Here is a 506,207-nt window from a genome sequence, read left to right as displayed (position 1 = left end):
GAATGGATTGGGTACTTACAACATAAGAGGAAAGAAAGAAAAAAAGCTTATCATAGTACAATTGCCTTTTTTTTTTTGCCAGAATTCACTATTCCTATACCTATATTTAAAACGTTACCTTGTAAGCACCAAAGGAGTTAATAAAAATGGCCAGGATTCAAGTGTTTAATACAGGAAATACTCTCTAAAATTTATTGTTCGGTCATCAGAGAGCTGTATAAAGCTTAAAAAAACCCCAAACAAAAAAAAATTAAAAATAATGTATCTGCTTTTTTTTTTTGGCATTCGAAATTGTTAACTGCTGACATAGGGCGTGCCATGACCTAGTTACACAAGACAAAGATGGATCCCGAACCATAAGGGGAAAAAAAATCCGCACTTTTTTTTAAATTTGTTTGTTTGTTTTTAAATCTTCCTTCTTCAGTGAGTCCTCTACCATGGTGCCAGACATTAACACCACCCCGAGCGCTCCCCCGCAAGCGGACGGTGTGGATTCACATGGCGGATCCCCCTTTTGGAACAAAGGAAAAGCCCAGTTGGCCATTTCGCTCCATTGCAGAAAAATGGCTGCCTGATCTGTTGGCCTCTCCTTAGCTGTCTGCTGAAGGATGTTTTTACACCGCCGTCTAATAACTCAAGCCCCATGGAAGCTGCTCGCCCATTGGCTGCGGCCGCCCCGCTGCCTTTAACCAGCCAATTGCCCGACCGCGGCCGAGCCGCCGCGGCCCCGCGGACCGAGCGAAGCTCGCGCCATGCGCCCGCCGCGCTCCGCCCGGCTCCGCGCCCCGGCGAGCGGCGGAGGGACCGCGCCGCCCGGCCTTTAATACCTAAAACAAAATGGAAGCTCCCCGCTGATTGGCTGCTGCCGGCTCCGGACCTTTAATAAGCAAAACTGCTCCCCTCCTTAGTCCCCCTCCCTCTCTCCCTCCCTGTGTAGTTGCTGTGCGGCGGCGGCGGCCCCCCCGCCGCAGCAGGGCGGCGGGCTCTGCGGCCGCCCGGTCCGGGCTCGCCGAAGTCTTCCCCTAAAAAAAAAAAAAACCAAAAAAAAAAAAACTTGTCCCACCTATAGGTCCATCTTGTTTAGAAACAGTTTGCGCTAAGGTAAATGCAGCGGGCAGATTCCACTCACCCCCCCGCATGCCGTTAACCCCGGGGCGGGGAGGAAAAAAAAATAAACCCACCCCGGCGGCGGCCCATGCGGCGGCGCTCGGCGGCGGCGGGGCGGCGGCGGGCGGCCGCGGGCCGGGGGCTGCGCGGCGCGGCCGCCGTGAATGTGCAGGCGGCGGAGGGCGGTTAGGCGTTCGCGGCGCTCGCAGCGGTGTATTGTGGGAGGCCGCCGCCGCCAGCAGCGAGCACACACAATATGTGGTGGCTCGCGAAAACGGGAGGCAGGAGCCTGGCGGCCAGCCCGCGCCGGTAACCGGCCCCATGTGAGACGGGAGCTCGCCTTTCGCCGCCCGGAGACGATCAGCCACCGAGCGCGATGTCTTTCCGAGAGATCAAGGCGGGGGAAAAAGCCAAGCACCCTGAAGATCATGGCAAAAAGCAGAGTTCAAGTGAGATTGGGTCTTTTTTTTTTTTTTTTTTTTTTTTTTCCTCCTCCTCTCCTCCTCCTCCCTCTCTGCCTCTTGTCTGGCTGGGGTGGAGGGGGGGACCCGGCTGGCAATTCCCCCATTTTAGGGCTCGCTTCGCGGTGGATTTCCTCCCTGCCTGGGTGTGTAGAGCGGGCGGCTCGTTTAAAAAAAAACAAAAAAACGAAGAGGTCTTTGTTGAATATTTTTTTTAACTTTATGGTTTTCCGTGTGGTTTTTTTTTTTTCTTTTCCCCTTCCCCCTTCCTTCCCCCCCCGCCCCCCCTCCCCGTCCAGGTTGGATCAACGGAATGGAGAACAGCACGCAAGCCAGCACTTCTGTCGAGAAAAGAAATCACCATTGGAGAAGTTACAAGTTGATTATTGACCCGGCTCTGAAAAAAGGACAGCACAAACTCTACCGTTACGATGGGCAACATTTCAGCATGCCTGTGAGTGCCGGGGGGGTCGTGGGTTTCCCCCATTGTGTTATCTCCCCCCCCCCGCTTGCCCGCCTCCTTCTTACCGGCGTTTTGGGGGCTGGGGGTCCCTCCGGGTCGTGGTAATCCCTGCCGTAGCACATGCGTGTGGGAGGGGGGTCTGGGGGACACACATACAGCCACCAAAGTTACTGCCACCTGACACTCTGTATTCAACTGTCAGGAGCCCGAGAAGGAGCCCAAACCTGCGGCTTTATTTCTGTGTTTCCAATCTGTGTGCGTTTCCCAGCAGTATTGCAATTTGACACGTGTGTGTGTGTGTGTGTGCGCTTTCCCCTTCCCTTGAGACAGCCCGTGCTTCCTTGGGGTTTATTTTTTCTTTTATTTGTGTCTTAAATTTCAAGCCCTGTTATTGCTGGTTTTGTGCTTTTTCTCCTCCTCCTCCTCCTTCTCCTCCTCCTCCTCCCAGAACTCGGGAATCGCTCCTGTGGATTGTGTCAGGGATCCCAGAATAGGGCGAATATGGACCAAAACTAAGGAGTTGGAGCTGTCTGTCCCCAAATTCAAGGTACTGCCCTGACTTCTGGGTTTAGCTCTGTATTCTTGTTTATCTGGGAGTGAAGCTTCAGTTCCAAGTAGTTTAATGGACCGTTTAAATGACAGTCATATTCCTATTAACATTATTATTTGGCAGACTGTTTAACAATAATCCTCTTCTATAAAGATAAGGAGAAATCAGTGCATCTGTCTAATGAGATCACTTGGAGGTTTTGGAGCTGTGTCTTGGGGGCTTCTCGGGTGGGGGGCAGCGGAGGGGGGCTCTCTGCTGACAGTACTGCTCAAAATACATATTTGTAGCCCAGAAAGGAGCCGGTTTCAATGAATGGGTGCAGCGACAGAGGCTCTGCTCAGCTCCAGGGTTCATCTCAGAGCCTTGGAGGCAGTTTTCTTTCCCCAAAGTTTGCAGGATGCTTTAACCCTCTCCCTCCCATGCCATCCTTATGCCCTCCCCCATGCTTGTTAACGATGACGATTATTTTTATTGCCCCCCCACCTTGTGCCCATTTCCAGATTGATGAATTTTACGTGGGGCCAGTGCCTCCCAAGCAGGTCACCTTTGCCAAGCTGAACGACAACATCCGCGAAAACTTTTTGACCGACATGTGCAAGAAATACGGCGAAGTGGAAGAGGTGGAGATTCTCTACAACCCCAAGAACAAGAAGCACCTGGGCATTGCCAAAGTGATCTTTGCCACTGTCAAGGGTGCCCGGGAGGCCGTCCAGCACCTTCACAACACCTCCGTCATGGGCAACATCATCCACGTGGAGCTGGATACGAAAGGTGAGGGGGCACATTTCGGCCTCACGCGTTTGTGTTTTGCAGTGCCCCTGCCCGTCCCTCTCCCAAGACGAGAGGCTGTTGCAGATCGCAAGGGCCTGGCAATTAAAAATACGAAGGGAGTGCTCCTGTCCCCCTGCGAGCGGGTCTGGTTTCTGGGGCCTTTGCAAGTCACGTGGAGCCAAATGTGTTGTCTGTTGCTAGGAGACAGCCCTGTAATTTGCAAAATGCTGCCATCCTGCCTGTCCCCTGCCTTCACCCTGCCCTGTCCCCTGCTCTTGGAGGCCTCCCGTGCCCCCTGTCTCCGTGTCCCAGGCTGGCCCCGCTCGGCCACCTCCCGGGGCTGCCGGACCCCGTGGCACCTGGCTTTTGCAAACTTGGGATTTTGGGGCAAACCTTGGGCGTTTCCTGGGACCCAAATCTCTGGATTCTGGCGGCGGCAGCGGGGCTGGGTGCTGTCCTCTGCGTGCCTGGCATTTCATTGATACTTAGCAGCAAAGTCGAGGCTGGCAGCAAAAGAGTGCACACGCAGCACTTGTCAGTGTGTGTGCGCGAGTGTGTAAGTGTGAGACTGTCTCTTAAAGTGACAGGAGCTCCGACTCCTGGAGGTAGCCAGCTCTCAGCCCCAGACCCGAGCCCTAGGCAGCCCAATAAAATTTCTGGAAGTATGACAGCATCGCATTTCACCGCTTTGTCTTTTCTCTTTCCTCCAAGCGTGTTAGTGAAGGGCTTTGCTAAAATGTGCCCGAATTTTAGAAAATGTCTAAAGCAGAGGAGGTGTAGATCAGTTGCTGCTTGTACTTCTTCATTGCAGACATGGCATTTCTAGTTTAAAACTGACTTGCTGCACTCTTTCTTGGGAAGAGGACACTGTTAACACCGTTTTCTTAAAAATGCTGATATTTTTGTTCTGTATTAAAAGGGTTCAACAATTTAGTGCACAACCTATACAGCAATTGGTGTGCCACATGTGTTAAAAGGGTATAGTAGGACGTTTATTGACATTACTGGTCACTGTTAGAAGAAGTATCACAGTAGTAGTATAATATTTGATATTGTGAGCCTAGCTTGATCTTACATATGTATACTTTGAAATTCTAGTATCATTAATTTTTACAGACAGGCTCCTTCCCCTGCTTATTTTGATATTTGAAGTTAAAAATTACATTTAAGAGCAAATTAACCATTTGTAGATTCAATAGTGTAAGCTAAAGCAGGCTCGTAAGTGGTGGACGTCTTAATGAGAGGCATTTTAAACAAGCTGATTGTACTACATTCGTACTTGTTCTCCGTTTATAAACTACTCTGCAAGTCTTGAACAGGCAGCTGTTCAAGAAAGTTAGCTGTGCATCAGGAAAATGAGGGGGGTTTATGCTTCTGTTTCTTGGGAGAAAATGTTATTCCTAAAATAGCATTAGCAGGTTAGGACATTCTTAAAATACATATGTATAGTTTTCAACATTTCATTCTAGTATTCAGCTTTTCAAGAGAATGAAAGGTTGGTTAAAAACTTGATTTTCATAGTCTAGCAAAATAAGTATTAGGAGCAAAAATGTCGTTTTATCTATCTGGCCAGAACACAGGCCTGGGAATCTGGAACTAATATATCCAGTCTCCTCATCTAAGACAAGCTAGTTTAAAGCAACTTCTCTGCCTCAGTTTATCCATCTACAGAATGGACACAATAATTACCTGTCCTTAGAGAAATAGATAGGAAGCATTTCACATTCATAAACCTCTTTGAAAATGAAATTTTAACTTTTACTGCATTATATTGAGTTTCCAGAAAGAATTATGAAACTTTTAAACAATTACTTTGTATTTATTTGAAAACATGTAAGTAAGCCTAACACTTCCATATCCACGGCATTGTAGTCTTATGGGGGGGTGGTGTGTGTTAGTATTTCAAACATAATATTTCAAGCATCTCTTCAAGCTCTTGTAGCGAAGAGATCTATTTTGTCATGACTTTAGTTGAACTAAAACAGTTAACATAGCTGAGGATGTGGCTCAAGACTTTGTGAAATGAGATTTGATAACCAAATAACCTCATCTGCAGCATTTATTCAAGATAAATGAGTGTTTTCCAGTATGCAGAATCGTGCTAAGGGGTGCTTTGCTTTCAAATTGCACAAAGTGATTCACAGGGAGTTTGGGGTTTGATCCTGCAGGAGCTCCTCATGAAAGTAGTCCTGTTTCGGGGGAGATCTTGCCTGAATTCATTTTCTGGGCTCAGGTGCTGGGTCTGTCCATTTTTCTGTGTATTCTTTATCCTTCCATGTGAAATTGAGACAGTTTTGAGGTCTGAATCTGTTGCCCTTGAAGCTGATGACAGATTTCTTACAGACTGCAAAATAAGTAGGTTTGGGTTTTTGTAGTAATGAAAAATCCAATATTAAGAAACTGGGTCTTTGTAGAATTCAGGAATGTAAAGGCTAAGGCTCAGTAACAATATATGGGACAGTTTGCTTCTCTGGCTTTTATTCTTCGAAGGATGCTGCTGAGCACACCTTAAACTAGGGGGCGGGGGGGGGAAGGATTAGTCAGTGTCTTTTTGGAAAAGCAGTGTTAAGGGTTTTGTCTTTGGAATTCCCATGCATCGTGTTTGCATTAATAACAGCCAGTTTCTACTAGCAAGGTGTGTTGGGAGAGCTTTCTGAAGTGGCTCTGGGTGTTGGCAGAGGCTTGTCCCTTGGGTGAAAGTTTCACTTCTCAAATCTGCAAGCTATTTGCCTGGCATTTTGGAGAGGAGGTAAACTGCTGCTTTCCAGAAAGCATGGTGAAGAGCAGAGCTGCCAAGCAGGCTGAGAAGAGAAAAAAGGATTTAGAAACCTCCTTGTCTTGGCTGGAGAAGAGAGTGTCTGACTTCACTTGCCCAGCAGATTATTTAAAAATGATCCCTGCGAGCCTCAGAGGTGATACCTGCTCCTCTGTTGTGTGGATGCAGTGAGCTGGGAGTGGGAGCAGGGTCATGCAGGTGTCAAGAATACATATTTTTACATCAGCTGTGTTATTTCTGTTTAATGAACTCTTCCATTGTGGTCTGTGCAGGTGAAACCCGCATGCGATTCTATGAACTGCTCGTTAATGGTCTTTACACTCCTCAGACCCTTCCTGTAGGCACCGAACAGGATGTATCGCCAACTGTAAATGAAACTCTCCAGGTATGTTTGCTTAGCTTTTTTTTTTAAGAGTAACTTTCTAGAAAATTCCAAACAAATGCATCATTAACATTAGCGTTTTAACACTTTTAATTTAGCCTCTTTTTTTTTTTGTCTTGCCATAGTTTCAGTGGATGTTACTAATTCACATTTAAATATAACTTGGTCATAATTGCCATAGCAAATGTAACTCTCTGTGAATGCAGTGCATGTGGCTAATCTGTATGCTGGTGTCTGCATAGCATGGTAAGTGCTTTTTGTCTTTCTGAATGAAAAATACCTACAGAACCGACAGTATGTGCCCTATTAACATTAGAAATTCCTGCAGTTAGGACTGGATCAGATTTGTTCCTGAGATGAGATTATTCCCTTGAAGTCAGGGGGAATGATTTACAATGGTACGTTTGGCCTAGCGTCTGCAGTATGTAATCCTTAGCGCGTACGTTCTTCAGCCTTGCTTAAAGGCTAAAAGATGGAAGGTGTCTGATCTTGAATAGTGGCATAAATTTTCCAGAATCTTAATTAGTCACTGGAATCAGTTGTTAATAAAAGTGGACAGAATTCCTGAGGGCTTCCAGGGGTCTGTCGATATCTAGGGTACAATTCTCTAAATGGCTTTGTACAGTTACCTGCTCCCCTGTGAACCCCACTGGGATGAGAGGACGAAGGGCAAGTGAAGCCTGTTTGTGTGAAGTTGTCAGCCCCCTTGGCTTCTCTAAATGTACTTTGGCTCCTGATTGTGACTTAGGAGCCCACTTCAAGGCATCAAATTTGGAAGAGATTTGGGAGAGATTTTTTTCTTTTCCCCCCTTCTCTCTACTTCTCTGCATTCTTATGACTTCTTAAAATGCCATAAGTTCATTAATTCTGTGGGCAGATGTTTTCATGACAGGTAAGAGCTGCACATTGAACATGAAAATCCCGTTGATCTGAAAAAATAAAATACTCCTCCCACCAACCACCCCAACAGCAACAAGGCAAACCCCCAGTATCCTTTTAACAAAATCATAAAGAGATTGATTCTTCCTTACCTCCCAGCAAGGTGTTTTTAAAGGCAGGAGGGAGGCAAGTAATGATTTTGCTGGGAGCCCTACTATGAGCAGGGCCTGGCTTTTCATTTCTGCTGGTTACACATCTGAAATAAAAATGGACAGATTTGTTCTTACTCCTTCTTCAGGGTTAACAGCAAAACACTTAATTGGTGGTATCCCCCAAAGTAGTCCCTGCTGTGATTATCTTTAAGATTGTTTCTCTAGGATATTGTGTTCATGTATTATATTATGATCCTGAGTTGATTTTTTTCCCAATTACCACCAAAATTATTGCTTTTTGTGTAAGTTTAACTGTTTGCAGCATGTTCTTGTCACTCAAATCTGCCAACAAACTTGTTTGCTGTTGTAGTTTTAGTAAAATAACTCCTGACATTTGCTTTCCACCTCATGCAGAGCTGCAAGGACCTGACAGTTCTGTGAGCCACAATCCCTGCCTCTAGGCCATATCCAAACCCCACTGAAAAACAATCCATATCACATCTACACCAAAGGCGGAGAGATGTGGATTTTAGCAGGAAGCACGTGGCTGGTTCCTGACCCTTTCTGTGGGTTTTAGAACAGCTGAGGAAGAAACTTTCCTGATGTCCATGTGGTTGTGGTCTCTAGGGGGTCACACCAAGAGCAAGTCCACACTACTGAGTGGGTGAGATGGGTGTGAGCATAGCAGGCAGGTGAGAGCTCAGCTTGAGTTTGATGGTGCTGGCATGTTTCAAGCAGGTCATTTTAAGGGTCTCTCTACCTACCTGTGCTTGGGAGAGGAGCAGCCAGCCTGTAGTCTCACAAGTTTGCTATCCTGGTGTGCTTCTGGGGAGTTGGAGCTCAGTCCTACCTCTCTTGCAGGAAGATTCTCACTGAGCTCTTGCTTTGCATTATGGAGAATTGGTTCCAGCACTGATGATTAGTGTGGCACTGTTATGACTCAGCAGAGTCTGAGTTGGAGCAGGACTGCTCCTAGAAACCCCCTGAATCTGCCTCTGAAGTGAGTTGCAGAGCAATTACTTGGCTGTTCTGTAGGCTTGTAGGGTTTCAGTTTCAAATGCCATTATCAGTAGTGCTCTACCTGAGCATTTGTCTTTGGGAAGGGGTTTAAAATGGTGTTTCTGGCAGTTGAGAACTTTTTGTGCCTTTTATACCTGTAGCCTTCTCCCTTGTTGTTACAGATGAACATTTGGTAGAGAGGGTGTTGGGTCAGCTCCCTCAGTTGGACCAACACAAAGCCCTGCTGCCTAGGTTTGGTTGCAGGCTGGGAGTTTGCTGATTTTTATGTTTCGATTTGTTCACAAAAAAGATACATTGATAATTTCGTATGTCAGAATTTTCATAATTATCTTTCCTCTTTGCAATTTAGACAAGCCTTACATAGTTGATAGAAATTGAAACTCTTAGCTAAAAGTACTGTGCAAGTCTCCTGTTCACCTGATGGTCTTGGGTATAGCTTATAAGCAATACTGTTGTATCTGCTTTCTTCTTCCTCCTCTTATAGACAAGTTCCTCTTTGCTTGCCGCCTCCTTTTAAATCAAAGGGAACTGTTAATAATGGATAATGGTTTGTGTTTTCAGGGATGCTGTAACCTTTTTTTTTTTTTGCCATGGAAATCGGTGCAAATTCCTGGGTACTCAACTCCTCTGAAAACCAAATGGATTAGACAAATATCTTTTAAAAAGTGTGTGTTTAGGTGCTTTTCTCTCTTCTGTTTTTATAGTTGACGGATTCCCTGAAGCGCCTGAAAGACAGTAACCTTTCTTCTGCGGGATCATCTGTTACCCCAAACAGTAGCACGCCATTTTCCCATGACACAGCCTATTCCAGCTGTCGGCAAGACACCCCAAACTCATACAGCCAATTTACGCCACAGTCCCAAGGCACACCTCACACCCCACGGTTAGGGACGCCATTTTCCCAGGATTCCACCTATTCTAGTCGTCAGACAACGCCTGTGTACCATTTTGGGCAGGACAGTGGGTACAAACCCAGGAGACACGAAACAAAATTTACAGATGCCTACAACCGTCGACCAGGACATCACTATGTTCATAACTCGGCAGGTGTTTACCGAGGGACAGAGCATCAGTTTAGTACGTACAAATCCCATCAGCAGGAGCCAGTTCAGTTCTCTCACACTCCTCCCCTGAGCCACTCTAGTTCTTCGAGCTACAAATCTGCCTTCTCTCCCTACCAAGCACCAGCTGTATTTCCCCAATCCGATGAGCAGCAGTTTCCCCAAACTTCCAGGGAAACAGAGTACCGAAGACCTGTGCCACCTCCCACTGAGATCGTTGTGGAAAGCAGCACTGCCACTAACATCGATTTTGTCCCAGTGAAGGAGAAACAGGAGGACCCTCCGCCCTTGCCTGATTCAAACTCTGTTCCTGAACCAAGCACAGCATCCTTCTCTCAGACTCCAGAGAGAAGTGAGACCCCTGGCACCCCCACCATGGAGTCTGAAATGCAGCATAACAGTTTAGACTCAAGGATTGAGATGCTCTTAAAAGAGCAGAGAACAAAGTTACCCTTTCTTAACGAGCATGACTCGGATAATGAGATCCGAATGGAAGGTAGCCCTATTTCCTCTTCTTCTTCCCAGCTCTCTCCCATCCCAATGTACAGTTCAAACTCTCAGCTCGGTTACAGAGGTCAGACGCCTTCGTCGCGCCCTTCCAGCACAGGCTTGGAGGACATTAGCCCAACGCCGTTACCTGACTCTGATGACGAGGAGCCCATCCCTGGGACGGCTTCTCTGAGTCAGAATTCACGGGGGACATCGGAGGCCAGCATGACTCCCATTGATCAGCTGAGCAGGACCTCCAAAATTGAGACATCGGAGGCTAAAGAAATGGTGCCTGGTGACCAGACTCCGACGTCAGAAAAAATGGACGAGGTAAGTGAGCTGGAACTGAGTTACGAAGCTCCATGCATACGTGCAGAGCTGGACAGGGCAGGGAGTCACTCTTTTCTTTTAGTGTTGTTGGAGCATAGGGTTTCTGGTGGCTTTTTCTTTTACTCAAGGCAGCTGGAAATGAGTTAGACGTGACACAAAGTGATGGTCTTAATCAACTTGCCAGTCTCCAGCTTTCCTTGTTTATAATAGCAGCCTGCTGCAATTTATAGCTTCAGGAGAGCTCAAGGACTGCACAAGCCACGGAAGTTTGGCCAGTGCTCATGCTGTGTGAATGTCCTGAGTGTCGACAGACACTTGAGCCACTAGAGGAGTTAATCGAGCACTTTCTGCCATTGCTTTGGTCCCTGAGCGTGGGTGTGTATGTATGCACACACTTGCTTAACGGGGCTTTCATGTTATGCTGAAGTATTGAATGTATACTTTGTTTGATAGCTCTCCAGCTATTTGTGCCATCTGGTTTGAACGGGAGACAGTTGCTGGGTTTTAATACTCGCTTTGCTCAGTTGAAAGGGGGAGGTAGTTGGCTTGTGGGGGATGTGCTCCACTGAGTCTTCCAATAATAGAGTGGAGCTTGCTGCCTCTGCTGGGGCATTCGTGGCTGAAGGGACGGTGAGAGCTTAACAGTGTGGAATGGTGCCAGCAGACAGAGAAATTACGTTGCATGGTGTGTCTGTTTGGGAGGTCTGTTGCAACAAGTGTGAGTATTGCTGCAGTGGATGTGTCGGTCCTATTATGCTGTGTCAAGGAATGGTCAAAATACAGGTCTTTGCAAATGCCAGACCCTTTCTCCTCAGCTTATATAATAGTCATGCAAGCAAATAAAACTGCTGTCCCTGGTGTGCAAGAACTCTGCAGTAAGGGGTCCTCGACCATCCTAGAGGGCTGGTCTTGTGTAAATGTCCCACGTGTGGTAGATCAATTTAATTCACTCATGAAAGTTTGCTGGGGTTAAGCTGGCAGAATGGATTTCCCTCCAGTGGTGTGCTGTTGTTTGGTTTTCACCCGAGAAGCGGCTGCATTTCAGGAGAGGAGGAGCTGCTCCTGTAGCTCTAGGGTTTGCAGAGTGCTTAACTGGAGGAAAAGCACTGCAGCAGTAACATAGTGCAGGTCTCAGTGCTAAATACAAAAAAAATTGTAACTGTGCTGGATATTTTTTTTTTTCTAACATGCCTTTCCAAACCTGCTTGTCCTTGCAGTTGCCAGTTTAACCTTTGAAACAATTCAGCTGCTTGAGGTCTCATTCATCATCTAGGCTGGCCCAGGCTCCCCTCTTGGGAGGCGAGTCCCTGGCTAGTGGGACCTGATGATGTATTAATTACGAATGGAGTTTTCATTCCTTGAGCTCAGTCTGGCAGGCTTAAGAGGCGATACTCTTAGTTTGTCTAAAAAAATGAGGAAGGCATCCCTCAACTCCTTGCCATTCTGGGCTTGTATCTGCTGTCCTTATCCTCGTGCAAAGAGGATTGCAGCTGATTTTGAGCATGTTTAGGAAGATGGATGAATGTCAGCATGGTATGTGGGGTCAGGCACTTTCTGTAGCTAAGATCAGCGTTGGGGGACTGGCTGGGATGTTATATTTGTAGGTTGTGATATGGGGCAGTGGCATGCTGACGTTGAAGCCCATGTTAAGTCTTTGTCTCCCCTTAATGAGACGCTGGTGTCAGAAGTTCACATCGATGGTTCTATGATACAAAATGATACAAATGCCTCCATCCTCTGCAGAAGTCAGAAAGGTGGTAGCAGGGTCTCCATGCAGGTCATTGCTGCCTTAATTGTCTCCTCCCCCCCAAAAAAAGTTCGATGTTTGTTGTTGGAGCTGTTTGTTCAACCCTCCTCTTGGTTACAAATCACACTAAGCTATTCTGGCATGTTTGAAAAGTTGCCTGTGCCTTTCATTGCTCCTTCTGATGCACAAAAAACGATCTCCATGTGTTTTTTCTTCCTTCCCCCCCCCTTCTCCCCCCCCTCCCCCCCAGTTTTTTGCTTTACAGAAAGGCTCTCCTGGCTTCCCTTTTGCTGAAGGAACAGAGCTGAACAGTGACTTAACATAGGCTGAAATTTGAGCTGCAGCTTTCCAACTGAGTTAGAGAGGGGCATTGAGTCTGTCTGAGGGCTGGAAAGCTGAACCTCCGGCTTCAGCCTATTGTGATACCACTATTCAACTTCCAGTCCTTCAGAGAATCCTTCAGCAAAACAGAGGGAAGGCAGACACGAATATTTCTAGTGACTGTGTGGCGTGGGGAGTGGAGCAGAAATGATATATTAGTGTAGGGAGGGCTCATTAAGTATCATAAGGAAGCAATAAAGGGCAGAGAGTTTGAACTTGTTATTTACTTCATATTTGGCTCTTCAAGGGTTGGAGCAGCCCCAGGCCAGCTCTCTTTGGGCGGGTGCTCTAGCTGGGAAAATCTCAGGATTCATAAGGATGCCAGCAAAGTTGCAGGGAAGCTTTTCCTGAGACAATAGGTGCTTTTCAAGGACCTACTCCTGTTTCCCATCAAAACAAGCACAATTTTTGTCAATGATTGCTAATATGGTAACATTTGTTCTATAGGTGAAGCGCTGTCAAATCATCAGGCAAGTTAACCACCCCAGACTTGCCATAAGTAAAGGAAGTACAGCCAAGCCCCAGCAATTGCTCTGATTTATCATGCAAGACCCCGGAGTTTGATTTCAAGATCTGGTATGATACTCCTAAGCCAGAGCTTGGCAGGGAGTTTGGGTGTGGGAGAGGAAGGGCTGTGCATCTGTCTGCAACACCTAACTCCGACTAATCTCAGAGCAGTGATTATGGTCTGCAGAGAAAGTCCTGCTAAGCTTAGCCAAGGGACGAGCGCTGAGAGGTGGAACAGAGCGGGATGTGGGCAGTACGAGGTAAGAGGAGAAAAGGGATTCTTTACAAACAGCACAACCTGCCAGCCTGGAAGACAAGGCAGAGAGGGCTTTTTCAAGAAACTAGAAGATGGCAAGGAAAGAAAACAGCCAGGCTGCATTGTTATTTTAGGAAAATTTTTGAGGGTAGCAACATACAAACTTTCCTTCCTATGTTCCTGAGAGATAACAAGGAAAGAATTGTAATAATTTCTTTTTCACAGGATCTTTGCTGTTTCAGAAGTGCAAAGGTTAAGTAAGTACAGTTTGACGTTTTGACATCCCATTTGAGCCAGGTCTTGTTTTTGCTTGGCTTGTTACAGGAAGAGGCCCTGCCTGTGTGTGCTGGGGAGGGTGACAGACAGGATTGTAACAAGTCACTTTCTTGTATATTGATGATGCCTTTCATGTTTCAGTTTATGTGAATGTATTAGTTTGTGTGCATAGCCAGTGTATAATAGGAAGTCTGTATGATTGACAATGGTATTTTTCCAGATTTATAAGTACAAAAGTACTTTTTAATTGAAGGATCAACAGACTCCTGTCTTCCTGGTAGTTTGGCTAAGCACCTAGTTACTGTGGTGGGGTGCCTTAAAAATGCCAAAGATAATAATAAAAATAAAGATCCTGAAACATGAATGAGGTGAGAGCAGTTCTCTTGCTGCTTACTGTGAATTTTATCAAATGGTTTGGGGAGCGAACTGGAAGTTGCACAGTGCACAGCAGCCCGACATAGACCCCAAAAGCCACTGCTGTCACCAGCACCCCTCAGCGTCTCACTCAGCTGTTGTAAATGTTTTTTGCCATGCTAGATGCTGAGGTGCCTCTTACAGGACAGCAGTGGCATCCCTGTTACAAGCTATGCATATGCAGCAGATCCTCTCGCAGTTACCCAGGGAGAATTTCTGAGCTGTGCTTACACATAGACGAGGTGGGTCAGGCTCAGCCCTATGGTGAGCTCTGCTGAAGTCCCTGAGGTTACATCTGGGCTTAATTTGCACTTCGCATTGAAGTATCTTTGGGTTCTTGTGCGGTTGTGGCCAGAACTGGAAGAAATTTATGTTGAAGTGTCACATTCTCCCTCCGGAGCCTTAGCAGGATGTGGTGACATTCTCTTCAAGACACTGCATCGTGTCTTGTGCCACTCCATGCTGCTGCATCGCCATCCAGACCAGGCTGTGTTTCAGTAGCTGGTAAATGATTCCCCTTTCCTACAGAGCCAAGTTCAACCTTTAGTTGTCACGAGCGGCTGTGAGAAAAAGCAGTGCCCTGATGCTGTCGAGGCAGTGAGAGGAGCTGCAGGGGGTTTCTCTGCCAGCAGTACCTGCCGTGGTTGCCCCAGGAGTGGTCGATGCCCCTTGGAGCTGTGCTGCGCAGGAACGAGTCGGTCTCTGCCTGCAGAAGGATGCTCTCCTCCTGTAACCCGCTCCCATCCGCGGGTTGTGCAGGGTTGGAGGCAGCTCCGTGTTCCTGGGACATTGACAGCAGGTTAGATGGAGCCTCCTAAAGATGAACCCAAACGCACTCTACTAAAGGATGTTTCTGGGCTGGAGAGTGCAGAAGTGATTTATTCAAGGTAAATGCACATTAAGGTTGAGAAGGTAGAGTCTTAACAGCCAGGAAATTTGATACCTTGGTTTCCACAGTAACTGTGCAAGAGCCCTTATGCCCGTAAGTAGCTGTTATGTATGTATAATATATATGGGTACGCCTGGGATCCAATTTACAGCCAGAGTGGGATTCATCATTTCTGGAGGGAGGTGGGGGGAGTAGATGTGGGGTATGGTTGCTCTGAACGTATTTTTTTAATTGAAGAAGGGAGAAAAATCTGAGAGCTGTGATTTATGCCCAGTCTCATAAACACTTTTTCAAATTTTCCTGCCTCCTGAGCTCTTGCAAATGCGATCATGCCTGACAGAACCGGTTCCTAATGGAAACTCAAAAAATAGGTATATGTTATGACCATGAATTTCCAGAAATGCAGCCAGCCAATGCCCAGGCAGCAAAGATTTGGATGACTGCTGTGGTTTTACATGTGAATTACCAGCCATACTAAACCTGTGAAATTAAAATGAGAGCAAGCTGCTTTAACTGTGGGTTCAGTTCTGCCCTCCCTGACCTAGGCACAACAGCAGCGAGAAGCCGCAGGGACTTCAGGGGATCTTGTGGAGTTTAAGCTTGTTCAGAAAAGAAAGGCAGCACACAAATTCCTCAAAAGGTGATTTAAATATGACACTACACTGGACCCTTTTGAGACCTCAGAGATCTGTTCAGCCTCCATGCCCAGAGGAGGGAGCATGTTGGGGCAGGACTGCAGCCCTGCACCTTCCCGAGGATGCTCAGGGTTCAGGGTCAATTCCCGTATAACCTGGCCAAGGTGAGGATATCTGGCTCCCGCAGCAGTGGAAATGCAGGGTTTTGTTATCTTACGGGGTTTTTTTGGAGCTGATACTGGAAGACCACAGGCAGGGACTGCTTCCTTGTACCTCTGATTAATTTACCACATGATAACCTGCTGCTCCTACAAAAATTTATATGAAGCAGAGAAGTCTCTTTGTGTTTACTAAGCTGTATTTGACTTTTGACTTTTTGTATTTGTCTCCAGTTTGATTCTTGGGAGTGCTTGCAAAACTGGTGGTTAGCAATGCAGAGGGCTTGACCGGCCAAATGTGTTCAATATAGGAAGCAGTGAGAGGTAACAAGCCCAGTGTCAGTTTTTACAGTTGCTTTTTCAGAGCAGAATTGCATAGGATTCACCTGCTGTTCCTGGTGATGCAGCTCCTCATACATGTATGCTCATCGCGGGGAGCGGGAACTAAACGGGGAAATACTTGACTGTTTATGGTTTGGGTTTTTTGGGTACCTAACAACTTCAGTAGAATGAGAGAACTTGTCTTTGTTGATAACAGAGATAGAAATGGTGAAATGCTCTGGAGTGTAACTGAAAAATAGAAAGCAGGCTGTGGTTGGGAGGCTGAGTGGTTCTTTCACTCTCTCATACCAGGCCAAGACTTTGAGGCTTTTGCATTTTGCATACGTGATAGAAATGACATTGCCATCCCTTTTTATAAATCACTGTTGCTGATTATATTCTTGCCACTAGCTCAGTTCATTCTCCGTTTTGTCATCAGTAACTTTCTGTAAATTCTCAGTTCCTGGTGGACTGGGTATATATAATTAAATTGCTTGTTAGTAGGTAGAGCACTGCTTATTTTGTGTTTCTGTAAGCTCTGCTGCTCTGGAAACTTAGATCCAAATTGCAATGTTTTAACCATAGCATATAGATTATGGCGGAATAATATTTGCAAGTCTGAGCTCTGCAGACCATTTACGGTTAGAGAGCCCTTGGCATCTTCCTTTTGCTGCTTATAGAGTTCTTCCTATTCTTTTCAACACTCAGGTTTTAGCAGTGACGATATTGAATGTTCAGATGTCATAAATGCAGGCCATGAAGCCTCACATTGAAGTGACACGTTTTCCTCGCAGTTTCTCCAACCCATTATCATTCTAGTTGCATTTCGCATCTGATGGTTGTGAAAAGTGACCAAGGGAATGCAGACAAGTTACTGGATGGCAGTATGTGTTGCAACATGCAGTGACACTGAGAAAATGTGCCAGTGTGTTAGGTAATCAGTAGAAATATTGAGAAAATAATTGCTGTTAACATATTGTGCTGGCAGCCACCTGAACAGCACTAATTTCTGGGTCTGATTTTGAAGAAGATGGAGCAGCCATTGTGTTCTGTATGTGTCTGTGTCTGACACAGTGCAGTGAGCAGACGAGCGCTTATTCAAATTTCTGCTGGCTGTTGCCTTTCCTGGAGTCCTCTAAATAGATGCAGTTCATCAGTTGAATGTTTTCTCTGTATGCATCAATTTTGAGTCCCATGACTTTGCCATCCCCCTTCTATTAATTTTAGTTTTCACTTTGGGGTACTTGTTTGTACCTAGCGAATATGGGGCAAAACTCAAAATGAAACCCATGAGTTCGTTAACTCTGCGCATCACATACCTGCCCACGAGGGCTCCTTTGACCCAGACATGTTACTGCTGTCTCAAGGTTTATTATGAAAGTGCAGTGCTTGCTTTTGGAAATGTCCATTCATTGTGAGAAAAAGGTTGCTCAAATTTTTCAGCTCCGAAAACCAAAGTATTTAAAAAAAGAAAACAAGTTTTTTAAAAGGTCCTTTAAAATGTTTTTTATTTGCTTAGTGCTAAAATAAAGCCAGTGGCTGCTTTCACAAGTTTCCAGCGGTGCAGACAGGCCTGATGAGGTTGAGATGCATATAAAATAGCAAGACGGCAAATTGGGGTTTCTAATTTCTCCCCAGATTGGAATAGGTTCACTCCTGCAGGCGTTGCAAAAGTGTTGCTTCAGGAGCAGTTTGAGTAAAGGAAGTTGTTCGCGGCTTGGTCTTCGGCAATCGCTCTTTGCATAGAGGGCACTGTGAGTGCTGCGCAGGCACGGCATGGGGAGGAAACGAAACTGCTGCTTGAACTCAAAGCTGGCAGCAGTTCTTATGGTTTGGAGGTTTGGTTGCAAAAGGGTCAGACAGCTGTAGCAGAACTTCCAGTTTTCACTTGTTGGGACTTGGGTGTTTCGACTTAGGTACTTTTTAGTGGCATTTGGATTTGCTGGCTGCTCTGAACATGTGTGTTTTGTGGAGTATGTATTTATGTGGAGTTGAAACTTCACTAAGTGCAATTTATTGCACATATTTGACCAGCTCACCTGTGTGTTCCCCAGTATCTCTCTCTCCATATTGGGCAGTAAGTCAGGGAGATCGTTAGGAAAAAGGCTCTGAGAATGGTGAGGAGGAGAAGCAGAGATGGTCCCACCAGGGTCCAGTCCTTCCTATCTTTCCTCCTTGCCTGCACCTTCAAGCATTCAAGGTGGGATGTCCTCAAGCTCATCACTGCCCAAATTCCCTGTATCCATGAGTGCAATGGCATGGAGCCTTAGGAAGAAGAGGGCTGAGGATGATGCAGGTTGGGTGATGAGAAGGAAGGACTGGGGTTTGTTTTTCCTGGGGTTGAAACAGCCCTTTGCTGGCCTGATCAAGGAATTGGATGTCTGCTGCTTTTGTAGATGGTGTGGAGTGAGAGTTGCTTTCTTACATCCAGATTTTTCCAAAAAGAGCTGTGTGTCACAGTGAGCAGTATAGTTTTGTGCTTATGTCCAAGTGGTGTGTCCTCCTCCTGCTGTGCAGGATTAACATGCATTGCACGTGTTGGGGAGAAGTTCCCTCTGGAGCCCGGGGAACGCCTGCTGAAGTAGGTGGCTTCTTTCCAGGTTTCCCTTCTCCCAAAGGAGCTTGTTATTTCTGGTGCCTTGTGTGTCCCAGGCAAAACAAAATATATGTGTTTCAGGTGATAGCAGTGTTATTTGGTGGAAGCAGGAGCTGGTTTAATGTTGGCGCATAGCTCTGGGGATAGTTTCCCAATCCAGTCCTTGTTGCTAAGTGGTTGCCAAATGTGGTATTTTGGTCAGCAGATGTGGCTGAGAGTTTCCAGTGCAGATAATTGAAATATTGTCTTTGAATGATGCATATAAATGTGAGCAACTGTTATCATGGTGCTACAAGCATTTTGCTATTGTCCAGGAAAAAAAATACTTGGAAAAGATGAAAATCCTTAGTACTGTATAAAATTATTCAAATTACAGTAGAACATAAAGGGCAATCTACCAGTTGAATATATGCCATGGAGGTGTGTGTGAAAGGATGCATTTTGACATGGGTGTCTTAATGAATTTATTTGCTTGCTAATATAATGTCAGGTGGGATGTATCTCCCAAATTAATCAGAAAAGTGGTAACAGCAGGTGGGTTTGCAAACCTGAGGTGTATTCCAGGTCAGTGAGAAGCAGGTAGGAAGGTGGTGTGGGTTTAGTGGCGAAGGGCAGCCTTGCCCCAGCAGAGCCCTGATGGAGGATGGAGACCTGATGCTGGAGTTGCTTTTAAATTCCCCAGGAGCTGGTATTGCGTAGGGAGCACCCAGCCTGGCTGCAGGACACCAGAAGTAAGTGGTGATTCTTGCTGGGTTGGATGCTCAGGCTTCAGCTTGAGAAAATCTTGTTGCATGACTTTGTGTTGGCTGGGACGTGGGTGCTACAAAAGGGCCGTGGCTCAAGGCTGTAGTCAGGTAAGTGCCTTTTGGCACGGCTCTGTGAGTACACGGTCCTCTGAGGGGATCCTGGGGCAGCTTTTGCAGCCCAGCTCAGCTGGCTGCGTATCGCTGTGGGGTCATGGAGCCAGGGGAAGCAGGCAAGGGAGACACGAGGAACTGCGCAGGTGGGTTTGCACTGTTTTTTGGGGGTCAATGACTGTGCGGTAGGTGCAGCTTCCACATGGCCTCTGTCATTGCTCTGAAAGTGTTTGTGTGGATCTGCTTTCAGTGTCCAAGCTGAAGAAAACCTGAGCTTTAGATAGTACCATGCCTTTAAAAAAAAACAAAACACCACCAAACAAAAAAACTGAAGGGCAGTTTACAGTAGTCTCTAGACTTCTGAATTGGGATGGAGACTGTGTTAGGACTAGATTTTATTGTAAGTGAATTTGGGGCTAAATGTACAAACTGACTTGTAAGAAGGATGAATGTTGGACCCTTGTTATGACCTAGTTTTTGCAATATTTTTACTATTTTAACTGAGCTCTGGTATAAAGAATATTGTACAGTGTAACTGTGTTCTAGTGAGGCACAACCTTAGTATCACATCCAGTAAGTGAGATGTTTTGAATATGGTACATGGTATAAGAAGTACTGTGCAGCTCTGGTGCTTGAGAAGGTGCTGAGGCTAAACTGTCCTAAGTAGAAAACTATTACATGCAAACCACCAAGCCAGCTGTTCCTGCGCAACTGCTAAAAAAAAAAAAAAAAAAGATGCCTGTGCCTTCCACCTGGTCACCTGGAGCAGTGCATGAAGGGCATAAGCAGAGAGCCATGTTCGGTTGTTTTTGTGCCTTTCTCAACTATTTCATGCAGCTCTTTAAATGAGTAACCTGCCTTTTAAAGAGTTCATATGTAACTTCAAACTAATGAACCAATCTAATGGGAAAGATGCTTTAAAAAATAAAAATAAGAGCTGTGTGATTGAGCGTGGTTTAGATATGTCTGCTCAAGTATGGGCTGTAGAGATGCTGTACTGCTGTGTGCTTCTGCAGGGCTTCGCACTCATCTTGATCGTTTTAGCAAAGCTCTTTAAAGCAAGTATTAAGGAAGTGAGTAAAATAAGTGTCACCAATATGGGGAGGCCTGAAAGAGCCTGAGGGCTGGAGTGGTCAGTCTGAGGAGCAGAGCACAGGTTGCCTGGCACTGGCTGCTGCCACCAAACGGCTCTGCCTGTGTGCACGCAGCCCTTCTGCTTGAGCGGTCGTCTATGGTAGAGCTTTTGATGATGGCTTTGCTGCAAGAGAGAACAGAAAGAGACTTTGGACTAACTCAAGAGTAAGCAAGGAAAAGGCATGTCTTTACCTTTCTGCACATCTTTACCTTTCCTTGGTTGTCTGTGTTGTTGGGCGTTATTTCCTCTAGGTTACTGAAAAACCTTCAGTGGGAGGTCAGAGCAGTTCATGCCATGCAAAAACCCCATCAGCAGCAGGGCCATATGCGGTGGTGCTCTCCTGGTGTCCCTCTGCTACTTAGGACCAGCAGATTAGGACATGATCTTGTTCAGTAGTTGCTGGTGGACCTGTCTTCCACAAATGTCTAATCCATTTTTAAACCCATCTGCACTTCTGAGTCCTTGCAGCATCTTGTGATAGTGAGGTGTACAGCTGAATTTTGCTCTAGATGAAGAGTGTTTCCATGTGTTTGTTTTAAACCTCCTGCTTGCTAATTAGGGGACAGGTGGGGAAATCAGCATACTTTACCTCTTGTCTCTTTTTTGAATATTTTATGCCTGCACAAATGGCAGTGGCAATGCAGCCCAGCTGTGGGGTATTTCCACTCTGGTAATTTAGAACAGTTGTGGTTACACAATTTATTTTGCATATAGTGGGGATAGTTTAATAGCAAAAGTTTGGTATCTTCCAGAAGGCCATGAGAAATGCCATGTTCTGCACAGAGATTATTTTAAGGGATCAGTCAACAGTTGGCAGCTAGAAGGGTTACGTTTCCATCACCCGAGAGGAGTGGTATGGGGAAAAAGTTGCCTTTCCCTCACTGAGGAGGTTTTGGAGAGGGACAACTTGAAGGTATTTCTGCCTGGATATTGCTTTAGGCTTTGTCTTAGAATGAGGAAGATTTTTAGTGTTTTAATGAATATGTTGCGTACCTCAGCTGATGTGCTTGATTCTGTCCTCTCTGACTGCACTTGGTTAAATCAGAGTACAGCAAGAGAAGGAAAATCTAAGCAGGAAATAAAGCAGTGAAAAATTCAAGATGCCTCCAGAGAGAAGATCGGTAAGAGAAGAGAAACGTTACCAAAGGGGAACTGTTTCTTGCTGGCCTCACCCTTACTTTTGAGGAAGAACATCTCTACTCAGCCGCTTTAGCTGCTTGAAATAGGCTCCTTGGAGTGAAGCGTCTCCTGCGGTCTAGCTGGGTTTTAATACATCTAAGGCACTTTGCTGGGAAGGACTTGTTAGCTTGTGTTGTAATGCTCAGAAAATGAGTGGAGCCTGCTAAGCTCGTTAGGGTGCCAGTCATCATTTGTGGTCATTGCTGCAAAGGGCTCGCAAACTGGCCACAGCCAGTTAGAGAGAAGTTTTTGTCTCGTGAGCCTCGTTCCCCAGGGTCATTCTCTATTGCTGTGTCGCAGCAGGCCTGGAGCACTTGCACCACCTGCAGTGGGGGCTTCATCCAAAGTGGTTAAATGCTTTTTGTCAGACAGTCAAGACCAGGTGGACTGGCTGAACAGTCTTCTCTGCAGCAGTTTTGCTGGGAATTTCAGAAACACAGCAGATGTCCTATTGTCCTATCTTGGGATGATAGCAGCGGCTGTCTCCAGAACAGAAGGACGCAAGTTTTCTTATTGGAAACCATACTGTGTTGCCACTGTGACTGCACTCAAGATGATAACAAGATCCTAAAGACCTTATTAACAGTATGTTCCCCCTTTCATGCTTTCTTATTTCTTCTCAAATAGTTGGTACTGGGATAGTAGAGAGCTCCTGGGAGGAGGGTAGTGCTAAGTCTGTGTGACCTCCCAGGCCAGCAGTGGAGGGCTCATGAAATCTCAGCAAAAGTGTTCAGGAAAGGGAAAGGTTCACATAAAAATCAGGACTTTAACTCTTTCCCCTTGCTCGTTCCACACTTTTTGGAGAGTAAAAGCTGTACTTGTTTGGAAAGGGCTGTTCTGGGCTACATCAATCAGCTGTGGGCTACAGGCTCCTGGGTTTTCTTACAGGTGCCAAAAACAGTTAGGCCTCTTTGCTCCCCAGCTGCATTAACAGATCAGGACTGCACCCTAGAAATTCAGGGCAAGAATAGCTCAAGCTCTTGGAGAGCGGAGGGAGAAGCCAGGCTCGTCATTCAGGATACCTCTTGAGAAAGAAGGCAAGTGTCTGAACTGCTGCCTCGGGATATACTAATGGCACCTGGCTCTGAGAGCAGACGGCAGTGAGCAGAAGAACATTAAAAGATGATACTGATGAATGATCTAACAAAAGCTCTTCTTTTTTTCTTTTGCCCATTGTCCTTCAAGACCTCGATTCCTTCGTTTCTGCCCTCCCTTCTGAGGAGACTCAACATTGCACAGGTTGTGTTGCAGACATCCAGGTCTTGCAAATGAAACTGCTGTTGCTACTAATCCTGGAAATGCAGAGAGCACTGAACAGAGCACTGAAAATGCTACCATAACAGTAATAGCCATGTGATTTCAGATACTCAAGGGTATAGTAGTAGTATGTAAAAAGGGAAGAATATCAAATTGGCCTAGTTCTGCTGATTAAAATGTGTTTAAATACAGTATGTGTACAACCTATTCTTCAATAGACTGATATCAGCTGGGAAGCTAGACTGTTTTCCCAGCTTATCTGCTTTCTTATCAACCTGTTGGTAGCAAGATCTGAATTTGTGGCTCCATTTGACCTAAGGTTTAAGTATGAGGGTAAGCTCAGGGGATGGTGTATGAGCTCCTGCCTGGCACTGAACTGTAAGGTATCTGTGTACTCTGCACACTCAGTTACTTTTTTTAACTTATAGATGGACTCTGATCCGATGTTGCCAATTCCCTTCTTTATCTTCAGTTGTAAAGTACCTTCTACTCTCTAGAAATGTGGGTGTATTTTTGCACACCAGCGTGAAGAAGAAAACAGAGCATTTCAGAATCATTTGGGAAATGAGTTCTCCGTATACCGTGTGTTTTCTCCTAAATTCCTTCCTTTTCTTTGCAACTTTAGAGAGGGAGATGCTGCCTCAAACTCTGCATCTTTTGTATGTGGACAAACCTTAGAATAAAATCTACTGATAATAGCTGAGATGGCAGAAAATGAGAGAGCAGCCCATTGCGTGCTTACTGCCGCCTTTCTCTTTTTCGGAGAGGCTGTTTAGTTCCTCTGTTGGATTTGGCTGGTTTGTTCCCAGGACTCTGCATCACTGAACCTGGTGTCTGGAAACGGCTTTACCTGGGTAAAGTCAGTCAGGCTGCATGAAAGTCTTTGGGAGAAGCAGAGAACATTCCCTGACTAATTTATCTGTAGGGGGTATTTTCTTGCCACTCTACCATCCTTTTATGCATGACTTAGCTTCCCAGCCGACTAAAACCTTTGAAGTTAGATTGCAAATAGCTCTTCAGCTATCCCTTCCCCCCATCTGAAAGAGGGAAACCAGAACAACCATTGCTGTGGAAAGAGCCTGCCTTGTTACATGGCTCCCCAATGTTAACACCCCTCTCTTTTCCTCCTTCCTTTTCCCTACCTCCTCCTCGCCCCCATAAAGAAACCTTTTTTTTCCCCTTAATAAGATCTACTTAAGACTTGAGGGAAAAGGCCATGGTTCCATGAGATGGTAAATCCAATTTTAGGGTGTTTCATATGTGATGAAAAACTCTATGGCTGCATGACGCAGCCCCTGAATTGGCACACATTCACCCTGCCAGTTCGGATTTGTTCATATAATGCAGAAGGGGCGACTGTCCAGGCAGGCTTCGCATCGGGGCACGCACGGGCTGCCCAGGCATCCCTGATCACGGGCTGGGGTCCGGTGACTCCCCGTCTTGTACTCTCACTGTATTTTGTGATCTGCCTAGTTGTATGTTCATGTTTGTCTCTGCTCAAGTCTGCACAGTCAGGGGATCTGGAAGTTTCCAGTCTCAGCGTTGATGAATGTGGATCCAAAGGATGTTATGTTAGCCTGCACTCTTCCTAGAGCTGACCCTGCAGACACCAGAGAGTCTCTTGTGCATGCTGGAAGCCCAGGGGTAATGTCTGGCTTCTCCAAATATCCCTTCTTCGGTGATCTTGCCCACAGGAATGGTGTAACCATATAACCACATCATATGCCATGAAGCTTGCAGTTCAGAGCCTCCTTTCCCTTTTAGAAGGGAGAAAGACCTGAATTAAACCACCCCTTTTGTGGAAGGTAATCCACTTGCTAACAAACAGAGAAAACCCCTCGGCAAGTTTTTGTCCTCTCTGCCAATTCATCTCTTCAGGCTTTCTGCTCAGGCAAATCTGGCAGTTGTTTTCCCACTGGCTTAATTTATGGCTCTGAGGACAGCTATCCTAGGAAGCTCTTGCAGTGGCCTCTTGAAAGTCATGTTGAAAACTGAAGTATGGTGCTCTCTTGCCAAGAGAATGGATTTTTGAAAGTACTGAATGCTGGTTGAATCTTCTCCCATTGGGATCACATTTCTCAAGTCGTCTTGTTTCTGGATCAGTGAAGATCTGGTTACCTCAGACCACTAATGACACTGCATTTGCTTCCCATCTCTATCCTCTTTGCTTCATCTAGAGTTTTCTGTCCTTCCCTTGATCACTTGCTAAATAAAAAAAAAGTTCTTAGCCTTATGGAGATGCGTAGAGGCTGCCTAAGTGGGTGTTTCTTACTCCGGGATCCATCTCAACCTTTGGAAAGAAGAATCCATGCATCATTTCGTACGGCCACTGGAGCTTCTAGGTACAGTTGTTATTCCACTGTCCTGCGGGGAGAAGGCGGAGGATAATCCCCTCTGGAGTCTGAAACAGTGCCTCAAAGTGTCAAGACCCATCTCAGATGCTCGATGCGTACGAGGGCCTGCAGGAAACTGGCGGTGCAGATTTGCATGAGTCTGGGAATACTGTCTTTGGCACTTCTGCCCATCGTACAGGAGTCATTTTAGCTCGTTTTGTCATCTTAATTCACTAGATTTTCTAATGATGGCATGGACCATTTGGCAGCCTTCCAGCTCACCCGCTGTCTTTAAAACACAAGTTGATTTACAAGTTTCTAGTGTCAGGAAACACTGGAAGTGAGTGAGGAGATCTTTTCCCTTTGTAAGCCTTAGCCCCATGTGCCTCCCCTTCTCAAGAGCCCTTTCTGCTGTGTACTGAAAGCCCAGGTGAGCTCCGTCCTTGCATCCTTCCAAAATCCCAACTTGTGGCATCTCCCCATGCACAGGATGGTCTAATTAGGGACCAGCACCTGAGGCAGCACATTGTGAGAGACAAACAAGCACCGTGGTGGGACCGATGGGGAATTCTCCCTCTATCCTTCAGTGGTTTGAGGTATTGACTTAAAGTTCCCTCTTGGCATTAGAAGAAGAAAAGAAAGTGGCATAAGTTAGGCTGGTGTTTACAGTGCTGTTTGTTTACAATGAGCACCTGAATATTATTGTCACTTGTTTTACTTGTTGCGCAGCCCTGTAGGTGTGGGGAGAATTGTCTGTGCCAAAGAAGCGCTGCAAATAAGTACCAGACCAAAAACACAAGCTGAGCCAAGACAGTGTATGTGTCAGGTAGGATATTGTCATCTCATAGAGCTTGAATGCTCTTTTTCAAGTAGTGAGAGATACTTTAACAATCAATAATAAAGAAATCAAAACACCCAAGTAATGTCTTTCCTTTTGTGAGAAATCCCTGCTCCACTGCAGCCTTTTTGGTGCCCCTTTTTGTGGGGGACAGCGGTGAGTCTATTGCCCTGATCTGTCTGTGTTCTGCTCTGCTTTGTTTGCAACATTTGCCTGTGAGTTAGATTTGCAAAGTGCTGTATAAATATATAGCTATATAAAAATCTTGCAGTTTTCTGTTCTTGAGATGGAAATACATGTTGCTGAAGATACTTATAATCACTGATCTGTAACATGTTAATCTTTCCATTTGCCTGTTACTGAGCTAGGAATTTTACTGTAGTGCAAATACACCTGAAAGCTGTCTTTGTCCCAATTAAAAGCTGCCATGATTGCAATTGCATGCTCTGACAGCAGCAGGAGGATGGGTGCTCTCTTAGCTGCCCAAAGGAGGTAGAAAGACGTGACTAACCAACCCAGGGCGTCCGGGGAGGAGGCAGTAAACAAACTTCACTGTAGATCCAGGCTGCAGTGGTGGTATGCTGGCCCATGCAAGCCACCATGGGCGCTGATGATGGCACAGTTATCTGAACAGGCTTGAAAGCTTACCCGGGAAAGTGCAGGCAGCGGTTTGCTCTGGTTTTTTTGCTGCTGTAGCTAAACTACTGGCAAAGCACCTTGAGTAGCTCTGCCCTCCCGTACTTCACTTCTGCAACACCAGCAAAGTACCACCCTTGTGTGTGTTCTTTCAGAGGAAGAGCTATAATTATAGTTAGCAAAGTAAAAATATTTGTATGTATTGTAAATACAGTACTGAGTCTGCCTTGTTCACGCCTGACACCATGAGGTGTGAATGCTTAGCACGTTCCCTCTGCCATGTCATTGTGCCCAAGTATTGCACTCCCAGTAAGCAAAGAGGGCAGTTCAGAGGCATGGCTCCTCTTTACAGGCTTTGCCAAGAATGTGTGGAACCTGCAGGCTCTTTGCTAGCTAAAAGCAGATTGAAAGTGAGCAAAGCAATACTACCAGAAACCCTCTCTGTGCTCTGGTATGTAGATTTTGGACAGCAAGAGGTATTTCACTCTCTTAGCAAAGAGTATGGTGGGATTCTCTGGGCCAAACTTGAATGGGCTTGTGGTTTTTTTAAGGAGTTTTTAATTGAAATTGTGTCTTTGAGGAAGAGTTGCAGGTGGCTGGTTTGCATCCTCAAGCTTCTGTTTTGTTCTGGATGGTGTTGTAAGAAACGTGGCAGGTTTGAAATGTGGTGTTCGTTTTAATGTGCTCTGCCGAAGGAGTCTGGGAAGAGAAAGTTTTGTGTTAGAGAACTTGGGCTATTTTCACCCTGGGATCACAGTGTATCGCACTAGGGCCGTTTTCCTTGTCAAATGCAAACCTTGGTGTGAGCTTGGTGCGGGGAGGCAGCTGGAGCCAGGGAATAGGAAGTCAGAGGAACCTCGGGTCTATTCTCAACTCCCATCAGTGACTTGCTGTGAGACCCTGTTTGGTCAGTTGTCCTCTCCCCCTCACCACTGGAGGCTTTTCTTTCCCTACTTTTTTGTAAGGATAAAGGGTGAGACTTGCTCACTTAAGAATTTTTTAGACCCTTGGATGGACTTAATCCAAAAACAAGTGATGACTGTTTGACCAGGTTATGAAAACTTTTTGTCCAAGAGCCACTTCTGATTTTAATTCTAGCTTTATTGAAAAGCTGCTTCTTAACATTTTAAATGGCAAAGATTTTCAGTATTTAAATATGGAGGTTTTGAAGTTTAGGGCTTAGAGTGAATTTTTTTGTTCTGTTTGGTTTCTGTGAGTGCAAGTTGCAGTGGGCTTAAAGGTTTGCTACTTCTTGCAAGCATGGGATGCTTCACTTCATTAAAGCTAATGACCTTGCATCGAGCTGAATGCTATTAATCCTGTGTTTCATTATTTTGATGCACCAGAGCTCAGCCAGGCTATGTCAGCGTAGTTGCTATGTTCAGTGATATAAGTTCCCTACCTCAAATATAAGTAACTTGGTACCCAGCAGAATATTTAAGTGAAATTAGCTGTAAGCTTATTTAAGTGAAATTAGCTGTAAGCTTATGGTATTCAAAATGCATTCTGAAATTCTGAGTAAATTCTTTATCAGATGGCCTTTTTAAAAGGAAATGAAAGCATGTGAAGTTCCTCTGCCTGTAGGAAAGGTACCAAACAGCACGTATGATGAAGCTCCCAACCGCTGCCACAGTGTCAGTGCTTCTCTGGGTCGGGGAGAGAACAGCCTCTTCACATCTGGAAACTGCCCGTTCTGCATGCAAATATTAGGATGTAGTTTCTTTTTTCTGCAGGTATGAACATTTGCTTGCTAAATGCTGGGTATTGCTCTGAGATAAGACCGATACCCTGCATTCAGTGGCTCTCTACCCTGTCACTATTCAGGCTGATCCAGGAATGAGGTCTCAGGATGTTCCCTTCACTTAAGAGGCTCTGTCTGTGCTAAAACACACTGCACCAGTATTAAATGTGGCAGTTAGCATTTTGGGTGAACAATGAATGAGGCCATTTGTAACTAGTTATGCTGACGTGAATCTCTCCCAATGAATTTGCATCATTAAAACACCTTTGGAAAAATGTGTCATGCATATAATTAAATACCTGTTTTGCTAACTCTTAATTTAATTAATGCAAAGTAAAGATGGCAGCACAAATTAATTTAGTTGGAAATGGCTTTTCTCTCAGTGGGCTGAAGGGAGGGTTTCTGGAGGCGTTGTACCAGATGCCCTCGGAAACAGGCAGGTGAACTCCAGGACTGATTGACACAGTTTTTTTGACAGTGATGGCCATGTTATCCTCTTAGCAGTACATATGCCATATATCAGCTCACTTTTTCCTCTTGTGAGAGCAAAGAGGGAGGCCAGCTAGAAGGTGGTTTCTTTGGGAAGACAGTGTAGCTACTTTTCAGCTCTACCCTGAGAGGTATTTGGTAGCAGCCACAGTAAATCCAGGTTCAGACAGGTGAATGAAAAGAAATTCATATAACAGAGGATCTTTCTATGTCTCCCCTTGGTTTTTCCTTCCGTACCTTGATCTCTTTCACTCGGTGCCCATGTTTTCCCCCCTTAGATATGACTTTCCTGTAACTGCTCATCTGCTTTAAATAGTCATTCCACTTAACTTTCTTCAAAGACTTCCTTGTAGACTATCTTCTTCTGGTTTGACCTCTTTCCTAACCTTGTATATTCCTTCCTCCCTGCCCCGCCCCCCCCGCCTTTTTGATCTGTTTCTCCCTGCCCTTTAATCTCTTTCCCTTTCCTTTGCTTGGGATAAAACTGGAGCACAGACTGTGTTCACTGTGCAAGTGCAGGTGAGTTGTCAGCCCAGCATTGTAGGAAGCAGGGAATCTGTTGTTGCTTCCTGCAGAGCCATCTGAGCACCAGAAGAATTAAAAAAAAAAAAAAAAGTCTTACAATCTTCCAAAAATGCTAGATATTGCTTTAGCAGTTCTCATTTCAGCTTAAGTAAAAATAAATGCATGTATGAATGAAGACAGCTGCTGTGCACTACAACATGGAGTCTGGCTAGTCCTGCCACCTCTCTGCAATTTCAGGATCAGCATTTTCTATCTGGTATTTCCTTCAAGAGGGAAAACCAACCTCATTTATCAGGCAGGATTCTTTGGTACTGAGACTGAGTAAAGGGCTGGTGCAGATGAGAGTGGGCTCTGGGTGATGGGCAGGAGCACACGGGTCTCCTGCAGCAGGACTGGCTGAGATGGGCTGCTATGGGCTGGTGGTGCTCCAGGGAGGGAGGATGTGTTGGTTCGGGCAGGCACTTTGGGACTGGTACTGTGTACTCACCACAGACCGATCTTGAGTGGTGACTCAGACTGGTGTTGGGTAGTGCTGGGAGGGTGCAGGATCCTGCAGGGAGGGACTGGGGATCAGGGAGGATTCGTGGCTTGGAGCTCCCTGTGACATTGCCTGGTGCCGGTGCTCCCCCAAGGCTTTGTGGGGTGACTTTCCTCCATACCCCAACAGATGAAATGAATGTAAATATGAAGCTGATTTTGTCTATCTTTGGTAGCCTGAATACTCCTGGCTTCCTATCCAATGCTGACCTTCAGCATCATCCAGCTTTTGCAATTGGAGCCAGTGCTTTTAACAGTGCCTTTTGTGTTCACTTACTGAAAAATGGGGTCTGTTTCACAGGAAACTTGTTTACACCTGCCACAGTCGTCATCTTTGTTCTTCCTTTGCACCTTTCACTGGAGCTGCAGTAGTTGAAACTGCAGAATGTCCTTTCATTCCCCAGCATCCTCAGCGCAGGACGTGACTGCAATAGAGCAGCTGGGGAGAGGATGCAGGGTGTGAGACCCACTTAGAAATGTTGGCCAGATGTGGACAGCTCAATGAGGAGGTGATACAATTTGGCTTTGGAAAGACTCAAGTGCAATGGATTATTATTTCTACTTCTTTTGTAGCTGTTCATTTTAGGGTTTACAAAACAGCCCTCGGAGAACCTCCCTGCATGTACAGATGCACTAAAGCAACTCGGCAACTGTGAGAATCCCCTCTCTGTTACGGTTAGCAGGGGGTTGATAGCACTCGCTGCAGGGTTTGCCAGGCTTGTGCTTTCAGCTTTTCTGCAGGGGTAAATGGTAGTCTCCTTGTTGAGCTGAGGGGTTGAGCATTTTCAGACCACTAAAATTGCGAGTGGCTTTTTGGGGGTGACCCATGTGGTGCATGAGACGGTGGGTTCATGCTGCAGCAGAGGAATGCGGGGAAGCCAGGGTGAGGGGAGGTGCTAGGACAGGAGGATTTGCAAAGCTGCTGTTGCAAGCGTTGTGCTCAGCCTGCTCTCTGGTGGTAGCTGCTGTAGCAGAGATGACCTTTGATAAAATGTGAAGCATTTGGTTTGATTTGGATAGTTGTGGTTGCTCAGATTCATACAGCTACAGTTCATAGCAGAGTCATCAACTCAGCTGCTCTTGCTTTTGTTCCCTTAACCCTGTGCAAAATTCACAGGTTAAAAATCAAGTCACAGCAGCTTCAGGATGAGAACTGCCAACAAAGCCTGCTTCCTAGCAGTTCTCCCCAGTGCAGGTTCTCCCCTGTCTGGTAAGGGCTGAGCTCTACTGCTCTTTTTTTTCAGACTGGGGAGACTAGTAGGAGAGCAGACGGAAGAGGCGCCTGCTGGCACAAAATATGGAAGAAATAAACATCTTTGGGTTCTTCAGTCAAATTTGGCTGAAAACAGCCAGCAGGTTCCAGAACTCTTGCCAGGATTGAGATACGGAGAGGCACTTGAAGACCACTTGATCATGATCTCGTACTGCCTCGGGTGGGCTAGAGCCCACAGCATTCAGGGCAGGCAGGAGAGCTCTGGTGGAGGTGGAGCATCGCTGGTCTGCTCTGTTGAACATGGGGATGCTCTTTATTTAGATCAGCTGGTGGCAACATGCAAACTGTCTGGCTTTTTTGTGCGAAGCTGTTGTGAGGAAGGAAGTGCTTGGTAAGTTGTTCAAAGGAGGCAAGCCAGTCATGCTTGTAGAGAGCCTGGGAGAGAAGGTTGTGATGAGTGCTTCTGCTTTTCAGTCCTGAAAATAGCTGAGGGATGTTTGCTGTCACAAGAGTGGTGGGTTTTGATGATTTTAGCTGGAAGAAAAGGAAGAATGGGAGAAATAGTTTTGGAGAAGGTTGTTGGGACCCTGTCCTGTCTTTGCTGACATCCCACTAGTTAAAGGTCAACCCCATTCGTGTTTCCTAAATAAACTGTCAGTGTGTTGAATATGTCTTCCAGCAGTATTTTGTTGCTGTATTTCTTATCAGGATTTGCTTTAACAATACCTGAGGGATGTGACAGTCACATGTGTGGTTTCTTTGTGCCGGAGACACCTTCAGGACTGAAGTGCCTGTAGGGCATAGCGTGCAGGTGTGACCATTTGCTGTTGAGGATGGAGCTAGCTCGTGAGGCTTTTCTGTTGTATGAGACCTAATCAGGCAGCTTTGAGATTTCAGAGCAAGCAGGCACCCTCTGTTTTAATCCAGTTTCCATCCCTTTGACAGTCGAGGTGGGACATCGTTTTAGCATTTTATATAACTCTGTATTTCTTGTGGCTAGTAAAGTATTCATTTTGCCCAAGAACATGACATATGTTATGTCTTTGAATCCCAGGATTTATGACTCTGATGTTTAAAGGCAATTTAAGCAGATTTGGGGTTCTTTTTTTCCACGTGAATTGCTGTGGTCTAGTCAAGACAACTTTTAGTAGCAGCAACCATGTGGAAGTATTGTCTTCCCACAATTAGAGATTAAGAGTTGACAGCGAATGAGCCAGAGATTATAATTAAAAAACAGGGTAATTCTCTGTGTATGGTGAAAACTAAGGAATAAAAACTCATGGTGTAATGCACCTGTCAGTATTAGATGCAAATAAGAGATAATGTATCTTGCAGTGAAAGACATTTGGATTGTGTGTATTTCGTTGAGCACGGGAGCAATTCCTCCTATTCCATAGAAGATGAGGGGTTTGTTCATTTGGTACTGATGCTCTTTTAGAAAGCTTTTACATCTCTGCTTCCTGAGGTCTGACATGGAAGAAGCTTCAACAGGCACCAGCTGCTCAATGGGCCCTGTCTTTTCAAAGCATAGCTCGCTTTTCTCCATTCCCAATTAAAATGTGTGTTAAACTTAGTTTTTGTTTGAAGCAGCCAGCACTGTGGTATTTAATGTAAAAGGAATGTGCTCCTCACCTTTTCTCTCTCTTTTGTTGCAGGGTCAGCATTCTTCAGGGGAGGACATGGAAATCTCTGATGACGAGACCAACCCTGCACCCATCACCAGTGCAGAATGTGCCAAAACCATTGTGGTGAACTCCTCCGTCAGCAACACAGCCGTGATGGCCCCATCGATTCCCCCCATGCCACCACCAGGATTCCCTCCTCTTCCTCCACCGCCGCCTCCACAGCCAGGCTTCCCGATGCCTCCGCCACTACCTCCGCCACCTCCACCCACTCACCCCGCCGTCACCGTCCCCCCGCCTCCACTCCCTGCCCCTCCTGGGGTCCCTCCGCCTCATATCTTGCCTCCGCTTCCTCCATTCCACCCTGGCATGTTCCCTGTCATGCAAGTGGATATGATAAGTGTCTTGGGCAACCAGTGGGGTGGCATGCCAATGTCCTTCCAGATGCAAACTCAGATGCTGAGCCGCATGATGCAGGCGCAAAACACATACCAGTATCCACCTTTCATGACGGGCCGGATGCAGTTTGTGAATCTTCCGCCCTACCGCCCTTTCTCAATGGGAGCAGCTCTTGGTCGTGGACAGCAGTGGCCACCACTGCCCAAGTTTGACCCCTCAGTTCCACCACCAGGTTATGAGCCGAAGAAGGAAGATCCCCACAAAGCCACCGTGGATGGAGTCCTCCTGGTCATAGTGAAGGAACTAAAGGCTATCATGAAAAGGGACCTGAACCGGAAGATGGTTGAAGTGGTAGCGTTTCGGGCATTTGATGACTGGTGGGATAAGAAGGAACGTCTGGCAAAGGTAGGCTTTCACATACGCTGTGCTGGATCCCAGGGAGAACTCTTCATAGTGTTTGTGGCCAGGGCATGGGTAAGAAGGGGTCTGGAATTGACTTTAAAAAAACCCAGAACCCTAAAATGTTACAGTAACTAAAATAGAAGCAAAAGGTAAAGCCATGGAATAGCTTTGCTGTGAGAAACCCTGTTGCTTGAGGCTGCTGAAATTAAATGGGAGGCATGCATGTTGCTGTGCCTCACCTGGCTCCACGCCTCCCCATTGGGCTGGTCTTTGTGCTGCGGCAAGCGGCAGGAGTGTGCACTGGGAGCAGCAGACCTCAGCCTGCAAATATCTAGAAAGTGCTCAATCACTACAGCCACGTTCCTCAGGACAGGTTAGCACCTGGGTATTAAACCTGGCTTGTTTTCCATGGTGTCACTCCATATATGCAGGCATTTCATGCTGCTTTGCCATCAGAACAAACACAGGCTGGGAATTTTAGTCCTTCCTAGTCACTGACGGAGGTACCTCATGCAGAGTTATCTCTGAACATGTGTGGAGCCATAACTGCTCGCCTAGGAGTGAACTGCTGTTCTGTCTCACACTGTCCCACTGATTTGAACGTGGGCCTGAGTAAGAAGTGTTTAGTTCTCAGTGCTGTCCGTCTGCTTTGGGGTGGACCTCCTGCTCGTCCCCTCCAGCTTCGGGGCCAGCTCAGGGCAGCCCTTTCCCTGTGAGGGACTAAGTGCATCTCGCACCTTGCGAGGGTCTCGGAGAGCGTGTTCATCTTTGGCGGCGCATTGCCCAAGCCAGCCTGTGTGGCTGCTCGGTTTGTCTTGGTGGGATGCACTGGCCGTGCTGGGGCATGATCCAGGAGGGATCTGCAAATGAGCTTGTTTTTCTGACTGTGTTTTGGAGGGCTGTAATGTCTTTACACAGGTGTCTGAGAAAGGGCATCGCTGCAGCTGCTGCTGCCCCAGGGCATGGTCATGGTCTAGGTGACCTCCTGAGTGGCACTGCAGCCCTATGGTGCGTGTTTGCAGACTTTCTCTGCTGGGGGGGGGGGGGGGGCTTGCACACTCTGTTAAAGCTGAAGTCCACCAAGCAGTAGTCATAGGATGAGGCTAGCTGCTTTTACAGACAGAGCATGTACACGTGGGAGAGTCCTTTTCACTTTGCTCCTTTCAGGAAGGCCTTCAAGAGTGGTGGGGGGCTGCCCACCCAAAAGCCCAGGGTTATTCACCTCTCCTCATCTCCTTTCCCTTTTCCCCCTCAGTGCAGTATTTCCAGGGCCTGAAATTTGAAAAGTTTAGCTGGGGTTTTTTTTTTTTTTTGGTCATCTGGGGCACTGCTGGCTGCCTCCAGGAAGGGATTTATAGGAGGAAGTGACCTTGAGATCAGCAGACAAATGTGAAAAGGCTTCTTGCATCTAAGAGGAAGCTGAACTTTAGCTCCAAGCTGCTATTTTGTGTTCCCCACTTTGTGTGATGAGATCTGTGGGTATTTCCAGTTCTCTGTGCTCCTCCCACCTCCCCAGTGGTGCAGCAGCAATTAACTCAAAAGCTGAACATTGGCCAAATACATGAGGAGTTCCAGGGATTAGTTAAGAAAACAGCTTTGCATGAATTGTCTGATCCTTTCTCAGCCAATTTAAAGCATACGTTGGCCAGCAAGCAGCTCTGTGATCTAATATGTGGTGAAGTTGTCACTACCAAAAAACAGCTAACACTATAGAAAGGTTCATGCAAGCCAGAAAATTGCTATTACAATGAATTATTGTAAAAAAAAAAAAACCAAAAAACCAACAAACTAAACCACAACCTGCAGATACATCTTCTGTTTCAGATGCCAGTTTTCAGAGCAGTATCTTTACCACCTGCTTTTGTAAGCCAGTTGTGTGTTAACTCTAGCGCCTGGGAGAGCTCCTTGGCTTTCCAGAGAGGTTGGTAATACTGTTGCTTAACAGCTGTTTTATGACAGTGTAATTTGCTTTGGCTTAGAGCTGGCTGGCGTGACGTGTGGCAAGAAACCTGGTCCCTCTCCTCCTGACTAATGCTCAGAGCTTCTGCCTCCTACCAGCGAGCGTGCGCTGACAATTTTGGAGGAGGCCCCTCAGTTTCCAGGGCAGTGAGGGAAACAGATCTAGCAAATAGTTGAAAAAGCAGCAACTGGTACCCAAGGAATTGTTTTAAACCAGACATCCGCAGTGAAGAAGCAGAGACAAGTTGAAGCAGATCTTCAGCAGTTGCTTGGGCTCTCTTATATCCCAAGCTATGGCTGGATTTAGCATGTTCCTCCCTCACCTGGAATTTGTAACCCACTTTGGGAAGGGAAGCTGACTGTACCGCAGCAGCTTGCCACAGTACTTGCCACAGGTTATGTTGGATGTGAGCAGTCTAATTTAAAATATGAAATTGCTGCATGGAAAAACACTTGTGCTTTCTGTCCAGGAACAGAAATGCCAGAACCATTGCTGCTTTAGGGGACGGCCTGGAGAAGCCTCTAGCAGGGCATGTGTTACTGTCGTATGCAGAAAAATCTCACACGTTTCAGAGCCTCCTTTCTGCTAGGACTGGGCAGCCCCTGACATTGGTGCAGGACAGGATTCCTTCTTAGTCATAAGCTGCCTGCTTTTGCCAAAGGAAAACAAAATATGAGTATTCAGCTTAAACTGCACCTTCCTATTGCCAATGTCTTTATGCACACCTGGGGATGAGCCGTCTAGCTCCTTGGCAGCTGGAGGTCAGTTCCCTGTGTACTTTGCCATCACACTGATTTTTCTAGAATGGACCAAGACCTCCAGGCACTGTTTGAGCTGAAATGACACTCCAAAACAGACCCTGCATCCCCATTTCCTCCCTCCTAATGGTTTTAATTGGAGGTCCTCATACTTTTTCTTACTGATTGATAGTAGTGAAAGAAATTATATTATTTTCAGAGGTTTGGAAGTATAAATAAGACAACATATGTGCTTGTTTACATCTTTTATTCTTTAGAAATAAATGAGGCAGATTTGTAGGGAGAGATATCTTTTAATAGCTGCAGCAGCCCTCCTGTTATTTCACAGGAGAGATCAAAGCTCATTTTGGAAGTGCATGAGCTCCACCGTATGCCAGTTTTTACAGTAGGTATGTCCCTCTGGTCAGAGGCTTTGCAGGTCTGCTATGTCCCTGACCTTCCCCAAGCATAAGAGCAGGAAGCCTTGTGGGTTTCTTTTTTCCCCTGACTGACATACAATGTTCAAGTTTAGTAGGACAGCAAATATTATCTACACAGTGCTGCTGGCAGCCCCTGAATCTTCACCGATGCACAAGAAGGCAACACGCTTGTCACCTCCTGTGCCTCATTTCTCTCTTTTTCTCACTTTTTTTGGCTGCTATATTCCATCAAAGGGATCGACTTGGGCAGCTGATTGACTTCCAGGAAGTATCATGCCATAGCTAAAGGGTGGGAAAGCTCAAGAGTAAAGCTGGTGTCCTAGGTCAGGCGGGATGGAAAATGTATGAGGTGAAAGCTGCTAAGGAGCATGTTGCTAGGGAAGGCAGCAAGTACCATGGACCTTGTCTGCTTGAGCTAGGGGAAAGCTTTTCCCTGTTCCTGAACCTAGTGATGGGTTTAGGTTTGAAAGCCTGAGTAAGATGCATTAAGCAGAGTGCCAGGAATACCCAGCCATCCCTGGCCACGGAGTGCTGCTGCCTGGATTCTCTGCTTGATATTCCCATTAGTCTTGTCCCTTATTAGCAGGAGAGCTGAGCTTATGCTTCCTCTTCAGTGATTACAGCCAGCTTTGGCAAATTAGCTCTGTTAATATCTGAAAGAGAAACCAACTTCTAGACAGTGTTACACCACTGGCTGATGTGAGTGAACGTTACCTCCAGTGCCCTTCGCTCAAGAAAAGCGTGGCATGCCACCATGCGTGATGGTCTCCCCAGCTCGTCCGCCTCTCCAGAGCTGCAGAGGTTTGAATTCCTGCTCTTCCTTCACACCTCGGCTCTGGTGAAAAGCGGTTTGTTGTTGCTGAGCAGAGATGAGGCTGTGTGTCTAGTTACTGAGTTTTGTAGACCCTTAGGTGTTTCACTTAAATATTTTGATTTTCCTGTTTCACAGGACTGGAGCCTTCTGACAGTTTTTGTGGACTTGGGCTGTGGTTGCTAAGTGAACACATGGATGTGTGTGATTTTTGACTTGCTATATTGTGTCTTACACTAAAAAGAAGAAAGTTCTTCCCAACTAGAAGGTCTGAAGTTGCTTTCAGTTATGTAGGTTAGCAAATGAAGGTAGATAACACAGTGTTAGGCTAACTTGCCTAAATCATGCTTGAAATACTTGTAAGAGGTATATGTGTAGCTCTATTTCTCACATAGCTGTGACCAGACCAGATGGGCTTCTGCAGTGTTTGGGAGTTTGGGGGTAGTGGTGTATCCCAGCTCCTTGCTTCCCTTCAGAGTTCAGAACCTTTGTACAGTAGCTGCTTCTTGGCACTTGGTAGCTCCTGCTTCGGTGGAGGAACGTGTTCCCTTGGGCTGTTGAGTCCTTCATTCATGTTTGCACCTTTTCTTCCCCTTTCATTTCTCCTTTTTACAGCATTTGCTTTTAGGATCTGTGTTGGATTCTGGCTGTTTGGAATGTGATCACTGTGGTCCCCACACCAGGTGCTTGAGAGACCTGAAATGAGCCATGGGGGCTAATGGGCCTGTTCATTTCCCTTGTCCTTTCTTGTGAAGTACTTTGGCCTATGTTAAGCTGCATGTGAAGAAAATTGAGATCATGTTTTAAAATACTCAGTGGAGAAAGCAGGAGTGTCTGCTCTGCTACCTACCAGCGTGATGGCTCCAAATGCAAGATCACTTAGTGTCCCATGCTAAGCCACTGTTCTGGAAGTCCCAGCAGTTTTGTCTTGATCAGTTTTAGTGCCTTGTACAGAGAAAATAACTTCTTAAAATGCAAAGGGGAGAAGGCTTCTCAGAAATGGAAAGGTCTCGTTATCAAGAAGAGCTCTTGCACCTTCTCCCTTTCAAGTGTGTGTGGCCATGTGGTGCATCTTCAGATGCCCTTGCTTTCAGAGAAACTGATGCTTGGGCAAGGCAGTGATATTTCACAAACTTTAACTGTCTAAATGGTTTCCAGACTTAGTGTGCTTCCCAGGAAACATCCCCTCTCAAGTGTGCTTTCTCTGTTGCAGGCATCTCTCACTCCAGTGAAGTCTGGAGGAGAACTGGAAGAGAAACCAAAGCCAAAGGATCGAATCACATCTTGTCTTTTGGAGAACTGGAACAAAGGAGAAGGCCTAGGATATGAGGGCATTGGCTTGGGCATTGGGTTACGAGGGGCCATCCGGTTGCCATCCTTCAAGGTAAAAACGAAGATCAGTCTTCATTATGCTAATATTCCCTAAAGGAGTATTAGGAGGACAGACCTCTCTAGGTTTGTGCTCCAAAGCCCTACAGGCTGTTAGCCCCACTCTGTGTTCACTTACGGGGTTGCTGCTGACAGCATCACCTGTAACCCACCAGTACACTGTAAGAGCAAGGATCCTCTTTCCCAGCCTTAGCTTTTCATTTACCACTTGTGTGAATTCTCTGTAAAGGATCTCCTTGCTCTGCAAGGTAAATGGGACATCTGTGTGTGTTTAGGACACAGTGTTTCAGCCTGATTGTAAAAAAATGCTTATGCTCATAGTGCTTTACACAGTTATTTCTTTGCTTAGAATGTCTTGCAGTTTGGCAGCTGAGTCTCACCTGAAGTTTGGTTAAAAGTGTTCTCTGCCTCATATGAGTTTACAGAATGAGACTTGCAATCATAGGGCCACCTATTTTAAAGAGCATTTGCATAAAAAATGAAAAGTATCTTAAAAAAAGTGTGGGGTGGGGGAGGGTGTGGAAAGGTAGAGAGCATCCCTGAAATTAAGGTTTTGAATGCACAGAAGGTGCAAGTAGAGGTTTGGGATGAGAGATTCTGCAGTCTTCATTTAGAGTAAAACTTGCTTTGCGGTTCTTTAAGATGTCATAGGCTCAGGCTCTCTTTCTGTTCTGCTACATCTTGGACACATGGATTTGTCAAGTTTTCTCTGTCATCTTCAAAGTGATGGTATCCACAGTGTTTTGATGCAAATTGAAGGGGTAGAATTTCATTCACAGTGAAATTCTGTTTGCAAGCAAATAAAGGGATCAAGAGCTGCGGAAGTGGCCCTTGGTTTCTGGGTGTAAGTCACCACGGGGAAGTAAAGCAGTAGCAATTTGCTTAAGAAGTTGCTTTCTGCTGTTTCTAAACTTTTAGAAATGCTAATTGTGTCTTTTGTTCAGGTGAAAAGAAAGGAGCCACCTGAAGCTGCCTCAGCAGGAGATCAGAAGAGAATCCGGCCTTCTACTTCTGTCGATGATGAAGATGAAGGTTTGCAAAGCACGTTTGTTTGAAACTCGAGCAGATGCAAACCACATGCAAGCTGAATTCTTTTAAACTTCACAGCAGCGTGCTCACTTACAGTTAGAAACAGAGTCAAGGATCTGAGCCAAAACCCTGCTTCTCACAAAACTTGGATCAGCTGGGAGATGTCTCCTCTGGATTCAGTTATCTTAAATTCACTGGTGGGAAATTTAAGACCCACATTTTATGAATAACTTATAACCTATTTTAGTTCTGCTGATGCAGAGCTGGTCACCCAGTAGAGGGAGCTCAGATGAGTTCATGGGCTGTTGGAGGGGCGTGCTTGCAGCTCAGTGGGTACATTGTGGGAGAAAGCACGTAAGAGTTTGCCCTGCATTTGATTTTAAAAACAAAACAAAGTTATTTGCTAGAAAAATCTATTTGAAAATATTTTAACAGTTTTTCCTGGAAGCAAGGAAGAGTAGAGATAAGACAAAGCTTTGAATACCCTTTGTTTTGCATAAGAAAGTGGATTCAAGCTAGTTGTGCCATAAAGTTGATTCAGACTAACAACTGGTTTTGAAGCCAAAGTACAGAAGCAGGGTTTTGTAAAGCACTTACATAAAACAAAAAAGCATTAAATTCAGCTTACCTGTTCTGACCTCTGTCGTGCCATCTCTCCTAGCTGCTCCGCCTATAGCTTGTCAGCTTTGGCCACCTGCATTTTGCCATCCTTGGCATTTCAACACCCTGCATCCAGTCTCGCCCTCACTTGCACTGTGAAATTAGTAAGTCCCTGTAAGCCTGGGAACTCACACACCACATGGGCACGTTGCCCTTAACTTTGATCTTCCCAAAGAAAAAGTTTCCATTATGTAGTCAACTCTTTCCCTCCCTTGCAAGGTATTTGATGGCAATTTCCTTACTGTTTTTGCTCACCAGAGTCGGAGAGGGACAGGGATGCTTCCGATACAACATCTGACCTGTCAAAGAAGGATGCAGAAGCAGTGGGGCTGAGGCGGCGACCAGCAAGGCCACTGGAGCTTGACAGTGAGGGGGAAGAGGGAGATGAGACATCAGAGAAAGAGGAAGAGTCCTCCTCAGAGAAGGAAGAGGAGCAGGAAGAAGAAGGAGGCTTGGTGAAGGCAGCACCTGGCAAGGTGTGTTCATTTGTGATTGCAGTTTTGAATGCTGTCATTAAAAGGGGACCTAGTAATTCCAGATGCCAAAGTTACCTGCTCTAAAAGATGAGTGGCCCTATTAGGGTCTGTCCTAAGAGAACCTCTGTAAGGTTATTCCCTCTTCAGGTTCTCTGATCAGCATCTCTGAGAGTCACTGGTGGTTACTACAGTGACAGCCAGGTCTCAGAGTCAGACACTCTTCATTTTTGGCAATGCTTTCTTTCAAAGGAGGAAGAGGAGGATGAGGAGGAGGATGAAGATGATGATGAGGATGAAGATGATGATGATGAAGAGGATGATGAAGATGATGACGAGGAGGAGGAGGAGACAGGCATAGACACAAGTGACAAAGAAGAGGAGCAGGACTCTGAGGAGGGTAAGCAGTTCCAGTGGAAGCAGCAAGCGTAGCCTTTGGGTCAGGTGTGGTCTCCTTTTTGTACTTGTAAGCTGATTTTTTTATTTGTGCACCTTCTTTCACTGAAGGGTGGTTTTATACAAGATAATGCATACAGTTATTTTTAATTGTTACCTGCGAGGCTTCCATGATCCCTCAGTCTGTGGGTCCCTTTGCAATAGCTCTGCAGCTCTTGAGTGATCTCAGCCCAACTTGACAGGGGGGCAGAGGTCTTAAAGCCAGCTAAGTTTGTGCTGGTTTTATGAAACGTGTGTGGCTGGGAGGAGAAGGGACCAGATTTCAAACAGGGGTAATGTAGCCGCTAATAACTTTCTGTCCTATCAATCAATTCCTTCTTTCTGGAAGGTGGTATTTTCCACATTTTAAAGCTGTGTGTGAAGGCAGCAGAAAATCTTAGTACAAGTCCAGTAAAGGTGCAGTCCTCCAAGAGACCCACATGGGCAAGGTGCCAGGCAGTGCTAGCTCTGCTGCCCTTGGAACTGCCTGTTGTATGGTGATTGTTGTAAGCATCCAAATACATGGTTTATAAGTCTCTGCAAAAATAAATTAATTGGGAGGCAACTCCTTCAAACCCACACACTGCTGTTGATGCTGTTTCCACGCTGTTACAGTGTGGAAGTGGTATTTGCTCCTGTAGTAGACCCTGATTGTTTAATGGAGTCAGAAATCGGAACTAATGGTAATTTGTTCTTACTGTAGATGCGGCAAGTCCCTCGTCTTCCAAGGCTGAAGTTGAATCATCTGATGAAAGCGAGGACTCCTCTGAATTTGAGTCAAGTTCAGACTCAGATGATGAGGATGAGGATGATGAAGAGGAGGAGGAGGAAGAGGAGGAAGAGGTGGCTGAAGATCAAGACAGAGAAGCCATGGTTGCTGAGACAGAGCATGAACCTGCTGCTCATGAGCTTCCTGATGATGAGAAGGAGACTATTTTGGAGCTGTATCCTGTGGATGACTACACGGATCCAACAGACTTGAGACTCGCAGAGCCAGCTTTGGCAGTGAAAGATGAAGGCATGGAAGAAATCAAGGCAGGGGAAAGTGAATGTGGTGAAGTCCCAGAGGCATCTATTGCTGCTGAAACACTGAAACACTTGGTTATGCAAAGAGACCAGGAGACAAAACTTGCACTGTCTCCCATCTGTGGGCCAGGTATGCCCTTCCATGTGGTTTGGCATTTTTTACCACATTTCCAAGTACAGTGTTCTCACAGCATCCAATATGTATGGTTTTGTATTTCCCTTGTTCTCTTTCTTCCTCCAGTCTTGGCTCTAGGCTAGGGGTTATCTGTACCGGAAAGAGGTCCATGCTGAACTTCCCTTCCTAGTAAGGAGCTCTACACAAGCCATCTGCTACTAAAAATACTGTGGTTATTGTATCCAGAATCTTATCCTGGGCCAGTTTAGTTAGTGTCCTACAGGAACTGAAGAGTTGTTGTTGTCCAGGGGTGACTGATTGGATGGTGTGGTGGCTGAAGCTCAAGATAGAAAAGCCATGGCTGCTAAAACAGAACAGGAATCTGTGCTTAATGAGTCACTACTGGCTCTTTTTGATTTTAATACTGAATGAGTATGTGATTGGGAAGCTATATGAGGCAGGTGAATGGAGTCTCAGAATTATATCTGGTTCCTAATATTACTATTTGTGGTTTGTTTTGTTTTTACTTAATCCTTTTAAATGAGTGATACTCCCTGTTTTTCTGGAAGAAGGAAATTCATTCAATGCAGAGTTGTATTTAAACCAAGGAAATTAGAAACCTTTTACTAGAACAGGAGTGAGATGCATAAAGCTTGACAAATTCTGCAGCTAGGGGGGAATTGAAAAGTTAAAAACTGGAGCCAATAGGGAGAGCACATCTAGTGTGGCCTGCAGCGTGAGCCCTGGGCAGGACTGGAGTCTGAGGACTGCACCATATTTTGCTACTTGGAGAGCTGGAAATCCAGTCCCTGCACAGGCTATAACTCCTTGGCTGCCATAAAATCTGAGAGCTGTAAAGAAGCAAAATGTTAAACTGGGCAGGGCAAAGAAGAACCTATTTTGCACAGATCCTTTCTAGAACATGTCAGTGTGCAGAAAGGACATAAATTTGGGGAGACCTGCATTTGGGCACCTTGACATGTGGAATGAGCTTTACAGGTAAGCTGTGGGAACAAGCTCAGACTGTAGCGTTCTTGTGCAGCCCAGCCCAGTCGTACAGGAGTTACAGGGATCTGACCCTTCAGCACAAATGGGGAATGCTTCCCTTCCAACTCCCCAAGGCATTTTCACCTCCTTTTGTTCTCTCACTTGAAAATGTTATTTTGAGCTGCCTAACAAGAATTCACTGTTGATTCCTTTTGGCCCTGGCCCTAAGGGGGTAAATAAACTCCAGACAAATGAGTCTGCTGCAGAGAGCACAGCATATAAATTGCCTCATTGATACCATCTGAGTGTCTCCTCATTCATTACAAGGGCTTCCCGTTTCCTTCATGTGTTGTTCAAGAGTGTTATGCTCCTCCCTTCGCTGCTCCCTCCTTGGAGAGCTGAGGGTGCTTCTTGGCCTTGCAATTAGTTTACCTTCCCACATTAGAAAAGCTGATAGCTTGGGGCTCTGACAGCTCTCTGAAGTCCTCGCCCCACAATCCGCTAATTCATTTTATGTCTGTACAAAAGGTGGTCAGGGGTTTTGAAAGCAGAAAACCATCGTTCTGGCCAGTGTTGTAGCTAATCCTCAAATTAATAGTGCATTTTTTTTATGGTCCATTAGGGATGTCTGTGGTAGCGTCTAATTACTCCACACTCTGCCTCCAAAATGTAAAGCATTGGAGTTTTTAAAGCCTCCCAGTGGAATTGAGCTGTTCTGTAATTGCAGAATCTTAAACATGCGTTTACTGGCAAGTGGCGAGTAACCGAGTGGAAGCAAAGCTCCTGATTCTCCTCTTTTTTCCCCCTTTCAGAGGAAGAGTCTGAACCCGCTACCATGCTGGAGCCAGAGGTGCAGGAAGGTCCAAAGCCTGAATCTCAAGATGAAGTGCTCTGTCTCTCGACTCCAGTGGGAGTCTTCGGAGAACTTCTGCCCAATAAAAGCAACTTCTTTAGCAAGTCTGACGACAGCAGCTTAGAAGCTCGTGTTAAAACAAAGCTGCCCTCTGCAGCAGAGGAAGACGAACGGGTGCCTCGCACGCCTGGACGGGAGGTGATCATCCATTCGGAGACTGATACTCTTTTGCTTCCAGCCCACAAGGTGCCATCCTCCATGCTTCCCTTACCACCGACTCCCGGTAAAGAAGAATCTTTAGTCCCTCCAGAAAAGTTCCCTGAACAATTAATGGTGACCAAAACGTCTGTGGAAGAGGAGATTCCTAGGACACCTGGGCGGGACCTTTTGGCCAAGTCTTCACACCCCCTTGTGAAGTCACAGAGCACGGACACTGTTCCAGCCACACCAGGAAGCGATGCTTCCCTGATGGGAAGCAGCTTGACCCTCAGTTCCCCTCAAGTCCCAGGGAGCCCCTTTTCCTACCCATCCCAATCTCCTGGCATTAACAGTGGCATTCCTCGGACTCCTGGGAGAGATTTCAATTTCACGCCTACTTTCCCAGAGGCTGGTGCTACCATTCCTTGCCTTCTGCCTGGCAAGAAACAGTCAGAGGATGAGCTAGACGAGAAACCCTTTAAAGAGCCTCTTGGTGCTTCCCTTACAATCAGCATGAACAATGTTCCTTCCCCTATTCCCTTTGCCAGCCCCCCCCAAGCAGATTTCCACACGGACATGGGTTTGCCACCTGATGAGCCAATACCTGTAGCAGCCCTGCCATGCATGCATGGAGATGGAAGAATGCCCATTGAGGAATGCAAGGCAGAAGTAAAATCTGTTTTGCTCTCACCAGAAGTACCCACTGGTGCTTCTATTCTTCCTCCCCCACCACCGCCTTCTGTTCTTCCCAAAAGGAGGCCAGGTCGGCCAAAACGGTCACCACCTTCTGTCCTGTCGTTGGATGTGTACTCGGGCAAAACCATAGAACCTCCTCCTGTGCCAGTGGCCTTGGTGGAAAGTACTGTGGGCAAAGAGCTGTTGAGTGGACATCCTGATGCTTTCTATGGACTGAAAGACCCTGAAGCCGTCACCCTGGACTTCAGGAATGATGGTTTCCATGAGAAAATAGCAGCTGAGACAGTTGCAGAGAAACTGCCATTTAAGGAACTGGAGAACCAGTGGAATGAAGACTACAAGGAAGAAGAAGCTCACACGAAACCTAAAAGACAGTGGCGAAGGCAGAAGAAGACACCTGAGGACCTCCCAGTGATTCCTTCCCCTGAGTATTCCCCACCCCGGCCTCAGTTCAGGCCACGCTCCGAGTTTGAGGAGATGACCATTTTGTATGATATTTGGAATGGAGGCATAGATGAGGAAGATATCAAATTCATGTGTATCACATATGACCGCTTGTTACAGCAGGACAATGGTATGGACTGGCTCAATGACACCCTGTGGGTATTCCATCCTTATATCCTTTCTCACTGGCGCTCTGTGTTACGCAACACGTGTAAGATGCACTAGCTGGTCATTGTGTAGGACTTAAAATGTGAAAGATTTAAGTTTGGTGGAAGAAGCATTTGCTTACTAGAATAGCAATTGCTTATATCAGGAGGGAATTTTAGTCTGTTCTATTCCCTGAAGCTGCAATACAAAAATACTGCAGAAGTGGCTGTTCTTGCTGCATTTTCAATCTAGGACTGCAGGGAAAATCTGTATGCATCTCTTCTGGGGAGATTTCCTTGCTAGTTTGAGAAGCTTCTGTCTGCATTTAAACCAGACTTCTTTTCAGCTTGCCTGTAGAATTTCTAGTCTGCACATACAGGGCTTTAACTTGGGGCTAAAACTTGCTGTAAAAATAGTCTCACCATCTGCGCCCAAAATGATGAGTTAGTGGTGCTAGCAGCTTTAACTTGCTTTAAGTTTGAAATACTAATAAATGCAATGGTTTCTAAGTGGCACATCAGCCACCCCCCCGGGCTACATGGGGGAAGGTACTGCTAGTGCTGCAGCAAAGAGTGTGTGTAGCACTGGCTGGTGCTGGCGGGGCAGGGTCTGGCCCCATCCCCTCCCTCCCTGCCCACGACCTGGTAATCAGCAGCATAGGCTGTAGGTTTGAATCTTTGGGGGCATTTTTGGGACACACAAGCTGTCTCAGAACAAGGCTCTACATGTGTGCAGCCACCAGTAGTGATCTCCAGAACAGAGCCTAAAAGGCTGTTCTCATAACCTCTGAACTCTCTAGTAATGGTTTTTAGGAAGGATATATGGATTCATATGTTAAAGATGACAAATGCACCACCTCGTGTGTTGCTAAAGATTGTGTGGAATTAAAATATCTCATCCCTTACTCCCTGCAAGACACAAAAGCAAACGTAAAAAAGCCCAAACCACTTAAAATAGTCAGTGATATGATACTAACAAAAAGCAAGTGGAGCTCAGTGCTGAGCTGTGCATTTTTATCCTTTCTTTCTCCGCATCTTGAAGGGCAACGTGTAAGATTAAATTTATAATTTTCATACCAGTGCAATAGTCTTGAAATAGGTTTATTTAATTGTTTAAAGGAAATACTCTAAAAGGATGATGAAATGCATCATCCCCAGTAATTCTCAGTCTATGTCTGCCTCATTTGGGGAAGCCATTCCAAAACCAAACCAGTTTCAAGGTGGGAGTAATTGGCCCCGTAGTGGTGGGGAGCCACAGCCAGGGAAAGGCAGAATGGGTTGGATGAGGGCGGGGCTTGCATGTGACCCTGCACTTAAATGTGTTTGCATTTGGCATTGTGGAAATATTTGAAATCCGTTTCCCTGTTGATAAGGATTATTGTAACAGCAAATTTACAGTCACTTTTTAAACCATTTAAAAATCATCTGCAGTCGCTTGCTGGTTCATCCTGTGCTACACTGTGCAATAGGTGTGAAAGTACCTACAGGGTTCACCTGTTTTGCAGCAAGCTCACACCTCAGCACTCTGATTTCAAGGCCATCACTTCTTGCTTTTTATGGTCCCTTTGCTTCAATTTTCTGGTGTTAAGGGTATGTTATGACTCACAGGGAGCATTTTTGGGTAGATCTCAATTGTCATAGGCTTCATGGCTGTGTTTTTGGGGTGAGCTGCCAGTAGTACAGCTCCACTGTCCTTCCAGAAGCCAAAGACCTGAAGGTGCCTTCTGCCTGCTCAGTGCAGTGCATCCTTGCCAGGCCGGCTGCAGGTTTTCTTGACTGATAGGACAGTGGGGTTTGAAACATCTGCACAGGGTCTTACCCTTGCCATCAGGGTCTGAAGGAGCTGATTTACTGAGGGCAGTGAGAACAGTGTCTCTCTCCAAGCCCTTTGGGCTGAGGAGCATCTCTTGCCCATCTGTGCTGCTTCTAGCCCTAGTCAGTGGGGTGATTGCTGCCATGAGGTCGGTGTGGCATCTTCAGGGCTTGGGGTGGCTGCAGGGAGTTTCTGGAGGTAGAACAAAAGTGTGTCACTCAAAACAGAGGAAGTGGTACATCCAGATGGCTGGGCAGCTGCTGTCTGTGTACATAGTGGGTGCTGTGGGGAAATCCTTTCTCAAACAGGTTTCTCTTGACAGTTTAACCTTTTTATGTTTAAATTTTCATTGTCTCTTTACTTTAGTTTCCCAAAGCATGCAGCTAAGAAGGAAAGATCATGCTTGGTTTTCCTGTAGGCATTGGGCTTCAGTGATGTTTTTTTTATTTTTCAATAGCATTGTTATCTTTTGCAACCCCCCCAACACTTCCTAATTTTCCAAGCTCCTGGCGTTAGCTCCATGTAGCTGTAGCAAGTTTTGTCTGATATCCACTGGTGGCTGTGTTTCTCCTTGACTTCTCTCCACCTACTAGCTTTTCTACCCCCAAGAAAAAGAAGCGGGATGATGGGATGCGGGAGCATGTGACGGGCTGTGCACGAAGTGAAGGCTATTACAAAATTGATAAGAAGGACAAACTTAAATACCTCAACAATAGCCGAGCTTTCGCAGAGGAGCCTCCAGCTGACACGCAGGTGAGGATGTGTCCTCCGCTGACTGCTGGGGTGTGAATGGATTTTATATGGTGTCACGCACAGCGGATGCTTCCTGCCTTTTGGCAAGGAGGGAGGTGAAGCTGTTGCTGCGCCTGTGTTGAGTTGGTCATCTGGGAGCTGCTAGGGAGGTGTTAGTGTTTGATGTGGGATGTGTTAGGAGGCCACGCGTTCTGTGGTGATGTGTTGTAGCACAAGAGATTGCTCACAGGGAGGCTGTAGGGTGTTGGGTCCGTTGGGTCAGTTTTGATCAACCATTTGTCCTCACAGGGTATGAGCATCCCTGCCCAACCTCATGCTTCCACCCGGGCTGGCTCCGAGAGGCGGTCAGAGCAACGCAGGCTCCTCTCCTCCTTCACTGGTAGCTGTGACAGTGACCTGCTCAAGTTCAACCAGCTCAAGGTAGGTCACCCCGTGGATTGCTCCTTTGCACAGGGGCTGGCTGGGAGCAGGCTGAGGCCAGGGCAGGGGGCCTCCTGCCAGTTTGGTCTCACCTTGGTGATGGCCGACTCAGCATTGGGCACTGCTGTATGTGCCAGAGGATTGAATGGTACCTGGTTCTCCTGTACTCCCTTGTAATGCAACTTGATACAACCATACAACTTAATACAATGTGTAATACAAATAATTTACTTAAAGAAATAGGAACAGAGCAGTCACAGGGAAAACATGACGCTTAGTCCAGTGTGCTCACTTGTGAGAAGCAGAGACATGAGCTGGCTGATAAATGACTATAAATAAGTATATGATAATTAGAGATCTTGAGCCCTAGTCGGAACCATCAGGGTTCTGCAGAGCAGAGACCAATGGCCTCAAAGGGTCTCTTCTCCCCAGTGTCTGGTCAGTGGTAAAAACCCAAGTACTGCAACTCTGTAGGACCTCCCATGACATCTGTCCTGCCTTCCTGTCACAACAAGACAGAGGGAAACTAAATTGGGTTGAAGTACCCCAGCACTGCTTGTGGCTTGGAGCGTGCTGCAGATGCTGGACCCAGGGATGGCCTTTCCCTTTCTGTGCTGTGGCTGATTCAGGGTTGGGGTTTTGGGGTGTTTTCTTCATGCAGTTCCGGAAGAAAAAACTAAAATTCTGCAAGAGCCACATTCATGACTGGGGCCTTTTTGCTATGGAGCCCATTGCAGCTGATGAGATGGTGATTGAATACGTGGGTCAGAACATCAGGCAGGTAAGCTGGACTGTGGGTGAAATCTGAGCAAAAACTAGCCCTGAAAGAAATGCGCGAGTATGACAGCTGGGGTCAGAGTCCTTGCTGTAAGGTGTTAGCTGCGTGAGCTAGGCGGAGGTTGGCATATGGTTTGGAGGTACAATGGTGGGATTTTCAACAACCTGTAGAAACTAAGCACTCAAATCCTTAGGGGATAAGCTCTAAAGAAAGTCCATCCTGAACTTCTGTGTTTCAGTTAGGTCTGTGTTCTCTTGGGGTGTTTGGGATCACGTGTCTGTTGAGTGGCACAAGCACAGCTCAGGGGAGTGTCGTGTAGATCTCTGCTCACAGATCACTTCTGCGGCATGTCCTGACGCTACAGATGGGGTTTTCTGTAGGTCATTGCTGACATGCGTGAAAAGCGATACGAGGATGAAGGCATCGGAAGCAGTTACATGTTCAGAGTCGATCATGACACCATCATCGATGCCACGAAATGCGGAAACTTCGCCAGGTTTATTAATCATAGCTGCAATGTAAGTATCATGTTTTTGCATGTAATTGTACTCTGACATACTGATAAACCCACTGAGTCCTTGCTAACTTTGATTGGGGCCATGTTCAGAAGTAGCAGGGGGTCACAGGGTTATAATTAAACGTTAATGAGCTGCAGCAGTTCAAAGCAGAGTCTAAACTAGTGTAAAGAGATTTAGAGACCTGAGAAATGAAACACACAGTGAGACAGAGCGCACTCGGAATCCTCCTGACTCTGTTGGGGGATCCTGACAGACACTGTTCAAACATATCTAACAAGTATTTCCTTAAAACAAACCAAATTTTAGCATTGTTATTCTGTGGGAACAGTCTCCTTCTAGTGTCCACATGGGAAAAGTATTCTCTGCCCTGGCAGGTAGAGAAGCTGCTTTCCCCTCTGCTCTCTGCTGCAGTCTACACTGAAAGACTTGGCTGCCTGACCAAATTATTAAGCATTAGTTGAGCTGCTTTTGGTCTGTGACAAACTTAGTTGAGCATCATTCAGGCTTTTTTGCACCACAAATGACCAGAATGTGGATATTTTGGAGGAGCACAAGGAGGGCTGCTCTGTTTTTTGGCTTCACACCTGCCTCTCTCAGCTTCCCTTGGGTCTAGGCTCTGGAAGCATGGCTGAGGCTATCTAGGGAAAGGACTACTCTGCTTTGTTTTAGCTTGGAATAATTGTGTGGAGGCTGGGAAGCCATGGCCACTGGGAGCCTAAATCATTACCTGTTCTGTCATCCTTGCAGCCAAATTGTTATGCTAAAGTGATCACAGTGGAGTCTCAAAAGAAGATCGTCATCTACTCCAAACAGCACATCAATGTGAATGAGGAAATTACCTATGACTACAAGTTTCCAATTGAGGATGTAAAAATCCCATGTCTATGTGGCTCTGAGAACTGCAGGGGAACCCTGAACTGAACTCGAGGTTTCTCGTCACACTTGCACCTTCGGCCATGTCAAAACTGTGGTAACCAGGTGTGGTTGCACTTTGCCAAAAAAAGAGAAAAAAAAAAAAAGAAAAAAGGAAGAAAAAAAATTTAAAAGGAAAAAAACTATTAAAAAAAAAAACAAGAGAGGAAAAAAGAGAAGAAAAAACCAAGCAAGTTTCGCACTTCTGCCAGGATCACGAATGGAAGCAAAAAGCGCACATGCTTATGAGGACTGTTCATGTTTCAGGTGCTCTTTCCTTTTCAGATCCAACACGCACACAAAAAGGTGACTACCGTTTTGTGGCATGGTCTATCCAAACACTAGCTTCTCTGTTCAGTCCCTACATTAATGCTCCATAATGGGATAATGGTACCTTTTTTAAAATTGTCGTTATAAACCTTCATCTTTTCATAAATGCTGCTACCTTTTTCTCATCAGTTTTGTTGGTTGAAAAAGACATTCAACATTTAAATGTGAAGCAGAGACTGAAAATGCCATATAGGATTTGTTGGGAGCTTGATTGGCTGAAATTGCACAGATTTCTCAGAGTAAGCTGTAAATAAATGTAAGATTGATGTTACAGAGCAAGCCAGAGGCTTGAGGGTGTGTGAATGGGTGTGTGTGTGTGCTTGGGTGTGTGTATGTATGGAAATGTGTCCACAATAAGACTATAGGTGAACTGTCCTGCCTTTTTGTTAGGGATGAGCCTGAATAAGTCCCCTAAGCCAGACGCCCCGGGGAAGAGTCAGGTCAGTCGCAGACCTCAGCATGGCACCTTGGGCTCGTCTCTAATTTTCATATGCCGTGCTGGTATATTGGGGGATCAAAACCTCTGCACCCGTACGTGAAAAATACTTGGATACTTCAGTCAGCAGTAAGAAGTCGAGTCAGTTGTGTAGCTGTAGCATCGTGGTATGGCGTGTGGCCTTTGGGGATGCCCATTTCTTGGAGATTGGTTTGTCTTGCATGCAAAAAAGGCTGAGGCTGAAATTAAGTAGACAATTCAGCCCATGTTTACGCTGTAGAAATCTTACCCTCCTTGTAAGCATACACTACAGCCCACATTTATAACATGATTTTCTTCCTGTAGGTAAGAAACAGGCTGATGTGTGTCTTGTATTAATTTTTCTCATTTTTGTCTGCATTTCTCTGCCCTTCCAGCTTTTTACGTGGAGTATTTGCTCTGTCCTTGAATATGGGAAATGCCTCCTGTGATAGGAACGAGCTGTGCCACACCACTCTCCTCCCTCTGTTACTCAGTAACTTGCCCTGACATGGTCACATCCCTCCAGTAAGAACACAGTAAAAGCATCCCTGAGAGCAGGCTGCGGGAGCAATCCTGTCCTCCCCCATCTACAGCATGAAAATGAATGCTTCTTTAAATTTGGAAGGCATATTTTGAAATTATTTTTTGATATGTTTTGTCCTTGTAGATGTGCTGAGGTGAAGGTTGCAGTTCTTTGAGAGGTTCCATTTTAAAATGGGGCAAAACACCAAAGAAATACTTCTTTGGATGTGATCTGGAAATGTTACACGACCGTTCAGGTATAGACAGGATCAGTTTTTCAACTTGCATTGAATTTCTCCTGCTTTAAAAGTAGAGATTAGTTGTACTAAAACCTTTTTAATTGGCTTATAAGGGGAAGTTGCAATGTCATTATGAAATAGGAGGATTATCTGCATAACTAAACGTCTTCTCCCCACAGAACAAATTGCTCAGCTGTATTCTTGTAGCCTTTCAAAATCAGTGATAATTGTTGTATGACCACAGCTCCATGATCAGAGGTTACACTCTTGCAAAAGAGTTTCCTGGAAGTTTTTTCATCTGTTACATGGAATTGCCAGGCCCGCACTGCAGAGTGGAGCTTGTAATGTAGGTTAGACCGCTGCATCTGAATTTCTTCTTCAGACAAAAGGCCTGAAAGAACAGGAACACAGAGACTGCTACAAGCTGCCTTAATACCTCCTGTATTTCTGTCTGAGGGTGAGGAAATTGTCACTGAGATTGGACAGTCCATAGTCTCATCTCTGTTTTTGTTTGGTTTTTGTTCTGTTCCCCCCCCTCGCTTTATAAATCTCTCCAGCAATTGGGTAATGGTGACCCAGAACCTAAAATTATGAGAAGCACAACTAGTTTCTGTCATTGAACGTTGGTTGTAACTGTGGCAATGGCAGGAACATTTGGGAGTTAAACCAGCTGCTCTATTTATTTTATTTTCTTTTTAAATAAGGTTCATCTTGTTGTGTTGACGCTCCAGTTGGCATCTCTACAGCTTGGCCTTTTCCTTTCAAAGCTTTGGGAATGCACAGAAGTTTCCTGTGTCTCAGAACTGAAGCAAGCCCCTGTGTGTGGCAGTTCTGCCAATGTCCTTGGCCTTCTTCCTCTCTGGTCCATCAAACCAGTGCATTAACAATGGTTTTGTGGGGGCGAAGACACCCGAAATGGCCCAGCCCCTAAGTACCTGCTGACAGTTTTGTATTTCCCTGCATATCCGTGTGCTCTGGACGGGATTAGCCCCTGCAGTTTGCCTTAATCTTTGTTGAGGAGAGGTGGGGAGGCAGGTCACCGTCTTCTGAAATGAGACCTACAGGTTGGGGTCCTTCACCCTGTTTTTAGGAGCGCTAAAGGCATTTGGGTGCCAAAGGCGATGAGCACCTAAATCACTTGGGTACTTCTGAAACTGCCTGTAACCCATCCCTTTTTAGGATCCCAGACAAAGAACGTGAGTTTTTGGAAGAGCTGAGCTGCCAGTAGCCCCCCAGGAGGAAACGGAGCTGTTGGACCCACAGCACTTCTGAAAAATCACATTAGGCTGGTCTCAAAGCCAAACCTGAGGCTTCTCTTTTCTTCCCCGTAAATCTTGGCTTGCAGAGTCCTACTGTACAGCTTTTGTCTCAGACTGCGAAGCTGCCCCATCCCCAAGCCCGATCATTTTATGGTGAGGATTATAAGTCTGGTTTAGTGATTTCCATGAGCTGCTGCAGTTGCCTGTGGCTGCCCTGTCCCTGCAAGCCAGTGAGGTCTCGTCGTCGGGGCAGGGGAGCCCTGCAGCCGCGGTTTTGGAAGGCAGCCCTGTGGAGATGCCTTTCTAATCCCTCCCAGGTACTTTGGCTTGTACTTAGAAAGGGGGGAGATGAGAGGAGAAAGGCAAGTGTGCAATTCACACAGCAGCCTGCATCAGACCCGGTGCTTGCCTCCCGCAGTCAGCATCCCATGGAAATAGTGGCAAAGGACTAAAAAGAAATGTCACCAGCGCGTGGTGCTTTACGGAGAGATTTACTGAAGTTGTTTTGTTGACTGAAAAGCCTGTCCCCAATTTATTGTTACTTAAATTGAAACCTAAGACAAAAAAGAGAGAGACATTGACTGTGCTCCCTGCAAAATTGTATCTCGCTAGGTGGAATGACCCAAAAGAATAGTGCAAAAGTTTTGGAAATATAACTTAAATCTTTAGTTTCCCAATGTGAAGCTGGCTTGAGTTCAGGGTGCAGATGCCTCTGCACTTGGCATTTTTAAGAAGTGCGCTCTGTGCTTGCAAATTCCACCTGCCTCTGCCCAACACCTTCATTTATCCGTCGGTTCACTCCGCTGTTTGCAATTCCAGGTTGGTCCCAATAAGTGGTCTGTGACTATCGGGGGTCCAGGAGGGGAAGGGGCTCATCTTGCAGATATTTATATTGTATAGAGCAGCTTATTTCTACAGGAAAAAAAAACATTTTTAAACTCCAACAAAGTATACAGTAATTTCAGTTCTGGTTTTTGTGACCTTTTTCAGGGATCATTTCAGTGCATTTCTGTATAAAATACAAATTTAAGGAAAAAAGATTTTGAAGTATAAAAAAATAATGCATCTTCTGTACATAGGCAAACTCAAGAATCTTCTCTTCAAACACTGTTTCTTGTAGAAACATGTTGAAATTTTTTTGCTGATTTCTTTGTACTTCAAGAGCATGTAAATAATTTATTAAAAGTGACTATTGTAATTTGGAGTTCTTTTTAAACAGATTCCAGCTCTAAATCATGTTGAGGAGATGGGGAGGAAGAAGGACTAAGTATAGCAAAGGAGCTGGTGGCATTTACAGCTTGTGTCAAGCTTTGTATAATGTAAATTCTGTATAAATATGTTTTTTTGTCAAATAAATAGATGGAATTAGAAGCATTAAGAAACTGAAGACAAAAAATTGCCAAGTCAAGGCTGCTTCTTCCCCCCTCCCCCCCCCCCCCGACTCAGTCTGAAACCTAATGTGCAAAATCTATTTATTTCAAGCGAGGAAATGTGTACAGTCTAATAGACAACCTAAAATGTATTTAAGCGAGTTTGTAACTGGATTTTTTCAATTTAATATTTGTTTTGTTTTTATGAGTTTCCTCCTTAATTGCCACTGTAGTATTTGTCCAAGTGAAAAGAAACACATCGTAACGGACACTCTAAAACAAATGGGCAGTTTTAAAAGCAAAATGGAAGAACACCTGGCTCCCAGTCATTGCAGTTTTCTGGTTCTATAAACAGGTTGTTTTAATTCACGGTGTGAAAATAAAGGGCCTCCTTTAAAAGGAGGCAGGTAAAATGGTTTGCAATAAATGAAACAGAAAATATTTTCTTTTTTTAAGTTCCTTAAAAAAACAACTCTGCTTTGAAGATTTAGGATTTCTGCTTTTTCTTTCGTTAAGCAAATTTATAAATTTAGGGATGTTTTGTGCATATAGAATCTGTCACCAGTATGTATCTTGTTTTGAAGAAAGTGTTTTTGTTGTGGATGTGTCATGCTGTATATATTTGTTCATATTTTTGTGAATTGAATACTATGTACCATTGTATTATAGTAACTTTTATAAAGCAAACCATAAATATACTGACTTTTCTTACAGAAAAATTATGTTGTGCTTAATGTATAGCCAGGGCAGCTTTTTGCTCTTGGACCCGTGCTGGGAACCGTGAGAGCTCAAGGAACCAGATCCAGAAAAAGAGCAGTCCAAAGAACTGATTTTCAGCAAAGTTTACTGAAAATATTAATTCTGGTGAGCAGGAAATTACTTTAAGCAACATTATATTGCATGAAAGAAATATGTGTGTGATTTAAGTTTATAAACTTAAAGCAAATTTTCTTATTGTTAAAAATCCTTACAACCCTTAAGAGGCGAAGCATAGCCACGCGCTGGCCCCCTACCATGGTTCTGGGTGTCCCTAACCCGTCCAGCCTCAGTGGTGCTGCCTGGGCAGGTGAGGGGTCCCTGCTCCTGCAGCCTCTGCCCTGGATTTTTCCGAGTTCACATCTGTTTTTTTTAACTTTATGGAGGCAAAGGCCCTTAACCTACGAAGTGAGGTGTTAGTGTTGCTGGTTCAGGTGATGCTGTTGGGGCCAGAGGCCCTTTGGTTTCTTTCCTTTAAATCAGTTTATTCAAATCTGAAATGAATTCTGTTATTTGTGGTTTACAGGAGGGGGGAGCCAGGGGAGCCGCTGAGGTTTGATGTGGATGAAAGCACAGCCTGGAGCCAGCCATGTGCCCCCACCCTTCCTTGCTGGGAGCTGCTGCTGCGAATGTAGTGGTGGTGGTCAAAGTGGCTTCTCTGAGCTTTAGAAAAAGAGATACCTGGAGCAGAGACCAATGGAGTGGTGGATGGAGGAGGAGGAATTGGAAGAGACAGAAGAGAGCCTGCCTGCAGGCAGCTTCCCAGCTCAGTTCTCTGCTTCAGTAGCTGACCATGGCAGCTGAAGGACTGGGGGGGATGCAGGACAGCCAAACCTTGCAGCGCTGGTGCGGGCAGAAGGCAGCAGAGCTCAGTCTGGAGGGTGGCTGGATGGGACAGGGGCTTGTGGGCTGGTGGAAGGACTCATGTCCGAGGAGCCTGTCCTGAGCTGAGGGCTTGGCAGGGGCTTTGGCTGCTTGGGGTTTGAGCAGCTTCAATGCTGGGAAATGGGGAGCAGCGGTGGGTGCACTGGGGCTTTGGAGGACAGATGTGCAGCAGTGGGGAGACCTGCAGGCACCAGAGACCCTGAGATGTTCTTCAGCAGTCATGTACTGAGGTCTGCGGACTTCTTGGGGAGCATTTGACCTGCAGCCACAGCGAACATGGGGTAGAGGGAGCCAGCCCTGACACGTTAACTTACCAGGCACTCAAGCTGTGACAGGAAAGGGTTTTATTGTGTCGATGAGGAAAGTCCCCTTGCAAAGGACAGTGACGACACCAGAACAATGCCCAGAGGGGACTTTGCACATGCAGCTGGGATCTGAGCCAAGGAATCGCTGCCAATGCCAGCAATTACTTCTTGAAACATGGGAGAAACCCCAACCCTTCATTAATTGAGGAATTTACAGGTATTGGAGCAAGACTGTGTTGCCTTGGGAAGGCTGAAATACATAAATTTGATTCTCGTTCCAGAATGTTGTAGGTACCCTAAAACCGCGTGTTTAATCTCAGCAAATTCAAATTTAAGACTTGAGTCTAAAAGCAATTAAAATAAAATCTTACAAAATGAGATGCAGAGAGGCAAACTCCTCCATGCTTTCCTCTCCCATCTTCCCATGTAGCTAAAATTAACAGAAAACTTGCGATAGACTAAATTTAAGCACTCCCAGTTGTTTCTTCTGTCTTCCTCTGTAGCTGCGTGTCTTTGGCACATGCCTTAAATCTGCCCTTTGTTAAGAATTCGGTGGTTTGGATCAGATTAAACTGCTTTTTAAGAGCGTTTTTGCTATTTCCCACGCTCCCTCTCCCAAGAAGTCACTGGAGGGCAGCGCCGGGGCTGGGTTGGGATAGGTGTTGAGTCCTTTTACATCTCCAACTTGGCAGCAGCTTCCCTGGGTTTATGACACTTAGATCTGGGCTATTTACCAAAACATTGGCCGTTTCCTGGTTTGTTTGTGAATCAGCTCATTAGGGGTGAGGGCAGCGTTTTCTGCCATCCTCTAGATGCACTTGGTCTCCCCATTGGGCTCCAGGATGGTCAGGTTTCCTCTTGCGTCTTGATCCATTTCTATCGCTTCAAACAGAGACTTGAAGTTCCCGGCGCCGAAGCCCTGTGGAGACAACAACGTTACAGACTGTGGGGACAGTCAGCAGGTTCGTCAGCTCGGAACTGGCTGGGAAAGAGCAGCACTGAGCTGGCTGGGTGACGGTACTTGACGGCCCTGAGGTCTCGTAGCCGAGATCATCATGAAATCCTCAAACCGACCTGGTGGTTATACCGCTGGATGATCTCCAGAAAGACTGTGGGTCTGTCTTGAACTGGTTTCGTGAAGATCTGGAGCAAGTAGCCTTTCTCATCAAAATCCACCAGGATTTTCAGTTCCTAGAGAAAAGAAACAGGGCAACAACTCGAAGACCCACAGAGGAGCAAGGGGATCTGTCTGCATTGCCCTCATCCCTGCAAAACACTTTGAGAAGCCAGTCCAGCCATGGGCAAACCTTTTCCCTCTCAAGCTGGTCTGACTCACCGCCAGCTTGTCGATGTTCTCCTTCACTTTGATTTTGGCAGTTTTCAGCCTCTCCCGCAGCATCTGGTAGTAGCTGGATGGTACGTCCATGAAGTGCACACCGCGCTGCTTCAGGTTGGTGATCTGCAAGGCAGGAGAGACCCCGGCATGGGTCGGGCTTGGGGCTTGTTTGTGGAGCAGTTTGTGCCGAGAGGATGGCGCAGGATGGATGGTGTCGGGATGCAGAGCGATACTTTCCTATGACACTGGCCCACCTCGTGCGTAGGGACCTGTCCCACCCTCTTGCTTTGGGCACCAGGAACTGGGGGGGGAGGCAAGATGCCCTCTCCAGGCAATGCAGAGAGCTGGCCACTGTGCAAGGATGCTTCATCCCACCCTGACCCCTCAATACCGCTGGAGGCCCTTTGGTCTGAAGAGGAGTCCAAAACCAAGTGCTCAACAGCAGCTGGGCTTGATCCAGACCAGCATCTGCCCCAGGCAGAGGTGGGTGATGTGCTATGGTGGCTCAGCCCAGCAGCCTGGGCTGCCTGAGCTCCCCACCATCCATCCCCTCAAGTACAGCACGTGCCGTCGGGGTCCCTGCAGACCCAAATTGCTTTAAGCTGGAGGGACGGGCATCTGCCAACAGCTCGCAGGTGCATGCAGGTCCCCCTCCAGTGACTCGCTGGACAGTTAATCCTGGTTGTAAGACAACCACGGCACAAAGCCCGCTCAGCCTGCCTGTGTCCTCGTACCCCAACGGGGGTCATAGTCCACCACTGCCCTGTGATGAGGACCATGCCCGGTGGGACGGGGCAGAGGTGGAGCAGTGCCGGGGCAGGACGGGCCAGGGCAGGGAGCTGCCTGAGGTTGCAGCGCTCACCGCTGAGATGATGTCGGAGGTGTTCAGTGCAATGTGCTGGACTCCGGCCCCTCCGTAGTAGTCAATATATTCCTACAGGGAAAAAATGTCACCACGTTAGTGACGGTGCAGCTACAGTGTGCAAAGGGCTGGGCTTGGGCCTAAAAACATAAAAGCAAAATTGGCTGAAGGACCACAGAATGGAAAAAAGGACAGTATCGATGAAATCAGGGGTAAACTGGCTCTGTCCTGGCAGCTCTCCAGGGTTTGACAGCCCTTTGCAGACACAAGCAGAGCCAGGGCTGCCTTCCAGAGAGCCACCTTTGCATAGCACATGTGCGCCAAATCACTGACCCCTTGGTCCCTTTTCCTTCACTAAAGCCCCGCTCAAGGCGGTGGCAGCCTGATGGATCAACCAGAGGTGTGTGCTCACCTGAATCTGGGATTTCCTCTTGCCGAGTGCCGGCTCGTTAATAGGCATCTTAATGGTCTCTTCGTAGTTGGTAACAACGATGGAGCGCAGGGCGCTGAACTCGGTGTGCAGCTGCTTGTCATCCACTGACCAGAATCGGTGGAAGAGCAGGTTCTTCTGGTACCTGCCCAGGCCACAAAGGGCACAATCAAGTCCCTCACTCCATCCCCGCACAAACGAAGTTCTGTTCTGGCTTAATTAGCCTCAGCCACCACCATCGGAAGTGGTGAGACAACCAGAGTGGTGCTGCTGCTCCATCCCACCTCCTGCCAGCCCTCCCCACTCTTACCAGTCTGCTGCTGGGACCATCTGGAGGTCGGGCTGGTTCCCCACGACATGGTCGACAAAGTTGAGCTTAGCGCTTGGTCTGCAGGGGGAAGACGGGGGGCGGATCTCAGCTGGGCTTGGGGGCACCCCATGGCATGGAGGGCTCCGGGGCAAGGTGGTGGGGACCTGTCCAGCTCCACAATGGGACATCCCACTGGCACACGGTGGCAAAGAGCTAGGCAGGACCCTCTGCAAAGTACTCACAGCTTCGGCAGCAGGGGGTCCTTGAAGAGGGGGGGGTGGTACCCAGGTAGGAAGAGGCCCTTGTAGTTGAGCTTTTCTATCAAGGTGTGGGTGGTGTCACCGTACTGCGAGAGCGGGGAAAGAGGTTGCATGGTGGCCCCATTTTTTGAGGACCTCCTGGGTCCAGCCTGCTCCTGCAGACCCTGCCCTGGCGTGGGGGCTCAGCCTCCGCAGCTGCCCTGCCGCTTACCGTCTGGATCACCGCGAACTTCACCTTCCCAAATTTGTCCTCCTCCACCCAGGGCTCCTTTACCACCACAGCTCCGCGCTCCTTGGCTTTCTGGGCAGAAGGCAACAGATCCTCTCCTGCTACAGCTCCCCTGGGCTGGTGGGAGACATCCCCGGGCCCTTCCCCACCTCCCCTTACCGTTTCGGGGTGCTGTGCAGGAGGGAGCAGAGGGGCTGCCTACCTGCACGATGAAGTCACAGTCCTCCACTTCGAAGGCGACGTCCTTCACCCCATCGCCATGCTTCACCAGGTGCTCCCCCATCTCTGCCCAGAGCAAGAGCAGCCGCGAGCATGAGCAGAGGTGCTTTGCTCCACCGCGGCCATTTCCCACTCTGTCCCCCTGCCGTGACACCTACCCTCATTCCCTGGGTTGAGAGCGGACGAGAGAACAAACACGATCTGGCAAGGAAGAGGAGGAGAGGTGAGGGATGGAGTCATGGCGGTGCAGCTGCAGCCCCAGCCTGGGGCAGAGGCACTGCAGGCGCAGGGTTTAATGGTGCAAATGGGTTTCGGCAGCACCCACATGCCTGGCATCGGTTCGTCTTTCTCCAACCTCCACCCTGGCAGTGGCACCTCTGCAAGGTTCATCAGCCCCCTTACCTTGTCCTGCTTGATGACGTGTGAGACCACCTCTCTGCTGCCGGTCTCCAGTCCCCGGTATGCCAGCTCCTCGAAGCCCAGCTTGTTGCAGTAGTAGGATGCAGCCTGCGGGCAGGTGAGAACCACCCCAGGTGAAGCTGCAGTGCCAGTGGACCCCGGTTCCCACAGGGCTCCCCCCAGCCAGGGCAGCACCAAGAGCCTGTGGGGAACGGCCACGGTGGCACGTGCAAGTCACGCGTGTGCACGTGGGTGTGCACGGGGAGCGGCTGAGCTTTTCTGCTTCCCTCCAGCAGCCCAGGAGGAGCAAGCAGGGGCAAGAAAGGGCCCACATTGGGAAAAAAAATCCCAAATTCAGTGGGAAGCACTGTCTCCAGAGCCCTCCTGCACCCAATGCAGCCGGGGACAGGCAGGGTGCAGCGGGTGCAGGGGGAAACGTTTCTGCCCATCTCCCGTTCATCAGCCAGGTTGGGCGAAAAGCAGCTCAGGTTTGGAGCAGAGGGATTTTTAACTCGCCAGCAGCCTTTTAGCAGCGAGTGACGGAAAGCAGCTACCACGACTCCTTATCGCTGCAGACTGGTGACCACGGCTGGAGCCCTGCCACGTGTGCCGGTTTGTATTTTCCGGGCCTGCCCCATGCACACCCCCCGGGCAGCCGCCCCTCGCCTTGTGCAAGGGCCCCCAAGGCCGTCGGCCGAGGCCGTGCCGGCGGGCACGGGCGCTGAGCCAAGGACGGGCTTTGGGACGCCAGCACAGCCATGACCCGGTGGGCTGCCAGGATGAACCACCCCCCCTGGCAGCCAATAACCAAAGCATCCGCACATGGGCGGGCGCCTACCATTACACGTGCCCAGCCGGCCACAGCCTCTCACCTGCTTGGCATTGCCAACCCAGAAGGTAATGGAGTGGAAATGGATGAAGCGGCCTCGCAGGGGCTAAAGGGAAGGGGAAAACAGGGCTCAGAGACAACGACGCAGCCTTTCCCGCAGCGCTACTCATCTCCGGAGCAGGGAGAAGCGTCGGCCACGACCCTGCAAATGCATCTCCCGTGAATGCATCCAAATTAACCGGGTGAATCCCCGGCTGCTGCCCCGAAACAGGGAATTTCCAAAGCAATTTACAGTCAGGTCCTGCAGGATCCTGCTCTGCAGGGTGGAAGGGGCAAAGTCCCGGCTCGCCTGGGGTCACAGTGGTCCTGGTGCTCCCTGCAAGCGGCCCCCCCAGCAGGCTGCCCACCCATGAACCTTGCTGCATTAAAGATTAATTCTCCCCTGAAACGCCCTTACACAACCACCAGTGCTGGGACAAATCCCCCTTGGCTCTCTTCCCCACTGCCATCCAACCCGTGGCGTTGGGCACCTGGCCGTGATGTGCACCGGCAGTTTGGAAAGCACTTTATAGGGGAAAAAGGTGGCGAATAGGTCCAGTGTCTGGAAATTAATGTTGCAAGAAATGAGGATTCTGCTTAGGCATCGGGGTTGGCTGGGAAATACCCATCATCTCCCATTCGTCGCTCTCCTCCCAAACCAGAAGGAAAAAGGAAACGAAAAAATTTCCATTATTAACATTGATTTACAGTGAGGAACCACGTCCTATGTGGCCCAGCCAGAGAGAAGTTTTACTTCTGATTTTACCAGGTAATCAAGGAGTAAGGAATGAGTAATATTTGCTTTAACATGGCTGATGTTTTGCACCAGGCAGCAGGACAGGACCGTGGACACGAAACGGCTCTTACCTTTTCTCCCTTGTCTGTGTAAGATGTCTAAAAGAGAGAATCAGAAAAGAGAGGTGTTAGCACTTCAGGAAGGTACCTCAGCCCCCCCCAGAACTCAAATCCAAAGGTCAGTGTATGAGGACAGCTCTTCTACACAACTTCCAGCACAGTCATTAAAAAGTCCAAATTCAAGCAGAGATTAAACCCGGTAAAGCTCCTGAGACATCCCATGCCATTGAGCCCTGGCCATTTAAATTAATTCCCATCCTCTGCTCCGCACCATTTTTGTGACCTGGCGATGTGACAGTGGCAAAGAGAGCGAGATTCCGGGAGGACGTTTAATATAGTGGTGGGACAGGGGAAGCTCCTCCTCGGCTCCACCCACCCCCAACCTCAAGCAGTTGTGACCCAAAGATGTGTTTGGTTTGGGCTGGGAACTGCTGGCATCGTCCCGTGGGTGGCTTTCTGGGGCTGCATCACAGGGTCCTTTGCAGTCCTGGCTGTGGGTTAAAGGTGGGGTGGTGAGCGTGCAAGTGTGCAAGCATGCAAGGCTCTGCAGTGCGGGAGCCTGCTAACCCCGCAGCAAACCCTCCCTGGTCCCATGCATGCCGGGGCCACAGTGGGGTGATGCAACTAGGGCAGCACGTCCCCCCCAGCCCGCCTGCCTGCCCCTGGGGATGGTGGTCACCCCTTCGTGGGGACGTGTCCTATCCTGGCCAATGTTGAGCCGGGACAGTTTGGCTGCAGGCAGAGTGCAGCCGTGTGTACGCTGTCTGGGCCTGGGGCCGCGCAATGTCACCGTCAGCTCCGGTGAGCCCAGTGCTGCCGGAGTCCACCAAATGTGGGAGCAGCAGGAGGAGGGGGCAGGAGGGAGGTACAAACACCCCACGGCTGGGAGCGGTAGTAAGCCGGAGCGACCGGCAGGGCCGGGGAGGATGACTATGTGGGGCTTGGGTGGGTGCCAGTGTTGCGGAGGACAAGCGTGGAGGTCTGGTGGTGGGGCTGTGTCCCCTGCTGTCACACTCCCTGGGGGACATGGATGCCGTGCATCGCCCCGGCAAGTGTGCTGGGGCACAGGCTGGAGAGGGGCTGGCAGGAGGGACGGGGTCACCCCACGGCACCATCACAGCTGTGTAACCCCATGGCAGTGACACTGCCGTGCCACCACACCTCACCGTTAGAGCTCTGTCACCTCATGGCAATGCCACCGCTGTGTCAGCCCACGACGGTACCCTCCCCGCTGGCCCCGCCCCCGCGGTGTGGCCCCGCCCCGATGCTGACCACGCCCCCTCACCGCACTCACCCCGCTCACTACTCCGCCCCCCGTGGGCGGTGCTGCCGCTGCCGGCCCCGCCCCGCCGCCCGTGACGCCGTTTGCCCCCTCTCGGCTCCCGTAGCGGCCGGTTGCGGCGCGGCCGGTGGCGGCCATGGCGCAGCCCGGTGGGAGCCGCCCCGTCACCGTCAGCGACGTGCAGCAGCTGGTGAAGAGGAAGGACGAGATCGAGGCGCAGATCAAGGCCTGCTACGAGCTGCTGGAGGGCGTCAGTGCGGCGGGGCGGGGGCGGGCGGCGGTGGGGCGCGGGGCCGGGCTGCGGCCTCGGCTCGCAGCCCCACGGCCGCTTCTTCCCTCGCAGCAAAAGGGCGTCGGGATGAACGAGCCGCTGGTTGACGCGGAGGGGTTTCCCCGTGACGACATCGATCTCTACCAAGTGCGCACCGCCCGGCATAACATCATCTGTGAGTGGGGATCCCGGCTGGGGGGGGGCAGGGGAGCGTCCCCCTCCTCCAGGCGTGAACCAGCAAAAATGGGTTGTGGGGGAGGGCTACAGGCTGCTGCTGCAATAAACACTCCTGCTAGTAACTGTGTAGCCTTTCCAGTATCTCAAACACCGGGTCCTTCTGCCTGTTCACTGCAATTCTGCAAAAACTGGCAGCCAGGGTTGCTCCGAGTTCGTTTTTCGGTGATTTTGCTCTGTGCTCATAGCCGGTGGGGATCGGCTTCGCCAGTAAAATGCTTTTGTCCACACGTTGTTGCAGCAGTGTTGAAATTCTGCTTCTGCTGTGGAGCCATTTGGGATTCATGAGATACACCGAAGTGTTTTTGCGGTGGCGTTAGTAGAATGAGCTTTGAGTAAAAAACAGCTTGGCATTTATCTCTTCCCAGGCTTCTCCTATGCCCCATCTTCGGGGATGGCTTTTGCAATACATATGCAACAGTATGTGACTTGATGGAAAAAAGACTTCAGCTGCTCAATGATTTCTAGGTGATTGTGGGCCTCCAAGCCCTGCTTCCTTGCGTGCTCACCGAAATTCGTAGGGTAGTTCTCTCTGTGTCTAACTTCTACCGATAAACATTTGCCGGGCTGTGTGAGCAGGGCTGGCACCGGGACCCAGCAGATACACCAGCAGAGGTTATTGCTAGCCACAGCTCACATCCAAGACACCCGGAATACCATTTTCTGCACAGCTGGGGAGGAGAGCGTGTGCTGAGAACAAACCCTTAGATGTAACTCACTCCTGCTCCTTGTTTGCTAATGGTGTCACCCACAGGTTTGCAGAACGATCACAAGGCCCTGATGAAGCAGGTAGAGGAAGCTCTTCACCAGTTGCACGCCCGGGAGAAGGAGAAGCATGCCAGGGATGAGGCGGAGGCGTTGGCTGAGGCAATGAGCCAGAACCAGAGCCTGCCACAGGCTTTTGCTAAAGTGAACGCGGTGACTCCGGGATCTCCAGCAAGTATCTCGGTAAGTTGGTGGGGCCTGACAACTCGTACGGAAGGCTTCTTCCGGACCCAGAGAGAAAACATAGCAGGTTGCTTTCTCTGTCTCTTGTTAACAAGTGGCAATAAGTTGGGGGTTTGATTAGGGCCCTCCTCCCCCTTTTTTGTCACACTGGGATGTCCTGTGAATGGACAAGTCGCTGTACAGGAATGAGATGAGTACTCTCTTCTCAGCTGTATCATTGCACCGCACAGCTCATACCAGGCCTCACTGACCATTCTAGCCTCAGTATTTCTCTTTCCATAAAACAGAACAGCGGAATGAGTACTTACCTCTTTCTAAGGACATGGAGAGGGTGTAACACAGTTCAGTTGCCCGAATGGTGAGAACAGTAGTGTTGTAGCACATCTCTCTCCATGAGGCTGGGTGAAGGGTGATGCTCCTGTGATATGAGCTGTCTTTGGAGAAGACAGGTGCTCATCTCTCTTCTGTCTCTGTCCAGGGACTTCAGGTCGATGATGAGATTGTGGAGTTTGGTTCTGTTAATGTAAACAACTTCCAGAACCTGCAGAACATCGCCACAGTAGTGCAGCACAGCGAAGGGGTGAGCTCATTTCTGCTGTAACTGCGTTCTCTTGCCTGTCTCTGTTAGCCACAGCTTTTTCTATGGAACTTAGGTCTCTGGGATCATCATTTCCATGTCAGAAACAGTGTCAGATTCAGTCTGTGCTGTTGTAGCCCTGTTCTCTCACAGCATTGAGCTAATTCCTGCTGGACAGAAGAGAGCTAAGAGGTGTGCGCTCTTTGCTGTGAGCATCATATTGTCTGTTCTCCCCTGGGGACTCTGCAGCAGCAGGCTGTGTTGCTGTGCCACCTTTGTGGACTGGCCAGGGAAGCTGCCACAGCCATTGACTGCTTTATAGTGGAAGTGAGAGATGATCTGGAGATGTCTCCACACAAAACACTCTCTTCTTTCAGATCTAGTCACAGGGATCTGTGGTGCTGCTGAAGAACAGGTCCCCTGGGCCTAATGTTCTTCTGGTGCTTCAGCAGAAGAAGGAAGAAGAGAGTTGACTTGGTGATGGAAAGTTGCCACCTTTTTTTCTTTGATTTTTTTTTTCTCCCTTTCAGAGACCCCTGAGTGTGACTGTCATCCGCAGCGGCAAAAAAGTGCATGTGGGGCTGACTCCAAAGCGCTGGGCTGGGAAGGGCCTCTTGGGGTAAGCTGCTATTTCACTTACTAGAACGGATGAGGCTTTCAGCCAGCTCAGAGCACGTTTCCAGCAGCAGGGTCAGCTCTGTGCTTTGCTGTCAGTGTGTGTTGCTGCCTGTTGTGATGGACTTCACTGGCAGGTACCAGCTGAGAGCTGGAGGCTGACAGTTTTGCACAGCGATATGGGGAGGCGAGTTGCATCAAACATGAGTACAGGGAGGAAGGTCTCAGGCGCTAGCGTGTCCGGTAGAGGAAACCGATGGAGGAGGGTTGCGGTGGGTCTGATTTGTGCTATGTCAGATCTTCTGTGCCTGTTTGAGGTCTGAGATTTTAATGTTTCCTTCTACCCTCTTCTTTTTCAGCTGCAATATTGTTCCCTTGCAAAGATGACCATTGCTTGGAAAACAATAAAGCTGAAGCTTGTGCCTGCTTTCTGGACTCTGATCTGGTTTGAAAACTTCCTACATGTTTTTGCTGAAACAAATGTTTTAGAGGCTGTGACCTCCAGGTGTCTGACTTGCAGAGTCTGAAGAGGTTCTGATAGGGCAGAGCCTGCCTGCAATTCAGAATTGCACTGGTTCATCAGGAGCAGCTTGCAGATTTGCAAGATGTGGCTTTTCATCTCTTACACCTTGTATCAATTTGGAATGAGACTATAGAGTCCCAAACTTCACTTGATACAGGCTCTAAAAAGCATGAAATACTCTTACTTGGTGATAACAGCATTCCTTTTTTTCCCCTGTAAAATTCCTCACTGAACACTTTGTAATATATGCTAAAAAGTCCCGGAGCACTTTTTGGTGTCTATAATAGATGACAGTCAAGAAATAGGCAGGTTTGATACTTTATCTTCCCCATGTTACCACAACTTTTGAAGTCACTAAAGACAATGAAAGAATTTTTGGAATGCCTAATTATTTTAAGTTAATGAGATAAGGAATAGGGGTTTTAATTCTACTTTGATTTACTTTTAGTAGTTTGTGTAGTCATGATAAAAGTACTCCTAATCTGGCTTCTCTTTTTTTTTTTTTAATATATTTTTTTTAATTTGTTTATTTGTGGTAGTTGGTTTAGTGTGTGTAAACTCTTTGAGGGGATTTTGGGTATGATTGGTTTGGTTTAAGCTTGTTTCCAGTTCATCTTCAGAATACTCTCCCAAAACAATAAAACTGACTAATGCCTCTCTCCATTCTTGTATAAGTTATTATTTTGGGCAATAATTGCAGGCCAAGTTGGGTGGGTTAAACGCAGATCTGCACAGACACAAAACCATGACCCCCTGACCTTCCAGAGCCAAAGCCCAGGTAAGGTGTGAGTATTCATTAGCGCTTCACAAGCAGGTTGCGGCATAAGTAACACATCACATGTAATGAGCAATTTTGTTATAACTGTTATTAACCATACCTGAAATGGGCTGAAAAAGTGGACTAAACCCCAGACTTTTAAATCATTCACACAGGGCTCTGTTTTAAATTGAGTAGGCTTACTCTTTTGGTATTTCAAGCGTTTGTGTTTCACCATACAGTCCAACAGAGCAGATTCTTGCTGAAATGGTAAAGCTTCAAAGCAAAGCTCCTTGCTTGGTGATTCCTGCAGGTTTCACAGTGCTATGGAGGAAACGTTACTGCAGCAGCCCATGGCAGTGTTCCTTGGATGAGATTGTATCTAGGCAATCCCCATCAAACGCAGTCTCGCCCTGGTCTTTCAAGTAATTTTAAAAGTGCTGAAACATGGCACTGTCTGCTCCATCTCTTTTCTTGAAAAATAGCAGAATGGGAGGTGTTTTGGGACCTTCTGTCGCATGCGCATCCTGCCTTGCTTTACCTGAGCAATTCTGAGGCTAAGCCTGCACTGCTGAACTTCACCAGGTGCTGTGACCCACAAAGGACACTGCATCTCCTAAATCCCCTGTGAAATCCCACTAGAAAGCAGTGTCATGTCCCTGTCTGTAGTTACAAGGTAAGCACCTCCATGGGGTTGTTCTGTAGGAGGGCTGAGTCTGTGCATGGAACCACAGTGTCAAAAGACTTGTGTAAAACAAGGTGGGTTTTTTTTTTTTAATGCATCTTGTATCAGGTTTAGGAGCTTTGTTTCTCTGCAAAAGGGGGTTTTGTATTTGTAGGTGCTGCTGCAGTTTTTAAATGTGTGACCGTCCGCAAGCTGCCCCTATCTTCTGTCCCCATAAAATGGAATGTAGGTGTTAAGTATGTGGATAAATTGGGTATCAATTGGCAGCTGCAGTGTCAGGGGCTGGCCTTTGCCATGTGTACTTGGGATATGTGTCTAGGTATCCCAGCTGTGGCTAGCTTTTACCTGAGCTGCAGATGAATGTGGGTCTAGATACCAGTCCAGGAGAAGAAAAGCTTGCAGGACGCATCCTTCCAGGCCTTTGCATTTGTGCCTCCTGGGATGAAATGATCTAGAAAATCCCAGCTTTCTGTACTGCTCTTTAAATGAGGTTAGGGGCTCAGCGTAGCCCCATAATTCCTGCTCTGGGGCAGCTCATTTCCCTTTCAACGTGGAGGGTGTCTGCATGCTTCAGTTGGCTCCTAGCTCTGCGAGGCTTTTGTAGAAGTGCATCCTGTAACCTTATGTCCTAACTGCTGCATCCCCAGCCCCTCTGGTTGCGTGTCCTGACTAGAACGGGTTGAACGATCCCAATGAGTGTAATAAACACAGATTATGTTGCGAAACCCACTGTGGGTAGGTAAGGTTTGGGCTTCTTCCTTAGACCACGCTCAAACCTCTGCCGTAGGACCAGAGCAGAAGAGGAGCTGCTCTCAGAATAAACAGGATTTTCATGCTGGAGAATAGAGATGACTCCCTGTATTCTATATGATCAGGGAATGTGGACTGGATGCTGCTGGGCGGGAACAAAAGCACCATGTCTGAGCAAGCTTGATGTGCAGGTGCTGATGCACTGAACAAGGCTGCCGCCTTGCACCTAGCAGAGATGGGGCTTAAGGATCAAATCCCTGCTCCTGAAGCCATAAAACTCCTCCAATTCGGAGCAGCGGGTTGTGCCACAGAGGAGGAGTTGAGAGCAGCTGCATTTTGATGACCTGCCTGCGCAGCAGCCTCTTCAGGTCGAGGAAATAATGTGAGCTGATAAAAAAAAAAACCAAAAAAACACACCTCCTTTCCTCTCCCAGCAGGGTACGACGCTCTCGCTGGGCAGAAGGAAAAACAAATTAGATTTAGAAATTGTTATTATTTGAGCTTAACAGCAAGGCTGAAGTCAACAGTTGGGAGTGCTTAGAGCTCATTATCTGCGGTAGTGAAGGCGATAGCTTGGAGTGATCCCTGGGAATGGGGTGCCCTGTGCAAGTGCCATCCTGGCAGAGAGCTGGGGACCGCGGGGGGACCTGGCAGTGTTTGGCAGCTGGTTTTTCTTGCTTTGACTCTACTTGTCCTGCTCAGTGGTGCCAAGGGAGCAGAAGCTGCCCACAACCCCCCATGAGGGGGCATCGGGTAAAGAGCCCTCATCCCGTTCCCCAGGCAGGGCGAGGGTTCAGTCCCAAAGGAGTCTGGCGATGCCAAGAAGGGCTTTGTCACAGCCACGAACAGGATTTAGGCTTGGGCACGGCGCGGGGCTGAACGTCCCCCAACACCACCAGGTTTCTGCTTTGGGCAGGGTTTCAGCGCTGCCTCTCCATGGCAGCCAGTGGGGATGAGGAGGATCCCCCCCTTCTCTCCCCGTACAGCCCGGTGCTTTCCGGGCTGTTGTTGGTGCAGCCGTTGGCGCAGCCGTTGGTGCAGCCAGTGGAGCCGTTGCTTGGGAACGGCAGTCGGATGCAAACAGAAGCAGGGACTGGTGTGCCGGTGAGCTGTGGGGTCCCCAGGGGGTCCCTCGGGGCAGTGGGAGGATGGGACAGTTGGGGAGGCACCAAGGCCTGGATGGGGCTTGGGAAGAGCTTGGCAGTGACCCCGGTGAGACCTGTGGGGCTGCGGCTGTCCCTCAGCACCTGTCCTGCCTGCCAGGGCCAGAGGGAGGGTTTTTTCCCAGGGCCCCCTTTCCACTCCTGTGAAAGCTTTCTATGTGTAAGGTTTTGGTGTTGGCTCAAATCCAGAGCCGTGAAGCCAGAGATGAACCAGCTGCTGCCCAGGAGTAGCCCTGCTGCTTACAGGGACGGTGACAAAACCCCATCTGAGGGGAAATGTCCATGCCCAGCGCGGCATGCGGACAGACAGGGAGGGAGCCTGATCTCAGCTGGAGTAACCAGGGCTGTGCTGGGCTGGCTTGCATTCAGTGGGAGCGTTACTGGAGCTGAAAAGGGGCTCTGGCACCAGTTTCCCAGCTTCACAGGTGCCCTTTCCTCCGGCTGTGCCAAATTCCAGGTCGTTGTGCAGCCAAGCCCTGGGGGGGTGTGTGTGTGGGGGTGTGTGTGTATGTATTTCAGAGCATCTCTGTGCCCCAGCTCCCTGGAAGGAGGGTGAGGATGGATGGTTCACGTGAAATTACACTGGACGACCCAAGTGGGGGAAGAGATGGAGTAAGCAGCGAGCCCAGGGAGACATCCCAGGACAGACAGACGGCTCGGGAGATGGCCGTGCTGCCTGAGCGGGTGAGGGCAGCACCACCACAAACCCTGCCTGACACAGGGTTGGCGGGCAGGTCCTGATGGAAGCAGAGCCCCTGACTCCAGGACCAAGGGGTAATGTCTCCCAGGCATGGTTTCTCCTGAGACGTCCCCGGGGAGGCGGAGTGGGGACCCTGCCAGCAGGGCTTGGCAGATGCAGTATCTCTGCGTAGTCTCAGGCCAGCCATCAATATTTGCTGAGAACTTGAGCTGCCTGAGAGTTACATGAGCAGGAGGGAACCTGGCCTCGTCCCCGTGCTGAACAAAACGTTATATTACCTCCCTTGGAAACAGAAATGGTGTCCAAATGAGGTTTATACCTTGCATGAGAGATTGCTATAGGAAACCAAGTAGTCCTGGGGGCAGAGGCAAAAGCTGATGTGGATCCCAAGAACAAGAATTAAGTGGCCAGTGCTCAGACTGGGGAAAGCCTGTCTGGGGGCTGCTGCAAGCTCTGACACCCCAGGGCTATTTAATACATTTATTAACAGGCTGATGAAGGGCTGAGGAAGGTGGTGGTGGGATTTTTACCCTCGCTTTCTGTATGCTCACTGGGCAGTATGGCAAGAGGCACTGGCAGCAGAGCTGGGATTGCTGCAGAGCCCTTTGCAGCCATCTCAGCCCTGGTCCCAGGACTTGATTCCCCTGGTTTTAACCTCAATTTGCCATCACTCCCTTTCCAGCTGTTGTGGTTTAACCCCAGCCAGCAAGTAAGCACCACGCAGCCGCTCAGTCACTCCCCCCCTGCCCCCAGTGGGATGGCAGAGGGAATTCGAAAAAAAAAAAAAAAAAGTGGGTTGAGATAAGAACAGTTTAATAGAACAGAAAGGAAGAAACTAATAATGATAACACTAATAAAATGATAATAATAAAAGGATTGGAATATACAAGTGATGCACAATGCAATTGCTCACCACTTGCCAACCAATGCCCAGTTAGTTCCTGAGCAGCAATCACCCCGCAGGCCAAATCCCCCCAGGTTATATACTGGGCATGATGTCACATGGTATGGAATACCCCTTTGGCCAGTTTGGGCCAGCTGTCCTGGCTGTGTCCCCTCCCAACTTCTTGTGCCCCTCCAGCCTTCTTGCTGGCTGGGCATGAGAAGCTGAAAAATCCTTGACTTGGTGTAAACACTCCTTAGCAACCACTGAAAACACAGTGTGTTATCAACATTCTTCTCATACTGAACCCAAAACACAGCACTGTACCAGCTACTAGGAAGATAGTTAACTCTATCCCAGCCAAAACCAGGACACCAGCTCATGACCATGTGCCCCCTTGCAACAATCAATAACTGTTCCACAGGGAATAGTCAGGGCATGGAGAGCAAAAAGGCCAGACTTTCTGCCTTCAAAGGACCCATAGGTTAGTTTTGGAGAAGAAACTCAGGCATCTTAGCCCAGGTGATAGAAGCTGCCTGGAAGAGGTTCTGGTGTGAGACCCAGGATGCTGTGGATGTGCAAAGAGGGCAGGATCAGATGTGCAGAAAGATAAGCAGTGACTGGTAGGAAACTTTTCCCTGGTACAAATCCATAGGCAGTTCAGGAGCAGAGGAGTATCTTGCTATCAGAGCCTGCCCTGAGTGATGTAGGTTGGATCTGAGACATGCTGGGGTGCATTCCCATTAGCTGCAGACTAGCCCAGGAGCCAGTGCGCACCGAAACCTCTCTCCCTTTCCAAGGCCCCCCTCGCTGCTGCCAAGGAGAAGAAAGGAGCACCAGAGGATGCTGGAGCAGATCCACTGTTGGGTCTCCTGTGGTCTCCTTCAGGGATGGGGATCCCAGACACCCTGCCCGGCACCTGGGCTGCGAGGCAAGACACGACCGCCTTGAGGACTGCCCTGGGAGAAGACACTGCTGGGACAACACTCTTGGAGGGTGCTGGACCCCCTGGACCGCACCCAGCACTGCCTGAGCCCAAGGGGACCATTTCCAACCCTCGCTTAGGCTGCAGGGAGCAGGAAACACAAGAGAGGAGTGGGGAGGACGATGGGTGCAATGGCTCTGCCAGCTTGGTGTGGGCAGCCACGCCAGGGATGCTCTTCCAGGAGGACAAGCAGACCAAACTTCACCCCCTCGTGAGTATCAGTGGGCACAGTGCCATCATGATGGTCCAAACAACACACAGCACTCCTGCCCAGCTCTCTCCTATCACCGCAGAGGCATTTTGTGGCTTTTTTTGTCCCGGCCGCTAAGTGCCGGGGACAAAAGCTCTGCCTCTTCCCTGCAGAGCCTGTCCTGGGTTTTGGGCTACAACAGCAGCCTGGCCGTGCACAGCCTGATGGACGGGGAGGACCGGGTGCTCCTGTATGTCTCCTCCCACACGGTGGTCATCCACGATGTCCTGGGGAACAGGCAGTCCCACCTGCAGGTCTGGCACTTAGCCCGCGCATCTTCCTCCTTCCCTTCTCCCGAACTCTCTCCTGTCTCTTTCTCCCGGTGCTTAGGTGTCACCCATAACGGAATCGAGGAGCAGCCCGTGCAAAGGAGTGCGTCGTTTTGCTTGCACGCCTGTTGCAGTTCCCAGCACGTGTTGGTGGAAGGCGCTTTGTGTTGGATTGCAGCGGTGACCATGAGCGGCACATGCAGCATGACCCCTCCTCTCCACTGCTTCTTGTCTGGGGGAGCTGCAGTCAGCACAAGGCACAAGGACAGGGTGACGGGCTCAGAAGAGCCTGTGAAAAATGGGATGCAAAAGTTGGGCTGGAAGAATGAGAGTGGAGGACCCTTGGGAGGGAAGACAAGGGGAGCTCATGAGCAAAGTGTTTGATGAATGCTTTAAACAGCCATCAGGTCTGGAGTCTTCGAGGCACTTTGCTGCTTCTCTTTCCCCAGGGCCACACGAATGTCATTTCTTGCCTGTGCGTGAGTGAAGACAGACGCTGGGTGGCAACTGCCGATCGAGGGCCAGATGCTCTGATCATTGTGTGGGACTCCTTCTCCGGGTAAGCTCCCTGGAACCTCCTCTTTGGAAACCTCCTGTTTCTGGTGAATCGCTTAGGACACTCCAGCCTCAGCTGAGAGTGAAATGGGAGAAACGCGGGGATGGGGTAAAGTGGCCAAGGAGCCAAAAGTGAACCAAGGGCTTCATCATCTTCATATCACCCATACCCACGGGACACTGAGATGGGGCCGAGCTCCCCCAGACTAAGAATTACATCACATCTCCAGGCTGGAGTATTTTCTTAAAAGACCACTGGTGACTTGTTTCCCAGAGCCATTTACTTGGGAGGAAGGGATGGAGAGGATGCTCAGCACCAGCTGCGGTGCTGGCTGCTCCCGCTTCGCACGCGGCGACAGCGCTGGCGGTTGCAGAATCCCTCCCCACCATGCAGACCGGGGTGGGCTGTGCCATAGATTTTGCCAAGCAATTGCCGTGAACCCACTGTGCTGCCATGAGCCCCCCCATGAGGACTTTGCTCCGTAGGATACCAGTGCGCACCATCTTTGAGAGCCATCCAGAGGATGGGGTCAGTGCTATTGCTATTTCCCAGGATGCAAAGTATTTGGCAACCATTAGTGCTGGTACAGTGCAGGTAAAGAAACTATCTCCTCTTTTGTAGCCTTGCGGGATAGATCCCTGAAGTTTTTCCTAGTGCAGTGAAGGGGAGGGCAGAATTCAGCTGGGGAGAGCAGAAGAGAAGTGGAGCAGGTTTGCAGAGTGATGGCTTGGTTTTGCCAAGCCATTGGAAGACAGACCTGGATTTCATTAAAGTGAATGCTGTGGAGTTAAGAAAATGGTTCTTAAGCTAGGATAAAAGCTTCTGAATCCAATGCTTTTCATTGAAGCAATTTCTAACATTATTTCCTGAAATTAAGCTCTGTGCTGCCAGGACATGTTGGGTTTATCCTGCTCCAGTCTTTTTTACCCCCCCCATCCCCTGCAGCTGGAGGGAATAGGCTTCACCTGGCTCCCCTGAGCTCCCAGAAAGCCACAAATGTCCCTTGGGTTTTCCCTTCTCTGCCAGAGAGTTTGTGTTTGGAAGTGGACTTCGCCCACAGAGAAACCCATGTGCAGCACGGAGCTGAGGCCTGAGTTTGGGTATCAGGTGAGTGACTGCGGCTGAGGGGTGCGGAGGAGTGTGACTGGGCTGGGCTGGGCAGCCCTGTCCTCACCTGCTCCCCCCCGCCCCCGGCATCCCCAGTGCCCCCATCCAGTATGGGGCTGCTGGTAGATGCTGGCTGGAGATCGAGGCAGGATCATACCCCATCCCTGCTGCACCCCAATGCAGCGGAGTGTCTCGGGGCTGTTACTGCTGCTCCTCTGCTGCCTGACAGACATGGGACGTGGAGGGGACCCCGGTGGCATGTCCTCCACCACAGCTCTGGCACTGGCCAGGGCTCATGGCAGGAAAAGCCCATGGCCCTGCTGGCTTGTCCCTGCTCACAGAGGAGAGAGCACAGCTCTGGTGTTTCACAGGGAATTTGGCCTCTGTTTTCAGTTCAGTGCAGGTGGTGAAGTGGGCTTTGGATAAAAGCAGATGTTTTGCATGAAAGAATAAGCAGAAAGCATTGCTTAGCTTGGTGTTAATACGATTCTCACCTTTTAATTTCAGGATTATGTAATTTTTAACCCTCAAAATCCCTGTGAGTTTGTCAGCAATAGCAAAACCCAGGTGATATTTTACCTGTGGGTAAGTAGGGACATAGGAAGTTGTATTTCTGGTGCCAGACGTGCTCCCAGAGGGTTGGAAGGTGGTGCAGGGGGCTGCACACTAGCGAAGCAGCGTGGGCTGTGGGGCTGGATGTCTGCCCACGACTGGAGTCTCACTTTGTTTTGCAGATCTGCCCCTGCCCTTGCCCCCCTCGACCCTCCCCACCCCCTGTCCTCACTAGACCTAAAGGTGGTCTGGGCAGACCATCGCTCTCCCTCCACTCCCACACTGGGGTCGGTCCCAGCTGTGGCAGGGATGCTCTCCGCCTCTGCCACCCCTGCTTTCCCATGGGCCCTTTGTGTGCCTCGTGCCAGTCAGCAGCTTTTGGGAGAGGAGTGGGTGGAGGGAGAGGGTGTTTTGTGCTCTCTGGAAGGTCTTCGAGCCTTTCTGCCCCAGGAGCCCTGCTCTGGTTACCACAGTGCGGGGCCAGTGCCTGGATGATGGGGAGGGGACATGCTGGCACTACGGAGCACAGTTCCAAAATGCTTGTCCTGGACATTTTCTCCACTTTCTCCAGGACGATGCCGGTTTGCAGTATGGAGCGCCACTCCTGAGCAGCCAGGTGAGCACAGGGGGGACCACAGCATGTCACCCTCTTGGCTTTCCTTCTGGCAGCAGCACTGTCCCTTCCCATACCCTTAAGCAAAAACAGTGGCCATGTCCCCAGCCTGTCCCCCTCGGTCTCCTGAAGGGACAAGCCAGGATTGCCTGAGCTGAGGTCAAGAGGGGCTTTCTCTCCCAGAGATGCCCTGCTGCATCTTCTCCTGGGGCTCTTGCCTCTGATGACCCTGCCATGGGACAGGGTGGGAACACCACATGAGGGACCAAGCAGAAATGTCCCTGCTTGAGGAGGGAAGAGCCAGCACCCAGGCTGAATGCACGGCCTCGCTGCTCTCTCTGCAGACCTTCAACAGTGTGGTGGGACACTTCAGCCAGTCAGTTTTTCATTTTAACAACTCCCAAGCTCTGACGGGCACCTCTGCGGGGAAGCTGGTGGTGTGGGATGTGGTTGGTTCCCGCACCCCCTCCAAGGAACTGCAGGCCAAGCTGCACAGCATCAAGGCCACCAAACTGGTGCCTATGCAGAAGGACAGCCTTACTGTGCTCAAGGTGTTTGAGAGGTAATGGGATGGCAGTTTTCAGTAGCCGTAGGTACAGTCCTCAGACATCTCAGCCGTGGGAATGGCAGAGCTCATGTTGATGAACTACGGCCAAGTATTGCAGTTTTAAGTCACTTGGCAGCGTGTGAGGACCAGGGAAATTAATGCAGGAAAGTGCTGCTGATTTATGAGTCATTGCTCCGGCTTTTTCAAGCAATGAATTTGACTGGGGCGGGGCGGGGGGGGGGTAGGTTGAAAACTCCTGGTAATGTGATCCCAGCTCTGCTGGAGTAGCTCAGATCACTGGATTGCCACGGTCACGGAGCACCGTGGGTGAGTCTTGCTCAGCCTCCTGGCCTTTACCGGCAGAGGGAGCAGACAGCCACCAAACGCCTTGACAGCCTTGGGGACAGGGCAGGGGACATTGCAGGGACACAGCAGAGCCTGGTCGTTTCTGCACAGCCCTGGGCTTTCCCCCTGCACATCTCTATGGGGCTCTTTTCATGCACTTGTGCAGAGAAAAGGGGAAGAGATTTGCTTCTGCCCAAGGACGCTATCCGAGAAATATTTGGGAGTTCTCAATCAGTGTATTGATTAAAAGCTTTCCCTTCCTTGTAGCTGCATAGTAACAGGTGATGTGAAAGGTCAGGTTAAATTCTATGACGGGCAGCTGCAGCTCCTCACCTGCTACAGCCACAGCAAAGTGGGTCCCATTCAGTCCATCTCTTTCTCCAAAACCCTTCCTGATCCTCCCAGTGCCTCCCCAGCCTGCTCCACCTCCTGCATTCCCAGCAGCCAGCCCTTCGTCATCAGGTGAGTGCCCCTTTATGAAGCCAGGTCTTCTCCTGCATTTGCCCTGCAGCTTGAAAGCTGGGGAGGTGGTTATCTGAAAGCTGCCCCGTGGGCTTCTGCCTTGGCCGGAGCAGGTTTCAACCCTGTACTCAGGCTTTTGGGCAGGACAGGGAGTGAACATGCCCCTTTACACTCCTCCGCAGATTTTCACTTTGGGTATTTGTCCCACCTGCCCACCAGAGACAAGCAGGGGGATGTCTCCTGGGCAGCCCGCCTCTGCCCGCACAGCCCCCAGGCATCTCCCACCAAAACCCGGGTGAGGGCCAGCACATCTTAAATTCCGAACTTGATGTGATGCCTTGGCACAAGTGAGAGAAGCATTAACGCAGGCACGGAGGTGATCCGCTGGTCCTAGGGTGCACAGCTCCTCTGTCACGTACTCGGCACACCAAGCAGTGCTAATGCCGAGCCTCCGGCTCCAGCTGGGCCCCTTAATCCCCCCCTCCCTTAAACCCCTCTGGTGGATGGCTATTTCCAGTTAGATTTTATCATGGCTGGGCAAGGTAATTGGGGCAGTGGCAGTGCAGAGACTGGCCCAGTGGTCGTGGCGCCAGTGCTGGGTTGTACCACGTGGACCCAGGAGCCTGGGACAGCCCCAGCCTGGTCAACAGCCCCTTTCTGCTCCTCTGCGGGATGTAGCTGTGTCTGAGGATTTATAGAAAGTCTGCAGGCCAGATGAAGCTGTTCTGTGGCTCGATCCAGCCTGCAAACCATATGTCTGTCACTCCTGTTAAGGCTCTCCTGGCAACGTCTGTCCTTAGCCACACATGTTTTCCAAAGAGCCATATGGGACAGATTCCTCTCCTGCCTGGAGCAGCGCCCTGGGGAACAGTTTGGTTTTCCCTGTCAGTCTCAGTTTTCTTGTCCCTCTTTCTGGGTTGCTGCTGCAGCTCCTGCCGCTTGCAGCTGCTCTGGGCAGCACAAAAGGCAGAAAACCAAGGGCGAAGCCTTGAGCCTGCTCATCTCACCAGGCTGATGGGATCAGGTATGGCTGAAGACCCCAGCTGAGGCACGCAAGAGGTGCAGCATCCTTCAGTGCCTGGGCCAGATGCACATAAGTCGATGGCCGTCACGGGCCAGCTAGCAAAGAGGCTGCCGTTTCCCCACTCATACTGCCTGTGTGATGCAGCCATGCACATCTGTCTGTGCAGCTCCTAGATCTCTGTGTGGTCCTCTCTTGACCCTTTAACTGGGCCCAGACTCTCAGTCCCCAGGCAAACTGATGACTATACATATTTGTTCTGTAATGTGCATAATTATTCAGATGTCAGCTTTACACATCACGAATTATCCAGTGGGACCCTCTTCACTGCGTTACGGTTGGCGTGGCTGAAAGAACAGACAGGCAGCCGCTCCGTATGTGGCACGGGACTGAAACTGTCCTCTGACCTTGTCCATGCAGTGCCGTCAACATGGAACCACTGGCAATGGTGACATGGAGACATGTGAAAAGGCTATTCAGAGTATCTTCAATTGCTCATTTGTCTGTCTCACACACCAGTGACTTGCAAATGGCAAAAGCTACACAGATATCATTCATCTTCTGGCTTGCCTACCCAAGTAGAAAATGGACCTGGCTCCAGTGCCTTCCCATGGAGATTTACCAGGTCATGAATACAAAGTGCCACCTGCCTTCCAGGTCAAGAAATGTTTGCATATTGCATATTGCAAAATATAAGTGATTGTCCTGCTAAGTTGCCAAAAAGAGACTGATGTGTAATATAGCTTGGAGGGACGTGAGCCAGCTAGTCTGATTCATCAAATTCTGTTTCTCTCACACTAAACAGGAACTTTATCCTTTCAACCTCCAATGCAACTGTGCTCCGTGTTGCAACAGACAGGACAAACTTTGAAAAAGTCATGGAAGAGGCGAAGAAAGCTGTGAATGCCATTGCCTGTCACCCCCGGCAGGCACTTGTTGCTGTGGGGAGTGACTGTGGGCTGCTGAAGGTGTGGGACTACCAGCAGACCAAGCACCTCGTTAGCAGGATATTCACTGAGGCTGGCATCCAGTGCTTGTCCTATGACCCTCAAGGTATCCTGGCCTTGTGACCTCCCCATGTGCCAAGCACTGGGCTTCCCGGAAGGAACGATTGTGTTGTGAGAGTTTTTGGGCATGCTTTTCAGGTTATTTTCTGGCCGCTGGTTTTACTGATGGAAGCGTTTACATCCTCGATGCCATTTCCCTTCAGTCTAGCTGCAGAGAGTTCAAGTTCTCACATGGTCCCATAACTCATATTAGCTTCTCTCATGATTCAGAGTACTTCGCAACTGCTGTAAGCTTGTTTTTTCCTCTCGGTGATTTACGTGCGCAGCTTGTGGTGCAGCTTTCGGTGGGACTGGGAATTGCCAGCCTGTGAGGCACGGCAGAGCGAGCAGTGCAGAGGGCTGTCCCTCCCCAGGGGCTTCGTGACTCTGAAATGCTTTTCCTGGCTTGAAGAGTCACTCTGTAAAAATGTCACCAGTCACAGCCGCTCCACAGACCTGCTGCTGGCAGTGTCCCATCGCTAACTTCAGTGATAAGCCTTAGCTCTGCATCCATCTGTAGAAAGGGCTGGAGCAGGGATTTCCTCTTGGCTGGTGCACTGCAAGGGGGGTTGCTCCCTTGGTCCCACGTCTCAGTGCAGAAATGTTCAGGCAGCGTTGAAGCAGTTTGGCACAGAGGTTGTAGCAACTGGGGATGATCTGTACAAAGAAAAAGACTCCCCCTTCATGCAGATGCCAGGGCACAGCAGTGGGAAGCATCTTCCTTGTGATTTCTGGGGAGTCACTGAACTCTATTTTCTGCCCTTCTGCTGTGAGAGCATGGCAGGGAATGGCCTCCAGCCAGCTAGGATGCTCTGGCCAGGCTGAGGACCGCTGCAGTGCTGCCCTTGGGAGCAGCTGCCCAAATCTGTCTGACCCAGTGTTTTATCCTGGCTGTGACTCTAACCCTCCTGGTGGGACTCACAAAACTGAAAGGGCTGAGTTAAACCCGGAGGGAACATGCAAAGCTGCCTGCTGCCAGCCAGGGGATGTGCACAGGGATCATGGCTCATTGACGTTTGCGCTGTCGTTCCAGGATGAGAAATTCTCAGTGACTGTTTACAAGAGTGTCCTGCAAAATGGGAGCAGATGCTGGGAACACCTAGCGGGGCTGCACTCCCACTACAAACCCATCCGGAGCATTCTCTTTGGGGTCCAGTTAGACAGCAACGAGCCCAGGCTCCTGAGCCTTGGAGAGGACCGGCAGCTGGTAGGTCGATGTGAAAGTCTAAAGGGCAGTGGAACTTTGCGGGTAAAGTGGGGGGCTGGACAAGGGTATCGAGGGAGACACTCAGTCTTTGGTTCTGCAGCTCCTAACCCTCTCCCCACCAGCTCCATTGCAGGGGGTTGTTTCTCAGCCTGGTCTCAGGGCAGATCTGCCCAGGGTTCAGGACTGAGGCTCTGCTACTGCGGGCTGCTTGCTCCAGTTGGTGCGGGAGATGCCAGATCCAGTTAATCCGCAAGGTCCAAGTTACTGGCAGACCACAGGGGAGTTGCCGTGTTTCCTTCTCTTCTCTCCAGGTTGAATATGACCTGAACAGCAGCAGCAAGGACCACTTGGTGGTCTTGCACAGGGACCGCATAGAGCAGATTGCTGTGCCCCTGTGCTTGGCCTGGTACCCACAGCTCAGCACCGAGTCCTTTCTCCTCACTGCCAACAACTGCTACAAAATGAAGCTCTACAACACGACGACCAAAATGTGCAGGTAGAAGAGAGATTCATGCCTACCACTGCCTGGGACCCCCATCCTGACTATGTTCTCCTCTGTCTAATGCCTGCTCTACTCCCACCCATGAGCATGTGTTTGCCCATCTGGGATGCAGATCTTGAGATTACTCTAGGGCCCCCAGGTTGCTCCATCCTTGTGTCCACTCTGCCGTTCACTAGCGTGTCATCTAGTAAGGTTGAGGCTGCAGGTGTGTCTCGGTCTGCCCAGCATGTTGGACTTGAGACGCAGCAGTTGGACATCAGATAAAGAGTCAGGAGCCTACACGAGCAAAGCACAAGGACTGAATGTTCTCTGAGTACTAAATTCCTTTCTTAGCACCAGTGTGGTCCATTCTAGCCAGGGCCCCTGTCCTATCCTGTCCTCTCAGCCAGCAGCACAAAGCCTTTGCACCCACCACACCTTCCCATATCTACCCATCCTTGAGCACAGCGGCCGTTCAGAGAAGGAAAATGTTTTGTGAGCCCTGGAATGGATGAAAATGTTGTTTGCCTTTAGAAAGACCCTTTTGGGACCAACCTATGGCTCCGCATTGGAGAAGATACAAATCCTCCCACCAACAAACTCTACGGACCCCCAGAAACGCTATCTGGCATACATTACAAAGGACAAGGTATGGAACCCCATCCGCCCCAGATGTACAAGAGTCCCCACTTCTAGAGGTGGTGGTCCCTGGGGGAATTTCACTGCAGACAAAACCATGCATAGACTGGTCTTGCCCAAGAGCTAAGTGAGCTCCTGGGAGGAGGATGCAGTGCTGCCCTGGCATGCAGCCCTCCTGTGGGACCCCCAGCCCTCCCAGGCTCCCTCTTTCCTTACAGGTGGGCTTGCAGATTTTGCCTGTCGATGGCAACCCCCACAAATCCTCAGCTTTCATTTGCCACCCGGATGGTGTCTCTGACCTTGCTAGCTCCTATGACGGATGCTACGTCTTTACAGTGGGGGGGAATGACTGCACTCTTATGAAATGGGAGGTCAACCTAAAGTGAGTACTGCAAGAAGGAGAACAGAGTCTTGTTATGGCTTTCCACAGCTGCTTGGCCAACACAGCTGAAGCAAATGTTCACCAGCATTTACACTGAGAATGGGGCTTTTGTCCTAAGAGGTCCCTGTTTGTGTCCAGAGGAGTTAAAGCCAGTTCTCCCAGCTATTTCTGTGCTTAGCCCGGTGTATAGGGTGGTGCTGCACCCATGGGGCAACACAGCAGGGTGCTGCACGGGGAGCGTTTCTTTGCAGGGCTCTCTTAGCACAGGTCCTTTTGGGGCAAGTGACAAAGCCGTGCAGCTTCACTCTCCTTCCACAACACCATGCCCACGACCAGGCTGACAAACTGCATCTGGCAAGGAGGGTCACAGGGTGGAGGACAGGTCCCAGCACTCGTGCAAGCAGGAGACCAACCACTTGCTGAGAGGAGGATGAAGTGAGGCTGGTAGCATCTTTGCTCAACCCTGGGGGCTGCCAGCTCTCGGACACCTGGCCTGCAACTGGGTTGATTAATAGCGGAGCCTCATGCCCTGCATTCACACAGGTTCTCCAAATGCCCTGGCTCAGCACCTACAGACAGCATGTACCAGGCTGGGATGGTGGCATGGCAGCGGGGTCAGCTGAGATTGCAACAACCTGTCAGGCCCTGAGAAGCTATGTGGTATAGCAGCTGAAACAGGAGGGACACAGTTTGGGGGGGGCTTTGCTTCCCTCTATGTGATGTAGCCACATAGTCAATAGGGGGGATTAAATCAGCAGATCTTGCAGGTGGTGACCATAGCACCTATAAAATACTCCAGTCTGGGAAATGGTACCCAAATGGTAAGAAGTTGAGCAGAGGATTTTCTGGTCCTTGTGAGGGCTTGGCCAGTGTGATGGGGGATTTTCGGGGTTAGGCAGGGGATCAGAGGAGCGGCACTGGCTGCAGGAGGAGCATATGGGGCGGCTGCTGATACAAAAGTGTCTGCTTTCCAAATGGGATAGGCCAGCATTTGCTAGGAAATCCTCCCTGCATTTGAAGACTGGATTTAGGACAAGCCACCTTAATCCTATAAAGCTTTGCTTACATGACTAAATGGACTGCAGTAAATGGGGTGGCTGGAGGAGTGAAGGCTGCTCTTGCAAACGAGGATTTCCAGGCTCTGGCCCAGAGCGTCAGTGATAAACCCTGCCAGGTTTCTTCCACCTTTCTCTGCAAGTGTGCAATTTCCCTTCTGCCAGCTCCCTTGGGCAGCAGTGCCAGATGCGTGCTCCCACGTGGCAGGCGGGTAACGCGGCAAAGGCAGGATATATATTTTGGTTTCTTTGCACGTCAAGGACCAAAGCTGCTCATCGCAATGCGCCTGCAGGGCAGAGGGCTCTCCTCTCCTGAGCGTGGCTGCAGGCACCCCATAGACACATGTGTATGTTGAAAGGGAGCAGGCAGCTGTGAATGAGCTGAAAACTGCCAGGCCAGCGTGGAGCAACTTCACCTTCACACTTCAAGGACTGGAAAGGGAGCTTAGCCCATGTTGAAGCTAGAAAAGGTAGACGGCGTGGAATGGTCTCTGTCAGTCTGTGGCTTATTCTGCACGTCACCCAGGTTTCTGGCAAATCAACCCCACGGGAGCTGGCTTTTAGCCCTCCCTGCTGTTTTTGCCTTTTGGAGTGCACCTGTGAAACACCATTGCCCCTCATCTTCCTAGGACAAAGGCTTCGTGGTTAAGACACGTGCTGGTCCTGCGTAAAACATTTCTTGCAGGTACTGCTCACTCCGAGGAAAGCCCAAAGGGTGCTGAGCCAGAACACCTTCATGTGCCAGAACAAAGGAAACCTGGGTGGGAAAGCAATGGGCTTATTTATTTTCTTTTCCACTTTGTGTGGCTTAAGCGGTTGGGGGTCAGAATAAGCGACATTTTAAGGAAAGCAATAGAATATAAATGATCCTTCTTTATAATGGTTGGCCAGGGTCCAGGCAACATTGCATTTCTATGTAATTTGTTTTCGGAGCGAAGCTCTTGATGAGCTAATTATCATTTTATTGCTGCTTCTGGCACCTTGTGCATCTCTACTGTGTTTAATACCCAAATAACTTAATTATGAAAAAAGCATGAAGCTTGCAAAAAACCCCAGTGGAAGCAGCACTACAGAGGTGTGCATGAAAGCTGCAGCCTTGCTGCCAGGCGTGGGGTATTATGTGGCAACGCTACGCCATGATTGCACTACCAGGCTTGGTTTCCTTTTTCATCTGCACAAGCCGAACGGATTCTTTTGCCTCCAACTGCCTATGAAATTGAAACAAAGAGGTGGCACTCAGACGCTTTCAGTTTAATGTAGACTGCACCTACGACACAGTCACCCACCACAGCAGAGGAAGTAGAGTAATGGATTGCACTGAGTTATTGGGGAAGAATGTGTTAGATCAAGGAACAGGGAGCTTAGGTTTGTGTGGTTTATTGCAAACACCAAGCCCCAGCCCTCTCTGCATGTTCAAAACGCTGATCTAGCTAATTCATCTCCCTCAATGTCTCTATAAGGAAGCAGAAAAGCTAAATGCCAGACACCAAGCTCAAGTCCATGGAAAAGCTCCTGGCTCCCAGCCCTGTGCTCATTCCACTAAACAAGAGGACCATTCAGTAATAATTAATTCCCACACTGTGCTATTGTATGTAAAACCTGGGTATGAAATATGCTGTAGAAGTGCAGGCTGATGATAAAATAGTATACCGTTCAAGGCAATGCTTTTGTTTCCTGAATTCTGAGGCCCAAGGATTTTATTTATTTATTGGAAGTGTCTGTGAACAATGACTAGAAAGGGAAACATGAAATCTCTCCTCACATGAACCCTTCCTGTACCTTCTTTTCTCTGCTTCTGCCAGTGCCTTGGATGCTGCTGCTTCCCTGGGTGGGGAGGACTTGATCCCATTCTACAACCTACTGGATGGTGGCAGAGAAGGCAAATTCTTCAGGGTAATTATGCTCACCATGAACGCTGTCTAGCAACATCTGGTTGGAGTTTAAGATTCATTTATACAGGCCTGACATTTCTTTATTTTTTGTCCAGCTTGCCTTTAACAGCAATCTCATTGATATGCCTGTTAGTAAATCTTAAAAGAAGTCTTATCTTCTATGCCTGTTGGTAACTGAACTTTACAGTATCTTGTTTGAATCCCTCGCAGGAACTGGAAGACTATTTTTACTATGCACAGCTGCGCAGCCATGGTATTGATACACTGGAGACCAGACAGGTGTCAACGCATATTACCTTGGAGGAAATTCCTTCTGTAATGAGAGCAATGGGATTTTATCCATCAGAGGAAAAGGTCAGTCCGTTGTTTTTATTGTTGTTATTAAAAGAAAAAAGAGCCAGACTGATTGCATTTACCAAGTGTCCCGTGGGTCAGATTCTGACTGTTGGCATGCTGGATGGCTCGAGAGTTTATTTGCTGGCTTTCAGTGTATTTAACCTGGTCTCCATCAATATAGCAGTAGTCAGAATCTGGCAGCAAATTCCTCAAAAAGTAATAATTCCTCACTAGAGAACTGGGCAACCGCAGGGGCAGGCTGAGCAAACCTGAAGCCTGATGGTTCGGAAGTGTTCAACAAAAGCTGACCTCTGGGTCTTCTGGAGGTTGAGTGCTCTGCCACCACTGCAGAGGTGGGTTTCTTCAGAAGGTGAACTGAGAAACTTGAGGAATGAATCTTGCTTCGGGCAAGCAGGCCTCCAACTTTCCAAAGTCCATGGGCTAAAGTGCCTTGAGTGCAGGCAGTGATGTGCTTTGGTCTCTTTGTGACTTCTACTAGTGGCTGAGCTGCTTTACATGCAGCACGTGGTTGGTGGGCCATGGGCTGAGTCCCTCCAGGTCAGATGGAGACTCAACCAGAATGTCCTATGTGTGTTACCAGCGCGGGTGGGAATGTCCAGCTCCATGCAATCACTCATTTGGACATTTACAGAGCCTCTTTTTTCTTCTGCCTGGGACTGATGAAAGAATGATTTTAGATGGAGACAGCAGCTTTTATTCCCACAGAACTTAAAGCTCTTTCATAACTGATAAAGTCTGCAGAAGCTCTCTCTGAGCTTGCCTTTCAGGTTGCAGCAGTGGACCTTCCTATCAAACATTTCTCAAGAGCTTTTAGCTTCAAATTTTACAGCAAACAAAGACAACTGATTTAATAAGGGTGCTGCTTCTTCCCCTTTTGTGGCTGTTTCTACAAGGCAGTTTGTATTGTATATAAACCTCATCTGTAATGTTGTAACCCGGCAAAAGGGTAATTAAAGCGCATACAAAAAAAAATTACTGAATCTAATGCAAGGAGATTTAAATAATGACCTCTTTGCAACAGCTACAGCCCTTCAATGCAGGAGGGGTTCTCCCAAGAGAAGTGGTACATTGCTGTGCTCCCTTCATCTTTCTGCGGGGGAGGCTGCATTCATCTCTGCCATTGCACAGGAACCCCACAGGCTGCTGGGATGGTGCTGTGAGTCAGTGCCACCCCATCTGCCTGGGCATACTCTCTGCCAGGAGAGCCAGCAGATGGGAGGCAGAACCTTTGCCACAGCCACCACCTAACAGACTTGCTTTGGAGTCCCTGCAACCAGCAAATGTTCATCTGAGCCGTGACTGCTTTGCCCTTGTGTCAAGCTGTGTCGTTATCCCCACGTACTTTGTTAGATCTTTTCCTTGGGTTATTACTTTTTCACCTCTTGGGGAGAGAGAGAACATACTCCCCTGAGAAATATCTTTGGAAGAATAACTGTTAACCCTCCCTTGCCCCAAATCAAATGAAACCAGAATTTCAGGCATGGAAACAGAGGTGCTAAGCTGTTGTGAAGCCAGGCAACTTACAGTCTGCTTCTCGAAGCAGGCAGGACAGTATTAAAATCGAGAGAGAAAGTTCATCTCTCTCTAGAGTGTTTTAATAAAGAAAAAGCAGGAGGGAGAAAAGGCAGCCTGGCCTGACTAGCAAAGCTTTTGGGAATTGGTGTTTTTCTTTTGTAGTTCAGTGGGGCTGATATAAAACCTAATCCCAGATCAGGCAGAGCCGAGTGAAAATGACTGTTCTTGCCTGGCGTGACATTCGCTACGGGAAAAATATAAGGCTGAGATTTCCCCCTTCTCCAGGCTTCATTCAGTGGAAAAACTTGTGACACAAGGACAAAGGCCCAAGGCTGAATGCAAAGTCCTCCCCAGGGAGATCTTGCATCAGCTTCCCTTCCCAGGGAGCAGCAGGCTTGGTATGTGTTGGCACAGGGAATTCTCCGGCGTTTCTCTGCTGCCCATGTATCTATCTCCAAAGGGGCTGCCTCTTGAAGCATGAGTACAATGAATGCATGGAGCAGATCCTGCCTTTCGGACACACATCTGCACAGCTGCCAACTGGGCTGACTCACAGCACCAGACTTCAGGAAAACCAATAGTATCCAGCACGGCCAGTGCTTGCCCGCTTGCCTGAGAGAAGAGCAAGTGATCCAGCTGTGCAGGAAGTCAGCCCCACTGAGCAAATTTCAGATTTGGCTTGAGAAGTGGCAGAACTGTACCAGACCATGTCAGATCGGTGGGGGTGGGGGGAAGATTGCTTATGCTGGCCAAAGTGTGTATATACTGCATGCAGCCTGGTTATGTCAGGACATTCATGCACGTACTTTTGTAGCAGGGTGGTATATTTACTGGTTTGTGGTTTGCCTGCCCACTGTCCCCAGAGTGGAGACACAGCTGTGGCAAAGGTAACAGCTGCAAAGTCACCAAGTGCCTAGCATAAGAAAATAGAGGAAATCCAAAATGACTACATATCTGTTACCCCTGTCTTTACCTAATTTTGTCATAACAGCAAGCGTGTAACCGTTAGCCATGTCCATCCTCAGCTGCTGAGTGCTAGCTTATTATTGGGATATGGTCATGGCATCTGTGGTACCAGTATGTGCACAATTATGGTACATTGGCATTCATGAGATTGGAAACTGGCCTGATGCTCTTCAAAAAGAAAACGTGTAACAATCTGTCTTGCCTTGATCTTTAGATTGAAGAAATGATAAATGAAGTAAAATTCAGCAAGTATGTGGATACTGGAGAACAAGTGACAAAAATCAATTTAGGGGATTTTATCAAACTTTATATAAATCATCGACCTGTGTTTGGCTTGTCAATGAAAAAAATACAACAAGCATTTCGCGTTCTTGGTTATGATAATGAGAATGGAGACAAAGTTATTGACAGAGAAGACTTACTGTTGCTGCTTCAGTGCAGAGGTGAGTTATTTCTTTTCTAATATTAGTTTTATGCTTGCTAGTTCTGCCTTCAATTTCAGAACGTATTCACTGCAGCAAAAAACTAATCTGGAACTATAGCCTGGTAACCAGGGCAGGCGTGTGGAGCCACCTGTCTTAAGATTTTAAATTGAATAATCACATCTATTGTCTCAGCTGCACTTCTTTTACTGCTCTGGAAATTTCTGCTGGCCTGAGGTATCTTGTCTGTCAAATGATGAGTATGGATCTTGGTGAATTGTATCCTTCTTCCAGTATACCCTTGTCTGAATCATTGTTCTCTCTTCCAGTCACACAGTCTCCAGAAAGGTAGTATAAAACTGAAAAAGAGGGGGACAAGAAAGGAGGAATGAAACTGGTCAGTCCTGGACTGCATCTATGTGTCAAAGACTGAAAAGATGGGATGGTTTAGTTCAGGTGAATCAGGGAGAACACTGTAAAGATATGTGTAAATATGCTTATGGCCAATGCCACAGAGAGGTAAATAACAAAATTCTATTGTCTTGCTCCTGTTGCAAAAGTACAGTTAAGCATTAAAGCAGGTAAAGGGAAATGCTGTTTAACCCAGTATATCACTGTCATGGTTTAACCCCAGCCAGCAACTAAGCACCACGCAGCTGCTCGCTCACTTCCCTCCCAGTGGGATGGGGGAAAGAATAGGAAGGGTAAAAGTGAGGAAACTCATGGGTTGAGATAAAGACAGTTTAATAGGTAAAGCAAAAGCTGTGCATGCAAGCAAAGCAAAACCAGGAATCCATTCACCACTTCCCATGGGCAGGCAGGTGTTCAGCCATCTCCAGGAAAACAGGGCTCCAGCACACATAACGGTGACTTGGGAAGACAAATGCCATCACTCTGAACGTCCCCCTGCCTCCTTCTTCTTCCCCCAGCTTTATATGCTGAGCATGACATCCTATGGGATGGAATATCCCTTGGGTCAGTTGGGGTCAGCTGTACCAGCTGTGTCCCCTCCCAACTTCTTCTGACCCCCCCAGCCTACTCGCTGGTGTTGGCGGGTGAGGAGCAGAAAAGGCCATGATGCTGTGTAAGCACTGCTCAGCAATAGCTAAAACATCCCTGAATTATCAACACTGTTTCCAGCACAAATCCAAAACATAGCCCCATACTAGCTACTGTGAAGGACATTAACTCTATCCCAGCCAAAACCAGCACAATCACCTGGTAAAACTTCTTGCTACAAAGATCCTTGGAAGCCAAGGATTGAACCAGTGTGAGAAAGGTTAGTTATTTATACAGATGGTGTGAATATCCATAAATAGATACATTAGATAGAACAGTTTCATAACAGATCTATAACCTTATGCTTCGGGGCATGAGCCAACCACTAACTGGGAACAAGTGCTATGTCCAGGTTATTCCAAAATACTAGATCAAGACTTTCCTGCACCTTCCTCTTCCTCCTCTGTGTGGAAATGGCTACTGCCATGGACACGGGGCTACACGGGCTGTGGTCTGCCCTGTGCCAGGAATTCTTCAGTGGGAATAGAAGCACAAGCCCCTGCAAGTGCAATGCAGCCTAAAGAGCCATCTGCATCAGAATTTCTCCCTTTGATAAACATTTTTGCCTAAAATGCAATATGCAAGAACAATTTTCCTTAGAATCAACATTTTCCCGTGTTGGGTTCATGCATTTTGATTGGTAATGTGTATATCTCTATCTCAGAGAAGCCGAATCTTCTTTCAAACTGTCCTGTTTTGTTTATACACTGTCCTTGTTCAAGTTGCCTTCTAGTTTTTGTGCTAATGACACCATAACCCAAGAGGCTGGTGTTGCTTTGCTGTGTACAGGAGAGCATATGACAGAGGACGAGCTGGTGCAGTGTCTGACCACCCTGCTGGGCAGGCGTCCTGCAGGAGGAGGATCTGAACTGGAGACCTATGATCCCTCAGGTACAGGATTAGCATTCCACACAGCACAGAAGCAAGATCGCTTCAATTCCCAAACAGAATAATTTAATTTGCAAACCCATTACCCTGTTAGGCCAAGAGCTTTCAAAAACACTCAGGTGGGATTGCAAAAATAGTCATAGAGCTATAGATTGTCCCTCATCCATGCAGCAATTGCATGGGTGTATCTAAAAATAAACGGACAATGAAATGTAACTGGGACCTGACAAGATTACATTGCTGTTTATCTGCTGGCTTGGAACTGAAATTAGAAACACACAGTAGAAGGTTTACATGCCAAAGTCCACAGGCAAAAAGGAATCCTACAATATGCAAATTACAGTGTTGATTTCATCCAGGCGGCAATGCCCATTGTAATGGAGCTGTTGATAACTACCGCATTTGTCTACAATTTATGTCCCAGTCTACACCAGTCTAGAACACCAAATTACAGCGTTGATTTCAGCCAAGTGGCATTGTCCATTGTAATTGGAACTGCTGACAAGTGCCACATTTTTGTACATTTCATGTCCCAGTCCACACCAGTCCAGAACTGTATCTGGTTAGGGCCATTGGCAATGGGCCACACGCAGCGAAGGTACAGCTCCTGAAGGAACTGCCTAGCACTACAAACTGACTTTGAAATCCCTGGATTCCTTGGGATCCTAAAATCACGTCGAATCGCCGGTGTGTAAAAGTTGCGTTTGACCCCTTGACTCTGCTGAGGCACGGACCTACTGCAAGATGAGGCTCACAGCCTTGCAGATTCAGCAGATTCGATCCCTGACAGGAATGCATCAAGTATTAAGCTAGTAAACCAATACCTTTTCATGATTACTTTGTACATCTTTAAAAGCATTCCATCCACTTACTGCTGCTTATAAATTTTACCGATCTGGAAGGCCATTTTTACATTGCTGTTGTGTGTTTTGTGTTGATGTTACTGCTCTCCAGGTGCAGCAGCTTTGACTGAAGAAGAAATTCCAGCAGAAATCACAGCGGAGATATTCGCTACTGACATTCTTGGCTTACCTATTGCTGAACCAGAAAAAAAGAACAGAAAAAAAAGAGATGAATCTTTGATCTACGAAGACTCAGAATCATAGCTGCCACAAAGTTTTCTACTTGTTCCTACTTTCCAGTCTCCTCAAATATCTGCAAAATTTCTATTTTGTGTTTATTACAAAGTAAAGGTCACATAGTTTCATATTAATCAAACCCTAGAATAAGCCCCCAGTTTAGCACATGCCACAAACCTATGAGATCAAACCTACGTAGGGCAACACTGGGGTGGCTGTAAAGAACGAAGCAGTGGTTGCCGCACTGTCTTCTTGCATTGGCCACCCCGTCCTCGGCTGGAAGCTTCCTAGAATTTGTTTCAGGTGGGCTTATGCCAGATGCAGTCTATTTTCATTACATTAAGACAGTATTTATTTGTGAAACCTGACAGCAAAAGAGCAATGGAAAAGTATTGTATTGATTAAATACACTGATAAATGTAGTGTACAAAATGCTTGGATAGGTTAGAATGGATTTGCAATTATAAATCCAACGGACCTCAGTAAAAAAAAGGAATGCTGTGATATACATTAAAACCAGATTTCCATTTTGGCCTTTAAAACTTACTTTTTCTTTCTGAAAGTAGTAGTTCCAATTAGTAGTGTAATACCAATGGGGCAGCATCTTACTGTGTTTGTATAAACAGCATAATGAGGCTGATATAAGTTGCTGTAGAAAGATCAGTCAAGTGCTGTTGAACAGGCTTCCTTCTTTACATCATCCTCAGCATCAATTTGAATAATAATGTAGGCCCTCAAGAAGCGTTCCTTTCAGTGGCAATGTTTTTTAAACAGAGATCGCTGTTATGTACTCTGAAAGTATCTGTGATTGTACAATTAGTACAAACAGCAAGGTGTGCACTAGATGCAAGTTAATGAAGGAGTCCAGCGGCACCATGACCAGAGCACACCGCGTATGCGACAGGAGAAATTTTCTGCAGACCATCGCTTCGCATGTAACACTGCCCATTTACTGCTACGTTCATGTACTTCCATGAATTGGTGGCGGAGCAGATCCTCTGCTACTTAAAACCACCCGGATTCCATGGAATTATTTTGGGCAACCAAGAAACCTTAGAACCGCTGCAAAAAAAAAAAAAAATCTGCATATTATGGATTTATTAAGTGCCCTGTTTAACGAGGCAGATGTTCTGCTTAACAGGAAGCATTGCCAATCCCCACGCTCAAGGTCTGCAATAGTGCCACGGTGACTTGCACAAGGGCTGGACGGGGCTGTCACTCGTGAGCCGCCTGCCCGGGAGCGGGGCTCTGCTCCGCCGTCCCCGCGCCGAGCACCGAGCTGAGGGCGAGCGGGTCCCACGCCTGCCGCTGCCGGAGCCCCCTCCCCCCCGCCTTATACCCCCCGGAGCTGCTCCGCGCCACACAACGCCGCGGGGACGGGGAGCCGCCCTCCCTGCCCGCGGGCTCACAGCCCCGGCGCTGCCGGGGCAAGAGGGACCCGCGGAGCTAAACTCTTCCCCCGTCCGGCCACCCTTCCGCGGGAGGACCCGCCGGTCTCCCCCCGGCACCCCCCGCGGCGGCGGCAGCTCCTCCGCGGGCCCGCGCCGGTTTGTCTCCGCGGTTCCAGGGCGGCTGAGGGGCCAGCCTCGGAGCCAGGCGTCCGGGCCCCTGCCTCCGCTCCTCCCCCCAAACCGGCTCTACCCCCCCCCCTCGACGCCGCCAAAGGGACCCAAGGTGTCCGGGCCGGCCCGGTTGCCCGACACCGCCCCCCCACAACTGCCGTCCCGCGCGCGCCGACCCCTCCCTTGCCCCGCCTTTCCCAGCCCCGCGCGCGCGGGCTGCCGGCGGCGGCACGGGGCGCGTGCGCAGTGCGCGGGCCCCGGCGGGCGGGCGGGGCGGAGCCGAGCCGCGCCGCGCCGAGCCCAGCCGCGCCGCGCCGAGCGGAGGGAGCATTGTGAGGGCGGGCGGACGGACGGACGGAGGGAGACGGACGCCGTGAGCAGCGCCGAGCGCCGCATTCCCCGCTGAGGCCGCCGCCGCCCCCCCCTCCCCCCCCCCCAGCAGCATGTCGGGTCGGTCGGTGCGGGCCGAGACCCGGAGCCGGGCGAAGGATGATATCAAACGGGTGATGGCGGCCATCGAGAAAGTGCGCAAATGGTGAGCGGGCCGCGCCGCGCCGGGACCCCGCGCTCGCCCCCCCCACCCCTCCCCGCTGCCCTCGCCTTCCCGCCGCCACCCCCACCCCCCCTCCCGCCCGCCGCGCCGTCCCCTCACGGGGCCGGAGCTCGCCGGGCGGCCGTGGGGGGCGGGGAGCCGGCGGCACCCAGAAGCCATTTCGCTCCTGCGAGTCACATGAAGGCGGCGGCGGCGTGTGAGGGCGAGAGGCGGCTCCATTGTGCGGCCGAGCCCCCTCCCCGCCGACCCCAGCCCGCTCCCCGCTGTCCCCGGTCCGCCGCACCGAGGATCCTGGGCGGCGACGGGGGCGGGTCGGGTTCCTCCCGCCGCCCTCCCCTACAAAGGGCCCCGAGGAGCGGGCCTGGGGGAGCTCCTCCGCCGGGTCTGTGTGGAAATAGTGCTCAAAGAAGTATTAAAAAAAAAGGCATTAAAAATACCTCTGTAAACCGCCCGAGAGGGTTTTTTTATTATTATTATTGCACGTTTATTTATTTATTTTACCTTACAAGTTCCCGAGGTTTGCACGTAAGCGCAGCAAACCCGAGTGGGATCGTCTCCCACTAACGCTCCGGCGGTTGTAAATGCCGAGCAGAGCAGGAGAGAGCGCGTAATTGCTGCTGGAATTTGTTTTAAATTATATAATTAAAGGTTGTACCCCCGGTGAAATAATTCCCTTTTGTTAGGCCTTAAACGTGTTTTGGCATTTTCCCGCTTTTGTCTTTTTCTGCTTTTGTTAGGAAAATCAACATGAGGTGTTTAAACAATACAGTAAAACAGTCACTGCAATGTTCTGCACAGTCGGTCCAGGGTTTTGGGATGGGATAAAGAGCAGTGCCAGTGTGACTGGAGAGCAAATCTTTCTTCCAGCAAGTTGACTGACTGTTCAGTAGTCTTTGTGCATGTATCTTAAAATACTTTAAACATTTGAAATCCATGGGGAAATCCCTCGGGTTAGTATTAATCTGCATAACTCAGCTGTTTTGAACGTGGTAAAATAAGGGGGCACTTTTATTGCAATCCACAGCTAACGCTTTGCTTTCGTTAAAAGGAGAGCAAAATGCAGAATTAAACATGTTCGTTTCGGGTGAAATGGATTGTTGCGTTTTAAATGGCCTTGAGCACATGAATGGGCCCGTTGGCTTGAGCTGGACAAAGAATCGGGACGTGTGTCCAATAACGCAGGGCACGAGATGGGGATTTCAAAGAATCCAGCCATTGTGTAGGGAGCCGGAGCAGCCCGAGCACCACAGTTCGGTTGGTTTCAGGAACTCTCTTCTACTCGGGTGGTGTTTTTTAAGTGCTGTTTGCTGACTCCTGGGCCAGCTTTGAAGGGTCAGAACAATATATAGCGAGGTGACAGGACTTTTGTTCAAACAGGAGCATTGTTGGATGTGCGGGACTATTTTGTCTGTAGGTATTTCATTCATGAACATAGCATACTTCCTTTGAATCCTAGTTTGCGGATTTCAGAGAGGAGTAGAGGCAGAAGCTTGGCCATTCAACAAAATGTCTAATTTTTTTTTTTTTTTTTTTCCTTGGCAAGGGCTCTCTGCCACCATGTCAGTTGCTATGGCTTCCTCTATAAAACAGAAATCTTATGGTATAAATAGATTTTTTTGTATGTTTTAACCCTCCTGAGAGATAACTTGCTCTAAAGGGTTCCTGTACAGGATCATCAATGTTTCTTTTGATTATTGTCAGAAGTGTTCTTATGGCTTGTTGTGTGTGCATCTCACAAGTATTTACATAAACCAGTTTTCTTATTTTTAAAGGAATCGTAATTTGAAGGTGAATCTCATGATTCCCCCCCCACCTGCAGTCAAGTACAGTGGGAAATTAGCAAGAGAGATTCTGTGTCTTGTGGTTTAAATGTTTTGAGAAGACTTGGCTTGTTAAATTGAACTTTACACTCTAGCAATTCCTGCATCTTCAGAAGAGCCACATAGGCAATTTCCAAGTGTGCAGTTTCATTTGCATGATAGGGGCAATTTGTTGCCATCCACAGCTCTTCTGTGGAAATGCAGCCACTGAAGATTAAAATACCTTGCATCCAACATTTCACAGAACAAGAGTTTTCTTAGACCTGTGCGCTCGGAGTGCTGCGTGCCGAGGATGAGTAGAGAGGCAGACCGAACTGTAAACTCTTCTGAGCGGACAGTGGCTCCTGCATGTGCTGCCCTATGCTTTATCGATCTGCGAAGGTGTGCAGCAGCCTTGCTGTGCAGTATTACTGAATGGCTGTACTGCCACATCTATGAACGCGCCTATTGGAAAGCAGTTTCCACCAGTGCAGACTTTGTTCCTTGGAAAATTGTTTGTTCTTAGACAGTGAGCTCTTTGATGCAGGTACCCTATCTTCATGTGTGTTTGTAGAGTGTCTAGTACTTCTGGTATTACTGGAACTTAGTAGTAAACAGTGAAGTTGTTACATTTTTATCTGAAGATTAGTGTAACCGTATCTTCTTTGTTTAAACCACTCTCATGAATGAGCTTCTATTTCAGAAAACACATAGCACGTGTCCTACAGAATACATGGTTGTGTTGTATTTGTGTGGCAGAAACATTAAATTTCCTTGGCTAAGAGGGTAGTTCTACTTCTTTTTAACAGTACTTACAATTGTTCTTTCAGTCTGTTTTAAAAAATACACTGAGATAAATTTATCTCAATGAATTGTGAAAGGTACAGGATTGTTTTTTGTCTTTAAAGATTGATGGGTATGCGTAGATTCTAAATGGGCTCTCAAGAAGAGGCAAAAACTATTGTGCCCTCAACCAGCACTAGGAAAATACTGGAAACACTCTTGTTTTATAAAAGTCTGATTTATTAAACAAAAGAAAATGCAGACGTTTACTAAAAGACAAGTAATGGGCAGGAGACAAGTGTAAGTGGTAGGACATCTTGGGAGGCAGTGAAATAATTTGCATGGGTACATAGCACTGCTGAGCTTTTGGACAACTGTGCAAACGTTTAAGGATGGAGGTATGGTGTGGCTGATGTGCATAGGTACCCTGATTTGGAGAATGTTGGTCTCCATTCAGACTTGCTAAAATATTTTTGTGCGGTATGTAATGCTCTGAGATTGAGCTTCTGCAGGTTTTGCTGCTCATGCTTCCTTCTTAAAATAGGCTTTCACTCTGAAAGGTAGTTATGACCTAGAACTCCTTAACATGATGTCTTTGGAAAAAGACTCTTTGCTACTACCAGGTTGCCACCCTAGTTTAGTCTGGCTACATTGGCTGTGTTTGGTTTCCTGCTAAGATTGTAGGTCAGGTAGCGGCAGTTGAAGTAGAAGTACACAGTGTATGTGCAGGAACTGTCCTGAAGTACTGTAGTGGCCCAAACATGCTGTTATCATGCTTGAATTACGATACATTTTTTCTGGCGCATGATTATTTCTTTTTGAGCCAGGACATGGTCTCGGACTTTAATGGAAGTTGGGTGTATGTTAAAGGTAGAGTTTTGTCATGTGTAAGCCATGTTTCTCTTTATTGTAAGAAAAGGTGCTTGTTGCAACGTGGAACCTAGCAGAACTTGCTTAAAAACAGGCTGACCTGTGTAAGTTAAAGGAGACTCTCATAATACACCATATTTACATAAACTCAGACGGAAGGTGTCCTTAACTGTTAGTCTTTGTCGATTCATGCTACATGGTATTTTATTGTATTTGCAGGGTGGTCAAGAAACACCATGTATATTTGGGGCTACTTCACGTTAGTCACTAGACAAACGTCTACATAGCAACAGGCGTGCTCTGAAAAGCAAGCCTACTTTTCAAAAAAATCTTTTTTTGTGCATCTGACAGCACTTTTTGTGTATAATAATGGCATTTTCTTTCCCATTCCCCTTTCTCCTTTGCTTGATCCCACAGGGAGGTCATAATTCTGTGATTTTCACCAAACTCTGTTGCAATGCAAGTGAGTGTGATGTGATAAATTCAGCATTATGACGTCACTTCGTGATCATCAACAGAAGATGGGGTATGTGGGAGCAAATCCTTGTGTAAATACAGATCACTGTGATAAATGATAGTCACGGTAAAAGGCCAAATAAGTGTGAAAGCCTTTTTCTTGAATGATAATATATTGGCAGTAAAGGCTTTCTGTTTCTTTGCCATCAAATGTTTCTAGCACTCATTGCCGCTGCAGAAGCTGCCTTGACACTTTATGTATAAGTGTAATATACACTGTTGCGTTTGCTTACTGGTATATTACTTTTATACATGGAACTTGATAGTAATCTTTGGAGCTTTAGTGTTAATATACAAAATATAAATCTATTTAAGAGTCTTGGGCTATTTAGAATGGGGAATTGAGTATGTAATTATGTAAGTTCTAGGATATTAGTATGCCTCAGGCATAAGCACTAAAGAAGTGTTGATACTAATGCTTACCCTACGTATCCTTGGCTGTCCTTTAAATGCTGTGCAGATATGGTTTGGAGTTTAAAAATGCTTTAACACAATTTCAGATAAATGTAAGGGTTTGTTTCTGTTGCATTGATTAGTTTCTGAATTTACTATAACTAAAGTATTTAAGATACTTTTCAGCATGGAAGATTAAAAGAAAAAAAAATTTTTGTATACATTTTAAGTTTTGCCATTTTCCAGTGTTGTTATTCCTGAGTCATTCATGGAGGAACAGGAGAGGTTTGAAACCAGAAAAAATGTTTTTTTGTAAAGCTACGGAGTTTGTCAGCTAGACATGGGCAAGTAAAGTTGGTAATTGCCACGTTTTTAGCCTGATTAACTCTCAGGTTGATGGTGTTCCATCAACCACCTTTTCCAATCCACCAGTCAATATAGAGATCAACCTATATAGTATAACAGGGGATGGTGTAATAAAAATATTGCCTAGTGATCACTTAACAAAGGTGGAATAGAGTTAGGGGAGTGGAATTCTGGTCAGGGTCTCAAGATGAGTGGGTTCAACAGTAGATCCATTTTACAGACAGGAAAACAGGTGGAGAAACTACTTAAGGTTTCACCACAGAATGGGCACGAGATTTCATTAATTCCTCATTCCTACTCTGGCATTTGGTCAGCGAGAATATTTTGTAGTTTGTGCAGCATTTAGCAAACTTATTGTTATGGGCAGCATCAGTAAATTGTCAATTCTAACTAAATGAAAAGGAAAGTCCCTGATCAGCAGGTTGGGATGATGTCTTTGCACAAAAGATAAAAAGTGAGTGTTCAGAGTAGAAGTGGTTTGGGGGATTTGGGGGGGGGGGTGTTGTTTGTTTGTTTGGTTTGGGTTTTGGTTTTTGGCTTGAAATGGAAAGGCAGTAAGTATTACAGAAAATATTCGAAGCTTTATTTGCAATAAACATCTTAAATCCTGAAGTTATTTTATCCTGTTGATCTTAAATGTCCAAAAGTCATTACGTTTCTTTGTTAACAAATTTATGTTTGTGCTGCCAATGATTTTATTAAGTTTTAGGAGAGGTTGTCTTCTTTTTTCTTATTAATACTTGTATGGTCTTGAACCTTCAATACTGTAAATGCTTACACATGTAAAATATTTGAATAATAGCAGTGTGATGTTGGGTTTCCTTTTTAGCCATAAGTGTTTGCAGGACTGGGATGTTGGTGTACTTCCATCACACAATATCCTTATTCCCATTGTTGTCTGAATTTACTGTGTATTGAATTCAGTAAAAAAATCCCTATAGCTGAGGGTTATCAAAAGTTAAAGTGGTACTTAAGAAGCTCAAAGAATTAAAATGTCAGGACTAATTTTAATACTAGAAGGAAAAAGTTACTAATATAGGTTTCCTCCTGTGTTCTACAGTCTGTCCAGTGAAGATGCTGTGTGAGGCTGCTTTGAGATGCTAACAGGTATCTTGAACTTTTGGTTTTCCAGTGCAGCATCTCTAAGTAATATTTTGCTGTAGGAAAAGACTAAAATCTTGGGTTTTTTAAAGCATTTATTCACCTCTCCCCACACCCAAAACAAAACCACAACTGGTTTTATTTCCATAATTTCAAAGGTTTTCCTAAGTAGAAATAAGTTTAGTTTGTCTTGTATCCTTAAAAAAAACCAAAATTATATCATTATCATCTTTTCGCAATTAAGTATGCTCTCATAATTGACATGCCCTCATCTCCACTGTCATTTTTATCACATCTAGCAGTAGAGCTCCAAATTAGCGTAAAATTGGGTTTTGACATACTTTAGCCATCTAGCGTACCCAAATGGATGTATCTAAACACATTGAGGAAAAACGGTGCTCCAGGAAGAGCAGTGGGAAAGAAATGAATCTGAAATAGTTTTGTACTTTAATTAGAATATCCTCGTGGACAGATCCAAAACTTATCAAATTGTCTTATATAGCTTTTTTTTAAAAAAAAAAAAAACCAAACCCAGTTAAGTGTCTCCTCTAAAGGGAAAACAAATAAGATTGGCTTTAGTAGCTAAAACAAATAGTCAGGAGGATGTTTGTGGCATTTGTACAATGTGGCTGCTTTTGATTCTGGAAGCCCATTCTAAAAATGGAGCATCGCATATGTATGTTTGGAGTCACATCCAGCTTCTCCCATCCTGCAAAGAACATTTTTTTTTTTTTTAATCTATAACTGGGTCCCAAATCTATTATTTAAATGTGTTTTTAAAAAAGAAAAATGCTTGAGATCTCATGCCAAATTAATTTCAGATGTTCCTGAATATTTAATGGAATTGGTCTTTGTTGTTAACTTTTAATCGATCCATTTGCAGAGCTATATTACAAACCCAGGAACCAGCAGTGGTAATCTGTGACCTGAAAACCGATCACAGAAATGTGATGAAATTTCTCTGGCATTGTGGACCTTCTTTTAATATTCTGATGTAAAGAGCTCAAGGAATTCATCCCTTAACTAAGTGTTCAACATCCTTTCCATCTCCACACTCTGTGACTGCATGATGCCCTCCAGCCAGATTTCCTTCACAATTTGTCAATGTCACGACTTCACGGCTGGCTGGCAGGGGTCTGCACAGAGTGCCGTAGGTTATGCTTTTTCCCTCTCTGATAGCCTCAGCCTTGCCTTTCCAAGAGAGCTAGGCTCCCCAGAGTCTGAATTCTGCATCACGGCACATATTGCTACCAATAAGGCTGTTGGTTCTAAGGCTAGAATTTCAGAGCTGTCTGACAGGAGTGTTGAGTGAATGTTAAACTGCTAGCAGCAAATTTCTACCCAAAACCAAACCTCAGATGGTCAAAATGCATTTAGATTTCTAAAACCATTAAACAGCTTCATGACAATCAAAACACTGGTCTGTCTAAAACCTCTTCTGCTCTCTAGAAACTTAAGTGAAAATTGTAGGCATTAAATCTGCATTTTCAATAGCTGTTCTTCTTAACTGTATGTTTAATCCAGATCTTATTACTGCTACTGCAGTTACTCACCTACTCAAGTAACAGCCCTGAGAAATCTGGAGGTTAGCAGTGCTCTAACAAGTTTCTGAAATGCAAAGAACAATTTGCACAATGCAGTACTAAAGACGATGTAATAGAGATCATCCTACTTAATAGCCTATTTAAATCCTTGACAACTTACAATAGTAGATCACTTTCTTTTGAATCTGAAGTTTAACTTTAACTTCTCCTGCATTGTAATTTTATAGGGAGAAGAAGTGGGTGACAGTTGGCGACACATCCCTAAGGATTTACAAATGGGTACCAGTAACAGAGCCTAAAGTCGATGATGTAAGTATCCTGCAGACGTCTTGCTTTTTTCAAGATGTAGACACTCATGTTTAGGGAAAGTCGAGAGAAATACGCTCTCTATTCTTTGAGCCTTTAAGCTAAGACTGGTGTGGGTCTTGCAAGCGTTTGAATAGAAGAGCTCTAGGGAAAATGTTGATCTCTACAGAAAGTGATGGTGATGGTTCAGTGGGTGGCAGTCTTTCTGGAGTCAACTTGGATCAGTTCTCAGATAACTTAAACATTTGGCTTGAAACTGATTTTTGAAACCTTTCTCTAACATAATAATTGGGAGGTGGGGAGGGAAAGCTAAGACATAATTACTTTTCCCCTCTTTCTGCCTGATGCTTTAAAGGAAAGTAGCTGGTTTGGAACTGTGCAGAGAATGTATTCTGTGCATCACTGCTGTTTTGCTCAAGAATAGGTGCAAAGCACTGAAGTAAGGGTAGGGAAATCCTGTGGAACTGAGATCACTTGTATTAAAATGTCCAGCCCAAGCAACACAGCAGACATGCTTCTGTTGTAATGTGTGTTTTCTCTTGATAAATGTTTCATGTATGCATCATGTTTACATTCTTAGTGTGCACTGTTCATTTGCCATGATACCATCATGTGGCATAAAAGTAAGTGTAAAAATGAAAGTTGATAGGGCTTACAAATTGTTTTTCAAAATGAACATTGTTCTCATTTTATAAATTGAAATATTGTTATAGAGAGAAAACTAATCCATGGTACCACAGCAAATTACTGATACAATAGAATAGATATCCTAAGTTTGGTACTCCTTCCTTGGGCTGTCATGTGCTTTTACTTTATTTGAAATAGGAGTTAAGACCTATCTGGAAGATAACTGCTCTGTTAATAAATGTGTAAAATGATGGGTTTTCAGACAAGACAGTGTCATGATCTTGTCTTATTCAAAGTCCAAATTCAAGACCTATTTTTGATTAGTGTTGTTTTAACTGTGTTTGTTTCTTTCTGTGCCTTTGGTTGTACCGCAGATTTCAGTGACTGTCAGAGTTGTGGCAAGCCTCTTGTATTCTTCAAATGCTTGAGCAGCATCTCTGTGAAGTAACCTGTTGTGAACTGGGAAACCTTTCCTGGTTTCTTTACAGAAACTCATTCATTCTTTCTAGCTGCCAAATGTTTGGTTTTATTTTACTATTTAAAATACATTGGGGGGGGAAAGCTGTGCTATCAGAGAGAGAGAGAGATGTAGGATACTTAGCCTCATGGCTTCTTAAAATTGTCTTCCTGCAGTTAAGGTATGCCTGCATGGAACTTTGAAATAGAATTTCTAGTGAGTTTCTGGATGAATTTTCAAGGTGCTGGTACCTGAACTCATTCTCTGTTAAGAAGAATGGGTTTCTATAATGGTCTCTATGTGCAGAGTTTAATTGTATTTTTTGAGCCATCATCTTTAGGTTTAGGCTCCAGATTTGCTGAAATTGGGACACTTGTTCAAGACCTGTTACTTTAGTGTCCTACAGTCACATTCTGGTCATTACAAGTAGAGGCCGTTGTGCAGCTGCAGTTGTTGCAGGCTTGATGTCATAAGGTTTCTGTCTTTTTGCTCTGGAAGTTTTCACAATTAAACCAAGTGCATACATTTTAAAAATAAATATCAGGTAGGGGTCATTTTGGCTATTTAATTTTGTTGTGGACATCCTTTTATATCTGATTTCATCCACCTGTGAAGGAGCAGACAGTATACTTGTTTTTTACCAGAATAGGAGAATGGGATCTTTTTTACTGCTTCATGTTTCAAATGGAAGTTGTCTTTGATTTTACTGAACACAGGTTAGATTACTTCCCCCCCTCACATGTAGTTCCTAAGACAATTTGACATTTCTTTGAACTAGAATTAGCTAGGCTCTTTCCTCCTACTAGTTTTGGAAGGCTGTTGTAGATCCTCACCACTCTGATGGTTAAACATTTTTTAAAAAAACTTTTCAGCTTAAATTACTCGCAGTCATTTTTTAATATTTCTCTTGTGGCAAAAATGTCCTTTTTGCCTTTAAAAAAACCCAAATAACCAAACCTGAAAGATTATGTCCCCTCTGAACTTTCATTTTGCAAAGGTAAAGAAGTTCATGTGCTTTCACCTTTGTTTCACATATTAGGGAATAAATCTGGCTTCTCTAAAGTAAAAATACAATTTAAAAATAAGCCTAATAATCTATTTAAAATAGAGGGAAAAGTCCTTCCAGATATCACTTGTTGAATTTCTTCTGCAGTCTTAGACAATATTTGATTGTGACTTCAGTTCCTTCCCTCGTTGGAGGACACTGTTGTATCCGAATGGATGGGTTGCCAAGCGTTCTTCCTAGAGTCAGGCTTTTAATTGTCTTCTCAGCAGGCACGCAGGATCCTCCAAAAGCAGCGCAGCTGGCTCTTTTTCCTACGAGACTTGATTACGTCACCTCTTAATTGAAAATGCTGCATCCCTTAGCAGACGCAGATTTTCCACGTGATGGATGCCACTGTCTCTTCCTTTGTTTTAATGCTTGCAGTCCATACTGTTGTTCGGTCATGAGCATGTTGTGACCTATTGTTCATGTAGGACTGTCTTGCTTATGCTCTTTGTTTTAGGCCAATCTGATTTTTCTTAATCCATCTTTTAGTTTTAATGAAGAAACAGCATTAGTTGTAGAGAAGGAGGAGGTCTCTGCAGTGTTGGTCATTGAGAAAGAGGTAAAAAGTTGTCTCTTTAGTGTTAAAATTTTAGATCTGTTATCATTCCTGTTGTGCATGCATGCATATTGTCTAGGTGTATTCTACAAGCTTTCTGATATGGAAGGGAGAATGTATTGAGTTTTGTAGCAGAGTTACGAGCTCAGAAATAGGGTAGTTTCATGAATTTTAGCCCTGCCTCTGATCAGTGATGTTCTTCTCTTTTCCTGGCGTAGCAGAGATTCTTTTGACCTTGCTTTTGTAGCTCTTTGGACCAAGTACAAAGTTAGCAGCCAGCACCTCCCAGGTTCTCCGACTCAGTTTCAGCAAGCCGTTTAATCACTGTGCCTCAGATTCCCTGTTTGTAGAATGAGGAGTATTACTGAGTACTTCTGCACTTTTTACAAAAGTTATGCAGTTGTTTGAAGATAAAAAACCATGTTTAAGTGCTGACTGTTACTAGAATTTCTGGATAAAAACCTATATGTCCTAGTGTTTTGTGTCATGAAGAATACAATTAGAAAAACAGCCCTGCAGTTATTGGGACTAATGCATTATTGATAATATCAGTTATTATTACATTGGCTTTATTTCTCACTTGAAATTAAGAGAGATGGTTACAGAAGTAATGAGTGGGAAGGGTTTTATATTGCAACATGGATTTCTCTTCATGGTGGTAGTCTCATTTGTTTGTGGTACCTTTTGTTTTTCAGAAAAATAAGAATAAGAAAAAAGGCAAAGATGAAAAATGTGGCTCTGAAGTGACCACTCCAGAGAACAGCTCCTCTCCAGGGATGATGGACATGCATGGTGAGTGGGAGAAGGTCAGCCCCAATTAGCCTGTTACACTGCTATGAAGGTATAAGCTAACAGTGTCAAATTCTCTGTTGCTCAGATGTATGGACAGCACAACTGAGTCAAAGTGAATACAGCATCAGATACTCATTTGGTACTTTGGACTTCTCTTCTGTGGGTGTACTAACAGTTGTTTAAAAGCCATTTTTATTTAGGCTGTGTGTAGGGAAAAAATTGGTAGTGGAGCTAAATATGAAAACAAAAATAGAAATATCTACCATTCAAAATACTACACTCAGGTGAAGTAGTAACTGTCAAGATTGCTGCTTGAAGAACCAAAAGACCCCCAAAGCCTCAGTGGCACTTTCTATAAGTTCTGCAGGTTTTGTACTTTTTAACTCTATAGGTGATTCAGGTCAAAAGAATTCTGCAAGAGCCAAGAAAGTGAGCTCTGGTTCTGAGGTGTCTTCCTTCTGCTTCAGCTTGATGAAATTAACTGGTTAAGAAAATATTTTTTCGCTTGCCAGTCAGGCACTATTAGATCAATTTTTTATTATTATTTTTGTCTTTTTAATGTCAACTGTTGAGTGTTAACCTGGTGTTTATTACAGAGGAGCTTGCACAGCTCAGCTCTGTTTCAATTTTTTACCTTCTAGGTGTTTGGATAACACTAGTTTGGATAACTTATGGCTGAGAATGCAGCACTATTTGAGCTGATAAGAGGGCATCACTTTTTAGTGGGTTGTAAATTTTTCATTTCAATTTTACTTGCATTTGTATTGCTTCCTGGTTGGTTTTTGCGGTGTTCACAGCAAGTATGGCCTTGCAATTAAAGGATTGAGCAGAATTTTCACAGATCTTGATTAATTTTTCATCTGATTCAAACCTCTTAGCTTTTGACTTGGTCAGATAATTTAATTTTCTTAAGTCTTGTTTCTCCCACTCATGAGGTGAATATACTGCTTGCTTTTTTTATCATATATGACTTGCATTTTTAAGCCATTACTGTACAATTTCATGATAAACTTAATCTGATCTGACTTCAAGCTGCTCTGAAGAGAGATGGTCCCATCACCAGCTGTGTGTTTCTGAAGTCCTTTGGATGTAATGATTGTACAGATGCAGAGGGAGGTGGATCGACTTGCATGCTAGTCATCTAACTAATAATGTTTTGCTGGGTTAGTTTTCTTTAGGGAGCAGGAGCTTCCCTTTTGGTTACCTGTAGTTGTTAGACTGGCTTAAAGATTGCAGGAAGTTGCACCCCACTGCTATCCATAAAGTGTTAGCTGAGGTACTTAAACTACTGTCACTGGTTTTCACAGGAAGAGGGTACAGGCAGAATATTTCCTGTTCACTACAGAGACACGATCTGTGCTGCAGAAAGTTACTGTGATCCAAGTTTTTGGAGGCTAGATTTTTGGAGGCTAGACAATTACCACTTAGAAACTGTTGATAGCGGGACTGGATGTTAAATTTTACCTTGATGGGCTTTTGTTGGGGTTTTTTTGACCTTCAGGATACAATTCAAAAACTCTCTGCTCATCTGAACATTGTAGTGATGGGTATTTGTAAATCTGCAGCATGAACACTTAATTAGCCCTGTATTATATGAACTATAAAATGAAACTGTAGCTTCAGTTGATCTGTTTTACTCGTATTACACAATTCTGGGTTCTTTTGGAAGAGATCTGAGTAAAACACTCTTGGTTTTATTGTATAATAATAGTGAGATCACCTTTTTTGAAGTTTTCTATTTTTTAGTGACTGCTAGAAAACTCCTGTATTACAGCATAGGCTGCAAGACCAAAAATTGTGGTGGTGTAGAAAAAGGTTAGATGTAGTGTTAGTCTAAATGCTTGGCCTTGATCCCCAACAAGCTAGACTGTATCATGTGTTATCAGGGCATAATACAGGAAAAATACGGAAGAATTAAGGTGTGCTTTTTATCTTGTCAAATTAGACTTTCAGGTTTTTAACTCTTTTGTTAACAGATGACAATAGCAACCAGAGTTCAATAGCAGATGCTTCTCCAATAAAACAAGAAAACAGTAGTAATTCAAGTCCAGCACCAGAACAGAACTTGGCAACACAAGCAGACGGCACTGAAGTAAAGTCTGATGAAACTCAGACAGAAGCAAAGGAGCAGCCTGGTTCAGAAGGTAAGCTGAAAAGACCATCTTCAAAGCCAAATAAAAAAATGTTATCCTTTAGTGTATCATTTACTTGCTTATCCATTCTAAGAACTGAGTCTTAACAATTTGAAAGAAATAGTTTCTGAATTCTCAGCATTTATGTGAAAATGGAGCATAATCTTTCTGGCCTACTGGTGATCCTTCCATAGAACTGGAAAGGTTACATTGACATTCAGGGTCTTTTCAGAAAGGAAACAAAGAAAATACTTGGTTTATTGTTGTCATAATCTCGGTCTTGGAAGAAGAAATAGTTTAAAATCATCTTTAAAATGGCTGCTACCATGTAATCACACAAATCCTGGAAAGTATTACTTTTGTAGATCCATGAATGTTTGTTATCTAGTGTGAAAGTAAAACAGAGGTGAGATACTTTGAAATTATTTTTTTAATTGTGTAAACTTTAATGTAAGCTTTCTTTTTTCTCAACCTGCTAGTTATTTATTCAAAAGTTAGCTCTGAATTCTGTCCTAATTTTCTCAAAGTGTTACAATATTGTACTGCAGTTGTGCACAGATTAAAAATACATGTGGGTTACGAGCTTGTTCTGAACCTCACTCTTTAAATGGTATTTTGAGTAATTGAAACATGCTCTGTATTTATATTCTTGGGAAGATAACTTTCTCCATCCTATTATAACAGATAAAAGATGTCCTTAACACCATTCTAATGATTTGGTTGCAGAATTCTTCCCATAGCAAAGCAATTAAATTATGCCCTCCTGATTTAGTTCTTAGCTCAGTAGATCCACTAACCAATTTAAATTTAGAGCTTTTATCTTGGTAATACCAGAATGGTTAAGTATGTTAAATGTTGTCATTTTAATTGCGGTTAAAATTTGACAACTGAATCATCACCAAATTGAAATAAATCAGAACACCATATCCTTCAAAGAAAATCTCAACTAGCATATTTGGTCACGGTAAATGGTAAGGATTTACTCCTAGGTCTAATATTGTCTGAACTTGCTTGTGTGAAGTTGTTACATAGCATGCATGCTCCCCTGACTAAATTTAGGTTCCAGGAAAATCATACCAAGTTCTCTGGATTAGTTCCAGAGCCAGTTACTGTAAAATGAAAGGGAGAAGTAATGGCAAAAAATACCTGTTATTAATGTGTTTTTTTTTCTTTTGGTTATATGCTGTGTTTAAAAATTTATTAAATAATTATTTATCTACCGAAGTGTATGATCAACCAAACCCCTGGAACTGTGACATTATTCAGCTGGATAGGGTTAATGACCTTGTAGTCTATCTCATGTTACTACACTGAAATCAGGGAGGTTCCTTAAAGCTAGGGGACAGTTTGGGTGGTCAGAAAAGCCTAATGTGGACTTCTTAAAGAAACAGGTACATTCAAAACATTTTGCTGCGTAAACAAGTCATTGCAGGCATTGGAATAGGTTGGGGCTTGGCAGTTTAAAATACGGATCCCCATGCCCAAAGGCCAGCAGCAGCGTAAGCGGTAGCTGTCAGTAGCACTGGAAGAGAGCACAGCAGCTATGAGCTGTCTGTTGTGGAAGTTGCTCTAGGTGTGTTTTTTTGTCATGAGGTGATGGGCACATCACAGAGTGCTCCTTAGCTCAAGTAGCAATGTATGCTCAGACATACACAACAGAAATTGAAACTGAAATTCCTTCTGACCCTTGGGACTTGTTTCTTTATCAGTATGAACATGCTTTTCTGGTGAGACATGGAAAGGAAGACAATTCTGTCCAAGTTTGCTGAATATGATCTTTGAGACTGCTCGTCATAGGCATCACTTTATCTTTAATTCAGTCAGAGAAACTTTCAGAAATGCTTGTGATCCTTTTTATACAGTACACCACAAAAATATCCATTACTCGCTGATTATGTCATCTTCACTAACCAAAGTTGTAAAAAAAAGTTTTTGATCTTGCATTTCTTGTCATCTAGAATAAATTTGTTTCCTGGGTCAGGGACCTGTGGAAAGATCACTTCATAAAACTTGACTCCATGCATACTTCTGAGAATTCATTCAAGTCAAAAAGGATTTTTAAATGATGTGAAGGAAAGAATGGGTTCCAGTCCTTGAATGTGGGACTGTTCTTGATGTGGGTACTGAAGGAAATATAACTGACCTTTTACAATCAAAGGGGTTTGGGTTTGGGTGGTGGTTTTTTTGTTGTTGTTTGGTTTTTTTGTTGAGTCTCTGCTTCTGGATGTTCTGTGTTAAACTTCCAGGGATCTTTAACCTGTGAAGACATTTTAAGTGCCCCTATCCCCTCTTTGAGTCAATGGGTGCTTTAAGCCTGAGTCGTCTGTAAGTCTTGCTTAGAGAGAGAGAGAGAGGTGTTTAAAAAAAAACAAACAAAAACCCCAAACCAAAACAAACCCCAGAGCTATAACAAGCTGGAAGACTTCTCCACAAGTATGCACCAGAATTAAAAATTCTACAACTTTAATGGTTAAGCTAGCTAGCTAGCTGAATTTCTAAATTTTATGTTAAAAGCAGTATCAAGCAACAATTGGATTTTAAATACATGTCTGAATTTCAATTCAGATAACTTTATTCTCTCTCCTGAACTACACAGTTTTAGATCCATTAGTTATAACAATTCAGCCCTTTTTGTAGCTGCCTTTTACTTCTGGTTTGAAGCAAGTTTCCTTGCGGTCAGTCCCTTTGCAGAGTTTATGTTGAAACTTGTTTGCTAATAGCGTTGACATCGTTCTGTGTCACAGGGTGTGCGGGAGCTTAGCTCCCCCTAGGGAGTGATTCCAGCAATTGTATACTGCCGGCAGCGTGAAGGCGAAGGTCTTCTGGCAGCAGCCAGGGGTTGTGGTCCTGGAGTTTGGGCTTAATTCATTATATTCATACAGTTGTTATGTATGTTACCATTAATGGTTACACGTGGGTGAAATTTATGTGTTTGAGATGTTGCTAATGAGAAGACATCCTAAAAGCTCATGCTGAATGCTTTCGTTTGTTTGTTTAAAATTATTTCTTGAAATTTCAGATACCTCTGATGAACAGAATTCACAGTCTTCAATGGAAAATTCCATGAATAGTTCAGAGAAAGCAGAAATTCAGTCCTCTGGAGAAAATGATATAATTACAGAGGCATCTAAAAACTCTCAGGTAACTTTAAGTGCAAAAGCCCAGTTACTTGGAATTTGGAAAAGAGTATTTTTACCAAAAAGCAGATGTAAGGAGGCCAGTTGTGTATTTAGACTCATTTCCAAAGGTGAGGACAGTAAAGCAGCTGTAGAGTATTAAGTGTACATGTATCTGGTTCTGTGGTTAATTTGATTGGCTTCTTGCATTTCACATAATTTGAACAGTAAGACTAGATTGGTCTGATTTATTTTTCAGTTTCCTAAACCAGTCTGTGTTAGGTTTGTAAGGGAATATTAAAATTTCATGTTAATAAATTGTTTGGACCTAACCTACTGGACAGGCCCCTTTGAGGACCATTCAGAAATAAAATACCTTCTATAAAAGTAAATGCATATAGCAGTTAGGAAAGTTAATTTTTTTAGATTCAGTGGGTGAGATGTTTGGACGCTTACTTATTGGTATAGTGAAAAATTCTGCATGGGTGGGAGAAACAAATTAGCCTTGCAGTTGTCCCCCTCCACCAAGATCCTCAGGCAGAGCACTGCTCAGTCCGTTGGTTTTCCTTGTGGGTGGTTGGCTTGTTTGAGTGCACACCTTGTGCTTTCCAAACCTTGCGTGTTCTGTCCTGTAGAGATTGCTTTGGCTACAGCAGGAGAAAATTCGTGTGCACTTGGTGCGGGTTGTGCTCGAGTGTGGAGCTGAGGGAAGTCCAGGTATTAACCATGCATCAAGGCTGTTGCTTGGAATATTCACTGTGGTTTTTAGCCTGGAACTAGAATTTTGCCCTTTGTCGGTAGACAACAACAAGTGTAAAGATGTTGAGGTAAGATGTAAGTAGAGGACTGATTTCAGGAAGCAAATGCACTCGGTCATGTCATTCTCGCATCCAGGGATGCTTTGTATTTTACAAATGACACACCAGGGAATTTGTTCATGTTTTTTGTTTGATGTTTATGGTGCCTGAAATTCAGCGCAATGATAACATGGTTGTTTTTCTTTTCCCCCTCATTAAGGACTCTGAAGGAGTGCCACCTTCTAAAAAGATGAAAGTAGAGGCTTCCCAACAAAATGTTGAAGAGATTTAGACTATAGATTTTTCTGGTCAGTTTTTATGTAAGGTACATCAGTGGGCTTAATTATAGAACAACCTTACTTAAGCATCTTCTCTTGGATGAGGACAGAACTCCTAACTTTTCAAGTTACCAAGCAAAAATCCAAGAAAGCCTAACAAAGGTTTAACTTCTCAGACACTGAAAACTTTTTCCTGTGAAACAAAACATTGAGAACTTTTAAGTTACTGTCTCTGAAATGGTTGGAGTAAACAACTCAGGAGGGGTCTACGCACTGTTTCTAAAGTCAAAATTACAATTATGTTGCTGCTGTATTTTTTTTTTTTTTTCATTTCTCTATTTAACATTGTAAGATATTTAAGGATGGTACAGGTCAGGTATTAGCTTTCATGTGAAGTTCATTGTTCTGGCGTGATGTCTGCTTTTGTTTTGTGCCTTGTGTTCTGAAAACAGTGCTAACTTTCGAAAGTTGTTTTGCAACTGTCTCCTTTGCAAAGTGGCCTATGTTTGTATAACGCCATGTAGTAAGGCTTTTTTTTTTTCTTTTTTGTTTGGGGTTTTTGTTCTGTTTTTAATTTTTAAATCCCTGGTGCTTAAATTTTTAACAAATACAGATCAGGAAGCCATTTTCACTCTTGGAGTCCAAGGAGAAAAAGGAGCTTGATATTTTATTTTAGCAGCTATAGTGGAGATCTTTTATTGAATGCATGGCATTCGCAACTGTAAATTTGGTCTTCTAAATACTTAACTTCATCAGAAGTTAACATGATCTGTTTACCATTTATAGTCCAGATCTGAATATATACTATAACACAGCAGTTAAAATACTTACGTATTAGGTCCAGATCTCTGTACTGGGTACAACTTGCTTTACAGAAAAGTTCCACTATGTACATAAATAGGATCAAAGGGATTGATGCACAGTGAATTTATTTTCAATTGGTCTTTTTTGATACCGTGTTTTCATTGAACTGGATTTCATTGTACTGTTTCTTTATAAGATGTTTACTTCTATGTTCCAGGTTAATACTGTATTTGGGGTTTCTTTTTTTCTTTCAGCAAGTCTTGTAAATAAGCCTTGTTTCCACAGTCCCTACATCATTGTTAGAAATGTTCCTTCTTTTACAATTATGTTGAAGTGTGCTTATGCTAAACTTGATTGAAAGGCACGAAGTATGTGCAACTCCCTTCAAATTTGTGGCATGTAGAAGTGCAGAACCATCTGCATCAGGGCACAAGGGCCTGATCTTACAGTGGGCTTTGTACTTCCAGGGTGAGCTCCCAGTTGCAAATAGCTGGTGTCGGTGGGAGCCGCTTATTTCTCACCTCAGTACGTGCACGCGAGTGTACCTACATACATACGTACATATTGCTGGATTGGGCCCTTAGTCTGTCTTCACTTTGTGTGGGAGATGGAACTTGTAATTTAAAATATGATCTCACAGCTATGAAAATGGTTGCATATAGTTTGTAAGCTAGGAACTGTAAATACTTTTTTAAATGAAAAAAAATTGCTTCCAGTTGATACATTTTCATAATTAGCTCTTCATTAAGCTTATTTATTTCTGAATTCTCCAATAGTGAAAATGGCTTGCACTTAGACTACTGCATTGCGTTTGCAATTACCACTTTATTATGAAAAACAATGGGGAAGTGGGGGGAGGGAATAGAGGGAGGGAGGAGTGGGGAGCCAATACTGACCTTCCATAAGATGTTTGTAGGATTGAACTCCAAATAACGTATGACACTCAGTTTCGGAACCTTATGTTAAAATAAAACTTTTTGGATTTTAACTGAATAAAATTTGCAAATCATTCATGAAAACAGTGTGCTCCCTAGTAAGTTTCTGGGATTTCTGGTCTGATCATGAAGTCCATTAACATTCTGAAAATAAAGAAATGAGGAGCCAAAAACTATATTTGCACAATATATGCAATGAAACGGTAGAATTCTCTCTTGAATTGTGTGTATGCCTAAAATGTGGATAACTGGTCAATGACGATTGATTTGTATGTATATTACATTCAGATTTAAGTGATATTTTGTGAGAAGTTCTATTGATATATTAAATGGGCAAATCTAGAAAGATTCAAACTTAAAAATATTTTTGATTTACTAACTTTTTGTTGTTTTTAATGCTAAAACAAAACAAATCTGATGCCACCTTTGACAAGTAGTCATGTTTACTAATCCCTATCTTCAGGTGCATCGCAGCAAGTTTTTAATTTTAATTTTGTAGGTGTTTCCAAGGGAGTAAATAGACTTTTCATTTAGAAACTAATTCCTGTACTTTAGGGAAGAAATAAAATATATAAATAGCACTAAAAATACCTCAAAATTTTCATTAGATAGAAGCATTTATTGGCATTATTGACATCAACAGGTTTAATTATAAACTTCCTTTTCTCTCCTGTGGCTTCTGCTCAGAACTGTTCATTGTTCTGTGGCTTACAAGACAAGGCATCATAACCATATTCCTAGAGGCTTTATTTCTAAAGTAGTAATGCTTTATTTACAGCTTATACAGAATACATTCAGAACTTTTTTTTTTTTAACCAGAGATTCTAGTGACAACAGACAACTGAACAAGCAGATAGATTTGGGTTCCTTAGACCTGTTATTGTCAGTCTCTAAGGGAAGAGACTTTGACATTATCTGGTATGAAGAAATCCAAAATAGTGTATAAGACTGTTATTAGTCTTTTTTTGAAGTGCCTGATAACATTTATGGGCCAACGGATGTGATTAAACACATTTTAATGCCAGAAAGTACAGATGGGACCAAACCAGAACATCGAATTCAAATCAACCTGAGGTTTGAAACCAGATCTAAATCCAGCTTTTTTTGGCTTGGACCTATCTCTACCAGAAACTTGTTTTATGAACTCACTGTAAAAGGGTTTATTGAAAGCATTGAGACGTGGAGCAGACGGAGAGATGTAATTTTTTTCAAGACGACTGAAAGTTCTCATACAGCTAATGTTTTAGAAGTAGTGCAAATATCAAGAAGTGCTTCCTTGCTACAATGCTGAATGTTGGAGCTTCAGTTACAAATAAATACAAAAAAAGAAAGGAGAAAAAAAAAAGAAAAAAAAAAAGAAACTAGAAGCAAGCAAGTAAATTAGCTGAGTTTGTGGAACATGTGGGAAGGCCTTCCGAATAAGCGATTTACTCAGCCAAACATTTTATAGCAGAACTATTCCTTGGAATTTTTATGCTTGGGAAAGTAGTTGTTAAACATTCCAAAAAGTGCTGGCACTTACAAAACAACAAAAAATAATCAACAAGGCAGTATAAAATATTGGTTTTGGGTGGCTATCTTCATACATAAACATTGTCATGTTTTGGAATGTTCTTTATATCTAAGGGCCTGTTAGAAGGTGTAAAGAATTTTGTTTTCTTCAATACCTAATCGTTTTCCATCTTATGATTTGTGTGTGTGTGTTGTACAGCAGTATAATTTTTCACTTATTTATTCCATCGGTAGTTATGGTTTGTACAATGTACAATGGTTTCATTTCAAAAATAAAATAAAAAATCACAACATGAATGCTGTGTGAATAATTTTTATCAAGAAACTTAATCTTAGTTTGGTTTTTTAAATTTACAATAAATTTCTGTTTTTATAAGTGGTATTTTTAAATGTGCATTCTATGGTGTTGTCTCATTTGGTAACATGTAAAATGATTCACCTTTGAGTGGACCAAAGGTGTCTTGATACTGCAGCAGGACACTGAGCAGTGCGGGGGCAGTTTGTAGTTGTTGTAACAACAACAACCAAACAGATATGGCCAATGTAATTACAGCAACCTGCAGAATAACTCGGTAATTTAGGGTGCTTACTGTTGGCTTGGTACTCAGCTAATGCGTTGTAACTTAAATTGGAGGGAGGAGGGTGTAGTGTGGAAACATGCTTCAGTTTGGAAACATGCTGGAGTCTGATGCTAGCAAGGGTAAAACTCCTTAAGAGTTTTGGAAACATTCTTTACATTTAAGATGGATATAAAGCATCCAGCTTATTTTTAGTGTTCTGTGTGCTCTGTCCCGAAGTAGCCTGCGGTTTTACAGACAGATGAACTGGTCTGCTGGCTTAGCACTACTAGAAGGGTGAGTCACAGCTAGCTTGGCTGCTCCCAGCTTGGCTTTGTTGCCTTCTTTGCATTTACTGAGGTGCTCATAGCATCCTCTCATCAACCACTTAAATTTGCTAACCTGGGAAGAAAGCTACCCATTTTAGTTAGGTTTTTTTTCTTCTCTGGATTAGTGCATTAAATCAGCAGACTTCTACAGAGGAATTGTATATAGGGTGGAACTGGAGAGAGAGGAAAGAACACGTAGAAAGGAAGATGTAATTCAAGGCAGGTCTCAGAAGGAAAGACCTCTAAACAGGTAAGGCTTGTGCCAGTAAAGGGTGAAGGAGTGAGCAACAGCAGAGCCTCGCAGAACGGCACGGAGCTGGAGGTTGGCCCTGTGGTTTGCCTGGGAGCAGGACGGGCAGAGGAGCCGGGGGAGTGGCAATGGGATGGCTGGACTCCCAGTGCCTGCAATCAGCCCCGCAGTCTGAGGCTGTGAGTAGGACTCCTTGAGCTCTTGCACCTCATCAACATGGGAATGCTTATCTTCCTGTCTGTAGATTTAGGAGGATAATCTCTTACCACTAAGTGTTGTGGAGTACACTGCGGGTATATTTTTAAACAGCTTGAATGTCTCTCTGTTCAGTGTGTATTAGAGTTGAATTCTAAGTCGGTAAATGGCTGTTCCTCCTGTGCTAAAAGCCTGCGCTGTTGAAGGAACATCATCAGAAGATGGTGGCCTACCTTTCACCTTGCACTGCAGATTGCTAAAAAGAAACAGTAAGAAGAAAAGCATGCTCAAAAGATGCTGCTGTGGCCCCTTAGTGTTTGCCTGTGCCTCCCGGAATTCCTTACTGTGGAGGAGGAGAGGATAGCTGGGAGTCTTCACCTGTTGCTGATCACCTAAATGCTGATCTTAAAAAAGACAAACCAAGAGGTCTGTCTCCAGAATAACTGGATTTATTTTAAGGGATGCCTTTTTGGGTGTTTGCACTGAGGATGACTAGAGGAGAAAACTCTGAACTGCATTAAATGTTAGTCACAGCTTCAGACTGCTACCCCTATTTTTAAATGATGGTTTGGTGTACTGCTAACTCTTCTTAGAAAATTGCATTGCTACCTAGTGACTTTATTTTAACAAGTGACCCCTCTTTTCATACAGGAAGAAGCAAGTGTGGCTTGCTTATAATTTTGTGGGGTGAATGTATAGGCTGTTGTCATGGAAGAACTGTATACAATGCTGTTATTGATGTGTGGTTGTGATTTTTTTTTTTAGTCCAGGTTCAGTTCTTAGCAAACTACATGTAAGACTTAAAATATGAATGTTGTTTTAAACGCTTTCATTTTTTGTACCTCGCTGGGAGATAACATTGCCTTTTTTTTTTTTTTTCTTTTTTTAAAACCAACATTAATATAAGGTAGCAATAACCAGCTTTGAAGCTAAATATGACTGTGGCCTCTTCTAAGAATTTTAGTCATATGTGACGCTGACTAAGAGGTGAATGTTAGTTTTGATTTCTGAAGATTTCTACAGAGCCCTCACATGACGTGACCATGTCTTACTACTCCTTTCATGTGTGGGGAAGTATTTGACCTCCCACTCCTCCCATAAACAGTGATCTGTCCTGATTTCATGCTCTCTAATGGAGATCACTGCAAGGGCATAATTGTGGTATTGCAGGAATGCATCTTCCTTCTGTGCCCAAGACTTGCTATCTCTTATCTCTTGAGTTTCCCTTGATCTTATTTCTGGTTTTACAAAGCAGAAAAAGTAGCGTGTGGCAATTTAATGTTTGGGCTGGTTTTTTTCCCTCCTGACTATGTAGAAGAGCCTGGGGTTTTCTTTTTTCTTTTAAGTATGAGGTCCTAGAACTGAGAGAATATAAGCAATTTAGTATAAATGCTTTGGAGTATGCCACCTAGAATACAATTGCTCTCCTGGTGACGGAGGTTTGCAGGGCAAGCTGTAGATCTCTTCTCTTGGCTTTGTATATACATATGTACATATGTGGGGGTTTGTGCTGTAAGCCGCTGTTCTCTCCTCAGACTAATACATCTACTGGCCCTATCGCTGTGCTTTCATGTTGACCTACAGGATCCGTTGCTTCCTTTATGCTTTTGAGAAGGATCAAATCCGACCTTTACTTCCCCTGGAACAATTGTGCTTACATTTTGCACATTACTGAGCAGGTATGTGGGTTAGGTGTGAGCGACCAGGCTGGCAGTAGAAGCTCTGTGTCCTGAGTTTTTCTCTGCAATGGCAGGCTGATCCCTCCAGCCGTGTTTGCAGCCTGTCTGCTGCAGGTCTCCAGCTACTTCTGTAGCTGCCCTGGCTTCTTGCAGGCTGCTTCTGGAAAATAATAAGCAATTTACTGTATTAAACATAGTTTAAATCCATGAAATATTTCTAGCACAATCACTCTCTCATCAACATTCTTAAGCCAGTTCTGGGCTGTCCTCTGCATCTTCTCATTTTCCTAAGAGTCCCTTAAGCTTAGGGGTGTTTTTCTGAGGAAGCATATTACCAAAGACAGGCAATTGCCTCCTTGTGATGGTTCTGTTCGAGTGACCACAGCCTCCCCAGGCCTCTTCCCAGTCTTGAGGCCGGAGGTGGTTATGCATTTTTGGTCGAGGCTTCCGTGTGTGCCACTTCACGCCCCACAACACTGTCCTGCTGGGTGGAAGCACCATGCTGGATCGTTTAAACCATTGCTGGAGGAGTGGGGACAGGACAGCAGTAGCATGGCACCAGGGCCTTGCCGGCAGCGATGCCTTCCCCTTTCTTGGTGAGGCTGGTGGTGATGTGAGGTGTGTGGCCGCCCCGTGGGGCTGTTTCATGATCGACTGGTGTTAAGGGGAAGGATAAAACATGGTGGGTGCCACTTATGGCCAAGAACTGGCCTGGTTCTGGGTGTGTGGGAGGAAGCGGGGTGGTCCTGCCCTTTCCTCTGAAGGAGGTCTCTTGTAACCAACGGGCAGCGGGCGGAGGGAAGGCGGCCTCCAGGGTGAGGGCAGGCTGCAGCTTTCACCGAGGGAAAACACCCTCTGGGGTGTTTCCCAGTGGTCTTCGGGATGGTGGCCTGGGGGCTCTCCCTGAGGGGACGTTGCCTCAGGGGCGGCTGGGGGCCGCGTGGAGGGAAAGTGGCCTCGGGGGTGCCAACGGCGGGAGGGGTGGGCCGTTTGCTGCGGGAAAGGGGCCGTGGGCCTGCGGCCCGGGCGCGCTCCCGCTGTGGGAGGCGGGCGGCCCGCGCGGCTGAGGCGGGAGCGGGGAAGGCGCAGGCCGCGGGGGAGGGGCGGCGGGGGCGCTCCGGCTCCTTTAAGCGGGGCGGCGCGGCGCGGCGGGGGCCGGCCCGGGGCGGAGCGGGGCGGTGGCGGCGCGGCGCGGGGCGGGCGGCGGGCTCGGCCGGCGGCAGCGGGGCCATGGCCGCCGACGTGTTCATGCGGCCGGCGCGGCTCCTCGGGGCGGCGGGGCCGCTGTCCCCCCGCACGGAGCCCGACGAGGACTCGTCGGACACGGACGACGGGGGCGCCTCGCCGGGCGGAGGGCGGCGGTGCGGGCCTCGGCGGGGGCAGCCCCCGGGCCCCCAGATCATCCACTCGGGTCACTTCATGGTCTCGTCGCCGCACAGCGAGCACCCGCCCAAGAAGGGCTACGACTTCGATACGGTCAACGAGCAGACCTGCCAGACCTACCAGTTCGGGGCGGCCCGCGGCGGCGGCGGCGCCGGCGGGCGCCTCAGCATCGACGCCTCCCTCACGAAGCTCTTCGAGTGCATGTCCCTGGCCTACAGGTACCGGCCGCCGCCCCCGGGCCGCGGGGCGGGGGCCGAGGCCGGCGGGGTAGGGCGGACCGGGGGCTGGGGACGGTGCGGAGGGGGCCGCGCGGCTCCCGGGGTGAGTCACGGCCGCGGGGAAAGCCCCGGCTGGGTGTCTGCGGGGGGGGGGAGCGAGGCCTGAGGCGATGGGCCGGGGGACTGGGGGCAGCCGAACGTCGCCTTTCGGCGGTGATATCCGCCCCCCCACACACCCACCCACGCGTGGGTGTTCGCCTCGCTTTTGTTTTCAATGAACTTTGGGCTCCTTGCGGGCACCTTCCGTAGGCCTGAGATCACGGCGGCAAAGCGTTGCCTGAGCCCCTCGCCGGGAATGGTTTCGGGTGAGCGGAGCGGTTGTCATTGCGTTTTCGCCGGGGAGGGGAGGGGAGGAGAGGAGGTTGGGTTGAGGGCGTGAGGCGAAGTGGGACCTCGTCCCCCGCGTGGGAGTGCACGCTGCCTCTGCAGACTCTTCGTGGCACTAGAAAATGCTCAGCATCTCACGGTCAGGCTTGAAGTTAGTGGAAACATCTAGTGCTGAAGAGTCCCGGGAGAAATCCTTAAAGGGCAAAGTAGACGTTTGTGCCCTGGTCTGTGTGAAAACCGGCCAATTTTTCTCCCCCCCCCCCCCCCCCCCCCCCCGTTTTATTTTTATAACAAATTCAAGAAAGCAACATCTGTCATTGTTTCCTTTGTTCCAGTGGTTGCAGCTGGTAGTAGCACTTCCTGGGTTTATCTGCACCTTTTGCTCAGACTTCAGTTTTGCTTTTCATCTATTTAATAAGGCATTATATTCACATTTATCCCCTTTGTCTGTCATCCAAAATGGAGGCAGAGCTATGGAATAGAGGTGTTTTGAAAAGATGTATGCCTCCTCGAGTCTTTTGTTCCATGTGATATAGCAGAAATTGGATCCAATCTGATGTTCTCTGTTGAGCATATTTTGGAAGTTGATTAAAAGGAATGATGGAAAATGCCTCTGAGCATATCAACGGAAATCCTTATTTTCATTTATAGGAACCATATTAGCTTGCTAAAAGAAAATTAACTTTGCCCACTCCAAATTCCTCTATTTAAGTATTGCTCAATGAAGAGGAAACAAAAGAACTATCTGTTCTGTATGATTAGCGAGAAAATGTAATGTAAGTAATCTTCACATTTTGATAATTTTTACCAAGCAAGTTATTAGTTACTGGCAAGAGAGCGAATCTTAGATAAGTTGCGTACAGCAATGGACATAAATTCTTTGTGTTTACAAAAGAAAGAAAAATTGAAAACTTAAGTAAAAATTAACCAGTCTGCCTTTATCGTACAAGCTGAGAGGAACATGCAAAGGAACCACAAGTATTACAAGGGACAGAACTAGACTTCTCATGCATATCTTCACATTAGCCTCTATCAGCTTTATTTCATGTTGTGCTTCCACCAGTGTGTCCTTGGGCTTTTGAAACTGAGGATCACATCTAATGCAAAGAAATAATTCTGTGATGCTAATTTGACAATGCTGAACTCTGATGTAGATGCATAAATTGACCACCAAATCTATTTTAGGAGAAGTAATTTTATCCTGCTTGTTGGTGGTAGTATGAGGCAAGGCACAGAAAATATCTTCTTAGAGGCTACCAAAGAAAAGCACATTCTTAATATTTCTGTACATGGATACCTTAAGGTTTGCTTAGTTGCAACCATGAAACATCCTGCCCAGGTTCAGCCTGGTTACTTGATGGCTTTGTGAGAAATTTTTTAAATCTGCCTAACAAACCCATTGTAAACTTGGGTCTAAAAAGAATTAAAATAATTTTAGCAAGCCTAATTTGGGGTGATGAATGTAGGTATGAAATGAGGAGTCATTGCCATTTAACAAATGATTGATTAAGCATGTAGGTTGAACCTATCTACCTTAGAAATAGTCTCTCAGTCCATATCCTACTCAGGGAGCGTATGACACTCGGGTAAAGAGCAGCTGCCTTTTGTGCTGTGCTTCAGGTTTGATTTGAACTTGGTTGGCTTATGGGGATGTTTTCACTGCTGTTGCCTTTGCTGTATCTTTCCTGTTATTGTCTATCTGATCTAGCACTGACAAAACATGCAGATTCTGTGTTTTATGTTTTTCATACTGCCTTTGCTGGATAGAAATTCACTCTAGAAAAGAACTGGGGGTGTGGAAACCAACACCAAAAATGGTAAAACAAAAAGGTGAAGAAGTGTGGGTTTTGCTTTGTGCCTGTTGCAGAACCAGCAACAAGGGGTGTGAACTAACTCATCATGTTTCTATAGCTGGGGTAATGCAGCTATGTTAAATACAAAAACAAGGAAGTTGCTGTAACAGAGCTCTGTGTGTAATATTTATTTACACTTGACACCCATTGCTAGTATTTCAGTGTTTAAAGTTTTAAAAAGAAGCACTAAACTGTGGGTTATCCATTAGCTTTACCAATGAGCTAGAAAGCAAAGTTTTTGTAGATTACCTAGGTCATTACCTAGGATGGTTTATGTTTGAAAATGACCAAATTTGTGCTGAATCACGTTCACACTAGAATGCACAGTGTAGCCTGGGCTCTTTTAATTGTACTGTAATATTTTTTTTTAAATATGGCTTTGTGCTGTTAACTGTCAAACTTTTTATGATAAAAAAAGCTATTTCTGAACATGAGGGAAGTGATTCCCTCATGCCTTTGAGCAGTACAAGCTAACCTGATTTTAATTTTCATCATAGCTGTTTCAGTCATGTATCCAGTTGCGCAGGTTAAAAATCCTCATTTCAGATGAGCCATTTCACAGGGGAAATTATGACCATAGTGCATTCCTCTGTACAGTTAGGAGATTAAAACAATCTTCTAAATCAATAAGTTACTTATAAACACTGTTTACAACAGGTATCACGCGGGCTGTACTTTATCTAAATGTCACCTGTTTTTCTGATGAGATTGATTGTGGGAACTATACCACACTGACTGGTTTTCCTCTTTTAGCCCCTTCATCTCAGCCCTTTAAAACACCATGACCTTGCAGATCTTGATGTGTGTAAGTAGCTATAATTGACCTATGGCAGGCAGGACACTTTAAAGGCAAAAAAATTAAAAAAAAAATGTGCTTTCTGACCTTTGACGCTGTTCATTCTAATGAGAAACTATGCTAACGGTTATATGGCCTAGAATGGTTATTAAGCAGAATTAAGTCAAATAATACATAATCTTGATGTTTAATTTAGTAAAGCCCTTTAATAACTTTACAATTATCCAAATAATTACACTACCCAAAAATAACTTCCCAAAACTGAACTGTATTCTGAAATGTTCTAACCACAGCATATCATGAAGGGGGTTTTTTTTTTGAGATTGGGACAGAAGAATTTTTTCTTTTCATTTTCGAGATCTGTTGTCTTCAGCAGAAGAATAAAGTTCAGCTCCTTGTAGAATGCAGGCTGAAGGCTTATGTGAAGTGAAAAATTATGCTTTATGAAAGGGCACTGTAAACCATTTATTGCCCTAACAGGCTGGAATATGGGGATTTTTAGACTTCCCTGTAGAAAGCTCTGCTTTGGGAACAGTGACATGTAGTTTGTTTAAGGTTCAAAACCTGAAATATGCACTTGGAAATGCAGATCTGCATATTCTAAACTCCACATGTGGAGCTCTGAAAAATGTGCTGTAGGAATCAGTGGCATTTTGCTAGTTTATCTCTAGGGTTTTGATGCTGAGGTCTTAGAGAGGTAAATCATGCTGGAATGACTAATGTAATCGTTGCAGGGAGTAGGAAATACAATGTATTACTCCTGGAAAAAGTAGATTTAAATCGATACTTTAGTTATTTTCTCCAGTTGTAAAATGGATAAGTTGACAGTGCAGACTTCAGGTAGTACTCACCCAGTGTGTTTTATCCATGCCCTGTAAAGAAATAAGAGGGTGATGAGGCTCTGGGACCACGTAAGTCATTAATTTTCTTTATGAAGGTTCCCCTCTTGCGCAGTGCTGGGGAGGCGATCTCTGCAGTTGAGAGAATGGGCTAGTCAGTTCTGCGTGGTCATGTACATCATGTAAACAAAGCACAAGCTTTATTTTAGGAATTATTAAAGATGCTACTCATGCTTGATGTGGGTGGTGTTCTTTTTTTATGTCAGTTGATGTCCATCTTACTTAGCGGTAGGGTATGATAGGGTAGATGAAGATGACTTTGTGGGCTCATTTATTATTAAGTAGCCTCAGAGTTCTCTCACCTTCTAATAAGAGCTTAAGGAACATGCCAGGTGTTGTACTTTAGGTAAGAGTGTTAACGCTGGCATCAGATACTTGTCTAAAACCTTCTGGATCCTGGTTGTTAAAGTTGCATAGAACAGGAGAGTATGGTCTGGGAACTGTGACAAAGGCTACCTTTTAAAAAGCTTGCCAGGTCATTTCGAGATCTCATCTCTCCTCTTTAGCAATATGACCCCTTCACTTCATCTAGATGTAAGCCAAAAATACTCCCTTCATCAGTGGACTGACATTAGGGATCAGCTTGTTTCCAAAGCACCTTTGCCACATATTCTTTGTTAATGCAGCATGTGTTTTGGGAAGTTCTTAGTAATGGTGATACCGGGTTTGAGACAAAAAACTTCTGGAATTTAGTTATATATTTTGCATGCTGCTTATAGAAACTACTCTGATAAAACCACCTATATTCATCCTATGAATTAAGCCTTACTTGAGCAGAGTTGCTGTGTTGTAAGTATTCACGATTAAGGGGCACTTCAAAGCAAAGATGCTATATTCGGAGTGCAATATGAATCAGGACATTGTTACTGAGCCTCTTACCTTGCTTATGTCAAAAGCTTGATATAGTCACAAGCTTTTAAGCTCTATGTAAGACGCGCTTTTAAATTCCACCTTGACAACCTTGAGCCTCAGAAAGGTTTGCAGAAAGATTACTGAGCTGTTCTCATTTCAAAGATGCGTTTCTTTTGCCAAAGTAAATATTTAGTACTGATAGTGTGAAAAGGCCTTGGTTGAAATTAAGGTTTTGGTGTCTTCAGGGCTACGCATGACTTGTAGGAAGAAAAGACAAATTCTGTAGACAGAAATTTAGATACAGGGACAAATTTTTTTGTTCTGCTCCTGGCTATTTTGGTGGCTCTGGCCTGGCTGTGGACCTGGCTGTGTAGGGTGTTACTACAGAGGTGTGGTGCACAGTCATGACATTTTTTATAAAAAAAGCACATTGTTGCTATTGTGTTTTGATTTAGCATTTAATCTACACATTTTATTGCAGTTCTCGTCTTGTGTTTTCACACAGTAAACAGATGTTATTTTCTGGCTTAAAAACAACATGGATTTCATAATCATAATTTTTGATGGGTTGCTGAAATAAGGAAGAGGGAGCTAGTTTGTCCTCAGATTGCCAGTTCTCTAACTTTTGCATGGTCTGAAAAAAGCTTGGCTGAACTGTGAGATTTGGAATTACTTTTAGTGAAGTTTTTTGTGTTGCATGATTATGATGTGCTTTGAATGAAGTAGAGTTTGATGGCAACAGAAATTAACACATTGATTTCCAGTTCTCTGCCCCTTACCTGTTTTAATTTCTTGCTGCTGAGTGGCAAGAAGAATTAAAGCCAAGAAACCTGAAATTCAGGTCTTAGCTTTACTCATGTTTTTCCACATGCTCCTTTAGTAGGTCACTGAATCATTCTTGTTTGTTACTCTCCCATGTGGGGAAAAAAAAATTCCATTCTTTTGGAAGGCAGAGTTGATATGCAGTCACTTGAGCAGCTGCTTATCTGTCTGTGTGTCCTTAAGCTATGATTAATCTTAATCAAACAAAGGGGTATCTAGTGGTGCAGCAAGCTGGAAAGTGGTGGGGAGGAATAAAGGGAGCTTTGTAGCCATACTAAGCTGATGGCTGGGCATTTCTGAGATGTCAGAGAGGCATTTTAAATTTGCACAGAAACTGACAGGATTGAAGTAGAGAGTGAACTCTCCAAGTTGTTATGTGTGAGTGGAAATTTTCCCCTAATAACAGTAATCGGAGATCTGTTACGGAAAAGGAAGGGTTGAGAGGGCAAGGAGTGAGGCCAGAAGCTCACTGAGACTTGGAGTAAAATGAAGAGGATCTTTGAGGAATGCATCGAATGAATTAGAAGGGCCAAGATAAAGCCACACGGTGGGCTGGATGATGTTGATAGAGGAGGTCACAGGGATGGAAACGGGAAGGGAAAAAAAAGAAAAAAATACTGTGAAGTTCAAGTCAAACAAATGACCTTTCAGCTGACTGGGTGGGTTTGAGCCCGGGTTACAAACTCCCTGAAGGCATGTGAGTGAGAAAATGTTCAGCAGCAGGGCTGGACCGAATGGCAGTGAGGAAAGGGAAGTCTGAGGATGATAGGGACATTGTGGAGAAGAAAAGAGATTAGACCTGTACTTAGAGGAGATCTGATAAAAAAGGACAAAGGTGAATGGGTAATGATGAGTTGGGGAGAAAAGAGGATGCTGGTGTAGTGCTGTTCAGGGCAGGAGAAATAGGTATGAAAGGGAAGACAACACGGAAAGTAAGGGCAGATGACTGAAGGTGTGGCTGGAGACAGGGAAGTGCAGCATTTCTTTCCCGAGCTCTGATCTGCGATGGGAGAGGTAGATAGGAAGCACTTCATGAGGGCGTGCCTGATAAAGGGAGAGAGTGAGCTAGATGGACCCGGATATGGAAGTCATGGATGATGTTGCAGTAAAATGGGGGCAGGAGAGCTGGGGTTCCTGGTTTGGCTCTTCTAATGCTGCCTTGCTTCCTTTTGCTGTTAGAGAGAAAGGTTTGTCTTTTAAAAACAAAACAACAACAATAACAAAAAACCTTATCAGTTTAGAAACTTGGACCAGTTTGAGTTTAATCTGGTATTTCATTTTTAATTAACAGACTTCAGGCTATATGCTTGCTACTTCCTTTCCTTTGTATGCAGAAATTAATTGCATTTACAGTTTTCCTCATCTGTCCTTTGATATTTTAACGTCACTGGCACAAGCAGTTTCTTTAAAGACAAAACTTCTAAGCTACTTCTGAGGAAAAAGACAAGCTTTCTGAACTCTTTGATGGCTATAGAAATATTTTACAGCTTTCATACAATTCTCCCTTCACTCGGGGAAGGAAACCTTTAACATGTCTATAAAACAATTATGAAGATGATTAGGAAAAGTACTTGTTTCAGTTGCCTCCAAAGAAAATAGAGTTGGTTCTTTGTGTTTCAGACAGTGATGGAAAAACCTGAATCCGATTGTTTTTAGTGCAAGCTAGAGTTACACTATTGTCACAGTTTCTGAAGCAGGAAGGCTTGAAAAATGGGGTTAGGAAAAGCTAGGTTTTCCAGAAATTGCTTCTAATAGTTTTAGTACTAAAATAGAAATTCTAAACATGGTCTTTTCAAAATAAGTTTTTTTTGTTTGCTCAAATGGGAGTTGGAAGGTCATTTTTGATTGTTTGTTTTGAATGGAAAACATGCTGTCTTGGTGCCAGTCATAATATAATTAATATAGACATCTCTTTTTAAGTAAAGCAGTAATCACCATCGGAAACGTTCTAGTGTGCATTTGCCACAGCTTATTTACTTTGTGGCACAAGCACAAAGCTTTTCACTAGCCCTTAGTCTCTCAGCTTGTTGATCTTAGATAAATCAGTTAACTGCTTTTTCCTCCCTTTCTCCCTTCTAAAAATGACCAAAACAGTCTCAATACTTCAGAGACCCAGATGTGTGTACTGGCCTTTTTGAAAGGGGGAAGCAAAGGCATGAAGTTCAGAAGTGAGCTAACACAGGAGTCTAAAAGGAAGCCGTATCAAAGATGACAATTCAGCTACAAACTTAAATAATAAAGGAAAGGAGACAAATGGAAGAAAGATTTAGGAGGGGAAGAGGAAGAAGATGTGCAGCTTACGACACCTCTGTTAGAAAAGCTACTGGCCCTTCTAACAGATGAGGAAGTCTACAGATGCAAATTACAGGGTAATAAAACCAGGCTGGTATTTTAATGGTAATCATAATGCTTCTGGAGGGCAGTGTTCTGTTAACTGCCTTTGGCATTTGCTGAACTGCCTGTGAAAAGCACCTGCTCCCTGCGGTGACTGGTAGTTGTGTTTCGGAGAGGCATCATTGCTTTCCTCACACAGTCCCCAAGGAAGCTTGAATATCTGGAGCATCAGCTCTGGATTCCTGAGTCTGTTGCTGGTGGTGGCCTTCTGGAGAATCTAGAAAACCCTCCGGCTTTTAGAACAATGGGAGCTGTATTATTCATAGAGGAATTTGGATTTTTCACCTGTGGAGAGTTGTTTTGTTGGGCTTGGAAGTCTAAATGGCATCAGCCTCCCTGAGCTGTCAAATGCTTAATTGCCATGTGAGGCATGACTCCTTTCTGCAAGAGAGATTTGTTGAGAAGACAAACGTGCTGCTCCCGTTTGCTGAAGGACCCTGTCTATTCGGGAACTGTCTTTACTCTGCAGGTGTGAAAGACAAGGGCTCCTTGTCTGCTTTCCTCCCTTGGCTTGATGTGCTGCAGCTGCTGGACTCTTGCCTTGCTGTGTTAAATGTAGTGTTGGATTGAGCAGATGTTTGTCTACTCAAACTCCTGTGGGGATAGTGTTTATCTTACTGTCATTCTCATACATGTGACGAACTATTATAGGTCTCTTACAGGCTTAATGCCTCTGAGGAACTAGTGTTAAAGGAGAGCCTGAATGACACCTTGGCCATTCATTCTGTTGTGGTGTGAACGGTAGGCTGCAGGGTAATCACCATTCCCTCTCTGTTAAGTAAATTTTGGTTTGTGCCTTAAGGTATTCAAACTCTGGGTGCTACTTAAGAGCAAGCTCAGCAACAGTTACCTTTATGAAACACTAGTATTTCTGAAGTTGGGCTGTCCAGCTGTGCTGTCAGATGGATAATAGAAAATGGGATTGGAGATGACCATAGGCCCAAGGCACAGTGGAATGGTTCCTTCCCTTGGTCAGTTACCCAGACCATGGCCACTTGGAAGGTACATTAGAGGTACAAAGCTCAGGGTGGTTCTCAGCTGCTTTGTCTCCTTTGAGACTGTAAAACAAAAGGTGACAGGCCAGATGGGAAGGGCCTGCAGGCCACCACTTGGATTATCATATAGCAGGGTATTAGTGAAAGAATCTGATTCTCTTTAATTAGTGATATGTAAGTGTGTTTTGGCCAGACTGCTGCTGACCTACAGATAACCCTTTTGACATGATACATTTTGTGATGTATCATGATGCTAGGAAAAGGGTTCAATTGTTTAAGTGGCTAACTGTGCTACTTAATGAACTAAACACTTTTTATGAAAAGCACAGAAAGATTTTCATGACTTGTTAAATTTTAATGACTTGTTAGACATCGTTTTGATCCTTGGTTTTGTTTTCACAGCAAATTATCTACAACAGTAATGCACAGTTAGAGACTTTCTCATCTCACTACTTCTAGTTTAGCTGATGGTGTAGTGCAAGGAAGCAGTGGATGCAGTCCTTTTTGCTATATTTAATGCCTTTTCTTACTTGAATTTTTTATGTGTGGAAATGTCTTGCTACACACAGAGAAAAATACTTTTTTTTAATATAGTGGGAGATCTCTGGATTTCCAGAGATACCTTTTATTGCTCATTTATACCACACCAGAGCAAGCAGAGGATATCTTTATGGGTAGAGTACCTATATGTTGTTAGTGCTTCTCTTTACTTGCAAATTAACAGTATTTCCCTATGTGTTCTCTCAGTGATTTGGGAGCTCAAGAGATCTATCCCCTTTAGTCCATGAAGAGTTGTCCTTGTACAAGTACAGGGATCTGATGCTTGCTACAGCTTTGTTTCTGCATGAGCATGAAAAGGCTTCTTCCATCTCAGTTTGGAGATGAAAGGGTGGCCTTGTCTTTGCTGGTGTTAGGTGGTGTTTACTTGTACTAGGGTTGGCTTGTGAATAAGAACAAGAATTGGAGAGTTGAGCCTTAAGGGTGACCGAGGGGGTAAGGAGAAGATCCAAATAGCCTCGCTCTTGTGTAATAGGTTCACCCTTCTTGAGAAAGAGGATTGATGTTACTAGTTTTGGAAGTGAGACAGCAGCCACATTGTTTATACTTGGGTCTTGCAAATGGGGGGGGGGGGGGTGGCAGCTTGCACCTGGTCTGAACCCTCTGTGTGATACACATGTGGTCCTCTGCACTGCTTGCCTCCTAGGCCATATCTACCCTGGTATTCTTCTAAAAGAGTCCTGCTTATGTGGATGTTTCAGAGGTAACTGTGTCAAGAGCTTGTGTGAACACCAGAGCCTTACTGCCATTAGAATAGGTGTGGTAAATACAGGAACTTGGTCCTGGGGCTAGGTGCAAGAGGTGTACAAGTCTCTTCTGTCCTGAAGAGTTTGTGTTGCATCTTATAGTGCTGCTTAGAACAGATCCTCAGAAGCATACATACATAAACAGGATGAGGCCTTTTCTTTTCACTGATCCTTCCAACAGTGAAGCCTGTTAGTTCTTGGTTCTCATTTATCAGCAGGGGTTTTTTTTAAGTGATATGTCTGCGTAACAAGATTCAAGCAAACATTGCAGAGGCACGAAGGACACTTTTGCTGCTGGAATCTGTCAAGTTCATTGTTTTCAGAACTCTCTAGCATGGGATGTTTACTTGAAATCCTGGTCTCCCTTTGCCTCTGCCACTTTGTTTACTCTCCCTTCCCTCAAGGTCCCATAGTAACGAGTGCTCTGCCTGCAGCAGTTCAAGGACACATCAACTGAAGTGACCTTGGCCAGCATGGCTATGAGACCTCTAGCAGGGCTGCAGCAAATGCAGTTACTTCTCTGTCCAACAGCCAGACCCCTTCCCCAGCCCACGTGAGCTAGTTGTCCAAAACACTCTTCTTGTCCACGTCACCCTGTCTGTGCCAGGGGCTTTGTCACCTTGGCAGCGAAATTCTAGTGTAGGGCAAGGGTTAGACTCAGACCATCAAACTGGGAGTGACAGTGGTGGTGTATCTTTGGAGCAGCTGGAATGAAGTGACATTGGAGTTTCACAGTAAACCTAAAAATAACTTAGGCGCACTGCATTTAATTACCATCTAGCAACTGTACATTCATGTGGATGTGCATGCGAGCCATCACAGGCTATTCTGCTAAATTGTTCTTGCTGCATCTTGCATCCACATTTTAGGCTGCTGTTAAATCTATTCACTGTTTGTCTTCACTATTGACACCATTCCCAAAGGGACAGGGACCAAATGGAGCATGAATTGTGGAAGAGCTTCTCCGTTCTTTGTGATTCTTTGAAGTCCATGACTGCTGTTCATTATCATCTTATTATTATGCAGACTTTTGCTTTTGGTGCTGTGGTATGACACTTGATGTAGCCTGTGTTAGTTATTGAAAACTGTTACTTCGCAGTGTGTCAGAGGCAGAAGTGATCAACAAGGTAAAGAAAGAAAGGCATGCATGTAAAAAGGAAAATTAAAAAAAAGAAGTTAAAAAGGAAATACCTGGGCTGTGGGCCTGGCAGCTGTTAGAGAAGAAGTGCCAAACGGGAAGAGGCCAGTGGAAGGTCTTGTTGTATTCTTGATCTGCCAATCAGTGGATATGGATGTTATCTGTTGCCACATTTCCCAGAGCAAAGAATGACATAATCTGTTATTTTCTAGGATGGTTGGTCTCTGCTCATTCTGATGAATTTCTGAATGTTTGTATAGAAGCTGTAGCAGTGTGAACAAGCTTATCTGTGTCAAGTCAAGCTCTGCTAATAATATTCACAGTGACAACTGTCTGCATCAGGAGAACTTGCTGTATTTGAGTGAGAGGCAACACAACGAAGTCCTGGTTCTGCTAAGCTGCATTGTGGATTCAGGAATGGGCTCTGAGTTTTGCTTGTCTGTTAGCAGCACATAGAGGTCTGGATGTTACATGTCATGACTCTCATGTTAGCTCATTCTGTACGGTGTCCAAAGAAGGTATAAGTGTCTCCCTGAATACATTCAAACTCCTGCATATTAGTATCTGCACAGATACTTCAGCTTAGTCCAGCTTTCTGTTTGCTTGGTAAAAATCTGTCCCTGACAGGGTGGAGGTTGAGAGAACTTGAATAGAAAATATGGTGGTGGCACGCCAGGTGTGGGAAAGCATGAAGCAGCAAAAGGGAATGATCTACTTGCTTTTGCTTTTTATAACACAGCTTTTGAGAAAGAAAATTGAGAGGAGGGTTGTACTGGGGGGAACAGGTTAGTGACCTGGGAACACACAGAAAAATGACTTTTCTGGGTTTGAGGATATAGAACTTCTAGAAAGGAAGGACTAAGTCAAAGGATTCAGACACCATTGTGAAATACTTAGATCTGCAACAGAGCTGGAGAATTTGCGTGTTGTCAGCTTATTTTAAATGAACCTAGTGTTGGAATGGGAGAACTGACTTGATCAAAGATACAGATGTCCTCGAGGAGGAAACTGCACTTACTTCAGGTAATTAGTAACCATGTTTGACACCTAAAACCTGTTGAAAATAGAAAGCAGAGATTTCGAAATAGCCGAGAGCCTGAAGCAATCTATCCAAAAGCTGGGGCATCTGAGTTGTTGCAGTAGTCACCATAGTGGCTGTTCTCTATTAAAAATGTCATTAGCCCTCCCTTTTCAAAGCAGAGACCTGCCAAATCAATACACATATTCAATTCACCCAGGTATGGGGCAGGGGGGAAGGTGTCTATAAACACAGCAAAAGGAGAAACAATGTAGTTCTTCCAATTCACTTTTAGGGAGTAAAGTTAATATAATAGTTAATATCATTTTCCTTAATAGTTGAGAGGGGCTGGCGGGACCGTCATACAAACATGCTCATCCTGTTTTCACTCTTTGCCAAGCACCCACCGGCTTGTGTCCATTGCTGGAGATGGAGTACTGGGAAAGCCCAGTACTCCCATACAGGTTGGCCCAACCTGTATGGGTGTTCTTACAGCACTTGCTAAAGCAGGTGAGGTCTGGTGCCAAGTACTAGAGTGAGCTAGACAGTGTTTTGGTATCAGCTGTGAAAAAATTCCAGGCAGCACTTTCACTATTTGCTAACCTTTTTTCTTCTAAATAAGAGATTTGTCTTTCGCCTCATAAAAATTACAGCTTTAAAGTGCTCTCATTTTGTAGCTTTTGCTTGGTACAGAAACATGTTTTCTTCAGGGCAGCGTGGGATGGTATATGTCAGTGGCATTTGGGTCTGGAAGCTTGAGATAAGCTCAGTTTGTGTTGCTGCATGGCTGCTTTCTGCGATATCAGCCTCATTCTGTGCAGCTGCCTTCCCTAACCGGCTGCCTGAAGGTACTGGATATTCTGCTCTATTGTGAAAGCAGAGTCAGTATGTTTGTGACTTGAATGACTCTGTGATCTGAGTCATTCCTCTTATGACGGAGGGGTAATCTGTAATCAAACTGCACAGGAACAAGAGGCATTCCCATGTTCTGGTCTGTCTCTTGCTGTGTGAAATAGTTAACCCTTCATAGGAACCATGTGATTAGATTTTGCTCATTTACTTTACCAAATCAGCAAATGTTATTGAATAGCACAGCTCAACTTAGAGACTCTGTAAGTAGATGCACAGAAATCTGCAATAAAAGCTGATTCATTACTGTTTCTAATAAAGTTTTGGTCTGTGAAGGCTGTTGTTTAGGAGCCCAGCATGGATCCCATCTGTTTTCAGTATCCAGTCATACAAGTAGAACACTCAAATCTCCAGTAAAAATCTTAGCGGAGCTTAAGGAGCCTAAAATTTTTATTAGCAGTTTTTATTAGCACATTAGTAGGCTTGGGGTCTGACCTCTGCATGTGGTGATTATAGGCTGTGTGGATATAGCAGGCTTTTTAAAATGGGGAGACAGATCATAGGAAGTTTAGAGAGTTTGCTTCTCTCTGTAGCAATAAACATGTAAGAAATGTTATTTACCTTTCATTTGAGCATTCTAAGGGACTCTATAAAGTGAAGGTTGAGGCTGGTTTATTGTGATTTTGGCACATGAGAAAAACATGGTTCAAAGAAGAGACTTGTGAGGTTCATTTAGTGATTTTTGCTTTGTTTGTAGTAAGATGGAGGAAAGTGCTGATACTGTTGTATGTTTTACTCAGGAAGTCACCACTTGCTTTGGGACATAAACCATTTTGGTCCATTTGAAACTGTGTTCTTCCTAAGGAAAGGGGATAAGTCAGTGCAGCTGTGTCTTTTAACTAGTGCACAGGTGAACGGTGTCAGAATTGCTGAACTGTTATGCTGGTAGATATTTAAGTGTGGTGGTTACTGTGAGCAAAGGAATGACTTTATAAGGTTATATTGCAATAAAACCAAGGTCTTTCTCCGACGCTTGCCGCTTATAGTGAGGTTAAATATTGCTTTATAAAGTTAACTGCTAAGAAACATTGGTCAATGCCCTGTGTGTGGTGAACATAATAATCATAAACCACCCTCATTATAAAGTAACAAACTCTACTCTTCAGCATGACTGGAGCCACTTTCCTGAGGATAGGGCTCATGTTCTCTCCATCTGTGTGTGGGAACCAGGCATCTCCCTTGGCCTGTCCAATCCCAAATAGGCAACAAGAGCCATCTGGCAAAAGTGTGGTGAGGATTGTGTGTCATGAGCATTAGTATGCTCCCCACCATGTCCCAGTTAATGAACGAAGGGTCACTTGCACAGCCTTTCCTGCAGTGCTGCAGACAAGTTTCCACTGCTCCTGTTTGAGCTGGTGACCCACAGGTGAAGGTCTCTTTTCCACTATTCATTCTCTGAATGTTCAACCTTCCTAGAAGGCTGTGGTCTTTAACTGGTGAATCCCAGGGAGTTTCACTGCTGTGCTTTGAGATGTGGCTGCTGCTGTAGCAGGGGCAGGAGGAACTGCTGCTTCACAAGTCTGTGTGACGTTCACCTCTAATTGAAGGGCTGGTTTTGGTGAAGGCATTGTCAAAGCATTTGTTTGCGCATAGATCCAACAAAGCTCTAAGTAGAGACTTGTCCTGTGAGGTGTGTGTGGCCTTTTAGAGGTGCTTTTATTTTATTTTTTTTTTAAAGTCCTTTTTTTCTTCATTCCACTCTGGTTTATGTTAACCCTGAAGGGGTTTTCTCCCTACATTATCTTTCTATGGGATTTTTTTTTTTGATCTGTCAGTAGCCTTTGTAGTAACACAACAGTGCCTTTAGTCTCCTTCTGTCTGTTGTGTAGTTTCTGGTTCAGCTTTTATGTAAACTTTGAATAAACTGTACATGCTGTTGCAATCTTGAGTCTTTAACTGAATTTGGTAATAAGTCTGCTGTTCTTCATGCTGCAGGGAGTTGGTTGCAGGCAGCTGGTATGAAAGCTTTGTTTCACAAGGGGAGAGGTGGGGGAGTGTCTCTTCTTTTTAAAACACTTAAGTCGCTTTCAGAATAAGATCCCTGAAGTCTTGCAGTGTATTTATAGGTTGTAATGTTGCGCAGAGAATGTTACACTATCCTCTGTGGCAGAAGTGGCGGTTTCTGGTTTCTCTGCCTGTTGAGCACGGTAAACAGCTCTGGGTTCCTGTCGGTATGTGTGCTGCTCAGAGAGCTGTGCTGATCTGCCACGCTGATACGGTTTGTTTGGGTTTTTCAGAATCTCTGCGTGTGAAAAGTCTTTGAACTACAATTTAGATGCTTAAAACAAGGTCCCAGATCATCACATCTTGATCAGTTTATTAATCTAGGCTAAGGCCTTAACATTCAAAAGGATCCTGACACATTCATAGCTCTCTGTACAAGAGCGTCTTTTCCAACAGCCATCCTTTTAAATGAGAAGGAAGGTGCACTGGACAACTGTATCAGTTCCTGATCATCTGTATAGGAAAACAGCTCTTTGTAATGAATATTCTGATTCTGAGAAGGTTGATGAAAAGTCAGTGGCAGAAATCAAGTTTTAGGAAGAAGTGGAATATTTCAAGATGCTCTGACATAAACGAGTAGGATCACTTCCCTTTATATTGAAGCTGCTCTAAAAATGACACTTCTTACTTTTCACCATGCATGAGAGAGCACAGGAAACACTTAAAAAACAAGGAAAACCAAATGTATTGATCTGGTGTGAATTACTTTGTTGATATGTTTATCAATACATGTTGATCATCATCATCATAACAGTTGATAGCAGTAGGAAAGTTCCTTTACCTCCTAGCAGAGATTTTGTAAGAAAAGATCACAGTAGAACTGATCGCGATATCCTTGTTCTGCCACCTGTAACACGATTAGGTATATAAGTTTCCTTTGCCTCACCAAAACCTTCTAAATCTTGTTTGAGCAGCAGGGAGGTGAGATGAAGAGAAGGAAGTGATGGAGAGAAGGGGTGCATTGAGTGCAGTGGCTGTTTTCTAAAAGGGAAGCATGCAGCACAGAGGTAGCTGAAAAGAAAGCTGTTGGTAAAGATGATGCAGCAAAGACAAACTGATAACTCTCACAGCCCTCACTGCTGCTGATCACAGTGTTCGTTACTGGTGCACCTTTGTGTATTACAAAGTTGCAAGGTATGTTAAGTGAAAGTTCTTGAGCTGGTTGTGTTAAAAATAGTTTTGACAACTTTGTGAATAATGCTGGATACTCATCTTCTGGTCCTTCGGCAGCAAGGCACAGCACTGACTGAGCTATGTGAACCTTTCAATCCTAGCACCAGAGAGAAGGGGAACTGGAGAGGGGTTGGATTTGAAATTTTACATTTCTAGTAGATTGACTTCAATACTTGGCCCACAGCTTGCAGGTAGAGAACAGCTGTCTGGCATTCTGTGAGCGGGTTTCATGCTTACTGCTTTAAATACAGAGATAACGTGATCGTTTTGTTACAAGGGTGAGTCCTTTAAAACATGAGGCATAAAGCTATGCTGCAGAAAACATTAAAAAGAATTGACTTCCCACCCTCTTACCCAGCAATTACAGTAGGCAACACTGGTAGCATATCCTGCTCTTAAAGTTGCCCACTAATTCCTAATCTGTAACTATACTTCTGGTTAACTGTTTGATCTGAACTTTCGCATGTCTGAGCATATATGATTTTTGGATGAAAAGTTGTTCAAGGTGGTTCAGTCTGTTCCACTAATAAAGCTGAAACAAAATTTATTGCCCATGTTAAAAAGAATAAAGGAAAACAAAGAAGTTCCCATCATTTTTCAAGACTATATTACCCTAAGGATTGGAGCAGGGCCTTGAAATTTGGTGATGGGGTGGCCCATGTTCGACTGGAGTGCTTTGTCCTGCAAAACTCTTTTTAAGCTTGGTGATGAATTTTCTATAAAACTGGAGGTATACACTAGTCAAAGCAGTGACTGTAGAGGTGGTGAGAGCATTGACTGGAGGTCCATCTGGCATGGTGAGAGATCAGGAAAGGGAACTGGATGCAGTTTCGCAAGCAAATGCAGGCATATCATCTCACACTGGCCAGATCAGAGAATTGGATAATTAAATGTCAATAAGTCTATGCCTCAGTTTCTCACCTGCAAAATAAGGGTGAAAGCACCGTAGAAAAGCTTGTGAGGAATTTGTTAATCCTAAGTAATAATCTATAAATGAAGGTATGAGCACTGAAAAGCAAACAGCATGAGAGGCCACCAACGGAAGTGCTAAATATTCAGGATGTGCTGCTTACCATCTATTCTGTACAGGGAGGCTTTGGATGTGGACAGATTGCTTGTGATCCTATAATAAAAGCTTTTCATCATAAGAAATGTGCAAAGATACCTACATATAAATTCAGATGCTTCCTGCCTTTTGTATTGATTGTGTATGCTACCATAATTTTCCTTTTATGTAGGATTAAATGATAATATTAAACATGCATCGGCGGTGAGTTCCAGCTGAGATTTGAACTCCCCTGTATAGAGTATGTATTAAATCTATACAGTATAGGTAAGTCCACACTTGAACTACTGGTTCTTACCTCAAAGGAACTTTTTTTAAAACTGAATACTTAGAAACTGTGATGATCTTTATTTTGTATGCTTTCCACATCTACATCTAATCTGCCAGGAAAATAAATGACAGATTGTGTCTCTCAACATTTTACACCAGAATAGAAACTTTCGGTTGCAGTGTTCATTTAAACAAAAATCAGAACAATTACCTGTGCAGTTTATTTTTTAAATAATAAGCCTGTATTACTGCAAAAATTTTGTAACTCTCTTAATTGTAAGATGTTTTAACTGCTGACAACATTTACAATGACGCTTTCTTCTAAAGGAAGGTTTGAGGAGATCTGATGTTTTTACACACACTGATATCTGAGTAACAGATGTGTTCCTAGAAGACCCCAGAAATAGTTCAGAAAATATGAATATTTTAATGTTTATTTGTAGACTTTTGCCACAGAGAATAAAAATGGATTCTATGTTGTCTTGAATTTTCTAGCCAAGTGGGAGAAAAATTAAGACTTCTTTCTTCTTTTTCATTGACCAAACACAAACTGAGAAACAGCAATGCCAAATAAAATGATAATGCAGGTCAGGTTAATTCTTACAGTGTTATATTTATACCATTTTCATACTGAGCATATTAAAATATTTGATAAATTATTCTCTCATGCTGGGGAATGTGTAAATTGAAATATGTAAATCCAATCCTTGCTAAAACTTACTTTTGCTAGTAGTATTTCTAGTGTGGGGCGCGTGGCTGGGATAAGATCGGCTGGCATTCTGTCCTCACTTTGCCACTGACGTACTTTGTGGCCCCGGGCAGCTGCTCTCCGTCTTGGCATTTCAGATTTGGGCAAATGAAAGTAGTGGTACTTGCCTCTGACCTTGGATCTCAAAACATTGTGTAAGTTCTGTATGTCAGTGTCTTTTTTTTATGGTGGTATCTGGTAGTCCTTTGAAGAAGGTTTTGATTTTTTACAGTTGAAGTATGTGACATTTTATAAAGTTTTGATGCTTATCAAGTTTATAAAGTACATGACTTTTGTAGATGGGCACACCTAAGTACAACAGGGATGAAGAACAGGTTTTGATCAAGAGTTAGCAGTGGTAATTGCAGTTAAACCACAACAATGGTGATGGTGAGGCCTGTTTCTCAGCCTTTTGACTGAAATATTATTGATGTTACTTATGAAGCTTTTTCTGCTTTCTTGCTGTTTCAACTCTGTAGTAAAGTGAGTCAATGTTGGACAAATGTTGGAAAAGCAGGAATATTTTTAGAAATATCCTTTGATTTCTGACTGGAAATGCGAAACTGTCTAAATATTCTGAGTCTTTAAATAGACACTGGTGGAAGGACACTACAGCCTCCAAGTCTCCTTGATATTTGTACTGCTCTTTATGTTCCCCTTTACTCTGTGCTGTTTCAGAGCTCTTGTCACCCTTTCATACCTTGCATGAAACTTGCTTCTGTTGAAAGCATTTCTCCAATGGTCCTTCCTAGCTGTTGGCAAGCCTTCCTCTTCACATAGCAGCTCTTGGCCATATTATGTTTGGCTAAAACTACAGCATGAAACTCCTTTCCTTGATTGATGTAATGGTGGTATAAAAAGCTGTCAGTGTAGATGCGATAATACTTTCAAAATGTGAGTTTTTCAGCTTTTGCTTTTCTCTGAGGAGGCTGCAGTACATTGCCTTGGCAAAGCACAGGTCTGCTGGCATAAGCCAGGCCCTTGCAAGGTAGCGTTCAGCATGCCGCAACACTTAACTGGTCCATTTGTGAGTCGCCGGTGTAGACATGGTCTGTATCAGAGCATGAGCCCAGACCCTGCAAATCTTCATTTATGCAAAGTAAGTTAAACTTCCAAACTTCGCTTAAAATAATGTTCAATTTGTAAAATAAATAAATGAAGGTTTATAGTGCATTCGTTGGGGCGGAATGTTTGCTTCTGGTGTATGACTGATCTTTTACTTTCGTGTTCCTTTTCAGGAGGTACATACCTCAACCTTCCTGGGTGAAGTCAGTCTAGATAACATGTTCCTTGGCAGGTGTTGCAATTTCAATTTGCCAGTGGATAACTTTGATTTTTGCTTTTTTTTTTATTTTTCTAACACTTCTTAATATATAATGCTCATGATAGAGGAAAAATGTTTGTCTGTTTTAGTATCTCTGTCTTCAAGGTTGAAGTATTATTTTTAAAAGGAGATGAATCAAACAGTGGGGAGGGTTTGGTTGTTTTAAAATATTTGATGTAACTTCAGCACAAAGCTCCCTACTGTCATTTGTGGAGTGTGGGCAATATAACATCCCTCCACACACCTGGAGTCCACTACTACAGGAGGATTTCAGGTAAGGAGGATGAACTAGGTAACCAAGAAAATGAGCTACACTAATGCTTGCTTTTAAAATGAGCTCTGTCGGGGATTAGTATTCTAGGGCTGCAGCTGGGATTAACTCTGTAGGTACAAACAGTAAGATGCTGAAGCGTGGCCTCTTTGCAAGTCCTACACACGTTCACTCAGTGTAGAAATGTTTTTGTTTCACTTGCCTGCCTCTTTGCTCCAGCACACAATGCATATAATCTGATTCTCTGAATGAACCTTTGTTTGGGGAAACACTGTTAGTTTTGGCTCTTGGAGAGCTGAGCTGACAGGCCCAACTCCCCAACAAAACAGATTGGAGATTAAAAAACAAACTAAAACCACGCCTTCAAAAAAAAAAAAATTGCTGGGGAGAAGCCAGAAAGTTCCTTTTCTGTGTTGCTGACAAAGCTAATCTGTTTAGCTACTGTAATATCAAATCACATTTTTTTTCTATTGCTTAATAGCCTCATTACCATCACCTGCAATAAAAGGAAAAATCTTAGTCTACCTCAAAAGAATGCATCATCATGTACAGGAAGGAATTGGGCAGAAAAAAGGCACAGAGGAAGTGGGTTTTGAGGCAGGAGTTAACGAGGCAAAAAAGAGGTCTTTTAGCACAAGGACAGTGGGAATCTGTTAACTATACAGGAAAACGCAATACATTTTTGTAGCTCATTCCTGTAAACTGAATTTACAAAATTCAGATTTGAAAACAAAATAATTTGGTTACAACTGTAGTACACAAGACCCCTGTGGTCTGTATGAGAAGTGGTTCTTGCAGGTCTGCAGTAGCTGCTTTTCAAGGTATCTTTGCTGTGTTTGCTGAGAATATATATTTGGGCAGCAGGGTCAGGCCTGGGGAATCTGAGCTGCAGCGCTTGGAGGTTTATGTTTAAATTCCACGTACGATAGATCTAGGCCAGATGCTATCCGAGTGCAAAAGAAAAAAATAACTCCTCCTGAGCTAGAGAGCCAGCTCTAGCCAGAGATTTTCCTTGTCCCTACATATCAAAACAAATGAAAGATGAGAGGGTGGAAATGAGGGTTTTACATGCAGAGTATGGTGGTACGTCAAAAAAAAATCCGTGTCCCACTTCTAGTACTGTCACTCATACACTTCGTAGCCATGAGCATATAAATCAGTCTCACTGTTTCCTTATTTTTAAGCAAGAGATCATGCATTTCTTCCTTCACAGGGTATTTTAAAGACCTCTTATTTTGTGCAGCATTTAGTTCACTACAATCGCAAGATAGTTTGCCAGCTGAAATTCCTTGCTCAGCAACATTTACATGTCATGGTGTGGAGAATGAACTTAATTTTTTTCTGAATGAGGGAAGGAGATTTTTCAGACTGGTATTTACAGCAAAATCTTCCCTATTGTATTCTATTAGAAAAGGATTTGAAACATAAAGCTATGGTACTGTTTTGACCATTTCTGAGGCAGATAAAAAATGGGGAACTGCAAGTTTAATCAGGAACAGCTTAATAAAGCATTTGAGCTGTATAAAAAAATGTAAGTTCTACCATACTGTACTACTTTACATTTAATCAACATGTATTCAAACCACCTATTAAATGGAGATTATGTAAGCTGACCAGACCAGCCTTCTGAGATTGTCTTGGTTTGGGTGGAATTTATCTTAGTATTTAAAACTTTCCTTCTCTGCCCCTTCAGTGCTCTTTGTAGAAATCAGTGTTTCTTAAAATGCTAGCATTTCTTAATGCTAGTTAGTAATGAAAAAAACCCCAAACTTCTGGGTTTGCACACATATAAATGTCCCATTTCTGTCTAAATCCAGAGGGTGGTTGCATCACATGGTTTTATGCTGACCGAAGTCCATCTTAAAATCCTCTGATTTAAGGGAGGAGAACAGGGGATTCTTCTGTTGTGAGTCATCTTATATCAGAGCTTGATCATGCTTCTACTGATGTTGGCAGGAGTTTTTCTGTTGAGTTTATTGATTGAATGGTTTTTCAGTGTTATAGACAGCTTTAAATTTGAAATCATCCTAACAGCTGTGAATGGCATCTCATGTGCCCCAGACCTGTTAAGGAAGAAGGTCACCCATTTGCCTTGTCCCTACTGAGTCAAAAGCATCACTAAAATATGCTGTAAGACCATTCATTAACTGCTTTTCTAGATAATGTTTGTTAGCCATATGCTTAAAATGCTGTTCATCACTGATCACCAGTGGAAGGCAGCCCTTTAACATATAGTCGTAAACAAAAGCCTATGGAGACAAGAATGGAAGAACTCTCCATAGGTACTGTTTGCCTGTGTGTGCCTGAAATGCTTTATTTTGGATGTTATTAACATAGAAGAAAATTATGAGATTCTGGGAGACAAGACTTTGTGTAAAAATGGACATTGCCAGGGTAAAATCTGTTTTGTATCATGTTAGAATAGATACCTTCTCCCCAGTTATATTTCAGTTGATTGAAGAAAAATATAAAAACAAAACATGTTTAAGGGAATTGGGTCACACTCTCACAATGGACATCTGCTTCTTGTACTTTGCTGCAAATCTTGTGATGTTTGAAGGTTTGTAATTGTTTTTAAAACACAGCTGCTTTCACTAGAGTTTTAAAAATGGAGAGAGTTGTGTTACTCTGACAGATCAGTGCTGTGTTATGTGTCTGCCTGCTTGGATCTCAGTTGCCTGAGGTAGTTCCTGAGCTGAGAAGAAGTATGTAAAAAAACTTGGGAATGGACTCCAGCCTCTCTTGGCATATCCAGGACTCATAGGTGAAAGCTGCAGCATATGGAAGTGGCAGCCTCAACTGTCTGCAGCTTCTCTTCTGAAAATACTGTGACTTCTCCAAAGCATGTTGGGGCCCCTGTGTCCAAGGGGAATTCCAGCCCTGTTGGCTGTTCAGCTGAAGCTTTTTTAGTTGGTTTGCTGTGATCAAATCACTTGAGGACATTTGGTCTCGGGAGGTGGAGATTTCTACATGGGAGACTGAACTGAGCTGCTGGAATGTATTGCACATTATCCACCAGATGGTTTTCAGCCAGTTTGATTTGATCTGTGTTTGATAGTGATGAAGATATGAAAGTGACATGTTCCTCCAGCATTGCTTACATGAGCCTGCACATCCTGGGTAGCACAGGCTGTGCTTCTGGCAGCAACAACCCCTGCAGAATGCAACTGAGAGCTTAATTCTCTCTGCGCTCGTCTCCTTGGGCACCATCTGTGCAGCACCAACATCCTCTAGGTCATGCCACTGGCTGGTGTGGATGCAGCTGTCCCGGCTTGTACCATGCAGTATTTGGTCCATGCCTCCCTTGGGACGCTCTCCTCCCCTGTTTGGAACCAGCACTCCTGCAGAGTTGCAGCAGCCGTTGTAGAAAGAGCGAGGACCGTGTGTGCACTGATGTTTTATGCTTGCAGGTACATTGTGACCATCTAGCTGGTCGGCAAGTTGCTCTGCATTTCTTGTAGGAGTCGGTGTGGTCTTACGAGACAGGGAGCTGGCAGGAACAGTAGCCAGTGGGGGTCTCCACTTGGGTGTTTTTGGTTGGTTTTTCTCTGCTTTAAAATCTGAAGATGGGTTTCAGTTAGGCAGCTGCTCTCAGTCACAGTGTCGTTCAAAGTAATTGACTTTCCATTGGCTTTGGAACTTGGAATAGTGTCTAAATATTGTTGTCAGCTTCATGCTGATTCCTCTCTACTGAGGTTAAAGTCGTTTCATTTATGACCTCAAGCTGGACTTGTGCTTTGCTCCCATGGGAACTAAAAATAATAATTATTTTAAGAATAGGTTCTTAATCACTTCCTTCTTTTGATGCAGTATTTTGTTTAGCATTTTGTAAGAATGTAATAGAAAATGTTTTAAACTATTTGTGTTTTAATTCCAGTTTTAATTGGCTCTTTGAAGATGCAAAGACTGTACAAGAATTAATTACAGTTCCTTTTAGTTTTTTTGTAGAAAAGTGTTTGTTCTTGTTATTCTGAGTGAAGACTCTAAGAGTTTTGTTGCTCTGGCAAACTGTCCAGTCACACAGAGCTATGAAGAGATGAACATTAAGTTGACAGATTTCTTAGTCGAAGGCATGTGGGCGTTTTGTCACTGTTGGTAATGCATCAGCATGTTAATCTCCTGTCTCCGAACTGTTAATGTACGTATGAGAAACATAAAAACATGTGCTTTAATCTGGGTTTAGAAGGAATGGTAAGACAAGGTATGCAGTGATTTTGAGGCAGAGCTGGTTGTGCAGTGAACACTGTGAAGGTGATGAGAGTTTGCAGAGATGGGGAAAATATTAAACAGATGGAGATCCACTTTCTGCCCTGACCCACAGCAGCTGGATAACAGTGAGATAAAATACTTAATTTGGAGATCTTTCCATAAACTGATATAGTATTGAAACTTAGAAGTGGGGTTTTGGGAGATGTATTTCAAAGAGTGGCATATGGGTGCACCTGCGCAAAAAAAAAAAAAAAACAAAAAAACCCCCCAAAACCAGAAGGGCTTTCACAGACTTCAGTGAGCATACAAAGTGTGGTTGTATTGAGTGTCTTAGAGCCCAGCTACAGAGAATAACACAAGTACATTAATAATTGTTTTTCCTATTCCTTGCTAATAGTTTACATGGTTTACTATTACTTCCAGTCAGTGAAGTTGCTTGCTTCAGCAAGTCTACTTGCCTTAGAGGCAGCCAATGTTCTGTTCTGTGTACCAAATTTTGTTTGTACTTTATTTCTTCTCAAGCACCATAGTCCCAAAGGCTGCAGCAGAGCCTTACAGCAGAGCCTGGAGGGCTCAGCATACAGCATACACCCTGGAAGGGCAGTGGGGCATGGACCGCGGTGAACACAGGACTCACAAGCTTGTCACTTGTCTGCTCTCATGCTGCTGTGAATTGTCCTTTTAGCGCAGTTGATATCTGGTCTCTACACCCACTTGCCTGTACGTACAAAAGCATAACAGTTTATTTTTAAAGAAGTTGAGGAGAAAAAAAAAAATCTTTTTACTGTCAGGCATCAGCTCGCCTGGTGGTGATTTAACCTATTGCTACAACTGGCATTATACATAGTAGTAAAATTGAAAGAGCAGAGCTAGCTTTTCTTTACCTGTCACTTGGCTGAGGTCTGGCATTTGCTCATCTGTTACTGTCACGGTTGTGGGAATACCTGAGTGGTAACAGCAGTGGTGGTGCTAGCTAGCAAGGGAGAAAAGAAACGATGAGCCAAATAGTTGAAGTAAATGGTAGTTTAATATCCTACTATTGGCAGCTCTGGCATGCTGGCTTCTTTTGTGTAGGCTGTGAGGACTTTTTACTTGTTTATAGTATTACAAGTTTTATTACAAGTTTTCTTAAAAAAGAGCTGCTATCGGGAGGTTTCCCAGACCAAGTGGGAAACTGGGAATCAGCAGTTCTCCAGCTTCAGGCCTGCCTCTGCATGGCCTTGGGCAAGCCAAGGGAAGTGCCTGGCACTTCTGTAGGATGTAGTTTCTATTCTCACAGTGATTTTAGAGCTTAAGTGTAAAACAGGGACTTTCAAGGAAGAATAATTCAACTCTTTGAGTTAATTTGCACTGAATGTGTGATAGCAAATATACAGTGCCCTAGCACAGGCCAGTTCTAGTACGTCTCTCTCTAGTGCCACTGCAGTTCATGGTAGAAGTCACTCCTGATTGACCAGGTGCTCAGTGATGTTTTCTGAGAGGGCAAAGTGTCTGGAGGTGATGTTGCTCCTGTCACTCATTTGGGTACTCTTCACTACAGAAGACCTTAACCTCTTGATCTGATGCTCATAATGTTTCAAGATGAACCTGTTGCCTTTGCATGTGTTGTCCTACTGACTGCAGTTTGTATTGCTGGTCCACTTCTGTTGTAGCAAGAATGCATGAGCAGCATAAGGAGACGTAAACTAGGAAGATGTATGGCTAAAACCACAAAAAATGAGAGGGAGAACCTGGGATGGGAACAATACCTATACTTAATCTATGGCTTAAAATTTACTACATTATGAATGTTTCCTACTTCCTCTGCTCTGTCAGTAATATGGATTAATGATTCATAAAGCTGTGTTTTAACGGCTGGCTAGTTTGTGTTTATACAGTGCTTATTGGAGTCCCTGTTGCTTCTTCCTTCTGACTCCTTCCCACATCCCAAGATTGTTTATACATAAGCTATTTCTCTTTGCAGCCTTCCATTTCCTTGGAGAAAAGTTACTATTTCTAGCCTGTTGGTGATCCTTTGTGCCCAGCCGTGTTTACCAGCATTGTAGAATTGGTGGGTGATGGTTTTTCTTGGGCCAGAACTGGCATTTCAAGTCTTCTTTTCCAGTGTTACCAGCCTGGAAAATCGAATGAAACTGTAGAAATGAACTTGTGTTGACTTCATCCAGCTCCTTGGCAAAATCCAAGCCAAAACTATATGTGGCCAAATGTGCAAAAACCTCTAGGCCAGGTTTTGGGCTTAATTTTGAGCAATCTTGCTCTCAGTTGATGGAAGCTCATACGCTGGCGTTTGAGAAGGTGGGATACTGGCAAGGAGAAAAGCGTGAGTGAAATGAGTTTCAGTCCTGCTGAAGATACTTGTGAGACCAGTTGTGACAGTTGTTAGCAGGCAGATGAGAACATGAAGGAGTCTTGAAAACTGGACTTGCCTCTGGCACCTAGATCAGTAAGCAGTGGACAGCATATGGCAAAAGTTGTCACTGGCCAAACGTGGTTGCTTGTACTTCTTTCTGTTGACAGTTTGGCAGTTTTAGGGGGTGCTTTGTCTTGAAAGGAGTGGGAAGAGAAAAACTGAAAGCAGAATGATTTGTTGTCTGTTTTGTTTCAGTGGAAAGCTGGTTTCTCCAAAATGGAAAAATTTTAAAGGCTTGAAACTTCAGTGGAGAGATAAAATCCGTCTCAATAACGCCATCTGGAGGGCATGGTACATGCAATGTAAGTGTAATGCTCGGTTGTGTGACTTGCTATAAAATACTTTGTGAGAGACTTATACGTAAGAAGCAAGAGAATTTGAATTACAGTCTAATGAAAAGCTCAAAAATCTGCTTAAGGCCCAGATGTCTCAGAGGCTGTCATGGCCCTGCCATTGGATCAGTGTGCTTTCTTAGAGATAGATGTCCACAGAGAGACTGTACTGATCAGTCCAATCACAGCCGGAGATCTCCCCATTTCATGCTGGTTATCTGGAAGGAACCCTGGCTAAATTATTTTTTCACATCTTGCCATTGAAGTGACAGAGCTCTCTGCAGAGCCTGAGCACTCACATTTTCATTCTTGTTTCAGACCTGGAGAAGCGCAAGAATCCAGTGTGCCACTTTGTGACTCCACTGGACGGCTCTGTTGATGTCGATGAACATCGACGGCCAGAGGTATGTACAACCTGAGGAACAGACTAATGAGCTCTAGAGTTTATAACAAGATTTTCTAGTCTGCTAGATATGAGAGCAGCATAGCAATTCTTTGCCCTGTTGTCTTTATTTAGAAAGAACCGTTAATAAAAAGCAGACTGAACCCATTTTTGGAAGTTTATCACATTGAGATGATCAAGGTGCAACCAGAAGGACATTTATTATCTGTGTAACTTATGTCTATATTCTAGTTTAGTGAAGCATAAGTCATAGAAGTGCAATTTGAATAGTTAAGATCTTGACAGCCACTGCTCTCTTCTGGCTGGAGATGGCTGAAGTTAGTGGGAAATCAGAGTGACGACTGTTTTCAAGATTGAATCTAAGTGACCCTGTGAGAGTTTTCTGTATTTTATTTAATTGATGAGGGGTGGTTTCAAGACAACAAGGAATTTCTTTTTCTCTGTCAAGGTAACTTCACAAAAAGAGCAAATATGAGTTTGTGTACTTGCATTTTTGCAGAAAACCAGTGGGGCCCTTGATGTGGCAATATGTGACTCTCTACACTGCATAACTCTAGAATAATTTATAACTCAAAGGAGTTCCAGATGAGTTTGTGGAACTGTCTCAGGTTTTTTGAAAGAACAGTGTTGATGTTTGTGTTGAAAGATGACCCTTGAACACAAGAAAGTGGTGTTAATGCTCTCATTAGTCTGCTGTCCCCAACTTACACACTGCTATCTGTGATACATTGAAGACCCACATTGGTCTGATCCTTTTGTTGCTATTAGTATGTGGCCTGCAAGGTCACACTTCTCCTTGAGCTGGACATCAGACTTCTATTGCTTCATGTCATTCTTAACAGCTTTTGTGTATGTGTGTGCACGTTCATGTAACCTTGTGAAATTTTCTTTGCCTGTTTTATGCAGAACAGGGTATTGTATGCTTTATACATTATATTTTAGTAAATTCATTTTAAACGGGCTTTTATGTGATTTCTTAGCTATTGGTTATGGTTGAACTGCTGTGGGAGATGCTGACAGTGTAGTCAGACATCATCTCTTGTTTGTTTATTGTGGGAAAGATGAAGTTAGTACTGTCAGATTTGCTCTGTGATAACTGAACTCTGCAACAGTGTGGACTGCTGATACATGAGCTCAAACAGAATTAACATGCTTTCTTTTGCATTTTTTTATGCCTGAATATTTGCTTGGAAATTTATTGAACATTCAGCCATTATGTGATTCAGTGTAATTCATGGTATGTGTTTGTGTTCTCAGGCCATTGCAACAGAAGGGAAATACTGGAAGCGAAGAATTGAAATAGTCATCAGGGAATACCACAAGTGGAGAACATACTTCAAGAAAAGGGTCTGTTGGTTTACACAGTTAAAGTAGCTTACTTGAACTTGATCAGTAGGTTGTTGCTTTTTGAATTTTGATGTCACTTTTGCTAGCAGGCAAAAATGCTTCAAACAGATGATAAGGTAGTACAGGCATACTCATCTGATTAGTCCCACTTAACTAAAAATTATTGTGCAGGGACTAATTGTGCATGATTGGGTCTTAAAAGTTTTGCAAAATCACTACTTCTACTGGCATATACAGGACCTATTCTGACTTTAACATCTGTTTTGTTCTTTTGCAGTTACAGAAACATAAAGATGAAGATCTTTCAAGTTTGGTCAGGGTGGGTAATGCCACTGATAAGTGGCAGCATTTATGCTTGTAGAAGGTGCAATAAGTAACAAAGCTGTAATGTGCAGTAGCTTGAATAGATTAAAATCTAAAGACAAGCATCTTGCTTAAGCTTTAATTAAGGTTAGACACCTTAATGTTTCTGTGCCTTAGAGAGCAATGTAAGATTTGTAGCTTAAATTGGATGGAGGAGAGGTTGAATGTAAAGTGCTGTGACAGAAGAAATGAGAATCAGTATTGGGTGCCCAGAAAGATCAATGTCTTTGAGGGCTGGCACATTATTTCATCTTATTACTAAGTCGTAACTGGCACTACTGCCTTGCTTGTGTAACTGGATCTGTGAAGATGTGTGTGCTACATGTTGCAGATCTTCCTGCTGCCCACAACATGGGCAAATAATGTGCCAGGATCCTAAAAAAGGCAAAATGTTTAAAGGAACAATGGTATCACCATTTAGTATGCCCCCTAAAGCCATCAAACCTACTTTGGGCATATAAACTGTTGATCAGAAACACTGTTCTGATTTTTTTTTTTTTTTTTTCTTTTTGGAGCTAAGCATAAGTCTGGATCTATTCCAGTTTCAGAAAACACTCAGCTGTTTTGGCCATGAGCTCCAATGCACCATCATGGTATGTTGGTGTAGTTACAGTTACATGTTGGCTCAGCCACAAGATCCTGACTATGTGTGCTTTTAGTCTGCAGCGAATGCAACGCAATGCAATTTAGCCTAGCCTGTGGTGAAGGATGGGTAAGCCAAGTCACATTATATTGTATTTTTCACAGGCTAAAAGTGCCCACAAGAATATCAGCATACCTTGTGCAAAGTCTGATTACAATTACACTTAACTACATTTCAGAGACTCAGATACTCTTCACGATAGGAGTTGTTTGCTTTGAGTTTTTGCTGTGCATGTTATTTTTAAATCTTTATTCAAACCACGGGATTGTTAAACTGTAGGTGCAAAAATATGCGTACAATCAATGAAACTAGAAAGAGCTGATGAATTTATTTTGTCTTATGTCCTTCTAGTCAACTTCTGTTTTTTGGGCAAAAACTTCTTCCAGAGTGTTGTGGTATTTTACTGAAGTTTTCTGCTGTTGCTCAGATCAGTGAGCTGAAGTTGTTGGTATATTAGAAGTACCACTGATCTGTTTCAGTCCATTTGCATGGCTCCTAAAGGAGAGTTTCTTTGTCTAAAAATGTGAAAAATGAAGACTGTTTTTATATATCTGCACCAGACTGCTTTAGCATTGTCTAGGCAGCCTGACTTTTCTTCCTTCCTTCGGCAGGATGATGATGTGGTTCTCTGGCAAAAAAGAAGGTATGGCAGAGAAACCCCTGTCCCTATGGAGGAAGGCAGCCTCTTGGATGCAGATATGCTTATGTCCGAGTTCACCGACACGCTGTTCTCCACACTGTCTTCACATCAGCTGGTTTCCTGGCCAAATTCCAGGGACATAGGTATTTGTTGGCTGTTAGCTATGTTGCAGTGGGAACCTCTAGGTGAAGTCTGGTTTGTTGCATTGCTTCTCTTCTAGTCTTGCCTAAGAAATTTATCTTACTTTGCTGACACAGATAAAAATAGGTCAGAGAATGCAGCTGTCTTATGCTTTATAGGTCATGGAATCCCAGTTATTCATCCAAATTTAATTTCTGTCTTAGCTTCTTACTTGCTGCTCCTAGCATTGTCCTCTAATGTTGCTCTGAATAAATCTGTAATGAGCAGTGTTTAGCTTTATCAGTGATGAAGGCATTGTTACTTATCTCAAAGCACGTGTGTGTGTGTTTTTAAGGGAGTGCGTATGTGTTTTTCTTTGGATATGTCCCTTAGAACAAATGCAAGTCACATCTCCTCTGAAAGCCATCCCAAGAGCTATACAGTTCTGTTGAATGCTCTCTAACTGAAGGCTCTGACTGTCTAATGGGACAGCAGATGTCTGCTATGCATCATCTTTGCTGCATGGATGTCTAAGCTGTCTGAGCAACTCCAGAGCAACTGTGGTTTACATGAAGTGTACTTGAGGCAAAATGAAATGAATGACCGTTTATTTTAAAATACTGTGCTATGAGCTGTGGTGGTTCAGGTTGTACTTCCTAGCAAGTTTATGTATTGTGCAGCAGGAGCAGGACAGGAGGGTTTGGGAGCAGGAGGCATCCAAACTTGGTAATCCCCAGTTGTTAGAACCTTCAGGTTTCACCTCTTCCATTTTACTAATTGAAAGTTTCATTCTCCAATGGTTTTGATTTCAGAACTGTGCTGTAGTTCTGAAGAAAAGCAGATGCTCAGTTCATTTCAGCAGCAGTTTTTCTGTAAACATCCTGGCCAAGCCTGGCTGTGGAGTGTGTGTTGGTGTTCTAGCCAAATGCTATATTCCTACTGCTGTTACTGTGCAAGTGATGTGAAGCTAATCTAATCTGTCTCCTGAATTTTGCAGCACACTTAGGAAATGCTGACATGATTCAACCAGGGCTTATTCCTCTCCAGCCAAATTTTGATTTTATGGATACTTTTGAGCCTTTTCAGGGTAAGAATCATATATGTAGTCAATATGAACTAGTTTTTAACAGAAGATTAAACATTGCAAATATCTACTCTCTTCAGAAGGCAGGAGATTTGAGTGAAAGGTGAAGAACACTTCATGTATGTTTTCATTGTTCATTATTTCAAGCAGATGCATATGTGGGTAGACTCCCTTGTTACTGTGACCCCAGTCCTTTACTTACCTGGGTTTGAGAGTCACTTTAGGATGTTTACTCCAAGGTTTGAACCTGGTTGTTAATTTGCCTTTCAAAAGAATGGCATTTAGACCTTAAGTCATTGAGTAATTAAAGATAGAACATCAGATGTGGACAGGAGAACTCACAGAAATCACTAAGGTTTTCCCATTTAACACTTCTTAGTGATGAAGTGATTTAACACTTTGTTTGCCTGGGAACTTTTTCTGGTACTCTCAAGAATTACATATGACATTAAACTACTGCTTACAACTTTGATGGTTATGGATCTTCATGGAAGTCAAAAGTCACATCTGTTTGCTGGGCCTGCATGCAGTCTGCATCAGATAAATGAATTTTGTGGGACTGCATTGAGAATCAGCTCTCAGCTATCTGTGTGTAGGTGAACCTTAAGCAGCAGACTGATTTTTTTTATTGTACTCGGCTTGCATGAAAGTTGAAGAAGTTTCCCCTGAAGAGTTCAGTTCCTCTGGAAGACAATTCATTGCTCAGTCAGCAGCAGTTGTATGAAGCAAAAATCTTGTGGTTTCATTATTTGCTAAATAATTTTGATATTCCTGTGAATTTTAGTATCCAGCAATGCTGTATCTTGAGTATGAAAAGTAGAAAATTAATAGGTGACTTCTCATATTTCAGATTTATTCACGCCCAGTCGTTCCACTAATTATTTCCCTTCTGTGTCTGCTGTCAGCTCAGCTACAACAGACAGCAGCAGCCATTCTTCCCAGGTAAGAGAGGTTCTCAATGTTTAAAACAGCCTTATCTCAGACATGTATGTGCTATGAAGACTCTCAGACATGAGCCATGTCCTTCTCAGAAGGAGTTCAGACAAGAGTTTCAGGGGTCATGTCTGAATCTGTAATATTTTTCTTTTCTGTCAGTCTCCTGTCCTGCCGTCGGGTTCATTGCCCAACACACTTCCAGCAGGGAACATCAATGACGGACTGATTGCTTCCTCAGTACCTGCTCCTGTCATTCCTGATGTTGGCACTGAACAGTGTTCCAGCATTAGAAGTGGGGGATCTTTCATCCAGCCAGCAGACTTCACTCCTGACTCGTCTCTCAGCGGGCCGCAAACTTTTATGCCAGTGTTTCAAACACCCTTGCCACTGCTTCAACCTGCGACACAACAGCACCAGTCCCCGTTGCCTGCAGTGCCTCTGAATTCTAGCTTAAGCTCTCCGCCAGCTGCATTTGCTGCACCAGAAACCCAGAAGTTTGGCCTCTGTGAATCTACAGTTATCACCCACACAGCTTCTGCTACGTTGACCCACAATGCCCCTGCCACCACTTTCAGCCAGAGCCAGAACCTTGTCCTGGCAACACAGCAGCCAGGTGCAGGAGTGCCTTGTAACCTGGCTTTCCAGACTACTGTCCTGCAGGGGCAGCCCCGGCCCCAGGTGCTATCCCAAATGACATTTGCACTCCCCAAAGCTGTTCCTCTGGCCGGTGCTGGGATAAGGCCCAAACAGTCACAAAAAATAGTGCCTGCTCCGAAGCCTGACACAGTGTCCTTATTGTTAAAGAATGCCTTCATCACCCCAGGTGAGAAGCACTGATGGGGTGATGTTTTTCTTTTCTGAGTGAGACTAGCAGGAGGGAGAGACCTTCTTGCTTTTCTTGATTTACATAATAAGTAAAAATATAGCTTCCTGAGGGTGTCCAAGGAACCCCTGAATCCACTGGTGTGTGGCTACACTGTTTAATGGGATGCTCTGGACTGCTGCGAGGATTGGAAGCGGTTTGGTTGTGAGTGTGAAAAGCTGACTTGCGAAAGAGGGTATCTCCTTGTAAAATTTGTGCTGGGCTGTATAGATGCATCAGCACATGGGATGACTGGACCTCTGTGCTCCTGCCTGTTTGATTGTTGTTTAATGCTGTTCTGATTAACTCTGCCCCTCAAAGCATTCAACCACAGTAGAGGAGAAGATGGTAGGGAGATAGTGTGGGATGGAGAATGGCAGATCTGTCCCTGTCATTGACTCATCTGGTTGCCCTGGACAAGTCAGTATGCCTGCCTGTATGTGATCACACTCTGTAATACCAGGGTACTAGTGTACATCTTTGGATGTATTCTGACTTTTATCTTAGGTGTGCCTGAAACTCTTTGAGACTGGGTACAGTGTTGGCTAGGGAGCAGCTGTTGAAGTGGACCACAGCATTGGTCCAGATGGAAGCATGGGAGTGTGCCTCTCATCCACCATCAGTGGTCCCTAGCAGGACCAGGGTGATAAGAAATCAGCCCTTCCAGTGTGGAAGGGCTAAGAACAGGCAGGGGGAGCTGGAGATCTTTGTCTCAAGCAATCTACAGACTTGTGATGCAGTCAGGAGCACGTGGTTTTCAGTTCAGAGTATGAGTGCCTAACTGATATGCTGGGACTTCCACATTGAGTATGATTTGGAGCCATTGGCACTGCACAAGGCTAAAAATAGCAAGCGTGAGCAGGGAGAGTTTTGTTTATGGTGGTTCTTGTGGGAAAGCTCAAGGCAAGAGCAGGACAGGCAGTACACTTTTTCTTGGGATTGTTGCACACTGTTTTTAGACTTGTGCTGGCTGGGGACCAAACTGACTTCAGCCACCTGAAGTGTGCAATAATAATCCAAGAAAAACCCTGCCTGGAGGAGTATTGTTAAACAGGCTTTACTAAGGAGTATGTGTGTCTGCCAGGGCCTGGCATTGTGGTTACCCACCAAAAAAAAAAAAAAAAAAAAAAAATCACTGTTCAGGAGTAGAACAGGCCCAAGGATCTAATTCTGGCATGTCACTGGGAACAAGTTGGCCCGTGATTAATAGTGCTAGGTTTTTAATGGCAGTGTTTTGGTCTATAGTACATTATAAAACAAGAGTCCATATACCTTCAGCAGTTGAGACACGCATTTCTCACCTAGTAAAGCATGATAGGCAACTCGTTTTCAGAAAGCCTTTGCTCCTAGCTTTCTTAGTGCTTCTTGGGTTGTTCCTCACCCCATATATCACTTTCCCAATACTTCATCAGTTACTTCTGGACCGAAACAGCAAATGGCTTTGCTTCTCATCCAGATTTAAAATTGTTGCTGTTTTTCATTCCTGGCAGTGGCATGTGTTCAGGGATCACAGTGCTCCTAAACTACTGGGATACCAAGCTCAGAGGTCAAATCCAAGATTTTATGTAAAGACTGGAGCTTTATTTTTGGCAATAGAATAAACATCAGAACTTGTAACTAAGGCATTTACGCCTGCCATTTGTGTTCAGGACAAACAAATCATCTCATGACTATAAAACAAATTGCATTATAACCTGTGTTAGAAAGAAATGTGTGACATTTGCTGCTCTGTGACATAAAGACTCAAAAATCTGCACAGATTGTCTCATCAGGTGCTAGACTTCACATGGGAAAGAACTCTGCTATCACCACTTCAGGATAAATGTTCTGATTTTGAGAGGAAAGTCTGCAAAAGATACATGTGTAGGATAGAAACATGAAAAATATAAAGGGCCATCTAAATATGTGCTGATTGTTACAGTTACCCAGATGTGGTAAGTCAGAAATACCAAGTTTGTGCAGTAGCATTAATACACTGGTAAGAGCAGGCTATTTAGCTCAATAGAGATGTCTTAAGTCCGGCTGAACATCAGTGAACAGTGGAAGGGTTGTGATTCCAGCTTTATATCTGGGAATGCTCAGACAAAGAATGAACTCCCTGTATCAGAGTGATAGCGCTCTCTGCCAGATATACCCACACAAGGGCTGACACAAGGTTTGTGCAATCCACAGGCCTTTCTAATAAAGGCTATACAGAAACTTTAGTTGATTCAAAACACAGTTGTTAGTCACAGATGACACAGTAGGGGAGAGGACATCAGATATCCTGCACTGTCTCCCTGTTCTGCTGTGTATGTCTTTCGATACCCTGATGCTAAACTGCAGAGGGGTAGGTTGGCAGCAACTGAGCTACTCTGACACTTATCATACACTATGACTTTATTAGTATAAAGGAGAGCTGAAGCCAATACAGGCTAGAATAAAACTGACTAAGTTTGGTTTAGTTTTCTCAAAAAGCATACAGAAGCTGTGTTTTTGCATGATTCTTCCTTTAGTAACAATATAGGATGGTTAGGGATGTTCTCTCTAAAGTCTGGGCAAAAACAATGTCAACATTAATGCCATGCCAATACCTGCACATCTGCATTGGTTAAATTGAGACCTTAACAGATTTATGTTAGACTATAATACCGTAGTGGTGAAAAAAACTTCAGAGCAAGGATCCTGATTCCTGTCATGGGGGCAAGCCTCCTGTACAGACTTTTTCTGAGAATTTTTTCTTAGTTTCTCTGTGGAGACAATTGCTGCTATTCACGATTATCTCTAGCTGTCTAACACTGCAGAACTCCTGGTTCTTTAGCCTATTTTCTGGAATATTTTCTGCTTGTGTGTCATGTAAAGCATCTGTAAAACCAGATAGTGAAAGAAGCTAGTAGAGTGAAGTGGTGCGGAAGATAATTTAATATATATACAAGGAAGCACAAAGTATTGAATATGCATCCTGCAGTTGTTTTCTGTCATTGACCCTTTCTGGGTCAGCAGAACAAGCCTGAGATCCAAGAAGTATGGATGTGAGAGGAGAGGTGAAGATGATCCTCCTTCTGTGAAACCCAGCTCTGATAGAATGAAGACACTTTGCACCTCCCTGATTCACTAGGTACCTCTGTAAATTCACCTTGAAACAGTGACAGTGATGCTAGAAGCCTCAGAAATAACTGGTGTGTTAGAGTCCTTTGTACCGGATTCATGGGACTGAGATTATGAGAAAACTAGTGGCACTTTGTATTGCAATGAAATAGTACCAAATAGGTGCCCATTAATCCATTCCCCTGTTCAATGACACGTTATTTCCTACAAAATAATCTCCAGCTTTTTTTTTTTGTCTCATTAACTATTCTAACTTGTGTTCTTCAGCTGCCTTTCAGGGACAGTCCAGAACTGTGATTGTAACTCCAGCACCTTTAAAAAGAGAGGGGATTTTGACGCCACCCACGTCTCAGTCTAATGTTGCAATTGCACCAGCTGGAATTGTCAGAGTAAGGAGAAGAAAAAAAATTTTTTTTTGTTTTTTAAGGCCTGTTATTTGCAAGTAGTTAGAGCCATAATGTGCTCAGGAGGGTAACTAAATCTCACCTGTTACCCAGCGTATGCATTTGTGCATTCAGCATTACGTTTGCTTATTTTTAATTTAGCTACTTTATGGGTCTGGAAGCACTATCTAGTCTTCACAGACTCTGTCTCACACAACAGTAAGATTATAAAGAGGCATGTATACACAGTACCATGAATGGGGGTGGTTTGTGCTTCTTATTAATCACACAAAAGCTAGAAGGAACCCAGGATGCTCACCTTTCCATTTACATATTGGAAAGCATGCCTTGAGTATATGAGTGGGTTTCCCAATACATTGTATGCAGGAAGATGGTAATAGTTTTTAGTATATTATGCTGTTGATGTGTTGTAATACTGCTTTAAGTTATGAAAGGATACTGGTCTCCTGCCAGAAGTCTGACTTCAGTGCCTGCCAATTCCTTATATATTCACCCTTGTTTCATGTCATCAGATTGTTAATCATGTATTAATTTGCTACTTTTAGTGAAAGGCAAGGTAACAAATCTCTCTCTCTCTTTTTCTCTCCCTCTCCCCCCCTTTCTCCTTTCTCTCATCCCTTTTCTCCCTCTGCCCCCATCCCACCCTTCCTGCTCTCTTTTTCTTTCTCTGTTATTCTCTGTGCTGTTTCTATGCTGTTCCCAGGCTCCCGGGGTGACGGAGTTCCGTAGTAACATTCTGGTTGGTCCACCACAGCGAGCACCAAGTAGTCAACAAACCCAGTCCACAGTCTCACATCTCTTCTCTCCTAGTGTAGTCCAGGATGTGTTGGTGAAAGGAGAGCAAATCCCTTCCCACAGTAGCAGTTCACAAGTTCCCTCACCTACACCTAGTAAGTTAGAAAGCTGTAAGCGTTCTCTCTCCTACACATGTAAGTGTTTCTATTAGTTAGGCAGGGTGTAAAATGGCCTTGAGGATCCCTGGATAATTTTTGAAGGAAAAGCTTTTTTAGGGCCTTCTACCCTGCAGCTTCGGTTGCATGTAGTTGTTTGCAATTTTTGTCTTAAGCTACTGTGCAGCATTGCCACAAACTGCTATTTTGTGCTTCCTGTAAGTGGCTCCTTTCTAAAAGGATGTACTGTTATAGTCACCAAGAAATTAAACCTGTTTGAAAGGCATCTGTGTAGAAAGTGTGGAATACGTTTGTTGTTCAGGATCATAATTTTGATTGGAGGATCTCAGACACAATCCTTGTTAACAGTAGGTAAGTGCAAAGACTCCTTTTGCATGCATGTTGATAGAGCAGTATCTGGGCCAGTTTTAGAGACATATGCTGGTTTTGCTGGTAAGTGGCTTGTAAGTGTTACCATCATGTCCCAGGCCATTAGACCCTCAAATAGGGGAGTCTAGCAGGACGATGGAATTGCAGCCTACGCGTTCAACATGCCTTTGCTGAAATGTGTGTGTGTGTGAAAGGAGTATTACATATCGCTATTTGGGATGTATTAGCCTTATGCCGTGAAATACTAAGCTTTCCCAGCCATCTTGACATTTTCTAGCATGCGGTTGCTGCATCAATGAGTGTAATTTGGTTGCCGACGGCATTTCAGTTCAATTCTGAATAGAAGCTTCTCAGCAGTTACATTTGCTACAGAAAGTTGTTTGTTAATGTGACTTGTCTTTCTTCCTTTATGAAGGCCGAGACTGTCAGAATTCAGGCCAAGCTTCCCCTGGCACCTCTGAGCAGAGCCCCAGTCCACAGTCTCCCCAGAACAGCTGCTCAGGAAAACCTGCCACTGACCCTAATATGGCTGCACTTAAGGTGTGTGTCCTTTCCTTTGAGGTGCTTTTCTTCTTTGCCTTTGTAGCTACTTTTCTGCACTGATGTCTGAGCATGGACTAGAGAGTAACTTGTGCTTCAGGAACAGTGGATTACTTGTGCCTTAGGCTTAGCTTGCACTGTGTCTGTGCTGCTCTGTTCAATTTAAAATGTCAGACTTCAGTAATCTACTCTGCTCCTCAGGGATGGGTCACCAGAGGGGCCAGGCTTAACTGTACCTCTGCAGGTCCTTATGGTCATGACAGCAGCTCCTGCTGTAGCTCACAGAGATGTTATGACAGGTCTCAGTTGACCTGGTCAAAGGTTTCAGTTTTCTAAACCATGGCTTTTTGCGATTGTTGTGTTGGGGATCTTCAGTCTGCAGGGCTCTGGCCATTGCTGGAGGGGGAGTTCTTGACCTGCTGAGTTACATCCAGTGATGCTATGCTGCTCCACAGAGAGCAGCTCCACAGACTCTACAAGTTACAGCTGTAAAACACTTTGAGAATTATTGGGGTAAGAACTCAGCAGTCTAGAGAAAGCATCTGAAAGCTGGCTGTACATCATATGCAAGCTGACCTTGTCAGAACACTTTCTGTGATGGTATGAGAAACTTATCTGCAAAAAACAACTAATGCATGACAATCAGCTGTAACCCTCTCGTTCATTCTGTTGTGAAAGGGAGTGTTACTTAACCATTTTGCAAGTGCCAACCCCTTTTTGGCTTCTCTGTCTTTGTATACCCTATGAGTTGATGTTGGCTTGATTATTTGCAGGGCAGAAAGGTAAGTTTAAACACTTGCAGCCTGCGATTGCACTCAATTCTAGTTCCGTTGCAGAGAAGATTCAGAAATGCCCCTTGCTGAGCATGCTGCAAGTTGCTCATGAAAGTGTGCAGTTACTTACTTTGCATAAATGCTCACAATCAGTAGTTGCAGCCTGTTCTTGCTGCTAGAGGACAAGTTAACAAAGGAACAAATTATTAGGACTGGCCAATGGTGGGAAAGTGGCCACTAGATGGAGGAGTGTCCTTAAAAGTAAGGACACTGCAACGAGACAGGCTTTATAGCCATTTAAACTCACCTTCTTTGACAGGAATTGCTTTGGATGCGTACTGTTAGTAACTCTTTCTCTAGATGTATGTTCTTTTGCTCCTCTGCATTGTTAGACTAAACAGATCTGTATCGCTGGGTAACGTTTTTTCAGTTTGGCAAAGCACAGAAGGCCCTGGAAATCTCAGTTCTGCTCTTGAACCTGCATTTTCTGTGGTTTTGGGCAGCCACTTCACTGCTTTATTACATTGTTTTCCTCCATTATAAAATGGGGTGATGGTGAGCTACTGCTGGAAAGCCTAGCTCTGCCAAGAATGCATTCTCAAAGTGCAAACTCCTTATTTTTTTCCAAGGATTTTGGTGGAAACAACTTATAAGTTTTTAATGCTACAAATGAAAATGTTAATTTCTGACAAAGCCTTTATCCTCAGGATAGGCCAGAGCTGTGGATTCTTTTTTTCTTTTTTTCTTTTTGCAGACTGCCTGTTTACATCAGTAAACTTTATATATGTATTAGGAATAAATGATATGGACTGTTTTAAACTTAAAGGCTTCAACAAGATCCTAACTTATTACATGCCTCAAAAATTGGAATTTGACTTCAGAAAAGGAAGTTGTATAACAGTCTTAAATAGGAATTTTTACTTCAGGAAGAAAACCTTACAAGGTTTGGAATTTAATTTAATACACTGGACACTTCTTTTTAATAACTTATATAACTTTATATAACTTTAAATAACTTTAATAATCATTGTTTGCAAATTTATAGTCATGTGGCTTTGACTGGAAAGACTACGAATGCCACAATTCAACAAAAATGACACTGTGAATTTGAATAGCTGAAATAGTCATAGCAGTGGAATGGTAAAGGAGAACAGCATAGACTGAGCTAATTTTATTTATGCAGAATCGAAGAATGAAGCATATTTCAGAACAAAAACGAAGGTTTAACATCAAGATTGGTTTCAGTGCTCTGAACAGCTTGGTTTCAGCTAACTCCAAGTCGGTAAGTAACTTGGCAGCACTAACAGTTTAATATGGTATATAAGAAAGAGCCATTCTAAAAAGACTTGTTAATAAATTTAATCTCTTCACTGCTGACTGAGAATGCTAGTTAGTGAGTGAAGATACTTGAACTGAGGGACTTGGAAAGGAAGGGTGATAAATCCGTGGCTTATAGTCAAAAGAGTGTGTGAAAGTGCTTCATCTTTTAGACATTGTTCTGATGCAGCTTCAAACATTGACCAAGTCTTGTCTGATGACATGCTGCAGCTTTAAAGCCAATGGGGAAAGGAAAACTGGTCTTTGCAATCCTTGCTGTGCTGCATTTGGTCAGCTGAGAGCATGGCAGAGCAACCATGTGTGCCTGCAAATACTGTTGAAACATGTCAGTGAGCCAAAGGAAGAACAAAAAGGTGCAGTGAAACTTGTAAAAGTTCCTACATTGATGAGGTCTGTACCTCCCAGGAGGAGTCAGAAGCCTGGCCAGTTCATATGATTTTGAAAATCCCTCTAGGACTCTTTATATCTAGTATCACCCAGCTGCCTTTAAGAATTTGGCCCTGCGCCTACAGCCTTGCAAATATTCTCAGGACTTCTTTTTCCCATCACCTGTCTTTTGTGCATAGGTTTACAGAGAAAAAAATTCCCAACTGACTTCTCATTGTGAAATGATTTTGTCCAAACTGAGAACATATTCTGGCTACACTAGTTAACTTAGTTCACTAAATTGAAATCGGAATAATTGAAACATAGACTTGTCTGCACAACAAAATTCTATATGTCCTTTCAATACCAGTACCTTTTGGAACATGGAAAATATGAAAGCTTGTTGTGTAGAATGTTGATTTGTTTACATAATTTTTGTAGTTTTTTATGTTTAGGCTATAAGTTATCAGAATTTCACTTCCTGATTTGAATAGCTTATTTGAAAGGTAATCAGTTTTGAAAACTCAGCTTTAGTAAAATGTCTGATTATTTTATTTCCCAAGTACAGATTTTTAATTCATTCCTCAGAACTGAAGAGTATTTTAAAAAAGATCTGTGACATTGTTTCTGTCTCCTTTGGTGGTAGCTAGACTGCGTTACCTTCTGTTTAATAACTTCAGGTTTCCCAAACTATATAATCTATATTGTCAACTTCAGACAATGCTTCTAAGAGCACTGGGGAAAGTACATCTTCATCAGCAGATGTACTTCAGTACTTAAGTAAGAATTGTAAATATTTTTAAAAGGATAGAAGATGAAATAAAACATTTTAAATTATTAAAATACTTATTTCAACAAAGTAGCAAAAATATAATTTGTGGAGGAAAACAACCACCACAACCACATTTCTCTGTACTAGTGTGCAAACATGAGTTGGAGAAATTAACACTTTAGTATTATGTTAAGTGTTTCGCTCTGCCTATCTGTGTGCTTTTGCACACAGTGAAGGAAACTTAAGAAAAGGGGCTGAAGTGCTTTTTTGGGTGTTACAGCAGGTTAGGGGCAAGCTCTTCATCTCTCTAGCTTTGTTCCAGAAAGTGAGCTCTGTGTTTGTGTTTGGTCTAGATCAGCCATGCAATCACGCTCCAGAAAACAGTAGAATATATCGCTAAACTACAGCAGGAAAGAACACAGATGCAAGAGGAAACCAGGCGCCTTCGGGAAGAAATCGAGGAGCTAAACGCTGCCATCATGTGAGATTTGGGGAGCTTTCTGTAATGAAGCAGAGCAGCTTGAATGTTGCTTTGGCTAGCAACAGGGAATGTTTGCCTCAGATGTCATGCCAAACAACAGATGGGTATTGAACAGTAGAGTTGCTACCAACTTCCAGACAAAAAGCATAGTTGCTGTGGGATGGGCATTGGTAGCAAACCATGTGGATTTTCAGCAAGCTCTTAGCATGAATGCACAACAGTGGCAGCATCAGAAAAGGTGCATCAGGTCAGTTAGAATAATTCTAAGAAGCCACTGATGATGGTTTTTTAAAGCTAGGCTCACTGGGTGATCAAACACTTTTACCCTTCATGATGGCTTTGCTGCAGCTTTCTTTCCAAATGCAGTCGATTTTTATAGGAAAATATGGTTGAGTACATAAGACACAGGACTTTGAATCAAGGAGCTTGCCGCTGGCTGAACAACGCTGTGATAAGTCACTTCACCTTCCTGGTGCCTCAGTTTCCTCTGTGGCTTTACGATAGTTATGTACTATTGCAAAGCATGTTGAGAACCCCAGTAGTTTTTCTTCCATCTACAGAAGTGTTAGGCTTAGGCATTACGTTAGACTTATCAGCAAATCAAAATATTTTTATTTTTCTTTAAAAGTATGATGATTTCTGGTTGTATTTTAAATTTATCTGTTTCTTAAGAATCTCTGTAACCTTTTCTTCTGTAACATTGCTCAGGAGTAACTCTCTAAATTTTTCCTTGACTCTTAATGTGCCTTTTTCTAATTGGATGCCACAACCTACTTTGTTCTATGTTATACTTTGTTTTCAGTTTTGTTGCTTGTAATAAGAAGTGTGTAGCAGCTTGGGAAATCGCTTTGCTATGTGAATATAGACAAAATTGATGAGAAAACAGTATGTATTCCTGGCTATAACAATAACATTCTGGGGGTCATACACTGGGAAGCCACCTTGGTCAGGGATACTGGGGATACACACTTTACTCTTGCTTTAATTTAGTCTGGAAGAGAAGTGTGTACCTTCTGGTGGGGATTCTGACCTCAGAACATCTTCTTTTCAGTTCTTGTCAACAGCAGCTCCCTGCTACCGGAGTTCCCGTAACATGGCAAAGGTTTGACCATATGAGGAGGATGTTTGATGAGTATGTGAGAAGCAGGACCCTGCAGAACTGGAAGTTTTGGATTGTATCCTTTTATATCAACCTGCTGAACTTCAGGTTTGGTACTGATATATTTACAGCCAAGAACTCTGGATTCTGATGCTGTGACTTTAAGCCAAGTTATTTAAATAGCGTATGTCCTCAGTTTTCATTCACATCTGTATACGGATATGAATCCTTGCCTTATAGGCTGTCGTGAGGCAGAACTTGAAGGGAGGTAACTTGAAAGTAAAATGCAATACAAAGGCAAGGTTTTCCTGGTGGGTTATTATACTGCAAGAAAAGTTTAATGGACTACTACTGTAACTGTAGCTCTTGTAGTCTTCTGGAAAAACTGCACAGAGAATAACAAAGATTTCAGGAGGAAAAAGAAATTATTACAAATAATTACTGAAGCTGTTGCAATGGCAGTTTTAAAAACTTCCACGTTTCTCTTTTTTTCCTTTTTTTTTTTTTCTTTTTTCTTTAGTTTTCTGGTTGTCTTTTGTTACAACAGTGAATCAACTTAGTCTCTGTTTGCTTCTGCAATGCTAGCAGCTGTGCTTGTAAGCGAATGATAATGCAGGAGGCAGAAAAACATAAACTGAATGAAACCAAGTTAGCTGCGTTTGTGCTGTGCTGTATAGACTTATCTAGTTTGGATCAAATATTATTAGCTTGAATAAGTTCAGGGATATTTGTAATTAGCAATGAGCAGTAGTGTTTACCTTCCCTTTCCCCATTAAACTTCATTTGTTCATATAGCTAGCTATTTGCACTTTATATTTTGTATGTCTGTGCTCTGTGCTGGTTATTTATAACTACCTGGATAATGTAAGTATGTATGTGCATGTTTGTGCATGCATGAAGTACAGCATTTTTAATACTTTGATATGTGAAAGTGCTTTCTTTGGTGTTCTCTGGTTTATGTTGGCCCTAGAAAGACACTCTTCTTTTTAGCATCCTTTTAGGAAACAATTCTTAGCAAGGTCTCACACAGTCTCTGATAACTTAGAGCTGGTGCCACTGTTGAACCTCTGGATTCTACAGCGCTATTAACTCTGGAACAAGTTCAAGTGAATTATGGAAGTAGAGGTCTTTAATATAACAATGAAAATAATTATTTAAAGACAGTCCTACACGTTTGCTGATTGCATAGTATGTTTATTTTATGCTGCTCCAAGACGTTAAATAGCTCCACAATTTGGAAGCGAGACACTTCTAGAAAGTGGCAGAGGTTATCACGGATGAAGATGCAATTTTGGGTAGCTAGGTTTTGTAATATTTGGGGAAAGGCAAAGGCTTTTGTAGTTGGTGAAAGAGAAGGTTGATAGGCAAAGTAATGTTCCCAAACTTCCCTTTACAAGTCAGGATGTAACTGTGATGGAACAGTTGTTCTAACAGCTGGATTGAATCCTTAACGCATGATGACATATTTCAGAATGTCTTGCAGTAAAAGCTGACAAGGTCCAGGGGTGAGTGGTGATGATGATGATAATAATAATAATAATAAATATCCTCCTTATGAAATGACTGTAAGAGAGAGAAGGGCAGTTCATTACAAATATGAAAATACCATAGTTTCTGTTGCATATAGGAGGGAAATGAGTAATCTGGTCTTGAGCTACTAGAGATAACCCAAGAATAGAATACTCTTGAATATTAGAATATCAATAGAATAATACCCATGCTGTTCTTCCAGTCACTCTGTAAAAGTCTGTAAGGGCATGCAAATCCCCTCAAGTATTCCAGGCAATTGTTAGATTTATCTTGATTGTCAGCCACAGTGAGAAAGATGGGGGCACATGACTATGCTGAGGTTGATTTGGGCCACGTTCTCACATGCTGCTGACTATAGTCAGAAAATCCCATCTGGAGTAACATGGTAAAACCACAGATTCTGAGCCTTCAGATGAGTTTATTGTCCAACCAGCTTCTGAAATAAATGTACCTGTAAGCTGGAATCTACTTGGTGAATTGTCGTGGTGATGTTATAACAAGCTGTTTTGAGTTCAAATATGGTGATCAGTCCAGGAAATTTCATCTGAAAGCCTGGGAGCTGGGGCCAACTGAGGCTTGTGGTGGTGCTCTGTATGTTTTAATACACTACAGGCTAAGGATTTTGTCTGCTGCTTTTCTGCTAGGAAGGTTATTGCCAACGCCAGGTCTATCCTTCCAAGCTGTGATGATAGAGAGCCAAAAGAAAAGCCAGATACTCCGCAGCTTGCTACCGTTCTGGTCCGCATAGATGCAGATCAGCAAGTCTGGTCATTGGTGTGGGAATCCTTGCCCTGCCATTGAGCATCTCTGAAAATATACTTATGTACTTTGAGGTCTTTGTTTAGCTGCAGTAGCAGAGAACTTGAGTGTTTGCTGAAAAATCTGCCTGAGAAATTGGCTGAATACTTGCACTGTTGGCCTGTGCTGGACTCACTATTGCCGGGCAAGACTCATCCAGGTACCCCACCTTGGATGCATCTGTAGCATGCTGTGGTGGTAAGTGATGTGGTTACCCTAAAGCTTCTATATCCTTTTGCTATGAAAGCATCACCGTTATATGAAAAAGGTGGCGATGAAGAAATTGAATGCTTTACATGTATGTAGAAGTTTCAGATACTCATGTGCTTGCAGTGCCACAGCATGCAGCTGGTTTGTAGATCAAGTGAGTGTACAGGAATTTTGCAAAAAATAATGAGTATCACTAGGGACTGAGGTTCAATTTTTTCCTTTGTCTTAGTGTTACAGATTTAAAAAAATATTTTTTGAAATGTTGCAATCCCTTTAGTAGTTGAAGTCCATTTAGAAGTCTATTGTTTTCTCTGCAGACTGAGCTGTAGTAGCCTTTCCCATAGAATGTTTTGAACTCCTCCTATGTTGTCTCCCTTAACATTTGGTGATTGCAGTTCAGCATTATTATTAAGCCATTGTTTGAGTCCTTCAATAGGATGGTTTCCACAACAAGCTTTAAGGATCTGAATCAAACTGCAATGGCCTGGTTGGATCAGCACTGTTCTCTTCCTGTTCTGAGGCCAAGTAAGTGAAGTTCTATCCAGCAGTTATTCCAGATCATAGAAAGTGAGTCCATATATAATACTATTTCTTGAAAGTCAGAGGATGACAAAGAAAGCACATGATGCTGAGTATGACTTCCAGTTCCTTTTTATTATCTCAGTAGAAAAATAAGAACCCTTTTTGACTGTGAAGACACTTGGTTGTATGCTTAACACTGAACAGAAAAAAACCCCAAATTGCTGTATATAGATACCAGAATTTAAAAGGTCTCAAGCTGCATTTAAATTTCAAATACTCTGCTCTGGTTGGAGTAAGTTTGGCAGTGTGATATATATCTCATTATGAAGGAAGACTTCTGAGATTGGTATTCTGTTTTGGAATGACTTTCCATTTGGGCATGATTGCTTGATCCTTTCCCCCTTACAATTCAGCAGGTATTTATATTTGCAGTTATAATTGCCAAGTGGTACTCTCTTTTGTAGAAGAAATAGGTGGTGTTGGTTTTTTTTTTTAAAAGTCCTAGATCTCCATTCCTTGTTCCCTGGGCACAGTTCTTGCACATCTCTGTTTATTGCTCTCGCTGTGTGTGGAGGAGTGCATGTTTTTCAGAAGTGTTTCCATAATTCTGTCAGGCGTAACAGCCTTGCAGTACCTGCACACTATCCTGCATGGATCTGTTTGCAGTCAGACTAATGGCTTTTCTTGATACTTTTCTGACTTTTTTTTGTAGTGGTGCTGAACACTCTCCGGCATCTAAGTACAACCACCTCAATTCTGTCAGATCCATCGTGCCTGCCAGAGCAAGCCGCTGAGGCAGTTATCAAGATGAACAAAACAGTTGGTGAAACCTAACAACCAAAGACAATGAGTTGCTTATACAAGGTGTGGAGAACCTGCCAGTCTAGTAGCCTGGCGAGTCTCCTTGCAGTTGGTGCACTTTAGAAAGAATTCTCTCCATCACCTGAGACATTGTTCAGGGCATCTGGCTCTGCCTTCAGAATATGTGGAAGTATGATGCAACGTTGTCATAACGTTTTGATTCCTCTTCAGTGCTGTGCTCTACTCCATTAAGTGAGAAAACACCAAGCTCAGGTAAATTTAGCAGGTTTGAGTCCTGCAGGCAGCAATATATCTCCATCAATGCAGCATGCATCTATATGCAACAAACATATTTCTATGAAACAGCTTCAAGTACTAAGTTCTCTGAAGTGTAAATCTTGTATACCAAGGGATGTTCTCTTCAAGGGGAAATATACTTTCAATTTCATGAAACAAAATGTGCTTTTTATTTTGTTTTCTGATATTCAGTTCCATTTGTTTTACTTGAATAATGAAAATTGTTAAACAGGATCATATTAAAAACCAAAGGAGAAGAAAAATCCGTCAATGATGTCAACTTGTGGCAAAAATACTAGAATTAAAATCTCAGGCTGTGTTTTGTGTATTTTTATTTTAATGAGTGTATCATTGCATGTGATCAGTTTCAAGACATGCTTTATTTTCTAGCAAATAAAGTAGCTGATTTTTATTGTTTTTCCTGATACTGCCATTGCAAGTGAGTAGCAGGCTGTGCAGTAAGTGCAAGAAAGCAGTTTTAGATTGTATAGACTCTGCAATTAGGATAGATACATTAATTTCATAACCATTTAATCTGCGAACTGTTTTCTTGCACTCTGCAGAGTTCAGCTGCCTTCCTCATAAAATATGTGCATATAAAACACATCCATAGATAAACGTAATAATGCTTCAGAGACAAGAATTGAGTTTGTAATGTTAAGAAATTGGCTTTTTTATCTCAGAAACTGTATCAAACCATGTGGATTTGTAGTCAGTTCTTTGCTGCTTCATCTTTTTTGCTTGTTCTTTTTGCCTTCTATCTGAAAAACGTGAAGGACAGCTAAATTTGGTCAGTATGGGAAGGTTATGTTCAACATTAATTATAAAACATATAAAAATATGTTTAAAACCCAAAATACTGCATAACATTTTTCTGTGACAGTCTTAGCAAGTACTGTGCTTTGCTGCAGATAAACTTAGTCTGCTTACAGCAGTGATAGTCTGTCCATCCTGAGACAGCACTGGGGTATTCATTCTGGCTGATTGTTCATAGTCTGGAATTATTTTATGACTCTTGTAATTCCACTCCTTACTTGATTCTGATTCTTAAGAGCTATGCAAACTGTGGGTAATGTTTCTCTGGTACCTCCCCTGAGTAGTTTTCCTCCGATTTCAAAGGCAGGCTGCCTGGAGGTGATTAGCAGGCTATCACAGTGCTAAAAAGAGGAGCAGCTAAAACATTTGGGCATTGCACATGCTGAAATGGGGTCAGTAGGTTCTCCTTCGGCAGATGTAGTTTTTATCAGTGTTGTCCCGTCTTCTCCACTTGGTGGGCCTAAGTTTAAAAAGAAACAATAGGCTTGGGGAGTGGGACTAAGCACGGGGAGTATTTTTCTTTCTTCTTTGTCCTGAGATTTTGCAGCTAATGGCTTTCATTGCAGAGTTCACTTATGTTGGAGCAGGACTGTAGCAAAAAGAAAGCATGAAATGTTAACCCCAGGGCCCTCTTCCTGAGCAAAGGTACTGTGAGTTGAGGAGTTGGGAGCTGAAGGGGACTGCTGGGGGAGAAAGGAACCTAAGACGAAGACAAAATGGCATGATCTAAGTACCAACATGTCTTTCTGTAGCTGCGCAGACAAATGAGGAGATGCTCTTTTTTTTCTTTTCTTTTTTTTTTTTTTTTTTACAGTAGAGAGATCTGATGTATCGTTTGAAGTTTGTGGTACATGTGAAAACCTGTGTCCCTGTGACAGAACCAACAAAAATCCAGGCCTCAGCTAAAGAATCGTTTGTTGAAATAGTGTATAAAGGTTGTCATAGTAATTAAATAGTGAGTAGGTTTTCTGGGGGGACCTGTATCTAGGTCTTTCATACATAATGTTGTAATCAATTAAGCAGTATTCTTTGGGATGCATCTGGATAAAAAGCGTTGACTAAGCGTAAATTCTTTTTTAAATCAGTGCTTTAAATCCTCCCATTTTTATCATTGATTGTGAACTTGATTCCAGTGAAGTCATTTAACACTGTGATTAGCTGGGGAGCGTCCCTCAAGTTCTTTCTTTACTGGGCTATCTCATTGAGATGCATAGATATCTACATGCGTATTTGCATGTTAAAAATATGTATCCGGTTTTCTAGAAAGAAATCAGTAGGCAAATTGTCCAAGAACAGACCCACTTGTGTTTTTGCTGTACTTTTCAGATGAACAGATTCTGTAGTGCCTCCCCTGCAGTGTGGTCTCCTGCTTGTCAGGCAGTGATTGTGCTTGATTTTTACCATTACTAGTATCAATGACATTAGAGTTTTGTCTCAACAAGCAAAGTGTACTAAAGGCATACTTCAAAGCCCAGGGAATTCTGATGACTTCTAAGCTTAAATCCTAGCATCTCAGATCTCACTGAATGGATAGGAAGCTGAAAGGGACCTTACAGGAATAGGAAGGGGTAATGTGACTGAACTGCTAAAAATTTTGTCCATTAGCAGTTTTTATCTGGATGTGGATGGAAAAATCATCCTGCTCATTGCACCATGAGCTGTTTACAGTTGGAGGGAAAGTGCTTATTTTAATAATTTGTGGTGGAGAAACAAGCTCATGGCACTATTAAAAGACTGCAAATCTTAACATAGTAAAGAGAAAAAATTTAAATCAAAGAGCTTACTTAGGCAAGAGTGTAGGAGGGAGGGAATGAAAAGTGAAAAGAAACTTTCCACGTAGTGCAATTACCAGAAACGATGTGGCTGCTCTTTGAAGCAGTGATTCAGTGTATTTTTCTCACCCTATTATTGCAAATCAGAATTCTTTTCTCTTATCAGTCAACCTTGTGAGGGGTGTGATTTCACTTCATTTGGAAACACAGGAGGAAAAAAGCTGTATTATGTCTCACATCTGCACAGTGGAAGTACTGAGGATTGGTATGAAAAGAAATTGACCATGTATGTATTAATTCCTGCATAGTTTTCCACTTTGGTTTATATTTGAACTCCTTAGTCTTGTCTTTCTTACCCATTGAGGAGTCTAAATACTGTATTTCTTTAAAAAAAAAAAAATTTGGTAACACTTTCTCCCCTAACTTAAGTGGTCTAATTTCCTCAGTGTCACCAAAGTATACTGAAGCAAGCAAAACACACAGTGCCTATACTCTACACAGAATTACAGATGATGCACACCTGTCTTCAGTGAATTGGTGCTAAACTTTTTAAAGAATCCCCGTATAATTGAATACAAGTCATATTCAGTCAAATCCAACATATTTCACTCAATGAGGGAATGGCTAGATAAAATGTTTGTGGACTGTGATATGCACAAACTCAAACTGAGATTGTCTAGTGGCTCCTTGTGACCTTGAATTCTATTAATCAGTATGTTGTAGATGGCCCCCACCCCAAACACAAGTTTTGGAGAACTTGCGTGTTATCTGGTATAGTTATTAGGCTTGTATGATGCTCCCTGTTAGCAGGAGGAATAAGTGACAAAAGTCCAGGAGCAAACTAGAATTGAAGGAGTTAATGAGTCATAGGAACAGAGGCAAGTGCATGCTTCATCTTGACAGTCTGATCTCTGCATGAAACCAAAGGATTCTTAATTAATACCATTTGACCTGATGGGCATGTTCTTCCATGCTTTTCTAGACCCCTTGGGAAGCCTTCCTTGAAGGAAGACTTACTAGAATGTTTCCATCTGTGCCTTAGATCTTGGCATCCTGTATGCATTTGATTTATCTGAAGTCATACATTCTTCCTCCTCATACAATGCAATGTGGAAAATTCAGTTAATTGACAAAGTGGGGCTTCCCTGGGTTTTAAGAGGATTTTATCTGTGTGTCATTACTGTGTCCCTTTGAAACTGAGGTTGTGAAAAAATTTGTGTATGTATGGAAAAAATTGCGTCTTTCCTGCTGACTTCACCCTCCTCCATTCCCATGTACACAAGCACATACGCACACGTGTATGTACTGTCATACTAGAACTTTGACAGAAACCCAGTAAGTATGCAAATGCTTAGATCTCTAAGTCTGGAATGGCTTGAAAAGACGAAGGGCTGTCAAATTGCATTGAAAAATAGCGTCCCTTTACTTTGTGTCTTCAGGGTTTTTTTAGGTGACGGGGGGGGGGGGGGCAGGTAAATTTTGTTTTGTTTGCTTTTAAAGCCCAGAACTCCTGAAGAGCAGTTTAAAGAGCAGTAGAGGGAAGCTCACTGCAAAAACATTCAGTAAGATAATGCTTTTGTAATACAAATTATTTGAAAGCTATTTCACTTTCTGTGTTTCTGGAGTGGATAATTCTGGCCTCGATGTTACCAACTAGAAGATCCTGCTGAAAATAGAATGGGTTGTTAACTATTTTGACCTTTTCCTTTCTTTTCTGGTTCCTTTCCACCTTTACTGCATGGAAAAACACCCAAAATCCAAAGGCTGATAATACCTGGTTTAGGTGCTTTAGGGATTCAGTCATACCAATCTCGGAGGACTATGGACAACTGTTGATGACTTTTACGACGTTTTTTGATTAAGCGAGACAACAGGAGTTTTCCTGTTACTCCTCCTCAATTTATACACTTGAGTTTCAGAGGAGATCATTTGATTTGGTTTTTTTTTCTTTTATAGGGCCCCAATATTGTTCCCACAACATCAGTTAAGGCCTTAAGTTTCCTTTTGTTTCATTCTTAGTTGGATTTCATGCTCATTTACTGTGTTAGAGCAGAAGTGATAGTACAGAGTTGTAGACTGAGCTGTAAAACTTGGTTCAGTTACAAAGAAACACATTTTAGGTATATAATAGAATGACTTTCTAGCCATTATCTGAACTGCTTTTATGTCTGAACTTTTCAACATGAATAAGGTTTTGAATCAAAAGATATCAATGTTAGGAGCAAGCCTTTTAATTAACAATACAATGAATAAATTGCTCTTTTTCTTCTTCTAATCTTGTATTTAAATGTGTTTAAAGTGAATGGAGTTCATTCTTGTTAAAAAAAGGCAAAAAAAAAAAAAAGCTTGGAGGTATGAGGACTTCAGGTTGTGCTCTTGCTTTGCCTAGGTTTCCTGTTCTGTTGCATGACACAACTTCTGTTGTGCTGTTGATATGTAGCACTTTTCAGTAGGTCTGTTAAATTGTGCAATGCATTTTTTATATTTACAACCAAAACAATAAAGGTTATTTTTTGGAAGAAACTGGTTGTAATGCCTTTATTTTCTAACTTGATATGGGGAAATGTAAGTGGAATTGTTCCTGGACTAGGACCAGCACTTGCCATCCTTTTTGCAACTCTGAAAGGCGATAAGGGCTCATTTCCCTATTAGCAATGCTGAAGATACCCCTTTGGGATCTGTGTGTTTGGCTTTCCCATTGCAAGGCTAATATTCTTTGTTGATCTTTTGAAGCTTGGATTCCCTTTTAAGAAACTTGGTGTCCCTTGGGCCCTTCTTGTCTGAAAGAATCAGCTCACTCTGAGCTTACATGGAGCTTACAAGTGATTTCTTTTTCTCATGCATTGGCCACCAGGCTGTATTTGCTCTGTGCTGGGTTGTTGCCTGTCTCACCAGGCTAAACGTTAGCCAGATTAGCAAAAATTGAAAATTACCCTCTGTAGTCAGTTCTGCTCCCCTTCTCTGAAGCAGCTTAGAGACTGGAAATGAACAGGTGGGTTAAAGTATAATCTCCTCAAGTCCAGGTGTCTTCAGACTGTACGTGTTTCTTCACCCTAAATAACCAGTGAGCCTGCTCTTCCACATTTTGCGTAACAATTTTCCAAATGTATTGACGTTCTGATGTGTTCCTACAGTGATCAGGCCCTTGTTGTTGTTAATTATATTAAGTACAACAGTGAGAGCAAGCTCTTTTGACAAAACTAAGCAGGCAAACATCTATTTATTTCTGCACCTAGTTCTAAAAGGCTGGTAATTCAAAGGTAGTCCTGGTACTTCTCCAAGAAAGGTACAACTCTTAAGCCTGTAGGGGCTGCACCAATGCCTTGAGCCCTTCTGGTCTTATTTTATTGCAGGCTTGGATTTGGGGCTCTTGGCTGACATACTGCTTGGACAGTGGACGGCACAGACCAGCACTGAGATTGGATAACACGGTATTCCCATGGAATTGATGTCAGTGTTAGGCATTGAGCTGCTTAAGTCCATTTAAAAAATGAAACAAATAGCATTTCATCTTTGCCTTTAATGACTGATTTTTATTTTTCCCTGGTAGGACACTTCAGCTCTCTGTGCTTCAGTTGTCACCTCATTGCTATATTGGATTTTCTTGCCTAGTGGAAGCAGCACTGGGTGACTGAGGCTCTAGTTGAAGTGAAAGGTAATAGATGAGTGAAAAGAGGGATTTTATTTTAAAATCATTGCACAAGAGTTGACACTGGTTAATCTCATCCTTGCGATTGGTGGCTTTGACTTAATATAGCTTATGAGAACTTTTGATGAGTCAGGCCTGTGGTTCCAGGAGAAGGTATGGCATTTGTGTTTGCATTTAATTTTTTTAATATCTCTAGCTTAATCTCACATAAAGCATTTTGGTAGAAGGCAGTGATTCTTCACTGCTATTTAAACAGCGATAAACCAACACTTCAGCCTGACTTCACTCTTAACCAAGCATACAAATGCAAATGTTACTGCAGTGATGCTATCAAACTTCTCTGGGAGGAAGCTGTGGCTGGAGAGCACTGTTTCTTTACTACTGATTTTGTGGTGATTTCAGTGAGGCTGGTGTAACTGTAGCTGATACACCAAAGGACAGTTATTGAAATGGCTTATTTTTGTGCCTGATTCTGCTAAACCGTGAACAGTGCTAAGAAGTGGACCTACATTTCTCTATGGAAATTACACCAAATGAAATCACTGTTGTAAGGGAATTGGTACTTCAGCGGGCAAACAGCTCAGAGCTCTCTTTATATATAAAAGAACGATAAGCAATGCTCACTAGATTTTTATTATTTTATTTTTTAACCCGTATTTACCCTTAGGAGTTCTTCTATGCCTATTCTCACCACTGAGGACTTTCTCCTCCTGAGCGTCCTCATCACCAGGAGGTGGGCAGACAATGAATAGTAGGGTGTTGGGGAAGTTCCCTGTGTGCAAACACAGAAGAGTCCTTGTTGTCATCCAGAGAGATGTTTAACATGTTCCTATCTCGGAACAAGGTGTGTGTATCACAAACCCCAACACCCTTCCATCACAAAATGGAAACAAACCCACAAAGACTAGACTCATCACATCCCTAAGTCCTGCTGCTGCCTGCCCTTTTGTGACCCTTCTTACAAAGCCCATCTGTGACTCCTCCATCTCAACTGTAAATTCCTCATAGGCCTTGAAAGCCAACAGCTACATTTTCAATCAGGATAAGTGGGGAACTGCTTGTCAAGAAAGCTTTGCTGGTGACCACCTCATTATCACAGCAGAGATGCACCATGTGGTGCAGGCGTATCCTCTAACTTCCAGCCCTCCAGGGCTAAGGAGGATTTATCTGAGCCCTGACCATCCTGCACCAGGCAGGAAAGCTACAGGTCTGCAGATCTGCCTGGGGCTGGCAGCCTTCTCCGCTTAGGAGTGACTTGTCTGAGCCTTTCTCTTTGTGAATGCTCACGTCATCTTTTGAGAATCTCTGGGCTTCAGGGTGAGCTTTTGAGCACCCTACCTTGGGCGTGAGCAGCAGAGGTCTGGAGAATCTCTTACAAAGGAAGCCATACAACCACCTCTGCATTAGAGCTAGTGTTGGTTCTCAACTCTTCTCTTTACTGTGCAGACCAAGGTCAGTCATCCAACACGTGACTCTCACCTGTTTAATATCCCTCCCTTTTCTGAAGCTGCCCCATCTTCTCAGAGAATTGGGAAGAGCTTTTAAGGAAGCCTTTACATGTGGCCAAGGTTGAAAGGGAACCAACCATATCAGGATAGACAAAAGGACAGTACCTGAGCAGCCACACATCCATAGGCTGCCTACAGAACCTAAATAAACTCTCACAACATCAGTGGCTGTTTGCTATAGGAGCTTGCAGAAATGAGCATAATGCAGATGTCAGAAGTGCTTTAGTGATACAGGTGTGTCACTGTGCATCAGACTATCTGCAGTCACTGTTTCTGTCTTGCACTCTCATTCTGACTATTCAGTGAGGTGCTGGTCATCACTTCCTGACCTCAGCCCTTTGAAGTTTGATGTTCTGGTATCAGCCAGCCTGCCTTGCTGCATCCCGAACACTTGTGGCAAAGCACTACTCTCTTTCAAGCACATGTGAGGACAGTGGCTTGCCACAGTTTTGCATAAGCCTGTGTCTCCCTACTTCAAGTGTGCATCCTGTGTGCATGAGCTCAGACTCTTGAGGGGAGCCGAGTCTGCAGGGCTGGCAGTACAATTTTGTGCCCCCATGGGGAAGAACAATGCTCTTCTTTTTCAGGTTGCTCTTCCTATGACGTGAATTGGGACAGACCATCTGACTCACTTTTAACATCTTGTTTGAACTTCTGAGGAAATCTGTTTCCCTCTCCAAGGCAAACACTTTCATTTAGCTATTTACATATTTGGAAGGTGAAAGAAAACATGTGCATGACAGAGAAAACCACAGGGAGTGGCCCTGTATAATCCTCTGGTTCAGCAAGGTTTAAGTGGTTTGTGTCAACCATTGGAAATGGTGATGTCTAAGCCCTCAGATGTAAATGTCTTTCTGCTTGTAGTGGTTTGCTGACCCTACCTGATAAGGTCAGCAGATGTTGCTTCTGCCTTGGGGATAAGCGCATCCCCAGTCAGTGATCCTTTTCTATTCACTCTTCTTTCTCTATTAAAAATTAAGGATATGAGGTTGGAACTGCACCTTTTGGACCCTGGAAAAATTGGTAGAACTGGGACTAAGCAGAGTAATTTGAGAGAGTGCCCCAGCCACCAGTGTTACCCCACAGGGGTTAGCACTGAGACTTCCAGGACTGGCAGTTGACTTTATGATGCAGAAGACATGAGCAAATACCCACCTTTGGACTCGCCATGCTTGCACAAAGCTCACACAGGTCAGAGAGATGGTTTATTAAAACATTCTTTGAATTCAGGGTGTGCCAATACGGCACTAACAGAGTTGTGCTACTTGTGTTAACATCAGAAACCACAGTAACAGTCTCAGATCTGTCCCCATCCTTCTGCCTGTCAGCACTATGTGACACCTCTATAGTGGTGTCTGAAATTGATTCCATTTGGGAGGAAATCTTCCCCGGCTCCAGCAAGGAGCTTGGTCCCCCTGTTCCTCTTGGAGAAACTAGAATACTTTCCTAGGAACACCCCCTGCCCTGGCCCCAACTGGTGCTTTTTGGGGACTGGCAGTGACTCCGTTGATGTCAAGAAACCACTCTTCCTAGAGAAGTGTGGGTAGAACAGGGCCAGTTCTCCAGCAATGGGAGGAGGAAGGAGCTACAGCTGCATCGGGACTAATGGCACCGTCTTGAAGAACCACCACAGCACAAGGGCGAGTTGGGCACTGATGTATTTTGCATTGAGAGGATTTGAAAGGAGGATGGAGGAGATGAACTGGTAGCAAAATCCCTTGCTCCAGCTCCTCTTGGGCTTTTCACAGCCTCGCAGAGAAGGAGCACTGGTGCCACTGGGATGCAGGGGCTCAATCCAGCTGCAATTCCCTGGACATTCAGAGCACAAATCTGAGTACTCTTGAGCAAAGTCAACCCTGCACAGGGCTGTGTGCTGGTGTGGACCACCATCAATGAACACAGGGGATGCCAGCAGAAAGAGGAGTAATCCTTTACTTGTGTTTTAAGTAGGTGTTTCAAGTCAATTTTTTTTTTCTATATAGATAAATAATGTTAATTTTTGGAACTGATTTTTTTAATAGAGAAATAATGTTTATTTTGGAACTGATTCTAATGCTTAGACTGGCTTGAACTTTGTATGGTAATTTAGACTAAAATAATTGTGTTATTATTATTAACCTTCCCATTATTTGGGATAATCAGGACTTGATATGAAATAAAGGAAAAACAAGTATATGACAAGTCCTATTGCTCCTAGACCATTTGAGTGTCTTTGCTCTGCTACCAGCTCCAGGAGCGGTAATTAGCTCAGCCACATTTTGGTGTGGTGGTTGTGTCTGAGCTAATCCAGCACGTTTCCAGCAAAGCTGGTGCTGGCCATGAACCATGAAAACTTGTAAATCTAAACCAGACTCTGGAGCTATGTTGCAGAAGCCACAATAATTCAGCCTTCAGAAGTGGGGGCTGATTAGAAAGCAATTTACCTACTGGTGGATCCAAACGAGAAAACAGTTAGGAACTTAAAGAAAACTGCTTCATGTCTATGAATAAAAATGGATGGGAAAGGAGGATATGTGCTGTTTCTAGTACCTTTAACATAAGGACCAGAAACAACTAGTTCAATTTGCTGTTTAATAAAACACTAGGTTTTCAGTGCAAAAAATATTGTAAAAAAAGGATTACACAGTTAAAAGAGAATCCAGCAATATTAGTTTTATTTAATCTCATTTTAATTAAATTCCAGGTTCTATCCAAATATAATGACAGAAAATGAGTAAAACCATTCACCTACTAAGTAGCAAATAAATCATTTGTCCCTTTCAGTATTAAAATATAAAAGTTAAAAATCTGAATAAATATATAAAAACTATATAATTGCTTAAATAAATTTATAAAAATAGATGTATTATATAAATTAATAAATACAATTCACTAGCAGAGAGAGGTACAAAATCAGTCTACTGACAATCAACTTTTCTTTTGAAAAATAATTGCAAGGTAAAAATATAAATAACATTAAAATTACTGAAATCATGCTTTCCTGTTTGCTTATTTATGTCATGATTGGTTAATTAAAACACCCTGACTTACATTACTCCATCCTTTTTATATGCTGTTGCAAATAAAACAGTATAAATAATTTTATAATAAATACAATCAATAACTTAAGACATTCACCCTTTAAATATTAAATTAAACTAGATCATATAGTTATAATATGTAGAATAGCAAGTACATTATCAATGTTGTTCCTGGCATCAAACAATCACATGACTACTGATAGGTCACATTTAGCCGAGTCTAGTATCTTAAAGTTATTTTTTCATCCTGGTGTATTACATTTCTGCTGAGGAGTACATTTTTGTTGTATTTTGCATAAATTGTTCGTATCTCTGTAAAACCCACCAGATGTATGTCTTCTTCTCTGCCATTTTCATCCTCTGGACCTGGCTACGATCCATCTGCGGAAGGTCCTCATTCTTGCAGGTGTAATGCCCAGCTCGTTCACTCAATGTCGCATTTAGCTGATTGATATTTGCATCGACAAACTGAGTTAAAATCTTACCACAGATTAATTCCATATCACTTCTCAGGTTTTGCAAAATGTTGTAAAAAATGTGGAAAAAGCAGCAGTCTGCGTCAAAAGCTGGGCATTCGGGTATTTTCTTCACCATGTCTTTGGCCTGGGAGTCAGCAGTTAGCCAGCTGTCAGTTTTGGGCGTTACAGAGCTACACACATTCTGTAGGGGAGGAAGAGGAGAGAGAAATTATCAATCTTTTTCGTTTACATCTTTCCTAGTAGTCGCTTCACGTTTGAATGTCTAGGCGCATACACACCTATCTTTCAGTTTGTGTGTGCTTGGGGTTTTTTTGTTATTGTTCAATAGCTGTATTAGCACCTACACTCCTTTTATCAAATAGGTATTGCACACTATCTGTGGCTGTGATCGTGCAGTACTTTCTGTCTTAATACCCTGCTTCCTTTTTTTTCAGCTTTTTAAAGTCTCTTCTTTTTTATCTTTGCCATATGGGCAAAATTTACTCATGCAAGAGATTTGCTTTGGCCTAAGCATATTTTCATCTGTTTCAGCAGAGATGGTTTTGATTTCAAGAATGAATTCAGGGGAAATGTTTACGTTGATTTTTATCAATGTACTCTTGGGAACACGTTCCCCAGAATCAAAATTTGTCTGAAACATTGACACTTGGGTTCAGTGCACATTTTACCATCTCCAAGGAAAGGATGGGTGAGCAGGATTTTTGGCAGAAGTGCTCCTGACTGTTCTAGTACTAGGATCAGACTGAAAAGCAAGGCAATTCTATCCATGTTACCAGTGATGTGACTAGTTTCCTCCAAAAAGATGCCTGTTTCAAGCCCAACATGACTCAGGAGACTGAGAAGGAGCAATGCATTTAGTCTGGAAGATCAGAGCTAGCAGTTAGCTGAGGCAAAGTTGCCCAAGCTTTCCCCAGCTATCCTAGACATTGCTCCAAATCTGCCCTACAGTAATGCAAGGTAAATGCTTTCCTTCTTGTATGGAATACAGAGAAGAGACTATTCCTAACCCAAATATTTCTTTTCTGATAGTCTTTTTAGTGTTTTATAATAATGTGAGAGATTTCTCCACAGACATAGACACAGCAAATGCAAGATAGTACACTTACGTAGTTTTTAAACAAAGTAGTCGCTTGCTTTTCTATCACTGATGCTAAGGGCTTTATTCTGGTAGTAAAATGCTTCTGTCTCTGTCCTGTAGTAGATTTGCTTTCTTCTGAGGTGGCTGTTGGTGCCAAGGAGGCCAAAGGAACCAGTGAACAGAAGAGGAAGATTGCAAACCTGTTGATGTCTTATTTCAAATGAAGAGGGGAAAGAAAAAAAAATACAATGATCAGTCTCAAGCCTCTACATCATTTTTGCAAAACTTCCTGATATTGTGCAGCATGCTAAATTTCTGAGGCATATAGACATTAAGTGGCTGAGCTAGCAATGAACATCAGCCAATGCAACCTTACAATGCATAGCAACATTAAGTCAGACCCACCTGCTTGGCGTTTCATGGCAGGCTTGGAGAGCAGTTGACTTGGCTGAAAGCTAGCTGAACGTTGGTGTTCAAGCTGCTTGTTGTCTGGAGTGCTGTAGATGTGGACAGCCAAGCTGCATTTAAGTACTGTGGAGTTTTGCGTCAGTGGCTCCTCCATGGTTTTTTTTTATTTTTGTGGGTGCTAGTTTGGGGTTTTTTCTTTTTTGAAAGATTACATCAAAAGTTAGTTCAAATGCGTCTTCACTGATTGTGATCTAGATGCAGTTTCAGACTGACACAGATGGTGTCCTGTATCATCTGTTTGACTAGGAGCTCAGGACACTTGGCTTAGCCATCCCATCTAAATCCTTGGGCTCTCTAAAATGTAGGATTTAGAACATAAAACTTTGCTGGTTTTTTTTAAAAACATGGTTGGAACACACAAGCACATTATTGGTACCCAAAGCCAGCAACCTTCTCCTGCAGGGTCAATGTAAGAGTGGGCTAATGCGGGGAGTGAAAAAGCCATGAGGGGCTTGTGTGCAAGGCAGGCCAGGCCTCCAGGTCAACATATAAATCCTTTTGCTGGATGTCTGTAAGACCTTGTCCCTGAGGTGTGACCCTCTCACATAACCCAGCAGAGGATGTCCAGGATCCTACCTCCCCATCTCTGTCGCCCGTCTCTCTAACTTCCCTGAGACTATTTTCCGTTTCCAGTAACTAAATGCAGGAAATTCCCATACACACAAAACCAGAGAAAAATTGTTCCTAGGATTTACAAGTATGAGGCTGTGATCAGAAGAGGACCTGCAGAACTACTGATAGGTTAGGACAGAAAGGAGGGCAGAGAAAACCCCTATGAACATACTTTTGTGAAAATGCCAAGTGACACATACACACTTGTACTTCCCACCTCTGTGATAAAAGATACACCTGAAAGGTAGTCATAGATTCAAAGATGAATGTGTGTCAAGTCACCAGAAAACTTTTAAGGACCAATGTCTTGGTGTCAAAATAATCAGTTCTGTTTTCCATGTGAAATAATCTGACTCGGAAAATAAAAAGCTTGGTGTGCACGTGAGCTCCTCTGGAGCGCCTGGGACTGGTACAAGGACTGTTCTCTTGTCTGAACTGATTCCCAAGGCTTGAAATGGGAATGGACGTTTCCCCTGTACCATGTTGCACTGGGGTCCCACCAGCCTGTAACTTCAGGCCTCAATTGTTTGCTTGAAGCCACAATAATGGAGATTCACAAATGTGGTTCTGCCACCGTGCTGCAAGGGAGCTCTGGACAGCCAAGCAGAGGGATGCAGCCATCCCACAGGGATGCATTTCTTCTTGCACAACCCATGTTCCCAGGTGCTAAATAATGCAAAGAAAGAGAATGAGTTATCATGGCCTATGGCATGAGGCAGCAGACATGACAGCAGAGTGCTGGAGAAGAACCAGAAAAGGACAGTTCTGGCAGACGCTTTTTTTACATTTGAGGGTTTTTTTATTATTTGGGGTTAAAATGGAGAGAGAGAGAGGGAGAGAGATGTTTCTTTGTGCAGGGTGGCCTTTAGGAACATCCCTACAAAGACAATGATGGATACAGATGGCTCCTTTCAGGTAGAAGGGTAATCTTGGCAGGTTGCTTGTTTGCAAGCACCAAAAAAGCAGAGAGATTCAGCTGGTTAGTGCCCCACAGTGCATTGCAAGATGTGTGGAAGGTACATGAGCTTGCACATACAAGAGACCATTGGGCACCAGGCACTGCCAGTCCCCTTCCAGCTGCCCCAGATGGGTACAGCCAGGGAGGACAGACAAGGAATTGCAGCCAGTCTTCCTCCTAGAGCAGGTAACATCTCTTTGTGCAGCATTGATGGCAATGGGGCCCAACTATTTGTAACAGTGATAGAAATAAGAGAAGCAGCGTTCTTACAGCTTGGCTTTTCCACGAAACATGTTTCAACCACCGGTAACACTCTTTCAAAGATTTTTAGAAGATTTGACTTAATTTTCTACTGAGCTGAGGATAGCAGCTTGCCTGGTTATTCCACTCCATGGTATGCCACTATCTCTTGGCGTGTGCATGCTCTGCATATTCTTTCCTATCTGTACACAGCTGTGATAAGCTGCTGAACTGATAGGGTAGCAGATAAGCATCTGTCCTGTAAAACCCAACCCAAGTGGAAGTTCAGCTTTCCACCATGTAACTGCCAGATGCTGCAGAGCATCTGCAATTCATCTGGTGAAATTTTGCTGACACAGGCTGCTCTGTAGTCTCCCTAAAATGGAATTTGTAGCCATTGCCTCAATACCTATCTCTGGAAAAAGCAAATAAACCTCAGAACGTGGAGACCTGAATCTGACCTAAGATAGATGGCTTTTGTGCCTCAGGCTCATCTACTTTTTCCAAGTATAAGGGCCGGTATTTTTAGCTGTGAACTATGTTTTCCGATGGCCTCGCGCTGCTGTGGCTGTGGCGGCGGTGCCCTCCACGCCAGTGAACAGCACTTTTACAGCTAACTGAGAACCTGACTGCTTCCTCCCCGAAACCTGAGTGACACTCAGGATGTAGATAAGTGAAATGGCAAATGCCATGCCACAGATCCTTGTCCAGGGGACAGTCCTGATGCTGCACCCTGCAAATGCTGTACGAGGCCACCCACTCTTTCCCTGGTGGGGAGCAGCCCCCAGAACCCAGGGGGAGATCCAGAAAACCAGGGATTTATTCCCAGCCTGGGGAGCTCGGTGCCATCCTAGGCTCAGTCCGTGGCCCCGCTTGCAGAACTTGGTCCCCGGTCCCCAGAGCATACGTGTCCCCGCCACCTCCTAGCAACAGGGACGCATGCTGCCAAGCCAGGGAATTCTGTGCCAGGCTGGGGCTGAATGGCAACACCGGCTGCTGCAGCGTTTCAGCTGCTTTTTGGGAGCACCTGCGGCACCTGGGTCTGCAGGACTTCCCCTGCGGCCTTGGCAGCTGGGTAGGGGACCAGGGGGGCACAGCCGTGGGACATGGCAGGGGGTCTGCGGTCTGCAGGGTTCTTACTGCTTCTCTTGTCTCCCCCTCTGCAGAACAAGAACCACTTCAATGCATGCACGAACCCCTGTGGAGGCCAGCTGGGGCTGGGGACAGACCCAGCCAGGCAGGAGGAGGCCGTGCCGCTGGGTGAGGAGAGCCCCGATGTGCTGATGGAGCTGCTGAGCGACCGGCACAGCACCTGGGCCTTGCTGCCGGACTGCAGCCCCCAGGACCAGCACCTGCGGGAAATGGCTGTGCTGGCACCCGAGCTTGTTCATGGCTCCAACGTCTTCCAGGTCCTCAGGTCCCTGCGGATCGTTGGCAAGGGAGTAAGTGCAGCTGCTGGTGCCTGTAAAGCTACCCATCTCTAGTCCAGGAAACCATGTCTTCCTGTTGGGAGGGAAAACATCCTGGGAAAAGGACACCTTCCCTGTCCCAGCATCTTCCCAGATGCCACTGTTGCAGCTGGGGTAGAGCTACTGGTCCCCCCACCCAGTGTGTTGCACTAATCTGTGTTACACGTATGTCATGTGGATCAACACTACATGTCCATGTCACCTGGGCCACGAGGTGGCTCAGGGACACATTGGCCAAACCCAACTTTCTGCAGGTGGAGGAGGTTGACGAGGGTCTGTTGCAGTTACAGCAGCTGGAGGAGCTCATCCTCAGTACCAACCAGATCAGTAGGATAACCTCGGCCAACCTGCCCCGGACACTGAAGGTGAGTGAGTGATGATGCCTTGCAGCAGGATGGGGAAGGAGGTCCTGTCTGGGAACGCAATGCAAGCCGAACAGCTCGAGGGAGTGCCAGGAACAGCTCATTGCAAAGGGTGTTTGTTGTTCTCTCTGTCCTGGGCAGGTCCTGGAGCTTTGTTGCAATGTTGTGGCTGATCTGCAGGACGTGTGCGCTCAGCCTCCTCCGGAGCTCCAGCAGTTGGGGCTTGGATACAACAGGCTGTGCGGCCCTTCAGAGGACAAGTACCTCACTGCGGCCTTCTGGTAATGCCACAGGCTGAACATGGGCTCCTGAAAGGGAGGTGGGCAGCTGTGAACAGATGACCTCAAGCCATCAAAGTGGCCCCTGTTAGGAAATTACAGCCCTTCAGCAGGGTTGTTTCTGCCTGTGCAGAGCAGTCTGTGTCTGTTTGCTGTCTTCTGTCTCACGCTCAGAGGTTGTCTTGGTCCATGGCCAAGGTGTGGAATGGGGAGATCACCTGGGGAACTGCCTCGACACCCTGCTCACCACAGTTCCCCTGTCCCTGGGCAGCTTCCTTTTTCCATGCCCTTCCCAAACCCCCTGCTGGGAGTCTGCCCTGGGAAGGATCTAAAGCTTAGGCTGCATCACCGAATGATGCAGTCGGGTGGCTAATGGATGCTAAAGAAACATGATTTTGGGTTGTGGGGCAGACTGCAATGGACCATATGGCTCAGGAATGGCCTCTTGAGATTGTACCATTGGATTCCCCAGTTTGACCCAGTTTGTGCTGGGGAAACACAATTTTTGTTTCTTTTTTTGACCCAGGGCAGTAGTTCTCTATCCTCAGATAGGTGCTGTTTGCCTAACCTTCTTCTCTGGATTCTCTCCTTAGGCCAAATCTTGTCTCCCTTGACCTGAGCTTTAACAACTTCACAGATCTGCTGGGGCTGGTCTCCCAGCTGTCCAGTCTGCAGAAGCTCCGCATCCTGCTGCTCCAAGGGAATCCGCTCGCTCTCATTCCCACTTACAGAGGCTTCCTTGTGGACAGCCTGCCCAGGCTTTCCATCCTCGATGACATCCACATAGGGCCTGAGGAGAGGCACCAGTTCCAGGGTTTGGCGAGACAGTCAGGTGAGCCTTTGCCTTTGAACCTGTCCGTGCTGACCCCATGACTCAGAAGGTGGTTTCATCATGGTTGAGCTAGGAGTCCTCAGGGCAAACTCTGGATGCAGTATTGACTTCCTTCTTGCCTCTCCTCAAATGGAGATCTTTCTCGGTTGCTTTTTACCCCATTAGTACAAGCGGGGAGACAGGCAGAGGACCCTGTAGCAGTGTAATTACAATTGAGGTGGGTTTAGCCTTAGTCAGGTCCAAAGATTGCAAGAACAACCTAGTCCTAGCACTGTCTCAGTGTCATGGCCTGCCCCTATCTTCGCTGGTTAGTGGTTGGACTCGATGATCTTGAAGGTCTTTTCCAACCAAAATGATTCTATGATTCTATGATTCTATGATTCCTAGACACCGTCTGGTTTCAGACCGTGTGTTTCCCTCTTGAGCTGCTGAAAGAGGAACATGTCCACAAGGAAGATGCTCACATGGGTGCTGCACTGTCTGCACGAAGCTGTGCCACCCCTGCAGCGTGGCACATCCCCGACTGGGACAAGAGCAGAGGGCTGGGGACACCGGGGCATGGGAAGCCCCTCTTGATGGCCCCTACTCAATGAGTTTATGCGCTGGACATGCTCTTTGGAGTCTAAAATGTTAACCAGGGAGGCAAAGCAAGCAAGCCAGAAGATGTTTGCATGGCGTTGGACTGACCCCATGTGGCAGTGGCTTGTCACAGCGTTAGCGCAGGGCGGCATGGAGGGATGCCAGGTGGTGGGACACGGCGTCCTGGAGGCTTCTGCTTGCTCTGTGCCTTCCTCACTCTGGAAGAAGCATGCTGCAGCTTCATAGCAAGATTGTCTTCCTTTTAGAGCTGATCAGAAGCGACGCACAAGTGGTTGTGAGCATTGGGGAAATCAAGGGAGTCCCTGATCCCAGCACTCGTCAGCAGCTGGAGGTTGGCTCTGAGGCTCCGGTGATCACCTACAGCTACTGTGTGACGTACAAGTTTGTGGAGGGAGAAGAGATCGAGGATGGTAGCAGCACTGAGGTTTGTGCTTAACTGAGATCTTGAAAGCAACAGGCAGTGTCAGGCCACAGCAAGGGGGACTTCACCTCCAGGCTGTGAAGCAAGACCATTTGTAATGGACCTGGCATGGGCAGCAGCAGTACTGGGGACAGAACTCACGTGTGGCCACATCTGGCAGGACAAGTCCCTGCTGCCCACATTCCCTGTCCCTCTCAGGGAGCCCAGTGCTGCTCTGCACGTAGGAGTGCGTTCACACAACCCCTCCCGCTGGCTGCAGCAGACCCCTTCCCTGGCGGTGGTGCCCCTTCTTCCCATGATGAGGGTGGGCTGGGGAATGGGATTTTGGATACAGCTCTGCCCCTTGGTCCTGATGCAAACACAACCAGACATGCTTTGCCAAGAGATCCCTCTCTGTTCCAGGTAACAAAAATCCATCGGCGTCCCATAGTGGCCACCTTGAATGTGGACAGCTCTGCTCAGGACACGAGGGAAACAAAGGGCCAGCAGGAGCCTGCAGCCATGGAGGAGCCCAAGGCCCACTCTGGTAATGAGGAGTTATAAATCCCCTGCCCCACGGCTCAGGGCAGGCTTATGGCTCTTCCTGGCATGCAGTAGCATCAGGACATCCCTCGCAGGGTCAGCTGCAGCTGGGCTGTTACTGAGACTAATGGATAATGAATTGGCACTGCTCATGTCCCCGGGGTCCTTCCTGTCCTTGGGAAGGAGAGGTCTCTCCTCAGACCTTTTTTGTGTCCCTGCGCAGTAAAGGTGTTTGTCACGCTTGGAAAGCCCTGGGCAGACACCATCGACTGCAGCTACAGGAAGGAGCACACTGCCAAGGACTTAGTGGGCCTGAAGTCCTACCTGGCATGTGGAACGATTGTCTCAGTCATGGCGGAGAAGGTGAGTGTGTGGCAGAGCTGGATGAAAGGGGAAAGAGCTGCTCGGAGGCCCTGCAGCGGCATAGTGTTCCCGCTGGGAGGCAGCCTGGGACGCCAGTGATCCCGGACCAGGGTCCTTGGGCGTCCCAGCCGCTGCAGCACCAGCTCCTCTCCCCGGGCAGGTGCTCTCATGGCCTGTTGATGCTGATCCACAAGAAAATACAGTCACGAAGGGGAAGGCAAGACAGGGTCTGCAAAAGGACGGTGCCAAGGTAGGATGCTGGGAGAGAATGATGTCCAAACACCGAGCTGCAAAAAAAATAATGGAAGAATGAGGGCCTTTCTCCTGGGCTAGTTTGGTGTGTCAGAGAATCTCCCCTCCATGCCAGACCTCTTGCCAAAGTCCCCCCTTGCTATGGGAGGAAGGCAGCAGTGGTTTTACACACGTCTCAGTCTGGATGCAGTGGTGGGCAAGGGGCTGGGTTGGGGTTGCTTGCTGTCTGATAAAGGCACCCCAACCCTCTGCTAAGGCTTGTCCCCATGCTGGTGCCCTGCAGGTTCCTGTGCCCAGGGACAAGCAGAAAAAGAAGGAGAAGCCACGTGAACTCCGCAGCAACCCTCCCATTCGGAGGACCCTGGGCACCCAGAGGGTGACCCTGGAGACCCTGCTGGCCACCGAGGACCTGGTGGCAACTGTGTGTGACTTTGGGATCCTGATCACTGAGCAGCCGCTATAGCCACCAAGTCTGGAGGAGACGGTAACGAGCATGTCCCAGGACAGGGTGGTGAGGCAGGGCTGCCAGGGACGGGCAGCGCTGCAGGCTGGGGTTCAGCATGTCCTGCCCTGCAGCTGGCCCAGGCATCCATCCTGTCCATCCTTCAGTTCTCCTCTCCATAAAATGGGGCTGAAATAATCCTGCCTACACACCATCCATCACTGCTGGTATCGTTATTTAATGTTGATATTAGCAATGAGTACTGCTACTTTTTATAGGCCAAGATTAAGAAAATAGATGAGTTTATTTTTCCATCTGAGACTGTGAAAAGCAACCACTCATGCTTCCTCTGATGCTCTCTCTCCCTTGGCATGGCAACATGCACTGGCTGTACCGACACTTTCTATTTCCTGGATTCTCTTCTCTGAGCAGCCCTGTCACTGTGCTCCTGCTTCCCCTCACCCTTTTCCTTTGCCCTTTAAATCCTGGTGACAGAACCCAGATGGTGATGGCTGTCACAGGACTGAACCCGGGCAGTGAATTAAAATGGTCTAACTATGGAAACATCTCTCTCCACAGGAGAGGAAAAAAGGCAAAGGCAAGAGCAAAAAACTAAAAGCAGAGAGTCAGTCCAGCTGGAAAACCACAGCATCTACCAAAGGTGACAGAGACTGGAGCTGGCTGGGCAGAGGGTCGTGTGTGCAAGAGCAAACAGCAGCAGTGCCCGGCCCTAAGGCAGCCACAGGTCCCTGCCACGCTGCCAGCTCTGCTGAGCAGGGCGCTTACTCATATCCTGAGCTTCAGGCTGTGAATACATCTATTGACTGCGGGGGCTGTAAGGTTAGACACACGCCCGGACACCTTGTTGAATTGGTGTCTGAACAAGCACCAAGGGTGGGCTGCCGGCTGTCCTGGGAGCGACACACACCTACTAGCTCTGCGTGCCAGGGGAGAAGGGCAAAGCAGATTTTTGGGTGAAAGATGTGCTGCCCACTGTGTCAGCTGCCAAATGTGGCTGGTGGTGTGTGCTGGCACGGACAGCTGGGGGGAGTGCTGTCTGGGATGCATAATAAGGTCCTCATCCATTTCCAACTCACATCTCAAAGCACTTTGCAGAGGGGATTATTGTTCTTTCTGGTTTAGAGATGAGATGCACAGAGAGCGCCAGGTGCCCCAGGCAGCTCATGGTGGGGCTGGGAACAGACCTGGGTCTGCTGTCACTCATGAAGGGACCACCCTGACCCCTGACGGGTGTCCCCTGCCTCCCCAGTGCAGAGGTCACAGTCTGCTCAGCCAGCAGCGTTGCTTAATCCGCCGGAGACAAACCTCACCCTGCCTCTTGCAGGTTATTTTTCCAGCAATCTTGTTTTGACTACAAAAATAGCAGTGCCAGCACATCAGAGGGGTAATGCAAGAGCAGGAGGAAGGTGGGGGTGGGGGGGAAGGGGTGGCAGGGTGATGCTGAAAAGCTGCTCATGGGTTGAGGAGAGCATGGAGTGGGCCAGGCCTCCCCAGCACCACTCGGAGCTACCAAAGGAGCCTCATGTCCCCGCTCTGCCATCAGGTTTAGTCGCTAATTTAAGAGAGCAATTAACCCCCTTCCCCAAGAGCTCTGGGATGCTTTTCAGTACCCTGCCACCCACGGTGAGGTCCCCATCTTTGGGGAGGACTCAGAGCCCTGCAGTCCTAGGCTGTTTCTGTGCTTGAGGAAGCCTGATGGCCTTCCCAGCTACCTAAAAAGAAGAAAAAACTCCTTGAATTTTTGTTCCCCACAAGAAGATGTGCATTTGCAATATAAGCTCAGACTGTTGCTGAAGCAGTGACCTGCTGTCAAACAACTTTAGCAGTGGTGTTTTTTACTTCCTTTCCACCCCAGGGCCTGTGGTCAGTGTGCATGTAGGAGGTCTTCCCTTCAGCTTGAGCAAGAATGAACCCTTTCTGCAGGGGGTTCTGTGGCTGGAGATGGTTTTGCATGCACAGAAAGCCACTGCTGATGCAGGAAACCCAGAGCGATTAGAGACTCGTGCTTAATTTGGTATCCCCTTATGCCTGTGGATGTGGAGGCAGGCCGGCTGCACAGCAAGGCCACCGAGTGCATATTTCAAAAAGATGGTGTCTAAAAATCAGCTGCCCCCACAGCTGGCTACACCCAGTGCCGGCAGTGCACTCCACTGTGACTCATGACTCACAATTACACCCTGATTGCGGCTGGGGTGGCAGGTGGGCTGCTCAAGCGCCACTGCACGCAGTGTCTGGCTGCTCCGTGAGTCACCAGATTGCACCGTGGTCGTTTGGCACTTGCTCATCACCTGGGTACCACGTACCACCTTGGAGCTGCGGCAGTGGCCATGCTCCGAGGCATGGAGGCCGGCTCCCGGCCCTCGCTCTGCTGCAGCCGTGCATCCAGTGAGGCTGTGCAGGGACCGGCACTCTCACAGCCGGGAGCTGAGGCTGATTTGCATCCCTCCGTCGGCAAATGCACACAAATAATAAGTCCTCTCAGAGGAATTGGGATCCCTTCCAGATAGCTCAAAGAGGAAAGGCAGCAAGCTTTGTCTCAAGCAAACAATTTGCCCAGACATTGAAGGATGTCTTCGGAAGTAGTCTCACGTAGGTCTCATTTTGCCCCACACTTGATTTTCCAGGATCCTTGAAATTATTTATTTCTGCATCCTTCTTTTTTCCTAGGAATTATAGAGGAGTTTAACAACAAAAAGCAAAGTTCCATCCAGATCGATTGCCTGCTTAAAGATGGGGTTTTGGGCTTCTTACCTGAATTCATATTCAAATAGATTTTCCCTCAAGGCCCAGGAAGTCAGTGCTAACGCAGTGGGCATTCCCCCCAGCACACGGCTGTTTTAGGGTGATTTACTCTGTCAAGACAGTGACAGATTTACTTCTTTCCACAGGAAAAAGAAAAAACAAAGACTCTGCTGAGCTGGAGGAGGGTCGAGGTCTCCAGCTGGTGCCGCTGACGGTTCAATTCCAGATGCAGCTGCTTCGGTGGCCCTCAGCAGCCGGTACCCAGAGCCAGGAGAGCATGGCCGTGCCAGTGGGGAAGGCTCAGTAATGTGTGCATAGCAGAAGAGTGAGTGGGAAATAAAACCCACGGGGACGCCGTGTGGATCCTGGTTTAGCTGAATCGCCAGAGCTGGGAGATGCCAAGGGGGTCGTGGTTGTCTGGGGCTGCTGCTGAGCTTCTGCAGCACATAGGGACTGGTGTGTGGTGTGCAGGGTGGGCTGTGCGGGGTGGGGTGTGCGGGGTCGGCTGTGCAATGTGCAGGGGTGCAGTGCCCGGTGCCGGTGTGCAGCGCCTGGCACACGCTGCCCCGGGTGCGCAGTGCCCGGTGCAAGCCCCCCCGCCCCGACCGGCGGGGCGTGGCGTGGCAGGGCGGGGCGTGGCAGGGCGGGCTCCTCGAGCGGCGCGTGGCGGCGGCGCGGAGCGGGGGGCGGTGGCGGCGGCGGCTCCCGGTAAGTCTCGGCGGCGGCTTTGCAGACCGGGAGGGTGCGGGGGGGTTTGGACCGGGCCGTGCCGGGGAGCACGGTGGAGCGCCGGGCTCCGAGCCCGGACTGGAGTGCCCCGGACCGGGCGGGCTCTCCTCTGGCCGGGGCCGGCGCGGCTCCCCGCGGGCTCCCGAGCTCTCCCGGGGGCGAACGGCCGCCGCCCCCGGCACAGTGGTTCTCGTCCTCGCCGGCAGCACCTGGGCTCGGTGGGACCCAAAAAAAACCAACGGCGAGGGAAAACGCCGAGACCTGTCCCGGTGGTTCCCCGGGCTGGCTAGTGCGCTCCGTCCCTGCACGACGGCGGGCGTGGGAGTGGTGCGAGCGCAAGTGGAAAGTGTAAGTATGCAGGTCTAAGTCATAAATGGCTTGTCTTCCTCTGACCGTGCAGGGCCTGGGTTCCGCACCAGAGATTGCCATGTATCCCAGGATTAAAAACCTCGCACTTTATGCCTTTTCGATCATGCTGCTGGCGTGGGTTTTTTACATGAAGAAAGAGGCAAAGTTGGCAGCGTCGTCGGCAGACCAGAAAGTGGATGTAGCGCATCGCAAACCACAGTCTTTGGTTCTGGACAATGCTGAACCCAGCAAGTGTTTGCCAAACTTGACTCTTGCCAATTCTTCTCTCACCCTCCCAGAGCTTCACCGTGTTTTCTTAACATACAAGCACTGCCGGAACTTCTTGGTTCTGCTGAAGCCTTCCAGGTGTGGCAAAGACACGTTCCTCTTGCTGGCGATCAAGTCTTCCCCAATCAACATAGACCGGCGAGTGGCAATCAGGAACACGTGGGGGAAGGAGGTCTCCATTGGTGGCAAGCGCATCAGGCTGGTATTCCTGCTAGGGCGCTTGGAGGCCAAAATCCAGGTACAGCCCCTGCACCAGCTGCTGGCTTACGAGAGCCAGGAGTTTGATGATATCTTGCAGTGGGATTTTGTTGACAACTTCTTCAACTTGACCCTCAAGGAGCTGCATTTCCTCCGCTGGTTCATGGAGGACTGCCTGCACACCAGGTTTGTGCTGAAGGGCGATGATGATGTCTTTGTCAATACTTATAACATTGTTGAATTCCTCCAAGAACTGGACCCTGAACAGGATCTCTTTGTTGGGGATGTGATCACCAACGCCCGGCCCATCAGGAACACCAAGGTCAAATACTTTATTCCAGAGTCTATGTACAGAGCCCAGTTCTATCCTCTCTATGCGGGTGGAGGGGGCTATGTGATGTCTAGAGAGACAGTGCGCCGCCTCCAAAGCACCGCAGAGGACATGGAACTCTTCCCAATAGATGATGTCTTTGTGGGAATGTGCCTGGCAAAGATGGCAGTGACCCCAAAGAACCATGCTGGCTTTAAGACTTTCGGGATCCAGAGACCTTTCAATCCTTTTGATCCATGCTTGTACAAAGAACTGATGATTGTGCACAAACTAAGCCCAACCGAGATGTGGATCATGTGGACGCTGGTGAAGGATGATAGCATTAGGTGTGCGGTGTCAGTAATGCACAGCTACAGAAGGGGTTGGAAAAGAAGCTACTGATGAGCAAGCACACTGGGACTGTGACAGGTGACAGATACAGGGTACTTTTAAACTAAAAATCAGGTTGTGGTAGAAACGTGTCCTCTACTAACAGTCTGTACTTGAGCCATAGGGGTTTGTTTTGCAGTAAGCCTTTTTCTGTCTGTGGGTTACTGAAACAGTTGAGTTGCCACAGGGTGGGGACGGGACTGGTAGCTCGGTGAGACATGGCACAGGGGACTCGGCTCAGTTCCTCCCAGCCAGACTGGAGCCAGAGGAAATCACAACTGCCACAGGGACGTGGGTGACGGGCCACCTGCTGTGGAGGCTCTGCAACACCAAGGCTGGTGTCTGACTGCCAGCCAAATTCAGTCTCGTGTAGGAAAGCTGATGATGACTAATGGGTGACAGAGCACTTGAAATTACTTGGAAGGGGTGGAAGAGAAAGGCCAGTGTGTGCTGCTGGGTCCACCGCAGTGCAACTCCACTGTTCCAGGCCATCCAGCAATCCCACAGGTCCTACCAGACAGCAGGAGAAAGGGAGTGGAGTGGGGAAAAAATAAAATGCCTCAAAAATATACTGCCTTAACACAGCACGATGATCCAAGGGACTGGGCTCTGACTTGAGCCTTTTGGATTTTACAGAAGTTTATTACAGGTTTACTTGCACTGGAAGCTTTTGCACAAACACTTTCTGTTTGGGTTTGAGCAGAGCAATATGTCTTGAATAATCACAGTGGTAGTTAGAGTGGCTGTAGCTTTTCATGTTGTGTGGGAGGCGTTTGGGTTTGTTTTTTTTTTTTTGTCGTTGTTGTTGTAATGTTGGGTATAAATAAAATAACACAGTTTTGAAAAGTGTTTTCACAGGAGTATTCTTGGGTCTCCTGAAAGCTAAGAGCACTAAAAGCCAGAGAAGGCTGAGCTCTGGTGCTGGACATTTGCATTAAGCAGTCATTGATATTAAAGAGGATAAGGTTATGTGGAAATGGATACTTGCCACTTCTTGGCTGTGAGCTGCTGCCGTTCTCTGCCCCTGTCCAGACAAGATGTATTGATACAGAAGCAATTAATCTATGAGTGTGCTGGAGTTGCTAATTTGAGGAAAGATCAAATATGAAACTAAGATTTGGTGATACTTCTGTGAAGCTCATCAGCTTCAGGGCGTCTTGCTGCTAGATCAGAAGCTGCTGTGCTGTGTGCGAACAGGAAGCAGCCTGGAAGCTTTAGAAAAAGGTAGCGGGTAGAGAGGAAGTGTGTGATTACAGAAATCAGCAATTTATGTTGTGCTGTTGTCATTGCTGTCTCTAGTGCCAGCTGCCCAGTGTTCACCACCCACCAGATGTGAGCTGGAGCTTTCAGAGGTGCCCGGGAAATGCTTCCAGGAGGTCCTTACTTGTACTACAGATAGAGAGACAAAGGACATCCTGACACCAGAGGTGTGACACGCTCTTGGGGCAGGCTGGCTGCCCTGCCTTCCAGTGGGCTGGTGCAGTGCTGTACGCCCTCAGGCTGACGGACTCCTGGCAGTACTTGCTGCCTTAGCTTTCTAAAGCACCTGGTGTAGTTCTAGCTTAGCACTATGGCGTGACCCAGACTCTTACGGAGGGAGTTGCCACTCTCACGTGAGCTGTTTCTGTGGCAGATGCAAGTAGGCGTTTGTCTGAAAAAAGGGCTCTTGCAAGGGGTGAGCCTGTGTGTGTGTCCATCCTCAGTGTGGTCTTGCACAAGCTGCTGCTGCATCATCTCACTGCAGCCCTAACAGGGATTAATTAGCTGTATTAGCTATACCTGAGAAATGGTCTGCATATAGTTTCAGATATGTTGGCTTTGTAAACAAGGCTGAGTATCAGCAGCAAAACCTAGTTTCTGGGCACTGCTGGTTGTTCCAGAGAAGAGACTGGACAGAGCGGGTACCATGGTACCCCGTGAACTGCTGTGGCAGCATTTTTCTGATCCACTAGATGATTCCAAATGCAAACTCAGTAACATAATGTAGAGCATGATGTCATGTCTGTTGTGGGCTTAGGTGTATGGGCTAACCCTTGATAGGCAAGTGTCACTTCCTAATCAAGGTGTCAGGCTCTTTTCCACCCTGTTTTGGAGACAATATGCCACTCATGCTCCTCGCTCCCATTTTGACTCGACTGAACTGACTACTTTATTCCTGTCATGTCTGAAGTTTAGATGTGTGTGGGTACTGCCTGCGTCTTGGGAAGTAAGAGCAGGGTGTACAGTGAAACAAGAAGTGGGGCAGCAAGGGGGCTGGAGAAGGCCCTGAAAGGGGAAGACTGAGTTGCTTTGCAGACTCCTGTAGCAGTGTTCATCTGTCATAAGCCACATCTCTGCCATGCAAGCATCAGAGTAGGGTTATTGTGGCATCCTGAAAGGAACACAACCTGTATGTGCATTTGGGTCAGTGGCTTGGCAGACATCCTTACACTGGAGCATGTAACAAATTAGAGCAGTTGTGGTTAGAGGCTGACCTGAAGTTGCATTTGGCTCTTGAGGGGCATGGTTGTGCCACTGCTGCAAATAATCCTCTCATGATAGTGGGTTTTTTTGCTCATGCTCCAGCCCAAAGCTGTGGTTAGCACCTCCTGACTACAGGCACAGCAGACCCTGGCATCTTCCTGTGAGCTTGAATTCTGGACTGTGCCATCCTCCTTGGATACAGCAGCACCCAGTGAGGATCAGGAGCAAGGAAAGGTGGTTTGTTAATTCCTTACTATTTAATCTATAAATGTACAGTGCTGTGCAGCTGAGATGGCATTTGTTCAAAAGGCAGGCAAAATGAGACACAGGCAGAAAGGCTTATGGTACAGCTGAAAAAATCCCTAGTCAACCACAACTCAATTTAGTAAGAGCAACCTTGACACAGATGTAGTGCATCAGATGCTAATTTGTGGTGAAAAACCTATGATTAATGTGTGTTTTACAAAACCTGATGAATAGGGATTAACTGACTCAAATCAGCAGTGATAAAGTTCTAGCGGATGCTATTCTACAAAGCAGTCTCAGCTTGTTTACATTGTCTATACAGTTAATATTGCAAATTTCACATTAAGCTGTCAAGTTAGAAAGTAAACACAGTGAAAGACACCTGTGGTTTTGAAGCCTGCAGTGAAACATTAGGCTTGCAAAAAGACAGACTTAAGATTGCCTTCCTGAAACTTGTGCTGGAAAGCATTCAAATATGTAAAACTTGCTTTTGCTCACTGCTGTGTAAATAAGTATGCAGCAGTTGCCACAATGACTTTGTTTATAACCACAGTATCTTGAAAATCAAATCTCCCTTTGCTTCCTGGGGAAGGCAGATGCCTTAGAAGCACTGACTCTTGGGTCAAAGAGGCTGCTGTACTGAACTGCAAAACTTCACTAAGAGCAGCCTGGGTAACTCCATAGAAGTTTTCAGCTCTACAGCAAATGTTTCCCCTGATTGTAATTAAGTGTAATTTGATGCAGCTGTCAGACTCAGCTCTATTACAAACTTTTAAGTTTGAATAGAAAACAGTGCTTAATCTCTTATCCAAATGGGCACACCCACAACAGATGCTTTTGCACAGTTTAATAAAGGTATCTCTTAACAGACGTCATTTACTTCACAGGTTAAAAATAATGACTTTTAACTACAATTCTTTGGCTGATAACCTAGTTAGTCTCCAAGTTAGAGAGCTCTCACAAACATATCAAACAAGCAGTAGGACCCTCCCAGCAGAGAGACAATTAACAACAAGCTATCCTTGATAGCAATTTTCACATTTGCATAGTTAAACATTTAAATAATTGAATCCATAAAGTATTACAAACAAGATCAAGGCCTTTCAGATACTTGGAATTGACTTGATTTGTAAAGCCATCCTGTTTGGGTTAAAAAATGGAATCATAGGCTTATTGCAGCAGTTTCCCCACTATCCCACACTTAAAAGTTTGGGACCTTTCAATTTGTGATTGATTCTCACATATTCTATGGTGACAATGAAGTTCTTTTCAGTCCTCCCGAAGGTAAGGGTCCTCACCTGCCTCTGTACTTCCTAAAATACCCTGTGGCAGTGAAGATTCCTCTCCTTGAGCTTTTATGAGCTCTTCTGTTTGAGCTTCAGCTAATTTGGTCTCTGCTTTCTGGGACAGCTGTCGCACTTCTTGCACCTGTGATTTCACTAGCTGAATGTGGCTGCGGGCTGTCACTGAGGCTTGGTCTGCACCTGAAAAGTAATAATTTAAATATATTGGGTTAGAGGAGCACTCGGCAAACCTTCAATTAAGGAAACGATTGTCTATAATTATCATCTGCTTTGCTAAGTGTTTCGATGGCTCTTGGGCTATGTTAATGCTAAATGCATTTACTGCTCATTTACCTTAAACAACAATATGCCTACTTTGAAATTTTTCTGCCCCCTTGAATTCTTCCCACTCAAGTGGGTTACAGCCAGTGTCTTATTGGAGTGATCAGCTTGTGCTAGTGGGTTTGAGAACTAAGCTCAGCCCAGTCATCATGTGCCAGGAACTCTCAGTCTTGTCCTGTCAGCTACCAGCAGTGGGAATGTCTGTGGCACTGCTGAACTCAGAATCCCTTCTCCTCCCATACTCCTCCCGTGCTCCTACACATTCTGTGTCTTTTTCAGGCACTTAAGAGTTAGGGTGTCCCTGTATATTCATCACTTTCCTCCCCTTCTCCACTCCAATAACTTTGCTGATTTACCATAAATCAGCCCAGAACTCAATCTCAGAGCTATCAAGTCTCTATGCTTTTTGTGAAAGAGTATATACAGGGAGAAAAGACCAAAATTAGTATACTTCCTGAGTGAAAGGCAAATATTCTCACTCTTTAATACAAGTTAATCCAGCTAGAAAGACCTGCTGGACCCCATACGTAGCCTTATTTCTGTGGCTCCCAGAACCATGTTTGAACACTTTTAAAAGTGAACGCATTTAAAAATGACTAAACACTTCCTTCAAACATTTTTTTGCATGGTTGGTCTAGATCTAAACCACATGTGAAGTTTCCAGGCCTAGTTCTCAAAACAATTCTACTAGACCTGTAGCCAATAAAAGAATGTAAGTTCTCAGCATCTCTAAAAACCAGGCACTAGTTGTAAATTGGTATGTTAACTGAATGTATATTCTGTGTTTCTCCCAACTCCATTCTCATTCAATAAATACTACCTAAATGCTAGGGAAAAGAAACTCTACATATTTCTGCTTGTGCCTACCTGATTGATACGCAGCTTCTGCTGCCATCTCTGAAAGACGTAACGCTGTCATCCAGCTGGATTCCAGCCTTAGGTACTCCTGCTGTTTTGTTGTCATCTAGGAGGAAAACAAAGTATTACTTAACTAGATGTAACAGTATCTGAATGCTTTTCCAAACAGTGCCTTTGTGAAAAGGTGAGCAAGCGAGACAAGAACTTTCTGAGCAGAGTTTTAAGAGGCAGATTGCTGACTGAAGGGAGACGATTGCTTACGTCAACTCTGGCTCCTATTACCACCTGCCAGACTGCATCCACCTCTTCTGAATTCATTTTCCCAAGAAGATTTGCGTATTGCTTGTAGAGAGACACCAGTGTATAAACTGCCTGGAAAGGAATCATTTCACACAATTACATGACAATCTGTACATCTCTGATGTTGTTGCAGTGTTAACTCGTGTTAATTAGGAAAATTGCTGAATGGCTCCAAAGGTGCTTTGTTCTCAAGTTCACTGCAGTTTTGGAGGCAGTGACAGCATTTGCTGTCTGCCCACAGTAGTGCTGTGGATAGCATCTCTTTATATACTTGCCGTACTAATAAGGAAGTAAACTGGAATGCCAATACTTTACTCAAATTGGCACTCTCTTACAAAATTAAAACTGTATCTTGTTGTTTCAGACTTAAATATGGCTCACGCCATTCTTCTCATGAAACTCAAGTTCATGACCCTAGAAATGGGCGCAGAAGGTAAATAAAATACCTAAGAACACAGGGTGGCATATCCTACTTACTTAGGAGGCAGGTATCCAATAACTGCTCCAAGTTTCTTTAGCCCCAGTTCTGGGACGTGGGTCATTTTGGCTTAAGTTCGAGCTCAAAGCAACAGTCTAACAAAGCTAAAAATAACTTCCATGTTCAATGTAGTAGAACAGTGAGCCCTGCTGCACTGTTTCCTAGGGACCTGACACTTTCAAACCCCCAAACCTCTTTTACTAAAACTCATAAAAAAACAAAGTCCATTTTAAATATGGTTTAACAGGTGTAGTTAGTGCCAAATAATTTAGTATTTCCAGTATTGACTTGCTAGCAAAGCATGTAATCTCTCAATTTACCTTTGTATATTCTGTCATTGCTTCAATCAATGCATATGTTGTTTGGGAGAGGAGTGTAGAAGTACTGTCTGTTACCAAGGAAACTGCTCTTTTAATCAAGGCATCGTTACTGAGAGAAATGGAGTTCTGTTTCTGAAAGACAGGATATTTGCGTGATGTTTACACTGACTTTCATATGGATGTTATTAGTAACAAATAACGGTAAGAAAAAGCACCACTGTTAGTTACCAGGCTGGACAGCCTAATCCTCACTGCTGTTTTGCCACTGTAAAACAAGGCAACTGTTTCTGCAAGGCGTCATCAAAGGCAGACACTGTCCTTCTCATTTTTCTTCCTTAACAACTATGTAGCTTAAACACCTGTGATCCCCAAGAAGGAATACAATTCTGAGGGCAAGTTCTAGTTTGTAAAATGTTAAGCAAGTATTTTTGAATAGTAAACTGTTTCTAACAAGCAGGTGCTGTATGTATCTCACTCCTGATACATTACCTCTACAACTGGAACTGCACACAAGGCCACTCCCAGCCCCACGCCCACCATTTGGTGCCATCGTCCGTTCACTCCTGGGAGGCAGTGTCTCCTAATATTGGCCAGAACAGGGAAGTTTTGTCTGGAAATGCAAGAAACAAAGTTAAGCGCAAGAACTAATCAGTGTGTGGTGGGAAATGGGTATCAGAGGAAAAGAACACCTAGAAGCTGTTCTATGTGACCTAGTCTCTACCAAGCTTCTGTAAGGCAGCTGCGTAATAGAGAATGAGTAAGTTTGGTTTAAATTCTGTTATATATTACTTAAGTGCAAGAAAAAAAAGACAGGCACAGTAACTAGTGCATTATTAATCCTTTGAGAGAGGAAATGTATCTCATCTGGTACTAACACACTGCTAATATTCAATAATATTGAAGAACAAATTAAAAAGCAAGCTGAAAAGTGGTATATGGTACATGCAGCTGAGCAATATGACTGGTAATAGTTTGCTGCGATCCAGTGACACTTCGGGCCTTCTGTAGTCAGTTTTATTTACATCCAGTGTTGTGTAAGTGTCCCTGGGATCACCAAAATACTCGAGCAGAAAAACAGAAGCACCAGTCATGAGAATTTTTTTGTTGTACAGCAATTTTCTGAAAATAACTGGCCGGTTTCCCTTCTTTTACGCTGTGTACTCTTAAACTACAGACCACCAGCGGCAAGCGCTGGACGGGTACCACAGCTCCTACTGTGTGTGCTATTCCAGCTGTGCCGTGGCATCTGGAGGCGGATGAGGTGCGTTATGGCCCTTTCTGTGACCCAGCCGCAGCTGTCTTGATAATATCGGGCAAACAAAGCGGCTGGGGACCGACCTGAGAAGCTGACTTCAGCCCCGTCGGCCGCGCCCGGCCCGCTCCAGCCCCGGTGAACGGCGAGCGTGGCTCCACTGAAACGCCCCCGCCGCCGCCCCCGCCGCGCCCTCGGGACCCGGAGCGGCGGGGCCGGCCGTGGTACCTGAGGAAGGAGCAGCAACTCCGTAGCCACCGGCTGCCAGCAGCCATATTCCGACTGGACGGGACGCAGGAAGTGACGTCAGCGCGTCGCGGCGTGTGTGTGTGGGAGGAGGTGTCGCGGAGCGGGCGGGGTTGGGTTCCCGGCCTGGCGCATGCGCAGAGGGCGCGCACATGGGGCGGACGGCCGTTGGGTGGAAGGCGGGAGTGGCGCGCGCGGGGCTGTGAGGGCGGCGGGAGCCTGAGGTGGGCGGCCGTCCCCTCCGGCTTCGGGGTCCGCTGCTCCCGCCGCCCCGGGCTGTCCCAGCGGCTGCTCTGCCCTTCAGGTAGGAGCACTCGTCCCCGGACACATCATCACGGACCTGTTGAAGCAGAAATGGCATTAGGAGGTCTCAGCTCAGGCTGTGCTTGGCCACTTCCTCTGTGTTGCTCTGCTCAGAGACACCTGGCAGGCCAGCCCGGCTCAGCAGAGAACAGCCTTCAGCTGTGTGTCAGGTCATCAGCAGAACTGTTAGCTGGGATTGCACTGACTGACTGCCACAGGTTCTGCTCCCCACCTTCCCGGTTTAATTCATCTTTGTTTTTCAAGAGTATATGATGCTGCTTAGCTTTTGGCTAGTTCCACACTAGTGACAATCCCTAGCTTCTCCAGCAAAGGTTTTCTGTAGAGTTGCACATGAAATGCCTTGATCAATTAAATCTATTCTTTTTATTTACAGCAGTAATTCCTGTCCTGTGAGGCTCAGTTTACTCAGCACAGTTTACTTCCAGTGAGGCAGCGCTGTATCGCAGGCACATCTTTCAGCTAACTCCATGTTTTAAGCATTTGTTGAAAAGCATTGCACGCTTGAGAGCACCAAATAATGGGCCTGTAGATAATGTGGTGTTGATGCCCCCGCCCCGTGAAGTGTACCTCATAAAACCATAGGAAGAGGGAAATCTTGTGCTGATTTGAAATGTCTTTTCCCAAGACTTTAAAAAAAACCATTACAAGTAATTTCTGTATCTCTGCCTTCACACCTTTAATGAGGCAGAGTTAGACAAGGCAGGACTTGTTTACTTGAGATGCTGGTCATGTTTGAATTGTGTTGCATCCCTCCCGTCCCTCCGCTGTGCTTGGCAGACTGCTGTGCTCTCGAGATGGTGCATGGGGTGGGAATCTCAGGAGAACTGCTGGGAGGCTTTTAAATACTTTGGGGAACAGGGGCAAATGTCTAGAAGACACAAAGAATCTGCAAGATTGCCACAAAGATGGGTAAAGTGCATGTGTGTAGATACTTTTTTTTTTAATACTTATTCTTTTTACATATGAAAATAAGATTGTGATTAGGCAGTAATGAAACAAAACGCTTGCAGAATTGGTGCAGGAGGGAGGGACCGCAATCCTGTGTGCTGAGCAGACGTGCAGGACGAGCTCCACGGTGGAGCCTGTTGCCTCTGGGCAGCCCGTGGCTGCAGGAGCAGAAGAGGAGCTCTCATTTAAGCACCAAGAAGTACGTCGTCCAGCCGGCGAGCAGCAGCGCCCCGACCAGCACGGTGTAACTGAACAGCACGAAGGCCAGCAGCTCCTTCAGCACCTTGAGGAAATGGACGGCGAAGGAGTCCGGCATGGTTCTCCCCGGCGCAGCGGCAGGTAGGGTCTTTGGGACTGCTGCCGTGCTCCTCCCCGGTCTGTAAGCAAAGGGACAGAGTGAGTCTTTCCGAGCACGGAGGCTGCAGAGCCGATGGGGTGGCTCTATCGTTGGGAGAAATGGCTGGGTTCAGGAGGGTTAAAGGCCACCCGTCCTTCTAAGAAGGTTAGTGTCAGGTTGGACTTGTGTGTGCTTGTTCAGAGTCCTGTACAGGGTTGCTGAGCTGCCCAGTGTTGAAAGAGTTTGGGATCTGATCAAAGTCTCCACATTAGGACTGGTAACTAAGCAAATTAAAATATAGACACACAGGCAGCGGACACTGCCATGTTGGTAAGGGCCAGAGGCCGTTACAGAGTCCAGCTGCCTCCTGGTATCTTTCCCCCTGTGTCAGTGGCTGTGCATCCAGGAAGCTTCACGTTCAGAGCGGTCGCTGATGGTGCATTACCAACAGTGTGTTCTGATCAAAGTGGTCAATTCCTCCAAGGAAGCCACCATTAATATTTAATTATATAATTGCATCTAATGGAGATACTGGCACAAACTGAGCCTTTTGTTTAAGAATGACGAAAACTGGGGCTTAAATACAAGTTTGCACAGGCAAATATTTATATCTCATGTTAAAAATAACCTTTAAATGGGAGACACGGGATAAGATGCTTTAGAATTCATCATCTAGCTGTATTTTAAAGTCATACTTACACATCACTTTAGAAATGATTGCTCATTTGTTAGTTTAATATAAAATCTGAACTCTTTCACAAAAGTTGTTGGCTCCTTAGACTTAAAGCTGTGAAGACCCATCTAAAAAATTCTCTCCAATTTACATGTTCTTGTTAATTTTGATCATAACTGTGCCTGATCAAAAATATCTACACTCTTGGTCAAGCACATAAAGGGAATATAAAACCAGACTTAAGATAAAGCTAACCTAAAAGGATTATTTATCTTCTAAACAGTCTAAAGCCAGCCAAAGTAAACTGAATTCCCATCCTGCCACTTAGAATATTTTTTTAAAGTGCTCTTGTGATAAAGAGTTCACTTTTTGGTCTTATTAAAGAGTTCAGTCATTTAATACTAAGCTCAGGCACAAGTATACATTATAGGAGCTATTGCATTTTTAAAACCAGCCACAGTTTCCCAGTTGTTCAAGGCGTTGAAGTTTTCTATCTATCTATAGGCTTTACAGGATTTCTGATTATCTAAAAAGATGTTGATAAAGAAATAAACTGCTTACCCAGGTAGATGATGGGCTCTACTTCGTAAAGTTCCTGTATCTCTCTAGTTTTGTTCTGCAGCTGTCCCTTGAATTTCTGGCTTCTAAATGGTTTGTGCTGTAGTTTGATCCCCTTCTGATCTGCTCCTCCGGGAGCCAGGAGTAATGAGGTTGTGTTTGCAGCCTACACAAGGACTAATGCACTAGGTGTGGTCAGGACCAGTTATTATATGACATAGCGCCTTTGCGCTCTGTGCAGCATGGCAGTACAGAGCATGCCAAATAGCTCCTCTTCCCCAGCATGCTTTTGTCAACAGTATTTTGTGAGTTTAAGCACCATGGCTTAGTGTTACCATGTCAAAACCTGCATTTATTTAAATGCGAGGGTTTTTGCTCTAACAAAGCATTGTGCTATCTTACACTTTTGATTCTGCAGTTAGCTGGAAGGCTGTTGTGCCTCTTGCTCCATTCTCTGAGCCCCCTGTGCTTCTGTGGGCCACTCGGGGAGGAGGATGCTCACATATGGCTGGGGATCGTCCCAGAGCAGCAGCACATTACAGGGTGGAACTGTGTGGGCTGAGTTGGGCTTTTTTTTATCAAAAGAGAGCGAGTGCTGAAGACAGCCTAATACTTGCTGCACTGTCACTAGTTCACTGCTCGCTAGCTTCACCCTTGCACACCTAAGAAGTCATCCCTACCTTTTAGAGAGCGAGCGCTGCAACTCTTTTGCAGCATGGGGGGAGGAGGGAGGTAAGCTGTATGTTTATTTTTAGCAAAACTGCTTTCCGATAATGTTACATGAAAAGTGGAAGTCTTTTGGGGTGGAGGTTGGGTAATGTTTTCTTTTTTTGCTTGTAAACCAGACAAATGCAGACAGCAGAGAGAAGGAAGAGTATGTACTGCAAATCAAATCTCTTACCTACAAAGATATTATGATGTAGAAAATGGCCCCTTAATTTAATTAGGCTCTCTTGTTATCAAATTATTACCCGCATGGTCAGCAAGGCCTTAGACAGAAGCAGAACATAATCAAGCTGCTCAGGAAGCCTGTTAAGTAGTAATTGCTCCTCCAGAGAATCGATCAACGTCAAGATGGCTTTTATTTTTTGCTGTTGTTGTTGAATAGTTCCAGGCAGAAACTTTGTCTAGTTTGAGTGTCCACACAGCTCTAGCTTGGTGGTGGTGCAGGCTACAGTCTGCAGAAAAATATGCAGCAGTGTTGTTGATTAAAATTTGAGTTTACCAAGTGTCCGGCATAAACTGTTTTCCAAGTAAGTTTTGCCTCTAGTGTTACTAACAACAAACACATGTGCTGGGCCAAGTGAAAGGTAAGCAAGCTGTTGAATTGGTGCTTTGTGTGTTTTCCTTTATGCACTTGTGGTGTAGCTTTTACATGTCATGAGCTTAGGTCACAAACTAGCCCAATCAGTGCTATTAATTTCCTTGCAATTAGTTCAATTTTTAAGATTTAAAAAAAAAAACCAAACAAAAACCTGGAAATTGTGATAGTACAAAGACCCTCAAGGCCAAGCCAAGGACACTCTGCAAGGATTGCACTGAATCACATTGTTTCTTGTTTTTTTCTGCACAGTAATGTCTAGTTTTTGATCCAAAGCTACCTCGATTTTCTTTTTAAATACTGTGAAATTACCTACTTTTTACAGTGGAACTGTGGAACTAATGCAGAGCAAGGCAATCCACATTTGCTCCTTGAATTGTCAAAGTTGCAGCATGTTTTGTTTCTGTAAGACAAGTCTGCAAGTTGCCTACCCACCTGAAGTAAAAAGTTTCAAATGATTAAAAATATGTTTTTCTTTAAAAGTCAAGAAATCCATAGATATTTCTGATGCAGTATGTTAAGTGGTAGAACAGAACGTAATTAATGCAGAAGCTTAAAGAAAAAACATCCAGATGTTAGAAAAGTAGTTTCAACTTAAGTAACTCAGTTATCCTATGGCAGGGGGAGAAGGATACAGCTACCACAGTGCAGGGTTTTATTTTATTTATTTTTGTATTCCAGAGAGAGAGAGTGAGCAAACACTTTCAAAAAAAGATCAAATACATTTTTATTTTACTCTAATAAGCCAGCTGGAGTTAAACAGACACAGGGGCTCTGTGAAGGAGCTGATTTGGCAGAACTCATTCTTACAAAACAAAACAAGACATTGAAACCCACAGTCATAACTGTAACAATTTGGAAAAATGAAGGCCTTTGGGGGGGGACATATTATGCATTATGCAGGATAACTAAGAGCAGAAATGTTTGCTAAGAGAGTGATTTAAGGTGTGGGGTGGCTTTTTTTTCAGTTGTTTTTAAGAGTGAAGTGCAGTGTGAAACAGAATCCCCAGTGGTTGCTGTTGAAGCATTTGAGTATAGTGACAGTGACCAGGGAAAGGGCTGAGGCGCAGCAGCACAGGCTTTGGCAGTGGGCAGCTGCACGGGCATAAGCAAAGACCCCTGGTCTGCCTTCCCAGCCTCTAGCAATTAGCATGGCTGAGTCTTCCGGAGCCACAAGCTGCCTCTTGTACACGCTGGCTCAATACCACCAAGGGCCCAGCCACCAAGACCATGGAAAATTCCATCTTAAAATGTTGAGCTCTACAACAGCTCATGGAAGCAAGTACCACAATTTATAAACTGAACAGAGGGGGTGAAAAAAGTGTCTGTTTTAAACCTGCTGTTTACTGGGTCACTAACGTACCTATTTTTGGCCTGAGTCCCATGCAGGGAATGTTTGTGTGTCTTGAAACATAAGCTCTTGACACTGATGTCATTCATACTCTGGAGTTGCCTTCCAGAGTCAGGTGGGTGTACCCAGCACAAACAAGGAACCTCACACTGATCCCTTCAGAGGGCAACTGAAGTAAAAGGCTCAAGCAGCTCCCTCATAACTTGGGTGCGGTTGGTTGTATTCGTAGTTAGTGCTGTTGACATGGATGTGGATAGTTCAAGGTTTAGCTGTTGCTGCAGGAAACCCAATGAATGCCTTGGCCAAAGCATGCAGGACAGTGGACTTGAGCATGTCCTACAGGCAACTAACCATAACATCTTGTTACAGTACAGCACAGGCTAAGCAGGTCCTGCAGGTGCATTATTCTGGATGCCTGAGAGCCATGAAGTTTCTAAACCTATGCAGTAAAAAAGTTACTGTTTCCCCTTTACAGCAGTTCTTTTTCCATTGTACAATCAGCTTCCAAGGATGTGAGAAAACTTAGCTATTGTGGCCTGGCCCTTGCTGCTGCCTGTTGACAGGAATGTGCTGAAGCTGGGGGAACCACAAGTTCCCTGGCTTCATCAGAAAGATGAGCGGGAAACTGAACCCTAGGTACAGCTGAGTACAGATCTCTGACAGAAACAGATCCAGTGCATCGATGGAATAGATCAGGCACCAGAGAGAGAAAGACAGACTGGGAATATTGGTATGAAATCAGGAACAGAAAACATCCTGCCTCCTCAGCACCTTAGGAAGGTAAAAAGAAGTAATCGCATCTCCCACTAAAATTAAACTGAAGGAACAAAAAGAAGCAATTTGCCAAATAGAAGGATCAGGGCAAATCCCTGCTCCCCCAATGCTTGTTTGCCAATTCAGACCACGAGCAGGAATCTCTCTTTCTCCCGTTGTTTGTTTCATTGTTAGTGCCTTTACTAGGAACTTCCACAAACAGTAGGAACGCAAGTGCAGAGAGGGGTGAGGGTAACCACATCATGAGCTGGTCTCAGGAAAACTGTCATGTTTCTCTGACGTTCAAGCATCCATGCCAGAAGACCAGAAGCTGACGTGCCTGCATCACACAGGGCTTCTCACTTTTACTGTCTCTCGCCACAGACTCTAGAAAGGGGCAGGCTCCAGTTTTTCCATCAAGGATTTGATCCAACTTGTTCCATTGATCAGTTTTGTAGTGGCAATGACGTACTCTGTGCCTCCATCTTCCATTTGGGACAGAAATCTCAGTGCAGCAATTTCTGCATATGTTACACCTCCCAGGAAGAACACCAGAGTGACTCGGTTCTCACCGTGTTGACCTGTGTATTCAGAGAAATTTACAGGTTGTCTTAAGTTTGGGTTTTTTTTACATCTCCTGTCCATCAGTCAAACTCAAGATGACCTGAAACTAGAATAAAGATAGCAGCTGAATTAGAGGAGAAACCTATTGGGCAGAATACTAGACTGGGGCCCAGAAATGCAGACTCTACTTACTCCCAGCTCTGGAGTCTCTTTACAGGATGTGCTTCTGCCTGCCCAGGTTTAATACTAGGAGACTGATGCTGACCTTCTTTGTAAAGTAATGTTACTTATTAAAATCCCAATGTAAGGTTAGGGTTTATCTTAGTACTCTGATGAGAAGTTAACGAATGTACAGCTCTCAGTACACATGGTGCTGTGCATTAATAGCAGGCTGAATATGTGACTGGACATTTTAAAGAGGCCAGAAAGCTATCTGTCAAAAATGGGTTAGATGTAATACTGTAGTGGGACAGGGAGATGAGATAGATGCCTGGACTCTGCCAGCCCTGATTTCAGTTTGCCTTATTCCAGCCTAACAGAAATGCACCCCCCTTTAAAAAATGGGAAAACAAATCAAAACTTACGCTTTTTCTGAAGGCCAGTAGGTAACTGCTGCCTCTCCTCAAAATGGGGACCCGGCAGCATCTTTAAAACCTCCTCTATGCTCCGCCACCCTGGCCGAGCCAGTAGCTGTGCCAGGCGTACACTCAGCGGAGCGTAGCCACTGTACACGTAGGAGATATCATTGGGGTTCTGCAGGAGAGAGCACAGTGTGAGCAGCAGGTGCGTGCTACTTCATGCTGCAAAACAGCACCATAGAAATAATTAAAGAAAAAGATGACGGTGTTCCTGCTGCACCTCATTCTGTATTGTTAGATGTAATGTTTACTGCTGAGGTGCCTGTTTACCTGTTCATTAACATCATCCATCCATAAGCGCAGGGTTTTCCTGATCGTTGGGTAGTTATTCCTACCACTTGTCTGAGGTTTCAGGAGTCCAGCCTTTTCTAAATTGTTTAAGGTCAATATATGTTCATAGCCGTAAGTCTGCAATATGAAGAATTCACCTTTAATACCATGTCAATAATCCATGACCAGAGTGTTAAAAAAAAAAAAGACAAAAGGCAAAGATGTTAGTTTAAAAAAGTTTTTTGGTTAAGATCTCTCTAGAGTGTATCCCATTTACAGTGTTTAAACCATAATAGTAAAAAGTGCAATGATATAAATCTCTCTGTATCTACACGTTGGAAAACACATATAAGCACCTCCTGAGTCACTGCCATCAGCCCAAAGAGAAGCCTCAGCCCTCCACCTGTACACACTGGAAGTCAACACTACCCATGTATAAGATGCATCTGTCTAGAATGCAAGCGTTGTAGAGCTGAGGCCTTGATGTGGATTTTCTCAGAAATTTATCAATCCAAAAGTTACAGCCCAACCTGGAGAATCTCTCTTTTGTAATGGTCCAGAACCTTCTGCTTCAGTCCACTATTGCATACAGATTGCAAGCAAACGAGACGCAAGATCTTGATTAATGGATGTTTTTGAGCTATGCAGTCTTCAATATAATTGTTAACCTATTAAAAAAATTACATAAGCCATTATTTAAAGACCTGTTAAAGTATCTAGAAGACCTGGAAACAAAGATCTAGTTTTGTCTAGTATCTCCAAAACAGCAAAAAAGTGGGTGCAGCTGCTCTCCAGGCAGCTCAAGACCATCTGTAAAACAGTGATCCAGCAGTGGTTCCACCTAGTGTCTTTCTAAAGTATGTCAATTCCACAGTCAATAGCTAGACTTTGATGCACTGAAAATATTCTGATTAATGGTCTTCAATCTTTCACTGATCCCTCACAGCACATAATGCCCCTGTACAAGTCAAAGCACCCCAGCTGTATATATCTGCATTACAGGCAATGGTAGGTGATGGGAGCCCAGCAAAGCACACAGTAAGCACCGTCTCCAAGTACATTCAGTGATGCATGTCACTTGGAAAAAACTGCACATGTGCAAGGAGACACACATGAGAGCTCACAACCTTGACACTGGAAGGAGACAGACATCATCTAAACCAGATGTTTCCTCTCTCAAAAAACGCAAAGGGAAAAAACCCCAGAGAAATACCTTGGGTTTTTTTCCAAGACAGGAGTCACTAATTGTCTTACCTTGTCTGTGTCTATTCCAGACATGAACTCTTGTTCCACTGTTAAATTATCAAAGAAATCTTCAGATGCTTTGGGAAAAGAATGAAAATCAATACAATAGCAAGTGACAACTTATTTTCTACATTTAACATTTCAGCAGAGATGCACTTGATGGAGCAAAACCAATTTTTGCCAAGCTGGATGATGTCCATCAAGTTGTCTTGCATCTCGCTATATTTAAATTAGTCAGACTGTTCAACAAATACTCACTGGTGATGTCTTTGATGAGTTCTGCTATGGAGGTGTGGTTTGCTAGGGAACTTCTTGCTGCCTGCATGTGTGGCAACTGTGAGACAAACTGCTTAATCTCTCCAACGGTTTTTGCGTGGTGTCTTTCCTAAAGAATTCCGTTGCTTAGGTTAGGTCTTGTTCAGATTAATAACACCAACTAGATGAGTTTGTCATGAAAAAGGTTTTTACTGCACTCACTGCAACAGCAGATACTGTTAGAGATACGCAACCTTTTAGACAAAAGACTTTACATGCTTATACTAAAGTCACAGCATTACCTGTAACAGCACTCTGATCATTAGAAGAGGCAGGACATGATACAACAGGATCACTAGACTGGTTTTCTCCATTATACCAGTGTTGCCAATCACTTTTCTCCACCTTTGTCTGACTTCAGCCATCACTATTTACTCCTCAGTTTCTCTACCAGCAAAACTACCTTTTTCATGCAAAGATGAATTACTTTGCTAGCTGCCAGTAAACATGGAGCTCTAGGCAAATGCAGTCAGAGATGGGGGACATTCCCCCTCAAAGCAGTAGTGAAAGGTGCTGAGGAACTGGGTTGGCGGGGTCTGTGTCCCTCGTGAGTGGAAGCCTGCCATTCACTGTACCTGGCTGTAACAATGGCCCAGGTTTTGAGCAAGGATCTTATAAAGCACAATGCAGACTTCGGCTCTCAGAGCAGTCCAGAGGTCTGTATTTCATTTGGGCTACTTGCCTTTTGCTGCAACTTGGAATAAAAATAGTAATAATTTGACTCATATGTGAAGGATTTAAATGGGCAAGTGCAGGCAGGAGAGCGATAATAATGAAGCCTGCAATTTAAGAAGTCCTCTGCTGCCAATATGCTACTGTTTCATTATCACCTATTACCTCTGACAATTTCTTAAACTTCTTTTTTTTTTTAACTAGCAGTATGAATAATCCATCTTTAGCACCTTCCGCACTAATATTGCGGTAATAGACGTTTACTAGGAGATGAGGCTGAGCACACAGTATTTCAGTTAAGTTACTGCTACCTCCTCTTAAATGTGGCAGAAGTGAAGAGGCAAAGAAAATAATCTCAAGGAAATACAATCAAACAGCATAACAAGTTCTCTCGAGAATTACCATGAAGTCTGAAAGCAGAGATATCAGATCTCAAGTTTTTTATGAATCATCAACAGGATGTTTTCAAACAAAACCACAAACACACCCCACAGCACTCTCCAGCGTTGTCTAAGGTGACACGTGAGCACGAATTTACAGGTCAAATCTCCTGTAAGACAACTGTCTTTTTCACATTCCTATTGTTTTTTATGCCAGCCATAATACTCTATGAAGGTACATTCTAGAGTTTTATTTCTTAAAACTTTTCTCAATGAATACAAAGGGAAAAGGACCTTTCAGTTAAAAGGCAACAACAGCAACCAAGTGGAATTGATCAGTATGCTAAAATTAACCTTTGGCCTCTTGCAGAGGGAAGCAGCACCTGACTGTTCTGCAGACTGAAGAAAGCTGCTCCTACGATGGAAACTATGGGCTCACACAGCAGAAATGTGGTTTAGGCTAGCTCTGAGACAAGCTTTTAACAGTGAGGATAGGAAAAGCCCCAGAACAGAGGTGTGGGGAGAAGAGAAGAGAGGATCTGCATTACTACAGGATTCTTAAGAGGAGATTTGACCAACACCTAGTCAGAACAAAGTGGAGCTGATCTCATCCCAGGGCAGGGGAAGAGACTGGAGGGGATTCTGAAGACTACCTATTTTTTCTCTGGCTGGGGGATTACTCCATGGCAACAGCTCAAGCTGCCAGTCACAGCCCTGGCCCTGCTGAACGCAGACTGAGACTTATCTGATGACAAGAATGCCCGAGGGATGCACAGTCGGACGCAGGCCTCACCTCAAAGGCTGCTGAGATGATCTTGGCTTTCTTGCTCAGCACTGACCCCACAGCATTGAAGTTCTTGTCTCGGATTTCAGCATACAGCTCTTCAGCAGAGTTCAGCTGGAGCTTCTTGGGTTCTGTGGGGAGATCTTTTCCACCTTCACCCTGCTTCTTCGGGGCAAACTTCTCAGGAGGCAGTTTCACATAAGCTACCAAATGCAGAGAAATAACGCTAATAAGCACTGGAACTTCACCACCAGAAGTTAAGACAAGCAGGCTGTGGAAACACATCCCCTGAACTGGAAACAGTTCTGAGCAGCAAAGCTAATATAAACGCCCAGACGACTCAGTGTATATGTGTTAATTAAGGAGGGTCTCCCTGTACTCACCCAGAGACCTATACAAACATACGCAATCAGAACCCAAGTGCTAGCTACCCCACTTTCAAAAAAGTTTGGAGGCAGCCTTCCAGCCAGCCTTCAGTACAGCAGGAGGGATTAAAACCCATAAATGCCTCTCTGGAGTGTTCCTTACTACTGCCTGAAGAGCAGGAGAGCGCTCTGAATAGCCTTTCACAAACCGTTCCTGTCTCCTCAGTGTGGCACATAAGCCAGCCAGGCTGGAGGGTGAAGGCATACGCTAACATTTCTACTCCAACACTACGTGTTCTGTGTCACTGCATCTGCACCCAGCCAACATCCAAAATATGCCCGTTCAATAACCATGCACTGTACTCAGCTACCCTTCCTAGGCAAAAAGAGAGCGAGAGCTGATCTCGATGGGCTCTAGCTTGGGACTGAACCATCCCCACACTAAGATCAGGTGAGCTGCTCCCACATCACAGTTATTTAGTGAAGCAGAAACCCACCTGACACACCGCAACCTGCACCAGCACGCCGGAGACCTCCCCCTTACCCAGCAGTACTCACTGTTCTGAATTCCGTAGATTTCGTCTATCAGCCCTTCATACGTCAACTGTGTAGCTAATGGCGTCAGCAGATCGACATTGCGGTCCAGCAACAAGAGGGTATCAAAGACGGGAAATATCGAGTTCTGGCTTCCAGGGAACTCGCGCTTCATCCTGATCATCATATTAGCTACGTGCTGAAAATACATCATGTTGGTCTCGTTATGGCGCAGGCCACAACAGATGGATTGGACTCCTAGGCCCTACAAACACATGCTCATGCAAGTATGGGGCACAGCCCTGTGTAAAGGAAGAGAATGGCAAGAAGTACAAACTGGGTGACAGATGGGGGCAGGACAAGACCAAAAAAAGAAAAAAAAAAAGTCCTTCTCTGCTGCTTTCCGCAGCTTAGCAAGACAGCGACTGTGACTGAAACACTGGGTTCATCTCAAGCCACTCCCTCATTACAAAAGGTACCAAATAAACCATAGATTGATCAGAGAGAAGAAAAAAGGGCAAGTGAGTTATAGGGAGAGCTGAAAAAGCTAAGGCATGAACAGTAGGTTACACATTTCCCACTTCATTCAGCGCTTCTGATACCGACAGAATGGCTAAGCGTTAAAACTCTACAGATAAAAGAACTGCTGAAAACATGAAGGCAGTGCACCTTTGAGCAAAAAGCATACAAAATTAGATAAATCATCCTGACAGGAAGACTTATGGAATAGCAAAGATTGTTCTTTTGGCCAGAGATGAAAAAGACCTGATGGCCATGATCCTGAAATTCCAGTATGATAAGAAGGGTCTGTGGCTGGATTAAAAAAAACCCACGGGTGCATTTAACCAAACACTCCTTAAGGCAGTTCCAAAGAACAAGACACATTTTTTTAGCAGCAACATTTGCCTTACCCGGGCACACTCGCCCTTCCCAAAAATCTGCGGGATGGTTCCGTAGAGAGCCTGCAGTGTCATCAGCCCCTTTGCCGCATGGTACAGACTTGTCTGGTCGCTCTCCAGGTAACATTCCTAAACAACAAGAAGGGTTCCCGATGGAAGGTGTCGATCCGACACAGCTGCTTCCACAGCAGAATGTGGTCCATGTGAACAGTTAAGAGGTGACACAGGCTGGGGAAAAACTATGGTTATTGGCAAATGTGGACCTTATCTCTGCTGTTACTACATAGAATCATTTGATCAAACCAGACACTGTAATATTTCTGAACCCCACATGCTACTCCCAGTTTGATGGAGAGGAGGAAGAGCCAGAAAGTGACTGCAAAGAGCCTCTCCCTCTAATGAGGCCAATGTGAGCACACACCACCTCATCCTGGCTGCTGACAAGCAGCTGCAAGCCCTGACGCGTCCTCTGGGCTACATTTAACAAGGCAGAGATGGCCAAAGAAACTCTCAAACCTTTCTGTCCCCAGACGCAGCATTCTGAGAAAACAGGATACACAGCTGGTAGGTGACAGCGTGCAGTATTAACCACTGTGCGTAGCTCTATGTATTGACACAAACTGTGCTGGCTCTTTGTAACAACTAAGTATTTTAAGCCTCATGAATGAATTTGTGAAAATAATGCCAGCAGTTAAAGCTAGAGGAAATGGGGTGCAGCCTGGTGTACTGATTGTTCCTTCAGTGTTTAGTCAGAAAACACACAGAGCAGTTCGGGCTCAGTTCGGCTCTCGGGATCAAGCCACATGTGCTCTGCAAGGCCCTTCCCTGCTCTGTGGGTGACCGAGAAACCCTCCGAGAGCAAGCGAGCCCCTGTACCAAAGCCCAACAGCCAACACAAAAACACATGGCGTCTTTCCTCAAAGTCGAGAGGAGTGCTTACCTTGAACGCGCTCTCAGACTCCATGGAGAGCAGGTCTCCGTCGAAGGGTATCAAGTCCAGGCTGTACTGCTCTCTGTGGATGAAGGACCCCAGCACGCCCTGCTCCTTCAGCCACTGCTCGCAGAGCAGGCTGCGGCGCGGCACGAAGAGGATGTGGAAGTCCCTCTGGGGAGAGCGGCCTCTGTCTTCCCTGGAAGAGTCACAGGCAGGAGCACAGCAAACGGTAACTCAGCTGCGCAGGCAGCCAGCACAGACCGCGGGCTGGGGGCACTGAATTCAAAGGAAATAGGAATGCCGCATTTGGTTATTGTTACCACCTTCCATTCCCGGCTTTGCACTTCAGAATATTTTTTTATCCAGCCGTAGGCATCCGCTGCCACAGGTCTGAAACCAGGGCACGGTGACTTGGTTTTCCTACGGTTCTCAAAAGGAGGGTCAACCAAAGCATGACTCGTTCCAGCTAATTAGAAGGGACGTACATCCTCTTAACGAGGAACGCACCCTCTGCATTGCCAGCCAAAGTGAACCCCCGCCTCGCTGCCTTCCCAGGGTGTCTCGCACCCCGACCCGAGCCCCCAGAGCGCCTGCGTGGCGGTTCCGGTGTCCGCAGGCTGTTCCCCGTTTCGGGGAACCACACGGCACTTCCAGGCCAAACCTGTCCCCTCCTTCGGCCGGCGCCCAAGAAAAGAACCCCGGGGGGACCCCTCGCAGCCGCCGCCAGCACCGGCTCTACCTGAGCACGTTGTCCGTAATGATGTCCATCAGCTCTAGCTTGGGCCTGACGAAGAAGATGATGTTCTTGACGTCAGCCTGAGGCAGGCGGCCCGGCTTGAGCGTGAACATCTTTTCCACCTCATGCTCCTAGGCAGAGGCAAGGGCGTTAGCCAACTGCGGGGAGCTCCGGTGACGAGGCCCGGCAGCTGAGGGACCGCCACCGCCCCGCCGCCGCCGCCGCGCTTACCTTCAGGAGCGAGTACTGCGCGATCAGCCCGAAGGGCCCGGTCAGGTACTCGTCCCAGACGATCGCCTGCGGGACGGGACGAAGGCGTCAGGCCCGGGCGCCCCGCCGGGCGGGCGGGCGAGCTGACCTCCCCCTCCCCCGCCCCCCGCTCACCTTGGAGCCCGCGCACTTGTCGAGGAACTCGCGGAGCTCCCGGCGCCCCGCCTCGCGCAACGCCGTCAGGTTGACGCGCCCCGAGCTCAGGTGAGCCGCCATCGCCCTCCCGCCGCCGCCGCCGCCCCTGCTCACGTGACGCCGGCGGTGAGCTGGCGCCCGCCACGTGACGGCCGAGGCGGGGCCAGGCCCGGCGGTACGGCGCCCCCTGGCGGGCGCCACGCCAACTGCGCCGGCACCAAAGCCCCGCTCTTTCGCACCACATTCTCCGTCCTCCACCGGTTTGTTGAGGTCAGCAACGTCCGTCGCCCGCTACCGAACGCATGCTGCGGGAGGGCTCGCGTAAAGCCTCAGTAAAAACAACCCACAACGGTGCTATAACCTTTTTCTTTCTGTTTACTGACAGTGCAGCCACAGGGGATGTTTGTCCCCACACAGAGCCCGCGATAGTCCTAACGGAAGGGAAAGGTAGAAAAGAAAACACTTTTTTCTTTTTTTCCAAAATATAACTTTAATATATATATGCATATATACACACACACACCACACACACTATATAGAAGCTGAAAGAATGCAAAACAAAAAAAAGGATGTCCCACAAACTTAGGTGTGCACAGCAGATGGATTTCTAAAAAACCCCCACAGCAGCTCCGTTTCTTACCTGCTTCAAGGTTTCATGTTTCACACTGTTGTCAAACTGCAACCCAGAGCTCACGTTCACTGAGCAATATCACAATCAAATGAGTAAATGAAAATAAAGATGAAATATTTCTCAACCCAGTCCAGTGTCAAAAAAAGCTTAAAAATCTAAATGTACAAATTCAGCCTTAAAATGGTTTAGTGCAAATATGAAAATTAACAGCATAATTTTAAGGTATTTAAATAAGCTTTAATATAACTCTAGTGCTTCGTTCCTATATAGCTTTTCCCATCAACAGATGCCACAGCACGGGGGCATTTCTTGTTAAGAGTGGGGACAGACCCAGAACCTGGGAAGAAATAGCATAAAGTCATTTGTTAAATCATTCATTTATATTTCACTTAAGTTTATTAAAGGGAGATAGGGTATTTATTAGTGGAAGAGCAAAATATTTATCAATTTACTGATTCTGGAGTGAATGGGCAAGGTGAATTAGAGAGAGGGAGTCAAGAAACGCTGTCCCTTTTCCTGACATTCAGCACACACAAATGCTGGTGGTATAAATCATCCAATTCGGGTGCACAGACAGTCCATCCTCCCGGCCACGTGTTGCATTAGAAGGTCTCATCGTCATTGCAGTCAGCCGTCCAGTGCCCGAACATCTCGCAGGTATCGCAATAGGGGCGTTCTTCTCTCCTGCTGCCATGGTAAGCTGAGTGGGGTGGCTCCTCCAGCATCTGTGCCTGAGTCGGACAGTCTTCAGTGTCGTGGAGATCAAAGCAGCCGCAGATATCGCAGAAGAGACGAGGTTTCTTCTTTGACAAGCTTTCTTCCTCACTGCAAGATCAGCACCAGCCCAAGTCAAGCAGGGTACTTCTCCTCCATAAAGGAGAAAGCCCTGCTTCCCTGCCCTGCGTGATAAGCTGTCCCGTAATTATTGAGACTCAAGAAACACTACGGTGGTCAACAACAAAAAAATTACAAAACCCCTTCTGAAGATCTTCTGACATCTCGACTACCTTGCAGTACCCCCATAATCCCTTACACTGTAATATTTACTAAACAAACTGCTCTGTTGTGTAAATATTTGTACAAATACAGACATTATTTAAAAAAGAAACACATGGAAACTCGTTTCTCTTTTCTCTTTAGAGAAGAGATCTGAAGTCACAACTTATCAAACAGGTTTTAGTTCTATTTCTCTGGACTGGATCTCCCCATCGCGATGCAGCTACCAGCCAGCCTCTTGAGAGCAAAGACTCATCTACTTAACTCGGGAAGGCCCAAACTCAACCAAGACTGACAACAAATATGTTGCGATACATCAGTGTCTGTGATCGATAACTACAGAGGATCATTTTGCACCACCAGATACACCGTAGTAATGGACCTAAAAAGAAGGCTGGATTCATTCACTCTAAATTCACAAGAAAGCTATGTTTGTCCTTCCTAACAGCTGAGATCAGGCTGGTGCATTGTGCAGCTGACAGAACTGCCTGCTGCCAACAGTTCCCAAAACACAAGCCAAGGTTTTCCTTTAGGATTTATACCTGTCATAGTTATTGATCTCCTCTTCATTGCCATTGAGGGCTGCTTCACACATTCTTTGTATTTTCAAGTTCAATTCTTCGTTTCTCCTTTGCAGATCTACTATCACTGAATTCAGGAAGTCAATCTATGATAGTCAAGAACAAGGACAGTCAGCAGGTTGAGGACTGCACTTCAGAGAAAGCGAGCAACCAAGGAATAACCCTCAAACTGACACGTGCAGATCTGCATTAACTCTTACGACTGGATCGTTGTATTACAGAGAGCACCCATGGACACTGAGAGAACGAGGGATAGGAAGGACCTAGGATCCTCAAAGACCAAAGGACTCTGAGACCCTCAGTGTGATTTCTGTCCAGGGAGCTAGGTAGTTCTGCCCAGCCAAAACCTCTGGGACATCGGTGGGTCTCAACCCACCACCAACAGATCTTCTAATGTTACATTTTGAACATAAATCCCATTGTGTAATTCTGATCAGAACAGCATCTCTGTTCCTCTGAACCGGCAGCTCTAGGGGATACTCTCAGAGCTGTCCTGGCAGGGCAGGGGGACAGCGCAGCACACCCATCGGCATCTCCCAAAGCCAGAGCCACAGGGTTCAGTAGACCAGCACTGCAGCAGCACTGCTGAATGTAATCAAGTCATGCTTGGCAAATTAACATAGTGAATAAAATAAAGGAACCCAAGAAGTGGAACAAACCTCGTGCTGATTGGAAGGAAGGGTTGCCATCAGCAGGTGAATTCAAGGAGGCAGAAAAACAGAAAAATATTGATGTATGTTAATTACACTACTGATCTCTGCACAGACTAGGAAGGATGTTTTTTAATCAATGTGACTGACATAGCGATCTAACAAGGACTTTTATAACGAGCAGAAGGTGCTTCTAGTCTAACTGTGTTTCCTAGGCATTTGTTGTCACAGGCTGCCTGTTGCACGGCAGTGCTTCACACGTTCATTATGATTATCGTACTCTTTGATACACATTTCTCCTGTTACCAAGCACATGCTAACTGAGCAACTTCCATGCTCCATTGCTGCCAACCCTCATTCCAAGTAAAGTTCTGCAGTTAAGAAGCAGCAAGGATCACCATGTTCAACTGCAGAAGCTTAGAAGTAGCATGGAGCTCAAGTAGCCCACTTCTCCAAGATGGCAAGCACCACAGATTCAGGTGGGCCACACCTTATTCCTTGTTCACATCCAAGAAACCTCTGGAAAGAACACCAAAGGAGCAGTTTACGAGTGTGCTCCGCTAGGCTGTACCTCACCAACAGGCTACAGGTCAAAACTTGCCGTCTCTGCTTTCCTGCTTGCTTCCTCATGTTCCGATAACCTGAACTATTTCTCCAGTATCACTTATCACTTGATTCTTAATATTTACTGTCATTAATATTTTCCTTCAGAAGCAGAAGGCTACAAGATAAATCTGCCCATTATAATTCTGATGTACAAAATCTGATTAGGAACAGTCTCTGGAAAAATATTTCACTCTGCCTACAGACACGCTGCTGTTTTAGCATGCTGATGTTTCAGATCAAATACCTGCTTCTCTTTTGCAATTTCATCTTGAAGTAGATTAGCAGCAATGTCACCTTTAAAGAAAAAAACAAAACCAAACAAGGTGTAAGTATCCAGTAATCTAAATTATGAAACACACAACAGCTTAGTCAGAGACTGAAATAAACAGTCTCCAAAACATCTTACTCTCACTGCTTTCTAATCACTCAGTATAAGCTTTGGTAAGGGTGACTTCTTTGGGGAATTTTTCTGACCACTGCATTACAGAAGCATATTCAATACTGCATGTTACTTATTAAAATACAAAAAATGTACGTATAGGTGACAGCTGAAGTTCACAGATCTGCAAAGGAACGCTCCTCTGTTGAGAGATGAGACTGTAGTGGTACAAAACTGAAAAAGCTCAGCATAAGGTAAGCACGAATGTCTAAAATGTGGAATTCCCAGTCTTGTGCTCAGCTCAGGTAGGCGGTTTTATTACGATGCCTACACATTCCTTACTTTGCAGCTACAGCAAGGAAAAACTACATCAGTCTAAGAGGCTCTTGCACACAAGCCACCCCATGAACAGGATAAATTTTTATGGCTTATGCACGTTTCATTTCAAGTCAAATTGCCCCCCACTCTGGTATAAATGGGGTTAACTGGCAATGTTGGTAGCTTTCACATTTTGCAGCTGGCCAGAATTTCTTCCTTAATTCAAGTCTTATATGTGTCCTACAACAGGAAAGTCACATTTCTCAGGAGGTTCAATTAGTTAAACCTCCTTTTAACTATCTGGTTAACAGTTGCAAAAACCTACAAGACTAAAAATGAAGGCAGAGAGACAGTAAAGAGGCTCTCTCTTTTACCTGAGGAGCTAGTTACAGTTAAAGGCTGTTCGTTGTTTTCCTTGAGTTTTTGCTCCAAGTTCTTCACCTTTTCCTCAAGTTTCAATTTATCAGACTCCAGTGACTTAACCACTGACTGCAAGGTTTTTGCAGAAGCATTTTCTCCACGGAGCACTGTGATCTGTAAGAATTATTTGAGAATGCTTAAGCCTTCCAGAGTGAAGTCAGAGCACCAAGGCAACTTAGTAGTAAGGGCTAAATAGCCACCAAAAATATATGCTAGAAGTCACCTAAGTAGGCACAGATACCTAAAGATTTAATTCTAAGGTTTAACTATGCTGAATTAACAAAGAAAAAGAATTAGCCAACTCTTCAGTATCAAGCATACAAAGCCATATGCTTCTAGCCATAACTTGATCCGAAATTAAGAAGCATCCCACTGTTCCTCATTTACCTCATTTCTGAGTTTTTCCAGTTCCTCATCTTTTTGTGTGATCAAGGCACTAGTAGCACTGATGGATTTTTGTAAAGATGCTCTCTCTTCATCAATTTCTTTTTTTAATGTTGATTCTCTAAAAGAAAACCAAATACATCCAGAAATCATCTAAAGAATAGGTTACTGTAGTCGCCTAAAGAAGTTTAATTTAATTTAAAGTATTAGACTACTCTAAGGAGTGGTTCTTAAAAAGCAAATTTCAGTTCTGTACTTGACTAAGATTTTATATATGTGTAAACATTTCAGATGTTACAACTGTGGAAACAAAGCAAAAACTTTACCTAGGTAGTACATTGCAGAATCTGCATATCATCGTATCCATTTGAATTTAAAGAAGCAAGTTAATAGACTGGGGAGATACAGGATAAACAAACATGTTGCACAATGTTCCACAAAACCTAACTTCAGAGTTTTGTTACTTCTTGAAAATTATTAACAAGCAACAAAACATACATGCAAAGCTCATCATACAAGTTGTCATGCAAAGCATTGATGATGCTGGAAATATCAGCTGGTCCTCACTAATTTCAGTGACATCATTATTTCCTGAAACACGTACTTTGAGAGTTTCTGGGCTTTTAACAACTACTGTTTCAGCAGAAAGCCATGTGTGATTTGTTTTCCTTCATGGAAGAAGGGTTAAAAAGAAATCCTCCAGAGCAGCACAAACCCATCTTCTGTGTATGTATGTCCAGTTTTCCCAACCTTTTCAGCTGGTCTAATAAGAGACATGACTTCTGCCTACAAATCCTGTCCTGACAGTGATCTTAAGGCATCATAGCTACAACATCCTCTAACTGATGCTAACGAGTCTTCCTGATAGGTCACACAATACACACAGATGAGTAATTATCCTCTGATGCGAGGACTATTGCTACAAAAGTTCCTTACAAGCTGAAAGGTTTTGTTTGTTTAAAAAAAAATTTAAAAAAATATCGTTACTCCAAAATCTATGTTTACTTATCTAGAAGAGAAACTTGCTTTTCAGAGCACCAAGCAGTGCCCAGCAGCTAGCTGTCAATTCCCTGAGCTTCTGCAGGCGTAGCCAGTTTCCTATGCAATTCCATACATCTCAGTTTAGATGATGCCAGCCTCACTGCCACAGCAGTGCGCTGCTTGTCTTCTTAATAGCTGAGAGGACTGAAGACAAACTAGGCTACCTGAATGCGTACCCACTACACAAAAAGCACGGCATAACCAATACTTCAAAGATACCAAATGACACGACTATTTCATTGAAGTACCTAGACAAAACTACACTCTCTTAGGACTGTTCAAGGGATCAAGAGCAGAACGTGTCCTTGTGTGACAATGCTCAGTAGGTAGGGAATAGCTATTAAGTTCAAATGGGAAAGTTTTCATGTCCACAGTATCTACAGTTAGTGAGAGCCATGATACCCAGACCATGAAATACAATAAATTTCACCGACTGAAGATAAACAGGAAACTCAACAATGAGAGCACAATTAATGCAATTCTTTCATTGTTAAGATTATACTTGGGAATGGAAGCAGCAAGTGGAGAATCTGGGGTTTAAAGAAGCTGATGCAGCTAACGAACGAACTGAAAGGTTGGTTTTGGTATATTTTTACAATGAGAAAATTAATATAAGCAGAAACACAACAAATTGCAGACTGCACGATCTTGCCTTCAAATACAAGTTATACTCCTGTTAATAAAAACCAAAAGGGCAACAGCATTTAACAGATCTCCTCACCAACCCTGATTCAGCAAAGCACTAAAAGCGTGACAGCAATCTCTGTGTTCTTCAGCAAGATTACACACATGCTCTTGCCTAACCCATCTTTTTTAAATGCTTTGCTGAATTGGATCAAAAGCGTAGGGTGGCAGTGTCAGAAAGAAATGTGCCACCCATGCATGGGACGCTGCTCGCAGAGCACAGCCGCCCTCTCCAATCCACAGAGCTGCAAATCCAGTATTTACTGGAAAGTACATCTGAAAGTTGCTGCTCACAAGCTCTGCTGTACTTGAGCCTTCACCCGGGCTTCCCTTTGCTATATACACAGCTGTAGAAGGGCAGATGGAAACCCCAGTGACTCATCATCTCATGCTCAAGAGCTTGTTATTTAGCCAGTATTTCCACTTTTTGGTCAGATCTTCATCTCCGAGATCAAGACGAAACATATGCTTTTTGTACAAATACGGTTAGATGGCCATTTATTGGACTTTGTTTCAACCACCACAAGCACTTAGGTGGTTGAAAAAGGCAAAGAGTGTAAGCATGTAAATATATATTTACAAATTCAATATAAGAGTCTAGAATTCTATAACACAAGGGGAGAGAAACAAGAGAAGAGGAGAGAAAGCAAGAGGGGGAAAAAGGTCCCTGTACTGTAGGATTGTTTTTTTTCTTTTATAGGGCAGTCTCTCCAGGAACCATGCTTTACAGCTCCAGCTGGAGGCCCTCTAAAATGCTGAAACTGGAAAACCTACAAATATAGTAGGTATATGTCACTACTACTTATATGTAAGTGTGGATCACAGTTCACTTCCAGCATCAGCTGAGAATCTACCCCACTGATGCTCTCAGCTTCAGTATCGTTTGTGGTATGATTCATGTGAGAGATAGTAAACGTAAGAAGCATATGTTGAATGTAAAATAACTACATAGCGATAACTTGCAAGAAAAATCTTGTGGCAACTATTAATTTTATCAGGGGGAAAAAAAAAAAAGAAAATAGATTCCATGAACTTAGACTTTTCCCCTGCCAGTTCAAGTCCAAAATATCTGCTTGCCAGCAGGGATTAAAGAAAAACAACAAAAAAGACTTTGTCATTTCACACACCATTTTAAGATTTCACATTCTTGAAGAGGTTAAACCATGTTTTGAGCAGTGTGTGGAAGTGATGGGGGAGAGAGGTTTTTGTTTTAACATTACAAAAATCACCCAGATTCTTCCCTTACTACAAAAATAAGAAATTCTAAGAATGAAGCAAATACCTTAAACTGTTACTGGGCAAGCTTTAAAAATGCAAGATAACAAGAACCACGTTAGAAACACGGAGTAGAAATGCAAAATACTGTAAGGAAGAACTAAATTTGCACCAAGGCGCTTTTCTGTTTTGGTAAAAAATATAGACTTTTTTTTTTTAATATATATGTGTGTATATATATATATAGCTGAGTATTTTACAAAACAAAAGCAAGACACCAAGGGACAAAGGCAGCCAAAATATGTACAACAACTTTACTTAAAAAAAAAAATTAAATTATTTATTGTAACGTGGATAGACTTTCTTGAGTCTTACCATTAAAGACACACAGATATAGCAAAGGAAGCAAGGGTAGGAAAGGGAAGAGAGAGGAATGAAATGAGTATCGATAAATAGCGCAAGCTTAAAGACAGTAAGACAGTTAGCAACCCACAACGAACCTAATGAGCTGAAGTAACATAGAACCCCCTTAGATTCATAAATATCAAACTCCTGTCACTCCTAGCTGGACTATATCATAGAGGGAGTTGCTAAAATAGAGGAAGAGAATTCCTGTGGGTGAAAGGAAGGTGAGAAAACTGCTTCTAGAGATTTGACCTAATTAAAACAAAAAGACGTCTCTTTTTCAGTATCTCACATTCTTAAGATGAAAGGAAGAAATCATTGCTCATCTCATCACCAACTTCAGTGGAATTTGGGAATTTAGAGAGACTCTTATTTAATGGGAATTTAGAGAGACTCTCTTTTATTTAATTAGTTCTTCAATCAGCCTGTTTTGTTAGCAAATAATGTCATATGCTGGTGTATTTTGACCCCTAGTGGCCTGCAGTCTGCTTCAGTGAGGCCTTTGTATTGGAGTTTATTCAACACTGTTGAGGAACGTCATTAAGCCAGTCACAAACTTGGGCATCTCAGTGTAACCAACTGAAGGTAAAGTAATCTTAAAATTCACTTTAATGATTTCATAATTATCTAGATTATTTCAGGCAGCTCACAGAGCATAAAAACAGAAGGAAAAATCAGAGCCACACACCTTTCTTTTTATAGCTTACTAAAGAATTTGTCTTTTAAAATGTATGCTATGAAATAGAACTGCTGGAAAGTACTGAATGGATCTTGGGTCCCCACTCACTCCTTCCTTTCCTCAAGTAACTTTCAGGACTTATACTATTTAAAATACATGTTTTAAAACATGTTAAATAACAGGCTATAAACAGCATTCTAAGCTGTCAGCAGCACTAATACCCTCCTTTTCCCTCCCTTCCTCCCCATCAAATATGCTGGAGATGATCCTCAGTTGGTGTAAACATACTAATTATTGTGGATGTTGAATGGTCTTTACACCAGCTAAAGATTTCTCTCTTTATCTTCTCCTTCACCTCATCTTTAAAAAGTAACTTACACTTATGCTATTCTATGCAGGTGAAGGCTGAGTGATGCTGTTCATAAGGTTGGTTAAAGCTGGATGTTCAGCTGTTCGCTTGCCTCTCTGTACAACAACTGATCAAACTCTTGCATTCTCTGAGGAAGCTTTAGCTTGTGTAATACCCTGCGTGCCTGCTGTCTTTTAGAAGAGTGTGAGATATAACAGAGTATGACCCACCTCTCAAAAAACAGATTATTAGGGAATAAAAAAGGGATCAGTGTATAATACTGAGTAGCGAAGGATGTGCATGAATACCAAAGTGCTACTCACTGTTCTTTGTTGCGACCGTTATAAATTCAGGAAGTTTAACAGGGGTTGGTTTGTTTTTCCTGGAACATGCTTGGTGTCATGGAGAGCTGTGTCTTTTTCTAAGGATTTATATAACTATTTTTGAAAAGCCCACATCTTCCTAAAGACATTTCGGCACTTAGCCAATTATTAGCTTTCCATACACATATTGCAGAAAGACAGTAAATTTTGTAACTTGGGACCATTTATTGAACAGCACAGTTTACAAATGGATGCCCCAGTCACCCAGGACAAATCTCCTGGTATTTAAAAACAGTGCTGAATGAACTGCAATAACTACTGCCACAATGAACTCAATATCCCAAAATTATGAGAACAATCCATTCAGTACTGCGTAACTGCTGCTTTTCTTTCTTTTTTTTTTTTTTTTTCTTTAAAAAACCCCAATCCTTAGCATCACTGTATTTTTCCATTATTCTTTAAGAACCAGACACTAACTGGTTACTGAAAAACAAGAGAACTACTACAATGCAAGAGGTGTGTAACTTACATTAGTACAGTTACATTTCCTTCTCACTTTTAATAAAGCAACCGTGGAAGATGCCATCTATAATCCAATGTGTGTAACAACCTCAGCACTTTTAACTATGATACGGTAAAAAAGAACCGCCTTCTTAGCAGTGTTTTTGTATTATGTTTTCTGAAGTCTTCTGTAGGACTGTATAGTTAAACACACATCAGAAAGAACAACTTACCTCTTTTTCATCTCTAATAACTGGTTATTGAGTACTGATCTCTCCTCTTCCAACTAAAACGCAAGTACAAAAAGACTACAGTTAATACACCAAGGATTGTTTCCTTAGTATAATATATCAGAGCATCACTATTATTGTAAAACAAACGTGGGAGAGGCTACAGAGCCTAAAAATCCTCAAAGTAATCGATTTTCTACTAGGACAACACATGCACACAGACACAAATTGTTCGGTGACCAAGTGTATTAGCTAGTCAGGGGCTATTACTGCTTTATATAGTATTTTCACGTCCTGTGCACACAAGAGAGGTGTGAGGCTTATACGATATTTCTGGGCCCCATGCACACCAAAGACGAACCATAAGCCTTTGTGCGCCTGGCTATTAAGTTTAGCCCAGTATTGGTGAATTACTGGATTTGCTGTTGTTCTGACCTGGATAATTGTACTACTGATCTGTATTTGTTACTGTACTGTTATTTAGTGATAAATTATTGATCCCTAAGGCTGTTAGTCTGGTGTCTATTACTGTATCCTGAACCTGTAACTTGGCAGAGCCACCTTAAACCCTTACAACTAGCAAGGCCTTCAACTGAAAAATATTGTTGCTGCAGTTTGTTGGGATCCAAACTGATAGGCACACATAGGTTTAGGAAAAGCAAAACAAAACAACCAACCATAATTTGTACAACGAAAAAAACCTGTAAAGCCCACCACAGAAACATGGGGGTAACTGAACTTCTGATAAGGTTAGGAAATTAAGTATTTTTCAGGCCAATTAATTATTTTTCACCATCTCCTCCTTTCTTCTTACTCAAGGGTCAAAGTCAGCAATTATGGCCCTGCAGAACTGCTTATAGTAGCAACTACCTGTGCCTTGACTTGAACGCAATCTCTGTTTAGATTTCACAAGCTTTCAGGGCTCATCCCCAAGGTTAGCAAGACATACATTCATAATGGAAACCTCAGAGCCCCGGAACAACAGCAAATAGTCTCTTCTTGACTAAATACTTTTAGCACTTCACAGACATTCAGGTTTGGCACAGACAGGCATAGAAAGCATTAAGCAAGTTGCAATGAGAAGGCAGCTTGCTGGCCAGCCTCCAAGATTAGGTTAAATAGAGCTCATCAAGATAAATTGTCTTCTCCATATTTTCTGACAACTTACCTTCTCCTTTCATGTACTGCAGTGCTGGTAAGCCTTCCAGGTTTAAGATTAACTGGTATCATTTTGCTGGGGCTTAATCAAACAACTTTATTGATATGAAAAATACATACCAGAAGGGTGTAGAGAGACTTATATTAAGACGTCTTAAAGCAAATCAAAAAATCTCTCTCAAGGAAAGTAACCACTGTAAGACTGCAGAGCAGCCATAGTACTAGGGGGGTACGGCCAAATTTTTCCTGCAGGCAAGTCAAACCCAGCAATTTCACCAGCAGCACAAAGTACATCCGTTGTTTCCAAGAATTTTTGTCTGCTTCCTACACAGAAGCAACCTATATGATCTCCTTACATCTGTACAGACTGATGACAAAAAAAGAGAAGGAAAAAAGAATACCAAAATTCTGAGAAATGTTTCACTTGTAAATCCCAGTGAGCTGCACACTATTCAGCTGCCTCTCCAGACCGCCCTCCCCCCCCGACAACTATTTTATATGGTCCCTCTCCTCCCTCAGACTCATGCTGCAATCTCTTGTGCATCACACTTTTCTAGCTGGGTTTTTTGACTACTTTTCCTCTACCACCAGCACTAGCATTTCTCTGTGTCACACTGTGTAGCATTAACCTGGCCACGTTCCACAAACAAGTCACTTCAATTCACCCTAGGCTAGCTTAACTTTCTGGTGTTTATGCTCGACTGCCACATGCAATTGGAAAAACCTCATACTGACATTATTCACCCTCTACTCCCCAGAGGCCATGTCCACAGAGCTCCATGATGCTCTCTTCCACACGCCCCCCCAAACACACCCCACCTTTTTATCAGTTTCTTTTAGGAAAAGGTTGTGGTGCCCATTTAACTTGGAAAATCCTTCAATGTTTGTGGAATGCTCCAAGATTGTGAGCATAAACCCTGCATCTCTCCTCCCTTTTAGTTTCCTGGTTGGCTGTGGAGAGATGAGTGATTTTTGTACAGACCAAGATAGAAGTGGATTTAAAGGAGAGAAACGTAAAGGAGAATGTCCTGGTTTCAGCTGGGATAGAGTTAACTGTCTTCCTAGTAGCTGGTACAGTGCTATGTTTTGAGTTCAGTATGCGAAGAATGTTGATAACACTGATGTCTTCAGTTGTTGCTCAGTAGTGTTTAGACTAATGTCAAGGATTTTTCAGCTTCTCATGCCCAGCCAGTGAGAAAGCTGGAGGGGCACAAGAAGTTGGCACAGGACACAGCCAGGGCACCTGACCCAAACTGGCCAACGGTGTATTCCATACCATGGGACGTCCCATCTAGTATAGGAACGGGGAAGTGGGGGCGGGGAATCGCCGCTCGGGGGACTGGCTGGGTGTCGGTCGGCAGGTGGTGAGCAATTGCACTGCACATCATTTGTACATTGCAATCCTTTCATTATTACTGTTGTCATTTTATTAGTGTCATCATTATCATTATTAGTTTCTTCTTTTCTGTTCTATTAAACCGTTCTTATCTCAACCCACAGGTTTTGCTTTTTTTTTCCCCGATTTTCTCCCCCATCCCACTGGGTGGGGGGGAGTGAGTGAGCGGCTGCGTGGTGTTTAGTTGCTGGCTGGGGTTAAACCACGACAGAGAACAAGATGTTAAGGGAATCGGGCAGCTTCTAAACTGCTGTTGCAGCTGCACGAGTCATGGATCAAGCCCTGAGCAGCTTTGTGGTAGAAGGGGAGACAGGACACCCCTTCTCTCATCAACATTTCTCCAGCAATCCGCTCACTCTCTCATTAGCCTCAGAACAGACTCCTCGCATACCTTTAATAAAAGATGGTCCAGCTGAGCTAGTAGATGTTTCTACACTTTGTCCAATTAAGTTAAAATGCCCGGGCATGTCTGAGGCTCCCGAAATACCACAATGAATAATTTGAAGCCAGAAAAGTTCCCTGAGTTCAGTATCTATCTGACTGGGAATCTTTAACTAATTACAACAGCTAATTATTTATGGATCAGTCAATATAGAAAAGCACCCCTCAGCATCTTTAGTACAAGACACTTTAACCTTTAGATGTCAGGATAAATCATTCATGAAGGAGTATTCATTAATTTTGCGAAGTGTGTCACATGCAGCCACAGATTCACTAACCCAATTGACTAACACACTTGCTAGAATTTATATAGTTACCATAGCAACTGCTCAAAATACTTAAAACATATGCTTGCTACCTTTCTTACTGCATTTTAATAGGCACATGCACAGAAACTCACACAGACAGAAGTACTGCTGCATTCTGTGCTTCCCTCCCTACTGTCCAATTTTTCAGTATCCACTGCATAAAATACAGCTCCATGAGCAATCCTGCTCTGTGTTAAACGTCTTCATTGCCACCATGGACACTTGTTCTCTAAAATCTAATCGCACCATTCTTCATAGTAACATTTTTTCCACTCCCCATAGACAGCCTGAACCAAGGAAGCCCAAAGCACGCTGCAGCTTGGTGCCTAGACACGGTGTACATTCACCTGAGTGGCAGCAAAATGGAAGTGGTGGTGGGGATCCCTGAGACTGTGCTAGCCCAAGATAGGGTGGGCTGTGTGAGAATCCTCAAGGCCAGCTGGTTTTCTTGCCATTTCATGAAGAGAACCCAGCAGAGTCAAAGGCAGAACAAGGGGGCTGTAAGTTTAGGTTAGGTAAGATCTAAAGGGAACATGAAAAAAGGCCAACCCCTCGGGGCAACAGCAGAGGCAGTCTTTTCTATCAGACTGAAAAGGATGGTTAGTACTTTACAGGCTCCAGATGAGACAGGGAATGCTTCTTAGGAGCAACCAGGACATATGACAGTTCTGGGCAGGTGGACCACACGTTTCACCAACGAGCGCCAAACGATACTGCTCTGAGAAGAGCTGCTCTCGTTATGTGACACTCGGCAGGAAACCTGCATTTTAAATGACACCATTTTGTCTTTGTTCCTTTTGCCACAACAGAGTTGCCTGGAACACCAAATGCCTCTTCCAGTCTTTTTGGAGGCCGTGCAGTTCACTAGACCTAAAGACACCATAGCCCACATACTATGCTTAGAGCATGCAACAGACGGCATTTCCACGTTTCCAAGATTCAGATTACATCTTCCTCGCAGAAGAGGACCTAATGCAACACAAATGGCTGAAGAAGGCAAAAAGACTGTTTCTCCAAGCTCTAGCAGATCTTCCAGATCTTTGATCTTGGAGCCATCTGCTCACGGACAGAAAAGGCTATGGTGCAAGTGAACTGAGAATACTCCAGTTTGCAAGATGACCAACTAACCCTTGTGCTTCACAGATTACAGCTGTCTATCTTGGCAATGAAAGAAGGATCTCTGCTGACAGATCCACAGTAGGCAGGATGCAGACAGCAGGACTCCTTCGCAAGGTCACCTGGAAACAACAGAGGCCGCAGACTGAGACTGCAGTGACTGCTGCCAGCCTATGCCTTGTGGGCTGAAGGGTCCCTTCCTTCAGGGACTTCCTGAGTATCAACACTGACTACATACAACAGGCAGAAAGGTTTGACCAATGTTGCCGTTTTCAAGTTACAACTCTTTCTGAAAATAACAGGTTGCCTCAAAGATTCTGAAGTAATTTAAGAAAACATGTGGGAGTGGAGAGCAGAGCTCCCACTGGCTGTTTAGGATGACAGCGTTCTCTTACCACACCACTACTCAGATGCAGCATGAGTCAGTGGTTAAGCCCACACGTCTGGGACTCTCGTTAATCATCTCTAAAGGCTCTTTAGGATGAAGCAGCGCGTGCATTACTCCCGTCAGCAGCCAAAAGGGTTTAGAAACTGGTCAGATCTGTAGTCACCCATCCTCAGTATTTCCAAACAGGACCTTTGGGGTAAAGTCAGCCTCTTGGCTTTAAAAATATTAGGCTTTGTGGCAAGATGGAAGAGATCTGTTCCACTGTCACTGGGGAACAGGCATACCCCTCTTCTGCACAAGTGCTGTCTCAGAAAGGCAATATATAAATCCACATCATCTACATTCTTGCTTTTGGACAAGATCTTCCAAAGATGTCTTCATGGTGTGGCTGTCACCAGAACTGCTCCACAAGAACTAAAACCACCATACTTAATGGCTGTAAATCTAATTTATCTTTTGGCAAGTACCAGTGTTATAAGCTGTGTAACTAAGCCCATACTTTAAGATTCCAACAACATGTTCAAATGTAATAGTAAGAAATAAAAAATAAAATTTAAGGGACTCTTTTTCTTCCCTATAAACTACGACCACAAAACACACCTTACATTGATTCTGGTCCTCCAGTACTCACTACCTGGCTGCAGCACTGTTCATGTACGTGCACAGTATGAAGTTTAAGCAAGCAGACATGTGCACAGCGCTTTTTAGAGAGAGTCCAACCAAGTAGTTTTAAACAGTATTATGAAATACATCCTTAATACTCTTCTTCTTAGTGGGAAAGGAGAGCAGGAATAAAGAGGAGTATTAAATAGCTAGATTTCCTTAGTACTGGGTAGATGGAGATTTCCACAGTTGTATAACAAAATTACTACCGACAGAAATAGCAAGTGTCTGTTAATACATTTGGCTAAAGCAAATTTAATTTACGCTTACTCCCAAGCCTCCTAAGTATCCTTCACGGGTTACGTAACCTTCTGTTAGCCTGCAGTTCTAACCTCCTAATGCAGGTGGCTTCCAAATTTATTTTAAAACGTTCTCAGAACAACTCATCTTTCAAGCACAAACATGCAGTGCAACGTCACCCAGGCATCAGCGGAAAGAGCATGCACAGCACTTTCACCATAGATCAGGAAACGTTCCAGCCACTCTACCTTCTGATGACTTGTGACTTCGTCCCTGCTCCTGCCCAGCTCCTCAGCAAGTTTCACGTTCTCCTCTTGCAAAGCTGCAAGCTGCTGGGACTTCTGAGCTGCTGCCAGCTTCAGCGCTTCGCTGTGAGGACAGAGAGTGCATCGTTACCATAGGAACGAGAGAGGCAAGAAAAAACTGTGGGAGAGATTCAGCTTCACAGCTTGGAAAAATACATCTAGGTCACGTGTCTAATGGGATCTATAATAAAGGTGACAATCTGTACCTCGGATGCACAGGAATAGGTTTTACCCTGAAAAGCAGTAGCAGCGCACAACTCCTTTTCCTTTAAACCTATCAGATACTCAAAGAAATAGAAGGTAAGTTCAGACTGCTAGTTCTGCATGCTTCCAATGGTTAGCAAATGCCTGGGTTTAGAAAGACAGGGTAGGGATTGACAAGAGCGTTGGCATGGTTTATAGCCTAGACTTTCTCAGAAGTGAACTCTGGAGCCAGAGGCAAAAGATGAGAATTGTTTTTTAAAAAAAAAAAAAAAAAAAAAAAAGCAGCTTACAGATCCCATTACTTAAATACTCTGTACGAGGTCTGACACCCAAACATACAAGAATGTGCAAGATCACAGGAGGCAAAACAGGAAAGTAATCTATTCCATTACTTTTAACAGATACAAAACTGAAAACAAGACTAAACAATAGGTGAAGAAAAAAAAAAGGATTTGCAGGTTTCATTAGCCTATGTTGCTACTAATGTGTGGTTTCCTTGAAGTAAGTTTATTTTCAACAAATTTTTGAAAAAAAAATTTGCATGCCTGCCTGTAACACAAATGACTAACATAAGCTTTTATAAGATTTGACAATATCTTTCAAGAAATAAAAAAGCTTCATTTCACTAAACAGTAATTTTTATGACTGTGTTTTGTTTTCATAAAAAGGAATCTCAGTACTCCTATGTGCCAATATTACATAGAGTTAAACCCTGACTGGAATATTAAAAATACTTCTATGACTGTGGGAGACAGAAGAACCCATAAGTCAGAAACTTATTCAAGCACTTCAAAATACAAGGACTCTATGGTCTATTACTGGGCACATTTAAACAAAAGGAAGTCTGATTTACTTTTTGAATTCAGCACGTAAATATGACTAAGATTTCCCAACCATTTTTTCTATCTGGTCTCACCTTGACCAATTTCCAGTCCAATCCACCTAGACTGGATTAAACAGGCTAGCTCACATCACTGAATATCGATTCAAATTATCTTGGTATGAAGCTACTTGCTGATGCAGGAACATACCTATTTTTAACCATGATTGTTTGCTGAACTGCAGTACTCACCGGTTCACTTTCTCCTTTCAGCATTAAAGTGTAGATTTGGGGCATTGTAAAAAAAAGCACACAAAATACTGGGGTCAGTTTGTGTGAAATGCTCCCGTGTTTAGTGCCAAGGAACTTTAAACTGATAGCTGCAAGTGCACTTGACAGTACACAGTACTAAACGAATACATGATGTCCAGACGGTATTTCTGCTTTTCTTCATCCTAGTTTTACACAGAAGGCTCTTTTATGAAGGACACCAATGTCACTGTAACATCCTCCCACCTCCAAAAGGCACCGCTCTAGAGGCAGCAGCATGGCCCTACCTACACTCAACAGCTCCGGTAGGCAAAATTTTCCCTCTGCTCTCCTTTGCAGAGGCAAGGGCACTACCTTCATCAACTGACCTCTCAAAGGTGTTCTCTCTACCCGCATCACTGCTGATCAAGAAGTGCCTATTACCAAGCTAATTCCTTACTCTAATTAAAACAAGGCAACACACAAAAGAATTATGACAACAAAGATCAATTAAAAACCAACTAGACAAGCTTCCACTTGTCCACTGTCTCTTACCACTGATGATTAGACACCACATTCAGCAGCAGTCTATGACTAAGATTAACCTTAAGAAAAACAAAAATAATTTAAAAAACCCACAGAGTGGTCAGGATCATGACAACACCTTTCAGTGCTGAAGATTTTCAAGGAAGTATCTTCTATAAATAACTTCTGCTTGGCAAATTACAGTATAATATATTTTGTCTTCCCACGATACCAGAGTCTACTAGCCCCTTGCTGTTCCAGCATTAGAGCAACTAGTCTGGAAATAATTATTCTGCTTTGGCATTTCTTCGGAGCACTGAGGAAGGTAGGAATTGCTCATGGAACAAAATCCTGCCTTTTCTCAAAGCAGGCTATTGTCTACACAAGCATGCAGTTTTTTTAAAAGCAAGCAGTAAAGCCCGTCAATCATGCAGAAACTTAGTATTAATTCTGTGTGCTGATTTCCTTTGTGCCCTGTCTTCACCTCAGAGCAGTGATTAAGAACTGTCACAAAATGATTTATGGACCTAACAATAATAATAATTAGTCAAAGCTGCTCTTAGCTCTCAGTCCAGATTCCAGCTCTCACTCCATGAGTCAAGAAATTCTTCTTGGAGCACAGGTGGGAACAGAGATTTGTGATTTAATGCATTACATCTCTGAAAGTTGGGGGACGTGCAGGTACTGCAGGGTAGCAATAACTAGGCTGGATTTTTATTCATGGTGGCACACCAAAAGCTTTGATACAATGAGATTCCACAGGACAAATTACTTTATACCAGATCCTTTGCAGTTAATTTGTTTGCATACAGTGTTACACATCATTAGTTTGTAGTACCTAAGAGGCAGTTTCTCAAACAATAAGCGATTAACTCTAGTTTTACATACTATATATGGCATTTGCATTGTACCAGTGAGAAAATAAGTGCATAGTGGGCAACAGGAATAAACTGGATAAAGCCGTCAATGAAAAATAAAAGCAGAACCAGGTTTTCTGTAAATAAAGCCACTTAAAACTACTTACCACTCCAAGTGTACTTGTAATTAAATCCAAACAGAATTTCTTTACAATAAAGCTTTTAAAATAATCTAGTGCCCTCAGGTGGCAGAACTCTGTACTTCCTCCAGCAAACAAATTATTTCAAACAATGCTTGGAGTGAAGGATTTCCTTCAACAACCTTCAGTAATTCAGGAGCAACATTCTGATTTCAAGTTTTATACATGTCAAACTAATATTTGAGTTTGACCTAATACCTGCTTTATAAGTGCAGATACAGGACAGGTACTGAAAGGCAATTTTTCAAAAAAATGAAAGGTAAATGTAATTACAAAGGAATGGTTTAACAGATTTAATATTGAAATACTTACAATTCTTTTCTAAGTTCTTCCACTTTCTGGTTCTCCAGATTTAGAAGCTCTTTTGATTTATTAAGCTCCTCTTCATTTTTCAGGTTGTTTTGTTTAAGCATGTCCAACTTAAAGAGGAAAAAAACCCTCATTATACTAATGAAACTATACAGCTCCTAGGTGTAGCACTTGGAAAAGATACTCAGCAAAATGGGGGCCTGAGCTGAGCTGTTCCACTTTTTCATCTTTAGTCCTTAGATTAATTCAGTCTGTTTGTACTGAGAAGCATTTGTCTAACAAAAAATGTTGAGACTTTCTGCATTCAAGTTGAGCAGCACAAAGAATTCAAAGTCCACTGAAGAGCAGCTGACAGTAATCTGATGTATATACCCTGATATAAAAGGTAAAGCTCCAAAGCACCTCCAGTTTAAATGCTATACAACTCAAAGCACTTTTTTTTTTTTTTTTTAATTCAACGCTTGTTGCAAAAATTAGCTGTTCCCTTGATCTTTATTCCTCTAAGGTAACGAATAAAAAGTTCTGCTTTACCATACCTTAATTTCTGAGGAACAGTAGGCTGAATGTTGTGCTTGCAACCATAAGAAATGAACTCCTTTCAGAGATCTTGTTGCATGGGACAAATTGCTGTATATCAATTTACTGAGCTTGCATCTACCACGCAAACACAAGCCTGCAAACCTTATTTGTTTGCATTCAGCAACACTTTATATTACATAACAGATAATCTTCAGCCATTCTCATGGCATTACAGGACCCTGTGGATTTTTTTTTTTAATCCAGAAAGTGAAGCCCTGCCATTATTAACGTCATCGCTTTTAATTCTCAAGTCATCAGATCTCATTGGAAATCATTACTGTTTCAGCACAAGCTGTGGCATTTAGGTTAGCCCAGCTGTTCACTACCCATTATTACAGGAGCTGCAAAAGATGAAAGCCATCAAAAAGAGGCCACTGGGTGCTCAAGATCTGCAGAAAAGATGCCAGTTCAATGTTACACTAGATACTCTGGGGCAAAAGTGTGAAAGAGATTAGTGGGGACATCCTTCCCTTCTTCAAATCCTGAAGTATCACAAAGTGGTGGGAGGACACAGACTGAAAACAGGTCCCTAGAGGAACTGCTGTACATGTTTGACTGTGAAGTTCTTTGCGACCATTGTGCTCATGTATAGTGCATAGCTCAGCAGAATTTGTACCTTGTCAGACCACAATTCTGATTAACAGAAAAGTGGAAAAAAGAAGAAATGATAATATTACACATGTCAAGATCACAAAGAAGATGTACAGAGCAAGGAGTGCATTATTGGTGAGAAATAGAGCAATAACTTTTGTGGATTAGGAGCACTGCTACTCTCTCTGCAGCACTTCATCAGAGTGTGAAGTTGCACCCCATGCTTACAGCCAGGGAATTGAAGCACAGAGTGGTCACATCTAAGCAACTTACCCAAAGCTATACAGCAAGACTGATTAGTCCTCAAGTCAAACCCATGTCTCTTGATTCTGTGATCTGCAAAAGCTGCTGTAGCATCCAGAACTCCTATTACATTTTTTTTTTTTTTTTGCTGCACCAAGATTTAAGGTACATGAACTTACATGCTGTACGTACTGTATTTGAAACCACAAGCAAAATACAAAAGAACATAGGTCATATGGCTATATAAAGCACCTAGCTTTTGCATCAATATGCACTCATCTAGTAAGTTTTCACAAGCCAGTCAAGACTGAATATTGTGGTGGGAAAATGACAGAATCCACTCTTGCCTAATCTAATTCTCTGTAATTCAACAGTTGTTCCTTACAAACTGGGCAAAACTTTTCATATAAAAGCATTTAAATGTGATTACTTCATTCTGTAGCTTCTCATTTGTCTGTCTAGAGTTCTCCAAAGAGGCCAAAGTTTCAATCTTTTCTTTGTGAATGGCATCCTTCTCTTTGGTCACCTTCTCCACAGTCTGGAAAACATCTTCTGCCATTTTGGCAGCCTATATATAAAGGAGGGTGGGGAGGGGAGAAAAAAAAAAAAAAAAAAAAAAAAGGGTATTACCCAAAAGGACCTCTCAAAGCAAAAGATGAACCACAATACTTTATGCACAGCTCCACAGTTTACCAGCTGCTTTCCAATTAAACAAGGACTTCAGCTGGGAATTTCTTTGCATTTTGAAGCTGCATAAAGTATAAAAATAAAGGGACATGAGAAGATTAAATTCCATGCGGAAACAGATCATAACCCCATGCTTGTGTCACCACCGAGGAAGCCCGTTTCTTCAATTCCTGGATTTCTCATTACCACCACTGTGATTGCTCTTAGACTTCTAACCACTTTAGACAGTAGTAGTTCAATAGATACTCACTTCCAACAGACTGCTCTATTTTCAGAAAATGTGGAATTATAAAAAGCTGTTAAAAATTTGAAAAATAATTAAAAATTAAATAGGAGATAAAGCAAATTATCGCATTATTTCAGTGTTGTTCATTATGCCCTCATAAAAGGAAACACTTCACAAGAATATTAAAATACTTAGGAAGGCATAATGCATTCCTACAGGATATCTTGATTCCAATTTGTATTCAAAGTGATTTTATGGGCTTCACACCCCACAAACCGAAATTCAAAATACTTCACAGAATTTGTTGGTGGTGAATACAAAACACTTCTGTGAATAAAAGGAACACCAGAATTGTCAATGTCTTTAACAGACTGAAAGTCCTATAATGTAAATTTAAATGGTTCTCTTACACTGCTTTTTATCCAATTACATTTTTCAGGAGGAGTACATTGTTTTATATTTTTTGAGTAACTCAAATTTGTAGTTTGTTGTCATTTAACATAAAATTGCACAAAGATCTAATCTAAAACCTCATCTATTACTACTCTAGCTTTTAAGCTGCATAGTACTTCAACAGGAGGCGCTCAATTTCTCCCACCAGATTCAGGAAACAAAACTTCCTTTTATTCACAGTTTACATTGTTTTCTTGCAACATTCAGCGACAACATAGGCTTTTATATTTAGAAATATTTTTTAAAAAATATTAAAGTGTCTTTCAGACTCACAGTTACACCATGGAAAAAACCCCAAAGTAATATATTGAGAGAGACCATAATTCCAGCCTGTTTATACTGAGATGAAGTGCTGATTGTGCAATGAAGTGCAGAGAGGAAACCACTGGGTTAGTGCAGAGAGGAAACCATTGGGTTAGTGCTCAGTATTAGTAAAACCATATTCAATTGTTTAACTATGTGTTTCAATACCTCATTTTTTTGCGCTACTGTTTGGGCCTGGAGAGTCTGAATTTCTTTTACTTTCAAAGCCAGATTGTTCATCTCCTCCTGCAGCATCTGATTTTTGCCCTGACAGACCAGCAATTTGCCTGAAAGATCACTATTAGTTTGTTCTAAAAGTGCTACTTCCTCATGCAGTTTATAATAATCCTTGGAGAATTTCTCCTTCTGTTTTAGTATTTCTTCCTTCATGATGAGCAGACTCCTCTGTTCAGCAAGCAGGCTGTCATTTTCGTGAAGTAACTTTATTCTCTCCTCCTCTGTCACCTCGTGCTTGTGTTGAAGATCATCTAGCCTCTCAGAGACACAGCTGTGCAAGTCCTGGAGCTCCGCTTTTGATTTAGACAAGGAAGCAAAGTCACTCTTCAATCGGTCGATACTGGAAGCAAGCTGCTCTGTCTCTGCAAAGAGGGTTTCTTTTTCTTTAATTATTTCCACCAGTTTAGCTTCAGATTTTTCTTTCTCCTGAAATAGAAGTTCTTTCTCAGTCAGAGATGCTTTATTTTTGTCTCTCAGCTCCTCTATCTCCTTCTCTAAGAAGCTGATGTTGCTTTGAAGTTCCATACATTCCAACAAAAATGATTCCTTGTCCAGTTTTCTAGCTTCCTTTTCTATGGTTAAGTTTTCTTTCATAATCGCAACCTCGCCATTTAATTTCTGACACTTATCTTGCAATTCAGTCCTCTCTCTGGTCAGCATTTCCCTATCAGAGGAACAGGTCTCGAATGAAGATGACAGGACCTGCTTGGCACGTGACACAGCCGCTAGTTCATTTTCTAATGTTCTTTTGGCATCCTGGGCCTCTTTCAGAAGATCTGAAAGGTCACATTTACAGGCTATTAGCTCTTGATTTTCTAGAGTCTTCTTACTTAGGTCTTCCTTGAGGGTTTCAATAGAATTTTGGAGCATGGTATTCTCTTGGGCCAGAGCTCTCTTGGCTGAGACGTCCAGTTCATGTTCTCTCTTCATATCAGAAATCACATTTGCAAAAGACTTGTTTTCATCGAGAAGTTCTAAGTATTTGTTCTGCAATTCATTCTTCTCTTGGAGAAGAGTTTCATTGTGCTTTTCAAATTGCAACAACTTATGAAAAACAGATTCCTTTTCCAAGTTCAGTTTGTTTATTTTCTCAGTAAAGACTCTCTCAGCAAGCACGGCATCTGCTGTGGCCTTAGCAAGCTTTTCAGCAATTGCCTTATTTTCATTTAAAAGTTCCTCCCTTTCAGCCAAAAGCCTTCGTTCTGACGAAGAAAGAGCCTCTTTCTCTTGAAGTAACTGAACACATTCAGAATTGGATATCTCTCTTGAGGCTTTGATTTCCTCAAGACGACAAGAGAGACTAGCAAGAGAATCCTTCAACTCCATATTGTCTTTCATCACTTTTTTAAGTTCTTTATGTTCAGTCTCAAGTTCTGTTTGCATCTTTTCCCTCCTCACTTTTAATGCTTGGTTTTCACTAACTGTATTGTCTAAACTCACATGCAGCTCTTCTATGCTTTTAAGGAGCATCTCCTTCTCAGACTGCAGACTCTGACTTGTCTGCAATAGACAGTCCATTTCATTTTTTAAGGCTATATGTGTATTTTTAAGATCTGAGTGTTTACCTAGGGCTGAATCTCTCTCTGCAGTCAGAGTTGAAAGTTCTTGCAGTAGCTCTCTTTGATCTCTGGCCAGGGCCTCACAAGAACTTTCCAGCTTCTGAATAACATCATCTTTGTCTTTAACAACTGCATCCTTCTCTTCCAAAAGTTTCTTCTGATAATGGTCCAGTTCTTCCCATTCTTTGATATGTTTCTGACATACCACATCCACAGCATCTTTGTTGGCCTGAAGTTCTTTCAACTGTTGGAGCAAGGTTGACTCTGAAGACCGGAGAGCATCATTTTCTTGAGTTACCTTCAGGAGGTTTGCCTGTGCTGCCTCTACTTCAGAGAGTAATTTGCTTTTCTCAGCAATTAGGGCTACCTTTTCTGTGCCTTCCTGTTGGCTTTTGGCCTCAGCTTCTTCCTTCTGCTTCAGGATTTTTTTATTTTCTGAATTAAGTTCTTCATTTATTGTCCAAAGTTCTTCTTGGTCTTGTTGCATTAATGAAATCTTTGATTCCAATTCTAGAAGTTTTGATAACAAGGAACCTCTCTCTAATTTTAAAGTATTCCCCTCCTGTGCCAAAGTCTCTTTTTCTGTTATCAACTCCCTCATCTTGTCTGACATTAGTTCAATTTCTTTTCTGGCTGATGCTAACACAGAGCTTAAGGACTAAAGAAACAAAGTCAGGGAGAAGGGAAAACAAAAATGGAGTCAAGCAGACAAATGAGAAACATGGTTTAAGGGCAAATAGAGCTATTGTAACTTAAGTTTTTAAAAAGTGTATACACTGACACACAGTCCCTGTGCGAACTCAACTGTTGACAGCCACCCCTGATATTTCATTACAAAACACCCACCATCCACAAGAAAACTTTACAGTGGTTAATAAAAATAATAAAATAACAATAATTAAAAAAAATAATGGTTTGAAGGTTCCTCCATACAAGACTCTCATCTTGTTTTTAAAACTACTCAACAAATTTTCTCAATGTAAATTACTCAGAAAGAAAAGCCACAAAATTATTTCATGAGAATCTAACTGAATTAAAATGCAAGGCGTTATATTAGATACTGACTTCCAATTCTCAAATTCACCTTCCAGAGAGAATTCTCCTCATGATTCTGTCCAAAACATACTGTCATAACCCGTTTAATTCAAAACACCACATCAGTGGTGTATTTAAAGTTAACCTGTGTGCCAATTTATACACTAAATATTTTGCTAAAGCATAAAACAAAGAATATAGCAAATAACTAACAAGGGATGAAAGCAAGCAGTAATGTCAAAGAAACACGAGAAAAAAAATTACTGAAGTCAAGCTACACACTAAATAGTTGCACATAATATGGGATCATACTATTGAACAAAATTTCAGGTGTGTAACACTTTAAAATGAGATAGTTCACGACATATTTTAAAATAATTAATGCATTTAAAAAACAGAGAAGAACACTTGGCTCCAACTGATTGTGCTGAGCCAGATATCTATGAATGGAAAATGTTAACATTAAAGAACCTTATTTCATGGATTCTTGTGTAATCTAGAGAAGACAGCCAGTTAGTCGTGTATGCTTCTTTTCCCTTACCAATATTAATCTACCCTGGAAAAGTTCAAGAAAGAAACACTGCAAAAATCTTACTATGAAATGGTAAAGCCAGGCAAAAAACAGTGATTCACCGAAACAGGAAGATTTAAACTTTAAATTACTTGCAGAATAACAAATATACATACTTTGGCCTGTTCTGCTTGATTTTTCAGCTCCTCAGCCTGTTTTTCTAGCTCATCATTTTTCTTTTGTGCAATTTTCAGCGCCTCTTCTGCATCCAGCAAGTTCTGCTTAAACCCTTTGATATCTGCATCATGTTTAGTGATCATCTCAGAAGTTTCTTTTTCATACTTTGCCTGAAGATCCTTATACTGATTCTGGCTAGTCTCGATTTGCTTTTTCTGATAGAAGATAAAACAATTGAAACACAGTTAAAGAAGCAGTGATACAGTATTCTGCACATAGTTAGCTAGTGCTTTTTAAAGTTGTTCTTACCATGTCTGTTAGTTGATCCTGCATATTTTTCAGTTCTGCTTGATGAATCTTAAGAGTTTCTTGCTGACTCTGCTCAGCTTTCTGTGTTGTCTGTTCCACATTTTTCTGAAGCTGAACAGCCTTTTCATTTGCTTTTGTAAGCTCAAGTTGTATTTGGTCCAACTGCCTAAAAGACCAAATAAAAGAACATTACTTTTTGCTGACAGCATGACAAGCACAGAGATGAAAGACTCTAAATTATGCTGAAGTTCTATATTCTGTCCAAACATTTAGAAAGAGATTTAATTATTTAACATATAGACAATATTCTGCTAAATTAAATATACACAAGTGAGACCAAGCACTTGCTCGTGTGCAGACCAACACAGCTGACAGTTACTTTGCCCCCAGGGGTTTTGTAAAGGAAAAGAACATCTATTCTACATATAATTTTTATTTGAAATAAAACACATTTTCTTTTGCTAGACAAAAATGTGACGCAAGTCTTTTATATATCCAAATAAACCAACCTTATCAGGTAATCAAATAATTAGGAAGCACAATCACAAAACAGTCTAGATTATTAAAAAGTTCATTTACTCTGGGCAATGAGAAGCATGTTACATAAGAATTTTAGAATTATAAATGTTAGACGCTCTCCAAATCACTCGGAGGAGACTGTTTTGATTAACTTAGTTTGATAGAATAAGTTCACTTGTCATATCAGTGCGACACTCAGGAGCATCTTGTTCAGATATTTACAAAAAGATAAAATTAGAAGCTGGGAGTGCACGAGTAAAGAAATGTGAAAATGGTCTCACAACAATGGAATACCTTTCTTTTAACCGAAGCTCATCATTCATTTTCGTAAGCTGGGCAGAGCTGTCTCCTGAAGACTTCATGATCTCTGCAATATCATTTTCAAGTTTGGCTTTAGCTTCAATCAGTTGCTGTTCTCTCTCTTCTCGCTCCTTCAATTTCTTCTCCATCACTGAGCAAGACAAAGGCTGTTAGTCTAGTAAATTTAAGAGAAAGGGTATGCACAGACTAGCTAGAAAATAGTAAAGAATATCAACAGAGCAATATGAATGCTACAGACCTTGCAAATTACCCCTTTAAAATTAAAAATTATGATTGTTTGAACTTTGAACTGTTAACTGTAGCAAAAGGTTAAGAACTCTTCAGAAATAGTAAAAAAGCAACTAGTCAAGAAATCTTTCTTTCAGAAGTGATTCACTTAACTTCAGGCCATAAGAAGTGGATACGAGTTCTAACCGTATCAGAGGATAATCAAGCAATACAATGAGAGGTATGCACATCTTACAGGCGAGACAACTCACCAGCTATTTAGTAGAGCAGCAGAAGACATAATGCAAGCAACATGAAGCTGCAGCAAAAAAATTACTCAGTCTAGGGCAGGCACTGCCACCAAGGGCAAGAGGAGCCTGTGGGATGACTTCTACAGTCCCAACAGCACCTTGAAAGGCTTGCTTACGGGGTATGTAATCATTCTTAATTTCTTTCTACGTTGATTTTAAATTGAGATGTACAACTAGAAAGATACAGCAAGACTCCCTCCTATGAGATAGGAAGAAGGAGACAACCAGACTAATGTACAGTCTTTTTTATGTTCTTAAAAAGAAAACACTACTTATGGACTTAATTCACTACTGTGAATTAGCTATCTTACATTTGTAATGCTTCAGTCTGGTCCCCAAGCCTTTTCCTCGTATCTGACCATCACCCCAGCATGACTTTATTGCAACATCAAACAAGAATTTAACTATTGATTTGGAATACAATCAGCCAGGAAGTTGTCTGCTTTACTGCACTGTTTCCTTAACATTATCACCACCTTGCTACGTCAATATGCACAGTGCCACAAAAGCTGTTTTCTGCCTAGAAAAAAGTCTGTCTTTTGAAGGCATATGCATTTGTGAAAGCATTATACACTATGATGTGGCAAGCTGAGCAGGAGGCATACAAAAGCACAAAGCTGATGCACATTTCAAAACATTCCATTTTATTACTTCCTTACCAGTCAAACTAGACTTCAGCTGTTCCAGTTCTGAAGACATGAGTGCAAACTGCTCTTCTTTTTGGTTTAGTTTTTTTATTGTTTCTACGCAAGTAAAATTTTGAAAACAAAGTTAGTAACTACTTAGATGCAGACAATTCCACCTACTTGCAAGGTATATTACTCTTAAGAAGAGAGGCTGCAAGTAATCCTGTCCTTTACATAGCTGCTGAAACTGCTGTGCCACCAGGTGTAAATTTGAAAGCGCATGAAAAAAAACCCTTTATTTTGCAGCATTTATTTTCTGCAGCCTTTCAGCTCTTTTAAGTTCAGCAGCAGACATACCTTGCATAGTCTGTTGAACGTTTTCTGCTTCATCAGCTGCACTAGTAAACTTGTCTTTCTGAAAAATGGATAAAAACCTAAGGTAAGATTTGGTAATAGCAGTATAATTCAGCCACTGAATTTATATTAGGTATTTTTCAAGTACAAAATAGAATGGTCTTCACTCCAATCATAAATAGATCTGAAGTTTTTGAATTACAGTTTAGCATAGATATATTCGGCAACATAAAGCAAGATTTTTCCCTTGCCTTGGTTGCAAGCAAGTCCCTAAATTTTCAAAAAAACTTCACCATCAGCTAGCATAGCAACAGAACTGCAGCCACAGAGTCCAGTGTAGGAGATGTGATTTCTGGACTTCTCAACACAAGAAGCTATCCATGCTGCTCATAGGCTGCACAGTGGACATCTGCAATCTTGTGATCAATCTCATACCAGTGTCTTCCAGCTTTACCAGCAGGAAGAGATGCTAGACTATGAAGAAAAGGGAGGATACTGAGGAAGATAAGAAGCGAGACTCTTCCAAGTTCAAATATTTGCTATGGCCATAGAAAGATTTTATCACAGGGACAGTAAAACCTGAAAGCATGTCTTTTTGTTACTGACTCTAGTGTAGTTTCTCAGGAGAATCCTACCCAACTACACAATACTTGCAAACCTAATTACATTTGCAAAATGAGAAATCAGGTGAAAAATGTATTAAAAAAACATTTGTAAGACATGCGTATAGTGAGCATTAATTTGTACAACATTTATAAACAAGGGCCAGGTGTTCCTTAATGAGTAGTCTAAATTTAAGCTACATGCTGCTTTTGATCTGGTTTAATATTTTATCTGAAATCCATAAACAGGTGAGTTCTATTTAGACAAAACACCTGATAACACAGAACTTAGGTGAAATGCTCTTTTCATTCCCAGATGGATCCCATTAGTCACGAACCTTTGCTTTCTTTTTCATGAGTAAAATGGCTCTGAAGACCTTTGCTCAGTCAGAGTTGATCCTCAGATTTCAATTGCACTCTCACCATGAAAACCAAAATCCAAAGGATAAAGACAAAATTTTGGGGTATTACTCACCAAAACTTGAAGTTCATTTTCCAAAGAATCTTTAACTTGATTTACTGCACTCAAGTTTTTCTCAAGGTCAAGAAGCTTTTGCTCTTTGCCCTGCAGTTCTTTGGCCAGATTACTAGCCTAACAAAGATGATGAAATGGAGTAAAATAAAATTACAAACACGAATGTAAAAACAGGAAAATTAAAAATAGAATCTGAAAGAAATAACTATAATATTAAAATCACTGTAAGATGAAAAATAAAAAAAACTGAAGAAAAACAATGTGATGTATTAACTGAGCGAAGCTGATTTCCACCGATGACTACATCACAGTACTAACTGCATCTTGGAATATATTTGAAATCATTAAAATTTGGTTCTCTTGGAATTAATGGTGAAAACATTATTTAATGGCAGACATTTCTGAGTACATTCAAAATTTCCAAAGTTACAGCATCAGATGAATTAGCATTCTTGGTTCTTTATTGTTTTAACCTTTTTTATCTGATAAATTTAGCATTTATGTTTCAACTGGCTATTCAGACCAATACACATACAGTGATGTAATTTTTTAAAAGGCTCTACCACACCAAGCGGTAGTACAGAAATCCAGTGTGACCTCAAAAATAGAGTCAAAGGTCTGTAGAAATCCAGTATCTTGGAACCATCTGTGAAGAGTTTAGGAAAGCTATTTCCGTTTACTTTCCCACTACTCTTAACAATTAGAGCTCGAGCTTGTCTGGTCATGCATAGATTGGGGGTGTGGGGGAACTCCCAAAGTGAGATTATACCTTAGCGCTTTTATTCCTAGCTGCAGTGGTGGAACAACTTTCAAGTACTGAATGCCATGCTATCAACTTTAAAGAGATATTTCATCTAAATCCAAGAAAAATCTTGGTAAGATGTATCACATTGCAGTCTGTGCTTCAAAAATGCTGTGAAACAGTGCCTAACAACATCACTGCACATCCTTGACTTAAAGAAAAGTTCCACCAGGATCTTTTTTGCTTTCTTTTGTTTTTAATAGCCTCTTCCATCATCTTGTTTGATGAGATGCAAGGTAGTGAAGGTACAGAGGAAACACTTCCCCACTGAGCCCCAAGTCACTTTTTATCTGAATACCTCTACCACCCAAGGTTAAAAACTTGTATATTAAGGTATGTGGATTCTTCTCCAAAACAAGCCAAACTAACTTTTCCATAACACAAAGCTTTCAGCAGAAGCATGCCAAACCTTGCAGCAAGAAAATGCAGAAAGAATTTCTTTTTCTTTTGCTTAGTGGTGCTGACTGACCACTAGAAACCTGTTGAGAGACATGACCCAGTTAACACTTTTCTCTAAACCTCCTCAGATGGTACTATGATATGCATTCAATAAAACTTGTTTTTTCTGTGATGAGTTTGCTATAGCAGATTAGAACAGTACAAATGTAAAATAAAAACAAAGTAAAAATAAAAGGATGGATGTTGATACAAACCTTGCTACTTCCATCAACCTTTTCAGTCTCTAAATTCTGAATTTGTTTCTCAGCTGCCTCAAGCTGCTTGCTAAGTTTCTGGATTTCCAATTTACCTTCAGAATTGGCTTTCTGAAGTGCAGCAAGGTCCAAAAGCTTTTCTTCAGCAGCTTTGATCTGTGGTGTAAGACTATCAATAACTTTGGTTTGTTCATTGTACTTGGCTTGCAGTACCTCTAGCTCCTTTACCTTTATTTCAGCTTCCTGTAATTTGTTTAAAGTGTCTTCCATTTCTACTAGATGCTGATCTTCCACACTTTCCAGTTTGGTCTTCAGGCTTTCCAGGTTTTGCTCTTTCTCCTCTGTGACTGCCAACAGTTTTGCTTTCAGTGATTCAATCTCTTTTAAATGATGAGATTTTTCATTTTCTTGTTTCAGTTTTAAATTTGACATTTCATTTTCATAGTCTAACTTAATCTTCTCAATCTGAGTCTTTAACTCTGCAAATTCTGCTGTCTGAGCCCCTACACCTTTGCTGAAAGAAACTTTTAGTTCTTCCATTGCTTGCTGATGGGAGGCAATTGCAGATTCCAGCTTTGACTTCCATAGCTCTATTACATCTGAATTCTCCTTGTTGGCGTGATCAAGCTTAGTTTTCAAGGATTCATTTTCTTTTGCCATTCTCTCATTTGATGCTGAAAGTGATTTGATCTCTTTCTGCAATGCTTCTTCACTAATTCCAAACTTCTCTTTCAGTGAATTCATCTCCTTCTGATGTTCTTTGCTAACTGCTGCCATTCTTTCTTGCAAAGAACTTACTTCTTGTAACAATGAAAGAGAAGTGTCCACATCATCCATGTGTTTACTAGACTCTAATCTCCCTCGAAGCTCAGCCACTTCCTTTACCCGCAATGCTAGATCTCTTTCTAGTTCCATGATGCGAGATTTTTCTGATACCGTGGCCACCTATGATTAACAGCATTTTAAGAAAAGAAAGAATTATAAAAAATAAGTTTAATACGAAGACACTTAGGCCTCACTGAAAAGAAACCACCAAGTGTTGCAAACTAACATCATTAGTGTATTCTTACCAACAATTTGGATTAGAATACCTTTGAGTTTTTGTCATCTCCTATTTCTGTGGAAATTCTAAAGAAACCTTAAGTAAAAGCAAATGCTGCTTTTACACAGGCTGTGAAACAAGACCAACTGTTGTTTCACTTATGTATAAATTACTGCTTTAAAAAAGGAAAAATGTCCACATCTTCATATTACATGCATATTATATTCTCTCTAAAGGTGGAATTTAGTTAAATTCATTTTTCTGAAGTTATCTAGAAATAACTTGCTAAACAACTTGCAAACTATGCTTATGTATATCATCAATGTTTAACAAAATGTTCCTCAGAATCATTTAAAAGCAGACTGAAAAAGAAAGGAGAACCCTGAGGTCTTTATTTGTTGAAATAACTGCTTCCAAATTCATCTCATGCCAGCTATGGGACTGTCAGAGAAAAGTACAAACACATTTTTAGCCTACAAATCCTTCGAAACTCCTTCTATATCCACTCCAATTTCCCTCTGAAAAAGTGTCCTCACATTATCTGAGCTTTCACTAACTGTTGAAGCAGCTTCTGGAATGGAAAAGCATGCAACGCTACCACAATTATTTCTAATTAGGAAGTCACTGTTTCAACCTCCTTATTATACCAACATCCTGAAAAAAATATTACTTACCTGCAACTGCTTTTTGAAAGTACTTATTATAGAGCACATTCTTGGTTTTATAATATTTATCCCTACCTCAACTTCAAGGAAAGCTGCATGTGTGAGCGTGAATATATATATATATATATATATAATCTCCTTAAGACCTGACATCTGCTGAACTTCTGACTTGGGACCAAGCATGTCCAGTAATATTTTGACAGGCAACAGTATTACTAATGCTACTGGGATATCCATGAAACAATTATGTCACGGGTGGAAAAAAAGAACTAAAAAGCCACTGCAAACCATGATTTAGCAAAGCAAGTAGTACCACAACTACTTAAGACCTCAGAAACCAAGCCCCAAATACTAAGTTTATGTTAAAAGCATTGGCACAGTCGATCTTACTTTTTTTGGATTTAATGAACTTTGCTAATTCTAAAAATGAACCACTGAACACCCCTTTATGTCAATTCACATTCCCATTTGCTACTTTTGACTTGGAATCACGTATTAATTTTGCAGTTTTAAGACATCTTACCTGAATTCTTCTGAAGAAATGAGTATACATATACAGGCATACACACACACAACACATTTGAGCAACAGCTCAAAATGAATGCTAATTTTTAAAGTGTTCCAGCTATATCTATAGCAGGTACCGATCATGGCAGGAGCAAGGATCTGTTTCAGCATGTGTTATACCCAGCAGACTGTGTCATCAGAAATCTTCCACAACACAAATCAGTCTTGTTATTTAAATAGTGAAAACCATTACCCTAGTGTCTTCTAACTCCCTCTGGAGTTTGTCAGCTTTGGTCTTTTCAAAGAGCAGGCTCTGTTCAAGCTCCTTAATGCGGGCATGCTCCAGTTTGGTCTGCGTCTGTTAGTAAAAAGGGAAAGGAAGAGAACACAACGGTGCCACCATCACATGCCAGCACAAGAGGAGGAAGCCACATGCAGGCCGTGCTGCCAGAATCTTCTACCAATGATGAGCAGAGAAGATGCAGTGGATAAAATGAACAGGGAAATGCTATGGATGAGAAAGATGGACTGAAAGTGTAAATGGACTGACGTGTAAATAAAATAAAAAATGTAAAAAAAAAAAAAAAAAATCACAAACGAAGAAATATGAACAAAAAAGTTTCATGCAGCCGAGTAGAAGTTATTTATCAGTACATGAAGTTTTCAGCACAAATTAGAATAGTTATGTAAAAAATATATATGTGTATATATATCTATGCCTGTTCTAACAGGACGGTAAGTCCCTTTCCTTGTCATCCCTCTAACTTTTTTCTTTAATGTATTTGGCTTATTTTATAAATGATTTAGTTATTAACCAAGGGACAAAAATTCACCACTGAAGCTCATGTGACAAATCAAAACTTTTAACTTTTTTTTTTTTTTTTTTTTTTTTAATAGTAGCTGTATCTCAGATGTCAGCCAAAAAAAATCCTTTTGGCCAAGACCTGGAAACATTAAGGTTCATTTGTCACTATGGTATGAATTATTTGAATAGAAAGAGAATGGTTGTCTATAACTGCAGAACCCTCTTAGTTCTTCCCCCTCCTCCTCTTTCAGGAAGGAAGCAAACAACAAGTAAGATTCTCTAAAACCAGGTAAAAAAGTGATTCAGTCTGGTTGCTCTATAGTTACTGAAGTCTAAATACACTGAACAAGATGTGGATGTAAGGGAAAAAAAAGTAAGATCTTTATAAGTATAACAGGCTCCTAAAGAGAAGCAGGAAGCAGATGAAGCTAAGTGAGCAGGTACCTCCTGCCTTTTGCTTATAAAGAGGTAGAATTTTTAGCAAGAACACAGAATATTGGATATTCTGGCTTGATACCCAGATACTCCCACAGGCTCACAAGAGAGCTTGAAGTTTGAGAGATGCAGGTAAAGTCCAGCAGCTAGTTCAAATCTGACCTTCACCTCTGAAGCAGGGAAAAGGCAGGTAGGGGAATAAAAGAAAAATACAAGAGGTAAGAACCAGGTGCCATGCTTGTTTCTGAAGTGCTGAGATTCAAGTATTTTGTCAATCTTGACAGGTCACTGTTAGTTTAGGTTTACTAAACAATCCAAATTAAAAGGATTATGAAAGTCTATTGTTGCTTCACAGTGTCTCTTCCAAAACGAGCAGCTTTTCAGGGCTGGCCCACATTGAAAGTAAGGTGGATGTCCAGAAGAAGACTGAATGAAGTTGAAGATTTGTTTATCAACTGAAAAAGTTCCATCCATCAGTCCTGATGAAAGTTCTCCACACAGCTTTACTGCAGCCGTTAATTTACTGCAGAACAAAGTAACACAGTAACCCAAAACCCTATGAACTACTATTAACAGAAGAGAGTCCTGCAACCTGAACAGCTACCCATTGAACATTGGATTGAAAGAAACCAAAAAGGCAGGAAGAGGCGTGAATAATTCCAAAGCCACACTGCTGCCAAAGCCACAGTGCAGCAGTGCGTGCACAGCTGGCAGGACACTGCTGCTTCTCTGATCTTTGTAATATGATATTTAAAAATCCCTACAGAACCATGTTATTTATAGAGTGACAAGCTGATTAGTACTGTCTCCAAACCAGCCACAGCAGTTAAAGATCTTATGTTGTCTCTGCAGAGCAAGTGGGATGGGGATGAGCCTCTTGTTTTGCTTCAGGCCTGTTCTCCTCCAAACACAGTATTCCTTCTGACAGCATCAAGTTATCTTCTTTCCCGAAAGCATGCAGACATCTGGTGGTTTAATTTTTTAAACATTTTTCCAGCTGAAAACAGTTGGCTGTTTTACTATGTAGTTACTACATCCAAAATACTAAAATCCACAAACACTAAAAGTCACTTCTTAGATTCGTCTATTTTTTGAAATTCCATAGCAGATTTGTTTCTCTATCAGTGGAAGATCTTCAGTGTATATGGGGGAAAAAAACCCACGAGAACACATATTATTGTTTTTGCCTCCCATAGCCTGTGAAAATGGAACTAAGCATTCTAACGGAAATAACAATATTTTATAAGTGGCTATAATTCAGTTCCCTGTCTGAGACAGGTATCAGTTCCAATCCTCAACAAAATTTTAAGTCTGAAAAGTAATCTATTTTTTAAAATTGAATATTCATACCTTCCTTGCTCTAATTCACCAAAGGGATCTATTAAAACCCAAGAAACCCCAAACCTGATAGTTGCAGGATTCTCCCAACATGACTTTGCAAAATACGCTATCTTAAATTTTTCTATGCTTCATAAAACCCAGAACATTTTGATCATTAATTTTATAGACATTGCTTTACTACTGCAAAGGTCAGATATACTATCACTGATTACTGGGGATTTTTTTAATCCCATCTCTTATATATTACAAAGGGAAATAAGTTAAAATCCTACCAAAATGGGAATAAAATTAAAAAAAAACAAAACAGCAGAGGTCTTTGCTGGACACCTTTTTCCCCATTTAGGGCATGAGGGATTATCCTTTAAACAAGTCTGATTTCCAAAAGACAGGTGCTAGTTTCCCTGAGGTAAAAATCACTGCAAAGTTTTGAATCACTCAAATTTCTCTCCTGATCCTCTAGAGGGAAATGTCTAAATAATTATGTTTCTCTTTGAGGAAACCCAGAGCACAGTAAACTGAGAAAAACAGAGTACTACAAAACGAAGAATTTGATTGTAAACCTTAACTTGGATGGAAAAGAAAAACAGAAAAGAAAAAAAACCAACCACCAAACCCAACAACAAAGGAAGCATCTTCACCTTCTCCAAAGCTTTGCAGTTAGATTAAGAGTGATAGGGAAATGGGACAAGCCTTACACTGCCTTGAACCTTAAAGTGTTCCACTCAAACAAACTTCAGAGACCAGTCATCAGCTATTTTCAGCACTTGTATATTCTAGCTACTATTTCACTTCAAAATAAACCTTACTGTTAAGTTTTCCATCTATAGGTCAAACTGTGAAATTGTGCTGAAGCCATAAATGCTGATAATCAGTTCTAGGATAGGGGCAAGACGACCTTCAGTCCCTTCGTGCAGGGATAACAATCACAGAACATGACTGAGATTATGAAGCATTAGCCTAGAAACTAAGTGATCACCCACTTCTCTCCTTTAGAGAGTGAAGATATCAATTTTTTATGGAAAAATTAGAATAGGGAAATCAGGAGTAAAGATAGGATTAAACAAGGAGTGCACAAAACAAGAAAAAGGAAGGGCACATGCAGATTTACTTCTAACACACCGTGAGCCTGATTGGAAGAATAGAGGAGACCCAGATCGCTGAAGTAGCTTCGCAAAAGGAACACCTAAGAATGCACAGCAGGAAACCAGTTTTAGTCTTGAGAACTTCCTATCTTGGCTGGGGATGCAGGAGAGGAGGCAGCCTGGGATAAATTTTCCTGAGTCCAATCAAAGAGAGGGCTTTTAAATTCCACTATTCTGAGCTATGGAAGCAAGAGGGCTGCTTAAAAGTCTTGTAAGGCAATTTCTGTTATCCAGTAGCATATATTTTTCCTACATAATTCAAAGAGAAGCTACATGAAGATACAGTAAAAACAGACAGCTTTGTACACTAATTCTTCAGATATTTTTAACCATCTCTCCCCTTAGAATTTCACGCCAAAAAAAGGAAAAAAATAAGGGGAGGTGGGGAACATACCGATTTTTTTTTCCTCAGAAAAATTAATCAGCTAATTGCATACTGCATCTATTGAACAGCAGTAGGAGCTCATAGGAAAGCATGCAGAATTTTGTAAAGAAAGCAACTAAAATCCTACATTTAAATAAAAGACATTTCAAGATCCTGGACAGTCATTTTCTACAAGCTCCTATACTCTTCAATTAGTTGCAAAGTTTTTGACCCTAAAGAATTCTAATGACACATTCGCCCTCTCTTCAGTTAATGGGGATTACAACTTTTAGTCATTACACACATTCTTTTTGATAAATGTTGTAATTGCTCTGAAAGCAACATGCACACAAATACTAGAGTCAATGTTTCAATAACAGATTATGCAGTTAGTGAATAAGTATAAGCATTTTCTGCACACAATCTGTTAACATGGGACATCTCTGCACATTTAAGTGCCCTCTTACATTTTCTGGGTCTTCCGAAATCTGCCTCTTTTGCTATCAGTAAAATTAAAAAAAAACAAACAAAAATATTTCACCTGCAGACTTAGCACTATCATTCCAACACAAACAACAGGATACATTTCATTATCTTGAATTCAGTTTAAACTCTTGAAGTTATGCAGCTTGACAAACCAGAGTCTTTAAGATGGTTTGCCATGACTATCGACTGATTTAACAAAAAATAAAAAATTAAAATTTTCCATGAACTAAGCAATAAAAGGAGCATTCTATGAAGAGTCTAGGTAGGTATCTTAAAATGAATGGAAGACTAAAATAAAAGAAATGTTATATGAAATGAATAATTTTCATAAGGCTAGCACTTTGATCATAAATGGTTCACAGGAACACAAGTTAATTAAGTTTGTACTTTATGTTGTGCAAGAAGTTCTACAATTTTTCGGATTGGACAACAACAGAGTAGAACAACTAAAAAGGATCTTGCTTTTTAATTTGAAATTTGGGATAAAAATTGGCAGGGTTCAAATATCAGAGAGTAATCCTTCATTAAATGTTTCCTATTCTGATTATGTAATAACATACTGTGTTTTAGCCCGGCGTTATAGTTATACAAACAGTAGAAAGATAAAAATTGCACACATTAATTGCTGTTTAGATTTTGTGTATAATGACTCTCAGGACAAAACATTCTTTGGTAATCAATCTTCCCTAAGGAAAGCACAGGGATTATTCAAAAAATTGAAGACAAACAGAACTAGTCTTCAAAGACATAAATATTAACTTGCAATGTCATAACTTCAAAATGATTTTTTGTTGGTGGTTACTTTTAAGCAATTTCAGAAACATTAGTAAGATATAATGTAAAGTATCAAAAAGTAGGGTTTTCTATGAATTAATTTAATTACTTTAAACAACTACAGCCATTTCACAGTACAACCCTTGCTAAAGTGTGTAACTGCATTAAGGGTGCAATCCTGTAGTTTCAGGACTGTTAGCTTACTCCAGGACTGCAGAACTGGGAATCACTTTCATGTGCTTTACATATGCTTGGACCAGTGTTGCATCTATTAACCATTCCTGCCTTTCTGTTTTAGAGAACAGTAGTACACTTAATCTGAACTGACAGCATTTCTGTGTCCTACAATATATCCTGTTTACAAAGCTGGAGATATTTTACCTCTAGGTCTCCTTTGGTAATGGATTCTTCTTCCACACGGAACTGAAGGTCTTCAACTTTCCTGTGGGGACAATTAATTAAAATTCAGATAACTTTGAAAGAAAATGCTTTCAAGCTGACATTTCAGTGGAAATCAGAACTACAGCGACATCATTCTCATTGTACCAGAAAATTGCAAGAAACATTAAGGAGAATTCTCTCACAGGAAGCATCAGAGAACAGGAAAGCTGCTGTCTTTAAGACACACCCACTGACAAAGTAAGGCATCAGTCTTCCTGCAGCTCTACAACGGAAGTATTTTGTTGCATTTTCTGATGAGTTAAAAAGAAAACCTTTAAGTCATCATTGATTCTCTCATTCTTTCACCCTTCTGCACGTCCTCAAAAGAGGAGACCTAAATGAACAGTTTGATCTCACATTCTGCATGTTCTACCATTCACCTAAGAAACAGTCAGAAAGTTAGGACACATCCAAGAAACTCATGGGCTTTCTAGAAGCGTGCTCGTCAACTTGCATCAAAACTCTAGCATAGACAAACGTGTTAGGTGTCAACGTGAACTGCAAGATGCAGAATGGGAGCGCAAGCAAGAACATTAACTTGCCTTGCTCATACAGGAGTCTTAGAATGAGAAGACCGAAGTGAGAAGCTACTGTCTGGCTTAAAATTTGCAAACAGTTATTTGTTCCCTCCCCTGAGTCTGGTATACCCCAGTGAACAGGGGGCCAGATCTCTTCCTTTTCCCCTTGATCCTTTCAACACTAAGATGTTGTGAAGGAAGAGACAAGCATGTCATCTTTCCTTGAATTACACACGTTGCTGGTGCCTGCAGCTTGGCTGACAAACATAGAAATCATTGCATCAAAGGGAGTTACAAGTGATGGATGTCTAAAATAAAAGGACAGCAAGAACTTACTACTGGAAGTCGGTCTCACCAACGTGCTTTGGGAAACTGAGGATTAAAGATTATTTGACTTCAAGTCACTGCTGAGACTGACTTGAATACATATTACAGAGAACTTTCAAAGTAAATAAGTCTACAGTGGTTAGGAGGAAGGAGAAATATTACAGCGCCGAAGCCGTGAAATGTTTTCCCGGCTGCAGGATGTCACTTCGGTGAATGGGTAGCAGGCGCAGAGCAGCACTGCCACGCTGCCTAGCAACATCCTGAAGGTGAGCTCAAGGCCATGGAGGATTGCGGTAAAACAGCCCCCCACTGACCTGGCATTCAGCAAAAGTAGGTCCACAGCCAGGCTACTGGAGATGCTGCAAAGCTGCTTGCCTTTTTTTTTTTTTTTAAATTTAAAAACCCACTGCATTTTTTCATAGAAAATAAATAATTCCAGACCTAACTCTACTGCTTGTTCTGAAAATTCAGTTAGAGTGGGTCCCATAAGAAGGCAGCATGAAAGTTGTAATGGAATTACCCCCCCACCATTGCATTTTCTCATCTCTGATTTCTAGTTTTACGTTGACATCTGACTGATTTCAGGGACACACACAAGCCTACACAGCAGACTCACAATGCATTTCTAAATAGACTCTCACTTTTCAAAAGCATTCCAAACCCACCAAAACAGTCTATCAGATTATTTCCTCACCCAACCCTGTCCCAACAATTTACCAGATTATTTCCTTTCCTAACCTCACCTTACCTATTTGGTAATCTCAGTTTCTTTCTTCAAGTGGTTACAAAAGGCAATTAAAATAATGGCTTTGACGATCTTCCTGTAAGAGACAAACCCTACCTAGAAGCACATGACTAGTAGTAATAAATTATTCACAAGAGAACTAAACTGTAAATTCTTAATCTAGCACTGTCAGGAAATGAGATTATAAAAATTTTCATTCTGAAGTGGAAGAAGAGTATTTCAAGAAGATCAGGCATGATCCATTCATTTCATATGAGTAGGAATAAAATCCTTCATAACAGAAAGCAATTATAAAAGGAGTTGCATGAAATTAAGCTATAAGCAATAGTTACAGCTTCTAAAAAAAGTCCACTTTCTTTGCCTTTCCCTCCCCAAATTTAAGAGTTTCTTTTTTAGTATTAATTTTAAGAAACTGGAATATGATTTTATACAATAATTATCCCTATCTGCATTTTTTGTAATTTGTTTCATATTTTAAAGTCACCACAGCATTTGCTTTTAATGGAAAGTTTATTAACAGTTATACTAATAAAGACAGTGTTCAGTTACCTTTTCTCTTCCTCAAGCTGATTGAGAAGCTCCACTTTCTCCCTATCAGCAGCCTCCACCATAGCTCGTAGCTGGTCCATTTTTGCTTCCATCTCCAGTACATGCTAATTAGCAAGAAGAATAAGGAAAAAATCTTGGAAATTTTTTCCAAGTTATGTATCTATACCTCAGTAATCACAATTTGGTAAAGTGATAGGCCAAGGCACGGGAATGTTATAATATTCAAATATGCATATAATAAAAGAAAACCATCGCTTATTGAGATGTGTGGAGAAGTTCAACTAAAATTAGTTAAATGAAATAGATTTGCTATCTCATCAAGCCAAAGCTCCCACAAGGAAGATCTCCTAGGTATGGACTACTTTAGTTTTAGAACACCATCTCTTACTCCCAGGCCTTTTGAATAAGACAACACAATTTTGGAAATTAAGTCAATTGTCTTAAAGCCTCTATTTTAAGAACAGCAACACCACTCTTACCCGATCATGTCCATCGCGAACAAGTGCTAATTCCTGCTCTATTTCCCCTACATGACTGGTTGCTTTTGCAACTTCTGCCCTCTCCAGGTCCCTTTCTGCCAGGAGCTGTTCAATGTGTTGCTGCTTCTCTTTCAGTGCCTCCTGTAGGGCTGTGGTACCAGAAATTTTTCTTGCATACCGGGAGGATGTTTCTGTCAACTTCACAAAGTAAGTAAGTTAAAAAATCATTCTGTATCAAGTGAAAACAAGGGATATCTCCAGACTCTACAAACATTGGGTTAGTCAAGCAAATGCTTTCTGTGACCTCCTCTACCCTCTCCTTTTACATTTAAATTACTTTATTTTCTAGAATTTAACAAAGGCCATATACGTGTAGTAAGACTGCTTTGTAGCAGTCAGCAGGTAGTGTGTAGGAGACAGAAGGGTTGAAGTGAAAACAAAAGGCTAGCCTCAATTGAAGGTGTGCTTAGTAGTCTCACACAAAGGCTAGCTCATTATGTTTCTAAGCATCTTTTTGCATCAAAAGAAGAAAGGCAGCCTTTTAGCAAGTTAAAAACATTGTGCCTCTAGTTACAAAGTCATCATCTTGGGTCACCAGCAACAGTATAACATTTCCAAATGCTCTATCAAATGCTTTTGGAACTCCAGCTAGCATTTTGCACCTCTACTATGGCAATAAGACATCGAGGATGAAAAGCATTTACCTTGACCTAAAAAGCCACCCTTACAGATAAAACTTGTGAAGAAGAACAATTAATATCTGATTAAAACATAAATCACTTGGAATTAAATTACTTCTGGAAAAAAATTCTGAAAGACTAAACTTAAAGAATAGAAGTAAAAATGAATCAGTCTGGACAACTATAGCTAAAATGAACCCCTAGGGTTTTCCTTGAACTTGCATGATCTCTGCTCCACTGAATAGAACCAGTGTCAGTGAAAATTCAGCATGGCCCTGTATTCTACTTTCTCAAGAGTTTTTGAGCTAGAAGGGAAAGTAAATAAACTGAAATTATGTAATAAAAGTGGACAAGCGTTGTGAAAACAGCAAAAACTGAATGAAAAAATCTGATACAGCTTATAAAAACCGACTTTATGCTTAACAGCTCAGAAATGTCTAAGTATTAAATGAGAATGACATCTTAACTAAAGCCTTACTTAAACCAAAAAACAATAAACAAAGGCTTGCTCTTCTGTACATTAACCTTTAGCTCTGTCTAATAGTATTGCGCAAGAATAGGAGCGTGTTTCTTCCATGATCCTTTCAGAGATCAAAATGTTGAACAACAGTTGCCATATACAGCCTGGAATTCTGGCATTGGACAACATCCCCAACAGAAAGCATAACATGGACATATTCTCCTGTCATCACAAAAATACACTTCCCCTACTGTTACCATGATTGCTACACAATCTTACTAACCTGTCTACCCACAGCCTTGAATGATACATCTACAATCCATTGCAAATACTGTATCAAGTGACTCAAAAGGTATGAGGTAGAATAAACCATCTTTCACTTTGATGCTTAGATTAGTTGTTTCAGATCCTCTCAGTTTCAAGAAGATATCTCATTCCAGAACGTATTGCTTTTTAACAATTCTAGCTCTTCGAATCAAACTTAACTCCTGATTCCAAAAGAAATCCAAAAGAATCCAGAGAAACATCAACTTTGTTCAGACTGGGCAATAAATACAAATTGCAACAGGCAGCCCTCTTAAATCGTTAGATCACCTACTTTGACAGTTGCTTTTCTTACACAGGAAGAAGAAAACAGCAACAGACTTGAATAATTGAGAAGACTACGTAGGAGCCCAGCAATTTCCAGATAAGTTATAATTTTCCTAGAAACTGGAGCAATAAAAGTCTGCTGTGTCAAAACTGATTTCAGGAAATCCTGTGCCTTCAGCAGCTTAACTTTTAAAGAAGAAGTGTCAGAATTATTTTAACAGTTCTTTTAACTTGGATGGCAACCAAATGCTCACATTGCCCAAGAAAGAGAGTTGGAAGAAAGCTGGAATTTTAATTCTAGAAAAAATGGATTACAGAAGCTTTGTATTTTATGGCCCAAAACATGCAAAAGCCCTGGGGCACAACACAGAGGGCAAAATAAGAAAATATATTGTAGAGATTTACAATGTGTAACTGTATTCTCTTGTTGCTTAGAATATCATGGCATACGGAATAAAATGTAGAGGTCCATATTAATGCTTTCACCATCAGCTCATGAGTTCTGCCCTGAACCTGAGGTAGCACCGTATGTCAGTGCACCGATTTCAAACTAGGGGGCACTCTGCAGCTAGAAGTGCAACTTCCAGAATGGATTAAGTAATAAAGTCCCACTGTTCATGCCAAATAAAAATCCCTTACGCTTTTTGTGATAAGGTATTAACCCTGCTGCCCTGACCAACTGTTGACCTCTGTTCGCTTGTAATCTGCTTCAGTTTTGAAGGACTATGGTAAGTCATCTGCACCTGCTGGTCAGTGGGACAGTATGCCAGCTAACCAGTTCCAGATCAGTGGCAATGATCTCTTTCTAATTAGATGTATTTATGTACTTTGGTTTAAAAAAAGGAAAAATCTAGGGTGACTGTGGAAAAAACCCAATTATTTCTATGCTTTTAATTGCCTTAAAAGAGAAACTTTTTAAAATTCAGCTTTCCCAGAAGATTTCCATCTTACTGCTGCAACCCAAGATTAGGACACTTATGTAACAGAGCAACTTTAAAAGAATCCATAGTAAGTGTATTAGGTGGAATTAGTACTGTGTGAGAATTCACCTGAGCCACTGTACTTTGCAACATTTAGCCTTTATGAATTCATAGGATTAAAACCAAAACTAAAAGAAAAGAAAGAGGCTTCTTGTCAGCAAAGACTTGACAATTGCTACTTCTGTATTTCTCAGCTGACTCATCTCTTTAACAGTAAAAGAAAGCCTTTTACATTTTAGACAATTTGAAGCTTCCTGCTTAATAAAACAAGTCTGATCTATGGAAGCTTTAGTGCATACCAAATCCTCAAACACAAACCCCATATGACAGAGGTAGTGCTAGGAAAATGAACAACTAAATGGAGATTCCAGTCAGAGAACACTGATGCCTTTTCAGTTTGTTGGCATCACAAGCCCCTTTCTTATTGCAATAACTCAGTTAGCCTGAATTAACTGTGTAAGCTTAAATATTCAAATATTCTGCTACTCTTCAGGGCTAGTTAAGATTTCCTTCCTTCATGCATGCTTTGAATGAAAAAGAGAGCACAATTAAATGTATATTGTGCTCTGCCCAAGATCTGTTCTATTCTCAATTTATGCAAGTAGACCACAGGGAAGTGCCACGTGGATTCCTGCTTGGGAACGTAAAGCATGCAATAGAAAAAGAAGCTTACTAGTCCTGTACGGCTTGGCTTGCTGCTTACTGAAGATGCCACAGAACTGAGAGAGCTCAGGGAAGATGCACTTGGACTACGTTTCAGGGCTGTGGGAGTCGCAATCACTTTTCGCACAGTTGTCTTTGCTTTTGCTGGTGTGGTTGATGGGAATCCAATCTTCGTAACTTTGTGGACTGGAGCAAACAAACCATATTTTGGCTGACACTGAAAATACCTTTAAAAAAAGCAAAGCAGACAGATGAGAGCACTAAATTAACTTCTGTCTTTTCAGATACACAGTATGGCTTCACAAAAAATGCCAGATCAATAGTCTAAAAGTATTAAAGGACAGGGTAACAGCTGATGACAAGCTAATCTATATTAGACTGCAATTTTTTTTTTTGAACACTAGATTTGGAAAGGGGACTTTGAGAGGCTGAAACAGCCTGATTATATCAGACTTCAGAAATTCAGAGTAAACTCTTGAGCTAGAGCTCCGTTTCCTAAAAATTCCATTCAGATTCAAAGTTTAACATGCATAGCTTTCCTCTTCGATACATTCCTCTGAGCTGCCAACAACAAATGTGATAGCAGTGAGTTAAAAATAAAAATCAGATTTTAATTAAATCAAGTAGTTTTATATTTTATTACATACATACCTATAAATGTATGCATATTTGATTATACAGAACACATATCTTTGGTTATACATAAACAAAATCCACTTAAAATTTTAAGTTGTGATCACCTATGTTAAGGTGGCACAATCCTTGTAAAACCTCGTTTTGATGAGTTAAAGGACTGTTCCTTATACCAAATGAGAAAGAAAGTTAAATTATCACGTGGATTAATGCTTTCTAAGTGTGACTTATTGGAGGAAGCAGCTATACCATTCCCAATCTTTACAATGAGGCAACTATTGGTATAGGAGCTTTGAGTTCCTATAATCCTGGAAGATTTTCCTTAATTTCAGCTATTAAATACCCAGAGATATTTTCTTAACTGAGCATTCATTCCAAGCTGAGAAACCAAGCAGAGCAGACATTCAAAAAGCAGGAAATTGTGTTTTCCATTACCAGTCTATGAATAAAACTCACATGGAAGTAGGAGACATCAACTAATCCCATGAATGTGGGGTTGATGCAGAGTTTCAGATACGTGTAGGCGTCATATATTCAGCATCTAACAATCCCCCCACACCATCAGCAGATAGTCAGGTTTACGGCCTACCTCCCTCCCTTGATATAAAGTTTCATGTAAAATATTAAAAAAGCAAAATCTTTAAGATGGCTGCTATCCAATGATAGATTAACCTTGTTCCAGCAACAGCTCCATCATTCTTTCCCAGAGGTTCATCCAGTTCTACTCCACACCATTCTCCTTTAGCAAAGTCAGTTTCTCCCAAGAAACGCACAACTCCAGCTTTTGTTCCACCAACCTAAAGCATTAAGACACACAACTGCATTTACTGCATTTCCAAATTAAAATACCACATAAGGAAAAAGCGTTCAGTATAATCATGTTCACAAAGCACATTAATGATGTGACCAGTTCTTATTTCAAGCTGCATATTCTTTTGCCTATAAGTTTGTTTTAATGTTGAACAGATCTTTACAACCAAATTGTTTACAGAAAAAAAAAAAAAAAAAAAAAGAAAACCAAACCCAAACCAAAAATCACTTCCCTAGCATTTAGTTCTGTCCAATTTGATATTCAGGAATTTTGTCATGACTGAAGTCCACAATTCTATTAGGTGATTTGATATGGCTGTAACATTAAAAATACATTTAAGATAACTCAGTATAACCAGCGTACTGAATGCAATAGATTTGTACTATCATTTCACCCAAATTTCTAACAGCAAATAAGGATTTCTAAGAACCGCTTATTTCTTATTCTAATTCTGTGAGGAAAAGAAAGAGAAATTAAATGAGAAAAAAGTCTTTCATATTTTCTCTAAGGAATAGTTCAGATAAACTACAATAGTACAGCCTTCTTGCATTTAAAAGACTGATATAAAGCATGATGCACAGCACTTTGCAAAACTGTAGATGCAAACAGCTATTTGAATTCTTGGGGAGGGGAGAATCTTTTTTTTTACCTTTACTTGAAAAAACCCAACAAACCAACCAACCAAACCACAACCAAAAAACAAACACTCCTAAGTGGAAGACCAGAAATCAGTTGTTTTCAAACTTATAATATTAAGTATTTGCAGCCATTCCAATTACTTGCAATGTCTGCAAGATACAGCTTTTCATAATGCCCAGGGGAAGGAAGAATTAAATTATGTGAAGAAGCAAAAGGTGTTCAGTGTGGCTGACACTCGCCAAGAAGGGCCACAAGCCAGAACTGCAGGATTCTTGCAGGCCAGAATGACAATATGTTGTGTCCTATTTGTGTGCAAATCTGTTCAGCCTGTATCTAGCATTATGAAAACAATCAAATGTTAGTGAAAACCTCTTCAAGAGATTCACTGAATTCAACATGGACATTTTCAGGGCCATTGGGGTTTTTTTCCCCACTTGTGTTTTCCAGCACACGTAACACAATGAGGAATATTTTGTAGCCTTGGCAGAGAGCTTGGATGTAACCTGCTAACACAAAGACTGTAATTTTCCTTTTTATATACTAAAAAGTAAATTAGGATTTCATATAATTTTTACATTACACATTCTATTTCTTGGGGGGAACTTTCCAGGATAACTAGAGAACAACAAGCTCCTTGTGCCATAAATTAAGGTGCAGGATCACAGTACATTAGATAATTCATATTAATACATTTGGGAAGTGTTCACATGAGGTTAACTGTGAGGAATCTAGGAATGGAGGACATTATCTTGCATGAGAGCACTAAGTGTCCACAAAGTACTAAGTTAGTGCACAGTAGCTGCCACACACATTTGTGCTCTAGCTTCTGGCTCATCAACTTCCCAGAGCCGACAGCTCTGTTAGCAATACAAGGCTTCAGCTGGTGAGAAAAAAAAAAAAAATCGTCATCTACACTAACCTCAGAAATTCAGGGAAGAATAATTAACCTCTTTTGATATTACTAAAATAAGAAAGCTGACAGAGACATCTTTCGTCCATATTTAAGGTGGCAGCCTCCTTCACCGCTCTCATTAGAGGCAGTCTTGAAACAACGTCTAATCTTGCTTTAAGTGACACTGTAGCAAACTATTACTCTTCATGGAATAAAAATACACAAAGTTTACAGTTACCATGACTCAGCCTAATATAGTAACTAGTAGAAGGTTTGGTATTTGGTGTTCTTGGCAGAGAACAGACAAACTTCCCCTCTTAAAAAACAAGCACAAGTATTGTCTTAGGAAAAAAAAAAGAATCGTAACCAGCCAAAAGAGACACATGGAATCCAGATCTCTGTGGCACAGTGGTGAAGAGGGAATATATAACATTTGTTAGAAGTATTTCCTGGGAAGAACTATCTTTTAAGTCAACATGTTATTCACCCTCAGACATGATCTACTTTTTCTAGAGGATAAATATAATTAACACAAATGCAAACACTAAAATTTAACTGAGCAGTGTGAGAGAAAAACATGCATGTGTCTGTGCTATCAGTCCATACTAGGTCTTCCAAGTTGTCCTTCTCCTTATTCCTTTTCTAGCCAGTTTGGGGGGGGGGGGGGGTGTTTGTTGTTTTTTTTCTTTAAAGATAAATTTGGAAGATATCTATAGGTGAAAAGACTAGTTAGTTCTGTGCTTTCTGTTTCCCTACCGAATTTTGTACTGTTGTCTGCCTGAATAAACAGACTTAAATCAAAAAAGGCTGTAAAAAACCCATTAAATAAATTAGACAGGAAAGCTAGAACAATAGCCTAGATAAGGAGCATTCCTTCAAAGACAATAGTCACGTTTGTGGTTGCACAGAGGGACTCCTCAGCTCCCTTTACAGAACTGTTTAGCCAGGCCAAGGAATTTTATTGCAGTTTTGTGGAGTGGTGGTTGTTTTGCATAGTTATGTTGTTTATTTAAAAAAAAAAAAAAACAACAAACCCAAAACCCCAAAACCCAAGTCAATTACCAAAACATGCACCACACAAAACCTTCCCATAGGAAGGTATGTGGAATAAGCAAGATAAGAGCTATCTGAAGCTTGGTAGTGGAAAAGGATGACTACATGCAAAGACTCCCAGAGACAGGAAAAACTGTTGCAACCTCTTCCCTCCAACTCAAACTGTAAATAAACCTCTAGGTAAGTAATGCTAGCTCCAGGATAATACAGATTAAACTTGGGTGCAGAATATTCATTCCTTTTTGTTTCATACCTTGGCCCTGCTCATCTTCCATATTTAAGTAAAAAATGTATGGCATTTATTTTGAAGACATTGCATCCAAATCACGAACCAGGAGACACAATCCAGTAGAAAAGCTTTGGCAGTGACCAGTGCCCACTGGACCTGTTACAGCAATCACATACAGTGTATCTGCATGGGATTGCAACCCAAGGCCCAGTAGGAGTGAGCAAATGGAGGAATTCATATCCCAAGAACATACGAGGATGCACAACACGAGATCCCCAAGAGAAACAGCAATGTGACTAGTCTTGTAACCATGGTACCAGGGTTATTTTAAAACAAGATGCAAGGAAGAAGGCCAAAGAATTTTTGTTTTTTTCCAAACCTAGTCAAGCTTCTTTGAATAACTGGCTACTACATTTCTGCTTTCTGCAAATACTGAAATGTGTATCCTTACCAGTAGTAGGAATCAGAGTACACTGAGCCATCGACGAAGGTCTATATATGCAGTTTAGCTCTGTTTCAAGCAAAAGCCTGCTAAGTCTTCAGCTTTAAAGACAGGGTCAGCATTGCTCTATAAAGCCTGAATATATTGAAGACTTCCAATCATTCACAGACATCTGCCTCAAACAATATATTTATCTCCAGCTGCAATTAAGTACTCTGCATGTGACAACACACCTACCTTGAAAGCATTTAATAAAATAACCACTTATTCCCTTGGTAGTACAATGTGAGGTGCTACTGTACAACATAGTACGGTAAAGGCTTTTCTATGCATCAAAGTTGCTGTACATATACAGACTTACACTTAGTGGTCTAAAGGGCAAAAAAAGATTAAGACATGATTACACTAAACTGTATATATCACTATGAAAAAAGAATTGGTACTTACAGAATTATAGCATTTATTAGAAAAATTATTAAAAATTTTAATTATAAGAATTATAGCAAAAAAAGTAAAAAAACCCAACTCAAAAAACTAGTTGCATTTGCCAGCAGATCTACTTCCCAGTAGTGCACGAAGGACTAAAAAGAAAAAAAGCCATTTCTAAAAGAAACAGGAAAAAAAGTTTATTAAAAAGTTTCTAAAAGTTATATGGAAAAATGGGGCATCACTACCATGAAGACAGTTTTCCATGACCTTCATTCATGCTAAGGCAGGTCACTAAATAATAGATCAGAGAAAAGAACTGTCAGACCTTTTTGTAGTCAGTTACCACACTCAATATAGTCAAGCTGTAAAACATAAAGCAATAATACGCCAGAGAATCTGGGTTAGGCTACGGGTCATTGTGGGGTGAGGAAATTTGCTTCGAATTCACTAGTCTTATGTCAAACACATGGGAAAAGTGATTAAATTCCATTTATCAAATTATAACTAAACCTACATTAATTTGCTGCAATGCAAAGTCAAGTAGCAAAATGGGTTTGTAAACCTGAAGCAGTTAAAAACTTCCTGATGAAAGCACATCGGGATGAGCACATCAAACTTTGTGAGAACCTTTGTAGAACTGCATTTCCAAAGATAAGTAGAAGCAGAAAACAAATAAAACAGTGTAATCCAGGAAAAAAAAGAGATGGTCTAAAAAAATGAGACTGCTATTTAAACAGTATTCATTGAAAAATACAGATCTCTCTGAAAAGAGGACAGCCCCCGTCTGAAACTGTCAGTGTAACAGTATCACTTACTCAGACCAGCTGAGCAGAGTTAAAAGATGAATAACAATTGCTCTGTCTCCCTTTCTCCCTGAGCACTTATTTATAGTGACTCTTGCAAAGCATTGCTTGGGTATTTCTGTGTTTGTCACATAGACTGGGCATTTTCACCCATAAAACACAACACTTGAAAAAGCAAAAAACATGCAGACAAACAAATACAGCCTTTGAAAAACCTGGGATCTAATCAGAATCTTCTTTCTCTTGTTTCTCAAAATTTAGAGGAACCATTTCCAGCTGGCAAAAGCAATTGTATTTAATTGATTGTTCACCCATTCAAGGGCAGAGGGAACCATTAGACCATCTCCTCTGGCTCTCCTGAAACAGGTCTTTACATTTCACCCAGTTACATCTGTAATTAACCCTGTAACTGTACTGAGCTAAGCTGTATGTGTTGATGTTTTTAGATCAGAGCTGATATCCATCAGAAAACATGCTTCTACTGACAGTCTATTTTCATAGTTAATCACTCCATTGTAAGAAACGTATTTAAATTTGAAATAAAACAAATTTGTGGCTTCTAGCCACTGACTCTCATTATGCTTTTATTTGGAAGATTATAGAGCTCTTCAGCAACTGGCATTCACCATGCAGGAACACACATGTTTTAAGCAAGACACCTCATTTTTTCCCTTTGTAAATGAAACTGATTGAGTTCTTCAAATCTTTTATTGCAAGATATTTTCTCTTGCTTGAGTCATTTTGCAGTTGTGTTCTGAATTCTTGCCAATGTTTCCAATGGGCTTTTCAAATAACTATATACAGTATTTGAGTACCGACCAAAAGCATGGTTAGCACCACTTAGAGCATCATGTATTTTCATTGGTCCTTCTGCCATATCAACCCATGAACTCCTCTTCAGTACCTTTAGCTCCTGGATCTTCTTCAGTCACTACTCTCTCCAGTAGACAGCTGCCCACGGCTGTAACACAGCTTATGTTCTTATTCTTTGGCTTATAAACTCTGCTATTGAATGCAAAATGCAACCAATGGCTTGGCCTGCTGGAGATGAAAGAACAAGTCCCCCTGGACTGCTCCATGCATATTGTTATTTACCCCTCTGACTATCTGGAGATTTCATCTGGAATGATTTACAATTACTTCCAGAGCATGGATCAAAGCACCAGATTAGCTCAAAGAAAAACCACACTAGTGACCATATCCAATGGTGGTACCAAGCAAGCCACTTTTTGGGGGAGTGTGGGGGTGGGTGTTTGGCATCCACCGCACAGTTCTTAAATATATCAATGACGTCCAATCTAATTTTGAAGTTAGACTGTTAGATAGTATTCAAAATTAAAAAAAAAAAAAAAATCCCACCACATAACAGTTTTCTTCATTAAATCTATAGTTTCACAGCAGGAAATAAAACATGTTTGACAAAACTGCCATGTTTTAGTTTGTCAACATCTAGTTCCTCTGTCAGTTTTTGCCTGTCTTTTTCTTCCTGATATTAGACAGTCTAGCTTCAGATTATCCTATTTTCTTTTAGAAATATCTGCATAACATCCGACACTTGATCAAGGCATGACTGGAAGAGTGCTAGAGTATCTGCTAAACTTTAAACCTGCCTCCCTAATTCAGATTTTTCAAACCAGCAATTCTGTGAATAGCAGGATTAATGATGTCAGTTTTCCTGTGGCATTGGATACTATGGTCGAGTGACTTTGCGATCTAAAAATGCAAGAGTGACTACAGCTATTTCTATTGATGGGAACAAACAGTATTTAGACAAGACCTTGATCATGTGGATTCTCTGATGTGCAAGTATCTGTGAAGGCAAATTGCAGCTTTTCCAAAATCGGTGGTTAGGTTCTCTACCTTCCATTGGGCCTACCTGTTTCCATGAAACTTGTTAAGAACTTATCTCTGAAACCTCTACATTTCTACCCAATTTTGTTGCAGTTGACTAGCAAGTTCAAAAGCAAGGCCAAAGTGGGCAAAAGAGCTAATATGTGCAATAGACACACAGACAGAATGCTATCACACAGCCCTTCACTTGCAGAAGAAAATAGTTTAATAATTAAAATATGTGCTATTGACATTCAATTCATTCAATCAACTCATTCAGTCAAAAGGAAGCAATAAAAAAAAAAAAACTACCAGCAATTCCATACTACGAAAGCCACATGTGAATTTGCCACCACAAAGGAAGCAAAGGCGAAGACTAAAATAATAAATAAATAAATTGTTCTTTTGCTCATCCTGTGTTGAAATGAACAAGGACAACATGTTCCTGGATATCATGCCCCTTGGGAAGGCAGGGGAAGGGACACAGGGAGTCCACACACACACACACAAAAAACACCCCTTCTTGCATGAACAAACTATTAACAAAGCCCCTACTGCTACCATTATATCCCAGTAACTCACATGCAATTTTAAGTTAAACAAGGAGTTGCCAAAACAAAATGACTCAGACACAACTCATACCTTGCTGCATTAAGATAAATTTAACATCTTATTTATCTGTGAGCAGATAGGTAACATTATGTCCTGAAAAATGCTTACAAGTAACATTAAAGGAAAGCTGCAGTTTGCACAGAGAAAATAGCCCAGATAATGAATTACAGACAAAGCCTCTAGATACCCTCTATCCTTCAGCTATATTCTCATATTTCATGCTGTGGCAACCACTTTGCAAACTCATCTACATTATACTTTACAGTATCCAAAATACTATGTCTAAATATACATACATAAATATAAGAATTACTTTCATCCTTGACTTAACATGACAAAGCCATCAAAATACCTTACCGTCAACTCAGCTTAAGAATAAAGCAAAAGCGTGACTGAGCAGTTAAATATTGTGGTACATTTGCAGTTACAGTAAACGAGGCTCAGGAGATGACAGCCCCAGTAGAGCACACAACTATCGCATGTTCTCAACTTCCAAATTTTTCTTCCTTTTCTATCCTCATATGCATTGTGGCAAGATATTTTTGCATTGCTTTAGCTGTAACAATGCCAATTAATATTTGTTTTTCCTAACAGTTAAATACTATTATAGATTTTTAAACAGACTAAACTCAGAAGTGCATTTTCTATTAAGAATGCTACAGAAACTAGAAAATGGAAAACTTAAAAATACCACATGGACAATACAGGATTACTTCTAAAGGGAGAAACTTCTCTCTACATGTGAAGTTTTCTTCCCCTTCGTTGCTTTTAAGAGCCCTGGAATTTAATCAGTTGACAGCCTTACATCATGTTTACTTGAAGATAGGTTACATGAGTGGAAACAAATCTGACAATAATCTCCTATCAGTCTTTGCCTATTACATCACTAAAGAACTCAGTAAGAAACAACGAAGCAAGAAGTTAACTTACCGTAAGCACTGTGAAACAGACAAAAAGAAGAAATTAGATGTTACTCCTGCATAGAGAATAACTTTGCAAAAAGGCCACATCAGGATATGCCTGTAAATCTAGTTTGCGACCTTTTGCGAACATATGGACAGAGGCCCAAGTTACAGCTTTACAGCTCAGCTCCAGAACCATCAGATTTGGCAGACCATGATGAAGCTGTAACTGGTTAAATGAATGAAAGCACTTTAATCCCTTGAGAAGGTTAAGGCCCCTTAGGTTGATAAGATTTTTTTTATTTATTTATAATACAGCATCTGGTCCATCCAGGAAAAAGCCTAAGATGCTCTCAAAGCTGCTTCAACTTTTGGTAGGTGCAATGGTTGTCACACAAAACAGGTTTCCCCCTTTTATTTCAAAAAGGTGGATTTTTTCGGTTGGTTAGTTCAGGTGTTTTTGTTTGTTTGTTTTTTTAAATCAACTTAGCATTGGGCTCTTAAGAAATCGTAAGTGTTTGCAATACCACGGCAAACAGGTTCTCTGGCTGCAACTCAAACAGGAAACAGAAACTGGCTTAGCCTGAAAGTAATTTGTTTTCTGAATTAATTTTCAGTTATTCTTTCCCCATCTGGTTTAGTACGTAGTGACAACACTTCTTCCAGTGGAACAAGAAGGGATCACTTTTTGCATAGAAATTCTTATTCATACAAGGTTCAAAATGCTGAAGCTGTAGCCTAATTTTCAGCAGGCAAATCAACTACAGTTGTGTTAAAGACCTTGCACTGTTATTAACCCAGTAAAGGCTGGATGAGTGCAATGAAGGAAATGCAGATTTCCACATCAACACTTCCTACTTTACAGCAATCCCCTAACACGAGATCAGGCTGCTCAGAGTTAGTGTCCTCTCTCTAACAAGTAAACCATATCCAGATTCCAGAACGTACTTCAGATGTTAAGAATGGAAATTATGGTTAATACAGAGCTATTTGAATTACTCTTCACAATAATAATTTTTTCTTTGGTTTAGCTATATTATTTTCTTCCAGTAAAAGTTACACATCAATGCAACAAATGAAAAGCTGAATAATGAGTTAAATATCAGAAACCACAATTCTTTTAAGTATGTACTTTATCTCCCTATATTTTCAACATTGCCACATATTAACATGAAATATTTCCAAATTCTTGTTAGCAAAAGGAAAATTACTGCTCAGCTTCAAGTCAACTACACAATTAAGTACATGCTTGCTGAATATGGTTCAGACATACCGGAATTTGAGGGAGACAGACTTCTTATCAGAGATTTCCAAGACTGCAGAGGGCTTGCTTGCTGTTTTAACCTAATCGTCTTTGAGAAGCAGTAAACTACAGAAATCTAAAGGACCTCTCCTTTTGCACTGGAACATCCATTTTGGGGTATAGTACTTCGTGTATTCACTTCACTTGGTTTGATATGCTTTTGATTTGCTTCGACTCCTCCAGAATCTCAAGAAAGAAAACTTCTAAGAAAACACAACAAAGTGAATTTCTCCACGATTACTATATTTCCCTTACGGACATTGATGTCTACCATGAGCTATTTTTCTGATGTTTACAACTCGATTTAATGGCCTGGAACATGTCGTCTTCAAATTGAGGGGGGAAAAAAAAAGAAAAAAGTTGTAGCTGACTGTTGCAGCAAATCTACAAGTATTTTTCTGCAGGCATCCACAGGAACACAACTCAGCTGACATATCACGTACCTTGAAGCACTGTCTGTCTGTTTTGATGTTAATGAAACTTTTTTTTTTTTTATCTACAAGGTCTTTTGGAAAAAGATGTTTTCTGCCCCCTGAAAACATCTTTCCATCTCCACATCCATTGCACTGTTCAGCACAACCTCACATGAGATACTCTAAGCAAGCCTGCATTTGAGAATATATAGGCGATCACCTCACAACTCTACTTGTTTTTTGCGGTGGAATTTTTTTTCTCTGACAAGCAGAATGAGTGTCCCAAACGCTTAGTTTGTATGTAGCCACTATTTTTCCTAATGTTATCTGAATTAAGGAAAGATCCTGTAGGGCACCTGTCTTCGTATCCAAATAAATCTGGGATACATACATTGGAAGCTTCCTTTATTACTAAATCTATGTATTTTTTATCAGTTCTCCCATAGAAGTTTGGGGGGACTGTACATATGGGACCATGTAGCCTTAAATAATTTCTAACTTTAAGTGCAAAAAAAGACTGGTAAAACAACTAGAGATCAAAGGAATAAGAAAAGAAGCTTAAGACATTTTTTCTATCCACACAAAACAATACAGACCACGCACTACAGCTTTAATCATCTCTTCCAAGATTTCTTTGCAAGTACGGCCTTTAATCAAACTACCTCATCCCAACACCACTGGCTATGAACATCTGACGCAGTAGTTTGCTGTGACAGAATGCAGAAGCAACTGTGAAGCGTTGACAGCTTCTTTTCACATAGAGGAATAGTACTAACATCTCAGTAGGAACTGAAAAATGTTCCAGCAAAGCTTAGCTGTTGGGAAACGTCAGTTTGTCAAACCTGAAATGCTTTGAACCCAATATTTCAGGTTCGACAAACTTGTGTCAAATTTACATTTGTGTAATTTAAAAAAGAAGCCAAGTTGAGGTGTGAATTGGTAAATGCACTTCTCCGGCATTTAAACTGTTGTCAGAATGGCCTCTTGTTTCTTGATAATCCAGATTGGGCAGGAAAAAAAAAGCCGTATGATTTTGCCTTTTTTGTTGAAGGTATCATCCAAAAACAGCCAGTTGCCAAAAAAAAAAAAAAAAAAAAAAATTGAACAGATCGATTTAAGGCAACTCCTATTAAGTACATTTTAAAATCAAAGTTAGAGGAAAATATTTAACAGATTGAAATACTCCAGTGTAAAACCCCACTCTAAGATCACACACTAAGATCAACAAAGTTGAGCCACATCTGAAGTCCATTCTAGAATGTAATCTTAGCTGATGTGCTATGTCTTACCCCTCTATGAATTTGCCCTTAAGGACATACTTTTCCAGTTAAGTATTTTAATAAGACTCCCAAATGAGCTTTTGTCTATCATGAATTCATTGTTCTGCTGAACTGCAATTCTACACTGCTGGAGGCTCACCATTTTCAAGATGCAATTCTCAGCAGTTGTTTTCCCCATATATCCATAATCATCATGGCATTGCTATTACTAAGAACCTTCATGAAGTGTTCAATAGCAGTCAGTCCAAGCTGCAAGAACCGATGAATGTGGGCAGCATTTAGTCGCTAAGAGTTCTGTAATGGTACAGTCAGACTGGAGCGCATCTCAGGCTTATGATGCTACATTGTCACTTAGAGGGAAAATTCTGTGCTGAGGTGGGACTTAAAAATTCCATCAAGCCTCTTATCCTCTTGTATAACATATTACTGAAAAGTTACTGCTGTCAGGATAAATAAAAAACAAATTACACGGAGCAGTCCAGTTGCATTTGTACCTTTGATGGATATGGAATGGCTAGGCAAGCTATGGTAAGTGACAGGCAGGTCTTTCACAACAACCGGTGCTAGCTGTAGGCTCTGAGGATAGTTTCCAGCAATTACTCAGTAACAGCTCAATTCTACAGTCCACAGTGCTGGACAGGAGTTCAGTGGCAGAGAAAGAAAAAAATTAACAGATGAATGGGTTATTCAGCCAAGTTTACTATTATTTGCACTAACCTGGAGATTTAAGATATTTACATCTGAAATTATTTTTAGACATGACATCAGCAGAGTCTGGGATCTACTACAAAAAATCAGCACGGGACCCAAAATGGTTAAAAACCAGACGACAAGAATCCGGTCCATTTAACATTTGTTTTCCTGTGCATATGCTGTGTTAGACTGGCATATAAATTACAGATATGCATCACTGACATGCTGTGCTAGGAATTACACCAAAACCTCAAACTACAATTTGAAGATTCAACAGGAAGACTTAAGGCAAACAGAGGAAGTAGGGAGAATGAAACACTAAGTTTAATCTCCTATACTTAACAAACAGATTTTGGGACCTTATTACTATCAAACTGTGGCAGTTAGGATATGCTGCTCCTGTAATTTGCACTAACAAGTTACAGAAAGTTAGAGTGATGCCTTCATAGGCATCAAAGAATTTTCCCACACAAAGAGGACATCCCAGAAGATCTCACAAAGATCCTTGAGAAAAAGGCAAACAAGTGGTTAAAAACCCGACACTGACTGGAAGATGACAGGGCTCTAGTCTCTGACAGAAATAGCTAGGGATAAATGGGGAATCTTTTGTTTCCATTGCCACTCCAAGAAAACAAATCTCAGCCCAACTCTAGCTGTCCGTCAAACCCCGCCCTCACTTCACCTTAGTCTCCTTCATACTTTCTTCAATTTGGCTCCTAAGCTCTCTTTACACAGAAAGAGGAGTCAAATTCTTCCCTAAAAAAAAAATAAATAAATAAATTCACCTTCACTACAGCATCATTATCTGGTGGGGCAGTGCAGGACAAACAAAATCCGTGAGATTTTTTTCTACACAAGGTTCTCATGGTAACCCCAGAAATGCTTTCTATGCCAGGGCGTTCATTCCTGTCCTTGTTTTTACCTAATGGAAATCTAAAAAATTATACTGTAAATAAAAAGAGATTGCATCAAAATAACAGCAAGACAATTCTTCAGCTTAATGACACATGCAACTAATTCGAACCTAAAATCAGATCTCAGTTACAGTGGTTGTAGATCTGGTGGACATATAAATATCATTCTGGTTATATTTGAAGGCTACATACATAGCCTTTAAATAAAGAATGCAACATAAACAATGTTATTACCAGCTTTCTACTGCCTTTTCAAGCAAAGGCTACTGTTTCAAGGCAAAGTTTCCCACTTTTTTTAGTAGGTGTATGTCAAATCAGTTATCAAAAATGACCCATGCTATATTACATTGATCCAAATATAAAAAGGTATACAACATAATTATTTAAAAAAAAAAGTTTAAACTAACAACACTAAACTCCCTTTTAAAAGGGTGAAATGATACATCAGCAGAAACATTTATGGTTCTAAATTCAGGAAGGGCAGCCAAGTAACATGGCACATCACCAACAGAACACGTAATTCCTGGGTGATCAGTGGCATTATGTGACTACTTCTGTTGCTGCCTATCACTACGCGGGAACAATCAATTACTGAACCGTTAGCTTTCTAAAGACATGGCCTTGAGTAGGGCAAAAGAACCACATGGAAATCTCACAAGCTTTGTTTTTATTTATCATGACTGTAGTTATGACTGAAGTTATGGAAAGCTATGCTACAAATACGTTGTTAAAGATCAAATGTCTTTTCTAAATACTGCCAAAACATAGTAGATTAAAAACTGCCAAATCAACCATTTTATCTTGGTAATGCAAAGATCTTCCTACAGTATGCAAAACTGCATGCGAAGAGCTTGTCTCAGAAGACACTCAATGAAAAGTAAGCTAGAGCATAAATTTACATTACCTTGACCAAGGAAATATTAGAACAGTTTTGAGTATTAGCGGAAGTTACAATTCATCAATCAAAAAGCAGACACAGAGGCTGCAGAGGAATCTTACCAGAACTCGATCTCCAATTTTGAGCTCCCTTTCACCTTTCTTTAGTGATCCGGCTTCAGAGAGATTTGATATAGATTCACTTGCAGTTTTTGAAAGATTGGTAATCTGAGAAGGAGTTGAATGCTCCTTAGCAGCAAGTGGTGAAGTTTTTTGTGGAATTCCTGAAGGCGGAAGTGCAGCTGCAGATGAAGACACCATACTAGCAGCTGATGTGGAAGTTGGTGATGTAGCTCTAGAAGCATGAGCTGTCTGTGTACCATTGGCTTCATCTTCTGTCAGCACTTTTCTTGTCAATTTTGATGGTCTTGTAAATATTCCCCTCAAGGGTTCACACTGGAAATAGCGAACTCCAGCCACAGAGCCATCATTCTTACCAATTGGTTCATCTAGAACAATCCCTGCCCACTGTCCTGGAGCAAACTGTGTTTCACCAAGGAACTGAATAAAGCCAGGTTTATTTCCATTGACCCAAACACGCTCCCCAACTCTGAAATCATCCACAAACTCTTCATGTGCATCTGCAGTGGTTGCACTTGAGGCCTTTTCACTGGAAGCTGCTTTTTCTACTGGAGCTGGAATCAAGCACAATGAGAAGGCAAATAGGCTAATATTCCAGAGAGCACCACTATGTAGTTTCAACATAACAAGCATTTGGAAAAGCGTAATTTCTAAAAGGAAGAGCACAAATCTTCTTACTTATGAAAACACTGTTATCTCTGGAATACAGTAATTCAAAATCTAAGGACAGAGACACTGAATGAATTTAACATAGGTTTTGGTAAAAATCTTGTAAAGATTACAAGTCTTACCTCAAAACTACCCAAACATTTTTATCATGACAAGGTTTCTTCAAGGAAAACTGCTTGATCACATCCCAATTAGTAACTTCAGATTTATTGCATATTGTACACATAACATTTTTAGATCAGAAATAAAAGCAAAAATACCTCGGTGTAAATAGTAAAAATGGTGTATACTCATAGCTTTCAAGGTACTTTTTGTTAGAAGATGAAAGGGAAAAGTGAAGATATTTAAATATTCCTTACCAGCTGCAACAGATGTGGGTGGTTTCAACAATGTACTCCCATGCTTGATAGTCTTTGAAGGAGCCTTAAGTCCACTTGGTTTTAACATACTCATCTTTTTGCAATACCAGTGTTATTCCTCTTCGTCTGTAGCAACTATCTTTTTCCAAACATGGATAAAATATATTATTCGAGTTTTTCCAACTCTGGAATAAACCTGTATATAAAAATATTAGACATGAAACCAAAAATGAGTATTTTAATTCCTGCAGAAGAAATTTCTATATATACACAGTCTGTGTATGAAATGCATGATAAAAGATGCTTTACAATAACAACCAGAAGCATCTCCCAGGATAGCATTTACAACTCCTCATCTTTTGAAGGCCATATCCTGTTAAAAGACACCAAGTCTGAACCTAAAACATCAAAATAACTCACTTCACTGAATGCTGCTGTATTCATCTTGAGCTTTAAACTAAACGCCTATTTTAAGAAAGAAAAACAAAGCCCTTAACAGCATTACTAACATTACACATAGATATAACCGAGGTACGCACCCTACTGTTTTCAGTCACATTTTTCAAGTGTTGCAATATCCCAGCAAAAACAACTTGAGACTAGAGAACTAACTGCAAGAGAAATCAAGAGAACCAGGAATTTCCGGATAAAAAGTTTTAAGAGAGATTGGAACTGAAAAACTGAAATTGATCAACAGAGTTAGATGATGACAACTAAAAAGTAAACATCCACCTCAGCTGTATGTGATTCTTCTAGATCACAAGATACACTGGCTCGCAGTCCCCAACACAGTGCCCCAGCTATGCTCCCCTGGCAAGAGGAGGAGGGACTCTTCCCTACGTTGCTAGGATAGAGCCCTGCTCTGAGTTGGAAGCCAGCTATAAGCTTTTCAGGGAACTAAGTCATGAGGGTTTTGCCACAGAAGGCATCTTCCTTCTGATTACAAAAGCTTTAGAAATGCTTTTTCATCTATAATGAAAAAATCTGGGTTTTTTTTTCCTCAAATACAAATTCAAAGCCAAACTGTAAGATGACTGGTCTCCCCTCATCTTCTAAAGCATAAACTGTTCTGCAGGAACACAGCTTGGCTGTTTGCTAAGGCACTGACAGAACATCTATGCCCAGTTAAAAAAAACCCAAACAGCATGCATCTAAACAAAAACCTGAAGGAAAAAAAAACCCAAAACATAGACATGTAGCAATAGACTGCTTGCTTAAGTGTTTGCTCAGAACATGACAAACAAGAACTGCAAAGCAGGTCTCAGTCCTGCCATTTACTCAGCATTTTGGCACCAATCAGTACACATGCACAGGCAGAAAGCAATTGCAAACTTCCCAAAACCATTATTAGCAGTGCCCAGGTGCGTGTACAGGGGGTACAGTACGTTTAAAGGCAAAGCAAACACTAGTGAAGGAGAGACTGCTATGCTACAGGAAGGAAGACTAAAGAGACAAGCCAACCGCATCTTTTGCCTACCACTATAAGTTTTACCCTCATGTATTATTAATAGCCAGCGCATTAGTGTTCCTAAAAATCAGTTTACTGCAAAAAAAAAGAAAGTATCAGGCACGCTGCTTTGTGAACCTAAATACCAAAGTGAAACATTTCTTATGCTATTTCAAGATCGGCCATGCCAAATTCAAGGCATTTTCTAAGAAGTCTGCAAAAATGTTATACTTTAAAAAGCATTAATTACCACCTTGGATGTATGGTGTTTGTCTACAATTTAAGTTATGCTCTATGAAAACTCTGAAGTAGTGCTGTGAAGATTTCTGAACATTTTTTCTAGCATTGCCAGAAGTATGTCACCCACCCATCTGCAAAGTTATGACTACTGAAGAGAAAAATTTCCCCATTGTTTTTGCAATACGTATGCCAGTTTAATTTTTAAGTGGGAGCTTTCATGTTCATCAACATGAAAGCAGAGTTAGCTCTCTAAAATCAAAGCGGAAGGACATGCATGAAATATGACTAAGCCATGAAAGAACTGGGAGGCACACAGTTATACAGAAGAACAACTAGAGGATCACATTAAGATGTTACTTTGGACACAGCAGGAACACTGTGGGGTTTTCTTCCCCTCCTACTACATACCTGCCCTCCCTGCTAAATCTGAATGCATCATATTTCCTCATATTTTGGTTTAGAAATCTTCTAAAACTGCACTTTGCTCTTACACGTCAAGGACTTGAAAAGCCTTCCTTTCTCTCTTATACACATGCTACCTACCTATTCTTCCTCATGCTGCAGGCCCTATTCCCTCCCCTACAGTGCCAGCATCTCCATGCATGTCTCCATTACTTTCCTCAACCCATCAAAATCCATGGAATGGAAAAACTGTACATGATAAAGAAGGATTTGGTACAAATACAGAAATGTGAGAAGTATCAAGGTCAGTTCTTTTCAGTTCACAGTCTTCTCTGTCAGTGCCAAACACCAAATCTATGGAAATTCAACCACCTCATTTGGGCCAGAGCAAGTCCCCCTTAAGAAAGGCTGCCTCCTAAAACCAGGAAGCTAGAAGCTGTCTTACAATATTCTGCCATTCTTTTCCATATACTATCTCGTTTTGCCCCCAAAGAGCATTCCAGCACCACACAGGTAGTAACCATCTATATCATGCAAGGGTAGGCATATTAAAAGAAAATAAACACTACATTACCCCTCAAAACTACATTTTGCCAGTTTCAAATAATTATTTATTAATAGATGTTTAACAAACCTCTACTCAACAGAAAGTTAGAATGTTCTAATATTGCATTTCTTGGCTCGGGGTACTCATTCATATTTTAATCTTGCTCTCCACAGTCATGGTTTATATATCTGCTGCGTCATTTGCTTTTCTCAACATACAGGCCTTCAACTAGGCCAGAAGTAACACAATCCCTTGTGAGCTGGTTTCAGAGTTACTGAAGTGTAGCTTAATTCAAAAAACTGCTAAAATATAGGCAACACATTTTGGTAAATTACTGCCTTATTGCAATAATGAAAATGCAACTTCTGGTCTTAGAAAGAGACAGGACATTCACAGTAGCATTTCCTAATAGAATTTGTAAGACACTAAAAGCACATAAATTTGCATCAAGTGATTTTAAGCATTACACACTCCAGCATTTCCTAACAGGCTCCAGATGTCAATTACCTCATTTTAGTTCTCATAAGAGAGAGCAGCTAGCTACTTGTCTCTATTTGTTCTCTTTCCTTCCTTGAATCTGTCTCAGCTCTCCTGAAAAAGAATCTTTATAACCAAAAGGCAGTAACATTAAGTTTCTCAAAAGATCATATCAGGAATCCAAAGAAATGCCCAGAAAGAATATGATAATATACATTACTTAAGTGTTCAGAAAGCCACAAGTTCTACCAATACCGTAACTGAGCATAAAAAAAGAGACTTTAAATACAAGCTTTACATTTGTGCCATTACCGGGAAATATATGATTTCATACAATATGAAAATGCACTACACATTCTCAAGCAAGCTGCAATTTTTTTGTGTGTGGATGACTACTAAAAATTTTCAAATGCAAACATGAATCCTTGCATTGGCCCTTTTAGCTGATTGATAATATCCTTATTCTTGTTTGCCTTTTACAGACCTCTAAGTAGTGCATGAATTGAAGCAATCCATAAGCAGCAAGTTGAGAACCATTGGTGTAAGAAAGTAAATCCTACTAATCTGATGAATCTGTTGGCAAATTCAGATTAAAAATAAATAAATAAAACTTAACCACATAACCCTGAATTAAAAAGGCACAATATTTTCCAACTGTCAAAAAAGGAATTCCTGTAATAAAAATAAAACAGCTATCCACTACTGTTTCTTTCAAAACTGTCTTTTCAACAACTAGTACTCCAAAAAGAACTAAACCACAATTAAATAAGAAAACAGGGAAAAAAATTAAAGCCTCAGCTCACTCCATTTAAGAACCTTATAGTCACAAGAACATTACAGTACCAATAGTTCTTTAAGCTTAGTTGATGCCTGACAAGCATGCTGCCACCATCACACTCTCCTTCCTCAGGACAGGTAATGCCATAATTAAAAGTAAAACATTTCATCTGATAAAACATTTGAAACAATGACTTGACAATTTAAGGAAGAAACATTTGCTAACACCAATACTCACAACTACCACAAACAGATGCAGTGTTTCCATGGAGAAAAGTAAGTCGTCTGTCCATTTGGTACAGAAACAAAGAGGACATTCTAGAACAGAGCAGCATAATATTTGAATTGACTCAAAACAGACTGCATAACCTCAGTCTTCTGCATGCAGACACACGCAGTCTGACTGCGCAGTGTACTTTGAGGCTGAAACCCTACTCTCATGGTTTATTTCTATAATAAAGTGAAACAATTATTTTAATTGATGATCACCTGCTATCTGTCCTGCACGAGTTCTTCAAAACATTTCAAATTTAAAAGATTAATATTAAACTTAGTTAACACCATTAAGAGACTAAATACTGTTGGAAAATGCCTTTCAATGCCAACACATTTCTAAGCTCAAGAAAGAGACCGCTTCCAATTTGTTAATTCTGCTAAGCATACCAGTGCTTTGCAAAATACATATAAACATTAAGACTAATAGATACAGAGTAAATATTCTAAAAGGGTTGTGTAGAATAGATAACTGCTGAAAATCTCACATGGATCTATAAGCAGAGAAGATCATATGCAATCCCTGTGTCAGTCAACTAGTAGGTATCTAGGAAACAAATTCTGACCATACCATGAAGAAAATGTAACATGTACAAAATAAATTAGAAAATCCCTTCTGTAGAAAAGTGATATGGAAAATATATTTCAAAGACCACCCACAATCCAGTAACTTCGCTTTTCTGAGAGAAAAACAAACTCACCACATGAAGCACTATGTTTGAAATAGCAGCCTGAACAGCATTTCTTAAATATCTGTTTCATACTCTCGATGTTCATACCACTATTGCCAAGCTTTCAGAAGCTCATGAATCATTCCTCAAATATCTTCACAATGGTTTAGAGAAAGTAACTTGGAATTTTGAACCTGGAAAGTTTTCTCTCCTGGTCCATGAGTTACTCCAAGAGCTCAGACCATTCACAGTTACAAATGCTTACAACTCCTAAAATTATTGCAATCTTAAAACTTTAAAGCATATAAGCCTCTTCTGTATGATTCAGATCTAATTCTTATTATAGCCCTAAAAGTTGTATTTGCGGTCTCCTGGGCTGGTATTACATTTCTGTAAAAAGTGAGTATATATATTTCCAAAAGCACTTAAAATAACGCTTTTAGTTGAATTTATAGGCTTTTGAAATTCATACACAATTTAAAAATACAACCACATTTTAGCTTTGAACAAAATAAATGCCTTCACATTGCACTGCTATTTGCTTCTTGCTACCTCTTTAAGAATATTTCTCTCTGTGAAAGAATGCGCCAGATCAGACACCAACTTCTAGAAGGTTCAGATAGGAATGAGATTAATTCATCCACAGCAGGTCCACAAACTGACCAGACTGGGACATACCCATCAACATCCTTACTAAAACAATTCTGGATGAGGTAGACAGAGAGAGATAAATTGCAGAAAGCAAATAGCCTCACACACCCTCCCTAAATATCATTTCCTATTTGTACCATTTGGTTTTGTTTTCAAGGAGGAATACAAGTATAGTCCTCCACTACCACATATTATGCAGCCAGATTTCTCATGTTTTGGAAAATTGCAATGTCAGCACACCCAGAGTGTGAGAGAGGAGCTGCATCCTAGAACAACAGTCTTCCTGAACATGATGCCTCCTCTGCCACATTCTGGGTCTACTGGAGATATTTCGTATTGGGCAACCAAAAAGACTGAATCACCATTTTGCAAGCATTGGATTACATTTACAATGAAATAATTCCACAGCACACAATATCCATTGTAAATGTCACACTAAGCTTCAAAGTCAGTTCTGTAACAATTACAAGTAGCTAAGCCAAAAAGATGGGTTTGGAAGCCTTCATGAATTAACTTTTCACAACTTCTCTTGTAATGATGCAGCACACTTCATATTCCTAGCCATTTACTACTTAAATACAACCATTTCGGAGCTATGAATTCGCTTCAAGGTCTCTTTGCATTTAGCCACTGGAGCCAATTACTGAAATGGTAAGTGAACTTCTCTCTGAACATAATGCTTATGACTTATGTGCATGCTTTGTCAGCTCCAAAGCATTTACTGAATGAGTAGCAAGTTCAGACTGAAAGAAGCCAGAAAGCACTGTAGGCATTTGATAACAAAGCAAGTCACAAACAGCAAATTGTTATGGTACTGATGTAACAGCCTCTGTAGTAGTCACTGTCAAACCAAATTGATTACCTGAATGTTGCTCAAGAATTTAACTGTACTGTTCAGTGATTAGAGACTGTGGGATTACAGAGGCATCTTCAGGTATCATTTAAGTTGAAATTAATAGAATTTAAGGAAGAATTTATATATAAAACAGAAAACACAGAATTAAGAATTTAAGATTTCAATAGAATAAGAGTTGACATTTTGGAGTCTACATTTGATTACTCATTCAACACATAGCAATTAGAAGAAAGGAAGCATTTAAAAGCATGACTTCAATTTTATCTTCTCTCCTAGAAAACAGGATTTTGATGTCAATTAAGTAATATGATGATCTGAATATATTCTTCAGTTACATCACTACCATAAGAAAAGACACCAGAACAATATGCATCATTTAATTCAATGTTTATCATGCTAAGTGCCATCAGATCATATTTATTTGGCTTTCTAGATGCTCTGCTTACTGCCACCATCAAAATATATGGGCTGGTATGTGCCTATCAAACCAGTGTTTTGTACCTCACTTTTAAAGGCAGAAAAAATTCTGCATTTAAACCCCAGCTGATCAGGTGGAAAATAAATAAAAGGAATCCAGACCTTTCTATCAGATCTCTTTGCAGATGCTGGTATAGGAAATAAAAATTTACTAAGAAAATAAGCAAGAATGTCCCCTAATTTATAGAAGATCATTCTTTTGATGACATTCTACTTCAGCTCATTCTAGCCCAATCCAATATAACCATCATATGAATTCTAGACAGGTATACCCTTTACAAAGGCAAACACTCATCCCACGTGAACCACAGTGCCTCAGTTTCTCATACTGTGTTCTTAACATAAATATGAAATTTGTAAGGGACAGATTCTTGAAGAAGTGCATCTCTGTTTATTTTAACTAGGCATAACTATTAAATTAACAGAATGAAAGCAATCCTTTGCTCTTCTGAAGTGCCTTCAAAGTCACTACCAGGATTACTCCAGGAAATTACTGTTGCATGCAAGTTTTAGTATGTCTTTCGTCTAACTCAAAATACAGTTTACTTTTGCTATCATAAAAATACAAAACCAAAAGCTTGTAGTAAGTTGGGAAGTATGCCCACTGGTATGACACAGCTCTTTTGACAGCGTCATTGATTTGATGAACATAACTTGAAACGAAGAGTGGCTGACAAATTACTCAAACTGAATCATATCTATATGATCACTAGCAGAGGTCCTGAAATATCTTTCAACTCTACTTTAGAGGGCATTTGTTTAAATAAACATTAGTCTGAAGCAACTAGTATGTTCAGTGAAACAGACACCCAGAGGATATTTAAGACAGTCCCAACACTAACACAAACACTATGCCTTGTCATCACTCATCCCCCTATCAAGCTTTATACCACAGCATAAGGACATCCCCCTAAATAGCTACTGGTTTTCTGTACTTCAAAGAGTGAATCTGTTTCCTTAAGAACTCAGAAGACACTCCTACTTTCTTGTACACTTCGAGGGACCGGGGAAGAACAAAATTTGTTGTTTCAGAACCAATCCAAACACCCCACGATGCTGTCCCTCGTTAAGGACATGGCTAATATAGAGCTCAACAAGCAACTTTAGATTTGTTTCTTAACTGAGATAGATAGTAGATGCTCTATTTCTGTATCATGGAGATGACGTGAACTGTTTCCCATGTGAGTTCACAGATCCATAGCATAGTCAGGACCAAAGACTTTCAGATTATCTTTCAACATCAGGGCTTTTATGGCAGTCAGGCCTGCATACAGATCTGTATTTCTCCTTCAATTTAACATGCTGGGTAATTTCAACTAAATAAAAGGTAGGAGACTTCTAAAAAAGAAAAATTCTTACAAGTTTCACAGAAGTAGGCCAACCAGTAGGAGGAAGACTTGTGTTCAAAGTCTTGAGCTTCTCCTCATAAGTTTAGATCAGACCAACTAATTTCTGAAGCAAAATGGAAAACCAAAGTTTTGCCATCAATACACTTGGTAGCAGCAAGTTATTAGTATGTTTGGAGATAATATAGAATTTGAATATAATATAGTTAAGGAAGGCAACCATTATGAGATGCAAACCCACTGAAAATTAGAGGGTTTTAGTGACATTGCTAAGTTGGTAAAGAAGACACATGGCTGGTTTCCTACCTTGGAAAGTACAGGATATTGACTGCAAACTGGATAAACAGGATTCTCTCTGCATATGTTTGGGAAAGGGAAACGGCAGGGTAAATTCTTATAACTAAGAAACTGTACTAAGAACAAGATGAATCAGATCAAAGATAGTAAGAGGCTTAGGACCTCAAACCATCAGTCATATTACAGCAATGCTATGAGGAAGGTAATTCATTAAAGCTTCTGCTCTGCTTATGGATTTTAATTCTGCATTAAGGACATTTTAAGTCACCTCATCTTACCATTCTATAACTTGCTACGCTCATTCAGATTCCTAAGTGCCTCGAGATCCTCAGTAAAAAAATATACCATTGAAACACAAAGACTTAGACTGCTGACTACAAAGCACAAATAAGAGAGGATGTCTGTAACAGTAAAAAACTATTTTGGGCTAGCAATCATATCAACCTATGTTGCTATTTCTAAACACAGTCTGTTCAATTTTTTAAAAAGATTCCCATCTTTAATTAATAAGGAAGAGCTGGTAACTGTTAAAAACCTTAAAAAAATAATCACAGAAAATATGATGCAAACTCTAACACTTCAATTTGCCACTGTACACATGCATTATAAAAATGTCGCTGCTATAGTCTATTAAAAGATCAGAAGGCACATGATCCTCCCAAGCACACATCATTCTCTACAGAATGAGCCAAGGATTGAGAAATACAGAAAGTTTTCACCCAAGAAAGTAAATAATTGCCACCTCTTCTGGTAAGCCTACTATCAATACTTACTACTTTTCCTACATTTTTCCAGGGAAATTCTTGCCTTTCCCAAAAGCCCTCCATTTTGATAACAAGAAGTGTAATTTGTTTAACTGTATGCACTGACTTCTTCTGATGATAATGTACGTCAACCATCCCAGTAAGAGCATTCAGTCCACAACAACAGTTATGATTTTGGAATAGTAGCAGAGCATCAAGTTTAAGTTACTGGGGATCTAAAGTTTAAATTAAAGTTTGAGAAGGAAAACAGCATTTTCTGTCAGCCTCAAAACCAAATGCATATAAACAGAGACACAGGCCTTCTCCCTAATACAATTACAACTGAAGCACCTGAAACAAACATGCTGCTTTTTATAGTAAGAATTTAATTTTGATAGACTTGGGTGAAACTTTAACTCTTTCACACTCTTTGAAAACATCAAGTCAGCAACCTCTTTTTAGCTCTCCATGTTCTTAGCCTTTTAAATTAGCACCATGACTGCTATACGGCTGGCATATAATAAAGTACAAATACAGAACTTAGGTAAATATTGCTGTGACTGAGTGGCTGCTGCTGCCAAGCAGTGAAGCAGAATGAGTGTCAGATAAGCTAACTCCGTATCAAATACTGAGTTTCTCTCTTTGCCTTTCCCCTCGAAATAAGCTAAAAAATATAGCCAGTAAGATTATAAAGATCAGGAAAACTGAGCGGCTTTTAATGATGTTTCTCCTTGAAATGGTAGAGTGAAGACATGTCTTATAAATTAAAAGAACATATGCTACTATTCACCCAAGAGTCTTCTGTCTGAGTTTGTACAAACTATTGATGAGACATTCCAGGTGGAAAACAGCTAGGCAGGTGCTAAGGTAGAAACTTGTACAGTCTGTTCTTAGATACATCTTCTAAATCCTTTCCAGCCTTTCGGGTGCCAGGAGCTAGATACCAGATTTGTGGGTATTTCTAAGGGTCAGTTGTACCGCTACAAGTCATGCTAGTGCAACATCACTCTGCAAAAATAAGTGTGTGTAGAGGACAGACACTTGGACAAGCACAGACATATTAGTAGATGTTTGAAATCATCAGGGACCACACTGCTGACAGAGCTGGCTTCAGCTCTGCTGGTCAAGAAGAGCGAAATGGTTGCTCCAGCAGAAATTGGCATCTAGCTGAGGGCAGCTGAGATTACAGCTAATGCAGTATATAATTGCCTTTCATTAAATAACAAAACACCATCCATCTGAGGCATTTCTAAACATGCCAGTCCAATAAGGATTCCAGTGCGTTACTTTTTATACGTGCCAGCAGAGCCAGTAGTTCCTAAGGAATGCCAAAAGATTAAACAAGAGCTGCATTCATTCATGGTCATCATGTTCAAACATTAGAAAACTTGCATTCAACATACAGAGTTAACATTTGACCCGAATGTTTTAGAGAGAGAAAGGAAAGCAGTTTTGAAAAATCATATTGGCAAGACAGATCGCTCTATTTCTTTTGAAGGAAGATCTATTTTGAAATATTCTCAGTCACTCCCAAGAAAAACTTTAACAGGGCTAAAAGGATAAAGGGAGGAACAACTAAAGGAACTATCCAATCTGCCCAAGCTAAGTAAATAAAGGCTGTCCTGGATATTCACATTCAGAAGATGGTAAACAGACACAGCCTATAGCTCAGACAGGAAATCTATAGGAGCTCTAGAAAGTCATAGCAATCAGTATATATGAGCACTGCTCCTTCCTACAGTATCATCACATGAGGAAAGAGGTTATTTCCTACAGTACACCTCTGTGATGCGGATACCAGACAGCTGTTTTTCTGCCCCTCATTAGAGAGTTGAGATCTTCTCTTTAAAAGAAACCATACAAATTATACAAAACTAATTTTTTTGCCAAATAAAAATCTCCCTCAATCCCCAAAGATACGGACGTTTGAAGTCACATTTCCAAGCTTTTCTGTTTCAGCCAACACAGCCCTCTTCTTTCAATACACACAAAGATTTAGTGCACTTTAGCACAGACAGAAAATATTCTAGCACATACAAGGATGGACAGGAAGAGAACCCTGAAATCTCCTAATTTTAAACCAGGAACTAATAAACCTCTGCACATTTTTCAGTCATTCTACGCTCAGTATGTAAATAAAGAAGTTTTGTACCTGAACAGTTATACATTCCTTAGACTAAGACACATTGCTGTTGGGGGGATAGGAGGGGGTATTTACTTTTCCTCCACACTATCTAATTTGCTATCTTGTTACATGTTGTAGCAGGTGCACGCAGACACATATTTAAGAAAAATCACTCTCTGACACAGCTAGTTTCAGAATTATATGCCTATTTCTGTTCTTTAAATAAAATTCTTCATGAAGCAGCCAGCATAAAGGCATTTCCTCTTTTGTACCTCTTTTCTTTCTTCTTCCTACATATTAATACACCTATCGCGTTTTAAAATCTTTCTGCTCAAAGATCTCAAAGCAACCTGTGAACTTCCGTAAAACCCTACCCATTCAGCACACTGGGTAAGTAAGTGAAGGGGTGGGGAGGAAAGAGTCTTCATTTCACAGTCATATTTTTAATCATGAACATATACAGTCACAGACTGAATTTTCTTCCCCATGCTATGTTTCAGAAGAGATTTTTGCTGTGTTGGCTTCTGTTTGGTTTGGGTTTTTTTTCTTTTTTTTAGTTATTTAAAACACATACACAAAGATGTTATAATGAAAGGGAAAACTAACTCCTGATTTTAACGCAGCAGGAGCCACATTAACATGTGAGTAACAGCAACAATTACCATGTGCCCCATGACAGCTGAGGCACAGAAAAGAGAACACTGAATCGCCTTAGGTAGCAGCACTAGTGATATAGCGGAAAGCAGGAGGGGCCTACAGCATAGCCTTTGCCTGGGGATCCCACAGGTCTAACGCTGGCTATAAACATGGCAGTAAACTCTAGCTGAACCACCCGGAACCGTGGGGCAATACAAGAGCAGCTCACCTGCAAACCAGTAGCTTTGAAAACAGCACAGGCACCAGGAGCAGACATAAAACAAAAACAACAACAACAAAAAAAAAGCCAAGGTAAATCATAAACCAAATCGTTAATAGGTAAAATACCAGCGCATAAGTGTGGGATGCTGAGAACTGCAGGTCAGCATTTACCAGGAAATACTCAGACCCCCTCCCCCCAGAATCATCCACTCAAGCCACCAAGCACAGCGCTTACCCATCTTCTAAGGGTAAGACTGGAGCAGAGAGCGCATTCAAGACCCTCACGTCCCTACCTGCTCCTCACGAACCACCAAGACACCCAAGGGCTCTGCGCAGTGGGAGACGAGACCGGGGAGGCCCCCAGCCCACCTGGGATGCTGCGCCCCACAACCTGCCGCGGCCCGACCTCCTTCTCCCCAGCAGCCTCCGAGTTTACAGAGTGCAGCTGCCCCGGGAGCACGGCGGGCAGCCAGCCCCGTCCAACCGGGGGTACGGCGGCGGCGGGACAGGGTTGTGGGGCGGGGGGGGGGGGGAAGCCACACATGAGCGGAATGAGCCCGGCAAGCCCGAGCACACGGCTCGGGAACCGGCCAAACCGGCTGCTGTCACCGCGGCCCTGGCAGGCCGGTGGGGAAGCGCGGGCACGTGTGGCGGAGGCTAACACCTCCCGGGGGGGTGGACTCCCGCCCCGGCTCCGGGGCCTCGCCCCACCCAGCCCAGCATCGCCCCTCCGGCGCTGCCCACCGCCCTACGCCCTCACTCAGGACCCCTCACCTCCACGCAGGGTCCCTCAGCGCTCCACAGCCACCGCCACCCGTCCCCTCACAGCCCACCCTCCCAGCGCCTCACCGCCGGCCGCGCCGCCCCGCTTCCTCACCGCCCGCCGCCCCCGCCCCGCAGCCCGGCGCGGGTACAAGCGAGGCGCCCGCGAAGGCGCCCCAGACGGGAAGCGGAGGCCCCAAGGCGGGAGGCGGCCGGCGGCTCCCCCCCGCCCTCAGACGGCGCCATCGCGAGCCCGGCAGCGCCGCCGCCCTCCCCGTGCGGGCCCCAACGGCGGCCTTACCGCTGCCGCCTTCGGCTCCGCGCCGCCGCCTATTCCCGGCCGCCGCCAGCGCCGGGCGCAGCTCCTGCTACCGCCGCCGCTGCTGCTGCTGCTGCAGCCGCTGCCGCTGCCGCCGCCTCCTCCTCCTCCTCCTCCCCCTCTGCAGCGGCGGCAGCGCCTCCCCGGCTCACAGGGGGCGGGGCGGGCAGACAACGTCTGCGCTCGGCCGGGCCCGCGGCACCGCGAGGCGGAGACTGCAGCAGCAGGAACCGCGCCTCCCTCCGCGCCCCTTCCTCGCTGCCGCTCCCCCGCGGTCCCTCTTCGCCCCCTCCTCGCCTCTTTTTCCCTTTGTCTCCCTCCCCCCCGCTTTGTTCGCCCCGGGGCAGCCCGCGAGGGGTGCCCGCTGCCGCCGCCGGGCAGAGGGGGAAGGAGCGGCTGTCCTCGGCTCGGTCTAACCCTGCCTTGCCGGGCGGCCGGCAGCCAGTCGCCGCGGGGAGGGCAGGCCCCGGGGGGTAGCCGCCCGTCCCGGCAGCCCTGCGGGGAGCCGGTGGAGCGCGGACTTGGCTTGGTGCGGAGGGTCGTCGTCCTCCTCCCCGCAGCGGGGAGGGGGCTCGAGCACCGGTAGCGCTGACCCCTTGGGGAATGCGCTGCGGCAGCCGGCGGGTGTGAATGGGGAGGGGTGGGGAAGGGAGGGGAGAAGAGACAGGGAGGTATGAAGCACATCGCTGTTAATGCATGAATAACTTTACTGTCTGCTGCTTTTCTGCATTTTCCTTTTGTCCTGATGGCTAGAAATTTATCGTTCCTTCTCTTTCTCTAAAGTACTGAGTATTTTAATTTGCATTGCGTTTGTGAAGCAACACATTGGAACCTGGCATTATCCCATTGCTAAAGTTTAAACAGCTGTAGCAGTGGCTCTAACACCATCATCAACCAAGGCTGAATCGAACAGCTCTGCTTCACTGCTTTACCTCTTACAAATAAGCAACAGAGCCCAGCCAGAGCTGGCCCATAACTGCTGAATTCATCACAAAGCAAACCTCAGTTTGCAGTCTCATAGATCATTTAGTTTCTGCATGATGCCATTCAAACAAAAGGGTGATGAGAAAGCAGTTCCATCGCTGGAGACGGATTGCAATTTGTGTTTCATTTTGGCTTCATTCTTTGGCATTAATCCAGCATGGTAAAGCACAAAATGCTGTGACGCAGTCCCCCAAATAATAGGTTTCAACTAGATCAGCATTTAGCAATGTTTGTTAGAATTTCACTTCTTAAATGTTAAATAGAATCTCTTACCATGGCCATTAGATGTTGAAACAGATACTTGAATCCATGTACAGCCACCTTTCTTTCTCCCTGCAAAATATGATAAAAGTTTCGTTGAATAAGGACTTCAGGATTTAAATAGTAGATTGTATTTATAAGCGCAGAGCCAGCAAATGATTGCTTAAAACAAAAAATTGACCCTGCAGCCTCTAGCTATGGAAATAATCCCTAACGCAATTAGGGTTAAAACTAGAAAAGTCAGACTAACTTTACAGAACACTTGCCCAAAATATCTGCTAGCTTGAGAGCTACAGTTGTGAACCTTTGTGTTGTTTCTGGTATCATAGTTTTGAGCTTTCTGAATTGATCTGATGCTAATATAGAATTTGTTTTTGTTTTGTTTCGATAAGTGTATAATTTTCCATCATTAATTTGATTTTTTTGTCTTACAGTTAATTTGTTACCATGTAGGTAGATTTCAAGAGTATGCAGTTCAATGCACAACATTAAAAGTTTTCATAAGCAATATTAGACGATGTATCTATTACAGAGCACAGCAACTTGAAGACAGAAACGAAGAGTCGCAGCTTTGCGCTGTTCTTGTACAACTTGTAATGAAGTGCTAGCAGTAAATAACAGTGGTGAAATAATAGACGAAATACGGTTCAAATGTGTAAGTAGCTTGCTTTACTCTCTTGCAAGGCTAAATCTAGCTAAATCTAGTGTCTTGTTACTAAAGCAAGACTTGAGAATGATATCGCGTAGATCAAAAGCTTCTACCTATAAAGTCAATGTGCCATTGATTTTTCATGTAATTTCCTAGTGAACAGAATCATAGCTTCAAGATCAAAGTAATCTTGTAGGAAACAAGGGAGTTAGTTACCCATCATTAACCAGTATCAACCTTCATACCATGAAAAAGTAGCTTTAGAGCAACTGTAACTTAAGTTCATCCCAATTAGAAATGATTGACTTGGCTTCTGTGTACCAGTCTACACTTAGATGGATATATGCTGACTGTGATACCAGTAACATGTAGTATGTTCACAACCAATTTGTAGCAATCATTATAAAAAAAGATGCTGGTACTATAAATCACAGTACTATAAAGGACTAAATATGACTGTGAGCCAGAATATCTTTGATTCCAGTCCTAATGGCTCTCTTTTCTGAACTGCATGACCATAATATACAGACGTTTTCATAACTCTACGAAAACAGGAACTGCTGGATGCTCCAGGGAAATTCAGGATGCTGACATAACTACTGGCATCCTGGCCACAAGTATAAGGCCTACTTTAGAATTAAAATTGTTCTCTTCAATAATGTGGGAACACCAGTTGAAATTGTTTCTGCCCTTTTTCAGATGTGAAGGGTCCAAACTTATTGAAGCTTTCAGAATAGCTAAAACATTGTTCTTTAAGAACTGCATTTAAGGATACCCTGACTTAAGAGATCCATTTTTATATTCAATGGCACATATCCACACAAGTGTGAAGATTTTGAGTACAGGATTTTTTTTTCCCCTGAATGATCTCTTCAATGTGTACATTTAGCAGTTCCTATACAGAACTGATGGTCACACCTGCTTCAGAAAAAGCAACTAATTGTTTTGGTTTTGGTTTTTTTTTTTTTATCATGGAAGTGCTGCTTCAAAAAATCCCAGCACAGAAACTTGCACTATTATTTTCTGTAGTTTTTTGTGGTTTTGCAAGAACACAACAGGATTCCCCCCATCTCTTTTAACCCAAGTGGTACATTTTGCTCATCTATTTACAGCTATATTGATCCTAAAGAGATTTAGTGTCCTGAAGCCTCAAGCTTACTCTAATTATTTCTGGCTTTAAATTTATGTCTCTAAAACTGGCAGTCTTTGACTGATAGATTAACGCTATTAATTGTCATGTATGCAACAGTTCCAGAAAAATAGTGCAGGCGCGGCAGTTACTTTCAGAGTTTAGTGGATTGAAAGGCTGCAAGAAGTCTTTCCATTCTTAATGTACTTACTGTTTTCCTTCCCTAGGGTCAGCCGTACTACCCAGCAGCAGTACAAAAAAGCTCTGCAAGTCCATGTTTGTTGGTGTGCTACACAAGACAAACTTTCATCCAATTTTACATTATTTATTCTACCCAACATGGGTAAAACAACAGAAAACAGTATTTAAACAGACAGTATTTAAAGAATCCTTTCCGCATGCCTGTTTAAACAAGGTGCTTAATTCAACAATAATGTTCATCTTGATTAAGAATGTTTCATTTCACAGATAACTGAGACACCATAGTCTATTAAAAAAGATGGACTATGCAAATCATTCTACCACTTATGTAAATACCACCAAAAGCTGAATTCTCACCTACAGAGAAGCAAAGCAGGTCTTCTCTTCCTATTGAGAGCGCTGCGTTCTAAAGAAAGGGTAAATAAATTTTTGTTCAGTCATTGGATGATAGCTAAATATACATTGTAAAAAATCTTACATCAAATCTTTGTTGGCTGTAGTTAACTAAAGTTTAGGAAGTGTCCAACTGTCACACATTAATTACCATGTTATTAAATCCATCCTGTTTGTAAGCTTCTCCAAGGATCAAGACCAATTCTGACCTCTGACTCACCCCCTCCTACCCCCCAAAATGTAAGTATGACTCTACAATGTATTCTTAGGAACAGCATCAATCTTCAATGGCATTTACTTACCAGAGGCAATACAGCTGTGTTAGAAAATGAAGGTACCAGAGAGTTCCATGGAAACTACCAATGCATTTGAAATGCTTTAATTGTATTTGAGCTTTTTCCTCCTTTTCATTTTTCTTTTTTTTTCCCCAGCTATCCTGCCTTACAGAGTTAGCAGTAAAAATAGTAACTCTTAGCAGCTAACATGTCTTTCAGGTATCTTCTAGAATCTCAGCTGTTTCTCTTTCCGTGACATTTTAAGCACTGTGAATTAGATTATAAAAATGTAAGTTAGAAATTAAAATCTTTTTAAGAGACAACTAGCCACCTGACCAATAGCCTGAATATTATGCACAGATTAGATATTTTTAGATGTGCATAAGCATTTTAAAATACTTTTGCTGTTCCAAATGCTGTAAACAAACATGAGTACTATGCCAACAGGAATCTGTGGGAAAATTTGAGTGATGCCTGCTCACACTGTACCCACCTCATTACAAATTTTATTACTCATTCATTTTAGTAAACTCTAATCTAGGTTATTATGCCACACCCATCACCATGGGAATGTGACTTAAAAGTACCAGCAATACTTTGCTATTCAGCTTTTTCTCAGACCTTGTAGTGTGATCTGATTGCAGTTTCAATATACAAAAACTATTTGAGTAGTTACACCTGACAGATTCAAAAAATTCAGTAATTACAAGCATCTTCAGCACAGCAACAATATATAGCACTTGATAGGAACAGTGAAGTATAGATAAATAGCTAAGAGATCAAGATTAATTCATTCTTAACCATGAGAGAAACAGCAGGGGTAACTCCCCATCCCTAATTAACTGTCTTAAGAGCAGGGGTAAATACAGTAGGAGTTTTACTTACTGCTTCTGCTCAATCTTCTCGGAGCATTATCCATACTGACCGCCACCTCCATAGAAAGAACAATTTAAAAGACAAGATTTAAAAGAACAATTTGGATTGGTTTAGATTTTGGCAGCCTCAGACTTTAAACATCTACAGATGATTAAGATGGATAGAATAAGAAAAAAAGGAAGAAGAGTTTTCAATATATGGTATAGGTGGTCTAAGTCTAACAGTTCACGCTCTAATTCATAACAGGATTCAGGGATAGCCTCTAAATACCATATCCAGACAGCCCAAATGCCAGGCAAGGCCTAGTAACCCAATGCTTTCCACTGACTAGCTCCAATCAGCGCCTGGCTCAGCAGTTTCCTAGTCCCCTGCTAGCAGTCTACTGAAGTGCCTACTTTTGCCTATCAATAACCAACTCATCATACAGATTTTGACTATATAAGAAAATGTTTGTGCCACCTATTTATTAATTATATTGATAGCATCAGAAAAGAATGAGCACTGGTATCAAATGACACTTGACTTACGCCCCAAAACATATTCAAGACAGATGGAGATAATACCAAGACTAAAAGGAGCAAGTCTAAACATCTGCTAACAGTTTTGCAAAAGAAGCACAAAAGCAATATAAAAAAAAATAATTCTGAGCATGCAGACAACTTAGTATTTACAAAAGCCTAGAGCCTTTCATTACATTAAAAAACCAAGATTGTTAAATGGAAACAATCCCATTTGTGGGAATTTTAATTCAAGCATGTATGTAAGTGTATCAGCATAGGACACGTGCTTCCAATTGTAGTAGACTACAGGTGAAGGACAAAAACATTTCCTGGCTTGAACAACTAGTCAGTCCAGTCACTTTGGACAAAAATTCCAGTGGATATAAAGTGTGGACCCAAACATAGTCCATTCCTGCCCCAAGCCCCCCCAAATAATATTTGCTTTAGATACCAGAAGACATCATCTTCCAAATATGAAAAAGATCTGTATCTCCAAGTAGTTTGTGTGCAGCAAATACAAGAATGACCAAAGTGATAAAAAATGCTGAACAATTTAAAATTCAAAGCCTTATGAAAATTAAAGATTTAACATATTTAAACTAAAATTTACCATTACATTAAAAGCCATGTTGCTGAAATGACTTCACTTTACCCTTACTCTAATACCTTCAGTATAAATCTTGGAAACAATAAAGTTAAAAGCTACTTTAATGAGAAGTCTGAGAATTTGTACAAACAATAAAGACTTACCTATTCTGACCAATTAGGTGGAAGGGTGATTTGTTATGAATTTATTGTCAACACACAGAGCACTGTATGGGTACTGAGCATATGAAGATGATTTTCATCTTGCGGTTTCTGTAAGCAAGGCAGAACTACGCAAGTGCTCCTGCAAAGTTTAGGCTGCATGTCCTACTAAAGCAGCAGCATTTCGTAAGAGCTATTAAAAAAAGATCTTCCAAGGTGTGGAGAGAGAACTGCATGTTTAAAATATGAGCACCTCAACACACCCAAAAGGTGTGTACACTTGAAATCATTACCTCATGCCCTGCATCACATTATCATCCACATGTGAATGATGCAGCACACAGCACATAATGGCTTGTGTAAACTGTCATTACTAGCTTTTAACTCCATGGCAGGAGGTGGCATGGAGAAAGTACAAGATCTCTATATGCTTTCCAACAGAGATTTCTTTCTAAAGTGTGTGGAAGCTGGAAGCAACGTACTATTTCATTATCCATTCCTCTTACAGAAAGTAATACTATTTCTCCTATAAAACATGGGGTGGGGGGGAAAGCCTTTTATTTTAGCACATACAATGAACATATCCCTTGACCACTGCTTTCCAAATGCAACCAGCTAAACCGAACTGGCATATACTGCAAGAAGTTTTTTTAGCCTCTCAGAAGACAAGCAGTTCATATGTAAGACACTTTGATTTTCCCTTCCTGTAAAGTTTAGCGGAAAAAAAGGAAATAAATATAAAAGCTTTAACTACAAAAAGCCTGGGGTCCTCTTAAGCATTCAAATGCAGAGTGTACTAATATATGGATCTTTGGGAAATACGTACTATCTGTAAAGCCAAGAATTTTAAAAAGTAAGTTCAGTCTCTGAAGTTACCTTATCAAAAATACCTTTGAACATCCCCCCTTCACAAGTCTTTTCTTAGATACTTGAAAATACTTTGTTTTACTATGCACCTCACTTGGCTAGGAAGACTTTTTTCCTGCATTTATATAAGGACAAACAAATGCTTTACCAGCTCCAGGGAATACTGTTAAGTCAATCTAGTACTCCCTCTGTTGGCAATGCAAATTATGTACAGTCATTTCACCTACAGGTCCCTCTGAAGACAATTAACAGAAGGGAAAAGTGTTAGAACAATTAATCAGCAGAATTATACCACTTCTAAGCTTTCAGCAGTGGTCAATTCTTCAGATTATGAAAACTGAATGATATGGCAAGGTTCTATTTAAGTAGCTAAAATAATTTTAACAGTTTCTTGATTATGAAAACCTGAACCCAATAGTTGTGACCCTTCCTAAAATATTTAACTTTATTCACCCTCTTTATAAACAGCTTGTTTTTCTAATTATCTTCAGCAGCTAATTTTCAAAAATCAGCAGTTTGATTGTTTAGGACTCGAAAAAAAAATCTTTATATAAAAGCTCATTTATTAAACATCTGTACACAACAATGAACATGTATGTACAGCAAGTTTACATGAAGGATGATGTTACAAAAGATACAGTGGTAATTAAAACTGACCCACATAAATAATTTATAAAAATATTTGAAATGGTGAAGATAATGCTGGTAATCCCTGATTATTTTCATCCAATTGTCAGGATTTTGATGATGTGGGAAATCTTTATGTTAGACCTTTTTAAAAACATTCTGAATATATTAAACTTATCTACAGGATAATTAGCAAAATGTATAAAGTATAGATTACTGTACAAAGGACAGATATTAAAAAAATCACCAATCCACCTGAAACTCAAGGACAATATAAATCTTAGCCAAAGTAATGAACAGCAAAACACAAACTCCTCTTTTTATTGTTTCATGTATTGGCAAGTAAATTGCTCTTAACAAATCAACAGTCCTATTATTCCTCAGTGGAAGGATGCAATCTGGGAAAGTTCTGTATTTTCTGGCTGCATTGGTGGTCCTGGTCAATATGGAAGCCCTGCACTGACTTCAGTTCCAAAGAAAAACAGGGCAGAGCTGTTATTTGTCAAGATTTTCTCCTTCCCACAAAAGGATAAAGAAGGTTATCTGAGTTTGTAAAATTGGAGGAGGAAAGAGAAGGAAACAGGGATTTGGACATAAGAAACAAAGGAAGACTAGTTAAGACTAAGTCTTTTTCTTTTGCTGGTTTCTTGGGGAATTTTTTAACACGCTTCTTATTCGTAGATAAACACCTGTTGATTCTGCCATATTTTCAAATTCAAATGGTGTTATGCCTGCAGCAAACTTGCTCATATCAGGAACAAGACTGGAGTTTTTTGCAGATGATTCAGTGCTTGTTACCACTTTATTACTGCCTGTATTTTCTCCATCATTAACCTCAGGGTTGGGAGCAGTCATGGTGTTATCCAGCAAGCCTTCAGAATCTGTATTATCAGGATTTTCCTTGAAATTAAGTAAACTGTCTCCTGGATTAGGACTAGTTATAGAACGTTCATTTTCTGTTATCTGTTCACTGATGTTGGAAAACCTAGTTTCCACTGTAATCACCTTATCAGATGATCTTACTTCTGCAACAAGATCTACTTCATTCCTAGATGGTGATGATGTAACAGAATTTCCAGTTAAAGGTGTATCAACAGGAATCTCAGAGTCACTGTTTGTGCTTTCTGCCTGCTCTAATGCTGCCCAGATTAATCGCTGCTGTTCCTCTAGCTCTTCCAAGGTCAGAGTATCCTCATCCATTATCGAGTCCACTATTTTTGGCTGAGGAATATCACTGGAAGGATTCAATGGTGGAGTAGTCCTAGGAAGAGGAGGGCGCGTGGGTGTTGAAGGTTGAGGTGGTGTAAGATTTAGTGGAGGTGTTCCTCGTGGTAAAGGAGGAGGAGTTGACAGCGATGGATGTCCAGGTGGCAGCGGAGGTTGGAACTGAAAACTGTTGTGAGTTTGAGATCTTTGTGACACTTCCAGGTCTAGAAACAGATTAAAAGATATCTATTAGAATCTGAAATCTGACGAGGACAAGATTCAAAGTGCCAAAGTTCTGATTAACTAGCAGACTTATGTCTTTTCATCCTTGGTTTTCAGCTGAGAGAGAACAAACTTTTTGAAGGTTTTAATATCCACTGAAACTATGTTTTTGGGGATTTTAACTCTGCTAGCCATTCAAGGAAAAAAAAAAAAGATAAAATACTCTTGAAGGTATTGAGAACAAACTTATTCCACACCGAGACACACTGAAGGATTCCCTCATAGGAAATCCAAAAGGAAAGCCAGAGGTTTCTCTTGCTATTCTAACATTTAAAAAACACTGTAAGTCCTCCTGTGAGTTTGACTCATTTTTAAGACGTTGTCAGCTTGTAAGTTCCTACATTACTTCATCCAAATATTTAAGGATTTGGAGGTCTTCATAACAGATGTTTCTTTAGGATACACTTGAAGTAAAGAGATCAGAATTTATAACCTAACATTGCAATTGCTCTGAGCACATTTGAAACCTCCTACTTGGTACTGGAAGATATGACAAGCACAGCAACAGAGAATGCTTATTATAGAGAGGCCCAAATGAAACTACAGTAGGACACTGCTAGCATATGTTAGCAGTTACATTAATTACCACCATAACGAATATTAACACATTGGTTTCTCTTCAGGAACACTGACATTTCAATTCAGAGCAAGTTATTGTGAAAATAAAAATTGAAATTAGAAAAAAATAATTGCAGAATAACTATACCAGAATCTAGGTCCATGTCAGCTGCTGGTACCTCCAGATTGTCATCTTTTGGTCGTTTAGAATGATGAGACCTTGACTGAGATGCAGCCCTTTTATTGCTAGATTTTGGAGTTGGCTGAAGAGAAATTATCCAGGAAAACAAAAGAAATTAGTATTAAATTCTACAAGGTAACACTTCCAGCTATAAGAATATACTTAAAGCAATTTCTAACTATACAATCATTTGGCGACCCAGTGTGTAAACTAGACACTGAAGTTTGAGAGACTTAATGCAACTGAATAGAACTGTAATCTTGTTGAGGTTTAAGTGGCAAAAGAAAAGACTGTCTGCATTCCAAACACAGGATTACGACCAAGTCCCCACCTGGATACCTAGATCTTATGAGACCATCACAAGTCAAGTATTGCACATCCCTTCCTGGCAGGCTTAGAATTTATTTTTTTAATTCCATATAGCATTACACTTTGGGACTGAGAGCATAGCATGCATCTTCACCCTTAACTGGAAGTATTCTACAGTAGATAACACTAGGCTAGAGTCACATTAGCGAAGACCTGAGAATGATACAAGACAGGACTACCATGTGTTTTCTCAAGTCACTGTAATAAGGTTACTGTAAATCATGACTACACAAGCAAGCTTTTCACTTATTAGGAAGTCTGGAACTAAGACTGTTTTTAGGCTGTAAAAGTTTATAGCAACGTTTTTTCACAACTGTTTATAAAATATTGCACACTTGGGATCTGCTTATATTAATTGAAATAATGGAATTTGTTCTAAACATGAAGCTCCTTTTTGTTAGAACAGGTAAGCCAAGCATCAGCATTTCATGCCTGGTAGTGTCAGTAAGAAAGTCTATCCCCTTGTGCAAAAAAGAAGATATAAACAAGAGGTCATCACTGGCTACGCTAACTACAAGACAACTTTTTCTTTTTTTTTTTCCAAATAACAATGAGATATATTCACCGCATGAAAATTTGAAAGGTAGTTAGCAAAAACATCCTTCTGTTGAGATGGCTGCATGGGGATGGAACCAAATATCTGCCATTCCTACAGCAAAAAAAAAAAAAAAAAAAGGAAATAATGTTGCATATGGTTGGCTAGTAACACAACACTAAAACTTAAGAGAAACACTTGAGAGATTAACAAGCCAAGATGAATTCCAGTTCTCATCAAAAGCCTCATTTATTAGAGCAAATAGATCTTTAGTAGAAACTTCTGGCAAACCAAAGTACTCTCACCTGTGAATACAAACAGCTGATGCAATGCACTATGACTGGGTAGTAGGAATAGTAATTTAAAAAAAAAATATCACCTTTACAAAATGTCGTTAACTATTTCATAGCAACTACTCTTCAACATTTGCAACACAACTACAAACTTCCCCTTGAAATAACTGTTCAGACAAAAACAGGCTTACTTTGAAAACCTGTTAATTTTTAGTGAAAACTAAAAAAAAACAAGGACCGAACTTTGGTTAAGAATACTGAATGAAAAAACACATTTGGAAGCCACTAAATGGGCAAACGTAAAGCTGTAAAAGAAAATGTACAAGTGCTTCTTTTCAATGCACAGGCATTAACATCAGTGATGGAGTTCACTACTAACAACAGGTTAAAATGCTTTTGAAGATAAAAAGTTCAGCAGCAGCACCCACAGGAGATTCCTTGTGTGCTTTGTGCTTAAGAGGGCACCCACTATGTGGGTCTTCTGATATGGCTCGTTTTGTTCTAGCTGTTACAAAGCTTCCCAGAGCTTGTCCACTGGTCTGATGTAGTTTTCTATGGTTGAAATTATATTTATGATAACACCCACAGTAATTTTCACATTCCAAGAACATTCAAAAAAATTTAGATGTATGGAAGGAACAGGCATTCATGTGTGAAGTTTTCTGTTTAAAAAAAAAAAAAATCAAACTATCCTTCTAGGCTCCTGTTAGTCTCATAATGGAAATAATCACCACAGAAGCACTGTCAGACCCTACCCACAAGAGTTGTGACAGATATCAGATAGATGGGTGTCATGTCAATTACCTCAGTGGCCCCTAGTCCCAAACCAGGTGCTTAAAAATAAGAGCCTGTTGAAAGAAAATTGTCATATGCAGAATATAAAATGTTAAAACTTGGCTAAAAGTAATTAATGTTACTCAGCATGTTGTTTAGAAGGCAGAGGACAGCCACTTACATCTGGGATCCCACTTGGAGTGGATATATTAAAGCCCGGATAGTTTATCAACTTAGAGACATCGTAAGTGGTGCGTTTTGTTTGGTGAGACCCTTCATCTTCCGTTCCACCATCACCTATAATGAAATATAATTATTATTGATGCTAATTAAGAATGTTACTGAAAAAATCCACAGGATTTAAAAACAGGGTTTTGGGGTTTGGAATATAAGTATTGATAGAAGGCTTTGTAATCCACAAAGGCAATAACAATGACGAAATCTATCAAATACACGCGTGAAGCTTCCCCAGAAACCTAACTGGGTGTTCATAATAATACTACTCTTCATGAACCATTACTAGCCTCAGAATTTGGCATCAGGACTGTTCTCCGAGATGCAGCATAAATGCTGGTCTTAGTAAAAAGCTGGTAAATTACTTGGTAAGTTGGGTTTCAAAAAAATGTATTCTTTGCTTGGTGGTGGTCTTACTTTTATTATATATGAGTAAGTTACTGAACTTTAGAAAGTACTATGGTTTCTTTCATAAAACATAAGAAAAGAGAAGCTTATTAAAAAAAAGGAAGAGGAAATCTGACAACAGGCTATTTGCAAGTCTTGCACAGTTTCACAGGAACTCTGTTCTAATAGCAAGGGTTGATGAGAGTGAAATCACACCGACAGAGTCATCATCTATGCAATCCAATCATTATAGAAGTTGTTTCATTGTCACATCATAGCTAGATGAAAGGGGAGTATTTTTACATTACTTTAGAAAAGAAAACTTCATTTACAACTTCCTCTCTCTCTCATGAGGAAGACGAAGGTTTACAAACTAGGTACTTTGCCTCCTGAATAGGGTGCAGCCAGTAAATAGCCTGCATTCTGAAAACTGCATTCCCGCAGCACATTCCTTACCTTTTCCATCGTAAAGCGCAAGTCCCGAGTACTCCATTTCAGCCTCCCTGAGCCAGCCTGGAGGATAACCCAGCTGACGCATGCGATATATAAATGGAGGAAGACTTTTATCTGTGACACCAAGTGCATCTTGAAGTTCCCCACTAAGTTAAGGAAACAAACAAAACAAAATGTTCTCCACTAAAATCCATGATTGATTTCTGACAAAAGGAAGTTATGAATATTTTGTTGAATTTTAAACTGTCAAGTTAAAATAACTTAGTGTTAGCTCAAACTATGTTGCCTGTCAATCCCAAATATAACAATTTTAGGTCAAAACCAGCTCTGCTGTTAAAGGTAACTTTTAACACTTTCATTTCTCGTATGCTTAAACATTTTGTGAGAATTAATTCTATGCTGAGAACAACTTACTTGACTTGTTACTTCCGATTCATGGCCTTAACTGTAGCTATATTGACAGGAAGGGTGGAACTTAACACAACACTAAATTTACTGGTGATTTCTTTGGAGACTGCTACAGTCATATTATGATTTTTTAAAACATTTTGAATAGAGAGAAAAAGAGAGAAAGGGACACTCAAAGCTCAAAATTTTCAGAATTTTGCATGCATTTTTAGTTTATTAGGAACCTAACATATTTGCAATTTGAGTAGCCAAAGAGTAACATTTATCTCCCTACATTAGGGAAAATGCCATGGGAAAGAGTAGGACTATTAAACTACCAATGAGTTTTCATTTGAAAACTACCTGTGCAATTTATTAAACAAAATTTTATTTAGCAAACAAATTTGAATATAATACACTCATAGTTAAGAGTAGCAGAGGGACTTAATAGAACTCTGGAAAGTAACATCTGGCACTCCAAAGGTAGAAAAGGTATCCCAGAAAAGCAGTGCAACAGCTAATGGAAGGAAAAGAGATACCTAATTACTCCTGGTTTAAATTTTCCAAACCTCTCTTCTACTTCTTCTGCATGATAACGCTGCTGAAAATTCTGATTGCTCGCTTCACCACAAGCTTCCATAAACTCCTTTCTCTTCTCATTTATACGAGCTGCATTTCGTGGCTTAAAGATAACACAATTGGGAAGTTTAGATTTGGATAATTTAAAGTTTATGCACTCCTTCACCCAACATAAAACTGATACTCCTTGCCCTCAGCATGCTTAATCATTTATCGCATGGCCATGGGATAGAACTACAGTTGTAATGAAAACTACATAGCAAAAAACTAAGAGTATTTGCATTGGATCTAGCAGAGCTCTGAAACAGGAGGAAAGACTGTTCAAACTGAAAAATGTCCCTCCATAAATTAGAGGAGACATTCAAACCATTACACTACAAAATTAATTTATATTCTGATTTAGTATGTTAGAATTTATAAGTATGAACAGTATAATCTAATCAACAGAGATGAATAACCATTTGTACATCCTGTCCCCAATGCATCGAATTATTTTTTTTTTAAATGGTGCAGTTACACTGAAACATTTCTTCGAGAGCAGCAGTCTTTTGAATACTTATGTAGACTTTACCTTTGGGCAATCTTTCATTTGATGGTCTTCAGAACCACAATTGAAACAATGCGGTTTTGGCCTGCTTAAAAAATGCACAAGAAGTTAAGCCTGAAAATCATTTTGCAATGTTGAATGCACTTAATTATTTTATATCTTGTTAGATTTTTAGTTTTAGACTTAGAAAGAAAAAAAGTAAGCATTGCTTGCTGACTTCATATGCTGTCGTCTTCTTCTCTTAAATTGACTGCTTAATGTTAATCTTCAAAATAGACTAACAGAATATTGTTTATTTCACAGTCCTAAGGGGAACACAAGAAATGAGAAAAACACAGGCACAGCATTTGGGGGTGGGGGGGAAGAATACATGACAGCATGTGGAGCGGAGGGGGGGAGAGAAAGAGAGAGAGAAAAAAAGCGAGAAAGAGAGCGAGAGCACGAGAGAGAGAGCAAGCGAGCGAGAAAGAGCAAGCGAGGAGAACTAAAATTACAGTGGAAAAGTAGTACTTCCAGGCAGAAATGGAGCTTTTCTATCCCATATAATAGAGATCTATTCCTTTAAGAGGGAATAGAATAGTCATACAATAATTCAGGCTGGATCTCAGGAGATCTCTAATCCAGTCCCTTAATCAAAGCCAGGTCAGCTATGAGATCAGACCAGGTTGCTCAGGGCTTTATCCAGTTGGGTCTTGAACATCTCAGGATGGAGACTGCATAACCTCTCTGGGCAACCTGATCCAATAGTTTACTGTCCTAAAGGTGGAAAAGCTTTTCCTTATATCATGCTGCAGATAGATGAGTATTCACTGAAGGATTTCTGCTTCTGATTAAATATGTAAATATTTGCATAGATAGTGTCAATAAATGAAAACAAACCCTACATACTAAAGCTTATGCTATGTCCAGAGGAAGGAAAGTGAAGATGTTAAAACAATACCTTTAACTCTAGAGTACAGATAAGGAACCCCTCAATTTAATATGCCTGTAGTACATTAATACCTCTATTTCTCTGTTTATGCTTGTATCGTCAGAGGTCTGATCCCTTTTACAATACTAAGAATCAGTTACCAGTAGAAACAAGTAGGAGAGCATGGCTACTTCTTTGGAAAGTCCTGGTCCACAGTTTGAACAAGTTATGCATATTGTGAAATTGTGCACTGAAAACCTGGAATGGAACTGCAGCTGGCTTCAAGCTTATTTTTCCTTGTAAATTCATACTATGGCAACAAACATTTTCAACATTATAGGGAGGGAAAATCCCAATCTCTTACCAGATTTTGGAGAAAGATTTCTTTTCTGAGCATTGGTTTTTTACCGAATTAGGATGGGAACCAGAAGTGGAGGCAAAAGGATGACACAAGAATGAGTGTCCAGGGTAACCCCCCCTACACGCACACACTCCAACCACTTGAAGCCTCTAGTAAGCTAAAGTGAAGCACGTCTTCTGCTTCATCTTTACATAGTATTCAAACAGAAACCTGTGGTGATCCAAGTTTTATCACCATCCCTTTTCACGAGCACAACCCTTCAATCTGCTTTCCATTCAGATGGTAGTATTTCTAATCAAACCAGAGTTTAACTCAGCATGCCCGTTTATCTTTGAAATTCCTGCTAAAAGCTTGCCTAGTCTTCACTGCATCTGAAATCAGCGACTTTAGATGCTACGAAGACCACACAAGCTGTCAGTTGGATACTTGATTTGCTTTACTTCTTACCTCCCATAAAAGCTATACAATCAACTCTAAGATCAGTCTGTCTTAAAAGTTTATAAAATAAGTCAGACAGGAGTTGTTCTACAAAACAGTAAGAATGATGGTAGTACACCAGTGCAAGGATGACAAAGCAATCACTAAAAAGGCAAGCAACAGAAGAACTGAACATAAACTTCAGAAAGTTTTTACACATTGATTTTAGGCCCTTCCTAAAGAAAGTCAATAAACAAGGGAGACCCATTGACTGCAAAGCTCAGCACTGGTTTACTTAATTTAAACTCATTGCTCAAGTATGTTCAAGGGTTTAGTATGCTAGGGAATAATCACAGTGTACATCTGAACTTTTCAGCTCAAAACTTTATATTTAAGAATAATACAAACCTTTTTGGTTTTACTTGTATTTCTTGTCCATCTAGGGAGAGAATCTGGCTGAAAACTTGCTGATATCTTTAGATTTCAATAAGGAACTGCTACTGGATGAAGCAAAATTTCAATCTTGTTTAAAATATCAGTGAAAACCTAACAGTGCTTTGAATAGAATACTGACTCTTCTGGATTAAGTTACAGATGGGTCCTTGACATGAAGTCCATAGTATAAACTACAGAACTGTATCTACAATAAACTATTTGCTAAGATGGGCTTGCGTTGTTTCCTCCTACCCAATTTCTATCCAATAACCAATTTTGTTCTTTATCAGCACTTGCTAAAACTACAACACTCTTGTTTATAGGCAGAAGTTTCAAGCTAATAATTCTGATATGCTTCACAGCAGTCTTATTAATAACACATTTTGGTACAGTTTCAAAAATATAACTTGCTTCTCAAGTATGTGGAGACAGGTTGTATCATACTACTTGTGTTTGCTTTTGGACTGCAATGTGTCAGCTGCTCTGCCCATTTGTCTAAAAACGTATGAGAAGACAACAGAGCCGCAAGCAAACCTGCATGGCAAAGACTTAACAAGATTCAGTAGAGTTCAGAAGCACAGCAGTTTCCAGACTCTAACAGTTGCTTTTAAAAAGAAGAGCAGATGCCAGATACTAGTCGAACTGACATGTTAACTGAGTGCAGTACTTCAGTCATTCAGAAGCACGGTACCTGATATACGACTTCACTCAGAAGTAAGTGCTATTTTAGGCTTAATGTCATCTATGGGAGCTCTAAAGAAAGATGCAGTAAGTACATTTAAAGAACAGTATCAAAGCTAAGCTGGCAGACATGAAACTTTAGCCACACTTAACTTGGCATTTTAGGAGAAACTCCCCTGTTAGGCATCTACTTCCTTCATCTAGAGGTTGGGAGACAGTACAAATATCATTCGGAGAAAAAGATTGCCTTAATGAACTATAACAGAGACAGCTTTCCAAAGATAAAAATTACAGCACAGTGCATACACAGTCAAAGGCAGGCACAAGAAAACCCAAGCTAGCCAGCTTATAAATTTGCAATTTTTGTTCAGATACAAGTAATTTTTTTAACACTAGGAAGTGACCTTTACTACAAGCCTGATAACTAGATATTGCAGAAATGAACTGTGAAACTGGTTCTTGTCCTGACTCTTTCTGGGGCAGAAGCAATACTGGAAAACCGGGGAGATGAGATTACTTGTGAAACTTCTTGTCCAATTTCTTTTTGTCATGGAGGACTAAAATATTACAAAACACTTTTTCCAACATTTCCCGCAATCCCACCTTTCAAATACTGGCTTTAATAAACAGTAAAGAACCAACTTTAAAATGGACGCAAGTTAAGAGCATCCATAGTTAAGTTTTATTACAAGACTTTCCCTCTGGCTCCCACATTTGGAAAAAAAACCAACTTACAGCATATTTGAGTTTGCCAAGCCCTTTTCTTCTCCCAAAGAGCAGATTTTACAGTGGGAGAACGCTTATTCATTATCTGGAATGAGCTGTCATTCCAAACCTGATTACAAACTGGCCCAGGAAATTCCTAAAGTCACAAGATGTATTTATAAGGATAAGGCATTCACTCTTCCCAAGCATAAGCCTTCTAAAAATCAGCAAGCCAATCATATCAAAATACTTACAAGTTTTGAGTAAAAAAGCCATTAATGACTCATTAAAACTTTTCATCTATAACAACTGATAATAGTTTAGATATTACAATCTACTGAACAGAATCTGAGTTCAATTTACCCACTGGCATTCTTTGGATTTGACAAACAGAAAAAAACCCTTGTTTTAGTAAACAGGATACTTAGGTATTTCCCATCCTTCTGTCAGCTGTGGATTCTCATTTAATATAGGCTGTCCCAGTTTATCGAGACAAAAATTGGTAAAATACAGAACACTTCCTACAACCTGTAGAAAAAAAGTCAGAAAATTGTCAGAAACGTGTCAGCATTTAGGTCAGATTGGTAGCATTTCTATAAATTTACACTGCTTGAAATACTTCCAGGTTTTTTTTTTCCCCCGCTCTGTAAGAATTTACAAATAATACATGCCCACACCTGTACAAATAAGTATTTTTTCCACTGATGTAGCCAAAACATGCTGAACTTAACTGCTATTACACCGATAAATGAAATTTAACAAGATCTTATTTTAATGGCAGTGTATACTGAATATGTAGAATGAAGAGTCAGACCTACCATTGAAGAGTACATAGTCAAAAACTTACACTAAAAGCTTCTTTAGTTTTTTTAACAGAATTCGAGCTTGCTGTTTTACAGTCCTCTTCCAAAAGAACACTGGAGGGCTGACATGAAAAGTAAAAATGCAATTAATTAATTTAAAATAACAGGAAATAGAAGAGCTCCTAAATTACTGAAGTATGTAAAAGGCACAGAACATGGAAGACAGCTGCTACTCTTTCATACAACATTAGTTAAACAGTAGGATGGAGATGTCTACATCAGTCATGATGCCTTCCACAGTCCAAAGTAAGACACAGCCCATTTTTAATGTTTTCTTTGATGAGCAATATGCTGCATAAGAACATCTTTATTCTTACCTCAAAAGCTAAGAGAAAGATGGGGAGAAACGTGCCATTTCACCCTTTTATTGAAAGGGGATTCTAAAAAGTGAATGTTAAGTAAAACTCAAAATTCTAAACTAAGAGAAGAAAGTGGAAATTTCCAGATTCTGTTGTTCATCTACGCTCTTATATATACTCAAAGTTGGGCCAAATACTGTCAGAACAGGATACGTTAAGTTTGTACCTTATGGTCTTTTCTTGATTATTTAAACCAACTTATTGCTTTGCTTTTACACAAATTTCACTAGGAACAGTTTTAAAGAAGCATTTTCATAGGCAGAAAGGCTATTTTCTTTGTCCTGGTCCTCTATTTTTGGAACAAATAGTTATACAACGTTTGTTTGAAAGGCACTTGATTTGGAATTAAACAGGAAAAAATATCTAGAATTCAGCTATTTAGCAGTATTTAGTATTTCAATATTCCCACTATAAAGATGCAAAAGAAGGAGCACCTAATAACAATTTGAGTTTTAAAGTACCTGTGGCTTAACATTGAAGTGCGTTTTTTCTTGTTCACCCCTCTTCTGCTCTTCATATTTCTGAACTAAATTAAAAACAAAATCTTCAATTTCTTGATGATACTGCCTGTAACAGAGTGAAGAAGTATACAGAGATGAAGACATGAGGAAGATTGAAACATATGCCAGATGTCTTTTTTTTTTAAGCATTTACTGTTTACTAAAGAACTTAGAAAAGGGGCAGTCAACTTCTTTCCTGTCCTCCTCCCTCCCAACCCCCACCAACATGAATGCAATCTATTATTAGAGAGCACCCTTACATTAGGGTGGCAAAAAATCAACTCAGAGGCAGGGAAAATTTAATTTACTATATTTACCCACAACGCTCATGAAACTCAAACTGCTATTCAGACTCACTCCAAGTTCCTGGAAGTCACACTTCATTTCATGATAAAAATGGATATGAAAGCAACAGGCCTGCTGTCATATTGCTCATTATCCCTTCTCCCCTTCAAGCTTAACAAGTTTATGTTATTGAATAAAACATATATCCATCCTTTGGGCAAACACTAACATAGCCAAACAAACAAACAAGAAGTCCCATTTCCTGTCAGGATTGCTTTTTCTTGGAAAGTACTTACTTAGAAATTACATTGTTCATAAATAAAATCTGTAACAGAGGTCCATCAAGTTTGGAGTTGTCCACTGAAATTCCACTAGAAGAACAGAACAGAGACACAGACAATGGTTACTGTACTAGCTTTACTGTAAATATTCCCTATCCATTTTATCACAGCAAAGAGTCTGTAGTCCACAGAGAGAGGGGGGTTTGGCTAATACAAGTTCTGTCCTTTTAAGAAGTTCCAATTCACTTAAAACAGAAATCATCCTCTTTCAAGCAAAGCAGGTTGCCTGGTGTGAGGTGGAAAGAAAACAAAACAGAACACCACACTACAGAAATTTTCTTCTAATTGCAGTAAACTGTTATAAAATAAGATCTCTTATTTATTCAACCATTTTAATTTACTTGTTCTCACTGTTGAACTTTACAAAAAGCTGTTTTCCTAAAGGTCATGTAAGTTTCATAAACAGATAGATACACACAAATAAAGTTACAGCAATACAAACTAAGTTCTTGATACTGAAGTCTAAAAGACTTTTCAAGAATGGCAATGGCATTTTAGAAACCCAATATCTGAGCAGGGACAGGGACATAGAAACAAGGTTTCTAAAATATGTTTCTAAAAGACATTGTTACCTCAGGCAGCTATTATCTCAAACAAACTCTATTTCAAACACATATAGGTCATAAAAAGCATTTTACATCAGCATTAACATACCTAGGACGAGTCAGAATATTCAGCTTCCTTTTAAGTTCTTGATGTTAGTTTATTGTTAAGGAACATTACTTTCTTCAGAAGACACCGACCCACATCTTGATTAAAGGATCAAAACAAACAAGAAAACACCTAACAAGAATTCCACACAATAACTGATGGGGTTTTAGGCCTTCCTTTTCACTGCACAGAGGATTATTTAGAAATCCACCTGCCGCTGAAGAAACACAATAAAATGAAAAATAACAAAAAACAAACACCAAACCCCCAAACCACAAAACCCCCCCAAAAACCCTAAACAGGTGGAAAAGAGGACTAGCTGTGACAATCCAAACAGTATAATTTATTACATGCACTATGGTTGAATTGTCAGATTTATAGTATTTAATTTAAAAAATGCCTACAATCATCTCGAAAAAAGTCAACAGTAAGACACACATACTTGTAAATAGAAAATAAACTATAAAAACCATTTCAGATTCCACTCCGCTGCAGTATCGAACCCAAAAACCGTTTAGGGTACCAGTCACAATTTAACAGTTTAAAATTATTTCTAGCTATGTTAAAGATGGATTTTCAAAGTGAACATACAGCTGTTTCTCTTCTCTAGAAACACAGAAAGAAGGAGTCCAGAGTCAAGTGTTTTAACAGCCACCCCAGCACCAAGAACTCCGCTATCTCCTGTGCCAACTTAAGTGCAGCTGCCACGGACCTGGACGTTCTGAGAATCAAAGTTTTCAGAGAAAACTTCCTCTTAAGTGATGGAAGCAGAAGCCAAGAAAAACCAGCCACCGCACCGAGACGCGGGCTCGCAGCGGCCCAAGGCGGGAGCCGCCGGGGGAGGGGGGAGGCTGCCCTCCTCCCCGCCAAGCTCAACAATCATCGTCCTCAGTACGCGCCAGGGCTCCGGCTGCCAGGCAGAGACTGACAGGGCCTCCCCCACAGAGGCACAAGGCCCGGCCTCACGGAGGGAGGCGGGAAAAGCCGGAGTCCCTCACGCCGGAGTCGGCCGCCAGCCCCGGGAGGGCAGGCGCCAAGGCTGGCCCGGAAGGGAACGGGCGGCAGGAGCGGCGCCCGCCTCTCCCCGGCCCACTGCGCCCTCCCCAGAGCAGGCCCTGCCTCTCCGTCAGGATATTCTCCGCCCGGAGCCGCCGCACCGTCTCCTCGCGGTCCCGCAGCCGGGCGTACAACTCCTCCAGGGCTTTCTCGGGTCTCTCCTCCTCCTCCTCGAAGCTGAGGCGAGGCGGTGGCGGCGGCCCGTCCTTTTCCTCGAGCTGCTCGAAGAGCTCGCGGTCCCCGAAATCCACCTCAGCCGCCATCTTAAGCTGCAGCAGGAAGGGAGGGGCTTGGGGGGAGGGAGGGGGGAGCTGCCGAGGCGGGGGCAAAGGGCAGAAGGAGCCGCCGCTCGCAGCGGGAAGCGCCGGGCGGGCGGGCCCTTGCCCCGTTGCGGAGCCGGGGGACCACAACTCCCAGCATGCAATGGCGGGAGCCCGCCATGGCGGCGCCAGGCCTGCGGCACTGGGAAATGTAGTCTGCGCCCTGCGGGCGGGCGTGGTGCGTGCTGGGCTGTCCGCGGCGCACGGCGCGCCGGGAGCCGTAGTTCTGCGGAGGAGAAGCCTCCCCAAAATGGGGGGAGGCCGGCAGCTTTCTCGACAGAGACTCTCTTGTCTCCAGGATCCATCTGCCCCACTGCTCCTTTTTTGTTGTTGTTGGTTTTATTTTTTTCTTCCTCGGGGTGAGGGATGGAGAAAAAGAGGGCAGCAAGCAGGGTGCAAGACAAGAGTATTTTTAAGTAGGCTGTCTGCAGCAAGGCCCTGTCCAAACTGCATCCTGCCCTGGAACTCCAGGAGTCACACTCCTGGTAAGGCTCTGCCTCCTGCATTTAACGTGCCCAGATACAGCTGTTCTGACAAGACAAGCTTATATAATCTGCTACAAAAATCTGAACACACTTTTACGTATTGAAGTATTAACAAGGGGCTCCAACGTCCTACCTTGCTCACCAAAGGTTTGGTTATCCCTCTCTCTTTCCTAAAATTTGCTAGTATCAAATTGAAAAAACCCCAAACAAACAGAAAACAAGTTCAGCATTCATCACCATGCATTGTGCTCCATACTGCAAACCTCCTTATTTTAGGAAAAACCTACTTCAAAATAAGCAAAGCAAAACAAACACTCTATTTCTGACCTCTCAAGTTTTCTTGACATACCTTAATTAGCTCCCTTAGAGTTTGGCCCAAAAGACAACTTAATGTAAAGACCTTAGAGAAAAAATGTCTTTATTATTAACCAGGTTTTTTGCACTGGATTATGTGCCTATTGGCCCAGACCGCTAAATAACATCTACACAATGTTTCTTTCATGTTTCAAGAATTGGAAATAACTGTACAAGGTTAAAGTACAAAAGTACACAAGACAGTGGACACGAAATATCCATGTATGAGTTTATCCCATCTGCTGCTTGGTTTGAAAAGTAGAACTTTAACTAAAAAATACTGTCCTCCTATAGTTCTGTCAAGTTTAATGGAAGTGGGTATAACCTGATTACAACACTAACACCAGTATCACTGATCTGATATTTACAAAAAAATTGTATTTTTCAATAAATTAAAGTCAATGCAACACCCATGCAAGCTAGAATGCTAGCTTTTTGGTGAACAAGGACCCAACATTTGAACAAGAACCTTCCATAGTCCCAAACTTTAAAACTGCCTTTTTTTTTTTTCTCAGACTGCATCCATTCCTCGCATTGAAGATGTAAACCCCAATCCCATTCCTCTTTGCGTATGAGTCTGTGATCTTGCCATTTCATACTGTGCATCTAGATTTCTGAAAACCTCTTCCTGTTGTTTCAGCGTTTTATAACTCTCTTCATCAACGGAACTACAGCCAGCTTCATCCTCACTCTAGAAACCAGAGGAAAACAAACATTAGTTGTGTAGGAAGTGGTGTTTTCATATACTACAGGTGTCCTAAACGTAAGAATTTTGCTTTGTAGTTTTCAAAAGCTAGTAAGAATTCAAGCATTTGGTTTTATTGCTGGAACATTCTAGCATAGCTTCCCTCTCACTGTCAAGAAACATTTAGAGACCTTCAACCAGTTCCTTGTTCTAACTCATTCAAATAAATGTCTCCAACTATCTATACAAAGCAATACTGTTTTATAACATTATGAATATTGGTTAGTTACCACTGTTGTTATGGATCATAACAGTTGCCTTGTTAGCCAGAAACATAATGAAATTCTGGAATTTGAATTGAATTCAGATTTAGATGCTGCTTGTGACTTTAATGAGAAATACTTAAAGTTCTTAACTACATCAGGTAGTATCAGGTTCACTAACACCTTTACTGGTTAAGGTACACTTTAAAATAAAACAAACAAAAAAATCACTATCCTACAATTAATAAGCTTAATTACACATTCAGAACTCTTTACCTTAATGCCCATGAGTTTTCTGAATTTGACGTTTTGGTCCTTGTTTCCAAAATTCAATTTTTCCCATATTTCTGCAGACTGTGATTTATCCTGTACAAGTTAAAAAAAGATATATCACCTTTTTACGTAAGTTTCCAGTAATATCACACTACAGTAGCAAGCAAAAAAGCAGTATTAAGAATAAGCCCATTGTGCAGCACTAGCACAGCTGGAAGGAAAAGGCTTCCAAGTCACATCTGACATTCCTGCAGCATCCTCACAGAAACTCTTTGCAAAGGACGTCTGCTTAACCATAGGTTTCAAAATGGAGGCATATTCTTTACTTGGGTAGATTGCACTCACTTCCATAAAGTTTGGAAACCTTGTCAGAATGCATTGCTTCAAGTGAATTATAGAAAAACCGAATTTGCTTATTCTAATTAATCAATATAAAGCACAATTCAGGAAGAACTGCCTAGCATTCAGGTTTCTTCTTCCCTCCCTTTCGTCTCCCATCAATGCCACATGAACCAGTTTCAGTTTTTCACATCTTACGAAACGGTCTGTGAAAAGCTAAGTAAGCTTGTTACAAAACAGACACATGATGATAATTAATGTAACAAACACACTTCTATACTAGCATATCGAAAGACAAAAATACAAATATTAGAGCACCATTTTTTCCATAGTATCACCAGGCAAAACCTGTACTCAAATCCAGCGACTTTCTGAAAAAGCAACTGCCACAGGAGCCTTTTTCATTTGGAGGCCTATACTTAACTAATTGCAAGAGCATTTATTTGACACAGCGTAAAAGCCTGAAGGCTTTTTGTAACTTTTGTTAGTGTTAGTAATGCATTACTCTACTCCTGAAAAGTTCCTAGCAAGGTTAGCAGACTTGTTTTTGAAGCCTGGAATTGGACAGGGTACAACCAACAAAGGAAAAATCTCTACAGTCACAGAAAGGAGTAGCCAATTACAGTTCTATACCTTAGCCATCACTTTTCAGTAAAAATAGACCACCTGATCTTTAAATATCTGATATTTAGTTTTAAGTTGTAGGTAAACTGACAGAAGGAGGTAAACTGACAGAAGTAACATTAAGATCTAACTATACCTCTTAATTTCTATGACATTAGGGGTTTTCCTAAGGCTTGTGTCACAACCATTTGCCACTGAAGGTCTAGTTATCTTAGTCCTTTCACTCCTGAAGTTTTACCTTGGGCTGCTATTAATAGGGAAACTGCCTAACAGGTATGACAGTAATTTTGCTGGAAATAACATTCATAAGCATCCTTAAACTGTGTGAGTGCAAAATGTTTCCAAACAAGTTTTATGAAAGTAAGAAAAGACAACATTACCCCTTCCTTTTTGCCTTGCCAAAGCATCTTCCGCTTTTTCTCTTGCTCAGCGAATTTCATTGGATTCACTGCTGCTGGGTTATAATAGCTAGGTACAGCTATTCCAGTCTCTGCTAGTGCTTTTGCTTGAAGTGCTGCCATTTGAGCTGCCATGGCTATTTGAGGAGTCACTTGTGTTCCCGATGCCAGAAGGGCAGCAACATTAATAACAGAACCTCCAGTGGCTGCGGCCGCTGAAGAAGAAAGGTAACTTGCTATCAGACAGTAAGTTCTGACTTCTCTTGAAAAAGAAAATAAACAACATCCCCCTCCCCCCCAGCCCCCAAATCAACAAATAAAACCCCAAACACTCCCTTTATCAGAAATAAGTTGAAAATGTCTGAATAACAAATGCATGATAAAAATACACGATATTTGTAATTAAGAAACAAGTCTCCAATGGTTTTAATAAGCCAGAACTAAAAGCGAAACTAATGTACCTCATGCTTCTAAATAACCCTGAGCTGGCAATAGCTTTCAAACTCTTGCTTAATGATGCATAAAAGAAGGGTCCAATGACCATCATGAAATCATTTACCAGCCTAACATACAACATTTCTGTTGCATACTCAGTAAGTGGTAAGAAATCCTGATCGTTTTTGTTGGGGTTTTATGCGGGTTTTTTTGTTTTGTTTGTTTGGTTTGGTTTTTTTTCCAAATGTTTCCTAGTTCTAGTTGTGGTTCTTATATATGGACCAAGTTAACAATTATACAGACAACCCGCATGTTTGTTCAACAGGACTGTAATACTCAGCACATAAGCCTACAATATCTTCCACTCACACTATTGTTTGGGAATTAATATAATATACATGGACTACCTGCAGCCATTTCCTGTTGCTTCTGTTTTTCAACCATTTCTTTCTCTCTCTGTTCTTGCAGTTTCTTTGCTCTTTCCAGTCTAGAAGTAAGTACATGAGAATAAAAATATTTAGACAAGCAAAGTCAACAGCAGCAGCTTATTTACATCACATATCATCAAAATCATAACAACTTCTGACCTTCTGGCTAATGCTTCCTGTGCATCCATAGCTGTATTTCGTCCCCGAAAAGGTGGTGGACTCGGACTCCGGCTGTGACTCCTGCTGAACCTTCGGGGCTTTTCAATTCTTTTCTTTCGCTCTCTGTAACCAAATTTAACAGAATTGCTAAAACAATGAAAGTACATATATACCTCAACATTTCATTATGTGTTTGATCACAACTCTGAAAAATTGCCTGATGATTAATTTGGACAGCTCTGAGATTATACTGTAACAGTGTAACAGTCACACTTGCCTTGTAGCAAGACAGAGCTAAAACCCAAGACTTCCAACCGCAAGATGTAACAGCATATGTAATTCTGGGTATTCATTTACCCTCTTATACTTAGTGTTTAGAACAAATAGATCTGCTCTAGAAATTTTAATTCTAAAACCTGGCAAGAAAAAAGCATCGTGTAACTTTCAGTAAAGTCAACTGCAAGAAAATTGTAAAATGGATCAAGTTGCAAGAATGTTTTAAAACCATAAAAGACCTCACAGCACTATAATCATATTAAAAATGAGCATTTTGAAGAGGCCCGATTTAAAAACTGGAATAGTACTCAGGGAAATTAGTATTTCTCTCCCTTCTGTATACTTTTCATTAAATGTGCTTTGGACAACTGTTTGAGGGAGGCTATCAAGCTAAATGGGAGAGCTGGTTTAAACACATGTGATTTGTCTCACATTTGCTCTTGAGAAGGACGGTACTGTGCAGACAACTATGAAGCATGCATTATCTGGAGCCTGACAATCTGAAAAGAATCCAGTTAAAATGTATTTTTAAGCAAAATATCAAACTACTCAGTTAATTTCTCCTTTAGTAACCTTCTCCCCACATCCTCACAAGTAGAACTTGTTCTTCTGACATATACATCTAGTCCCATCTAAGCAACAGCTGCTCAAAATACACATATAAAGTACTATTAGCAGTGTTTCTCTTTGCCAGGACCATTAATATCTACATTACAAGAGATACAGTTTATCCCTGTTTAAGCCTCTGACACTGATGTTTTAAACAAGGAAGTCACAGATACTGGAAGTGTCCAATAAAGCTTAAATTACAGGAGATATCACTCACATTTTTCCCAGATTTGCCATAAACAGTAAGTTGAGATGCACAAAGATGTTTCTGCAATTTTATACTTAAATGTTATTATCAACCATTTGAGATAATAGCTAACTTGACAACAGCCACTTTAAATGGCATTCAGATATTCTGTTTCTTCTGCTTGCAACTTGGGCAGCATCTACAAACATCATGAAACGTAGACTGAAGTTACAAAAAGTGATCCTCGTTTACATGACAAATCTGGTAGAATACAAAGGAGGCAAAACTTATCTTTTCATAGAAGATGACAAGATGCAGATTCAGGCACTGGGAAGTGACAGATCTGCATTCCTGAGATAAGATGTAATGCATGTTTCAAAGATACCTTCATTTTTCCCGTGCTGACTATTGTAGTTTGGTCTTGTCTTTGGTCTGATGCTTTATTGCACTGGTAAACATCAAGGAAATAAATATTTGAGCTTTTGTATTTAAGTATTTCCATTTGAAACAAGCAGATGGTGTCATGTTTTCCACCTAGCATTTAATCAGAGCCATGCTAAAAAAGAACTGCCAGGAGGGTCTACACGCTCACAGAACAAAAAGATTATAGTTTAAATGCTAGTGAGGACAGATCACTTGAAAACATGAGCTTGAGATTATGCAAAGAACCATCAAGAGAAGCTCAAGCTCTACTATTTACAAATGCTTCTGTCATAGCCTGTTAACTGTAACACAACAAATATTGCATTTCATGAATGAGGGAATTCATTCCACAGTTGAGTTTTAACAGGGTAGGTTTCCACATCATGTTTATCTGGTTTGTGAAGAGTTTTCATTGAGGCTTGCCCCACAATTCTCTTTCCAAAGGCTTCACCTAAGCCCACAACTTGATGAAGTGTTCTAGCTACTGTTAAAAAAGACTTATGCGTCACTTATTTTCCTTCTCTAGGATTTGCGAGGCAAAAACAGTACTGAAAAGAAATTGATTCTCGCAGTATGTCCATCACTATCCAACAAGGCATGTCTCCAGCTGATGAAATTCCTAAGCTCCCTTACTTTTTCTTCCCACATTTGCTGTTCTGTTTTAGGTAATGTGAATTACACTGCAGAAGCAGAAAACTATTCTGGGATGTGAAGTTTTCATGGAGCCATTAAACGCAGAACGTTCAAAGTGACTTTTAGAAACAGTAAATGCACATCATCTGTAATAACTGAAAATAATGGGGAACTGAAGCCTTACACATCATGCTGAAGGTGGCTTAAATACCATTAAATGCAAGTAACATGTATACCAACTGGAGACCCAGCTCTACTCAGCCCAGCTGAAAGTTTGGTATAAAGCGCGTGCCAAAATAAAATATGACACAAACCATGTAATTCAACTAGTTCTTCAGAAAGAAGTCTTCTTAACAGTTTCACAAGTGATGTTGTAGCATTACATGAGTGTGCTATATTCTAAAGTCTCCAATGATCCACTGTAACGTTGAGTAGTCATAACCAACTTCTACATGCTTTAAAAATGCAATTTAAAATACTCTAGTGAAAATACTACTAAATGAACTGGAACACCGGCAACACTTTCTTGGGAGCTCTGAAGGGACACCAGTTTGCATTCAAACTACGTGTTTTACTTTAAACAAGTAGGAGGGGAAAAACACAACTGTAGTAGTCATTAAGTCATATTTCAGCTTACTCATTCAGAAAATCCTACAGGGCATTAAGAATGCAAAGCTAACACATACAAATAGACTCAGAACTCTACACCAAAATACTGAATGACTCATCAGTATTGGAAAACATCAACTTCTATACAGTGATGAAAACCTCAACTCTAGCATATTCCAGGTGAGGCATGGATCTCAACTCTGTCAAACAGACCCAGAATAAGCCAGTATGTATCTAGCTAGAGTGTTTCAATCTGTGCTTCTAGAATTTAAGTTTAAGGAAGAAATGGAGACACCCAAGATAGGGAGGAAAAATTAACATGATAAATATTCTCCTGTTGAACTTGACAAAAAGGAGTTAGTAATCACTAACACAGAATAGTACATTCAGATCAGAAAGTCCATCTGACTCAAAATTCACCTTAACACTACACTAACCGTGCTAGTTAACAAGACAAGACAAATTTTTAAATGAACTTTGTGGAGCTGATCAGGATTAGCTTCTCATCAGTGTATCTGCTATGGCAGCCAGTGACTCCCAGTTAAACTTCCCTTTTATGATATATACACGAAGAGATAAATACTATAGTATTTTTAAAGTAGTGATTTGCCAACCACACTACTCTCGTATCAAACACATGAAAGGGTTAGTTGTATCTTATTCTTCAGTTTTTCCCACATAAGTATCATTTAAATATCCTATTTAAAATAGTAAATTCAGTTGTGGTCTAAGCCAAAGAGCTTGAACTGTGGTAACCATTCCTAGGCAAAATATTATTTACTTTCCTTCTATTTTATCAGTCAGAAGTTCTAAAATGGTGGTTTTCTAAGATACCCACAAAATAACTAGTAAAGCATTTCAAATTACTAGCAAGAATCATGCTATGAAAAGCCGAGAATCTGAGACATTTAAGCTGTCTCGGACAAATGTTTCTGTAAATGTATGCACAGTCGTCCTTAACCCACTATATCAAAACAGCTGAGAAAAAGCCAAACACATGTAGTTACACTGAACAGACATTAACTGGCAAACCCATTATTTTTCTATACATCAGCCTGTCACAGAACATTCAACCAAACACCACTACTAAGCGTATATGGAAGGTAACACTCACCTGCTTCTACTCCTAGTTCTGCTTTTACTTCTGCTTCTATGTCTGTGTCTAGATCTTGATCTAGAACGAGATCTTATACGTCGTTTTCTCTCTCTGCTGCGAGATCGGGATTTTTTCCTATCACGACTTCTACTACGATGACGTCTGAAACACATGTCCCAAATTCTTACATATATTCTCATGTTTAAATTCAGCTTCTGCTTAAGGACTTACATACAGGTTCATCACCACAGGGCAAAATGCATCAGGCAGGGTGGGGAGACTGCAAACTACACACAGAAGAGTTCATGCCTGGAACAGTTTAAGTTGTAAGACCAGGAGATGAAATGGTAAAGGAACCAAACACTACCACCAGCCACAACAGACAAGTGAGTTACACAGAGTTTATGTAAACAGTCATACTCATCAATATAGCTATTTTTAGTTGCTCATTAAAGTGTACATCTCAAAACAAATACACGGCCAAACTAATCTGATGCATGAGTCTTGAATTCAAGGCAACAATACTCTCCTCCCCATGATATTCAGAGAATCACAGAATGGTTTGGGTTAGAAGAGACCTTAAAGATCATCTAGTTCCAACCCCCCTGCCATGGGCAGGGACACCTTCCACTAGACCAGGTTGCTCAAAGCCCCATCCAGCCTGGCCTTGAGTACTCCAATACCTTAGGGAAGAGATGCCCAAATTTCAGCTTGTGAGTCACACATGCTCCCTCATTAGCTGACACTTGTTCCTTGCCATCATGTTTGCTACAGATCCCTCAGCTATGAGCCGAACTTGCTGAAAAGTTCTGCTGGCAGCAACCTCTTTTGTCCCAAGCAATTCTCCTATCACAAGTGTGCTAGGTGGCCTACTGTGCAAGGTGGCTTAGACAGCATTGTCCCTGGATAAACTCTTGATTTAGGAGGTAAAAAGCCATGACATTGCTAAGGTGTATTTTCTTTACTGTCACTGGAAACAGGGAACATTTAATACACTCTGTTTATAAATTTTCTATACTCTCTAAGCTAACTATAAACATGAGACAGATCACCTATATAAAGCCTTAGAGATATTTTGTACTTTTACTCAGAACCAATCTGAAAAAAAAAAGTAGCAGCAAATGCACTACCCAATGAAAACTGAAACGTGCAATATAAACTGATGCTTTAGAGTTAAATTAGATCAGTAATATAATTGAGCTGTACTTCAGAAGTCTACACAAATTCCAAACGTTGCTTTTGCAAATGCACTTAAAAGAGAATAATCATGTAAAACAACTTACCTTTCACGAGACCTGGATCTTGAATGACTCCTCCCTCTTGATGATTTTCTCTCTTTGCGTTTATGTCTATCTTCACCATTTTCAGATGAATTTAGGCTATCTCTTCCCTTGTCAGAAGAATGTTCTTTGTCATTGTGGTCTTCAGATTTGTGCTTCTTGGAGGACTTCTCTTTGGATTCATGTCTTCTTGCCTGTTTTAAGAAGAAGTTGGTTCTTTCAGGAAAATAGTGCAACAAAGAGAGTTAGTATGGGTATCAGAAGATAAAAAATGATAAGTTGTGATGCAACATTAGTAACCTTAGGAGTGTGACTCAATCATGAGTGATGGCTATTTTACCTAATGCCACCAACTATCCAAAGTTGCAAATGCACACTATCATTTTTCCCCCTTTTCCCTCCTCCCCACTTTCTAAAGGATTTCTAAAGCACCCATCAAGGTATCTTTACAGTGTTTCCACATTAAGAGTTCACAGCATTGTAACAAAACCAACTGCCATTCTCAGTTACTGTCTCCATTCCAAACACATAAGAAGTATCTATCTTGAAGTACCTGACAATTTATGAATATGCATATATATACACACACTCAATTTGGAGTGAATATTTAGTATTTGCCTAAGCCTACCATGTAGAAAGTTACTAAAATCCAAACATAGTTGCAGACATGTGCTATCTTGCTTTTAGCACTAAAACAATTTTCTATCCATTATTAGGTAATTAATTTTTAGAGCAAAACTCTCCTCAGTCAGTAACTTCCAACAGTTTTAAAAAGCAGTAAGTTACATGGTTGTCATCCCATTTTTAGTATTTAAAACTAACATGCATCACTCTGAGACCTCCCACAGTAGTTTTAAATTAAAGAAATGCTGCTCCACTATACTGCAATTTCTTCCTGCAGTGCCTCTTAAAAAAAGATTCCTTTTTATAGCCGCAATGCCAAAAATACTTAGCAAGGTCAGGCCTGATTTTTGCCAGTGTTTTCCTTAGAGACTAAGTCATGACATCAACACCTTTTCTTAATATATCCAGTTTATTTTGAAATCTTTCTAGCACAAAAGCATAGCCCACTTAAGTCTTAAGGTTAAATAATGTTTTGTTTCAAGTCACCATTTAAGCACGATACATTAATTTTAGACCAAAACCCAATTCTTCAGTGCGTTTTTTTGCTTATCTAAATCTGTTAACTACTCGTAAAACCTTTCCTATAATCATAACTCTCTCTCAAAAGAAACAAGTCTGGAGAAGATGCTATAATTAGCTTATACCCATTTACCCAAGCCTTTCTAACTGCTTATTAATATATATCTGTTTCTAAATATATTTGATTGTAGTCCTTCAAGTATACAATAATGCTATATATTTTTCCTCTTACAGTATTTTATTCTTAACTCCTTGAATAATCAGTTATTACATAAAAACACATCTGAAGTTTGAGATGTTAACCTGTACATAAACTTTGTTTTTATGCAAGTCGTTGTTCCAATATACATATTAAAAATAGTTATTGATATTCAGTATTTAGTCTATGAAGAGCTTAATCTTGCAAATGAATGAACACAGTAAATCTACTGTGGGACATTGTTCCTTATCTGTTCACTCTGCGAAACTTAGAAATTGCTAAATAAATTGTGTAAGATTAGATCCAACAGCATGGCAAAACACTGGACATAATTTTAAGCGAGGACTGTTTTTTTTTTTAAACATTAAAAAGAGATTTTAATTTTTTTTTTAAATCACGTCTTCCAGGCACACACTTAGTAATAAACCACCATTATATCCCATAACGGATTTAAGATATTTTTAAGGGAAATATGAGTTTGAATGACTAATAGTTACCTTATCATGAAGTAGGCTTATAATTTTGCTATCTGAGTCTGCAGCGTCTTCAGTTCAGTCTCTTCGCGCATTAGCACGCTGAGTATGATTTATTATAGAAATGTTATCATGTGAGCTAAACAATATATTCAATTTCACAAAAACTCTCCTAGATTATTTTTCTTTTCCTTTTTTTTTTTTTTCCTCCTTTTTTAAACAGAGCTTCCATTGGAAAGGGGGAAGGAGAAGTTACTGACCCGGGTTAAAAGTTGAAAAGTCCCTCATCTGACCCAGCCTGCTATTGCCCCACACAGCTTAAACTTCTTTGTGACTATTTCAATGCTCCTGGTTTGCTCGTTTCATCTCCTCTCTGGTGTGTAAGCCAGTTATTTTCAAGGTATTACTGATGCTGTCTCTTCTCACTCCCCTATATATACACACAGGTATTTATTTATTTATTTTTTAAAAGAGACAGCCCTCTGAAATTTTTGCTCCTATTGTCATGTTTCCAGTTGACTCAGCTTGTTTGTCAAGCTATGACAGTCTTTACAATTAAAGGATGCAATAAACAGAGCTTGGTCAGGTGGGGAATTATTTTTAATATACTTAAGTAGGTGGGCATGTATCACAGAGTCCTGAACATTGGCCAGGAATAAAGCCACCGAAGGCTTTTGGTTAATGGAAGCTCTGTGAAAGTCATCAAGAACACCATTCTACTTCTCCACATGAATTTTTTTCTTTTGGCTGTTTCAAAAAACAAAAAACAAAAAACAAAAAAAAACATTAAGTTACTAGTTTCTGAAAGCATTTTTCTATAAAACTATTACCTTGTCAACATGATGGCTGCAATCATGCTTCACTATGAAAGGATCTCCATATCCATTTTTAAGCTTAAAGTTTCCAATTTCTTGTACTTACCATAAAGTCATTTATATATGTTTACACATATGTGCATTACTACAAGATACTTTTAAAGATGTATTGTACAATTACCTAAACGCTACAAAGTGTTAATTACCTCTTTGCTTCTGCTCCGGCTTCTGTGTTTTCTTCCTTCAGTATCTGGAGAAGAAAGCATTGTTATTTACCAACCTACAGAGGAGACCATCTGGCTATAATCTTTCTAGTTCCTTTCAGTTATTCCACCCCCAAAAGTCAAGAATAGAGATTTAGAAAACAAACAGCACTATTTGAATATCTACTGCAGAAAGCAAACTCTAGCTGTTGCTCCCAGTTCCTTGCTTTTATTTATGCTCTGACAATGAAAAACTAGCCCATGTCTTACTCCAGTCACATTCTTCAGCCAGGTAACCTTGTTTTTGTTACAACCATGCAAAAGTATCCCAGTCTAAGCATATGTAATCAAAACGAAGACAAAGTAGTATGGTCTTCTGTTTGGTGTTGTCCCCTGTCCACCCCCATCCATCATCTTGTGAACGAACATTCACAAGACCTTTTTCCTTAGCACTTCTATCATTAAAATGGAAAAGTTTCAATAGAACACACTTAAGATACAAAATCAAAATTAGTATCTTCATTTTTTCCCAATTCTAACAAGTTACTAGAGCTAAGTCTGTTCATTTTTTCCAAAAGGGCTTTAAAGAGATTTCAGTTCTACAAGCACAGATCAGAACATTACTAAGCAACTTTGCTTTTATGAAGACCATACCTGACTTCCGTCTTCTTTCCCTTGACCGTGAGCGTGATCTTGAATAATGATGCTTTGATGTTCTGGGAGAACTAGAGGCATCTGATTGTTCCTTTTTCTTTTCTCTTTCTGGAGAGGACTTTTCTGGGGCTACTCCATCTCGTTCTGTATCACTACCCTACATGTGAGGACAGAAAGTTTAAAACCCAAAAACTTAGGACTGAAAAACAAGAAAAACTATTTACTTAGTTCTTCCTCTGAAGACACACTTAGAACGATTTTCTGTAAAGACAATCTCTTGAGTAGCCACCCCATTATTAGTTAAGCAATAGCTTGATAGACTTGCAGTGAACTGTGTAACTGCATGCAGATTGATTTTTCAAAACTTTATTAAAAGACAACTAATACATAGTAACATTTTGCTCTCCCACTACATTAGACTGCACTTTACTTTTTCCACACGCTTTTGAGAATATCAGTAAGCCTAAACTCTGATCCACAGTTTTTGCTAAATGGTGCTGTTTGTAGGTCAATTACCTTTTAACATTTACATGACTAAGATTACTTAAGGTCAATGTTGTCCCAACAGATCTAAGTCACCTCACAAGTTAGGGCATTACTGAGGCACAGCACAAAACCCCCACAGTATTCTGAAGTACAGAATGAACTTTGAAGAGAAATGAAATGAGGTATATTGTATTAGTGTTAGCTAACTTTGGAATAAGAAAAACTTCAAACAGTATCTCTATGCAAAAATGTGTATTTGCATGAAAGTACATATAGGTCACATTCACCTGTCCCAGCAATTTCTGTATCACATTTTTCTTAGATGACAAAAACCAAGATGTTCCCTCCATTCCTTTTAAACCTTGATCTAGGAGGACTAAACCCAGAAACTTACCGTGTGTAGAGCAGTCAAGACTGCTTTGTGATTCAAAGCTGGGAGAAGTAAATGTGTATAACCAGTGTACAATGCAATGAAAGGAACAGAATGGAAAAAGTACACACTGAGAAGGTGAATGTGCTTTCATTAGTACCTTTATAGATTCATTAGTCTCTCTTGTTCTGATCATATAAATGGCAGTTATAATCAAACCTTCTGAACATTGTGTGGCTGCAGAAGATTTCACTAAGGAGATAATTTGGCCCAGAAATGCTGTTCATTGAGATATTTTAGTGTAGCAGATGACTCTAACTTGCATGGTTTTCTACCAGCTGCAGTTTTATTTGCAAACTGAACAAGAAATGTGAAAAGCTCTCAAATGCTGATTTATATTCACTACTTTGAAAACAAAGCTGCTAGTTTTTCTTAAACCACAACAGATATTACAGATTGTCATTAATATATTGTGTATTAATGGTAGACTTTCTTCATAACATGCTACAGGTAAATCTTTGGATTTCTATTTCAACTACTAGCGTTTAGTCTGCACAATTCTTTATTAATTTGCATCTGTACAAAGATATATCTACAGTAAAATCCCTTTAAGAGAGATAAAGCAGCTGTTCACTTCTCCATTCACATGGTATACCGATATCTAGTTCAAAACACACCAGCATATGGACAACAGCGCTGACAGCTTAAGATTGCGTCTGCGGCGTAGCTTTAACTATCGTCTCAGTGACACTGAATACTATTGATACACCACCCACCACCCTGAAAACTTCAGAACATTAGATAGAGTAGGAACTGACTCCTCTATTTGTGATCTTAGCCGCCACAATCCTTAGCATTCCACATCTACCCATCATCTGCTTATCTACACTCCCCCCCCCCCACTTCTACTCAGTCCCTCACTTCTCTAAGGTTTCCAAAAGACTCAGCTAGCAGAAGTTTCAAAGGAACTTCAAGACTTCTATAAATTTACATTTCCAAGGAACTTGTGAAGGATAAGGAGAACACCAGCTAACAATCTAAGTTAACTGGGTTTTTAAACATAGAACCCAATTGAAATTGAGCCCACTGCCACATTTTCCAAGGCTACCAGCCTCATTACTTATACACAATGCTGCTCATCAATGCCCTTGTGCACTGCACCTTAGAGAAATCTCTCAGCTCTACAAAAACTACAGCAAAAAAAGGCTGACAGACTCCAATGAGACTATTCTCAGTTCTTAAAGTACATGTGGGATTGGCCACAGGCTGTTTCATTGAACAAGCCCCTCACCTACTGCTTCAGAGGAACCTCAAAAAGAGTGCCTATAATCTAGGTGCAAAACTACAAGTCCATAATTCTTCAAGTCCTCTTACAGAAAAAAAACCCTACTCTTAACAGGTTAAATTATATAAAACGAAAATACATCATTAAAGAAAAAAAAAAAATTCATTTGCTCCGGAAGTTTACAGTCCTCTTGTTCTGTTTCACCACTGGTCAAACTTTCAAGACAAAAACTTAAAATACTAGATTAAACACCACAAAGTACTTAGGTCAACTTTGAAAAGTTTTATCACTTTAGAGTCTGGTTCGTTTGGGTTTGTTTTTTTTGCACTCGAGACTTTAATAACTTTTGAAAAAAAATTAACCGCATTGGGTTTGATAACTATTCTTATTGGTTCTTCAACTCAATTATGGAACAAACACCTTTATATGTTACCAAGCCACACAAATTCTAACAAAAAATAAAGCTACACTCTTAGGCCGTGTATGAACATAAAGGACAGTGATGACTACAGCACAGGCGTTTCCTATCCATAGTAACCATAAAAACAGGAGGATGAGGGCAAATAATTAATCACTGAGTGCAATAAGATGCTGAAAATAGCAAGCCTGTAATCAAACACAAAGAAAAATAATAGGATAGGGAAAGCTACATGAACGAACCGGCCCAACCGCCAAATCAATCCCCTCTTCCTCCCGTCCCAGGGAACCTGCGCCCCACAGTCCCTCTGAGAAATGCCTGTTCCTATAGCCACAACACTTCTCTCCCCGGCCAGGAAATGATAGGGCCTCAGTCACAAGGCCTCATCGCTCCTCTCCAAGCCCAGAGAAATGAAACAGAAACTTCTGGAAACGGGGAGAGAAGTAATGGGTGAAAAGCGGCCACCCCCTGCCCGAGGCCCATCATGGCGCCGGCAAGCGAAGGAGCGGCGGGCGCCATTTTGTCTCTCCGCGCACACGGCTTCCCGACCCAGCCCTCCCCATCTCACACGCTCTTCCCTCCCGCCCCGCGGCAGCCCCCTTCCCAATTCGGCTTCCTCCAAATATCCCGGCAGCGAACACCGCTTACCGCCATGACCGAACTCCGGGACGTCGCTCCCCTTCAACGACTCCTCACAAGGAGCTCAACCTCCCTCAACAGCCACGGCCGTAGCGCTCGCGAACCGAGGCGAGGCGACACGCCCCGCCCTCCCTCTCCCTTCAGGCGCCCGGATGTAACCATGGGGCGGGGGAAGGCGGCAGGGAGCGAGGGAACCGCGGTGCATCCTGGGGGCGGAGAAGGATTAGGGGGTGTCGTAGCAACGGTGCGGTTCGCGTTCGGAGGAAGTTTGGCCCACGCTGCGACTCGTAGCGTTAGCCAGGGCTCCCGCCAATTTGAAAGCCTGAAGCGGCTGAGGAAGTGCGGTAATGGTTTGTCAGGGGCCCGCGGGGCTGCGGTGAGGAGATGGGAGGACGGCTCGCGGTCCTTGCGGGCAGGGTTGTCCGCTGCGTGGCGGGGAGGGCTCTGTGGCACTGTGTTTCCTTCAGTCTGGGGAGCGAAACCTGTCCTCGCCCAGCTGCGTTCGGTCAGGCCCGCTGGGGACATCAGCTGGGAGCCTCATTGCTCCTGCGACTTAACCTTGTCTTTTCTAAACACGCGATTTGCCTTCGGGAGGCTTACTGTACTACCCTTCCTCCTAGACGCAGAATCACGATAGAATAATAAAATCAATAATTTGTGCGTGGTCATGTAACTTTTTTAAAGCTCTCTGCCTTACAGCATGTTCCTTAAATGTTTATCATAGGTAAACATGTGGAATGATATTGAACTTCTTGTGAATGATGACACGGGGAGTGAGCAGCTCCCTGTAGGTTTAGGACATGAATGTGGAACTGCATTGTACCAAGTGGATACGCTACTTCAAATCACATCTTCAGAAAAGGTAGAATTCATCAAAGCTGTGTTTTTCTTTTTCTTACTAATTACCAGAGCTTCTTTATCATATGTTCTAAAGTGTCTCAGTTATTATATATAACAACCTTTTTCTTCCTAGGTCTCTGTTAATCCACAGTTGTATGCATGCAACTCAAGGGATGGCAGTATTATTGTTGTTGACAGATCGGTGGCACTACTTGACAGTACTGGGCAGTCTCTTCAGATGCACATTCAGTTTGGTAAGTTCATTCCTTTGGAATCCCACTGGAAGTTAAAACTGACTTTTAAAATATATATGTTAGGTTTGTACAGGAAAATATAGCAAGTATCTTGCATATCTAACTAGCCTATAAAAGGAAGTATTATAATAAATACCTAAGTAATAAAAAGTGATTGCTGATTCTTTATGCAATTAACTAAGTATTTCTGTACAGTTTAATTAGAATGCTTGCTAACTTTTCACTGGGATGGGAATAATGGATACCAAAATCGCTCCCTGTATGCCCTTTCCTCTACTTTTGAATAATCAAAAGAAATAATTTTGAAGAAATCTGGGACACTGTATTGTCCAATTCCTTTGTTTTAAATATGAATGCCTAGTAATAAAAAGCAAGTCTTAATATTTGACATTTTGCCTTGGAACTTTTCAGATACTAATGTGGATGTAGTTGGTATGTGTCCAGAAAAACAATTTCTTGTGGTCGGTGAGAGAAGTGGCAATTTCCATCTTATTCACATACCAACAAAACAAACCTTGCTAACCAAGGTACAGTAATTTCTCTATTCTAATTTTGCTGAAAACCTTTTGCTCTCAGAATTTCTTGAGTTGTTTTCTTTCTTTCAAATATCAAAATAGAAACATTCTTGTGTTTTGAACACATCTTCTAGTTTGAACAAACAAACAGATTAAAGGGACGCTTTTGTTCCCATAAGTAACGAAGCAGCAAAATATATTTAGGAATGGCATGTACACATAAGAACCAGTTCTTCATGAAAGAAAAAAAATTAAAGTTTGAATCGATGATCAGTATTTCTTTTTTTTTTTCCAAATAAAATACAAAATAATAGTCTAATTCTGTTTTAGATTTTGTTTGAAAAATCTTCAAGTGAAAAGACTTACTTAAATCTCTTTATTGAAAAAGATAATGCAGATGCAGGTAAGAACTTGATGTTATTTTTTTTCCTTGTCTCAATTTTTGTGATTTTGTTCCCCTTTACTATCACTCAGGGAAAGAGACTACAAAATAAATAATCAGATACAGCTTTACTTTGCATTGTACACATTAAATGCACTTTTCTTAATGCTTTCCTGTGAAGATATTTAGCTCATTAATTACTTTTACAAATGTCATAGAAAACAACAAACATTCAGAACTCAGTACCTCTTTCAAGACTGTGCTAAACATATGAAAATGCTCAAAAAGGAAGGATTCCTTCTCTCTCCTTCTTCTATCAGACTTCAGTTTTTAGTAGTTCTTGTTCTTCCATAAGCTCCCAGTCTTGTTCTGTCACAATGTATTTAAATGTAGTTTTGCCATGAAAACAGAATTTGCAGTCCGATGGATGCATATAAAAATCATAATTGCAAACAAAACTCTAAGATGTACAAACTTACTCTACTCCTTGTTGAAGGTGACAAATTTTTTGTTTAAAAATAGTCTAATATATTGGTCAGATTTTTTTTTTGTCAGTTATTTCACTGTCCTGTTCATAAGCAAGTAGTCTTTTGATGGTTATTGAATACTTAAGTTTGAAATATTTGTATTGGATTTTTTTTTAGGTGTTTATCATATGTTCATTCTCACAAGCAATGGATTCTTCTGCATTATGTGTCTCCCACTTGCTAAAACGCAGGAAGGTAGGATGATCTACAAACCACTGAGGATTTCCATTTGAACAGGAAAAGCTGTATTAAAAAAGTTTTTCCTTGCATCTTACTAATGGGAATAAGATATTGAGTTGGGATTTTCTGTATAATCTTAGTTTGTTTTTCAAGGGAAACCGATATACAACTAGTTCCGTAATAAAATTATTTTTTATTCTTCCAATAATTCCTCTATCTTATGTTTCTCTGAGTCACTGCTTTAGAGAAAGTACTGAATACTATGGAAGCAGGATTTTAAGCTATAATCAGTCTTAACTGTACTGAAGAATATTGGGAATAATTTAAATTTTTAATGCTGTATAAGTATAGTTATTAGTTTTCTGTAACTCAATACTGTGATCAATAGAAATAGACCCTGTTAAAGATCCTGGCTAAAGTGTTTTTCGGCATAGTCACGTTAGGATTAAACTATCCTAGATGATGTTTAGTGACTTTTTTCAATGTTGAAAAAGTTTATTTAACACTGATTTTATTATTATTATTTTTTTAATCTAGCAATTGACAAGATGGATATGATTACGGCAAAGAAAGTAAGAAATACCTGCTAACTTGTAACATATGTGTTAAGTGCAAACCTTATAACAAAACTTTGCTCTGTACATTTCATTGACTACTTACCAGGTTATTATTACAACTCATAATTGTGATTATTACTCTTTCTGTACATGGAGAAGCGAGCAGTTCAAGATTTTATGCACTGATTGTATAAACAACTTTTTTTCTTCCTCTTTTGTTTGCTTTCCCTTCATCTTCCACACCACAAGTTACAAGGACAGATAAAGACAGCTTTCATTTCCACAGAAGAGTATCACAGCCTCGGCTGTCAGAATTTTGTGATAAGTAACTCAGTGAACAAAATCCATTTGATAATTGGGGTAAGTACTAGGAATGTGTTCATAACGATTATTATGTGATCAGAGATGGTGTTTTTTGATCTGCAACAAAATTTATCTCTAGCTGGTTAAAAAGAAGGTAATAAACTTTTTGCACTAAGACTTTTTGTCTTTCATTTCCTTCACTGTAAATTTAAAGGTTATCAGTTGTGCAGTCTGTCCGTAGCTTTTGTTGTAAGGAAATAACTGTTGTGATTTCAGAACTTGCTCTGTTATGATGCATGGGGGAAAAATATTTTCACCCTGGTTGCATGACCTTAGTAAATCACTGTGGTTCCTAGCCTGTACAGGCTAGTCTATTTATAGTCCTATCCTTGAGCTCAGAGACAAAGCCGAAGTTGGCAAGAGTCTTCCAATCAGGTTCACATTCAGCAGAAGCTTGCCAAAGTAACAATTAAGGTCCCAATTCAACAAAGCATGAATTAAGTACAGGAACTAATAAAAAAAAATATATAGACATATTTTGAAATGTTATTTTGGACTAGAAACAAGTTTTCTGAGTTCACTGACTGAAGCCTGTTGAATTCAATGCAATTTTTCTCAGTAGGTTCAGTATACGTTTCATTCAGGTTCTATGTTCTATGAGAATGGAAAGTGGATGTTTTGTAATATGGCATGTTTTTAGAAGAGCCAAAAATGTTTAGGGAAGGTGACTGTAACAGTTACTGTAGTAAAGGCCAGTCTTGAAATGAGAAAGAAAAAAGGCTAAATTAAAAAAAAAAAAAAAAAGTTTTTCTGAATATCAGCATTCACTGGGAATAAAGTTTGTTTTGCAGCTTTGCAAGTGTGTTTATAAGTTAAAGATCAGCTGAAGAAGCACATCTGTCAATGGCCAGATTTCTAATGTATAACCCCATTTTACTTTGCCTTTACTAATAGGGTAAAGGCGATTATGTACTCTCCAAATGGGAGGTAGACACTACCAATAACCTGGTGTCTGTTCGAAGTTTTGCTGATTCAAGTCTGATCAAAGGTAAAGAGGAGGGTTTTTTTCTTTTTACAGACAAGTGTAGAATTCATATTTAATTGCAGAAAATACTAAGACGTTTTCAGTTATTTCATTGTTTTTGGTAAATACACATATACCAAATGGAACACTTCTTGTAAAGGTAAAGCCAAAATGTATGCTTCAAAGTTGTTGAGTTTAACTTAGATACGCAAATCACAATTCTGTTTAAGCTGAACTTTTCACAGTCCTAGGAAGTTCCATGATTTTAAACACCTGTAGGTTTCCAATGCTTGGTTGCACATTTTAATAAGTTTTTGCTTCAAATACATTTCTCAAGAAAAATAATAGATTTATGTGACTATGGATATTTTTTTAGATGCAGCGAAACTTCAAGTTTTTGACAATCTGCTGTTTGTTTTAGATACAGAGGTATGTGTAATGATTTGGTTTAGTCTTCATTTTACAATGTTCTTGAACCAGCTTATAAAAATATTTTTTACAGCAATAGCTTTAAAAAATGTTTCTGTAAAATAAATATGGTTATATTTACAGAGGATCTTGATCTTGCTGTGGATTTTTTGTTCTACTCCTAGTCATTATTTAGGCTATGGAATGTGTTAAAATTCTGCTCAAAAAAGACAAAAAATGTCTTCTACGAAGAAAATATGAAATCCATATCTGATTTATTATTTTTTTTTTTTAAATCTAGAATGTTTTAAGCATGTGGGATGTTTATTCTCTTACTCTAATTTGGGATTGGCCTTTAATACATATTGAAGAATTTCTTCTAAGTACAGAGTCAGATTCTTCTCCAGTCATACGGTAAGTAAAGAGTTATAGCACCAGTTCTGAAAAGTGAAATGTTCTCTATCATTACAAGAAATATGCCACAAACACTTGATTTTCTGTGGTAGTGAATTTTAGAACCTTTGTTGAAATCTTTCTAGTCAGTAGGACAAAATAATTGGACTGTAGGTATCCCTAGCTCTGTATTGTAGAAAAGAAAACCTTGGTGCTTTCTGCTTTCTCTTGGTTTATCTGTTGTTACTGCTAAGGAATCTTGCATGTAACCTGTATCATTTAGGAAATGCTGGTCTAAAATAAGGTGTATAATATGGCTTACCAGTCTGATGTTATAAAAGATCTAGTCTGGCTTTCGGATAGGTAAATAGTAAGATCTTAATTCTGCAGATGGAGAAGCCAAAATCTGGAGATGCATGTATTGGTTAAAATGCAAAAGAATTAATGGCAATTAAGATTAGAAGGCAAGACTCTTGGCTCTTTCCATTGCTCTGTGCCAGTTTAAAAAAATAAGAATCAGATCCATTTGAAAAGCTTAAAAACATCAGAAGTTAAATGTATGTCCTCTACATGCTAAAACACTTGTTATTTTTGGGTGCACTGTAGGGTTTTAAAATGTACCAGTTTCCATGGAAACTCAGTTTTTCCATGGAAAAGTTTCTGAAACTCAGAAGCAAGAATATTTTACAGTTCTAACATACAATTTATACAGTATATTTTGCTTCCTTGTTTCTCTTTCTTGTTCTGTAGGCAAGGGCTTGCCAATGTTAAACTGATAGTCATGACAATACCGGATAACAAACAGGTATAATCATTTTATCTGTGTTCTGTTCCTCAATTGTTATGTAGTCACTCACAGAAAAAGGGGGGAAAAAAAAAAGGAGATGGCTAAATTTTTGGAGCAGACAGAAGTCTCAGGAGCTCAAAGCCAAAACTAAAATGTGACCATCTATATATTAGGATATAGCGAGTGAGGGACTACTGCAATGTCTTACGGTGGTGACCAGGGCAAGCTGCCCTGCTGCTTGGGTTTTTTATGGATTGTTTGGGGTTTGTTTGTTTGCCTTTTTTTTAATAATCAGCAGATAGTGGACAGCAGCAAAATTTACAAATGTCTTGCATATCTTCACAGATTTCTTTAGACGAGTATCTGCTCCATGTACAGTCAGTGGAGTTAACTGAAATGGAATGCCAGGATGAACATTATACAATTTTTTTAAATGAAACCCGTCTACATACAGAGGCAACATCTAAAGCTTCATTAAACTTTCTCAAATTGTAGAGATCTGCTTTTTCATAAAAACTTATGAAAATAGTGTCTTTCATCTAACTGCATAGGAATCCAGAAATGATTCTGCAAACATCATTCTGTCACCAGTGTATGAGGAGAAAAAATTTCTGACTTGCTTGTTTTCCCCTTTTTTATAGATGAGAAGTCTAATGGTTTTTGCATTGCCCACTATGCAACCGCTCTATTCTTTGGAAGTATCTATTGTTTCTTCACTTGTTCAAAGCGAGATTGGCACAGTATGTTTAGATTTTTGTTGTTGTTGTTTGAAGAAATACAGTTGTCTTAATGGGTATAATTATTAAAGAGGGTACTGTGTTATTCTTCTTAGATTAGAAGTGATTTGTGCTAGAAACTGTGCAGGAACTGTACAAAGAAAGATTAAATTATGTTCCCAAAGGAGGGAGAAAAAGATACAATATATAGCAGACTGAACAGTTTAATTCCAGGCCCAGGTCTATTGCAATGTTTTATGCTACTGCCAGTTGGTTTTGCTGCTGTTACAGCTAAAAGCTGTAGGAATTTTTAAGTTCTCTTAGCACAGAAAAAGGCTCTGGATTTATTTGGGATTTATTTAAGTTTAGATGAGAGAATTACTTCTACTGTTTAAACTGCTTCCTTATAAAGACTTTAATAAAAGGTCAAAAAGAGAGTGAGAGCTTTATGAATTAGGAGTGTTGTAAAGACTGGTGAAGTGGAGTGGGTGTGTGAGAGGATACCAAGTCAGAAATCTAAGCGGTAGCTCTTCATTGGAATTGTGAAAGTGAATGTAGTAAGCTCTGGATCTGATATGCAATAAAATGCAAAGCTGATGAAATTGCTTGCCTTGTATGAAGCACTTGGCAGAAAAGATCATATATGCAGCTACACAGTGGAGAAAATAATGACTAATATATCCCTTTTCTTTGATCTGAGATGATAAAGTCAAGGTGGGAAATGCCAAGGCATATATTGCCTGTGTGGAATGTAGCACAGAGATCAGATTCTAAAAGATGTGAAGCAGTGTGACCTGCTTATGACAAAATGAGAGTGTAGTTTTGAGGACATGATTCACTCATGTGGAGGGTGTACTGATGGTAATTCAACTGGCATAGCAGAGTGGTTTCAGTTTGTTCAGTTAAGGCTCTCAGAAATTTTAGGCTGTGGAAACTATCCATGAAATAACATGGTAAGCATTTAAAAAAACCCAAACTTATCTGAGAGAAAAGCAGTAGTTTGTTTCTAGATGAAGAAACACTTAATGCATTACAGTTGTGCTTTCTTATGACCGATTTCCCTTACAACCTAATGATTTCTGTTATTGCATGCTACAGGATACAATATACTTCTTGGAAGGAATTCATGAAAAACATCAGATGTAAGATAACGTTTTGTTTCTTACTAGATCATTATTATATAAAAATGGCAGATTACTTCTACATACAGTTGTTTCATAGTTGATAAACTCACATAGTTCCCTCTCAACCTCAGACCCTCTGAAGGCCCAGTTTCTATTGTTGTGATGAGAAGTTTAACCGAAGCCTTGCCAGAAAATAGGTACTGGTTTCCATGAAACACTATTTCATTATTTCATTTTTTTTATCTGTGGTTTGGCACTTCTATTGAAGTAGTATACTTTACTTTATTTCACCCCTAGACTAAGTCGCTTACTTCACAAACACAAATTCACTGAAGCAGAGAATTTTGCTATTCAGTTTGGACTAGATGTTGAGGTAAGTTGTCCATTTTTTTATATGGAGATTAATTTAGAGGTTAATTAGTATAACTGATCTTACTCATAAGGTTCTTGGCCTATAGTCCAACAGAAAGTATTAAAAATATTACAAATACAGTGGAACGTTACCTTACAAAGCAACTCGCTATACTTGAAAGCTGATTCAAAATTAGACTACTACATGGTGAGCTATGTTTTTATTTACAATAACTAACAAACCTTGCAATGAGAAGTGGTGCAGAAGTACATCTTCTGATCAAAATAAGCACTGCTGGATCAGGAGAAGGCACCTTTGTCCCTTTAAGTAGCAGGAAACAGTGCTGCTAAAAAAAAAAGAGAATTCACTTGCATTTATTAACATGTAGTCTGTCTTCATTAACTGATTTATTCAAGTAATGCAATTTGAATATTCCCTCTGCTTTTTTGTTTTGGTTTGGTTTTTTTGTAAATAAAAAACCAGGCTTAGCTGGTGAGATAAAATGATACCACAATTGTTAGGGGCTAATTGGTAATCCATTTCTGTAATTAAATCATTCAGTGTACATGGACACACTTTATCTCAAAAACATTGTGAACAAAAGTGTAGAGTCGTCAGTTCAAGACTGTCTGCTTAAAACTTAATTGCATCAAACTGAAAACTGTGTTTGGTTTTTTTTAAACAGCTTGTATACAAAGTGAAAGCAAACACTATTTTAGAGAAACTAGCTTCAGCTTCTGTTGGGAGTTATGGTCACGAAGTCTGGTTGGATCTCGTGAATGAAGCCAAAGAAAATTTGCAAAAAATTCAGGTAAGTTTTTATTTCTACTCTCTTTCTCTAATAAAGTAATTCAAATTATAAAGGACCTTGGAATTCATTTCAGTTGTTTCCTTATGCAAACAGGATAGCCAATTTGTTGTGGATTACTGCATAAATGCTCCATGGCCACTGTATGAAACCACTCAAGAAATGTTGAACCACGCTAAAGTCAGAGTAAGGTGTTTTATTTGTTTAAATTGCTTATACTCATCCATTCCTATTACATGGTTCTGTACAACTTGAGAGGGGGGACATCTTCAAATGAGTTACAGTCATTCAAAAAGTAAATGCATTATAAATTGTATGTTACCAAACATGAAGAAGCAGCAAGGCTTGTTCCAACCTCGTTCTGTCTATTGCTTAAGGACAAAAAAAGGCTTACAGTTTTATTTTCACACTAGAAATCAGGCTTTAGTTTTGAGTAGTAGTCTTTTTAAGTACCTTTTAAATATCAATTTTTAGGACTAAAAGCTCAAAATGTTGCCTTTTTTTTCTTCATGATTTTAGTCTTTCCTGCCTTATCAAACAGAATCAGAGAGATACATATTATCCATCTGATCCTGCATGCATATAGAAATCCAATCAGAGTCTAACATTTAAAATAAAGACTCCAGTTTACAGACATACGAAGTTTTTGCTCATGTCTTTATTAAATTCATAGTACTGTCTGGCATGTTCTGCATGTACTGAGTTGTCAGCCAAACCATTTCATGCATTTGTTTCAGATCTTGAAGAAAGATGATAGAACCATTGCTCCACCATCTGATGGGGCTCCGGTATCCATAACTGAGGTGAGGACAAAGTTCTTGGCCCTGTAGTATCATATGAGAAACAATTATGATGTAGAGTTTTAAAAACTGTACTACTGTTGAACTTTTTAAACAAGATTATATTTTATAGTATGAAAGAGGACCACAGTAATGACAGGTTTCAGAAATAAGTGATTCCTTCAGTCATAGAAAGATTCATTTTCAGATGCTCCAGAAATTGAAGGAAGAAGCTTTCTTAAGTGCTTTTAAGTATTTAATTTTGTTTCTTATTTAGTACTGTTGTATACTGGACGGGCCTCATTTGCCTTCAAGGAGACTCAGTGTAAAGTGCTTACACAATTGAAATTTTTCATTAATGCTTTATTAAACAAACTTACCCATGTAATTAGCTGGAATTCTTGAAAAGTCTTTATTTTCCTCCATTCTTCCTCTTTGTGGTGGTTATTCTGACCATGTAATATCACTGTTTGTTAAGCCAGATATTGACCTTAAATTTCTTGTCTGCATTCAGGTATTGAGAGCTCAGGCAAGGCTTACAACTTTTTATGGAGCTTTTGGACTAGAGAAATTCAGGTTTGTTTCTGTTTGTTCATTAAGATTTAAAGTAAATTTAATTGTAATGGTTAAGGATGTGCCACTGAAATTAAGTTGTTTTGGGTTTTTTTTTTTTTGTTAAATTTGAGTTCATTAAACTTTGAACCCTTCCTTCTCTTCCTGAAGTTTCCCATACTCTACTGTGGAGAAGGGAGAATGCAGAGAGGTTGAGTCATCCTTTATGTTGAAAACATATATTATCTGTTGCACATGTGCTACTTTGTATAGATTTGTTTGCTTGTTTGTTTAATGTATATAGAAGGGGGGTGTGATTTTATGCACACACAATCTACCACTACTGTTGTCTCTTACAGCATAGAGTACTAGCCATAAAAGATTTGAGGTTCTCCTCCCCAACTTCTTTAATATTGACATATAACAATAATGGAATTTCTTTTCCTCCTCTCACTTCTAGTGGTATTGCTTGGACAGAATTCTTGAATAATGAAGACATTTTCAAGAATATCCTTTTTCAGCTAGAAGAAGGAAATTTATCTTGTGCACAGTACCTCTGGCTTAGGCACCAGGTGAGATGGCATAGACATCTCTTTGGTATTTGTGGAGGATGTTAAGTCTCTTAAATTTTCCAGCCTTATTGAACAGAATTAGACCAATATGGTTACAAAACAGCTTGTCATGGTTTAACCCCAGCCAGCAACTAAGCACCACGCAGCCGCTCGCTCACTTCCCCCCACCCAGTGGGATGGGGGAGAGAATCGGGGGAAAAAAAACCCAAAACCTCATGGTTTGAGATAAGAACAGTTTAATAGGACAGAAAGGAAGAAAATAATTAATGATAATAACAGCAATAATAAAAATAAAAGAATTGGAATATACAAAACAAGTGATGCATTTTGCTCACCGCTTGCTGACCAATGCCCAGTTAGTTCCTGAACAGCAATCCACTCCCCCCACAGCCAACTCCCCCCAGTTTATATACTGGGCATGACATCACATGGTATGGAACACCGCTTTGGCCAGCTGTCCTGGCTGTGTCCCCTCCCAACTTCTTGTGCTCCTCCAGTCTTCTTGCTGGCTGGGCATGAGAAGCTGAAAAATCCTTGACTTAGTATAAACACTGCTTAGCAACAACTAAAGACATCAGTCTGTTATCAATGTTATTCTCATACTAAATCCAAAACATAATGCTATACCAGCTAACAGAAAGAAAATTAACTCAATCCCAGCCAAAAGCTCCTCAAAGAAGCAAAGGTCTATGCCAGAATCTCGTCTATTATCACAATGATTACCTCTTCACCTAGCTCCTTAGAAGGCTGAACTTCTTATTGATTTAGGAATAAACCGGTATTTCTGATGTCAGAATGCATATTTCTAGGTCTGAAGGATGACAATTCTTTGATTTATTCTGTGGTGGTTATCATATTCCATTCACTTTCTTGCAAGCACAGCTCTCAGAATTTTTAATTGGACATTTGCTGGTGTCGTGGTTTAACCCCAGCCAGCAACTAAACACCACGCAGCCGCTCACTCACTCCCCCCCACCCAGTGGGATGGGGGAGAAAATCGGGAAAAGAAGCAAAACCTGTGGGTTGAGATAAGAACGGTTTAATAGAACAGAAAAGAAGAAACTAATAATGATAATGATAACACTCATAAAATGACAACAGAAATAATGAAAGGATTGGAATGTACAAATGATGCGCAGTGCAATTGCTCACCACCTGCCGACCGACACCCCGCCAGTCCCCTGAGCGGCGAATCCCTGCCCCCACTTCCCCGTTCCTATACTGGATGGGACGTCCCATGGTATGGAATACACCGTTGGCCAGTTTGGGTCAGGTGCCCTGGCTGTGTCCTGTGCCAACTTCTTGTGCCCCTCCAGCTTTCTCACTGGCTGGGCATGAGAAGCTGAAAAATCCTTGACATTAGTCTAAACACTACTGAGCAACAACTGAAGACATCAGTGTTATCAACATTCTTCGCTCTGAACTCAAAACATAGCACTGTACCAGCTACTAGGAAGACAGTTAACTCTATCCCAGCTGAAACCAGGACAGCTGGCTAGCTTAAAATCCTTTAAAAATGATCATATAGACTCCTTACTCTGAATGACACATTCATAATAGTGGCTATGGGCTATTATATTCATTAGTGCAGGAATTTCAGGTCCATGTCTGTTGTTTTCTTAATAAGACAGAACTACAGAGCAAGTGCTAAAGTAATAGGACATGATCCTGCCACCGTAATTTGCAAAGAAATTGCTTCAATTAGGTCTTGTTTAAGAAGACCAACCTCTAGTTTTTCTGAACAGGGCTATATATTTTTTTTTTTAAATTCCTGTCCATGATTACTGAGATTTTCTCTTTGTATTTGTGAAATCTATTGCTTCTTCCTATTAGTGAAACAGCTTTACAAAGTATCAGATAAACATATACTCCATATATCTGTAATTGTTCTGTTTTAATATTTTAGCCAGATTTTGAAAGCAGCTTTGATGAGAAAATGCTGGAGAACTTGCTTAATGCCATCCATTTTGCTGTTCCTTTGAAGGAACTATGTTTGTGGCTTAGAAATGTTGTGATCCCTTTCATAAGAAGAGTTGTGCCAAAGGGACAGGTAAGACTAATTTTCTCAGGCTAAAATAATTTTATAGTCAGACCTACAGACTTTTATTTTTTAATGTCAGAACCTTGTTCCTCTGTCTTTTAAAGCAGCTCCTTTCCCTACAGTTTATATTTTAAATGATTTCTTATAAAACAAATTTCTAATGGCAAATTTTGCTTTGATAGATATCATAACTCTACTTATAACTGTATTTTTTTCAGAAAATATTAGCAAAATGGCTGGAACAATGTTCTCGAAACCTTGAATTAACTGATAAGGTAAGTCACACTGCAGAAACGCTGCATGTCTTGTATTTCTATATGTATAATATGGTTTGTTAATATCAATTATTTTGGACAGGCAAATTGGCCAGAAAATGGACTCCAAATGGCAGAGACTTTTTTTACAAGTAAAAATCAAGGTGAAATGGGACTGACAACTTTTGGCCAGTGGACTCCTTTGGTAAGAAATGTAGCAAATATAAGGATTTGCTACTAAGAGACTTCAGAATATATGCTCTGTGCTAGACTTGGAATGGATGATAACTAGGTCACTTTTGGTTTTGGTGAAGATTGACTTAATTCCATGAAAGGAAGGAACTGAGTTCCAATCTTGGGTTTAAAGATTTAAAAAAAAAAAAAGTCAGTGAAACATTAATAGCCTTTAACAGATGTATTAATAGTCTAAATATGAATAATATTCTTGAATATTCTGTAGTACACAAATAAACCTGAGCACTACAAAACACTTAAATTTCAGTAAAGATACTCCTTATGAACTTAAATTAGAAACATGTCTCATCTCTGTCGAAATTTTTGGAAATTAATTGCAATTTACCATGTGTTAAGGCCTGGAGAAAAGAGGTATTAAAAATCAGCTAGCTGTAAGGTTATGAATACTGAATTTGTGCGAACACAAATAAATTATGTATGTTATATATCCTAGGTATACTAGCATCTATAAAAGTGGTAGTATGAAAGTGGAGAAAGATAAAGCTCAAAGCTAACCAGCTGTGCATTTAAAAAATTGGAAGCATTGACATTTTGTGTTAGATCTGCTGTCTTAAACTTCTGAATCCCACATTCAAAGTGCGTAATGGAAAGAAGAGAAATTTACTCTAAGTCCCACTTTCAACATGTACTTGATTTTCTTTGTTGTATACCATATAAAGGTAACAGTTTAGCATATATACATTTATAAAAACTTCAAGGTTGCAAGGCATCAAAAATTGTTTGTGAAGCTTCCTGGAAAATCACATGAAAAATAGGGTTCTGACTCCAAATAACGTGTTGGCTGTAGGTACCTTGTTCCTAGCTGTTTGTCTTACCTGTCCTTAAGACTTTTGGTGAATGAAATGCTCATCCCTCTTCCCTGTGCAGGCTCTACTAGTGCATCGCTGTCTTTATATTTAGAAAGAATCTTTTCCTAATATCTTACCAGAATCTTCTTTGCTGCATTATAAGTCAACTACTCTCGTTTTATACCAGAGGTGTGGAGAATGATTTGTTTTCTTCCTGTTTATGATGGCACTTAATGGTGTTGAAGATTATATCAAGTCTTCTAATGTTTCACTTCTAAACACTGTTCCAGAGATGTGATGACTGTGAAGAGGTACATAGGTTAAAGAAGCTGGTAAATGATTTACAAGAACTGATAACACTGTACAGAAAATACAACTGCAGGCTGGCACTCTGTGATTTTGAAAAGGTAATTCTGCAGACACTTCAAAAAGTGCTTTTGAGTAGTGGATTCTTCTGAGAAGGAGAAAAATCTTGTAGCATGCAATTTAAAGTCAGACAATAGAGGAATCCTGATGGATTGGTTGGTTGAACTTGTGTTCATAAGCTGCTAAGACTATTTGATATGTTGTGTTTGTTATAAATTTTGTTTGAACCGTGGGTGTAAATATATAACGTGACGAGAAACTATGAGAAGGTATGGCTTAAACTCCATGATTTCCCATTCATTATAGATTGTATATTGTGGAGCAAGCATTAGCAACAGAAAAATTAGAAGTACAACTGAACAATAAGGGGCTTTGTAAAAGAAAGCTTTTATTTGAGCTAAAAAAGGATGCTAGTTCTTGAAATCATTCAATTGATTTCAATGGACGCTGGATGTTGAATTATTTATTAGAGACGTAAAGGATCGGTACTAACATGTGTGATGTTCTAACATGGCATTGTTCTACTTGCTGCCCAGGAAAATGCAACTACTATTGTGTTTCGCATGTTTGATAAAATTTTGGCACCAGAGCTTGTACCGTCCATTTTGGAGAAGTTTATAAAACCCTACCTGTGTGAACATAATCTACAAAAGGATGAACTTCTTCTACAGTATATAAAGGTATTCATATTTTCTTTCTTTTGAAGAAAGCTATTTAAACATGAGTAAGCAGAATACAAATCTGATGACCATTTTTATTTACACTTGAATTTTAGGACAAGCTTTCAGATTAGCTTACTCCTGTCAATGAACTTATTGATAGTTACTATTTCAGTAATAAGGCATTAACAGATACAAGGGAAGATAGCTAAATCTGTGCCTTAATGTCCAAAAAACTTCTAATTTTTGTTTATATTGTAAGATATTCCTATCTTTTCTGAATTCAAATATCCTTATAATCTTTACCAAAATATACAGGATTTGCTAGAACGTTGTCGTACGCGGTCAGCTTCAGTATTTGAAACTGCATGGGAGGCAAAGGCAATAGCTGTCATTGGCTGTATCTCTGATACAGATGTAAGTATATTTTCTGAAATAGGCATCAAGTGGCTCTAACACATCAGTTCAGAATGAAACATAAATTTTACATAAGTGTATGAGTACATTTTTACAAGTGGTATGAGGAGGAATAAATTGTATGCTGTCTTTTTATTCTGTCTTAGTAATCTTCTCCCATGTGATGTTCTTTGCTTGAGAATTTAATTGTAGTTTTGATGTTATTACATGGAAAACTCACCAACTTTAATATGTATGAAACTCAAGCTCTACAGTGTCGTAAATTACTATAAGCATTTTCTAATCTAATGTGACACGTTGTATTATGATAATGGATGCCCTTTATGCAAGTGGAGACTGGGCCAGGAAATAAAATGCTTGCCTAAATGAATCAATCACATGTGAACAATACTTTAAGAGATTACCTTGTAACTTATTTTGACAAGTAAGCTCTTTATGTTCCTTTTATAGCTGAAATTTGATGCAGTTCTACAGATAATGCATGGTGCTATGGTACCATGGAGTGCAGCAGTGGAGCAGCTGGTAAAACAGCATTTGGAAATGAATCATGTCAAGTAAGGCAAAATCCGCAGTCCACCTCAGTTTTGTGTGTACTTTAAATTAGAATTCTGTTTTGGGGGGGGGCGAAATACTGTGTATCTGATGTAGTATAATGATTAAATCTCATACCTATAGGTAGCAAATAAATTAATAATAGTCTCATTTGTCCATAGAGTAAAGTTACTGCAGGAAAGTTATAGACTGATGGAGATGAAGAAGCTTTTGCGAGCCTATGGGATAAGAGATACTAATCTTTTAAAGGACAAGCAGATGATAATGGTAAGTGATCAACATTACTCTTACTTCTATTAAACAAAAATCCCTACGCTACCTGCATGTATTTTCATGGGGTATTAGAAGCCAGACTTTTCAAAAAATCCTAGCAACTGGTAGTTCTCACTTGTTATCAATATCTGTTTTTCTTGTCCTGTTGGGACATGTTTTTTGCCTGAAAGCCCACAGCTTCTAGGTAACTTGCTTGGTACAAGCTGTACAATTACAATGAAGAAGTAGCATCTATAAATTACTTGTTTTGTTATCCTATACATCAACAAACTAAAGTCCATATCTGTTTTCTTCTTACAGAGGCTAGTGAAATACATTCTTAAACAAGATACCCCTACTTCTTTGGAGGATGCTTTGAAAATTGTAGCAGCATATATGCTGCCCCCTGTGGAAGTCTACATTCTGAAGATGATAGACCTGATTGACAAAGAAAGGGTACTAAAATACTTCATGTCAGTTGATCTCAGAATTTAAAGACACTGAGGCTTATTTTCAAAACAGGGGCAAGTTGTACTACTTGCTGAAATCTTATACATGGTTTACATATAACTTTTTTTTTAAATTATGGTTCTATTAATTGTACACATAACTGCCTATGCTTAACATTGAAAATGAGACCCTTGTCAGAGTTTTAAACATCATTTGTGGCAAAAAAGGATTAAAATTATGACCCACAATATACAAGTTTGGAATTGAAGTCTCTACATATTTTCACATACTGTTTTTGCTAGAGTTGTTTTTGGGCAAGTTGCTTTCTTGCCAACAAAAAAAAAGAGACTCTTTCTTCAGAGAAATGCTTTCTTCTAATGCAATGATATTCCACATGAGTACAGACCTGCCCCTTTAGTATTGAGAGCACCTGAATGTTTGTCTTGCGATACAGGGTGTTGAATGTTTATCTATTGGTATGAATTTTTCTTCCAAGTTAATTTCAAGTCTCAGTTTAGCAAAAAAACCCTGAAGTTCTCTTTAAATTACATTGAATCCTAACTAGAAATATTTAACTTTGCTTGCTACATTATAGTTGGTGTGATTACCTTTATACGCTGTGGTTGTCCCTAGTTATGTTATTGGGATCTCTTTGACCTGAAGACAGGGAGGCATTTTGATTAAAGGAATCAAATTAACTCCCCTGCGAAATAGTGTTTCTCATGTTAACATTTGTTCTGCCTTATTAGCACATGGTATTCTTGATAATCATACTCTTATAAAACATTGCATAATTGCCAATGAACAAAACTGCATTTTAATTTGCCTATTAACCCGTAGTGAGTAAGCACATAGATTTTACTGAAAGCCTCATAGATTTAGTGAAAACTATTCAGGGAGTTTAAGGAAGTCATGTCATAGTAAATATATTTTATAAAGAGACTTGAAATTCATCAGCAGAAGATTAATCTTACCCAATTGGCCATCATGCAACCATTGTATCAAAGCAAGGACATACACATAACTTAGCTTTTCCAAAAGCAAATGCCCTTTCCTTTTGATTATTTCTGGTTTGCTTTTTATTCATTTTTTTTCTCTCCAGGGAGAGGAATCTCTGACTTTGTTAAAATCTCTGACTCTTGCTGAAGCTGAGAAAGTTGCAGAGAGATTGACTGTGTGGGGAACACTGGTATTACAGAATAAAGCAGATAATTCTGAAGAGGTATCAAGTCATTTCACATCATAAAGTGTGTGCACAAATTATTCTAAATACTATTCTTACCCAGATGCTTAAAAAAATGTAGGGGATGCAAATGTAAAAACTGTGCCTTCCAGCAAAAAGGGATGATGAACTGGTCCTGCTTATAGCAAGAGGTTGGACTAGGTAACCTCTTGAATCCTCTTCCAACTTGAGTTTATTCTGATTCTGTATACAATACAATTAGTTTGTGTAATTTAAAGGCATCTCCACACAGTGGCATGGCTATCTGAATTCAATTAATAATTTATAAATCCTACTGCATTATTATACCTCTACTTCTACGTATTTTCCAGTTCTTTCTTTAGTTGCTTGGAAAACATCTATTTAAAAACTGGAGGTGTGGCTTTGCTATGCACCACAGTGGGTTGAAGCTTCACAGTTGACAGTACACATTACTGTCTTGCAACCACAGAAGAGAATTTTTGTTAACGGTTGTTTTAGGGAGTTATTCTGGGCAATGGAAGGATGAACAAAGGGAGAAGGGTGGGTATTTTCAAAACTCCTGTGAGAGCTAACAGGCTGTATGGAGTACATACATATTACAGCTATAAAATATTTACTATTTCTAGAAGGGATGCATGTTTACAATACCTTTCTGTTCCCTTGCTTTTCTACTGGTTGTATCTTAGACTTGATAATTGTTGCTTAAGAAGTTTGTAGAGCATTGCATAGTATTTTAATGGAGTGGAAGGCTGAGTGTCACTGTCTGTTACTGGCATCATTTTGACCAAACAAAACATTAATCTCTTCCTTTCCTGCAGCAGAAAACACAAATGTTTATGACTAAGACGCTTGTGGAAATCCTTAAATTCCTGTTCAGCATTCAAAAAGGTAAGCTACAACTTAAAAATCTTACATTTTGTCTGTAAATGGAGTCAGGAAGTAATTGTTTTTCTCCTCCAACAGACAATCCTCTGAAGAAAGATGAATGTGAAGCAAACCTAAATATGTTTGAAACACTGGCTACCCTGCAAGTAGGTGTATTTATAGTTTCAAACCGCTTTTGATTTATTGTAGTTATTCCAGTTGTTCCTATAACATGGATGATGTTAAAAATTAATTGTATTTACAACTTATGTGCAAAGGTTGTTTTTATTATTGACTTCAAAGAGATTCTAAGGCTAATCTAGCAATTTAAATAGTGCCTGGGAAAGTTCCCAATTGCTAGAACTCAGTTGTCCATTTAAACCAAAAAATTAGATGCTCTCCCAAAAGTCTTAAGTGCTAACACTTCAAAGAGTTCATGATAGAGTACTGTAATATTTTATTAAGATCTTATTATGGTTTGTAAACTTAAATTATTTAATACAGCATTTGAGCATGCAGTATCCCTCAGGTTTTTTTATTTTGCTTACCTACTGCCTAGCAGAATTCTCTAATTTATTATGTAAATCAGTAATTGGTAGAAACGAGTAAAGTCAACTTCATACTCAAAGTATTCCTCTAAGAATGAGACAGGAAATAAAAACATTTTAACAAAAAAAAAAAATCCACAACATTTTTAAAGGAAGTTACATGAATACAAATATATAATCTTATTTTTTTGTTGCAGGAAGATTTTGATATCTTTCTTTCAGTCAAAGAATTTAGGAATCCTTCACTGATGTCTAGGCTTCTTGAGAATCACATAAAAGCTTATGAAACTGTCAGATCTCTGTCAAAGTCTAGAAAAGTGCAAACAATGAAGTGTAATTCAGAAGATGATAAAACCAAGAACCGTTCTACTGAATCAAGGTTGTATAGACTGGCTTTGCTCCTGCAAAGGTCAGAGCAAGAACTGGGAGAAAAACTGGCCTTGAGAGCACTAGATGCTGGAAAAGTTGAAGATGCTGTAAAAATATGCAGGTAAAACTGCAGAGGTTTTTAAGATTATAATTTTTAAGGGGCTTTTCTGTACTATTTTTGATACTTTGCAGAAGGAAGTAGATGCAGAGCAAAGGAAAGGGTTTTTTTGTTTTGTTTTAGGGGTTTTTTTCCTAAAAATGAGTGTTAAGCAATGTGCTTATATTGCTTGTATGCAATATTGAGTTTAGAATTAAGTTGTAGTCTCTGAAAATTGCCATTGGTTTTTGCCACAACATGATTACTAAGTAAAAAGACTCCCTACAGTTTTATAGTGAGAGATAGGTAAGGCACAATATTAAATAACCATTATGAGAGCTTCTCAGCTTACACAGGTAGAAGAAAACTATTGTATGCTGACTGTACATACCATGTCATGGTTTCTAGCTGGTCTCTGCCTCATGCTTAGGTTGTCAGATAATTCAAACTTACTACCGCCTCTTGCCAAAAGAGATGAGGTGAAAATGTTAAATATATTTCTTATTATTAACGTGTTCTGTGTGCTTCAGTATATATCTCTGAGGTAAGCTCCATTGTATTTTTTCACTTTAGTCACTTCAGTTTTAGTTGCAGTGAGTCATATAAGTGAAATAAGTAAGAGAATTAAATAATTAGAACAGAATATGGCCTTAAGTAAAAGCCCTAAGGACTATTTATTTTAACATCCTTTCTTTTTAATAGGGAGTTCTATGAAAATCACTGTAATGAAGAAACAGGGAAGCTGCTGTTTTCAGCATGTCAGAGGCTTTGTCATATGTTGGGAGCTGATGTTCCAATGATCACTCCTAATAATATGAATCTTCCAGCAGTGATCTATGAAATGGCTTGCCAAGCAGCTACAGTATGTAGTCCAGGTAATTGCTATTATCATGTATTTGTGTTCATGTTGGGAATCCAACTTTCCAAACAATATTTAATGAACATGAAAACAAAGTGAATTTCTATATGCCTCTGTAAAAATAGGTGCTGTAAAACGTTGTTTCCTTTTAATAGGACATATGAACCTTCCATTCATAGTATGCTAATGATCTTAGTATTTTTACAGATTTACTGTTAGATTCTGTGGAACTATGTAAATATACTTCGGCTGCCAAGGAAATTTACAGACAGTGCCAAATAGAAAACTATGGATTTACAGTAAAGGTATTTTCTGCTAACTTAAATACATTTTTTTAACATATTTAATGTCTTGATTGACTGAATAGTGTTCACTGTACATACTTTTTTTCTCCCAATTCTCCAGCAATATTTAATCAGCTTGTTTAAAAAGCAAACACCCCCCCCCAGCTCTACAAATAAAAATTTTCCTGAATATGTGTGTACTTCAGCATCAAGAGTAATGTGATTTGAGTACTAAAAGCAGTGCAGCTGTGGCACAAACACAAGTGGCATTCTCCACTTACGTTTCACTATAATAAATCCTGCTAATGTGACTGAAAATATTAGTGATTTTGTTGAATAGCTGCTACCAGGACTGCTAGAGAGCTGACTTCAAAAAAGTTAGTTTTGTTTTTTTTTTTTAAATTGGTAAAATATGGCAGGGAGGCTTTGATTTTTAAATGCATGTATTATGTGAAGGCATTTCCAACAGTTTTGTAAAACTTTTAAGATGGATCAAGTTCTTGAATAGTGTCTTTGTTTTTTGTTCAGGTCAAGCAGTGCTTTAGGCTACTTGAAATGAATGGGCTCTTACAGTTTGAGTGGAATAGATCAAAGTGGCTAGGCAAGCATATTTCTGCACTGAATGTTATTTTTCTAAAAAAATATCTATTTGAAAAATGTTTGCTTATAATATTTGGCTAAGAATGTTTATGAAAGCCTCCATTAAATTAATTAAGAATGCATTTTGGCTGTACAACTAAGTAACTGCAACATTAAAGAGAAATATGGCCACTCTAGGAAATGTGTTTAATGCTACTGGCCATTTAACAAAAAATAGTATAGTAGAATCCATTTTCAAATAGAAGATCACGTTCTATTCCTGTATTTGAAAACTGGAATCTCTTGCAACACTTAGTTTGTTAGTAGACTTGTTAGCTGTTCTTTTTATTGTGTGTACTTTTGACAATGTTCTTATTTAGACAACGTCTTTTGGAGGAGATAAAGATCCTTATGAAGAATGGACTTATGATGACTTCTTTAAAGAAGATGGGATAGTTCTTGATCCACAGATAGCTCTTCCAGTTGCATATGAAACTATTTCTTCTCTCCTGCCTGTTTGTGGTAAACTTGCTTTCCTGAACATTGAGTCAGTATAAAATCTGTATTTCGTATTAATTTTTGTCTAGGAATATAAATAATTCAGCATGTGTATGGAAATTATCGCCTCAGAAATCTCAATTAGACAAACTCATGGAAGAAATATCCATTGGGGGGTATAGAATGTAAAGATGACTTTGTTTTTTTGTTCTGGTTCAGGAAGAATCTGAATAACAAATACCTGAAAACATGAAGAATGCTCTGGAGAAGTGTTACTTCTCCCTGTTCTTATGATCTTCTCTAGACATCTTCTGGTAGTCACTAATGGAGACAGGATTTTATCAAGATGAATTTCAGCTTATTCTAAAAAGATTGTCCTTGTATTATATACCATTGTAGATATACACAACTTTTTGAAAATTTCAAGTATTATAAACAGAACCTTACAATGTTGTAGGTGCTGAAAAAAGACACTTCCAGCTCTCAAAGAAGCACTGAATATTTTAGAATTATTTATTTTTAATACTTCTTGATGTAAATGCTTTCTTTCATAATGTGTCTTTGGTGTATTAAAAAGCATGTAATTGCAAATACTGTTGCACAGTGCTAAATCTACCTATAAAGGATATGCTTATTTGATTGATTTGAATATTTATTACATTCACAGATAAAGTGTTTATGCTGACTGTCTTTATCAAGACAAAGGGATTTAAACACAAAGTAGTTACTGAAAACTGTTGGTTTGTATTCCTTTGTGCATTTGAAAATATATTTATTCCCTCCTAGAAAATAACTTCTGATTAGGCACAGTTAAAAACAGCAGTCCTGGCTGTTGGAGTTCATGTGTGTTTATTTTATGCACTGTCCCTAAAGTAGAGTATTTTTAAGGTACTTCCAGGCTTCATAGTGTTGCTGAGATCTTGGTACACTGCTGATGTGTATTTGTCTGTTTTTCAGAGAACAAGCTGTATCCTTTGGACTCTACAAGCCTGGCAAACTGCGCATTTGTTAAAGGTATCATGATGGCAAATTCACCACGCTAAAATATAAACCAGACCACTAGAAAATGTGAGGTTTAAGTTAAACCTACGCAAGCATGCATAGTTTTTTAAATAGGTGCTTAGGTGTTCCACTTAAAGCCATATTCTAGGGGGATAGCTTGGTTCAGCACAGAAGACACCAGTTTGGATGATAATTACTACCATTCAGCCATGTGATTTTGAGCATGGTGTCAAAACCTGTACTTCAGTACAGAAGCTCTACCACTGCGAGCTAGGATCCATTAGAGCCTTTCTAAGAAGGTGACCAACTTCTGGTTTCTGAACTAAAATGGGAGTCTCTACTAAATTAAAAGCCCTGAAAATTTAAGGTTTCAAAGGGAACTAAGGCTGATCTTGTGTCACAAATTTAATGAAGAAAAAGAGAAACTGCTCTGATACTAATTCCAAGAATGATATGCTTAATATAAAGATACTAATTATTTTCTGGGGTTGTTTGTTTTTGAAATATATCACAGGACAAAACCTTCTGCTGCCAGCTAGAACTCCCATCTGTGCAGTGCTACAGAACCTCATGGAGTGCAGTCAGTGTGAGTTAGCTTTGCGGCTAATAGTCTGTTCATTTGGATCCTGTCTTCAGCATGGTGTATCAAATAACATGGATTTGTCCCTGAGTGAAAAGGTATGGCAAGGATGATGCTGAATTTTGCCAAGAGTAAATCTTAGAAGTACGCCAACTATTAACAAGTTTAGAGTAGTTACATAAGAATTTGATAGCTGTGGGAGAGGCTTTCGCCATGACCTTTCAAAAATTAATACCACTTGATCAGATGTTGAGTCATTTTGTGAAAGGAGCTGATAGTTTCTTCCCTGTTCTTCATGGTCCTCTGTTTCTCTTTGCAAAGTATGTTCAGAACTAAACTTCTAGTCTCTGCAGGGAGGCCAGAAATAAAATGAATGTTAATAATGGCTTATTATGTTCTTTCACATTGTTTTATCATTGGTTAGTATGGGAAATGTTGCAAGTAGAATATTCAAGAAACAGTCCTCAGTGAAAAAGCACTTGGAAACATAAATCCTTTTTCTACCTAGAAGAGATCTTTATAAGACCTTAATTAAACCTGAAAATACAATTACTATAGTACCTTGTATTATGCTATAAATGACAAGAGAAGTTGAAGGCTTAGAATTTATTTTTAACTGTGTGCTGTCTTTTTTTTTTTTTTTTTTATGATAGCTCCATGATGGCAATATGCTAGCTGAAACCAAAAGCTTTCTCATTGCTATGAAACAGAAGTGTACTTCAGTAATTATGACCACTATCCTGACCTTACTACACAAGGTAAGAATGCTCTGAAAAGGGTAAGAGTGAGCCCCTTCTGCTCTATCAAGAAAGATGCTACCCTCATTGCAGAAGCCCATTCTGAAATTGTCATGTAGCCAAATGCCACAAACCCCACACATTCTGGAAGAATCACACACCTTGGAAAACCGTAGAGAAGGTGAAGGGAAGTACTGACAATATTGCAGTGGTGGGAAGGGATTGGGTTCCACAGCCTCATGTCTCAATACCAGAACGGGGCGTGAGCTGGATGGCCTGACAGCGTTGGCCTCTGCAATCCCAGCTGCCTTGCTTCTTACCACAGCTGGAGCACGTGTTTCTGAATAGCTTTTGAACTGACACCACATCGCTGGCAGCCACGCGTTGTAGCCCTGACGTATTTGAGCCTCTTGCAGACTATGGCTCTTCGATCATACACTAGTTGCTCTGCCTGAAAGGTTAGGTACAGTGGGAGCTTAATCTTTGTGGGATCCTTTAAGGACTCCTAAATTATAACAATGGCCTTTGTGATCTGTAGGTATTCTCTATCTCATTTTCAATCCTGGTTTCATTTTAGATTTGTAGACTACTTCTAGTTGAGGAGAGTTTTTAAAAAAGTTATCTGTAAAACCTGCAATATACCGTCTTCTAAGGCAGTTTAGACTAAGGGAAGTTACTTTTAGACTGGCTCCAGTATATTTAGATTTTAAGTTCTAAAACCTGAAATGCATTTTTATTCTTTTTTTTTTTCCCCCTCTAACTTGAAGGTGCAATACACCTCTAAATTACAGAGTACTTTTCATGTGTTACACTTTATACAGAGAGACCTATTAAAAGAAATTCCTAAAGTTTATACCTTGTTCTTTTTTTCTTTTTTTTTTTAATCCCTAAAACACAGGTATTCAACTGTCGTCTCATAGATCAGAACCTGGCATTGGGATATTGCACAATTTTGCCCAAGGAAGATATGTTCAATAAGCTGTGGGATGTCATAAACAATACATGGCAAAATTACAGAAAAGTTTTGGTAAATTCACAAGGCAATGTATTTCTTCAGAAAATATGAATGTTAAAGAGTTTCTTTAAAAAAGACGTCAGCAATATCATATGGAAGTGCAATAGTTTGCCATTATTAAGGGTGTAACTGTTTCAACAAGTTCCTCATTTAGGGCACCACTGAGAGAGAAGCTACCTCTCTTTACCACAGTGTAAGATTGTACACAGGCAGTTGCTGTGAATAGTTAGCATGATCTAAATCTAAGTATTAGGTTATCTCATCATGACTTATTCCAAAGCTTGAAATTGTTTATTTTAGGTCCCACCATAATTTATACCTACATTATATTTTGGAGAAATTGTTGTCTGACAGCAGTCATCAAGAATGGAATGAATAAATAAATACATCTATTAAAATATAAAGGAAAGTGGGAAGTAAAGCATAACAAAGAAATGGGGAGGAAGAGTAACATAAATGTGGAGAAAAGATGATGTCTAAAAAATACCTTTTGTATTAGTTTCACGAGTACAATACTAACAAAACATTTTTGAGAAAGAAACTCAATTTTAAAGTAGATTTGAACTGCCAACTCAGGAGGTGGGGTAAGCCTGATACTACCTTCTGTGAGGTTTGTTTTCATTTTACACAGTTATGTGATCATCTATGAATTTTTTTAGGTTCCTCTAAGGATTTAGACCTTAGGATTCCGAATTTTCAAATTATTTATTATACTTGTATTCATTTCCCTTCTCACTCCTTTTAGGCAGTAGCTCTGGTTGGAGCACAGCTTGCTAACCAATGTGGTGAAGCAGAAGAAAATAAAAAATTCCAAGAATTAGTTACTGATGCAGAATGGGGTATCCAACTCGGTAAATTTGGTGTAAGTTTGATTTTTTTTTTTTTTTTTCTTTTTTAAATTATTTATCTTAGGGTTTTTGTAACTGATTAAATGTCAGTATATTTAGAGATGTATTGTGATTTTTAGACAGATTTCCCATTCAAATGTAAGGAAAGCTGGGGGGTGGTTTTGTTTTTAATTTTTCGTTCTGCTTGTTGTCTTAAATAAACCTCAGAAACTGAGAAATGCAATAATTGAGGGTGCTGTAAAAGAACTTTTAAGTGCCTAAGTAGTATTTGGCACAGGGCATAGTCAGCAAATGCACTGCTTTTTGCTGCTTTAAAAATCTCCGGATTGAAACTAAAGAAAATGTAAGAGGTTAACTATATAAGGAAATAGTCTTGATATTGCCTAAATGACTTCTTTGGGAAGAAGATATAATGTTTATTTATCTGTAGATTTCTTTTGAGACTGTATTTAGACAACCACCAATAAGGAAGAAGGAACTCATAAGAACGCTGGTACAAAATCCAAAAGTAGACACAGATCTCATATTGAATTACTGCAGGTAATAATTGAAGCAAATCAATTGTATTTAATTATTGCTGTAATAATAACAATACCTACTGAAATCTATTTTAATTTAAATAGATCCTAATTAATGTGATATGCAAATTGTTCCTTTTTTTTTTTTTTTTAATATTAATCACAACACATACTGGTCTCCTGCTGAATTTATTCACAAGGAGATAAGCACCTTGATGACATCAGAGGTCACAGAGAAAATAATATTCTGTCTTCTTCTAGTACTTTCATGCTGGACAGTGATGCTGCACTGCAGCTTTGCATTGAAACACTTCTTCTCCAGAATGCTAATACAAATCATGTTGAAGATGACTCTGCAGAATACAGTGAGAAGCAACCTCATTCCACATTACTAGCTAGAGCACTAGAAATAATTCCTCTACTGAAAAGCACAAAAGACCTGGTCACTAGCCTGAGTGGAATATTGTACAAGGTAAAAAATAAATTAAAAAATAAAAAAAAGACAAAACAGAAAAACCCACGCCAAAACAAGCAAAAAGAATCCCTGAAATATGCATCTAGTCTCAGATGTCACTTGAACGACAGATTAAGAATTCCACAGAAATTTGAAAAGCTTATTTTTTTCTGGTTTTGCTAAAGAATGTAAATGTTAAGTTTCAGTTTTCTACATCTCTAGAACAAAAAAATAGAACAACATATCTAATTTTCTTTAAAGACAGGTAGAGTCTTTCTTCCCAACTTCCCTTAAAAAACAACCAGAAAATAATCAAACAAAAAAGTCATTTCTAAATATCATAGCACACTGGAAATATTTCGAAGTGTATTAAAAATAGATAGGGGCAAAAAAGTTTATACCTTGGGTTTTTTTATTTGGTTGGGTTTTGGTTTTGAGGGGTTTTAGGGTTTGTTGGGTTTTTTTCTTTTCATCACTTCGTATTTGGTCTTTCTGCAATATCCTGACAATTTTTTTAAGATTTAGGGCTATGAAGTGGAAGTCTTTTAGAGTATGTCATGATGCTTATACTGTTTCTTCAGTGTAATGCCAATATAGTTGGTATTAAAACCGGAAAAAGTTAACTCAGTTATATGTTTTTATAAAGACAAATCATATAAGATCTTATAAATTAGTTCGTTATTTTAAACAGCTTGATCCTTATGACTATGAAACTATTGAAATTGTCCTGAAAGTGATACAAAATGCTGATGAAAAGAATACCAGTATCCAGCTGAATCAGGTATGTCCAAAGATGTTGCTGTTACCTTGCTAACGGCATCTGTATTCTGTTTTGTCTATTTATTAGTGTAGCTAATCCAAGAGTCTGTTGAAATTAATTGAGTTATTCTATCTACACAGCTCTCATTCACAGAATAGCATTCAAGAAATAGTCATCTCTAACTATTTCTCAGCAATGGCTCATAGTAGGGATAAAAACTCTACAGACACGTACCAACTCTGCCAAAAACTCCATATGCCTCCAGGACTTAAGCATGTTTACTGGGGGGGCAGAGACAAATATAGTAGTCTTGCAGCTTTTTTGCTTTTTTGTTGTTTTTTTCATTTTCTTATTTCTTTTTCTCCCCCCCCAGGCTTTGAGCCTCCTCAAACATCTGGAATCTTATAAAAGAATTTCTCCACCTGTAGACCTAGAACACCAATATGTTTTAGAGCATGTGATTCCCTTATCTCCAGCTGCTCAAAACAGACTGCCCTTTCATCTGATATTCTTTAGAACTGCACAATGTTTCTGGAATATTATAGGTACGTTCAGTATTTCTTATGGCTAGATATATGTATAATTCCATTTCTCTGCTATCTGTGAACTTTAAAGTTCTACAGTATATATTTTATATTAATTGTATTTCTTTATTAATGCAGTTTTCATCCCAAGTACTTCTGAAAGCACTTGTGCTCCCAAATTGCTACTGGTGAGGTAACTGGCTTTCAGTGGAGCCAAGGCGATATATACAATGCAGAATTCTGTCCTCAAATTCTTTTGTTAAGACCTGTCAAAGACCAAAGTAATCCACGTATCCCACTTCCCAGGCCAGTATGGATAATTAAGATTATAGTCTTTCTCTCCCAATGGAGGTCTGCATCTAACAATGAACTGAAAGTGTTTAATTTCATAGAGAAAGCTGCAAGTGGACTGTGACACTCTTATAGGCAGCTGTCTTTTTCCTTTCAGCTGCAGAGCTCAGTGAGGAATCCTTCCCAACACTTCTGTTGATTTCCAAACTAATGAAGGTAAAGTAGCATCTTGAAAGAATGTATTTCAAAATTATTCTTCCCACCACCCAAAAAGAGCTATTGTCTTTATTTTGGCCTCACTGTAGAACTTCAGCTAATTCTTAATCTACTTTAATGTTTTTCTAGGTTTCACTGGATACTTTACACATGTCTGCAGCTCGACATGTCTTTGAAAAAAAGTTGAAACCAAAAATATTTGAAATGCAAAATGCTGGATATACATCAGTTGTTAACAAGGAAACAACTAAAACCGTGCAGATGATTCAGTCATATCTCCTGTCTATCATTAATCCAGAGTGGGCCGTAGCTATTGCTCACAAGATTGCACAAGAATTTCCAACAGGTAAGGTGCTATGTGATTCCTTGAGGGATGAAGTAATAGGAGGAGGAGAATAGGTTTGAGAAAATAATAGCTAGCCTGTGACATTTGTTCAGTATTCTTGGATAAAACATGGGGAAGTTTGAGAATAAAAATGCATTTGTCTCCTACATCCAATTTTGAACAGTAGGCTAGAACAACAGCCATTTTATAACACAGCATCGCTATTAAATCCTTTTTGCTCTCTTTTAAGCCATGTTGTCTAGCTTAAAGTTTCTACGTGTTCATACCATCTTCAGACAAGTTTTCCAGCAGAAGCACATATTTCAGCCAAATTAAAGCTAGCTTCTCTATTATCTGAATCCAAACGGGTAATATTTTTTAGCTCTTCAGGCACAAGAGCTTTCCTAATATTTTAAATAGCTTCTAATTTTTTTTTAAATTCTTTGAAATAAAATAGATATACTGTATACTGTAGAAAGGATTAATGAAAACTTACTTTTTTTACTTCCTTCCCCCCCTTTTTTTTTTCCTTTAAAAAAGGTCCTGACCAGATTCAGGCATTGAAATTCTGTCTCTATCTGGCTGAGAAATGGCTAAAGAATACTACAGCTAAGGTAATGGTAAACTGCTTGCAAGACTGTTGTTGTGTAGTCAGGTACTTAGGTTAGTGTTTTGTCTTTTGGTGTTTTAGATAGTGGTGTGTGAATTGTACCATAACCAACCCTGATACAGAAAGTACTTTCTTTTGGGGAAGTGACTGTGTAAGTGACCCCTCAGAAGAACCCTCTGTCCAGTAACATTCTCCAGTTTACAACCTAACAAAAATTAGGCTTACAGTTCTTGGAGGTTGGACAAAAAATATACAGTTTTAAGGAAGAGTAATTTGTTCTTTCTCTTGTTGTGTGCATTTGTCTTGCTGCGGGAAAATGAGATGGAATCTGTTCCAGCTGTTAGATCAATAGCGTTATTAACTTTTGCTTTGAGCAAAAAGATTCTTTAGCTATTTGTAGTATATATAAAGAAAGCCTGCTTTGACTTGATTCTCATGCTCATGTTTACATGGTTGGTAAGGAAAGGTGAATAAGAATTTCAGCCTTGCTTATAAATATCAAGCTTACTATGGAGTCATTGAGACACAATGAACACTGAATAGTCCTCTGACACTTAAGTCACATCTTTGAATAGAATTGTGCCAAAATTAAACTGTAATTCTAGCAGCCAAGGCTTAATATTAAATCTTTTTTCTTCTCCATCTTACCTCAAAATGTCTTAATTTTACATACCGGTGCATGTGGTACATATTTTATTTGGCTTTTTCACAACATATCTTTGCCTACAATTTTTTTCAAAATATGTTTTCTTGCTAGAGCAGCATGGTTAATAGTGTCTTTTTACAGAAAAAATACCTGTAGATACAGATATGCAGACACATCTGAAGAACAGATCTTGCTACCCAGTTCACTGTTTTAGACTACAAAAAGTTAAGATGATTTTTCTATTGCTTTTGAGTAAAAGGATGTTGTTTTATATAAAACTGTGGTGTTTTGCTAAAGGATGAGTCACATGAAAAAGCCCAAGTCTTACAGAAGAAATTATATATGCAGTATAAGCGATCAGCAACAGAAAATGTTCTAATAACGCATAACTTGAACACTGGAGAGCATTTGAAGTCTATTGGGAAACCAGCAAATCTTATAATTTTACTATATGAACACCACAGTATAGACCAAAGAATCCAAAATCCAACTGGCAGAGACTATCCTGGTGAGTATCCATAATCTAGTTTCAAAGGAGCAAAAAGTTGTTCTTTAAAAGATGCTAAGCAAGATAATACTAGTTTGTAAATATATTGTCTCTACCTATTTATGTAGATATCCATATGGCAGCTAAGGAGATAGCAGAAATTAACGATTTGGATATGAACAAAATTTGGGATAAACTGCTGGATAAATGGCTGTGTCCAAGCACGCTGCCCTCAGAAGTAAGTCATCACTGGAGACTTGACTTTTGGAGAAAAGTGGCCAATTACATAAAATATGTATATTTTTATCACTTGTTCAAAAGACTAATGTTATTTTGCATAATTTGCCTTTAGTACTCATGAATCTATTTAAGGTGCATCTGAATTCTGAACACTAACAATTTCAATACCTTTCTAATATTGTTGCACACTACTGTCTCTAGTGAGAATGATTTGAAATGCTTTCCCTTCTCTGTACAGAGATTAAAATCTTGTCTTTGGTGCTACAGTAAGGCTGTGTAGCCAGCCTAAAGGAGTAAAGGAGTTGTAAATATACTAGCCTCATGAAATACTGATTTGAGAATCAGAAAGAGAATGAATCCTCTCCTGTTGCAACTTAGCAAACAGAGAGTTAATTGCTGTCTATGCAGCGTACAGCTGGGTGAGAAGGGGCAGGGGGCAGGCATTACCTCTGCTTCAAAATGCCAGTTAGCCGGCTGAGGAATGGTGTTGACTGCCAAGCGTACAGTTAAATAAAGAAAGGACTGATAAATCCGGAATTCCTTTCCTTGGCTGCATTAGCAGGGGTGCCCAGCTTTTAAGACTGGGTTTAAGTAAGGATATGACCTAGCTACTTATCCAAACAATTTAGAAAACCCTCACAACTAGATTTTCATGTCTTTTTAAAGAAAACTCAAGAAATCTTTCCAGATGTACAGGAAGATGAAGAACTCCGAAGGTATGTGTGTTGTCTTGCATATAATATGGCAAATTATTGTTAACTTGCAAGTTTAACTATACCTGGCTTTTTCAAGAAACCTAACAGTGTGTGTGATTCAGAACTCACTGTTGTGTTCTTATTTTTACTTTCTGGTGACATCAGTTTTGAATCATCAAATACTTCATTATGCAATGAAATGCCATTTGCAGTAAGTGCTTAAGAGTAGCTATTTGGAGGTTTTCTCCTCGTTTTCTATATCCTTGGAATCTCTTATTCTTAATCTCTTTTTGACAATGAACTATATTTACATTTGAATGAATATTGATACATTGTATTTCAATAGCTACACTATACTTGTCTTAAAAACAAATGCATTTTTGCAGAGTTATATATCTACTTCAGTCACGGCCAATGGATTATAGTTCAAGAATGCTTTTTGCAATTACAACATCTGCCACATCTGTAAGTTTCTAAATTCTTATTTTTAGCTTGCTACTTATGAAATTTTTACCTCTTATTAAAATCAAGTGTTGTCTGCTTAACTGTATGGGTTTCAGCCTAAGGCCTTTGTATCTGTGTTTTGGATAGAGCTCATACAGTATATAAACTATGTTTCTCTCCCCCACCTTTGGAGTGAAACTGTGGTGTTCATTGAATTTTGCTATTGACTGTCAAGAGCAGCCCTTAAACTCTGGGTTTTCTAAATTTAGTGTTGATATTATCCAAAAATAACTTCATTAAATGTTTTCTAGAATGTGCTTTAAGCTGGTGTAATACATTGGCTCACTTTGGGTGGAATTAAAGCAGAGTGGTAAAATTATTTTAGCAGAACCTTAACCTTCAGTCTTTCACACTTACTAAATGTGTTTCTGATACTATATATCACAAATATTTTTCTTGCCTGCATTAATAGTCTTAAATCTAGAAAACCACCTGGTTTAGCAGTGTTCTTTGAAGTTGACAAATATTTCAGTTGGTTAGTATAAAAGCTGAATGTGAACCAGTCTCTTATTTAGCATATATTTCCACTAAATGAATCAAAAAATCTTAGAAGGGATCATACTAGACATATATAACCCTCTTTCTAGTTGTTCAGCCAATTGTGATTTTTCACTGTGGTGTTTTTTTTCCCCCCTCTCAGCCAATTGGTGTTACTCAGCTGACATTTGCTCACAGGAGCAGAGCACTTAAGTGTCTGCTCTACTTGGCAGATACCAACACTGTGGAATCACTCTTCAAGAAACCCATTGAGAAAGTAAAGTAAGATGAATTTTCCTTAAGGTGTTCCTTAATAATGATGTTTTGTTGGTCTTTAACAGCCATTGGAAAAATATATATATGATATTTGGAGAATTATTTTTTACTAATCATTTTTTGAGCTTTTAAAATCTATTTCTGAAGAGCATAATTAGATCTTTTAACTTCACTGTAATGCAGTCCACTACATCACAGTCCTAATTTGTAAACCTGAAAGTAATATGACATCATGTGGAAAATATTTTGTTCCATTTTGCATAGGTTGCAGTTATTTCTCTAGCAACTGAAGCATTTTCTCCTACCCATATATATATATATATATATATATATATAGTGTTTTGTTCATCAGTTTGGAACTGGTCATCTTGCAAAGACATAGTCCTCTGCAAAACTAAGGAACCAAAACCCCAGCAGAATAATGTTTCATTGAAAATATCTGTAGAACTAACTAGCCTAGAAAATATCTAGAATAGTTTATATGCTGGTAATCTGGAATTAGGGTCTTTTTAATTGAAAGTGATGTTTTCAGAGTACATCGTACCAAATAGCTACATATGGGTTTCTGTAAATATGCAGTCTCTGTGCATGAATGAAATTTTAGTTGTAAGAGTTATAGTAACTGGTTTATCTTTAGAGATGATCCAAGCCATCCATCATTCTGGTGAATGAGGTTTCCCTAAGCAATTACCAGAAAGTTTTTTACTTCATTAAGATCTCCTTCATAAGTACAGTCTATGTAATTTTTTCTTTTTCTTTTTCTTTTTTTTTTTAAAGCAACAGAAGAATACTTTTCCAATATTATCCTGAGCTTGATTATGTGAATTATAATGTAGTAATCACTGTAAATATCATTAACTCCTGGTTTTGGGGGGGACTTTTTTGCAGGTATTTTCTAAAATGCTGCATTTATCTGGCAGAGTTTGAAATCTTGAATATTCCATATACTTATGAATCATTTCATAAGAGTCCTAAGGAAGGAATGATTAAAGGGCTGTGGAAGAATCACAGCCATGAACCCACGGTATGATTTTTTTTAAATCCGTTATAATTTTTTGTTTGTTTGTTACACATTGTGTGAAATGTACACCTTTCTACATAGCACATGCATTTCTAAACAGATGTTGCTCCAATGTACTCTGTCCTGTTCATACACAACTCATGATACACTACTCACGATACACAACTCACGATTATATTTAAAAACAGTAGTGAATATGCAGTTACCCCAAAGACTCTCCTCTTTCAGAGTGACCGAAAAAACCCCAACCTGTTGATGTGCTGTCTACTGCCCATCACATAATTATTCCCTAGTACTTGCCCACCTTTGTGTACCCATACCTTGTCTCTTGTCTGGGAAGCAAGATCTTTGGTGCAAAAGCCTTTTTTTTTTTCTTTAAAGATGCTTGGACTCATACCTCATACTTTAATATTAATTAAATATTAACAGAATACACCTTAGGTAACTAACAGCTATTCTAATCTAATCTGCCAGGGATAGATTTTAAGTTTTACTCTGCTTAGGAATTTGACAATTACTTTGTGTTACCAAGTATGTTTTGTAAGCAGCTAACTTAACACTGAAGACAAGGGCAGGTAAATGAGATTTCCAGGTAGGCAATAGTATGTGACAAAAAAAGTATGCTATTCTCTTAAGGCTTCAATGGTAATACTTCTGATGTATAGCCACAAAATGGAAGTGATCTGTTCTTTAGTTGAAATATACACATGCTAGTCTAAAGTTTGAAAGTGACAGATTAAAAAAGTTTTAGCCTTCCTACAATTAGAAAATAAAGTGTTATCATGTATAGGTTGGTTTTTTGGTTTTGTTTTAATTCTCCTCACATGTGTAAAATAATTCTGAAAGTGGCTTGGTTGTGGCCTTTCAGGAGTTAAAGTAAGTCCCGGTAATGCTGTAAAAATCTAAAATTACGCTGGCAAGCAGTAAAGGTTTGATGATCATGAATGTATATTAAAATACAGTGTGTCCTTGCCCTCCTTTAGGCTGTTAGACTGGTGACAGAACTTAGCCTAGAATACAAAGTATATGATTCCCAACTGTGGAACGGCCTCCTACAGAAACTCCTTGGTTTCAGTATGGTAAGGAATTTTTAAGTATGAAGTTCTGCAGTGAGGTGAGAAAAAGGCTTTTTTTTATCCACTGATTTCTAAAGAATGGGATAGATACATAAACTATAAACTTACTGTGAACAATTATTCATCATTTACATGGTTACTTTGGGCTCTTAGATGCTGAACTGATGAAGCTTTGATGAATTTGTGTTTTAGCAGTACTGCTTGAGAATTTTGATCTTAAATTGTTCTAGTTTTATTTTTTTTAAAGGCACAAAGCCTTTCAGGTGGCAAGAGTAAGTCCTATGATAATAAATTGAAAAATTCCTTCATCTTATAATTTTACAACATAATATGCATACTTTTGTGTGCAAATACACACATATGCACAAACTGTTCATATGTGTATACTTATACACACACAGAAAAATATTACTCCTAAATTTTTTTTATTATGATAGTAATCCTGATTTTTGTCATTCAGAATCTTAATTACCTTTGATTGTCAAACTTTATGTAATGTTGCTACAGCCTAAGGAGGTAACAGATGTACGTGGCAATGTGGCTTTATCAGGGGCAGGTATTGAACCTAGTTTTAATCTAATGAGATTTAGGTACTAATAGCAAAGAAGTTGGGATCATAAGCTTTTCAGCACCATTAAGACTACCAGAAATCTTGGGTATTTACTGACATAACATATGCTGCTGCTGCTTGTGATAATTCAATTTACTAAACTATAAATCGTATTTCCATATGCATCAGTTACTCCTCCCAAAGAAACACGGGTACCTTGACGAATTGTAAGTTTGCATCCTGTAGGCAAGACAACAAGCATGATGTAGTTCTGTAGATTATCACCAAATCTTCAAAAACACTGTAGCATTTTGTGAAAAAAATTTTTTCAGATTCAATATCTAAGAAGAGTTTTGTTAGCAATTACTGGGATTCATTCATTATGGGAGGTAAGCAAATATTCTGTGACTCCTCATCTTTTTCTTCACTTAACAGGAATTTAGCACCCTATTTGTTTGTGTGTGTGTGTGAATGGCAGCCATCTATGCCATGAAGTGTTACGCATGAAAATACTCTTTGAATTATTATTTTGATGACAATGCAATATGCAGATGAGCATCATTATTAATCACTGAAATAGCATATTTTGCACTTTTGGTTCCTTCAGTAAACACTTGGAGGGTTTTGTAAAGTTGGACAGAATAATTTTGCCATCAGTCAAAATATGGCTAAATCTTAGACTATGAGATGAGGAAAGCAATGTTAGGCAATAACTCATCCAGGATAAAAAGAAAATTGACAGGCTTCTTCCATCTGCGGTGTGTCAAGGTGTTTGTGTGTGTTTACAAGTACACTTAGTTACAACTGTGTTTGGCTATTACTTTAAGACTTTGTTGTCAACAGATTCCCAACTTCAGTCGAGCTTGGCGAAGTATAGTTCTGTCACCATTTCTCACAGGTAGGATTGTTACTAGCTATCGTACTTGTATAGTAACTTGGTTATATATTTACTTTATCACATTTTCTTTATTTCTTAGCTTCATGTCCACCAAGTCCTAAACAGTTAGAGGAATGTTGCGAGTGTTTTGTGATTCTGCTCAAGTAAGTAGATAGTACATCCCACATTTGTATTAGTTTGAGTGGGAATGCCTGTTTGTAATTTCTCATCTAACAACCTGCCCTGGAACATGCAAAGGAGCTCTGAACACTGGGGAATCTGAGGCATGAGGAAGAACCTTTTGCCTCCTGTGGGAAGGACAGGATCAGGGCACGTATCCAAACAGAAATTCTGTGCATGGCTGCGGACTGTTGACAACATGTGCTGTAAGTCCGTACCGTGGCTGTTTAAACTCTACTGGGAACTGCTCTCTGAACTGGGGCTCAGAATCAGCAGCACAGACTGCTGAAAACCAATTTATCTGTCCAGTCACTGTCCCCATGAGGGATATCTGTTCCTGTTCTGACATTTTTAAAGGACTCATGGTGAACCCTAAAAGTCCAGTTAATACCTTTCTTAGCCCCAAATATAGCACATTTCCTAAAACATTAACACAGTATAAGAGACAGAGAATTTGTTTTCCTACAAAGAATAAATCTGACATGCCAAAAATCTAATAGCTGCGCATCTATAAATGTGGTTAACCTATGGTATTAATGTTCCAAAACATTCTGCATTGCCTTTACAATGTAAAAAAGCACAATAAATCATTATCTTATTTACCACAATGCTCTGACTTGCTCAAGAGAAGAATCTGAGCTCAGAACGCCTGACTCAACCCAAAAGTTAGTTAGGAAATACTGGAAAGGGATCCAGCTGAAGAACATGCCTACACTACTGTGCATATACATATGTACCAAAGCATTACTCTGGGCAGTTGGCCAACACTTCCCCTCAAAATAGGACCTTGGCTGTTTAGAAACTGGAGTTAGTTTTTTGGGTTTTTTTCCCCAAGCTAGAAAATTGTCATGCATTTGTATTCTGTGAAACTTCCACTCACATAGCTTGGCCATTTCTGAAAATAAGATGAGGTAAAAAATGTATTGTTCTATCTGGCTTAAGAATCTCAATACAATTTTGTTGACAGTATTAAGCCATCCAGTTATACATATCATAGTTGAGAACTTCACTCCTAATCTTCTTCTGAAGGTGTCCAGTTCTGGCTGACTTGGATGTCATTGGAATAGCTAAACAATATGCACAGTTAGACCTTCCAGCTTTTGCTTTGGGGTGCCTGTTGCTAATTCCTCAGTCTGAGAAGCGAGAGCAGCAAATTCAGGTAAATAATAAGTTTTGTGTTCTATCCGTGCAAGGGAAATATCTTTAAGCGTGTTATGTTCACCAGAAACTGTGAAAGATGGTGACTTGTAATTCCAGCTTATTTAAATATGTTACTGCTGACAGCTGCTTGGCATTTCGCACCCACAAAGGCTCTTGCTCTGAATTTGTCCTTCTGAAAGGGGTCATGTGAACACTGCCTCTTGTTTTGTGCTTTTTTTTTTAAAAGCAAAACCAGCTAGCTTAAAGTCATCCTCAGCAGCTTTGTCATATGACTTTGCCTTACGACTTTGCGGATATTTTACGGGATCCCACCCATAAAACCCATGAAAAAAACTATAAAATCCAAGCCATAGGCATATTCCTGCCCGGGCAGCGTGAAGTTGATGATAACATATATAATTGCTGAGGAGCTACTAGTGGGCTAGTTTCACAGCAGATTGTAAGTACTGAATCCTACTTCAGAAAAGTGTTGAGTGGAAAGCTCCTGACTTCTTAGAAAGGTGCTTGATATGCATTACAGCTTCTGATGTAAACCATTTGCCTTAAAGCCATATCCTTGCTATGCATGTATCTTGACAGTTTCCTTTCTCATCTCATCTGTTTCCATTAATTTATGCTCTGCACTGTTCTCCCAGATGAAGCATTATAGGCTGTTCCCATATTTGTCATGAGCAAACTGGCACTAGTAAAGGCATCTTAAATTCTTAGACTTCCAGTCATTAAAGTTAAGCTCAGAAAGATTTTCCGAAATTACAGCATTAGTGTAAGACATGTAGTCTGCTGGCAATGAGTCAAACAAATCTGTAACAGCTACAGCAAAACACCCATTGAGAGTTAAAAGCAATGAGTACTACTCTTTCAGTCAAACTGCACAGTTCCTGGTTTGATAATTTCATGTTTGTACCTAGAATTTCAAAATATTAATTGTTCCTGAATAAATCAAATACTTGCTGTGAAGGGAGAGTTTCTACTTTAATTGTTCACAGAATATTAATGTTTTGTAATTTATTTTTGCAAGGGTTTCTTATCGACATGTAACACAGAAACTGTGCTGCAACAAATAGATGAACACATGAACACTGGAGAAGTAGTGGCATTTGCTTCTCAGGTAAATAAAATTTACTTCACTTGCCTTTGACTTAGAGACTTTTTTGATACATAAGTGTACACAGAACCTTTTTTCTCTCTCTCCTGATCTTGCCAAGCATTAGTTGACATAATGCACACTTCTAAAATATAGCAACATTTGCAGGGATTTTTGCATTTTTATTAGTGTTGTGCAACTGAAAAACTTCTTGTACGTACACACACAGTGCTGTGGTATAGGCTGCCCCTATTTGTAGGGCAGCATTGTTTGCAGCAGTACTACTTTAATTTCCTAAATAAACCTTTTAAGCAAAAAGGCTAAAGGGTTTATGAAACTGCACTCTCTCCTGCCTTGCCTTGGGCTGCCTTCCTAAGGGCAAGTTTCTTAATTCATTGCCCTGTCTGAATCTGAGACTAGTCTTCATAAAATCTGCCATTTCACACCACTAAAAAAAATATTTTCAAAAAATCCTGCTCTACGGGAGTCTGAGCTCTTTTCATTCAAAAGTAAAATTTTTTATCTTTAAAATATTAATACTTTTCCATTACTAAATCTTAAATCTACAGATTAGATCTTTGGTTTTGGACAGTATCATAAATGAGAAGCTATATGAAAAATTCTTGAAAACTAAGTATTTTCCACTGTTGAAGCAACAACTGATGAATACTCACCGAGTGAAAGAACTGGTGGAATATTTTGCTGAAAAGAACTGGTAAGTTAGTAAGACAGGTGATGCATGAATGATAACAATTACAGAAATTTAATCTCGCCTTTATTTTATTTTCATTTATTTGAAGTCGTGGAGATTTGCTAGTACTTAGTCTCCAAGAATTTTTAAAGTATTGCTAAGTTAATAAATAAAATAAAAATCTTACCTTACCACTTTGCATACTTAGGGTAGAGTTTTACAGTGTCACACAAGCCAAAGTAACAGCTTGTTGAGCCTCGACTGGCAAGCAGATCAAATACAGTTAAAATACGAGAAGTAACCTGACTGAAGAAACAAACGTTTTTGCTTTGAATCACTTCGCCTTACCTTCAGATGAATTCAGCTTAGCGGCATCATGGAGTCACAGCTTCAGCAATAAGAATACTCTGAAAAAATAAATGAACTGCCTGTACTCAAGACTTAGGAATTAGTGGTTTTGCTGCTAAGTTTTTCAAGAGTTAGAAATACCGCTTATGTTCCACTTAAATAAAACAAAGGCTCTTGCCACTGAACCTACTGCAGGGCAGTTCTCAATCAGCAATCTATCAGTGACTCGCAGCACTGCTTATTGTGCACAGCTGCAAACTTTCACTTCAGACCCCAAATACTCAGTATTTCAAGTCACATTGTTACCAGTTATCCTGCAGTTAAAATGGGACAGGAACCAATAAATAACCGTTTAAATTCTAGTATATATTGGGTTTATAAACAGCCACAGGTTAAATGCTAGGCTTGTTTTCCTCTACCAGGAAATGATAGGACCTGTCTGACTTCAAAAATGTAGGGTCATACCTTATTTTTATACTTCAGTGTATGTAGTCTAAATCCTTGGCTTTTTAGAGAACTTGTTGACAAAGTTGATAAACTTTTGCCTCCTACAGCATTGATGATGCAACAGCCCTAATTCAAGAATATCAAGAGAAATGTGGAAATCCCATTTTGGTAGATACACCATCGTGTGATCTTCTGAAGGTAAAACAAACCACTTCTGTACAACGTGCAGTATTTTCTCCTTTTTTTCTAAACTAAGACTTCACTCAACTTCTAGCAAAGATACTTGTTAGCCAATTAATTTTAGTAAAATACATTGTATATAATAAAATATACCTTTATTAATTCAAATAATTCATTTTACTTGCACCAAATCTGTGCTATGCTAAGCCTTACGCTTTCAAGCATTTTCACAGGTCTTAGATTATATCCCATTTTCCTAAGCCCTATTAAAATTGTTCTCTTACCTTCCAGGTGTATCTGAATGGACCAGAGGAGACCTGTGTACTAGAATCGTCATCGATAAGGTCTTGATTTACCCTTTTCTTTTCTCCCTCTACTGGCAAGACGAGGGCCATGCATCGAGAAGGCTCATCCCGGTGAAGTGAACATTAAACTAAAACCTCAATGCTCTTTTACCGAAACCTACCCTGAGCTTTCCAAGTTTTTTTAACTGTTCTAGGCTGTTTCTTCTCCATACTCTATCCTCATTGAAACAGTTTAGATTTACAGCAGAATTTCCTGTTTCTGTTCAACAGTAATGTTCATATTCAGCACTTTGATTTTAGGAAGGATTGAAGTTTATTTGCTTTACTTCTGTATTTCTCCATGTTTAAGTAAGTCTGCTGTCAAGATCGCTCTAAGATTTCATTCACACAAACATAACCTTCCATAATTGTGATAAACTTTTTTAAAAATTGTAAGTAAGTGGTATACTTCATGTAAAATACACTTTGTAGACAAATTGTAATTTTAACTACAGTGAGCACAAATAAACAGACTTGCGTGTCAATTTTGGCCTTACAGTGTTCTAGAAACCTTTTTTAATTATGAAGTTGTCAGTAAAGTGATCTTCCAGTCAGTCACTAGCCTTCCTTGAATAACGTTTGCTAAGGTTTTCTTTTCAACTTTGTTCTTTCTGTATGTCTGCAGCAGGATAAAGCAATAGATGTATGTTTCACTGCATGAAGTAGCAGTTAGCCAGAGGTTCCCAAGATACCAGGCTGAAATGCTTGGTCTTCTTGTAAGGTAAAGCAGGTTTATTTTGAATAGAAATAAGTTATTTAGTCAGCTTATGACACAGAAGTAAGGGTTCTAGCTGATCCCTTAAGTTCTATGGAAAACCATTAGTTTAACTCAAACCTTCATGACAAATACTCCACAGCTTTTTGCACAGATGCTGCACTGGAGAAAGTCATAATACAAAGGCCAACATCTGCAGAGGAAACAAGCCACGATTCTAAATGTTCTTCTGTAGGAGACAAAAGATAAAACTCTGTTTTTAATGGAAAGTTAGCAGTCACAAGACGTGGGAGCTGTTAAAATACATTCAGTCCCCTGCAGTCATGAGAACAGGAGAGCCAAAAGGTCCAGTATTCTCGAACAACTAATGTTTTAGTCTTCAGTAGTAGTACGAGTGTCATATGGAATTACATTATTTAAAACCTCTGTACATGGGAGCAAAGTGCCTATACATGTAGTGTCAGATATAAGCCATATATAAAGGAAAGCTTCTCTTCACTGTTTATAGATTTAATGAGACCATCATTCATTAAAGCATAGTGGTATTTGAAACTGCTTTGATTATAAAAAGACTAAAGCTAAACTTTCTACAGTGAAATTACTACTGTAAATGATGACTTAATTGTAATATTTTTAGAATCTATCAATCTATTTTAATCTTTTAACTTAATTGGGAATGTTGAGAAAATTAAATATCAACTGGATTCTGAAGCAAACGTAAAATGGCCCCAGAGCCCTCAATCTTTTTGTTCAAGCCCTTTATGAGTATCCTTTAGAAGTAATTCACCAAACCAGAGCCTCAGGCATTTTAAAATCAACTACAACTGCTGTATTGTTTCCCAACAACAGTTCATAAAGTTTAGTTTTTCTATGAAGTGGAGTTTATTACAACAGTAAGGAACAGTATTTAAACAGTAATTTTAATGCAGTATTTTACAAATCAATTGATACAGAGAAAAGCAAACACAATGTTGTTTTAAAGTTATTATCAATAAGCTACATTATTAAGCTGTTAGCAAGGAAGTGTAGTACTGTAAACTAGCAATCAAGTATTGTAGTAACTTGCAGTTCAGAATGAGATGGTAAAAATAGCAGACAAGCAAAAACATTTTTAAGATTTTTTGTACTCAATTCTTTCTACTTTCACATCGTCTCCAATTAGTTGATAGACATATGTAACTACTGTAGAAGCCTGGATATCCATCAGCACAAACGAAGGAATGATGTTACTGGAAAGAGAGGAAAAAATTGATATTAATTGTGCATATATAATCACCTTAGCAGTGTTTTGCCACAACTTAACAGAAATACTCTAAGAAAAATGGCTGTGGATTTTGTAAGCACAGTACGTCAGATCTGAAGCTTTAAGTATTTCACTCACGTCTGTTTCAGTCAAGGAGATTTAGCAAGTACTATCAACCCCTCCTCTCCCCAGCGTTTAGAATGCAAACATTAACTTCATAATGAGTTTTGTAGTTCAGTTTTGTTATCAAAAAGAAAATCCTCACAGATACTTCCCATACTTCACTTACTTCTCTAAGGCATGATAGGCTCCTGTAGCTGATCCTGGATTGATATAGAACTTGTTTTCATGTTCAAATGCCTCAAATTTGTGTGTATGTCCTGAAATTAGGATGTCCACATCAAATTGCCTTTGTAGCAGTGCCAGGCTGGCCATGTCACCCCAAGGAATAACCTGATGGCCATGAATCAACCCAATTTTGAACTGTCCAACAGTTACAACTTTCTGTTCAGGATAATTCAGGTTCTAAAAACAAAAAAACCACAGAGAGATTAGATGTACAGATTTATATTTAAAAACAATTCTGTGCAACACCAAGAAGAGAGGGGGAAAGCTTACAGAAATATTCAATGTCATTTGTCCTACCGCTACAAAATGTGAGCTATAAAGCTGCTTTTATGAACACTGCGGAGAATGTGGTAGGATGCAAGGGACTTAAAAGATCTGACAACAGCAGGTCCTGTTTGCTGAACTCCTAGGCATAGCCAAGTATGCAAATTACTTTTATTCATACTGATGACAGATGAGAACTTACTGTGCAATTCACATTATTGATTGTAACCCCAACTCTTTTTGCCCAGTTTGCTTTTCACGTGCTCTTAGTACTACGTAACCTCAGTTTGCCCACTTTTACTTAAATTACAAATAACCCAAATGTTGCCTTTTATGTAAAAGATGCACAAAAAAGTGTCATTATCAAGAGAGGACACTACCTCATCAAAGTCCCCTCTGACAACATGAACATCCCCAGCCAGAGTCTTGAGGTAGTCATAAGTGTCCTTGGTGCAGAGGTTTCCTGTGCAGAGGATGTGTTGGATCTTTCCCGGAACCAGCAGTTTTTTGAATTTGGCTGGGAGGCTGTTGCATCGATGTGGAATGTGAAGATCTCCTAATACTAACACCAACTTATCAGGTGTCATGACAGGAAAGAAAAATCGTTACAGATAGATACTTATTAAGACAAGAATCATTAGGAAACAGAAAGCATTGCCATGTTTTCTTCAGTTTCATAACTTTGCATTTTGATGTAAAAGCTACTAAAATAAGAATGAAATGGTGATGGAATATTGCTATATTGAGGGAAAACAGGGGCCCTTACTAACGTAGAGCATTATCCAGAGGAGGGCCTTAGAAACAGAACAGTCTACCGATTTATTTTTTTATTTTGTTGCTGAAAGCCACTGCAAGGTCTAACAACAGAAATGCATTACTACTTGATGTATTTTACACAATTTTGGGAACTACCATAAACTATCCCACTTTTTTTTTTTCTCCTTAAACATCCAAAAAAAATAACATAGGACACCTCTAGTACATGTTCTCAAGCACAGACCTGGCTAAACTGTGGCCACTTCCCTTTAAAACTCTTCATCCAAGTTTGTTTCTACTTTAATTAACTGTTTTCTTCCTTATCAAAAAAAAAAAAAAGAAAAAAAAAAGAAAAAGCAGCACATTTGCAACATGTGTTAATAGCTGACCAGAATTAGGAAGCTTGTTTAGGGTCTCCGTATTGTAGGAACCACTGAACAACAGCATAATACTAACAGTTTAAAAAAAAACCAACAAAAACAATAAAAAAGGGGGGGGCGGGCACTGCAGAGAAGATAAGGCAGACTACTGCACAGTGGTTCTATTACCAGTTCTATATATTCTTAATTTCAGTACAATAGATACAAGGAGAAAACAAATTTAACAGGGGCTTCAAAATTAATGATTCAGATGAAGTAAGACTGTAGTTTAATATCACAGGCTTTAAATCTGCGAATAAAGAAATAATGTGAGCAACACAGCAATAAATTAATTATGCAAAAAGGGCAGGAAAAGCTCTATAAAGCATGGGATGTTATGCCACTACACTGTAAAAACACTGGATCTAGAGACAGTCATCCCTGTTAACTTGATTAATAGCTCCATTTTAAAAAGAGACAGTTTATCTTCTAACCATAATGCTTTGTTAGTAAGACAGTTCCTAAAATGACAGCCATCAAATGCGTTTGTAAAAGACATGGCCCAGACAGATATATATAAAAGCAGTAGTGACTATGCTAAAAAATTACCTTTTTTAATAGTTGCTTTTTAAATTTTTAGGCCATGCAGCTATCTTCATGCTAACAGTCATCAAAAAAAGGCAGAGGAAACTTGGGTGGGGTTTTTGTTTGTTTTGGGAGGGGTTTCTTTGGTTGGTTGGTTTTTGTTTTTTTTTAGATTAAGAACATCTCAGTGCCATCATCAAAGCCATGCATCTTTGGAAAACAGATGGTTGAAAGTATCAGTAAAGCAATACAAGAGTTTTTTAATCAAGGAGCTACCATTTTAAAACTAACCCAGGAGAAGGAAAAGAGACACATTTTTGATGGTCTTCCAACAGTTCCCAGTGAAAAATACCCTTACTAGCATCAGTCTAGTGATGATACACCTGAATGCAAGTAAAAAATGGGTAACAAACAATTTTGATTACTAAAGTGGCAACAGATAGATTCTCTTAGTGACACTTAAGGGGCTTAGACATGCAACACTAGTTATGTATTTAAGGTTTAATAAAATTATACTGCCACTTAAAACAGATAACCCCACTGAAGTCAGCAGAGTGCGTGCTTTCAACGAAGATCGCTTCCTTTGCTGGCAAACTGGCAGGCCCCATATTTTCCCCCAAATCATGTCTGAGCTCCCATTAACTAAAAGAAAAGCTTGGCAAGCTACAATAACAACAATTAAAAGCACTGAAGTGTGTTTAGTAGTCACAGGTATCTGCAACGTAAAATAGTGGCAAAGAATGTTACAACATCTGGCTTTTACTAGGAATTTAGGTGCAATCCTGAGTGTGGCTTGAACAGCAGCCCCTAATTCATTTGTACCGTCTGACGTTCATATCATCTAGTAACATTAACAAGCCCTTACCACCGGTGTTAGCAACAGCCAAGAGGAGTAAACTTACTCTGTGCCCAGCCTTATTGGAATGGAGAAGTTGATTGCAGACAGGGGGGAATGAAAAACAGGGCGAAACATGATCAATGTTAAACAAAAGAAAGCAACAGAAAAGAAAATATAGCCAAATGAATAAGCAAGTAATAATTAATGGATTGTTGATGTTATGAGAGAAGCGTTAAAAAAAAAAAAAAAAAAATATATATATTAAAAACCGGCTCCTTCGCGCGGCCCCCGGCAGCTCTCCCGCCGCTGACAGCCCCTCAGCACGGCCTCCTCACCACCGGCGGGCCCTCATCTCCTCTCCGCGCTCCCCTCCCGCCCCTCCCTCTACCTCAGCTCGGCATTAGGCGGATTTTTGGGCGGCGACTGACACAAAACGTTCCCCGAGCGCACGTTCAGCACGGCCGCCGGCCGGGGATCGCCCTCCCGCCGCACCGCGGGAGCCCCGCGCCCACCAGGCCCGACAGGCCGCGGCCGGAGGAAAACGAGCCTAATGCCCTCCGGCGCGGCGGGGGAGAGGGGCCCGCGGGTGGGGGACGGAGCGGCCCCGCCGCTCACCATCCTGCTCGGCGCCGCGCTCCCTCACACCAGCCACTGCGGCTCCTCCCGGAAGCCAGGCCGGCGCCAACCACCCCGCTACGGCGCCTCCGAAGGGCCAAACTAGCCCGAAACGCGTTCCTCCGCAGCCATTTCCCCCTCTTCCCCCCCGTGGTGACATCCGGGTCTCTGAAAAGCGCTTGGCCCCACCCCTCGCCCGCGGAAATGGGGAGTTCCCGCCTTTTCTGCAGTCGTCGTGTCAGGGGAAGGGTGCGGTGGAGGCGAGGGCTTGGCAGCCGGTCATGAAGTGTGTCATTGCGGGGGCTCATCTCAGAGGTACCCGTGGCCCCAGGGGAGGCAGAAAGCCTGGGACAGAGGGTTGTGTGTGGAAGAAACAGGTGCTCCAGAGTGGGCCCGCCTCAGGGCAGTCCAGCTCAGCAGGGCCGGCGGCCATGGGGATGTGTAACTGGCCTGCTGGCACCCTGGGGTCCCTGGCACTGCCCTCAGCAGGCTTCCCCGTGGGGGCTTTCAGGCTGTGCAGAGTGGGACACGAAGCACTGGGAGCTGCGGGCAGCCCCGCTGCGGTCACAGCAGAGCTCAGGAGCTGCCTTTTCCTCATCCCCAGAAGTACAAAAGCATTTTTGTGGGGCAACGTGCAGCTTCTGAAAATTGTTCAGATTAGAGAGCAGAGGCCTGGATTTGTGGTACTTAGTGGTGGAGAAGCCATTGCTTAGCTGGGTGCCTCCCTGTGCACACCGTTCTACTTCCAGAGGTCCAACTAAACCTCCTGTGCGCAGCGTTTCATGCAAAGTGCTGTTCTGCCAGTGCCAGGGTGGGCAGAGGCAAATTTTGAGACCCACTGCTGGTTTCTTCTGTGTTTCTTAGGGCTACATCTTTACAGATGCCCAACCGCTTACCGCTTGCACAAACTTGTTGCCATCTACAAAATGTAATTTCTAACCTCGGTGGTGTTTTGTCCAATTAGATTAAATTAATTCGTGGTGACATAGGTCATGCCAGTTGCTGCAAAGGGACAGATGACATTTGAGGTGCACCTCTTTGGAGGCAGCTTTCGGAACATCAAGGTGTTTGTGCTACTAAAAAGGAAAGAGTAATGTTTTCCACCATACCATCGGTTTTCTTTGAAACATGTAGGAAATTTGTAATGTTTCCTCTTAAATTATTCTGGAGAAAATACAGTATAACTTTTTTTTTAACTTTGCATATTGCACTGTTTTCTTTCCCTGCTAGTGTTTGGAAGAGCAATACATGCCATAGCACGTATTAGTGATGAATTTTCGTTTGACCCCATAGAAAAAGGTGTAAGTGAATTTGATTTATTGTAATTTGAAAATCTTTCTCAGAAGCATAGTATTTATGTTGTTGGATATTGTGTTGTTTTCGTACAGGTACCCTTCAGTCTGAGCTACGTTTTCTCTCAGCTTCCTCCACTTTCAATATGGACAAATGCCATATTTTCTTTAATTGTAATTATGCAGATTACATTATGGAAGATTCGTTCCTACTCTGCCCCTAGTATTCTTTGATTTTTTGTTACCCAAGCTGAAGCTTGTCCAGGACATCTGGATTAATACCAAGGGTTTTATTTCTGTTGTCATGGGTCAAAAGGTTTATGTTTTGTACCACATCAGAAGCTGCCTCTAAACAACATGTTTTTGTGACGGTATGACTCAACAGGAAGAATGCATCCATTAATATGCCTCTGATTAATCGAACACCATTTCCAGCAGAATTAGGGTTTTCTCTAGAGGTTTCTTAGTTAAAAGCAATCAACTCTCCTTAACTTGCTGGGAGGCTGGAAAATCAGAAGTGGAGATAATTTCTTTTTATACCTGAAGAATTTTTGAGGTGCTAGTAGTGTCTTTCCTCATTTGTACCTATCATGTGGATGGGTGTACAGGAAGATTGTTTTAGAATAAACTCCAGTCCTTCAAATGCAAGCTGAGCTGTACGTGTTTGGGTAACTCACACTTCAGGGCCACTTAAATGTCCATAGATTGGATTCCTATGCCTGTATTATACCAGTGACTTCTGACCAGTAATAATGAAGGTGCTAAGTTTGAACATGATTGTATCCATAACGCATCTATATTTATTTTGAGAGGTACACATTTAAAGGTTTTGTGGTTTAGGTATGGTACTAAAGCACAGAGATGGCTTTTTTGTTAAAGGTTTGATATGAAATAGTTTTGAGTTAGTAAATTATTTTACTTATATTTTCAGCTTGCCTTAAGATCAGTGAATTCTTCAAGGTCAGCATATGCATATGTCTTCTTCTCATCTATGTTTTTTCAACATTACTGCTGGACAGCTGTGTCTCAGCCATGTCAGAAGGAAAAACAGTTATCCCTCCCATGTAAATTGATAATTAAGGTACATTTTAATGGATTGTTATGCACAGCTTTGTAAGCAGCAAATTAGCCCAATTTCCAAATGAAATTATAGGGGGAGGCTCATAGTGGCATGTGCATGGCTCTAAACTCAAGCGCTTCGGAGCAATTCCGCAAAAGAGAGCATTAGTATTTAATTATGTTTAGAAGTTGTACCTCCTGAGCTGTGCCCTGCGGTTCCCAAAGTCTGAATCAGCTAAATCTTGGGGTGAAGGAATACCACATTTCTGCCTCTGGAGTGTTTCTCCTGTAGCCTTCAAAAACAGTATGAGCCAGGAGAGCTTTGACCAGTTGTTTAGCAAACAGATCTGTTTGCCATGTATTGGAATAGCGGGTGAGGATGGCAAGGATCAGTATCGGTTGCCTCAGTGTCTGCTTACAAAGCAGTTTGGGGAAGCCATAAAAGCAGGAGCTTGAGATAAACTGTACGAAACTAGGGAAATAATATTGCAAAACTGCTTGGTGAGTAACCTCTGCACTGGTTTTTATTTTACTTTTTTTACAGTCAGTTCTTCCTGTATTTAGATGTGTAAATGTGCTGGAAAGGAATGTAGAGAAATGCAGCATTTATACAAATATTAATGATCATCATGTAACTTTTCAGCTCCTCTGCAAATACGGTAGGTTACACATAAAGTGACTACAGAAACTGAAGCACTTTAAAACAGCAGGGCAACACAATATTTAGTGTAATTAACTGAATGTTACCGATGGAATATTATACCAAACACTATTACGCCAAACATTTTCAGCCTCTTCACATCATAATTTATATTTATCATGTGCATCACCTTGTTAAAATGAAGTTATAACAGGCTTTATCAGACAAACGTTCTTCACTTCAGTAGTTACTGCATGATATGTATTAATTGTCAGCCTAATGCTTACAACATTTAGAATTAGGCTGGAGTAAATTCTGAAAAAACAACACATTATGGAAAGGGAGGGAAATCCTGTTTTGGCAGGTGTTTGAACTAGAGGATTTACTGGGTCTTTCCACTTCTAATACTTGCAGTTCGTCAACACGGTAACAGGTCTGACATCCTTAGTCCAGCAGAACACCAGGTATATTCATCGGCATTAGTCTTTGCCAAACTCATAAAGAACCATCATCTATCAACATAGCTTGCTGAGCTGTGCTGTGTAATTGGCAGTGAATTATCTTATTAAAAATCTAGCTTGTATTACTAATAATGAGATGATATATTGAATTAAGTCTCAAGACAATTAAGCTGTCTTAGCTCATGCTTATCTAGAAACACATTGAGATCTGTAGGGTTTCCCTTTTGTATTCCACCACCATTTATATTGTTATACCAGTTAAATATTGAAGCCTTTTTTTTCCTCTGCATTTGTTGCACTTGTTGCTGTTCACTTATTTCTTGTGGGTTCTTAAAAAACTCAGATACTGGAGGGGCATAACTAATAGGGTGAAGGAAGTCTTAGATGGCAGGTTAATTCAGTTTTCTATTTGTGGGTGAGTTATTTCCACATAGCTAGAGTAAGTTGCTTGGTTACTTTCTCCATTGAGATTTCCTGAAAGAACAATTAATACTGAAAAAACATTTAAAATTACAGACCAGCATTGATTTTTGTTCATATCCTTTATACTTAGGTGTTGTAAAAACGTATAATCTGATGTGTCAAGAATGTGATCCGTTGCAGGCTGTTTTTGCAAAGCACATGTGTCCAAACATACTTAAAGTCCACTCCAGGTAATGAATACAAAAATATTTTTTCTGAGGAGAAAAAAACCCCAACAATCATACAGGCAGCAATACTGCTCTCATAGTCATTAACATAGTGAAAATCTGATTAGGGCACAGTGAAAAATGGCAAATTCCTAAATCCTGTATCCTAGTGCTTTATTTTTCACTTTACAACTTAAGAGATCATTCTGCCATTAATCCTACTCAGTCTAACCTTGAAAAGTGTGAAATGTGTAATTTGAATTCACACCTTTGAGCAACTTCTGCCTATGACAAATAAAGTAGTGCTTTAATTTTATAGGCGAAGAGTCCAGTGGTAAAAGTACAATTTTTTTAACGTGATAAGGCAAAGTTCTGCTTTGAAAAGCAGCTCCTGGAAGAATCCAAGATTTGGCTTGTCATTGCAAGCAAAGGCAAAGAACAGTTAGACTGTGCTTTTCCTGACAGCATTTCTATTAAAAGTGTTTCTTGTGCACAGGAGCTCTTGTCACAATAATCAACCATTAAAGCATTAAAGGTGTTTAAAAGTATCGCTGTATAGATACTATGTCTTGTGTTTAGAAAAAGATTATGCAACTTCTAAAACTGCAAGCTTTGGAATAAAGAGTATAGAATGCTGAGGTTTGCTCAGAATTGTGATATATACATAAAGAAAAGTAGCAGCAATATATATGTGTGTAAGACTGATTTGGCAGCATACACAGGCATTAAATATAAACAAATTTGCTTTTGTAATTACTGGTTGTATTTTTAGATTTCTTATGTACCTATTACTATACAAATCAATTAAAAGGATATAGCACACTTTAAGGGGTGCGCTTTCAAAGGCAGTTTTTCAAACAGTATTGCCAAGTAACAATTTTAATTTCTAATGTGAGTAACAAATGCTAGCTAGTAATTTGTGGCAGGTAAAATTATTTTAATGTTGAATGACATTTTGTAGGCTGCTGGCTGATATAATGATTCACTTTCCGACCAGTCAAGAAGAAGTAACCTTATCGGTTACTCCAATGAAAGTTTGTTTCAAGAGTTACACTGAGGAAGACACTGGTAAGGAAATGCAAAATATGAACAATATTGGGACTTCAAAGCAGGTGAACTAAAGGAACAATAACTATTGCAACATAAACAGAGAATGCATTTTATGGCTGAATGAGATTTTTAAGAGAGGGAACATATAGAGAGAGGTTTTTAAGTCATACTGCCACCCTCTTGTTTTAATATATTTTAAGAAAGTATGTTTTTAATAACATTTTCCTGGTATCAGTGGCAGATACCAGACTCAGCAGCCAATTGAAATAAATTATGCCACTTGCTGTAGGCTTAAACAGAGGTAATTACTGTGCTGCAAGAGCAGAAGCATGGCAACAGACAGGAAAAAGGAGGTAATTTTATGTTTTAAAAAGAAGTAGTTAAATCTGAACACCGTAATTATAGAATTGATATCATTACGGAGTGTATTTTAGTATAAGGGCAATACAGTGTGTTAGCTGGCCTAACACTGTTATGCTACGTGCTGCCATTTTCAGATCTCCATCTGAGGTGGAGAACAATCTAGATTCTTGGTGTGTGACTCAAACTAATTTTAAAGATATAATTGTGTTTCTGAAATATAGGTTCTTGTATATCATATAATAAAGGGATGCTTTTCGTGCTTGGTTGTGACCAAAGCTGAGGATAATGACCTAGAAAAAGATGACTGCCTAGAGCATAGGGGTGGGGATTGTGCTGAGAACAGGCTAAAACAGTGGAGAGCAAGAAGGATTAAGTGTTGGAAACTGACTGGAGCAAAATGGGGAAGAAATTACTGAAAATAAAGACACTAAAAAGATATTACATTTTGAATGACAAATTTTGTTATTTTAGAAACATACAAGTGTTATTGTAGGAAAGAAAGTGAAGAAAATAGGAGGTAAAAATTTAATGAGATACCAAAAATACAAACAGAGGAGGAATTACAAGCATTGTTCTTGTTGTGTAGCATGTGATGCAGTATACTGCCTCCAGCAAATGTTCTGTATGCCCTGAAACAAAACGTGTCCTTTGAACATATCATCTGGTGATGGCTTGGGTTTTTCCACATTCAGGTTTAATTTTCAAAGAAAGAAATTACACCTTCTGCCTAGACTTGTTTTCATTTGCATGTGGTAGGCTCTGCCTTGCAGAAGCTGGCAGATGTGTTACAAGTATGTATTTCTAGAGTCTTAAGGAGGTTTACAAGAATACATTTGAACAGGCAGTGGGGCCTTGTTGAAGGCTGAGAGGAAAAAAAACCCTCTTGAGCAGAGAAACAGAAGACTGGAACAGTTTGTAATACTTCGTTAGCAGCCTGGCTTTGGAAGAGAACTGGATAGGTGTGTACTGTTTAAGCTGCTGTAGAATTTTTCTGAATGCCTCTTGAGACCATAACGCATCATGGAAGTACCCTCTTGCTTTCTTCTCACATACCCAATAACAACTACGGACTAATCTAATGGTAACAAGCGACAATAGAACACCTGAAACTGAAGAGCCTATTTCCTGTTGCCACTTACGTATCAGGAAAAGATTATAATTTAAAACAAAGACCCTAAATCCACCTTCATTGTCCTCTGATGATTGTCAGCAATTATGATTAATCTGTTAAAGTCATGCAGCATTTTGGTCTTCCTATCTATGCAACAATAAGCAGGCGGTAATACTATTTGTGATGAATGCCTGTCGACAAAGCAGCTTTGCAAGAATGACAGCAGGTATCAGGTTAGATTACACAGTGGAACATAAAATAGATGCTGTTAAAAGCCATTTAAATCTACATAATATACTGTAAATAAATAGAGGATTTTATTTTACTTAATTATGAAATAAATTTAGATAAGCTAAACATTTATTACTGTTAGTTACTATAAAAATACAATTATTTGTTCAAACAATGCTGATGTAAAAACCTCATGGTTATAATCATAGTTTTGTTGAGTTCAAACTTCACTCCTTTGAGTCCTTGGCTTGCTTGTTATTTTAAACAGATTTTTCGAAGACGATGCTTACTGAAATACAGCTAAATCCAGATGAATTTGACTACTTTCAAGTTGGAGTAGATTCTGAAGTGACGTTTTGCCTTAAAGAATTGAGGGTAAAGTAAGAATTTGTCTTGGAAATAAAACATTTCCCATTAATTTGCCTGACTTGCTCAGGACAACGCAGAATGGCCCTGGGAAGTGTTCCACCAGGCCTCCTGACCAGCCGCAGTGTTTCACAGTAGCATTTGAAAGGCAAGTGAAACATTTTTAAAACAACAAAAATGTAGTTTCAGTGCTGGGCAGACACACTATAACCGTACTGGAGAAAGCACCATGGCCACAGAAGTTCTCCATGCAGAAGCTCCTTTGGCAGAGCTCCGTATTCTAGAAGCAGTAGACTTTTACCCTCTTTTTGCCACTAAACAACAGCTGGGATAAACTTATATTCTAATATTGATCTTCTGTTTTTAAAACAGCACTTAACCACCCACCCCTTCTTTTCAGGGACTACTAGCATTTTCAGAAGTTACCAGTGTTCCTGTCTCAATCCATTTTGACGTATCTGGAAAGTACGTTTTGGAACATACCCAACTAGAACTGCTGCAGTTACAACTCTACAGTCAGTTTTTGTCTGCAGGTTACTCAATGAATATTTAACTGGAACAGTAAAATAGATTTTCATTTCATACCAAAAGCTGCATTTCTAATCTGCGATACAGGGTTAAGTAGTTTGTTATTATGCATAAAGCGTTTAATATAGGCACCAGCATTACTAAGCTAGCCATGCCAACTAACGAGCACCTACATAGAAGTTACCTGGATGCTTCAGGTTCTCAGTCTAATGCATGCAATTATTTTATTTAGTAGTCTAAAGAAACACTACATTTTCTGTTTAAAATATAATTTTAACAGTTACATATTTGAAACTATAATTTGACTAAGTATAATATTGTATAGCGTTTACTCGTTGGTGCATTTAAGTCTGTAACAGGGAGCCATCTCATATTCTTCAGCAGCAAATATATTAGATTTTCAGCTTTTCACAGAGGCAGTTTTTAATCTTTATGTATAGAATTGCATGAGCTGTATTTTCTCCTACAATATGTGTCATTATGCATGCTGTCTTAGTCTCTGAATATTTGTGTTTAGACCAATTGCTTTCAGCATTGAAGATATGGTGCTGGAAGCCAGCTTCATTTTGGCTACCTTGTCTGACGTTGAAAAGGAGACAGCTTCCCAGCAGCCTCCCGACTTTTCACAGCAGCAGGAGAGGTGACAGTGGGCTTCAGGGGCGGGTGAGGGAGGCAGACTGCCTTAAGAGGATGAAAAATTGAAATTTAACATCTTCCAGCCAAGTCAGATTTAAGATGGAGAGGAAGCGATCTGCTCATTCTTGCAGGGTATTGGTAAGCATTGTACAGATCCTGGAGCCTTTGTTCATAGGAAAACTGTGAACTAGACCAAGTTCAGGAACATCTCGACATCACGTACAGCAACAGAACTTGGTGCAACAGCGAGCACTCTGTGCTAGCTTCTGCTTTCCTTTATCTCTGCGGGGTTCTGTTGCAGTAGGAGGGGGGAAGGGAAGATACTTGTTAAGAATCTGAAAGCCATGATGCTTTTCATTAACAGAAAAGAAAGACATTCTAACAAGACATAAAAGCCAGTTACTAACCTGACCTGCTCTCCCCAATCCAGCTCGAAGACCGGTATGGGTAAATCTGGGACAAATTCCGTGGATAAAGAGAGCAATGCAGAAGCAGTGGCTTCCAGAAAGCCACCGTGGGATGGAAGCGCACCAAACACAGAGCCAGTGAAACCTGTGAGTCTTCTGGCAAAACAAGAGATCAAAAGTATTCCCAGAGTCATGATGAGAGAGGTGACAGGCACGGAAGGAACAGCCATGACTGAGACAGAGGGCCACGCAATGCTGGGAGGAGAGGCAAGAGAGTCTCATTATCAGAAGGTAAGGAGACTCCCAATCGTATTTACAGTGGAGTACCTCAGCTGGTATTTAGCAGAACGCTACGTGTAGCCTGGGGGTTATTGCATGTTGATATTGATATTCAGTTCTGCACGTGGCATTTCAGCAGAACTGGCTTTCACAGCAGCACAGCTGGCAAAAGAACACCACTACCACATTTAACTGTAATGCTGGAAATATTTGCAGGTGGCAGGTGTATTTTACTAGGAGACACTGTAAAGATTTTGAAGTGGCAAAAGCTTCAGAAATAATTAACCTCCAAATTCTGCATCACATGGTTTCTTACTTCTATAAATGTTGCATTTTCCAGTTTCATTCCTTATTCTTTGGAGCAGTTTCTTGTAAGGAGCAGGATGCCATCAGCCACACCCTCCATAGTTTAGCAACAGCTAGCGACACCGAAGAGGATTTTGGCAATGTGCAGAGCTCCCAAGTTCTCTAGCGACATGAAGTGTTTGAATCCAAGTAAAGACTATCGGGGATTGCCTTGAAAGATAAAAGTGTATTTGACATGGTAATTGTGGAGCCATTTCTAGTTTTAGAAAGAAGTTTAATTGCAGTTCTTCAAGTTAGAACTCGATGGAAACTATTTGTATTCTGAGCTTGTGTGGTAAACTGCGGTTCACAAATACCTATTCAAGTCTGGAAAGTGGAAATTCTGCTCAAGTGGTGCCTGTTTCTTTTTTCTGCAAGAGTGATACACAAAAAGGACAAAACTCACCTCAATACTGAGTACTTTATCAGTTCCTGCTCTGTCAGTACAGATTAAGTGTTTATTCACTGTTTACGTTAACCACCACCCCGGGTCATTCTAAAACTGGGAGCTGCTGTCATCATGCAATATAAATTTAGGTCATGATTGACTAGGTTGAGGTTTGCGTACTACGTATTTTGTAAGCATACTGCTTTGGATGTTCAGCTCTCAGTACATTCGCACTGGAGAATTCAAACTGCGTTACCACTTCAGGCAAATTAAGCTGCTGTTGTAAAGTTACGAGGGCTGGGAAAATAAACCCATCCACCCTGCCACAGCCAAACACATCATTGCTGTAGAATAGCCGGTATTTTCACAGAAAGTGTGTAGAAGTAGCATTTAACTGAATAACCAGAGGTGTTGTAAGTAAGTCACACTGGAATAAAATACCAGAATTTCCAGTCTTTGGTCAATTAAAAGATCATTATTCTGTCTGCCAAACTGTTACAGATGAGTTTTATGGTGTCGCTCTAAAAGACCTTCTCTAAATGAGAGCCCAACACCCCAAGTATTGGTGGCTGTGCATCTCTGCGCCACCAACGACATCACTGCATTAACAGAGTTTGTGCAATCAATCAACTTTACTTTAAAAAACACATTTTAGTATAAATACTATATTTATTAAATATCTTTACAATTCATTTAAATGTATTTACAGAACTATTCCTGCATAAGTTATACCTCAGACATGAAATTCACATAATCGCCTCTTAGGTAAGCATAGATGATAGTCTCATTTTAACAACAACAAAAAAGCATCCTCATTAGATACAGACTCAGATTTGCTTCGTTATTTCAGCTATCTTTGTAAGAAACTACTTCATACAGTCAGTTTCTACACAATCAACCGAGTTTTCTCCCTGGAGAAAGGATGTCCATTACTGAGAGACAGAGATTCCATCACAAAATCCTTCACGTCTCTGCCAGACCTTTGCCTCTCCCTTCTCCTTGACTCAGTCATAACTGGTCCCAAAATCTGGTTTTTTGTGGTATTTTTTTTTTCAGCCATACCTTCTTCATAAACACAAAGAAAGTACATTTAGAGTAAAACTGTATGTTGCAGGTCTCCCAAAGGTAGCCGTAAAAGTAGCAAGGAACCACAGAGTTTTTCCAATTCACCACATCTTAGCCCTGTATTACCCAAATACCTAGTAACGCTGCTGCAGAAATCCCAGCTCCTGCCAGTCCTGTGATGTTACGCAGTTACTGGTGTGTAAAACTCTTCCTTTTCCTTCAGGTGGCTGCTCCTGATAACACACACACACCCCCTCTGCAGCAGCTGAAAGCCAACCTGTGCTCCACTTGCACACACTTCCATTTCACAGCACACCTTTCTTGTATGCCTCTCTCATGAATAGTCACAATAATCTAATTCCTAGCAAGTGTTACTGCTTCATGCATCATTTAAAATTATTTTGATAGTATGGGCCCTGTCATTTCCTTTTCCAAAAATTGGTTGTGCGCAGACAGCTTAAGTTCATAGGAAGAAATTAGGTTTGATATGTTGAGTGCACATCTTTTTAAAAAAAAACAAAACAAAACCAAAAACAATCAAGCATGTGATAAAAATATCAATTCTTTATAATACAGTATTGCTTTATAAACAGATGGAAAAGCTATAAGCTTTACTGGTCTTTGGTGTGTCCGGTGAGGGATAAACTCATGATTTGCAAAACAAAATCCAAATTTGTTCTTTATTAAAAAAAGAAAAAAAAAATCACAATGTGATATGAGGCAAATGGCTTTGTTGATACTGCTCAGCTAAGAACGGCTTTAAGAGAGCGCCAGGCTTGGCGCCGTGCTGCCAGGCAGCACGGTTCAGCTCCAGAGAAGCCAGCCGAGTCTCTCCGCTCGCTCGGGGATTCCAGACCCCAGCCCAGCAGCGGTGGAATACAGCGCTCACAACACCTCCCGCAGGGGTAAGCACCATCACTGTACTCATCTATCTGATCCGCATACATCTCCCAATGTATAGTTCTAGAAAGGGCGGGGGGTGGGGTGGGGGGGTGGAATAACAAGGGCTGGGGATGAGCATGCTGAGAACAAGGGGTCAGACTGCAACACAGTCCAGGTCTGCAGGGGCATCATTTTAAGGTAAGTTCAAGGGAAAGAATCATTGATCAAATCTGCTCTAATCAAGAAGCGTGACAGTGAATACTGGAGAATAAAATGTAAAGACGCCCAGATTTGAGAGAAATACCCCTCCCAAATGCTAGAAACAAAGCCCTATACTGCAGTGTGAATACATTCCTTCTAACGAGACAGCTAGACACAGCTTGTTCAATTTTAAAAAACAACAAGGACTGACAATTTGTGCAAAGTTATCCACCACTCACTGCTCCATGGATCGCAAAACTAATTAATTTTTCTTCATTAATATAATCCTCCCCATACCCTCACCAAAATAATATTTTGGTCAAGTTCGGGTAGTTAAGGCATTTTGACAAGTAGTTACAAGGTGATTTAAAATAGATAGCTAACATTATGCCAATTGAGGAATAGCAGATAAATTACTGAAGAGCTTCCAAATTAATCACTTACTCTTATTATAAATGAAATGCCTGTTACAAGCATGATGCATTGAAATATAGTAAAATGACATGTACATGGTACATGTTAAATGACCTTAAATAAAAGCTTAACATAGTTACGCAAATATACAGTACAAGTCCACAAAAATTCTTTAAACAAGTTGAGGTAACCTCAAACTTAAACAGTTTTAATACAATAAACCAGGTAGTAAAAATCTCCTTTTGAGAGCAGGTAAGATTACTTACTGACCAAGTTTAACTGCACTCACCTAAACAGCAACATTACCCGACTTTTTATATATAAAAACATGGCTTTAATTTATTTCTACATACTTTTCTACCAGCAAAAAAGTTAATGAAAAACTGACCAAAAATATATATATCTTTACAGCTATCAGCTTTTTGTATGAACCTCGGGAAAGAAAAAGGAAAGCTTGCTGGAACAGGGGGAACAAATGTAAGCTACTGTAATTCAAAAGGAAATGTAATATTGCAAAGTGGCTGTTAGATAACTGTAAACATCATTAAGGTTCATTCCAAAAACCCTAAACTTTAGTTACTGAAATGTAAGTTTTGCTGATTATTCGTTAATAGTTTCCATTTATGCACTTAACTGCTGCTGCCACAGCATAAGCAAAGAGGTGCTTGTTTGAGAGTCAGAAAGGTAAGGATCAACTGGACTTCAACTGGTTGCAGCATATTCTGTTCTACACAAGCGGGAATAGCAATTACTAACACAAATCATGTTTCATTAACAACAGAATTATCTACCAAAAGTGAAGATGTTCAGAGTTGAGGATGATCTGTTCTTTGTGCAACCTCCCACTGTAGCATTTACGCCATATCAGCCCGCGCTGGTGAGATGGGTTAAAATGCTGAAAGGACCTCAACTTTGGCCAGCTCGGCTTTTTGAAACTGAGTTAAAATTTTTGTTTAAAAAAAAAAAAAATTATCCACAGCCAAAACATCCAGATACCAGGCCCATTACGGACAAATGATCTGCAGAACTTTTAAGATCACAGTTAAGCACCTGAAATCACAAAACACATTTGCATCCATATAACTTGAACTAAGTATGGTTTTTGAAATTTTGTACTAGAAAAGGCTCCTAGGCTGACACCATGTATGGCAAGAGCAGAATGTTTACAGCAGTTATAAATCTCCTGAAAACTGGAGCTTAGAAACACGAAACCTCAGCTACCACTGTAACAAGACTATGCTTATGAAACTGTGTTCTGTAACATACCCTTTAATGAATAGTGAACGTTTCTAGTAAATAGAGTAATATGCCCTCTTGTAGAGGTTTTATCTACTGAATCTAGTTTGAAAGATGATAAACCAATCCTACTCCTTTGAAAGTAAGTCACATTTCAAATGCAGTAACGACGTGGGATTGATCCTCCCCCTTTTAAGGACGACTAAGCTCTGAAAAGACATGCTTCAAGCCTTGAGCTTCTTCATTTCTTGCTGGCAGACAGAGACCAGTGTACCACGAGAGTGGTTCGTAACAAGGACTTCAGTTGCGTCTCAAGACGGGCAACGAGCTGGAGAACCGGCTGCTGAGATCAGCTGCGAAGGAAGAAAGCAATCCTGCCAGCAGGAAACCGTACGTGTGAAGCTAGGAGCTCGGGGATAACGAAAACATCAGAAGCTGACACTCTGGGCAGATCAGTCTGTGTACTCGGCTACAATAGAAAGAAGGACGGTGATGTCGTCTGGTTTTCCCCCTGTAATATAAGAAAAGTAAAATGATTTCTTCAAACCACAGTGGGTCATCATCTTATAATCTGTGACATTCCCCCATGGAAAGCTCTTTAAAAAAAAAAAGTTTAAATATTCAAAAACTTGTTTTGTGTAGGCACAAGAACTCTGCTCCCTCTACCTCCTTTCCAAAATGCAAATGAGGGTAGCAATGACATTTAACACAGCAAAAAAGCGCTCTCCTTTTAATAGTTTGTGATCTCACTGTAGCTTAAAAGGAGTACAGAACCTTGAACATTGTTGTTAGCCAGTAGAGCAGAAAGCCCAGTTTTTAGCACACTATTTATTTATTTAATAAATGTACAAAAAACCTGACATTGTTTTGTTACGAGCAAGTGGCAACAAAGTCAGTATCTTCTCAGGAATTTCTACTATAAATCAAACTCCTCTTTAGCATCTTCTCCAGCACTATATTACTGCATCTCTTTCTAAAAGCTACTTAACGTTTTTAGTAGTCACTTTTCAAACGTCAACAGCTAGAGCAAGACACTCAAATCCTAGAGAAACGGCTCAGAGAAGAGGGATGGTGTTATGTAGGAAGTCAAACCAGTCCTTTGGACTCAGGAAATCTGCAGTTTCATTACTGAATGACTGAGCTCTGTAGCAACGCAGAGCCCAAGCTTTACAGCTATTGTCTCTACCCCTAGGAAAGATGCTTAAGGGTCTTGCAGGAAATCCTGTCCTCCTGATACAGAGATAATGAGAACATCTTTACCAGCAGAATTTTATTTATTTAAAAGAAGAAAGGGGGGGGGAAGGCATTTGATAGGACTCTGAACTCTGCCAGGTGTTAGTATCTTTCTAGAGCACAGCAAGTAGAACCAATGGAGAGGTCAGGACAGGGATGCTAACGGTACAAGGATCAGAAATTTCAATCCCCCAAAAAAACCCTACCAAAGAGTGGGCAGAATCTCAGCTAAAAACATCAATAATAGAAGACCTTAAAAAAACAAGAACAAAACCACAAAAAAACAACACCCCCCACACACACACACCACCCACACACCCAAATCCAAGGAACAAGTCAAGTACAGTTTCCCCAAGAGCCTGGAGAACTTGTATCAGGCAGGATTCCTGGGGCAGGAGTGTACATATTAGATTTAAAAAAAATAAAAAACAATCAGTTCTCTGCGTTCCAGCTGCTTCCCCACAGGAGGCTTCTGATCAGCCGGGACCTGGGATGACCTACATCAGGAGCTGGGGTCCTTGCCAAACCCAGCGCGCTAGCTTGGTGCTCTACCGCCAACCGCATTTCTTAGCACTCTGTTCTATCAGATCTGGGAACAACAGAACTTCACTTTGCTTAAGATTTCTCAAAGATAGCAGGAGTGGGAGGAGGAGAAAAAAAATAATCTTACCTCTCACATTCAATCCATTGTCACATGCAAACTGTGCAAACGGCGACATGTAAGTGGGATCATATGCCAGCTCGTGAGCTTGCTCAGCAATGCTTCTTGCAGTCTGCTGTATACTCTCATAGTTGGAGTTCTATAATTAATGAGGAAAAAAGTTTATTCTTGTAAGAAAGTCTACCCGTAGCTGTTTTGCTGATGCATGTCAATTTTAGAGATCCCTGACTGCTGGACCTCTCTCACAGATTTGGGCGCTAGTTATCACCTTCACTTCCAAATGGAACCCTCACCATCTTTTAGGCTTTACAAATTTGGGTTAGAACTGCAAATCTTCACAACTGAAGTCCAGACCTCTATTCCCTACCAGCAGCTACAAGACTTGGTTCTGGAGGATTTGCAGAATTTAGAAACTTAGAAGGCTAATGCTCAGAATAGACTAAACTGTCTCAGCTGAGGGAAGCAGGATATTTGATAGCTACAGTAGCAGCTCACACTGGAAGAACCATCCTTCCCTCACAAAGTAGGCTCTGTTGAAGTAATTATGTTTTATCTTGAATGGAAAGTCTGACTTCTCTGACCCTCGTACCCAAACTGACAAGAACACACTTGGGGAGAAGGAGCAGTTTAAAAGTTAGATGAGAAAAAAAATTTATTGAGCACACACACACTTTCTACAGACTGCATTTTAAGTGCCATTTTTTTTCTGTTTCAGTAACTCTGCTGCTTTATTCCAAGCCTTTTCTTACTCAAACCAACATGAGATGACAACCACCGCTCTTTTTGTTTCTAACTATTTTAAAATGCCTTGCCATTTCAAGAGCCTTCCCCGCCGTCTGGGGAATTAGCAGGCATTTACATGATTAACTTTTGGCTGAACCTCACAGGGAACTTCAGTGCCTATCCCAAACACACCAAAAGGTGGAGCTCAACTTTCTTCCACACGGGAATTCCATCTCCAGTGTCCACCCAGGCTAACCTTACCTCTGCGCAGCGAAAGGGAGGCGGGAGGACAGCAGACAGAGATATATAGATCTGGCTATAGCATAAGTAACTGCCACGCAGGTTAGCAGCCAGCCCACCAGGCCCTTCCAAACCATGACAGCATGCTGATACACCTTCAGTGCTGTCATTACCTTTGCTAACCAGGTTAAAGCCTCTGTGACAGCTTGTGCTCTCTTTTTCCATTTCACATCACAGCTTCTCAATTTCAGACCTGAATATTGCACCGAGAAGAGAGTGATAGTGGGGAGTGCAGAGAGGGGGAAACACAAGGGTCTGCCTGTCAGACATTGTGTCTGTAAGGACCCATTCTCTGTCTGACACCACCTCTCAGTTATGTAGCTGCAGGTAAGAGCAGGCAAAATTTTTTTTAAAACCACACTGTAATTCTGCATGTTAACCTTATTTGCATTTCATAACAAAATAGTTTCCTCAGGGAGGTTATACATATTGATATCTCCTAAGTATACTTTCCTTTCTGTAAGTAAATAGCCTTAAGCTAAATGTTCTCATCCAAATTAAAATATTTTAATGTATTTTTACTATTTAAAAAGAACATTTGTGGTTGCTAACCTAGAGAAGTTGCCAGGGAAGTTTTTTTTACAGAACATTAAAGATTTTCAAGCACACACAACCCACAATTCAGACAGCCCGCACTACTTTAGAATTACTGTTTTATAACCCTTCAGAAAAGCTTCAAATTACTTTTAATTGTACAGCTCACCCCCTCAAATAACCCAAGAGAGAATGCTGTATTTTCATGTATATCATCTACAACCTGCAAGTACAGATAAAATAAATTGTGTGAGCAGCTGGCCAAGGGCAGTGCCTGCTATTGAACATCTCCCCCTTCCTCCTCTCCTTCCCATCACTAGTTAGTGACTTGGTACCAGCTTCTACTCGGGAAATTTATGCCCAAACTGCTGCTTCTGGATTCAGCCTGGGTGCAGATCCAAGAGATGGCACTTTGGGGGTCAATGTCCCTTTCTATTGCTCACATGGAGTATTAACTGACAAGTCTCTAAAAGGTAGCACTTTGTCGTGGGTCTTTTATATAAAATACAAAAGTTACGTGCCTAAAAAGTAGTGGTAGTAACTATGACAGATAACCAGTGCAAAAGATGCAAGAGATTCAGAATACACGCACTTACCTTCAGCTTTTTTAACTCCTGCAGAATCATGTAGTCAGGCATGTTGTCAAACAGTCCATCTGTTGCAGTCAAAATAATGTCTCCAAGTTGGACATCAAAAGAAGTACTATCAGCAGCATCAGGGCTGTGAAGATGACAGATATGTTAAAGAAGAGGACTCCAGCTTTCACTAAGACACCAAGCAATGTCAAACCAGCACATCAACAGCTTTTGTAATTCACTACTGTTATGTGTTCTTCTGCAAAAGAAAGAAATAATCACTAACTGGAGCTTTTGCACCAGGATGGCTTGTCAAGAAAGCTACAACAGAAGAACTGTGATTGTAAACAGGTAATGTTCCAGCTATTACACAAAGGATTTGCATTTAAAATTCCCAGATGAACAATCCTGCAAACTAATCTGCTTCACAAGTGTATCTCCATGGAAACCATTAAGTAGAATGGCAGCTCAGGGCTTCCTTCTCACTCATCTTATATATTTAAGAGAGCTATACTTGAAAGGACAATTCATAACAGGAACGGCCGAAACACTTACGGATTCTGAATCCCTTTCTAATGCAATGGAAGATGAAAGGTGTCTGAAATGGCTACTAGGAGACCATAACCAGTTGGTCTACTTACGTCTAATACATTACACAATACTGAGAGGAGAAAATATCTTTTTTGGCCATGAATATTGCTGCAAAATCTGATTCTCAGAAGCAGCATAATGACAAACACTTCATTTTTAAAGATTCTTCAGGGGTCTTTAAAAGGAAGAAACTGCTGCATCCCATGCCATTTGGCTATGCCAAAAAGCAAAAAAGCTGCTTTGCTCAACGGATTTGTAGCTGCAGGAAAGTTAAAAGAGTTAAGATTGCCTGCGTAGTCCCATATATAGCCAAATTTAACATTTTACTGGGACAACAACTAAAAAAAGTACTGGAGAAGCATTTAGACAACGTCCATGAGTACTAATTAATGTCAAGAACAGTGCAGAAACTAGCCAGAAAGCTATATTCATGATTCAGAACTGAAGTGTGGAAGCTCATTTATCTTGCGCTTTCCTTATTGTGTGATGACTCAGATTACTCTGCTTTCCTGACTTCCACTGGACATTATCAATTATCTCTGTGCTTGTTTTTTGTCTTCCCATGGATGACATAGAATCTCAGAAAAATTAAGATTTTTAGAGCTCTGGAATCTCAATCATTCATTTCATTTTAGTCTAATAAAGAGGTTAGGTTATTTAAGGGTTCTAATTTCAGAGTTCTACCCTGGCTTCCTCTCTGCAGTCTTATGATGAAGTAATAAAACCACATGCAAGAATGGTCAGGAGTTTCAACAATTTAACCAACATTTTAAAAAAAGATCTATTTTTGGCATTAAAGTCATAACCCTTACTGCATCAGCCTTGATATTTCATAGAATCATTTAGGTCAGAAAAGACCCCTGAGATCATCAAGTCCAAACCTTGTATCAAAAACTTAAGATGCCTACTGCATTCCCTGTATGCTATGGTCACTCCCTGAGGATCCCTTTATCATCTTCCTGTATTCAGAAGAGGGATATCACTTTCATGAGCATATAACCATTATTTGAGAGCTGTATTTTAATATATATTTGAAAGCTGATTTTTTTTTTTTTTTTTTTTTTTAATTTCTGGTGAGACTTCACGAAGTCAGAGGATGGATCAGCCTGACATTCTCAGAGAAAGACACAAGTACAAGTCTGTCTTTGAAACAACTAATTTCTGTGAACAGATTGTCCTTTCCTAATACTCTCATTTCCCAGCTCGGTGTTCCGCCAAACAGTTTTTTGCGCGTTTTGGTCAAATACAATATGCTGCAGGAAACACAGCTATTTGGAAACACAAGTTAGTCACATGTCCCTCTGCTCTATTCTTCAAGTACTTGCTACCTCACTGCCAAGATATCTAAATTAGCGTGCTCCAAACCAGTCTCAAGAAAGTACAGACAGGGACTGGGAACAAATGCTACTGGTAAGACAAGGCACTCATGCAAGATGACCGGCACAGGTACCAGCTGCAGTTTTATCACAGCAGCTTTATTGAGCAACGTCTTTCCACAGATCAGAACATGCCTAGTGCACACCACAGACTATGGGAATATGCCATCACAAATGAATAACCATTAGCCCAATAAATTCAGCCTGTGCAACAGCATACAAAGTTTAAGTACAAGGTAAGAAATGTTCACATTACCTAAAGACGGGGAGGCAGGTAAAAGACCCTTTGACTGGATACATACTTAAATCCCCACACACTACGCTGCACTACACAAAGAGCACCATGGCAGCGAAACTGCAACCTTTTGGGATTTGATCACATACACAGATTAAAAGTTTAAGATCCTCTCCCATCTTACCTGTCACTTAAGACAACTCCTTCTGCTTCCGGTGGAGCTATTGACAGTTGGAACGGAGTGTTGAAGTAATGCTGCTGCTCATCAGATCGATGTACTACTTCTCCTCCTCTGACTACCAAAAATCCAGAATCTCCCAAGTTGGCTGTATGTAAACGATGACTTGTTCTGTCCAGAACTACTATACAAGCTGTACTGCTTCCTGGAAAGAGAACATGGTAACTCGAGTCAGCCTTACAGAAATTGCTTATGCTTTCACCGATTTGATTCATAGTCCAATTATTCAAATATTTATCAAAGCTTACAAATCAGGAGAAATGGAAATACTCAATAATGCCAAAATTTATATACACTAAGATAGCAAAATGCTAGAAATCTTTGCAACACAAACTATGATTTTTGTATAGAACTAACTTTTCCTGCTTTGATCTTGGTAAACACATTATGCTGACAAATACCTGTTTTGTTCCACTTTATTTACAGTTTTCCATCCCAACATATGTCAGCACATTCTGCTATAGGACTGGATTTACAGAAGTCACATAAAATACTGAAATTCCGAAATCATTCAGATAATAGGATTCTAGTAGCATCCATACAATGCTGGGTGCTCTCCACACAGTTTCACTCATCAGCTGTAAATAAACCACGCCAAGTAAAGAACTGCTTGCAATTAAGTATTAGGTATTATTGCATTACTCTTGTCAGAACATTAAAATCCTTTTCTTCATAGTATGCTCTGGAAAGCTATCTTCATGTTTAAAAAAAAAATAATCCTGTCACGTCTTCAGGATACTAACTTCACAAGTTTAAAGAAAACACGTTTCAGAGACAAATACTGTTTGATTAAAGTAAGACAGAACAGAAACATATCTACTTGTCAACCGTGCTCAGAACTATCCCAGCCATGCTTGAGGGCACTGAGGAATTCTTGATTCATTCACTGGGAAGTAGCCACCAACTGTGTTTGGTTGCAAGCCACAAAAATAACTGTATTGCAGAGATACCCATCCACAGACTACGTCCTTCACAGCAAACAGCAATCACAATTTCTGCAAACAGGATAGCACATCCACCAAGAGAACTTTCATTCCTGAAGAGGGTGAAATACAGCTAAAGCATTTCTTCTTGACTTCTGCCTCTAACATTAAGTCCCCGTATCACCAGCCAGTGAATAGTCTTCATCTTCTATCCTAATGTTCTTTCAGCAGAAGTTTCCAAGCACAGCTACGTGTTGGACAGACCACAAGCTTGCAATGAGCTAAGCTTACAATAAGGCTTGCTAGTGCAGAAGTCCAGCTGGCTCTAGGCATCACCTATTCCAGATGTTTCCCTTCCTAATACAGGGAGTTCCCTGCAATACACTTGCACTCAATTTGTTCTCAAGTGAATATACAGGACCTTCTCCACTCTTACTGAATGGTAAGTCAAAGCAGTATCTTAGGAAAAATTCAGATTTTAGATGTGACAGCATCCAAGATTGTTCTGCAATACAAAAATAATGTTTAAATAAATGGCACAGTTTCCTCTCATTTCAGTTTTATTTTAAAATATTTGCTAGGTTCAATTCTGATGAACTAAGTATCAAGACTTAAAGCACAACAGCAAGAAAAAGTTATTGCCTAGTGAATCCTCCTTAATGAAGTCCTCTCCCTTTGCTTTATTTTAAATAAACTCTAAATGCTCATTGCCGTGGTAATTCCAGGGGTTTATTTCTCCTTCTAAAAATACTGTTCTCTGTTAAAGGAGAAACACTAAGGATCATTAGTTTCAAATTCTAACTCTATTACCAGAGTGTAACTAGGAGGCCATGTGTGGAATGCAGATCTTGTGACTCAGCATATGCTGCTTTTCAGAATTCGAAAGGTCAAGCCAAGCAGGGCTGCGTCCGTCTGCAAAGCCGTTGTGAGCACTCTCACCAGTGGCCCACTTTGTAGATCACTTAGAGCTACATCTGCTTTGCACAAATACGCACTATCAAACACAAAATCCTAATGTAATTACCGACCACTGCTATTTTAGTGATACTTAAGGTCACTTCTGAGGTTTGAACCTATTCTTTAGGCATATAATGTGAGAACATCTGTTCTGAAGCTCAGCAGACAAGTTAAATATAGCTTACACAGCACTCTTCTGGCACAGAAGTTTAAGGTCAGGTGAGAAGCACGCGTATCGTGCACAGTAACGCTTTCGTGGTGCATAAAAGGTCACATGCCCTTTAGAAAAGTATTCCATTTTCAAGGTTGTCAGTTGAGGTCAAATGTTGCCTCTCTATCTGCTCACCATTCCCAAGGCAGCTGGATGCCCTGTCTAAAATCAAGTTTGACACAGAATATGCTAAGCATCTATTTTAGTTTGCTTTCAAAAAAATCTGTAATGAATCCCCCACAAAGAATTATAAAAATAATAAACAGTACCAGTGATTGTATGATATAAACTACTCAAGTCAACCAATTAGGTTTAAAGTTCAATGGACATAAAAGGCAACAGGAGCAGTAAGGCAAGGAATGAACAGAACTGCATCCAGTTATTGTCAGAAAATATTTTTGCTTGCATAGCTTAAGCGAAAAGCCACAACCAACCATCAAGAGTTTTCAACGGAGAACAGTTATTTGTACATACATAACAGAGAGAATAAGTGCACATGTCATAACGTATTCTACTGCAGAACTCATTTTGCAAACTCTCTGCAAGCACTGGTGAATTACCACCCTTCACACATAAAGGCTGTTTGCCTTTTTTTATATATATATATAAAAAAATATACACACACACACAAACATTCCCTGCATTACTGAATGAATCAAGACAGTTTTTAAACATACAAGAGAAAATAAGGATGGCTACCAAGACAACTACATTTCTACTTTTTTTGGTTAATTAAGAGAAGATAACTGCCTGCAAATTTGTTGTAGAAGCTGACAACAGATTTAAGCAACCTTGACCAGATAACATACAACACAGATCCAATTTATATATTTTTGCTCTCTTACCAAGCAAAGGTACTTTGTTCTGCAGCAGCTCACAATAACCTGCGGTGAGAATCCCAACAGGATTGCTTGGTACAAACCGTCCTTCTTTTACTAAACGTTCACATGTTCGCATTAGAGTCCCTGAGAACTGAGAAGGGTCAACCCCATAGTCTCTCCAGCCACCTACACCATCTGCTACCCCTAGAAGAAAACAGAAAATGAGAGTTATATGAACAGAAATGGTTTCCAAAACAAGGTTTTTAATTTTTGCCATCACTTAGGATATTCAGTAACTAAAAAGTAGGACATAGCACCTGCTTAACAACATTTTTGATGACAAAAGATATTTCTAAGCATTTGTAAGAACTTCTGACATCAGCTCCTAGACAAATCTTTAAATATAATCTGAATTGCTGAAGTGAAGGTAAAAGTCTAATGCTGAGAACTCTATGAGGAGGCTGACTTCACTAGAGAACAAGTAATGGGGAATTTAGGGGGAAGAGGGGAATTCAATCACATTAACCTTTGATTAGTCCATTAAAAAGGAAGAAGAGTTTTTATTAATTTTAAATGTGAAGGTTGTTAAGATCTTAATTAGTACAGAAATTATAAAAAACTCTTCCCTGCTATTCGGCAGCCCAAAGTTTTTTCTCAAGCTACTTGCTCATATGAAGAATAATCCTTTCTATTTGGTAATACCAATTTCTGTAGAAACTAGACTTCCATTTTAAAAGTGTATTCAAAAAAACATGTAACCAACACAATGCTGGGACCTGCCCCTTCCAAGGATAGTTAGTTGCTTACAGCTTCAGCCAAGCAAGAGAATGCTGACTGGACTGACTATGATCCAGCCAATTTTCATTCATTTATTCAAAACAACCCAGGTATCATAGAATTAAACAAATTCTGCCAAAGCTTGGGAAGCTTCTGGGCAACCACAGAGGCACATAGCAAAGACACACACAGAAAAGGGGGGTGGTCAGAGGGAGGTAAGCAGCAGATATGATAGTCTACTGACCATTTGGCTAAAGTATTTTGAACTTCCTCAACTGGCCCTAATGACAAAAGTAAAATACTGTCTGAGATAAAAATATTTCTACTTGGAAATTCTTCCAAAAAATCTTTTTGATCCTCAGCATGTAAGGACTAACCATTTCAAGCTCAGGTTTCCATAACGTATAAAGCTAAAATAGTATGTTCATGATAAAAACACGATGAGCCAATTTCGGAGCTCATATTGTGCTGAAGAACAACAGTCTCCTCAGAAAAAACGCTGCTATTAGCAAAGGCAGGAAAATTTGACTGAGAAGGTAAAACTAAGTTTGCCTCATCTACAAATGCCCTTCACATCGGACACCATCTGAAACTGAGATGGAAGGTTTAGAGCTGACCTTGGCACGAACTATAATCTGACAGGAGGTTATAGCCAGATTCTGAACAGCCTATCAACATTAATCAGATTTCTCCCAAAAATAGTGCACAACCTTTTAGACACCTGCTTTGTCCGTTTGCTTTCTTAGAAGAACACTGTAGGAAGGCAGATCCCTGTATTCATCTCTTCAGACCAGACCCTGAGAAGAAGCCCATGCAAAAGCAACCCTGGCATTCTCGGAAATGCCTTTTCTGGTTTCTTCAAGAACAAACTAATCCTCTCTTTACAGGTCCCACAACTTCAGGTTAATACTGGATTAATCCTTTGCTTTCTGTTGCCATGCAGACAAGTCTAGAATAAGAGATTACTGAGAAAAAGTTCTAGATCTAGAACTTGAAATAGAAACCAAGCGACAGTTTGGATGATGATGCTTGCTTTACATGAAGTTATCAGATGAACGGCTTTTTTCACTTAAAGATGAACATAATCCACGTGTACTTTTGTTAGCTGAATACAGCATTGCTTCACTGACAACAGAGTTAATGCAATGAAAAGATGATGTTTGACAAGCACCGTCCAAAGCTTTTGGCTCCTAAGATGGCTACAAAACAAGCTCAGAAGTTACCGGAGCGCTCTCAAGTGATCAGTAAACCATTTTTGCACTAGTCTTCTTGGGAAATATTTAAATAGAAACACTACAGCATTAGTATACAGTACAAGAAAGCCATCACAGCAAGCACCTGATAAGATTAATTATCAAAACCTATTTCAATTTTTAAAGCAAAAATAAGAGTATGCCACCTGATTTTCTTTGCTCACTTCTTACTCCAGGCAGGAAATCTCAATCTGTATCATGGCAGCAAACTTCATACTATATTGAGCCATGAAATGGCTTTGTCTGTCTGCCTTCCTGTCTGCTTTTTGCAAGCTATAAACAGCTTTAAGTACATTCTGCCAGTGCCTTCCAAAACAATCATCCTCTAGACGGTCCAAAAGTCGGTCCTCTGACTTAGCTTTGTGCCATACTTAAGAGAACAGATTGTCTGCTTAAGAATCAACAAGACAGTTGTGCATTCCTTCTCCATCGCTGGCACAGAAGCAAACAGGACCATGGCATTCATGAGCGGGCCCTGGAGCATGCTTCCACTGTAACACCTCCACACCACCTCATCAGCTCACTAGCTCACATACCACCGCTGGCACCTATTTCTTAATCTTGCCCAAAATGGACAACATGCGGGTTTTTTGCAAAGGTTTGTTGGTTTGTTTTGGTTTTTTCCTCCTCTTTTTTTTTTTTTTTTTAAACTGTATCTCTAAAAACCGGTAAGTCAGTTCATTTAATTTAAGCTAAATGACCTTGTTGGCTCCCAAAGCATGGCTCATGAACACTGCCAGAGCAGTCAAATGCTTCCTCTTGTGTCGGCACAGAGCCAGGAATTACTGCTGCTGTCGAGACCAATGGCAGTACACAGGCAAAGCACATTCAAGAAGCCCTATACCACACAGTGCCACTTAGAAAACATCGCCTTGACTGTTTTTGCCTTGAAAGAAGATTTTTACATTTCCTAAGATCTTCAGCCATCCTGTCCTACCTTCAGTGTGGTTTTAAAATAAAAACAGTATCTTTACCTTCTACATTCTCAACATAAACTAAACAGTTTTATGGGAAAGGAATATGTGATTTTAAAACAGACTGAACAAACTGCTACTGAAATAGATGAAATGTCAATGAGAATAAAGTTTAAGAAAACTTTGTGACATTTGATATACAGCAAACAAGGAGAAAAACCATTTGTGAGATATTTCAAACTCCAGAAGCATCAAGAACTGAAAACTCAACTCATAAAAATGGACTAATTTTTATGTAATAGCTTGTTTCCCTGCCCCTGTCACCAAAGGAAAATTCAAAGGTACTGCTATTGGCGGTATCACTGCCAAGGAGTAATGCCAAGCTCTATTCATTTATATTATCTTTGTTTTCATCCAAGACAAAAAAAAAAATTGTAAATATCCAAAACAACTACTGTTTTAACAAGTGAAAAAGATTACTTGGGTTTTCATTGTCTTACATTTCACCATAAAACATTAAATACTGTTTTCCAGTATCCACCATTTAACTTGAAATACCTGTCTTACAAAATATGAATCACTGGACATTTAAGACAAACTGCATGGCTGAGAAGAATTGCTGAAATTGAACGGTATACAATCCTTGATTTTTTTCTAAGCTATGCAGTAAATCAGAAAATTTTATAGAACAAATACATCTTTGGATATTCCCTGTTCAAGTCTATGCAGAAATTACAGAAGGGTCCACCTGACATAGTGAAATGCCTGTGGCTAGATGAACAACCACTGTAAATAAAGCAGTTGAAAATTTCACAATAAATTACTTCAAAAGAATAAATGCTTCTCAAGTATTTAACTATATTACGGAGACCTTTCAGAATCTTTGAGAGTTAACACTCCACTACATTGCCTTCTGCTGGAAAATACACAAATACTACTGCCAGATTACATATTTGCTGCATGTGTCAGTCCAAAAACTGGCTCTTTAACTTCTTAAAGATTCAGTGTATCAAGATCTCACATAGAGAGACAGTTGCAATGAAGTTTCAAGACAAAGCACAAGTGACTGATGCCGCAGCACAGAAAACAAGCAAGTGAAGATACTGGCACTGAAACTTGTTAAAGTTTATTTCAAAATGCTAAAAGCACCTGTGATAAAATACCAGTTGAAATGCAAACATAAAGTTGTTTTGACTGCCAACCCATAAGGTTAACTGCAGGAGCCCAGGCAACAGCCAGCCAGTGCCAAGACTAGTAATATGTGCTTTTCACCACACACTTTTCTAAGTCAGATTCAGATGTTATATCTAGTCCAGAGCAAATATAAACTAAACAGGCTTAAAGTTCAGAACAAAACCACAAATACTAATCAAACCCTGTCTAACATAAATAGCATTATGAGTGGAAGTTCTGGCTAGCTGGCAAACTAACCTGCCCATGGTCAGAGCCCAGAAGTATCACCCTGTCCCAAAAATCTCTTGCAAGATGGATACTCTCAAACCTTGCATCAACAAAGAATAATAATCACACACAGAAGTGCCAGGCAGGCACAAGTGTGCCAGCAGGAATTGCTTTTGCATGCAACCACAATTAAGTTTGTAAGACACTCCATGCATCCTATTGAACTTTCAATTTCTTGAGATCCTGACCTGAATTAGCAATGAATCGCTGATAAAAGAACATCAAAAGGATATATTTGTCACTTAATTTATTTTGCATCAAATATAGAAGAAAGGCTAAAACGGTAACAAAGTGCAACGTGATGCACTACACAAGTTTGAAATACAGCACCTAGTATTTGTCAACATACCAGAATTGAGATAAACTGATAAGATTTCTTGTTTTATCAGCAATGAGATAAATCACACACCTACATAGGTTCTCCATCCAAAACAAGTCACATGCTCAAAGCCAGCACTAACTCTCCTAGCAGCTTCACTGGCAGCATATATGGGATCACAACGTTATAGCCAAATGGTGTCTATCCCCACCCCCCCCAGGTTTTGACAAAGAAATAACCTAGCTAAATACAAATCCCTAAAGGCAGATTGTGTGTGACTGATAACTAGTTACAAAAGGAAAGATTACTTATTCACACTGGCCATTTTAAAAGTTACAGTAGACCTTAAACTACCCTTGCATGAAATAGAAAAGTACTGGAAGAATAACTGGCTAAGTGATAATAAGGAACAAAAAGCAAGAGGCAAAGTGAGAGATGATGTTGAAGAACAAACTTAAGGAGAAAAAAGGAACTGGAAACATTAAATTGTGCATCTACTTCCAGGAAAAAGCAGCAGTTCCTTTTATGTTTTTCTCCCCTGCTACAATACACTGTTGTTCCTGAAACAGGTTTTTACCAAGTAGATCTCTTACCTATTTTATTTAAGCCTGAGAAATTGTTCAGTGGATTTTGGGAGCTACAGGAGAACATTAAACTATTACTTATTTCTCAAAGTTTTGTAAAAACCTCCCTACATAGTCATAACTATTTAATCTCTCAAGGTGTTGAGCAACCATTGAACTTACTTTCATAGCTGAACTGCTACTGGCAGTTGGCACTTAAATGATGAAAAGGGATAGGAACCGTAGACAGACATCAACCAAGCTGTGCTGAAATTACTTACAGCCTGAACAATCTCAGGTTCACAATATTAATAGTGAAGATGAACCAAAGTAAACAGCAGGAGATTTTTGCAACATTTCCTGCGACATAGGTATGATTAACGCCTCACCTACTGTATTGTGTTCGCCTTTGCTTATTTCCTTCTGTGATTTCTGACAGAACCTGCTTTTTGTTCAAGCTAAGATCTGCATATGAATGGAAATCAATGCTACCAACAAGTATCAATAGCACTTACAATTAAAGTAAGTGTTCAACTGCAAATTCTGATCAGAATACACTGCGTGCAATGCCCTTCCAGAAACTGTGGTCAAGAAGAATAACCAGATTTTAGTTTCATTCTCAGAAAGGGAGCTACCACGTTTCTAAAAGGTTACATTCAATGCTACTTAAAAAAATAGCTCTGCTGACATTTGGATTAGCTGTATTGACAAGAATGTAGGTGAATATGATTGTTAATGGGATTTTTCTCAATCTGTAGTTTCTCTACAAATGACAATACTTATACTCCCATGTTAAAAAGAGAACTTCATTTGGTCTATTACAGACTAAGACACATGTACAATTTTTTTCAAATCACTGATTACTCCCTCTATGACGTCCTAAGTTCTCCCAAGAGAGCAGGTGAAAGGCTACTCTGAAGCAAGCAGACGACTTGCCTTCTTTAGTGTGATAAATTGTGATAAGGCAGCAACCTCTTTACTAGGTATGATATCAAATAAACCACTTAACATAGTCTTATATGACCTTCAGGCATCAAAGCAAGAATCTCTTCCTCCTCTATAGCTTCCAGAACAACCTTGACATTTCATCTACAAATCCTTTTACGTTTTGTAGTTTACTTTTCTTGATGACAGTGAGACTAACAATATTCCAGGGGCTTTGTCACTCTAGAGTTTTACATACCTCCCATGCAGGCTGCTGACAAACTTAATTTCCAAATAAAGCGCAATTCCAGCTGCCCCACAACAGCACCCCCCCCAAAAAAAAATTAAAAATCAAGATTTGCAGCAGACGAAACAGTTGCCAAATTTTAACTTTGCAGTGGACAAACAGTACCCTGATGCCAGACAGTTTTTTCCTACTACTGCTGGGGGACAGAAATAGTTTGGAAGACTAGTCAAGTCACACTGGCTACACCCAAACTTCTACCCAGCACAGACATTGTATAAGCGATGCTGTCACGAGATGTGCATTGGTTGCTGTAATGTTTCAATAATGAGTCACGCAACAGCTTGGAAAATCTGTAAAAAAAAACTAGCAAAGACATCAGGAGCCTGATAAGGCAGGAATAAGCAAGAAAAGGCAGATCCCAACAATAGAAAAAACAATCAGCAGCATGAGACATCTCAAAATTTATAAACAAGCTTCAATGTTTAGTTTTGTTAAGCAAGCGAAATGTTTATATAAAGTGTTCAAGTTCATTTAAAAAAAATCTGGTTTTGCTCCCTAAGCACTAAAAATTCTACTCACATGTTAATTAGGAAAAAACAGAGGTGTCGCTTTCTGAAGAGTTTTGTTCTTCAGCTTTGAAAAACAGTATTTCTGCCCTCAAAAGTTACAAAGGCATGCCTTCAGACGTGAAGTAGTACTTAACATCTACCAAGTCTCAAGAAGATATTTGAACATTCTGAGGATCTGGACAACCAAGACACTGACAGCAAACATATAGAAAGATACAATATGGTACAACCAGCAGCAAAAAGAAATCATGGGCCTGAATCATTAAAGTTCTAGAGATTAGTATTAGTAGTAAAGCCATTTCCTTTTCTCAGAGAGATCCCAAAGGAAACACTCTGGTTCCGAGTTTCTTTTTTCTCCCTGTGCTCAGAACGGGAAGAAAACACGCAAACTTAACAGGTACGTCCCAGACAAAAGTAGAAATAAGAGACAAAAGCCTCAAGGACTCAAGTACACTAGTAACAGGCCTTATCAAGCCTTTAACAACTATGGGAGGACTGGAAATAACATGAACCTTCATAAGCTGTCTGTTGATCTTACTATGAAAGGATAAAGCATGGACTAGAAGACACTGTTAACAATTTTCAGCCTTTAGACGATACAGTATACAGATAACAAAAGAGTTGTTTAGCATTTTTGTATCTGCTATAAACACACTGCCTAGTCAACTTGTTTGACCTAAGAAAATGAATCCCCAAGCACTCATGCCAAATGGCTGGGAGTAGCTCTTTCACTGTTACACCACACCCATATCCATCCCACACAGGCATGCTTCCCATATATTGGTTCTAGAAAAGACTGGCACGGAAGAATGTTAGATTAATTATCTGGCATGGCTTTGTCACTGATGACTACTAGGGCATACTAACTCAAAGTGATACACTTGAAATTTACGGTTTTCTAAAAGCACTCTTACTGTGTCTAGTGTTCACTTTGGCTAAAACCACATGAGCCTCTTCATTAAACTAATAGTGAAAAATGAAGCTTGAAAAGCAACAGTTCAGCTCAGCCAGTTTTGTTGAGGTGCACAGTTAGGCAGGTATCAAATTAGTACAAAATTTATGAAGGTCTTTAGAAAATAGGTACGGAACCTCAGATTTATGATGGGCGTAAGAGGAATTGAGGGCAGGAAAACACTGGTGCTGAAGCTCTTTTTTGCAGCAGTGTAGAAGAGCTGGTTGAGAAAGGGACAGCAGAGATGATCATAGTAGCAGAAACAAGGAAAAAAACTACTATGCCTGTAAACTTAACAATTACAGATGAAGAAAAAGCATCAAGTTAGATTGCATCAAAACCCATCCTGAGCATTACTGTTTGCAGAACGTACACTGGTGTTAGTTTTTTGGTAGGTATATTAAAAAAGCAATAGAGAACTAACATAAAAACAGCTTTGCTGGGTGGCGTGGGGGGAACACAACAGCTTTTCTATTTAAATTATTTTCTTCTTGGTACTGAAGACATCCTGGTCTGAAGCCTTCTTTGCTGTTTGATCCTTAAGTGGAGTTACAATTCTGTTTGTTTTCAAGTTGCCATGAAAATTAATAGACAAGCTGTAGGTCTACATATGGTAATTACCAAATATGGCCAAAAAAACCTAAACATCATCAAATGGGTCTAAATCCACCCGCTTCCCTACGCAAAGAGTCCACCTAAGTAAAGCAGATTCCGCATTTCTCTTACAGGCAAATACCGATTGCTCAGTTATTTATCAGTGCTGGCCTAGTATGAACTTTAAAGGCAGCCAGCCTGAGTCCCATGTTCAAGTAAGGTTGTCCAACAGCTAATTCAAATAGAAAAAAGTTTCTCTGAAACAGGCACAACAGAAAAGATGCAGAGTATCTAAAATGCATTGACCAGTTTTCCACATCTCCTTGAAAGCTGTAGCATCACCCTTAGAGTAACAGCTCCCTTGAGAATAATCAGCAATACTGTTACCTAGCACCAAGTTACAGCTTCCTGAAAAAATCTCAGCTATATTAAACGGCAACCAAGTTACAATGACAGCACCAAATTGTGAAGAATCACCAAGCATTGTCACATCATGAGATACTGCAGTGCAATCCCACCAGTTTTAAATTTAAAAAAAAAAAACAAAAAAAAACAGGCAGGGGAGAGGAAGCTTTTTTTTAATGTCAAAGTTTTGGTGAAAATTTACTTCTGTCAGTTGCTCGAAAACTAACTTTTGCAGAGCGTCAGCCAAATTCAACCTTGACTACACAGGAGAAAGGTCAAGCGCTGCCAAAAGCAATGCTGCTCATGAACTGAAGATTCCACTGATTAGCTGTAATTATTCACTACTTCTAAAATTTGAACCCTTAAGATTCATTTTGCACATGAATCCAAACCAGAGAGTGTAATCAGGATAGAATAAATACTGAAATTGAAGTTTGACATTTGAAACCAATCTCAATGTCACTTTGCCTTTCACTTGACAAGGACACAGCACCCGCTAAAATCAGGAAATGTCTGTTTCAATGATCCTTTCTGTAGAAATGCAATACATACACACAGGGCTTGGTTCGGCTTTAAAAGCACACAGAAAGCAAGACTCACTACAGGCTGTTTCTCTGGCTTTCGGAGCCACTAGGCCTTACAGGCACCTACAGGTGAATCGCCAAGGCTGGGCCCTGATGCCCAGCACCCACCCCACCCCAGAGGCACACTGAAGCGAGGTGGGCGTCGTGCTGCAGCAAAGAGCACGAGACCTTTCTTCTGAAACTAAAAAAAAAAAAAAAAAAAGAGAACTCACGCTGACATTTACAGGTGGAACCAGCTCCTTTGTCTGCAACCCAAGACCGAGCCACTTCGCCATGTGTGGCTCGAGGAGGTGAGGTCGCGACACCGACGCCAAAGCTGCCTCGGCACCCCCAAGCGGGGCCGAGCCAGCACTTACCCAGCACATCTGCCGACCGGTGCCGGGCCACGAAGCAGGCGTCATCCCCGTAGCACATGCCTTTCTTGAGGATGCCCTTGCGGAAATCTTTGCCAAAGCCACAGCTGGCTGTCACCAAGCTGTAGTCACGGGAGTCCGTCTGCGAGAGGCCGCCCAGGACTGCCCGGGCCACCAGCCTGCCATAGGAGAGCACCGAGAACATGGCGTGGGGCGCCCAGCAGCCGAGAGCCAGGAACGCGGGGAGCCACCGGCGCAGCCGCCTCCTGACCTGCCAGCGCCCGCCGCGGGGAGCCAGCCTTCCTCCCCTGCCCGCCGGCCGGCTCGCCTCAGCCTCCGCCGGCCCGCGCTGTCCCTCCTCGGCCCGGCCCCTCGCCCTCCCACCCCCCCCCCCCCTCGCGGGCCGCCTCGCCCCTCCGGGCCGGCTCCCGCCCTCGTCCCCGCCGCCCGCGCTGCCCCTCACGGCCGGGCTTGCCGGCAGCGCCCCCGCCTTCCGCGCCGCCGCCACCACAACCCCCACCAACCCCCCCCCCCCCCCCCCCCGAGGGGGGCTCTGCCTCCTCCCCGGCCGGCCGGCGCTGCCCCGCAAAGGCCTCCGGGCTCCCTCCCGCCGCGCCGTGGGGTGGCCCGGTCAGAGCCGGCGGTGCCCGCTGCGCCGCCCCCGCACCCCGCCGGCCGCAGCCGCCATCTTCGCCGCGCGTGCTGAGGCCCCGGCTCTCGGCGAGCGAGCGAACGAGCGGGCGGTAAGGTCAGCCCCGCCCCACCCCGCCCCTAGCGCGCTTGCGCAGCAACCGGCGACCGCCTCATTGGCTTCCCGCCGCGCCTTATTTGCATGTTGCGGGACAATAACACCGGCCGGCTCCCGGCAGCCCCCGCGGCGGCGGCTGCGGCACGGCCCGCCCCGCCCCGCCCCCTACCCTTTCCCCTCAGCGCACCGGTAAGCGGCCTCGGAACGCCGCGACCCTCAAACGGGGGCATCGGTGGGGGCCAGGGGAGACGGTTCTCCGGCTTGCTGCGTTTTCTACCTGTAATTATCGCAATTACGTTTTCAACAGCCGGGCGAGCGAGGCTGCGCCTAACCCAGATACTTGCCCTCCACGCCCATATCAGGCCGCATGTCTCGCGTGCTCCAAATAACTCGCAGGGACTCGGTGGCCGTTTGTACTTTCTGGCTATTAAGGACGGTTATGTGAGTCATAGCACACAAAAATTTATTTATAAAGGACAACTCCTCCTGTCTTCCCCAGCGGGGTGCAGTTAGGGATAGAGCCAGCTCACTATGGCGCATGATGTTTGTGCGGTTTCTGGGGAAATTCATGGAAGTGCAGCACGTTAATCCATTTTGGGTAAGGGGTGTGAAATGCCAGACAAAACCCTCATGAGAAGACCATAGTATGTGGTCATCATACAAAAACCACTAAAATTATTTTAACTGCAGGTGAGTGTGATACGAAGGCAGCGAGCCAGCTTTCAGCTGTCCCCCCGGACAACTTCAAAAATACCGACAACTTCAAGGCATCAACACTTTAAAGATCCACCATGTTTCAAAAAGACCCAGTTCTTCATCTTCTGCAGCTCAGTTTTCTGTGCTGCTTGTGGGTGCGCAAAGTGGCTCATCCCCGTGGAAGTTCCTAGCAGGTAGCTCTGCACAACATGCGCAAATTCGTTTCGTGCCTCTGCACACACACAAGTGCAAAGAGGCTGCTGCTGCGTTATATAACCCAAGATACGTAAATAACAAAACAATAGATGGGTGTAAATAAAGCAGAGGTAGGTGTGAAACCTGAACCCCAAGCTGACTCCAGTGAAAGGAAAAGCCGTGCGGCATACTCCACGGACCCAACCCACGGGGAACATTATTGAAGCACGTCATTATAATAGTGTTAAGAGTCGGCAGGCATTTCACTTGCTGTGTGTCTTGACGGAGACAATATTCTTCCCCTTTAAACTGCTAAAGGCTTAAGCAATGCATGAAAATTTTCCGCCTGAAGCTGAAACTGTATCCAAACTGATTAAAAAATTAATCTGCCCATTAGAATGGGGAGAAGGAAAGTGCAGGGAATACAAAGACTGGCCCATGCCCAGCCGTGGTGAATTAGGGAACTGCCGCAGAGCCGAATTTGCCGACGTGCTGGAGATAAGGGTTTGCTGCTGCCAAGGCCCGTCAGGGTGTGCGAGATGACAAACAGCACTTGCAAGGTAGCTCTCTCCTCAGCAGCAAACGTTGCTGCCTCACCCCTGCCCGTATCTCCAGCAGGAAAGGGAAGTGCATGTTTTCAGAGTTTCCCCCACAGAGTCATTCCTTCCCTCATTCTCATTCTTCCTCCTTCTTGTCCAGGTCCCTTCTAGGGTAAGTCCAGCCTGCCCTAGCCCCTTCAACGCAGCAGATTTCAATACTGCCTCCCGTGCCAGGGTGCCCTGAGGCAGCTCTGGTTAGTGCAAGGTGATCTGTGCTACACTGGCTGGGTCTGCATTGCTTCTCAACCTCTGATCCCCCACCGCACTTCCAAGTAAACCCGAGTTCTCCGTGCCTCATCACGTGTTTCCCAGAGCTGGACGGAACACTCTCTGTACCGCTTTGCCAATCAGCCATGGCTCACAGATTGAGAAACTCAGGAGGAGCGCAAGGCCATCAAACACACCTGGCAGAGCATGACTCCCTGTTTTGGTAAGGGCTCCCCAGCATACCATGAGCAGTTCATACTTCTCCGACCCTGGTCACCCACCCAGGTCTGCACAGGCGGCCAAAGACGACTACATCATTTACATAATAATTAGTAACCTTTGCTGAACTCTTTCACTCCTGCACGATGACGCTGTACCCAGATGAAAAATTGCTATTGGTTTTCATTCAGAGGATCACTCGGCTCCTGTGAGACAAAGAACAACCATTTTTAATGAAATAGGACAGAGTTGGTTTTCCCCACTGTTCAGTATCAGTCCTGATAGATCTCCCTGTAAATCCCTCCCAGTACATGCCCTGCCGTCTCACTCAGTATTATTCTTGTACCCCGAGGGTCAATATCCTGCCAAGTGCCATTTGTTTAAAATTCTCAAATGCACAAATTTGGCACAAAAACTGGGGCAAAGGGCATCCCCCTGGTTACTGCAGCTGGGTGGAATCTTCCCACCTCAAAGTCCAAGATCCATTTACATCAGTTCATTTAAACTGCAAAACAAAATGAACTCTTCCTGCTAGGCTTGCTCAGACAGACTAATAAATGCAATGGGGAGCGTTAAGCGTAAGTGCTGTACAATTGTTGAAGGCACAAGCAGTTTTTCAGCTTGTATTGAGACTGATTCACTTGTAGCTGACGTCAATCCTCCCTCCCTAGTATCTTAGCCTTGGAATTGGAGTATGATAAATATTACCTGTAATGCCATCTGCCGTACAGAGACAGCCCAGGCTTCTCACTATTTATTTAAGGGCTAATGTTGTGCTAGACCAGAATGCAGTTTATTTCAGCCTGATTTGACTTTGGTTTGACTCTAATTAAAAATGCCTGTCCACTTGAATTTTTAAAGTGGTCTGTCATAGAGCAAAACCAGTGTTTGCCTTGAAAGGATGAAGATGTTCAAGACAGCATAATTAGCATCAGACAGAAAACTAATGTGAAAAGGACAACAGTATCAGACTTCTCCACATGGACAAGTCAAGAGAAGATGCAGAATCAGAAGATCACCTTCTCAGGATGGGGAACTAGGGCCTCCCAAATCCTAGCTGCCTGAAATCCTGGAGAGTGATTTATTTTGTGTATCAGTTTCTTTAGAACCTCACCCAAGTCATTCAGCTTCTGTATAAAATACAAAATATTGTAGTTTAGTGATGACTCTGACTTTTGGTCAGTGGTAAAATTGTTTTGAATGGCATCGAGCTGAAAATACATACTTAGATCAAGTAATGCACATACAAAACTGTTTCCTCTTAGGATTTTCTCCTTGTTTTAAAAGTCTAAACTGACAGGAATTATACCACTCCCCAGAGAAGCTCTTTCATGATAGTCACTCTGTGGAGCATTTTTTATTACTAAAAACTTCCTAACACTAAAACCTGAGTCAGTTAAAAGCCTTGTATATGGTGTGTTCAGAAAGAGCAGCACACATTCAGCCAACAAATAGCTTGAACACCTCATCCATCATCATTTATGAAGACCATGGTTATTAAGCTAATTCTACTCCGAGTTAGTTTAAATGTCCAAAAATAATATTAAACTGTTTAATCAAAAGCATATGTGTCCATGGGCAGAATTTCTGTCATTGTCCCACTCCAGAGAAACATGGTGACTTTGCCAGTTTACTCACTTAGATTTGCATATTTGTAGCTACATTCAGGACAGATATTCGTGCACTATTCTGAAAACTACAGTGTCTTTTGTTATGAGGAAAAGCAATAATTTTGTATGTGTAAAAGTAATTAAATTATTTAAATCTCAAGTAATTTTAAAAGGGAAGGTCTGTGGTGAAAGTTATATAGTTAAAAATTTAAATTTAACTGAATTATTAAAATAAACTTGGATGACAGAAACTGTTGGAACGAGTCCACAAAGATGATCAGAGGGCTGGAGCACCTCTCCTATGAAGACAGGCTGAGAGAGTTGGGGTTGTTCAGCCTGGAGAAGAGAAGGCTCTGGGGAGACCTTACAGCAGCCTTCCAGTACCTAAAAGGGGCCTACAAGAAAGCCAGAGAGGGACTTTTTACAAGGGCATGTCATGATAGGACAAGGGGTAATGGCTTTAAACTGAAAGAGGGTAGATTTAGATTAGCTGTAAGGAAGAAGTTCTTCACTGTGAGGGTGGTGAGGCACTGGAGCAGGTTGCCCAGAGAGGTTGTGGATGCCCCATCCCTGGAAGTGTTCAAGGTGCGGTTGGATGGGGCTTTGAGCAACCTGGTCTAGTGGAAGGTGTCCCTGCCCATGGCAGGGGGGTTGGAACTAGATGATCTTTAAGGTGCCTTCCACCCCAAACTGTTCTATGATTCTATGAAATATAAGTGGTGCTTTTTGCTTAGTCTTAGCATTTCATAAAAGGTATCTGTGTTAGTTTTATTTGTGTTTATAATCAGTTACTTCCCCTGGTTTTACTGTACTCAGTGGGACTTAATCCTGCAATGTTTGGATTGCAAATGTCACGCTATAATGCTTAAATGCACATCAAAGTCTTGCTGCTTAAAATACAATTAAAATAGTAATACAGTAAATCCCTTAACATGTTTTTTAATTGACAGCAATCTTCTCCATCTTAAACTGCTTGAATTTTCATTTTATAGGACCTCCCATATGAGGGTCACAGTGCTCTTTTTAATTATTAATTAACTAATGTTGATATGATAAATTAAAAGCTCTGTGATGGAGAACATGCATTATTTATTAATGTCCTGATCTTGTCCTACACACCGTGGAGTTCGCTCTTTGGAACCTGCTTCAGAAGTCTAACACAAGGGTGGGTTTTTTGTGGTGGTGGGATTTTTCAAATGGTTTTTCTTACTTGGCTTTTGTCTTGCATTTTTTCTCTGCATGACAAGGGTGGGGGTTTTTTCTATTTTCTTTACATTTCTTTCTGCAGGGACTTTACTTACTGCATTCTGTTTCTGTGTACATATTTCTGGAAAGGCTTCATAACTTTATTGAACTATCACATTCTACAGTTAAGGAATTCAGGGTTAGTCACTTAAACATTAATAAAGAGGAAACTGAAGTGACACAACAGCTATGTTCATCCCATTCTTCTTTTATAGCAAGTATTGGAGATAGGTTTAGGTGAACTGTTGGTCTGAGTAAAGCCCTAACTTACTTCTGTAAAAAAAAAAAAAAAAAAAGAGGTCATGAGAAAAACAGATTAATTACATTATACTTTGCTATTGAACAGTTGCCCAGTTCTATTCTGTTTCAATGGTAGATGCAGTAAGAAGTAATACCTCCTTATTCATCCAGCTCCTGCCCACATCCATTCAGGGTGCAATCTGTGCTTGGGAATAGCTCACAGATTTCAGCAAGGCTTGGTTTTCATCTAGGAGTCTGGTCCCCTGTGCACCATCAGCTTTGCAAAGTAATTCTGCATGCAAAAAGAATGTATTAAATTATATTTTCCCCTGTGCATTGTCAACAGCCCTTTTTACTGATTTTAAATGCATCAGAAATGTGTAAACTAACAAGTAGGGGTGCTTTAATATTAATTACCTCATCTCATGACACTGCAGTTGAACAAGTGATACAGAAGACAGAATGTGACCAATGATGATAAACAATAAACTAAGCACCACTCCCCCTCCAAGCCTGCAAACTAAATTCCAAGTTTCAAAATTTGCAGGACTTCTAGGTAGGAGAAACATCTTCATCCTTGTTAACTGACCGTATGTAGTGTATGGGAGATTAGTCAAAGAAGTTCAAGGGACTGTAAGCCCCTAAGTCAGCTTTACCCAGAGAGATGTCTGATCTCAAACACATGGCAGTGAAAGAGAGAGCAGCCACATGCTCATACTGTTCCTTCCTGCAGGCTTGCCTCTCCCAGCTGGGACAAGCACCAGAGCAATTAGAAGTAAAACTCCAAAATCTGTTTTACTTTCCCTCAAGCAAAAGGATGTGGAAACTTCACTCACTTAATAGTGACAAGAGTAAAGAGCTTCACTTGCCTTTTAACAGGCAGGAAAACAAGCCTCCTTTATGTAGGGGACTGCCCCTGCCTAAGGCCTCCTTCTTGAAGCTGCAAGACTTCTAACTCTGCTAGCTGTGAACAGGTCTTCAGCTGACTTTGACAACGTATGCCTATCTGCTTTATTAAGCAGGGCCAAAGACACCAGAGTTTTCAGAGTAGTGTACCAGTATCTGTCCTGAACATACCTACAAATAAGCAAATCTAAGTTAGTAAACTGGCAAAGTCAACAGGTTTCTCTGCTGTGGGACAATGAAAGATACTGCTTTTTAAAGATTCCCATGATTTCCTCCAAATATAGGCACATACTCTCTTCTATGGCTGCAGCCAGTCCTGGCACAGCCTTAGTGAGAAGCAAGAAGAAGGGGTCCTATGATGCCATTTTACTGTCACTTTTCAAAATGGAAGTGGACTTGGAGTTGCTGTTATTCTTCAGGCCTGGAAAAAAAAACAACACTAACACTATTTAGGAGACCTCATGGAAAGGAAATGCACAAATGTTTCCAATTGAATAAAAATAATCTCAGAAACAGCAAAGAAACAAAGGGACTAAACACATCAGTTCATTTTCCCCCAAGGAAAAAGGCAAATACAGTAACTTCAGGTTACATTTGTTCTAACAGAAGGAATGCAGAATGGAGACCCAGGTGAGACTATTATTGCACGTAAGGCACACAGAGGTCTGAGGGAAAATGGAGTACACTGGATTCTCACCTTCATGTCACTGTGTCCTTAAAAGAACAAGGTCTTTCCAAGGCGAAGGATGACTCCAGGACTTTGCCACGCGATATGGAGCTATTTCAAATCCATCCTAAGTTACCAGCTCTTTGATAATATCAAAAGACCTTGGTGGCCTTGTACTGCGTGAGGCAGACAATTGTCTTGTGTAACTCATCAACACCTTTGTGAATAATTGGCTCTTGTGCAGCAGAGGGCAGTGTGAAGAAGCGACAAAGACGCTGTGTGCACTGTGGAATTATTTCAGTTTTCAACAGAAGAAGCTGGAACATCTCCAATGTACTAAATTTGCATGCCGGTGTGAAGTTGTGCCATTCAGATGTTGTGACTGGCATGGAAGGCAGTCAAGTGTATTAAACGTAAAAAAGAACGTGGCCTCTTGTGGTCTTAAAGCTTTTGTCAGCTTCCCTTCAAGACGATAGGAATGAACCTGGTCAGAAAAATAAGAAATGCTGTCTAACAATGTACTTGTCAGTTTGATGCAGGAACAAACATTGTAAAGTTGCTTTTGATCAGATAATGCAGAACACAAACTTCAATTTTAAAAAGTCGTCTCTTGGTTGGAACTGAAGCCTGGATGTTAACATTTGTAAGATAACTATAAGGAACCATGATCATTTAGTCACTCTCTAGGTCAGTTTTTCCAAATTAGTATAAAACTACCTGTATATATTGCAAGATTACTAACAAACTCAATTAAGGAACACACACACTGAGCATTAAGGACCCATGGCATTTTCAAAAGGAGAAAGAAATCAGTAAGACTTTCAAAATTAGTTGAAGAAAAGCAGATTACTAGGATCAAAGTTGCAAAAATATGCTAAACATAGGATTTTATAGCTCACAAGGGGCCATTCCCCACGTTTTTTTGCGTACGGCCTTCCAATAGCATTTTTGCCCAAACCACATACGCAGCTTACACTTAGGTTGCTTCTTACATCTTAAACCTTGCCCTAGTGCCCTTGGCTTCGTACTGAAGGGCCACTGATGCCCAGATCACCGCCGTGCTGGGCTGTTTCTGAAGGGGCTGGGTGGTACAAGCTGACGCCTGAGACCACCATGATGGCAGCCATGAGGCAAGAGGGGCGGCCTCACGGGAGGCCACGTCCAGCCAAAGGCCCAGTGTGTGGCCTCACCCCAAGTCTCCCCGCGCTGAGGGAGGCCGAGGGTGGCGGGAGATGACAGCCAGACACGGCCGCAACGCTGCCTCGCCAAGGACCGACCTCCCCTCCTCGCCCGCCATGGCGCCAGGGGTGCACCACCCCCCTCCCGTCATGCCCCGCGCCCGCGGACACCCTTGCTTCCCGTGATGCCTCGGGGAGGGGAGGAACACGCCCTTCCCGTGATGCTCCGCGCTCCCTAGTAACCGCGCCGTTGCTACGGGCGGCCCGGGAGCGGCGGCCATGGCGGCGGCGCTGAGGCTCGGAGCCGTTTTCTTCCTCCTGCTGCCGCTCAGAGCAGCAGAGCCGAGCGTGGAGCTCGCAGCTAGCTCGGCGAGTCCCGCGGCGCCACCGGAGATCCGCGCTGCCGCCCGGGCGCGGACCCGCAGCAGGCCGGCCCCGGTCACGGACGGTGGGTGTCCGGTAGGACGCTGCGGGACGCTGCGGGGCGGGGGCTGCGGCTGCGGGGCACGGGCAGCTCTTCCCGGGCCAAGGGAAGCCCCACTCAAGGCTTCTCTCAGGTCTCCTGTCGTCACTGGGTCCTTGGCCCCCCTCCGGCTCCCATTGCAGCCGTCCAGGGCTAGGACAAACCTGCGGGGCAGCTGCCCTGCTTCTCCCTGGGCATTTACCGGGGCTGTGCTGCAGTGCTGCTCTGAGCACCCCTCTCTAGCAGCACCCCACTCCAGCCAAGACTTGGAGCCTCCTCAGAAAGGCAGGCCCATCAAGCCCTATACGGCCTTCGGGTACTGGGCATGCTGATCCTAGCACGCATAGTCCTGTGAGTCGACGCTGAGGGAGGGCAGGCTCTCCTGCCCACCCAGCACCCTCCTCTGAGCCCACAGGGCAGAGCCTGGCCTTGCAGAGGAGACCCAGGCTCACCCTGTACGTTCTTGGAGATCTCCGCTTATACCCTGAGCTGGCTGCACACACAGTTTGCCCTGAGACTCCGAACTCTGCCTCAGCTCTGTGGATATATAGCGGTGCTATGGCAATATACATCACAAATTTTTGTTATTGTGCTATCAGAAGGTGTTTCCCACTGTCTTCTAATTGGCAGGTATGCTTTTATTTAACTTTTGTTTTCCCAGTGTTGTTGCCATCGGTTCAGTTTCCCTAGATTACTTGCCAAATTAATCCCAGTGCATACCTCCTTAGGGAAAAGAGACTTAAATCCCTGATCTTGGAGACATAACCTTGCAATCTAATCATCCATGTTTAAACTTCTTTTGTTTACAAGGTGAGTTAAGGATTCCAGTGCTAAACTCAGCTAACAGAACAGTCAGAACTTCAGAGATTCCAGGAAATAGCTGGATACTGTTCAGGTGGTCAGAGAACATCCAGGAGGCCATAGAGAAATGGGCAACACTCAAGTTGAAATAAAAGAAGTGCTAGTTATGAAAATGAGTATTCTTTGAATGTCTTGCCTACGGAGCAGTGGTCTTAATTTTCTTCATTCTGTACTATATTTAACTCTAGATTTATTACAGAACAGCAGGTCTCAAAAACAGTTCAGTAGAGTAATATCTGTTCTTTCAATTTATAAACTTCAAAAACTAAGAATGCTTTAAGGAGTTGCCAAATGTATTTTATCAAGACAGTTTACAGTATTGCTAGCAATTACTTTCTGTATTATTATAGTATTTCACAGTATCTAAAGACAGGAAGAAAAAGCAATTTCAAAGAAGTCAACTATGGTTATGTTGGTACATCAGAAAAATATATTACTGGACCCTGGGACATGCTCAATACTTGTAAGCTTGCATCTCACTGCTCTATCAAAATGTTTCTTTTTTTTTTTTTCCCCAATAAGGTGAAACAAGCCCATAAGCATACCTTGTTTGTATCTCTTTTTTTTTTTCCCCCTCTGCAGGGCTGAGTATATTTTCATACCTTCAAAATTCCTATTAAATCAAGTTGCTTTTTTTTGATTTCACAGGGATCACATAATCAGATTTTAGTATGCCCTTGGTTTTGTTATTGTGTTCCAATTAGATTTGCTAAGTAGCAGAAAAGATGACTTTTAAAAATGACTTTAAAAAAAAAACACACATGAATTTGGATATAGACTTTTGACCATTGTCAAAAATAAGGCGGGGTGAAAGATGAAAGTGTTAGGGAACATGCTGTAATGTGTAAAGTTCCAATTCTAATTCTAATTTAAATCTCTCCTCCAGTTGCCAAGCTGTGTGTTTGTGATCTGTTGGTGGCACAGTGTGATGTAAATTGCTGCTGTGACCCTGATTGCAGTGCAGCAGATTTCAGTCTCTTCACTACATGCTCAGTTCCTATTGTCACGTAAGTGGATAAATAGCTATATGAAATAAAAAATCCTGTTTTATTTGCTGCATGCATTTGTAAGGGCTCTATCCTCTCCTCTTAGCAATTCCTAACCCCTATCCCCCCTCCCCTCCTAACTCCTGCCTACCATTTCACCAGTCCTTCCTGCACTAGGCCTGTAAACTTTTGGTCCCAACCAGGCAGAACAGCAAAGTGGCCTCCCATCGCAGTTTCTTATTCACTTACTCCCTCTTTTCTAAACTCGCGCACCTTGCTTTTCTCCTCTTTCACTGTGCTACGGTCTATGGGCTCTTAGGCGGCGATGCCATCTGTTGGGGGAAGAATAATGCACTTTCAGGCTTTCATCAATATAATGCGGTGTCTGGAATTTAAGAAAGCTGATACCATGGGACCATCTGGCCACCTCCATAGGTCATCAGCAATTTATCAGTAACCTCTTTCATTACGGTTTGTGATATCAGGTAGAAACTTGATCAATTCAGGGTTTAATGAAGTAGTGTGAGCATCATTCTGATCCTAAGTTTTACAAGTCAGCATCCCAACCTGCCGCCTCACTGCCAGTCTGTCACTCTACAAACAGTAAAATGTAACATTAAATCAATAAAGTAATGCCGATAGTTGTTTCTTTGCTATTTAGTTTATCTGAAAACACCTTCACCCAATTTCATCTTCTCAAAAAGGAGTTAAGAAAGCTCACTTTGAAATTGTAATGTAAAAAATCTCTTGGTGACTTCTCAGAACAGTAAGTACAGCTCTTCAACCTACCTTCTGCATAAATTATGCCAATCTGAACACTGGGGGTTGTTCTTGGTGCTTTGAAATTTGAATTAGCAGTCATCCCAGACTGTGGTTTCTTATTGTTCTTGCACACAATGACTACTGCTACCCATTTATAGATATTAATATATATCAGAAAGGTCTAATCAGCACCTTCCAGAGTGACAGTTCAATTGTCTCAGGTGACTATTCTGTTTTTGTCAACTAGAAATGCATAAAATGAAGTTGTGTTTCTTTCCCCAAATTCTTTTGTGTAAAACGTTCATTTTGCATGAAAATCCATGGGATTTTCAATGACTGCAAGTATTGTGAATCTCGTTTACACATCTAGATTTATATACATATATACAGTTAGTTACTGAAAGGGTTTGATCACATGTGAGAGGCTATGTGGTCTCTGAAACAATGGGGAAAGGGTGTTTGATTTATGATGTGATCATGCTAACAAATGGTTCACCTCATGGAAAAGTTCAACTCCATGCTTAAGTCATTTCTAAAAGTCATTTCACTTCTTCAATATCTGTCCTTGACTGCTTTAACCCTGCCTAAGTACCAGTTTCACAGGGACCATCATCTTGTATTTCTAGTATGTAGGACATACCAGTATTCTTCAGGCTCTGAACTGGCACATTTGCTGTGCAGCCTACTGCAGTTCTGGGCTGGTGTTGATGAACCCACAGCACAAATACTTTTTCTAGATTGGATGGGTTATTTCACCTGCCCGTTTCTCACTCTGCCATTTCTTTTACGTGCCTCTCAAGCAGGACTTTTTCCTGCTCTCCCACCCCCAAAGTGAATATTATTCCAATATTCATGAAACTGACTTTTTTTCTGGTCTGCATGCCATCATGTTAACCTAAAGGTCATACTTCCCACTTGTGTTGTATACATAAAAGTGCTTCTGAGCCCTGTATAGCCTCTGGAGCACCCTGCATTTGTGGTGTCTCACACCATCTGGATCCCATCCAACCTGTCATTTTAGCCCTAATATTATTATTGTCAGGCTCTTCCCTTCGCCCTGGTCTGTCTCTTATCTTTCTTCATGTTGCTGCTCACACAGTTTCCTCTGCTAGATAAAATAAGTTGGAGAATTCTTTTATTTATTACTAAGCACACAGCGTAAAACAATATAACCTTATAAGGAGGCACACTTATACTAATTGTGTTAAAAAGAGTTATCTCTTTAGTCCTATTTTGATGCTGCCTCAATACATGAAGAGAACTTTACAATATGGTCAATACTAACTTCTAATGGATCACTGATTTTATTATCATTGTTTGCAGAGGTGACAGCCGTCTTTGTAGTCAGAAAGCTGCTATATATTCACTTGATGTTGAAGCAGACCCACCAGAAAGGATATTTAAATTAATTGACCAAGTCAATCCCAGTGTTTTCTGCATTCATGCTACAAATTGTAAGTAGAGTTGTTGCCAATATTAAGCATTGTGCTGTTATTTTTATAAGCTCCTTAGGTACCAGAAACAGACTAAAATTAAAAGTAACCTGTCAGAAAACTGGTTATTCTGTATGCTCACAGTCTGTATGTTGTAATCTTTTCACTTGTGAAACTATGAAGTTAAAACATCTCATACTCTCTTAGTCGTCTTTGCTGGAAAAAAAAAAAGTTTTTTTGGTTCTGGTTTTTTTTTTTTAAAGAATTTAGCATCCTCAATAAATCACATTTAAAGTTGTTTCATGGAAAACTGACTCCTTCCCAATCTGTTACTGTAACTATGTAATAGTCACCAGTGGTACAAATCCTTTATGCCCAGCTTTGAAGTGACTTACAGGGAAGTAAGAATTGATCAGTACTATGTCCTCTTAATTTAATTATGACTGTGTAGTAGTCATCTGAATACTTAGCATGGAAACTGTAGACACTAATTGGCATGTCTTTGTTTTGGAACATATGCTGTTAGAAAACATGATTTTGAAGGAAAGGGACTTACCTCTTTCCTTAATTTTAAGTTTGTGCTTTCATGGATCTGGGTGAAATGATGAATTAAGATACCACCTAGCTTTTCTCTTAAAGAAAAGAGAAAGCTTTTCTTAAAGAAAAGTTGCGTTGATATTTTTCTGTAACTGAGTCTTCAACAGCTCCAGATGGAAAAACTGTTACTAAATACTGTTTCTGTTTAATTTATCCTAAAAGTTATCTCATTCTTTAAAATGTTTTGACAGATAAACAAGCACTGTCCTTCAGTTCCCCTGAAATGCCTACTTCTGAAACTTTTGATCAGTTGCTTAAACAGTTTGGAAGTGCTTCCTTCAGTGCTGAGCCTGACAGCTGGAATATGAACACAGATGCTCAAAATCCTTCTGATGCAAATGAAACTTACAGATACAAGGTAAATAATTATCTGATTCGATTAGTATTAGATTGTTCCATAAAAGCACAAGTGAGCATTGTTTGCATCTACTTTAAAAAAAAAATGCAGTTCTTCTGGAAAAGACAAACTTTATTTTGGTCTTTAAATATAGAAATGTAAAAATAAGAAGTGTAGCGTTTTGTGTTAGCTTACTTAAAAAGTGAACTAGATTTTTAAGTTCTTTGAAAAATAAGTAGCTGTTTTGCGATTGTAAACATAGAGCTGTTAGCAGTGGCTTAAGAATTGATGCACAAAGTAGTATACAGTATTGACAGAGATAGTGGAAATAAGTACTTCTTTTATTCAGATTTATTGTTAATAATACAAATGCTTTAAAAGTTTCCATGAACTGAAACACACCTATATACTTGAATACGTTGTTTTATTTGGCAGTATGGTGTTCCTATACAGACAGTGGATGCATTTCTAAGACTACCTAGTCCTGTTGTCTCCTCTTGGTGCTCTGATGTGAATCCTGCAGGTTAGAAAATGCATTTGAATTCCAATTTATTTGCTTTAGAGTATTCTGCTCTGACTTGAGCTTAATCAGTCAGTAAATTGGCACACATACAAATGTAGAATCAGATAAAGATTCATGAACAAATGTTTTTCAAATAGCTTCTGTTTCTCTGGGGTTTTTTTGGACATAGATTGGAATTTGCATTGCATCTATATTAAACATTCAAAGTTAGATATGTAAATCCTTGAGAGTCTTGTTAGTGGGTTGTTTATCCAACAATAAGACATCCTATTTGGCATAATTGATTTAATAAAATAGTATAAGGGTGGCACCATGAGGGAAGAGGCAAAGCAAGACCTAACTGGGCAACCTTTGTAAGATGTCCCTCTGGTATAATGAGGTTCCTTTCACAGCCTGAATGCAAGTCAAGTCAGACTTGCAGGCTTGAGCCCTACATTTTAACCTTTCACCCAGTTTCCTGAAAATCTGCAGATGGGGAGGGAGGGGAAAAAAAACCCAACCAAAAAGAATCCACAACCAAATACACACATCTGCATTTTCCAAAACTCACTGTTATTTCTAAATACGGTATAATAACAATCATGATGATGACCATAGGAAAATGGAAGTCTCTTGTGAAAGAAAAAAAATCTTCTGAGATCTCAAAAATGAAATCATAAATCTTCTAGCTTTTATTAAGCTTCTATTGTTAAGGAGTGATATTTTGTCTCATAGCGGTTTTGGAGAATCTAAGAAAGTATCATTCTTTATAGCTCACATAAAACTTTATCTGCAAGAGAAACTGTTTACTTTCGCTTTTGCTTATACTTGAGGTTTTTATGTTGTTTTTTATTTCTGCTTTTCATAATTACTCTTTAATTTCATTTGGTAATACTTTGTGACTTTTTTCCAGGGTTTTTAGTAAACCAGGCTACAAAATGCACTAGATCAGTAAGTGTGGAAAAATGTGGCAACATTCAAGCAGTTAGCATGCTGTTCTATATCAACTCCAGCATTTTAGCAGTAAGTATGATTTGAAACAGTCATATAGCTGACCATTGATATTACATATCTTTTTGCATCTCCAGAATTAAGTAACTTCTATTTACTAAAGGATATGGTGTTTTATTTTGATTTTTGAATTGTGGGTTGGGAAAAAAAAATCTCCCTATGCAACAGACTTTTACACAGAAAACCTTTGGAAATGTTTTTACTTCAAGCTTTGGTAACAGAAGCATTTACTGTTCTCTGCTTAGTCAACAAAAATAATGGTCTTGAAGAGACAAGCTTGTGTCACTGAGCTAGCGCTTACTGCAATGGTAGCAGTTTTATGCTTTTGTGCATGTTCAAGCTTTTCCAAGAAGCCTATTACAAGACTGCATAATTCTAAGAAGTCTGGGGTTTAAAGAGCTGGTAAACCTTTGTGTTTAAAGAAGAACCTCCAAGGTTTAATCCTCTGCATATATACCTTTGTTACAAGCCTCAATTTTTAATAGTGAGGCATTGCACATGCATGCTAAGCCTTCCTTACACTCCTCAATGAGCATGACCTTTTACCCTACCGAGAGCAAATTTGTTTGTATCCAGCCTACTACCAAATCCAGTCTGTGGTTATTTTTCAAAGCTAAGCTTACTTTTTCATTCCTTTTTGAACTGGAGGATGATGTCTTATGTATAAATAAATCCCCTTTACAGATATTGAGGAAGACAAAGAAATCACGCATGCAAAATTGAAACTTAAATACATAATACCTTAACCTGATAGTTCCTTCCAGAAGCTGAAGGTCATCAAGAAACACCATACTCTCCCCCATTAAAATGTTTTTAATTTATGTAATTATTTAAATTAATTTAATTAGTACTCTTCAATGACTGACTGCTTAAAGACCCCTTCCAGTGTCCTCACAGATTCCAAAGCTATCTACAGTGAAGAAAAGCCCACTAAGTAGTTCACATTCTCACAGGTGGGATCATTCTCCTGATCTTTGAGGACCTCGTTGAAATCAGCAAAGGATTCCTCACAGATATTAGCTTTTGATCATTCCACTGTGGAAGAGGTAGAGAAAACTCTGTCTCAGAAGGGCTTAGAGTGTTTCCATGTGCACCCGGAATTAGAGTTCTTGGCAGCTGCAGAACCAGAAAAGAAAAAGCATGCCTCAGGACAGGCTCCAAGCAGCTGAATGTTTTTGAATTAAAAGATTAATTCCCCTTCCTCGCTAGAACAGTACGTTACACATTACCCATGTGCTGCTTGCCAATTACAATGGCCCAGCTTAGGAGGGGTCAGATTTCTGTCCAAAGTACATTGGACGTTCAGGAAGGATTAGATGCAAGAACTGGAGAAGGCTGAGTAGATGCTAGAGATGGTCTGTAGGAAGTTCCCCCTCCCAAAGGGAGCTGAAGATGGGATGTGACAATAGAAAAGCGACTTGGTACTGGGGACACGATGGTCACAGGGCAGAGCAGGGAGCCTTTCCGGTGCCAGCAGGTGGAGCTGCTGGCAAAAGAAATAGCAAAACACATCAGCCCAGGGAGGCTTGCTGGGAGCCCCGGGGAAGAGGACTGGTACAGCAGTTCCTTCAGGGAAACCCGATCATTATGAGCCCATACTCACTGCCAGGCTGGACAATTTGAGTGATATGAAGGTCTTGGTAATTGTTGCAGTTCATCTCTGCTCTCTACCCTGCTCTGTCCAGCAGAGCCAAGGACCATCGGGGATGCTTGGAACCTCCTACCAAGATAGTCATAACGTGATGCTTCACACCACAGTTGGCATGTACTGTCTAGCTGCCAAAGCAGTGCGCTGCTGCCTGCTTGTGCTTGCCTCCCTCGCTGGTGGGAAGATGAATCAGTGAGAGGCAGCAGCAAGGCTGGAGTGCTGTCTGCTGGTGACCTTCAGAAACAATCCATCACCCCAGCCACAGATAAATAGAATTTTAGGAGTGGTGATTGTTCCTTCTACCCTACTCAGAAACATTGTGCTTCCTTGAAGGACGAGTCTAATCTTTACAAGCACTTTTATTCATACAGCTGATTCTGATGGCTGAGCTGTACCTCAGGATGCTGCTATAAATAAGTGACAGCATGTGACAGACTTTACCTGCACCACCTTCAGGTCTGCAGCTCATAGGAATGTGTTCTCTGCCATGACATTAGATGGGCAGACTGGCCTCTCTATCCTGTCATAATTCTGCAGAACTCGCTTCATGCTCAGAGTCCAATTTTTGGTTCCTTCCCAAAGATGTGAATCAAACACTCATTGGAAAGTCACAAAAATAAAACTTTAGACAAAATGGTGCTCTATGTGAGTATTTTGCAGGTCTGAGTGATGACCTTGGTCTGACATTTCTGCCTTTCCATGAAAATTTGGTGGAAATTTTCCAGTGGGGCAATGGTGCCTATCCACATGCTGTATAACAAGAGGGATACTTGCATCTCATTTCTTTGTTTAGAGATGATGAAATTATGGACTCATTACCATCAGAACGGGACAACAAAAGCTCTTCATATCTTTGGGTACGAACAGCCTGGCAGACTTCCTAAACTGGCAGACTATGAATAGTTACAAGTGTTTTTGCATGGATCTGCAATAGGAACAATGTTCTCTGATGCCCTCAATAGGTCAAACACTATGATGCACAGCAACAGTCATGCCAAACTGAGATGCCTTTTTCAGGCCACTTTTCCAATGCAAGTAATCTTTTTCAGTGTTTCTTAGTTCTGAGTTGCAAATAGAGTGTCCAAGTGAGACCCTAGATTCATCTACTACTTATTGAATGTACCGTATGTTTATTGGGAACATAGCCTAAGCTAGGCCTGATGGAAAACTGATGGAAGTCACTAAGAAATTTTCCAGTTACTGTCAGGGGAAGAAGAGGATTGGACTATAAGATTTTTGCCTACTATTTTCACACTACCTGGATACTGTAGTGTATATCCAATCACTTCCACAATGTAAAAATTATTGTAATGCTAGAGTTAAATAGGCAAAGCAGTTAAGCTTTAACTGCTTTACTTAACTGCGACTTGTAATAGGTCATACCTTTGCTGCTGTTTGAATTTGTTCTTTTATTCTTCTCTAGGTGCCCAAATCAAGTCAGATGGTAAGTATCCTTCTAACTTAGTTGGAAGAGCTGGGGGCAAGGTTCTTACTCGGTTATAGTCAGTGGGAGTTTTTCACTGACTTCATCAGAACAGGGACTTCATCCTTAATCTTTAAATTTAAAAATTTCTATAATTTTCTATTGGTAATGATACTTAGCAACTCCAAGATAATATGCTACCTGCAAACATTTAAGCCTGACGCATTCCCCCCAACTCCAGACTCTCTTAGCTAACTTTAGTTACTTAAAAATAGAACCTTTTGTTGAACTTCAGCAATACATCTAACATAGCCATTGTTCAGAGGATTGACTGCTCTCCCTGTGGAACAGAACCCTGAACAGTCACAAATATGATGATACAGAAAAAGCCAAAAATAATTACAGACAAAATTCAGAAATGATATGAATTTGTTTTTCAGGTTAACATTACTGTCCAGTCCATAGTTGTCCAGTCTCTGAATGGAATGCGGACTTTACTTAATGGTAGTGATGTCCTCAGGCTCCCTTTGATTTTGGATGAACTGTGCATAAATATAGTTTTTGGGGTAGGTATGACTTCTTTTCCTCCTCACGTTTGATGGAAAGCCTGTATGCATCAAATCACTTCTGATTCACAAATTGCAAAGATGTGAGAAAGGCCTTGCACAGTTTCCATATATTGTGACATCTCCAAAGCAAATGCAACAGGAGAAGAACTGACTTTGGGATAAAAGAGAATGTTTTGCAACAAAATAATAACTATATGCAACATAACATGGAGACAGGATAAAATCCTTTTCTATTAGTACTGTGTGTATATGACATAACAGACAATAACATGAGTTTAGAATCTACATTATGCTTGGAGAAGATGACTTCATGCACAGTGGTGGCAGACACAGAAGAATACACAGTACACATCGTCTCATCTTTCTGTCTTAAATAGATGAACATTGGGCTTATGCTTAGATCAAGAAGTCAGTTTTGAAGAGGCTCCAGCCTCTAGAGGATATAGTATATCTCTACCATGTAGCTGAGTGTTTCTCAAGCAAGGAAGAAAGAAAACAATCCTTACATAGTTTTAAATTCCATTTTTCTAGTTTCATACTCTTATGTATTTGTTCTAATAGCTAAAATGTTTAATTTTCAGGTGAGTTATCACATTACATACACAGATGCAGGAGAAATAATAGAAGCAGCTGCTTCTTTTGTCTTGGGGGCAATTAACAAAGAAGTACTTTCAATACAGCAGAGCTTTGAAATCAGCTTTACTCAGGTAACTGCTAGAGATGTTATGGATGACTTGTTGAAAGACATTTAATTACAAAACTTACTAACTTGAATCAGAACAATTGTTAGCAGCAAGGTAAAATGTAACTTGCCCTGGATACACAAATGAGGCAGCATTTCAGAACTGGGCAATAAAGGTCTCCAAAGTCTGTTTTTCACATTTAGAAGAGTCATCTTGTGACTCTGTATCCAGTGAAAGCAAAGCCTGCTCTGTTAGAGAGCTGTTATAATCTTACAGAGCAGCCTTAACTACTATCATTGTTCAAGGCAGTTAATAATCCTAAAATAAGTGAAATACTTCTGTGTTTTCCAACTATTTCAGTGCAGGATAAGAACTAATACTGTACACTTGCATTGTAGGTAAATACAAAGCCAGTTCCTCTCAGTGGTAATCCTGGTTATGTTGTTGGACTGCCCATAAGAGCAGGCTTCCGGCCACAAGGATATCCTTTCCCGGTTGAAATTTTGTTTGCAGCACTTGTTCTGGTCCATCTTCACAAACACTTTCTAGCATGGACATCTATAAAATATATATGTTCTTTACCAAAAGTAAAAGTGTGCTTTTTTGGCTATGTTTTAGAAGTAGTGAGTGACTTGGTCCTCAGTGCAATCCTCTGGGACTTTTTAGTGAGGTAGATTTAGACCTTCATTGTATGCTCCAGTGCTTCTTCACAGTGCAAGGGAGTCTTAAGCTATTATAGCATTTTCAGATATATTTTAAGGATATGATTAAGGATTCTTTCTTCATGATATACATCTAGGATTGAACTTTCCTTTAACTGTGTGTTACATCTGGCATCATTCAGAATACTAACAAATACAGTCAACTTACCATTCTGCAAAGTACATCCAACCAGGATTGTCTGGCAGCACAGGGAACCAGAACCCCAATATTATTTGGTTATAACATGATATCAGGCTGTAAGTTACGGTAAGAGGACTTTTTTTTTTTTTAGTGCTTTTAACCCTCTGACAACCCTTTCCATTAGGATCTGTTCAGGTCCTGGGACATTTATACAGCTGTAGGAGTATTGGGAATAGAGCATTTAATTATTAGAAATGTCATTTAATTAAAAATGGTCTTTCTCTTGAAAAGATTGTGTACATTAGCAATGGTAGCCAGAAGGCTTGAACAGTGCACGAGAGGAAGGAGAAATTATTACTGTGCCAAACCAATGGATTTTGCTTTAACTCATCTTTTTTTTTCCTGGAAGAATTACAGCAGATATGAAATGCCAGCCCTTGACTCAGACCCTCTTAGATTTACTGAAGGGACAAAGCTTTCCTGAATATGTGGCCTCATTTGGAAATTCTCAAGCCCAGGATGTGCTCGACTGGGTGCCAATAACTCACCTCCACACCTCAGAACAGGTGAAAGTTACACCACTACCACCACTCTCTTCACTCTCACTGTCCTCTCTCCCAAGATCTGTACCTGTACTGCAGCATCAGCTTAGGCTTCCTAGACCTATGGGGAAAAAAAAATTCAGAAACAAACTGGAGGAAAGTCCTCCTGGAATATTAAAAACCAAGGGGTTTCACTCTTGCTGTGAGGACAGAGTTTACTTTTAATCAGGCTGGTATCCAGGCATCTCGGTTATGGATCAGGACAACACGTTAGGTACAAAACAACCCAGTTCTAGCCACAATTTAGTCTCTTGCTGTTTAGATGGAATGAAGCACACAACTGGTAAGGTTGAAAGAGTGAAGTAACAGAATCAGTGTTTCTACTTGGTGCTTTTACACCAGGTTCGAGTAAGATAGCAAGAATCCTTTAAAGCACAGAAATCACGAGCCAAACACCACATTTATTCGCAACTTCTTCTGACTAGCCCTTCTCTTCCCGATGCAGTGCAGTCCCTGCTATTGGTGGTAGGCGGTGCTGCTTGGCACATGCTGAATGACAGCACCCCCTCAATGACAGCTTGTATATAGGTTTCTTGCATGTTTTTGCAACTAAACAGTGAATTATTTCTGTAACCAGAAACCTGACAGTACCTAAAAATAATTAAGATTGTAGGCTTCAAAATTCTGCCCTGGCAGAGTTAAGGATGATTTTCTACTGTCCCAGCAGTATTACTGAAATAAGTCTTCCTACTAAAAAGAGCCAGCTCAGCACTATCACTAAGAGCCAAAGTCCTGCTTGAAGTGCAGTTACAGAGTCGGTTTGTCACCTATGGAGAAACTGCAGGGACAGCCCTGAGCCAAGGCTGCAAGCACCTGTGCTGCCTGCACAGGCAGCAGTCCAGGGCACAGGCATGGCACAATTGCTCTGGTAACCTCCTGGAGTGAGCTTTCTGGGGGCATTCTGCCAGTTTAATAAGATGAATAATTAATGTGGTCACTCTTGTACAGTCAGACAATGAGAGAATTTATAACACTTTTCAGAGCTCATGCCAAATACCAGTATCTCTTGAAATAGAAGTGAAGTGGACTAAATATGGATCCCTAGTCAATCCACAAGCCAGAATAGTGAATGTTACAGCAACAATCACTACTGCCACAGCAAAGCAGGTATGTAATCAAATTATAGGATTTAAGATTAAAAAATGGTTTGTTTTGCTTAGGTATCAGCTGTGCGACAGTGACCCAGTTAATCTCTTTAGATAAAGGTAACACTTCATATTAGAATGTATTGCACACAACAGTTTCTTTTCCAACTCAAACACAACTGTGGGCTGCTTGCCAAAACACACTTCAGTAAAAATCTATACATCATTCATGAAAAGAAATGTGGAACTGTATATGAAAAAAACCAAAAACCCCAACACCTTACTACAAATAACAGTGGGAAATATAACCCAGTCCAAACAAAGTAGTCATACAAAGAGAAGACTGAAGCTAATGACCATTTGTATTTTCATTGCAGCTTCCCTCAGGAAGGGAAAGGACTATTCCTATAATAAGTTCTGTTGTTTTCACTGATATTTCTTCACCTGCAGAGCCAGGCTATAAAGCTTGGCCCACCATTAATGCCAAGTTACCCTTTGATTTTTTCTTTCCATTTGTCTAAGGTAAGTATGCATTAAAAAAAAAAAAAGCCATATTTCTACTTTCTCTGATTTTTAGTCCATTTCCTAACAAAGTGAGGTTTATCCAGTCACTGTGATGGGCCATCAGTTTCTTCTAAATTGTAGACACACTGGGTTAGAATTGGCCAAGAGAGAAAGGGTAAGCCCATGTGAGGGTTCTCAAAAGCTTTACAGCAGAAAAAACCCACATTAATTGGAAAGTTCCCAATTATGCCTCTGCTGAGAGGAAAAAAAAAGTTTGCAGTATGAACTTGATGGTGGCTCTAGCTAGCCAGTCAGCACATGTACAGCCACCAGCCTTCCAGCACATTGGATGCTCTAAACTGGCACTAGTCTGAGCTGCCTGCCTAGCAGTGTGGAGGCAGAAAGGGAAGGGAAGAGCACAGGTACACAGTACAGCTCCATAGGAAACTAGGTTTCATTATTCTGTGAAAAGCAGAGCTAAATTGTCAATTAAAGTAATCATGTGCTATTAGATAAGGCCTCTGCTTTATCTGTTTCCATAGATGAATAAGCCACCTATTTCTAGCTATTTTTCCCAAACCACTAATTAATTACCTTTCTTTAAAAATCCAAACAGTTAAGTGATGCTTTCAGAAAAGCTCAATGACCCTTCCAGCTGACTCTGGCTGAAATCAATTGGAGATGCCTGCTACAGTCAACACCTTTCAAAATTCCCACTTATTGAATCTACTCTTCAACTATAAAATAGTCTCTCCACAGGGACCTTCTAGTACCTGAGAGTTCACGTTGTGTTCAAACACCAGCCTGGTCCTTTAGAATATGCTTTCTAATGGCTTTTCTGGAGTCTAACTGTTCCCAGCAGTCCACTTGCCTACATCTGTTCTTATATATTCTAATTCTTTTAATGTGTTGATTTATGAACTGTGGAAACAAAGAACTTTATAGCCCAGCAGGCTGCAAATGAACACTTAAAATGGAAGAAGAGATGAGAGAATGCAGTATCTGAACTCAAATCTGATGTTGAGAACAAGGCATTGTTTGACATAAGATGGCACACGTTTGCCTCTATTTTGGTGCTGATTTGATTGTCAACTAAAGGAGCAGTATATTGGTATTTTTGAAATGAATGTTATATAAATAACAACGTGGCACAAGCAGCAACAGAAATGAGGAAGCTACCAACAATATGAAAAGAATGGTTGGCAAAGAAGAGATGTACTAATGATGAACAGTCAGCTTGTAGAGAAGAAAAGACCTCTTCAGGCTGGGTTCTTATCATTTGTACTGCAAGTTTCTACAATATGTTGCAAACAAAGGACATTATCACAGAAAAATGAAATTATTTAAAATAAGTGGTACTTCCAGGCATTGTATAGCTTGTGAAGATGTGTCTTTATTAAATTATTTTGCAGTTTTGCCTGTACAACTGTATAAGACAGGTCTTATGAAATCACTGTTTCCAGGGAGTACGCATGATTAATTTCCCAGCAAAACTATTTTTGCAATCCCAAGATCTAATCAAAGTGTGGTCAAATAGAAAAATGTTTATAGACAACACTATACAAGAGAAAGCAAAGAGACAGGAAAACCTTTCAGGTCAAACTGGTAGATTTCAACACTGCACTCTGCAGGGCAGACTTCCCCACCTCAGAAAACTGGCCTCCTATTTTTGCTCGCTGACAAGTCCATGCTGTTTCAATATCTTGTTAAGCTTCTCAATTTCTTGCTCCTGTTAGAGATGAAAGTCAAATCATTAATATAGCTCTTACCTTAAAATAGTTTCCCAGGTTCCCACAGATTTTCCCACTGCTGAAACATATCTCATGCTGCAGTAAGACAGGACAACCTGGCTAAAGTAAGTAGGACAGAAGTAGCCATCATCCCTTTGCAGCAAGCAGCTAAGGGAAGCACAGGCAGAACAGGCAAGGCTGTGGTTCTTCAGCCCAGCTTACCACACAGCTTTCTGATGAAGAAACCAAGCTGGCAGTGGCAACCTTGCAAAAGGATCCCAGGCCAGCTTGTCCTGGGGAGCAGCCAGTGGGTAAACCTTGCTTAAATGAAAAGTGTTTTCTTACCTTCTCTACACAGCTGCGTTCCAGTTGTTCAACCTTTGTTGCAAGTTTCATGTTTGCTTGCTTTAGCTTGGACACTTGTTGTTCAGAGCGGGTCTTTACCGATAGAATTATTCCTGTGAAACAATTCACAGTGGATTCGGTTTACAATGTAAAACAGCTGCTAGCAGGAGGTTAACAGTACATGGGGTCTGTATTCAAGGAGTTAAACATGTTCCTCTCAAGCTCTGGTTCTGTCATCTTCAAACCACCGTTCCCAAGTGCTTTTCTTAATGAGGAGGGTTTTAAATTAGCCACCCCAGGGATTCAGATACCAATACTCTGCTGGGAAGAGGCAGTCTGGCCTCTGAGCTGAATTAATCAGTCAGGCTGTCATTCAAATCCTGAATTTGAATTCACTCCCTTGGCAGAACCTCGGGGGGGATGTAACTGGCAGCTTTGTTGTCACAAGGGGCTGCATTTTAGCCAGTTTCACGTAGTCAGGAGCCTTGCTCTAACAGCAATGCACAGCACAGCCTGGGGCACAAGCCTTGTCCACCCCTGGGGCCGATCGCTCCGACCCGCTGGAGCAGGACATGGCACATCATCTGGTCCTTAAGGTTTTGGCTTCACCTTGCACGGCTACAGTAAGGGCACGCAGTTTCTCCTTACAGCAGAGGTGTCAATTCTCTACTGAAATATTGTTAGGTTATTACATGTGAACTCAGCCCCCACAGTAAAGGCATTTTCTTCCCACCCTTTTCTGGGGGGGGAAGTGGAATAGCTTGGTAAGAGCATCAAGAACATCACGTTCTTCCTACCCGACAGAGCTCTCCTCTGGCTGCTGACAGAACAACATGCACAAAGGCAGGCACCAATGCGTGCCTGTGTTTCTTGTGCTACAGGCAGCAGGCTTGGGGTTTGGGGGTTAATTTCTCTGAAGACAAAGCAGCAATGCTGCTTATTTGCATTGATAACATCAAACAGTCCCCACCTGCCTGTGACCCGGTCCCTATCAATCAACAGTGACTGAAGGCAGTGAAGCATGCCTAGGCTTCGACACACAACACCCCGAGCTTGGGGCAGGCATGGCGAAAAGCTTGGAGGGAAAACCAGGAGCACCCAAGGGTAAGGGGATTTCCTTGTAAATGCAATACTGTTTTTCTGCTGTAGACCCAAGGTGTCTGTGGCTCATGCAGCTGCACATGAATCTGGTTTCTCTCTGACTTTCCCTTCAAACTAAAGAGCCACAAGCTGCTCTCATCTTCCCTCTTCCCAGCCACTGCCGCCAATCAGGCACATTCTCCCTGTCAAAACAGAAGCGGGGGGCTGCAGGTGACAGACACAGCCCCAGCCATCCTTTCCTTTCATTCCAACTAAAAGACCTAGAGCTGCATCAAGTACAGAGCACTCACAGGCACAAGATGGTACCTGGGCTGAGGTTTCATGCAGGAATTGGGGATAATCCCATTGCCACATTTTTTTGAATCCCAAAGTTCCTTCCCCGAGAAGTGTCTGAAGTTACATCTATTTGCAACAATTTACAATTACAACAGCAGAGTCGGTAAAGCCTGATTTGGGGACTTTATATTCCTCTTTTTACAGTGAGCCCTTTGAATCCAAGCAAGAAAGATCCAGAGTGAGATCAGGACATTCCCTGTGGCATCCCTGGAGGGGATGACAGAGTCACAGCAGAATGTCAGAGCAGTAAAACCTACTCTGCTATAGAAGTAGATTCAGGAAGGCAGGGTTTTACCCTGCTCCTCTCTTAAAACATTGCCAAAAGGATCCTACAGCACAAACTTAAGATGTGAGCCATCCCCTTCCAGGAGGGAGGGATGCGAGAACAGGTTACAGGTTGTTTTTAGGGGAACATGCCAATGCTGAGAGCTGGGCATCTCTGCTAGCCCAGGCCAGCTGCTGTGCCCTCATCACCAAGGCATCGCACCAACACCAGCAGCAGATTATTGCTGCTCCAAAGAAATTACAGACTAATTAAGGCCACGTTCCAGCAATGAAAACTACATGGGCAATGAAAGCTACATGAGTTCGCTGGGAGAGCAAGACCTCAGGGTCCTGCAGATGGCTTTGAGAAGGGAACAAAGACGTGAGCCCAGGTAATTCAGGTAAGGTCAGCAAATCCAGCCCACGCGCCAGGGAAAGCTCTTGATCAGCCGCACACACCTACCATTGATAATCCTGGCCACCCGCCACAGCCGCAGGAGTATCAGGAGCCCAACAGCTTCAAACTCATGCTCTCGGAAGATGAGGACAACATCAAGGATGAACGACACAACAACAACGATGCCGTCCAGCACTTCAAACTTGTGGTGGAAGAACTCCCGGCGGTAGACAAAGACTTTAAACCCCACCTCAACCAGAAAGATGGTTAAAATGGAGAGTGAGAGGTAGTGGAAAACCTGGGAAAAGACAGCACAAGTTTAGGGCCAGGAAGCCCTCCTGCATGCACACAAGCAGGGCAGGCTGGAAAACCTCCAGCACTCAAGGGCATGTCCAATTTGGCTCTACAGGGAGAAGGGCTGGGGACTTTTCTTCTGCTCTAAGGGACAACCAGAGCGAGCATGTGGCAGCCAGTGGCTTTGGGTAAGCCGGACCAGGAGAAGGATGGTTAGAGCGATTCAGCTCTTCTGCAGCCCAAGGAAGCATGAGGCTGCTGCATGGACCGGCATGAGCCGAGCCAGGTTGGCCCCACACACTGCAGGGTTGTCACACGAGTCCCTGCAAGACCTTCATCTGTGTGCCTGTGACTGCCGGCTCAGCAAGGCTGAAGGTCCAGGTCCTGCCTTGCCCAGTCATCCTATTTAGCAGGCTTTGAACCACTAAAGAGAGGGATATCACAGTTCATGTTGACATTTCCCTGCATTTTACCTTTGGGGTTATATTATGTTTGTCCGGACGGATGATTTTCAAGTCCATAAGCAATTCCCCAAGAACCAGCAAGGCATCCAGGATTACCAAACAGACAACCAGGATCTGTTGGAGGAGAAGAACTGACATGAGCCCCCTCCCAGCACGGACAGATCGGCAAAAGGAGCCGATGCGGCCTTCAGCTAAGTGTGCCCCAAAGCCCCACGTCCCCGATTTGGCTGGTTGTGTCTCATGGAGCTTTCTGTTGCTCCCACCCAGGACTCCCACTCCTGCAGCCCCTGGTCAGTGGGTTATTCCTACAAAGTCTCATGCACACAAAACCACCTGGCTCCCCACCAAACCCAGCCATTTCCCACTGCTTGGTGTGTGTGTGTGGGGGGGGGGTTCGGGAACCTTGAGCCAGGGGAGAGCACGTGCCTCTGCCAGCACCGTGACGAGCGTGCACTGAGGCTTGTCGCCGCTCAGGAAACACCTGCACCTGCTGTGGAGCGGCTCATTTCTGACAGGACAAGCCCAGCTCAGAGGCAGCAGCCGCTCTCGCAGGAGCAGCGAGCAGTCACGAGCTCTGTCCTACATCGGCTCTGCTATCACAGATGGCTTTGGCAAAGTCTCGCCCTCATTTCCCTTCAGCCTGGGTTTGTTCTGCCTCACCTGAAACCTGTGGGAGCTGAAGAGCTTTTTCATCATGTCCTGGAAGGACACATGGCTCCTGGTCGGCTCCACCTTGATCTCTGAATCTGGCTGCTTCTCCCCATTCTCGTCCTCCTCCTCCTCCCATTTCTGGTAGTCGTTGCTCCACTGCACAGGGTCATCCCCCACCACTGTGAAGTGCTTCAGGTACCTGGACATGGCTCTGGATCAAGCTGGCATCACCCTGCCAGTGCCTGAGGGACAAAAGCAGAGCATCACGTCCCCGCTCGGGGCTGACCAAGGATGCCAAATCTCCCTTGTTTCACCACAGCAAGCATGAGAAGAGCGTGACACTTAGTTCAGATGTGGCCGGCCGGGCAGTGTGGATGGGCCCTGCTGACGGGAAGTTGCTTAACGGTGGTGCCACTTGTTTTGCATCACCTCCCACGGCGCGCCGCGGAGCCCCCGCTGCCCTCCCCGGTGCTGTTTGCATGCTGTTGTGCTGCTCTACAACAAGGAAATTCCTCGTGAGGTTATTTCCAAACATCTCAAAACAGAGCATCGATTACAGGAGAAAAAAATGCCAGCCCTTATCTCGCATCTCATGATGTGAGAGGAGGCAGCTGCCCACTTCCCATTGGAAAGAGCCGTTGTGTTTCTATTAGACACTGATCGATGGAGGTTATTGGTCAGAAGCTGGAAGCAGGCGATTTCCTCCTCTTCACTTGCTCTCTCATCCCCTGCACACCAGGGCAGGCTGCTGTTATCATCAGGTCCGAGACAAACCCTCTGCTGCACTCATCCCTTCAGGTGGCCAAAGTTGCAGCCCAGCTGCCCCCAGGCTAACTGGGGCATCCTCACCCTCCAGCCGGACCACCAAGCTGAAGAACAGCCATAATTTCCCTTCAATAACATCAGGGGCCCCCATTATTTCAGCATTTGCAGGCAAAATAAGCAGGTGACCCCCACACTTCAGCCTGGCTGGCAATGCTGTCCTCCCCCATCTCCTCTCCCTGCATCCCCCAGAGCCGACCTCACCCTTGGGCATCCCGGCTTCAGCCCGTCCCTGTGGGCACCCAGTGAGGGGCAGGACCAACCCCAAACCCGCAGACGATGCCGGTTGCAGCTGGGTGCTGAGAACGGCTGCAGGAGAGGCTTCATCCACCCCTGCTCCCATGTTCCCCTGTCACAGCCCCACCAGCTCACCCTTCCTCTTTGGGCAACCTGTTGAGACGGCCTGGCCCACAAACGCTGCCAAAAACCTCTCCCGCTGCTGGCAGACAACCACGATCAAGCTGGCATCACCCTGCCAACATCTGAGGGACAAGAGCAGTGCATCACCTCCCTGCTTGGGGCTGACCAAGGGTGCCAGATGTCCCTCGTTTCACCACAGCCAACATGACAAGAGCGTGACACTTTTAGATGCGACGGGGCTCTCCGCACATCCGTCCTTGGCCAAAGCTGGCTGGGGAGCTCAGCACAAGCCGCTCTTGGCCCGCTGGAGCCACCGTGGGCCTGCCCATGCTCCCTCCCCTCGGCTCCCTGCAAATGGGGGTCCTGGGGGTCCCAGTGGGACCCGCTCACAGCAGTGATGGCTGTTGGAGGGAACGTGGGCTCCGGGCCACCTCGTCCCCTGCTGTAGGGGATGGAGATGGCCCCATGCTGCCATCACAGTGGCAGCACCTTCATTCCCAGCCACCGGGCGCTGAGCGGAGCCCACCGGAGCCCCGCAGAGAGCTGCCCCGGGGCGTCGAGCCCCCCCCCCGCCCCTTGCGGGACGGCCTCTGGGCTCCCTCGGCCCTCGGGGCCTGGAGCGGTCGCTGCCGGATGGAGCGACCAGGAGCCGGGCTGGGGCTCCCCAACCTCCCCCCGCCCGCAACGACCATGTCGGTTCCCCGCTCCCGGGGCGGGACTGAGCTGCGGGCCCCGGCGGGACCCCCGAGAGGGAAGGACGTGGCGGCCCCCGGGGCGGGGACCGCTGCAACCCACCCCCACCCCCGGGGCACTGACCGGGGGCCAAGCCCCGGGAGCGCCCCACTCCCCCCCCCCCCCGGGTCCCGGTACCGTGCACGTCCCGGCTGCCTCCGCCGCCGCCCTGCGCCTCCCCCGGCGCTGCGCGGCCTCCCCCGGCCCGGCCCCGCCTCCCCCCGGCCAGGGACGGCCCCGCTGCCCCGGCCCGGCCCCGCCGGTTCCCTCCCCATCGCACCCGAAAGGGTCCCGGAGCCCCCGGGTCGGGGGCTGCCGGAACGGGACACGCTGGATGGAGTTTAAACTTCTTTTGTTGTTGTTTTTAAACTTCTTTTCTTCAGCTCCCCCGGCCCGTCCAGCAAAGCGAGCGGACATCCAGGATAGTCGTGAAATTAAATTGTGAGATCAGAGCTCAGCTGCTGAGCAGGGACAGATTAGTCCCACAAAGCAGGTGGACGTCCAGGGATCAAAAGGATTACAAAAGTGTAAACCCTAGAAATTAGGCTTGGATTAACCTGCCTCCATTTATAGACTTGTGTTTTATCAGAAGGCCTCTTCTTCTTTAGGTTTCCCCTCTGTCTTTCAAACACAAGCTGGTTTTGGAAGTGCCCTGAGCAAACTCAGCTGCAAAAAGGATCAGGGACCCATCTCTGTTGCACCTCTGCTGGGACAAACGTGAAATGCTTCTGATTCTCCCCTAATGAAGAAACATCTCTCCATTTTTGCACTTTTAAGGCCTAAAGACATTTGTTTCTTGGAAAGGGTTTCCTCCTGGAGGGTGCCTAAAACTTTTCCTGGAACCTAAAAATTTTCTAGTGCCTCACCCCAAAGCACACAGGCCCATCCCCATCCTCCTCCCTGGGGCGATGAGGAATCAGCACAGGCAATACCTTCCCAGAGCTCTGAAAACCCCATCCCTCGACGACCACCACCCCAAACCACCTACCTGTAGAGATCAGCTAAGCACCCAGGTGCATAGGACGATGAAGGTGCAACCCAGGAGCAGCAGCAGGGAGAGGTTTTTATCCTGGGAGTTTCCAGCTAATTAAGGTATTTCAGTCTCAGCTGACTCCAGTAAATACTAACACAATCAGCTAATGGTGGAAGGCACCAGCTCAGGACTGGAACTGCAGATGGCAGATCTTCTCCTGAAAGCTCAACAGACCTGACCCTGGTTTTGGTAAAGAGTGCAGGTTTTAAGGAGAAAACACAGCCAGCTTCTGCTTCCCCATGAGCTCAGTCCTCTTCGTATCACGGCCCAGCATGGGCTCACCTGGCCCATGAGCACAGCTGCTCAGCGGAGCTACCAGGCTGATCACAAATGTGAAGCCTCGTTGTCAGAACTTAAATAAAATCCCAATAATGAGTATGTGCACACAGAGCTCCGAGGGGCTGCACGTTAACCACGTCTGTGAGGCACCTCGGCAGTCTAATGGGAGAAGACGCTGCCAGCAGAGCTGTGAAGCTCTTGGTGAGGACTGGGCTGGTGCCCAGGGTGGGATTAAGGGTCAATCCAGGAGAGGTGCAGGGGAAGCCCCAGGGCTTCACCTCAAACCTCTTCCCAGCCTGCTGGCAGGTTAAACTCCCCTTTTCTACACTTCTTTTTACAGTAACAGCATCCTTTTTCACCAGCCAAGTCTGTTTATCTCGGTCTAAGCCTCTCTGCTCTGGGATGATAGGGGTCAGGACTGCGTGGCTGAGCTGCAGAGGGTGAAGCCTGCAGACTCCCCGAAGTGCTGGGGCAGAGCCTGGAGCCCAGTGCCACCCTCAGCACCGCTGCCAGCCCCGGGACTGCCGGTACCAGCCCTGGGGCAGTGGTGGCCCCTGGCAGCTAAATTCCAGCGTATGAGGGACTGATGCTACTGGGTGCCAGTGCCGGTCACCTGCTGTCAAAGGGGAACAGGGACAGAAGATGGCCAGAGGAATGAAGAAAGGATTGGACTGCATCTTCCAAAGAAAAAGAGCTTTTTAAACTCAAACACAAATGCCCATGAAAAGAAGAGACCAGAAAGATGTTTTCTAACACTGAAGCCCCTGAGGCTCAAGCCCCTCTTTTTGATGGAAGTGGGAAGGGTAGAAAACCCGACTGCTTGGACAGAGCTCGACCTCAGGAACTCAACAGCTGCCTGAAATCCCCGGAGGAGAGCACGCTTCGTGTCATACTTTGATAAAACTTTGAATAAGAACTGCTTTACGTGGCACCTCAGGGGCCTACGGCGCAGCGCATGGGTAGCTCAGCCCACCTCGAGCACCCCGTATCAGTCCCTCGCTCCGTCCAATGCCCCGCCACGGCCCCGGCGCCTTGGCTGTGGGGGGTCCCGAAGCTTTGCAATGCACAGGGTCCTGATGCTGCTGCACCCCCAAATGTTCTTTTCTACATCCAGTTCTCATTCAACAACTAATATTGGCCAGAGGCTAAACTTGGGTCTAAAGTACGATGTACGCATCAGGGACTTGTGTGCCCGAAACTCCTGTATCCTCCCATGGAAGCCTGAGCACCGCTGGGGATCAAGTCTTACACTGCAAGCAAAATTAATGTTTTTTTGTTGGTTTTAAAGTGCCACAACTTCACTTAACAACTCAGGACTGAAAGCCACAATAGCACTGACACATCCTAAAGCAAATCAGGAACAATCAGAGATGACCTGTGCTGAAAAATAGCCTTTTGACAGCTAGATGGCAAAAAGGACTCATTTCATTCCAGGGAAACTGAAGAGAAACACACTGCTGTCTATAGAGTAATATCCGAACTGATAGTGCTTCACATCTTACCACTCTTTCCCAGAGCAACACATTGTGCTGGTTTTGGCTGGGATAGAGTTAATTTTCTTCATAAGTAGCTAGTATGGGGCTGTGTTTTGGATTTGTGCTGGAAACAGTGTAGAATACACAGAGATGTTTTCCTTATTGCTGAGCAGTGCTTACACAGAGCCAAGGCCTTTTCTGCTCCTCACCACACTCCACCAGCGAGGAGGCTGGGGGGGCACAAGAAGGTGGGAGGGGACACAGCTGGGACAGCTGACCCCAACTGACCACAGGGATATTCCAGACCATATGATTTCATGCTCAGCATATACAAGTGGGGGAAGAAGAAGGAAGGGGGGGGGACATTTGGAGTGATGGCATTTGTCTTCCCAAGTCACTGTTACTTAGCGTGCTGGAGCCCTGTTTTCCTGGAGATGGCTGAACACCTGCCTGCCCATGGGAAGCGGGGAATGAATTCCTGGTTTTGCTTTGCTTGCGTGCGCGGCTTTTGCCTTACCTGTTAAACTGTCTTTATCTCAACGCATGAGTTTTCTCACTTTTACCCTTCTGATTCTTTCCCCCATCCCACTGTGAGGGAAGTGAGCGAGCGGCTGCATGGGATTTAGTTGCCGGCTGGGGTTAAACCACCGCACACATTTAAGGTAGACTTGGGCATACTGCAGAAGGCAAGACGAGAATTGAAGAGAACTAGGGTTTATCACAAATTTCCTGCTACCTTCTGCGGAGACCTTCAGGAAGGCCCGGTACCCCTCCCTGCTATAGTCTGCCCTTCGCAACTTCTACAAAGCTTTGGGCCAGCAGGAAAGGGCGGCAGGGCTGCAGGGAGAAGGTGTCGTGGTTTAACCCCAGCCAGCAACTAAACACCACGCAGCCGCTCACTCACACCCCCCCCCCCAGTGGGATGGGGGAGAAAATCAGGAAAAGAAGCAAAACCCGTGGGTTGAGATAAGAACGGTTTAATAGAACAAAAAAGAAGAAACTAATAATGATAATGATAACACTCATAAAATGACAACAGAAATAATGAAAGGATTGGAATGTACAAATGATGTGCAGTGCAATTGCTCACCACCCGCCGACCGACACCCCGCCAGTCCCCTGAGCGGCGAATCCCTGCCCCCACTTCCCCGTTCCTATACTGGATGGGATGTCCCATGGTATGGAATACACCGTTGGCCAGTTTGGGTCAGGTGCCCTGGCTGTGTCCTGTGCCAACTTCTTGTGCCCCTCCAGCTTTCTCACTGGCTGGGCATGAGAAGCTGAAAAATCCTTGACATTAGTCTAAACACTACTGAGCAACAACTGAAAACATCAGTGTTATCAACATTCTTCACATACTGAACTCAAAACACAGTACTGTACCAGCTACTAGGAAGACAGTTAACTCTATCCCAGCTGAAACCAGGACAGTATCCACCCCTTATTCTATACCATTGACGTCATGCACAGTTCCCATACCTTTAGTTACATCCTGATCAATCATCACCTTTCCATCCCTTTAAGACATATGAGCAATGATATATATATATATGTATACACACACAGAGATATCATTCCTTTAGTTCATGGGTCATGTTCATAAAATGTTCATTGAGTTCATTTAGTTTCCGACTCTGGGCTCCATCTGTCATACCAGTCTTTCTGGGCAGGAGGGATGGTGCAAAATCCTCTCAGTCGGTAGAGCAGAATTGGGCTTCAGTGCAGTGTGACAAGCAGGTGACATTTGGCGCAGCAGGAGGATGGTGTGCACCGTTGGATTGTTGCATGCTGGAGTCAGTTCTGGTTCCATCACTACTGCGCTTTGCTCAGTTTTATCACAGTTCTTTTCTTGCTTGATCTAAGTGATTCTTACTATAGTACTATGGATATAGCACATAATTATAGTAAGGATAACATACAGTAGCAGGGTTATATAGCAACTAATATACAGTTTAATTCTGGCTGTTCTCACCTAAAATTAAATCCCCTTGAGGCACACATCGGACTTCCCCATCTTTTCGCATCACCCACCAAGTGCACCCAGGCCCTTCAGCAAAAGCAATCCCACGAATGGGTTTACCTTTGCCTGAGGCAGGAGTAACCCAGACTGTCTTCCCTAACATATTTTTTATGTGCACTACAGGGACTTTATCCCCTTCTACAGTATGTAAAAATTCTGACTGGGCAGGGCCACCCCGATTGGCAGATCCTCTGGTGTTGACTAACCAGGTGGCTTTTGCTAAATGTGTATCCCAATGTTTGAAAGTTCCACCCCCCATTGCTCTCAATGTAGTCTTTAACAGTCCATTGTATCGCTCAATTTTCCCAGAGGCTGGTGCATGATAGGGGATATGAGCAATGCCATGCTCTTTGGCCCAGGTGTCTATGAGGTTGTTTCGGAAATGAGTCCCGTTGTCTGATTCAATTCGTTCTGGGGTGCCATGTCGCCACAAGACTTGCTTTTCTAGGCCCAGGATAGTGTTCCGGGCGGTGGCATGGGGCACAGAATATGTTTCCAGCCACCCAGTGGTTGCTTCCACCATCGTGAGCACATAGCGCTTGCCTTGGCGAGTTTGTGGGAGTGTGATATAGTCAATCTGCCAGGCTTCTCCATATTTATATTTCAGCCATCGCCCTCCATACCACAGGGGCTTTAACCGCTTGGCTTGCTTAATTGCAGCACATGTTTCACATTCATGGATAACCTGTGCAATAGTGTCCATGGTCAAGTCCACCCCTTGGTCACGAGCCCATCTATATGTTGCATCTCTTCCCTGATGGCCTGAAGCATCATGGGCCCACCGAGCCATAAATAGCTCACCCTTATGTTGCCAGTCCAGGTCCACCTGAGCCACTTCAATCTTGGCAGCCTGATCCACCTGTTGGTTGTTTTGATGTTCTTCAGTGGCCCGACTCTTGGGTATGTGAGTATCTACATGACGTACTTTTACAACCAGATTCTCTAGCCGGGATGCAATATCTTGCCACAGTGCGGCAGCCCAGATGGGTTTACCTCTGCGCTGCCAGTTGCTCTGCTTCCATTGCTGTAGCCACCCCCACAGGGCACTTGCCACCATCCATGAGTCAGTATAGAGATAGAGCACTGGCCACTTCTCTCTTTCAGCAATATCTAATGCTAGCTGGATGGCTTTCACCTCTGCAAACTGACTCGATTCACCTTCTCCTTCAGCAGTTTCTGCAACTTGTCGTGTAGGACTCCATACGGCAGCTTTCCACCTCCGATGCTTTCCCACAATGCGACAGGATCCGTCAGTGAACAGGGCATATTGCCTCTCATTTTCTGGCAGTTTATTATACAGCGGGGACTCTTCAGCACGTGCCACCTCCTCCTCTGGCGACATTCCAAAATCTTTGCCTTCTGGCCAGTCCGTGATCACTTCCAAAATTCCTGGGCGACTGGGGTTTCCTATGCGAGCCCGTTGCGTGATCAGTGCAATCCACTTACTCCACGTGGCATCAGTCGCGTGATGTGTAGAGGAGACCCTCCCTTTGAACATCCAGCCCAGCACTGGCAGTCGGGGTGCTAAGAGGAGCTGTGTTTCAGTACCAACCACTTCTGAGGCAGCTTGAACTCCTTCATATGCTGCCAATATCTCTTTTTCAGTTGGAGTATAGCGAGCTTCGGATCCCCGATATCCTCGACTCCAAAACCCCAGGGGTCGGCCTCGGGTCTCCCCAGGTGCTTTCTGCCAGAGGCTCCAGGTAGGGCCATTCTCCCCAGCTGCAGTATAGAGCACATTTTTAACATCTTGTCCTGTCCGGACTGGTCCAAGGGCTACTGCGTGAACAATCTCCCGTTTAATTTGTTCAAAGGCTTGTTGTTGCTCAGGGCCCCATTTAAAATCATTCTTCTTTCGGGTCACTTGATAGAGAGGGCTTACAATCAGACTGTAATTTGGAATATGCATTCTCCAAAACCCCACGACACCTAAGAAGGCCTGTGTTTCCTTTTTATTAGTTGGTGGAGACATAGCTGCTATTTTGTTAATCACATCCATTGGGATCTGACGACGCCCATCTTGCCATTTTATTCCTAAAAACTGGATCTCCCGTGCAGGTCCCTTGACCTTACTTTCTTTTATGGCAAAACCGGCTTTCAGAAGGATTTGGATTATTTTCTTCCCTTTCTCAAAGACTTCTTCTGCCGTGTTGCCCCATACGATGATGTCATCAATGTATTGCAGGTGTTCCAGAGCTTCACCTTTTTCCAGTGCAGTCTGGATTAGTCCATGGCAAATGGTGGGGCTGTGTTTCCACCCCTGGGGCAATCGATTCCAAGTGTACTGGACACCCCTCCAAGTAAAGGCAAATTGTGGACGACACTCTGCTGCCAGAGGGATCGAGAAAAACGCATTAGCAATGTCAATTGTAGCATACCACTTGGCTGCCTTTGACTCTAGTTCGTATTGAAGTTCTAGCATATCTGGAACAGCAGCACTCAGCGGTGGCGTAACTTCATTCAGGCCGCGATAGTCAACTGTTAGTCTCCACTCCCCATTAGACTTTCGCACGGGCCATATGGGACTATTAAAAGGTGAGCAAGTTTTGCTGATCACTCCTTGGCTCTCCAGTTGGCGAATCAACTTGTGGATGGGAATCAGAGAGTCTCGGTTGGTGTGATATTGGCGCCGGTGCACCGTCGTGGTAGCAATTGGTACTTGTTGTTCTTCAACCCTCAGCAACCCCACAATCGAAGGGTCTTGAGAGAGACCAGGCAGGGTAGACAGCTGTTCCGTGCCCTCCGTCTCCAAGGCAGCTATACCAAAAGCCCATCGATACCCCTTTGGGTCCTTAAAATACCCTCTCCTGAGATAGTCTATGCCAAGGATGCACGGAGCCTCTGGACCAGTCACAATGGGGTGTTTCTGCCATTCATTCCCAGTTAGGCTTACTTCAGCTTCCAATACAGTTAACTCTTGGGATCCCCCTGTCACACCAGAAATAGAAATGGGTTCTGCCCCTTCATAACTTGATGGCATTAAAGTACACTGTGCGCCGGTGTCTACTAGAGCCTTATACTCCTGTGGGTCTAACGTGCCAGGCCATCGAATCCACACAGTCCAATAGACCCGGTTATCCCTTTCCTCCACCTGGCTGGAGGCAGGGCCCCTCTAATTCTGGTCAGAGTATCCAGTATTCACTTCTCGTAAAATTGGCTCAGAAGTCCCTTCAAGAGGATCAGAAATAAGATCAGCCCTTCTACTCTGTTTGGAAACCGGAGCAGCATTTTTCCTGGTAGAATCCCCTTTTGTGGTGTTTTTTCCTCGCAGCTCACGAACCCGTGCATTTAGGACCGAGGTAGGTTTTCCATCCCATTTCCTCATGTCCTCTCCATGATCACATAAGTAAAACCACAGGGCACCTCGCGGTGTGTACCTTCTATATTCTCTCTCTTGGGCAGAGGAGTGCTCACTCCTAATAGCTCAGACATTGGTCCTTACAGGTGGGCAACAGGACATCTCCTTTTTGAATTGCTGGAAATCCTCGGACAGCTTCTCCACAGCCGAAATGCAGGCTTGTAGGGAGGAGGAGAGATTTTCTTCGTATTGACGGAGTTGGCGAGCCACTTCATCCACTGTCGGTGCCTCTTCGTCTTTCCAGGTCATTATTGCCAGTGAGTTGGCATAGGACGATGGTGCGCTCCGTACAAACTTCCGCCACATGGGTCGTGTGCATTGGACTTCGTCTGGATCTTTGGGTAATTGTGGGTTGTCCGGATCATGATGAATTGTCTCTAGCACAGCTAATTCCCTCAGATATTGGATACCTTTTTCCATGGTTGTCCACTTGCTTGATTGACATATAACATCTTCCTTAAAGGGGTACCTTTCCTTCACACTTGACAGGAGTCGCCTCCAGAGGCTGATGGCTTGTGTCCCTCTTCCAATTGCCTTGTCAATGCCACCTTCCCTGGCAAGCGATCCCAGCTGCTTGGCTTCCCTACCTTCTAATTCCAAGCTATTAGCCCCATTGTCCCAGCATCGGAGGAGCCAGGTGATGATATGCTCACCTATACGGCGGCCAAAATCTTTTCGCATATCCCGCAGCTCACTCAAGGATAGGGACCGGGTTATTACCTCTGGTTCTGCCTCTTCCTCCTGTTCGCGTGATGACCCTGGTTCGCCTTCATCCTTCGCTAAGCGAACTGATTTTTTTGTATATTTCTTTTTCTGTACGGGGGCAACTGATACTGGTGCAGGTTGGTCCGCTGGTTCAGTTGCAGTACCGCTCGCCGGGTCTTGGATAACTGCAGTGTCTGTTGCCGAGGTTTGGGTAGCTGCCGTGCTCGTCACCGGGGCTGGAGGGGCCGCAGTGCCTGTTGCCGAGGTTTGAGTGACCGCAGTGCTCATCGTTTTGTTGTTAGGTCCAGAGACCTTCTCTTCCCCTTGAGGGTACTGTGTGGTGTCGAACAGGGCTCGATAGGCATGGGCCAGGCCCCAGCACGTTGCAGTAATTTGTATCTCTCTGGAGCTGCCGGGGTGACAGCATACCTTTTCCAAATATTTTACTAGTTCTTCTGGATTCTGCACTTGTTCAGGGGTGAATTTCCAAAACACTGGAGGTGCCCACTTTTCTAGGTACTTGCCCATACTACCCCACACACCCTGCCACTCATAATTATCCAGCCTTGGGGCAGATCTCTGGGTGATTTTCTTAAATAGTTGTTTAACCTTAAACGAGAGCTGAACCACATTCAGAAGCATGCTAATTCCTAGCAGTAGGGCTAGGACCGTGCTGGTCCCAACATCCCAAGAGTATTCAAATTTTTCAAAATTCTCAAACACCATTGTAACTGGACTGAAGGAGAAAGGAGAGGGGAAGAAAGGTATCCCACCCATAGACTCGTTTTCCAAGGAGGAAAGGTAAATGGTATAATTATTAACAGTTTCCCACAGATGGCTTCCACAGTATAAAGGTGACAATGCTGAGTGCAAGTACCGGATTAATCCCACAGCCGACGACTTTATCATACCATAAACCAGTGTTGTACAATACATCAAAGCGAAAACCTTAATCCACCTCCCACGGATGATAAGCAGCAGAAGAGGGACTATATACAGCAAGCGAGGTGATACATAACAGAACTTTAAAAACCAGAGCAACAACTCTAAGAACACATAAATCAACATAATGACCAGCGACTATTAGACTGATATAATGAATGCTTATAACAAATTTGTTTTAACAAGCTCTGGTCAGGTTTGTCGTTATCTCAACCCTTCGAGCCCCACGTTGGGCGCCAAAAAGGACTGTCGTGGTTTAACCCCAGCCAGCAACTAAACACCACGCAGCCGCTCACTCATTCCCCCCCACCCAGTGGGATGGGGGAGAAAATCAGGAAAAGAAGCAAAACCCGTGGGTTGAGATAAGAACGGTTTAATAGAACAGAAAAGAAGAAACTAATAATGATAATGATAACACTCATAAAATGACAACAGAAATAATGAAAGGATTGGAATGTACAAATGATGCGCAGTGCAATTGCTCACCACCCGCCGACCGACACCCCGCCAGTCCCCTGAGCGGCGAATCCCTGCCCCCACTTCCCCGTTCCTATACTGGATGGGACGTCCCATGGTATGGAATACACCGTTGGCCAGTTTGGGTCAGGTGCCCTGGCTGTGTCCTGTGCCAACTTCTTGTGCCCCTCCAGCTTTCTCACTGGCTGGGCATGAGAAGCTGAAAAATCCTTGACATTAGTCTAAACACTACTGAGCAACAACTGAAAACATCAGTGTTATCAACATTCTTCACATACTGAACTCAAAACACAGCACTGTACCAGCTACTAGGAAGACAGTTAACTCTATCCCAGCTGAAACCAGGACAGAAGGGCATCAGCAGGCTCACGTGCCGTTCTGTCCATTCCACGTGTAAACTAGATGTTCCTACCAGTACCGTTATGGAAAAAAAATGGGAAAGCGGCAGCTGCTGCTCCTTCTCTCCCTCAGCTGATCAAAAACCCCAACCCCAACCAACGGTGTAAAACGTGCCTCTGAACTTTTGATCACAACCCGCAGCGAGATCAGCAGGTCGTCCTTCCTTCCTGCCTCTGCGGTGGAACGGGAATTTTTCCACCTCGACCGCGGTGCCATGGGACTTCCTTTACCCTGAGCAGCTGGGGAGCCCGAGGCACGTAAACCACCCCAGGGGAATGCAGCCAAGCAGAAAATGCAGCCCAGAATAGGAGCGTGTGTCACCAAAACTGCATTTGAGGAGAGAAAAAACAAGTCACAGAGGAAAAAGGTGTGACATGGTGACACGCAGAATAGTTGGCGAGCTAATGGTTGCTGAGTCAGGTTAATGCATTCCTTGAGATACAAGTCAAGTAAAAACTGCTTCCACATGTGCTCTATTGTTCACTAGATCAATAAAAGACACACAGGTGACTATTTTACAAGCAGGGAGAAAAATTATAGAGCTATAAAGAAAACCACAAATGTGATTTAAAGGGTGAAAGTAAGTTTGTGAGAAAGCCTTCAACAGGCAATCTCTGACACCTGATCTAATGAGCTCATCAAAAGTTACCAAGAGGTGGTTTGATTAATTAGCTTTAGAGGAAGGGGGGGAAGGCTTCAGAGTAGGAAAAAGGGTCTTTGCTTTGGCAGAGAAATACACTAAAAAATAAAATAAATGGCTGGGGACTGCCCAGAAAATGTGTTCTTGCCAAAAAAGCTCAGCTTGCTCCAGAAGTGAAGGGAAACTCATTGGCTACACAGGATGCCAGAACAGAGCCGGTGGTTTTATCAGAGCCGGGCATCTCAGCAACAAACTCTTTCCTCATCAGACTCCACCAAGCAGCCAAAGCTGACCACCACAGCCATTTTAGAACAGGCTGAACAAGCCACCTCATTTGACTTCTGAAAGCCTTGCCATATTTTCCACCAGGCACATGTGAAGGAGGCAGCAGATGAAGAAATACAGACCAACAGTGCCTTCCTGTTGGGGGCAAGAGCTGACTGCCCAGGGCTGGCATCACGCCTTACCAACCTGCTTTAGCTGGTGTACGCCAAGCCTGGCTCACCGAACAGACAGCAACAGTACAGTTTACTCAACTTTCCTTCTTTGCCAAGAATTTACAGTTCTTTAAAGAACCAGCAGAAATTGGTCTTGCCCTCAGCTATGACCCTCTTAAGTCCACGGTCCCAACAAAGCAGTACTTGTATTGAAGGCAGACCCCACCTCAAAGCACAGAACGATAAACAGGAGCCAAGATGAGCATGTCCGCCCACTCACGCCTGCCCTGGGGGGGCTGCCGCTGCTAGACAAGGCAGGGTGACCCTGGCCACAGTGAGCCCAGCCACAGGGCTGTGGAAAACCAGAGTCGAGGCACCGGCACCTTCAGCTGCCGACTGGCCTGCCAGACTGCTCTGTGGACATAGCAACACGTGAAGTGCTCTGGGAACTTCACGCCTGCACTCACCCCCCCACTGGGAGGGTGCCTGTATTTAAGGGCAATATATGCATTAAAGCTCCAGAACTGGATCAGAATCCAACACTGCTGTTTAAAAAACACACCTCTAGAGCTTGTAGCTTAGACACATCCAAACCAAGAACTTGCGGATTTCCAGAACAATTTATTCACCTAAGTCAGGTCCTCCGATAGCAGTAGTGTGTATACATTGCAATAAACTGACACTGAGAAGATTTAGCAATTTCTTCATTTAATAAGTGATTTTCACTACATGGTATTGTACACTGTTATCTGTTCAAAAAAGATTAACAGTTTTTAAAAAACAAGATTCTGTGAGAGATTTATATAAACCGGTGATCAAGATCAACACCTCTGGTTGGCTTATCAAGCTATTTTCTAGGCTTCTTTGTAGAACAAAGTCTTTAGGCTAAAACGCACAGAACCATTCAGGCAGATCTAGAACCATTTCTGTAACTCCCAGCCTTCTGACATGGGCTGCCATAGGGCTGATGCCGCTGCAAAACGGTCCACTTGATCAAACATATGGAAACTGTACAAAAATGTGTTTACTTTGACCATGAATAGAATGAACAGCACAGCATTTCTACTTGCTATTTCAAGTCAGGACTTCCTTTTATCTCCAAGAGGAAGGCATGAATGGAAAGCCCTGCCAACTCAGTGTGGTGGGTCGTGCACAAACAGTTTTCTAAGCGAACTTTGGCTTCAGGAAAGAGACACAAACGCTTAAAATAATGGCTTTAATTGTCATTTGAAGTATACGGAGAGGGATGTGTGTCTGAATTAAATATACATCATACCAGTGATGCTGGCAAGGTTGAAGGTTATTTCTAATGTTGACAGCAATAAAACTAACATGTACATGACAAGACATTAAAAGAAAAGCAATCCCTTTAAAACAAAATTTACCATAAAAAAAGTTCACAGTGGTTTGTATAAACAGTATGCAATTTCTGACAGTAACAAATTTCTACTCTTGCAGCACACTAGTGCCCTCTTTAGATCCTAAAGAAGAAAACAAGCATTTACACTACTCATTGTACAGATTCAGAAAGTCAGTTGTACAATTACCCATAATGACAGGATAAGATGCTGTGGAGTGTACAGCTGTAACACCAACAAAAGGAAAGTTTAAAACTCTTTTCCTGGGAGGGAGAAAAGTCTTTCATTCGCTGTTACAACCAGCAAATGCCATTCATCAAATCAAAAGGAAAACCACAAACACATTATCTATTTTGAGCAAGCTGAACAGTACACATTACAGTTTTAAAAATGGAGGTTATATACTATAATACAAGTCCCAACAAGGCAGCGCCAAAGTGACTATTTCTTTGCTTGTTTTGTGATCATACCCCTGGGAGGCGTTACAGGTCTGCTGGAATTGGGCTTCTTTTTCTCTGCAGGTTTCAAAATCTGAAAAGATAGTTCAGTCATTCAGCAAAAAGTTTTAGCTTTCTTAAATCAAACAATTAAGTCACTAGTCAAGGCATTCTACAGGTCATCTGGACAAGTCAAAAATGTGCCAACAAATAAATGTGTTTCCTACTCAGAGCTATGACAGGGCTTAGAGCAGCTGATCGCAGAGCCCATGCCCATGGAAACAGGCTAAGAGCTGATAGCTTTGCTTGGACAATTTAATTCCAGGGTAAAACAGTTCATCTACTCTCACTAGCAAGGGCTTATGACATTTCTGAAGACATGCGTTCAAACACATCCCTGTCTACACATAGTACTTGCAAAGATTTACTTGAAACAAGCATTATGGTTTTGTAACAGTAAAGTATCAATTCAAAATAGAGCAAATTTAAAGTGTAACTACACTAACTAGGAGGTACAATCTTCAGATACCATACCTGAAAAGAGCACATTAGAGTTTCATCCACACTCATCATGGCACCCGCATTATCAAATTCTCCACAGTAATTTGGGGCAGAAAAGAGAGTTACCAATTGCCTTTTTGCAAAAAACTCATATCCATCTTCAACAACCTTTAGAGAGAAAAGCAGAAATATTAGACTGGACAACTTCTTCCTGCCAAGGTGCAAAGCAGCTTTAACAGAGCCAGCAGCTAAAAACTGGCTACATCCAAGGAGCATAAGTTCCAAACTTTTAACCAAAACAGGAAGACCATTGCAGGATCCAGTTCAGCAGCAGAGTCCATTAGCAATGAGAAAAACAGGATTCTGCTAGGTTCAAGACAATCTTGTTCAGGAATAAGAGCTACGGTTTATATGTATTAAGAAAAAAACGTTCATTACAAGGGTTGTTAAACATCGGGACAAGTTGTTCAGAGAGTGGAATCTCGATCTTTGCAGATATTTAAAACTTGGCTGGACAAGATCCTCAGCAACTCGGGCTTACACTGGTTTGTCCTGTGTTGAGTACCTGTGCATAGGGTTGGACCAGATGACCACCTCAGGTCCCTCTGAATGTAAATTATTGTATGGTTAATGCTCAAAATTAAAATACCTGATGAGCTCTACATATGAGATCCAAATCATGTTTATGGAGAAACTTAGCAACCACTTCAGCACCAAATGTGAAGGACACTCCTCTGTCATTTTCACCCCATCCCAAGACATCCTTGTCAGGGTCAGACCACAAGAGATCACAAAGTAGACCTTGATCTGGTACATCAGTGGGGCGCATAATTCGTCTTATCTGTTCCATTGACTGAAGGTCTGGTGACAAACCTGTTCAGAGTTAAGACACATACAGTTCACATTTTAGTCCAACTTTGCGCTGCAAGACCAAGGTATTAATTCAAGACAAAAATAATTTGTATTCAAACTGATTCACCACTGCAATTTTACATAGTTCAAAGGCAATGTTAACTGACTTTTTTTTTTAATCCAGCATTTGTTTTAAATCTTTTGTAACAGAAGACAAGTCACTTTCTAGAAGATTTACTGGAAGTAAGATAAGCAAAGCCATTTCCACATTTTACAGGATTACAATAATCTCACTGTAATATTTTGCAAGTGTCTGTTAAAAAAGCTGCTAAGTAAAAGAGGCATTAATACCAGAAATCACAGGGTATGTTTATTTTAATGATCAGACCTAGTAAGATGAAGTACAATATCAAACAGACCTCATACCATTTTTCACTGATATGTCTCCCTGGGCAACTGTAATTACTTGCAAGTGATAAAACATTTAAGGTGCAATATGTATTTTATTACTTTGAAAAGTTGTATGAAGCAGGTATCACTTTGTGCAACACAGCCAATTTCTACAAATGAAACTCCAAACCAGGTTGGACGGGGCTTTGAGCAACCTGATCTAGCGAAAGATGTCCCTGCCCATGGCAGGGGGGATTCTACTAAACGATCTTTAAAGGTGTCTTCCAAGACAAACCATCTTATGATTCTATGAAAATGTGTGTTTTCAGAACATACATAAAACTCCTAGTCATGTAAGTCTAAAAAAAACCTACAAGGATTCTTTACTCAGAGGGGCTATTAAATATGCCTTTTGGTATAAAAGGAAAAGCAGATCATTGTGTCTGAAGTTACAAAACTACCAGCTCAGTGATTCACAAAACTGACACTAATCAAGCTCAACCTTACCTCAATACATGAACCAAGGCAGAGAAAAATCCCTCAAGTTTTGAAGCTTCAGCAATGTAAAGATGAAATTGCCATGACTGATACTAAAATATTACAGTCCCTCAAGTATCAACTAAGGAACTGTTACTTACCCCCATGACAGCAGAATATTTTCTCATCCACAATAGCTGCAATTGGTAAACAGTTAAAACAGTCTGTGAAGGTTTTCCACAGCTTAATATTGTATCTTCTCTTACCTAGAAGACATGTAGAGAAAAAACAGTCAATATGCTTTTCTAACACAGCTACAACCAACCTAACATGGCTGCCTTAAGTTTACTAAGACTTGCAAAAAGTTAGCATTAAAGCCTATACACAATTTATCTTCTCTGATACCCACTGACATACTTTATTGCTTGTAAGAAAGTTGCAAAGGTCTCTTTCAGCATGGCAGAGCACTCTGAAGTGGCTCTGAGGTTAGCACAAGTCTGTTCAACAGAACAACATTCCACTGTTGGCAGCCAGACTCTCCAGTCCCAACTTTGTTTTGGAAAATGATCCCTTGGAGAATTTGATCCATTTCAGAAAATCTTGCCATTTGCCGTTTTCTTCAGTGGAAGACAGCAATTCTTGGAAAGCAGATTCTCTTTAAAATTCTGCTATGCCACACAGTCTCTCTAGGCAAAGAAACAGGACTGAAAAATGAAACTGCTACAGTTTTACTTTCAAAGGGACTCTCCCAACAGATATGAACCCTGAACATATTTGCAATATATGACTAAGCCTGTGATTAATCTCTGAGGAGTCAACTCTGAAATACCACACATCTTTGTTTCCTCACTGAGGGAGAACAAGACATGGAGAGTACATCTTGTAAGCTACAAGCCAAGTACGTCCCACAACACAAGTTATATGAATGCTTCAGTGCACAATTAACGGTTTAATCTCCTCTACATTATCTGGATTTATTAAGTCACATCCTTTGAAACACGAACATACACTTCTACTTCACAGCAAAATTACTTGTTATGTTAGGGTAAGGTCTACATAGTCTCTGTCACAACAGACCTTAATGCACTCTGCACTGACAGAGCTGGTGCATTAACTGCATAGCAACATTGCGCTTGTTCAAAAGGAGTGCTCATGATGCCAAACAAATACAAGCACATTTCTTCATTAAAAGGTTGACGCAGTGGTTCAAGTTAACAACTTCTGCAGGTGAAGCCACCTACTGAAAGAGCAAGTACCTGGCGCTCAATCCAAGCACATATCACACGGAAGGCTTCACACACACTTTGCCCCGTTTATGAAAGGTAATACTGGTTTTGGCCAAAGCAACAGCACACAATACAGCAGGGCTGCATCCAGAGAAGGGAGAATTCTTTTTTTTTTTTTAACATTACAAAGTTACAGGTCTTAATATGAAGTAGATTGCAAGCACTGTAACATAACCACAGTAAAGACCAGCCCATTCTCCAAGTTATAACACAAGTATACATCATCATCATCCATCAGATGAAAGAAACAGAGGTGAACTTTTGTAAAGCACATCAAGTAAAATTTTCTCATCTCTCATTAGATGACCTTATCTTAAGAACTTTAACAATATGTACCAGTGAGAACTGTTAGTTAACATAGCAGCCAATAATTACAATTGCCCACTTGCATGCTGCTTTGTACTGTGAGTATAGGACTCCAATAGGTTCAGGGGAAGGACACATTTCCCTTCACAAAATAGGCCAAGGGCCTCCCTGAAATGTGCAATGGGAAGTGCACGTTAGGAAAGAATCATCTAACACTGCAACGCTAGCAGCTCCTACCCTGCTTTCCCAAGCCAAAGATGCACACATCTGTATTACTTACATTCATCATAAAACCCATAAATTCTGTTGATGCTGGCACATTCATGGTTCCCTCTGAGGAGGAAAAAATTCTCTGGGTATTTAATTTTGTAGGCCAATAGAAGACATATTGTTTCTAAAGATTGTTTTCCTCTGTCAACATAATCACCAAGGAACAGGTAGTTGCTTTCTGGTGGAAAACCTCCATATTCAAAGAGTCGAAGCAAGTCATAGTACTGTCCATGGATGTCACCTGTAAAGAGTATTCAGAAATGACATGTAAGTGACCCCTTGCTACATTCTTTGATTCTAGAGAAAGAACAAATGAATGACATTTCAGAAAGAAAAGCCTGTAGTTAGATACTGCCTACAACATACTTAAAAATCACAGTTTATCTTAATGTGTATAAAATTATCACGTTCTGAAGTCTGACATCTATGTACTGCAATGGCTAACTGCATTAAGACGAAGTATGTAGCTATTTAAAAACAAAATCAAGATTCCAAGAAACCAACTGCGTGTTCAATGAAAGTCTGACATCCACTTAAATCCTTTACTTGACTAGTGGCTGCGAGATCAGGAACATTTACCTCATTCTTGGTATTTCCACACAGCATTAGTAATACTGATGGAAAACCAACCATTTGGGAAATTTGCTTTCCTTTGTACCATCTCTGGTGTTTTCTTGAAATATTCAGTAATTCAAATTCTAGCAGCGAAGTTGCATCAAAAATGAAATTGGTATTTCTGCCTTTGGTTTAAATCATGGTTTTGTTTCTGACAAGCAGAATGTTAAATCATGATTTTAGACTACCAATGTTATAAATATCAAAAAAGCTACTTAAATTTGAAGTAAATCCTCAGCGTTAGAGTAGGATAAAATACTGTTTGCTGGAAGCTTTTAAAAATGCATCTATCGAGGCTTTTGACATTTTTCATTCTTTTAGCATAACTAGACATGTACGTGTGTGCAAAATGAGCACCACTGTGTACAAGTATGGTGAAACCAAACTAGAAAGTAATTCCAAGAAACAGTACAGAAATTGAAGTTTCCAGCAGGATTTTAAAATATTGTCAAACCACTGTTCAGCTCTGAATAGCAGCTACAATAAAATACTATGGTTCTTTGTTTCCCCTTGTTCAGTCATCACTGGGCCAAACATTATTTCACTGGTACAAAAACTTTCCACAACTTCATGTGAATCCCTTCCCCAAGGGACCTGGTAAAACTGGACCAGTTACTTTTTAGGTTTGGATTATTTTGCTCCTCATGCCAATTCCCATGTTTGTTATTGCCTCTCCACTCCTCTGCCCTAAGCATCCAGCAGGGTTTTATTTTCCCATCTGCTATAATAATTTATTAGTTCCACTGTTAATAAGTGAAAGTAGCATCTGGCATTTGTTCTTTGCTTAAGGTCAGCATTTACCCGACCCCCCCCCAGCATCAAATCAAAATCATGGTACTCACCACATATTTTCAGTGGAGCTTCAAGTTCTAGTAGAATAGGCTGACTCAGAAAGATTTCTCTGGACTTCAAGCAGAGTCCTCTAATTTCATTCTCTTGAAGTTGGACATTTTTGCCTGGTTTTGATCCTCGCACTGTCAGAAGGAGTCAGAAGTCAGTTATCAAAATCCACAATATCCCTAGTGTTATTTTAAGAGCCTGACTAAATGCCACTGTAATACAGAATGAGAAGATAACAGGGTAATATCAGTCTGCTGAGGTGAAACTGCACTGCCCTGTTACCAGAGAAAGGGTAGTGTGTTCCATTTCAGTTGTTTGTTACTTTCATTTAACAGAATTCATGGCTCAACACTTCCCCTGTTAAATGTCACATTTTAAATAGCATCAGTTTAGTTCTATTTAGTTATAAAACCCATATTGGACAATGTGACTCTCTATTTTTTTATTTTTTTAAATGAAGCAGTTATATGCTTGTTCTCTGGAAAGCTGTCTGAGCTTGAGAAAAGGAAGTCTCCCATTTAATCATCCACATTGTAGCTCAAACATGCAAGCTTCCCTAAACTATCATATAACCTTGCCCAAGACAGTACCTAAACAAACAAGACTACAGTACCAATAAATACTGTAGTGCCCCATTCTACACTGCAGTTAGCAAACATGGAGGAAAAATAAGCATATGATTGGAAGGTCAGAACCATATGTAAGCAAACATTTTTGGATCACAATGACAAAACAGCTCTCCTTATCATTGCCTTTGGGCACAGTAAAAGACAAGCTAGTGAGAGATCTATCTCCCAGCCTCAGACCACTTCCCTCCACCCCATTACTGCTTCAATTTCCCCCACTGCAACAATTCAAAATAGCTGGTTCCTTTTAACATCCATCAAATGTTTCTTTCCTAGTCTGGACAACAAGGACACCAGCTTAGCCTGAAAAACTTTCTACAGCCACCAGCACAGCTTTCCCTCCATTTATCTACCTGCCCCCCACACCACTTCTGTTGCCCAGAAATACAAAGGACATTTCTACGGCAGCAATGCTGTAACTATGACTAAATTGCATGCAACAGCATTTATCAGGGTTAGGATAAGGCTAAATAAAAAAATGTGATTATGCCATTACTGGTGAAGCTTATTATATTTTTATTTGGTGTCAAAACCAGTGACAACATGGAGCACTGATAAGGCTGAAGCAAAAACCCTGTAGCAAATACCAGTAAGATTATGGAATAAGAGCAGTCATCTTCTACAACATAACTCATTGGTTAAGCCACAAAGCCAAATGACCTTAGAACTTCAGCCTCAGATGCCTGGAAACACTCTGACAACACCTCCAGAATCAAAATCACTACACTGGTAACACTGCCCCATTAGGTGACTTACTGTGTACAACTTGTATGGCATTGAGACTGAAGAATCTATGCTCTATCCAAAAAAGCTTAGTCTTTAGTTGAAAAAAGAAAAAAAAAAAAAGCAAGGAACAAGCCCTGAACCCTTTCAAATACAAGAGCCAATGCAATATTATCTTCCTGAATTCATAAACAACTTTTTAGATACTGTTTCAGACTAATTCCCTTGATACTGTTTAACTTCCGAGTGAGAAATCTGGAAGCTACAGAAGACACAGGTGTCTCTACTCTCACTGTGGGCCTTGCACTATATCAAGTCGAGCAGTGAGAACTGCAGTAGGAAAGACCGGGTAGGGAGTGCCTGTTTTAGGAAGAGTAAGAACAAAAGCAGTTGTGTTCCAAAGGGATTACAATTTCTCATAAGTAAAGAAGATTCCTGCTTTTATGCAAGTCTCTGATCAAGAGTAGAAAACATTGTTCAGTTAGCATGCGTCTTATCTAGACTAAGAATAAAATACTGGTTGTGTAATATCCATTCACAAAATCAGGTGTCATTGGACCCCAATCTCTACCAGCACTTAAAATATTAACACCAAAACAATCCTAGCCTGCATACTGACCCCCATCACAGAGACCCTAGTCATGGGGGCACAGGCTGCCCTACAAAATCATTGGCAATACCCTAAACCACAGAACCTTTCCTCAAACAAGCTTCAAAATTAAACTTTAGTTCAAATTACAATGTATACTGACAGTGACATTAAGGTAATTGCAGGTCAAAAGTCATGACTTTAATAATGTTATCTTTCAAGTAATACATGCTCCTTTATTATTCACTGCCTATGTATTATCACTCAACACGGGCATTACATGGCAACACTGGAATTACCACTAAACTTTATGTCTTCCGTTAAAATATTCGAAGTAATGAAGCATATAAATGAAAGTTAAATCTTTGTCACAGCAGTTTATCACACATGAGGCTTTTAATCCACACAGTGATTTTTTAATCCGTATAGTAATTTTCCAAACACTCCTGAGCAACGAGCAAGTTACTCAAAATGCCAAATATCCAGAAGTGATAAGTAACAGAAATTTATAGAATAAAGTGATCAGCTGGCTGAATTATAAATGTTAAATTTTCCCCTACTCTTAAACTGTACAATTCACCTTTGGTTTTGAGATAATATAATACACTTACATTTATTTTTCTGAGAAGCCAAAAATCTAACTTTCCATGATTTGGTCTTGTTAGAAATTGCTAAAACCAAACCCTGTATCTCACATCCATAAATTAAGAAGTATAAAATATTATACAGACTATGTAATGCTCTGAGTCACTAAAGCTCATGAATAAAGCATATGCATTCGTTTTTGCTGAAGATTAAATGAAAAACTGGAAACTGACTATTTCGGATACAAGTTTCCCGTTTCTCTAATACATTTTATTGAACCATTATAATCTTCATGCAGTTTTAGTCATCTGTTTATAGAAAACCTTGACAAGATAAAATGCTTTGTTGCAGTTCACAAGCTCACTAGCGCAGATACCAAAAGGATGAAAGAAGAACAGGACAATTCGATTCAGTTCTGTAGCATGCTGCCTGCCAATGACATTTTGACCACTTTCGCCCAACATGGAATCAGCACAGAAGAAACAAGTGCTGAATTTCTTCTAATATTGATCTATATATCCTGAAAAGCTGGGGAAAAAAAAATATTTTTGGCTTCAGAAGAATCAAATATGCAGAAGTGCATGTTGCTTTGAGAAATCTATATTTTTAGTGCAAGGATTTTCTCATCCACAATGAAAGAGCTGGCAGGAAACGCAGGATGTTCAGTCTGAATGACTTCTTAAAAGGTTTCTCTGAGTCTTTTTAGTTAGTCCCACTAAGAGAGGCAAAAATAATATACTATGAAAAATATGTTGTGTTTACAGTTTCTTTTCTCTGCTTCAGACCAAAATAAGGCAGCTTGCAGAGATCAGACAGTACGATACTAATTGGCAGCTTGGTCATAAAGTCAAAAGAACAGCTCAATAGTACTGTACAGGGACGTTTGTTCTTTCAATGCATAAAAAATAACCTCTCAGAAATGACAGTCTGGAACTGACAGCGGAACAAGCTAAAGATTAATCAGTTGAGGAAAAAAACTCAGCCTATTTCTAATAATATTTTATGTCTTGTCTCAACATACTGCTGCACTATTTCCGGACAGTAATGTATTCCCATCCTCTTTTAGGCAGAGATGCTCGTGTTCTTAAACATCATTTTTCGAGAGCTTGAATTTCAATGTCCAGTCTGGGCAGTGTTCTAACAAGTAAAATCTTCACTGTACAAGTATGAGAAGTTTTGGAAAAATAAGCTCTCCACTGGATGGAAAAGACTACAGAAAAGATCCCTCCCTGGAGCCTGGATGACCCCTGCAGAGGTATTGACTTGAACATAGATTCCAACTATTAAAATTAACGTTGCTTTCCAAGACAAGGAGGTAAACTGATGGAAAGCAACAACAGATACCAATTCTAAAATGAAAGTGTAGAGGTAAGTGCAGTACGACAGCTGCCCAGCAGAGGGGGAAAAGGAAGTAAAAGGAAAGAAGAGCAAAAACTTAATGGCACCCCTGTCATTTTGGTGGAAGCAGAGCTAGTCCAAAGCGTAGCTGTAGCTGCAGCTGCCAGGAGATAAAACACTGCTTGACATCTAGGATAACTTTTATACATTTCTTTGTGAAGGATAAATGGGTCAATAACTGTGGGACCTAGAATGTAAAACAGTCAGAAGACCACATGCATGTAGAGTACAACACACTTCTACACCACATCCCATCACTAGCATTTTCCAATATTCAGTTTGGTGCCACAAAATCCTTTAACGAAGGCAAATGTTATTATAAAACTGAGTACACTAACTCATTCAAGGTTAATATGAAAGGGACAGATACTTAGGAAAATATTAAAAAATAGTAGAAAATTTAAAAATATTAGAAATTTCAGTGATCCAAACATCTCATTTTCCTTCAGTATTACATTAAAAGCAGCTGAAATGCTGTCAACTGAAGTGCTAGAATCAAGTTCTCGCCCAGAAAACATTTTAAAGAAAATAGTCTATCAGCAGGTCAGTTCATTTTTGGCTTATTAAACAAGTCTCTCAGTTTTACCATATTTTACGTTAAGAAGTCTGCAATCCTAGAGACACTTCCAAAAATACTGCAGGTTGTTTTTAATCTTGTTTTCGGCAGTTCCTGATGACAGTTACACATTCAGTTTTGCACCATAGGCACAAAGGGAATAAATAACTTGAAAGTGGTTGATGTAAAAAAGGTTTTACTTTAATGCAGGCACTACCAACTTTGATCAGATAATTTCAAATTCAAAATTGAAACTGAAAAGCAACTCCTCAGTGCCCAAGCCTCTAAAAGAAAAAGTTCTAGCTACTTTTTAGTATGACAAAAGTTCACAGCAGCATTATCAAACAGAAGATTCTGCATAGCTGCAAAATTTTCATCTTGTAACATACTTCCACACTGGAGAGAGCTACGTAGCAACAGGTACTCACGCCGATCACAGATATTCAGATGACAAATTCCTCCACTTCACTGACTGGGCAACACACACAGAATTTCACTGACTCATTTGAATCCACAGCAGCAATAGGAATCTAATCCTCATCTTCCAAATGCAGAGCTCCTATTTGCCATTATTAGAAACTGCTGCAGCACAGCAGGAAACAATTAACATCAAGTTATACAAACTATGGAAAATTATATGGTTTGAGGTCAAGAAGTGCTGCTTGTCTATTAGAAACTTTATCACAGTATCCCAACTCATCAAGTGAAATCTGACCACATTTCAGATTAACATCTGTGAGAATCAGACAGACACTTATCGCAGTATATGAAGCTAAACAGCAAGCAACACTTCAGACCCAATCAATGCTGTATTTAGCAGAAAGGTGAAAAAAAATCAGAGAACTGCATTTTCCCTGTTGTCAGCAAAAGTTTATCCATACTCTTCGGCTCAACTATTTTAAATAACTGGATGATCCTCTTTTCCCATTTAAAACAAATTAGAGAGAATATCTTCTTGACAGCTATACAACAGGCTTTACTGGGAATAGAAATCTGTGGGTGTATAAACAGGAAAGTTTGAGGATTTAGAGTCTTTTTGCTGATTTTAGTGCACTAACCAGTATTTCAGCTTTCAGAATGGCTACCACCATTCTAGCTTCACATGGCTTTATCCAAAATAGCCTCCATTCATTACGTAGTTTTCCCTTAATAGCGTTTGCAAAGGCTGCAGCACAGAAAAGATTTTCAGAAATGTATTTCAACTTGAGTTCCCCTTACATATGTTGAAATTGTGCTATTTTACCCTGTTATTTATTGTTACCATGGTAAGACTAATATATTTCAATCTTGTTTTTAGATACGTTACTATGAGCTCCATTTTCAAACCAGACCCTACTTATCTGTGAAAAGCTGCCATCACACTAGATGAAGGAAATGGATACGGGGCTCAAGTTATAGGAACACCATCTGACATGACACGGAAAGGAAGCCATGCTCACACTCAGGGAATCTCAAGATTTGTCACTCATTCTTTACCTTGAGCTGAGCGGGAATTCTGCCATTTCCTGGAACTCTTTCCATGACCATACAGATGCCACTGATTTTTCATCTTACATGGAGCTTTTCTAGCATCTTCGTGCCTACTGGCAGTTTTGACTTAGCAGACACACACAGCTGCAAGCTCAGAACCATGAAGTTACTGCCTACGATACTGCTCCTAGAAGGAGGGTAACTTGCTTTCATGTTTGCCCCTTCGTATTCCTCAGTGAAGTGAGTTAGTTCCATAAATGTTCGAGCCTTTACCTACTATCAAGGACACTTAGGAAAAACACTTCAATACTTAGTGCAGGATACTGTAATTTACTATACGTTAGAAGCCTTATTCTTGTGCAAATTGCTTTTAGTACAGTTACTAAAAGTGACAAAATTAGACAACCTGTATTCATGTAATTGTTCCTAGCAGAACACAACCATCATTAGTAAAGACAGTAACAAACACAAATTCAATTACAGTAAAAAAGGATCAGTATGTTCAATCTTTTCATTGAATGGCTTTCCAAAGTTGAGAACAAAGTTACTGAAAAATGTTTTTTGTGACATTTCAATGCCAAATGGCTCTGTACTATAAATACTTGGAGCAAGAAACACTCTTCAAATATTTACCTTAGAATGAGAAGCTAAATATATACTTCCAGGCCTTTTAAAGAACAAACTAATAATTTCAGCTAACTAGCCTAATGTGGGTGGGAGAATATCAACTATTTGGGGGAAAAGTAAGAATAATGTCATTTGATCAGAGAAGTCAGGATAGAAAGCAAGTAAAACCCCCTCACAAATAGATTATTAATACCCTATATTAAGAACAAAAGTGAGAGTAATTTATTATTCACCCTTTAACCACTTCACTTTACCTCAACCATTAGACTAGGTTCACTACTGGCATAGCTCTCTTGGTCTCTTCCAACAGTGCAATGCTAAGGCATATTATAAAACACAAATACCTGCTTAACTGTATTTTTGCATTGATTTGAAATATTTCACCAAGTATCTCCTTAATACTTGGGTTTGTTACCTTTAAAAAGGAAGGGATAACGCCCCCGCTCATGTCCTTTGCATTTTACTAGCAAAATCACCTAAGTTACAAAAATATCTAAGTATACAGTTTAAAGACAGCTGTAATGAAATACCAAATTGCTCTCAAAATTAAAGCTTGCACAAGGATTTGGGCAACTCAGTTTGTAAGCTGATTATTAAAACAGATTTTGCAGTGTTTTCATGCTTGAGTATGACTTTAATCTGTGCACAACCTTGTCTGAAAAGGGTATCACTTGAAACAGAGTTCTAGTACAGGCACACCAGACTTTGTGTAACTAACATTATGCAGTTGTTCTACCAGAACCGCACTGAAAAAGAATTTCTTGTTTGCTCCAAATCTAAATAGGATGAGAATCCTTACACATACTTCAGGTATTTTCCCCCCCCTCCATTTAATACCACGCAGATCTCCACCTTGGAAGTTCAGTCCTGTCACCTACCTAGCCAGACCTTAATATATATTGTTTCAGGGAAAGGATGAGTCAAGTAAATTTTAAACAACCAAAGAGAATGGCATTTGCACAGTATTTCACACAATTTAGCACTCTATCAAAAATGCAGTGTTTGCTAAAACGCAGTATCATTTTGCCCTTTCTGGGAAAAAAGTATAAAAATGACAGACTGCCACAAAGGTCAATCATTACTCTGTCTGGCAAAGATGTTTATAATAGACATACAATAAGCAACAAAAAAAGGACCAGCATAGATAACTAACACTGGTAATTGTTTTAAATATTGAAAGACAATTATTGCCTCAAAGAATCCAAAATCCCAGCTGAAATGTCAATAAAGGAAAAAATTTAATTTCAGTTCTGGCAGCTGATGCAACCTCAGGTAACATCTTTAGTTGCATGAACCATCTCTTAAAAGATCTTGTCAGTAAACCTTCTGAAGCCTGATTTACAAACTCTTATCTCCTCCAAACATATAATACTGATATAAGCTGGGTAAGAATATAACATATTGACATAGTACATCTTGCTACTTTTTGAAACTTTAAACAAGATAAATGATTCAAAATCATTCAGATCTCTTTCTAGGATTACCTTATTCCATGTTTTTGATATTGAGAACTTACACTTTGAGAAAATTACAGTATTTACACTAGGGGAAATCAAGTAAGAATTGTAACTAATACCTGCAGTAAAATTGAGCATGAATTAATACATCACCAAACATATGACATACAGGACCTGACATCTATAAATCGTACTACTAGAGTTTCAGGAAAACCTTGGTCTAAATTTATGAAGGGAAGCCTTTAAATAATTTAAACCAGGGCAGTTTAAATTGGTAACAGGCAAAACCCAAAACGGATCAGAGGAAAAGCCCTACTTATTTTTACTTGTTCTAGTTCAATAATCCCATAATACATCTATACGATTTTTAACTTCAAATAATTTCTAGAGTAGCACTATTGTTCCTCTGTCTGACCTTTTGCTATTCAAGCTATTACACAAGCAAAATCTTACACGAAGGAAAGGGTGTAATATAGCTGAAAGACATTTCTTCACCATTTGTCTCAGCAGCATCTCAGATGACTTTGTGCCAAATAGAAAAAAGTTAAATCCCTGACCAAGCTCTTGAAGCGTAAGTCCAGATGAGATGCCTGCCCTGACACATGTGAAATGAGGCTGGATCAACCTAGCTTCCTTCTCTGAATAATCATGATTTTGTTTTATGCCTGGAAGAAGATTTGTTATTGGCTACTTCTCACCCTTTTGCACTAAGAAACATGAGTTGACAATTCTAGTCCAGTGCTGATCCCTGCAACCGAAGGGATGATGAAGAGTACCCCCTGCAACTTCCAGGTTTTCCTTTGATTCAGAAACTCTCATGCAACTCTTTTCAACTCAAAGCGCTAACAATACAAGACAGTAAGCCCTTCCACAGACTGTCTGAAACACCAAAAACCAACCCTCTATTCACACCTAAAAAGCCCCCATACGTTACGAATTAAGAGCCACAGTCCTATGGTAGCATTAATGCAAGCAGCTAATCAAAGCTAAAACCACGACTTCCTGAAACCCATGCAAGTCTCCTCCCGACTTTCTGAAAAGCTGTCTCAACAGACCCTTTAAACACGCTAGGTCTTATTTTCAGAGCCCCACGACTACCCCAGCCAAGCACAGACCCCATGTGCGTGTGTGGAAGGCAACAGAATAACCCAGGGTTTTTTAAACACTTTCCTACGACAACAATACTAAATTAAACATCTCCTTAGAGCTGCAGGGCAGGAGAAGGGGGCAGCCGGCTGGTCCCAACACTGCACCGGGAGCGCAGAGGGGATCAGAAGGCAGGAACAGCTCGCTAACGCAAAGGGTGAGGGAAAAGTTGGGGCTGAAGAGCAGAGCCGCCCGGGGCGGCGGCGGAGGCGAGCCCCGGGAAGACAAAGCGCCTCGGCGCCCCTCCATTTTGGTCCCCCCAACCCCACCGGGCGAGCAGGACGCCGTACATCACCCGCGGCGGTGGCTGAGGTGGGACTACAGAGGCGTCGCACGGGCGGACTCCCGGGCAGCGGCCCGGCCGCCACCCACCCCACAGCCACCCGCCCCATGCTTTCCCCGACCCTCACCCTCCAGCAGCCGTTGGATGATGCTGTCGATGTTGAGCTTGTCTATATCCGCCATCGCCTCTCAGCGGCCGGGCGGACCCCTCCCCGCGGCTCCCCTCCCTCCGCTCGCTGCTTGGCCGGCCCGACTTGTCTCCTCGTTCTGTCTCGTTTTTCCCCTTCCTCCTCTCCGCCTCGCTCTCCTTCTTCCCTCACTCTCTGCCCCCCCCGCCCCCCCCCCCCGACTGCCGGTCTCAGCAGAGACCTAGCACTGAACAAAATGGCCGCCGTCTCCTCAGCGAGCTCGGCCGGCGCATGGATACTACGAGCGCGACACGGCTCACCGGAAACCCTTTATAGGCCGGGCGGGAAGAGCAGGGTGGGGGGGGGGGGGGGAACGTACCGCGGCCGTCCCGCGCGCGCGGAATCCTTCCGCTTACAGGAGGTGAAATAGTGCGGCGCTACCTCTTCCCGCTGTTGGGGCTGTCACAGGGTCCAGTCCGGCCCGGCCCGGCCCGGCCTCGTCTCGCCTCGCCTCGGTCCGTCGAAACCTGGCCGTGAGCTGGTCCAGCAGGCCGTTTGGTCGTTCGCCGATGGTGGGAGGCGGTGGCTGGGGTCTGGCTTCTGTCAGTGCTGCCTCCTCACGGTACTCGCTCGGGGGTTACGTCGCCTCGACAGGTGAGGCGGCGGGAGCTTGGTGTGAGGCAGCCGGTGTGAAGGGTGCGCTCCCTCTCGGGGGAATGGCCGCTTCCCCAGCCCTAAAACAGGGCGAACGATACCAAAATCATGCCTGCAGCTGTTATCTCCCTCACAGGGTGTTGCAGCTTCAGCTACCTGGCTCTCCCCTTGCAAATATTTTGAAATCCTTTTGGATGGAGAAGTTAGCCTACTCTTTCAGGAGCATCTTGCTATTTTATTTCACACTTCTGCTATTATTTTATTCTATATGTAGCTATGGCTTGGCCGCAAACAATTAAATGAGGTTCTGTTCATAAATTGGATTGCATTTGCAAGGGAGATGGGCTGTGTGGGCCTTTCCCTCTGTTCAGTTTGCATCTCTGATTGAATATTGTTTAATTGCTTTATTTACTCCTACTTTAATTTGCAGGGATGGCTGTGTCAACCTCTTTCCTCCTCCCCTCCCTTCCCTGTGTGAATTGCTCCTGCTATGCATGTCGGATTCCTTCTGCCAACAGTTATACAATATTCATAACAGCTTATTACCGTGGTGGGGCCAGAGCAGAGTTCGGGTTTGTAAGGGTGATAAAGCAAAGGACTTGCAGTCTCAGCACACCTTAGATCTGGCGGTAGGAAGGAGATAAGAGGATGCAGACAGTGTCTACCTGAAACGCAGGCACTTGCCCGTTGCAAAACGCAGCTTCAACGCTCGACTTTCCTGAGCAAACGCTTATCTTAATGAGCACACCCAAGCTGATATGCTAATCTTAGTCACGCTGGTGTAAGCCCAAAGTAACCATGTTGAAGACAATAGAGTTACTTCAGATTTACTTCAACGTGACAGCCTTTGCAGATTTACATCTATTTTTGTGCTGCACCTTTGTGGGGAACAGCCCCCCCCGGCTCTTTTGCACCGAATGCTTGCTTTCTCTTTCAAATCCTTTCTAATTCTGTGGGGCACGTTGTTCTTTTGGACTTAGCTGAATTATTTAAAAAGGGAAATTGGTCCTGTGTTTTCAGAAGAATCTTCCTGGCCTTGTTTTCCTTGCTGAAAATACCTTCGTCTTATCTCATCCTTCAGCTGTTACCCCCTCTCCAGGGACAAGTCCTTCAAGGATCTGAGCACCTTTGGTGGGGTGCTGAGTCCCCTTCACTCCTTTTAATGCTCTGGGAAATGGGGTGGAGGGGGAGAGCTCAGCACCTTCCAGGGTGCAATGCAGAAGACGTACTTGGGAATTCACTGGAAACACTGTACTTCTGGAAGGAAGGATGCGGCCCTTCAAAATACACCGGTCAGGGCAAAGAATACATCTCACTTGCTGAACCATATCAGGCAAGGTCCAAAGCACCGTCAATTCTTGTTAAAAGAGGCACAGCCAAGAGGAAAGGAGAGAAGTGACAGATAAAGGTGAATCTGTCAAGGCCTCGTCATCACCTTGATAACCAACGTGCCTTGCTACGGCTCTGTGTCTCAACAGCAGCTGCCAATGCTTGGTGTCCTGTTCAGAGGGGGCTGTATTTTTGCACAGGGTCTTTTGCATTTACATTTTTGCTATATGAACATAAAAAATAAGGACCCTTACTTAACAGCAGTAAACTCTATGACAAGCCAGAGATATTAAAATGTCACCGCAAAATTATCTTTTTAATAAGCTGACTTTTCTCTGCTGGAAATAACAAGCCTTGCCCCACACCACCTTCTCTGATTAGAAAAGGGACCTAGCCAAGGTATTATAAATATCCTGGAACTATTTTGTTCTCCGGTGTTGCTCACAGCAATGATTTATTTCTAGAGGGGGAACAATCAGGGAAATCCCTTTGTCCGTAAACTCTGCACACGGGCTTGAAGCATTCCATAATTTTGAAGGTTATGGTTCATATATTCCCCCCCTCTTCTTTCTATTTGTCTACAATTTGCATTCTAGTTTGCTAAATACATGATGATGTATGGTTTATCTCGCTCGCAGCTCTGAGACCTTTGTGTCTTTTCTTCCTTCCCCCCCCTGAAATTCCACAAATAAATCACTGCTTTGGTAACATTCCTTGGAAGTAAAATATCTTTCCCCACTGATTTGTCCTCACTATCTCATGCGCATGCCACTTTGTTTGTTGTATGGTTGCTCATAATCTGGCTATGTTTAAAAAAATATATATTATATATATAATGCCCACCTACATAGAGTAGCAAAATAAGGAGCGTTTCACTATTGTTCTGTACATATATGTACATAATATATGCACACATACATAATCTGTGTGTATAATATGTATATACACTATATATACACACACGTGTATGCGTATATATATGCAGATAATAATGAAACGCTCCTTATTTTATCCCTGTATGTAGGTGGATCCTAAGAAATGCGAGTCACCCACACTTCCCCTTGCCTTAGATTACATATTTGCTAAGTCCGTGAAATTCAATGTGTTTGTGTACATTTCAAACAAAGACCTACACGGGCTGTTCAAACACAGCAAAAACAAGAACGGGTGACTTGTGGGTCAAATGTTATTTTTCCTAACTCAATACACATCCACTATTTAAATGTTTTCATAACTCCTACTGTTTGCATCCAGCGTTCCTTGTGTTAAAATCAAGATAAAGCTTTTATGCATGCTTCTTGTTTCTGATGTCTAAAATATTTTGCTGACCCCCAAATTTCAGATGCTGCAGAGTTTTGGGGGTCGACGGTGCCAATTTGTCAGACAAAAGAAGAGCAGCTGGAACATGCTGTGAGGTTGATCTGAAGATGTAGGGGTCTGTGTCCTGTTTGGAAGGGAGATGATGACGCACAGGCAGGTGTTTTCTTAGTGTCATATTTTATTTACAAAACACACAGTGCAATGATCTCCCTCCAGCATCAAAACCTGCAAACTGCAGGCAGGCGGCTGCACCATGCAGGACCTGGCGAGGAGCTCAGGGCTGGCTGCTGCTCCCGAGCCTCTGGCTTTGCCTTGGGGCTCACCAAGGACTCAAACCACATGCAGAAGCCAAATGAAGCCCCATACCCAGACAGCCAGCAGCAGGATGCCTGCTGGAGAGTTTGTTACACTCTCTCTTCTCGCTGGTGTACCCTGAATGCCAGAGCCAGGCCTTGATTTCCACTGAGCCGAACGTTTTGCAGTCTCAACAGCTGGTTTCCGTCCGAAATCTGCCACCAGCAGAAGCTGTCAACAACAATGAGAGTCCGTCTCAAGTTTGTTAAAATCATATTTTTGATAAAAAAATGTTAAAAGATTCTGCTCAAAAGATCTTGAGACAGGCTATTTTGACATGGGAGAAATGTGATTTGCCATTCTTCCCCTCCTACTTCTTTTTTTTCGGTGAAAGTTGATGTACTTCATGGGTTTCTGATGAAAGGTATTTTCAAATGGAAAAATGTTCTGTTGGTGAGTTTTGGAAGGTTCATGTTGGCGAAAATACTACCAATAAAATCCTTCTCATATAAAACTGTCCTAAGTTGCTTTTTTTCTAATATAGCAGTGACCACAATAGGATTTTTCCTGCTATAGCTATTTGGATTAAGAAAACAGCACATTCCACCTTCTCAGTGAGTTTCTTGTATGAATCTGAGTTTTAAGGCTAGACCAGGCACAAGAACCATTTGGAGAACTGGTTGATTGATGTGTCCTGCCCCTGTTGAGCATCCCTGGGCAAGCGTAGCGGAGGTCTGCTCCATTGCTTAGAAAAAGGGGAAATGGGGCTAAAGGAGGCTTTGTCCTACTTTAAGTGAAGAACAGCCATAGCAGATCAGTTGACGCTGCTTTGGCAAGGAGCGGAGCCCCCGTCTTCCCGTCTTCGGTCAGGAATCTCTATGCTCCGCCAAAGCCTGAGTTTCATAACCATCTAGAAAGCTCTTGTGGGTTTACATGGGGCTCAGCTGAGCTGTTCACGGAGGGGGAAAGGGAAAAACATACATGGCAGCCAGTGCTATACATCTAGCAAAGGGCTTTTCAGCCCTTCTTCAGCTGGTTTATGGTGGGGCAAGGGTAATTTGCCTTTTCTCTTTGCTGTGCAAGAGGAAAGGCAGTGGGAAGCGGAGTGGCTCTCTGTATGGCTCACCTCGGTCTGCCTGGATATGGCTACAGAGGGATGTGAATTGTCCTGTGGTGTGCAGCAGACCTTGCAAGACAGGGAGAGGCAACTGCTTCTCAGAGGGATTAAGTGGGACATTTTTGTGTAGCTTCAGCCTCACGTGGCTTGAAGAAAGCACTTTGTGGATGTTCCCCATTGCATTGGCCAGAAATGCATGTTAGCAGCCTGGGACACAGGGCTGGCTTCTTTGCTTCCTCTGATTTTACCCCAGCGTAACTCTGCTTCATGGATGAGCTGCTTCTCTAATTAAAACCAATGAAAAATGAGGACCAGGAGGGCTGCCAGGGGAGTGGGAAAGTGAAAATAAGATGAAGGTCTGTTGATTTGCTCTTGGTCAAACGGCTGCTATGCCTCTGCGGACCCCAGTGGGAGACACATCACTGAACACAAGATGCAGGAGCAAGAAAGAGATCTTGCACACACCCTGGGGATCCCTAATTCCACTGGGGATTTTGAAATGCAGATGAAATACATGGGAAATCCCACCTGCAGGTGCCTGCAGGCTTCCCAAAGGCTGGAGCACCAAAGCCTTCGCAGGCCTGGGATGGCTAACAAGAGTTCAGAGGGCAGTGGCTTTGCTGGTCCAGGTTTTGTTTTCCCTTATGCTCCTGAAAATCCAGAACAATCCCACTGGCAGCTCCCGGACACCTGGAGTTTCTGCTTACACACAGCATTTGAAAACGTGGTCCACTGTGGAGGTAGCTGTCACATGTGCTTATTTATTTGTTTCTATTCTCACCTCCTTCTTGCTGCTCGCTCCTTGTGAGCCTGGCAGATTTTCAGGAGCCCAGTTGCTCTTACATAATGTTGCGCCAAAATCGGTACAAAAGGATTTGGAGGAATCTGTGGCTAGAATCACCTTTGATCCCTGGATTCCCTTCTGGTTTGTCTGCACAGCTTGGGCTCGCTGTTCTGAGCTGCTGCTTTGCCCTGGGTTATCCTCTGCCGTCGGCATCCCTTGGGACCGGGTGTAATGTTCCCAAGGATGAGGACAAGGTCTCCAGCCATGCCGCTCGGTGAATGCTGCCTTTGCCGCAGCCGCCTTCGGCTGCCATGTGACAGCAGGTGTGGTCCCACGCTGGCTCTCGTGGACATGCAGCCGCTTACAAGAGCAGCATCTCCCAGGTCCCTGAGAGAGTGTGGCCAGAGTTCAAGCCTGTATAATTAATGGTAATTATCCGGTTGAGGGAGTGGGTATGAAACGGATTTAACTCATCTGACATCCTCAGCCTGAGTAGCACTGAGTTGTGTTCTCAGCTCAACAGACCTGCACCTGTATCCAGAGGATGCCTTAAGTGACTTTAGGAAACTTTCTTTCTCCTGGGACGGTCTCTCCTCTATGTTGTGAGCAGTTTCAGCCAGGCAGAGCCCCTGGCACCCCTTGGAGAGGATGTGGAAGCTCAGCCCAGCAGCAGAGAGGGAGACCTCACACCAGCACCCAAAGCACTGTGGCGTGCACCCGATGGAAAGGTGTGCAGAGCTCACCATGGCACCCACAACACTTTGGGTGCTGGTGTGAGCTGGTTTAAAGCAAACATGACCTGGGTAGCTGCAATCCCGTCTCTGGGTCTCAGCACAGACAGACCCAAAGCGATGGAGCCAGGCTCTCTCCCACGCCAGTCTCCAGCTGGGTGCCTTTGGTGATAAATCACAAGTGTTTCAGTTTGGATGTGGTGATAAATCTAAGGACTGCGAATGATAGTGTACACAATAGTGGGTTTTAGCCAATAAATTGGGCTTTTACGTAAATGCTTCCATACACACGTATACTGTCGGGCAGCAGGTGAGACAGGACACTTGGAAACATTAATCTGCGGAGAAAAGGGAGCCTTGGAAACTTGCCACTTTTGTTCCAGTCCCTGCTTTCCAGGAACTCGATTTTCACCTTCTTTCCCTCCATGTTTTACTTCACGTGAATTTTTGCCTTTTAAAAATAGATGCCTTGTTTGCAGTAAGAACACCCTGTGCGTGTTTGTGCAGTGGATGAGATTCAGCCCAATGCAAGGCTGGGATCGGGTGAGACTTCAGCATCGCATCGGCTCTGGGTCAGCCAGCCAGACATGGGGGCTGATCTTAAACTTCTGCCTCAGAGCAAATGGCTGTGGGCATGGGCAGTCTGTTTCTTCCATTTAAGAAGAAAAAAAAAGATTAGAGGAAGCATTCACCCTGCAGCCAAAACAGCTTTGATTATTCAAGGATGCATTTAGGGTTCAAATGTATCATTACACCTTGTTACTGAATTCCCATCCTGCCCTCCCATTCCCTTCCAGGGGATGCTCACCATCGAGTTTGGTGGGTTTGGGTTTATTGTAAAGGAGGGGTTGCAGAAATTAATGTGCTTTGTGGGAAAGGGAGAGGAGTACAAAGGCAAACTATGGGCAGAGAGTGAAACCTGAGTGTATGCTGCCTTGGACAATCACGGCACATACAAAAAGGGAATGAGCATTGTAAAGCGGAGAGGACTGTACCAGTCCTTTCAGCTCAAGCACTCAGTGCTGTCATGTTGGATCCAGCTGTGGCAGAGGGATAGGCCTTGCATTTCCATCCAGACACACATCAGGCAGGACTGAGACACCCCAGCTTGGCCCATTGCAGCGGAGCCAGCACAAGCCAGGATGCGCCCAGTGACAGTAGCCGTCACATCAAAGCTGTAGTGGAGAAGAGACACCCCACGCAAGGCTCTACAAACCCGGTGAGGATCAGACCAAACCTTCTTGCAGCACGTCCCAACACTTTCATTGATTCAGCACACGCAACTTGGCCAAACCCGCCGCAGGGACAGGTCCCCTTCCATTGCGCACAAGGAGGAAAAGTGGATTTTGAGGCCAAGAGGCAGTATTTTAGAAGGCAAGTAGTTTTTGGAAGTTTGTGCACACCTGAAGGTTTATCTGATGATAATTTGAACCATCACACCTCCTTTGTACCTCCTCATGGGACACTCTTCCCAACACAACCAACTCTTCCCAGGTAGTTCAGCCTGAAACACAAGCATCCAGAGATGAAGCAGGCCAGGAATATCTCCAGAGATGGAGAAAGCCTGCCGGGGGTCAGAGAAACCCCATGCACCCGCACAGCCTGCTTCTCTGCAGCCTCCACTGAAGGCGAAAGCCTTGGTGGCCTCCAGCCCTTGGGCTCGACTTTCATTCCTTTTCTGATACCATTTGACTTCCCTGCAAAGAGTTTGCTCCATGCTAAGCTTGCTGTGAATTTAACTTTTCTAGCACGGGGTAAGGAAGGGACCAGCAAGAGTTGCTCCTGGGTAATTCCATGCACCGATGGATTTATACCACAAGCTCCCGAGGAGAGGGGGTTTGCTCCGGGCAGTGCCTGCACGGGGGATGCTTCACCCCAGCTCCTGGCTCGGTGACCCCCTGCTGCCGAGCCGTGCTACCTTTGCTACTTCTCCCAGTGCAACCTCAAACAAGTGTTGGGTATTTTTTTTCTCGGTAGCATGTAGGTCACTGGAGAGCCTTAGGGACCTGACAGCTGACATTCATCCTTGGTTTTGAATCCATGCGTCAAGCTTTCTGGAGGCGATAGAAGCGCAATTGCTGGTGAGACTGACTGCCTTTTGTGTGGCTTCAATTAAATGTCTTTCTCAACATGGGATAGTTGCCAGAGCTCTTTTTTTTGGTTGAAAGAAATGGTTTTATTTAGATATATATAGAAAAAGTCCCACCTGGCTTTTTGGAAGGGTTTCAGCTGGAATGGAACAGATCCCATATTCTTCTATAAAAAGGTGAGCTGTATTTTTCAGCTGAACTTTTCTCCCTTTTATAGCTGTGATTTGGCACACATGAGGTGTAAGCAGCGGCAAGGTCACTGCCCTTCCCCAGCCGAGGGAGGAAAGCTGTGGCATGTGCCAGGGCCGGCAATATGGGGACAGCTGCCGAGGACAAGCCTTGGTGGGGGGGATGTGAGCTGTGGGCTGACCCCTGAGACCTGCTCACTGTTGGGGTCTGCCCAGGATCCCTGGGGCGGCTCAGAGACCCCGGGAGACGTGTCCTGGCCGCTGTGGACCCTGCCCTGCCGATGAGATGCCTTTGCAGCCGTGACCTCCAGAGAGGACCCATGGGGACGGTCATGGCAGAGCATGTGTTTCTCACAGCCTTTATTTGCTTTGTCTTCACTGCTCTTTCAACCCAGGATAACACCGTCTCTCCTTCCATTTTAACAACAATGTAAGCATGGGCAACAGTTTAAAACAAGGCAAGCAGCCACATTTCCTTTGTTTTCTTTCTTCCTGCACCCTTTTAAATTTTGGTTGCTCAGATGACCTTTTCCAGACCTGGGTGTCCTCCTCCCTCATGAGCCATGCTGCCTGGTGTCCCCTGCACCATGGCCGGGTGCTTCGGTCCCCACTGCTGTCTGCAGAGGATGAGGTGGTACAAGCCAGCAGCTCTTTGCTCCGGTCTTACATTGCTCGGCCGCAGATGCATTTTAATTAATTAATTAATTAAATTATTTTTAATCAAGATTACACTTATTTTTATTATGCATTTACTTATTATCAAGGGTGCACATTGCAGTCTCTTCCCAGCCCCAGCTAGTGAATGTCTCATCCAGACTTGCTCCTTCCAGCAGCAGCAGGCGATGCCAGAAACGCTCCAGGAGCCACAGCACCTTGGCCCAGTGTAACATTTGCATAAGTAGGGAGCGGTGAGGAAATAAAGTCCAAAGGTGAAGCAGCGTGAGTCACTTGGTGAAACTGCGGTACCTCTGCTGAATTTCCTGGGGGTTACAACCAGGGCGCAAGGAGGGATTGGAAATCCCAGGGGTGCAAGCGGCCAGGATGATGATAACACACTTGATCCTCGTGTGCCAGGAGCTCGGCCACGCTGCTGAGCTTGTTTCTGTTTGGTGTTTTTTATTGTGCTCTGATTAATATGGAATTTGTCATATATGCCCATGCTGGGTGACCACACATCCCCGTGCTTTTACTGGTCCTGCTCTGGTAATGCCTTTCGGGCTGCAGGGTGGCCCTGGCTCTCCTGGGTTGGAGCAGGAGCACGAAGCGATGCTTTAAATGCTCTGCTTGCTGCTCTCAGGGTACTCCCAAGCACAGCCTTTAAATGCTGTGCCATCAACTGCTTGATTAATTAATGCTCTTCTGTTTCATTTGTTTGATGATGATATTTAGTGATGTGACTGAAACTCACCTCCCAGGGTGGAGACTGTCTCATGTACTGAAATGGGCTGGATGGGTATTTTTAGTAAAACAGTATTTTCAGCTCAGGATTTGGAGTTTCTGGTCATTTCCTCATCCCTCTGAGTCACATGCCAAGTCCTTTCTGTTGTTTCTTGCAGATGTCGAAGGTTACAATAATCTGGGAGTTAAGTGCTTAGCTTTTGGAGGGAGAAGGAAGCGAGCAGCAGGACGAGCTCTCGCTGCTCATTGGCACCAGGCACCTGAGCTTATGGCACAACTTCCAGGTAGCTCCAGTTTATTTATATTATTACAGAAAAAACGTATTGGAAAAGGCACACAGCAGGATTTAAGGCCGTTCCACATTATTGCTTGGCTCAGTCAAAAGAGGTGAGGGATCAGCCCCATTGTCCTGGCCTAGAGATGAGCACAGCAGGGCTGTCTGTCCATCTGTCTGTCCAGCCAGGGCTCCTGCGGGCTACTCCCAGGCCCCAGAAGCAGCAGGCTCGTGGCACCAGAGGGGCTGAGGGGCTGCAGCACTGGGTGCTGAGCCAGGCTGCCCTCCTCTACCACCACTTCAGCACTTCAGCAAATATTCCTTAATGTGGCTTTTCGCCTCTGCCTGCAGGCAAGGATTTAAGCCAGAAACGCTGTCAGTCGTGTTTGTCCTGCCAGCGTCAGCTCACCTTGGAGGTGTCAGCCCTGCAATGGTGGTTAACCTGCAATGCATCTCCGCAGCCTCCCCAGACGGACGCCGGCACCCATCAGGGCTGGATCCTAAAAGCTGGTATCCTGGTGTTTCCCTCCTCACCCTTACACCCCAGATTTCCAAACTCTTCATTAGTCAATAGACATTCAGAGCACCGAGAAGCTTCAACACATGGATGGGGCAGGGGTCTGCGGGCTGCTGGCATGCTGGGCTTGTGCTGCAGTACCAGAAAGGAGCAACGTAGTTGTGGTCTGGTATTTGCCTGCTCTGCACTGTGCCAGGGCAGACTCGGGTCCCCTGGCAGGATCAGCTGTGTCCAGGGAGGATGCTTGCTGACAGAGCAGAGGAGCTGCTGGAAAATCTGTCTCCCAAGCCCAGCAGCACCAGTTTGCTGCAGGTGGAGGGAACAGGCTGAGCTCTCACCATTAGGCAACATGCTCTTCCTGCTCCGGTGGGTCCATGCTTAACTTGCTGTCAGTCAGAGAAAGAGGACGTGTGTGGGGATGAGTGTGTGCGGCAATGCAGGGCCTTCCCAAAGCGTCAGGCTCTTGCACTGGACCGGAGCAGCAGATCTGGAGAGGACCAGACAGCCTGTCGGGAGCGCTGAGCATCAAAGACACCATGCAGCCTCTGGAGCTTCAGGGTTGGGTTTCTTCTCCCTGGGGGTGCATCCCAGGGTGTAAAGACCCCATTTCTGATGCACAGGGGTCCACAGCCCTCCTGGCATGCCCAGGGGTGGGAGCAGCAGGGATACAGGGACCATATGGCAGTGGGACCATCCCCGCATGGTGCTGACTGCCAGCTGCATCGTCTCACTCACCCCCAGCTTTGGGGACACCAATTTTTGCCAGAGGGATGGGTGGGACTCTCTGCAGAGCCCAGCTGGGCAGAGGTGCCTGGGTGCCCTCCCTCCTCACCTCCCCCTGGGGATTTCAGAGCCCGTTGGACCATTTTGCAACCCAAAAGAGGATTTCCCACCAGTGAGGGCTGCACCTGCCTTCTGAGAGCAGTGCATCCAGCCACCTCCTTTCTTCCTCTTGCAGGAGCAAAAAATTCGACAATGAAAATGGAGCTGGCGACAGCGCTAATTGCTTAAGAGATGGCATGGCACCTTGGGGCTGGGGGGATGGCACGCTGCAGGGTTTTAAAACTGCAGATGAGTGCCCGGTGGGATATTTTGCCAGCTCAGAAGGAGATGGGAGAGGGCTTAGCGCTGAGCCGGGGAATACACTGCACAGGCGGGTTTCTAGAAGCAGCACAAGTTGAGCTGGTAAATTATAAAATGCCACACTTGAGGTCTGTTATATAACGTCCCTTTACAGAACCTGGGAGCTAAATATAAAAGAGAGTTACATTTTGGGCTGGTGTAAAATGATGCTCCAGAACGGGTTTGTGTGGGAAGGAGCGCTCTGCAGTGCTGTGAGAAACGGAAAGGCTTTCGGGACCCTGGGTTCGCTCCCAGCCTCCATCACTTGTTTTCTCTGCAACCTTGTGAAAAGCGTTTACTCCCCAGGTCTCAGTTTCCCTCTCTTTAAATCAGGAACAATAAAGCCTCCATTTCTTTGCAGCTGCATTGTCAAGATTAATTCATGTTTGCAAAGTGACCTGAGAATCTATAGAAACCCGAACAGTATATCATTATCCTCATCTAAACTTGGCATATAATATCAGCGGGCCAAATTCCCCTCCCACACTGGAGGAGAAGGGGTTGTGTCAGCGTAGCCGAGAGGAAAATTCCAGCCACTGTTCCTAACCAAAAAATCTAGAAGAGAAAAGCCTTTTCGGGCTGAGACCATTTTGTTTTCCTTGAGGAAATTCCCCCCTTCATTAGCTCCAAGCAGAAGGATCAGCAAAATTGGCACATGCCGAAGTACGGAGGGGGTTAATGGGAGTTTTGCATGGCTCATCCTTCCTCTCTGGGATGGTAAGGGTGATGCTGGGCTCCTGCAGGACCTGCTGCCTCCGTCACTGGCTCCTGCTGCTCGCTTGCAGGTGACAAAGCCAGGAGCATCTCCCGTGGGAAATGCAAGCGGCAGAGCAGCAAAGTAGAAATGCAGAGAAATGCAAGCGGCAGAGCAGCAAAGTAGAAATGCAGAGAGATGCTGTATGTGCCAGGATCCAGCAACAATTTGGGGCCATTTCACACTCCCTTAGCTCCTGCCCTTTTTCTCTTCAGCTGTATTTCCACCACCAAGCCCACTGTGGCCCCCAGCATCCTGCTTTGCTTGGAGGATGATCCCTCCTGTCCCTGTTCTCCATGAAAAGCTGGGAACAGCCTGGCCTGTCTTCCTTCTTCTTTCTGCATGCAGAGTGAAGACTGCAGATGCTGGGCAGTCACAGAAGAGCTAGATGGATTTTCAGGTCAGGTTTGACCGCTCAGTTTGGGGGCTTATGGAAACCAGGTACAGACTGAAGGACAGCTGAAGCATGGGACGTCAGAGGAAAGCCTGGCTGGGATAAGCAGGGGATGGTCCTGCCGCAGCCTTGCTCCCGCAGTGATGGAGGGATGCAAAGGTTGAACTAGGATCAGCCTGGTTCAGCTTCTCTCTCAGCCTAGAGAGAGCAAGGGTCAGATAATGGAGGGCCTGCCCCAGCCAGTGGGACCAGGGAGCAGCTCACCTGAGCTCACATCAGCCACTCATTTCCCCCTTGGAGGTGGCTCACATCCCATTCATGGGTTGCCTACGGATGGAAGAGGGGGAGACTGCTGCATCCCCTGTCTTTTGCTAGGACGTGGATGATGCAGAGCATCGTGGTCCCTGAGCAGAGGCTGAAATGGGGACATAGGAGCCCCAGGAAGCCTCGTCACCCACCTTGCAGCCCTCCCTGCTGTGCAGCGCCCATCAGGAGCTGCCTTTCACAGCCCGCACCTGGCTGCATGGCCAGGGCCTGGCCAAAGTGGATGTGTGGCCCCTCCAGGTACAATGTATGGTTTCTTAAAACCACCTGATCAGCCAGGCCTGATCCTGCACCTGCGAAACCCATCCAAATTGCTGGAAAAAATGTTTTCTGACAGGATGGAGATTTGTAGGGGAGTTGCCAAGCAACGGGCACAGCTCTGCCGCCTCCTGCTCCTCTCCTCCCTCTGAGCAGTGAGCAGGCAGGGGATGGCTGCATCCCTGCATCCCTCTGCCCCGGCCAGCCCAGCACTCCTGGCCGTGCCAGCCTGACTCCACCTGCCCAGGGAGGTACTATTGGGAAAGGCAGGGACCACTCTCGGCTGGTGGGACAGGATGTTCCTGGCTGGTGGGGATGACCATTCCTGCACGCCCAACCCATGGCAAATCGCCATCAGCAGCAGGGTTAGAAATGGGGTCTCTCTTCCAACCCATCTCCAAGCTGTGCAGCTTCCTTTTGAACTAGTCCCAGGAATGTGTGCTAACACACTGAGCAAAACACCCAGGAAGACTCATTATAACCCGACTTTGATTAGTGTCACCTCTGCGTTGTCTTGGGAGTTGCTTCAGATTTCCACTAAGAGAAATATGCAACCTGAACCCTTGGGATTTTCTTTTTTAAAGCTTCAATTTAAATTGACTCTTGAGTAACAACTGCCTGTTACAAAAATCAGCTGCTGTCCCTTGTAAAGCCTTGGACCTGTGGTGAGGGGCATGAAGCAATGGCTGACGGGAGGGGAGGCAACTGATAGCTGCTATCTTGCAAAAGATCAGTTGCTGAGTGAGTGGCAATAAACAGCAAATCCAGCCAGCTCGTAGAAATGGGAAATGGACCAGACTGTTCAGAACAATCTGTTCCTTCTCCAGAGAAGGGCTGCAGTGGCGGCGGTAGGCTGGGAAAGCGGCTATTCTAGGCGTGATGCTGGTCTGAAATTCTGCTTCAGAAAAATGGCAGGACCAAGACAGGGTAATTACTAGAAGACATGTGCTAAATCAAAAAAAAGGCTGCAAGTGGCTTTGCTGGGCTGACTCTTCTCCAGGGAGGTTTGTGCTGAAGGAGCCTTGCTCTGCCTCATCCCATGGACCTGCTCGCTGCCATGTGCACAGCTTTCTGCTCCAGCAGCACAGCCGCCACGCCGATGCTTGGGCAGGGAAACCCTGCTGATCCACCTCAGGTCATCTGCCTGCGTTTGGCCATGCACTTTACTGTCTCATACTGTCACCTAATTAATCGGGCATTAACATCACTTAGCCAGAAGGATAGCAGTCGGTGCACCCAGTTTCTTGCCCAGTGCTGCGATTGCTGTTGGAAGGGGACACCCCAGAGTGCCCAGACGTCTCCCATAAAGCCGAAACTGGGGACACAGAAAGGTCTGGGACTGTCCATATCAACACCATGCCAGGCTGGACCTGGGGTGCAAGTCCTCCAGGCAGATTTATTTCAGTTGTCCTGCTTTCCTTGGGGCTTCTGGGCTCCCCCAGGATCCTTTCCTCCTGTGCCCAACCCAGAGATCAAGTGGCCTTCGTTTGATTTGGAAGAGAAAAGTGAAAGAAGATAAACTGAATGCAGATTGTGCAGAACACCCATACAGCAGTTTAATTAATTGCCTTTAAATGTTAATTCAAAATAGTTTCCCTGAGTGATCTTATATAGGCAAATCCTCAGTTGCCTTAAGCCACCTCCAGAGAGTGCTCAGCTAATAAAGTATTCTTAGTCCTGATCAAGAGCATTGCACGGGATGGTAATCAGGAATGATTAATTGGAAATAGCTCTTCCAAAACAGGCTGTACCTGCTGCACTCTCCCGTGCTGCCCAGCTCTGCCCAGAGCTGACACGGAGCTGTTGGGTCCTGTGGGGAAGGGACTTTCCTTCCTGACTCCCACCATGATGTGCTGCTTTCTCAGCCACAGATCGCCCTCCCACCCCTCTTCCCAGTGCTCTCCAACTAGATCTGTCACGGAGGGTTTCCAGCACAAGCATCTAGATTTGCCAACAGACTTCCCTGGGGAAGAACGGGATCCAGGAGGTCACGGTGGGAATTTATTAGCTCAGCTTAGCTGTAGCCAAGCACCCTGCCGGACCTTCAGAGCTATTGCATTGCATATCCCACCCCTGAGCAAAAACCCTACCTCCTGCTTGGGTTTTATGCTATAAAATGGCTGTGACCCTCCAAAACTGCTGAAGGATCTGCAGCCCTGTTAAGAGCATTACTTTGTGCAGCTTTAACTAAATCACAGGCAAAAAAAAAATCTCTGCACAGAGAACCCCGTTCCCGGTCAGGCAAGACCCCGCGTGACAGCAGATTCTGCGATGGCTCTGTCCTTGAGTCCTCTGTTCTCTTCTCTTGCTTTAGCTAAAATCTTCCCGCAGCATATGAGTGCTTGCTACGTGCCAGGTTTGACCTCAGGCCAGTGAAATTTTCAGAGGTCTTTTCTTGCTTTCAGACGGCAGCGCGTCCTCAGCTATTTTGCTTCTGCGTTTTCCCACCCGCGGCAGCAGCCTTTGAGCAGTAATTCAGCACGGTGTACCTGCTGCAAAGGCATCTGTAAGTTAACACAGAGGGATGAAGCAAATCCATGTTATTTAGGCTCCGCCAGAGGGGCTGAGCCTTCAGTGGAAAAGAGTTTTACTTTCCCAAAGTCAAGGCCTGGGGAACTTGCTCTTAAAATGACCCTTTAAAAATACCGAGTAATGCCACAAAGGAGTCAGTTCAGTGCTGGAAATCACAATTTGCTTGGTGTCAGCAATTCAGAAGAAACCCATCTGCAGGAAATTATGATGACAATTTCCTCTCTGAGTGAAGAGAAATTACAGCTGTAATTCCTCTTCACTGTAACTGAGGCGGCAGTGAACAAACTCCTCTCCCCTTACTTAATACCAATTGCTCTTAAAACTTGGAGCCATGTGCCCATACAGATATGTCTCTATCCCATCCTGCTACCTAGAGGCCATTGCTGCTGCAGTCTCAAGCTGTCAGGAAAAACATAGCCAGAGGTGAAAACCAGTTACTTTTTTGCTATTTTGTTGTCTCTAATGGTGGATATGCACTTATTTTTATGCTGTAAATTTTCAGTGTGAGAAGAATGTCCTCCTGCATGCTTGTAGAGTGTCTGGCATATTTGGCTCTCATTTTGTTGAGACTTTAAGTGTTAAATAAAGAAAATAGCATCAGAAGTTTGCAGTGTTGTTTCAGATGCTGGGCATGAGAGCCTTCTCTCCTGGAAGGGTGCATGCTGAGGAAGGGCAGGCAAGAACCAGTGATATCATGCAGGGAGAGAACAGCTCAACGTTTGAGGACTAGAGGGTGTGTATTTTGAAAGAAAACTTTTGTATAAGAAACACATGGAGCAAAACTCAGGCCACTTGCAAAAGGCTGTGGGTCTACAACTCTCAAGGTGTTTGCAGTGCTATTAGGGCCAAAACTGGTCTTGGCCATTGAAGGCTGGTATGGTTCATGCATGTATGAAGATAACCATTCATCGGAACAAAGATATAAAGACCTGGGTAGAGAATGTGCTTATGGGAGGCCATTCCCATGCAAAGTCTTGGTAAGGTGACACCATGAGGCCTAAGTATCACTCCAGGTCTACGGGATGACATTTCACTGAAAATGGACCTAGCGTGTGTCTGAATTCAGGACTCTTCTGTAAGGTTTTGCCATCAGACAGCTGGCTGAGAAGATCTTTCCCCATCACCAGCTGCCTTAGCAATTGCCAGCGTCTTCCTGCTCCTCCCAGCGCTGCTGCTGGAGCTGACGGGAGTTTGATTATGATTTAATCCAGGCTTTTAGAGGAGGGAAAAAAGTTTTGACAGTTCCATATATAGTCCTCTGACTCACAGATTTCATGTGTCAAACACCGAAGACGGGTTAAGTAGAATTAAGTTCTGGATTTGTTATAAATAGGCATTAAGTAACATGAATGTATTACATTTGCATGAAAATATGGGCCTGATTCTCTATCTACCCTAGAGAGATTCTTTGATGTCGATCTTGCTCCCAGGTAGGTGAGCTCAGATCAGAGCCAGCCCAGCTCTGACCACCCCCTGCAGCCACCATTTAACTGGACCCGGCGAAACGGGGAAATCATTGCTGAAATCGGGACGGATTTATGCTGCTTGCACAGATCAGAATTTGGCCCTTAATATAGTACAAGTAGTTTTAATTAGACCCCAAATCTGCAGCTGAAGGAATAATTTCTCCATGTCAATCAGTGCTAAATGTGCCTATTAAATCAGGGAAGATGGGTTAAGATGAAAATTGCATAGAAAGTCACTTTTCTTCTGTTTCTACCAGAAGATGGAGATTCGTTGGATTCAGATGTTACAGACAATCTCATCCTGCTCTGATTACTGTTCTGCTCAGCCACAGCTTAAAGGTCCATCCAGACAATGAAGTCACCCTCATTTAAAGCAAGTCTGACAGTCGAGCATTGTTTGGGTGAAAACAGTCCCCTTTAGTAAAATCAATGTTTCTGCAATGAGTGTGACAGACACAGACTCTACCAAATCAGATCCCTCCTCGATAGTTTAATCTACTGACTTGTTTGTTGCTAAACAATTGAGAATTGGTCCATGGAGAAGGAACACAAAAAGGACAGACAATATAGGCTGTATTTTGAGGCTGGACTAGTCTTTTGTGCCACCCAGCGGCATTGTTTCTGGAAAAATAATGTCCACCCCTGCAGCTCTATCTTTATTCTGAACTGGAGGTTTGGCCCTATTTCTGCTGAGGGTGAAGAGAAGCAAACTGGAGAGAAGGGATCTGCAGTATGACACAGCCAGGGCCACCGAGACAGTGACAACCTCATCCCTGGAGAGGTTGTTGTTATTATCCCACGGAGCTGTTGATCATGCAGGAACAGCACGAAAAGCTCTGGGACCTTCCCCTGGCCCCAGCAGGACCCTCAGGCTCTGGTGCCTTCCCAGCATCGCTCTGCCCTTGGTTGCGATTTTTCTTATCTAACACCACATTCTGCTTTCTGCCATGAAAATAATTTCCAATTAAATGCATCCTCAGAGCCCATCTGGCTGTGAATTGGCCTGGAACTTGATGGCTGGCTTGTTAGCTCATCAAAGTCTCCAGGATAATGGGGAGGCACAGCCTCAAGAGTGATGTGCTAGTTGGGTATTTTGCTCATCGCCTTGAACTTGCCGCAGCCCTGCAAACTGGGACGCAGATGCCCTTTGCTCACCTTCAGCACATCTCTATTCCCCTTCATCCCAGAGCTGAGTAAGCAACACCAGGGCTACAAAACAAAGCCCTGCTGCAGCCTCCAGCGCTGTCTCGTGCTTCTGCCCTCCAGGGATCTCAGGGTTTGCCAAGTCCCTGGGAAGGAGCTGGCCACGTGCTCCAGCTTATGGGGAAGGGATTATCATGGCTCTTGTGACTCAGCCCATGGCTCCCGTGTGCTTCCCTACATGGAAAGGAGAGAAGCAGGCGTGACTCCTCAGTTTGACCCCTATATTGGCTGTCTAAACAGTGTCTGTCCCCAGGGACCTTTCCCAGGTTGGCAGTGCCAACCATTGCTGCTCTCCCGACAGCAGGCACCTCGAGGGTGTCTGGATGCTGAGGGCAATGGCAGTGGTGTGGTGATTGCTGCCTCTCCATGAGCAAAACAGATAGAAACCAGGTAGGAAGCCCAGGGATCTGGCTGTGGGACCAGCAAGGAAGGGGAGGGAATGGCAGCTCTGTGGCCCTGAAGCGCTGCTGGGGACAGCAAAACCCTGGGTGCTGCTCTCCGGTCGGAGTGAAAGGCTTCGAAGTCCTAGGTTATGGGATGATTAAAACATTGCAAAGGGAAGCAAGAACCAGTAAAATGGGGGTTTCTGCTTGCTGTGGACACGCAGCCAGAGAGACATCGGAGCACATGCTTCAGGGCTGGTTTTGGGCATGGAGACTTTGGTCCATGTAGCATGGGCTCACAGCAGTCCCCATGGCCCCGGTCACCCCCTCCCTCCATCTTCCTTGGTGACGGTCCCCATGGAGAACCTGTCCACACTCAGGTGTGATGACGCTGTCGTGGCAACCAGGCCAGTGCCTGTTCCACAGAGCCAGGGGCAGTGCAGGGTGCAGGACAGGGAGCGGGGACTGGCTCCCTGCTGGGCTCTTGCCTCTTCTGTGCTTCCCACTGGAAATAGGGGCTGTTCCTGGAGAATACCTGACTGCCACCACGGTCCCATCCCCTGCCTGGAGAGGAACCACAGCACCCTGTGGTGGTGGGGTGAGCAGCATCGGGGGGGAGACAGGGGAGCCCACGCAGCTGCAGTGGGGCTGGTGGGGACCAGCTTTGGGGGTGAGGGCAGTGGGGTCAGCCCCAGTGCCCTCCTGGGCTGCAGCGGGACAGGGGCTGAATCCAGGCGATATCCCCCACTCACACTCCCCAGGGGCTCTGCCCGCCAGCACGGGGGGTCTGGCCTCGCTGGGATTTCTATGGAAACCCAGGTACCGAACGGGGTGGAATAGCTCAAACCATCTGTTCTTCCCCTACTTATAAACTCAGTAAGAGGAGCGTGTTTCGCAATGACATCACTACAAATGCTCTCCTTTTATTCATCGTGCAGCCATCTGTGATGGTTTCCTCATGTGCCAAACACGTGAGCGGATGCTAAGGGACGGGCAGGGGGACACAACCACCCCCTTACCCAGGTTTCATTTCTCCCCTTGGAAAGCAGGCCTGACACCGTGGAGGCTTCCTTGTCCCCTTCCCAAGGCGTCTGTAGAGCAACTGGTGGAGTTAGCTGGAAGAAATGAGGGGCTCAAAGGTAAAAACTGAAGCACAACCCAAAGCTGAACTTCTCCACAGGTGCTATACATGATCTGCTGTGGGGATCTCACCTGCAGAAATAAATGCTGCAGTGTGGTGAGCCAGACAGGGAGTGGGGAGCCAGGCTTTCTTTTGCCAGCAAGGTGTTGGCTTGAGGTGGGGCTGATTCTGCCTGCCCTCCTGTGCTGGGGATGAGGCTGTGGCCTGAGATTTGGGTGTTGGGGGAGGCAGGGTTGGGGAATATGGGTCAGCTGAGGACACAGGTAGTGGTGGATCTAACTGCCGCAGCTTCAGTGCTTACCTGTTAGGCAGTTTCTCAACTGGAAGCTGACCTTCCCACAGCTGGGGATGTGAGCACTCTTGCTCTGCTCTTGGGTGAAGTCAGCTGGGTTCGTACACATCCCCAGCATGGGTGGGTTTGGTTCTGACTCGCGGTCCTTGCAGTCATGCCAGGTGATAAAGGAGGTGACAACTTGCCGTCACTTGCCCTGCCCTGCTGTTGGCTGTCTGCACCCTGTCCTGGAATCGAGGTGCCAGCTGTGGCTCAGCTGCCGTTGTCAACAGGCACTGATTTCGGTCACTGTTAATACCTCCTTGCCCTGGGGAGTGGTGGTAGGATGGGAGTGGATTACCCAGGAGCAAAGCATCTGGTGCACTTTGCTCTGAAGCTCATGGAGTTGGTTTGTATGGCTCAGAGTTTTGGGTGGTAATGAATATCTTAGGTGGCAGTGAAGAGCTGAAAGTGGTGACAAACAGCTGGAGGTGGTGATGCCATTAACCTGCTCCCCTGTGTCGAGCTCTGCTGTCTGCCACTGCTGGTTGTGTTTGCTCAAGTGACCAAACTCTCCCTCTTTGTGGCAGAGGGGAGGGCCCTCTTTGAGGCAGAAGCTTTCAGAATTCCCTGTGAAGGAGAAAGAAAAGCTGGCTGAAGCTGAGATCAGGAGACTGCAGAAACAGTTTCAGATAGCGGTGCAGAAGAGGAAGTCTTATGGTGCCAACATGAAGCAGCAAATGCAGGCTCAGGAGTGAGTGCGGCTTTGCTCTGCTGCATTGCGCTTGGAAAGCTCCTCCATGCTGAGATCTGGGGAGCCTGGTGCTGAGATGGGGGGCGGTAAGGACCTGCTCCGGTGTTGCAGGTGGGATGTGCTAAATGTCATTTGCCGTTCTGTTTTTACAGAAAAGAAATAGAGTCGCTGACTCAAGAACACAAAGAGGTGTCATTAACCCTGAGCCAGATCATGTCCCCGAGAAATGCGATGCTGGATGACAGAAATTGTATGGAGCTCCAATGCCTTTTGCAGACCAAATATCAGTATGATTCTCTGATTAGAGACAGAAAAGCCCTCTTAGCTGACCTGGACAACCAGGTAAGAGCATTTGGACCGTTCCCTGGCTGAGCATGGCAGAACAGAGCAGAGCCCTATGGCTGAAACTCCTCAACGTAAAATGCATTTAATTCAGGCCTTGGAATATAATGCTGCCTCATGGCAAAAGATACATGACAATGACAAATGGATAGAGCCAGGGTCCCATTCAAGTCAGCAGCACTGGCTAGAAAAGTACAGTCTGACTCTCAACCTTTTTGCCCCACTGGTCTCTGCAGCTCCTCTTTGATGGCACACACCTGCCTGGGGTCAAGCAACATCCCTCTGCTTTTCCCTTGATCTTTTTTTTCTCCTGAAAAAGAGGCAAAAATGGAACATTTAGTTGTGCTGCTGTGCTTTGCTAAGACATGGCAAATAGAGGAGCAGCAACATCTGAGGGATGTCCCATCACTTCTCCTGAGGACAGCCTGGTTGGATTTGGTCAACAGTGGGGTGAGAGGCCAAGGAAAACCCAGTGCTACAGAAGTGACATGTCCCTGCAGCTTTCTGCTCTGAACAAGCTGCCCATGACAGAAGTCAGGGAACATGCTCGGGTAGATTACAGTTGCTAGAGATGCTGCAGAGCTTTCCGCAACAGGGTTAGCTTTCAGTCAGGGATTTCTTGGCTGAGTCATACCTCTCCCACCTGCCCCCCGCTTCATTGTTCTCCAACTACTTCAGTCTTCTGGTGGATTTATTTCCTCTGGCAGCTCCCCACTTCTGGCAAAAGTTTTCCTCCACTCGTTCCCAGGGACGTCTGCACAGATCCCTGTCTGGCCAGCACAATACCACTACCAAAACCCCATCCTCATTGCCTCTTCCACTCTACACAGAGTGCTGCTGTGTCTTGTTCAACACCTGCTGAATTTCCCTCCAGAGGCAGCTGCATTTCCTTCGTGACACAAAAATAAACCCATTCCTAGTTACAGTTTATGTTTCTGCGTGTGCAGGATGGGATCCTTTGGGATTAAATCTGCTTCTATAACTGTGAGCTCATTAATGACATGATTGCTGTAGTTCAGGTCAACAGAGGGTATTTTCTTTGGCTAAGTGTCCTGACAAGAGTCCAGAACATAGGGGTGGAGATTATACTTTCTTTTTTTTTTCTTCTCTGTGTGTGCAGATACTAGAGCTTGAAAAAAAGATTGTGAGGCAAAACCAGATAGCAGTGAAGGTGAAGCAAGCGAACTGTAGCAAACGGCTGCAAAAGCAGATTGAGACACTGGAAATGCGTCTAAACAACGTAAGCAAACATTTTGCAGACCTTTGGAGACCATGTGTGGGGCCACACTGGGGCCTGTGTGCAAAATGCCCTTTAGTCAGGACAAAGGATAATGGTGCAAACACATTTGCTTGACACAAGCTGCATAAAACACCTGGCTTGTTCTACTGGCCTGATTGGTCCCAGAATATCTCAAAGGCTCCTTCAAGCCTGGTGACCCAAATGCAGCACTTGTGCCATGCCAAGAAGCCTGAAGGTCTGCACCTGTTTAGTGATAAAACCGAGCTGCCTGAAGCCACCTTGCCTTGGACAACGCCAGCTTCTGGTCTCTGCCGTGATCAGCCTGGCCTACTGTTGCCTCCCCTGTCTTGGGGAGGAGGATAGTGCAGGGCAACTTAAAATCTCTTGGGCTGTGTTTATCTCAGCCCTGGTCAAGGTCTTTCAGCAGAGACCTAAGCCCCCCAGTCCCACACCAGCTTCAAACATTTTGCTTCCCTCTCGCCAGGTCACTGTCCATTTCGATACCATCCTGACCAGAAATAACAAGCTCCGAGAAGAGATTAAAAACCTGCGAATCCAGAAAGCCATTTTGGACAACTTCTACTTGAAGCTCCATAGGAAGCTGGATCAGCAGAGGAGAAGGATGAACACTGCTGTTGAGCAAACCGCACAAGCCTACGAGCAGCGGTACATGGCCTTGTGAACCCTCTGTGGCAAACTTGGCACCGATGGGTGATGCCAGTGATGAGTATGGATGTAAAGAGAGACCAACTGCAACTTCAGAGAGAGGATTCACTGCTCTTGTCTAGAGCTGGGTACTAAGGGTTAGGTGCCTGGTCAGTGCAGGGAGACTCGTACCTCCAGGGTGATTTACTCCATCTATCCCAGATGTTTCTCGGGATTGGGTGAGTTGCCCCATGAAGCAGTCTCTTTCCTCTGAGTCCCACCTGAGCCCGCGTGGGGGGATGCAGCAGACCTGGAGCAGAGTCCAGCAGCTCCTGTCAAAGTGAGCCTGGCTGCCACAGTTGGGTGCTGTGTCCAAGTACAAAAGCCTACCAAGAGCTGTCAGCTTGTTGCTGGCCTTGGGCTAACACAGCTGCGTCTGGATGAGAGCTGGGCAATGTGCACAGCATCATGGGGGCTTTCCTAGGTCAGGCACGGAGATGCATGGGAACGGCCAGGAATACAATTCCTTATACCTACGCATGGTGTAACCTGCTGCTCTCTGTGTGCAGGATGGAAGCTCTGGCAAGGATTTCAGCCATGAACGAAAGACACAGCAAAGACACTGTCCAGTACAATGTCGAGCTGCAGGAGCAGGAGCGTGTCCTTGACCAGGAGACCAAACTGAAAACCTTTGTGCTCGCCAAATTTACAGACCGCTCTGAATTGGAGGAAGAGGCCAAAAAGAAAAAAGGTATCAGATGAGGGAAACCATGTACAATTGGGACCGCAAACCAGGACTCTGCAGGGTTGGCAAGGGGGCTGCTTATAGCACTGTACCCCAAAGGCAGGACCTCTCCCCCGCCTGCAGGCTCCTTCACCCACGCTTTGCCCTAGAGAAGAAGAGGATGTGTCCAAGTGATAACCAAGTGAGGCCACCCAAACCCATGTGTCTTGGGGTGCCCTTGGGGTAGAGGGAGGGATGGGGAGGCAGGGAACTGCCCCATGTGCAACCATGGTTCCTTTTAACCTCCCAGGGACGGATCCCACTGTGTTTGTCCCAATCCCATGCAGACTGTGAGCTCCTTGCTTAATTTCTGAGTGAAATAAAGACACCTTCTGCCCCGAGCACCCTGCCAAACCCCACAGCACCCACAGGGGAAGGCTCTGCAAAGGGCAGCCTACAGGGACATGCACAGCCCAGGCCCTCTGTCTCTGCCTCAGCCTTGAAGGTAGCCCAGAGGGCAAAACGGAGCCAAGGGGAGAGCTTTGAGAGCCAGGAGGTGGCTTACAAGCGTCTGCTGGAGCTGGCGGAGGACGGGGACATTGACCGGCTGGTGAATGGCTATATTGAAAAGGAGGAGAAGAACTTTGCCTGCTTCAGCTACGCCACCGAGCTGAACAACGAGATGGAGAAGATGCAACGGAGGATCAAGGACCTCCAGGTCTGTTCCAGGCTCTTCATGTCTCCCCTTTCTCAGCTGGTGCTTTTAGGCTGGGATTGGTTTTGGCTCTTGCATGTGTCCAGCATCACTGCCCACACCAGAGCCCAGCTCACAGCCTGCCACACGGGTGGTATTAGGGGAATGCAAAGGGGTAGCCAAAAAATCTAATTCCAATAGACAGAATGCTGCGTTCTCAGAGCTAAAAGTGTCTCAATGCTGCCACCGTGTACCCAGCAAAAATACTGCAGTATCCAGGAGGGCCAAGAGCTGCCTCGGCTGTGTGTGGGGCTAGCTGGAGTGAGAAGTGCTGCCTGTTGTGGGGTCATCACCTGCCCTCCTGGCCTGGGGACACTGGTCCCCAGAGGGGTCAAGTGGAATGTCCCTGCTTCCAGGGTGGAGGGATGGCCCCAGCCTCTGTTAGACGCATCTGGTGGGCATTCAGCCAGTACCCCCTGCATGTGCTTGTCTTTACACAGAACGAAATTACGGCCCTCATGATGGACCAGGAAGATGCAGAGAACAGCAGCCTTCATGTGCTGAAGGAGCTGGAGGTATGGTGGCTGGGATTTCCCTCTGCAAGGGCAGCAGACCCCTGTCTGGCCCGACACGTGTCCTGAGGAGTCTGGTCCCGTCAACGCTGATCTGGCCATTGGCTAGAGAGGCATGGGCAGAAAAGGGCCCTGCATTGGCTTTGGCAGCCCTGTCTCCCAGCGCATGATGAGAGGGTGACTGCAGGGCTCCTGCCAGCCTTGGTCCTCCAGCGCCTGGGGCCTCATCTGCAGCAAGGGGAGCTTAGGATCCCCTTCATAGAACCTTTCCCCTGCAGGGCTGGGAGCATCCCACAGCCTCTCCTGGGATATCTCCAGTGCCCAGACTGGAACTGGCCAGCACTGGGGTGGCGGGGAGAGCAGGGGGCTGGTGTGACACCTAGCAATACCTTTCGTGATAGGAAAAACTAATGGAAACCACTGAGGAAGCCAACCGGTACGAAGACAAATGCAAAGAGAGCAGCAAAGTTCTGGGCCAGCTCAAAACCAACATGGAGCTCCTGTTCAGAGAAATCAACTGTGATGCTACAAAGATAATGAAGCAGCTCGGAGAAAACGGGCAGATCACAGATCTGAACCTGATGCAGTTTTTTGGTGGGTCAGGGCTACCCGTCTTCCCCCACCACATGGCCTGGACCTTGTATGTCTACCACCTGCTTGCACTCTGTTTTAATTGGGCTGTTTGTTTTCCCCTGCCCCATCATGCGTGGGCATCCCTAATGTGAATTTGGGGTAGCAAACTCCCAGCAAATTCAGGAGCTCGCCCGGCTGTATAAACATCCCAGTGGACCCCCCAAGCCCTCATCTTGGCTCTGGGTGTGGGACCCAGCCTTGGGCCCTTGCCTCTGGGGATACAGGCTGCCTGACGGCACTCCCTCGGGGAAATCAATGGATGCCCGGCTCAGCAAACAGCCAGGGGTGGGTTTGGGCAGGGGCCTGGTGCAGGGGCCCTGCAGGACAGTGCTCCTTCCCACCCAGGTCTCGTGGAGAAGAAGGCCAACGAGCTCCTGCTGATGGAGTCCATCCTGCGCTACACGTCGGCTAATGACTCGCATCCGGCCCAGCCCTTCACCAACCCACTGCTGGATGGCACCAGACTCCTCCGGCCGATGGATCGGGCCCAGCTCTGCCCGCCACCCCCCACTCTGGACAGCACCACCGACGCCATCGACGCCTGTGAGTGTGGGAGGTGGGAGGGAGGGGCTGTGGCCACGCAGCCAGCCAATCCACAATTCCCCCCGGCTGTCTGGCCAATCCCCCGCTGTTACCTGTCCACCCAGCCAATCCCAACCAGCCTGTCCTGCCCCACCGGGTATATAAGGGCTGTGACTGCGCGTATGACGGGGTGGCCATTTTCTTGGGCAGTGGAAGTGCCACTGGACCACGGTCAGCTGCGCCAGCTGATTCTCCAGAGCCGTGAGAAGGAGCGGGGCAACGCCACCGGCACGGGCAAGAAGGGGAGAAATGGCGTTAAGGTGTGAACGCCCAGCGGGGATGAATTAAATAAACAGTTTCACTCTTGAGCTTCCCCTCTGCTTCTGCGACCTGGATGTCATTCCATCTCCTTTCCCCTCTGGAAGGAGCCCAACGCCTTCTGCAGGCTTCAAAACCTTGCTGGGTGGTATTTTGGCATGGCTTCGCCCACTGCTGAGCGTAGCCACAGCCGGGGCAGAAACAGCTGTTCTCTGGCAGGATGCCGTCCCTGTTGCACAACCCAACATGCTTCCTGCAGCTGGGCATCACGTGGCTGCTAGGGAGGAGATGGGGACCATGGTCCCAGTCCTGCACCATGCCTGCTCCGAGGGGCCCGGGGACGGTATGGGGGGACGCAGGGGGGATGAGCGCGCTTGCTGTATGTCCCTGCTAAGCTGGGAGAAGCAGGCAGCTCTCTGCTGCCTAAGTAAAGCTGAGCTCAGTGCTGGTCCTGGGTTGGTGGGACCAGATGGCTGCTAGCCACAGCCCAGTGCGAAACAGGCTGTTTGGGGCTGGGAGCTGGGCTAGCCTGGGAAATGGCAGTGAAGAGGGACCCGAGGGCACACAAGGGTGATATGCAGTGGGGCCAGGAGGCTGAGGGCAGTGGGATCTGGGATGAGTCTGGGAGCTCCCGCTGGGCATGGACGCACCGTGCAGACACACCATGCAAGGCCAAGCACTGCTCACACAAGCGGCTGGATTTCCTCTCGTCAAAAGGCAGTTTAATGTGGATGCCATTTATGTGTTCCCCAGAGGGAGGGGCAAAGGGACCCCCCCGTGTGACCTAGAGAGAGGCAATCTCACAGTTCCAGCCCCAGCACTGAGCATGGGCTAGTCCTTCTCTTCGCCGTGTGTAATGACATGGACAAGGTTTTTGTAATCCAGGTTGCCAGATATGTCTGGAGGGAAGGCTGCGAACATCTGATCAATCTGCGGGGAAAGAGCCAGGGTGAAAAGGTGGCACAGAAGGTTTGTGGCTGGGGCTGGGAGGAGGGCTGGGGGGCCTGTCAGGATGGAGGGTGTGGGAGGCTGGCAGAGGGTGGGAAGGAGCTCGTACCTCTTCCTGGGAAAACCTCTCGCCCTGCGTCATCAGCATTTCTTTGATGCTGCAAACAAGAGAGCATGGTGAGCACCAGGGGGGCCTCGGTGGGGATGACTGCCCCCCTCCCCTGCACACCCCTGCACTCACTAGGCGGATTTCAGGCCTTTCCCCTCTGGATCGAACACCTTGAACGCATTCAGGATCGTCTCCTCCGGGTCAGCACCTGCGGGTGACATGGCCATGGCCATTGGAGGCAGTGGAGAAGGAAGCCATCTGCACCCTCCTGCTTTCCCCCACCTTTGGGAGGAAGATGGGGTGCAGGCTGGGAAGCAGGAGGCCCTGCAGGAATGCCAACCCTGCAGCTGGGGCCTCGAGCACGAGTGCTGGCACGAAGAGGAGCAGATGTAGGGTCGTGGTGTGTCCCCAAAGCAGTCTGTGTCACCACTGCCCTGGCAGCCAGCGTCTATCTAATCTTTCGGGTGTATTTATAGAGCTCCAGGCACAGGCCCTTGGGGCTGTGTAGCCTCCTGGAGATCTGCGTGGAGGCTGCATGCCTTGGGTTGCATAAATGATACAGGGTGCAGCCGGACGGGGCCGTTGGGTCAAAGCCATGCTGTAGCCAGTGCCCTTGCCAGGGTGGCTGTTGGTGCTGCCATTGGTGTCAGCAGGTTCAGAGTCAATGCAAGATGTCCCATCCCCTCTTTCTATGGGGACAGCAGCATCACAGCCTGTTGGTTTTTTTATATGGCTGGGGGAACCGGGACACAGAGACCTGCTCATACCCCCCCAACTGCCTTTGGGACTGTTTGTATTGCAAGGCAGCATGAGTTTGGGGGCACAGGGACCTCCCTGGGGACAGTTGCTCAGGGTATGTGACTCTGAGTTTGTTCTATCTGTGGTGTCTCGGGATGGGGAGGCAGGGAGAGTGCCCAAGTCCAGGATTTGGAGGACAAGGACTGGAGCTCCTGGGGAGAGAGGCTGTTGCTGGTGATGGTCCCACTGAAGCCTCTATCTTTGGGGGGGGTCCCTGTGATGCCACTGGGAGAAGGTGGCACTAAGGGATGTGGGAGAGATGGGTGAGGGAGATAATTTCGCAAGTATCCCATTGTCGTCCCCAGGTGTCACCTCTTGGCCGTGGTGTGGAAGGAATCTTTGCTCCGACCCACTTCGTGGGCTCTGTACACCGCAGTATGGCAGTCGGTGCCACCTGCCTTTCCTTTAGCAGCTCCCATCTGAGGCCTCCAAGGAGCCTGGAAGGGTGATGGAGGCCCTGAGAGTTGGGTGGCTTCCCCAGGTGGGACAGGATATTGCTGATGGTGTGGGTGCCCATCAACCACCCCCAGCTCCCTGGGTGCCCTCTCACCCTTCAGTTTCTCCCCAAACATGGTGAGGAACACGGTGAAGTTGATTGGACCAGGTGCCTCCTTTATCATCTCATCAATCTCCTCATTTTTCACATTCAGGCGCCCTAGGGGAGAGCAGCATTGGATGAATCACGTGTCCATGTCCGGCTGTAAATGCATGCAGACCTCCAGGCTCTGCTCTATGTGCGGGGGGCTAAAAACACACCACAGGAGCCTTGGCCTGGAGGTTTTTCCCCCACCCGAGGGAAGCGGCAAAGCCATGGAGAGCCACCTCTGACAAGGAACGGCAAGGGAGGATGGGAGAATCATGTGCTGGCAGAGGACAGGTGGGCTGGACATCTCCTGCTCTGGTTTCTCAGGCTCCAGGATCACAGAAAAGAGGGCTGTAAAGGACTGAGCTGTGCTGCTTCTTTCCCTCACTGCTGCATGGATCAGCCTGCTTCAGCCCTCCTCGGTAGATGTTTTGGGTCAAAACCACCAGTGCTGTGGTTCCCCCTGGCCCCCAGTGTCAGAAGTGAAATGGACTGAATGCCTATGTCCTTCTACCTGAGGTTGGGTTGTCTTTGGGACTCCCCGGCCCCATCGCTGGTTTGTCTTGGCCTCTATGATAAGAGAGCCAAGCTCACAACTTCATGGTTTCCCACAAATCCCATACATCCCCCTAATGCCCATACACCCAGGGATGGTGTGGGTTGGGCACAGCCAGGTGCTGCTTAGCACACACAAAGGCTGGGAGCATTTGGCTGTGTATAATCCAGGAGCTGGCTCTCCGCTAGTACCTACAGGATTAAACACCCGCTGCTGCGGGAGCTGCTCTGAGTCACCCCACATAGGATCTCACCGGCTAACAGAAGTGGTTTTGGATCGGGAGGTTTTCAGCAAAATAGGAGATCCAGTTAACCACTGGGGCTTGGTTAAATGGGGGCTCACAGCTGGTTTCTTACTTAATAGGTCTAATGTCGTCGAAGCTGTAGGGGAGGGGAGGGTCCTAAAAGGGGGCTCACCGAGCGCAGCAAACGTGTCTCTCAGATCAGCCTTGTCAATGAAGCCGTCCCGGTTCTGATCCATAATGGTGAATGCCTGGAAGCACAGGAGGAGAGCAGGGAGCACAGGGAAAGGGAGAGTTGTCGGCCTTTGCAAAAGCTTTAGTACCCTCCTCCTCCTCCCTTTGACTTGGATGGGACAAGGGCACTTTGAGCTCTCCCAGGATGGGACTCTGGGGGTCCTCACCCAGCGAGGGAGCAACAACCATCACCCTAATCCAGCAGGAATCCTGGCCCCTGCACCCTTGGGTGATGCAGGGTGATGGCTTCCTATGGCAGCCCAAACCCTAATGCTGTACAGATCCTCCCCTTGGCCAAAGCCCTGTCACCCCAGGATGAGACCAACAAGGGAGGACAGCCTGAGCTATCAGCTCCCCCAGCTGGGACCAGTTATCCCCGTAACTGGGATCTGCACAGGGCCATGTGCCAGGCGTGCAGGGGGTAAGTCATGAAAAGCTCCTGGCACAGTGGGTGGGAGCTAGCTGGGAGATGTGCTCCTGCTCTCCTGGATGCTGCCAGCTCCTCTGTGGGGTGCAGGCTCCTGGGAAGCTTTGAGGCGATGCCGTATTTAACAATGTCACTGAGTTGTTATTCGCACTTTTAAAATAAAATGACTCAAAACCAGGCATGCTGCCTCTTGTTGCAAACCAGCTGTCACCGATGTGAAAGCGCTGACGAAAGAGCTGAAGGTCACATTGCATCAAGGACCCTCAGTCATTTCTACCAAACCCACCTACCTCTTTGAATTCCTGGATCTGGGCCTGCTCGAACATGGAGAAGACGTTGGAATTAGCACCTTCAATCCTCTTCTTGGCTTTCTTGGGTGCCTGCAGGGGTTCAAGTATGTATCACTAACTCACTGGCTTTTTATGGTGTGGAATAAAAGCATGAAACTACCCTATTCTTAGTCGTGAGTCCTTCATGGTAGCTCTGGGCTAGTGCTGCCGCTGCACTTGGGTGCTTGGTGGTTTTCCCATGCATTGCTCAGGAGCTCTGGGCACATGTGACCCTCCAAGATACTGAGGGACATTAAGATCCCTGCTTAAATTACAGCTCCATCTTTGCTTTCCCGATGAATTTAGGCAAATAGGTCCAAAGAAAGATGAGTTGGGAAATCAGTTCCCCACCAAAGGCTATTGCAGATAAAAGGATCGGCACTGGGGTGAGATCTCCCCGGGTAGAAACGCAGGTTTGGGAGCACTGCTGAGGTTGCATGCAAGGGCTGTAGTTGTTAGGTGCTTCCTTAACTTTCTCTGTCTCTTGCTAAGAACACAACACTTATCGAAATGTTTGCTTATTAAAAAAATCTGCCTTCTCCTGTGCTGAGGCTTGAAACAACCAAAAATGGCTTGATGTGTCTTTTGAACAGGAGGGGAGGACAGAGCCGTTCACCCTCCCACCCTGCCCACTGTCCCTCGGTCTAGCCGCATGCTCCGCCAGCTTTTCCCTCTAATTGGGGGGGTCTGCCAGGAGGAGACAGAGCGGGAGGATTTTGGGGGACACAACAGCCTTTCCTCTCACTGCATAGAGGAAGGGAAAGCAGAAAGATGGCATTTGGACCCCAAAGCAGTCTGTCTCAGTTAGAAAGCTCTGCTAGCGTGGGAGACACCTCTGTGTTCCCCGTGGGATGCTTTTGATGCAGCCAGATGGCTTGCTCACCCCCTTTCCAGGGCAGGAGGGACCCTTGGCCATCAAATCCCTGTCATGTCTGTTGCTCCCTGCCTCTTAAAGCTATCCTGGTGAAAAAGCTAACAGATTTTGCCTTTTCCCGCTGAAGCTTTGGGCTCTCGGTACTCACCATGGCTTCACACCGATGTTGCTGTGAGAGGTGTCTCAGAGGCAGTCCCTCGCTTCCCCTGGGCTGAAACAATAAATACATCCCACTCTGGGTTAAAAATAACCTCATGCCCACTTTTGGCTGTAATAGGTAAGTTAGCCACCCCCAACCCTGTTGTCTCTGACTTTCTGTGTCCCTCTCTCTCTAATCTGGAATAGCAGCTTGTTGTTGTCACTGGCTGATGTGACATGTGAGCCAGAGACGGTTTCAAGGTTAATGAAGTGCCAGGCGGCCCCGCAGCTCCCACACTGGAGATGCTGACCCATGGCGGGGACTACACAGGAGCAATCCCACCTGCGTTTGTCACTCGGGCTGCGGCTGGGCTTTTCCCCTTCGCTGGGACATGCAGGGAGGACTTGGCCTGGGGGGACCCCCTGCTACAGTCCCCCAAGCCTTGGGACGTGGATGTTTCACCTCGGTCCTGCCAGGCATCTCTGGGAGCCTTCATACCCCATCGCAGCGTTGGTATGGCAAAGCTGGGTGCTGCTCGGCTGCTGGAAGCAGAGGAGCCCCGCTGTCCTGGGTGCAATGGGGGTCCCATCGCTTGTGATGCTTGAAGAGCAGAAGAGGCTGCCGGCCACCCCATCTCTGGATGAAGGGGACCATCCCGCTGCAGCGCCAGCTCAGATGCAGTGCCCCATCCGAGAGTGCCAGGACAAGGCCGGAGGCGGATGCTGAGCTCCTGCAAAGTCGGGCAGGCATGCAGGGCTCCTCTCTCATGTGTCACCCCCCACCGAGGCACCTGTCACCCAGTTAAGCCAAACACTTGCTCGCCCTAGTCCAGGCGAGACACACACAATTAACTCTCCCCATTCCAGGCTCTGGCAGCCGGTGCGGGGCCACATCCTGCAGCACCCAGGAGCACCGGCACTCACGCTGCCCAGCTGCCGCAGCTCACCAGCCTGGGCACGCCACGGCCGTCCTGGCCAAAGGCTGCATTTCTGCAGCAGGAGCCACCAAACCCGCAGGCAGGCAGGCAGCAATCCTACAAAGCCTCTGCTCGGGTCTAAGACCCGTACCCACCGCCCTCACAGAGCAGAACCACTGGCGATTGGGGCAGTTCTGTTTTGTCTTCAGTATTTTTAGCCTTTTAATTTTATCTCCCCTCCCCTTTGTCTTGCCCTGGGGCCATAGGTGTGCTGGGGTGGGAATGGTGCTGGCAGCACAACGATGCCTATCAGCCACCACCGTGGCCCCCCAAGCTCTGCCATGCCTGGCATGGCCCTGACCTGATGGCTGGGGTGCGGGGGGGGCTGCCGGCCTGGCTGCCCACACTGCTGCCCCGGCATCGTCCCCTCCGCATGCCGAGGAGGCTGGTGGGCGAGCGGGAAGGACTGGGACAGGGCTGGGAACAAAAGGGAGTGTGAAACCAGATCCCTGGAGCTCCGGGCTCTGCCCAGACACTGCCCTCCTTCCCCCAGAGGACGCAAATACCGTGTTTTAATCCCTGGCACTCGCCACTCGGTTGCACCTCGACGCCCAGCTGCCACGGCCGAGCCAGTGAGGATGCCATTACAGGGAGGATTTAAGTAGGCAGCAGGGAAATGCATAGGGAAAAGTGCCTGGAGAGGAGAAAACTCCTGATCCAAGAATGACCGCCTCGTCTGGATGAAGCTGCAGCTGAGGGAAGGGATTTCAGGATGGGTTTTGGGGTCTGTCTGAGCAAAAGGGCAGGTAAGAGAGCCAAGGGGCAGAGCTGGGGTGAGGACCAGCCCCAGGCACGCGGGCACAGCCGGGGATGAACGGGATCAATCTCAGCACGGACGCTCCCTCCTCCTGCCAAGTTCAGCTGGATTCATCGGCCAACCGAGCCCAATTACCTTAATTTGCGGCATTAAGGAAAAATCCATAAGCATCAGGGAAGTGATGTGTAGCAGTTTAACGGGACCGGTCGGCCGTGGAGCCGCCAGCGCTGCCTGAGCACTGCCCGTCCCTGGCTCCGTGTCCGTGCCAGGGCATGGCTGGTGGCATGGGAGGCAGCCCTGGAGCCACAGAGATTTCCCAGAATATTTTTTGTTGGGGAGAGAAACACCGTTTCTGCCTGCCCAGCCTGGAAGAGGTCAGACCTCAGTCTCTTCCCAGTGTTGCCCACACTGTGGTTGGGGTGAGATGGTGGCTGGGGGCTTTGAGGGGCCGGCTTTGAGCACAGCACAGAAATCCTGGCTGGGGATGGGGTGCAGATGGCTGCCTGTGTTTCTGCCATAATTTGTAAGACGGTGCATCTGCTCCGCTGCTCACTTCTCGCCGTCAGATGTAATCCTCTGTACTGCATGGGCCGGATCCTGCCCCCCTTGTGAGGACCCTGGTCCTGCCTGGGGATGGAGGCAGCTCCGGGCACATCTTTTCCTTCCTGCTATGGATATTGGGGGACTTACTTGCATCCAGTAAAAAAATTAGTGCTTTAAATATATATGTATGTACATATACACCTATAGAGCTCTGTAGTGAACAAAAGAGCTGTTGGGAAGTGGCTGCAGCCTGTGAATGGATGTCAGGGAATAACACATGTATCTGTGCCATGGCAAAATCGAGCATCGTCCCTTCTTATCTGCAAAAGAGCCTGTGTTTTACATGAAAAAGCCTTTCTAATTAATAGGACAGCCCCTCTTGAGCTCGATAAAAAATGGAGTCAAAAGGATTTGATTAACCCCTGCTCTTTTCAAGGCGCGTGCTCTGCCCGAGCGAGACGCGTGCCTGCGCCCAAGCCAAGTCCTGCCCGTGGCCGATAACAGGCTCCCTTCATCCCAGGGAGCACAGCAGCATCGTGCCCACGGGTAGCCCAGAGTCTGGACATCAACAGAGCCGATCTGGGGTGTCCTGGCCCCAGGGCTGGCCAAACATGGCTGCGTCAGTGTGCCGGGATGCTCCAGAGCCAGCCTGTGCAGCCGCTCACTCCACGCTGTTGCGGTTTCCTTATGAATATCTTTTGCTCCAACCGATATTTTTTTCTGCGATCAGATACATTTGACTAAACTAATACATATGTATACACGCCGGTACATTCCCATTCAAACCAATGTAAATTACCTTTGACCAATACATTTTCCCAGGAAATCAATGCATTTTAACACTGGATAATATTTATGAAATTGAATTTTTTATTTAAGCTAATGCAATTCTCTTCTATTTTATGCATTTTTATTAAACTAATGCATTTTAAATTAAACTGTTGTATATTAACTACAATGGCTGTTGGTACTTACAGTAAAATAATATATGTTTGCTGAAATCAATACATATTCCAAACCTAGGAATTTCCAGTTAACAAGGCTATATCAAATATAACAAATGCATGTAGCTACTTAATTTGATGCTTATATATACTGGCTGGTATATTTGTTTATTGGTAATGATTATTTTTAAAGGGAGAAAGCTTATTAAAGGTAGAAAGATGGATTCCTGTGCAGCTCAGAGCTGCAGTTTTAAGCCGGTGGTGGTGGCCACCCCGTCCCCGGTGCTCACACCAAGGGGGGCTGTGGGGATGGCCCACGTGTCCCAGTGCTGGCTGGTGGCTGAAGCCCATGCCCTCTGCCACGGACAGCCTCTGTGCCCGCGGCCGCATCTGTGTGCCTCAGTTCCCATTGCGTTGGGGTTTGGGAGCATCCTTCCCTTTCCTTGGGCTTCCCCTTGCTCATCACACTCCCCCCCCCCGCAGCCCCTTTCTGCTGGGTGCATCTTCAGGAGCTTTTGGAGGGTTTTATCCATCTCCCCTTGGTGTTCAGAAGGTTTCAGTATTTAACAGCTTATTCCAGACAGACTTAATTTAGCAGCTTTGCCTGATTCAGCTCCATTTTCACTTGGAAGGATATATCACCACAGTAATGGCCAGCAGGATTTTCCCAGCTCAGGGGTCTGGGGAAGAGCTGCCACCCACAAAACAGAGCCAGGGGCTGTATGGCCTGAGGACGGGGCAGGTGATGGGGACAAGGACAGACGATACTCCCATCCCCGAGCTGCTGGCCCACCCCGCGGATGTGCCCTGCACTGTGCACAGGATGAGGCCCCAGGAGGAGATGGCCGTCCTGGCCTCCCGAGCTGCAGCATTGACAGGGGAAAGCCATAAATAGCAGCATTATCCACCGTGCGCACGCCAAATGGCGCCATAGTTGAGATAATTTGGGCGAAGCAATAAAAGAGGAAAATTAATTAAAGAGCATGTGCTAATTGTAGGGGGAATGTGCCTGGAAATATGTAGCAGTGGCAGAAATGTGGCCGGCGGAGGGGCCCAGGCACCCTCCCCACGCATCCTGAGGCAGCCAGGGGGCACTGAGGGCTGAGGCCGGGCACAGCTCAGTGCATGCCCTGCAGGAGCCGCGGTGGGCCCCGAGGCGAGATGGAGGGGTGCTGTGCCCCCCGCGGTGCCTCACCCTGCACTCCTGTGTCCCCCAGGTACCCCCCCATGTCCCTTAGTGTCCCCCTCGGGGTGTCCCCCCGCGGTGACCAGTCGTGCCCTCCCCAGTCCCCCAAGTGCTCCCCGGTGCCCCCCGTGTCCCGCCGTGCGCCCCCGCCCCGGCCCGGTGGGACGCGCTGCAGCTACCGCGGCGGCCGCCAGGTGGCGCCGTTGTAGCGGGCGCCGTGCGGGCGCTGCCTGGTCCCCGGCGGGGCTGGGGGAGAGGGGCAGGGAGAGATGGGGGGGAGGAGAAGGGGGAGAGGGGCAGGGAGAGATGGGGGGGAGGAGAAGGGGGAGAGGGGCAGGGAGAGGGGTGAGGGAAGAGAGGAGGTGCGAGAGGGTCAGTGAGAGGGAGGAGGGAAGAGGGGCCGGAGGCAGAGGGCAGGCTGCAGGGAGAGGGGAGATGGCCACGAAGCTACATCACCTGCGGTCATGGGCTCCTATGCTATCAGACACTTTAAATCATTTGTGAGAATATGGGAAAGAGACTGGAATGGCCTTGTATCCTCCGGCGGTGGGTGGCTCCTGCTTCCCTGGGCTGGCAGAGGCCTCTGGCTCTGGAGGAGGCAGAGACCCTGCAGTGGGGGGCACGGGGGAGGCGGCAGCACCCCTGCCAGGGTTTTTTGGACCCCAGGACCCAGCTCTGCTTGGTGACAGCTGACAGGGCCTGTGCTGCCTTCCCCTGCACGGGATGGGGACAGAGCTCCCAGAGGTCCGGGAGCGGCCGCCCAGGTCTCCACAAGGGTCTTTCTGCTCTTCGCCCAGGGCTGAAGGTGGGCCTGAGGTCCTGGCCAGCCCCAGGGCCTGACGCGTCCCCGCTCACCCTGACGGCACTGCTGTCCCTCGGTGTGGCTCCTGGTGTCCCCCTGTCCATCCTTGGGACAAGGTGGCCAAGCAAGCTCACTGTCACTGCTGGCGTGTGGCTCTCACGGCCAATGTCATCCCTTGGCCGCCTAATGGGGCTGGATCGCTGCACAAAGGGTTTATCATGTGGATCACAAACAGTAGGAAGGCGAGAATAAATTAATGCCTGAAATGGGAGTGTGCTGAAATCTAACTATTTTTTTTTAAGTACACAGAAAAACCCCTTCCATATTTTAATTAAAAGCCTTTCAGAAGAGGAGGCGAGGGGCTGCCATTTACAACAGGCTATTGTCAGGTGCACAAAGCAAACCGTTCTGGAGACAAACTGATTTATTAACCTGTGCCTCGCAGCACTCCCCGAGGTGGGCGAGCCCTGGGTGGTGGTGGGGGTGTGGCTGGACCGGGCTCCCCCTGCTCTCCCTGGGGTGCCCCGGGGCCAGCCAGGCAGTGCCCGAGGGGACACAGGGGGAGCGGGGATGGAGCGTGCTGCCCCTCAGCTCTCCATCCCTCTGTGCGGCATGGGGTGCAGCCCCTCTCCTCTTCCTTACGGTTCCCATTGATTTATTAATGATTTGGCCAAACAGAAACATTCCTCCAAAGCCCGTAATTTAATTTGCTCACCAAAGATGCCAAGTTAGTTTTATTTCTGATTTATGAGCAGGCTCTTCTGTTCCCTCGGCAGCAGAGCAGGGCAGTGATTTATGGGCATAAGATCAGCTTTGTGGGCGCAGGGAGAAGGTCCCGTTGCTGGGACCTGTCTCCAATGGTGTCCAACAGCAGATACCTGGAGCATCTTGGTCATGAACAGACTCAACCATCCCCCTTGCTGGCACGGAGAGGACATGGCATCAAAGAGCCAAAATCAACTCTCACCCCAGCGGAGACCATCCATCCCACCTGGGTTTACTGA

At 42.8% G+C, this 506,207-nt stretch overlaps 21 protein-coding genes and 1 long non-coding RNA gene across 66 annotated transcripts; 11 read left to right on the top strand and 11 right to left on the bottom strand.

Moving 5' to 3' along the window:
- Nucleotides 1–1,073: 1,073 nt before the first annotated feature.
- SETD1B (SET domain containing 1B, histone lysine methyltransferase) lies at nt 1,074–56,273 on the top strand. 7 transcript variants are annotated; one of them, XR_008236475.1, is made up of 20 exons: nt 1,075–1,556; nt 1,868–2,022; nt 2,480–2,578; nt 3,082–3,352; nt 6,401–6,513; nt 9,266–10,441; nt 33,017–33,787; nt 38,946–39,116; nt 40,066–40,153; nt 41,069–41,286; nt 41,536–41,683; nt 42,422–42,874; nt 44,659–46,209; nt 48,583–48,749; nt 49,038–49,169; nt 49,831–49,950; nt 50,328–50,465; nt 51,213–51,683; nt 52,560–52,689; nt 52,832–56,273. XR_008236475.1 is itself a non-coding variant. In XM_052795476.1 (18 exons), exons 1-18 carry the CDS (start codon nt 1,484–1,486, stop codon nt 51,384–51,386), a joined length of 6,015 nt encoding a protein of 2,004 aa, XP_052651436.1. In that variant the 5' UTR covers nt 1,074–1,483; the 3' UTR covers nt 51,387–56,273. The 7 variants fall into 7 exon arrangements, 3 of the variants coding, with proteins under 3 accessions (XP_052651436.1, XP_052651435.1, XP_052651437.1); XR_008236476.1 differs by lacking the exon at nt 52,560–52,689; XR_008236473.1 differs by having other exon boundaries at nt 52,560–56,273.
- Nucleotides 56,274–57,522: 1,249 nt separating this feature from the next.
- HPD (4-hydroxyphenylpyruvate dioxygenase) lies at nt 57,523–63,660 on the bottom strand. The gene is made up of 14 exons (XM_052795479.1): nt 63,540–63,660; nt 63,281–63,307; nt 62,418–62,480; nt 61,549–61,653; nt 61,305–61,347; nt 61,130–61,212; nt 60,910–60,999; nt 60,681–60,784; nt 60,439–60,516; nt 60,111–60,273; nt 59,699–59,770; nt 58,837–58,959; nt 58,575–58,691; nt 57,523–58,419 (listed from the first exon to the last, which is right to left on the bottom strand). Exons 1-14 carry the CDS (start codon nt 63,540–63,542, stop codon nt 58,309–58,311), a joined length of 1,182 nt encoding a protein of 393 aa, XP_052651439.1. The 5' UTR covers nt 63,543–63,660; the 3' UTR covers nt 57,523–58,308.
- Nucleotides 63,661–64,626: 966 nt separating this feature from the next.
- Nucleotides 64,627–68,379, top strand: PSMD9 (proteasome 26S subunit, non-ATPase 9). Its single transcript, XM_052796846.1, has 6 exons — nt 64,627–64,800; nt 64,894–64,996; nt 65,810–66,003; nt 66,482–66,583; nt 67,111–67,199; nt 67,555–68,379. Exons 1-6 carry the CDS (start codon nt 64,687–64,689, stop codon nt 67,580–67,582), a joined length of 630 nt encoding a protein of 209 aa, XP_052652806.1. The 5' UTR covers nt 64,627–64,686; the 3' UTR covers nt 67,583–68,379.
- A 2,501-nt stretch (nt 68,380–70,880) lies between these two features.
- On the top strand, nt 70,881–92,893 carry CFAP251 (cilia and flagella associated protein 251). Its single transcript, XM_052796845.1, has 22 exons — nt 70,881–71,014; nt 71,611–71,757; nt 73,457–73,852; nt 74,005–74,145; nt 74,610–74,719; nt 75,202–75,310; nt 75,743–75,823; nt 76,331–76,408; nt 76,947–76,991; nt 77,333–77,550; nt 78,148–78,342; nt 80,169–80,416; nt 80,509–80,657; nt 81,443–81,616; nt 81,928–82,112; nt 82,632–82,746; nt 82,955–83,118; nt 85,976–86,066; nt 86,276–86,419; nt 89,118–89,346; nt 91,174–91,275; nt 92,227–92,893. The coding sequence occupies exons 1-22, from the start codon at nt 70,985–70,987 to the stop codon at nt 92,376–92,378; spliced, it is 3,303 nt and encodes a 1,100-aa protein (XP_052652805.1). The 5' UTR covers nt 70,881–70,984; the 3' UTR covers nt 92,379–92,893.
- Nucleotides 92,894–94,226: 1,333 nt separating this feature from the next.
- On the top strand, nt 94,227–115,498 carry BCL7A (BAF chromatin remodeling complex subunit BCL7A). Of its 2 annotated transcripts, XM_052796712.1 has the most exons (7): nt 94,342–94,448; nt 98,336–98,444; nt 102,066–102,147; nt 105,531–105,627; nt 107,604–107,771; nt 110,779–110,900; nt 111,893–115,498. In XM_052796712.1, exons 2-7 carry the CDS (start codon nt 98,410–98,412, stop codon nt 111,962–111,964), a joined length of 576 nt encoding a protein of 191 aa, XP_052652672.1. In that variant the 5' UTR covers nt 94,342–94,448; nt 98,336–98,409; the 3' UTR covers nt 111,965–115,498. The 2 variants fall into 2 exon arrangements, with proteins under 2 accessions (XP_052652671.1, XP_052652672.1); XM_052796711.1 differs by lacking the exon at nt 98,336–98,444 and having other exon boundaries at nt 94,227–94,448.
- A 3,906-nt stretch (nt 115,499–119,404) lies between these two features.
- Nucleotides 119,405–170,726, top strand: MLXIP (MLX interacting protein). 4 transcript variants are annotated; one of them, XR_008236785.1, is made up of 18 exons: nt 119,405–119,812; nt 146,850–146,956; nt 147,305–147,390; nt 148,647–148,736; nt 149,014–149,055; nt 150,354–150,525; nt 151,500–151,589; nt 152,437–152,528; nt 152,682–153,345; nt 156,739–156,860; nt 157,579–157,765; nt 158,571–158,695; nt 160,652–160,750; nt 162,298–162,425; nt 163,477–163,600; nt 166,458–166,587; nt 167,297–167,658; nt 170,437–170,726. XR_008236785.1 is itself a non-coding variant. In XM_052798004.1 (17 exons), exons 1-17 carry the CDS (start codon nt 119,442–119,444, stop codon nt 167,416–167,418), a joined length of 2,751 nt encoding a protein of 916 aa, XP_052653964.1. In that variant the 5' UTR covers nt 119,405–119,441; the 3' UTR covers nt 167,419–170,726. The 4 variants fall into 4 exon arrangements, 3 of the variants coding, with proteins under 3 accessions (XP_052653964.1, XP_052653965.1, XP_052653966.1); XM_052798004.1 differs by having other exon boundaries at nt 167,297–170,726; XM_052798005.1 differs by lacking the exons at nt 166,458–166,587; nt 167,297–167,658; nt 170,437–170,726 and adding an exon at nt 164,996–165,025.
- A 12,832-nt stretch (nt 170,727–183,558) lies between these two features.
- B3GNT4 (UDP-GlcNAc:betaGal beta-1,3-N-acetylglucosaminyltransferase 4) lies at nt 183,559–193,661 on the top strand. Of its 2 annotated transcripts, XM_052798007.1 has the most exons (11): nt 183,559–183,724; nt 184,006–184,116; nt 184,255–184,394; nt 184,985–185,223; nt 186,069–186,247; nt 186,647–186,770; nt 186,990–187,129; nt 187,290–187,379; nt 187,665–187,865; nt 188,403–188,484; nt 190,733–191,039. In XM_052798007.1, exons 1-9 carry the CDS (start codon nt 183,566–183,568, stop codon nt 187,842–187,844), a joined length of 1,362 nt encoding a protein of 453 aa, XP_052653967.1. In that variant the 5' UTR covers nt 183,559–183,565; the 3' UTR covers nt 187,845–187,865; nt 188,403–188,484; nt 190,733–191,039. The 2 variants fall into 2 exon arrangements, with proteins under 2 accessions (XP_052653967.1, XP_052653969.1); XM_052798009.1 differs by lacking the exons at nt 183,559–183,724; nt 184,006–184,116; nt 184,255–184,394; ... (4 more) ...; nt 187,290–187,379; nt 187,665–187,865 and adding an exon at nt 191,716–193,661 and having other exon boundaries at nt 188,401–188,484; nt 190,733–190,911.
- A 2,729-nt stretch (nt 193,662–196,390) lies between these two features.
- Nucleotides 196,391–200,731, bottom strand: DIABLO (diablo IAP-binding mitochondrial protein). The gene is made up of 6 exons (XM_052797910.1): nt 200,620–200,731; nt 199,629–199,749; nt 199,140–199,271; nt 198,303–198,413; nt 198,051–198,147; nt 196,391–197,042 (listed from the first exon to the last, which is right to left on the bottom strand). Exons 1-6 carry the CDS (start codon nt 200,664–200,666, stop codon nt 196,828–196,830), a joined length of 723 nt encoding a protein of 240 aa, XP_052653870.1. The 5' UTR covers nt 200,667–200,731; the 3' UTR covers nt 196,391–196,827.
- A 1,433-nt stretch (nt 200,732–202,164) lies between these two features.
- Nucleotides 202,165–230,487, top strand: LOC128146487 (uncharacterized). Its single transcript, XR_008236779.1, has 3 exons — nt 202,165–202,248; nt 223,034–223,114; nt 230,148–230,487. It is a non-coding gene; the product is annotated as an uncharacterized LOC128146487 (long non-coding RNA).
- VPS33A (VPS33A core subunit of CORVET and HOPS complexes) lies at nt 205,447–215,760 on the bottom strand. 4 transcript variants are annotated; one of them, XR_008236777.1, is made up of 13 exons: nt 215,623–215,760; nt 215,470–215,535; nt 215,242–215,369; nt 214,509–214,698; nt 213,581–213,697; nt 212,694–212,868; nt 211,780–211,973; nt 209,878–210,004; nt 209,629–209,696; nt 208,905–209,042; nt 208,375–208,512; nt 208,051–208,266; nt 205,447–207,483 (listed from the first exon to the last, which is right to left on the bottom strand). XR_008236777.1 is itself a non-coding variant. In XM_052797908.1 (13 exons), exons 1-13 carry the CDS (start codon nt 215,722–215,724, stop codon nt 207,290–207,292), a joined length of 1,806 nt encoding a protein of 601 aa, XP_052653868.1. In that variant the 5' UTR covers nt 215,725–215,760; the 3' UTR covers nt 205,447–207,289. The 4 variants fall into 4 exon arrangements, 2 of the variants coding, with proteins under 2 accessions (XP_052653868.1, XP_052653869.1); XM_052797908.1 differs by having other exon boundaries at nt 208,051–208,219; XR_008236778.1 differs by lacking the exon at nt 205,447–207,483 and having other exon boundaries at nt 208,061–208,219; nt 208,375–208,532.
- On the bottom strand, nt 216,648–290,259 carry CLIP1 (CAP-Gly domain containing linker protein 1). Of its 10 annotated transcripts, XM_052797907.1 has the most exons (28): nt 277,644–277,665; nt 276,912–277,107; nt 275,866–276,437; nt 262,294–262,418; nt 260,999–261,215; nt 257,615–257,812; nt 257,136–257,239; nt 254,937–254,997; nt 253,763–253,795; nt 249,462–249,566; nt 246,995–247,939; nt 245,540–245,656; nt 244,466–244,523; nt 244,142–244,225; nt 242,938–243,094; nt 242,125–242,290; nt 241,815–242,030; nt 238,465–240,750; nt 237,058–237,195; nt 235,218–235,324; nt 231,994–232,114; nt 226,039–226,091; nt 223,616–223,636; nt 220,612–220,729; nt 220,179–220,338; nt 219,352–219,401; nt 217,813–217,937; nt 216,648–217,099 (listed from the first exon to the last, which is right to left on the bottom strand). In XM_052797907.1, exons 2-28 carry the CDS (start codon nt 277,003–277,005, stop codon nt 216,877–216,879), a joined length of 6,654 nt encoding a protein of 2,217 aa, XP_052653867.1. In that variant the 5' UTR covers nt 277,006–277,107; nt 277,644–277,665; the 3' UTR covers nt 216,648–216,876. The 10 variants fall into 10 exon arrangements, with proteins under 10 accessions (XP_052653867.1, XP_052653858.1, XP_052653859.1 ...); XM_052797898.1 differs by lacking the exons at nt 238,465–240,750; nt 277,644–277,665 and adding an exon at nt 290,162–290,259; XM_052797899.1 differs by lacking the exons at nt 238,465–240,750; nt 277,644–277,665 and adding an exon at nt 289,106–289,119.
- Nucleotides 290,260–297,606: 7,347 nt separating this feature from the next.
- On the bottom strand, nt 297,607–312,350 carry ZCCHC8 (zinc finger CCHC-type containing 8). Of its 5 annotated transcripts, none has more exons than XM_052796992.1 (14): nt 312,117–312,350; nt 310,985–311,027; nt 310,286–310,360; nt 309,666–309,771; nt 308,830–308,907; nt 308,407–308,510; nt 306,570–306,635; nt 304,498–304,561; nt 303,887–304,029; nt 302,964–303,106; nt 302,068–302,183; nt 300,850–300,933; nt 299,883–299,997; nt 297,607–299,118 (listed from the first exon to the last, which is right to left on the bottom strand). In XM_052796992.1, the coding sequence occupies exons 1-14, from the start codon at nt 312,298–312,300 to the stop codon at nt 298,310–298,312; spliced, it is 2,130 nt and encodes a 709-aa protein (XP_052652952.1). In that variant the 5' UTR covers nt 312,301–312,350; the 3' UTR covers nt 297,607–298,309. The 5 variants fall into 5 exon arrangements, with proteins under 5 accessions (XP_052652952.1, XP_052652953.1, XP_052652954.1 ...); XM_052796993.1 differs by having other exon boundaries at nt 304,498–304,558; XM_052796994.1 differs by lacking the exons at nt 306,570–306,635; nt 308,407–308,510 and having other exon boundaries at nt 304,498–304,558; nt 312,117–312,192.
- Nucleotides 312,351–313,243: 893 nt separating this feature from the next.
- On the bottom strand, nt 313,244–328,742 carry RSRC2 (arginine and serine rich coiled-coil 2). 3 transcript variants are annotated; one of them, XM_052796999.1, is made up of 10 exons: nt 328,608–328,742; nt 325,401–325,557; nt 324,750–324,793; nt 321,917–322,129; nt 320,652–320,795; nt 316,801–316,923; nt 316,621–316,700; nt 315,761–315,993; nt 314,421–314,510; nt 313,244–313,887 (listed from the first exon to the last, which is right to left on the bottom strand). In XM_052796999.1, exons 2-10 carry the CDS (start codon nt 325,479–325,481, stop codon nt 313,708–313,710), a joined length of 1,188 nt encoding a protein of 395 aa, XP_052652959.1. In that variant the 5' UTR covers nt 325,482–325,557; nt 328,608–328,742; the 3' UTR covers nt 313,244–313,707. The 3 variants fall into 3 exon arrangements, with proteins under 3 accessions (XP_052652959.1, XP_052652957.1, XP_052652960.1); XM_052796997.1 differs by having other exon boundaries at nt 321,917–322,107; XM_052797000.1 differs by lacking the exon at nt 328,608–328,742 and adding an exon at nt 323,753–323,830 and having other exon boundaries at nt 325,401–325,558.
- On the top strand, nt 328,612–370,667 carry KNTC1 (kinetochore associated 1). Of its 9 annotated transcripts, none has more exons than XM_052796985.1 (64): nt 328,612–328,974; nt 329,323–329,460; nt 329,572–329,692; nt 330,104–330,219; nt 330,538–330,610; nt 331,234–331,311; nt 331,834–331,868; nt 332,103–332,213; nt 333,111–333,204; nt 333,557–333,609; nt 333,890–334,002; nt 334,732–334,786; nt 335,410–335,508; nt 336,583–336,626; nt 336,740–336,805; nt 336,906–336,981; nt 337,646–337,771; nt 337,865–337,954; nt 338,506–338,571; nt 339,062–339,123; nt 339,560–339,671; nt 341,578–341,721; nt 341,931–341,987; nt 342,070–342,171; nt 343,300–343,416; nt 343,912–344,055; nt 344,353–344,451; nt 344,902–345,005; nt 345,165–345,270; nt 345,577–345,711; nt 346,808–346,927; nt 347,731–347,797; nt 347,873–347,940; nt 348,519–348,811; nt 349,490–349,662; nt 349,854–349,951; nt 350,890–351,031; nt 351,965–352,021; nt 352,524–352,687; nt 353,243–353,347; nt 354,225–354,353; nt 355,087–355,203; nt 355,620–355,729; nt 355,969–356,179; nt 356,853–356,942; nt 357,295–357,466; nt 357,894–357,952; nt 358,082–358,298; nt 358,818–358,891; nt 359,831–360,041; nt 360,149–360,258; nt 360,927–360,976; nt 361,342–361,420; nt 362,100–362,218; nt 363,101–363,236; nt 364,217–364,312; nt 365,192–365,248; nt 365,703–365,757; nt 365,837–365,900; nt 366,946–367,075; nt 368,096–368,185; nt 368,731–368,876; nt 369,755–369,845; nt 370,119–370,667. In XM_052796985.1, exons 1-64 carry the CDS (start codon nt 328,612–328,614, stop codon nt 370,176–370,178), a joined length of 7,059 nt encoding a protein of 2,352 aa, XP_052652945.1. In that variant the 3' UTR covers nt 370,179–370,667. The 9 variants fall into 9 exon arrangements, 8 of the variants coding, with proteins under 8 accessions (XP_052652945.1, XP_052652943.1, XP_052652946.1 ...); XM_052796983.1 differs by having other exon boundaries at nt 347,728–347,797; XM_052796988.1 differs by having other exon boundaries at nt 328,776–328,942; nt 347,728–347,797.
- A 1,120-nt stretch (nt 370,668–371,787) lies between these two features.
- On the bottom strand, nt 371,788–376,027 carry VPS29 (VPS29 retromer complex component). 5 transcript variants are annotated; one of them, XM_052797001.1, is made up of 5 exons: nt 375,895–376,015; nt 373,742–373,816; nt 373,122–373,313; nt 372,419–372,654; nt 371,788–372,115 (listed from the first exon to the last, which is right to left on the bottom strand). In XM_052797001.1, the coding sequence occupies exons 2-5, from the start codon at nt 373,778–373,780 to the stop codon at nt 371,998–372,000; spliced, it is 585 nt and encodes a 194-aa protein (XP_052652961.1). In that variant the 5' UTR covers nt 373,781–373,816; nt 375,895–376,015; the 3' UTR covers nt 371,788–371,997. The 5 variants fall into 5 exon arrangements, with proteins under 5 accessions (XP_052652961.1, XP_052652962.1, XP_052652963.1 ...); XM_052797002.1 differs by lacking the exon at nt 373,742–373,816 and adding an exon at nt 375,344–375,355 and having other exon boundaries at nt 375,895–376,014; XM_052797003.1 differs by lacking the exon at nt 373,742–373,816 and having other exon boundaries at nt 375,895–376,027.
- A 108-nt stretch (nt 376,028–376,135) lies between these two features.
- On the top strand, nt 376,136–386,316 carry RAD9B (RAD9 checkpoint clamp component B). Of its 2 annotated transcripts, XM_052795990.1 has the most exons (11): nt 376,137–376,209; nt 377,125–377,195; nt 378,118–378,267; nt 378,790–378,904; nt 379,900–379,999; nt 380,937–381,043; nt 382,999–383,105; nt 383,497–383,561; nt 384,142–384,264; nt 384,691–384,958; nt 385,287–386,316. In XM_052795990.1, the coding sequence occupies exons 1-11, from the start codon at nt 376,176–376,178 to the stop codon at nt 385,416–385,418; spliced, it is 1,272 nt and encodes a 423-aa protein (XP_052651950.1). In that variant the 5' UTR covers nt 376,137–376,175; the 3' UTR covers nt 385,419–386,316. The 2 variants fall into 2 exon arrangements, with proteins under 2 accessions (XP_052651951.1, XP_052651950.1); XM_052795991.1 differs by lacking the exon at nt 377,125–377,195 and having other exon boundaries at nt 376,136–376,209.
- A 12-nt stretch (nt 386,317–386,328) lies between these two features.
- Nucleotides 386,329–409,150, bottom strand: PPTC7 (protein phosphatase targeting COQ7). Its single transcript, XM_052795992.1, has 6 exons — nt 408,774–409,150; nt 398,880–399,059; nt 395,890–396,088; nt 393,525–393,648; nt 391,381–391,510; nt 386,329–389,988 (listed from the first exon to the last, which is right to left on the bottom strand). Exons 1-6 carry the CDS (start codon nt 408,973–408,975, stop codon nt 389,930–389,932), a joined length of 894 nt encoding a protein of 297 aa, XP_052651952.1. The 5' UTR covers nt 408,976–409,150; the 3' UTR covers nt 386,329–389,929.
- An 8,355-nt stretch (nt 409,151–417,505) lies between these two features.
- On the top strand, nt 417,506–433,015 carry TCTN1 (tectonic family member 1). 3 transcript variants are annotated; one of them, XM_052796757.1, is made up of 15 exons: nt 417,506–417,728; nt 419,491–419,611; nt 421,676–421,806; nt 422,574–422,740; nt 423,155–423,242; nt 424,135–424,244; nt 427,304–427,324; nt 427,744–427,869; nt 428,454–428,579; nt 428,954–429,038; nt 429,386–429,524; nt 429,808–429,964; nt 430,982–431,107; nt 431,463–431,607; nt 432,338–433,015. In XM_052796757.1, the coding sequence occupies exons 1-14, from the start codon at nt 417,560–417,562 to the stop codon at nt 431,604–431,606; spliced, it is 1,710 nt and encodes a 569-aa protein (XP_052652717.1). In that variant the 5' UTR covers nt 417,506–417,559; the 3' UTR covers nt 431,607; nt 432,338–433,015. The 3 variants fall into 3 exon arrangements, with proteins under 3 accessions (XP_052652717.1, XP_052652715.1, XP_052652716.1); XM_052796755.1 differs by having other exon boundaries at nt 432,206–433,015; XM_052796756.1 differs by having other exon boundaries at nt 431,463–433,015.
- Nucleotides 432,967–439,315, bottom strand: HVCN1 (hydrogen voltage gated channel 1). Its single transcript, XM_052796758.1, has 6 exons — nt 439,224–439,315; nt 437,181–437,413; nt 436,530–436,634; nt 435,829–436,060; nt 433,665–433,777; nt 432,967–433,318 (listed from the first exon to the last, which is right to left on the bottom strand). Exons 2-6 carry the CDS (start codon nt 437,376–437,378, stop codon nt 433,253–433,255), a joined length of 714 nt encoding a protein of 237 aa, XP_052652718.1. The 5' UTR covers nt 437,379–437,413; nt 439,224–439,315; the 3' UTR covers nt 432,967–433,252.
- Nucleotides 439,316–451,541: 12,226 nt separating this feature from the next.
- Nucleotides 451,542–468,006, bottom strand: PPP1CC (protein phosphatase 1 catalytic subunit gamma). The gene is made up of 7 exons (XM_052796765.1): nt 467,770–468,006; nt 458,185–458,316; nt 456,738–456,968; nt 455,027–455,131; nt 453,796–454,019; nt 453,180–453,314; nt 451,542–452,739 (listed from the first exon to the last, which is right to left on the bottom strand). Exons 1-7 carry the CDS (start codon nt 467,822–467,824, stop codon nt 452,650–452,652), a joined length of 972 nt encoding a protein of 323 aa, XP_052652725.1. The 5' UTR covers nt 467,825–468,006; the 3' UTR covers nt 451,542–452,649.
- Nucleotides 468,007–488,659: 20,653 nt separating this feature from the next.
- CCDC63 (coiled-coil domain containing 63) lies at nt 488,660–494,807 on the top strand. Its single transcript, XM_052797969.1, has 11 exons — nt 488,660–488,722; nt 488,904–489,067; nt 489,220–489,409; nt 490,530–490,649; nt 491,134–491,315; nt 491,864–492,045; nt 492,516–492,736; nt 493,213–493,287; nt 493,686–493,878; nt 494,263–494,460; nt 494,650–494,807. Exons 1-11 carry the CDS (start codon nt 488,660–488,662, stop codon nt 494,763–494,765), a joined length of 1,704 nt encoding a protein of 567 aa, XP_052653929.1. The 3' UTR covers nt 494,766–494,807.
- Nucleotides 494,808–495,453: 646 nt separating this feature from the next.
- MYL2 (myosin light chain 2) lies at nt 495,454–500,112 on the bottom strand. The gene is made up of 7 exons (XM_052796775.1): nt 500,005–500,112; nt 498,944–499,033; nt 498,168–498,243; nt 497,163–497,267; nt 495,947–496,022; nt 495,815–495,863; nt 495,454–495,687 (listed from the first exon to the last, which is right to left on the bottom strand). Exons 1-7 carry the CDS (start codon nt 500,110–500,112, stop codon nt 495,589–495,591), a joined length of 603 nt encoding a protein of 200 aa, XP_052652735.1. The 3' UTR covers nt 495,454–495,588.
- Nucleotides 500,113–506,207: the final 6,095 nt, after the last annotated feature.

This window comes from Harpia harpyja, chromosome 9, assembly GCF_026419915.1.
Source record: "Harpia harpyja isolate bHarHar1 chromosome 9, bHarHar1 primary haplotype, whole genome shotgun sequence".
In the NCBI taxonomy this organism is placed as follows: domain Eukaryota; kingdom Metazoa; phylum Chordata; class Aves; order Accipitriformes; family Accipitridae; genus Harpia; species Harpia harpyja.
This window is presented reverse-complemented; position numbering and strand designations above follow the sequence as displayed.

Coding starts and splice junctions, on each gene's coding strand:
- SETD1B (XM_052795475.1), top strand. CDS start 1,484: ATGTCTTTCCGAGAGATCAAGGCGGGGGAAAAAGCCAAGCACCCTGAA. Junction 41,684..42,421: donor GGAGCAGGACTCTGAGGAGG/GTAAGCAGTTCC, acceptor TTCTTACTGTAG/ATGCGGCAAGTCCCTCGTCT. Junction 49,170..49,830: donor TCAAGTTCAACCAGCTCAAG/GTAGGTCACCCC, acceptor TTCTTCATGCAG/TTCCGGAAGAAAAAACTAAA.
- HPD (XM_052795479.1), bottom strand. Junction 61,348..61,548: donor ACGTCATCAAGCAGGACAAG/GTAAGGGGGCTG, acceptor CTTCCTTGCCAG/ATCGTGTTTGTTCTCTCGTC. Junction 60,274..60,438: donor ATGGTCCCAGCAGCAGACTG/GTAAGAGTGGGG, acceptor TGGCCTGGGCAG/GTACCAGAAGAACCTGCTCT.
- PSMD9 (XM_052796846.1), top strand. CDS start 64,687: ATGGCGCAGCCCGGTGGGAGCCGCCCCGTCACCGTCAGCGACGTGCAG. Junction 64,801..64,893: donor GCTACGAGCTGCTGGAGGGC/GTCAGTGCGGCG, acceptor CTTCCCTCGCAG/CAAAAGGGCGTCGGGATGAA. Junction 67,200..67,554: donor GCTGGGAAGGGCCTCTTGGG/GTAAGCTGCTAT, acceptor CTTCTTTTTCAG/CTGCAATATTGTTCCCTTGC.
- CFAP251 (XM_052796845.1), top strand. CDS start 70,985: ATGCAAACAGAAGCAGGGACTGGTGTGCCG. Junction 74,146..74,609: donor ACAGGCAGTCCCACCTGCAG/GTCTGGCACTTA, acceptor CTCTTTCCCCAG/GGCCACACGAATGTCATTTC. Junction 81,617..81,927: donor TTGGAGAGGACCGGCAGCTG/GTAGGTCGATGT, acceptor TCTTCTCTCCAG/GTTGAATATGACCTGAACAG.
- BCL7A (XM_052796711.1), top strand. CDS start 94,357: ATGTCGGGTCGGTCGGTGCGGGCCGAGACCCGGAGCCGGGCGAAGGAT. Junction 105,628..107,603: donor AGGGATGATGGACATGCATG/GTGAGTGGGAGA, acceptor TTTTGTTAACAG/ATGACAATAGCAACCAGAGT. Junction 110,901..111,892: donor AGGCATCTAAAAACTCTCAG/GTAACTTTAAGT, acceptor CCCCTCATTAAG/GACTCTGAAGGAGTGCCACC.
- MLXIP (XM_052798004.1), top strand. CDS start 119,442: ATGGCCGCCGACGTGTTCATGCGGCCGGCGCGGCTCCTCGGGGCGGCG. Junction 160,751..162,297: donor TTTCAGCTAACTCCAAGTCG/GTAAGTAACTTG, acceptor TGTTTGGTCTAG/ATCAGCCATGCAATCACGCT. Junction 163,601..166,457: donor AGAACTGGAAGTTTTGGATT/GTATCCTTTTAT, acceptor TGGTGATTGCAG/TTCAGCATTATTATTAAGCC.
- B3GNT4 (XM_052798007.1), top strand. CDS start 183,566: ATGGAGCTGCTGAGCGACCGGCACAGCACCTGGGCCTTGCTGCCGGAC. Junction 184,395..184,984: donor TACCTCACTGCGGCCTTCTG/GTAATGCCACAG, acceptor TTCTCTCCTTAG/GCCAAATCTTGTCTCCCTTG. Junction 186,248..186,646: donor AGGATGGTAGCAGCACTGAG/GTTTGTGCTTAA, acceptor TCTCTGTTCCAG/GTAACAAAAATCCATCGGCG.
- DIABLO (XM_052797910.1), bottom strand. CDS start 200,666: ATGGCTGCTGGCAGCCGGTGGCTACGGAGTTGCTGCTCCTTCCTCAG. Junction 198,148..198,302: donor TAATAGGAGCCAGAGTTGAC/GTAAGCAATCGT, acceptor TTTTCCTCCTAG/ATGACAACAAAACAGCAGGA. Junction 197,043..198,050: donor AGAAGCTGCGTATCAATCAG/GTAGGCACAAGC, acceptor ATTACTTTTCAG/GTGCAGACCAAGCCTCAGTG.
- VPS33A (XM_052797908.1), bottom strand. CDS start 215,724: ATGGCGGCTCACCTGAGCTCGGGGCGCGTCAACCTGACGGCGTTGCGC. Junction 210,005..211,779: donor TCATCTCAGCAGCCTTTGAG/GTGAGGCCTGCG, acceptor GGAATTCTTTAG/GAAAGACACCACGCAAAAAC. Junction 208,220..208,374: donor TGGATGATGTTAATGAACAG/GTAAACAGGCAC, acceptor TCTCTCCTGCAG/AACCCCAATGATATCTCCTA.
- CLIP1 (XM_052797907.1), bottom strand. CDS start 277,005: ATGAGTATGTTAAAACCAAGTGGACTTAAGGCTCCTTCAAAGACTATC. Junction 262,419..275,865: donor AAATTGGAGATCGAGTTCTG/GTAAGATTCCTC, acceptor TTAATGCTTTAG/GTTGGTGGAACAAAAGCTGG. Junction 242,291..242,937: donor GAGCTTCGGTTAAAAGAAAG/GTATTCCATTGT, acceptor TTGGTCTTTTAG/GCAGTTGGACCAAATACAAC.
- ZCCHC8 (XM_052796992.1), bottom strand. CDS start 312,300: ATGGCGGCTGAGGTGGATTTCGGGGACCGCGAGCTCTTCGAGCAGCTC. Junction 310,361..310,984: donor AATATTCTGACTCGTCCTAG/GTATGTTAATGC, acceptor CTGTTCTTCTAG/TGGAATTTCAGTGGACAACT. Junction 304,562..306,569: donor ATACAAGTAAAACCAAAAAG/GTTTGTATTATT, acceptor GCATTTTTTAAG/CAGGCCAAAACCGCATTGTT.
- KNTC1 (XM_052796983.1), top strand. CDS start 328,612: ATGACCGAACTCCGGGACGTCGCTCCCCTTCAACGACTCCTCACAAGG. Junction 356,943..357,294: donor CCAGTATCCAGCTGAATCAG/GTATGTCCAAAG, acceptor CTCCCCCCCCAG/GCTTTGAGCCTCCTCAAACA. Junction 365,249..365,702: donor GGATTCATTCATTATGGGAG/GTAAGCAAATAT, acceptor TGTTGTCAACAG/ATTCCCAACTTCAGTCGAGC.
- RSRC2 (XM_052796997.1), bottom strand. Junction 316,924..320,651: donor AGAACTAGGAGTAGAAGCAG/GTGAGTGTTACC, acceptor ATTTGGTTACAG/AGAGCGAAAGAAAAGAATTG. Junction 315,994..316,620: donor GCAACAGGAAATGGCTGCAG/GTAGTCCATGTA, acceptor TTTCTTCTTCAG/CGGCCGCAGCCACTGGAGGT.
- VPS29 (XM_052797001.1), bottom strand. CDS start 373,780: ATGAAGAGTTTTAAAGGGAAGTGGCCACAGTTTAGCCAG. Junction 372,655..373,121: donor TCAGAGGGGACTTTGATGAG/GTAGTGTCCTCT, acceptor TTTTGTTTTTAG/AACCTGAATTATCCTGAACA. Junction 372,116..372,418: donor GCCTATCATGCCTTAGAGAA/GTAAGTGAAGTA, acceptor CTCTCTTTCCAG/TAACATCATTCCTTCGTTTG.
- RAD9B (XM_052795990.1), top strand. CDS start 376,176: ATGAAGTGTGTCATTGCGGGGGCTCATCTCAGAG. Junction 380,000..380,936: donor ATACTTAAAGTCCACTCCAG/GTAATGAATACA, acceptor GACATTTTGTAG/GCTGCTGGCTGATATAATGA. Junction 381,044..382,998: donor TTACACTGAGGAAGACACTG/GTAAGGAAATGC, acceptor TATTTTAAACAG/ATTTTTCGAAGACGATGCTT.
- PPTC7 (XM_052795992.1), bottom strand. CDS start 408,975: ATGTTCTCGGTGCTCTCCTATGGCAGGCTGGTGGCCCGGGCAGTCCTG. Junction 393,649..395,889: donor GGAGTTGTCTTAAGTGACAG/GTAAGATGGGAG, acceptor TCATCTTCACAG/CCCTGATGCTGCTGATAGTA. Junction 389,989..391,380: donor CAATGGATTGAATGTGAGAG/GTAAGATTATTT, acceptor CTTATATTACAG/GGGGAAAACCAGACGACATC.
- TCTN1 (XM_052796757.1), top strand. CDS start 417,560: ATGGCGGCGGCGCTGAGGCTCGGAGCCGTTTTCTTCCTCCTGCTGCCG. Junction 424,245..427,303: donor TCAACTCCAGCATTTTAGCA/GTAAGTATGATT, acceptor ATTCTTCTCTAG/GTGCCCAAATCAAGTCAGAT. Junction 431,108..431,462: donor CTACTGCCACAGCAAAGCAG/GTATGTAATCAA, acceptor TTTTCATTGCAG/CTTCCCTCAGGAAGGGAAAG.
- HVCN1 (XM_052796758.1), bottom strand. CDS start 437,378: ATGTCCAGGTACCTGAAGCACTTCACAGTGGTGGGGGATGACCCTGTG. Junction 433,778..435,828: donor GGTGGCCAGGATTATCAATG/GTAGGTGTGTGC, acceptor ATTGTTTCACAG/GAATAATTCTATCGGTAAAG. Junction 433,319..433,664: donor AACGCAGCTGTGTAGAGAAG/GTAAGAAAACAC, acceptor CATCTCTAACAG/GAGCAAGAAATTGAGAAGCT.
- PPP1CC (XM_052796765.1), bottom strand. CDS start 467,824: ATGGCGGATATAGACAAGCTCAACATCGACAGCATCATCCAACGGCTG. Junction 454,020..455,026: donor AATATTCTGCTGTCATGGGG/GTAAGTAACAGT, acceptor AACTCTGAACAG/GTTTGTCACCAGACCTTCAG. Junction 453,315..453,795: donor TCATATGTAGAGCTCATCAG/GTATTTTAATTT, acceptor TTCTCTCTAAAG/GTTGTTGAAGATGGATATGA.
- CCDC63 (XM_052797969.1), top strand. CDS start 488,660: ATGGGAGTGGATTACCCAGGAGCAAAGCATCTGGTGCACTTTGCTCTG. Junction 491,316..491,863: donor GCACAAGCCTACGAGCAGCG/GTACATGGCCTT, acceptor CTCTGTGTGCAG/GATGGAAGCTCTGGCAAGGA. Junction 494,461..494,649: donor CACCGACGCCATCGACGCCT/GTGAGTGTGGGA, acceptor TTTCTTGGGCAG/TGGAAGTGCCACTGGACCAC.
- MYL2 (XM_052796775.1), bottom strand. CDS start 500,112: ATGAGGTTATTTTTAACCCAGAGTGGGATGTATTTATTGTTTCAGCCC. Junction 499,034..500,004: donor AACATCGGTGTGAAGCCATG/GTGAGTACCGAG, acceptor GAACCCCTGCAG/GCACCCAAGAAAGCCAAGAA. Junction 496,023..497,162: donor GTTTGGGGAGAAACTGAAGG/GTGAGAGGGCAC, acceptor TGTCACCCGCAG/GTGCTGACCCGGAGGAGACG.